Below are 576,716 nucleotides of genomic sequence, written 5' to 3'. Positions count from 1 at the left end.
AAAACTGCCGCTTCTGATGTATTGAAACAGTGACAAAGTTCGGACGAAAATTGGACAATGTCAAGTTTAACAATGTTGGTCAATGGTTTTTTTTTACGGACAGAAAAGGCCAGGGACGAATTTCCGAATGATTGGGTAATCAGCGGTTATTGATGATATTTACAAAATTGTAGCGGCCCCCCGGATACTGTCATTTTGTACACACCCTATTAACGTGATTCATATAAATTACGGTTCACCTGATAAATTACGACCTCTACGTGTACGAACGGTCCACCCAACTGCGTACGTATGTGCAGACAAATATCCATTCCAATTACCCGTGTCAGGAATTCCAACTATATTTCACGCGACGGATCCCCCTCTTGTAGTACACGAAGGCCTGCAGTGAAGCCTCGTTCAAAGCCGACGAACGAGATCCGGTGCTTTTAAATTGTAAATATGGGATTTGAAGTATCAAAGAGCGAAGTAAATTCGTCGACAATCGAACATTTCCACGAGTTTCCGTCCTCCTTGGCCTGCGCGGTCCGCGTTTTTCTTCGACATAAACCAAATGGTTTGTAAAATGTGAAACGGCGGGCGGAGAGCTCCACTCTGACGCTTATCTTCAGCCTTTTCTGGAAAATTCATACGTGCGAGAAAAAGCTCGAATCACGAGGCGGGGCGAGGCGAGGCGAGGACTTGAAGAGGGTGGATTCCACGTGGCGTTTCACGGGGCTGAATTTTGGGGATCTGCCGGTCCGGGACACATTCGGGAGACACAGGGCCGCCATAAATAAGGGAAGGGGGAGCGCGTTGGCCGAGCAGCGAACACCGCCGCGCGTATTTATCCGGAACATGGGGCAACGCACCGTGCAAGGATGCAGCGGCGGGTAACCGGAGATAAATACACGAAGTCGTTACGGCTTAACTTTAATGCCGGCGTTAGGTTCGCCACTCGGTGCCGACCATCGTCCGATAAGCAATGAGCTGCATGGCGGGATAAAATTTGTTCGTCAAGATCACTCCCATCCCCTTCGGTAAAATGTCGGTGTGATTAGATTTTTTCGACGCTTTTTTACTCGAATATCGTACAGCTCATTCCGTCGTTTGGAGAAGGTGCCCTGAACGCGAGAAATCTTTTAAGGAAATACGCAAAGAGAAAAATATTAGAACGGGGTGTGGTAACCGTTTTGGAGATAAGATAAAAACGAATATATGTACACATATGGGAAGGAAGAAATGGATACTTGGAGCAACGAGATGAGGCGGAAGATGATTGAACGTGTACGTATACGTGTATACGTATAACACGACATTGGGGTGGAGATATAATAATGGCCTTTTTACGCCGAGCAATGAAATATTCCCATTATTTCAATAAAACTCTACCCGTAATGCCATGCTCGAACCTTATCGTATACAGAACCGTACACATTTTTCTGAAACCATCTTAATACACAAAGGCCACGAAACGTTTTACTCCATATTTTATTGCTAATTGTTGTCTGCGATATTGTCGCGGCTCCCTGCAGTTGATGTACGGATTTAATATCTGATCGTGGCTCGAGGTCGAAAACACCACAACAGTCTCTCACACAACGCACGTTAACGAAATTATGAATCGGTACGGAACTCGGTTGTAAGATAAAATCGACCGAGTAGAATGCCAATGGATTTGCAAATAATTTTTTACAAACGTACATATTACGATGAATCATGTAAACTAAAAGAGGAAATTTAAGCGAATCTGGGCAGCATCAGGATCGTAAAATCCCGGCTTTATTTCTTTCTGTTTCATCCGGCGATTTTTGATGGAGTCTCAAGATAAATAACAGCGATAGGAAGAAATCCCGAAGGCTGAAGAAGCGAGGTTGTATACATTGCTCGATCACCCGCCAACCAGGGCCAACCACCTACAGCTATCTCGAAAACGTCACCCCGAATTGCTTCCACCCGTTGTCTGATTTTGGCAACCGAAAACGTTTATCTCCCCCTCCAGGACTTTCCTGCCCGTCTTGCTTCGTCTTGGTTGCTGTTTCGCCGAGCTGAAGGAACGAAGAATCGGAATAAAGGAGGAGAAAAAGGTGAATACATAAAAAAAAAGGCGGCAGAGTGAAAGGGCATGGAACAACTCACGCAATATTCGTGTGAGAGATGAACGTGTTTCGGATTCTTGTGATATTCATTGTCAGACATTTCCTACGTAACACCAAGAGTCATGCGCATTTTGCTCGACAGCAGATTTTTTTGTTTTCATAAGTTTTCGAATACAACTGTCAACGATAATTTTGTTCCCAGTTTTGTCACTCCCCGCACATTAAACATTCATTACACCCTTCTCCCGAAATCCATGACAGTTGGATATTTATTAACCGGATTGCATCGGAAGGCTCAGCATCGTACAGTTACTTTAACGAAACAAAAAACTTTTGCTCGATAGGTTCCAGTATTTGACACTGATTAGTTTTCACTTAGTGATTTTATGGTTTTCTTATGCTATTATGATTATGTTAGAGTCTCTAAGAGATCGATGGATGCTGGACTCAAACCCTCATATCCCAAATGAGAAAGTGCGGAAATTTTTTTTTGTGTTTCTGAAAAATTCAATCGTTAAATATGGGTATATATTGAACCTTGGACGGATTGACTCTCATAGACTTTGAGATAGAAGTTGTTTCCATCGAGGGTAAAAGATTACCTTTTACGTCTCTATAAAGTAAAGTTAAATCGTTCCCATAAAGGCGGATCGCCGTATCGAGTGATTTCGTTTCTACCGCGACACCTCGCAGTATAATCTCCAAGGAAATCTACCGGACCTGTTCCTCGCATACGAAGATACGAGTTACTATAACAACACACACACACGGCGTCATACAGACGCGGCGTTCCTCCCCCGTATTCGAGCTTTTGACAATCGTTGCATGCATGTGCTCCCATTCATTATTCATATAGGTTATTCCGCCGAGCTGCAGGATTTCTTGGCTGTCCCGGCATCACGTGTTGGGGAATGCCTCTTGAACTATTTATCGAGGCTTCCCTGCTCTGATTTCATTACGATTGTCCAAGTATGTAGGTACCGAGCCCTATCTCGATTCGAGGTTCTCATTTCATCATCCGACATTTATTTTATCTCAATAACAACCGCTACCACTTTATTTTATTCTCTCATATTATCGTTCTCTTCGGCCTTTCTTTCTCTCTCTCTCTCTCTCTCTTTTTCCTCCCGTCTCGCTCCGTCACATACTGCAGATTCGATCGTAAGCTCTCCTCTTATTATCTATAATTGAGCCACCGTGCAGACGGCACGATATCCAATACACTTGCTTCCCTCTTTACTTTTTACACTATACAATACCTATATAACGTAGAAAAGAGCAGCGGCTAAGACTGGCTCGAACAGCTCTTACCGATTCGTCGGTAGATCGTTGAAACTGAGAATATGCCCGGGTTCAAGTCAGATTGATGTTCATTATTCACCGTATGATGTATTCCCAGTAAATTTTTTTTTCAGAAATATTATCAGTATAAATAATAGAAAATATATTGCATCAAACGATTCTTTTTTGAAACTGTAATTTTTTCGTACGACACAAAACTATGATGGTAAAGGTTTTCATCTTGGTAGAACAATTCCTGCAATTCACGTCAAATTAGATATGTCTTCAAACATAACCATAGACGGTAAAAATAATTTATTACGTCGTATATTTAGGCTATTGCTGGTTTGTATTCGGAGAAAATATTATAAGCGACAACCACTGCCCAGCGTCAATATTTCTCATGGTTCTGGCACCCATAGGTTCATACATTATTACCAATTCACCGAAATGGTGGAGAGGATAGCGTGGGTGAACGGGCAGACGGGCAGACGGGCACCGGAGACAGGAAGAAGAAGTCTCCATAAATACGCTCGCCCGAAGGATTGTCCCTTGTACTCCAGATTACTATCGGCCTGGGAATCGTCTTTTCGGGAGATGGAAGGAAACGGCCCACTTCGATTACCAGCGAGAAGGATTGGGGCAGGTGGGACGTCGGTTTTAGGGAATATCTTTCAGGATTTTACTCACGAAACTTGGGGCTGTATGGAAATTCCAATTCAATTTCTCCAAGGTAGGATGCAAACTATGGCAGCGAATTTTGTGCAACAAAGTGTGTTCGGCATACGTGTAAGATTCACCCTCAAGAAATAATCGCATCATTTTCTGAACACGCGATTATTCCTACTTACAGTCAATTCGTTACCTTGTTAAGTTTTATTTAAATTTCGTTCGCCAACGAATTAACATACCCATCCAAGTCTGCGCAAATTTTCGTTTCCCTCTCCCCGTCGTCGTTTTTTAATCCAATTTAGTGCCGGGATGTTCATTCGTAGCGTTAACCTTCGCCATATCTGTCGAGGTTCAAACTATGGGTAGATAAAAAACAGAAAGGCGGGAGACGGGTAATAGGCAATTTAAATGCAACGGAGCAAATTAGGGCTAATTGCAAGTCGTTTCTTCCGAGGAAGGAATTGGTGTTCTCGAATTCTTCAATACGCGATAAAATTTTATACATCCTTTTGTACGACGAGACGAGGGGAACTCCGGCTTTTCGCTCGTCTGGAAAAAGATAACAGTATCTAGTTGAGATGGATTTCACGAATTCACTCGTGGAGAGTTTGAATATTCATCTAATACTTTGGGTGGAATCACAAAATAATTGTGTATATAGTAAGAAACCTAGAAGTTAACGTTACGTTTTAAGCAACGCAAGTTTCGTGTTAAGGAATGTAAGAAGTAGTAACGTTACGGGGATGAGAGTTTTTTATAAATACAATCGTGGCTTTAGATGCCGATGCCCGATAGCTGCGGTCCATAGATGTATTAAAATCCCAATTAACCGCGAGGTGTGTATTGAAGAGACAGTTAATCGCTACTAATAGTTGATTATTGAGAACTAATTACAATTAATACTTCATTCCGTATAATTATGGTCGAGGTATATGTCCAGTTTATCGCGGGGCCAGCTATTTCATCGTCGATTCCATTGGACACCATACGCGAGAAGAATACAAGCGGTTCTCAAAACTCATCCCGATAGGTTTTAATTATTTCTACACGCCGGATTCTAGATCGTTAATTAAGATTGTTGGGGATGAAGCGCGTGAGCTGAATAAAAAACAGAAGCAATTAACGCAGATAGCGTAGGTAGATGGCGTAAGGTACAAGGTATAAGGTATGAGGTATAAGGTATATTTTACCGTCAATAAGCTGCAGGGACATTTTACCGCGGCGACTACAAGCGGTTAAATTACGATAGCTTTGAAAACAATCGAAACGCTGTTTGATCCCCTCCATTTACAAGGATTACCACTTTTTCCACGCTTCAATCTTGGCAGCATTGCGTAACGCGGATTTAAGTATTTGAGTACACAATATTTTAGCCAGTTAAAAGCCCCCTTATATAGATAGGGTTGTTTGTTTTTTGCACAGAAGATTTTGTTTATTGCATGCTGTTCAGTGAAAGCAGATGAATTTTTTTAGCGTCTGTAGATGTGGAATGCACGTAATTAATTTCTTAGGACTTAAAAAGAAAATCTGTCATGCCCGAAGCTAAGAATCTGGAGAAATTGAGAACGTCAAAAAGTTTTAGACCTTGAAAAAGTTCGTAGAGATCCAGAATACGACTTTATTCGAAATGAAGTAATTGGCGAAGTCAGCGTTCCAGTCAAGGTAAGTTTTAGTTTTCGTAATCTAAACTAAAACCTGACAGAACGACTCCCAAATAAAATCAAAAAGATTAACTGAATATCGATGGCATCGTAATTTATAAATTTATTTTACAACATAAGATCAAATTTTGTCTTGAGAAATTGTTGAAACAAAAACATTAATTTCCGTTTCAGAGAATTTGATAAATTTTGGGAATCCAAAGTTCATAAGATTTTATGATTATCCCGTATCGTTATAAATTCGCTAAATTTTTAATCAGACTTCTGTCACAGGGAGAAAATTTTGATAAACCAGATAGAAGATACCGGTGACTAAACAAATGTTTTACCGTAAAGTGTTATAAAAAAATAATCCGATGTGGTACGAATCGATCACACAGTTTAATTATATTTGTGTTTGAGAAACATTTTTCACGACGCAACTGTTGACTATAAACGTCAGAATTTCCAAATTGATTAGGACTGAAAAAAAAAAACATTTTCACGCGTCTTGCTTTACCAGATTAACCAAGTAATATTTCAAAACGAAGAATATTAGTTTCTCCCCATATGCTTGTTCCCATTTCTGTATTCCCAAGTGATAAAACCGCCTCTTTCATGCGAATAAATTGTGTAACGGATTGAAACAAAACCAAGTTCCCGCTTTTATTTTGTTGCCTGTCCTTTGAGAAATAATTATCCAGTTAGATGATCAAGGTACTAAGAAATGCTTAGTACATGTGTCAAGATTTCGATTGAAAAAGTGAAGACAGATTATTTTTTCAGTAGAATAATTTTACAGAGTATGATTTCGTTGAATGGACTTGAGGATAAAACGGCATCGTTCATTTTCGCTCGAGTAACTTATCTCAGACGTGTCACCGCGAATGCGGCTCGAAGACGGCAGCGTCTCGACGCGACGCCCCGACGTCAGGCAAGGTTCACGTCCGAAGAAGTTGCGGTGTGGTGAGATGCTCGCAACTCGGACGGAGCTTGCGCTGACGTATTTATAGGACCTGCCAGCATTTAAGTACGCGCGAATGCTGAAGGAGCGAGCTCTCGAGAGGCACCAGGGTGTGGCAACGAGAGTCCTGAGAATCGCGATAAACCCGGCAGTCCGCCGATTGCATCTCTCTTACCTGCCTGCCGAGGCACACTCGAATACACCGGCTTTCAGATCGGCCCGATCTCTCTCAGCTCCGAAGCGTAGGTAACCCGCCTCTACCTCCGCGCTACGCCGTCGTAATGCCATTTTTGACAAAGGTATAAGCGATGAAACTCGATCTTGCAAATCGATAAATCCAGAGTCTCTTTTCCACTGGATGACGTTGACAAATAGCCAGGTACACTGACTTCCAGCATTTTTCACACCGTAACTTATATACCTTTTTATACCCACGCAAAAATACTTCCTCCCAAATTTTCCCCACAGATATTATGTTCTCAACACGGAAAACGAAGATTTTTTGGATCGAGAAGATATTTTCCTGTAACACTTGCGACAATTTTGCGAGCATGCTAAATTCTGTGTGCTTATTTATTGTTAGTAATATTTCTGACAGCAACATATTATTAACGCTTTCCAGAAAATTGTTTCTAACACTGCACAAGAGTTCCGCAAATTTGAAAACTTTTAAAAACTATCCAAGGAAATTAATATGTATAAAGTAATTACTACTCAGGTGTTTTCTGAAATTTGATATTTTATGGGGTGTCTGATCGGTAACGATCAATGGTTGTATAAAGAAATGATTAAAAATTTGCAGCAGACGGGTTCGTGGATCGTAATTCTAGTTTCAGTTTTAAAGTCCTGAATCATCGGGAAAAGACTACTTTCATTCTTCAGTAGCGGATGTTTTGGATACATGGTTTTTTGAACAGAAAACAAATCAGTCAGATGACACGCGAATCAGAGTCGTGATTTCCACTGTACCAAATATTTGGAAAAAATCTGTATGGAGTTAAAAAAGGCCGATTGAAATAATTCCATTGAGTCAATTCGAATGATTGACGATATTTCACTAATTCTCGAGAAACATACTTTGTTCGCTTCACTAAAGTTCACCTGCCTCTGAATTGAATTGTACGAACTCGTTACCATATACATATATATAATAGATTCTAGGTACGTCTAGAAGTTTTTCCAGAGTACCGGAGAGCATGACAAATTCTATTGAAATCCGACAAGTCTGCGAAACTTGTACACAGCTTGCGAAAAAACATTTCAAAAAACTTTCAAGTATCCCGTATCTCTTAATTCTTGTTGTAGAAAGATCCTGGCATACAACATAGAATCTCAGGCTGTTTCATCATCCCCACCCCATATGCAGAATCTATTCCACCGTGCCTTGGAACGACCGGTAATTAACATGTAAATGGAAGCGTGATTCTTGTTCGCCGGAGGAATGGACTTGGCGATGACCTGCAGGACGATCCGATTCATTGTCAGTTTCAGTTTATGCGAAACACGCAGCAGCGCCTACGACGCTTGGTGCTTATTTGACTCGAGAACTCGCAAGGTTTTCAAGGATCCCGAGAAGGGCTTACGCTGGACGGTAATATGTTACCGGATCATTTTTTGATTCTGAGTATCAGAAATACATTTTTTTCACCTACGTTGATTCAATAGAAGTGAATACAAAATCAAGGATGAATTTATCGGGTTGACCGATATGGAATGAAAGATAAAATACACAATTTGTTCCCAGTTTTTGTATAAAGAATTTGTTTTCCCGTATTCCAGTGATGCTAGGCATCTCCTACTGAGAATCGAACCTTATATACGCTGCTCGATGCTGCCACCCCGTGGAGAATGCGAGGACCCGTCTATTTGCGCCGGCAAGTTTCTCGCCACCGTCTCATTGTGCCAAAACCGGATGAACCGAACGTCTGTTTTCAGAATCCGAAAAAAAGAATTAAAATTCTCGTTTCCCGTCTGCGTCGAGCTGAGACTGATTTGAAATCGGTGCGCCAAAAACTGTTCACGTATTTTTAATTCGCACGAAAGAATTGCAAATTAAACTTGCAGAGAAGTGGTTGCGCGGATGAAGTCGTCAGCGTCAATGTTCACTACCATGTTCGTACGAGCAATTCCAGCTTCACGTCGAGTCTCCTTTCTTCAAGCGTGCAAAACTAGACAAGCGGAGAAAAATGGCACCGCGCGTTGTAGAACGAAAATTAAAACGCCTCCGCGGAATGGTCGTGGCGTCGTTCGAGTCGCGCCAGCAAACAACGTCCACCCACTGTCATTTAGCGCGAGGAGCAGCACCCTCGTTCCCCCCAGCGATTCTTTTCCGCGTATCCACAGCTCGACTCCTAAGTGGGCAAGTAAACATGCATAAATATTTGTAATGCCCTACGTGAGTCACCCGACGGTGAAGAGAAGCCGAGGAAGGCTTCGCCTCGGTGATACTGCATTAAACCCACAAAGCAACCGGCCGGACCAGCTGGATGTGCTGCTGCACCGTGTCCCGGACTCCGCGATCATATCTTCTCCAATTACCGGTCCTGGGCGGGCTTTAATGACCATGGACAGTAGTCTCGAGTACTTGCGAATATACACACGCGCTCGTTTGTCTTCGGTTCGCGGTTGCGAAGAGAGAGAGAGAGAGAAAGAGAAAGAGAAAGAGAGAGAGAACGGAAGATACCCAGGAACCGGACGCCTCCTCTCTTCCATCCTCAGAGTTTCCCCGAGACAGAGTCAAGCTCAACTTCGTCAGTTTCCAGTTTCGCCGGGGTGAAATCCGACGTGTAAGACAACAGAAACGTCACTTCCTGTCGTCGCTTACACGGGCCCCGGGGGTTCCGGTTGACTTAGGTCAGACAGTGTTACCTCGGCCGCGAGTTCGCGTCGAGCACCGTTTTACCGAACTCCTACGCCCGCAGAGGTGAGACAAGTAACGCGTCCCACGTACGGCCGTAACTCCGTCGATGAGCTTTACGACCAGATCCTCAAGCTCCTTTCGTTTCGTTTGCATTTCCGGCACGACTTTAACGTCCCGAAATAAGTCGCGCCATCGCCGGTACTCAAGTCTCACCGACTTACCCGATACGAGCAACATTTTTTCGAAGGTCGTCGAGAAGGGCGGCTGCTGCCGTTCAGACTCGACCCTTGTAGGTATCGAATGATCTTTAATTACTGGCGCCGTGTTATGACAACCGCGAGTTCTCGGGCACTTCGCAGCCTGAGCGTTTCCCTCTCGTATTTAAAACGGGTTATCAGAAATCGAGATGTCGGGTGCACGTACATTCAGTTCCTATCTAGATGGCTCTATTCGTTGCCGGTTGTACTCCGAAGCTCCGCGACGCGGACTTGTACCGTCGTTTTGTTCCACCTCGGACCTTCTCTTCGAATATCCAGATGCATAAACATAACCCACGGTACGCATACCTGCTCTGTGTTTTTGCACCGGCTTTCAGAGATTGCATATCGGGCCCGGTTTATGCGTTCAGAATGAAACCGTGCACGCCTCGGACACCTTATTACGCTCTGAGATTATCCCTTCGCTGCAGCGAGGACCAACTACGCTGTACAACGGTCTCGTAGACGATTTATTTTTCGCATGGGAGGTTTTCCAAAAAAGAAAGAAAGATCTGATTTTTAAAAACTTGGTCAAAAGCCCGACTTTTCAGTAGAAATCGATTAGATCAAGGGTTTTCGACTGGTGAGACCATTTGAATGCACCATGAAAGCTCAAGAATTCCTTGGGTTTAAAGGCGATCAATTTCCAAATAAAAATGTTTTCGAACTTGAAGTTGCAAAAATTTCCATCAATTTCAGAACAGTCATATTTAAAAAATATAAGGGTCCATTATTCTTCTTTTCATTTGATTTTTAAATCATTATTCAGCGGATTTCTGAAAAGTGAGCTTATTCTATTCAAAATTGTAATTTCCCGATATTAATTGTAAGAACACTCGGTAGAAAACACCTCACGATCATCAATTTTCTCCAAACAACTGAAGTAAAAGAATTTAAATAAGAATATATAATGTAAAGCAAAAGTAATAAAGTCAACATTTATGACTTGTACATCTCCAAATTTCAAATATTCCCGCGAGTAACTGGCAGATCCAGTATGCAATTGTTGAGGATTTGTGAAAACTCTGTTCTACTTATTACATCGAAGTACTACGTCGCGTCGCGACGATAGTATAGCAGAGCATGAAGGGTCTCTCCAATATCTGAATCGCCTGCAGCTTCCCGTCACTCCCGAAGGGACCGCCGACGACTTTCATCGCGGTAAGGCTTCTTCATTTTTGCAATAACTCTCTCCCTTGTTGCACAGTGCACCCTTGCCTATAGACAGCTGTACTAGCAGCGCACACAGGGCTGATCCCTCTCCAGGTTGAAATGAGCGTGGCAAGTGGGATCACGCATTGTTTCAGACAGTCATTGTAGTATAGCTTCCAGCAAAGCTCAGCTGATACGGCATTTTCAGTTAAGCGCATTAAGCTGCTCCTGATGCTTCCGTTGATAATTAATACATGCCTCCCTGTTTTTTCTTCCAATCATAAGAGGAGTTTCCGTCTCCCCAATTCCATAGCTGTTGGTACTTACAGCCGAATTTGCAATCACGGAAAATCATAGCTTGAGCTTAGGACAGTAGATACCTAAATGTCTGGCGGTTTATCGTTGATGCAATTTCCCACCTCGGTGGTGAATTCCCAAGCGTAGTTTTTCACAATTTGATATCTGCAGCTGTTATTAAAACCACGTATTCTCCCGATTCTACCATTATTTCTTCCTTCCTGTCGTGCTTGTCCAACTTTTTCCGTCCAGTAAAGCAAGAACCCTTCCCAGTCCCTTCAAAACCTTCTTCCAGGTCTATTAAACGCAGTTCAAATATGCTGAACACTTCGCACTCGCGATTATATTGCTTTTAACAGAGCAGCGACAGCCAACGTCTGTTTTTTATCCAAAATACGTCGCGGCCACTGAACTCCACCTTCGGTATAAATATAATGGCAAAAATAGATGGAAAAATGCCTGACACTCATGTCTGCGGTATCGTTGAAAATTCTACGTTCAAATCGTAAACCTTGAGCGATGAAAACGGAAGATTACTATGCTCAGACATCTTTACAATGCGGTTAGCACTTGATTACGACCTTAACCACACGGCAGTTTTGCACAACGTCACTGTACTTACTAAATGCACGTATAAATTACTGTTTGTGAGCCGTAGTAATATATCGTCAACGAATTAGAAGCTTGTCGAGAGCAAATACTTCGAAAATAGTCTATCAATGAAAGAGGTCAGTTTCCAGTTAATTTTTTCCGAATGGTTTCTCAATTTTCATTCCAATTGATAGGATTTTACATGAATTCTGAGTCATGCCAACTACGATTCGATACACATGCAACTGTGCTATGTTGTATAATTTTTACTGTTCCATTTTCAACCACGTTTCATTTTTCCTCGTTCATGTTTCGCGAGGGTAATCTTTCGGGCTGACCTAAATTTTGTAGAAATTAATTACCCTTCCGAGCCGGAACAACAGAAGCTTCGAATAATCTAGAGCTTAAGGCCCGAGGTATAATCGCCTACGTGAACACCGACGGTAACGTGCCTGAATTTACTCGGAGACATTGCATCGCGTTATTGCTTGATCATTATCTAACCTATCCAGGCTTGCTATGTATTTAGAGAGTAAGATGCTGGCTGGTTACAGGTCGGGTTAATGCTGTATACACATATCAAGACGAAGTTGAGAACGTGTCTCACGGCAATTTCATGACACGGGTAATTATCGAAGGTAACCAAAGCGCGCGTTGTTACTTCGAGCCGTAGAAATACCGCGTAGATTTCACAGACGACAGGCTAGACACGTGACGTAACGGATGCGTCGCCTCTGGCTGTAATCAAACGTAACGTAGCTGCAGTAAGTTGGACCCGATGTTGTACAAGGTACGCCGAGAAATTAGAATCCGCATTAAAAGTAATTGCTCCGTAAACCGTTCCACCTCCATCGAGCGGCAAAATTCTCGTCCAAAAATTTCAACCTCACGGTGCGAGTGTCAGTTATCAAAAATTACATAGGGACGATTCTCACGCTTCTGTTCAGCGCGGTGAACGCAACTTTTCTTTCTCAACGTCACGAGAGAAAATTTCTGCACCGATTTCCTCCGGATGACGTGAACCGATGAATCTTATCAGACAATTTCTTAACCGGCGTACTCCTTTCGGTACAAGCAAGCATTAGCCCGGGTTATGCGAGGAAGCCAGGCCACGTCTTGAGAATGCCGGGTTATTGCAAGCACGACATTGCACCGACGGCACGTGTGTGCTTTGCTTGCAATAGCTGCAGTGCGCGAGGAGCTTCTGTCATACACGGAGTTGTCTGTCTGACCAGAGTACTTTGAAAGTTTAGCAAGAATTAAATCCCTTGGTAGGCAACGAAAGTGCAATGCGCGTTATGCTCGGCACAACAAAGTAAACAAGGTGCGACTAACCGGTTGTTAATTCAAGAGAGTTAAGAGACGTAGGAATCCAAGAAGGAAGACTTTGTCCCCGTTATTATATCCTCCGAGTTAGCTGTTTTTTTGTAGTCTGTTGCGTATTGAATGATGGTGGATAAACGGTGGAGACTCCACGATGGGAAAACCCCATCAATCGTATCCGTGGTGCACGCTGCCGCGTCATAAAGCGCAGCAGACTGTGCAGGCCTTAAAAATCAGCGACGCTTCTTGCCGGCTTCGCCGCCCTAACGTGCTCCCCGAAATTCATGACAATCTAGTCAAACCACCGAAATCGTTTCCGCACGCATTGCTTTATTGATCGTAAATTCCTCACGGTTTACGTCGTTAATGCGTAAGGAAGTTTTATTGCCTTGTTTCACCTCCCGCGACGCCTTGTATATGTCATCGTTTTCTCAGGTAGGTACATGAACTGTATATACTATACTCGCAGCGTGTGAGGCGTTCTGCCTATGCTTTCAATTTATAAAAAAAAAAGAAACGGCGATATTGACGAATCTTTAAAATCCATTGATCATTGACAATCGATGATATAGTTGTACAGAAATTATAACTAAACGACAAATTTTCAATTTATTTTAGTCAGTCTAGTTTGAGTTGTCAATTTTCAAGATTCCAAATTCCAGTAGCTACCATAAAAATCACACCATCAAATAATATTCTACCAAATTTTATCCGTATGAAAACTAACAATAAGCCATTCAATCAACTACTAGTCGTTTATTGATTTTTATGTTCGTTTTGCGTTTGTACAACTAGCTTTTGTTGGTCTGAAAAACGATGATACAACTGAATATGTATTCTGAAAAATTTACCGGATTCTCGCATTTGATCTAGTAGAACTCATTTGAACGCATTCTTGGGATCCTGGTTGTAGTTTCTGTGGTAAACTACTGGTTGAAACTAATAACGTTAACTTAACGAAAAATTGAATCACAAATCATTGTTTTCCAATTTCATAATAAATTTGAAAAAGTTATATTGTTTCAAAAAACTTCAGGCATCCTCTGCAGTCCTAGATTTACGAAATACCGATTTTTCCAAAAAGTGCGTCATTATAGTAACATTAAAAACTTCAACCGTATTTCGCACCTGCAATTCGTCACAACGTAGACTTGCCTGTACCGACTCGGAATCGTCAACGTTGTAGCTTTTCGTAATGAAAAAATACTAATAAAATTGACAAATGTTAAGTCAGGTGAAACATTATCACGAAGTGGAAATTAATTTACCGTGTAACGCTGTGTCACAGGGGAGAAATTGTTTACGGTTGCGTATTACCTATGCATAAATTACAAATAAGATTGATTGCATATAAAAGTGTATGAAAACGGTTCTTGCAGGCCGGTAACAATGAACACATTATAGCCGAGACTCCTACGCTCCCAGCGGCAGCCGCGCTCTTCGCGAGTAGCTCTTGACTATCGTCGAGCAAAGCGGAACCGGCTATTATTCATACTTGGATATGCACGTATATATATTATATAATACACCGCGCACACGCCTTTGCCCTGAAGCTTAACGACTGGGAAAGGGTTGCGGTCCTAGGAGCAGATTGCTTCCTGTAAAGTGCCATTGAGGTCGCAGGCTCTGCTCCTATCTACGCGGGAAGGGCTGTAATTATTTTGCGGTCAGAACGAACATCTTGTTCCCTCCCCTATATTGCCTTAAATTAATTGAACCTCGCCAGATTTCTTCAACGTTGTCCAATTTCGCGCAGCGAAAAGCTCATAACAGCAATAATTAGGGAGTGAGAAGCGAGCCCGATTTGTGAAAGGACCTTTATTTCTTACCGACGGACAAGTAGTTGTAGCGTTGCGTGAAATATAACTTCGTGAATTTTTTGCAATTCGGGATTAAAGAAAAAAAAAAAAAATTGGGACGCGCATTTAATGCAAGTTGGCGGAGAAATGAGTTATATTCACAGCTCTGCACGCCGAGACTGAATAAATGGCGTTTAACGTGGATATATGTTGAACGCTATAAATATAAGAACGTGTTCTTCTGTATCTACCACCTTCCGATGAATATGTGCTACAGTTGCTGGTGATATTCGTTTGACTTTCTGGCATTTAAAATTTTTCTCATTTCTCAGTCATGAATAGCAACCGAGAAAGAAAGCTTTGCGAACCTGACAGCGTGCTAAAAGATAAAAAGTAGGAGGAAAAGAAATGTACGATAGGGGTTTGAGATAGGACTGTGAATAGGATGCGTCTGCGTGCTGTCGCCCGATAATATATTTCTCGAGGGTATGAAACCCGAGGGTGAATTATTACAGGAACGTACGGAGGTAATGAAAAAACATTATCCCATGGACCGGTGCAGCCAAGTATGACTACGATCCGACCTATACCCATATTTTTTTTATCAATGACGGCCAAATATGTACGAAAAATTGTTGCAGGGTGAAAAATGCGTATAGTAAAAAGTAATTGTGTCATATTATAAACAATTTCAAATGAACTGGAGAGGAGAACTGTATCGAGTATTTGGCACGTCAAGTGGATACTGAAAACCTTCGTTAAAGCTATAACATATTTATGTGTACATAATTTTGGATTTTTGAAAAAATCATGCCACGTTATGGCAAGATTATAAAATTATCCATTACATTTCTGGATCGACGGCAGAATTGATAACGCGTAAAAGAATAATACCGCATCCATGTTTACGATCTCTTAATGTAAATTAAAATCTCGAAACGAATTCTACTGTTAACTGTCATATATCAAAGACTCAACTATATATTTGTAACTATGCTAGAAACGGGTTGGATCTGATTTAAACAGGATCTATAATTGACGAGGAGATATCAAGTTTGTCCATCTTACACCGATCGGTGGAATCGAATCGCAGGCGGTGGCGAATTGGTGAAATAAATTTAATGGAGCTTATCAAGGCGTTGCGTACTCGGGGAGCAATTATCGGTCGAAGATGACGGAGGGGCAGGAGGTAAAAGACGAGAAGGGAAAGCAAGGCAAGACAGACGATAAGTCGTCTGAAACTATTCAGTTATAGTACGTTAGTCCTAACGAGAACGTCGTTGAATCATTTAGCACCCAAGTATAGTACTATTCGCGGAAAGTTTGTAAATCCGTGACACGAAGCGAAGCTCCTTAGCCTCGCTCGAGGGTCTAAGATCTCCAATTAATTATAGTTGTTAATTAGTCGCGGGTCTGAGCTGAGTCGTATCGACCCACTGCGTGTTACTCTATCCGCTTCCCTCTCTCTCCCCATACCGCTAAAGTCGTCTCTCCGTCTCGTTCTGCCAGCTAGTTCCGCGCCTCGAAGCTGAAACTCGCAAACAGATATTCCTGCGACGGTTAATCGAGCCGCAGGTAACCTTAGCTGGCACTCATCTACTTAACTAACGTCTAACCACTTATCGTTCCAGTCTAATTGGTCAACGTTGCAACAGGTTTGTTTGCTTCTAAAGAGCCGGTATGTGGCCGACTGTCACCCGCTCGTCCTCCGGCGAGGAGTTGACGTCTCGCGTCTCGCATTTGCAGGTCAGCTTCCACGCCGCATAAGCATCATGGTCGAGGCAAAAGGCATATAATTAATATGCAGAAGCTCCCGCGGAGCCCAAGTGAAATCCATTCATCCGTTTCCCTTCTGTCGCAACGGATGATCGCTGGAAATTTTTGCAACGTCGAATTTTTCGACCCGCAGTAAGCAGATCGAAGCGAGGCGGGTTGGTCACCGCGCGGCCCAAAAGCGGTGACATAATTTCCGTTCGACCCCGCCCGGGTGTCACGGGATGAAACATTACGGGGTGCCATGTACGATACAGGATCAGTTGAGGAGGTTATTATTTATGCCCGAACTCGCCTTTGATCCAGTATATTTACTAATGAAGTAACAAATCACGCGTTCGCAGGCTCGGTCGAAGCGCCGAATCCCCGGATCGTTCACCGTTCACCTTCACCGTTCACCGTGAATCGTCGCGCTCCTCTCGAACCGAACCCCACCGAATTATATTCACATTTCATGTTCGCCTTCTCGTAATAATGCGGGGCTCCTAAATCACGGGACAATGTAACACGCGTCTGAGAAAGTGCGTGCGACGGCCTCCGCGGGTGGAGGACTCGGAGGATGAGGGTACACTCTGCATATATCATAGAGGACCCGTCACCCTGCACGCATACATCATCCAGCTGCAGTCGGTGTAGGAGTTGTTACGTACCGCGTACGCGGCTACTAGCGACTCCTCGGCATTTACTCCCAGTGACAGCTACAAGCGACGCCAATGGTCCGGGGTCTTCGAACAACTTCCATTCATTGGCATTGCTCGGTCTCTTCGAATGGGTAAATTTTTCCCGAGTTTCGGACCGACTGTCTCGACACTAACGACCGTTGATGACTCTTGGGAGTAATTGGAACACCTCGTGCTCATGGGAGTGATCATGTTGGAGTCGAGGCATCTCGAGCTGTTTCGGTCGTTTCGATCCATCACTTGCTCCCGTACCTTCGAAGGCAGTTGATACCGTGTGCACCGGTATTGAAGATTGTTCGTCCGTTTGACAGGTACACGCGAGTATACGCGTTTTATAAATCACAGGATAGCTTATTATTACGAGAGCCCACGACCAAAATTTTTGTCTCATAGCAATACGGCCAAAACCGCATCAGATTGATAGATTCGATTATCCTTAACTCGAAAATACTAATATCAGACATTTTCCGCGTAGCGTTTGACCTGACCGAATTTTCAAAATTGTCAACGAATTTTACCGAACTGTATCATAGCAATTTCTCTGATTTTCAGACTGTAGTTGAATGATAGCTCTGAGATACAGAAAACATATTTTTCAGAAGTCAGTAGTGTAGCGCAAACCCGGAAGATCACTTAAAAAAATTGAATATGACACACAAAAAATTTATCATAGCAATACGTCTGAAAATCTTCTTTACTAGTAAATTTTGGTTAGTTGATGCGAACAAAAAAATTTTCAGAAGAAAATGTGAACGCATTAAATTTCGAGACCGTTTTTAAAATGTTAACAAATTTTACCGATCGGTATCATAACAATCTGTCTGAAAATTGTTGGACGTGATAAAAAAAGTTGTCCAGATGTGCAAAAAATGTATATCAGACAAATTTAGTGTAGCACCTTCTTTATCAGACAACTTTTCGATACTCCGAAATCATTTAAAAATCGAATTCAGGCATATTGAATTCTATGTTACAAACCAATGAATGAGTTGCGACCCTCAAATTATTTGACGATAATTAACAAAGAAAAGTCGTACCCGCCACAGGAGCGTAACAAGCGCTGAGACGTCTGCCAGGCGACTCCGAAACGTTCTTTTCATTTTTGGGAGTATATGTGACAATAAAAATTTCTGAAAACAGGTTTTTGGTAATCCCGGCAGCCATACGAAAAAATTAAAAAAACATTTATCCGGGTTGCTATGATACAGGTAAGCTAAATTCGTTCACATTTTCAAAAATGCGCTCGGGCTATATGCTACGCGCAAAATGTCTGAAAACAAACTCTTTCGTGATAAAATTATAAAATCTATGTATATTTTCAATATCCGACGTATTCCTATAATACCGACTGCCTTTTTTTTTTGACACAGCAGAAATGGCCTCCCACGCAGTTGCTACACTTTTGACCGTTACTACACACCTAGTCGGGTTCAGAATCATATAATCTGACGATTTGATATCGTTTACGGCCGTACTGCTGTAATACATTGTTTTGGTCGTGGGCTCTCGTACTATATGTGCCACGTACCTATACTTGAGTCGACATGAGTTTGACTTCACCCTGAACGGATACCAAAGACAATCATTGTCGTGGCGCCAAATGTCCGAAGAAATGAGAACCGATATTGCATTACAGGTGGAGTGGGAAAAGTTGTTATCAAATACCGATGTTTCTTGTCAAGCATAAGAATGACCAATCTATCACCGTAAGGAGAATGATTCACCGATAAAATTATACATTATTGGACCTTGAATTTTGGAGAAACTTTTTCGGAGCCTTGTACACAGCCGAATGTGATCGTGAACAATCGGGCAAACGTTGGTAGTGAACAAAGCCGACTTGGTTAGTTATCGTTGGAGGCTTCGAGGGCGCTCAAGTATCCATCGTCAGCGAGTGTGCGCAGAGTGAAGTTCTCTTTTCGAATTAATTCTTCGTTAAGGACAGATTGAACAGGAAATAATTGATGGAGATGTGGGTCGTCAGCGTAGACGGTTGCCTCTGATTAAGTGCATTACACTTTGCATTTTGCTTTGCCTCGGGTCAGATTGGCTGAGCTCGTAATGCATGTGGCAGCCAACCCATCACCGGAATGACACTGCTTCTGCATACGGCGAACTCATCATCTCTTGGTAAAAGAGAGAACGAAAAATACCATTTTATGCCACAGCCTGGCTATCCGACTTGCCTCTAATAGCATCATAACGAGTTTTCTCAAGGTCACGTAATAAAAAATCCTGGAATATAAATTCCAGCTGATCTTAACCACCGCGCGTTTCGCACAACGTGTCAAAGAGAAAAGTGTATCCACTACACATCAGTAGCTGGAGCTAGCGCTCTCGTCAAGGATGGTTTTATCATCAGTCGTGGTATGAAACTATCAGCTAATCGATCATTGATCTAGTTCAAGGACCAAAGACAGATCTCACTTCAAGCTTAGCATTGCTTGCATCGAAAAGGTACAAGCGATACAAAGACGCATCATCGATGTGGTAGTAGCAATGTTTTTTTTTTTTTTTTTTTTTATATTCCCAATGGACCATTTCGCGCTAAAGAGATGAATAATAGATGCCCATATAGACATATCGATCGAACACCAGCTGTGGGTTTGAGGGGCTTAGGCAGTACCCGCTTTGTATAGGGAGCTATTAGCCTCTGTCCGGTAAAGGAGATCTTAGGAGCATATTCTCGTCATCAAAGGCCATCGACGACCCGATTACTCGACAATATTGGCAGCCCACTCGATTCTGTAGCAACACGACGGAAGCGGGTAGCATCGATAATGCGCTTAAAACCCTTTAGTTCGCATTAACGAGTTCTTTGTGGATCAAAAAACAGCAGGTACTGGTTAAGTTGTGACGTCGCCGGGTCCTTTGTCGAGCACGGGAACTATATATTCACAATAAAGCACCCACCTTTTGTCAAAAAAGTATATAGTGTACAACGCATTGTGTTACCCACGCGGGTTACGAGGCATAAATACACGCGTGGACCTTGCGCACGCTAAGGCCAAGAGCTTGGATACCGGCTCTCCACGACAGCCAAGACAGGGCGTGTTTTAATACTCTTTACGTGAAAGCGAGAGTGGGTACATGCGCGCCACGCGCTGACTCAAGTGTCCCACGAAATCTCGGTTCCCACTTCTGATACGGCCTGATTGGATGTTCTGTGTGCAAAATAGAAGTTCGTAAATTGCACCGAGTTCGGTGCTGAAAACTGAAAATATATATGCTTTTCATCACGTGTGGGCCACTTTTCGAAAGAATCAATCCCCACGAACACTGAGAGAGACATTGGCCATTCAATTATTTTCCTTGTAGCGGTTTTTGATGAACTCGGGGGTGTGCAACTAGCCGTAAATTTCGCACTGTCACATGTCCACATGTATGCCTCAGCTTTCTTCCACCCTCGTCAGACGGGGATGTGTGCTTACGTGTGAGGGTTTAGGGTCGCGTTGGCGGAGGCGTGGTTCTTCAGTTTTCACCATTGATTGTATTTAGTCAATCGAAAGGCAGGCGATAGGGGTGACGCGCGGACGCAACGACAAAGCACAAGACGGACAAAGAGCTTTGTTTTTTAGATTGCGTGTTGACGAATTCAAAGGGGGATGACACGAGCCCATTCATATCCAATTCAATTGGTATTCACCCACGTCGACGTTTAAATTGGATATCCTAATAGATAAATCCCGGACCACCGCTCTCTTTTTCGCAATATACCTCCACCTCCGTATATATGTCAGTGGAATGTTGGCATTTGTGAGTTTAATTTGACGGTAGACTACGGCTTGCAATTGTAGATTTTAACTACGTCATTGAGAAAACGCAGACATCTCGGATGATTTTAATCATCTTAGTCTTAATGGTAATAATATCAAGGCCACCGATGAGTTCCACTACATGCTCATGTCCTCTTTATCGTCATAACCTGCAAGGACGTATACGGCAGATCATGAAAATCTATCTCGTCTCGAAAAAGGTGAAATTACTTTGAGATGAGTAATACCTTTATCGCCGACTCTGCAGCTGCCACCGTTGTCAGAATATATAGGCCGTAAACTGGGATGTAGGTGATGACACTCTTAGCTTCGTTCGTGACGTGATTCGGAAGGCGTTTGTCTGGTGTATTCGGTTGACTCGATTGATCGCTTCTTTCAGGACGCCATTCAAGAGGAGATCTTGACCTTGTAATATAAAGCTTATCACAAATACTCGTTTCTCGCCACAAATCGTCAAGATAATTACGAATATTGACATGATGAGTACAGAAAAATTTTCGTACTTTTGGTTGAAAATTAATATTTGACCAAGCAACACAAGGCGGGTTATGAATTTAATCGGACCTGTTTCAATCCGCGAGTGGCTATCAATTATTTTCTATTTACTCTCTACGTACAGGGTTGTCTGAACTTTTCGCTTCATTTCTTGCTCACTCGAGTCCTCCACAACACCGAGCAGACAATATCTGCTGGGCACAGACCGCGGCTATTTTCTTGGTCGAGTACCCAAGGGTGCCTAGAGGGCGACTACATTTTATAATCCAAAAAAATTGTTCCCAGTCATAATTCATGGGAACCGGTGCGCGCGGTGGCGGAAAGGTCACCCCTTATGAATACCATGATTTATTCATCGTATTGGTTCTGTTAATAGTGATTTGTGGCCGCTGCGTCGCTGCCGCTGCGGCAATAAGCGCGGATGCTCGGTATGCGAGAATTTAGATTACGTTGTCATTCTTGGCATAACCAATTGACATCTCCCGGGAAAGGTCCCGTTGCAATTCGTCGTTTAATTGGAGCAAAATTTCCGGGTACGCCAGAAGCAACACACACCGTATATGACACACGGAAAGTGGGTCATTTTCATGGTTCCGTAAGTCGGTTAAACTACGGTGTGACTACACAGAAATGTTCAAATAAAGATCAGAGGCAAAGACGCGCAGCTGCTACTTCTGTCAGCGTATTTGATTTATCATTAATGAAATGAAGGTGCGTTTCAACAGAAGTATATATATGTATTACCAACGTCGGAGCAAAGTTAAACACGCGATACGCTTCGTGGTTCACAATGTCCTCTTCGTACTGCGGTCGGACTGACCGGTGCTCGCAGTGTTCTGTAATTTTTCATGTCAGGTCCTCAACATCCTGAAGCTCCAGTCGTAGAACTAAAGCAAACACGACACGTGGGCGGACTCATCCATGCGAGTAACCATACTTCAATTCCAATCTCTATTCTCTTACCATCACGCGGCAGTTTCAATTGCGTGGGAATATTTTTAGTATTCAGAAAAGAGGAAGCATTTTTTAGTAGTTTTACGTCTGTAATACCTGAATAGTTTTTTTTTCTCACACCAGACAACTCACAATCACTGCATTACCGCTTTATTACTTATGTTGGTTACGCACCATAAAGGAAAAGTTTCGAACCTTCACCGACGGCCATATAGATTCGAGTGAAATTGCGAAACTGCGAATTGTGAACGCAACATGAATATGAAGTTGGAACCTGCAGCGCAAAATAAACGCAGAATACACGGAGGGTATTGTGGTAGTTTTATTAATTTTTTTCTCTCTTTCGTCACAAACAAAAGTTTTATACCCACCGCAATAACGATGTACACTCAACAGATATTGGAAATTGCGAGTTTCGGGTTAATGTTGAAATTGATATGAACGGCAGCGGTCGTTGTGGTACGGTTAAAGTACTATAGCCAAAGTTACGAGTCGCATGAAAACACTTTGTGAAAGTAAAAATTTCTACTGCTTCGTTACAGACATTCCAGGTTTTCCATTTCTCCCGCAGTACACGCAGCCTGTCTTCCCGATAATTATAACGGAGCCTGAGAATTATGCCCCAAAGGCGTGATTGCTCGGCGCGGAATTGCCCATTTGTCATTTAACACGGCATTTGACTGAGCGACTTAAACTTGTCTTTCTCGTTACATAACGGAGACTTGACTCCATCGACGCCGGAGGCAGTCAGAGTTCCGTTGTGCCACGGCGCCACGGTTTCACAATTACATTCTCGATTCGATCGTCCGTAGTAACGATAGACAATCCCGACGGTGTACTAGTCGAAGCCAGCCATCTTCCGGTATACAATAGACTTGGGACAATACTAATCGCATCAAACCACTCTCCGTCGTACCCGCGGTAGTGTGTCTCGCTTCATGTACATGGTGCGGGAGAACGGCACCGCGCACCCTCACATCGGTGCCGAGGAATGGACCGTTGGAAGGATGCACAGACCGACGAGGTAATCCAGATCGAGGGATACGCTCCATTCAACGTACAAACCTGACGCCATCTCTCGTCTATCGGACTCGGTTATATACTGACGTTAACCAAATGGTATATCCGTTCCGTTCGTTATCCATCCTTCCAAATATTCTTGGCTTTACGATATTTTTCGGTCATCCCAAGATATCAGGTGAAAAGTGTTCTTTGAATGTAATTTCAACGGCAAATGAGATTTCACGGTTGGGCCGAAAGATTGACCATGGTTCTCGGATCAGGAACGAATGAGGCTCAGACCCAGAGGAAGGAGTGAGGAGGAACCTTGTCGAACGTCATCAGTTTCTCGTTATCGTAATTTAAACTGAAAGAAGACGGAGTTACAAGCCCGCCGAGAACTGCGCTAATTAGTAAATTGCAGAAGTATGTTTTCATCGAGGTAATGGAGTCTGAATATCGGTGGAATGATCGGGGGGGCTGGCAAATACTTCTTAATTCGCGAATGAAAGCACGCGAAGGCTGAGGCGTCGCCAACAAAAAAGACTGGCAGAGGCTAACTCAATTTCACGCTCCCCTCCTTTTCAGGCTAATTTGAATAATTCATTGAAAATATTCATCGTGTGTCATCGGCAGAAAAATTAATCAAGAATCGATTATATCTGTTCGAGGAAGGGACGTTGTCCCAGAATCACCCGGGAGCACCCGGACTTCGTCGTCCTTTTCCCCCTCCTCGAGAGACAGATAGAGAGAGAGAGTGAATGGTACATCTCCGTCCATCGATCAATGAATAGTAATTGAAGGTGGAGATGGAAAATTTAAAATCTATTTCCGAATGAGCAATCCCTAATTTCACGGCGAATTGGCAATTATGTACTGAAGGAGCGGGTCAGGAAATTTGAAATTTGATTACACCGGTCGGTTTCGATCTTCACAAGTGGGACATGACGTGTGATGGAGAAGAAACGCACAGCTGGGAATTTGTCCTGTGACTGGGGTACGCGAACCCTTCGTCATTTGCCTTGTGCAAGCAATTTTGAAAACCTTTAAGCCGCCCTTTTTTGCGTCCAGCAAGTTATCACTCGTCTATCGAAGGTGTTCTGCGACTAACGACGAAACAACCGTGATATCAAATATCCGCGAATGTTCATTTCTACCCATTCATTTCATTCAATAATAGTGCTACGCGAAACCGGATATCTTGACGAGGCGTAGCGGTTCGATAACAAGCACGCGTACAATACGACGGGAGAATCACGGTTCTGTAACATGGTACGAAGCTAATTAGCATTGACAAACTGCAGACACACATGCCGAATAGGAACCTTTCGGTATCAGGAGAAAATGCAATGTGAGGCGAAGGATTGGACGTGAATACTCAAATTGACTGGAACAATAGTTGAGAGAAGTCAGAAGGCTGAATAATATGGATATTGAATGTGAATCACTGCTATTACAATCCGGAAAACCTCGTAGGCATTTCTTTGCAAAAATTTATTTCGACTATCAAAGATCTGGTCATTTCGAACAGAGACGAAAGCCATCTATAGATTTGAAATTGCGTTTTGACACAGTGAATAATCTCGAGAAATATCTTAAACTGCCTACTACACAAAGTTTCGAACAAATGTGAATGCGTAATGACCAAGGCTCTACTCGGTCGAAGCGGTTTGTAAGACAATAAATTTGTAACTGCAAAATTAATCAAAATCATTCTACAGTGGTTTGACGAGGCAATTAGCAAATTCTCCCGTGCATGATCAAAAGCATTCCATTCCCTTCGCGCCACGTCTCTATGTCCAATTCAAACCATCTTACAAAGCAGACCCATTTGCTTCGGGAGACTGCAAGCTATAATACGGGCATAGCCGTATATCACGGTGCAACTCCAGAGAGGAGGCGGTATTACATCAACTGTACTGAATCAAACTAGACAGAGAACTATCCGTGAAGGATTCTACGGTTCATAAGCCGGGAGCTGGTAGATCCGCTTCACCGCAGCAGAAGTTCCCGTCCAATATGCAAACCGACCATTCAGTGTTTTCTTCGCTCTCATTTTCCTCGCAATTTTGAAAACACACGGCAAGAATTGCGCCGCTTCGCCACCCTCACCGAGGCGCTGCGGCCAGTTGTTGGGTACATTTTCAACCCGCTTCCGAAGTACTTTCACCTCGAGGCCTTTGCCCCTCCTAGTGGGGTCGAGTCGATCACCGAAGTATGCGTACCCGCGCTCCCGTCTGATCGGCCCGCGATACCCGGGGCCTCTGGGGGTGATGCGTATCGGCAAGGGGGCGTGGGGCGGACTCTCGTATGGCCGAGAAGTACTGCCTGCCATGGCAAAATATACGATATTCATTTCTGACCACCTTCAATCATTTCTAACTCTCGCAACCCGAAGCTAATGTCCAGTCTTAGGAGTGATAAAAACAAATTGATGCAGTTATGATCTTCGGCTCACTTCGTGGAAGCAATTATTACTCGAGGAAAATTGATAAGTGCGTTATCGATTGGGCCCAAGAGATGGTGTTATCGATGAAGTTGGTAAGTGATTTGGCTTGAGACGATCATTTTGAAATGAGAATCAAATTTCCGGGCCGATTTTCTTCTAATACAGATTGCAGCGTACGCGATCCTTGATATGTAAGAAAATATTCTAGCATCGCTAAACCGTTGGAACGATCCTGCGACACGGAAGCGAAATCCATTAGTTGAAGTCGGCCCGGGATGCTGATAATTGGCGATAAGGCCACGTGTAAAGTGCAGAAGCTGCAGTATCTCGAGATAGTAATTGCGTCGTAAAACCACATTTACCTCTCGCGAAAGTACGGCAAACAGCTCACGCCCCACGTCCTCTGAAAAACATTCTAAGTACGTTATATATAGAGAGATACCAAGTATCCATTTCCCACTTTCAATTGCCGGCAAGAGAACTGCCCTGTCGGGTCGTACGAACACCTACTGCACGCCATAAAATTCTCAACCTGTATCCAATTTCGGTTTTTGCCTCTGACAGATTCATCTCTCGCCGTAACACCTGGAAGTGGACCTTGCCAATCCGAAGAGTGCATGACAAACACTCGAGGGCCTACAACTTGTACACACACACACACACCTGTAATGCCAAGGTGAGATTGAAGGATGTGAGATGTCCAGAGTTGCCTGTCACTCCATCAGGGGGACATTCTGAGAATAAACTGCGGTACTCGTTGAGCCGTCTAACCACTGATTGTCAGAGCACGCGCGTGTGCGTGACACGTCGAGTAGTTTCTATGCCCAGCTTGCTTACCCATTGTGATAGTAAACGAGCAGTTATAGCCGTCCGATGATCGGTTCAACTTCGGCAAAAAGCCACATGGTTGCAATGAATCCAACCATCGTCATTGCAATAGTGAACTATTTACGATTTCTCGTCTTTATGATGGTGGATTTTGAAAACGGTTTTCAAACTCAGCATACATTGTGGAGGTACGATTGCTAACGATTCGTTCTCCTGCAAATTATCGGGAATTTTTTTTTCTTGTCTGACAGTGGAAGATGAAGAAGCTGTAGCTCTTGGGTATTCATCCGCAGCGAAAGAATCGGCTTTCGTAATTTTCCTATAATCCTTGATCGATCCTAATAATCCTTTTTCGCTAATTTTCTGCGCATCCTGTCCATGCCGCTGCCAAGCTGCAGTTGAAATACACGAAACTGACGTTTCAATTTCAGTTCACAGATACTGTTGTATTCTACCGTGAGAAACAGCACTGAAGATGGAGCGAAGTGAACTTGAATAAAATGTTTCAAGTTTTAAACCTGATCAGAAAGAGAAGCGAAAGGTGGAAGCGAGTTAAAGAAACGGAGCGAAAACGATAGACAACCCGAACGGAAGGGAATAGTGCGACGAATTTCGCGTTCTGTTAATGAAAGAACGGAAAACCGTTCGGCCTTAATGACGATTTGATCCTATCTCGTTCAATAAAAACGGGTCAGATGGGCATTCGAGTTCCGCAGATATCAAGAAGCGCTGCGAAACGTGTGGCCGGGAGAGAATGGAACGGAATCGCGCGCATGTGGATGTTTACAAAGGAGAGCCCGAAGACCCTCGACCATACCTGTATTTGCCCGCGTTAAATAACAATATCAAGGCAATTTACGCACCGGGAAATCGTCGACGACCGTTGCCACTCGTTGCCGACTCTTTTGCGCCGAGCCCCGGGTCTCGGCCCGATATCAATCTCGAGGGTTCACTTCCTCCGCGGAGCATTCAATCCGGAACAATAAAAATATTAGAAAACAATCTTGAATCGTGGACGGTTGGGTCTGCAACCATTGTGCCTCGAGGATCCACACCGCGCGTCCAGGTAGGCAGGCCAATTATGTACGCTGCCGTGAAATTTCTCTTCGAGTAAGCCGATGTACTCGAGACTGCAGCCCCGAAGCAACGCGCAAGGGTGAACGGCTCCCAAGAATATTTTCGCTCTGACGCTGAGGGCACGCTGCACAAGAGTTCGAAAACATTAAACGTCACTTAACTTTGGTACCGTGTAACAATTTCAATAGCTCTTAACGGCCGAAAAGAGAACGGTTCCTAGTGAGCAAGGATTGCAATTTCTTCTTTCAGGGTTTGAAAGTTACGACAAGAAAGTGAATGAAGTGATGCAAAATTTATTTTACTATCGAAATATTTATACCGAATACTTTGATATTTTTGAGAAATATCAAACTGGAATAATATTCGTTGCATGGATCAATTTGTTAGTGTAGGTGTAGTGAAATAACGAATCACCCCTTACTGAAAATACGAAAGGATGGAGTCCTTCGGCAGAACTTGAAATATTCTTTTCTATCGAATGTCATTGCGAAGTTGAATATAAGAGGAGATTCGTTAAGGATCCAAGTTTGAAACTGAATAGCTCGAAGGAAAAGATATGAAAAATACGTTTTATCAACAAACCATCGCTTCAAAAGTGGACACTCGGTTGTAACTAGAGAGTTTAGTGGACCGTGATTTCCAAAAATCATAATCGTTCATTTAACACCATGATATATAAGTAAATAGTTCTTACATATCGTTGTTAACGATATCAGGAATTGGGAATTTTCTCACGACAAGCGAAAGCTTCGAAAATGCTTTCGAAATGTGCATTGTTGCAATTCATGTAGGCAGAATAGATGCTCAGTAAAATTGATACTGGAATACAACCATTTATAGCATGTCTGCCTGGCTCCGACTAAACAATACGACTGACACAATGTCTTAAGAATTTAAAAAAGATCTAACACTCCGTTTTGCAAACAATATGAAAATTACAAGCGCTCTCCAAGCCAGACTGAAGTTTCATAAAAACTAGAATTTTCGAACCACCCGAGGTGTAATTCCTTTGTAATCTATTTCCGTGAAATATGCCCTGGATTTTCTGATATACCGTTTAAAGTTCACTTCGTCGTGAAGTGCGTCGTTGTCTATAGTTCGTCTTTGTCGCCCGTCAGCAGAGGCTCACTGCCTCGTCTCTGTCGTTCGGTATTAGCTTACTTTTGCTACAATTAGAGCTGATAGCACCCAAGGGATCCTTGCGCTTGGCAAAGACGCAGGATGATTTCTCCCAGGAATACCAAGCAGCCTGCAACGAGAGTCGAGTCGAAGCGAACGTTTCGCTTTGCGGTTAGTCGGCCTTGGTTCGCTGCTGTCTCGGCGATTGTGTACTGGATTCTGCATCCAATTTTCGAATAACGTGTACTCGATGCAAGGTTCGTATCCGGACACTAAATTTTATCGCTTCACGTATACGAGGAATCAAATTCATTCTTGATGCTGCAACTCTGTAAGATTCATTAACTTTTGCTGGATTTTTGGATAATAACAGATGGTCACTTGATATGTTGAAACTTGCACTTCATCGTTCGAATTCAACTTCACTTTGTATCAACGAATCGATCGAATTCCACAACTACTCTTTCGTGCGAAATTTTTCCCCTCCATACAACTGTACAGCTGGCAATCCTTCAGACATTTTCATTTTACGCTGGTTTTTGGAAGAGTGCCAGCCTCACCGAGAGGTAGAAGACCAAATAAATCCCATGAAAGAATAATGAATAAATAAGTATACCAGTCCAGCACTATTCGGTTCAAATCGGGACCCCAGAAATACCATTAGACTGTGACCCTGCCGGAGGGCCATCCGTCCGTTCAGCGGGTGGAAATTTTGAAAAGGGCCGAGCAAAGGGGGGCGGGTGGGTCTAGCGGTTAACCTACCATGCATCATCCACCGCAAGAGTTGCAAGTTCCGAGCGTGTGACGAGGACGGAGCTTTCGGTGGTCGGTTGAAACCGAGACGGAGAGCTAGTTTGCATAGCCATGGCACCATTTGGTCAGTTTCACCAAAGTTGTTCCCGGTCGCCCATAGCGATGCAAAGTTTCGCTCAGGGTTGCCCTTTCCGGTATGATGGTTCGAGAGTTCGAGTCTAGCTAACGGAAATTCGGAAGCTGAGCGGGGCTGATCTTCTTTTGTTGACACGAAAAAAAAAGGAATCGGAACATGCGTAAACGTGCAAAACAGGAAGTGCAGGGCTGAGCCCGGGCTAATCGTGGATCAGGGAAAGCTGGGGTGATACTTTTGTAAAATTGAGGAAAACTTGGGGCAGGTCGCGGAGTAATCGCACAATACATCGACGGTATTCCAAAAGAAAAGAGGCTTATTTCGTTATATCCTCTGGGTGCCCGTCTCGGGTCCCGCGTTCTCGCGGAATCCTTCGAGGCGAATTCGCCGGCGCGTCCCTGATATTAAAAGTGATTTAATCTGGCGAATGGCGGACATAACTCAAAGGATAGAACACAATTTCGTGTAAATTGTTAAAGCCTTCTCAAGACGGTCCCAGCCTCGAGATAGGTTAATCCTCTAATTAGACGTTTTTATCTTAATTATATGAACTTTTTTTCCCTCAGGCCAGCCATTCGCATCCCTCAGTGTTCACCCCTTCACCGACTCAACGACCCGGATAAGGAGACTAGGGAGGTATTTCGGAGCCTCCGAGGATCGACTGCTCCTTCTGCCGCTACGATAGTCCATCGAGTGCCAGCGCAAAAATCGCGAATTTAATCAGCTGTATCAACGGAGCACCTGGATCTCGGGACTTCCAGTCGGTAGTTTCGTTTCGTTCAACTGCCGAGGCATTGTTATGCGCGGTAACGCCCGTCGGCAACGCGATGGTACAACTTGGTAGGTACATTCGTACATGTATACGTACATACACATATAATATATATAAATATATGTATGTGTGAGTGTATGTACATTATACACTATAACGCGGGTGAGCGAACCAGAGAAAGAAACTGGTATCTCATTGCTGGGAGCCAACTGCAGCCCGTTGTACAACGTAATTACACTCTACTCGACTTCTCGGTCTCTCGCCGCTCGATAAACGCCATCGCGGTTCTACTCGGACCTACTTGAGCCAAAGGGTAACGCACGCATCCGAACGAGCATGTATACACCTGCGCTTCGTGCTTCTCCGCGTGTAAGAATTACAAACGCGTTTATGATTTATGACTTTTTTTTTTATTTACATTTTGCCCTTTTTACTCGTTTTCTGTTCTTTACTCCGCACCGTTTGGCATTCGAGGATAGATGAGTCCCTGAGGTACATCGGTCAGAACAAATTTATTCTCTGCAGAGTGCCCGTAGGTGCTGGATATCCGAACGGAAAATGTTCTGGAAGAATTCCATGGATCTCGTAAGCGAATGTCTGGCTTGATCAAAAACATCAGAAAATTAATTGACGTATAGATTCAGAATCTAAATGACCGACCCGAAGATGGTTACTGGTATTACAAGGTACATGGTACATTCACGGATCGACGGGAACAATTCTCCGACACTCCCATCCAATTTCAACAGTTTGACAGGCCATCCCGAGACTTTGAGTGAAAGACCGAATTGCTGTTTTACGAGTATAAAATACGGAAGTGTGAAAGAGGGAGAGAATATTCAAAGTGGAAATTGTTTCAAGAAATGCCTAGGGTGAAATTAGGTCGGTATAATACTCATCGCGTCCTGACTGACAGTTGAGATTCGCGTACCTACATAATGTATAAATGGAGGCTGCTCGCTGGCCACGGTGAGGAAATTTTATCGAGTGATACAGGGCCACGAACCTTCGTTTTAATAGAACGAAAACGTAACGTAAACGCGCAACGTAACACAACTTCAGGATGCAAGTTGCGGGCTCTGTTATCGGGCCGCTTTCAATCTGGGTTACTCCCATGAACGCCTTGGGGTTTTTCAGAGCTCGCCGAGCTGTAAGCTACGTAGCTCTGAAATAAATATCCATGATATTTTCGCGGGGCAAGAAGATATTAGATTGTCAGCCGGATACACAACATGCCGTATACGCCCTTAGCTACCAGCCAACTGCCCACCACCACGCGCGACTACTCGCACGTTATACGGTATAAATACTCTCCAGCAGCTCCCATATTCTCGATTCTCGATTCTCGCCCACGCTCCTCGTCCCTCGACAACAATATTTCTATTTTTACAACTCGGACAAACCGCTTATAGCGCACAAGGCATAGCTATATCCGCAAGTCGAGAATTGTTATACACCTACGGCAGCATTGTCCCGGTTATGAATATGCATCGGGCCTCCTCGCGTGTCTCGAACACGCTCTTGCGAGTTCAAAGTTATTTTGCACCAAGTGCGGTAGTGGGTGAGTAAAAAACGCCGTTTCTTTAACCGTCTATCGACTCGCTTTGAATTTGTCGATACACAGTTACACGTTGGACTGATCTCGTCGCGTAACCTGCGGAGCTCATGGCTTCGCATCAAATTTCGGGAACGGGAACATCGGGAATGAAAAAGGGAACATTGCGTCCGGCACGAACTTGCGTCCTGCCGAGTACCTACAGAGCTTATTTACTGACTTCCTCCCGCAGGACGCCATGCGACCGGTAAAAGAGGCGATTGTTATAAACCCTGCAAGTGGAACACGCCACTGCAGAGCCGTAGCAAAAAATGGCGATGTGCTTACGTTCGAGGTACTTAGGCGCGGAGTGGACTAAATACCTGTACACGGTCCGGAGAAAATTGCACTTTGCCTTCTTAGCCCGTAGTCGTGGTGGCAGTAGCAATTCTTGGCGCCAGGTTTTTCCGAAAAAAATATTATATCGTCCCCTTTTCTTCTGCCTCCTCTCGTAATAACCCCGCGGTAATATAGCGTACTAGCACATTCCGTGTGTTTTAACACACTTCTTAGGCTGTTTGCAGGGTTATTGAACCTTCCGCGTCCCTTTGTGAATGCGTTCGTATTGCGGCATTATCTAGCCTCCCCGTTTTTACTTCAATCAAAATAATTTGGACAAGTGACTCATGTCTTCGTTTTCAGACAGGAGCCGTGTGCGAATAAATTTCCGGTCCTTGAAGAAGATGCATTTCGTGCAAGGAACTAATCTCACCGTATTATAAGCACCCTCGCATCTCGTGGGGTGACTTTTTAATTTGATGATTAATAAAAAAAGCTGGCTATGAATTTGTCCGTGGGGCGTCGCAAAAAACTCATTCTGAAGACGCCGGACGAGTCGACCGTAATTCGGCTAATTGAGAACTTGAAAAAAGAATACCGCGGAAACGAAGGACCTGAGATTATCTCCTGGAAGTTCAGGGATGGTATAAATCGATGATATCCCACGGCACCTTAGGTTGAGTAGAAAAAATCGTAAAAACGAAGTAAAGAAAAAAGTTCCTTATCCGCACTCGCCCTCTATTTCTCATCGCTGAAACTAATGGGAAAAGTAGACCATCTAGTTCAGGCGCGCCAACGTCTATAAAATTTTTATGATTTTCTTAAGAAATTGAACCAACCCAAACCACCTTCAATTATAAAATACCCATCAGAATAATTAAGTAATTCAAAAACAAAGATTTTCCTGACTTGATAATTTCTACGCTGCACATACAAGTGCAGTATTTATATCGTATTACAGTTGAAAGCAATTAGGCGCAGATTCAGAGGAACTGTTGTCTCCAGGTTGAGGAAACGGTTCAAGAATGGAGAGAAGAGAAGCGTTCCTAGGGGAGCTGTATCATAGTTCTAGTTTCGTACAAGATAGCAGATGAGGGTGGGTACAGTTTGTCGTCGAGCGCGTTAAGCCGGACAAGGTTGTTTGTTCGGAGATCTTATCACGGATAAATTGTAGGAAATTACTACATCTAGCCGAAGCGATCTGTTCGCGATTTATCAGAACGCGGCGGGTAATCCGGCAATTTCGTATCAATTTCGCAGCGATGCGATGCGGGACGAGGCGATAAAAAGCTTCCGCAAACGCCCCGCAACGCCGAGACGTTATGAGGATTGAGAGTAGCGATCGATCAATCAACAAAAAGTTTATAGATACCCGCAGTCACCAGGTGGAACTTGAATATTTCATTCCGACGCTTTGCGGACTTTTTGCCCTCTTTTTCACCCTCTTCTAATCCCAATCCCGGCTCTCGCGGTTCTTCGCGCCAAAATCATCACGACTCGTGATCACTGAGCCGAACTAACAACAAGAGCCAAGTTATTCGTCACCTCTACAGCACCGTGACGAAACTGCTCGAAAATTACCAAATTTCCGCACAACTACGGAAACACGCGCAATACAACCGTTGTCGTTCGTTCTTTCGACACGCGGTGCGAAGTGAAGCAGAGAAGAGCGTCTTGAATTTATGAAAGTTGGTTCTTTTTGAGTGCAATCAGCGCCTTAGCGCGCCAGCTGAGGCCTGAGGGTCTTTTAAGGGGCGTGAAAGCCGAGGAACCTGAGGGGAAAACCCTACCGAAGAGGGGAACACTGTTGGTACGGGACGCAGTTGCGTCGCGACGCCGTTATCTAGTCTACGACGCCCCAGAGTCGTCGAGTACCCGCGCGTAGCTTTCGTGGGAATGAGACAACGCGTGAAATAAACCAGCCCCCTCAAATCCCCGCCCCTCGCAATTCTCGCGATTTAATCGTTCGCCCACCAGAGACATTCTACTGCCTCCTAATCTACACATTCCTCGCATCGCACGAGTTTATCCTCGACTAACGATCTGCCGAACATCGCGACGCAGGATGATGGATATACAAGGACTCAGTTGTCACAGTGTCATACATTACATGTATATACCAGCCGACGATCTGATCGTTGCGATTAATTGGTTTAGTACTGAAGTATAATAACGGAATTTCCGTAGCTTCACGTCGTTCCAACGTTCACGAGAAAAAGTATCTAATTCCAGAAAAAGTGTTAACTTATATACGAGTCATCCTGGTGATCTGACCTTCCGGATGTTCTACCACTTCCTGAGAATGAACATGCCTTGTGCGAAACCGTGACAACGTTGATTGAAAAGAAGAGTCCAAGAATTCGAAGCTACTTCCCGTAGAAGAGAACAAAAGCCTTTCAGGGTCTCTCAGAGACCATCTTACGTTTTCTGGGTGTCGAGGCGAAGTCCTCGGGTTGTAAGTTGTGCAACTTGTCGGCACACGTCTCTCTCCGAAACGCCATTATCAACTCGACAATGGCACCATCTCACAGCCGTGTTGTACTACACGATGGGTTGAATTCGACCATTACCAACTTGCTACACTAATTTCCAAGTAATTGCGGTAAATTGCGACCACTGTAGAATACACTCCGTAGGAACAGCGAGCTCTTCTCTTCTCCTGTTTATTACGGAGTCAGAATAGACAAAGGAGACGATAGTCTAGCCCATGTTGCGCAAAGCCTGGAAAACGTGGCGGCAACAACAGGTAGGTAGTCGGTACAGTTCGGCAAGGAGCTTCAACTTACGATTCGATGCAGCGTTTTTTCATATGTATCCTGATCAAGATACGGAGACGAAGGTGTCCGGATCGGCGGTATGAGCGCGGCTCACATGTCAGTGCAACTCGAGGGTTCCGAGGTTCGATATCGAAATAAGGTCGGATAAATCGAAGCAGGGATCGCAGGCATCGTCCAGGACGATTTGACCGTCGAGCGAAGCACGTATCGCGGCCGAACTGCGCGAGGAGGTTTCCAAAAATAAATAAGCAGATAAATCATCGATAAGTTGTGTCGTCTTTCGGGTTTCGCGCATGCCACAAATCTCGGGGTAGATATTGGGGTGTCACCCTATGAAACGTGCGGTGCGCGTGTCGAATTCCGATGCGCCGATGTCGACGCTCGACTTTTGCCTCTTGGAGCTTCTGGACTCGTGACGCCACTTTCGAAAGGCTCAACGCCGCGGCGCCTGCTTCCGGCGTCTCGACGCGCCGCGCATCGAAACGGTCCAGATATCCCGCACCGACCAATTTACATTTTTTCGACGTTTCGCCCGGATGGAGGTCTGCCTCCGTCTCTTTGATTTTTCATTTTTATCTCAGAATACCTCAGGCCATCGTACGAATATCTGGTGGGATACGCTTCGCGTCTAGGAAACGATCGCCATTTCTGGATATAGGACGAAAAACGGAATTTACATCGACTGTGTCACATTAAGGAATAAGGATAACTATAAACTAATATTTTATTGTTATTTAATGGCTCTTGATCCTTGATCTCAAGCGTTATTTGTCTTTTGGTTACACGATTCGACGGTAGGAAGCGCTCACGGTAAGTTGTAAAATAAATCGCAACGCATTTTTTTGACTCGCGTAATTTAAATTCAAATCAACGAAAATTCACTGTTTCCCAGTTATAAATATTCCGGTAGAAAAAACCAGTGTATACTATGTACATCACTAATAATTTTGTGAATTTTTAAAAAATTTTTACGGATTTTCAGTATATATACCATTGGTATACTTGTAATTGGGAATCAGTAGATTTTCTATAATCCAAGGTTCGAGAGTGCAATTCGAACTGATCATCTTCAAGGCTTAATATATTTGGTTACTAATTGCCGAACCGAGTCATTGTATGTAAGGCAGGAAAAAAACATGATGAAACAAATAATATCCTGTAATAAGTAATTGAAGAAAAGTGAACGACTATAGATATGCTTATACATCGAAAAAAAAAATTGATGATAACGGGAGGTCGACATCAGAAGCTCGATCTTGATGCAAATTTCAGCGTTATGAAATTGCAATTCTACGAAGCGTTGGATTAATCCTGCACATATTTCATAAAACAACGCACCAAAAAGTCTGTCTTTTTTCAACTACTCATCACGCGTTTTTCATCCCTTGGTTTGAGTCTTCCATGTACCGTTATACATATACACATATACAGGAAGAAAATAGCGGGTAATACGTTAAGGGAAACTTCGTAATTGCAGCGGTGCGTCGTACGTTACTCGAGAGGCAGATAAATGGAACAATAAATAAAATAGCTGAGCGGGGAATTAAAAGGTAGAGATACCGTCGGTTCTTAACCGGTAAAAGCTCCACAAAAGGCAAAGGGCTTTTCCCAAAAGCGAGGCTCGATTGGCCAAGAAATTTAAACCGTTCCCGCCGATTGGCCAGCCAAAAAAAGCTCCCCCGAAATAAACGGATCTGAAATACGATCCCAGAATGCCCGGAATGCATATCTCACCCGGAAAGCTGTCGCAACGACGAGGCACGAGCTTTCCACCTGAGCAGCGAAGCAGTTACCAACGATATGTGGCCGTTATTTATCGCAAAAACGGTTGAATTTCTTCGCTACGTTTTGCCCCCCCTTTCGCCCATTTTGCCGCGTACGCTTTCGAGATCCTCCCTGATGCCGGAACGCTGAAGTATACGCGGCCAGGAACACGGGTATATATATATATAGTGGTGGAAGTCTACGTGCGGGGTACAATCTGTTGCTTTAACGATCAAAGTTTTGAGTTCGGCCTCACTTTGTTTACTTTATGCGGTGCTGCTTCCAGCACGGAAAACTTTTCGACGTTAGGAGAGACGCGGTTGGTGCTTAGAGGGGTGTCAGGTACCATGCGAATTGTTCATTCTCGCCCCCGTTCACTTTCACTGTGTAAGCTAAACTCGTTCGGCTACTTTCTGTCTCGCCTCTCACTTTCCTCTCGCATCCTTTCATAATTTCTTGATTATAAATTGCTGTGGGCGCAAAAATATGCGCTTAAATTGGCGTATAAATAGCTGAACTCGCGGCATGTTTCAAGGTACTATTATCCACATTGAAAGTAATCGAAAAGCGAAACGACGGGGTTTAACTGGGTTCGGAAATAGGGCATTGAAAATTCAAGATGGTGCTTTCCAAGATCTGCCCGTTCTCCAAACGCCACGCAGCTTGAGGATCCTCGCATTATACTAACGACAGGCGGAGGATAAAAATATGGAGATAACGCAGCCGCTCCCTTAAAGCATAGCGCGAAAAGATCTTAATATTGAGAAACGACTTGTGCTTATCCTAAGTCCGCATAAGAAAAGATGAATCTATACGTGTTCGAATGTTATTTCCTCACTGTCGGCATTCGTCCGTCTTGCCGACCCCTAAAAAGGCCGGGTAAGATTCTTGCGTGGGGCGCGCTCGCAGAGGGATAAGAAAAAATATGACGAGGCGGTGTAACTAAGAGAAAGAATAAGAAGGAAAAGTTACAAATCCTCCCGAAGCCTGTGGTGAGAACTGCACAACTGCATCCTACTTTTTTATTCGCCGCCCTCAACGACATCCAAACTGATCCTCTCGTCCAGTCTGATAGATTATGTGGGATAATGGCTGACCGTACATCCTACGAAAGTGAAACGACTTGGAAAAATATTACTGTTCTGACAATTTTCGGTGAGAAGTTTTTTTGTTTCTTAAAGTGAGATCAAGTGATCTTAATTTGAATCCTGCGTGACGCTTGGTAAAGTATTCTTCTCCCTTACTTTGCATCAATGGTAAGAATCTCGTCCGCAATTTTGCAATGTGTCAAACTGGAAGAACCCAGAAAAAGAAAGTAGCATATGGAAACAGGATTTTACCGAATAAAAATCTGAATGTCTATATATATATATCGCTGCTTCTTCTCTGCTTCCCATCAGTAAGCGTAAGAAATCTTCGTCTCTTGAAAAAAAAAATTTCAGTTCAGAGCCTGAAAGATTACCGAAATCCACGAGCGACGCGCGTTTCGACATCTCGTCAAAACTTAACGACACCCTGCTTGGATTCTCTCGGCGTCGCGACGTCACGGGAAGTCGGTAAAGCTTCCCCTGTTGCATAACCGTTTTCCGAAACGGCGAGGAGGGAAGAAACGAGGGAGAATGGAAACGTGAGGGCGTCGCGACGCCACGCAGGGTGCAGAGTGAGAGGACAAGAGCTGGGGCTTTAACAAAGTTATGGCAATATTAGATATTTTACATTCTCCAGATGCGCTTTACTGTCAGGGAGAAATTTTTTTTCTTATTTTTTATCTTTTATTCTTTTTCTCGTCTCATTCTTTATATTTTTTCTCGCAGATTCCATCACGTATTACATTTAATCTGCATCACTCGATATGGATTTCAAAGTGCGCGTGGAAAATTACTGCATGAATAATAAAAACAGCGTTCCAACGATTCATGCAAATGCCCTACCGTTGTTCATACTTAAGGCGGATCACTTTTTTAACTCGTAGAACATATTTAGACATATTTAGACAAATGAAATTTCGAATGTTCGAAACTTTGTTAATATTTTTTTAATGATTCCAAATAAAAAAGATGGCAACCTTATGGTGACTTTGTAATTTTGTAGGGAAGATTGTCTTAAAGGAAAAAGAATTAGTCTTCAATGATGTCGGTTGCTCAAGGAGATTGGTGTGCCAGAAATAGGTATTTTTTTTCTTAATTCTATTACGAGATGATCGTACATCGAGTATTTATCAAATTGTTATATCCATAAGCTAAGAAGACCTCTTCGGAATATTCTAAAATAGACTAAACTGCATTCGTGAAGAAAAGCTAGTTCATTTCAAATCTACTCAAAATCATCCGAAATCTAGTTATCTCATTTTATTTAGGAGACAATTTTCTACAAAGTGACTGAAGTGGATTCTTTTTAGCATTCAATTCAGTTTTTTCATTTGTTGATCATAATCACTATGGGTGCAATGTTGTAAATTTGAATATTCAACCATGCCAACGTGATAAAAAGGTTTTCAATGAAATTTTCGAAACCAGTCTTCTGAATCGAATGAACCATTGTAGAGTGATATCAACCTTATCTGGTGAATTAATCATTATTTTGAAGCGATTTGAAATAAATCATCGGCATCCAAGTTTATCTTCTTATTCCACTATTTGATATTTTTGTATCTTCAAAAAAATCTCCATAGCTAAGAGACATAATAATTTAATAAGTAATCAATTCACGAATATCTCGTAGTAAAATCGATGAATATTATCAATTTTTAATCCAAACTTAGAATATGATTGCAATTCGTCCAGAAACCAAATCAGCATTAAAAATGTTGAAAATTGTGGTGACACCATATCTGTTCGAGTAGATTTTTCAAAACAAACACCTTTAATCGTGGCAAGAGTTTTTAAATTATTATTCCGGCGCCGTTTCAAGCAAGCGAAGATTCTTTGCGCATAATACATTATACAGTGGCATGAGATAACCGAACCGGTTCCTGTTCCTTAATTCTAGCAAATTCTTGGAATTCTAATTAGGAAATGTTTCTTCAGTTAATTTAAGCAATTGAGAGAGAGGGTGATTTGGTATTGACGGTTTGGTACTCGACGGGCTCGTATCTTCATGGAATGCCTGTGGGGGGACGTGATAATTAGATAAGCTAACGAATCCAAGCAACCGGGTACATGTATATAATCCTGCATATTCCGTTAGGCCGAGAGATCGATTTTTATTAGAAGCACGCGCCTGTTGCCGTTAATTTTTTCATGGCAAAAGTTTGCCTTTACATTATACCCTCAGTTCACCGAAAATTCACGTTTACTTATTCAGCTTGTTATGAATTTTGAATAATAATCATATGCAAGTCGGATATCTATGCTAATGTTATCCCTGTGTAATATATAAATACTGCGCATCCACGTTACAATAACCTTTTCGCCTAGATTTCATTTATAACCCGCAGACGTCGGACTGAAATTTATACGTCGAGTTAATTTTATACAAATCTAAATTTATACCCCGGGGGTAGTTTCCAAGAATTATATAAATATAAAAGAAGGAATCCTTCTAGGTATAGCTCGATTACCGCGAATATACAGGTATGCATAGTTCCACGTGGAACCAGTCGAGGTGGACTAAGATTAGCATGAAGAGTCGGGCTCGCGCTTAGCATTCAGTCCTCAAGCTGCGATTAAATTACTCTCATTACGTTTTCTGCTGTTTTAATGTCTTCGCAATTATTAAATATAAGATATAAATTTTAATTTTTTATACTTTCAATGTTCAGCTTGCGTCATGGAATTCCTACCGTCTTTCAAAGGCAGCAGGCTTACCTGGTATTTAATATACGCGCACGTACATTCCCGAAAAGAAAGTTCTCTTGACGAGTTTCTTCCTTCGCAACACTTTCCAATAATTTTATCAAATTTCATCGTTTACAGACGCGATTTCCCTGCCGTTAGGAAAGTTTCGCGAGAAAATTTTCTTTGAATAAAATGTTAGAAGAAGGTGATTCGCCGTTACAGCAAGCGTCGAGACGTTAAAATAATTTGAGATATTCATCAAAACGATTGGGACAAGTTTCCCCCACGTCAACCTTGGCGCGATTAAACTTAAGGGACAAAAGCATTTAGACCGGCGCCTTTCGCTGCGGAAACTTTGACAGAACTTTTGGGCCGATTCGTAAAACGAATCTATAAGCCGGAGCCGAGAGAGCTACTTCGGAACGAACCATTATGACTTTCAATAATGCGTTAATGGCCGAGACATGAATCTTCCTTGGGTATAAATCGAGGGGCCCGACGATCCGCTCTCCAAGGAACCCGAGGGTTCCACCGTCCAGAGTGCGTAGGTACCTATCCGCTCCAAGTTGACAGGACAAAACGTAACGAGAGTTTGCTGTTTCTTGCTCGGGGGCCACGCGAAGATTCGCTGAAATTAAAACATTTTTCACCCGGTGGAAATTTAAGTGGAAAAAAGTCCCGAGGTTGGTGGCTATTGCCTCGGGAGCCCCTGCTGCAAGGAGCTCCGATGTGTTTTCATAATTTCACTTCTTTTTCTCCCTCCTCCTTATTAGTATTTTTTCCTTCTTATTCCTCCCTTCCCTCGCGCGATAAAATCCAAGGAATGTTAGTTATGTCGAGCAATTTATAAAAGAGAAATGTTCGTCCTTTTTGCTCAATTTGTTACTCCCGGCTTATTTTCTCAGAGATTTTTATAACCTTACAGCTCGCGAGATGCGGATATTTTCATTCCTTGATTGATCACGGGGATTCTGGCTCATTTACATTACATTATGGCAGAAAACATTGCGTCGAATAGTTCTTAGACGTTAGTCGAGTGCATATTGTGTTTGTGTACACGGTATTTGTTTAGTTTTGAAAATTTTCACCGAACTTCGCGTTTCGCTTCTATTTGACAAACCAAAAAAGCGCGGAAGGAATTCTACAACGTCGCTTGACTTCCATGGTTTGTTAACAACTGCTCGAAGCTGATTTGCGTAAAAACCTATCTATAATTCAAATTCTAATAGAGAATTAAAGTGCAATCAAAAGAACGTAGTAGAATAATAAAAATGGATGCAAGGATGCAAACGAATGGAACGTAGTGGAAACGAGAATAAAGATTATTTAAAATTTCAATCTCAATTTGCAAGCGTAATTATAGACGGGTGTATGGGAGTCTTATAGTCTCGTGCTAGTCTAACAAGCTAGTTGTTCACGAGCAACGGGCCGTAAAGTAAATAATAAATGGAGGTATAACGGGGTAAAAGGGTGTGGGATAAAATGTCCGAGGAAATGACAGCGTCCAAGTACATTAGGGGTAGCAACAGCGGTAGAGAGTCGAGCGGACGGTTTAAGCAGAGACATTAATTTTCCAAAAACGTTAGCGAGACATAATTTGCTGCAGAGATCCGGACGGACGAAAGCTAAGCAGAGCTGTTGTCCCCGCAGGGGCGTAACGCGTGCTGTTCTACAAAATGAAGTAATTTATAAACAGCGAAATGATGGGAAGAAAAGGTGCCGGCGATAAACAGGAAATGAAGGAAATGCGTGGGTCAGCCGCGTTTCCGAGACGAAAGAGAGGAAGAAGGGGCGAGCTAATGCCACGGTGAACGAATTTGGCTCACATTTACCCAACTTTCATCCCAGGGCCGGGAATCCTAAGCAGATCTAATCCGCGTGCAGGTGAACCAGCAGACCGCCACCCTCCCGGCAAGTTTTACAAACAGGGAGAAACTTTCGAGCTGCAGAAACACACAAAGAGAGTGCGAGTTGAGCGCGGCGAGAATGAGGAAGAGGAACGGTCTAATTCAGACGGCCTTAGGGCCTTAGGGCCGGGACATGCTTAGCTTGCTGAGCAGAATTATTTAATAATACCAACTACCTCCGTACGCTCGGCGATACGGAAGTCGGGATGCGGAGACTCGAGTTTGTCGTTTCCAGAGCCGCGTCTCACGGCGAAGCCGAGGGTTGAGGGCTGAGGGCTGATATTACGCGGTACGAAGCCCCGCCATCCAGACTCGCTACACCGTGCAGACTGATATTGTTTGCGTGCCGACTTTAGGGCTGTACCTATAACAAGGACCCGGCATACTTTTCCCATTAAAGGTTGATTATTTTATAACCCTTTTTCCCAGCCGATAGAATATTGTATGCGAATGCAGGTGAGCCTATACTTATGATTTGTTCTTCACATATCGAACGTAATCCCGTAGGTATACGCTTGTGGGCAGTTACAATGCCCATGCGTGTTCCGGCAACACTCATTGGGGTGTAAATTCGGGCGCCGAAATTACATTTCCGGACTCTTCCAGATTTTTCATTTTTAAAAGTAACCACTGTGTATAATTCACTCAGCTTACTCGTATGTTTTTGTTAATTTTTCATATCCAGCAGTTGTAAGTATGAGTTCATAAAAAATGCCGTAAACCTTTTTAGCATTTGTGACAGCAGACTGCATCGCGAGATTCATTTCCACATGTATAAAGCATTTTTTCTTCCGAAACTTCGAACACAATGAAAAAAACCACACATACAACCACGAAATTTCCAAATTATCATGTAAGATTATTATTGATGCCAGTTTTCACAACTACTGTAAGATATACTTTCCTTCGGTGAACTTGTTTTCAGTTAATCTGATTTATACGTACATCATCTGTAGTTATGTGGGTATGTACCTGGTATATAAGGTTATTTTCAATTTGAAGCGAGGCCTCCCCACCCCTCACCGAATATCTTTTCTACTGTCGAGAATCCAGCTGTGCTTGCGGTGAAAAAATTAATACGTTTTCTCAGAGGGAAGCGAGATGAGAAAAACAGAATTCTTTCAGGCCACATTGTTCCTTTCAACCCGTCATAATCCGCGATTCGTCTCTTCGTACGAGAGCTGACATTTTTCTAAAGGTTAGGATTAAAGTAAAGCTTGCGTCTGAGCTAAACTTGATACCGGTATCTAGCATCACTACAGAAATTTATTAGCATCACTTTGTTAGGCATATTATATGTCCACAAAAACTGTGAGTCGGAGCTTTTATCGTGAAAACAAACGAACGACTCGTAGAATTAAACGCGTTCTTCTCCTTATTTTACAAAATTTTCAGTCCATATCTGGTACCAATTAGTACATTATAAAAAGCATTTAAATTTTAGTGAGAGATCGAAATTGACGATACAATTGCAGCCATTTTGATGATAACTTTTTGTGTTTTTTTGGAGAGTTGGTCAAAAATTTTCAGTTACATAGTAGTATCTCTACCAAATTTCATTTATATTGATCCAGTGGAACTCAAGATACCAAAGGAAAACCAAGCACTAATACCGCAGCTCTTAAAAGTTACCATATGATCTTTTATGATCTTTATCAGAACGCTGTGTAAATGTTAATAATAAGTGCACGTCGTACAAAAATGTTTTTTTTTTTATTACGCCAAAGAAATCATCAACGAACATCGTGTATGACGATATTTCAGCCTTGCGATCATTTGCTTGTAATTAATTGAATTAAAAGTGCATTTTCGACAATTTTGGCTCTCTAATATTTGCTTTAAAAGCTGTACAGTTATTTAACCTCAACCGCAAGATGCGTAAAATCGGAATTCGATCTAAAAAAAAAAAGGGACAAATTAGGAATGCAAAGCCCGGAACGACGAGGGAAAGCACATCGAAGGTGCATTTCCCTGGCGGTTGGCTCCTCGACCCCGCATGCATATCTTCGCACCCTGACGTATCGAGTCGGCGGGGTAGCCGCGGCATCCCCTTCGACGTGTAAGAAATCAAAATTTGTTATGGTACTCGCGTTCCGGGATACGCGTTCGCCTTTTTACGGGTCCCTCGACGCCGATCCGGCAGCACGACACTGAAATACTGATCGGCCGGTGTAAACCCACCGTCTCCATCGCGGGCTCACAGAGTAAAAAAGGGAAGGAAATTTGTACTTTTTGTTGCTGATCGAATAAAGATTGGTAAAGTTTATTGCCGCCTATGCGATACCGGAGAAGTTATGCAGAAGCTGTACGGCAGAAGGATACCCGAGGGCTTCTTCCTCTCGCGTGGTATATCCGAGTCCGTTTTGCCCTGCAATCGATTTCCGTTGTACACCGACTTGTAGTCAAAAGTTATATCGCAGGTTGCAGGGGGGGGGGGGGGGGGGTATATAAAGCGAGCTTAGAACTTATGAGACGCATTTTTCTTTCGAATAAATTTAGGAATCGTTACGGACCACGGCTCGATTTAGAATCTCGTTGGAATCAATTCCGAAGTGGGGAAAAATTTTCTACTCAATTTGGCAAAGTTTTGCTGAGATTTTCACCGACCTACTAAAGCTGCGGTCCATGCAGAAGTCTTCGATTAAACCGAGGTCGAATTCGAAAACAACACACAGAGCTTTTCTTCGTATTCGTAATGCGCGCTGTCCAATTGTTACGGCGGAACTATCGCGAAAGCTTGAGAAACTTCCGAAAGCGGTAAAACACCCCTCGTCCTCGTCGGCCGCATGCCTGCCTTTGGGCTCGAAGCGATGGCCCGCTGCGGCAGAGTTTGAAACAGAAATAAGTCCCCTCTGGCAACCGAAAACCAATCCGTAACGGTAGTTTCGTTCGCCTCAACCTCGACTGGCGAAAGACAAGGCCGATTGTCCGCAAGGCGGATAGATGATCCACGCTCTAGCTACGCTTTGCTCGGCTAAATCGAGATCAAACGTTCCTCCCTGCAGCCTCTCTTATTAGCCTGACTTTTTTATACCCTCTGTAAATATACGTCCTGACAATTATTATTAAGTCCGAGCTGACCCGGTGATAGCTTACTAATTGGCACTTTGCAGCATCGACACACGTTCGAACGAAATATACTTAATTAAACGAAAGAGAAAATTCCCTGATCTTTTTTCACCTTTATTGTGAGTGAGAGTTACACAATCACTGTAGATACCGCATGTTGATCGTACTAACGACGCATTGAATATCGTTCGAAAATGTGATTTAAATTCACCAACGAGAGAGAAATTCCAGACTGTAGCGAAAAATGTACCGGTATCAGAGAACGGAAGAAATTCCTGTGCAGTACTCGGATAGTTTTGCTTTAAATATGCATCGCGTGCATACCGTTATGATATTCATGAATCGCGATACAGGAACCGCCCCTGTCAATGAGGCTTCCATCACAATTCAATATTCCGCTCAGCCGCGCCCCTTCCAGCTGCGCAGCCCTCCGAGAATCGTGAGAGTTTCCGGTTGCAATGGGGATTCCCGAAAAAAAAAACGAATCCCCCGGATTTATGAAAATGGCAATAGTGCACCGGCTAGCCTCTGCACGCCTCTGTTCCCCCTCGAAACACACTACGTACTACGATGCTCCAGTATTAGGTGTAATAAATTTCCCCGAATGCAATATGCATGTTCAAAAGTAACGTGTGTACGATACTCGTGCATGGCTTAAGGTGTTTCCCCCTCGCTTCAATTTAAATGGCCAGCAGCAAGATGTGCTGCAACGACTAGCTGAGAGATACGTGCGTATATACGCGTACAACATTTCCGTACCTGCAGTACATTGCAATTTCGGTTCGGTTTCGTTTTTTCTTAAATTTTTTTCCTCGGTTACTGTCGCGCCAAAGTGGCATCGTGCTTTCATACGCGGCTATCTGGCCGGTTTACCGTTTTCCGGAAACTTTTACGAGGGTTAAAGTTGTGTTTCATCAAGAACGAGATAGTCGGAAATTTCGCGGGCTCGACCATTACTCGGTATTTAGAAGTGTTGTTTCGAAAGGTAGGAACAACAAAGCCGCTGAAATGATTCTCGGGGTCAGTGTAACGGGGTGACGATGTATAAATGCGATCTGAAGTGGCATCGCCTCGAATATTTTGGCGGTAAATGGAATCCAGTGGTTCTCAAGCAATCAAATTAAAGCTACAAAGTAAATAGAGGCCACCGTGAATCGCGGAAGGAAGGGAGAGATAGGCGGCGTTCCGATAGTTGCAATTTCCGCTTCAGCAAACGCGGCGCGAAATTGCGCGGGGTGGTTTGCAGAGCTCGAGTTACAAGAGATGATCGAGCAGATAAGTTGAAATTAGCAGTGTGATAATTTCCAGTAATTCGACGGAGAAGCATAACCGAATGAAAGGAGGATCGGTACCCATATCTGTCCCCTGATTAAACGTCTAATTGATTGTCGTCAGAAGCCGCTGCAATGACCCTGCCGTAAATGTTTATTACAACGAGCCTGTATCGGATAAAATGCGCGCCGAGAGTAGATTTCGCGATATTATCAACTATCGGAGATAAAATACTTAACCCGGCGCGAAACAGCTGCCGCCTCGTGAGAAGCGCCAATTATAATTATCTCTCTCTCGGATTCAAGAACGCTCCTTCCATTCCCGCTTATCAGCGCTATCCATTCTCGTTTATACTCGGCGTTAAGCGAGTAAAGCGAGCCCACTCTGCAAAGCTGCAAACGATAATTAGAATTTTCTCATTTCTGCGGAACTGGGTCAGGGAGCGACCTTCCCACCTATCTAAAAATGTTTCTCTCCGGTTTTTATTTTATTTTATTTTTTTTTAATTCTTTTGTTTTCCTTTCTTCTTTTTGTTTTTTTTTTTTTTTTTGTTATTTAATCACGTTTCAACCCCATGCCAAAGCGCCGCGTCAAGAGCGGCGAAGGGGAACCCGCAACGGCGGCACGGCAGCGGCCTCGTACTTCGCATGCCTCGACACCTCGCGTTGGAGGAGCGCTTAATTATGTGTTAAATGAGCCAAATACTCGGGTAACAAAGTAGCTTACTCCTTGCTTTCCAGGAGTTGTAAGCTTGTTTTGTCCTGATGCTAATTTACAACGCGTGCCCATCGAACCATAAGTGTATAGGCTTTACCGCATTGCGAGGCAGCTCAATTCCGCACCGCAACGGAGAGAGTAGGCGATGGGGTTTTAAACCATGAATGTCAGTTCAACATTAAATTGCCAACTGTCGAATATCGGGATGATGTTGTTTTTCTAGATTAGAAGCAAAGTCAAATAACTTATTAAGGATGAATCGAAAGTTATAAAGAGAGAAAAATTTCTGGAAATGTTATTTGCGCCAACAATATTGTACAGACATGAAATAACATCCTCGTTATGTAATTAAAATGATACTGAGAAAATTTGCATGCCACATGTTAAGATATAAGCAATGTGTGAGAAAAGTTTCTATACTTAGAACATTCGAAGTGATTAAACACTGGTGTTTTCGATGCGATTTAGATGAATTATAAAACCTTCTCAACTTGTTGATATCCAAGCTTGTGTTATTTGAACGATTTTATGATTCATTTCTACCATACAACAGGGATGTTGGTTCGTTCGGTATCACGACCATTGGGACAAATAATATTGCTTGAGATTCTTTAAACGATTTTCTCTATTCTGCTAACTTTTGATTCACAGGGACCGTCTGATTCATCTTCATCGATATTTACTGCAATGTATGATTGAAAATAGCATATGTTTCACTCTCGCAAAATCCTGGACACCATCAACAATTGGGTAACATTTTACCTGTGTTTGACACAAGAAATGATTTGAAGTATTCCTTTCATCCGTAGGTATGTCGACTATCATCATCTTTATAATATTAATTGACGCATAATTTTCAACCCTGATAAAATTTCGAATGACTCACATTGGGGTCCGTATCCTGAAACTGTGGAGAAACGAGGTGCTTTTTAAATTATAAATTCCTCGAGCCGTGAAAAATTGACGAAGCTTTGAGAAGCTCACAGCTTCCTAATTCGAAGTCAAACTGCGGGTACAGTTCTAAGCCAGAAAGTTGATATATAATACAAAGTCAAGTTTGGATAGGGGTTCGTTATATCGACCAAACGATCCCTGCAGTGGGTGCAGCCCCTTCGGAGCCCTTGCAGCCCCTTAGACTTTAAGCCTCAGCTGTAACGTAGAGTTCGTCGGCGTCTTATCCACCCCTGCAAGTTCGCGCCCTCATATTTGCCCTATTGATTATACAGTTAAGTTAGGCCAACGCCTTAGGCCCAACGCCACGAAACCAAGGCGTTTGTTTGGCTTATGCCATGCGGTATTATGTTTGGCGTCTGATTTTGAAACGTCGCGACGGGCATTATACCTCCATCCAACTTGCCGGTGACGTCGCAAGTCCGCCTGAATACCCTGGACGGATCAGTGAAAGTAAAAGGAAAAGTGGAAAGTGGAATAAAAAATATTCACGTTCACGGAAGGAGAAACGACGCTGAAGACGTCTATTTCTGGGTACGAAGTACACGAGCGGGATCCGACAAAGGTCACGCTTTATCGCTAATGGATAAATACAACTCGGCTGCACGTGATTGTCACGTGATTTCACCGCGCATTTTCCGCCATATGCTAAAGGAATCCGGTTTTTATGAGAGACTAATGATCTGCCGATGATGTTGAGTGTCGCTTAACCGCAGACCTAACAGGGACATCCATGCGTTTTGTACCTAGTTTCTGTATAGACTCGTCTGGCCGACATCTAAATATAGTTTAAACCTATTAACGAAACATCTGTGAAACATATACTTGTGAACGACCGAACATACGGAATTATTAATAATCGCTAAGGACTTAGCAGCACCGGAAGCAAAAAATTCTTTTTCAACACGAACACTCCCCCTTTTCTTTTTATCCAATTCGAAATACAAGCTGCAATTTTACCGCAGGTACCGGCGAATCGCACTTCGAGCGAATCGTTTCCACATGCACGCGAAGAATAGAAAATCAGCGGGTTTCTATGCCCCGAAGCAGAAAGCCGACCTCTGATCTCCAATAACGGAAAAAAAACACACGATTTGTCACGGCAAAGCGCAGTCGTTAGTCACAGTTTTGCTCGCCGCGGTTCTCTCCAGGGCCTCTTATAACGCAACCCGCGCGTCTCGAATAGAACGTGGATAAGAATTTCCCTTCACCGTTTCAGTGCGGTGCAATATATGCAGTATGTAGAGAATGTCACGCGGAGATATTAGGACGACGAATTACACGCGAGCGAAACAATTCTCGCCGTTTCAAACGGGCCTCGAACTCTTTGAATTTTGTGCCTCGCAGCGACGATTGGATATCACGGTTTCAGTATAGGCGGATTATGCAACGCGCTTATATTCGTTCCAGGCAAATGCGAATAGCTAATAATCTACGCAGTGGCCGTGAGATTTTTCTCAGTGCGTTGTTCAAGCCATCAATAATGTAGCGATGTCAATTCTTGTCTTCAAAACCAATATTTTTACCAAATACACGGACTATGTGGTATTATCGGAGGGTCAACTGCACTGTGTGCCATTTTTCCATATTGAACGTGAGTTTTGACGATAAATCTTCGATTCATTAAAATGCGTTTCAGTATATTATGGTTAGAATTACAGATCCCTGCTCTGAATTTAATTAATAGATCGTACATAAATCCGTCTACTTGATTCATAATTGAGACTCTTCGCTTCAAACTCGAAATTATCGGTTGTTTCTTGTATTATCAAGAATTCAACTTATTGTCTTTTGCTTGTACCAGCAAACTAACATTGTTCGAGTACCCGCAATTGCAAATTCTTTTAACTGAACCCTTCACTTCAAATACCCGAGTTCATAACCCCGAGGCGAGTAATAGTTCCTCGCCCAAGTTGAAACGGTACGAAATCCCCGTTTCAACGTGAAACTTGGACGGGTAAGATGAAGGGTGTCTTTTGAAGTTTATAGGTGTATGTGCACCGAAGCTTGAAGTACGCCGAGGAACGTTAGTCAATGGTCAAGTAAGAGCGAGGTTCAGCACGGGTATGAGGTATGCGGACGAGTGTGTAACGCTGAAGGAGCGAGGTACCATGGATCCACAGGATGCGGGCGTTTAGCCATAACTCTATAATTACACTAGCAAAGCGACGCGTGCCGCGTGTCTTCGAGTGCGCCACCCAGAAGAAGTTTTATTGCGGCCAAGACGTTGCAGCTCTGCACGATGGCTTTTCCACGATCAACGACTTTACGGTTTAGGTGCCAGAAAGTCGCGTCTAGTGCGGTTATAAAAAGCGCAATTTTCATCCGTAGTGTTTTACGTTAAAAAATCCGAAGAATATTATCTCCATTCAAAATTACGCACTTATCGGTTGATGGATCGGCTAACTAACGTTCGCAGCGTCTAAATCGCCTAGACAATTCATATGATTCGCAGAATTAATGGGAATTAATCCGTTTCGAACTGAATGGTGAACGAAATCCCTCGTCTCCCGGCTGCCTGAGACAGCTCTGACATTACAATAGCCGTTTGTGTGCAGCAGACAACGATAGCCGGAGTTATAACTGTGATATTAGCAACGCAAGCCTACGCAAGCCATGATTTCCATTATTCTCCATCACTAATGGCAAAATTGAACTAATTTCAAGATCAATTGAATTATTTCGTGGACACGTGTATTCGGACTTTGCCCATTCATACCTTGTACGTGACACTCAATCATGTCAATTTAATGGTAACGTGATTCTGCGAAATTAGAACACCGTTGCATGAGCCAATACAGATTCTATACGAAATTCAGGTCTATACAGGGTAATCTATATATGTTACCGTAATTCAGATACAATTGTATTACGCATCGATGGTTCATTGTGTAAGGCACTAATACGCGGCCGAATTAACCAATCAATCATTAACGTAAAACCCATAAGTCTACATCTATAAAAAGATCACAGCATTTTAAATGTTTGATCTTCAGTACTCATTATTGAGTGATATGATATACGTAGCACTACTTCCACTAGCTCAAAATTTAGCTGACAATTAAACCCTGACAATTTATACTCATATAATTATTCGCGAAAATTGCACGAGTTTTGAGTACTTCGTCTAATTGTAAGAGCTTTGAGAGAGAATGAAAATAGAAACGCTAAACAGGCACCAGCTCACTTTATACCATAAGATGCCTGGAATGCGAAGTGTCTACTAGGTATTTCAACGAATGCAAACGGCTAGGTGGTTCGGTAGAATCCGTAGTCAACGTTTGCACTGTGCAGCCACGGGTACTCACCAACAAACCCAAGCAACATAGACGTTTGAGCGGAGTTTGTGTGTAGCGAAATATACGCGTATGGGTGCGTCGTTGACGTGGCTGATATCCATATTTGCAGTTGCGATAGAAACCTGTCTATGAAATTGCGAGAAGAGAAAACGCTAAACACGATGCAAACTGGAATACAACGACTGGGTTTCGAGGATAATCAGAGCTGATATGAGGAGGAAGCAGCGACGTAGCATTGGGACTGGAATATGCATCTTTAATATAAATGTAAATTGTGACTGATTGGCTGAAAGAAGAGAAGCGGCCAAGGGCCCACACAGTCACGCCTCACTCGACGAGAGGAAAGAGACAAAGCGTAATAGATAATTACCGAGGACCGACTTCATCCTCCCTGCATGGGACGTGTCAGTCATTCGTAGCGACGCACCGCGGTCATAGGTTAATATTCATGGCCATTAGACCACGCTAAGTATAACACCTCGAGCTGGGACCCTTCAACCGTTCATAAATTTAGGGTCGCTCAAATGCTCGCCAGTTAAATCACTCGTGCTTACATCGAACAGACCAAACGAATAAGTGAAGACGCAGTCGTGACATCACGACCATCTCGCAAGTTGCCTACCGGAAACGCCGCATCGATTTAGTTGAGCATTCACCTGCACGGCGGCAATTTTGGTCACGAGATTGTACGGGCATGGTAAGTATAGTGAGAAGTGTATAATGCGATATGCTGGGTTCTAGCGATCTTTGGTGAGTGACAGTGTAAAGGCGCGGCGGGACTATGGAAGAGCTTGAAACTCGACTAGGCTTGCACGCTTTATATATGCATGCGCGTCCGGCGTCGGAGAACACACGTGTTTCGCCTCGGCTCTCGGTTTTCAGCAATAAGGCGGATCAGTCACTTCGCGTTGAAGCGTTGAGTGGCATGCGGTTGGGATCAGAAGATCTGAAGATCGGAAGATCAGAAAGATCAGAGACGCGGAGCAAAGTACTGTCCGTTCTGGATACGGCACATCTGCCCACCGTTAAAAATGTCACGCGTCCCCCGATCCAAACGGCGGTTAGCCCTCCTTTCCTTTCCGCATTGCGCAACCGACACTGGAATACTGAACAGCTTCTCATTTCAATTCGTTATTTCAATTTTGAACGACGAAGAGACCATAACCAAAGTGTCGTCAAGAATTATATCGCTATAGCTCGCATCGTTCGCATAGTTCTCGGAAAAGAAGACAGGTCACTGTTTTAGGCTTGAACCATAAATTCTGATTGGAGATTAGAATTTCTAACTGCAGGCGTGTCAGGCACTATGAAGGAACACTACGAATTTGGCGTCTTTAACCGCACATCCAAAGTATAATGATTTAATGTGATTGTAAGATAGTTAAGAGAATTTAGAGGAGTTCATGAAACTTCATTTGGATTTGAAGATTCTGTTGTTTCGTTAATTAGCGCAACGCAGCTGCAAATCCTGTCTAATAACATTGTGAAAAATAAAGAAGAAGCACGGGAGATCTCCCTGAGAACGGTGAAAGAAGCAAACTCCAGTGGATGATGGTTATTTATCTGATTACTCAGGTATCTGAATGTGGTGAATCCATTATCCATTATTCCATACGGTACGATTAATCCTGCATTAGGTTGAACATGGTTGAAGAGTATCCCGATAGATCGGATAACGTTGGATATGCCACGGCGAATTAGACACGGAACGACAGTGTATTGCGTTACGTTCCACCGCGTTGATTCTCGTTGTGTTCGACCGTAAACTGCAGTCTCGTACCTACGCGTTACGGACAATAATTTATATACTGTACACTTTGATACCGGAGGAGCGAAACAGACGCATATACACACGATCTGTATTGAATACTTGTAGCCGATCAGACAATCAATTTACAGGACAAAGAATCCCTTATTTCAACGACACAAAGATTCGTCCAGAGAAAGTTTATCGCTATGACTCATAGAATTTTGTCGCCATGTTGATTCCGGACAATGGTACATCGGTATCTGACCATTCGACTGTGGCTAAAGACTTAATTGTACAAAAAGTACTATCGCCAAACGCAACGTAGTACGATTGTCCTCAGCTTTAACTGCAGTAACAGTACGTGACGTCTAATCAGCCAGTCAACTCTAATTAAGCCGAAGAATTTCACAGAAATTCTTCTTCTGCAGGCTTATCGCTGTTGAGCGAAAGATTAATGCTCGCATCTCGATGAATCGAAAGGATCACAGCTGCACGATGAAAGGCACAATGCGAATGTACAAACTCTTCCTGCAGAACAATGTTCCATCCTAGCTCGTCCCGCTGGCGCATTGCATTGAGCTAGCGGAACGATAAAAGCTGACGCACTCGTACAAGGATGCCTTGGTTACATGGAGAAGAGAAACGCCCATGAAAATCATTCATGTCGGCCCGTCAACTACTACGGAAAAAAACACGAGACAACACCTAGTTTATTCGTCCGATGACAAGACGATCGATTTGCGATTGCTGTAATCAATGACCAACAATTCTCTAACAACGGTTTGACATTTCTTATACTTCATAAATATCGTACACGGTGGTCTCTTGCAAAATTGTGTGCCTCGATTATCATTATACACTTATAATAACATAACATTTATAGTGAATATGGTCCAAAGTACGAAGAACTTTTCCCCGATCACGATGTTGTACAATGTCCTGGCAATGTCGGGATTTCATCAAGTTCCGAAAGTTCGTCGATTCTTATACACCAAGAAATGCTTTGCGAGTTTTTGGGATGATTTTTTTCCGGACCGACGACGATTGGCAAGACCAATAAAGCAGCAATTGACGACAGTGTGACATATACGAACCAGAAACGCTGACAGTAGAGGTGCAGCCTCATAGGTAACGGTATGGTTATAAATTCGGTGGATATGTTTTATGCTTTCGAGTATAAATGACTTTATGGCATCACGTAGCGAGCCAAGGAAGGAGAATCGGTGTTGGGATGGGATAAAACATGTGTTATTATTATGGCGCCAGCCACCGCCAGTTAACACCTCCACGTTTTACGAGAGTTATACCTATAAGCGTACTATCTTCTTCTCCTCAGATCGAAGAGGAGCCTGAACGCCGGCGTTGACCAGCAACGGCACGATGATCCTTACAGCCATTAATTTTTTCCCCATTTTCACAGCCTCAACCTCAATACCCAACTTTGTCTCTTCGTATAATCTCGGTCCACTCGAGTCTTGAAATGAGGCCAATTTATTCCCATGTGGGATCGAATTCCCAGCAATCACGCGACCGGCAAACCGAGTTATGTGGACTCATCGACATAGAAGGTAGGAAGTAATTTCACACTTTATCGCTGGTTACGTAAGCCTCTAGCGTTGAATCAGCTGCTAGAAATTATTGCGAATATCTACTCTCCCAGGTCCGCTGCAATGCGCATTCCTCTAGGTACGTGCATAGGTTATACAAATTCATTTGGAAATCTAATAACCCGCCGTAAAACCCAGCGCGTATACAAACTTTATTGCAAATTCCGTCATACCCGTATAACATCGGCAGTGTAACACACGTATTTCGACCAAGAATTTACCTGCTAATTTTAGCTGTCTGTGCATACACACGGCGGATAAAAGTACGCGTTGAAACTGTTCCATGGTGCGCATTTAAAGCTGCGATGATCCTACCGACGTTAGACGAGAAGGACGAAGGTTAGGTATCGAAATCGTTTACCTACTGCGTTTTTTTTACATCATATAATAATAATAACAACATTAATAATAATAACGGCCTTCGATCGCCGCAGACGAGACGTCGAGGCAATTTGAAAAGACGAAATTCGTGTAGAATTTAATTTTGCCTTTTAATGCGAGGTTCTAAAAAACAGTACTCAGCTGCTGCCACGGGTGCATTTTATGTGGTCAAAGTACTGAGGGAACTCTCGTTCCAACGGAGGAATTTACGACCTCGGAATATCTTCCGCGTAAATTGACTCGTCTCTGAAATCAGGATTTTTTATGGAGAGGATGTCAAAATTTTACCTAATTTCATGTTTTACTGAGCTCGGCTACTAAATCATTCGAATCCTCCCACGTGGCTCTCTGTGAATTTTGTACCGCGGCTTGCCTACTAACACTAGCGGGAACAGAAGCCGAACGAAATACTTCTATGATTCGGTCGAGTCCACGTCAGATGATTGCTTTGAGATTGAGCTTACGTGCCGACAGAGGGTAGAATTTTTATCACCTCAGTTGAATTTGATAAATGTCGCAATACCGCAGTGTGAAATTTCGATCATAGTCCTTGGTGGTGACGACGAAGGGCGAATGAAAATTAAGGGGAAATGCCGAGACGTAGGAAAAGGTAATATTGACTATAAAGACGATGTAAACTGAGGAATCACCCTCGCAGAAGCTCGGTAATTATATTGGCGTACGAGTGCTTTTTACTGCTTGGATTATGCGTCGGGCTTCTTATACGACTATACCTTTACAGTTCGCGATATACGAAGGAAGAAAGATGATCCCAGAGGATCGAGTCAGACGCATTTGGCCAATGCACTTGCACGTATAATTGACAACGCCTTAACTGGTGTTACGTAAGCGTTTGAATTCGCTTCGCCTTTGAGTCTAACATTTTCAGTTTATTAGCAAACGAAAATACGACCAACGTGCAGAAGAACTGTGGAACTTAAAACGCTGAAATGGAAACGTTTTCCACTTCCAAAACTTCTTCCGATTGAAATTACAGTCAAATTAATTAGATTCGAGTGGGTACAGGATTTAGGCGCACAAGTAAACAGGTTTTAAAGTTTGTCACGAATGACCGTGTATAAATGGCACTGCTCGTTAATTGCCAAAGTTACTTCGTTGACGGAGGTTCGTTTTCTTCAACGAAGAGTCTAAAATGATTCAAGCTTATTTACAAGTCAGAGAACCGTAGCGATGAGGTTATAAGAAAAACGAGCTCGGCGGATACCGAAGATTTAATGAAAGCCGTGTGGTTTTGTTCCTCCGTAAATCCGAAAGAATAAAGCTCCCGAGCTGTTTTTCGATTCCAATTTATACAGTATAATCTTGAAAATTAAACGCGACCGAATCGCTAAATCGTTTTTCTCCGCGTTATTCGCTCGAAGTACATTAATGCAATACGCAAATTTACTCACACAGCGTTCCAAGGAAACATGTTTCGCAATTGTCTAATTACGTTTCCTCAGCTGTCCCACAACTGCGACGTCCTGAAAATTTCCTGTGACTTTTCACTTTGGTGAAATCGTTCCAAGCATGCATTCGAAAAATACGAGACAAATTACATTTAACAAATTAAAAATAAGCATAGTTTGGTAGTTACGATGAGAAAAAGTTTATCGAAGAAAATTTGACCCGCGAAACGAAGAAGTTAATTGCGACATCAGACAGTCAACAAACGATGAAAGCGATGGCGGTTAAAATTTGCAGAATATTGCGAATCTGGAGTAGAATCATCGCGGGTGCAGCGAGGGTGTTTCCTTCGCTCCCGCAAATATTTCCTTGCAGCCCCGAGAGGAATAGATAGTTGAAGGAGGAGGGGGGGGGAGGAGGAGGAGGAGGAGGACGAGGCTGGGCAGCCTCTTCCATCTGGTAGTACTTTCACGTAACATTGTGTTCCTAACTTCGCTGGGTAAGTACCAAAATTACATCCCCTGGCTGCGCAACAGCCCTCCAGTCTTCTAGCCCTCTAGCCCTCTAAACGAAAGTGCGGGGGTGTCGGGGATGGTAGCCATCCATATATATTACGGGATTCTTCGCTTCCCCACCGCTTAACGATCTTTGTTTTAGTGCCAGGGGTTCTCAAATTAATGACACGTCTTGGGCAGGGGCTATCAACTAGCGACGATATCGCAAATTATATACTTGTGTCGGTTTGTTTACAGACCCTAGAAAAAAATAATCGCTCTAAAAGGATCATGATCTCTAAAAGGTACGAGTACAGCTACTTTGATTTTTGAGAATAAATTTCAAATTTAGCGTAGTTGCCGTTTTGTTTTTATTCTTGCACTAATTATAAACACGATTTCTTCGGTCTGTGTCTTAGAAAAATCAACTCTGCTGATAAAACTGTAAACCCAGTCAAGCTTATCACAAACAACGGCTAAGCAACGGTCATGGTAGTGAGAAATCGGAAATAATAAGTCGATTTTTATTCCTAAAAGATAAATGAACTGTGAGACTTCAGATTATGGTGAAAAAAATACTTGCTATTCGAATAGTAAGATGGAAAATTATTTCTTGAAATTGTGTCAGATAATAAATTTTTGTAGCTAAAGTACTGCCCAGATATTTTTCTGATGTTCATGTAGTACACCTTATGAATTGTATCATCTTTCAAAAATACTACCGATAGCTCTAAGTGCAATTATTCTGGAATATTTTTACAGAGCGTTGAAAAAGATAAAAGCAGCAATGAATTTATCCGGACGTAGTTTTCGAGTTCGTTGGCAGGTATTTCGGGATATTTCATTCAGCAGGCAATAGCCAGAGATTATTACCCGGCTGCAGTTTCGAGGGGTGGTTGCAGCTCCAATGCACCCTGCACGTAACCGAAATCCATAAACACGGTTGGAGTGTGAAACGCTGCGTCGAGAAGTTCATGATTTTCGATAGGTTGCCGTAAAATAAATAGTCAAACCAGTTCCTTTTTAATCTCGAAATCGAGCATAGCACCGTACACGCCGGATCAATTAATCCGTTCTCTCGTACACGTCGAGATCCGAATCGAAAAAAAGAAAAGTTTGTAACACCCAAGAATCCATCCATCAGGTAATTAAATACTTGGAAATATTTACGATATAAATAAAAAATCGAAACGGGGATATCGACGAGAATTTCGAAATCTATAACCGTGGCTCGTTGCTATTCATTCTTTACCGAGCGACGAGCCCCCGAATCTGGCGTATAGTTTTCAGTCACCACATTTGTCTACTTATTTTTAGTCTTTTCGTTTAACCACGACACCAGGACAACACTGAGTGGCTCACGAAATCTTGCAATAAATAAGACGAAAATTCAAGGGCTCCAAACTGGGCCAGGATCGTCGGAGGACACGGCCTGACACGGAAACGAAACACCGGAACAAATTCACAATCGAACAACGACGTGACGCAAGGAGAGCCGCGAGAGGAATTTGAAGCAACGTGGCAATTCGCAATGAAAAATACACGTTGGGTAAAAAAAACCGTGAATCCACGCCTCTGCAGCGGGAGGCGTCTGCAACATTTACCGGACCTATCCATTAGATTTTAGTACATATACGGCAAAGCCGTGCACAGAAACCACGCTGACCGCATCCTATGAGAGCTTCCTATAAAGTGGTTGCCGCGTAACACGACACCCACTCTCCATTTAGTAATACGCATATACATCTGGGAATGGGATAGGCGAACCTAGTTGATGTACGTATAATGAGACGATGTGTGCAGCGCAGCGCAAGTTTACTGCGCAGTTTACTGGAAACGTGCGGAAAGTAAGATGAAATTTTGAGGAAAAAATTTCTCCGAGTAAACTGCGTACAGTTTTCTATAAATATAGAAGATTCCTTCCACGATCACGTTTCTTACTCGCTGATAAGGAATGCTGTTTATGGCTATTTGACAGGAAAATTGGAGTGAAATATGAAATTTTTAGCAGCCAATCTCCTCGAAATTTCACGTATCAGACCTTCTCCCCAACTTTGAGAAAAGATGATGCTCGTCCGAAGAGAGAGACGTCGATTTTCGATAAATTAGCGCATCATCCGTGTTGTTATTTCAGTCGCGGAAAAAGAACGCAAGGAGTTTCATATCGGCAAGTTCTGAATATTGAGACAACACTGCCGGTACATGTTTTGGGAGGCGAGATTAACGAGCGCTGTCACTGTTAACGCAAAGTGCCTCTTCGGTGTTACATTTCAATTCTTGCATACGTTGTTATACATCCACGTGTTCGGTGTAACACCAACGAAGCTTAAATCACCTGAAACATCCTCTAGCAACGTCGAGTCGTTTATTTTAGCCGCATGCAGATGCAGCGCTCACCGCGCCGACCTCAGGAATGACGGCGAAGCCAAGGAACAAGGTTAAAATCTATAGGATACACTTTCATCCCCCATTTTAAATACCTTCAGCATAACCGTACAGTTTTTACCATGTATTTTAGTATATAACGCAAAATTCAGTCTTCAAAAAAACCGTTGAACACAATGAGTCTTGATTGACGTTGGCTTAGCTAGAATCAAATAGGATTCACATGCATCAACGAAACCTCCAAATTTAACAGAGTTCATGTCACCTCGTTTCCGATTTTGCAATCAACATGTTACGATCAGACTTCGAATTGCTATAACTGCGACTCTTGGGTATATTTTTCATACATCCGAGTAGATTTGAGATAGGAAGTGAGATTATAACGCAAAAGAGGTCAAGGACTGTGACAACGCATTTTGATCATAGATCCTGGAGACACAGAATCGAACGTCGACGTCGGAGGTGGTTTAATCGGCTTCGTCGGATGGTGGTCAATTACGAAAGCGATCGCGAGCCGAGAAGATAGATCGAGCATGAGATAAACGCCTGCGGTTGGAGGATATCAACCGAACGAATGGTTCGGTTTTTACGATCAAAGTAGTAAGTCCGCGCGCGGAAAGCATGGCAGAGTGAAAAAACGAAAAGAGAGGCAAAGGTAACGTTTATCTTAATTACTGAGAAGTAGACGCCCTAGCTGTAACAGCACCTATCTAGGTATGGTAACCAGGCAGTAACCCGAGCAATGACTGGTCACCCTTCGCCGCTCTGAACACCGTCATCATGTGACTAAAAGAAGGCTGGCCAACGTCAACGCGGCTTCATATCACGCGGCTCTGAGAATATCCTCGAGCTTATCCGAGTAAAACGAGAAAATTGATGTAGTTACACTAATTAATGCGAATATATAACATCTTGGGCGAATTTGTTGCTATCGTTTTTATGGCAAGGTTTCAACTAGATTCGATATCTTGAACAGGATTCATACGTATGGGTCATTCCGTGTCAACTCGACCAATGATTTTCCCCTCACCATTTTTGATTTGTTTCAGGATTCTTCGTACGGTTCTCCGGTGTTACAAAAAAAAATTCCTTAATTTTTTCAGATTTATTCTTATAACCGTTAATTTATATATGATTATTCAAACCTATTTAAAAATTGGCATTTTTTATAAATTGCAAAAATTTCGCAATAATCTTGTTTTTCATCCCGATGATTCTGATACCCGTGCCATGACAAGGCGATTATTCTTCTATTTTTTTCTAGCATTGCAAACACTTTGAACAATTTCCAAAAATCTTAAAAAAATTACCACAAATTCTGTATTCAATTCTGAATCTTTTTCCGCAAGGACGCATGCATCATGAAATGAGTATCGGAAGGATCCGGTTGAAAAATAAGAGTTATGAGAATTATTTGAGATTTTTAAAAAATGCCACTTATTAGATGGGTTTGAATAAACATAAGAAAATAACAGTTGTAGGATAAAATCTGAAAAAATTGTTTCTTTGTGACCGGAGAACCGTATGAAAAATCCTGAAGCAATTCAAAAATGGTGAGGGATAAGCATTGGTCGAGTCGACATGAAATGCTCCGTATGCATTTTTCATTACCGCAGAACAGAATCGCGAATGAAATTACAAACGACGAAATGTGTTCCTATCTCGTATGTGTTCGACTCGTTATTCGCGACCAAGGGCTGGAAAATATGCACGAATACAATTTTCAGGAAAATCGTGTCGTACACGGTAGTGAACGGAAATACGCGTCGACATCTTGATAAAGAATGAGTGCGAATATCGTAGAAAGCACGGCAAGTTCTTGCTCCCCGTCCCCGTTTTATTGGTTTTCAATAGAATATCTACGTGTATAGGTTTGTAGAGCTTTGCTCACCGCGGTCGAAGGCTAAGGTTTAATACCTGGCTTCAACTATAACTTAAATATACCTTCTCGAGTGCAGAAATTTATTGCTCGAGAATACCCTCTTGTATCCTTGATCTCTCCAACAATTCAAGGCATTCCTCGCGATATGATAGTTATACCTACGAATTTACATTGCCGTTGGGCCATTTACACTTTAATTGACGGTAAGAAAAGAAACAGAAATTCTATTGTGACACACAGTCAACTAATTGTAAAGGTATAGACGAAAGATGTTTTACGAATAGTTTTAAGTTCTGAGAGATTTAGTTGATGCAAGTTTTATTCGATTCCGTAATTTCTTCTTTTTTTTCTTTTTTTTGGTAAAAGACTTTAGTTTTTAAATGCAAATGGATCACGTGCGTATTGCACCGTGTTTTAACCGTCGGAATGATTTGAAGCCACGAAATGCCAATATCTCGAGAACGTTTCTCACCGAGTTGAAGTTGCGAGACAAGTTATCCTGGGGCACAAACCACCAGCATGCAGCTTCAAGTTTCCCCTCTGCGCTGAAGTCGTCGGATGCGTATAATTAAATTTGCACTCAAAGAAGAATATTGCCGGCGTTACTAGCTTGCTTTATGGTAGGCTGAAGATTGAAATTTACGGGTCAGGTGCAGCGACTCTCTCTCTTATTCTCGTCGCCCATTCCCACCCGACAAACCGCGCACGGTATGAATGCGGCCATTCATACGAAGATAAACCGTGCAAATTAATTCCATTGGACACTTGCACGTTGAGTCGAGTAGTCTATTTTTTGCGAGCAGATCTATTCGTACACGCAAAGTGTTTCTATAACGGCATAAAATTCTATACATGCAAATCTTTCACCGAGATTGTTGTATACACGCGATCAATTCAGATATCGAATGCATTGCGATGCGTCTGAATCCTTTTATCGTGCGATATAAAAGCAGTGCCGTATCGATGCTGATTCGTACCCTTAGGCTGCCTAAAAATAACCGGAACTATTCGAAATCCAGTACGCAGTGCGATTCTGGAATGGCAGAAACCGTGCAGTTTAATTCTAGACAGCCTCCGGAGACGCTCGCGGTGATCCGAGAAAGCTGCCCGGGATCAGACAGAGACGAACGGACAGATAGACAGACAGACGTACAGACAGACGCGCACGGCCATCCCAGCTTCTTTCTTTCCTTGACACTCGCATTCCCGTGTTCGTTTTTCCCTTTTTTTACTTCGCCTCTCAAACGCACGGGAACCAGAACATTGCTGCAGAACAAGATGCGAGCTTACTCGTCGTAAATCGCGCTATTTATTTCGTCAAAAACAAAACTGCAGGCTTTAGATTCTTGATCTTTGCAGCATGCACCAAACTGAATACAGGGCTGGACTTTTCCTGCTTTGAGTAATTATTTTTTCAACATTCGAACGCACTTCAATCAGCATTAAAATAAATTTCATCGTACGAGTGAACTTGTTGCTCTAATTAATTCGTACGAGTAGATTGGAATTCCTGTAAAAATCACGCTATTGTAAACGAAAATAGTGGCGGAAAAATCACTAGCTGTTATGGCAATAGAGCACAAAAGATGGCACGGCGTTTCAGCGTAGGGTGACCAGGCAATTTGTAAGGCACCGTCAACGGGGACAATCCTTCATCTGAGATTCGCGATAACTGAGGCGCATATTTCGTGACCATTTTTTGCCTGCATCCCTGTTCCCAATGAAGGGTGTTATTTCGGTAACAGTGATCGTCAGTTGGACGAAGAATCCGCGTTTCTCAGTTCTCGGACATTGATATGTTTGCACTAGTAAATTGGATGTTTACGTTGGCAACTCTTATAGTCGTGAGTTGGTCGGCCTTTGTTCAGTGTCTCAGATCTTGGAACGCTTAGCAAAAAAGAAGCGTCGTTGGCGTTTTCATTGCTCGTAAAAAAAAAGGATTTCAGTCCCGTTTTAGAAATGGAAATTGGCATCGTCAAATTCACCCAGCGTATTCAAGCTCCTTTGAGTCACTTGATCACGATTTGATCCGAAAATTGTTATCTGTAGGTAATTTTTCCGTGATGAAAAATGCGAGAAAATTACGGTAAGACTGAATTAATGTCCTTCCTCATTCGGTGATATTTTCCAGCGCCTGCTTGTCAAGCAATCGGTACACAAGCATTTGGCGCAAGAGCCTGCAGGAAGCTTGCTGAGCCATTTTTCGTCGTAAGATTGTCTTAAGCTCGGCAGGAAAAAAAGGAAACAAAAAAGTGGCGGAGGAAAAGGAAGGAAACGGGGTTGGTATCTCCAGCGAACATGCGGGAGGTAACTCATCTTCACACCTTGGCCCCACCGAGTCGGATTGAAACAGTATTTCCTTTACGATCGTATCCCGGGAGCGTGAAACTCTTCACGAAGGATGGGTGCTGCGGGGATGTGGAGGGCGAGAGGAGGCAGAGAGCAGAGCCGTCTCGAGTAAACAACCTTAATTTATGGCTTAATCATCGTTCGATAACTAATTACACGGTTTATTACACCAGTGGACCTTTTAATATCCAGCGTTGTGTGGCTGCACAGAAGAAGAGCTTTGGCTGCGGGCGGTTCCGGCGATTCTTGGGGTCCTCGGCACCTCTCCTCGGCAATTACTACGCTATCTGATTCAGAAGTTAGCACCGCGTACCATTCGGACGCACTTTAGTCGGCCTGCTCGTGAAAAGGTGCGAAATCTTATCCCATTAAGGGAACTCGTAAGTGAAAATCTAGCCATACGATACATATGTGTTACAAAGCTGCTGAGCTTTTTCGTACATGGTTTTCGATAAGAAATGCTGTCCCATGTCGAAACATAATTCCGGCTGAATATTCGTTATTTTCGAAATTGATAATTTTTAACAAAGAAGAATGTCGCAAAATCCATGCGTGAAATTGTTCGAAATAGTCAATAGGATGTGTGAGAAAATTAGCGAATCTTGATATCAAGTACTGACAGAGGATTTAGGTTTTTAAGTAAATAAAAACCACGAAAAGGCTGTTTTTCGTACTAGCAGGCTCCTCAATTTCATGTTTTATGATTTCTACTGTCATGAGATACAGATCTAGAAGTAGCAAGAGTGAGATCAGAAGGCCTAAAAAAAAAAAAAATTATAGTAATAGGGTTGGACGCATGCATTTTGCGACATTCTGCTTCGTTAAAAAATACCAATTTCGAAAATAGCGAAGATTTTGCCGAAATTGATTCTCGACATGAGTTATCATTTCTTATCCAAAACCATGTGTACAAACAAAATCAGCGACTTTGTAGCATATATGTATCGTAGAGCTAAAATTTCACTTACAGGTCCCCTTAAACCGTAAGTAAAGAACAGTTTACGCTAATTTTCGATAAGATATATCAAAACTATAATTTGAAATTTCAGTAGTAATGAAGTTAACAGGATTTTTCAACTCTGTCATTGAACTTGATATTTAGTCCCAAGTCATTTCTTATGGATGAAAATTTATCCGTATTACTTGCATGAAGTTGAAGCAAATTTTATTGAATTCAAACATTTAATAGCTCCAAAGATTTTCCGAAGAGTCCAAGAAAAAAATAATAAAATTATAAACTATTATAACATAGATACCAAGTTTTCTTTTCGAATCACTGAAGTAATTGAAAATCTAATAAATTGAATCGATTGCATCTCGCGATGGTTTATATTGTGGCGAAAACTATTCTTTATAATCCCACATCGATGCTTTTCTTTATCATACCGATATCGATATAAAATATTTAATTTTTGTAGAAAACAGTGATACTATTATTATAACTAATAAGGCGCGCTAAATTTACTATTGACAAGAACAATTTGTTACATAGCATTGGTGAAATCAGTTTTTCCCAGCAGAATAAGCGGTTATGGAGTGGAATTCAACGATCTGCTACGATTCTCACGTTTTTTAAGCGCTTTGAGGTGAAAAATCGATACATAAGCTCCCAATTACAATTTTAGTGATTTTTTTAAAAATAATTTCCAGGTAAATCGTGGTAGCTTATAAAGATATTAATTTAATAAACTCTCAAGGTTCTATCTCATAATCGAATTGAGAAAAAGCCGTTAAATTTCGATTGGCGTACCTCCTTAACTGTTGAAACTCTTGTAATTTGTACTTGGTATATTTTTAAAACGGATTTAAAGGAATTCGATGGTCTTCTGTCGGTAACGATGAATTACGCAAAACTTTCAATACTAAGATGAAAAAATTATCGCATGAGGTAACATTTTTTTTGAAAGTCCACGTTGATAGCAATGTTATTCTGGACTAGTCATTTATTAAGTGAATAATGTAGCAGTTCACGGATAGAGAAGCATAATTAAACAAAGTGTAACGGCCGTCATAAATTTTCTAATATCTTTATTTTCGCTATCTGCATTTCCAACTTACGAAACAATTGAACGAATACGATAACGAGTATGATTTCAAAAATACACGAGCGGATTGCTGGAAAGGAAGAATCGTTGCTTCGGATTAAATACGGTCTAAACCGTAACGAGAATACGACTTGAGACGAGGAGGAGGAGTAGAGTGGTGGGCACGTAAGGCGGCAAGAAATATACCCCGGCTTGTGACGTAAAACACTTTTACTGTCGGTGTATTACTTTACAAATTATAAATTAAGCCCAAAGGACAAACACGTTGGGTCTGGGGACATAAAAGCGTACTAGAAGAGCCGGGCAGCAGGCTATCAAAAAAAAAAAAAAAGCCACGTCGAGGGGTGTAATATCATTTTTATTAAGGGAATTCATAATAATTGGGTATCGCCGCGTTTTTATGCTGGTAGCAGACGACGCCCACGATCAGGGCGAACGTAACGCCGTCCCGACGAGCGCCAACACGGCGCCGATTTCAAAAGGATATCGCACCCTTCCAGGCCCAGTTGGAATTCCGTAAATCGTACACAGCGTAGCAGCAAACATGGGGCATCGTCACGTGGCATAACTCATTTCGACTCTAGCACGAATTGCAGGCCCGATAAAACTGCACCCTACAGCATCGCGATGCCCCGGAGGGCCGGATCGAATCCACTCACCGTTATATTACCTACTACTGCAGCCAAGAAAATTTCACCCGCTACACATTTACGACCCAAGAGCTGCGATGTAGAATGCAGAAAGGACGCGACGTCCTTGCGGCAATGACGCCCGTTTACATCCTCGTATTTCACGGCGTTTGATGTCGTTGCTCCCCCCTTAACGAGGGACTTGAAAATTTTTCCTCCAATTTTTTTTACGGCTAAACTATGCCGCGCACTCGTCGCAGCTCAGGATAGAAAGCGTAATCGATCAATCATCGTCCTTTACTCACCTGGGACAAAGTCGTCCTTCGCACCTGTTGATCGAGGTCATCGCCGCCTTCCTCGTGAAGTTTTTGTTCGGGAAGCAGCACCGAGTATCACGACACAACCGGACACTGTCACAAGTCAACCACCTTCTCGGTATATTTTTGCAGGAAAGCTGCAAGGCACTCCGATGCACGTGAGTAGCGGCGGTAAACCCTTGACACTGAATCCTCGTAAAGCGCGCAACCCGTGACTCGACTTGTATACCGCATTTCTCACCACGGCTCAAGCACGACTGATCCACTGTGGTGGAACTGTTAACGGTACTCGATGTTGTTCTGATCGACTTACGATGCGAATCGAACGTGTCGAGGGTGACCTTTGCGAAAATGTTGTTATCGCCACGAGCTCGACTGCCTCTCTGATTTATTGACTCTCGGAACTGTAACAACAGATTTCTGAACGTTTCATTTCCGAAGCTTCTCCAGTTTACAGATGACTACTTAAGATTCTTATTACATTCTACACAGAAAGTGTATACAAACTGCGAATAGTCGCATTTGCGTGTTGTTTGTCTTCACCGTATAAAATCTCGTAAATATTAATGAATTCACTATCCGCTGTTACTTGAATTGAGTCATGAAACTAACTCTACGACTTGAAGAAAACATTGTTGTTTTTACATTTTAGAAACCCATTAAAAAGATTTGAGTCGAAAAGCATGATCCAAAATCAAGAATTTTAGCTTCCAAAAAAAGAAAAAGAAAAAAAAATTAAAATAACACGGCAGCGTTATGTTTGCATGAATTTTACTCACAAGTTTTTATTTTCGGACTTCGACACGCTCTTTTTACCGCGCAGACAAGAAATAAGGTACAGATAAGATTTGACTTAAGCACGTTGTTTCAAATGTTTTTTCCATTTCTCCGCTTTTAGTCGAACGAGCACTTACCACAACTTTTTTATTGAATGAGAAGCTTACCAAAAATAAAACAGGTAGCTATGTTGAGGCAGAAATTCAACGTAAGAATATAAAAGCTTGAATATTGTTTTTCCGAATACTTTTCCGCCTTTCTAAAATTACGTCAAGGATAGATTAGAAGAGTCATTTTGTAAGAATATCCCCAACGAAAGCCCAAATCTTCAGTACCATTTGACGCAGTGTTTAATTGAACGACGCATTTAACACTGAACACACCTCCCATTATATTCTATGTTTGTTTATATTACACGTCACCCTATACTTATCCAAAACAAAATTCGCTCCTCTGAGGTACCTAATATAGTAATCGTCTTATACGTTCCAATGAAATCAGTACAGAGCACGTAACTGAGAAGTGAATGCAACTTATAAAACAAGGATGAAGAACCGAAATCCGGTTGAAGATCGAACAATTAGTTAATAGAGTTTCAACCGAGGCCCCGAAGTTCCCACCAACGACAACTACTAAATAACCACTACTATCATTATAATCTCTCGGAGAAGTTTATTGGTGTCTATTTTTTGAATCATGACAGCTGGGACCAAGTCCCGTCGGTATTATATACTAATTGGGTGTACAAGCCCTGATCCTTTACCGCAGTTATAACTTACGGACAAACCGCGATGATATTTATTCCGGCTTATATTATTTATGCTCAGTTGCATTGTTTGCTCAGGGGGTACTTATTATCGCCGCCTACCTGGCTGCACAAATCCTCGGGCGTCTTTGCGATAAATCAATTCTTAGGCGCAGGCTCCGGCATGAAACGTCCCCCTGCTCCCGCTCTCGCCTTCTCTCCGGACCCGGCTGTACGGACCCTGGAGGAAATGTTTACATTTGAACGCGTAATTGCAACCTCAACCTTCACTAATTGATAGAAGCTAATAACTTCCAGCGTGGTATTATAAGCGTCGAGCAGTTCCGAAATGAACGGTTTTAACCGACTATTAGCATCAACGACTGCAGACTACTTTTTAATTGGATGCTGACCGCCTGAGTCCTCGAACTTGTGTTCACGAGCCTCGTTTACGCACATCCGTTTCCACAGAATTTAGAGTCGTTTTAATATCGTCAAAATTTTTATGGAGTTCAACCGGAGAGAGGTGGCTGTTGGTATCCCGTAATTTGGTGACCATTAATGTCGAAATAAAACTGATTACCTACGCACGGTATTTGAACCGAACAGCATTAACGAAATCATAATTGGGAGATATTGATCGTAACACATCGTGAAAAATTGCTAGTTGTGGTTATACTTTTGATTCGGGATACAGAATGAAAATGAGTTTTAAAACTGTAACCAGGGAATCTGGTACATGTAATTATTATAATGTTTTCTTGTGAATTTAACGATAATTTAACGGTGAGGTGACATTTTCTTGTTATTATTCTAACAGTACGTCAATGTCATTGTAACGATACAATAAATTCCAAGTAGCTCCTCGCAATGTGTACTGAATTGAATTTCTATTAGTGTGATTAAAAATGAATGCATAATCAATACTTTATTCTGTCGAATCGTCAAATTTTACTTCGCATACTTCAATGTGATGTATCGCAGACTTTAAGTGTCCGTGCAGATCTGCACGTTGAACAGCAGAGAAGACAGTGTAGCATGAATTATTCAATTTCAAATACGTCCCCAGTTCATGGACCGGACATATCTTCGACACGCCGTTAGGTTGAAATCTGCTCTCGTAGATTTTCGATCCGAAAATAATTTAGCTTATAAGCCGTACCCCCTTTTCCCGCTCAAGCTGCTTCCTCCTGCTCCGCCCCTCAGCCCGGCACTTATCTTCATTCTCGGAGGAGTACATTGTCTTCTCCGGAGCCTACGATGTGGGACGACGTCTCGAAGAGACCCCTGCAGTCGTCTCGGAAGGTTGGAGTTGCGCCAGCAGGGTGCCGTCGGGGTTACGACCCGCGGACACCCTGGAAGCCTCCCCGAGTACCCGAGAGACGAAGGCGAGGCTACGCTGGTCGTAAACGTCATCTTCGCGGCGGCGGCGAGCGCAACCGAAATAGACAACAAGTGTCGCCCGCGGATGCTGAAGTCCCTTCCACTCACGCATGCCTGCGCGCACGCAGGACAATAATTACGCGGGATGGAGAAAAAGAAAATTACTCGGCTTGGCACGCGTGGAGTCAACTTTGAGCGGAACCAGCCAAGAGGACGAGCACTGAGAGGCTCTCTCTCCTGCACGCGGAGCGTGACAAACGATTCTTGTTCGCCGCGAGCTCCGCCTTTTTACGCGCTGCAACGAGACGCGAAAAATAGCATTTTACTACGACCGAAGTGTCCGATTCTCTTTATTCTCTCCGACGGTTCACGCTGCGCAGCTTCTTGGCTATTTCGGAATTTCACTGGTCTCCCGCTCGCCTCCGAGAATTCTATCTAAACTTTTCGACCTTTCTCTCACCCGCCAACCCAGGTGATGGACAGGTAGGATAATTATGGAGATTGAAAAAGATGATACTTCGTAATTACGTATAATTAGTATAAGCTCACCGAAAATTTTAATATACCCACTAACTCATGCGCTGCTCCCTCGCTCCCTTGGCTATGGTGTATTAATCACTTCTTTTATTACTTATAAAACGACGCGAAATTATTAATAAACGGAATTATCATTCATCATCTACTCTTCTCACTTTAATGAGCCACTTCTAACAATAACATTAGCTTCTGTCACTGTTTCATTTTTTTTCTTTTCTTGGCTTTTCATGTGAGAAAATCACTGGTTCAAAAATCTGTTTTCATGATTCATAAAATGAATAGTTCGACCCTGGTATTCGGATTGAAACATTTGTGTTACTATTTTCTGAAGACTGGTATTGAAAACGGTTAAATCAATGTTTGCTGAGGTGTGTGTCGTGAGATTTCTGGTGTTTAATACATGCAACGTAACCCCAACATTGAAATTATTTTTTGATCATCTACCAGTTACGGGAGGTTATTAAAAGGATACGAATTTCTCATTTTCATGTATTACATGGTCGCTACACGTGTTCCAAGATACAGATAATAATTATTAGTGTAAAAACTAATACCAACCTATTGGTATTCGGAACAATTCTCAGTTCTTCATCTGAACCGTCACACAACTAATGATGAATTTCAGAGCGACTTTCTTCACGAGGAAAGTCTTTCACCAAAACATTCCAGTTCTCTTTTCATCAGGCTGATTATCACCGTTACACAAAGGATGTGCGAAGAATTGCAGGAAAACACCAGAGATACAGAAAGAGGAACGGAAGTCACATCTCCGAAGTAGCGAGCGTTATATCCATCCTCGAAACTACCTTGCTAACTGGCATAAGTTTTCGGCTTCCAATCCATTAATCCCTCAATTAATCACGAAGATCGTGCCTTAAGGGAGCACTTGTCGCGGTGCTTAGAGTTGCCGTGGTTGACCGTTGGTTCACCGTCGGCCACGGAACTTGCGCTACTTCGTATACTCCGACCAGTTTCTACACGTGGAAATAGACCAAACTCTACCCATTATTATTTAATGCCTGGCCATGTCCTAAACGGACCGACTAACTGCTCGGCGGCACCTTCCAATTCGAGGTAATAATCACCGTGTAAGGATTCTGTTCAAGGGTGCAATTCGCATTAATCGACACCCCAGTGCTGTACATCCCAGGATTACTAAGCTGAATATCCAGTTCGGCGTTCTTGCTAAAACCTCGAGTCGTACAGAGTACATTCTATCCTTTGGTAATCCGGAGAATCGGTCAACCAGGAAGGCAAAGAAATTCGTAACCGGCGAGCAATATCCTCCTCGAGTGATAAGAAACACGTCATATCGTCCACTTCAGTCGGGAATCAATTCGGCGCCGATACTTGATCAAACGGACTGTAGGAACGCGATTAAATTCACGAGTGGTGCGTGCTGGGTATAAGGTACACCACGTGACTTGGGATTCAACGAGGTAAGAGGAAGGAGCCGCGAAGGGTGAGCTTTTCGCGTTTCGCAGGGCGCAAGAGTTGGTTTCGGTACCGGGTGCCGGGTAGTTAAGCCTAGTAATGATTTTAATTAAGGGCTCAGGGTCTAGCGCTGTCGAGAGTGAAGTATAGAAAGGTGAGAGGGGAGAGGAGCTCCAGAGGCGATGCATCTGAGGAGACTGGCAATAAGGCAATATAGGATCTCTTCTCGCTGCTGCAGGTTTGGCCGTCGTACCAGAGGTTCTCAGCGTGATCGTACACTCTTCATTCCGAAGTCAGCTTGTCTTTCGAAAGCCAAGCTCTCCAAGCATATTTCTTCCAGAAATGAGCTTGACCCTCAAAGAATGACCTCTGATGATAGTCGGCCACATTTTACAACCATGATGACGGAGAAAACTTGGAGCGCAGACGAAGGGCTTGCGGAAGATCTTTTTGGCAGGTTGAGAACCTCTTGGCGCTAAGACAGGTTTGTGGGTGGAATCCAATAAGAGCCCTTGGAGGATGGGTTGCGTCATTTACCCCGAACCCCAGGCCTGGTAGTTGGACCGTCACTGTTGCGTTAGCGAGTCGAACCTGCGGATGCTTTGCTCCTGCAGTATATGTGCTCCTCCTTAGATGCAGGGTGAAGATCAGTGACCGCTTTGTGGAGGAAGCAGACTACCTCACCCTCTCTCTCTCTCTCTCTCTCTCTCTCGAGAGAGAGAGAGAGAGAGAGAGAGAGAGAGAGAGATAGAGAGGAATTCTCCCGCAAGGACACTCAACCGCGGAACTGGAGCAGGACAAACTTTGACGAAGAGTTGCGCTGCAAGCGGCGAACAACCGGGGTCTTGGAGCCGAATGCCTGGCGTGTGTGCACTGTGAGGCGTCCGCCGTGAAGCTGAGCCATCGGAACCGTGGCACTTGGCCGCAAATTGAATCTCACAACCGGTGGTGGCTGCTGTTTTCGCAACTCGATTCCGACCCAGTTTCCCGGGATACACGAACAGTTTTCCACCTCAAGTTGCTCCTAGTTTATAAACTATTCTCGGTACCATATTTTCCACCGAGCTGCGCCGCTGCTAAACCCACAAGTCGAACTTTCCGTTACTCGGAAACGATGCCTTCTCCAATAAAAGTGCATAAATTTTCTTTTTCCCATCGCACATTGTGCATCAACGAATCGCAGTCTCAGCTCGACCCAATCAAGTCAAGTGTGGGTCCGCAATGTTGTGCTGCTTTACACCCAGAGAAGTTTAGAGCAATTATTATTTCTTACTCCTAATGAACAAGGAACGCTCACTTGTCGACTGTGCCTCAATCCTCGACTTCGTCCTTGTGCGTCTGCGCACATTTCGGGATTCTCGTGAACGCTTCACCGCAAGGTATAGAGAGAGAGAGAGAGAGAGAGAGAAGAACGTCCGCATGAAACGGTGAACCTCCGTCCTATTTTCAGGAAATGACACGTGACGTAGAATGGTGAATGGCCGAGGATTTCCGTCAGTAGAACAGAGGCCTTTGTTATTGGCTTCGAGACAATACCTCTGTGGCAGAGGATTATCAATCCGAAGCCATGCCCGGCTCTTGCAGGACTAAGCATCCCGAAGCGCGCCCGCTGCGATTCGCTGCGCAAGAAGTTTATAGCCGCTAACGTAGCTGACCGAGTCCCAGCCTGACTTTACAATCTAATCTAGCTCAGTCCTGGCCTCTGCCTACTTGTTATATTTATCGATCACTACACAGTTTCGGCTTTCCCCTCGAGGCGGGATACAGGAAATTTCCCTACTCGCAGTTACATCAACGACGTCAAAGATATACGAAATTTATTCATTTGATTTTTTAAAAATTTCTTTTTAATTCGGAGAATTATTGGTTAAAATTTTTGCATCTGAGAAGGCGCCAGCCCTTGGGAACGTCATAAATTTTATGAGATACAATGACGCAACATATCTCGAATGCATAGACGCGAAAGAAAATTTGCTCCCTTTGGAGTTTTTCAGATGGTCAGAAAACATTGTTACGGCCTACGGCCTACCTTTTTCCGAAAATTTATACGAGCGATTTGCGTCAGAGACGAGGCAAAGTTTGGGTCACGAAAAACACGGAGCATTATATTATACAAGGGAGGTAAAATCGGGGCACGGTGCAAAAATTTTATTGTTTCTCGCAAAATGACGTGCAAGATATTTGATGTTGTTGTCCCACGGGGTGAAAGTGTTTCGTGCTATAATGCGAAAGGGTAAACTGCCGGAGGAATAAAATTGTAATTGAGTTAAAAAAAAAAAAGAGGGAGGGAGCAAAAACGGAAAGAAAAATATTGTGGCAGAAGGTTCTAAAAATTCTGCATTCAGATGAGGTCTGCGTTTATAAAGGTGACATTTTAAAAGAGAAACGTCCAAAGGGCAATCATTCTATCCTGTTATCTCCCGCGTTATAAACATGCCCTGAGGCGTATAAAAGGGAGAACAGATGAGCGGGAGAGTAAAGGTAGAAGCGGGAAGCTAAAAAAAAAAACAAAAAAATAAAATAAAATAAAATAAAATAAAATAAAATAAAATGGAGGAAAGTAAAGACGTATAAAAAGAAGAGAAAAAAATTGGAGCACGTCGCGCGATGTGACAGTTTAATATTATGAACCGCTGGAGACCAGCCGTCACACGTGGAGCGGGCTGTCGCAAATGTGTATTTATGCTGGCGATTCCTGGGTGGAGTGGAACGGAACAATAGAGACACGCGAAGAAAGATTAAAGAGGAGATCGCGGTGTGGTCGCAAAGTGGCAGCAGTATAAGGTACGAGTCCAAGAACGTTGAATGCAGGAAAAGCGGAAAGTGATCCGGGGAAAAGGTGGGGATGACCCGCATAAGTATTCATGGGGCGTTTTGTAATACGTCACAAATCTAGATACAGGGAAGGAAAAGAATGGCGTTAATATATCAGATTTAGAGATGAGCTGCGAGTTAGACGGGGAAAACTGGAGCCGAAGCCCCTGCCAAAAATTCTTAGGAAAGGGTAAACACAGCTAGCGGGGAGCCACGGAAGATAAATCTCGAGTCTTGCCACGTGGGTGTACGAAACGTAAGCCGGTGTAACTTACGATTGGATCTGTCAACCACGATGGGGGTTGGCCGTCGTGGGAATTAGTCGGCTCTGCTTATCCCGAATCCTCGGCAGATCCCATCGCCAATTAACGGCGAAATCTTATTAAGCGGTATACCCGCAACTCGTACCCCACACCTTTTCGCCGCGCGTGGACTGATCAATTCCCTCGAAATCGAGAGCCATTAAACCTCGGCGAGAGCCAAAAACGATGAGGAAATACCCGTTTCTCGATAAAACGTATACGTACTATACGTGTGTATGTATCTCGGGCAGACTCGTTCAGCGCAGCAGGTCCTAGACCTCGCACGCATCTGCACCGCCGAAGCTTTTCCGGAACGAAATAGGCAAGGAAAGTCTTTGGAGAAAGAGAAAAGACCGTGCGGGACACGGGGAGCTCGATGGCGACGTGTTCTGAATATCGAATCAGGGGGGGGGGGAATCGGATAGCGATAAACGCGCGATTGAAAGCCTTTCGGATCCAACCGTCGGAGTCGGGCTGAAGGTGGAAGGTGGAAGTTGCAGAAGGAGGCGGGAGCGAAGCCCGCGGAAGAACTCTTGCAGCCTTCCAGCTCGAATCCCGTGCTCCGGCAAGCTGGGATATCGATAAGCCATTCGAATTTCCATCGAGATCCACCTTAACGACCAATGATAAGGTATGGTTAAAAGACACGGACCAATGGTAAGAGCTGATTACCGCAGGCTTTGGTCTCCGGTTCCACGAGACCAACGCGCCCCGCCCTGCAGGCTGCGGGGTCTATGACCTATCGGTTTATTCCGGTAACCTTTATTGCCTTCCTTTCGGAGCCTCGAGAGATTCCAGATAAAACGTACTCAGAAATGCCCATTGTCCGCGCGACGGCCCTGGGGACATACCAACTGGCCTTAGCTAATAGCCGAAGCCATTGGAGAAATATGGAGAAAGTCTAGATTCGAATCTCGATTTATTCACTCGTGGATCAGCCCGAAAAGGCGGTTTCAGATTTAATGCGCGTATTATGACACCTCGGTAAGAAAAAAAAGGAGAACTCCAAATAGAATAAAGTGAGTAATAATATAATGACGTACAAGAATCCACCGTGCAGGCTCCATGGAGCATCCATTGATATATCGTCGAAGTGTATCAGATGGAATTGATACGTTTCGTAAGTGTCTGAACCGACAATGCGCTCCACCTCCGGGATAAGTAGTGCGATCATCTTATCCGGATATACATACATGCCGAGTCAAACGCGGTGCGCGGGGTTGCCAAGAAGAAGAATGAAATAACATTCAACGATTCAAGGCAAGGAAGATTTCAAAGAACGTTTTCAAGGGGGTTTGCACTCGGCTCGGATCTCTCTCCTCGTCACCCGCCGCCATGCGATGTATTCAAATTCGGTGGCATGTAACGCCGGTAGAATTTGATCTCGTGATGTGACTCGATGCTGCGGATATCACCGGCGGGTCTCGTATAATGATATTGAGATCTGCATCGTGCGATGTCGAGCGAGAATCGCTCGGTGGCAAAAGCCCCGCGTAAACTGTCGAGGCTATCCTTATCAGGTCCGGCAATGGGATCGAGGAACAGTCGATCTAACGTCGATTAATGTCGGCCCCAACCGCCTTTTGCAGCGTCTCGCCGTTAACCCTGATATCGAGTGGCTGGCGTGGAATGCAGAGTCCGGCGATTACATAAAAACCGATCGACCCAGCTGGCCCGCGGGTTAAACCAAGTGGAAACTTTGCCCTTCCAAAACACCGAAAGAACTCTCGAGTCGGCTTATATTCCCAGAGAGGTGGGCCGGGAATTCCCTCAGAAATAAATAGTTCGCCAAAATCCTTTTCGATGGGGTGAAGGGCGTTACGCGAGGCCTCGATGACTCGCGATAGAGCAAAACCCGTGTCCCTTATTCTCCTTCTCTCGATACCTCCTCCAATCATAATGGCATCTTTATTGCAGTCAAGCCAATGTCGGTCCCGTGTTAAACAAGGCTTTGTCGTCCCAGAGATTCTTGTTACCGAGCTAGATGGACCCTCGCACTCCGAAATAATTAACAACCATAAAAAATGTAGGGCTGACAGGATCCACTGTAGTTCGTCACTTGCTACTGTCAGTGTAAAACTTACTCCGAGAATACTGGTCTCGCATATAGGTGAGAACTTCTGGACTTACATTAGTCGATTACCGGAAAATACAAACGAAGCAAGAATATTGTTGCAACTCAGCGTCATCGAACCACGCACGGATGAACCTGCGGACTAAAACGCACTTTCACATTCGAGATGCGTTGTGTTCTGGATCGGTTATTTTTTCGGTTCGTTGTCTCGCCATTGTGTTACACGTCGATGTAGACGATGCCGCCGTAGCTACCTTGCGAGGTGAATACCAAACGGATGGGCGCAAACTTGGCGCGAATAAAACGTCCTCTTTACAGTAGACAAGGTTCCTATTCTACGTCGCCAAGAAACGCGCGAGTTATCAGTTCAGCCATTCGGAAAATATCTCACTAAACCATGTGGATGAAAAAACGGTTCGGTACAAATCGATTTTGACAATGTTTAAATACACAGATTCAACTTCCGACAGATTGGTTAGATTTAAAGCAAAGTGAATACGGTATTGAAACGATATTCTTCCTATATATTAAACTTCGTTGCTCGTCATTTGAAGAGGCGATATCTTTTACTATCAGTGGCAATTTTTTATTGCATCACGTCCCATCAGTTTTATCCGAGCTTCTTTTGGCCACATTTGTGGATACGGGAACACGAATCTTTCAATCAACTAGATGCAGCTCGCAGCGAGTGTAAAGCGCACAAATCCGTCACCCTGGAGATGTTGACTTCATTTCTTATTCCTCGTCTACTGACTTTACCCAGCCCGGTCGACTGCACGCCCTGCACACTGAGATCGAACCTTTTTGATCGTCAAGATTATCGTACATACAGATTCGCACGTTCATGGATGTTCGAGGAGAGATGTTCCGCAATCGTCAGACGCTTCGGGTCGGGTGTGAGAAAAATTTTGGATAGGAAACTCATGGGTACGAAGCGAATAAACGTCGCCCCTTTTATCGCCGATTCGATAATCTTATCTTCTCTTCTCGCCTGTACACGAAAGTATCGCAGGCGGCGAAAGAGAAGGAGGGGGGAGGAAATGCTTAAATTCCTATTTCTTTTATCTCTCAATCTCGTTTGGTTAAATTCGAATGGATTGAATAGTTTGAACTATCCCCACAGGGTAGGCGGATCGGGGACGAATGCCCGGCCATTAGAGTTGGAATAAATTCGAATTCGTTCCTTTCTCTCGAGCGAAATGGGATAAGGTTCGACAAATTTAGGGACCAATAAAACTGTCGCCTGTCCCAATGTAAATTTACGACTAAAATAATTGCTGCTTTACATGTGATCTTTGATTTTTTTTTTTTTATTCTCTTTCCGTTGTCCTCTCCTCCCTTTTCGTCTCCCTCCCCGCCTACGCCTCATGCCGATCCGCGCACCTACATCTGTCCAATCTCTGAGGCGCTCCATGTCTCCGGATCTCTGACCTCGTTCCAAAAAATTTCATTCACCTTTCATTTTCTTTCCCTTCTCGCTCGAGATTTTCTCATTCTCGTCCTCTCTTCTTCCTCCTCTCGACCCTTCTGTGGCATCATTTCCAACGTGATTTAATATACCAACGGCAAGAGCTATGGACTCTACCAAGATCTTGCGAAATTAATTGTTTTACCGGCATGAAAAATAGCAAGCCACTCCCTTTTCCCATATTTTTCCTCTCGCCCTCGTCTTCAACAGGATCATTTATCGCGCGATATCTTCAACGTGTCCTGCACGCGTGAAAAATGAAACAAAATCTCGAGATAATACGAAACCAGCTGCAGTGATGGAACTCTTCGAATAACTTCCGCAATTCTATGTAATATTATACCAACGATAAAACCTACCGTTTCATGTATGTGGAAATATTTATTAACAAAGCGATCACACAAGTCAAGATGTCAGATATGTCTGGCTTTTCTTCAAAGGTTCCGATTCAGCGAGTGTAGTTTGATATTAATTGACAAAGCATTCGTGACCTGCGAACAACTCGAGGGTGAAGCTGCTTGCCAATTTCTTTCGCACGACCAGAGTCTTAGCACCCGCTTCGCAATTCTCTGCAGTAAAAAGTTGAGAATTGGCCTGTCATATAAGGGGTAAGCCCGTATGCAGAAAAGTGTGTTCCCTATCTCCAGGGTTATAAACTATCGCAATATACCCAAGCCTGCGGCTATAGGGGAACGTGGAAAACGTGGTTCTCGCCTCTTGGCGAATTTCTGTGCCTTGTGCACGTCGTCCGCCCCGCGGGACGTCGCGTAGGTGTGCAGAGGAAAAATAATAAGAGAGATGAATCGTCCTCGCAGTGATGCAGCGTCGGCAGAATTGATCGAATTATATTAAGTCGGATAGAATCGGGAAAGTTTTGAAATCGTTTTATTTTCAAACATCGAAAAGAAAGACAGGAAGAAAGAAAGATATTCAGATTCAGATTCGGAATTAGATTTATTAAGGAGAGAGGGCGAGTGAGAGTGAGAGAGAGATAAAGCTGATCAATGCTATTATTCTTCGGTAGAGTACTAGAACACTTCCGAAAAGTTTATAAAGGAAGTCTGACGCAAGTTCGCGAAGAGCGAATGAAAAGCATTACTCGATCTCATCGGAGAATCGCGTGCACCGGAATGTGGCAAAATTCTTGTTGGTTTGGCTCATAGCATTGCTGAACTCTCAGCTGATCTTTTCATCTAATTACAAATAGTCGATCCTTCGTTCCTCTCGGGAATGAAGACGGATCGTTTCCGTGTTTGTAGCCCAGCCGGCCGGCAGCGAGAAAAAGATAACGAGAGTCGAACTGATAAATGGCGAAGTAATTCTACTTCCCTCGACTTCTTTTTGACACCTCTCGAGGCTTGTAACAGCTTTTGCGAACCGGACTCGAGGGGTCGTCTCCACTGTTCTCAATTCACGAGCAAATTCACCAGTAAGAATTGCGATCTCGACGCCCTCGGATGATTTACGTGACCGAAGTTAATTTGAACTTCCTTCCCCACGTCCCGGCTTCTACTTTGGAAACTTTCAACTCCTTATATATACCTGCTTCAATATATAACGCAGGGACGACGGAAGACGGCGAAAGAATTATGCAATTTTTAAATCCACCTTTTTTTCATTCCTCCTCTTTCACTCTTCCTATAAAACTTGGATACATCAGTCGCTTCTTACAGAAAAATAATTGTCTTCTCTTTACCGAGTTATGAATATTAAGAGGTTCCACGCCGGGAGATCCAATGAGAGCGTCGGGCGAAGGACCACTTTAATTTTCCGGTTGACGCCTCGAAAGCTAAGGGGGTTGCCGCTCGCGTTAACGCTAACCTGAAGAGCGTCGAGCTGCCAGCGGAAACGCGGGGTACGTAGCCAATGGAGCCAATCGGGCCAATGAAATTCTCACCAAGATTCTAACTGCCGGTGTTCGAGTGACGATTGAAGTCCTCCGCCTTTTGTCATTTCGTCTGAGCTGCTGGTATTTGCACCGAGCATCAAAAGGGCCGGATGAGTATTTACACGGTATTTATCTGAGTTTACACCTGAGGGAAGCTGCTCGAGTGAGGCAATACTCGCGTTGTTATCGAAAGCTGTGAAACGAAATGGAGAAACCGACGGTTTACGTTTATCACAACGATTTCGGCCGAGCTTATAATTATAATTCATCTCGAAGCTGGGAGATCGCAGGTCTGACAATGAGAGAACGGATCAGTGGAGGAAACGGTCGTGGTTTTGTTTGTTCGTTACAGTCTCGTCACTCTTTGGACGGGGGTAGGAACCATGAAATTATTTTCACGTCACCTACTTATAGGTGGCGTCTCCCGAGAGAAGCACCGCGGATCTTTTCACCAGCTCTGGGATGACGACGAGAAGGAGTACGACCTCAAGACCCACGAGAGATACCTTGGGCTCTGCGGCAGCAGACAAGGGAGAAGAGGGAAAGGAACGCGAGGAGTGAGGGAAGAAAATAAAAGGTTATTTTAGGAAAGCCACCGGCACTGCCGCTGAAGATGATAGATTGAGGCGACCCAGGAAGTAATTTGGAAGGAACCTTTTGAAAAAGAACGAACCCAAGGTTCGCTCGGTTGTACGTTGTGGCAGTAGCAGCAATTAAGAGGTTCAAGGGTTTTCAATGAGTATATACGTGTGTTCGGGTCGATCGAATGCACCCGCCTCTTTCTTGGCCGAGATTTAAATCACTGATTTCGCAATCAACCCTTGGAGCCGAACGGTGAGAGTCGTTTCGAGATTAACGAAACTCGGAACAGGATTATTTGGAAAATCTCTCAATGGGGTGTCCGGAAACACCCGGCAAAAGTATCACGGCTGGTCCACGACACGTAAATGATTCGATTCCTTTCTCAGGGGGCGTACAGTTCAAGACTCGATGATGATAACCGACCGCCTATACTGCGAGGGTACAGGAGGAAGAACGCGGGAGTCGGCGGGGTAATCCGATTTGCCCGCTGATTCGATTTTCAATTTTCTCTTCGGCGCCCCAACCCCTTGAAATCCACGCATTTCCCTGCCTGGCTCTTCAGCCCGCAACTCCGCCTCTCGAACTCCGTTTCTTCCCCCCCACGACTCCGGCTTCTACACTCGTTTTATCAAGAAGGAAACTTTCCCCATTCTCTCTCGTTCGCTGGTGGAGTTCAATTCCCGATGGTTGGTTTGTTAGCGGAGTGGGAAAACTATACGAGGCGCACATCCAGCGGTGTTTTCCGATTTGCTTAAAGTTCACCAATCGCCTCAACTAACAGCATACGGACTTTTGGACGGGCCCAATTCATTTCGATATAGGAGCATCGAGGAACTACCAATTTCAATCCAATCTCTAGCTGAATTCAATTTTCTCACACCTGGGTTGTAGCCTGGTTCAAATGACGGATGAGAACCGGTATCCCTGCCGTATACAGTGCTCCTCAGTTCATCTAAAGTTATCAGGAAAGTCATCTGAAACGAGTTACACGCGTTCACTTTGGCCTTCGAACGAGCTATCATTCGTTTGGTTTCTCACAGCGCACTCCTTATGATGTCATGCTCTTTTAAAGTTATAGGTAAATTTAACCGTATGGAGGAAATCACCACCGCAATTATTCAACAGCTCTTTGCCGGTTTATTTTATCAAAACCATGTATAAGTTACTTATAAGAAACAGAGTAGGTACTTAACACTGGAGATTGATGAGCAGTTCGTACGGTTGAGGAATCATTGCGGAAAATACGGAACTTTAGTTTAATCGCGCTCTTATTCACTTCAAGATTTACTTCAATTACGTTGAGAAAGAGTTTGACAAACAGATAATCACAAATAATATGCACATCTTCATGTTATGGTTGCAAAGTATTCCGGTAGAATAAGGCAATGAAAGAATATTTATCGTTGTAAACGCACCTAATAAAATATAGCTAATTGCTAATATGGTGTACGCTTATGAGATTTGAAACAGAAAAAAATACTAATTGTAAGAGAGACGCGAGGCCGATTACACCATAACCTAGACTACTAGTGAAATGGTGCACGTTACTTCTTTGCGATTGGGAATGTTTCGAAGTTTTAAGGGTCATTTCAGATGTACTAGCCGTACATAGGTTGTTCGAGGAAGTAATACTTCTACCGGAAAGTGTGACACGAGAGGTCGGGTCATTTGGGCAGAGATAGGAATTTAATTTTTGTTTTGTGAACGTTTGATGGCATACACCCCTTTGCAATGATCGTCAAATTTAGATCGCGTTTTATTTAGTAGATAAACTTTTTGACCTGCTTCGAAATTTTGGCAATTGACATTACGACCCTAATACGTAAACTCGGAACGATGCTTTGCTTATTTGAGGTTAGACTAGAGACTTGAAGAGGTGATGCACGTCATGCGTCGGTACAAGGAGAGTAGATATGAGGAAGTCCGCGGCGTGTTGATGAATATCAGTGTGATGATCTGGGTATTAGGGCGGTACCGATCTCAGATCCAGATTCTCGTACATCCAATATTTGGCATTTCGAAAGATGACGTGTTCAAATGCGATGTGCAACTTCATTTGATTATTGTTATTGGCTGGATTTCGGTTGGCTATTATTTATTTAGGGAAAACCAAAACTTGCCATACATTAGCGCTCGTACAAGGACAAAATTTCCAAACTCAATTTACTTGAGATTAACGTGTTTTCTTCTCTTGGTTGCGCTTTCGAAATAAAAGTTTTCACTTGCCTTTCGTTGATCTTGAGGATTCAGGCTAAGGATGGCTCTGAGTGCTCGACGGTGACTAGATATAATATGATATGATATGAATTGACAATATTTAAGCACGATTACTCTGGTTGCAACAACTGAATTATTATCTCGATCTAAATGGATGAAATGATTTGAAGGTAATTAATTTGGTTGCCTCACAAAATAGATCAAATATAATAGTTAAGTTAATTCAAATTTAAACTACGTAAAAATTAAAATAATTGAATATTGTTATTAAAATGATGATATTCAAATAAAAGAGAACTACGGAATTTCTTCAGTTATTTTACCTGTCTTAATTCTAAGAGATTTTATGAACCACTCTGTTCTCATAATGGTTTTGAACTGACTGCTTAAAAGGTTCTCGATCAATTGCCTCGATCAGAAGGTTTTGAAGAACAGTCTTGATTCTGCATAATGCAACTCTCTTCTGAGTTCATTATTTAGCATGCGGTTTTCTACCGTTCCTCCAGATTGGCTTCTTTCATCTATACAGAAGTTAGGCCAATGGGGAAGTTTCAAGTATGTATAGATATTATTTTGGGCCTTTTTATCCGCCCTGAACTACCCCTGCCCTCTGGGTCCAGTGCAACGGCTGAGTTACATCCACTACGACTTTTCTCATAGTTGCAGGTAAAAATTATCGTACTTGAAACATATATACAAAGATAACCTTTTCTAATATTGCGACATCCTACCCAAAACAGATAATATTTGATGGATGGTTTTATTGCACTGCGTGTGCATGTCAGGTGTTTTGTCCTCGAAAATACCTTTCAGTGTATTTGGGCATTTATTTAGTCATCAGCGAATATTTAAAGAATCCCTCTGACGCACCGGGAAAAAGGACCAACCGCGCAGACGATTTGAGAAAATTAAACAAAATTGCATGATATCAAGAAAAGTTATGAAACAATTTAGAATGTATCTAATATCTAGGGGTAGAGAGCGTCGAGGATGTGACACTATCGCAATCAAATTTCCACACGATACACAGTTATTCGATGCATAATGGTGAATTTCAATTGCACCAAGACATGACGACATTATTGAAATTGAAGACTGGTTGCAGGGCATTCTTTCCTGGCGAGTTTCTGATTTTGTGAGATACACGCGTTGAAAAAAAAAATTATTTGATAATAAAAAATGATAATGTGAAAAATGAAGAAAATTAATAAAAGTCGCATGTAAATGAATCTTCAGGGTATAAAAATTCAACACGACGTTTCGCCCTTGACATTTCTTTTCTGTGAGACAACAGCAGGTTTTTCAGCGGGGGAGCATCGCAATGCTCGGCAGAACTTCTTCTGCGGTAATATGGCAAGGAGCATTGATATCGGCTGGATCATTCTGATAAACTTTAGAACCCAGATCTCAGGATAGATTGATGATATGACTCCGATAATCGACGGAGCATCCATCACGAGGTACAGCCTCAAGTACATGAAGTACTTCTTTTTCGTCTTCCTGTTGTTTTCACTTGCGACGACGGTTGATTTTCGGATATTGATGACCTTGTACGTAGTGTAGATGAAGAGAACGTTGTTAAGGATGAAGGTGATCACAGGTGCCAAGCCAACGTAAAAGATCACTTTATAATTCACCCCGTCGTAGACGCTCTCGAAATTCGGCTTCAGCACTGACGTTGTTGGTATCCATGGACAGAGTTCAATGAAGCAGGTGATGGCAGTAAACACGGAACTGGAGCCCCACACATAGGCCGCATACTTGAAGGACTTCCGGGCTTCCACAGACCCTGTCATGTCGTTGCCGTGTCTCCACCTCAATCTGGTGATGGCCAAGGTCATTTCCAAGCATATGACGTTCAACCAACAGACGGCACCTATCGTTGTGAACTGCAGCATCAACCCGAACACTATGTACAACCAAGTTGGTCTCAGAAGCTCGTAACATAAAAAGAAATATCCCATTACAGATAGAACTACCGCGATGCAAACTTGGCAGATGCAACAGCTCAGTACGGCTTTGTCGTAGGCGCGATTGCGAAGTTCGGGGTCGAGGATGCACAGAACGACGACGATGACGAAAGGAATGCCGTGAATTAAATACGCGCCAATCACTATACTCGCACCCCAGGGGAATATGGGAGTGAAAACACCGTCGCATCTTTTCGGCCGCTCTCTCCAATCCACTGGGCATGACTTCACGTAGACTGTACCGTTGCGATCATCGACATCCATGCACATATCCACTTCCGTTAGGTTTCGGGCATATTCCAAGTCAGCAGCTTGTATGTCGTTCACGCTTTCGCCACCTTTAAAATCCAAGTTAATGTTTCTATTTATTTTAACCGCCAATTCGTGACCAATAATAATTAGTTGCCAGTACTCTATCGTTCATAATAGTCGGCTGGTACTTCGAGAGGTCATTTAATGAAATGCAAGACAGATTGAAGCGAGTTACACAGTCGTAATGCGATAGTTCTCAAGCCTGTTCTATTCTGTAAAAAGTATTTATTTCCGAGCAGTTTAGAGTGTATCTAGGTCTCTCTATCGGTCTTCTTCGATCCCCCCCTTTAATCAAGTGTACATGCAGCGATAGTTCCAAAATAGATTAGATTCGTAAATCAATAGAGAATTATTAATTTTTATAAATATCAAATCGCATTCAATACAAAAGGAAATTGAGGATTTAAATACATTATCTTTTAACGTATGAGAGTCGTTGAGTCTATAATATTAACCCCCTGAGATTCTTCACTGCTCTCCGATTGACTAAAGTGAGAGAATATTTTACTCAAATTTCATTGCAATATTAGAATTCTATGTCGGAAACTAAATGCTATTGTTACCGATTAAGTTTCTGTAGGTGTGAGTATAATGGAGCGAAACTTTACTTACTTCGATAGCAGCTGGTGGTATTGAAGTCCGTTTGATTGCCATAGTTCGCCTCGTTCAAGATGAATTCGCTGTTGCTGTATACGGATATCACGCATTTCAAAGTCCTTCCGAAACTGTATCCTTTTGGGCAGCATTTAATGATTTCACTTGAAGAACCGACAAGTAGCACGGTAAAATACACGAGCGAGAGAGTGGTCAACATGTCACCAATTATTTAATAGGACTGTCTCCGACAGTGCCAACCACTCCACGCGCGTCTCGTACGCTCGACTAAAACTATACTAATCGTAAACAAGAAACCGCATACCTCACTGCAAGCCCACTCCGTTACTTCAAGCTACGCGTGACTACTCGGGAATCCTCATTTTTCAGACGGAAACACAGACTCGCGTCAGATGTGGTGTTGCCCATGACGCGTGAGTACGGACTGAATGTTGACTCACTCTTCGAATACTGTAGTGGGGTCGATCTTTAACATCCTTTACACGTGTTAGTTCAGATTCGATTGTTATCGTGGCCCACCACACCGTTCCACTTTTTGGACATCGGTAAGCAGAGCGTCTTGAGACACTCGGTATACATCATCGCGTATTTTATTAACCGTCGGTGTTCTGTTCTCTGTGTAAGTAAACCAGTCTGCTGCTCGGATTCATTGGCCTGTCAAACGCATTATGTTTTTTGTTATCCGAGGTTACCAAATAGGCAAATCGAACCTATACGGTTGCGTCGTGTCGACATGTTAGCTAGAAAATTTGTAGATGGTTTGCTGATGACATAAGCTTTATTAGCTTTTGCGCATTTGTGTGAACATCTCATGTTTTCTTCTTCTACAGGTCTGTAATCGTACAATGCAATCTCTGTTATCTTAATATGAACTATCCGCAGAAAATAACGGGGCGGAAACCAAGTGCCCGCAAAAGTTAATGATACTATCCTACTTGCATTGTCTGCAACGCAAACCCAAGAAATGCATGTACCGCAGTTTCTTATTTATTTGTTGTTATCAGTGAACGTAGATGTACTTATTGTTAGTGGAAGTACAATTAATTATGATGCAATTCACCATGTACCAAAGAAAACCCGGGATACATAATTTCCTTCTGATCCAACGTACTAACCCAATGCTTAGACTGTATCACTCTGATGTTACAGCAACTAACGATTCTATGAAACAATATCTGAGAGAGAAATTCGATCGTATTCTTTACGTAAGACGAACTTCTAATTCGTGCGGATAATTGCTCCTCTACAAAGCACTGTAATTTTATCATCAAAATCCCACGGTGGATGATCACATTTCAATATTATTAATAGTGCAGTCTATTCCGCGATGTTTAACATATTATTTCGTAAGAGATGGCACCTGCCATTATAAGCTGAAAATATTCGTTGTGTAGGAAGGTGTCTTCCCGGCCCCGAGCGACGATGTATTATTTTTTTTGACAATTGCGCGTGAACGGAATATTGGTGTTCGGCTTCGATACGTGTGCACAGGTTAATCTTTTCCGTTCAATTTCTCCAAGTTTCAAAAGTCACTTACTTCAACATTCTCGTAGGTCATCAAATTAAAGTTCAACAGTCAATAAGCTGTCACGATTGCGAGAGACATTTCGTTCGTACGAATGAAAACATTTTAACATTTCGTCGTGTGGCGGGGATATCGTTACACACTCGTGTTACGCACTTCTTTAAGAAATATTGTGTTATTTATCAGCGGCAGACCTTGAAGTTGGAGGAGAATTTTCGGTGACTCGTACTCACATCTACACATTAGAGAGGTACTTTCTCAAAATGCAAACGGAAGGACATTTAACAATAAGTTATATGTATAAGTAAGTGCATGGCCACTGCCGACAATTGGAAGCTATTAAAACTTGGACAGTTGCATCATTACAGAAAACACTTTCATCGATTTCCGTTATATGGTAGTTGAAGTTATCTGGAATCCCGAAAACCACTGCCGCTACTGCATAACACAACCAGCTTAAGATATTTCTACCGGTAGTAGAAAGACTGCTTTCATCAGTAAGTCTTGGAAAGATCTGATTGTGAAATGGCCTGCTTGCAATACTTGTAATAAAGTAACAGTTATTTCTGGACGTAATGCTAATTATAGTCTTCGCTTCGCTAAATTTGGATAAAACGATCACAGAATTATGTAACAAGTCTTGCGACAGTGGACAAATTTTCGTGAAAATCTAAAATATGTGGATTCATCTCGACCGTTTTTAACGTTCTTGTTAGGTCAATAAGAAATTGGTAATTTGTTTCACAATCGGCAAGGGCACTACACCGGCAACTGACATCTAAAACCAAGACTGATCGATGGAAAATCTTACGGAATCTTTGGTTTCATCTGAAAAATGTTATCAACTGAATGTAGATGATTCGAAGCCTTCCAACGATGAATCACACTACTAGAGGATGTGACGGGATACTGACAGAGGTTAGTTACTGGGGTGCGAACATCGTAATGCACATCAATGTTATTCACGTAGTACTATGCTTCACAGTTGTTGTCTCCTACTCTATCTTCGGCGACTTACATAGATCGCTGGACTTACAACCGCGTAGTTCTGCGACACAACACCTGCCTTATGATGATGGGATGCACTTTGACCATATCAGGCGTATGCACGCTTTGCCACTGGGAACTCAATGGCGTCTTGACGGTTCTCTTGTGGTTAAGTCTACAATTCTTCACCCTAGCACCCGCTTTCTGGTTGAATGTTATCTGCTTCGACATGACCCTGGTGATCACATAGTTCCGACGGCTGATTGGATCATTCGACAACAGCGAGAGGGAAGAGAATCGCAGATTTCTCGTGTGCGAAATATTCGCCTGGGGAATGGCTCTGGTGCCAACTTTCTTGGCTGGAGTCATGGAACTATGCTCAGCGGAATCGGTTATTCGGGGTTTGAGAGCAGGCAACACGATGTACAGAGAAGGGCCGAACATCACGGTCAACTTGTACTTCTTCTTTGTACCTCTGGCCACCCTATTCCTCAACAATATCATGTTTGTGTACGCGTCCTGGAAGAATTTCACCGTCCAAAAAAGCATCGCTACTGTGAATCGAAGCAAGACTAATACCCTGAAGAAAAAGTACTTCCTTTTTGTTAGACTCTACCTGTTTATGGGTACTCCGTGGTTCTTTGGGATGCTCATGGCCTGCTTGAATCATCTCTGGATTCTCAAGACTTGACAAATAATACAACCAGATTTGTGGCTTTTCATGCTGTTAACAAAAAAACAAGTACGACGAAGCATCGCGGGCAAGATCGTCTTTAAAAGAACTGGTAACCAAAGCTCGATGAACTTTGCAGAAAATATTAGTTAAATTATACACATGACACTCACATCGTAATTCGAACGCTGCCCTGCAGCGTATGTGTTCCACCTTACATAGCCACTGCAATGATGCAAAAGGAGTTGTAGATATTCTTGTACATGTCATGGATGTAAAAATAAACAATATTCAACCACAGCTGCATTGGGATCAAATAATTGATTGAAATTCCATCCACACTGAAACTTGTCGGAGAACACCAATTATGACTCATTGTTATTAAAATATTATGACTGAATTCAAAGTCTTTAGAATCATCCCTATCTCTCGAGTTGGATTCATATTATAAACAAAATAGATTATGCTGTACATGGAACTAACAATAATGTTTCGGTGAATACTTTTGTGCTAAAATTCGCGAGCTTGACGCTTGATTGCAAGAAACTTGTGGAAATAATGAGGTCTGTTCATAGATTTTCACAGCCAGTATGAGATGAATTAAGAAAATAGAATTGAAACTTTGATAATGAAACAAGCTTGAATACCATATCAAATAATACATCCCAAATTAATCGTTATTCTATAATGAGCCTGTTATTGAACGCAGGAATTTTTCAATTCCGCATTCCCTAAATGGATAAAATTACCCCGCTTGAAGCGTTATTGGTCTTGCATCATTAGCAAGTGAATACCGTAATCTCAAAAGTTATTTTTAAATCTTAATTTCTACAATAATTAATCCCACTACAAGTAACATTCTTACACCACAGGTAGGTACAGGTTTTAGAAACTTTTATAAATCGGAATTTCCAAAAAACGTGTGAGCTAATTACGCATAATTTTTTGCGATGGCGGCTTTCATTAGTGCAAAATTTATGTTCGTGGTTGTATAAAAACCTTTGTCCAAGAATAAACCTTTCCTGTAAAGATTGTAATTCCGTAGACGATACTTTTCTGATAAATCTGTGAACTCTGTTATTAGACCGATTTCTTTTTTCTCGAATCTTGTTCTAGTCGAAGAGCATGATCTCTACTTTTTCTCCGATTGTACATAATTGGCTAGCGATAATTCGAGTAAACGCAAGAAATTTCAGAACGTCACCAGCGCGCGGCTGCCATTCTTTCTTCTCAAGGCCGATTCGCTTATTAATCTGCGAAGGGTGGCATCTCCAGCAATTACTCGTCCCTATCGCCGCGAGATGATCTAACTGTGTTACCGGACCCCTTTCCGTCATCTTCGCAGGGAAAATCCCTCCGAAACAACACCACCCTTCCAGAACACCCGCCTCCCCTAAAGAAAATATCAAACCATCTTCACGGAACGCTCAGTCGATGGTCCGGACGAGTGAAAGGGGAAGATGGAAGATGAGGAATGGAAGAGGCAGGGCAAAGATAAGGCATAGTTAGGGGACGTTATATTTCCATGAAATTCAATTTAACCAAAGTCACGTTTCGCATCAGGCCTGATATCTGAACTTTTGAAAGGTATGCGACGTAAGTGGAAAATGTTGAAAACCATTCCATGGTCATATCCAACTAGTTCCAGCCGGACTCTCGTAATGCATTAATAATTTGGATAACCTTCAATCGTCCCGGTATGATTTGCTATTTTCGAGCCGAAAAAATACGAGTTTCCACGTTTTCGATTTAGACGTGTAAAAAAAAGTAATCGCAAAAAATTAAATACACACACGCTACACACAGGGTGAATAAATTGAGTATGAAATCACAGCGTTTGTTGAATCTGTTGACTACTACGCTTTGGTAAACATTCGGTTGAATGTATAGAGGGCATAAAGAGAGCGAGAGAGAGGGTGAGCTGTAATCCTCCGCGCATTTAATTATCCATGTTCATTAGCGTATCCCGATTGGTTGATCGGTGATGGATCGATGTGACGTCATGGGAGGATGTCCAATCAATCAAAGGATAAGCGGAATTATCCGATTACGGGAACCGTCGCCGCAAACAACTACCCTGGCTTATGGATTCGGATTTGATCGAAAACTTTTCTAATCGGTCCACCGATGGAGATTCTCAGCCTCCCATTCTATCCCATGAATCATTGAAAGGGCTGCTCGCTTCCTTTCTCTCGAAGAAAATCAACACGTTTCACGCTGCTTGATTATGTAGTGCCGATAAACACTGACCTCAGATTATAACGAAAATGATGATATCATTTACTGTGTGGGTGCGAGATCTGTTTCAAAAATGTTCCAAAAAATCATGCCACAGAAAATTCACGCACATTAAATATTTTTTATTTCTGTATTACGCACAGCGGCCGAATGAAGTATTTCGGAGTCACTTTCAGAGAATATTATCATCAGGAACAACGATTAGGAAATACCTCTAGAGCCGAGATTTCCGTTGGTTGTCTTTCCAGCTTGCTGCAGCTTTGTACCTGTTGCACGTCAATTAATCTCTCTCGTGAAGTAAGACCGAGGTTCGACATTGATTGACGCAAATAAGAGAAGATCTATTGAACTTGCAGCTGGGCGGGTGTCTAACAATGCGTTATACTTACAAAGTCGTGAAACTCATTAGGCGTAAGAAATTTTTTAGTGTGTTAAAGTTGCAGAGTACGATCATTTTTATCAACAACTTCGAGAATAACTTTACGAGGGTTGTGTGACAAATCCGAAGGCGAAGAAATTTTTAAACTTTCGAAAAACCAATTCACTCAGAGTGGAACGCGGCTTCTCACAAATTCGGCAACGCCATCGCATTTTACGAACCCACAAACGTGAAGGCAGTTTTATCAAATCGCATACCATCTCACCCTTGAATAACATTACTGTTTTACATTTCGTGAAGTGAAACAGAGATACGAAATTGTCAATATCCAAATGCAACGGAACGTTGTACTGAAACAATCATTTTCCTGCATCGTGTGTCTTTTACTCTTAAAATTTTTCACAACAGCTTCTGGTCTTACATAAATTGACACTCAACTGTAAATTATTTATATCCTTTTTTCACGAAAACGAATCACACGCAATCTCAGCCAGTAAATACATTTTCACCATTTCGACGGACAGTCGACACGCGTCTTTCAGTTCAAATTTGATTACAGACACGTTGCAGAATGAAAACGGCCTCCTAGGAATAAAATTAATTCGTTGCACTTGGCGCGAAGAGACTACGAAGCGTGTCGCGGCACCCTCGGCAGGGTGTCATAGATACACATAGATACAAACCGGCAGCATCCCCTATCATAACGCCGCGCCGTCACAACTGAACCCGATACAAACTATTTCATTTGCCGTCCGGCTCCCTCACAAAGTGCCCATCCCTATAGCGGTCGGTGTAATGAAATCATAATTCCATTTGGGGTGACAAAAGTCACGAAACGGGAGAAGCTGCATTCGCGACTAGTCAGATCGAAGTTTCTCTTAATTCGAAGACGCGATACAAATGTCGTTAAATATTAATGCCATGTAATACAGTAAAATTCCGGTACATGTATCTCGGTACGAACTGTGGCTGGTTTATTTATCTCTTGTTAATAATTTGAGTGACAGGTTTCACTGTTCATTCCGTCGCATCGTGCATAATAATGAATTATGCGCGTGGTGGACTTGTTTGCAAGATAAAAAGGCAGAAAAACGGAGTTCGAACAGACACGAGAACGCGTTAACATTTTTTCAGCGCATATAAACGATCGTATTAAGGTTTGTTTTGTACACGTCACTGGTATAAGTTATCGTTTTTGTGTTTTTCTATTCTTTTTGTCATCATCTCGTTCCGTCGCCTCCGCTTTTTACTTTTATTTTTTGAGAACAAGGATAAAGCTTTTGAGAGATTTTCCGAACTTACAAGTGGATTGCCTCGCCTTTGCTTGTTCAATTTTGTAGCCTATATACATAATACATATAGGGGTATGTATACAAAATAAACGCCGGAGGGAATAAGACTAGGTGGACCGGTGCGAAAGCTATTGAAATGAGACCATTCGATACCGGAACGCATAACTTTGGTTTTATTGGAAATTTAACCGTAAAGCTATACTACAGGAGAAAAGGGGGCCGATCGAGTCTCGTGGGACGCTCAGGTCATTTCGATGAATTTCTATTTATTGATCTGGCTACAAGATTCTATATAAAATTTACAAAATCCACAAAATGTAAGGCCTCGTTTACATAAATACTCCCAGACCCGCCCCGCCCCCTGCAGCTTCAGGCCAATGCACCTAGGTGTGATATACAAGAAACATCCTCCCTTCTACTCTGCCCTTGCAAAATTTAACGGTATGCTCCCAGGATCGATGTACGCGTGTCAAATATACATTCACTCCGAACGGAAAAATCGTTTTAGCAATGATTACTATTTTGGTACAGACGGTAGGAATTGCTACAGAAGCTAATCGTGCCCTAAGAAGGACTTGAGGAGCAAATATACAAATCCCCATTTATTTATTTATTTTTTTATTTAATAATTTCTGTTTTAATACTTTTGTACTTTTTTGCAAAACGGTGCTTTTCGCATAATAATACAGCGGGGAAAATACGACATTCTGTAGCACGCGAAGGGGGACAATACAGTTATTTCGTGGCAATCTCCATTAATCACTGACAAGAAAAAAACGACTCCGTTAAATATACGAAGCAGAAAGTAAATTCCTCGCAAGCTTAGGCGCTTGAAGGGATTAATCAAAGAAGTATAAGCGAAGTATCCTTCGTTACTAATTGAATTTGTTGGAATAATTAGTGAGGGTTGACTCTCCGCGATGTAGCGATGTGAAGGACTTCGGAGAGTCGGTGGTACTGGTTCTACGTTTTAATAAACAACCGAATTTCAAATCCTCGGCTCTAAATTGCTGAAAGAGGAAAAGTATTCCGTAAATTCCAGAATATCGAGAGACCAGGCTTTAGTTCTCCGCGACTGCATATTCAACGAATGCTAAGCGAGGCCGCGAGCTATCCTGGAACTTATTCGGGAATTTGTTCGCGTGCCAGCAATTCATGTCGATCCTACGGGAGCAGAAAATCTGGCTTTAGGTCAGATTCACGGAGGCTGAATGGGGGAGGACACGAGAAGAGAAGAGGTTGTCAACCACACCCTCTGTACGGAACAGTCACATATGCTGTACAAATTCAATCTTCCCTATTGTCAGCCAGTGAATTGTAAACTCACGAGGATACTAGTGTGTCGAATTGCAGAGCGGAAATCATTTCGAGGAACTCAAACAGCGCTGCGCCGTATTCACCGCAGCCTGCACCTGCGGTTCTTGTAGATTCGATCAACAATATTGACACAATGATTACAAAGGTCTTATAAGCAGACTAGGTTATACTGGCAGAAAATTTTCGTGAAAAATCGTGATACTTATACGTATTCTAGATCAAGACATCGAGTGCCGTTTGGTGGAGGCGAACGAGTAGTTTGACAATGTGGAAACATTGGAAAGATTAGAAAATAGAAAGACCGCAATGTCAAATTTTCAAACACACGAAAATCTTTTAAATACAATCTGGAAATTTGAAAATTCGAAGTACAAAAAAGTCGAAATACAAAAAATAAAAGTGTAATATAATCATATAAACAATTTCGACATTTCTATGTTCAAACGACTTGTTTTATTCATAAAAATTTTGACGACTTCATGCTTTGAATTTTCGATGTCTCAACTTTCTTCGTTTCGAAATTCTATGAAACGGATTTTCGCGCCTTCGGAATTTATCATGCCGATGCCTTCAAGTTTTGAAAAGTTAAGTGAGATCTGATACCCACCAATTAACCGAGACCTTCAATTTCCCCCAGGGAAAAGCGAATCGAGGCTAATGAATTGAACGAGCTATTGTGACCGGATATTTTTCACCTGGCAAAACCCGGCAGTGACAACTCATCCTCATCCATAACTGACGGGTAGCGTGACGTTATTTAGGCGAAAACACGCGGCATTGTCCACTAATCTGTTCACCGTTCCAGTCCTCACGCCGATCGTAATGCTTGCTGTGAATATGTCGTACACAACCGACCGTCCACGCAGGCAGATAGAAATACACGCGCGATGCTACCCATACATTATCACGCAAACGAATTAGCATATGCCGGAGGCAAACATAGGTGGGCGGTTTGACGTTTGATCCCACAGCGGGTGTTCAATTCCTATAGATGACACTTGACACAGGTGTAGCACAATTTGGGAAAAGAGCGCTGTGACGTCGGACGGCTGCACGGATTGCATCGAAAATTTAATTACAATTTATGAGACCGGGTTCCGTGCGTCGGGCACTGATTTCGCGTCGTCTCCACGCGTGTCCCACGCTTCCTTCGCATGTCCTGGAACACGCTGTTCGGATACTTGACCACGTCACTGGGACGGATTATCAACCTGCCCCTCAACATCTAAGAACCAGAGCCTTGAGCTTTGATGATTCGTTGCGGGACTGCGGAGATTGGAAGGTGTGAGCGTCGGTATATTCGTCGGTGAATCACACGCTCGGAGAGGTGATTAAAGTGGGACTCTGTTCGACGGAATTCACCGCGGTAGACGATTCACAATCCGTTGCAGGTAAGTGAAAGCGCGACTGTCAACGGCGGTCCGTTTCGTTCCGCTGCTCTCATCTCGGGTTCGAGATGAACGGATCGTGGGGAGGAAAATAAGCGGAATAAATTTAATTCTAGTCTGTTCGCGAGCCGTCCCGCGTCGCCAAGCTGGGAAAAGAGTCGCTGAAGGTGGCACGTGGCATCAGACGATAGAAGTGTAAGAAGAAGAGAAGGAGGGTGAAGAAAAAGAGAGAAGTATAATAATAATAATAACTAAGAAAAAGAAACAGCGTATAACAAGGAGAATAAAGGAAAGGAGACATAAGAAAGACAAGCTTTGTTTCGGCTTTTCATGAATTCTCCAAAGCCGCGGGAAGCAAAAGAGGAATGAGAAAAATGGCGTAAAAAAAAAAAAAAAAAAAAAAAAAACAGAGAAGGAAAAAGACATCTAGAAAAAGAGAAGTAGAAGGTAAAAAATGAAAGGAGGACTGCGGAGAATCGCCCAGGGCTTCGCGATATTAAAAGGCAAAGTTGCGCTTTGTTACACTCCTGGAAATGAAGATATTTTTACAAACATACCTATCGGCGAAATTTCTCAGCTTCCTTTTCCCGAAGATTCGCCTTTCAAACTCTTTGCACGAAGACAATTTCATTCCGACACACGCCCCACGAGAAGAATAGGAATCGACGCACGCCTACAACTCCCTAAATCGTCGTTTTCGAAACCCGCGGATATTGATCATACAGCCAACTCGCAAGCCCGTCACACACCTATCATTGTGCCTAATCGGTGTCCCCATGTGAGCGAAAAACCCAGTGCATACAGAACTGCCCATCCTTGGACCTGAAAAAAATCGAAAGAGAATTTCGTTGTTATTGTCAGAGTGTAAAGTACCCGAGATGTACCGCGGAGATTTTCTTCAGTCTGTTATCCGTTGCAGTATGTATAAAAAAAATAAGACGGGTATTTTTTATTTTTTTTTCAAGTATCATTAGATCTGTCCAAGGGGAAAAACCACCCAAAAGTTTACCTCCAGAAATCGGTTTTCTTAAGATTGCTCGATCATGACGTAAAATTTCATCGATGACATGAATTATACATTATTCACCATCAACAGCTGACGATAATAGGCGCAGTCTTTTTACCCTCGGGGCTTTTATCCCTTATTTTTCAAGGAAAACTTTGCGGCTGGTTCTTCCTCGTCAAAGGGCCGAATCACCAGATAAAAAAATACGTGCCCAATATTTTTTAATGTACCACAATGTGCCACACAATTTAGAAAACCGGCGAGGTGTACCTCGGCTAATCTCCATGTGAGACACGGAGTGAGCTTCTGATTGCGCAAGTTCTAATTGTCTTGCGCGAATCATCGATTGGACCTTCTGTTTTCTGGTTATCACTTGCTGAGACGAGGAGGTCGACGGCAAACGTGGGAGCAAGGGGAGGCGAGTGTCGGGGTCGGATGGTGTGAAGGGAGGGGCGGAGGGGGGGGGGGGGGGGGGGTAATGGGAAGACAGAGTGCCGGGTCGGGGAGGAGTTCACGGCGCAGAGAGATAATGAGAGCAATCTGCTCATCTACTAGCCTGCGATGTCTCAAGTCTTCTACCTCGTGTAGAAACGAACGATCAGGGGTGCTCAACGCGAATTTTGGCGATAGGTGTGCGACCACCGGCGGCGGGGGTTCGGCGTGTCGAATCGATGGTGCACCTGGCCAAGCCTGATCTGTTACCGAGTCAACCACACCGTTCATTTCCATTTTTCTCAGGACCCGTTTCACCGTGTTCAACGAATGGAATATCTGACTTATAGCGCCTGCTCGATCTTGCAAATATGACTCGAGCATCCCCCGCCTGAGAAACGCAATCATCCAACAACGGATCCGGTAAGCCATGTAATGCTCGTGTATAGTCGAAGCTTCTTCATAGGCGAAGTTGCCTCGTAGTTTTGAATTGAACCCTTTTTATTTGGGTGAAGGATAGAGGTTGAGGTTTTCTTGAATAAAAAAACTCTCGCGTTTGAGCCATCGAATTATGAATGTTTATTGGCTCTTGTGGGAAAAGCCTTGCGGCATAAAAACCCACGAAGTATGAACGTGTATTTTGTAAACGTATAAAAGTATGTGTCGATTGTGTATATGAATGTGTATATGCCGATTACAGCCCGTTTGGCTCGTGCCACCGCGATCTCGAGTTCGTTTCGTATTGTGATTTTTGTTTTATTCGATTCGATCGAATTTCGTATGATTTGCGTGTATGGGCACTCGGTCCCGTGTAGAATGAGAGACACTCGGGCCGTACTCATCTACCTTACTCCGTAGAGCGAACGTGTATGAATGATTGGTGTTGGTAGTACACCAAGAGCGCTCGGGCTCGTTGTATGATGGAAGGGTGCAAGACCCTTGGTATGCGTGTATGGGCACTCGGTCCCGTGTAGAATGAGAGACACTCGGGCCGTACTCATCTACCTTACTCCGAGGAGCGAACGATACGAGAGGATATTTGGGCCTCTCGTCTTTTGGTTGTGTTACGAGAGAACGCACGGCGTCACTCACGATCGTCACTAGACGGACGACGTAACTCGACTGTTTTAAAAAAAATGCGTGATGCGCGCTCGCCTCCTCATCTACGCGAGATTTGGCATCCCTGCGGAGACGAATCGTTCGAGCGCGGCTCGCACTCGAGATTGCAATGACACGGGCACAAAACGACGCTCAGGCACTGAACACCCTCCCCCCGTTGGGAGTGCTAACGAACAAAATTATGCAAATAGTAGTACATGTCATTAACCTTATTATAACTGATCCTTTTACAGCGATTACCTTAAGTCTAAAGTTGATATTTTATGCATAGAGTAAATAATTAATTGGAATATGACCTTGAAGAAATATCCTTGGCTTACATCTACATAGTATATTGACTGAATCTTGCGTAAGTATGAATCGAAAACTCGAATTTGAAAAATTAGAAAGAATCAATTGTAAATTTCAACTGAGAAGAGTTCGAAAATGATCGTTTTCGTTGAATTCTCCCGATAATCTCAAGCGCTTATGGGCAAAGCGCAAATCGATCTCGTGTTGCGTTTGTAGAGTCCTCGAGTTGTTTTTACGGTGACCACCCTGACTACGCCATCGTCTCCAGGATGTAGTTCCACCACTCGACCCAGTCGCCACTGCATACGTGGTGGGTTCTTGTCAATCAATAGGACTACCGTGTCCAGCGCGATATTTTTGGTCGGATTTATCCATTTCTGTCTCTTTTGTAACTCGCTCAAATATTCGAGTTGCCACCGGCGCCAGAATTCTTGTCGTGCCTTAGTGATTAGTTGCCACGAGGATATTCGGTTGTCTGGAACAAGCGAAAGATCATTTTCCGGCAGCATTGTGAGCGGTCTTCTAACAAGAAAGTGCGCGGGGGTTAAAGCAATTGGATCGTTTGGATCTGTGGAAATAGGGCACAATGGGCGCGAATTGAGAATGCCCTCAATCTCGATTGCTAGAGTAGTCAATTCTTCGTACGTAAACAAAAAATCGCACATGACGCGTTTAAGATGGTGTTTACACGACTTTACAGCCGCCTCCCAGATACCCCCGAAATGAGGTGAGAGGGGCGGATTGAAATGCCACTCAATTTTTCTGGTCGACGTAAATTCGTACAGTTGAGAACGGAAGTCTTCGGACTCTCTGACAGCGTAAAATTCACGAAGTTGACTGTTCGCGCCGACGAAATTCGTCCCATTGTCCGAATAGATATGGCCCGGAATGCCCCGACGACTGACGAATCGTCGTAAAGCCGCTATGAACGCGTCTGTTGACAGATCGCTTGCGATCTCGACATGAATAGCTTTAGTCGACATGCAAATAAATACGCAGCCGTAGACTTTAATGCTGCTCCGATTCCGATGTTTCTTTTCTTTTGCGAGTATCGGACCGAAATAATCTACTCCCGTGTGGTAGAACGGCGGTGCATTGTCTACTCTAGATTTTGGCAAGTCGGCCATCTTGTACGTCTCTGGTTTAGCCCGAAACCGGATGCATCGCACGCAACGTCGCACGACTTTACGTATTTGATTTCTGCCGTCTAGTATCCAGAATCTTTGCCGGATACTATATAATGTCGATTGGATCCCAGTGTGAAAGAATTTTTCGTGCATGTGACGAATCAAAAGGTCGGTTACGTGATGTCGCGACGGAAGAAGGATCGGATTTCTTTGATCGAGCGAGATATCGGCCTTATTTATACGACCACCGACGCGAATCAAGCCTCTCTCGTCGACTCGCGGATTCAGAGATCCGAGTTTTGCGCATTTCACCCTTTCTTCGGATAAAAGACGATCGATTTCGTCTTGAAAGTGCGCTTGTTGGATTAATCGAATAACGCGATACTCGGCCTCCTCAATTTCCTTGATTGTCAAAACGCCCTTGACATTATTGTTGGGTGAGAAACGTAAGCAGTACGCGACGACACGAATCAATCGTGTGTATGACGAGAAATTTTTGAAAATTTCTTCCGATTGCGATTGCGAGAACATGCACAATGATTTTTTAATCCCCGGTAAATCCTTCTGAGGCGTTACCGCGACTTGCGGCCAAACGGATTCGGGCTGAGTTAGCCACGCAGGCCCCCGAAGCCACGAGTCGTTATTTAAAAATTCCCGTGGAAATTGACCTCGCGATAACGCGTCTGCCGGATTCTGATCAGTCCGGATGTGCCGCCACTCCGCGTCTTTACTGACTTCCTGTATCTCTGCGACGCGATGTGCCTCAAACACCTTTAGGACGCTCGGATGTTTGTTTAGCCATTGTAAAACTATTGTCGAGTCTGACCAGAAAATTGTCTTGTCCACGCGAAAGCTCGTTACCTCGAGGACTTCGCGATATAAGCGAGCAAGTGTCAAAGCGCCGCAGAGTTCGAGTCGAGGGATGGTTTGATCTTTTAGCGGAGCCACCCGTCCCTTTGAGCAGAAAAGTCTTACGCGAATTTCGCCGTCCTGCTCGCAAGAGCGCACGTATATACAAGCTCCGTAACCCGTCTGACTCGCGTCGCAAAATCCGTGAATCTGGATATCGATTGGGTTATTTGTCGAAACGTATCGGTCAATCTTTAAATTGTTGATTAATGACAGTTGTTCCGCGAACGATCGCCATGCGGAATCTAACGCGCTGGGTACGGACTCGTCCCATGTAGTTTTTGCTTTCCAGCATCGTTGCATAATCACTTTCGAGGTGAGAATCACCGGACCGAGTAAACCGAGGGGGTCGAAAATTTTCGCGATTTCTGATAAGATATATCGTTTTGTGACCTTCTCGGAGGGCTCGATACGTTTCACCGTATAAAGGAAGTCGTCATTCCGCGCGTTCCATGATATACCGAGTGTTTTGTGCACAGGATTTTCGTCTGTCAGAAAATCGATATCTGCGGTTTTTTTGCTCAAATTATTTAGGGCCTGCGGGTGATTTGACGCCCATTGTCGAATGTCGAATCCGCCACGCTTCAATATTTCGATCACTTCGTCCCGAATTTGTACGATTTCCTCAAAGGTGTTTGCCCCTGATAACAAATCGTCGACGTATAAGTCGCGCGTTAAAACCTCGGCCCCCTTAGGATAATCCGCGCTCTCATCGCTTGCAAGTTTTTGTACGGTTCGTATCGCAAGAAACGGAGCCGACGACACGCCGAACGTTACGGTGTTTAGTTCGAATACGCGAATTCTTTCCTGTTGGAGCCAGAAAACTCGTTGGTACCGACGATCGCTGGGGGCGATCCAAATTTGTCGGTACATTTTCGCGATGTCCGCGGTAATCACAAATTTATAACTGCGAAATCGTAAAAGATGCTCGATTAGTTTCAATTGAATAGTCGGGCCGACCATCAGCGTATCGTTAAGCGACACTCCCATGCTTGTTTTGGCGGACGCATCGAAGACAACTCGGGTCTTCGTCGTAGCGCTTGTCGCCTTTATGACCGCGTGGTGTGGGAGATAATAACCGGGTAGCGATTCGTCGACAACGAGTGACATATGGCCTAGTTCTATGTACTCATTCATAACGCGATGATATTCCGCTTTAAGGACCGGGTCCGCGTTAAGCCTTTTTTGCAAGCCAGCAAATCGTCGCAAAGCCATAGATCGCGAATCACCGAGGTCTCGATCGGCGCTGCGGAACGGCAGACGAACGACGTACCGTCCCGACGGTTCGCGAGTGACGTTTCGAATGAAATGAGTTTCGCAGCTTGTATTTTCTGATAATTTTCTTTGACCAGCGTTTGCATCATCGAGCAACCAGAATTTTTCGATTGTTTCCTTTAATTCGGTTAGTTGGCACGACGTTCGTTTCCCGACCGTCGTGTTTGATTTTCCGCCGGCAACGGCCCAGCCGAGCTGAGTTTTCTGTAAGACGAGATCACAGCCGTCGCGGGACAAATCACATTGTCCGATCGATAATAATGACAACGTTGTCCCTGACCCGATGAGGATGTCGATCCTTCCAGGCAAATGGAATTGCGGATCGGCCAATTTTACATTCCGCGGTAAGTCGATTGATTCGCGAGGAAAGATTTCGTTCGGTACGTTATCAGCTATTTTCGGTATGACCAGAAACGTGAGAGTTTTGTTGAAATTATCGTGTATCGAATAAAATGTACATTCGACCGCGCCTTTAGAAATTGTATTTGCGTCGTCGATCATTCCTACCGCGATCGTGCACGCGCGTATCGGTAGTTTCAATTCTCTCACAAGATCCTCCGTGATAAAATGCGCTGTCGCACAAGTGTCTAACAAAGCGCGACGTTTTAGGTATTGACCGCGTGAGTCTTTGACGCGTATTTGAGCGCTCAGCATTAACTGCGACTGTAACGCCCTTGACGTGAAGCTGTATGTAATCATTTTGCTACATGTTAAATTTACCTTTGTTGTCGACTTAGGTGTATCCGATGGTATCGTTTCTTGGGTCGCATGGGTGGATGCAGCAGGAGATTCGTTGTGCAAAAGAGTGTGGTGAAACCTGGAGCAGTTTTTGCAATGCGTCGAAGTGCATTTGCCGCGGTGCGAGCGCAGGCAATTTTTGCAGAGCGATGAACTCTTGACGAAATTCCACCGTTGATGAACCGTCATTTTTTGAAATTCGCGACACTGGTATATGGGATGACTCTCCCGTTTGCACACTACGCACTTTGCTGACGTGCCTATCGCTAACGTACGCGCGCCATTTTCTCCGCGTCGTGTCTTGATTCCGCTTTGATCTTTATAATTCGGAAGCGGTCGTTTGTAATTGGTCTCTGTTTTGGAACGCGATACATCTTGTTCGAGCGTATATAAACGAAACGCGGTCTCGGAGACGAATTTGTAAATTTGCTCGAGCGTTGGCGAGGTGTCGAGATTGAGCGTCTCTTCCCACTTCACCCGAATATTGTTGGGTAACGCGCGCTCGATTATCCGGACTAATAAGTGTTCATCTGGTATCACGTCCAATGACGCGAGCATGTTCACGTGTTGGCGCATGTCGTCGACGAGTCGCGCTAAATCTTTATGTGTCGCCTTTTTTACCGCGGGCAACTCGAGGATCGCGTCGAGATGTTTTACTATCAAAATTCGAGTCTTGTCATACGAATCTAGAAGTAACTTCCATGCCGTCCCGTAATTTTCTTCGCTCACGTTGTAAATGAGAATTTTATTTAACGCGTCACCCTCTAGGCAATTTTTTAGATACAAGAATTTTTGTAATTTCGTTATGTCTTCGCGAGAGTCGATCATTGTCAAAAATGTATTTTTAAACGATAGCCACTTTTCGATGTTGCCGTCGAACCTTGGGAGGTCGGCGACCGGCAATTTAAGTCGACGCGTGCCGTCGATCGGCAGCGACGTCACGTTTGCTACACCGGGATGTTGTGGTGCTGTCGATGATAAATCTGTCTCGATTTTAGTTATGATCGCGTAGAATCGATCTTGCAACTCGTCGAAGTCATCGACGTTGTCACCGTCTCCGTCGGTTAATAATGCGAGTTCATCGTGTAATTCCTCGTATGTTCGAAATTGTTCTTTTACACGATCCGCCCGCATTTTTATGTTCGCGGGTTCAAAATCCGCGTCCTCCGTGAGTCGCTTAAGTTTGGTAATGTTCGCCTTTAAAGTCGCACGCTTTTGATTAATAAACTTTACGCGGGCAGCCATTTTACTGAGCTTGTGCGTACAAATATTTGAGATCTTCGAGAAAAAACAGGATACGACGTCTATGCGTTCGATGTCGAAGCTGGACTGATTTTCAAGGGTCGGCTCTAAGCCTCTTCCCGTGCAGCGCGTATCTTTTCGAAAACGCGCGCGAACTCGTCCGTCTTTCACCGTATAAGATCAAGAGAGCGAGCGCGGCCCGCGTCAAGTGTAAACAAACCTCCCCGTGCGACGGTTATCTTTCAACGCCTAGATATCGAGACTCTCATAACAGAAAACGAGACCTATGTTTTATACACGTGATTGTTGGATATATGCATGCTACGTTCTTCACACAAAGCGTGCGTTGGACCGAAATGTGTTTTCGACTACGTCGAACGTTATGAACTATAGAAAGACGTACAACGCCAAAGAAAATGTAAGATACGATATTAAGAATCGTGTACCGTTTGTGTACTTATCTTTTTGTAGATGATGATCGTTTTCCATCGATGGCGAACTGGGGGGTGATGAGTTTGGAGACGATGGCTGGCTAGTCGAAGAGTGTCACGATTTATTGAATACGATGCACGTTTGCACCTTTTTCTTCTTGTCCTCTATGCGGGCGTGTGTTCGTATCCCGATTCTGACACCAAATTTGTATAGTCGAAGCTTCTTCATAGGCGAAGTTGCCTCGTAGTTTTGAATTGAACCCTTTTTATTTGGGTGAAGGATAGAGGTTGAGGTTTTCTTGAATGAAAAAACTCTCGCGTTTGAGCCATCGAATTATGAATGTTTATTGGCTCTTGTGGGAAAAGCCTTGCGGCATAAAAACCCACGAAGTATGAACGTGTATTTTGTAAACGTATAAAAGTATGTGTCGATTGTGTATATGAATGTGTATATGCCGATTACAGCCCGTTTGGCTCGTGCCACCGCGATCTCGAGTTCGTTTCGTATTGTGATTTTTGTTTTATTCGATTCGATCGAATTTCGTATGATTTGCGTGTATGGGCACTCGGTCCCGTGTAGAATGAGAGACACTCGGGCCGTACTCATCTACCTTACTCCGTAGAGCGAACGTGTATGAATGATTGGTGTTGGTAGTACACCAAGAGCGCTCGGGCTCGTTGTATGATGGAAGGGTGCAAGACCCTTGGTATGCGTGTATGGGCACTCGGTCCCGTGTAGAATGAGAGACACTCGGGCCGTACTCATCTACCTTACTCCGAGGAGCGAACGATACGAGAGGATATTTGGGCCTCTCGTCTTTTGGTTGTGTTACGAGAGAACGCACGGCGTCACTCACGATCGTCACTAGACGGACGACGTAACTCGACTGTTTTAAAAAAAATGCGTGATGCGCGCTCGCCTCCTCATCTACGCGAGATTTGGCATCCCTGCGGAGACGAATCGTTCGAGCGCGGCTCGCACTCGAGATTGCAATGACACGGGCACAAAACGACGCTCAGGCACTGAACAGCTCGGAAGTAAATCCAAAACCCGGTTAACTAGACGGCAAAGTACAGAGGAGGTTATTCCAGACGGTAGATTCCTGTGTAGGACCAAATGCGGAAGCTTGGCACAACATACCCAAGTAAATAGAAATGACGGTAACTGGTATGCTTAAAGTAGAGTAGATCTCGTTCCTTGTGCCGCTTGCTGCACTTCTGCTTGCAGTTACATTCGCGTGCCTGACTCGCTGCGATTTTCTACTTCTCGGTATAATTCTCTGGTCGTGATCATCTTTGAAGTTTTCAAGCCGATGCATTAACCCGTGCACTGCATGGTACGCCAAGAACACTGCAAGTTACGCATTGGTTCCATTTCTTAGTTATCGATGTTTCTGTTTCATATTTCTTCACGTCATCGATCATGGTAATAACCGCGATTAATTGGCACCAGAGATTATATCAAATTCTCTTCTGCAATTGAGATGAATGAATCATTCAATCGAACATTATTTACATATTCCTGACAAAATAATAACACCCTACTTTGATGTCGCATAATTCTCTTCAATTTCAAATAAGTACTTAATCCAAAGTCAAAGATCAGCTAGATAGCCGATTGTGAGCAGCCTGAATCCTGCTCCAAATACGGCGAACTGAAAGCATTTTATTTTTTCATATAATTTCGCATCGAATATACTATACATTAAGTAATACCCACCGCAGTGCGGCTTCTTGATGACCAAGTAATGTATTTATCATCCAATATCTTAAATTGTGTACGAACCACGTATTGAAATAGATTATAAATATAATATACATATTTACAAAGTTGTCAAGAATGCTATTGAACATTTTCCACCATTTCATTTGGCCACATTCTTTTTCGCCTGCTTTGTTGGTAACCAATTACGAGTATGAAAGCATCAATAGGGTCTATTGAAGATACGGAGGTTTTCCTCGAGTTTCTTTTTTAATCAATTAACTTTTTTCCCGACTCACGTACGGGCTATCTTGGTTAACGATACGACTCGGGAAGGTTAGGCGGGTTTGAGTAGGGCGTGGATGTATCTACCCTGGCCGGTATACGATGGCGAGCAATTGTTGCGTTTTTCCATCTCTGACAGGTTCAATTTTCTTTCTTCAAGGGCTTGCGTGGAGTGACGTGTGATGCAAACGAATGACTCCAGGTAACTCCTAAGCGGTTTTTATCTCGCGTAGTCCGTTTACGTGGCGAACAAAGCTACGCATAGAAATCCAAACGGTGAACTAAAAGACCGACAATGTTCATTGGCCGAAAGTGTGAAGTCTCGAGTGTGAAACTCACCATCATTCGCTTCATCCTAGCCGCCTTAGCGACTTTACGAGGTAGCTTCCACAGGGAATTTTATTGCGCAATGCAACCCGTCGCAGCGGCCATATTTCCGCAGATGGTGGGGACCGTCGCCTGCACGTGGAAGGATCGCTTCTCGAAGCGTTTGGAAAGTCTATGGGAGGATACGGGGGTCAGATGAGAACCTTGACGAAGAGGGCGGTCACATTTAGTAATTAATGGCCGTGTAATCATTTTTCACGGTACCAGCGACGCTCCTCCGCCTCCGCCTTCCGATCTCAGTCCGCATGCCCTTCTCTATTGCTGTCGGAAGAAGAAGAAGGAGCAGACAACAGAGAATGGAGAGTGGCAGGGAGGCTTTGGCCCTTGGTGAAAAAATTCCAAGAATCAGTGGTCAACGAATCTGATCGCGGTCTAAAAAATTTCAGCGATGAGCTGTTTACCGATAGTTCGAGGAGATAATTAATGCCGGTGAACGCTATCTCCTAATTATCACGGCAAAAATCCCGACTTCTGACCTCATTGAGTCCGGTAACAGAACTTGACTTTTGGTAAGTAAGCGCCCTTGACCTGACAAGCGAGATATTATGGCGAGCGTGGAAAACGGTCGGAGAGATAAGCGCGTTACGGAGTGTACCGATAGCAATAACGGGGCCCTGTCATTGGTACCAATTAATATAAAAGTAAATTAGGCAGACCCATTGACAGATTTATACCGGTTGACGCAACACATCCATTAGGCGAAGGCGGTTCACCGAAAGCGGCGCGGCGTCTCGTCGGAGGCGAACACATTGCATCTCCCGCGTCGAGGCAGTAAAACCTCGAAATTTTTATCTGCCGTCGAAAGACAGGCTGGCCTGGAAATCGTCGAGCCCTCCTAATAATTATTATATGAGAATCTCCCCGAGAGCTGCGTTAGAAGATGAAGAAGAGGAAGAGGAAGAGGGAGAAGAAGAGAAAAAAAAAAAAAATTAAAACGGACAGAAACACGACTTACCAAACCTAATCCTTTCAACTTATTTCATATACACGTTTACACCGACTGATATAGCTGCCGGAAAAAGCGCGGCGGCACGCCCGATAGAAGAAGGGAAAAAGGGAGAGAAAAAATGCATATTAAAAGATTTATCCAGCGGCTTATTTTTAATTGCATCCTCAATCTTTTCGATTGACTTATCTACAAATATTTCCTACGATACCGGAAGCGACTGCCGTTCGAGCGAACGATCGACGCTACCGAAGACAGAAAAATACTCAAAATTTCGCAAAATACTGTACCTACAACAAATTGTTCAGAACACGTGACAAACTGCCGGAAGAATTTGTTCATCAACTAGAACCGAGCGAGTTCGGTTTTCATTTTATACCTCAACCCGCGGTCATATTTGACGAGCATTAAAAAATCATGGCCCTACAAAATGAACAACGGATCGTAAAACTCGAGCTCGGTGGCCAAATCCTGCGGCGGGCCGTTATGCGATGCATGTATTGTCGATTGTTTACCAGCGCCATGTTTTATCGCTTTGAATTTATGTTTGCAATATAGGGGTCGAAATACGTGTGATTGACAACTCTTTTCGGTAGATGATAAATTATTTTCTGCACGTATTCGCGATTGATCCGAACCGTTTAATTCAACCCATATCGTCGAAACTCGATTGCTCCGTGGCGAAATGATGGACTGACAATGAGTGAAACTGATGCAAAAATGGCCTTATCGATTTTTAATTTAAAACCACCCGATTACAATTTCGCTTTCAGGCTGATTCTATTTTACCAAACATATGAGTAGCTCAAATGTTAGGATGCATCCCGAACTAAGAGCATTGAAATCTCAAAGTGACCCTGCGCAGGATGGAAACTTCTTGAAACGCTTGGTGAGCGAGAAGTTTAATCGTTCCAAATTTAAACCGAGACAAAACGAGCCCCATTTTAGCGCCGAGTAAAGTTGAATTTTTATTTGAAACACGGCTAATGTCCAGACCACAAGCCAGATGCCGGAAGTCTTGAGCGAAGAGTCACATCCGTCTACCATAGTGAGACACTTTGGCCGTTGCTCATTCTTCTGATCCGTTATTTTCGAATTATCTTCACCTCGTTTCGTCCCTATCGGGACTTTTTTTATAATTCATCGTTTATGATCGCCTCCCTTTCACCCTCTCTTCACCACTTGCGGCTTTACGGTTATTTTTTCAACCGGAGGTACGTTTGTTTTTCTACGCCGGAAACAGCTCTACTCCGAAGGACGCCTGAGCTGCGACGTCTTCACGCGTATGGATAGAAGTATACACACATCTCAATGTGCATAATAAATACATCAGGTTTATGCCTTAATCAAGCGAACGATATCCACTCCCGATTTTTTTTTTCCAACATGCTCGTCACATAATTACTAAACAGGACAAGATAGACTATCCTCGACTTGCTTTCTCGCCAAGCAACGGTGGTATTTGATATATCGGGTCTCGTAGTTGACCATTTTTAGATTGTATGAATACCGTATAAAATTGTCCGTGATATCTGCGTGATTTTCGCCATGCAGGAAGCATCGATTACTGCAGAATCAGATAAGGAATAGTTTGGGTTCGCGGTCACTCATCGTGAAGAACCCTGTATACATATATATTCCGATTTAGCTGGAACCTGGATGAACAGTCATTGCTGTCGCAAACCAAATAATGTATTACAAACTTTATGGAAATATCGTGGTAAGAAATGGAATGTAAACAAATAACGAATGCACAGAAGACGTATGGACGGTAAACGAAAGAAGTTCAAGACGCGTGTCGAAACGCGTTAGTGCGTTACTAAAACTACACAGAAAACCAAGCTTTATTTAACCGCTTACTCTGTTACCGAAGTAACGGTAAGATGTAAAAATGAATAAGACAGGGAAACGACAGAAGGGACGGATCCTCACCACCCGACAAACTGAAGTCGAAGACGAGAAAAGGCCGGGAATTTAATGTTCGAGGTGCCAGAATAGTCTCGCTCCGAGAATGAATTCAAGTCCTTCTCATCTCCGCCTTGTCTTGTAACGCGATTGTTGGTCTGTGAAAGCCACGGCTTGATCAGATTATTAACAGATAAAGGCCGGCTGAAAGACGCAGAGTATACGGAAGACAGTCCGCGGTTTTGGCGCTGTGGAAACGGAGAGTGCCGAAGAACCGGCTGCTCACTGTCACTTTGCAGAAATGATTGGCTGCTGGGAACGAGTGGGGGAAAGAGAATTATGAAAATTACGCGAGAGTTGGGGAGAAATGAATGACGTAACTGGGATGCGGTGGTGAATGGAATTGAATTTGACTTCGCTCTCGGTGAGAAGTGGCGGCGCGACAAAAACAGGGCGTTTTAACGGTGTCTTTGCGAGTGTAGCCGACGAGTCTTGTGGCTTAACCCGAGTATTAATTCGGCGAAATGACTAGCCACGAGAAACAGAGCCAGCCGCAACTTTGTAAATTCTCTGGATTCTCGAAAGTGGGCGATAAATCAATATTTAAAAAAAGAGAAGCCGTACATGCCGCGGGTACACACATGTGGACCAACGTTACGACCTAGAAACACGATGGAGAAAAACGTGTGTGCATCCTATTAATAAACTCGGGGGTACCCGGCTCGCTAGCCCGGCTGAACTTCTTTCTGTGAAAGAACTTAATACCAGCCACTTCTCGGAAATGAAACCCTGAGTTATTTCAATTTTTATTAGCCGTCGGAGGTGTGGAAACGATTCTTTTTCCAAGTGCGCGACGCGCTTCTTTTTTTCTTTATCTGATTCGAAATCGAGTTCAAGTTCATAGATTAGTCTCGTATTTTTTCTTCATCATCTAGCGTCACAATTTGTCCGACCGCAACTGTGACACAAAGGCTTATTTCACCGTGCAAGGTAAGTCCTCACTACTCTGCTACAGATGTTCATACGAAATTATGCAAATTAAGATCCGATTAAGCAGCCACCCGCACCCTCCAGGTATATTCTCATTCTTTTTCTCTTGGATCTTCTCTTCTCGGTCCGCAGACTATGTACGGCCTACGCGTTGCGTTATGGGAGGAATGAAAGGATCAAGTGTCACCTAGCGCCATCAATTACAACTCCGTACTAGGTAGAAATAGAATGTTCAATTGAGTTAAAGATCGCGCTCTTGTCTTGCCCCGGCTTCGTGGTGGGTCATGTTCCGGCCCGATCGTCCACATCAGGAAAGAAACATCTTTTTATAGTACTCTTCTTTCAATAGTGATAACTAACAATAACGTCGCCAGCACTTTCAATACCCAGACATTTATAGGAGAGCTGTACGAGCCTGCGGACAGATCCAAGGAATAAAGATCTCGCTACGGACGCGGGTGTTCGTTCAAGTTTTATATTTACTTTATTTATCATGTTTCTTTCTTCTTTTTACTTTCGGTGAAACTATAGCGTCGCTTCGTCGTTAAGATAGGAACGTGGCCGATAAAAGGTAACGGTTTTAAACGAGCTTTTCTAGCCTATAAATTTCAACTTATCTCACGTAATTGTTAAGCGGAAATTTAAAGCTGCTACTCCTTCCCCCGTGCATAACCTAATCGCCAGCCGATCATGAATACCGCAACCCTTTCGTCATTTCAGTACGGTAGCAAGATTCATCGGGGCTTCCGTTTAAACCGTCCACCCTTGGTGACAACAACAGATCGGAAATGGTTCCATACGCCGAGGATGCTGCAATATCGCATCCCGACAGTTACGGCACCACTAAACGCGTCATGTTGCACACGCGAATCCCTAAACCCAAATCGAGGATTACCCCAACTAGTGACCCTTCATCTACGGAGTTTTAATCTCCGGGCAAGCGCAGCCCTTTCCTCCTTAACCCTTCCTAGGGTTCAGCCGAGGGGTGAAGATGGATCCGCGAAAACAGGGAACCGCTTGCATTAATGCCGGAGGGTATTTTATTGCACACAACTCATTGGAAAACTTCTACTCCGTGGTAATAACGGGTGATAATGACTCGGGTCGATGATCAGATATTACAAATTCAAAAGAGATCAGAACTCGATAATTTTTTTTTCTTTTTTGTTCTTTCCTGGACGGTATCTCGTTTCTTCTTCATTGCCTACGGACACGTTCGAAGGGGTTGGATTTCCCGGGGTAATAAATGGGGCTCGCGCTGAGTACATATACACTGTACGATGCGCACGTGCCTCGAGTAGAAAGACTGATAACATAACCGGTGCTCGGAAGAAGTGACTATCGATGTCGTCGCTCTTCTTCCGATCATTCCTTCCAAGAATCGTTCGAGATTCCAATGAATTTCGTATACATATATACTATATACCTATATACTAGGCATGGAACGCTAATGATTGGAATGTATTTACCCGTCAATACAAGAAGCCACTGGTCGACCCTTGACCAACCATTTACCAAGTCTCTGACTTGACTAACTTCTGGTCTTAGTTGGACCGCTATTTGCATATTCAAAAGCCGTAAATCCATCGGGAGTGTGGAAGGCCCGTGGCTCCCATGTCTCTCCACCCCAAACCATGAAGGGTAGTTTGTTGGGAAACCGGTGTCTAACTGTTCATTAGCTACCGTGACGTCGACCACCGCTTATACTCCTGTACCGCCTACCTTGGAATGTATTCACCCAAAATTAGGATACAACATGACTTGATGGGAAAAACTATGATCAGTCTTTGTTAACAGGGAATTTCGTATAGGTTCAAAGAATCATGCTTCGGTCGTTTTTCCACGGAAAATATTACCGTATTTACACAGTATACTGATACTCCAAAGACGCCGATAATAAAAATAGGGAGAGTTGCTTGTGACCAATGCATTGGAAACTAGACAGGTTCAGACAAGTTACAATATTTTTCTGAGTATTTTTTTCCAGAGTGATGGAAAAAAAATTAATAGCGTTCAGATCTTCGGAAATCAGAGTAAGATTGTGAAAAAATCACTGAATACCTTCAACCCTTAAGGTTCTTCTATTTTCAGAAGACAGTATCGATCGCATGTCAAGAACAGAAGAAATTTTCTCAAAAATTCTTTCGACCGATACACCCCTGAAAAAATGGTGACATTTGCCATGTGTGAGCTCAAAAGTTTTTCGAAAATCAAACGCTACAGAGCATATCCTCACAAAAGCAAATTGCATCTACGTTTACAGAATTTGTCAAAGCTAGAGTTGCACAGTGATTTCACGAGTCAAACAATGTGACAATGATTACGAAACCGTTATGATCTTACACTGTGTGTTGTGTGTATAAATTATGTTTGTAGAATGTGAGCGGGCGTAGCAAAGAAGTAATCTCGGATCTAAAGTCTCAAGCAACAAACCACTCCAAAGGAATATATTAAACCATTAAGCACAGAAACATGTGGCCGCTGAGCTGTTATTCCATAGGTACTGGTACGCCTAGTTGCACTTTGCCCATGTACGAGACCGATATATAGGCTGCACGGAATAGATACATACTCTAATAGTTCCTTCTTGAATAATGCAGCAGACAGCATATTTGCATCAAACTTGAAGCAGCTCCTGCCGCCTCCACCCACGCATAAATGATAATTTTATTACCCGCCTAAGGCGGCTGCGCTACTTCTCAACCCCAAAAACGCAATTTAACCGTTCGAGAAGAGACTTTAGACTCATAATAACAATGCATCGGACCATTAACGACACGTTGGCCGGATAAGTTTGCCGGAATATTTGAATGAGCAGATTCACTCGCGTTATCCCGATCCCCCCGCACAACAGTAACAAAACCAAGTCAAAACTTGTATCATGCAGAGCTCTCTCGAGACACATCCACGCCAAAAACTGTCCGTAAACTACCGAGCCACAAGCATACTCCGCTTACTATAAACCAACACATTAACATCGCGCTGCACTGTAGGTACTCCTCGTTCCGAGTTACAGCAAAATGCAAATTGATCGATTAGCGCAGGTAACGCGGTTGAACGATTTCGCCGACTCGGCAGTTTCCGATCCTGTTACAACCCCAACTGGGCGAACATGCCCCCCGCACCCACATCAGACCAAGGAACGGTACAGATGCGCTTGTTTGGATTTTTGCTTCACTTGATTACGCCGGGGGGCATCGCTCGCTGCCGGGGGATCTTCCACTTTCTGACTCACCCCGGATTCGTTAATTTTACGCGAATAGCGCTAACCTATTTTGAAAGCTTGTTATCAACCCGCGCTTTGCGAGGGGACCTGAGAGAATGGATAAGCACAGTCAGAGATTCGCGAAAAAAGGGGGGCAGGAAGAAATCTTTTTCCGTTCATTCACCCGTGAACCTATCGCTTCTGTCCTGGGACGCAGCGTGATGACGACGATGAGCCGCAGTGTAGCTGGCACGTCGAATCGCTGGGACAAGCAGGAGCATTGTTACCAGGAAAGGTATCGATAACTTACCCAGTCCAAAAACCACGCACTCATTCATGGTTCACCGTGCCAATGACAGGGTACGTGCAGTTAATTCATTATCGCACCGTGGGAGGCCTTCTTGCTCGGAGCTCACTCGAAGGGGTCACGGCATCCCGTGCAGCAACTCGAACACCATAAGGGTTGATTGGCATGATTCACCCTTGCCTCGACGAATCGGTAGAGAATTACTTCTTTCTCACTGACTTTAACGAGCTTGGTTGTAAAATCCCAATTAGAGATCGCCACCGATCGAAGTGCACCAATTGCCAACCGTGCGGAGGTATGATGCATCAATCGAGTACACGTAGGCACATGAAAAGGTCTCAACTCACCGCGCTGAAATCAGAAATATCAAAAAATGTACTCGCTTAGCTCGTTTGGTGCGAAGCTGTTGTTACGAAAACTCAAAAGATTCACCACTGGGTTCTGCAGCGATTCCATGGCAGATACGATAGCGAATGAGGAAACGTCGGAAAAAGTTATATGGGATAGACTAGCTTGCGTGCAGTTTGACGGGCAGCCCCCGTGGCAATCTCGAACAAAACGTTTATCATTGCAATCGCGTGACTTTACCCCCCATCTTCCTCCATCTTCTCCCTTTTGCGCTCCTCCTCAGCCAATGCTCATGAAGAGCAACACTCTTGTTTCTTGCCTTGGGGCTCTTCGCATAAGCGCCACCATGACGCAAATACTTGCACGATACTCTTCCATGCCCGTTGTAGCTTCACGTATGCAAATGCAGCCCGTCAATTGCCCGCGTATCGGAGCAGCCGTGCTCTGATTTGAATAACCAAATCGTCTATTTGCGTTTATGTTCCCGGCACATGTGTGGATAAATGTGTTGTCCCGTTCGTCTGAATACGCGTGTAATTGTCTGGCGCAACTGAAACCCAACCTTGCGTCAACGATGCATTTCAAACTTTTTGCACGACTATGCAAGAAATGAACTTTATTTTCACCACTCACCATTCGAGTGCTTTTTTCTCACGTGGGAATCGATCGGACGCGGGATGAATGGGTGAAGTCGATTGGCGTGAACCGCTTTTGTGCCTATTGTGCGAAGCTGCTGCATTTCGGCAATTAAATCATTAGCAAGTCACAATATAGAAATTAGGAATAATGATCGGCGAGTGACTCTGGAAAACCCATCGAACGTAGGCTTGGCAGCTTGTCCCTCCTTCCCCTCTGCTCGATCGAGAATGGATCTGGGTGTGAAGAGTTTTGAATTTCCCATGGCATGGTGTGCCTGGTGAAATCGAGGCTCAATGACCGTCAGACTTCATTTACATACGGTGGGTCATATGAAGGGTGAAAAGGATGGGGGTGAAATCCGCTTCTGCAACGAGTGTCAAGGGCTCTTTGCACGGCGTCTTGTCAGTGGTTTGAGAAGACGTGATAAATGGTGTTCGGTTGATCTCACGCACCGCCGGTCAATTTATCGGAAACATTGGAATCGCCGATGTTCTGAAATTTTATCATCAGTTTTTCGATGCTTGGAAATACGGTTATCGGGGAAATAATTCAGGCGTTTATCTTGTAGCCGAATATTATACGTGAGGGTGAGTACACGCGGACATATATTACGCTGTGCGAGAACGAATGTGGTGAGTGAGAGAATCGAGGTCGCTGACAAAGTGGTAAATGACTGAAAATCAAAAAGACGATTTACTCGCGGACACGTATTCATTTGCTGGGCTGCCTCGTAAGTGTCGAAAATTAAGAAGAGTTATGCTCCGCCTGGCGTTGATGGACGATCTTTCTTCGGCCCCCGAAAGAAAACTTCCTCCGGCCGATTGCCTCGAGCCTAACCAGAGTAATGTAACAATTCTTCATTATTCATTGGCGCATTGCTTCCTAATTAGTCGTTCCGAAGTTATCTCGTTTCGAGACATTCAGCCCCTCGTCCCACCGCCAAAATAACGAAATCTGCTTCCTTCGAGCGCCGTGGAAGTAGAATATCTTTTTTCTTCACTCTCCCACACCAAGCAAAATGCTTTGCACCACGGCCAGCAGTCTGGTCGTTATCATTTTAACTTCTAATGGTACAATGTATAAGGCACGGAAAAGGGAAAGAGTCGGTGACAGGCCTCGAGTGACACAGAAAAAACTTCCGGACGTGCATCTCACGCGACTAACTCGCACGCACTTGTCGCGGTATTATAGGTAGCCGGTATGACGGCGATACGAGAGCTTATATCCAAAGACGCAGGTGCGTCGCGATGACGAGCGAGGGCAAAGAAGGGTTCAGGCTTTTGTCAGTAACTGTTGGAACAGTTGTGTGTTTAGGGTCTGAATGAATGACCAGTTTTAAATAAAGCAACGCCTAAACAAGTATGAAAAATATTCGTTGTACCCCATCTGTTAGCAGCCTTTGAAAGGACATTAGTTACGTTTTAGTTCGGCTAGGAAATTAAGTATTAAAAAATAGATTTCACCGTTATCATCTTTGGTTAAGAAATATTCTTTGAGAAGTTCTCGAGAAGAAATGAAACTCGTTAATACTCAGTGATAAAATGTTAGTACAAGAAAATATTTCCCCGGCTCAATTAAATTACATTCACAGTTTATGTGGGCTGACAATTCGTTCTATATTTGTCATGAGTTACGCTCCATGCGCAGCGGGGAAAAAAGGAAAAACTTGGTGTTTGAAGGCAGGGTGGGACTCGTTGGGTGGCAGCCTGAGTCGTACATCAAGCTAGCTCCGGGCTATGTCACCGTATATATACGTACTTTTGATCAGTTTAGTTTGGACGCTGTTGAGCTTTTTGCCAATTTTTTTTCCCCCGCAAGATGACAGCTGGATAAACGTGATCCGAAGCCTGAAGCAGCGCTACGCCAAAGTAATTAATCGAGTTCTCCGTGTCAAGCACCCGGTGTAAAGACCTTCGTCAATTTTTTGGCTAAACAATCGGGCAAGCTTGATTCAACAACCTCGACGTTCATAAAATCCACTCTACAGGGATAACAATTTTCATTTCGATGTAATCATCGGATTCGTTATCCGGATATTATCAAACATCACGTCTATCTCTATTTTCACTGCGTTATACAGAATGATTAATTGATGTTACCAGACCGCCGGACTATATTCAATTCGTATCGGCCAATATGAGGAGAAGCAATATTGCATCATGTAACCGAGCAAATATTGAGGCAACGGACGCAAAAATCGATATAATATTTGCATAGGAAATTCTATGAGCAGTAAATGAACTCATAAAATTTGGCTATTTCAATCTGTGCGTCTATGAAAATATGCTGGAATAACTTCGATCGCAATTCTGTGTATCGTGATTAAATTTTTTTTTTTAAGAATAAACACTGTGCTCCTGCTGATTAAAACGTTTCATAGAAATGGCAGTGAAATGAGCAGAAAACCGGTACGCACTTTTTGGATCGATAATATTGCAGGAGAAAAGCTGGCTACGTGTCTGCGGTTAAAAAGCAATTCATTCGTACGGACATCGACAGGAGAACGGGTGACATGAAAACACATAAATCTCGATAGCTAGTAAAAAGTTAACGTTAAAACTCTGCCAACAGCGTGCAATCCGGTCTTAAAAACTTGCCTTTGCATATACGGAAAGTTGTAAAACAACACCCGTTCAAATGTAACTCGGAGTAAAAGCATTCCCACTCCACTCGAGTCTCTCTACTAGTGCATTTTCCGAGCTGCATATGCTCTTGTAATAAAGCGAAAAACACGCGTTGTACAATGCCGGAACAATAGAAAGGCTGTAAGCCGTACTTTCCTCTCACAGAACTTGAGCGTCTCCGCTGCAGCTGTGCTGCATGCTGTAATGACTTAGCAAAGATATGCAGATGCACATATATGCAACTGGAACCTTTCCAAACGCATTGGCATTTTTTTTAACACATTTATTAAACTACCTACTGTCGATTACATTTTACTAACTTTCATATCATTCTAGGCAGTGTGATTGGAAAAATTTTGGACAAATTTTACTGCGTTACTAACATTCTTTTTATTCAATCTGAGACTGTGGAATTGCAGGCAGTGAATCTCATATTGATCGTCAACTTTATCTGTACAAGGTCATAAAAATAGTTTTTTCGACTAGGATTTATTTCAGCACGATACTCCCCAAAGTTTATTCATTTGATTTTATTACCAAGTTAGGATTTGAATTTATAGAGCGTAAGGAGTTTGATATTCCGGTATACTTACTAAATACTGATTCGAAACAAATTGTCGAACATTTTTGTGAAACTAGAATGCCAGATGAACAGAAGAAAAAAGTTACGCAAGCCGATGATTATTAATTTCAATAAGTTATAGTATAGTTCAGGATAAAAATCAGAAACAGAAATTGTGCTTTGTAAAAAGAGCCACAAATATTTCCAAAGTTATTACAAATTCAACGTACTTGTAAAACAGAGTTCTTGTGACCCGTTTCTTTATTGGGAGATACTTTTTGAAGCGAGAACTGTTACACGTAGATAGATGTTGACGTGTCCCTTGGAAAGGAAGAAAAATCCGCAACACGGTCGGGGACCGGGAAGCTCGGAAAACGAAAATAATTGTTGACTTTCGCGACGTCGCGACGCTCCCGCACACCGGCGCTGCGGCGCTGGGAAGACCACATACCGCGAGATGTCCCGTATATCACCGGGTGCTGAGTGCTCCCATAAATACCAGATCATCGCCGGGGAGCCTCTCCCAGCCTCCGCGGTCCCGCGGTTGTTCCTAGGAACGAAAGTCTAGACAAGCGAGGCATACCCTCGTGTTTGCGTTACGCCGCTATAGCGAGACAGCCACACGCTGCGTCACGACTGCCTTGCTCGGCTGTTTGTTTCGCAAAATGTCTCCATCCGAATGTGCGGAAAAAACCAAGAGATATGAATTACTGCCCACTGGATACGCCCCGTAGGATCATTCCGTACCGTCTCTTGCTCCGTTGGTTTTACCGGATTATAGAGAGTTTGGCCAAAGTCCGCTGCACGAAGTAAGCACACGAAACGCGCCTCGTAGTAAAACTGGACTAACATAAGATTATAGTTCCGCTTTCTCCAAACTACACGCACCCTGTTCGACTGTTCGGTAAAACGAGGACGATTGATAAAGTGTCCGGGTTATTTTTTGAATTTCCTGTAAACGGCCAGACGCCCCAGTTTCTGTGGCGCCTACCGGAAAAAAGAGTCTCCGGCGGATGAATCTTCTTTTTTTCATAAGATACTCAAAAGCTTCCTTTTCAACGTTGTGGAACAAATCTCTGTTGTCCGGTGAAAACATGAAAGCGACAAATTGAACCTGATAAAGATTCAATTCCCCTCGTCTACCCCATACATTTGCAAAGTTATACTCGCACGAAACTTGGAGCCAGTTTTTTTTCGGCTCAATGATCGTCGCGCGAGTAAGAGCCGGAAATCATGCTGGTCTCAACAATTCACTTGCAATTGAGTTTACGCTTGTAAAACATAAGGATTGCCGAAGGAAAGAGAGAAATGCAGACTTCTGTCAACTTTTGCACCCAGGTAAAATACGGGGGCTAATTTCCAATGATGCTGCCACGAACCGTGAGCAAGACACTTTTGATTCCCACGGATCGGAAGTTCGCGAGACTCGTGCCGCGAATGCAAAATTCGATTGAAACCAGTGCACTCGTAGTATCTCCGTACTTCTGCGAATGTTCGCAGCGTTTAGCTAACCTTGTTACAGGAACGTTTCAGCATTCATCGACCATTGACATTCCAGCCACGAGTCGTAATACTACCAAAATTACGTGACGTCGGTCTCGATGACCTTCGAGCGAATTACGGAATCATTGATGTGGCCCTGTTACATTATCTTCACGGCTAACGAAGTCTGCAAAAGTTTTCTCGCGACAATAAGGGTTTCTCCTTCGTTTCAGCCGACCCGCATCAGTCACTCCCTGTAGTAATAATCGTTGAATGAGAACTTCAGCCGACTAGTAATAAATCCCCGCAGCTGTAGAACCGTTCCCCGCAAATGGCCAGAGCTAAGAATTACCCTAGTCATAAAAAACAGGGAGTGCTAACAGCATCAGTGAAAGGTGAAGGAAACTATCTGGAAGACACCGCATGATGAAGTCAGGATGGACGGTTTAATATTCAGAAGGTGGTTTTTCGGAAGCGAAAACTTTACCCGGGCACGCATGGTACAGGGATCCGCAAACGCAGCACGGACTAATTAAGTAATCTTTCGGAACTCCGTTAACTCCGAGGTTCTCCAGCACAAGTAAAAGCTGGCAATACTTTCGTTCCTACGAGATCCAACAGCAAAGTAAAGTTGTCGGCACGTGGTCCAGCATGCGAACGAACTAGTATCCCGTTGTACTTTCTCCGGCGGGTGTTTTGGCTTATCTGTCTTCGAGCAAATTTTGCATGATATTTGCCAAAAGTGACGCATGATAAAAATTCCGGGAACCGGTCAAAGGCTGTCAGTATAAGGGACGAACAAGGGTGCAAAGAACGACGTGACGTTCACCCTCTATACATCAGCGTCTTTCGTTTAATCTCCTAATGCCAAGTAGCGAAGTGCTAAGCTCAGACACGCATCTAAAGGGCTGATGGAATGGCAACAATTAAGTAAAATTACGCCAAGTTTAAAGTTCAAAGCCACCCTAACGAGTCAAGGGACTTCCCGTAGCTTCCCTTGCGTACCTCTTTACCGACGATTATCGCCTGGCCGAGCTAATCTAGAGCCGGCATAAATAATCTCCAGTACTTAATTTCCCTCTTTGGGCGCCCTGCTACTCGCGTTGTCTTGTTATATATAAGGTGAAACAATTTGTCTGCCTGTGAATTTCGGAGGAAATTCCGCGCCGATACTTCGCCCTCTTTCGGATGACATGTCGCTGGGATGAGCAGGAGTCATCCGTCGTGCAGAGAGCAATCACAAGAATTGTTTTCAGCGCACGTTGCAGGCCGGTTTCTGATGCCGACACCCCTCACGGACGAAATTTCCTCCCTTGACCCTCGTCATGACTCGACGTGGTAGATGCAGTTCAGGTGCCATCAGTGTAGCATCCTTCGCGGACGGTGACAGCCAACAACTTATCGTGGCCACTGGGTTCGGACCCGCACCAGGTCGTTCGCGAGTAGGTATCGCATTTCCCGTGCGCGGGAACCGGCTATTCGGCACCATCTTTGTCCAGCCGAGGGGTCGTCCGTCTTCCGCCTTCCTTCTGACGAGAATTGACGGTGACTAGGCGTCACTTCGTCTCCGCCGAAACGCGTTAACCGTATTCTTGACAACTGCGAAACTGGACCCTGCTGCTCTTTTCGTTCCCGGGACGCGCGATATGTTGAAAGAGACCATTTCGTAGGGATTCCGAAACTGAAAGGGATTACAACGTCACTAAAAATCAACCCAAACATTCTAACTTGACTTCCTCGTAGTCTCTGGCGCTGCACGGAGCCTAGGAACTGGTCTTCGGCTATGAATAAGGCAGCCGGTAAACCAGAGTGATTACGGGTATAGTATACGCGTTCAGTTCGAGAGCAAACACGTAGTGAAATATCGGGAATTTCGTGGTTCGGGGCTAACTTTCCTGTACACAGATATCGGACCTTTCGTCACTTCAATGATCAGGATCACTAATTAGCTTGTTAGCGCTCCGATTGTCAGTCGCGAGTCGATACCTTCTTCCAATACGAGGAGGAACGTCAACAAGAAAGGGCCATTTGAAAAATGGAAGAGATTGTTGACGCGGGTCTGCCGGAAGGACAGAGGGAGCCTTCATTGATCACGTCCCTGTTTCGCCTGCAGTGTAATCTGTCCGCGGAACGTCCAGAGAGTACAGGAACGACAAATGTGCCAGCCCCGTTGTCCGAGTCTTCCAGCTCGTTTTCGTCCGAGCGTTGTATTGGTCTGGTGCAGGACACGAGGTGCCGTGGGTAAAGGAGGGTGAGCGAAAGCGGTCCAGACTTCGATCCCCGCGTTGTGATTGGCGCGTACGTGAGACGAATTCCGAGGAGAAGGGCATACGTGCATGCCACACCCGGACCGCGAGGTTATCACGGGGTTGTCGGGGTGCCAGTTGGGCAGGGAGCGGAACCAACGCTGTCTACGAGACGTTTCTTACCCTCGTCCGACTCTTTCTTGAAAGACAAAAGAATATTTGGAAGAATCTTCGCCTGTCCGTCGTTTGCCGTGGAAACGAGAGGAGTGGTTTAAGGCACGAAATTGCGATTAACGTGAGCGAAAATTGAGGGTGATTTCTGATCGATAAGCGTGCTTGAAGTCTTCATTCGTAAGCGTTGATACAAAGGCGGAGTGTGGAGGCTACCCCTGTTGCCACAGTAAATGGAACAGACGCGGTCGCAGAGGGTGAGGAAGAGACGTTCCTTTCTTATTCGACGAATGACGCGATCCTCTTCAGATAGGATGGTGAATACTCTTTCACCATTGTATCCCGGCGACAGGATAGACGCAGCGACACAACAGCCGTCTTCGCTTTTTTGCCAATCCAAAACATCGTAATCCATCACACTCGAGGAATGGGAAACCCTCGGTAAGGAAAATATGAAAGGGCATACCATGATATTCGCGTGTCGAAACATACGATCTGCCTGCCATGCAGGAACGTGGGCGCGGGCCTCTCGATGAACCGAGAAAACTTTCGCCGGTCATCGATTAATTTGGCAAACATCGCAGGGTTGCTAAATTAACGGAAATACGATAGCGCGTTACAGGAACAAGCGCACCCACGCACGTACATGCACACGCCCGTAACACCGTAACGCGAATGACGTGAAGTGCTCGAGAGATTAATCACCAATTTAGGCGGACCGTTCCTTCATCATTTCGCCCCCCTTTCCTACCAGTCTCAAATTGAATAGCCGCGGTTGAGGAAAAAGTCTGATAAAAACTAAACTCCTATCAACCGCAAGTGCATCGCGTACATACGTGACGCACTAAAATGTCCGAGTCTCACAGCGGACCCGACACTTGTAAGAACCACTCCACTTGACGGGAAAATTTTTTACGATTAACCTAAAAAGTGACCGTCACGTCTTTCGAGGCGATCTTATTGTCCACTCGGTAGTAGCTTATGCTCAAGGCCACTTTACCGCGAATGCCTTTCCCATAACTTCGAGGGTCCCGTGGAGCGGGCACACAATACTGACAGTCGGTCCGTGAGGTCTATTAGGGGGTTGGAATTGGCAGGACATTATAGGGCAGTATATCTACCGTATCTCGGGATCTAATTCCAGGTACCTGCATCCAAAATGGATCATCCCTTGGCCAGGCTAGTATATCAACCGCACGGCCAGATCCGTGCGATACACCCAACACAAACCGTGGCATTCCTGCCCTCTTTTGTGCGCACACAAGTTTTCGAGCCCGTAGGTTTTATGTTTTTCTTTTACGTAGATCGCGTCGTTGCCAATGAAGAATGAGTGCGTTTACGAGGATGGAACATAATGGAGTAAAAACAGAAAAAAAAAAAACGAAGATAGGCGGAAGCTAAAGGATATCCACAATTATTCCACTGATGGAAGATCATAAAATTGTAGACCGTAGTCTCGAAGCTTTACCGCCGTCGCCGTCGTTGGATAATTTAACGTCCGCTCAACATGTCACGGCAGTTAACTTCCGCCCGAAAAGACAGTGCTTGAAACAACGGCCAAAAGTTTGATTATGTTCTAGTTGCGTGGCTCCCCTTCGCTACGATCGTCTCTTCTTCTTCTCTTCCCTCTTTATGGAGAATCGATCTCAGCTCCGCAGAACGCGATCCTCGCAAGTCGCATGTTCCTCGTGACCGTCGAAGAAAATTTATGTATTCGGGTTATTTTGTTGATTTTGATACGGGTATAAATCGGAAACAGTTGCCACGATAGAATCAGTATTGTACAGTATCTAAAAATAAATTCAACGTCAAACGCCACGCCGTTCCCTGCAGGGTACCGTCGTCAGTTGAGACGAAAATCGAAGTTCTATTTCCACGACTGACATTAGCCGGGCCATTTTCTTTTCCGCTATCACGCTCAGCTCTCGTCCGAGTTTCTACATCAAGTTCCACGATCAGGAGTATCTGTTCGCTCGGGGTAAACGATCAGCACCGGTTCGCGTACCTAATAGCCGGGTATATCGTAGACCTGCAAAAATTATAATACGGCCGGAGGAGCAGATGGCGCGGAAGGTAAGAGGGTGCAGATAGCAAATTGATAGGTTTTATAAAGTGACAAGCTGTTACCAGTGACAAAACGGAGGGTCGAATTGAATTTCGGGAATATTACAGGTTTTTACGCCGGGCAGCCCGCGTCGCGCCCCGCCGTTCAACCTCCGTTCTCCAATTTCCCGACCAGCAATAACTCCCAGTTAGCGTTAAATTTTAGTCATACATTTGTAAAATTTATTCCCTCACATGGATCCGTATGAATTCGATATGAAATGGAATTCGGCTCGCAATCACCCCTGAATTCTACGGATAACCACTCGAACACTCCCTCACGTTTTTCAACGTACCGGATATTCGTCTAATGGAACCATGCGAGTGAACTGCAGCCACCCGTGGACCTCGAATACTGTTGAAAATTTCGAATCCTCAATAACCGATTCGCACGTGCCATTCAACAGCTGGCTTATCTTATCTTCGATCCAGAATATTTCAATGCTACCTCTAATTTTACGTCCCCTGCGAATCGCCTCCCACGAGGATAACACCGAACGCTGGCTGCAACAATGATCTCCCCATGGACCCGCGGACCGTCCGATATGCTCAATATATAACGATAAGCATTCCGTGTTCAAATATCGCTACACCATCAAATCGGCACACGTCCTGACCCACGTCGAAAATTTACGACTCTTTTGCACTTATACTTATACTTATCCTCATCTGCACACCTCTGACCGAAAGTTGTTCTATAGTCGGGTTCATTCAGCGTATTGTCAAGTAACTTTTAATCTGAGCTAACGGATATGACTGAACTTCGATTAACCGAAAAAGCCACTGATACGAAGTCAGAATACCAACCCTCTATTTTAGAAAAGTGAAGGTAAAGAATATAAAGTGAACAAGTATAAATTTGGACTGAGATGCAGAACGGACAAAATGTATTTTCGCAAACCGTTCGAATAAATTCCTGCAAGTTCAGCTGTCCCGATTAATTATTAGATGAAAATTGAAAACGCCCGGATGTCAGAATGTCGGCATGTCTAGCATGTTATTCGGGGCTAATTCAGTCCCGATGGATTATCATGCGGACTAGTCAACGCTAACGAGTGTAATAAAGCGAGCTCAAAATGGGGAAGAAAAATTTTTGTTAATGGTCATAATCCCGTCGTGTACGACAATAAGTTAAATACCCGCCAGTAGCACTTGCACACCCGTCATCCCCAGACGCGCAGGGTCGTCCTGGGCGCAGCCCTCCGCCCCGGCGCACAATAGCTGAAGAGAAGCCTCATTATTACGGCTGTTTTCCCAGCCTAGTGAATATTAGCTCGACATTTCAGCAGGCCATTCCTACATAAGCCCAACCTTACGCGTCATTTTCAAACGCGAGTAAAAATGCACAGACAGTCACGCTGGTTTCGGCCGGGTTCCGATTACCAAATGCACTCTTCGTCACTCCCATTGCGCAAGCACTTATGATGGTTCGTTCATGGATTCGTACTACGTGCCTGCCCAGTAATCAAAAGCGTAGTACAGTACTTAAGTACCCACGCTGCACAAGACAAGGTATGCGTTGTGTATACACTTGCAATGTGCCTGCAGCGGCTCGTTAAGTTTGCAGTTCATTAGTCGCCCGTTAACGCGACTTAGTCCAAGGCCCTTCCGTCAGGGTGGTCTAGGCCCACTATCAACCCTACAACCTGCAGGCTTCGCAAGGTTGAGAGAATTCCTGCTAACGATAAGACACTGCGGGTGAAGTCACGTCGACGAGAAACTATAAAGTGCACGCCGCTATTCGTGGCCTTGCAGCTTGCCTGCATGCAGACGCCGCTTCAGTTTATACGACTTCTGCCTCGGTTTAGAGGTCGAGGAATTGACACATGTTCTCCAATCTTGAATAATTATAAATAGACTTAGAATTATGTCCTGTGCACTGAAAATAAGATGTCCGAGAGTTATAGTGTTTCTAATTCTAATGTACTATGTGGTAAAGAAAATATAGTGAGAATTTCTGAAAACGTGATGATATATATTCATAGTTTACTGAACGGTTCGTATTTCCAAAATCAGCTGAAATACACCACAAGTGTTAAACCTGAAGCATGTTATGTAAAAAAATTTTGACGCCGCGCCGATTTGCTCATTTTTACAGTAACTACTATGAAATTTTCAGCAATTCAGTATTGCACCAGAGTTTTTCCCAGCTAATATAATTTTCAAGTGACTGTCAAATATTCCAAAGTTATCTTTGAAACGTTTTCTTTCTAATCTCCTCAACAATGTAAAAGCAACAGTGGTTACAGTGCAGCACGCGTTTACTTTTTCTCATCATCGCACCTCGGCTAGTCACTATTCTTGAACCATACGGTATACGTCGGCAGTTGTAATTATCTAAGCCTCGGGTCAATTCTATACGCAATTCCGTTCCGCGTAGGACAATCCACCCCTGCTATTTCCAGCCCGAGCGCTGTGACGTAAGCAAGACCCAGAAGGCACACGCGAAGAGATATATCCATGTGGAAATAAGGCGAGGTTGAGTTAAGCTGGTAACCTCGTCGCTGGTAATTGCACCAAGCATCGATCCTTCTTGCTGATCCTATAAATAGTACGACCGTGCTCGACACCGCAGCCTGGCAAGACTTGGGTACACGTAAACGCACCTGCCTGATGTAAATTCCTGCTGATGACGTAGACACTATCGATTCACTGCAAAGGTGGGTACTGCTAAGGATAGGTCAGGTCGCGATAAAGCAGAGCCTGCGGAATTACCCAAGGCAATGCCCGATGACGAGCTTTGAAATTCGTTTCCGTGACAGACAATCAAAGTTATCCGAAGCGAGTCAAGCTTCCGTTTATCTAGGTATTGGCGTAATATCAGGGTTCTCTTAGTGGAAATAAATTTCGACAAGCATACCGTAAAGAAGGATGGTTACGACCAATTTATCGGTGTATTTTTGTGAACGAGCGTATCTTCTTCGGTCTTCTGTGACTTGTGTCTACAGTAACTCCCTGACAGTAATTACGGACTCGGAGCACTTGAAAAAGCACTAAACAGACACAACATTCTACAACTTTCGAGACAAACTTTCAAAAATATTTTCCTCAAATTTTTCAAAGAGGCCATGCATCGTTTAATACCATATATTTAGACAATACCATTCACCATATTTCAATAAGGAACAGAATATTTTCAAAAATATCAACGGTTTCCACGTGAAATAATACATGTGCGAAAAATATATAAGCACATATATTTTGTTGCGTACATACATCGAATTTACGTGCAAAATATTATTATTAATACGTTTGACTGCCGATCACAAATATGAAAAAATATATGCACTCACATATTTTTCGCATATATACTTTTTATGCGGTCTGAAACACATAAAGATTGTCGAATGATTGACGATCAAATGAGGAAGATGTGACTCGTTTCCAAGATACTTTGCAAAGATTCCATATACAGAATTACAGCCTAGAACTCTCGCTGTATCTCGGTAACTTTTAATCACTTCTAAACACTAACCGCTAATTGGATCAAGCAATTTAATACCGTGTTTGCTAATAGGTGGAACGTGCAGTAAGCTACCCATGAACCTCGGAGTCACAAACGTGCCTGCTGCTATCTTGTTCTGATATCGATTTGCAGATCACAACCAGGCATGATCTCGTACAGCGAGATAACTTTGTACGCAGTTCGATTCATCTCTAATTAATCTTGGTAGACGCTGTACCGAAGGTTCGTGCAGACGCGTGTGGTTATACCCGAGTTATAGCCGTGCGAGCATTTTGCGCATCGAAAAACCGCGTACGACGCACAGGAGAAAGTGATTCATCGTTAACCCGGAGATGATTCGTATTTTTTATTGACGCGTTATGAAACTCGACGTAAGTGTATCCAGCAGATGGTTTTCGCAGCTGTGATTTCAGAGCGGCGAGAGTCAACGAGGCGGAAAGACGAATGCTGACGTGGTGGAAAAAAAAAATAAAAAAAAAAAATGACCGAGCTTCGCCTGCCTTGAATTTGAAAACTATCCGTGAAATCTCAAGCCTCTGTGACACGAAACGCACACAGCCTGCCTGCATCGTCCCGGGAATCCTGCAGTGCGAAAAATTGATCGATCAAAATTTTGTACACCGGTACAAAAGGAAGTCAGAGGGACATGGGGGACGAAGATTGGGTGACAGTGGGCTCGACGCACAATGAACCATCAGGTGATCCATCATCGAGAGGTTCGGGCAAGGGTTAAGTCAAAGGGTGACACACCCCTTACTCACTGCAACACTGCAGCTGGCACGCGACAATTGTTCTCGGGAGACGTAAGCGCGTTGTCCCAAAGGGCGTAGAAACTGTAAACCCATACGCGATGTGCGACTGTCTCGGTGACCACTGCGAGCAGAAGTACGAAGCTCGAAAACTGACTTTGTACCAACGCCGAAACTGGGCAAGAAAAGATTCTTCGTTATCCTTTTGCGGAGCGAAGGCTCTCCCAAGGGTGGTATTACGGATCTTACAGTGATTGTATTCGAGAGGCTGAATTACGACGCACAGCAGCGCTACCGGTTGTTTTCAGAAGCTGGAAATGAAACGCTATTTCCACTTGTAAAGCGCCCCGAAATAAACACTCCACCGTCTCGCGTAATCCTTTTGCAACGATTCATCTGCAGGCGTTGGAAGGAGGCAGACGAAAAAGCGAAGGACTTTGTCTCCCGCGGGACGCTAATTTATCTCATAGGTTTCGTAATTTATTCGGGCCAATTTGGTGACAGGCTCGCTCTGCCCATTAATTACTCAAATCTTAAACCAGCCTCGCGCCGCTTTCCCGACCGGCGCATCCTTTGGTCTCGTCCTGCCCCCTGGATCGTCCTTGCCTCACCTCGTGTCAGACCAATATATCTTACCTGATATATTTCAGTTTTAGCACAACACTTTACCGCTCTAATTTAACTAAGACACCAGGGTTACAGAGCCGCACTTTCCCTCGGCGAGGAGAGTGAGTCCTAAGAAACGTTACAACGGTTGCCGGTTCACGCCATAAGCTTCATCACTGATATACGAGGGCAGGTTTAGAGTGGGAAGGAAAATAGCGTGAGCGGTTCGAGCGGCTCGAGGCATATTAGCTCCCATTAAGCTTCATCTCGCGTTCTAAAAATAGGCAAATATGCTGTTTCATCTGGTTCAAACAAGAGAATTCCTGTAATCCGATGGCGAATTTTGTTCAATCTGAAAGGAACGTTCGACGTTGTTCGGAAATTTTTTCAGCATACTTGCATTGCTATCTCTTAATGTAATTCGAATACACTTTAGGCCTCTTATCGCGAGATGGAAGCTCCGCAAAGTGTAAATAACGAGGGCGGTCTGCGCGCGACAGTCTGGGTGGTGTAACAGGGCTACTGCCACACGTGGAGAGTACAAGTTGAGAGAGGCGGATAGAGAAAGAGAGTTGAATCTGCTAGTCAGCATGTGAAAATGACGCGTACACCGATGTTCTTGACATGCCTGAGCAGGAATTCACCTTGGAAATTGCCATGCTGGTGATATTTATTCAAATTCGAGGACGAGTTTGGATTTGAAAGTTTCCTGCCAAATTTCACGCACAAACGAGACGTCTGAGAGCATGAATAACGTTGGACAAAAATAAAAAGAGGCACAAGTATGGATTTTTTAGCGAATATGCCATTTCGTTGCATCGGCCGCGCGCAGTTGGTAATATCGGCATATTATCAGGGGGAATTACGGGAATAAATGGACATTCTCGAACGGAGTAATCCAGTGAACAAAAAGCGGTGCAGATATGAAATGGAACGGTGACTGGCTGGGGTGGACACGTCTGTCTGGTGCGCGTATGATAGCCCATCAAGCTGCGACCAGCTTGGTATATACCAACCCTGTTAATAATGAATGGAATCGTGCATCAATGGATTCCCATGTAATATAAACGACGACGGTAGACCAAAGTAACTGCAGAATAACCATCCGCGTCCAATGCCGACAGAACTGCAGATGTATTACCAACCGATAACCCGTAACGATTCCAGATTTTTGCAATTATAGCGTCGTATTATCTTTTTCGATTATTAACAAATGGTACCGAGAACTAAACTATCGGAAGATGGCACTGGATCAACTGTATAGTACTAACTACTAAGCCATGTAACAAGGTACATACAATTTAGTGCAGGATGTGAGGTTTCAATTTTTTCGCAAGGAATCGGTAGACTGAAAAAAATGTATTACGAAAAAGGACTTTTAATATTGAATATCGCCCAGTTGGAGCAATGAATTTTTTTACTGTCCGCCTCGCCGTCACAGCGCCACGTTTTCATTCCCGATTGCCATTGCTGTTGTTCCCGGTTCAATATCGGTGTGTTTTTAGGAAATTCGGGTAAAAGGGAAAATGGTGTACGGTGGCTTTGCATTCCCAACCGCAGGGCGCAAGACACGGACGTGTTCTGTGTAGATATTTATGTAAATATTTGCCCAGAATTATTCGATAAAGTTTTCAAGTGGGTTATACGCCGGCAGCTCGCTCGTTCGACAACCGAACCGGGTGTCAATTTCGTCAATTGCAGGGACGAGTGTCGGCGACAGTGTATGTGTACACAGTACACGTATCGATGCCCCCCCTTCGTATCCCGTCGTCCCGGACCCTGACTCCGCCACCCTAAAATATCACTCTGCATTAATTCGTACACGATTCTACACTTTGATTCGAATATCGGTTTTGAACAGTCCGTTCATCTCGAGCGCGTTCTGCCCTCTGGGATTCTGCAAACTCAAATGTCTACTCAACGCTTACCAGGACTAAGATTGCGACTCGAATGAATCTTGCGCAGCACAAGGGAACAAAATTTGCTTAATTTCGTTTAAAAAAATGGAAACCGTTTCACTTTTTTTTTATCAGGAAAGCACTTGAATATTTGCGTACAATTGCAAAAATCATATAGTAAGGTATCGCACGAGGTCCTGTAATTTCATTTTCGCATTCACATTTTATGGTTGTATAAATATTGTACTACTATATATATCTCAATTGTCGACAGCAATGGCGTCTTGAGTATCTTTTTATTCATCCTGTTTATTCTTGTTTGTTTTTTTTTATGTACGTTCATGTAGGTTGTCGCACGCAACGTGTAAATCTGATTTATTATAGCATTATTGATATTTTTTATTTGCTTTTTATACATCATATGATATATGTTATAAAAAATACAACATATTTTATGACAAATTTTTACCCTGAACGTTTATCAGCATTTAATATTTACATTATATGTATACGATAAGTTTATTTGGTATTTTCACATTTTTTTTTATTATTCCTTCTATTCGTTTAAATACACTGTTAAATGAAACGAAAATATATTATTGCAATATCTCAAACTCGTACGAAATTTTTCCCATATGGTCGAAATATTGTTCAGTCGTTGAAAAAACATCGTCAAGACTTGAGACGATTCTTGACTGGAAACACATGGATATTTTCTTTACGTTTATTCATTAGATTGTAACGAGTTGCTTACCGTTCCGCAGTTACCGCAATATCAAGAAGGTGAACAATGTTCAAACAACGGTTATCGAAATATATGTCAATGTAAAACTAGTGTTGAAAATACCTGCTTTAAATATCACTCAAGCACTTGTGATAATTCAGAAGCACTCGTCATTTGAGTAACTCTGCTATTTTTCCGTATATCGGCTTCAGAACGAATTAAGGTACACCTGACCTTGCGACCACAGGGCAATTTTAATTCAGCATATACCCAGTGATTCGGCTCGAAGAATAAAATTTTCTACTTACGGGTCGATATTTTCGTTAGGGGGATATAATAATCGGGTGGTGAAAATAAAGAACGTAAACGAGAAAAACAAATAGAGAAAGAAAGAATTTCAGCGTCAATAATATATGCAGCAGACTTTGCGTGAAAAAATTAATGTGAAACTTTCAACTCTGATGGCAAGGTAGAAAGTCCATCAGTAATAACGATGGAATTTTTGAATAATGAAGTAACTATTCGAATAAGAGAAAAAAAAATAATCACTCGCTCACCGTGATGCAGGCTACGCTGCTCCTTCAAGAACATTCACAGCAGCTACTTCGTCAGTTTCACAAAGTTTCCATCGCCTCCCGTTACCTTATCTCCTTGTTATCTCCGCGAACTTGCCAAACTTCCCGCGGTACTGTTTTACTGAAATGTGCATCGCGCCGAGCGTGGGAAAGGCCGTTTGGACGAGAACCAAGTTCAGAGTAATCATAAGCTAATTAGTTGTGATAAAAAAAACGTTAGTCGCAATATAGTAAATTCATCTCGCGAGAGAAGATGCGCGAAAAAATATCTGACAAAGGGCAGAATCAAAATACGCCACTTTAAAAGCGGCCACAAAACTCATGTCTTCCCCTTCTTAAATCTCACTCAAGCCTGACCCTCCATCTGCCCGGCAGTCAAGGTCTTGAGCAGCCGGTGTCATCTAGCCAACGAAATAAAAATCCTGCTGACCCTTTTCAGCCTTTGAGTCTCTCGCGTATTCAAATGATATTGTTCGTCCCTAAGGAGAACGCGGAGCCGAATGAATGAACGCTCCGTCTCACGCTCCGTCTCATCCATCCATCCATCCATTTGCGGCTCACGAAGTGTTGCGGGGTAATTAATCATCAACCTCCGGTGAATTTTAGCCAGGGTCACGTCGCGGGCCGCGTCAAATCTCGAAAGCGAATTTCGAGCCGCAGCTTGCACGCGGCTTAAACATTTCGAGTGTTAACGTCACACGTCGAAGTCGAAAATCGGCTCCGTTGGATCAGACGATAGAATAATTACTCGGAGTATCACGGATCGGTGAATTTTCTCCGGGATTGAACCGCGTCTGACTGCGTCGCTGTCGTTTCGGTAATTCCAAAGGGAAGTGCCGGCGTCGATCGCTGCTCGAGCCACCGGCATTCGGCGAGTATCATCCCTGCGCCGGTCCGGCGACCGCATGCGGATCGGCGAAAGATCGATAATCGAATCGCGAAATCAATTACCGACTCACGCATCCCTGGGTCGGCTGCCATATTATATCGGCTCGCCCACTCGAGCTTCCCGAGACTCTGACCCTCCGGCTAAAGTTCGGTAAACAATTTAATTTTCCCATTTCCCGTGCGGAGGCGTTTTTCCAATCGGAGGGACCGAGTTCCCGAGCGATCGCGGTTCGAGGCGCTGCAGGGCTGCCGGTGCTTTAATTCGGAAGTAAATTACCTAATCTTTCCTTTTCTATCGCGGGTGGTTCCCCTTTATCTAAAATCCCGGGGCGCCCAACTCGAGTCGAAAAATGTCACGCGGTGCGGTCCCGCTGAATTTATTTCCCGCGATTCCTTCTTCGCCCATGTAAATGCCCGCGTACATACCCACCGTATATAACCACCGGTGTGTATATAAGCGTATTATATACAGGGACACGGTAGAGGCGGGTGCAGTGAAAGCGAATGCCACTCGGTCGCCGGGCTGAGACGGATGAAGCAATCAATGCGGAATACCGAGTTGGCTAAATTATTCCTGGCTTTTACCCGAGAGAGGACGGGATCGTTTGAATTAAATTGAGACATTCCCCTCTTTCCGCGGCGAACGCACCGTGCAGCCGGCAGCAGCAGCCCACCCGCGGGTTCTTTCGGACGAATAAAGTCGAATTGTACGATCTTTGATTCACCGAATCGTATAGAAACCACCCGCCATCTGAAGTGACGCCGCTGATGCCGGGGACGGAGAATACATTTGCGGAAATAATCCGTCACCGCCTCGCTGCAGCCCGAGCCGCGGTTTTACTAATTAATATTTTCTTCCACCGCCTCGTTCTCGGCGCCCTCTTTCCCTGTCCTGCTCACTTCCCTTTGCACCGGCGAAACTCCTCCGGACTTTCGTTTGTTACGGAACAGTCCATTACCCACTACCGCTTATTTAATTAATCTAAAAATAATTAATTAGCTCCTGAACTCGGCCACCGCCGCTTCCCATTTGGTTCCCATTCGCCCGCCGACCGCGTCTCTTGCCTGCACGTATAAATTCTACGACGCGACGGGGAGTGCATTTTGTAATATCTATCCACAACCCACATCTATATCTGCCTACATCCGAATTCTTGCATATTTTGTATTTCAGAGGACCGCTCTAAAATTTTCGCCAATAATCAGCCTTAAACTTACAAAGTATCAAATCTCCGTGGAAACGGTACTTTTTCGAAGATCTGCGAATTGCGTGATAATAATGTCAGCAAGTTTTTGAAATTGGGGCTAATTTCACACGTGTATTAATCGTCGAGGGTGTGCCGTGTTCCCTGGGTTGCGAGTCGCCGTCGAACAACCAGTGAATAAATCCGCAGGATATTAGCATGTAGGTACGTTTGCGCCGGTATTATTTGAGAGCACCGCATGTAGGTAATTAATTTCAAGCGGTCTCTGGAGTAAATTGAAAAATTGAACGCGTTGGTCGTGAAGGCTCGCCGCATTTTTCGTTAATAACACGCTATACGTAAACGCCGTATAATCCATCATGGGATTCTTTAGAACATGGTGCCGAGCCAACAACGTTTCGATATTTATCAGACCTTGCAGTGATCGTTTCGCACACAATACGCATGATAATCTTTGAAAATGATCATCGATTCGAATTATCTAACCGAGCAATGATGTTCAAATACAATAGAATGAAACGTTTCGATTTCTTTCAAGGGATTACCTCTCGTTACCGCTAAATACAATATTAAATTAGTGTCGATTTTGTTGAAAAGATTTTTAACATTTTGAAGTAATCTCTGTACTATGGCGATATTCTTACAAAGAATAAGACAAAAATAATCGGGGAAAGTCGAATGAACTATTTAATGTTAATCTTGATCAAAGGGATGATTTAGAATCATCTGGTAACATTTTGAGAAAAATAATCATTTTAGCTTTGTGAGAAAATTTATTAGTTTGTGATCAAGAGCATTTCATAGTACAGACAACAGAAAAATATTCAGAAACTACAAATTCATATTCAATCATTACAATCTTTTATCTCTGTATAAATGAGACTTATACCGATAGTTAGAATTTCCGCAACATAAAAATTCTGAAAATATCCGTAACAGTTTACTGTATGTATCACATGGCAGATTTTTTCAAAAGATTCATCAGATATTTTTGAATAATGGAAATCTCGGTTGAATCCTTGCATCAAAATGAGCAAGAAATCGAGCCGGCAGTCTGAGCAATTGACGGCGAAGACGTGCCTCAGATCACCAAGTCGAGTAGTTTAAAGTAGTCGGTAAGGTGAACGATACCCTGTAGTTGCGTTACCGTGAATGAAACCGACTAACATCGACCCGACCGACGAACGCGGACGCGGGCAATTCTCCGGGTATTCGACCTAAGAACATCCTATATCCATTACCGTAGACATAGGTTGACAATAGCCTTACTTCAGGCTTCGACCCGGAGAGGCGACGCGTCCAGGTCCAAACAAAAACACAATGCAGCCCTAATTCAGTCCCTTGTTCAACAACTCGGTTTCTCCTCGATCAGCGTGTTGATCGCGGTGCACGTATAACTTGCGACTTACGATTAACGTTGCGTCGTGACGCAAAGTAGCCAACCCTTCGGGATGGAAACTGCGAAAAAGGGTTGTTCGCGCCCCTTCGTTTCTCCTAATGCAAAGGCTTCAAGTTCCTTTCAGATCGACCTTTTCTAACTCGCGGCGATGATGAATACGGGTAATCTTTACGCCCGTATTGTGCAGGACGCGTTTATGGAAGTTTGAAATCTACGAGGAGACCGCCAACAATGACGTTAAGATGAAAACAAAATTTAAAAACATTACTTACCTGTTAACAGACAACAATTAACAGCGACACTTCGACTCGTTTGAAATTGAGAAAGTCCTTGCTCGCTCTGTGCTCCGTCTAATGCGGAAAATCCCTTAGCAAAGATCGGTTAATGTCATTTCCTGATCCCTACACTAAGCTCGAGATCCTCCGAGGATTTGAGTCGACGAAGAAATTGCTTTGTAACTCTTTGAAATCTGTCTTGATGTATTTAACGTTAATTAAATCCGTTTGCCCCTCCGCGTTTACTCTGTTACCAGGTTCTGATTATCATGTTCTCGAAAAGCTCTTATTTTGGATAAATGTCGAATACCAATACACGAGATACGGTGATTAGAAATTCTCCACAACCGTTGGTGTCTGATTTTTGAGGGAGGACTTCCAACGGCTCATTTAAACTCGTGCCTACCGTGAGCGAATGTTCGAGGATTATCGATGCCAATTCGTCCGGTTGAAGTTCAAGTCTGCCTGGTTCCAGGTCTCGTTAGCGGAACGGATCGGTACCTACTTTTAATTTATTCCCAGAGGCCGAAGCTCAACGTTCGACCCGTGCAACACCGCGACGTGCAGGTTCGATAAGTATTCACGATCGATAGTGCGGCGAAGTTGTTTCTAGTTTAACGAAATTGAATTAATTAAGGTGTCGCGGGTACACGGCACGGTCAAAGTAGGATATTAATTCAGTTGCAGGCGGAATGACAGTTGGTACGAATAGCTCGCAATTAATTCGCGCGTGCGTCGGCATTAAACCGGCTGTAACGTGAGACGGTCGAGCAGAAGTTAAAACCTCGGCTGTGTAAGTCATCGTCACGGGCATCTGCCGCCTTGCGATTTATCCGACGAAAAGAGGGATGGGAATTCGGTGATACAGATCGCTGCTACTCGACCCCGCATGGAAGTACGTGTAAGGACACATCCATTGTTGCCAACTCAAACTGTGACGCTGGGGCGACGAAAGGGTGAATTACCCACCGGATGCAATTTAAATAATGCTTTATTAATTCTCTACCACGTGGAACGCGATAGTGCAACGAGAGTTTCTTAAGGGATGAGCCATAAATCATGCCGTCCAAACGCCGGTTCAAGGTGTCAAGTGTTCCAGAGTGTTCCCAGCCTCGCCGCAGTGACGTCTTTCCGTCGTTCCTTGTTTGTCTAGATAGGGTGAACACCCTGCGTCAAGGGTTTGAAGTGTCGCACGCTGAGTAGAACTGAAGCGTCGCGCTTCTTCGAGTTATGCATATGCATGTGAAATCGAAAATCCGTGATCGGAGTCTAATTTCCAATTTCGGCTAGGAATAATGCACCGATCCGCGCGGGTTAATTTTCATTTTCTCAAAATCTCCCCCCTACGACACGTTCGACAACGCGCTAGCCCGTGTTATTCGAGTATCAAATTAAGCCGGCAAAAACACCCCTAAACTGGCAATCTAGCGTAATCAGCCTCGAGACTTAGGCTCAAAATTACATTATCCCGCAATTTTCGGGCTCCTATAGTCCCCCCGCTCTTAAGGCTCGGCCTGTTGCAGCGTACGTTTTAATTTCGTTGCCTAAAAAGTATAAGGGGTGCGCTCGCTCAGCGGGAGTCTAGGCCCGCTAGAGACGCGTGATGGGAAATTAGTGGCTCTGATAATTGATCAGGGATTTGGTTAATGCCTAAGCAATGGATAGCTTCAATTTTCTAGCTGCGGACTATGGGCGGAGAAATAACGTCGATCGTTGCTGGGAAACGGTCCTCTCGCTGTACCTCGAGACGGGGTGTGAAGTGAAATTGGTTTCTGAAATCCTCGCGTTGAACAATCTCGAACTTGGATATTTTATTTCGGGCTTATCATCGGGAACGGGTACATCACCGTCCACACTGTACACCACGAAAATCCATATCGCAGCAGCGAGAGGTGTTTTAATTATTCAGACACTTTGGCGGCGATGCCGACGAACTGTGATCGCGGAGATACATGGGTCTGGGTAATTGAATGTAAATATGACCAGAAGTCTGAGAAAAGTCCCTGAAATATAAATGGCTGCTGGTGATTCCGCTCTGTTTGCTGTTTCTGTCAGCCCATATTTCCGGCTCTTTGGGGAATTCAATTGACGGAGTTGCCGCTGTGTGCGGGGACAGCTAAAGCTACAGACGGAGCCTGCTTGCGGAGACTTGTATCAATCGAATTACTCCACCTTTAATCATTAATGGCGAAAGGAGAAGGAGAGTGCCGAATATGTCTCTCCGTTCCCGAGGGTCCTGTTCGAGGATGAAGCGATCTTCTCGATGCCGCAGTTATACCGTAGAAAAATACTCGGAAAGGAAACAAAGTTTTCCCCAACAGAGCTCAGGATTTTTGTTACGACTTTGAGAAGACAACGAAGGATAACAAAGAAGCGAAAGATAAGGAATGAATCTCCTTGCGTGGATTAGAGACTTCCGGATAGAAAATCTGGCAAACATGAAACGGGAAAATTGAATGAAACAAAAGAAGCTTCACCCAGGTCGAATCCGAAAGGAGATTTCCCTTTGTGACCACTATCCGAGGGAAAACTTCCCGCAAGTCTCCCACCCGCGACTATAGCCGCTATCCAATTTTCCCTTAGCAATGCATTATTCAGTACCGCGTCAAGACATCTGACTGTCTCTATTTCCGCCTGCAGCCCCGGCCTCCGTCTACAGTGCGCGGGGTTTCTGTAGGGTCCTTATGTTTACCAAGCGAGCAAATAGCTCGATGGGCTTTCTCCCATGTCCCTCCAGGTACATATCGCGCCGTTTCGGGACTCCAGAGAACCCGGAATGAGGACGCCACAGCCAGAAGCCTGTGTGAAGTAGTTATATCAAGCCGAAACTTGGCACCGTGTGTTTACTTAGGATTACTCGGTAATGTCATTTCAGGGAAAATTAATTTCGTGCCCATTTTAGAAACGGCGATGATCTCGCCTCCGAGTAACTCTCTCCGCATGCCGGCGTATAGCTCTCGACCGTTTTTCGTGTCATTCTTTCCGTTACTTAGCCCCAACTTAACCCGCGGGCTTTCGTGCCCTTCTTTTCGTAACCTCATTGTCGGCTCGTAATTAACGATAACTCGGGGAAACTTTTGACACACACTTGCGCACGAAATTAGCTTGGAACTCGAAGCTCGATACGGGAGCTTGGGACGCGTACGACTGTTTACCGAGGCCAATGAACGTCTATACGTCGCCTCTATCACACCTCGCCTCAAACTGCCCTTTGTATGAGCAAATTAGTCGCACGTCTACGGCGACAACAGACAACGGTTTACCTTTCATCTCAAATTGTGTTTAGACATCACGCCATTAAACTCACCGCTCATCGCCGTCGATTCAAACAATTGCCTACTTGTGCGGATACGGTAACTGCAGCGGTTCGGCGCTTTTGTCGACTGAAAAAATTTGCGCATTAACGTCGTGCATCGGGTCCGCACTACGGTCATCTCTAGTCAATGAATCCGGTAGACTCGGGGTGTTCGAAAAAAGTCGAGGTCGTTTGTGCCTCAGCGAACAACGCACGGCAAAGTCCAGAAAAAAAATGTCACAAGCACTTTAAATTCTCCTTCAGCGACTGCGCCGCGAGTCATCAGAATCAAAATATGGAGTGACCCACAGGGCAGTATATTACACCGTCCAAGATTCCAGCGGGGGTAATTTGATATGTCGGAATGAGTGTAAGAGGACCCTGAGGTATGCCCGAGTCGTACAAAACTCACTGACCGCTCGACTGCTCCAAATTAATGTAGAGGTAATTAATTCGGCCGTTCCACTGTCCGCGGGAAGGAACCGCGCTTCTTTGTTGGTGGCTGGAACAAAAAAATTATTCGAGTCCCTCGTCCAGGTGGTACATCCACTAGCCAGTGGCGGGTGGTTAGGGATCGGTGATTTCGTCCTGTGACGCAGACAAAGAATTAATGGCGCTAATCGAGTCCGATCCCCCGGCATCGACCGGCTTCGAGAACATAAATTAAAAGAACTATCTCCTCGACCATCGGACATCAAACGATTCTGTAGACTGTATGAGCCGCGTATCCGTGAGATATGAATCGGTAATCTTCCGAGCTGACCCGCGTTTATATACGACCGTTTCCTAATATCTAATGTAAGTCATGTTTGAGACGATACGACAAACTCGACAAGGATCAGGTCGCCGTTTATGGTCTATGCGGTGAACACCGAGAGGTGTAAATTCTAGTTTACAGACGCGTTGATTCAACGACAAATTTATCGCTCCTGCAGCGTCGATTCCACTGACTCGACTTCGCTCTTCGTCTTCTTCTTCTTCTTTTTCTTCGTCATCTCCTTCCACTTCTTACCTCTTTTTCTCCGTTCTTTTCCCAGGTGTTGCTTTGACTGAATTATGCTTTTATGTTGCTCTACTGTAAACGAACTAAGCCTCGCCCTGCAGAGGAAGCGGGCACCTATATTTATGCATCGAATGCATGCTCCTCCGAGGAACACGCATCGCGGCTGCGCGATTACACGTCCGCCGGACTCTCGCGGGCATAATATCGGCCCCTCGCTCCCTGGACCGTTCGGGATGCTGAGCGTATTTATGGCTTATGAAACATCTTCATCCATATTTAAGCTTCGACGCATAAATCAGCATCCGCGGTGCCTGGCAGCTCGCTGTATACCCATTTGCGCTTTGAACGCTCGATTCTCTTCGGACCGACACGCTCGGTGTCCACTCGCTTTGCTTTTCGTACAAATTAGCTTCAAACGGTCTTTTCGAGAAAGAACGTACGTGCTTGCTTCGAGTCGTTTTTCTTTCCCTTCAAAGCAGAGAGCAAATATTGTACAAGCTTATACCGTCCCAGCAGTGATAATCAGTTTCATTATAAAAAGCCGTTTCACCGATTTGCAATCTCTTGAGGAATCACCTGATAACTCTTGGCGAGCATCGCTGAAAGCAGTTTAACCGCGTAAACTGGATGCTCGGCGAAGTCTGCGACATCTGGATGGGTAGTATAGTGAGCTCGCAGATAAGATTCGGGAAGGCAAAGGTACGGAGCCCGTAATCATCTCAATCAATATTTGCGGAGAGATATTGGCGGAAAGTTTCCTAATATGTCGGGTGGATGTTGGCCGGGGTGTGTGCCCCATTCGCGTATCGCAGGACGTGGTACAAGATCGCGGGAAATAGAGAGAAAATAAAGGAAAATGCCGGGAATAGGGGATGGAAAAACTTGCTTCCCTTTCCTCGACCTGATGAGGGATGATTTCTTATCCGAAAGTTTCAAGTTGGCGACTACTATGTTGTTGCGGTTGAGAGATGGCGGCGGTCGAGTCCCGGGTTCGATTATTCGCCCGTCTCCTTCCCTTGCTTAAACGTGAAAGTATCCTCCATCAGGACTCTTTTCACGCCAGGTGAAGCACGAGTAACGAAGAAATCGCAATCGAGACAACTTTCGATGGAAATTTCGTATTCGGAACTAATTTTTATTCCAGATGTTATACCGATTGTCGCTTCTCTTTCGTCCGAGAATTTTTCTTCTTTTTCCAGAGCTTTCGATTATCGCTGAAAGCTTTTTATCGGCCGAATCTTGCACGGCGCTTTCAAAGTTACGAGGAAGAAAACGAATCTCGAGATTCACCGGTCTATATTATCAGATCGTTTTTCTTCCATATTTCCTCGCCGTTATTCGCACGGTCCTATTATTATGCCCTATGACGCGATATCAGACCGTCTCGGTTTTTCGAGAACATTGACGAAGATTCGGGTCAAGCAGCTGACGGTCGTTTTCCAGAATCGTTAACAAATCTAGCGATAAATTCTAGCTGGTTTCGAAGGTGGGTAGTGCACGGTGAAGAAAAATGGCTAATAATCGGTGAAATACGATTTGGGTAGCTCGAATACTCGCCAACTTTTTGGCTATTCCGTGACGCTTTTTTCTTCCTCATGCTGTATTGGATTTCAATTTTATGGGTAGGTGAGGCTGATATTCAGCTAAGCGGAATCTATAGCCTAATAAAATTGTAAAATACCTGTTAAGCCCCGATACTTTTCACCACAGTAGCTCCGAATTCCTATTTCAATAAATCACCTCACACTTAGCCCGCAAGACTCGAATTTTCCCTCTAGAGTCTAGTGCAATAATTTGTCAACTGATTTCAATACGCCCACCAAGGAACGTTATAACACACAAAAACTCGTGAAATTGAATTATCTGGTATTCTCTGGTATTCAAGGTTGAACTCGATCATCGTGGAACGATTGAATAAAAATTGGAAAACAATCTAAGATGATTGTCAGCATAATAGAACAAATGTACACTTGTGAATTAAAAATCAAGGTTCCGAAAATAACATTGAAATAGCTGGTTAAATGCTTCGTGATAAATAAAAGTGATCAAACAAAATAAATTGAACAAAGATTAGAAAATAGCTTACTGAATTTATACGTTCTCACAAATTTTTCTTCAACAGGCATGGCACGATGACAGATTTATTCAATAATCTCCTTTCATTGAACAACTCCTGTTCATAAGAAGCTTCGTAGAAGAATGAACCTCCTTCTAAGAATACTTTGAATCGATGAATTGACTCACAGAAGCAAAGATAGACACTAAAGCTTACAAACAATCTATTCATCATGCTCTCGACCTTAATATCTATTCTTGCGATTTATTTACGTGATCTACTTCATTCTCGTCATCCATTTCCTCACCATTTTCGATTTAAATTCAACGTCCTGCTCACGCGCGCTAGTGAGTGTCAAATTGTCTGATTTCTGCCAATTTGTCGCGACAAAAGTCATAATGGGTGAGACAAAAGGTCAACGTTAAGACGGGGACGGCGAGAACTCGAAAGGTGAATCAGGATAGCAAGAAAGCTCGCGTCGCGAACTAAGACGACGATATATTTGAGACGAGAGAAGCGCGGGAGTAAATCCTGATTTACACATCCAGCACGTTCAAGAGGTCCCGCCTCCCTCCCGGCGCAATAAGGATGCGTCATTTTTATACACGCTGGCATAAACAATGCGAAGGAAGACCTCCCACGCACCTTTCAGGATCCTGTCCCCGTGGCTGTTTGTTACTCCTCGAATGGTTTTTGTTCCCGAGGAATATAAGGGGTGCAGGTTTACCGAACGGCACTATGAATATTGTATAGGTATAATGCGCGAGGCGCCGTCTACTCGCTGCCAGAATTTGAATGTCGCGCCGTGCGAGAGCGCGAGGAAAGTTGTAAGCAGCAGGCTACAATAACTCGCGTGTCTCATGGCCGTGGAAGCTCGCTGTTATTGCGATCTTGATTACCCGCACAGTCAACGTCGGATGAAAAACGGCCCCGCCAACTTCTGCGAAGTGGTTCGTACTCAGGAACAAAGAAGTCGCGTGGCGTAATTTACGCACAAATTTTTTTCGTCGCTGTGACGTCGTATTTGCGCAATCCAGACTTCCGCGGCGATTCGATCTTCATCGGGGATCTTCTCTTTCAGTTTCACGTGTATAAAGTTATCTACAAAACGGCACCGTCAATCGGCTATAACCCTAAAATTGAACGGGAATTTTTATTTCAAAATTTGTCACGTCCCATAAATGCGTTTAAAATACGCTTAACGACTATTCGCGTCGCCCACCGTGGAATCGACGACCGATCGCATGTGGCGAAACAGCCACCGTTCGGAAGCCATACGATCCTGACAATAATTACAACTTCCTATGCAAATGTGTACGTGGCTACGCGCAGTAAGCATATTCATTGCTCTTAACACCCATGTTCGGATACAGAAAATTTATAAACCGCTCGGGGGGAAGGGACCTACGCGAAGACACGTATTTCCACCTCTAAGTACACGCATTATCATCCCTGTGCTTCCGACCACCATCATTTTCGTCGAGTTTCGCCTCGGAGGAGCTTCATGACCCAAGACCGGAACCTCTCCTCTACTCCAAATGCGCTCCTAATCGCGAACATCATTTTGACGCGTTTCTAAGCCTTCGTAGAAAATTAGCGTTAAATAAGAATTTTCTGAACGGTCCAATTCTTTATCGAATTGTTATTAGCAATTGTTTTTTAAATTTTTACATAAATGTACTGATTTCCTTCCGACGGAAGATTCGCAAACTTCCTTATATAAAATGACAATCATCTTATCATTTTCTCGACGATTCGTATGAAACTAGACAGTAGGTATACTCGGTATGTACAGCATTGCTTGTGGCGTATGAGAGGAATAGATTTCCGAATGAGAAAATCTCCGTCTTCGATAAATCCATGCCGTTGTGCAACAGTTGCAACACGCAGTGATAGCAACATAACGCATTGAATTATCAATTTTCTAAACACATTACGTGTGTGAGTGAGTTTTCAAGCGTTGATGGGCACGCGTCGTTGTATCACGTTGCATTTATATTCATGACGGTGTGTTCGACCGAATGATAATTTTTGTCATCGCAACGGAACAGGGCTTATCGGCGGTGAGACTGGTATACTAGGATCCTACGAGCGTGTCCATTAGGAAATTAATTACTATACGTAATAAGAGTTTACGGTTAATAATTGGTAGCGACAGCCGGCGATGCAGCCGTCCAACAACACTTTCTGCCGGACGCTAATCTTCTACACGGGGCGAGTTGAGAATATCAATTAGGGGAACCCGGACGAATGGCCATGCTCACTGCATCTTCGTTTTCACTGTGAACTCTGGCTACATGCGGCATGCTGCACGTGCCAACGATAAAGAGAAAAATTGACTAACGGATTATACGTACACGTAGGCAGAGGCAGAGGACCTGGCTATATTCCTTGTGAAAGAGTTGATGTTCCAGAGGATGATCCAAAGGTTCGTTTGAACCGCTCCTCTTTAATCCGTCGGATTGAAATTAAATTGACTTTCGTTGTTGCCGCGGTATAAAAATTGGATATCTCTTCCCGGATGAGGGCGTCCAGGTTTGGGACGGTCAATAAATTTCTAATAACGATAGTCGTAAGTTCGCAGCCCACGAAACGACTCCCCGTGTACAAATATTACAATGCGGCGAACACCTAATTCAAATTTCTAGGTCAGAGGTCAGTCACTCCTCTCCCACCGGTATATTGAAAACGCACACGTTCACCCTCAGACGGCAGATAGTATCTATTGAAATGAGATGTTCAACCACTGCGGTACAAGCCTACCGAATAGACGAAACACATAAATAGACAATGGACAAACCGACAAATGGGCCCTTGAAAGAGCCAACGCCAATGGTGAGGTTTCGGAATAATGCATACCCGCGACAGACACACCCGCGCTCTGTAGTCGGTCGACCTCGAGCTCAACCCGACGGGGATGACGAGGTTCCAAAGCAAACACCGCCACATATTCTTTAAATAAATATTCAGAAGATCGAAAGATATGGTAAGGGGGCACACGACGCGCATCCCCGCAAGGAACCAACCAGCGGTTCTCATTTCGGAGCATCCTTACTCCCGGGGATTGAACACCTCCAAGATGCTTCGAACTCGTCGCATCATTGCTGCTGTGCTGGCCGATTTAAGCGCAATCAGTTAGATGCCACTTAAAGCTACTTGTAACATTGTTATCAATCACCACTGGCGGTGTATCTCTGTATTCGTTCTTAGTTCGGTTCTCTACAATTATAACTGGATCTGTAACTGTTCGCATTTAACCAGGTTCTTTGACGGGCAGAGTATATTGTTCTTCCATTTGAGTATTTTCATTGCACTGTTGTCATGTAACTGCTCCGTCGGGTTTATCGATGTTTCTATAATTTGATGAGCGTGTCCTTTTCACAGTAAAACTTCTTTTTTGCATTTCGATGAATACAATCCGTCGATTCAGACTTCGTTGATTGCTACTCTAACTTGAACTCTTTGTCTTACAGTAGGTAAACTCGTCAGCTCTTGATCATTCGCAGATCATTCACCTCGTTACTCCGTTGTCCGTTTCTGACGTCACCGACTCTTCGTCATTCATATGCGATGTAAGTCTCTGTCAGATGTTAGTCGAGGTATAAAATGCTCCTTCGATTAGAATTTCAGTGAAAAATTCGCAACGGCTTTTACAGTGGCAGATTTTAACTAACCGAATCCCCGTATGTTTACTTGAGCCCTCAAAGCGAATTGCTCATCCCTAAAAGTTATGTTGGCTTCTCGTCCTGTCGCCCACGGTACCGTTAATGAGTCAATATTCTTCCAACCTCTGATATATATCTCTGGATATTTTGGCACGTGGAACTTCGTTCTCACTTCCTTAGTAGACACTGGATCTGGCATCGTGGCTCGGTTCAAGGATTTTTCAAAATAACGAGGAGGTCCACCTTGAGAATAGACGTCATTGCGCCTAACTGACCGCAGCCTGTGCTCGTCGTTAGTCTCTCGCCTATTTACACGACGTGTCTATCTAACGCTAGTTATCGAGGTTACGTTTCTTCACTTTCACACCGCCTTGGCCTGCTTGCGCAGATACACTCGATCCTGATTTTCATCCAACTGCCACTTTTAGTATTATATACCCCAGTAAATGAAAAATAACAAGTTCTGAAATATCAGTATTTCATCAGGTGATATAAATGATGAAATTATCTTCCGCTCCTGATATTTCAGTCCACCATCTTGGATCCAACGCCCCCACCGGTTTTGCATACGTGACAAAACTGTAACCACAAACGCGTGTGGTTAAAAATGAACTAAAATGTTTACATTATTTTTAGCTGACAGGCTAGATTTCGTTTCATCGGTCGTTTCGTGCGCAGTACATTATACATAAGCAAATGAGACTGATATCAAACTGACAAATAAATTGTGCACTCACTCTATGGATCCCTGAATCGATGCGCACACTGTGCCGTTTGTGCAAATCATGCGGGATCCGTGAGGCGGGATATTTCCTCTGTTACTTTTGTCGCAAATTTTAATTACGGAGTTTCTTAGTTGAACGGTGAATCAGGAGTGTCATAGCGCCTCGGGGCAATTCGGTACCACGATTCCAAGCCGTACCTACAGGGGGAAAACTGACAAAGGAAGCGGTACTTATCACGTGGCTCGCAGCGATTGGGGATTGGGATGTCTAATGAAGAGGAGATATCTTTTATCCTAGCAGTAGACACGATATTTGTATACGCCCCTGCATGCGCCGCTTTTGTCGCACGATTCAAATGCGAAAATACGAGTTGCGAAGGGTTGAACCAAAGGGAAAAAATATATAAGGAAAAGGCGGAAGTGATCAGAGCCGTGTTATGTCGCGTCCTCGCATCTTTTTTAATATTCGCGGCAGCAATTTATATGATTCAAAGAGGAGAAATGATCGCAGGAATGATTCAAAAGAAATACTTGGGGGCCTTCGGGGCCTTCAGGACCGCCTGGCTAGAGCGGAAATGAAATTTATTAGACCCGGTCTCCTTTAAAACCTACCACCTAGGTGGTCCTGAGATTCTCAACTGTAGCGGGACTTCTAGGCGCGTGATTTCATGAGTACCTTTTACAAGTATATTGTGTAAACGTAGTTTCACTTGTCTAGTTAATAGCTGAACCACAATTCACCGAAACATGTACAATAATAGTAAACTGTCTTCAAACATCGTATATTACAATTTCTAGAGAACAAAGAGAGAGGAAAAAAAACTCACGTGTACCGATACTATCATCATCATCGATACTATAATAAAAATTATTCTATGACATTGTAACCATGGAGGTATTTATACAGATTTTAGTAGATATTCATCGAAAAGGAATAGTGCAAGCGAAGCATCAGCCTCTGAAAAGAATCGCTTGAGATCATTGACGTAACCGGAGAGTGTGTGAACAGTTTTCGTCTGTCGTTCGAAAAATCTCTCTTCAAAATAGTGTGCAACGGATCCATCTAAGTCAGCGTGCTTCGTCACTTCTCTTTGTATTTTTATGGCTTCGTCTGCCATCATCTTGTAGTTGTCCAAAACGTTACTCATTCTGTCAAGCTCCGACAGATCATGTTCATTGACTTGCAACTCCTGTTTGAAGATAGAAATATATACATTAAAGTACACCGCATTACCTTGCAGCAACTTGTATATTAGATCACCGAAATAACAATGGATTCGATTCCGTTGAAAATAAAATTTGTTCACCCTTCTTTCATTCCAGTACGTTGGCCTTTCATCAAAGTGCATTTCCCCACCGCGTAGAGTGATGAAATTGATAAGATCTTTCGCATCATCCCACGCCTCGTCGGACAACTTTCTGTATAATCGTTTCAGCCCCATACGATTCCTCTCGAAATTTCCAAAGTAACTAGACACCGTCAAGTATTTGAAACTCGTGTCAATGAGCGCATTGGCATATTGTTCAAGCTTGCCTTGTATACGGCCAAACTTTCCGTACAAGGCATTACAATTTTCCAGTCTAGCATCAACTGAAAAAATGCATAAAATAATACCGATGTATTCACAAACGCGCAGAGATAGAAAGGTTGCGCTTGGTACATTTTTTCCCTTCAAATCATGATTTTCAAATGATCTCTGAAATAAAAAGAAAGCGAACTGATAAAAACGTAATGAGACTGGTATGAAAGAGTAATATTACCACTGTGCGACTGGCCACGACATTCAGATTGGACATCGTTGTAACAAAATGATAATATCGAGGGCGAAGCTGAGCTATGAGCCGCAGCCCGCCCCATGGCCGGACTCCTGTACGAGGCCTTGGCCGGGGTGAATATGGTCACCGCCAAAACAGTAAGAAATATGAAAACCTTCATGTTGGCTGAAAAGTGGTGTAAAGAAAAATCAACGTCACAACGAAAAGGTTACTACTGTTCGACAGAACAAAAAGGTTGGCATTTACCGAATTATTTTTTGAAGTTATATCGGTAAAGCCTTGTCCTCAAAATTGAAAGGAAAATAACAGGTCTGTGAAAAAAATCGTATAGTTAATATATTAATTTTGATACGAAAGAAACAATCAGTGCCAGGAAATGCGATAAAATATTTGAAATGTCATGGAAATGTAAACAGCATAGTAATTAAGATACGAATGTAACGCTGAGACAAAAGCAGAATTGCATGCCAAAGGTTACTACGCTTAGGTTTATAACAAAGTATTTCCGATACGTCCACGAGCTACATATGTATGTATATGTGTAGGTATACATATTATATACGTATAGGTATACATGTATATACGGGTACGTAGAGATATTTCACCGCGGGAAAAGCACGGACGACGAGAAGACGATTGGATTCGTTTTACGAAAAGAGATTTGAAAACGGAATGAAATGATAGTTTAGCACGACAAAGCTCGCGGCCAGAAATCACGCAGAAATAGAACGTACCTTTACGAACGTTGGCTGCTCAGATGGTAGCGTGAATACTCTCGCTTCGACACTCTACTGAACAATAAACATTCAACGGGGGGAAATGTTCGTTACGTCGAGTGGTCACTTAATTCATCTAACGCGCATGCGCGAAGCACAGTGCGCAGCAGCATCTGGTGATAAGCCAACGATGACAGTGCTAAACTACAGCGAATGACACACGCAGCAGTGTAATTTGTTTTTAAGGCGCTGATGGTCGTCTCGAAAGTGTAGTTGCGCATATTATCTGAACAAGCTTCGAAGCTTCCTTCTATGCCAGTGTGTATAAAGTTAGCTTCGAAACAAGAGACCTTCCTACTTTGACAAGCTTCGATCGATCGAGATACTTGAATATTTTTTCGATCTTCTTTCACCGGCCAGATACATTGACGCGATGAATTTTATCTACGGATTTCTTCTAGTTTTCGGATTCGTTTATGTCGCTCCAGGCGTTCAATCGATATGTAAGTAAAATCGATTTGTCATCGTTATATTACCTTACCATCAACGCTTATGCGAGCAATTCAGAACGATCCGAGAAAGGACAGTGCGAAGATATTCTTCCGATGGAATGCTGTGACCACGTGTTGTACAGCCCTGATTTACAGTGTTGCCGTTTACGCCACGAGTTTCAAAGCACTGATGTAGTGACTAGAATCATTAGACGTTTCATTATCGTTTACGTAAACTATTTACTCGTCATTTGGTTGGCCAAAATTCGCGGACTACTGATCTACTTTCTGGTAATGAAGGCATTAATTTTTTTTATCTTTTCTCTTTCTTTCCTTCTACGCTCGCGCATGCCAGCCACAAAATAAGAAAATGAAATTCGATCATCGTACCACGGATCGGCCAAAGGCCATACATTTTAAAAAACGATTGGGATTGGAAGAAATCTCTACTATTTTTTTTTTCACAGCTCATTTTTTTTCAGCAAGAAAGCCTTGTCATAAAAACTGACCCAAAAACGTGCGTAAATATTTCTTATGAAATTTAGTCTTTGAAATCCTCACAATTCTTGATTTTAGTGAATATTTTCTATTCTATTGTATACCGGAAATAAGAACATTTGTATTCTTTTATTTGACAATTTGCTAGCTTGGTTTCGATAGAATTTTTGGGTTTACGTAAAAATTCATTCAAGTGGCAATAACTGAAAAAAAACAAACCCAACGATAAAATCGAATAATAATATACCTGATAAGAACCCCATGCACTGTACGATGAAAATACTTCAGCCTTTAGAGAAACCAGTAAATAAAAATTTCACATAAAATTGTAGAAACGTGATCACGAAATATATCACCCATAACGAAAATATTAATTTTTCACATTTTGTTTTGGTAACTGATAACTGGTCACTTTGCGTTAAATTCGTATCCATAGAATAAGAAGGAATGAACATTAATGCCAGCATCTGTAAATATATATGCTAATGATCATCTGTGATCTATACATATACATACATATAAATAAATGTAGGACAGAATAGATATGATGCTGGGAATATAAATGATACAAACGATCCGTAAGCGATGTTTTAGGAATTTTTGAAAGATAATTGCCGTAAATTACAATAAGCATCTGGAACAAAGTTCACTAACGCCCACATCGATCGGCAACAATATCCACCCATACATATATAGATAAGAGAAAAACATCGATAAATATGTTTCACGTGATCACTTATGAGTACGTATATAGTCCACGGCGCAAACACCGCACGGGGAGCAATATTTCAATTAGCAGATCACTAATTATTGCCAAATGTTTCGACACCAATTTATCGAGTAGCAGCAGCTCAATATCTATCAGAGTTGTTCAACAGAACTGAAAATAAAAATAGGTTGATCAATTCAATTGTCATCGTCAACGCATCAAAGCCCAATTACTAGGGGAATGTAGAAGACCTTCAGATAATTTATTGAATATCGTAGAATAGTTGGAAATCAATCGCGCTTCACATTACTCATCGAATTACGCATCTCGCGGTTAGTCTTAGTTTTATGTAAAAGAAATTCCAATTAATTGGAACAACATTGCACGAGAAAACAAAAGAACTCAGTATTGTGCTTCTTACGGTTCAAGGTACATGTTATATGGTGAGAGATAAGAATATGATTGTAAATTTTATGTACACTTTATCTAGCATCAACCCTAAAACTGATTGAAAATTCAATGAAAAGAACGATAATGATAACAAAATATCACATCCAAACAAGCAATTAAAAGTCACTTAGTGCCTATATCTTGGAAATAAATCGATTAATCGCAATCTGTATTTGAAGTGGAATATTTTTTATTCCGTTATTGTCTAATCTTATCAAATGGTCATTTGATAATGATGCCGAGTCTATGCAGAGTGAGTCTAGATTGCATCTAACGTGTTTAAACGTACATTGTCTTTTTAGGACATCCATTCTTCTCATAATTATGAAACGCAGGTTATTTCTTTCTTTGTTAATCTTTTTTACTCAACAAATTTAGCTACAAGTAAGAGTAGGTACATTGTTATTATTGGTGGATATTGTAAAGTGTCGGAATTCGTATCCTCTATTCGCATAATTTCACTTGTAACATATTACAATCTGCCCGCTATATTCACATAATTTCATCAATTAATTCCACCTATCGGTAAACAAATGAGTGCAAATACAACAAATAAAGCGCCATATTGGCTGGCACCGATTCCCTCGCTATTGTCCCGTAAACAAATGAGCATATTATTATAAATAAGAAGGGCTTAATTAACGCCCGTCAAAACCTTTTCAATTTGTCTGTAACACTTGCAATTGAATTAAAGAACTCTTGTATTTCTTTTTGCTGTCGGACCCTTTGATATTACGAGTTAAATTAATACCGGTATCCGCAGATTGTTTGCGATCTTTCTTCCTCGCTAAAATGTCCTGATTTTTGGAGTCTTGTCACATCATACCTAACCACGAGTCGATCATAAACGTAATTGTCCCTCCGGCTTTACAATATAATATTTACGGTTTGTCAGTAGGTCCTTGAGAAAACTAATAGGGACCGTCAAATAGCGGAGGTTTACAATTATCCTTGTAATAACCATCCGAACAGCGGAGATTTATTCATTATTCTAGTATGTATGTGCGTAACCCTCCGGAAATGAAGGTTCATTACTATTAATCCTTGTGTAACTAGCCGACACTGGAGGTTCATTGATTATTATTTTTATAATTTTCCGATAGCGGAAGTGACGTTATCCCACACGCTCTCCCTTTTCAAATACACTTAAAATTGTGCCAGCTCCTAAACACCCCACACCCTCACTCCTACCACGTGCATTCCTGTTATCCTGCTAATTCCTTGAATGAACAAAAACTAATTTCCGATCACATATAAAGTGTCTGCCTTGTCTCGTCGATTTATTTCCTGCGTCCATTTACCTATCCTAAGGTTCAGCTGTTATATCCCATGGTATAATACAAGAGTTGCTTCGCTTCGATTTCCTCTTCCTTCTTAATTATTATTGCATACAGCAATTGGCACCCGACATAAATATTTTTACTAGAGTTCATGTAGCCGGAATGCTAGAATATAGGTCGACCACGATTAGAAATTTTGAGGTAATGACTAACTCTACGTTGTAATGTAACAAAGTTCAATTGGCCGGAAGTTATCGACTACTCAGTAGCCAGCGTTCACAAAGAACAAGTAGATAATCAAACACACGATAAGGAATTTCAAATATTTGATATCACGAATTTGTTTAGAAGAAACAATCAGGACGGGGAACTTTACCGACACGTGTGAAATATGAATTGAAAATTATCCAACCTTTTGAACAATGGTAACATTTATCAAACATTCGGTATAGTTAATCATTTTTCAATTTCTCTTTGAAGGTCAAATCCCGGACGCCGTGATCGATACTCCATGGATAGACATGGTTGACTCATGTACCGAAGAATTAAAGGATCAAGTGAAAATGGAAATCGGCGCGTCCATGACATATCTCGCCATGGTAACAAGTCATTCCATTTTGCTATTCATTCTGAGAATCTATTTCCTCGTCTTTCGACCTTCGAAAACAAGTTACTTTTTCTCATCACATTTTCACCTCTAGGGTGCTTACTTTTCACGTGACAGTGTAAGCAGACCTGGATTCAGTAAGTTGTTCATGCAAGCAGCGGATGAAGAACGTGAACATGCGATCAAACTTATTGAATACATGTTAATGCGAGGAGACGTAACTCGGGACTTCCAGAATCTACTCCCGGCATCGCTGGTAAGTTTTAATTCGTTCACAAGGAATATTAGCAAATAAAAATATTAGCTTCGATACTAACAACGCTAACCGTGAATAAATATTTGAAAGTTTTTAATCTAATCCCAAATAACGCAAATACGTCAAATATGGATATAATATATTAGCATTGAACTTGTCGTCGAAAACGTGTGCGTAATTTAGGCTGTGTAGCAAAAAAACTTTTATAAATGATACGCATTATAATATCTCGTGAATTGTCTGAGATTTACACTCAAAATTAATTCGAAATAACTTGAGTACAATGCGAATGATATAGTTAATTACAATTCAATCAAAATTGAATCTGTTCATTTCAAATGCATTAAATACATAGCTTTGAAAGTGTAAAAACGCGTATCTTGACAATATTTATAGTCGATTGTATAAAATTACGCGAAATATTAAACAAATATTATTAGGCTGTATTTCAGAGCAGTAAATGTGTTAATAACAAAGAAAATATTTGTTCTCTTGGCCTGGTCTGTATAGACTGCTCCAAAATTAGAATGGCGGGACGGAGTACAAGCACTTAAAGATGCCCTTGCCAAGGAAGTCAACGTTACAACGAATATTCGAAAAGTAATTACCAACTGCGAGACACCACCAAACGGAGCCAAAAACGATTATCACGTGAGTACTGTTACGCATACACATTAAAAATGATTGGATACTTGTTGAACGCTGTTTATCGCACACATTAAACGTATTTCTACATTGTTACAAAGTAAAAGATCAAAGCAAGCTTGGCATTCATATCGTGTAAAACTTCTATCTCCATAAAAGGATCTGTGAAATTTGAAAATGGCGTTGTACCAATTATCAATCAATTGTGATTAAGCCAGATTACAGATTCTCGCGTAACGGAGTTTGTATCGGTACTCAAAGAACTGCACGTACGAGATAACATTATGAATTATTGAAGAGTGTTATCACGATCACGATGCTAATTCTTACGGGTCTGAAATACAACATTATTTATTTCGTCGCGTCTATCGTGCAGTCTCAAGCCGTACTTGACATCATAGTTATTTAAGGAAAACATGATATGTAATTTCTGGTTTTATCGTGTACTTAGCCCTATCATGACGACATGGGCACTCAGATTCGGTTGAGAGAAATAATTTTTTCATTGACGTTTTCATTGGACATTGGATTGAAATATTTCTATCAAGCCGTCACTTCTATGTAATCCAGTATTACTTTTACCTTTTTTATAGTTGGTAGATTATCTTACCGCCGATTTCCTGGATGAGCAATACAGAGGACAGCGCGATCTGGCTGGAAAATACACAACCCTTCGAAAAATGATGGATACTTACGGTCCGATTGGAGAATTTTTGTTTGACAAGAAACTGCTCAACGGAGAACTGTAAATAAGGTCGTTTGATGCAGGAGACAAGGAATATGTTTAATTTTCCTTTTATTACAAGCCAGTCACATTTAGAACTAATTGTAAATGGCAACTTGAATTTAATTCAATCGCGTACACTATGCTAGTGTAGTTACTTGGTTTTCCAATGTCCTTTATTCATTACGTAACAACTAATTCATAAGGTATATTTCCATATAAATTGCCAGTGTAAGAAATTCTCCAAAAGTAAAAGCCACAGCCTAGTAATAATTCAGTAGAGTAAGAAAAATACAATCCTGCATCATTATTATTTTTAAATATATATCTGTAAGTCATAAGTGCGTGTCATAGTTTTAAGACAACGTATGAAGAAGAGGGCTTATGTTCTTCGCAAATGAGCGAATAAAATTCATACTGTAAACGGCTATGAGTGAATAAACAAATACCGCACCGACTTGTTTCAATTTCAAAAACTTTATTACACTTGTTTTGTTTTTGCCATGATCTTACGTAGAATTTTTGTTTTTTTTTTCTTGACACACATTGGTGCTACCTGCAACTGATAACATCGCCCTATATCGACAGAAATCGTTTCCGAGTATGCCGAAACTGATTTCTTTATCGCGTTGTTATGACAATGCATTTTACGAGATCCGTACACTCTGAACAACGTGCCACATGGACCAACTTCGGGTACCTATCGCTACTTGCCAGACGTCGTATTGTCCCATCGTAATGCCGTTACTTCGTATGCAAGACTAGTTGAGCTTAAGCTTGATTAAAAGCGGCTCAGCACTGCGCCAGATGCTGCGTTGGCGGAGCGCTCGCTTTCGTTCGAGACAATATCCTCGCTTCCACACGCCGTATATACACCTTATATATACCTAGAGAAACCACAGGTATCCTGAGGCTGGACAGAGCCTTTTGTCCGAGCATTTTTATTCACCCAGATTCTCATTTGTCACTCCCTCTTCCGAATACAGTGCCACTTGAATTTTCTCGACGTTATTAACAAGTTTGCAATCTGTGGTCTTCAATTGTACTAAATGTGGTCCCAAAAATACTTCTACAAAACAGTTCCGAGTATCCTTTGAAATCAATTATCCGGTCCACAATTGATCTGTGCAATATTAGCTTTTCCTGAGCTTAGGTATACCTAAGTTCCATCCGTAAAAATGATCGCAAGGGAAAATTCGGAGTTATTACATAATTCCGTGTGGATCTTCATCGTTGGAGTGAGCTCTGCGTGTCGGTTATTGCCGAGGTTTGCGAAGGAATTTACCGCATGAATGGCAGCATCGATAATAATTACCGCAGTCGGTGAACCGAGGTGAGGCTATGAGTATGTAAAAAGAATACAATAACCCGTATTCAAGAAATCCCGCGAACTCTGACACGGAATCCAGAAATCAGCGATACATGGAAGAGGTGGATCGGGACGAGCAGCTCACAATGCCGACTTTGAGAGAGAAGTCGTGCGAGAACGTACCTGTATAGAGTTGCGAAGTGAAGGGGGTAACGGGAGCAGTAATTATACGCAGTGGCCTCGCCGAGCTCCGGGCTCGAACTCTGAACCAAGACAAAACCCGAGCCGCCCTTACTTCGATCTTCTTACCTCGAGATAACCTGCAGCGATATACGCGACCCACATGCAACGAGTTTTGCACCGGTATAGGTACGTATCCTTTTGTCTAGAGTCCGTTTCCAAGCTCATCATAGAAATCGATTCGTTCCGTTGGATGTCATTTTGGTCAAGAAGAAGACAAAATAAACAACATCTGTTATGAAAAAAAAAGAAGAGGTTTGTTCATCACGGAGCGCAACATGCTGGGCTAAGGGCACAAAAGCACTCTCGTAGCAAATAAATAACGTAACAGCATATGTTATCAGGCTCCACAAGAATACCGGTTTAGGCATGAGAGTAACTAAGTTTCTTCACTGGATTTCTAAAAGATTAACTGTTTCTTACCTTGAAACAGTTGTAGATAGATTTGTTGACCGACCGACAAAATTGGTCCTGTTTCTCCAAATTTCAGTCGAAGAGACAGGTTCTGAGTTTACGAGTACATGCCCACTATCCGAGTAGGTGTACGACTCAATGTTGACAATTCGAACCGATACATAATCTCCCTCACTTTGATCTCACCGCCGATTCATGTACACAGACCTGAGGGAAGATTTCACTCGGGAATTTACTTACCCGCGAGACCGCAAGTTAAACACCGCGGGTAGCAGGCACTCCGAATCTCAATTAATCTCCAACGGTAATTCTACATTTAACGACTCCACGATCGCTCGAAGAGACTCATCTCAGACCGTCGCAGTGACAATAAATCGCGACAATCTGTCCTATAATATATACCCTGCACTTTCCTTGATAACGTGCAGCGTGATAATTGAAGAAAAAATTTACAAGCCCGTGCAGAGACGTCCAACTTCTTTTGAACTATAATCGCATTTGTCGCCGCTTAACCAGAGCCACAAAATCCGCAGAGATAATTTCTTTCGAACCCACAGTGATGAAGTCTGAAATACCGGAACGCGCCGACTGGGAAGAAAATTATTTCACAGTTCGAACGTGAGATAGATAATCCGTTTTTGATTCTAGTCGTTAATCGTCCTCGGAACGGCGACACTTGTTTTACCAGTCTAACAAGCTAACAAGGGGGCAACAACCATTACTATTTACTGCAGCACTAACCATTATCTGACAATTCCCTGCTCACGACCGTCAGATAATTCCGGTGATACCGGACTGCATGCACCGCAACGGGGGGAGTGAGTGTATAACGTTAACACGTGAGTAGGTATGATCGGCATGACTGGGACCTCGGTTAACACCAAGTACAGCGTCGGTTCGACGTTATATTACTCACATTGGCAAATCAGAACATGTTTCAAGTTATACGAGGAGTTTAAATCATTCTTATTGCTGATTATACGCGCCACGCTGACGGCGGGCAATTGATGCGATAAATCAGTCGCTCATTACCTTGTAAAATTTACTCACTTGTCAAAGGCATGGGGAAACTCGTGTACACTCGCGAACCTCAGAACCGGAATCGAACAGGTCCGAGAATAAATTCACCTTTCTTTAGTTGGGCACGGGTGTCTATGCACTCTACGTCATTTACAGATACTCACGATCTTGGATTGCAGGATTCAAACGGGTTGCGTGTAATCGCGATTTTTTTTTTACAGGCCATCGTCTTAAATCCACTCCGTTCACCTTGCCCGACGCGCATCGCACTCTCGGTACGAAAGGTATGGATGGAACCCGAATAGCGTCGTAACAACGCGGTAAGTGGGGCTCGGTCTATGAGTGTAAAAATAAAAATGAATGGAAGTCGAGTAATCATCCCGAATGAAACTTGACCTTGACTACTGCGGCGTGAAATGCGGAAACCGTGAAACTCGGCACTCCAACGAAGCTGAAACTTTCGATGCTTCGATCCTGAGACGCGTCCGTCTCCCGAATGAAATCGTAAAGAAGGCCATGAAGGTGCTGATACAACCGAACAGTCGTCAGACCGGCGATAGTCGGGATATGTAAAATACGAGTTAAGCTGTGGCTGTGATACGAGATGAGTCCGTGTCCGTACACGGAAAACCGGTGATATCCATAAGCCAGGAACGATATGAAGCATCCGATGCGTGGTAGTAGCTATACCTTAACATGGGAGAGGATATCTTCGCTCGGCGTGGCCTATATAGTGCATCGCTGCGTCTTGAGGCATAGTTCAGGACCGAGGTGGGTGCCAAGGTAATGTGAAGTGTCAGTCTCACTCCGCTGTAGGTGGGCGTACCTCGTGCTTACCATTATTACATATCGCCCAGAGTTCATATATCACAGGCTATACCGACAATGAGCCACGAATAAGATGATATAATGCCTCAATATGGGCCGCGGTGTATCTTCTATGAAAGGTTTACTTCTCTCGATATAGCTTCAGGAGATGGCCTTGAAAGATATCTACGACCATACACTCCTGGGCTTCCATGGGATTTACGCTACCTGCACGTCGAAAAACAAGATGATAGAGAGGAAGTATGGATATTGCAACGGTGTGGTTACCAGTCAGCTTTACAGCGGACCAAACTAGACTTTAGACGTAGCTCTGAGGAATCAGATTGACGACTTAGTATTGTGAGTCTTTGGTTTCCGACTATATGAAGGTTTCCAGTCAAAAATTCAACTACATCATCGAACGAACAATGAATTGCCATCGGAACACCCGGTAATCGGACATTGAAGTACTTCGAGCCGAGTTATGCCTGCGCGACGGGATTACCATTTGTAGTATACAGGACGAGTAATGAGCTTGGCAATACCCGAGGCCGGACGGGACGTGATTGGAAAGTAAGTTCTCTCTTGTGCGGCGCACTTCGTTACCTACCTGTACTTGGAACTGCACGGTGCACCCGCTTCGTCATTTTATCGTTAACGATTCTTCGCTACTTGGCCATTACGAATTACTTTCCATGTAAATCATAATTTACACGAAATACCAACCGCGTTTGGGATACGCACACGCACGAAGCCTAGCCCAATAAATAAGCAATCTCTCTAAATCATGCAACCTCTCAACGAACGCCCACAATTCACCAACACGTCGGCGTCTGTACTTTCTAAGTACCGTACCGAATACACTTTTATCCACTCGTTTGTTTGCCTTTGTTTTTATTTTTATCACGAACAGCGTAGATGGCCAGAGCGTGACATTAGTAGAAACTAAAGGCTTCCTGCTGTATGTATATATGTATATGTATGTGAAAAGTTTCCACCGAGAATACTGGAACGACGTAATCCCTACGAGTTCTTCTCCACTTCTCGCGTCGCGCGCTCAGCGTCAGTGGAAAGCTTTACGTACAAGAGCCGTATCAGTGTCATGGTAGGGTAACCTGATAAGATGGACATGAAACAGAAATACCCCAAGGGAGAAATACCTCTTTGTACTCCGAGAGAAGAGACACATAGATTGAACCAGTCTTTCTTTTCCTCCTGCCTTTAGTTTCAGGAATCCTGCTTCTCAGGAATAAACTCGAAGACATCCGGCACGGTCGCGAATCTTGCATCTAGAATTACGCTCACATCAACAAATATCATTTTAGAGAGTCGTGAAATGAAATGTTGAGCAAGTTTACAACATTCGTCATTGTGTGAATTTATTTTTTGTTCTTCGTAGCTTTCACTTGTCATCGAGTTCAAGATAACTAATTTTCAACACGAAAACTCCCCAACGACAGTTATACTTGAACGTTAATAATGAACGAGAGAAAACCTTGGTACATGACGTAATTGCGAAAGAAGATCGCTTGATAAAAAAAATTTTAAATTCGAATACGTGCTGGGTGGATATATTACTGTCTTATAATCTGACGATGATCTTGATGATTGATTACGCATTTGGGTCTAAGGTCGAAAAGACTCAGAAAAACACGTAAGCCCATTGAAGGTGCTGGATTAAAGCCGCCGTTAAAATAATTACAGTATGCGTGCTCTACGCGAAAATGTGAGAAAAGTGGGAAACATGTTCTTTTTTGAGAGGCGTGAAATCGGTTCGACGTGGTAGCGACTTGGGCGGTCTTCGGGTGCGAAGGTGGAGGAGGGCGTTGGTGGTGCCTCTCGAAGCGTTATGGGATATAAGGCGGCCGTATCCACGAGCGAAAAAGTGGCTGCAGGCATGTATAGTGGCAAATTGTACCCCCTTGCCTACGCGCAATCTGTTCGTAATAACCGCGACGAAGGTGGCAAAGCTTCGGCGACAGCGGCGCTCATTCCGAGACGTACGGGACGTAATTTATACCGACGTGATGCGAACGAGCCTGGTCGTTACTCGCCGTCCCCTCGCTCTCGTAGTTAGGGCTCTATCGCTTGCGATATCTGCGCCACGACGCGACGAACCGGGCCCTGCCAATGCAAATGACACGCCGTCGTAAGCCCGACCTGCCACAGAAACAAGCAAGCCCTTAAACGAAACGAGTCCTGAGTCGCGGAATGGTTCGGTTGATCTTTTTATCACTCGGCTAATTTGCCACTTTTCCCATGGATCGAGGCTGGCATAGACTCGCCATTTTACACTACCCTTTACATGCAGTTTATTCCAATTTAAATAGACTCGCGAGGGTAAAAAGATCTATTTTTCATACAAAGCTTTGCTCGAGTGAAACGAATCTTCGTTCTACGCTGATCGTTTCTTACAATGATCATCGCGAGAATTTGACTTAAAATTTCGTAAGAAATTCGTGAACCAGACATTTTTTACTCACTTTAAGTATACGATATACGTATTTTTATAAGCAGTATTGAAATAATTCAAATGTTCCAGGCACATCTGCGGTCGTGAAATCGTTCGATAAAAAGCGAGGAGTTAAACAGCGTTGTAGACGGTGCTGTTTACACGGCAAAAATTGTGATGGCGTAAATTCTTAAGCGTTATAAACGAGGGCAAAGAAAGTTTTAACGAAACCTTTTTCACCGCAGTACAGAATTCCGTTCACATCGTTTTGGTCGGTGAATATGAGGCGTTATTTTTTTATTTATTTTTCCTGTACCTTCGGCTTATTTACAAGACAAATACAGATCAGCTTAATCCAAGAATATCCGAGCACTGGGCTCTGATTAACGGGGTTCACCAGAGGGCCAAAAGCTGAAGCAGAAGGTAAATTCGTATTCCAAATGCCTGCACATTTTGTCTCCCAGGTTTTACCGTTTCCTTGAAAATTATTGCAAGAATATTGTCTTGACCCGAGTATTTTCACTAGCAATAAACGATAGTATGCAGCATTAAGGAATCGTTCTGACTCACGTTTCACGTAAAGGCGAAAACATTTGGTACAAGAAACATGACAGGAGCAGGCCCGACAACCCTCTTCTGTACGTGAGGATTTTCGTCGGTTGATGGGAACGACCGTCAACGAGGAAAGACTCAAGTGGAGATGCATCCCGACCCTGACTTGCCGCCTACAAGCCTCGTACAAACCGGGAGCGACGGGATTGGGGGCGTTTTATTTAATTAAGCGAGACTCCGCTCGCTCTAACCCTTCCTTCCATCCTTCTGCTGGCGTCGTTTGTACCAAAGTCGGTGGGCAACGCTGACGTCCCTGGAGGATACCGCGACCAGCTCCTGCCTCCTCCGAATTAGTCTTTCCCGAAACGCCGCGCCGCGCAAAGGTTATGCCTCGTTGGAAGTTTGAGGAAACTCCTGCTCCTTGCTTCGGTAAGCTAAACTACGAGCTTGCAGTATCGCACGCCCGTTCCTCACCCCCGATAGGGAGTCCGTGATTTTCCAGCCACCGCGAAGCTGCGAGCTTTATTTTACTCCCGTTCCCTTCTTTTCTCCGGGAACTTCACTGTCAGCATTTTTTTTTTTCCCGCCCGATAGGTGCATAAAATTGCGGCAATTCCTACGAAACGTCAGCGTGACTTACGAGTTCTTCAGACCTCTTTAGCCGCTACTTTCGCTGGACTAATTAATGCTCTGTTTACAGTGAGAAGGATTCCCGATAAAAGCTGTGGTTTATACCGTAAATATTTGACCCTGGGTAATGGATTGAAGACAGGTGCTCTTGTTCAAATTTTGGCGTTGCCCCTCGACTTCTCCGCTGCAGGTCTGTTGGTGAAAAAACCGGCTACCGCTAACATCAGCCCAACGAGACAACGGTTGCAGTGAAAAGTGAACGTGGGGCTTCTTCCCATGTTTGCTCTTCTGTTTGCAGGGTGGAAAGACCGGGAACATCTGCCCTCCAAGTGCATTTCGCTTCATATATGCCCCAACTGATGTCTTCTCCGTCGTTTGTAGGGTTCGTCTTTGAATGAAGGAACGGAAAAGAGATATACGTTTCTTCTACCGTTTAAAAAATCAGCCGTAAAAACGAAGTTTCAGACTTTGTGAAGTAGATTCCAGCTTACCCAATGTGATCAATTTGCTGATGTTAGTAAAGCAAGGTTTGATTGATCATTTTTCAGCGAAGTGACACGGTCATCGTTGAGTTTCGAGGTATGGTTGATCTTAATCCAGATCGAACCAGCGATGAATACCAATCCATAAAACAGCCGAGTGACTTAGTTAAAAAATGATAATTCAAACGTCCGTCAATTGCTGCTCATTGATAAACAGACTGACGCCGAAATCTTTTTTCATGTCGCAGTATTTTTCGGTGCATGTAGTCTAAGGGATAAAGTTTTCTATCAAATAATTACAACACGAATGGATCTGAATTTTCCCTATTTGTCAAGCTTGAAAGACACCGGTCCCTCGCAGGAAATTTGTACAGAGATTCTTGAGCACCCCGATCGCTGTCTTCACGTAGGAAATAAAATTATAGTTACAAGCTCAGGTACATTCAAAGCCATCTTCTACTGCTGGCCCATTCGCGTGGGCGTGTATCTTCGCCCAAAATCGTGTTTGTCATTCGGATGACTAAGTGTGAACATGCGCGAGCTGTAGCGATCCGATGTCGACTTCCCTCTTTACTCCTCACACTCTTGTCCACGTCGGTTGTCCCGTCCGGGAATCGAACATCAGACGTAAAGCGTCTTCAATGCGTGCCTACTGTATACCCAGGTACTCGAGGAAGGAGTTGAGGCGAGCCTTGCACCGTCTCGACGGATCTTCAGGTCTTGGGGATGACGGTCACGTCGTCGCGTCGCGGAAGCCGATACGTGATTGTTTCAAGCATTTCCGGTCGCCATTGCGACGTCGTGATGCACTCAACGATGGACACTGGACAAGCACTAACGACAGCTGCTTGATGGATGTTAATGCGCCGTTACTCCGTTAATGTAACGATGATTGAAGGCCTCTCGTTAATAGACTGTCCGTTTGTTTTCTGCAATTTATTCCGCCCCGCTATCAGCACTCTTCCATTCACCATAGGAATATTTTTGCAATCTAAAGGTATGCAGACGAGGACTGGTTACGGCACTACCAATTTTTCAACAAACAACTGATTGCTTTTCATAGGCACTCTTTGATAATTGAATGTTTTCTCAGTCACTCACACGATCGATTCTCACTTGATTATGGAATGAAAAATGACCTCTGGGTTCGTTGGTTACTTCGAACATGAATTTATACGAAAAAGGATATCGCGACAGGATCGCATTATTGCGCTCCACCTTCTATGAGGGTTTTATACGTGATTATCGAATTATACCTGCAAGCCGCTGCCACTCAGAGCTACTTTAGTGGGACACCATAAAGAAAGACTGTCCCTCTTCGGGTCGGTGAAGTATGGGTGGTTTGCAGAGGGACTGGCCAAAACGCGTAGTGCATATACATAATTGCAAATTTCCGTAACGAGCAAAGGTATATTCGCATCACTTAACATTGAAAGTCGTGTAAAAGGAGTATAAATCATGGATAATTGACGGTATTCGATATCTATTGATACTCATCGATGCTTATATTGACGATCAACCGCACGCATCCCATCCGGGCCGAGACCACACCTACGGTCTTCTTGGGCGATACCCGTTGCCGTGAATGCTTGTGGTAAGAAATTTTATTTGCCCCACAGTTTTACGACATTATAAACATCATAAGCAACGCGTTTTATTAACCATTTATTCGTTTATGCATAATTCACCAGTCGATAACGATCTAAAGGAACAGACCAACACGTTGGTACGACCATCGCGGGATGTAGCGGTATTATAATCGCGTGAATTTGCCTGTTCTTAATTTATCAGGAAACGTGACAGTAAATTATTCCACAATGAAAATACGTCGATCATTCAGAGAGACGCGCCGCAGACGGATTCTATATACACGTTGGATCGCGCAGCACGGGGTTCATTAATCGCTCTCAAATCACTCAATGGGCAATTGAAAGCACGTCCGAAACACATCAAGTATCATACACGCGGCGGCTATCGTCGTAATGAAATTGTCCCGGCATTCACGTTCTCAGAACTCGTTGAGTCAAACTTTGCCCGACGGTACGTTACATAGGAACCACCGCTGCACTCCAGAAACATTATTTAATCAGACGCTTCCTGGTCTGTAATGCTATTGTCAGACTCGTAATAGAGAAACCAGAGAACGCTAAAGCCACTGAACGCATATCAGTGACGAATTGTGTTTGTCGCTGGAGTGAAATCTTCGTTTGCAAGTAGCAAGGAGTCCAATTAATTCGCAAATTCGTTTCAGCTGGCGCATCTTTGGCCAAAGATAATCTTGGCTCGTGGTTCTCGTCTTATTTGCACATGGTCAACGGCGAGACATTATTATACGTCACGGATCCGTTCTCCTGGCATTCGTCAGACGTAGACTCATGCGAGGCACCGTGCGGCGGCACACTGCTGAGTCAATATTATCTTTCACCCCCCGAGCTCCCCCAGCTGAGACCCCACCTAGCCAGAACGGGGCCCAGGGAAAGCTTCGTATTGTAAAGCGATACCCGGATTACGAGACGAAGGCTCTTTCAAGGCAAAGAAAAATACTCTCCGTAGGAGGGAGAGTTTCATCCGCGACGCAAAATAATGCGGTACCTTGTTTTCGTTTGTCGTCAGGACACGCTTCGTACACGCTTCCCAACGTACCCCGCGTGATGTTGTTTCTTTTGACGCGATGATCTCGTCGAGGGCGGGCGGATATGCCCCAACCAGAAATTCTGCGTAAGCCACGACCTTCCTCCGTGGAGCTTTTCCTTTGAGTTTATTAAACGAGACAAGTTACGCGATGCGGACGAACAACTCGGCGCGGGATTAGACCTGAGCTACCCCTCTTTCACCCCATGTTGCGCCCTTCGCACCTGATCAGATCAGCTCGGCTATTTCCTACGTGCTAAGGTCAGGGGTTGAAGGCTGAAGGTCGGCGAGCTGGCGACGAGGCCAAAAGGGCGCAATTTGTAATTCAGATGGTGGCAAAAACGGAGAACTCACTCCCTTACGCAATGGATTCTTACCAAGTTCTTGATTCCATCTGCAGAACTTGCGAACTGACGTGAAGGTCGGTCTTGCAAATATAATCAAGAATATTTCAATGGCCGGAACCGTAGTAAACTGTAATAACGTGAAGGAACGGTAAGACTGAAAGTTTCGTGACTCCTCCAGGGAAGAAATATGACGGGAATCATCCGGTGGTCGCCGGATGGAGCCCGGCTCTCACACGGGAAATAACAGCTCGTCCGAAGGTGTTGTTTTATAACGACAGGCGCGTCGGTGCCGGGATGAATGGGATGCGCGTGCGGGACCAACCGGGAATGCCCGGACACGTCTGGAGAGTGACTGGACCGCGCTAAGGGCCAGGAGAGGGTGTTGGTGACAAAAGGGTGTCTGTAATTTATAGTTTAGGACGAGCTAGCGTCGACGAAATAATAGTGGAAGGACTATTAATAGGATTCCGTCTAGACGAGACCCGTACTATTATTCCATATGTCCTGTTTTGGTTTTGTATTCCAATCGCGCGCTTCTTTTTCAACACATTGACGTCAGTGCTGCACCCTGCCTCTCAACGAATCAGTGGTTAATTAAACGTCGTTCCCACACCTGGATTTCACTCAACTGATATTCTCTTGATTTTTTCCTCATCGATTAACGTATCTGAAACGATGTCGAGTGAAGAGTGTTGCGTTATCGGATTATTTCGATGTATTTACGTATAGCACAGGGCTTTCATAGCATCTACATTCATATAAATTATACGCATCACGCCATGTACCATGCAATAAACAATATATCTGTAATACGCATTACCGTTATCGAAAACTCAGCGAAACTTCGAATTGATCGAAGGACACCGTTTATGAACCGATAGCGTGAAGGTCCTTCAAAATAATAGGATCAATAATTTCGTAGGAAAGCGAATCTTTATTATCAACATGTGTTCCGAAAAAGCAAGACCTCTTAATCCCTTACCGAAAAGTTTGGGCATACACGTTTGAAGCAGACACCCTCACCAACCGGAAGATATTAGAAACCAATAGAATTTTTGTACCCTCTTACTCATATCGTCACCTCATCAACTATCAGCAACATCTAGCTCACTAAATCCAAAAGTAACATGTTTCAAAATCTTCTAATCTGGGAAAGAACAAATTAAACTTTTTAATAGAAAAGATTAACGATTGTACTGCAATTCTGAATGTATCAGACATCAATCGTACATCGAGTGTCCTAATATCCAAAACCCAATTTATTCCCACCAATTTAATTAGGCGTGAGAAGCGAGTGAAAATAGGACAAAAAATATCCCTGTCAGTATACAATCCACCAATTGATACATACTCGCAGTACCCCAACAAGGAGCATGAAAAAACTGAAAAATGAACTGAATTTATCTACAGAAACTGATAATCAAAACAACTGTAACAACGTTTATCCGGCAAAAAAGGATTATCGAATCGTCCAATTCTCTGTACTGCTTAGTTGCTGACATTCTCTTCATATTTGCATGCGTTTAACTTTCATCAGCCATAACATTGGTGAATAAAAATATTTTTGTATCTTAAACTACAGATTCTTATTGTGGAATTATCAAGACTTTCACTCACAATCAGTCTCATCATACTCTTTGAAATCTACCGGGAATTCAAACTGCAAACAAATTTCCTTGCTTCGATTAGACAAATCCTAAATCAATTTTGCAGACACTTATTTATACAATTTCAATAGCCAATCCCGTAACCGTTCATAACTATAATTTTTCCATCAGGAACAAGGCTCTTTATCCTAAATTTAGAGTTTCTTGCTCACTTCAAGTGGAAATCAGACCCTTGCAGGAAAGATACCGAATAGATCAGGTACGATGTGTGGGGGCCTGATGAGCGGAGGCACTGGCCGTGGCCACGCGCATGTATAATGCATGTTACGTTTATCCTCGGTGCCAGGTTATCGCGCATCTCAGCTCCGTTATCTTAACACATCTTTAATTACCTCGTTGATTTATCTACCTCGTTGGGAAATTGTCTTTCGGTGAGCGAAGGTGTATGTTGCGGTCAAGTTAAGACGGCGTCAACTGTGAAACGATACGTTCTGCCTCTTCTCAGACTCAACGGTAATTTGATTTTGCTGTTGCCTGTAAAAAACGTAACCACCTTTTCGACACCTTCCAGTTTGCAGTTCCTGGCGTGATTTATCTCGCGGCGAGACATTCACTTACCGATAAAGTTCTAATTTGGCTTGAAAGATTACTCAGTAACCGACGTAAATTGTCAAGAAAACTATTATCTTCTTCCAATAAATCATAAATTCATGAAACTCGTATAGTCCAGAAGCATCAAAATCGAGCCAAATCAATTATTTCTTTTAATGATTACCAAGTCAAGTAGTACTCTAAATAACTTTTTTCTTCTGCGATATATGCTGCTCTTGATGTTTTTCAACTACGATCAAAACCGACAGAGAATCAATTAGAAGGAAAATATGGATAACGCTAATTATAATATCATAATAATAATTCCCTTCAAACCTGCCGTACCCTTTCAGGTACGTCCTCATAAGCGAATAGCTTGTGTGGGGTGAGAGAGGGATGAATTAATAACCATAAATATGCGTTTGCAGGCGTCTCAAGATATCTAATAGATACACTCGTATTTGCACCGGGGATAAGGAAACCTGCCGAAAAGCTTGTCTAGGTGTAGCTCGACTTAGTTCAAACCGCAGTTCACCGATTCGGAAAAGGTATAGTTTGAACTGACAGTGGAAGCGCAGTCTGGCAGACTTGCTGGTTAATTGTATGCCTTATGGGCTAGTGCTTATAATGAACTTAGTCAAGGTGACTGGTAAACTATTATCAAATAGTAGGGTGGAAAGGGTATGGATTTTGAGAAACGTGCGGCCCAGTTGATTTACTGTGCGGGTCGTGGAGGCGGCGCATAAGCTGCTTAAATTTTGAATAAAGCTCACCATTAAATTCTACCTTATACCAAAGTTTCACAAACACTCCGTTCTGTGCGGCAAACTAAAGAGGCATGCGAGGCGGGGGCGAGTTTGTGAGAAGCGCAACCTAAATCTGTGGCTTACGAAACGTTGAATTCATGCTTCGCTCGCTATTGCTGAAAGCTTTTCCATAAATGAATTGAAACACAGCGCCATATGTAGTTGATCATTCAACATCTCCCATAGAAATGCCATTTGACGGTGTTCGTGGATGTTATACCGCGAAAAATGTCGATATCTTCCGAATGCAGCGAACAATTTTATTCTTCACCAGTAATAACATTCCCTCTGAATATCCCAAACGAGATGAGAATTAGAAAGATGTTCCTTTATTTCACTGCTAGCTCTCTCTCTCTCTCTCTCTCTATCTCTCTCTCTCTCCTTGGAGTGCAGAAAAGTTCCCCTTGTTGCCTCGATTTTAGACTCCCGAGAATTCGTTTTTCCCCGAAAGCCCGGGCAGCTATCAGGTTGGAGTGGTTAAAGGGATTTTATTAGTTTAAGGGGCGGAAATGAAGCAGAAAGGATTGCAGAGCCGGTTAGCTTTTCTCCTCCTCGCTTTTCCACCCTCGATTTTTACCCGGAATAATCGCTCTAGGGCCCTGTTCCAGTTGCTCGCTCGAAAAGCGTCCAGCGAAACACTTATTTCTCCATACCCTGGCCGCCCTCACCCCCATGCCCAGTACTCAATGATATGATTTTATCGAGTAAGGTTGCCTCGAGTAAATGGGCCTTCAGTTGGAGAAAAATGCGCTGCAAATCCGCCGCGACACGGAATCAGACTTTCACAGTTTGTCACAAAGAAGTCGCGAGCAGCCCCCTCCCGACCCTTCACCCAGCTTCGGCGATACTCCGTACCTCTTTTCGGCACGTATACTCAATCGATGTCCCGGCGATACCGCAGGAGCGATTGGGTGCCGGGACACGTGTCCTGTATTTGTCGATGAAAATACACGCTGCCTCGGATACACGCGCGAATCGAAGCCTCGGAGATAAGCGCGTGGCGAAGCGATCCCCGGAGGTCTAACAAGCCGTTGACACTGGCGCGGCATCAGGGCGGCTCGATTTCGTCGAGATATCTCTCGATGCTGGTGCAGCTCAGGCGGAATCCTCTCTCCGGCTTTGAGCAGTCCGCGTCCTCCGAGTACCACCTACGCTAACGTGGTCGAACAAGAGAAAGGGGCGGATAGTCTCGGAAGCGGCGTGATTACGAAGCAGTTGTAAAACGTGTCGGTAAACTTTATTGAAGAGCCACTCGATATTTACGAGCGCCGGATCTGATCCGACGCGATGCGACGCGATGCGATTCGATTCCTGCAGCTCCGTGCAGCTTTTCTCATTCACCCTTTTCCGAAATGGCGATGGCATTCGGACAAGAAAACGGCTGACGCACAATCTCGGTAACAGCTTCTTATTCACGTTTGATGACCGCGGTTACCACTTCCATTTCCCATATAAAATCTGACAATGACGATAAGATTCTCTTCCCATCCATCCACTATAAATTCTCAACGATGGCGATGGATTCCTAATCCACTGTCGATCTGATGACACCAGAATCGTTGCGCGGGGAGTCTTTCGTAATTGAAAATACACGGAGAAAATAAAAAAAACCAGATCTCGCTCGAAGCTGCAGGAAAAAAAGGACATATCGAGGTTTTTGGTAAAAAATACTCGTGTCAACTATATTTTTTGCTATAAATGGAGCCGATTTTTCTCTGTGCACAGTGGTTTTCACTGTGTCTAGAGTAAATTCTGCATTCTACGAAATATGTTTTACCAAAAAACCCGATATGTCGCTCCTTTCCTCCAGATTTGAGTGACATGTGTTCTTTCATTTTCTCCGTGTAATCACGGTGATTACGTCCGACCAGCGCAACTTCGCGCTTCTCTGCACGTGCGACATCAGACGATCATCTTAGCACGCAGTTCACACCATGGCGTTGAAAATTTAACCGTACTAAAACTCGGTGTCGATCATTTTTGGTGAAGTAAAGTTAAGGGATTTCGCGGTACGACAAACACCGTCATGGCCGACGATTCGCTGGAGATCCTGGAAAATCATGCGTTTCATCCGGTGGATCCACCGCTGGGTATGCGAAGCTACGACTTCGGCAGTCTGAGGCCAAGCCAGCAAAGGGCCCTCAATAAGATGAAGATGATTCAACGTATAGAAAATGAAAATTATCTGAAAGCCCACCCCGAAATTAAGGGACTGATCTCCATATTATTAAGGCAAGTTCAATCTCTGCCCATTGTTCTCTGCGAAATCACCCTCGGGATGCAAACTCCTTTATTGAATGACTGACTGGAGGTCTTCTTGAATTGTTCCCAATTCATTTTCCGCCTTTTGTTGATTCCGTGTCTCTGAAGAGCGAAAGAGGAGGCGTCAATCGGAGGCTCAACAAAATGTAATTTGACGGAACAGAATAAGCTTATTCACCTTTACTCTGGTTAGATTAAAAAAAAATCCATAACAACAAAATTAATTCGCAAATCACAGTCGCATAATCGAATACGGAAGTCACTGCTCAATTTCCGATATTTTCGACCAAACCTCTTGCCTCCCGAATCCTCTGGCGAGTTAAATGAAATATCTAACAACCTTGTTCTGTTTTCAAAGATGAATCGTGGGAACGCGATGGTTACAACAATGTTAGATAAGTACTCCAACACGTTTCATGTGTTCCGAAAACTTTCTGTGACACTCGATGAAAAACAACACATCACACTAAAAAAACAACAAGAGCCCGTATGAACAATGAATTTCCGTCAGCAAGAAAACCGCGACGATAGCTTGTCGAACGAATTTCCAGAAATGGTCTGATCTCTGACTTGTAACTCCGACATTTAGACATCTCCTGGACAAGAAGCCTTTATCGAAGGTGCACGAGACGGCGGGATCCTTCTTCACGCGACCAGTGTGCCAGATAGGTGAAGAGTTGATGGACTACTTGGTGGTGGAGAACGGGTATTCAGGTCCTGTCATAGATATGCTACGGACCGAAATAGCCAGACACGAAGAGCGGAGCTCAGCCAGCAGCGAACAGGGTATTATCCGAGGAAAATCCTCGCTCAAGTCATCGGAAACATCTTCGAACTCAGTGATGGAGATATAAAGAGAAACTTGGGCACCGCAGGCCGAGTGTGAATTTTGAACTAGAGTATTAAATAACTTGTGAATAGTCCACGTCCGGATGCACCCGAGGTTTGTTCGTCGGTTGGGTAGAATGACGTCGCACTCATGCGCGGTGATAATGAACGTCATAAAAATTAATTGGAACGAGTGGCGTGATTTTGTACAACGCGAGCGGAGGCAAAGCGAATCATCCAGCGCTAAATGGACTTGGCGTTCTACGATGAAGATGATTCACCGAGGCTGCGTCGCGGTCGGCGCCACAGAAGCCCAGGTTTCGACCGTCGCGTCGGCCATAGTGGGTGGAAGATTATGCAAATCACCCATTATTAATTACCGGTCAGCGATGATCTTCATCAGTAGAACCCTGGGCCTTATATGGACCGGAGGGAACAGCGCGAAGGGAAGGAGCGGCTATCGCAATGAGGGATCGCATCCTCTCGGTTCATTCTTTTAGCTTTGAGGAAGACGATTCACTGTGCGCTTAATTGTAATCGAGATCTAAATGCTCGGATGCTCGTTATTCAGCCAATGATTACGTAACAACGCCGGCACAAAAGCAGGACAACTCGGCAGATAAAATCTCAGTTTTGTATACAAGCTACAAAAAGTATGTAACATCAGGGGTCAAGGTTCGGTTACAGGGTCGCGAGAAGGAAAATTTCACCCAGAAATGCAGCGGCGTCCTGAGTTGCGTGGTCGACGAGAAAAGTGGCAACCTCACTTACCGCTAATTGGTTAAAATTAGAAAGTTATCTGACAATGAGTAGCTGCCGCACCGCAAACGTGACTCTGTGTATCCATGGACTTGCACTGACTATGGTAATTCAGTAATTTGATAGTGGTAGACACTCGAATTCGATTGTTAATCGAATTCGACCAATTGGTATCCAGGAGGAGAATTTTATAACGATCGACTCGACGACCGCGTCTTGGGAAGTGTGATAATGTTGCTGAAAAGCACTCCCTAATTTCTCCCACATAAAAATCCAGCCCTAACAGATACGCACAGGTAGAGGGTAGCAGATACTTTTACAGCTTTATCGAGGCGGCAGGTAGCGCGTGACGTGGGCACTGCTTTCGTTATTAATGCGCTCGTTAGGTGTCCACGGGGGTCAGGACTTAAGGATCGAAATAGCTGCTCGACCACCAAAGGACCAGAGGTCGGGACCTCACTCAGTGCCCCAGACACACCATAATTCTCGTCTCTTGCGAAACTGGAAACAGTCCTCCCTTGCGAAATAAAAGTTAAGCCGCCACGCCGCGGTTAACGATCCTTGACTAAAAAATCAAGCCAAGCTCGTTTGTCCAAAAACTGAGCAGGATGACGGACAAGAAAACCTGTTTACAGGTAGTTGACTTTTTGCAACAACTGCCCAGCCGAAGTAGCAATTTACGGCCAATTTGTACCTATATGCAATGTTTGTAGGGGGGAAATTCTAGCGCGAGCAAGACTCGGACATAACTCTCGGTTAATTAGCTGTCTCATATTTATTGCGAGTTCGCAGCCTCGCTAGGACTGAGAGTATGGCTCGTTCAGGTTCTGCGAATGGAGACTCGTGGCCCGAAGCCGCGATTAATAACTCTGTAATGTGCCGTCCGCCGCGTATGGTCCATAAAAGAAATCGAAAGACAAACACATAATCTTAACCAGTATTAAGATATCGAGCTTTGCTCTACCGAGTATGACACGCGCTGCCTTACCTACAAAAATCGATTACGCTGCATCGATTCCAAAATCATGTCTCGATTCTTTCACAATTCTATTCTCTTTCACAACAATTTAGCTTTGGTTGAAGAGGGATGGAGGGGGGGGGGGGCACCAGATATAGCAAGACGATAGAAATATGAGCAATTTACACGCGAAGCGAGTTCACTGTGTGGTTGTAGAATCTCGGACTGTGAATGTATCTCCTCAACGACTAACGAATGAATATTTATCGAACGCTAACCGAATTCCAATGTTTGACTATGCTAAAATTTGACTGCCACCGTGGAGTGAAAGACGCCCAAGAAGCCGTAGAACCTTTGTTCGATCATCAGTCTGTACATTCGTTCGAGAGGTTTGGTACTGCATAGCACTGTGGGGGGGAAAAAGAAAATCAATTGAGTAATTAAGAGGAATTAATTAATCGGATCAGAATGATGAGTAAAAAGAAAAGAGAGGAGGCTCCCAGAAATGGAGCACCATCGGACAGACGCGTTTATCCTAACGAATACCCCTGTCCAGGTCGCGGAAGTTTCTCGTAAATAACGACTAATAACGAGCATAAATTGAATGAATAATGATAATTGCCGCATCAATTCGTTTTCTTTCTTCAAACTTCATGCTTTGACCGTATTTTATAGAAATACCATAGCTTAAATCACGACTTATAATTCTCGTACCTCGTGACCACCCAACGCAGAGCGTAAAGGATTATACGTTCGTTGGAACGGAATATATACCGGATCCATTCAATTCACAACATTAATCTATCCCTACCGGCGAGTGCCCTGCTAGGATCGAATGGGCCACGACTATGAAGCATCTATGCTTGGACGAACGGGGACGTAACCTACGCAACGTAGCGCCGGGACCCAGTGCTCTCTGTGATGATGCCCAATACGAGCCACGCGATGGGTGGCCTTGCTTGCAATTGAAACAAATGTCGGCTGCTTTCGATTAGCCAGTCGACCGGCCAACGAGCCAAGTTTCCCATACGTGGTCCTCGTCCTGATCTATACGTTATGTTTTATATTTGTACATTTTACTAGCCTTATGGGGCGACAAGCCGTTTTTTTTTTCAATCCAATCATTTATTGAACTATCCATTTTCGAGGACCGCGAAAGAAAATAATGACAAATTCACGAAGTCGTTTCTGCCAGGCATCAGTTCGTCGATGAATCTTTTCCTGGTACGAACTTTTTCCTTTCTTCTCAACCAGGCTAGTATTGCAAAAACGTATGAAAAATACTTCGTTTAGCCGATGGAGCTATTCGACGGTTGTTCCCACGCCGAAATCAATTCCAAAATGTAGAACAGATAGACCATCGGCGAATGGTTGAAGTTGATGATAAAAAAAAAGACGCATCAGCAGACTCCCTATAATAAATTCGTGAGAAAGAGAATGACGAATGACTTAATGAGAAGTGAGTACGATATAGGATCCAGTGCCTGCGTTAACGGACATGCGTTTCGGCATTTATACATTATTAACACGCGAATGGACGACTCCTTCGACATCAGCTGCGTTGCACTTGTTAATAAGACTGTTCTAATCCCCATCGTGCGGGGTCTATTTCGAAGGATTATATACCGGTTTAATCCTAGGTTTTAATCCTCGACAGAATGTCCCCTTAATAGTCGGTTCGTAACCATCTGCTGCGCGGACCCCGCAAGAAATATATACGTATGTATATATATCGGCTTAAAAAAGACCAATTTATATACGGATGGACCAGCGCGTCCGGATAGCTAGCAGCCGTTTCATCGAGTCGAAGAAACTCGGAGGCTAGACTCCATACGCCACGGCTATGGTTACAACGAAAATATTTTGATAGCCGTGAATCCAGTCTTTTGCCCCTATAACAGTCTTTAAAAGGGTTGGCGTAACCCTCAGACGCATTGCTATAGGTTACCGCGGACGAATAGACAGCCTAGACAAACACCGCTGATGAAATTTACGACCAACGTCATCCAGCTTCCTTTTATTCTCTTTTATCTCATTTCATTTTATTACAACGTTTTTTTCCCTCCCTCCCTCCCTCTCTCTCTCTCTCTCTCTCTCTCTATTTTACCCGGGTCTCTTACGCGAGGCGCGTTGTCATTCAATTTATTGCGCGGCAAGCTCACATTCAACATACTGCGCCGTTCCTTTCGTGTGAGTGTTCGGTTTTATGGCTCGGAAGGGGTTGGGTACCGATCGCCGAGGGTCCATGTGAAAGTTACACATTGCAGGTGCCTCCGTCCATTACCGTGACTCGGTATACACCGCGCGGGCTTCAACGTTCTAAAATGTCACCAAAGTGCGCTCATATAGACACACTTTTTAGTAGCGGCGGACGCATTGGGAACAATTACGCGGCAAAAAAATAGATGAATTGAACGAACCTTGCCAGTACGATGTATACGATTTTTGTTATTCCCAATCAGCCCCCGATTGAAAGCAGTTTGAAAATCCGTAGAGAACTTAATCTTCATTCAAATTAATGGATCAGTCGCAATACGTTGCCTGGGCGCAACAACTGCTCCAGATTTATTCGGTCGCATGGAATATCTGCAACGAATTACGAGCGTGCGAGGTTAAGGGGTGAATAATGTCGAAACTTGATAAAAAATTAATTTCGCCATAAATTATTCATTCGAAAGGGTGTTCGCAGGACTGATTTCAATTCACGAAATCGAAGCCTTCGGATGAACAATACAAAGGGGTTAATTTATGCCTCCTGCTGTAAAATTGACACTTGTACAGAAGTACAGTTGCGCACGTCGGACTTCTGGCCATAAAGCAGTGCGAACACTTAACAAAGTTCGTAAATTCTCCATGCCTGCCGTTCGTGTTCGCATAGCTTCTCCCTCGCGTACTTAAACTAATTACGACATGCGTATGCAAGGCTTCCACACGCCTCTTAATTATTAATCACCCGTGTGCTGGTCGCTTCTTCTTTTTCTTCTTCTTCTTCCTGTCCTCTTTTTGTTACACGGTTCACGAGACTTGACCCTCAATTTGTTGTAGAAGAAATATTTTTCTAGGGTAGATGAAGCCTCCGTCCGACCTTGGCTTGGTCCTATTGAAAGGTTATACACGACTTCTGGCAAATACATACACGCCATGTTCCTCGACTCCATTAAAGCAACGACAGAAGCAACCGATTTCCACCATTGGACCGAATCGATCCCGGAAAATCCGTGGAAATTTCTGTGATCCTCATTTGGACGTGATTACCTTAAAGCGTGCCAAGCCTAAACTAGAAATAACGCGTTTGTGGAACGCGTATTTCAGATATTCTAAGACACCGCTGCAGGGACGCCGGGTCCACACGAGCTCGTCTGGGACTCTGGGACTCCGGGGCACTGCGACCACCGCAGGGAGCTGTATTTACAAGGACTATACCGCTCTAATCCTTGGGCACACGCGAGGGTTAGTTGTTTCAGGACACCGGGTCCTGAGCTTCGGAACCCCGGCCATATATCCGATCAGAGCCTACCCCAAGCAGCCCGGAGCATTTTCCAAGCCGCGCGAGGCGCCCGGGGAAATACCGCGTGTGTGCCATGTGTATGCACACACGTCATTGCGGGTTGAAGGCCAGTTATTTTCCCGCTATGGACAAAGGACTGATGTGTGTAGAATGGCTTATGCAATAGCGAACCACCTGAGCACGTTATTTGCTCCGTCCTAGTCTCGTCGCGCGGTTACTTACTTGGCCTGGCTAAAAAAACTGGTACACGTTTTGTTATTTTCTTCCTTTCTTTAATATTCTTTTCTATAAAATTCGTTCTATAAAATTTCACCGTACAAGTTTTAAGGGCCGTGTTCATATCTTGAGAAAGTGTAGTAATACCGAGAAGTTTCTCATTTGAATTTTTCAATACTGTCTCCGTTTTATTACCGTGGTTAAAAATGTCTATTTCAACGTAATCAAGTGCAGATCGAAATGTGCAAACTCCCGCCTCCCGCGATCCGTTGCAGTCAAATCAAACGCCGGATGAAAAGGAATTATGGCGCGTTCTAAACTTTTGTAAATTTTTACAACTATTCAGAAATGTTCCGTTTTATTGCTAAGAAATTTTCAATCCATAATGTGATGACATTACTCACGTAGATTTTCGCAGCGTGATCACGACGGGAATACTGATTCGAGAATAACCGTTTAATATCAAATTATTGTAATATTTATCCCCGTTTCGCCTGCAGTTTACGCGTACGATTCGCACGCGCGGTATATTTATTTGCAGCGAATAAGCATAACTGCATAAAGCCCGGGTAGCGAGTCACGATAATAAACCGTTAAATCAAAGTTGACCGGCAGATTGCACACATCAGATGCACGCGTTGCCATCTGGTGTATCTGGCGTCGAGTCCGCGCGTTATACGCTGCACGAGTGTATAATAACGTGTATGGAACGCGGACGCTGTGCGTTTGACGGATTTGTAACGCATTCCGCTAATTAATTATTGCAAATTCACCGTGAAATTCCGTGACACTGTTGGGCGCAGGGAATTCGAAATTTCATCTCTTATAGCTCTGCGGTTCCCACGTCGATCCAACGAGAACCAGACGCCATGGCCCGGGGAAATTCATCGAAAAACAGCAGGTTTTAACTAAGCGCTGCCTAAACTTGGCCCTAAACTGACAGCGGCTCAACAGGCGTATAATTTTAGGTGAGAATCTCGACCCGCCGACTGCGGGGCGGAGCGTGTAACACTTCCCAGATACCTTTCCAGTTTTTCCATAACCATACACAGACACGCCGGGTTTTTCGCCTTCCCAGAAATGCGGGATCTTAGGGCGGATGGACCGCAAGGCCCAGAGTGTCGCCAAGGGTGATGGAAGGGCGGGCCGAAAATCGTCTGGCGACCAACGCTAGGACAATACTCGTCAAAATATTGTGTCATGGACAGCGCCGGCAAAAAAGAACAATTCTGTTGACTAATGGTTGAGTGACCGGTGTTTTTGCCAACGATTAATCCTGCCGAATTCCTCTTCGCAGGGGTGGGTAGAAAGGAGAGAGATAAAAGGACCCTGCCCTGCGTTATAGGTACGCAGCCAAGAGGTATGGACGTGTTTTATTGTACGTCGAGAGCAAGCCTTCGCGTTCTCGAAATTTCCGCAATGATTGTGGATTAATTTATCAGGAATGAAACAATAGAAATAAAATCAACGCAGACCTTTTTTAATTTCATATAGACCTTGAGCGAAAACGCTTCTCAACGGATAAGTAAAAAATAATACATTATGCATCGTACTTTCACAAAAACCTTTGAAAATTCATAGGCACTTCAAGGTTCATCTTATTTCAGAGCAAAGAAAATTTTCACAAAGATGTGGCCAGTATCTTTTCCGAATAAGATTGAAAAATGTTTTTCATCATTGTTAAATCGCACGAGGTATAAAAGAAAATTGACTGCTTAACGTAATCGTTGCTTTAGAGAAAAATTGTATCTAACAATGACACAACGTTACGTAAAAGAAACTTTCAGAGATCCTAAATTCGTCTGAATCATGCTTGAAGAAATTTGAAAAGTAAAAATATAAGGTATAATACATTGAAAAAGTCTAACAATAAGATCAGTCGACAGTGGGATTATCCTCTTTAAGCTCTTTACTTCTGCATCCTAGAACACAATTTGCTATTCGTCATTAGTGACCGCGAAGAAAGATGAGCGAGAGAGAGAGAGAGAGAGAAATAAGGAGAGAAAGAACCATACACGAAGATGAAAATGGAAGAACAAAGGAAGTAATTACCCATCTTAGGTAAAGCTGGCTGGTCTTCAGCGTAGTGAACGTGAATTTTGCACGTGCATGAATGAGGTGGGTACTTACTACCTACACGTAAGCACGTGCATAACAAGCACGATGATATCTTAAGGCTTTGCGAATTCCCTCGCGCTTTGGTAACCCGAGTTTTTCGAGGTAGGTATAAGACTGTTTGCACGGGATTAGCATTTTGTAGACGGAAGCGCAGCTCCATGCTTAGCAGAGCATCCGGCGAATTGCTGGCCGGAAAATTGCACTTCCGGTTCCACCGGCATATCCCGTAGGTGAAAAGGAAGGCTCTCGAGGCTCGCATCTCGCCCGACGACGACGACGACGCTCGTCATCGCAATACTATCACGGACATTCCGTCCCAACTAGGACTTTGTCCTGGCGTTCATGCAAATACCGTTAACCCGGTTCACTGCGCTTTATGCACGGCTTGCATGGACCATCGACAAAGAAGCTGCTACAGTTGGTCCGAAATTCGCCTGCATTCAAATGAACCTCGAGCTCGAACGAGCAACTTTGGCTGGCTCCGTCGACTCTCTGGTTTATAGGATTCGAAGTGACACACCGACGCCTCCGTCACGCCCACGTCCCACTGGGTTCGGAAACCCGAATCTATACCTGTGTAGGTTTATACGCTCAACCACCGGAGATCAAATTCCTGAATCAGTTCCCTCCGGAGGTAGTTCTAACCTCTTGCATCGGCCGAATGTATCTGGAATGCCTTCCAGAGATTTTCAAAACTGTACTAAGTTTTTGTTTTCGGACTTTGACACAGTTCAACGTACATCGACAAGCTTTATACTTGAGAAGTACGTTGCTTTTGAAAAAAGAACCTCGCGTTATGATTTATGCAAAAGTAGAAACAGCGCGTGTATATTTTCGTCGAACAAACGTCGTAATTTACTTTTTAAATAACAAATGTGTCGAGAGATTTACATTTGAATTAGATCTGAATTTAGAGCTTCAGTTTGGCGCTTTGCGAAGGTGAGAATGCGCAGACACGAGGGTGAAATAATTGATGATAACTACGTGAGTAATTCCCGCTTTCTGCGTTCTTGCGGGAAATGTCACAGGCGGTATATTTCTACGCCGTTGCGAAACCAATCCACTCAGAGCAATCATTTTGGCAAGCTATCAGATTTCACTAGGAAACGAGTGCATATACAGTCGTGATGCGTGACAGGTCATTTGTAAGGCCGAAATGTCAGTATTTAATATTTTCCGAAAGATATCTTTGGAAAATCAAAAATCCATGCATTCAAGAACCTCCTGCTAAGCTACATGACGTTTTCGGAGAAGTAAAAGGTTGTTGAGTAATAAAAACAGACATAGAGATATTGCCAAGCAATAGAAGATAATCGCGTGAAGCAGTTGATGCTCTTCAAAATTTAAAACAATTTCGAAAATCGAGAAAACCGTGATTCACGTCTCCCCGCAAAATCTCGTCGAATCGTGAGACTGTCAATGCCAATGCGTAAAAGCCTAACTGCGCCTGATCGTCAAGTTTTCCAGGCGTCTAAAAATTGAATCTCGCATCTATTATTCACGTAGGGTAGAATAGCAACTGTGTGCGGAGAAAGGAGGCATTTCCTCCAAATGTAATGCAGCAGACGTACCACGAACGATACATTGCGAGGTGTAAATATCTCACATATGCCTATGCATGTAGAAAAAGGACTGGTGTAACGCGTTCTTCGGTATACAGACACGTCGTACCCGTCAAGTGGGAAGCCGTCGAGTTTTTCCTCAGCTGTTGGATGCATCAATGCCCCACTTCTCCACGAGTATCAACATCCTCCCGGCATCGCGGGATGCACCAACCCTCGGAATGACACTCGGCATTTACCGGCAATAATAGACAGATGTTAGACGTGTGTTTCTTGACGGACGGGGTCAGTTGGAAGGAGGACGTGTTTCCTCCGAGATCATCGACACGGCAAGGACCAACTAACCTAACAAGCCGACTGCGGCACGTGCTCTCCTCATATATTGGGATCGTCCTTGGGTGTCACCACCCCATCCTGGATGTCCTGGGTAGCGGCTAAATTCCTTTGATCCCCACGTCCTAAAATAATTGATCCTTGTCTGACGCTACAAGGGGTGTAACACTCGATAAAAGGATGAGCGAACGTATTTGGGGTATGCATGTAAGACCGATGTGTTATACCCTGATTGAAATCACCGTGTCTCTTTTCACCTCCATCCCCGCTCTTCTCCCCTTTGCAATGTTGTTCATATCGTTTTACACCGGTAACCTGTGATGGGAAAGTGCACAACAATGAGTCAAAGTAACATACTTCAGGAAAGAACAGTACTTGCTAAATTCACCGAAGAAGAATACTGCGGATTTTATGAGTTGCTCCATCTTGGATACCCGAGGGGCAAATATCTCGATTCCGGTATTTTCGTGTGGTATTTGCTGTATCACGTTCGTCGTGATAAATTCGCTCATCCTGATCAAATTGCATACAAGCTGCAGGTGTTCGTTCATCCGATGGTAATACGGAGAGAAAATCTCCGAGGCACCCGGACAATGAAATCATTGTGGGAACGTCTTTGGAAGAGCTGAAATATTTGGACACCCGTTGAGTATTCTGAATGGAGGCCATCGGCCATAACGTTGGTAATAATCCTCCAAACTGCAGCGTAGCATTGAATGAAATTGTGAGGCATCTACGGTTCGAGTTTGTGATTTTCACACGGAGTTACAAAGAAATATCTTGCCAAAGGTTATAAACCCAGACCTAATATTCTCCCTTCGTTGAACCTGGGAGTCTATGAAATCTGGAAAAAGCGGTGACTGTTGCAGCTTTTCAAAGTTTTGAAATAATACGCTCGGATCTTTATCCAGTCGGGCGAAGACTAGATTTCCTGAATTTTTGCACCGCTCGAATGCTGAACGCGAATTTGAAAAGTTTTCAACCCCCACGAAACGACAGCGAAGACCGGGATTTAACTTTTAGTTTGGCCCCAATTTTGTTGCGGTCTCGTTTTAGCCAACGACCAAGTCTTGAACTAAAGACGATTACGCGAATTCTTGCCCAGTAAGCTACGACAATACTTCAGCCGGCATATATATATATACACATTTCGCCTTACAGTTATTCATCTGCCCGCAAAGTTGTAAAGGCGCGGAAGTTGGGATGGAAAATCATGCCAGATTAGCGAGTGAATTCCCGTTGATTTCAACAACAGACTTTCTCGCTGCAGGAGTTTTAGGACTTTAATTTGAATACAAGGTGCGACACAATGAGGCAAATGTATCGGCAGTATTGTTTCAATATCATTAAGACCAGATGAAAACGCAAACTTGCACTGAAACATGAAACCTACACAAAAAATGGCAGAACATCTGTTCGTCGACAGATCGTAATTACGTGCAGAGGATTTGAATGGCGCGCGGTCATATCGTATCAAATAAATCTCGTGGACGAAGGCATGCTTTACAGGAGAAGAATTGATGTTGCTATTGGGCTTTTTTGTGAAAACCGCACAATGGTCCGGTAATTAATACTCGTCGTGCAAATAAAAAAGAGCTGCAGGCGAAGTGAGCTGAAATAACCGACGCCTATAACGGAGCGTGTGTAATAATCTAGACTGAATTTCGAATCTCTTCGCCAAATCGGGTCCGCAATGCTTCCTTCGTACCGAATAACGAGGCCAACGATGTCCAAACAATAGAGCTTGTCGCGTCATGCAGGGTGGCGTTGTTCTACCATCAGAGTTGGGTAATTAGTCGCCGCAGCCTAAATTCACCGTACATCCAACCGTATGGCGGAGTTTGTAATTAACGGTTGAAGAATATACCAATCGAGCATTAAACGACCTTTAGCGTGACAAAAGGGAGGATGTTAAAACAGTTACCAGTTAATGGACCGTAGGACCCCGACCACGGCCGCACATCTGTTCAAGTATTTAGATTCCGAGTCCTTTACATCCTGTCCCGACATAAGTAGTAGGCGAATCACACCGAAGGACCAAGCCGCTGCACCACTCTCGAATCAACTTATTGATAACGGCGTTTGCAGATCGCGGAGTGAAGAACAGACTCGCCTCTTCTCTTCCTGCATACGGACGCATTAACGATATCGAGAAAGTTACGATCTTATCGCGCCACTCGTATTTCTTCCATTATAATAGCTCAGTGATAAAGAAATAACAACTCAAACTTGGCTCGGATTGACTTTTGTGAACGTCTATCAACGTCACCAAAGGCACTGGTATAACATACCTACTTACTCCGCTCCGCTCGAACTTTCGTAATATCACAAGACGTGGTATGTAAAATAGAGTATCTCGGAGCTAAGGCAACTTGTAATAAGGTTTGTGTAATACGCTGCAGCGATGTCGAGGCGTGTCTGTGTTTGTTTGTACAAAATTAATCTCGCGTTCAGTGCGATGCCCCGGTTTTATACATGTCAATTCGAACAGCTAAAACGTACTCTACTTATCCGTTAACAAGGAGACCAATGCTCTTGATTGATGGCTACTTAACGATGTAGAAAATTGAGAATTCGGTACAGCTTATAACAATTATATTAGATACAGGATGCATCTGTGCTTTCATTCACCAAAACGGTCTTACGGAATTGAATAATAACGTCGATAAAAATTCCTCGCATTGAAACTCGTGTCTCGTGTTGCTGCAAGATGTGTGCGTGTATACGAGTACATGATCCCCATGGGTGATCCCATGGGGGCTGCGAGGCGATGAAGATTATACGTGTTGAATAATAGAGCACATTTATTATCGGATAACGCAATATTTGCAGTGGGTGTAAAGACAGAGAGAGAGAGAGAGAAAGAGAAAGGTAGATGATTAACTGTACGTTGCGGTATTTAAATAAGGGCACAAGCCATTAATTGCTCCGAATACCGCCGAGGGACCCGCAACATCGGAATAACATCGATAGATTCCATCGGGTTCGACGTATAATTTACGAGGTAAGCAAAGGCAGCTACATAACGAGAGTATAGTGAGATTAAAATTCGAAACTAATCCACTGTGAAATTCGTATCAATTTGCTTATAGAGCGAATTCTTGTACAATTCGACCACAAATCCATATCCGCACAAGGCGGCAGCTCGTATGCATTTGCCCAACTAAATATATCGGATTCTTAAAGGCTACACGTGCATCGCCCAATGGACGCCCATGGGACGTCATCCGAGGAGGCCCATGGGACCCTCGTAAAGATGGGGGTGCATTGTGACGGGGGCACAGAATAGTTTCGAGATTGGCTTGTGGCCAGTGGTTTGTACTTTGCTGACGCCCTTTTCTGTTCGCTCTCGCTCCGCGGCTCTGCAGCAAGGTTTTAATGACGCGTTACCCACAATGCTGCACCCTGGAGCTTTCCAGAGAGCGTCGGACTGAATAGGTTCTTGATTAGCTAGTTTTGCCCGATTCGTTACCCCCGACTATACAGAATTAAAATGTGATAAATACCGCTTAATGGTTTTCAATTCGCTACCATAATCGTGCGCTGCACGCACTTGGCACAGCTTACTGCATATCCACTTTTTGTCCGCCATTCGGCGATGCTGCACACCTCGAATCCGCACGATTAATCCCGTCGGCTTACCGTATCGTTGGACTCATCCTGTCAACCATTGATAAAGGACGTACCACCGCAGTGCTGAATTGGAGCAATTGATGTACTCTCGGATTCTCTCATTCTCATCGTCCCACCTTTTCTCTCCTTTTATATTCGATAGTAATAACAGATTGTCAAGCTCTCTCCCGCAAACGTTTCACTATGGCAAACATTGAGACGTACATACGCGAACGAACAATGTAATTTGCAAATCTTCGATTCCTTTCCCTGTCAGTCGGCGAAATTCTCGACTCCTACAGTCCGATCATTACCCACGGTGCTCTTTGTTTCAATCTTCCGATCAGATAAGCCCATTCGTACGTGCACATTTGCATTTCGTGATCAGACACAAGTAGCCCGGAGGGCGGTACAGACGGCGGCGCCATATGTGTGATAGCCCAGGCCTGAATAAGCCCGAAGAACTTCGCTCTACTGGCGAACGCGAACATTGTTTACGGATGTGTTTAATTAGCCTTCACTTTTATCTCCCTGCACCGTTCCGGAGTTGCTAAAGTCGCTACGATTCTTATACGTACAAAGCGACGAGCCACGCACTCGTGTTTGTCAAACGGAAATGAGTTCAATGAAACTGTTTCGATAATATTGACAGAATACGACGAGCTTATCAAACGTGTACCTTATTAATATACGTTTCCCAGTCGAAAATGCATCATCTGTTCTCCCGAAAAAAGCCACGCACACTTCGGATTTCTGAAGCACGTGCTCGGCAGTTTCTTCTTCTTGAATCAGTAATTGACCGGAGTAATTTTCAGAATGCACTCTGAGAACTGACACATGTTTTTTCCTTCAACTGAAATAATGAGAGGTTCGAAAGATGTGGCTGGAAATTTGCCATCAGAAATCTGAGCGTAGCCTCAGGGAGCTCAGGGAATTGCATAGATCCGAGCTTCCATTCACTTCTTTGCCGGCCTTTGTACCATAGCAGCTGTTTTATGCATACATTCCGGATAATTAGCGGGATATGAATCTGTTTCATGTTATTCATACACGTCGTGGGATGTTTACCGTGCCTGACATGTACTCTGAATGGGAATATAACACACCCTCTGCATCAAATGTATGCCACGTCTACGCGTCAACACTGTGCACACATATTCGCGGATACGTATGGCCCCAGAGACGTCGTATGTGGGTATACACCCACCGCTTCGAAAGGTGTATTGTGCCAAAAGTCTAGTATGAAAACAGCTTTGCAAACCACCGTCAAGTTGCCAAGGGGTTCTAGAGAGTAGGGCAACATTTCGGAAACTGAATAGATCTTGAAAACGTTTCTTGTTTGCCGAAGAGAATGCTGTCGCAAGATTATTAGTTGGTAAAAAATTGTATCAGAGAAACACTTCCAGTCCTGTATAAAAAATTTCCCGAGTCTTTCAACCTGCAGGCGTATATCCCTTAATAACCAGCTCAGCATCAAGTCGTAAAATATTGTTATTTCTGCGGATAGCGCCAGTGGTATTGCAACTTATCTCGGAAAGTGGGTGCCGAGTGGTATGTTTTTATGCCACTTATTTTTGTTATTTTTCTTCTGTTTTTTTTTTTTTTGTCACGGAAATGTAATATCGGACGTGACCAATCATGGACCGTCGTATTATCTGTGTAATTAGATCAGCGAGGAGTCTCGCTCTTCCAGCTCCGACTTTGGTCCAATTTTTGCCCCTGGATGATCGCCAAGTGGATATGCCCGGCGGAGTGGAAACATCCGAAGCAAGATCCGAATTCGGTGCTTTTGCAAAGTGCGCACATCCTTCAATAAGCCGCCTAACCTAAGCTGGTGGCGGAGGCAGACAGTGTGGTAGAGTCCGGGTGCAGGACTCGACTCGTTATTTCGAAAATATGCAAACGATCGCGAACGTGTCTCGTTCGAATGCTGAACAAGGGTTTTTTCCCCGACCAAATAACCCGCGGCTCGAGAAAGGAAACATGGCGCAATGTCATGGCCGCCAGGATTTACAGATGTCAACTGTTTTTGTAGCGGCAGCTGCGTGGGGTGGAACGTGCCCCGCACGCACACGCACCCACAAAACCGGGGGCTGAGTTTCGCACATGACGTTACATGGTCCCGTGTATCGAGTTACTTCGCATGAACACTCTCCGATTCGGTGTCGGATGTATCGGACACGATTCCTGAAATTATTGACGATTCCCTACGTCCGATTCCAAGGTCCGATGTTAACGAATCAATGAACGCAGAATTACCTGGAATTATCGTTAACTAACGTCATATTCCAATTTCTCGTCAATATTCATCCGAGAACACCGAAGATAATAATTATTGCATTCTCAGTGTCGTGGAACAGCACATAACTTCAACGGTCAGCGGTCGTTACCGAGTCTACAACTTCCGTTATTTTTATTATTCAACCCGGCACCTCTTACTCGGAATTGTCATTTATGGGGAAAACCTGTCACTTCCCTTCGACGCAGCGATAAACTTTGAGTGTGAGAAAAAATTCTTGACGATCTTAAACGCGTTTCGTACACGTTGAAAAAAGCAAGGCTGAACGAATAAGATTGTTTTTGAATATGAATTCGTGAGCCATAATTAGCATCGAAACACAACTTTATCGAACAATGCAGATAATTAAAGCAATTGAAACCTTCCGTCGAATCGAACAACTCTCAAGTCTCAATCGAGTACCGATAAATACCTACTCCGTACAAGAATCTGGCTCGGTTCGACTGTCCGTCCAGTCAATTAGCGTATTTCTGCAACCGATAAGATCGCAGAGGAAGCCAATTGAAAAAGTTTAGTTAATTAAAGCGGATTAGACCAGCTTAGCATCCACTTGGCGGATCAGCGGAGAGTCTTCGTTTGGCGAGTGAATTTCCCTTTGATATCGGAGACTCCCCCCGCCCCTCTGCTCTGTTTCTCGTCCGCTTTATGTCCCGAAGTCCGTCGAGAGAAAATATATAAGCAATTTGATATTTAATTAGAGCTGATGCTGCTGTGACAGCCGATTAGGGAAGGTTTGGAGAAATCATAGGTTTGGCCGTATTGTTCCATGCGAGATTTTCCCTGCAGGCTGATTGGCAGGATCGTTGGGATTAGTGTCACGTAGATCTATGGGGGCTGCGCTAAGGGGACTCGCGAAAGTTGATCGCAGAATGCTCTTGATAAAATTACAGAATGGCGCCACATTCGCAGTCATATTCAATTACCATACCACGATGGTTTTCGAGTTCCTTACTCAAGATGAAAAGGACCGCTCACATACATGCGTAAACCGTACAGTTTCTATGGTTAACGAACATCACGTGCTTCGCTACTAATTATTTCGGCATACAGGGTAATTAAGCCACCCTTGAAAAAGCTGTCGACACGAGGACTGAACAAGAAGAGACCGAAAGTGACCCGAGATTTTTCTCTTTGAGATCGAGACCCTTGCAGGACCAGTTTCTCTTTGTTTCAAGCACGCGACAACTGGCTCTTTTCAACTCCTTTCGCACTCACCTCCATTTTTCGTGTAATCCCAAAATGGGTTGAGACTTCTTCACGTTCACTCGCGACCATGGATCTAATCGTAAGCTGAAATTAACCTCGTGCAAAATATAAAAGGCTCGCCTTTGGCTCACCGCTGTGAGATCCGAAAATGGGGGTTGATTGAAGTCTGAGTGATTTTCCCCTTTATCTTTGGCTGCCGGGTATAATGTGTCACTCAAAAAAGTTGCGTGCTTCGTGATGTATAAGGGTTAGGCTTCTTCGAAGCGTGTCTTGAGATGATGGTATAGGGGAAAGAGGTAACGAAGGGCGCTTGTTCCCTGGGTCAAACGCACGAAACAGCGTATATTAGTCACTCCGTGAGTGTATCCTGCCACATAGCCCGCCTCTTCCTATTTGTCCGGTAAATCTGACCCAGATGTCCGAGAAACACGAAACCCCGATTTGTCAGGGATAGAATTAGTCCTACTCTAGATGGTAAGCACATTTTTCCAACAAAACTTCGGAATGCTAAAGACAAGCCAAGAGCCCAACACATGATTACGCGTATCGTGTGACCTGAACTGAATTCAAAAAACCGCGTAAAAAGCATCGAGAAAACTGTAAAAAATTTCAGTCTGCGGTACAATGCACATTTCTTACCGTAGAGTGAAAACCGTTGCTAGAAACCGACTAAAGCGAATCGCGTTAGGAAATCGTGATCCGTTCCTTCGTTAACTCTCGTGTAAAATTTTGAAACAGCAACGCACCATGATTGAACAAAGAGAATGAACATTGCACGGAATGAGAGGGAGAAAATGAACGGTAAAGAATACAAACCGCAGTATGATGAAAGTTCGTACGAATAGAAAAACTTCTACGACTCGCACTCGAGAAACCTGAAGACGTAATTTGACCCTCAACTTTTGACCAGAGCTGATACTTCACCGTCTTCAGCTTGGGGTTCAACGTACATTCGATTTGCGGGTACGTATGGGAAAGCATGGGTTCAGTTAGCGAGTCATTTGAATAGCGAAACTTTTTCTTCCGTTCAACATTAAGCTCGACTAACTATTCGACCCTGCCGATTCGATCCTGTTAAACCACGGCTTCAGCTTTTACTTTTTACATATGCGCAACTCTCTTGCCGAATGTGATGTAAAAATTTTCTACATCCGCATCGTATCCACTTTTTGGACTTCACCCTCGATAACACGCACAATCCAGATCGCCATTGGTCCAGTGTGAACGAGAAGGGGCTGCTACCTGCTACATGCTCATCGAAATATGATTGAAATGTGGTAAACAAGTTTCACACTTCACTAATTTCCAATTCGCGAAATATTGATACTGACGATATCATCCGTACGACTCTTCGAGCGTACGTTGTTGACTCTCTGATCGGATGTTGAGGGTTTCGCAGCGTTTGACATTTTTTGAAAGTCGTTTTTATTCCATCTACTCAGCGTAATGGCGAACTTGTGGTGTCGAGATAATTTGTTGATAAAATTCAAATAAAGAGACAATGAAAGTTCCTAGCTCGCATAAACTTCTTCTCCGAGAGTAATCCTGATGAATTTCTGAAGTTAAAACAATTCATCGAAGATTCCAATACAGAAAATCTTGTGATCAAGTTTCTGAAAACCATCGTCACTTGGAAACTCTCGCTGCTTGGGCAATTCTGATGATTTTTTGTGATCAAATACTTCTTCGAAATATTACGAACAAAATTACAAATAGGCTGGTAATTCGGAAACTATCTCTTCCAGAGCGATTCTGATTAATTTTGTAATTTCAGTTTCTAACCATATAAAAATAAGATCAATGGCCAAAAGCAACAGAAAAGAGGATAGAGAGGCTCGAGGTGGGTAAAAGGACATTGAGTCTGGAATCTTGTCGCGGTTTTTACCTTGACTACCGAATCCTGGTCACGTCGCTCGTCGTGATTCTCAATTAACGACAACAAGACACCGCGCTGGTCACCCCGAGACACGTACTAGAACAAGAATAAAAAATAAACGGAGTTCCCGGCTTCTCCACCTTCGCTTCATCCTTCCCTCTTCCCCTCTACCATCCGTATTGACCAGAGGAAATGCCAAAGCCCGAAGAGAGTAAAAAGAAAACATTCCACGGTCCAGCCCGTTGACATTTCGGCGAGGAGGCGTCGCAGCGTTGCAGCTTGCCTTGCGGCGTGTGAGGAATCAAGTGGACCGGACAACGAAGAGGTCGTTGAAAAGCTTAGCGAGGTGAGTCGCACTTGAAAATATACAGTACGATCATGAAACCTCAAGAGGTTCAACGATTTGCCGAAGCTCTGAAGAGGCGTAGACTTAGAAGAAGAGTGTTTTCGAAAAGGCATAGAAAACAGACAGTCTACGGTCAAAATCTCCTACAGCATAGCTCAATCATCGGTACATCGAATGTATTCATGTATGCGAGTATAGAAGGCGCTTCGACAGTTCTTCAATATCGAGAATTCGTTAGTGCACTCAACTCTCTGTTCGTGCCAATCTTGATCAACGAACATTCAGGAACACAAATATATCGACATTCAGGCGAAATAATATAGGTACTAGATATTTTACAATCTGGTCAAGTATCCAACAACCATGATCAACGCTTGAAATTTCTAATCAATATTCATCTAAAAACGTGGAAAAAGAAGAACCTACAATTACGGACCAGAAGTTGGAGAGACAAATATTTCATTCCATGCCACGTTCCCCCCCAAGCACTGGCCCAATTTCAGGCCAGGTTTAAATGACTGCGTAATTGCCTAGCCCAATGAAACGAGCCGAATTGGGTATCGTTACACAGTTGAACGCACAGCCAGGAAACACGTGTACCGTTGTCGTCTGACTTTTTACCCGGAATTTTGTGCTTTATAGTCACACGGTTTAATGCGGTTCTGATTTTCCCCGAAAAATCTTCTCCCTGCATCAGCTCTCTTTAGATTATTTTTGGAACAGTCGTACAACCCGTCGTCAGCCGCCCGGAAACAGGGTCGATATTAGTAATCGTTTGTATCGCCAATCGTTTCAGGATATTGTTAGAACTTTCACTCAGGGTAAGAATCTAATCGTATCCGAGTATAAAATAACCCAAAGGGGGATTATAAATCGTATAGCTAAAAGAGTTGAAATTGCCTACTCTTAAATTATCATGAAAATCCCAGCATCCAAGCCAGGATTGCGTAATTGTGACCATCGAAACAACAAAACCCATGAAAGCGCTATCAGTGTATTTCTGGGCGGCTTCCGGTTATTCAGGAAGGGAAGCTTGCGATTGTTTAGTCAGTCGCACCATTTCCGGTTTCATCGCATCCACCTATAACTCCATACAACTCAATGCCACGGACGTTGGGGGGCGACGCTGAGGCTCGATGCCGCAACCCGTGTGTACCGGCCTTTAATTTATTTCCGATAGAGTCAATTATCGGCAACTCAACTCCATCCTGTATAATGTTCATTAAAGGGTATTAATGATCCGTACTAGCTCACCTGTGACGCGATACCTCTTCAACTACGTCACGGGCATCGCGATCCCACTAATGAAGCCGAATAAATCGGGTGAGAGACTATTTTCTACTCTTAGAAGTAGTAGAAGTGGTAGTAGACAAGTTTAAAATCAGCGATATATCGGTGAAGTTTTTTCGCTATCAACTCTGCTGCCTGCAGAAGAAGATCGCCTACCTTCATCGTTTGATCCTAGGTCTCGAGGATACTTCGCCCGCGGCCTTCAATTTCTTGTCTTAGTCAGAGGCGCGGTGGGTCCATTGTATTTTCACGCAGACACGCGGCTCCTCGTATTCTTAGAAACTAGGAAATTAAAAGCGTGCTCTTTGATGTGGTATTGCTCCGATACCTATATCCTGCGGTATTTATATTGAACCGCGGAGAAAACTTTGAAGTTAGTACAAATTAATGCCAAACGCAGCATTCTTTGTGGTTGCTCGTTTCTTCCGGACTCCACTCGAAATCGAAGCCAAAAAGCCAAAAGGTTGAATTGAAACTCGGACCGTGGGCCTCGGGCACCCCTGGTTCTGAGGGAAATTCATTTCGTTTAGATCGCTTACGGAAAAGCTCCGTTGGGGAATCACCCGAGTTTACTAAATATCTTCTCATTACAAAACGAAATTTATAACCCGCCGTATAAAAGAGAGGATTTGACAGCGCGTTTCAGGCGACTATCGATTTTATTATAGGAGAAATAATCTTCCGAGCTTGTGATGCTGCTTTTATCACTAATGCATTATGCCACGGGGGTCACCTACTCGTGTAGATCTTAACAAATCATGTCTACTCGGTGCATTACGGTTCTGGCTCAAGTGGTCTGGAGAAATTTATCAGTAAAGTAACAGCCGAGGAGGTCGAACCAATAATTCTCGGTAAATGTGAACGCTGGCTCTCTGCCAGTACCAAGACCTCCGCTGGACGTGTCTCTGCGTTTGTTTCGCAATCAGCCGATGCGACGGGAGTAATTGTCACAGAGGTGTTTCGGTTCGCCTCGCATTTCACCGGCCAAACACCTCGAGGAAACAATTTTTCGGCAAGGACTGAGGCGTCAAACGAAACGAACGTTGATCAATTCGACTTGCTGCCACCGCGTACAAGCGATAGACGAAATTCTATCTTTCCATCGTTTCATCTGTGTCCTCTTCGTTTTTCTATCGCCCTCACTCACGTCGAATCATCCGCACTTTAACCCCCGTCACATCGGTTACGGTGGTCTGACCTTTGGGTACTAAAGATTCGTGGGTTAAACTCCGTCGGATTTGAAATTGAAAGACAGTCTTTTGGCCGTCAAAGCTGGTAAACCGATAGATGTGAGCCCTGAATTTGATACACTCGTAAGCGTCAGAGGATGAATTTAAGACGACGTTTGCTGGTGGGCTTTGAGGTCTCGGAGTCCGCGGTCTGCTCGACATCTGTTTCTCTTGGTGTAACGTAGCGGCGTCGGTGCATCCAGTGGCGACTAATAATAAGGCTTGAGTGCAAAAATGCGCCCGCAGGAGGGGGGGAACGGCTATGAGATAAACCCGTGGCTGATGACAGTGGAAGATCGTGACGAATAGCTACCATCTGCGGATGAAGATACAGGGTCGTAAAGGATCCTCCGAGGATCCACCTAAAACACTCGAGACTCCCGTCGAGAGTGCGAGGAGTTTGTCACACGGGTCAACATTGCTGCTAACTAACTCGGTATGTCGTCGCTTTAATTACCGAGATACTCTTAATTACGCGCCAATAAATCTGTTGAATTTATCACGGTTTATTTTCTCCCACCCAAAAACCAGACGCAAGAACACGGGTGAGAAATTTGAGCGTAGTAAATACCAGCTTCGCTTCTTCCTATATATACACTCGTCTGTACTCACTCGAATCGGCCATGTGCAGGAATCGAGTTACTCCGAAGCTACTTCCGCAGTCACGGTTCGATTCATTCGGATGAAAAGATCGGTATCGTATTCTAATCGATTAAATTCCGTAAAAATCTCGGCGGAAGTCAGCGGAAATGGCCGATAATGATATCGTTAACCCGGACACGTGGCTTAACTGTCCGTAACCGACATGCATACGTCATATATTCTTGTTCAGGAATGCACGGCTGCAAGGAGAGGCGCTTACGCGCTCTCGTTATGAGCGTACCGGACTCGGCGTCGAGCCGTTATATCAGCGTAAGGGACTTTCTGACAAGCCAATTTGTTGTTGTCACTTCCAATCTCAGATCAGGCCATAATTTACGTTGTTCGGTTGATTAATTTATCGCGTCCGGCGCGCGGTTGACTTTCCGAAACGTTTGTGGATAACTGAGACAATTTTAGCCGTGCTGCGCAGACTTTTACCTCGATTTGTCGCGTCGAATCTCAAGATCGCCTGCAAAGAGCACTGCTGATGACACTGATCAAATCGAGAAGTTGATACCGGCGATCGATGGAATTGAAAATTGGATCCGAGGAAATTATAGACCTTAGAAAATCATCTGCAGGACCATACAACGGTTGTTATCGTGTTATAGGTTCGCAACCGATCGTATCTACGGCGAATCTACACGCTATTTTGCTCACAATATCGCCGTGTTGCTGCTGCCGTAAATATAGGAGAAAATATCTGTATGCCAACAGAAAATTATAGGCATTAAGAAAATTACTCATATAACGTCGATGCGAGGCGGTGTAAGTGAGTAGGAAAATTGAGATCATCGCCTATCGCCGATCGAGATCAGGATCTTTTCGTTTAGCGCGCGAAGCGTCGCGATACTCCGGACTTTTAAGCGCTTTAGCAGAAGCTGTATTTATCCTAGATTACGGCTCGGCGGGTATATTATAATACGTGCTTTTTCAACATTTCTAAAAACGTTTGAACGTTTAACGCCCGAAGCATCCCGTAAGAGCAACATTTAACGACAAGAGAAATTGGAGCACAAACGCGGTTCAAGCAAAGTGTATCCGGTCCGTCGAAGCACGTTGTACTATGCCAAAGAAGTTAAAGGAGATCCTGGATCATAGATTAAGAATAGGCGCCGCGTGACCCATTGTCCAAAAAAGTCTCTGAATCGCCTACGGTCCTATATAACTTATTTTCATACGTGACCCTTCTTAATCTCGAGGATTTGACGTAGACATAACATAATTAGCCACGTGGGATGGCCGGAGGGGTGGCACATTAAGTTAAACATATGGGTCCCGCAAGGCGGGCCATTGCACCAGAACCCGGTATTTTCTCTTGGAAAATTCACCCGTCGAGGTGAAACAAACTCTGAAATCATATAAATATCGCACTTGAACATCGGCGTTTATACAAAAAAATCCCACATATCCCGATCTTGTTGAATGTTGATCACTACAACTATTTGCAACAGTCGTTGTTAGTTACTAAGCTGAATGAACTGCCATACGTGACGTAGACGTTTCATCGCGCGTACGATGCAGCAGCGCGTAAAATTCGATCAAATTTGATCACGGTAACGACGAGTGGTTTAACTTCTGGTCAGAATCCTACGCAATTAATGGCCGAGCATCGCCCGGTGCAATGTGACCCTGGTATAGATCGGGGCACGGTAGTTAAACGTGATTAGTATGTGGTATAGCGATAGCCCGGGCGATCCACAGCGACCGCAAACACGGTTCATATCCTCTCAACATATCCGAACGACGAGGCGGTGCAGATTCACTCTGGTGGCCGGCTCATTCGGCTTCGGTTTCTGCCCGGTTTCGATATTTGCAAACCACGCAGCCGATCGCGTGCGCAAAGATACACAGAGATCGATGCCCAGCGGCGACTTTACAGTGTATGAATTTCACTCAGCGAGCTTGCGCCCCGAAAGGGTTGTTGCAGAAATGAGCTTGCGCATCGGGATATAGCGTTACGCGATTCCCATTAGCCAACTAGCCTCCGATTCGCGTTACTCGATCAGAAACGTGGCGCGTTAGAAATTCTCGGGTGAAAATGAGAAGGCAGGGAAGAAGAGGGCGACGGAGACAATGAGCCAGCCAGTTTTGGAAGGGTGTTTCACAGTGTCGCCGGAGCAGCCTCTTGCTAAGACAACAAGCGCACGCTGGTATCAAAGCTAAAGCCCTCGACGTTTTCTCGCCGGTTTTTTCCCCGTTGTTTTTGTCTTTCACGCCGCGTATAACGCGGCTTTTTACCCGGCGACGAAACGATACGAAACGGAACGGGGCGACGGAACGGGTTTTTAGTGAAACGGGATATCTTGCAGGGGATGCGCATCCCATCCGCCGAATAAATAGGGCTTTGTGTTCGATATACCCAATCGCTATTATTCTCATTCCACGGACGGTTGTCACCACGCGTTTACATTTGCCTATACGTTACACGGCTGTTAAACAGGCAATCGGTGCGTGTCCGTTACTTGTTTGGCGTAACCATGTATGCGTAGACCGATCCACCCGCGTACTTAGAGGTATAGATACAAGAGCCGACTTCCGCACCGTGGGAATACCGTTTTTACTATATCTTTTTATAGACGTGAGAATATATCCCGCCGCCGCATTCTCGCCTGGAATGACAAATACACCTATTGTACTTTTCTCAAGTGAAGAAGCGCGAGGCTGACTTTGAGAAGTTGAAAAAAACGAGTCGATATTTTTTTAATAGCCTCGTATCCATCCTGTTAAATTTCCCAAGGCCCATTGAATAAATCGAAGAGAATTACAACGCGAGAGAGTGAAAGTGTCACTCGTCTCGCACAGTGATTCGTTATTCCCTCTCTCGGCTGCATGATATTATAGCAGACCCTTCCGGCTCGGTAATTTATTCAAAAAGGTAGGTGTTGAAATCGTTAGAACTGATTTTTAAATACATTTCCCTCTAATCCCCCAAGAACTGTATCATCCGCTGTACACGGTCCAAATATTTAGTGGTAAAAAAGTGAAATTTACTGGATTCAACCCCAAGCCGAGTCACTTAGGCGACCCTGAATCAAGACGTTCAAACTGTGCTTTCTCTTCGCACTCTCTGCAGACTGAGGAAAGATTTTTCCACCGATTCTACTTCTGGTCAACCACGTACTCTCCGCTAAACAACAATGTCAAATCAATGTCAAAGGGGGTGCACTTTCCAACGGCAACGAGCACTCGCAACGCGGACATGGCGGTGACTGCGATTACCAGAGGACCTGCGAAAGCGTGGAGAACGGGGACCGGACGTGACGAAGTGCGGATCAAGAGGCGTCCCGATGAGGTAGAATACGGGTGAAAACAACGTCAAGCAGCGTTGACTGACAATGACCGTTTGTTTTTTCACTTCTGTCAGTAAATCATCCACCCGCTTGACGAACGAAGCGCGCGGCGCGGCGTCCGAGGCCGTTTGAAAATAGGAGAGGCAAACATTTTTTCGGCTCGGGTAAAACTCCAGAATTACTTGGTCCCACTTGGGGATCCCCGGCGCCTCGTCATCTATTTTGAGATCACAGGTACGTGCGGTGCGGGATAATTTCTAGCGGAGGAGAAACGAGCCTCTTAATGACACTCCAGGCCCACCGGAGAACCGGCGCCATAAAGACGGGGGTCCTGAGTTACAAGGATAAAATTCAGTGACCTCCGGAATTATTTCGTCCTCGTAACCCTGGCTGACGTAGAATTTCGCGTTCAAGTTTTGCGCGAGTAAAACGAACGAGACACGTTTATCTTAGGTAATTTGAATGATTATTTGAGCAGCGATAATTTTCGTTAATAATTCCTCTGAGTGATTCCTTTCACGTAATCCTGCTGAAGCTGATAGCGAACGAAAAGTAATGGTCTTACTCTGCGAGACAAACTCCTCGGCAATAAAATTTCAGCACCATATTGCCAAGATCTTACTCTCTGGTATATATATATATATATATATATATATATATATATACACATTTTACAGCTCGAAATGGTTGCCCATTTCTGTGCTCTGCAGGGTTTAGAATTATTTTTAGAATCGTCTTTGGGCGAGTGTTCCCCGCGACGGCTCGGAAGTCCCGTGACGAATGGAAGCAATTGAGCAACGTTCACAACTAAAAGCCGTAGACATTCACTAAAATCTCAAATTTGTCTCCGTCCAAGTTCGCCCCGCGCAGAACGATGGCCGGGTCTCGATTCAAGACGAAAAGCTTTTAAGTCCTCGCGGAAGTTCGACCTGAACCCTATTTTTAATTCTCAATTTTAGCCCCGGGTCCGGCCCGCCTTGCAACGAGTACGTCGCCCTTAATTTTTCGAAAACCCGCCCCTGCCTCGCGTCTCTGTTATCACTCCGAGACGCCTAAACATATCATTTGGCACTCGCAAAGTGTTTCCTTTCACAGCGACTCGGCTTTACACGGGTTTTCCATCGGTGCCCAAACGCCGCACTCACGCCTTCTAGAAACGCTCGCAGCCACCGCGAATCGCGGTTCTCGTTTCCGTAACGCGTCTGTTCTTGTCGTACGGCAAAGGAATGAGAACGCGAGGAAAGGCAGGAGTGAAAAAACGCAGCTCCTGCAGAATCCAGGAACGCCGAGGGCGCCGAGCTCATTCTTCCGCAAGCCAATCCCCCGCCTGAGTTCAGGAAATGAATTCGATTATACAACATTTCCGGAATTTCTCAAACTATTTCGCCCGTAATCGAATCGAAGCCTATCCCAAATCGGACTTTAATTATATTCGGCCATCGAATGCCACGCAATTAACCGTCCGTGTACACGTAATAAATTCCGTTACGGTATTTTCCGCGTAAAATCTGCCACCAAGATATTCGCTTATTCGACCGTTCAGATACGGCGTCAAGATATAACTAGAACCTCAATTCACATTCATAATTACTATGAAACATCAGATTGCTTCGTCTAGACATTATGGGAAACTTTCAGGCCGTGACCTCCCGCATGATCGTGCACTCTGACAATCAAAAACTTATCAGACAGTCGCTGCACGGTTATTTCTGGTTGAAAAACCTCGGTTTTCAATATGCACGAGGAACGACGCACGTCTGTGTTTGGCAATTAGTTTCTTCAACTTTCGGATGAGAAGTGAAGAAAGATATTAACGGTTTGCGAAAAATTAGGAGACAGGTGAGAGCTTTTCATCGAAATTGCAAATTATACCGAATAATTCGTATTCGTTGAAAAAGAATACTAGTTCAAACGGTTTGAAATGATAAAATAAAACCAATTGGCACGATAATCGATAGGGGTAGTCGGTTCTGTGTCCAGCTCAAGTTTCCAACGGACACAGATGTACGAAAGGATGAAAACGATAGCAGATTGTATAAATAGAGCTATAGAAAAAAGGAATTCCTCCAGCTCCCGTTGAAAATCGAAAAAATTCTGTGGCTGATATCAAAGGAAATACCGAGTGAAACGATTCCCCTAGTTAGCGTTGTTGATCCAAGTGGCCCCCCAGAAGAGTGTGCGGTACACGGTTGGGCTGACGGAGTGCACGAGGCTCTGCTGGTACACGAACCGTCCACCTCGCCTCGCAATGACACGCATCGCCACGCACACTCGTGCTCCCTTCAGACACACGCGCTTCACGGTGCCCGACGCTACTCAGAAACAAGTATTCGGAAGGGGAGAATGCAGAAGATGGATGCAGGCGCCGAGACCATGCACCTATAACGGCGGCTACACGCGCCTCGGTGAAACAGTGTGACGAGAGACTTGTTCGAGAATAAACCAACGCGTGTTCGCCATTTAGCGCATGTGCTCGCACCGAGAGGTCGATTATAGGAACCCCGCATACGAGCGTCGTTGAAAAATGGGCGCGGATCAGAGCTCTGAATCGTCAAAGTTCGGATTGTTCCTCACGTTGGAGTACCGAAACTCGGAATGGTCAAAACTCGACCTGAAGGCTACCAACCTTCACAGGTGAGGTGAAAATTTCACGGTTTTGTTTGATAATTCGCAATTTTGACCGTTTTTCGGAATTTCTGATCGCTGCAACGGTCAATTTAAACTTCGACGTTAAAAAATGATCATCACGTGTAGCCGCGAGGCCACTCCCAAGTCAGGCACGAAGTTCAGACGCCCCTTTTATACGCGGGATCATTTTCTCCGGGCGCGAAAAAACGCTCAGAAGGGACTCCTTTCCATTTCCATTTATCGTCGTTGCGCCCGAAGCGGCCCTCGTAAACTCTAAGCAACATTTTTATCCCGGTCTGAACCACGGGGGCTAGCCGGGTCACGGGGCTCCCGTAAACCAGGGAACTCCGTGATAACTCATGCGCGCGCGCCCGGGATATCCTGCAAGGTTCCGAGACGAGGCAGCGGCGACGACAACGACTTCTTCGTGTCTCCACGTCTGGTTTCGATAAATATTTTTCTAAGCTTGATACTCGAGAAATTTCACCGTCTAAGTATTCCCAAGGGAACGGTCTGAGACCCGATGCACCGCCGCCTATCCGCATCCCCTTCTCCGAGACGGGAGCAGGTCGCCTTAATGAACCGCGATCCAAATTGATAGTAAGGATGCAAGCATCGCGGAAGCATCGACGTAAACTTCCAAGGAAAAAAATTAATCGGTTCAATCCATCGGTAGCTTTCATCAGATTTGACAGGACAACGGTTCCGGTCCCTCCGACAGTTCCTAAGAATGTTTACTGAAAATTTATTAGCACTCAAGCTCAGAACTCTAATGCTTATAACAGCGACACGTTGAATTCCGCCTAATTGTTAACACTGCGCACTCTGGCTGGTAATTCCTGCGGAACCCAACGGAACCCAAATGCTAGGCTTACCAGGGTATTCTAGTATCGCCATTCACACCATGGCAACTTTATGACAACGCGTTTAACTCCGATTAACACGAAACGGTGAACGGCTGTACAAGTTGTCCACGCATCTTGTCACCGCTGTTCAAAATATGCACTCATCTCTGTGATTTTAACTGCTCTCTTTTTCCGCAGTGTGAATGTACGGGAGCGGTGATTTCCTACCGAGATCTGGGTCGCCGTAGCTCGATGCCTTTAACAGCCTGCGTAGTACTGAGAATACATCAAGGACTGCGCGTTTTTCTGATTAAGATTTTAACCAGCACACGTATATAAATAGCACGATTGAAAATTCGCAAAATTTGGAAAAACCGTCATTGTAATTGCAGATGTTGGTTAAGCCGGTTGCAAATCGCTCTACTCGTCGGCTAGTGCTGATTATTTATGTCGGAGCGATAGGAAGTGGTAAATTAGGGGAAACATTCTTGCGTGCAAAAAGTTGGTGAAACAAGACGGGATGAGATCCGACTTGGCTTGGGTTGGCTTTGCAAGACCGGAATAAATGGGTGGTTGAATTTTTACCGAGGGTGAGACGAGCAAGACGACATTATGCTAAAAAGTCATCGTTCACTCAACAGCTTGAAATAAAACCCAGGAGAAATATAACAACCATAACGTTAAAATCTTCCGTATAAATTTGAACCACCGGAGGCAAAGGACAAAAAAATTCCACAAGTCGACCTCGATGTTTACATACGTATGTAGTACATGTATTGTACATGTATATACATACTTACGAACTGGTGAAAATTTTTAGCTGCTTTTTCCCTTCACCTCGAGCCTCGACGCGATCTAATAACATCAGTCATGACGAAATTATTTCCAAGGCACGTTTCGCAGTATTATTCAGGAATTTTAAACGAGAAACTGCTATGCAACATGGAATTACACGGAGTAGGTATCAAATTCTGGCCAAGTTACTTTTATGAATAAATTTTCCCGCCTTAATATAAATCACTTGCATGTTTATATCCCGCGTTAAATTTCCAACGTCTACAATTATGTCGACGCTTATGTGTTACTCCCCGCTGTATAAGTTTAACCCTGACGCGGTTATGTACAAGCCTTCAACGAAAATAATTTTAACTCTCCGCACTCCCTCCAAGACACGCTGCCACAAAAAAATGTAAAAGACCCGCGACGTCATAACGCCCGAGTAACGAGTCCTCCAGATCCTAGTGTCAGAAGCGGTTGCGCACTTCCGTTGATTCAAAGTGCGTTGAATAATGGGGTAAAATATACCGAACCGAGTACAGTCGAGCAAATAATCCTTTTCCCCTTCTGTACCGTGGCTTGTTATGAAGTGAACCATGCGAGTTAAACAGCGGGGTGTCGAAGTGGCGTTTCGGGACGTATAATATATAATATTGACAGTGTGAATTTTTTCGGTAAAACAGCTACGAGGCGCGGCTATTGCCTGGGAAAAATAGGCACACTCGTATATCAAACAATCAGGGGCCTAAATCAACAAGTGATCCTAAAAACACATTAGCCAGAGTCAGGATTCAGGCCACCCACCTCGCCGCATGCTCCGCAAGACCGCAGACCCACGGTAGTCTAATTTCAAACTGTACGAGCCACCGTTCGAGGTATGAGCCAGCTTCCGGTTCCGTTTTGGCCAAAGCGAAGCTGAAACGTAGCGGTAGGCATTGGCAAAAAGTCATCCTCACCGCAGTCGGACCGGCTGGTTAAGGTTCGACTGTACATATAAACCTCGACGCCATCCAATTAGCCGAGTTCCTCGGTTGGCCCGTCTCCGAAACCCGGCGGAAAGAGCAAAGCCTGTGTTTATTATACTCGCCGATCGCTGGGGTTAGTTTACTTCATTTTTACGAAGAGAAAATTTGATATCTTTGTGTAAACAGCGTCGTCGTCAAGAGCAAACCTGCCAGCCATCGCAGCAGCCAACGCGGTTCAATTCCGACTCAATGGGAATCTTCTCGAAGCCAAATCCCTGCGACGACTCGTGCCCCCGAATGATCGTTAAAAGTATTTATAAACATATCAGGATAGTTCCGACATCTTCGTGAACACCATCGTGTAGATGTCACGAGCTGCATGCGACCCGGCATGACATTCGGAATGGAGGAACACGTTTATGGGGATATATTCACGGCAAGTTGATAACCCGGGAACTTTGACTGTATCTGGAAACCTCGAATATCACCGGAGGCACTTGACGAAGTCAGCTTCGTGAAAAACTATACGACGATCTTAATTTCTGTCATTATTCTAGAATAGCCGAAAGCCAATATTTATTTATTCATTCCGAAGTCGTTGAATTCTTCTGCGATACAGCCGACATTGATTTATCGAACAAGTTTTGTAATTCTTGCTTTGAATACTAATTTTCAATGACGTTAAGGAGAGGTCGTCGTACTCATTTTCTGTGTCGCTGATATTGAAGTCCTGTGAGAAAAGTCCATGCCTCTTTCGTTGTGCCTTTGAAGATCCTGTGTACAATGTTCGGGCAGTGCGCAAGTGTCGTAGATTCCTTGGACGCATCCTACTCTCGAACTCAGCGTATCGAACGAACATCTCGCGAACATCAAAAGGGCTTAGAATTGTTGTGTAAACCTTGAGCCAAGTGGTACCTACCGTTCGACCGATCTCCGATGAATCCGATGAATGCATCAGGGCCGAGAATTCGGCGGCACAGACACGGGAAAAGCTGCAATCTAGTTCGCTTCCGTCTTCGATGTAACTGTACACCCGCACGCGCAAAAGCCTGTAGTTTTGCCGCAGAATCGCGGCAGCGGCCGAGATTTTGGCATTTGGCCGGGCGACGCAGTGACTCTTGGTTTGAGTCTTGGCCTCCGGCTCGGAGAGCCATCAGGCTTTTTTCACCGCGTTTTTTTATTTTCCTCACTTTTTTCCTCTTTTCATCAGTACGTACCGAGCGATGCAGCCCGTAACTAGACGTCGCTGGAGGCGAAGGATCGTACACTGCACCCATCACGTTAATATGCATCGGTTTTCAGCCAGCAATTTCTTGGCATGCCAAGCCGTTGAACTGGGACCGACTATCCGCGGTCGGCCGGCTTCGTTTCGCAAACTCGGGACTCCGGACACGTTATTTTAATACCTACACTCGGCCAAAATGAGTCCCGGTTGGTTACACGCATTTGTAGCGGTGCGGTTCTATTTCTATTCGATTCTTCATCCCCGTCCGATTTCGATCGGTAGCTACGTTGCCTCCTTGCCGATACGTTCTTCCGCGATTTTCAACTCCTAATTTACGGCTCTTTTTGCGCCAATAATTCACCCTCCGCACTTGCAACGCGATGCTGATCGATACTATGGGATAAGGAAAAGTGGGGGAGATGGAAGACTGTACCAAGTGGTATTTCACCGTCAAATAGAGGGAGTTCAAAGAAGCGTTTAGTTCGTTGGATGACTCTCGAAAACTCATATTTAGATTCACTCGCGCATTCTTAGATTAAAAAACTGAAACTGTGCTGTGAAGAAATTATATCGTTCAAGGTACAACTGTGAGGCGCTAGATAGAATAACTAACTTGAATTCGCTATATAGAATAACAGATCGAAGTTCACAGCGCACAGATTGAAGTACCCACCTAACGTCGCAAGTTCACTACATTAAAATATGCACCTATGTGGAAAAGTTTCCGCCAGGCGAATGTAAAAGTTACAAATGGGCAATAAGCAGATTGGATTCGAGAGCTCGCTCTGCTCGCAGCTGATATATATGTATCCATATACTCGGAAACCTGGAGTAAAGCTTCTCAGTGAAGCGAAACGCGTGCCAAATACGAACGTTTCAAAAACAACATCAAACACTTCTTTTCTTTCTGGTTTTTTAATTTTTAACTTTGTATCCTTCTTCTTTTGCCTTCTCGTTAAAGCTTCCGATACACGTCCGCGTTATACCTTACCTGGAACTCTCCCAACGCAATTATACTCTTCCCAAAAGTTTCCATGTACCTACACCGTACTTGCGATGTATATATTTATTCAATAATCAATTACCAGTATATTATGTGCTTGCAATGTTTCATCTCATCTCTTTATGCAAGTTTTAAAAACACGATTTTCAAAAGATCGTGCCGATTGTTTCTAGACGTTCTTTGCGATTTCACATTATACAGTTATACATGAGTTCTGCACTGATTACTCATTCACCAAAACATCTTGAAGGGGTCTCATGTACCTACGTTTCTGACATAAAATAATTTCTTTTTCTTGAAGAGCCGACTTGCTCACGATTGCATCTTGAATCGAACCGATGCCCTATTCGGTTAACTAGTGTATGTAATTTCAAATTGAATTTTCAATTAAAAGAATTTAACTTTAAGCATAAGCTTCGACGTATGACAGAATGATCGAACAGTTTGAATTCCACCAACACGCAAAATGATAATCGAGAAGATTTTTCGTCGAGCTTAAAACAGCTCGTAGAGAGAAATGATCAGGAAAATGTCGTTACCAATCTTCAAGATCGCCTTAAATTCCGAGGCTCTTCAGCTTAAGGAAAGAGAATTCCTCGCCGTTGCGTGTAAAATATTACCTGAGGGGGCAGGTATAAGGCAAAAGCACTTTGAGCGTCACCCCCGCGAAACCCGCGAAGTAGGTCTTGGTCCCGTGCGACGCTCCTTATTTGCCTTATTTAACGCAGCAGCTCGACACCGGGCGAATAAAATCATGCCCGGATATACCTAGCAGACCTTTAAAAGGTATTCCATTGCATGTAAGACGCATCCAGCTGCTCCGGGGTACGGAATACTTATCTGACAGAGCGATACAGTTTACGGACCCCGCGGTGAGCGCGCCGACTAGAATCTCCATGAGCTCCTTTTGCGCAAAGGGCGCCGACTCGGAACCCAACAATGTCGGTTAATGCCTATTGGCGAAAAGGAAAGACGCGAATTCGGTATAAACACGGAGGCGTGAAACGGCATCGATCAAACACGAAAAGAGCGAATGTTTCTTTGCGGAAAGGCGTGGATTGAACGCGAATATCCGCAGGTGCCAGATCTGCAGAGCGCAAAACGTCGCAATGGCGCGTCCCGCGTAACTGCAACGTCTCGTGCCGTCGGTAGTTTGAATAAAACGACAAGCCAATCCGGAACTGAACGTGCAATAAAAAGTTGCGCGACGTTCGGTAATCGGTGCCCCGATTTCGATTGGCTCGAGTTGCAGATTTATCGCCGATCAAATCGCCTCTTACTCGGACCGATCTTTGTTTCAATCCAATGGTACCTGCATCGCCGCTGCACTAGCCAAGGAAGCATCCTGGGCCAAGTAGCTCTTTTCCAGTTTCCGGTGGCGTTGGAATTCACCGGATTTGCACTTTGAGCGAACCGCTTTCAAGACACGGTTTCTTTTTTCAAGCACCAGCTGAATTCTCCGTTTTCCTGTTTTCCTTTTTCCTTCATCGTCAGAGACGTATGGTCGTCGTCTGTTTGCCGGGGTAAATCGGTCGTCTAGCTCCTAACCGGGACGGGCTTCGTCAAGAGGTAAATAACCATCAGATTTTATTGGGGTTTGATGGGAGTGGTGATTTAACGGGCCATTCGACTGCTTTATTCGCGACCAATCGTATTTATGCTATACGCGGGCTTTGCGGGTACGGGTTGTATAGGTATACGCCCGAGATTTATGCCCTGCTACGATTTCGCCGAGACAGATAGCCGTGGAATCTTAATCTCTTAAAGTCGCACGTTATTTTCCAAAGCGATACGGGAAGACGGCCGATTGGTTCGCATTAGCAATTCAAAAATCGAATCTCCGAATAGCCAAGTCACCGTTCCGAGGCACCAAACTTCTCCAGACAGTCCTCGAGAAAAGGATCCGTCCCAAAATTCATGGCTTTCAAAGTGACGAAACAACTCGTCAAAATATCTCGAGTTCCGGCTCGAAGCGTCGTTTACGGCACTTCGCGATACATGGAAATCTCGTTTCCGTCCGTTATTCGCGTTATTATTCAAATCCGCCGGCACCGGCACGGCGCCGGATTTATTTGCACACATTCGCGTGGCGTTAGGCTTTCCACCATTACGAGGTGTGGCAGTGAAAAAAAAAGGCTGGAGGAAAAAAAAACAGCCTCAGAGACTCAGCTCCGAATTTTCGCAGAATTATCTTTCAGCGAGTTTTCACCGTCGGAAAAACGGACTCTCGGGGATTTCTCGCAATATAATGCAATCCGCGTATATAATTAGCCGAGGCAACCGTACGCGTTTTCTCCTGATCCTCGCGGCAGTGGTGAGTGAAATTTTTTAAATCCCTTCCCGCTTTAAAACGCCACACATACGGCGACGGCGGCATTCGCGATATATATTATTCCTGAATGCATTTGAATGTATGCGAAAGCAGAGTCCGGCTCTCGAGTGGCGTAAAATCCACGCATTCACAGGCTGCACTAAAAATCAGAACCAGCAGAGTAAGCTGGTCTCGAGTTGAAAAGCCCGGCGTGCATCATATTATCACGCGTATTGACACCAAGGTGCGTAATTTCGTCCCGTACCTACAACTTACCCCCGGTGTCAATGGCAGGTGGTTCAAATATCGTGGACATAAAATGCGACAGCAGTGACGATAAAGGTAACGAGGGGGTAGAGTCGGATCACGAGAGTGGCAATCAGGCTGCGCATAGGATGAACTCGCCTCGATCGTCAGAAATACTGAAAGGACATCCATAGCCGATAATTCTGACTTCCGAGGAGGACGGTACAGGTAGTCGCTCGCGACTCGATGGGATACGTAAACAGATAATTTGGGGCATTTTGACACACAGGAAACATGCAACACAGAATCGTGTTTGATTTTTCTTCCAACACTTTTTTAACAGTTACATGTGGGTAGACCGTTAAACTGTGCCCTTTCGAACTATGGGCGTGCTTTTTGAGAGGCGACTGCCACACGCGCAATTCCAATTTTTGAGCAGATGTTATCATCCTCGTGCAATGGTAAGGCGAGTATTATATTGTTATTGCTGATGTGATAATTTCGTTACCTTGTTGTTGTTGTTTCCCTGCTTCCAGCTTTACAAACTCGATTTCGAGTAAGGACTTTTCCCTCGGGATCGTCAGTTTTGAATGGAATACTTTGGCTCGCTTCACTCCCGCTTCACTACCGATATTAAGCCACAAAAATATTTCACACACGTCGCGTTATGAATCGCGATGTGTACACGTCGAGACCGTCGTGTACGATTCACTCATTTTAACGAACTTCGCGCCACCGCTGTACCGATATACAGGTATGTTCTATACTACCTGCTACTTGTGCAGATTGGAACTGCAGGAATGGTTTTCCTCTCGAAATGGCCACTCTCGAATTTACACAACGCGTATAACGACGTGAAAAAAAATCCCGAGTGCTCCGGAAACCTTGGTACGTACACCAGTCACTCCTAGTCGAAAATAACTGTCTGAAAAATTGTCTGTTTTTCTTTCAACTACTTTAAATTTTCAAATAAATGTTAAATTCAAACGGATGCTGTCGCTGGAAAAAATGATTGTTCGTCAATCTGTCGAGTCGTGTCAACACCGGAATTCTAAATGTATTTTATGACGAATTTACAAATAGTAGCTCGAGTAAGAACTTTTTAAAGAGACAGTAATTGTTATCTTCTTTCATTTTTTACAACGATTTATCCGTAGAAACGATTTTATTCATCCGTTCACGCACTTGCAATTTAATACTCGTCCTTATTTTTGATATCGAAGTCCATAAATTCTTGTTAAATACTCACCGTTTGAGTTAAATTATTTACCTATAGATTTTGTATAAAAAACGTCGGAGTACTTATCGCGGTATTGAAATAGTAACGTAAATGTCAGCACTCAAAATATAGCTATTTTCAATTAAAAGTCACGAACCGTGGAGGAGATAGCATCCTGCCTCTTCAGCGTCTACAAACAAAGTGCCGAGACTCTGACCTCCTGTGTCATGTTATTCGAGTATCGGCACCCGTCTTGTTATTGTAAACTTATCGAGACGCGGTCTGAAGCATACCTACGCCAGATATTCGGAACGGTATTTTCTGTATTCCTCCGTTTCGTACTGTATCAGGTTTGCAAATTGCTGTGTGGCGAATCTGCATATCAACCGTCGCGAATTCGATCAGCATTCTTCTTTCGGTTGTTATCTTACGGCACTTGAATAATTTCTACGATTTACAATTTATTCGCACCGGTTAGACCGAGGACTAAAATTATTTGAATTTCCAAACTTTGTAAAAATAACGATTTAAAATTTCCTCTCAAATCTATCGCTTTTTCTCTACGTACAAAATTTAGAACGCATCGATTTGCTCGCTGTTTTTAAATAAGCTGAACATCGATCGAATAACTGTACGTTACGTATACAAAGATCCTTTTCTCGCAACGTTATTAAACTTTCGACTCGTCAGTAAAGTTCAATCCCTCCGTCCATTTCCAATTATTTCTTCACTCACCGAGGAAATTACTAATCTCTTGAACACTAGCTATAACCGAGTGAGAACAAGGGGATGAGTTTCCGGGCATGTGTAGTAACGGGGTGAATATCGCCTTCGAAATTCATCAGATCAAGCCAAGGCGAGAACCCCAGAAAATCATGGTATACGTGTATCAGCGCTAGCTTGAGACAATGGGTTTTCCGATGAATTATGCACCTGTAATAAAGGGTGAATTTTTCCACCGAGGGGTTGAAAATTCATAATCCCGCTAGCACGGACTGCAATTACCTCTTGGCTGGTCACACATCGTCACCTACGACCTGGCCACCACTGCCAAGGTGGCGCCAACCTGGCCAAAGTGTAACGCCCGGTGGCCGAAGGGATGAAGGGGGCCAAAGTTCGGCGGGATGCTGATCTATGGCGTTATTAGTCGCAACATGTGGCGGCCCTGGCGGCCCGGTGGCGACATATTGAACTATCCCCCCCCATTTGCCGAACCATATTGGAAGTCGGCGTGTCGACCAGGGCCGAAACTAAATGAAATGTCACGTATATTCATTTTCTTAATTTACTTGTCACTGTGCCCCGAGTTTTATTGCTTTCTCTGCCCCGTCGATACGCGACGCGATAAAGAAATCGCGGAATTAGTTGTCATTCCCTTCTTATTCTCTTCCTTCTTGCTACTTTTTTCCTGCAAAAAAGTTTGTTCGTTCCTAACTTCGATGCGCAGCAATCGTCTCTGCCAAATCTCACAAGGAAAGTACCCAAGCTTTATTTCGCCGATTTTTGTCGCTCTGTGAAATTTTGTGGTATATCGAAAAATATCAGACACGTACTTTTTTACGTGCTAATTCGGCCGTTTAGGGATTACGAATCACTGCTAAAGCGACGACCTACAGTTTTTTTGTGAAAACGGATTGGACATGTTTCAATTTCAGCTGATTATAATACGTGCAGTGTTTTGACACTCAGAGGCCCCCTTATTTATTGGACATAAACTTCAGGATGATTTATCGATGAACTACTAAATCATAGAATGGAGAAAATTGATGAGGCATCCTTCGGATCATTTCTCTGTTAATCGCGTCTCTGGAGTCTTCAAATTCAGAAATTCCCAAAATCGACTTGCTGCAACAAACAATTGTTAGTATTTCCAAAGTCTTCGTCGAAAAATTTGGCGTTCCTTCGAGTAAAACGTATCACCGAAAATCCGAGCGTGGCAATCTATCAGTAGTACACGTTTCCTGGGAACACGCTGTACGTCTGAGGTCAGGAATCCGAAGCTTGAGAATGCATGGTAAATGTTCGGGATTCTCCAGGTCCACCCATTTTATTTACGGCTTGTTTTCTAGAAAAATAACAAGCGCTCTTGCCTTCTCTCGTTTTCTCCGCATGTACCATGACCCAGTGTAAAATAGGCGATGTCGTACCTCTTCTAGAGCCAGGTGACCCACTCGATCACTGTAAGCCGACCCGAAAGCTCAGGAAATCACCGAAAAGAACGTTATCGCAAGTACTCTCATGCCTCACGACATAGCCCGGTGGTTCGGAAGAAGTTCCAGTGACGATATCTCTTATCCTCTCTTCTTCGCGACACTCTTCCAATTGCATTTGCTCCAACCCCGTTTCGCAACACGGTTCAGTTTCCAGAATTGCCTTCAATAAACGATAGGCGATATAAATCGTATCTATGTTTTAAAATAATTGTCTCGGTTGATGTAGACGGGAATTTAGGTGCCATGAATAGCATTTTATGTAGATGACTTTTCTGATTAAGAACCACAACTATCCCTCTCATCGATCAAACGACTTGTGCATATTTTTTATTCAACGAACGATTGAGTGACAATTTGGAATTGTTTTGCGGCAAAAAGTGTGATGCAATCTTCGCTACACTTGTGTAAAACAATACTATGAATTACGAGCTGATACTTGTCGTACATAATTTTTGAACACAATTTCTGACTCATCCTCGATGGAGAATCGCGATGATCACAGTCGAGAATCTCTTTACTGCAACGCTTATTCCGTACATGTATTACGTACCTATAACGTAGAATTTTCGGTTGAATTACCGTGAGAACCAGCGAGAGAGTTTCGGGGTGAAATTGAACGGGACGAAGAGTCGCGAGGGGCATAAAACCTAATAGTAAAATCCGTTGGGATGACAAAACTGAAGCTACACACCGCTTGAGGCAGCAGAGGCAATATCGAGCGGCGCTCCCTTGGCTTTCTGCATGCATCGCGAGCAATGCGGGCCACACATCCGAATACGAGGATCTACAACGTCGCGGAAGAGGAGACTCTGAGAGTATGTTACCGGTGGATCAGAAAAGCTTCTGCAAACGTAACCTACATTCCGCGTCTCCCCAGCGGGGACCATCCATCGGCCAATATACATAGTTTACTTTACCTCGACACACAGGAGCAGCCAGGTAGCGAAGCCACGGCGAGGCTTCGGCATCCAGACCGACGGAATTCGGAACGACTTGTAAAAAGCTCGCCCGAATCGCGGTGTGCAAGTTTCAAAAGCACGTTGTTGTCCGCGGCGAAAAATCGAGAGGCGGATATCCCCGCTCCTGGATTTCCGGAATACATCGGTTAAAACGGCAGTTTATATTCCATACCGATCACTAAAAATCAATAAGCACCTCGTCCCCCTTTTTCCCCTCCGCAGCCAATATGCGTCTTGAATATTGACTCCGAAATACGTCAGGGGTGATTATATTCCTCCTGCGAATCGCGTTTTCCTCGGCGGTTTTACCGCGGTTGTATAACTCACGTTTCCTTGTCTCCTAGAGGCACGGGGCCTCCACGAAATGGAACAACCTGTGTCGGTGAGACGTCTTCGGTGTTACAGTCCTAGACTATTTTATTCCCACATCGTCTCGTCGATGCGTCTTGGAAGCGATCCAAGTGAACATTTGGGTTAAACGAAGTCTTGGCGTGCCATTGAAAGCCCCCGCTCTGCGCGAACTTTAATAAAATTCTAACGTTCTCCAGGCGCTTTTGCCTCTTTGTTGCGAATTTCAAACGCGACTTTAGGGCCGAGCCGTGATCCGCTCTAAACACCCAGCTGAGCTAAACCCTTAAGCCAGTTCGCGATCCTTTCAAAAGTACCGAAATATCTGTGATGTTTTCCCATATTAGCTCTTGTCAAGTGAAATACTGCGAATTCCTGTCAGGAATCAGCATCGCAATCTCTTAGAGTATGAATCGTCAATTCGAAATTCATTTAACAGTGATCAATTGGAAACGTAATCTCTCGTTCAAGTGTAAAGAGACTGTTTGAAAGGCAAAAGCCCAGAAAATTCAGTTTTCCAGCTTCGATTTAAAACTGGCTTCAGGATTGGCCTCGGAGCCTTCGTGTTGCACGATCGCATCGCGACAAAGGCGAGCACTATATTTGGTAAGAGAAACACCAACGAAGCTACCGACTGAGAAGTGAGAATCCAAGCATTAAACTAGCTGACCGTCATCGTTTAAATAACTCTCGAAGCCTCTTCGTCGGATCATATTGCATTTGAATATGAATACCCGTGGAGGATCCTGGACCACACCCGAAACCGGGTTATTATATATCCTGGGCAACGGAGGGATGCTCTCCATGGACGCATTACTCCAGATTACACGTTAAACGGGAACGATATTTATGTTCCTTCGGTACGTAAATCATTCTTTGCACTAAATAGACAGAAGCAGAGAGCCTTTTAAAAGCTGACTCGTATTTCTACCGCGTTGAATTTTGGCTACAATTTATTCCTAGCAGCGGAAAGCTTGGTTCTATCATTTTGCACACAGCAGTTTTCAATATTCATTAATAATAAGCCTTGTTATTGGATCAGAAAAAGAAGATCGTCAACTTGTATTCGAATTATAGTCTATTACTTATGACGCTGATGACGCACTCCGTTATCTCGAAAAGATTCACATCGCATCGAACAGACGCAGCCAATGTGTCACGGCTCGAATATTCGTAGAGCCACGTCATTTCTTTGAAAAAATACATACTTACATCTCATTCGTTTCTCTACTGCATAAAGGAAAAAAATATCTTCACGAGGAGCGGTTTTTCTGAGTTAGTTTCGAATAAAAGTAAAAGTATTTGACTTCAGTGGTCTGGGCCATAAAACGAACTTTTTAAGCGTCTCTATCTTTGTTATGACGTGATAAAAAAAAATGTCTGAGACTAGGCTACTCTGCGTAGTAAAAATTCAAGAGAGTAATTCCAAACATTCGGAAGTCTAAAAACACTAGCCACTGACCGAACATCAGATTGGGTGAAAATTGATGCGTTACCTGGTCTTGCTGGGCGATTTTCTTCCAGGGAAAAGAAGGCATACCCAAATCTTGAAAAGATCCTCCCGTCATAAAACACCGCGGCCAATTTCCGCCGGGGATAATTACCGTTAGCAGAGGAGGAGAGAGGTAGATCAAATCAGCGGTAACAAATTAGCCACCGTTTCGTACCTACTCCTCCCGAAGGAAGAAGCTCCGGGAGGAAAATCTGTGGTGTAACAGCGGGTCGGGCAGCTCAGTCAACGGTTTGGCCCGTTTGACCCTTTGCCCGAGTGGACCAAATGAGCCGGGACGCTTACAAAGCGAGGATGCGGAGCCCCGTGCCCGGTTAATAATACCGGCAATAATTCACAACGTGTGACATTGGGTGCTGCTCAGCCCAGCAGGCATTGTCCCTCGGGGCGTCCTGGAGCAGACCGCGCGTTTCGCCCCGCGGACGGTCCGCACCGTCAGCAACCTCGGCGACGTCGACGGCGTGGGCGGTAGCCGAGGAGTCGGGTTACCTTTGTGCGTCAGGTGATTCAAGGGATTCGGAGGAGCCGAATAGGCCACAAAGACTTTCGTTACATTTTGAATCTCGGGAATTTCAATGGGCACTTCGCGTCCCGTGTCACCTACAACAGTGGTTGTGTAACGCCGTGCCCACCTTGCACCACCGTGACTAGATTCCGGAGCCGAGGCTGTTCCCCCGCTTCCAAAAACAGACGGTATGAATGGAAGCAATTGGTGCAAGGACGGGAAGCGGGACTATTTTATACGTCACGGTATTTACACTTTGGTTCTTTACCGCTCCCGGGGAAATCAGTGCCGGATTCTGGGACGGTAAGATATTCGCTCGTGAAAGTCCCGTGGAGATCAACCCTCTTCGGAAAGCCCGTTACGCCTAGACAACGCCCTGCAGCGGCGCCGGGATAATCGTGGGTCATTGAATTTTACGCTCATCGCGGTTATTGTTGACGGAGTTTACGTCCCTTTAATGACCCCGCTTGACGTCCGCTTAAATTATAACGAGACGGACTCACCGTTGTAAGGTAACGGCTCGGCTCCCGGATGAATGCAAGAATAAGACGAATATCTATACGGGAGAGCCAATCCTGATGACAGTTGTTAGACCGTCGTAATGATCTTAATTAATTCAGCTACGTCTCTCCAGGTGCGTTGTCTCCTCCTCGTGTAACCCTCCTTTAATTACCCTCCGGCATTTCTCAGCCTCGGATCCAATACGTCCCCGTTACACGACTCAGGTTACAGATTTACCGAAATTTCCCGCGAATAAATATTGCAGTAAAACATAGCGATATCATTTCACGAATTTCTACCGCTACTTTAAATGAATAAATATAATATCTCAGAAGAATATCGAGTTGTTATCAATTTCGCTAATGAAACAGAACGAAGGATTGAAAACACTGACAAAAATTATTAACGAACAATCAAACGTGTGTGCCACTTTCATTATTAGTCACCTACTTTCACACCGAGTGATAAATATGGGAAAAATTTTTAGGGTCAAGATAAGCCGTTAAGAATGTCAACGGGACCATAAAAATGGTAAAAACTATCATAGTTTGGGTAAGTCGAACCCATCAATCACGGTCAAGGCTCTAAGCTACCGTGAATGCACCATATATTTCACCCGGTGCACCTTATGTTTCATATTCTCATTCATTCGGGAACCGATATTCGATAAGTGAAATGGCACGGAAAGAAAAATCGACTCTCTTACGCAGCCAATATTAACAATAAATGCTATATTTCATCGATCCACAGCTCGCAAGCAATACTTTAAGTTTAGAGGCTACGTGCTGTCCGTTGAAATAGCAACCAAGATAGTTTTACAGTGGAACTCTAGTCGCACGTCCGTGAAAGAGCGTTTACTGCCCCTTGCGCGAGGGTGTTTCCACTCTCCTCCTTCCACCCTTTTGTTTTTTACGAGCCTTTTATTTCACCGTGGAAAACTTTTTGAATCATTACGAATTTTCCAATATGTCTGCGAAACTTTCTACGCTTATAGAGGGACTAGGCGAGTCAAACATGCCAAGGACACGCGACATGTGCTTCGGCACACGTGTGCTGCCATCGATTTCAGTTCTTTCCTGATCACGCCTCTGTCATAAATATGAACCCCTGCTCGGCTCGTGGTGTGGCCTACTAACCCTGTCTCTCTACGGTCGCGCTTATGACTCAGGGTGTTTTGGACACCGCGGCGTCAGGTTCGGTAGTCTCTGCGAAAGTTCGGGCAGCGATTATTTTTTCCGCTCCATTCTGAGGTGTTCTCAGTTTTAAATCATCCCTTGTGCCTCGTTCACCTCCAGTCGATGATTCCACTCACAGAAATTACGCGCGCTGACAAGGACTTCAGCTTTTCGCTGATCCTGCGAGTAGTTTCCTCGAGCACATGCAGCGCCGCAGCATGATTACTAAACCAGGAGCGTGTTTAAAGCACGTTCGCCACGTTAATTTCTCTTAAAAATCTAATTTTCTTCCTTTACGTCGAGTCGCGATATAGATAATTGCCGAATCAGGAGTGATTAAGATTAGAATAACGCGAGGCGGCGCCACTCCCAATTTCCAGTTCCACGTCGAGCTTCTAGAGACCGGAAATGCTCACTGGGTAAACCGTTATACGTGACTGAGGATGAGAAATGATTCTCAAAATAACAAGATAGCTCATGTGTTCGAAATAAATTAATCAAATGAAGAAAAAATATTTCATCACAATGCAAACAAAATTTCAAGGCTTGCTCACCAGAGAAAGAGAGGCAAGAAGTGCTCTGTAACTGGAGTAGGCAGTTTCTGATGTGAACGAGGTTGAAATTCCAAATTTGAAAAGTTCCGGAACCGCGAAATTCCGAATCTTTTAATGGCGAAACTTAAAGTAAAGAATTCAAACTTTGACGAAGCATCAAAGTTTCGAATGGTCCGAAACTCGACGCTCAAAGTTCCCAAAGTGCGAAAATGAGAAAATTTGAAAATCTGAAACATTGCAATTCTGAATGATCGAAGATTTTGGGCCCTGTGAACATCTGGCTTAGTGAAATTTCCCCACTTGGATTTTTCGTTGTTTGGATTTTCGAAATCTCGATCATTCTGATTTTCGGTTTTTCTGATTTTTGGCACCCACTCGTTTGGAACTTTACTTTTCGGTACTTTAAGCCATCGGGTTTCTGACCATTCGAAACTTCACCGTTTCGTAAAACTTTATTTTCTATACTCTGACGATAAGTTTCGCCACCAAATAATTCGGAATCAGTCGCTTTCGGAACTTCAACCCCGCCCCTTCCGGTGGTCAAAACTGCTCGTATTTATAACTTCTGGATATCTGGCGAATTGCATGAAAATTTTAAACACTGTAGAGAAACGTCGAATTGTTGTATAATTGCGACGTTAGAGTATCTCGACAGTTTTCTGCCCACTTTATTTATACAGTTTTCGTCCAGCGTGTGTAAAATGTATATGCATATAACGGCGTCTTTCACCGCTACAAAATTCACCGACCACTTCCGTTTAACGAAATTTTTCCACCCCGCTCGATCGGACACGCGAACGTTTCCGCCTCCTCCAATTCGGGCTAACTCGGTGTGTATAGAAAAACGCCGAAACGAAATTCCGCCGAGCAAATATCCCTTTTTTTATACGCCACTTGTACCGCGGCGTTTACGGCCTTGGCAAGGGCGTCGGAGCGGGAATCCGCTTCCATCCGAAATGAATATTAATTGAATAAGGGTTCCTTTATTTTTCGCGCGGAAAAGTTTTCGCTGCTATAACCACGCGGGGTATATTCGCGCGAATCGTACCCGTTATTCCTTTTTTTCCCCGTGCTCCTATTCGCACCGAGTATATCTCATCAGCCGTTTTTCGCCGAAAAGTAAATTTCCAAAGTAAAGTAGTGAAAAAAATTCGCAAACTCACGACTGCACGTACCAGCCCGCATACAATTCTGTCGAACGAGCCTGTTCATGTTCGCTGAAAAAGTTTGCCGAAAACATTTCCATGTATAAAAAGAACTCGCGAATGAAGCTGATATCCCACCAAAATTTTTCATTCCGTAAAAATGTGTATTATGACTTGATTACGGGTATGAAACTCCGATTTATCATCCGCGTAGCTTCTTGCCTATCAAACAAGGGATTTATTCGTACGTACGTATTCTGTACACGAGTCAACAGATGTACCTAACGACCGACAGAAAACATGCTTCGCACAAAGTTCGCGTTTGCTCGGAGTGGGTGCTCCTTTGATTCACTGCTCTGGCTCTCCTCTCTCTCTCTCTTTCTCCTTCTCTCGTTCTTGCTCCACGTACCATCTACACTGTTGGTTTACCCGACTAAATTGAATATATCATGTAGTTTTGCTTGGACCGAACACGTGTTGCCTTGCGAATTGGGCTTCCACAACTCGCTGCCCCTTGAACGCAATTTACAGTCATGCGTAATTACGCGGCCGTGGATACCCATATTATAACATTGCGAAGGTATAATATTCGGCGAAGAAGGAATTATTATACGCATATCGGATCGCGTATGTTTTTGATTGACTGAATACTTTTTTTTCCTTTTGTCATCTGTTGGGAATATTTATTTCACAAAATCCTATACCGTGGATTCGATATTCAAAATAACTCGATCCGATTATTTGACGGTACGTACAGCAGCTCCGGTTCGATATTGAATCAAATATGAATTCGAGGAATCGGCTTGCATGCGGGGAACGTTGGTAGTAAAAAGAACCGGAAACATGAGTCGTTCAGGCTCGTACGAGTCATGGAACTTTTGTACTATTCTCCATTGAATGCATATAATTCCGCTGGCACACATATCGTTCGAGCATATTCCATATTCACACCGGAATAACACATCGACTCGTTTGAAATTTAAAAACTTGAAGCGCCACTTTTTCCTTTTCCTTCAATTTCAGGTGGTTTGATTCCACCGCACTCACTGATCATAGACAGAAGGGTGCGGAATTAAAACCAACGCCCGATCCCCGGCAAGTGTATAAAGAATCTCGACGTATCAACCACACACCTACGATTCAGCACGCGAGAGTCAATTATACGGAGTACAAACGTTATCCGGGGGTAAATCTTTGTACGTGTATACGGGGTGCAACGCAGAAACCGGTGGGTGTTAAACGTTCGTTTCGAGCAAAGACGAGGACACCGTTTCCAAAGCTTTGAAATACGACCGAGTCCGCGTATAAGCGTTGCAGAGCGAGCACGATACCCAGCGACGGGAACGGAGTCGGAAAACCTGGGGGTATATCAACGTCGCATCAGCGACCGTGTGGCACGCGAAAATTGAAATAATAGTAAATAAGTCGGTAATTACGGTGCCGGAGGGCAGGGCAGGCATGCGGCGCTCGGTGTACCCGGAAACTCGGCTCCTTGGTGGGCGAGCAATGCGTCGTATCTCTACCTCCGTTACGGTGTACCAGTCGGCAGAGGCATCCGCAGCATCCCCGATGCAGATGATCCCGGCCTGATCCCGACGCGTGAGCCACTCGCGCTGCACGGCCAGAGGCAGGAGGATGGAACGCCTACCTGAATGCACACGTGTCTGAACCGAGATCCGGTCATACGCGTTCCGAGGCACGCGATATTCGAGGAATTTCGCATACGTCTCGCCGAGGCGTGAATCATGCATGAGCTCGGCGATTGATTTCCAAAAGTCTAGAACGACGGTGTCAGAGACACACTGACGGATTTGTCGATAGGCTGAGTAGACTGCAGCCTGGAGCAGCAAATTCTGGCTGAGAGCAAGTGAACGTATCTTAAAACATTACCGTTACTATTTTGTTTCATTGAAGCACGCGTGGAAAATGGAAATTTTTTTATTATCTCGGAATCGTAACAATGCGACGAAACAGTGCAGATCCATTGGCTCAAAATGACACATTTTCAAGACCAACTACCTCGAAGTTTAGATACCTGCGTAACGACTCTGCTTTTGGTACATACACCACTCACTTTGCACAACTTTAAAACCTTAAATGACACTAATGGCAGGTAGCATTCAAAAAAATTACTGCAAACTAACGTCGAACGTAAATAATATATCACAACATCTGCGACGTCCAATCTTCATTTATTCTTTAATAAGAGATTAAAAACTTGAAAAAATCTCTAAAAAAATATGCTGCTGTACCTTTTACCTTAAACGCTCCTTAAACGAAGGCAAATAGACCATGAGTTGAAATGACCTATTTTGTGGAGCCTTAAATTCTCTACAAAATAGTCTGGGACTGAATATATCTATAGTTTATATCTAATGCGTTTGAGGCGATACAGAACGCATTTATAAAACGACGCTTTGCCATCGACTGGCAGCAGCATGGTGGCCGTAACGCGACGCAACGCCGATGTTTTCACTTATAGTTACTGCAACCCTAATAAAAGAAATAACACAGGTCGACAAAAATTTATTCTTTCTGTGATGTCGACTCTATTCCTCGAGCAGGGAAGCCTAAAATCATACTGTAAACATCTCCGTTTGTTATTCTATTGGAATAATTAATTAGGGCACAACATTTGTTTCTGATTTTTCATATAGTGTGCTGATTTGTCATTACTCAAAAAGTCGGCTTAGAAGAAGTTGTCGTTAGTATAAATATATCGACTCATGAATACTCCGATACCAATGAAGCCGGTAAATTACACTACTCAATCAATTAGGCGTCTGGTACATTCTAATACCACGACTATACATACAAGCTTGATGCCTAAGACACGCGATGCATGAGCAAAATGACCTCGTCGACGTTACAAAGGGGCGCATAATTATTTCTCGTGAACCTTTTGAACTCCGGGTTACACAGATACGACGGGTGCACGCAGTACGCTATGCCTGGAGAGATTAGATAGACGACCGGTTGGCGCAAGACTCATACCGTAGTCGGAATTAAGTGCAACAATCCGTAACCGCGAAGCGTCGAACAATAACAGCATCGATTATAATTACCAGTAATTTCGCATCATCATTTTTTCTTCCAGCTATCCGCAATCTCTCTTCTACGCTCCGGGTCTGCTGCATGGATATACGAGAGTGAGTCAACGGATGGATCGAAATATCAAACGACGATGACTAAACGACCTCGTCTTTATCAATCAAAGAATATGTCGCAACGCACCCGTCACGCTTCAAAGGCGGGGAAAGGGAAAGATATTGGAACGCAGCCTAGCAGCTGTGTTCTACGAAGAGTGCGAAGTGCGATGAGCAATACGTTTGTAACTCCTGCGGGGGTGGCAAGAGATACCGAAGGGGGTCAGAGGTATTGACGTGAGTATGCGACTGCGTTGGTGTTTCTGGGGGCTTCTGAATAACCAGATGCGCCGACTTCCGGTCACAACTACCACACTTAAACTGTTTACCGAGTCGGTATATACCTAGAGATTATATACTTGTATAACTACGCGTGGTCCGGACTATACGGGCATATGATCCCAGCTTTCAATTTCTGGTTTAGGTAGGTATATTCACTCGTCACGCAGCTTAAGATCGTTAAGTTTTTGTGCCGACGTTTACGCGTTTACGATGACTCCGCGTAGTCCATATTTTATTCGGAACTTTAATCCTCGGTGGCCGGCTCACCAGAAACTAGGATTAGGCACAAAAAATGTTATGACTAGGGGATCACGGTCACGAGCCTCGAGCCCCTCGCCTTTATGGAACCTTTAACTCGTGTTTCAACTCGGAAATACCGGTTTAGCGATGTAGTTACACAGTTCATAATTCTTTTGATTCGAAACTGTTTCGATCTTCGCCAAACATTCTTGGGGAGACGGATTTTGAGTGGTTGAAAGTTTTCATTTTACAATCAATCGATGAACCAAATTTTAACAGTTCAACTATAGACATGGAATTTGAGATCAAACGAAAATAGCTCACCCGTAAACATGAACGAGATCGTTGTATAAAACTGTAAACGCATCTCAACAATTATTCGATAATGCAGCTGCTCCGGAATTTCTCTTCTCACCTCTATTTCCTATCAATCTTATTTTTGTATTCAACCGATCATGCCAATCGTTGGTTGTCTATAAATTATATGATAGTTGATTGGCTGGCGCCACAAGCTATTCTTCCAAATGATGATAATTAATTACATTGAGCAATCAACGCGTATACCTATTCAGCCTTGCGTACGACCATCCGGATGATTTTTCACGGGTACGTGGAAAAAAATTGGATCAGTAACGGTACAGTTATCAACCAAGTGCATTAAAAATACCTCCACATCGCTGCAACGATGTGGCCTCGTGTTGTTGGAGTACAAAGCTAATAGGCGGGTACTTAACGATGACAGAGGAGGTGATCGCTGATTAGCGGGAATGCATAATTAACGTGTTAAGTACGAGGTACATGAAAGAGAATACGATATATGTCTTGATGGAGCATCCGCGCCTCTACGTGAATTTCACGATGTATTAAACCGTTTTGTGCACATTTAACATCTCAAATAGAACGACACTAAACTTACGGATAAGATTGATTTTTCATCCTACAGAAGTGAGACGCTTGGAAGAAAAACTCTTTTCTTCGACAGATGGGTTAAAGTGAAACGAACTAGGCTAAACTGAAATCTTCAATTTGGCCATTCGCTCGAGAGTCGTTCCGTTCTTCCTTGCCTTCTTTTCTCTCTCCAGCTTTTCGTCATCTTCTTTCCTCGTTCGCTCCATCTACTTTTTTAATAAACGATTTTCGCTCTCTCCCTCTCTCTCCCACCTTGGCCAAGAACTATTTGGAAGAGAATGGAACCCCCGCGTCGCGGGACGTTGAAGTAAAGAAGTGTCGTGTATAAAAGCGGAATATTCGTATACTTATACCTACGCCGCTTCAGTTTACTGCTTGATTAATATCCTTACAGCCCAGGTTACGCTCGACGTAAATAAACGAGTTCCGTTATTAATTGATTCATAAAGCGCCATCTTGCTTGGTAGGATCCTCTTCTGCGGTCATTAATTATCACGCTAATTATCCTCGTGTTGTTCTGCAGATACGGAAATGAATACTATCCACCGCAGCAATGGGGATAATAACCCTCGACCTCGTGCCGATCAAATTGAAGTATCTTTGATTTCACAGGGTTAAAATCAAGACGTTGGCTTGCTTTCGCAAAGTATCCCACTTTCTCAACCAGACACCGGGTCAACCACTGGATTTGTGATTAACGTAAAAGTGTCCTTATTTTTCAAACCTCCTCGTCACTTGTAATATTTCCCTCGAAAGCGAATGACCGATCGTCACCTCGGCAGGATCGAAGGCTGGGTTAAAAAGCAACTCTGGAGTAAATCACATCCGCGTTTCTCGCGACAATTTATCGAATGAAATTTGATATTCGCACATACCTAACTTTCTCAGTGCGAAATCGGTCCACGAGAAGGATGAAGGTAGGCATAAAACACAATGGAAGTATCGTTGCGGGTAGACAAAACAATACCTCTGTCGGTGCAGGGCATGACGATATAACGGCCAAACTGCAACAGCGGCAGCAGCGGCGTCGAGAGGGTAGGAATGCGCTATCACCGAGTTATCAGCATTGCAAATATGTGAGTTACACATTATACGAGCCGACAGTGCCGCCGCCCCCCGTGTTTATGCCGGACTGAACGAAAACAATATGTGAATGTTTAATGCTAATGCGAATACCATAATCCGAGTCGAAGTATGCGCCAGCTAACCCTGTGATAGCTATAGGCTCAAGGCACATCAGGTATGTGCATTGTACAGGTAGGCATGCCAGAGTATTGACGCTTTGTTAATCCGTCTAGTATGTATGCCGGATATGAATAACCGACTGCCTTCTTTGAAGAGAATTTTTTACTTTTTAAAAAAAATCGATTTTTAGAGAGATTTTCGAGAAATTCTTTTCGAAAGAACGTACACCTTCTCTTGCGAGTGCCAAAATCATTGAAGCCGATTCCTCGGGGAGCGCAAAAAAATTTAAATGAACGTAATTTACTTGTAGATGGCAAATTTCGATATTGCTTTGGTGAAGCGATTGAAATAATACTTGTTCACAACTCAACCAAGTGATTTTAACGATCTATCCGTAATTGTGAGATTTTTTATGAACTTGGTTGATTTATGTGGCGTAGAAATTACATTGAAATGATCATTCCTTCAATTGAAAGTATTGAAAAATCGTATTTCAATATTTACGCATAGGAAAGGCCTAAAATAATTTTTGTTACGTGCGTAACATAATTGAAACGGTTTTTCGGTTTCCGAGCGGATGCCTTGCCGCACAAAGTATGAGGGGAAATCGGGATATCGCGTAATTTCGATTTCGCGTGTTCGACACAACCGGCACTCCCTTCGCCCGGCTGCACGTCCCTGTATCCTACCGGGGCTTCAATAAGCCATCCGCATTTTCTAGATACAGACGTTAAAACTTGACGACTACAATCATTTTCACGAGGCTATCACGTTGTCGGTAGGTATTCCCGTACGACCGTGAGGAAATTGAACGCGAATAATATCGCGAGGCTTTAGTGCGGAGTCCGCGGGACGAACGCGGACACCCGTAGTGAGAAATGGAAATAAAGTACCTACGTGTGGAATGGCTGGAATATAGCTGAGAAAATGTCTTTTAAAACTTCTGGTTATCCGTCCTATAAGCCCTCAGCTTGTTCTTGTAACGTGGAAGTTCCCGCGACTTGACATCCCTCGTCGAATATTTCGCATTACCGTCTCGCGGGTGTCGCGTTTCGGTGACATTACGAAATTTCTACCCGATCAATTTTAACTTTGATATAAACGTCTATAACAATTGAACGTCCGACGTCCCGTAATTTGAACGGAATAGCGTAAATTATTTCGTCCTGGTTATAATTTGGTCGTCAATTTTCCGGGATTATTTTTCGCTTCTACGTTCAATAAACGTCCTGAAATTCGATACTGTTAGTGACGTTACCATTTGTTATGATAACTGGGTTATAACGATGCATTGTTAATACAACGATCGCTGAAATTGGATATAACGCCGAGTAGTTACCCGCCGGTTTTCCCGCTCCCCGAGCGATTGTTCGGTGATTAACAAAGCCCAAATTATTTTCCATCATTTTGCAGATAAACAACCGCGAGGCTTGTTTACCGTATACAACACCTATTGTTTGCTGTTCATTTCCATGTCCAGAAAATACGCAACAATTTACCGCAACTCGCCTCGTTATATCGTAAAATAGAAAACGAAAACAGCAGGCAGTATTTTGCTATTTTCATCTCACAGTACTCGAAGGATCGCGCAACGCAGGGCCGTGAATAACGTTGAACAACGTTCCTCGGGATTCAACTCGAGCTGAATGTGTCTCCTTGGCTGGAGGATCAGTAACGTAGTTGAGTAATGCGTGTTTGTACCATTCTGAGCGGGGTTCATGTTCAGATAAAAACCGCGTTACAAAAGGGTCTTCGTGGTACATGATTATGGCGCGGAACGGCGTATACTTGCGAGGAAAAAATACTACACTTGGATTCGTTTCACGTTGTATGGCAGCGGCGATGTAGGCGAAGATTTTATCTCATAAGACGAGAATAATAAAAGTGCCGGTGGGGAATTCTAGAAGCGATAGCGAAGTAACATCGTTTCTTCTGCTACTCTCTCTTTCTCTGTCCCTCCCTTATCTCTCAGCCCATACATAAACAAAACTTAACCGACCTCTTTAATTGGCAGCATAATCTTCCCCGATCGACGTTCCGGCGTAAAAGAACCAGTCGAGACTATAATCGCTGGTACCGTAATTGTCCGTTTCATCGAATTTACGGTTTCAGTTCTACCGAAAACCGTAAAGTTACCACCAAGTCTCGATTTCTTTTTCCAAGGTTTCGTTACTCGGACAGAGGATTCTAAAATTTACTTCCGTATAAACCTTCTTGACGTTTCTCCAATCGCCGGTATCTTCCATAACAAATCAAATCATACTTTCGAGGTTTTTCTTATTCTTTGAAATAGTATATTGTGAGTGCGCAAAATAGTAAATTCCCGCAATAGCGCGGGAATTAAATCGAAGTTTCTTTTCTTGTAGCGCAACCAGATATTACGATTCGATTCCCGCACTAGTGTGAGAATGTGCTATTTTCCGCACTCAAAATCGAATTTTGCGCATTCAGTTACGAAAAAATATTCTCGCACCGGCAGTTCGGTGCAGATTGAATTTCTGGATCGAGATACGTCATCTCTTCCCAACCCGAGAATACATGATGATGCACTATGCGTCACGACGGCTGAGCACGCGTGACTCTCGGCAGCATTAATTTGGGAATGATTTTGTCGAGGTCGGTAGGTTACAGTAAATGTGTTCGCATCGATTTAACAGCACTGCGTTGAGGTACTCCGAGGTGGTGGAACGGAGGGACATGATGTGAGATTTACGAGGACACGTTGAGATATTACGTGACGAAACGGCGACTCTCGCTAGATAATAATTAATTACGATCGAATCGCGAGGCCGAAGTTCCCCTTGTCCAAGGGTCTTTGAGGAGGATGCGTTGAGCCAGGAAAAACCTTCGGAGCATGTAGTAACACGACAGGCGAGATGTTACAATTAACATTTTACTACCTATGTACCATTGTGAATTCGAGACTCGTCATCTTGCCATCATAGTATTGTAATTAGTCACACCTAATAGTTTTCTCTGGCAAGGCGTTCCTTTATACGCGGAGCGTTTTGTACGCTGTTCTATTGCATAACGCTCGCGTGCTGCCTCGAAGTAAACGCTCGTTCCTTTTAATTCTTTGTGTTTCTCCTCAGGACGGCCATCCGGGCGCATTTTGCCGGGTATCAACACCTCGAACTTAACATTATACCTGCAACGCAAACAGCGAGAAGATCTTATCACCCCAGGTCGTGAATCCGCTCGTTTCCCTTTGAATGCACCTTCAAACATCCCGTCTTAAGCAAGTACACCTTTTCGCGCAGGTGCACGAGATGCATGGTCGACGAGATTAGCTCTCGGCAAGGTGCATGTTTCAATTTTTTTTCCATCCCATTTCAGAGCAGTTTCTTCGGAAACCGAATAAAAAGATATCTCTCTCAAAGAAAAGAGAGGAAAAAAAAAGAAGGAATAACCAACAGAATAAGGGACAAAACCTCACTTGAGTCAACCTTTCCGAAAAAGCAACAGTGACAAAAAGCAGGATAGTAGACTCGCATCCCTCCGGTGTCGGGTTCGGGGTTGGACGGTACTTTCCCGGGGGATGCGGGAAAAGCGGGAAGAGAGGTACACGCACAATGACCGTGACCGTAAATTATCCATGGGGCCCCTGCTGCGAGGGCCCAAACGCGTGGTAAAACATACACAGGCCGCCGCATTACAGACGACGATGCACTTGGCGCACTTGGCCATGAAAGATTCCCGGGTTTGGGCGTGCCCTTGCAGCGAGCTGCGAGGGGCGGATGCGAGAGAGCCGGCATCGAACTGGAACCTTTCAAGGGTGGAACCTGGTTGGTGACGCTTAAAAGCGACGATTTGTGAAAACTTCTTACTTGTTCAATAAAATATTCCAAAAATTTTTTCACAACTTTTAACATATTTTACTTAAAATTTTTGCGGAAGACATTGCAGAAGTCGACGACCAGGTTCTCCCCTCGAGGACGTCGCGTTTCGAGTTTAACAGCCTTGCCCTGTGCACGGGGGCTTCTCATTATCTAGTTTCGAGCACACCCCGTAGATCGTTTCCTCCCGTGGTCGAGGTACTTGTGTAAAAGGGATCCAGCCGCTGAAATCTGACACCGAGACATGACGACGCTGCCCTTCGTTCGTCGCTCAAGGGATGCTGCAGAATATGCTTAGCATACAAGCGGTGCCGCTTCTTCTTTGCCTTTTCTGCATTTATATCTACGCCGTTTGCACTTGAACGCGGAGAATTGCCTTCTGCGGCCCAGTTACGATTTTCAACGTAGATAAACGCGGGTCTCCCAGACTGTATAGGTAGCCCTCTGTGTCTGCAGCTGAAATTATTTTTTCTCTTCATGCGTCTTCTTGGTTATCAATGGCAATTATTCGAATGAAAGTGTCGAAGAGATTTGTTGATCATTTATTGGTCATGGTTGTATTATTGCGACTGCGAAAAATCGCACGTGGACTATTTTTTTTTTTTAATTTTAATGTATATTTATTGCTATGGTTATACGAGGATTCAAATGACACCAAAACAATTCCAAATTTGTTCAAAGATCACTTTCGAACAATTAGAAGTGGTGATTGTTAAAAATCTCAGCGTCTATTTACTTGACGATTCAACTTTTATAACTGCAAAAGCTGGCAAAGTTCTTCCATAGCTTTCCGAAAAATTTGATCTCATCACAGAACCAAGTATCAAATAATTTATTGGAATATTTTTTGTTGACCGTTTTTCCTCTACTATCAATTTTCGCAGACAGAGTTAACGTATATTATAAAATAACCGTAACTGCAACCCTAGGTAAAAAGAGCGGGTTGATTAAAAAAATGATGACATACCGAGAAACATTTCAAATTGGTGGATTCTTACACAAAAGTTTTTACCATAACCGCAAAACATATTTCAAGGTATGAAAAACGAAAATTAATTTGTAACTGTAACCAGAAGATCATCTACCATGTGTCACTATTTTTTCTTGATACGATCACTCGCACTAAATCTTCTTGTGACTATTGCGACAATTTGATGTCGGCGCTACAATAAATTGATGTGAAGTCCATTCTTGACTAAAAAAAGTATACTTACCTTGCCACATAGATTTAATGTTGCATTAACCAGAAGACGCTATATTGAAAACGTTGTTCCTCACTATGCCAAGGCTTGAATATAATACGTACACTGTCGAAAAATCGAAAATCTCTGAGAACGTGTGTAATAACAGAAGAAGGGAAAGTAACCGGAAATCGATATCTGGTTATCCTCTGACTAACTCTTGGAATACATTCCGAGATAGAAGGCAGAGCATCCCTCGCTTCGTGTTCGGGGAACAAGGTTCATTTAACACTTAGTTAGTGCCGGAGCGAAGGTAGGTAGAGGGATACAGCCGGGAGCGAAAAGCGCCGTGCCGGCGAGGGTCGGAGGGAAGGAGAGGGAAAAACGGGGAATAAGGGAGGCGAGAAAAGGAGGGAGAGACACGCGTGAAGGGAGGGTGCAGGGGGGGGGATGGTGGGAGCCTGGCTCGAAGCCAGAGTGCTTGACCCTTCCGTACGGCCACCCTTTAGCTTAGTTAGTTCCGTACGTCGTCGACGTCCCCCAGGGGTTCAGAAATTACTGTAACACTAAACCGTGGCTGGATACATACGAGGATGCAATTCAAGTCCGCGGAAGCATCATGCTGCGGAATTTTATGCGAAAACATTTTGGTATTATTCTCCGCTTCTCTACGAGTAATCAGTTCTTCGCTTTTCCGTACCCAGAGTTCATTTTGTACACTTTTAATGCGTGTAAATGATCACGGGAAATGTTTTGAAACGATTATTTTCGAACAACGTTGCATGGACATCGAAGCCTTAATTTGAACTTCTCGTATTTTCTATTTTATTGTTTATTTGAGAGATCCTCGAAGTTTGTGAATATGATAATTTGATTTGTACTCAATTGTACGATTGTTTCGTTACTAAACTGGTAAAAAGTATCGATTTTTGGCCAACCGTCCTCTTCAAGTTTCCTTCGTACGTATGTACGTAACTCGGAATGTTCGTTGCTTGAAAGGCAGCTGAGGATAAGGGGAGGGGGGAGAAAAGGAGGGCGGTTGGGCACTTAAGGGTGCTGCAGGCTCCAACCACCATATTTTTCACTAGTCCTTATTTATTGTATGTTTTCCTCGGCCCTGTCCCCCCTCCCTGCCACCGCCGCCCTTCGAACACCCTCCCGTAGACGTCGTCGTCGTCGTCCCGCCACTGGCCGTCCATTTCAGCTTTTCTTCGCTATTATATACTTGGATTGTGATTTCGTCACGGGTTTTTGACTTCGTCGAATGTCTTGCCCGCCGCGGTTTAACTTATGGGAAATTTTTCGAATGCGGTTTATTACAATCTTCATAGCTGGTATATGTATAATACACGTGTGTGTTTCACAGAGGCGCCCGAAAAGGAACGATAAATAAAGGTGACAAAAAGAAGTAAGGGTGAAAAAAATATGTGGACAAACCCCTATATTTCAAACTGTTTATTTCCCAGTACGGTGTCGTATATTGTCAAATTATTGCTACCCCATTCAATAGACTGTTTTCCCAGCCATTCCACAGGCTTGACGTCTCAAAGTATTGTATGTACACAATATAATATAATATATTTATAATTATGCATAAAGTATACGGCTGAAGCAATACCGGCACTTGAGCCAAAACCCGCGGGACTTAGAATCCGAACGATAAACTCGAAATGAATTAGTAGCACTTGAGTCCGCAAGGATTACGCGCTTAATGAAAACCTGAAAAATAAACTTTCCACTTCTCTGCGAAGTTTTCTTTTTCTTTCACTTCTTTCTTTTCCTTTTTCTCTCTTTAAAAAGGAACAAAGAAGAAAAGAAGAAAGGACAAGAGAGGATAAACAGAAGGGAAATGAAAAGAAAAGAGAAACGTGACCCGCACCCCACAGATCCGCCGGCTTCTTCGACCTCCGTAAAATTATAACGCTCCCTCATCTGCAAGCTTCGATTTATCCATTCTGCGGCTGAGATCTCGATTCAATACTGATATCGGTTGGTCATTTTTCTTTTTCTTTTCATCTTCTTTTTAGAAAATTGAGGTTCGCCAATTTTTGTCGGCATAATCGATACTCTGTAATTGCCAAAAATAACAATCTGTACGATATTTCGAACGATACTAAATTTTTTCGGAAAGAACCATAAATTCAAGGTTGAAATATGCTACATAGAAGTTAAAGTAAGCTGTGATCGAAGATATAGTAAATTTGAATCGAAACAGAAGAACAATTTCGCAACGCTGGATAAAAATTTTCAAACCACGACTTTCATCTGAAAACGTAAGATCATTAATAATTTTAAAACAATCGCATTGTTGCATTTTTTTTTTCACGCAAAAACCATACCACTTATCCAATTCAAAGTATCATTGCTGCATAATTGAACTTTCCTCAAATCCTCTAATTGCAGCAACAATTTTTTTACCTACCGACGGAAGTAATCTCGAAAATATTACAGGAATATTATTCTGAATCTATAAAAAAAAATCCGAACTTTTTTCATTTCAATTTGGGGTTTTCGATCATTTTTCCACAACAGGGAAAATTCGTTTATTCTCAGTGAAATTGACAGACTTCAAGATACTTGTACAGTTTATCTTTGAAACCCCCCGATTCGAATCGAACCAATGAAAATATTCCCCTGATCGACGTTCGGCGATAGACGATGTTTCCGATTGCTTGAAAAATTTGGATCGATGGTTCGCGGCATCGGGAAAGTATTATAATAGGCGTGTGGGCGGTCGGCAAAAAATTTATTCACCCCTTTAGCTAAACTATTAATAATCGCTTATACGCGACTATGCGCTCGAACTACACAGACAATGCGTGTTAAATATAACGGGAAATATTTTGTCCGGAAGCAGGGCAACTCAGGTATACGTACACGGTGTGTATGTATATAATATATATATATATACATGGTACCTGCAGTATAATATCCGCCGATTAATCATCGAGGTATCGATTCGCGCGTTGTTTCCGTAGGGAAGTTCACCCCGTTTGATAATATGCCTCCTCCCCTGCATCAGCGCGAATTATTCAATACACCCTTCGGCCTTTTACTGTACCAAACTGAATACGGGCGCAGTGGAAGAGCCTGGATTTCTGGATCACGCGTGTTGCCGAGCCAATAGATTCTCCCGATACCGCCGCCGCTATTCGGGTCAGTCGCCATCAGCTAATACCTGGCAGATGTTTCGGCCGCGGCCTTTGCCGCGTAAGTAAACGATGATATATTACTAAATAATTGATTTACTATAGATTAACATAATCACATATACGAGTTTCGGCCCGATGCTCTCTAATGCACCGCGCAGGACCCAATTCGATCATTAAGAAAATCTCTCTCGTTCCTACCCGCCGCGTACATATAACTGTAATAAATTTCCGATCCTAAACGCGTTTCAGACCGTAGATAGAACTCACAGATATAAAAAAAAAAGAAGAAGAAGAAGAAAATATGGCGTGTGTGTGTTTGTGTGTAAAAAAAAAAAAAAAAAAAAAACCCGCTCTCAGATCTGAAAAGTCGGCCCCTCTAGACTTGCGATTAATCATTGATGTGGGCTTAATGATTTTCAATTAATGGTATTTCAGTATCTATACCTACCTGTAATAATGTCTAGCGTCAAAAAGATAATCTGAATAGCTTGGTGATAGTTTTTGACACGTTCAATCCTGAAATTCAAACTTTTTCATCCCCTGCTCGAATAATATATGTATGCATCGTTGGAATCTTAGGAGTAACTCATTCGTTTTTTTATCGTATTTTTTATACAAGCGTAAGCAATTCCATAAAAAATCCCATCTCTTCACTTTCATGTATATTACAGAAGGAAATAAGAGAAGACACATTGGGATTGTTAATCTAAGAACTGCTGCTGTTTGTGCTGGCTTTGGCTATAAAAAATTTCACTCCTAATTCCTTATCACAATTTCTCTGAAAATTTCCGTATTGTTTTATTTGACCCCTTCATTGCTGAAATAAAACCGCTGAAATAAAAAGCCGAACGTAAGAAATAGAATGATAAAAGAAAAAAAAAAAAACAACAACAAAAATCGGACACGAATCGTGAAAAACCGCGCGACCGAAGGAAGCAAAAGGCATGCGCAGGCGAAAGGGATGCCCGGTGAAAAAGATGAAGTCAAATGGAATATGAAACAAGGATCCATTGTGATGCTGGCGCGGTTCGTCCCGATTCTCTCTCTCTCTCTCTCCCTCTATTGTCAAGGCATAACCCACCCACTCGGTTCCGTCTCGGGACCCGCGATGTAATCCCGCGCCTCTCCCCGCGGGTGGCACGGGCGCGTGTGCGGCTCGTCGAGTCGAGGCGTCGCGACGCGGGTAGGCGGACGGCGTCGCGACGAGCTCTCGTGGGAGCCGAAGGTAGCCGAGTATCGCCGAAGCGGCGCGTGGCCAGGCGCAAGAATCTCAGCATCTGCAGTCGCGACTCGGCCGTCGCGCTGCAAGCATTGGCTCGTTGCGAGTTAAAGATCGCTCGAGGCGACAGCTTTTTGACAAGCGTTGTTTGTTGTTGTGCGCGGCGTGGTGACAACGGCGATTCGACGACCGGTCGAAACGATTATCGAGACTCGAGCCTCCTCGCTATGGGGAAGAAGAAACGGTTGCGGTGAATTTTTTTTTTTTTTTTCCCCATCCCAACACTCACCGCGGTTTTGCGGATATTTGAATTTAACCGCTTCGCTTTTTTCCCCGATCCCCGATCGATCCAAGATTCTCCGAGAGACTCCGCACGCCTTCGAACATGAGGAACTTGACTGTGTGAAATTCGTTTCTCAAACCGCGTGACGGTGTTTTTATCCCCTGTGAAGTTTGTCGCGTGGAGCGCAGGTTGCTTGTACCTAATTGTGGGTGGAAGGAGCGGATTCTTTGGTTATTCTTTCGTGCACTAGCGCTCTCCTTTAATCCTTCGATTTCAGTAGACGTCGATATCGGTGTTTCCATTTTTTTCACCCTCTCCCTTTTTCACCCGCATCGAAGAGGATCAAGAACCGGAACTTGAACTGTTTTCGAAATGCGAATGAAAATGAATCTTGAGGTACAGAGGGCGAATAAATAACTCGCTTGTTTCAACGGTGATTTTATTATGTGTCTGTGTATTATTACTTTCGTCGTTTCGCTTTCTTTCCGATACCTCGATTAAGAAAAAAAGAGAAGAGTAAAAAAAAAGTAACAAGAAAGAAAGAAATCGCGAACGCGAGGAAAACAGAATTCAGTGGTTGGTGAAAAAAAGTGCGAGACCGTAGTTGAAAAGTGTGTATCATACGAAAAGAGATTTAAAGTGATTTATATCAAGTGGTAGGGGGAAAAGAAAAAAAAAAAGAAAAATTAATAAATGAAAAAAGGATCGGAATGTAGTGCGTTTAGGAGTAAATCAAAACCCTTTGTTTTACTGATTATCATTTCCCCGTTTCTACGCAATTATTATAAATAAAGTGGTGCTTTGGATATCGTCGAAAATGCGGCCCGAGGACAGCAGGTGTCTGATTCTTCTGACCCTTTTGACGGTCGCGACTAAAGGTGAGAATTTCTACTACAGAAGTCCTAAAAAATGAAAAGAAATGAAAAAAAACCACACGTATTCAGGGAATTGGAGTTTGACCATCGATACGCGAGTCGAGTAAAAACACGTCCCGATACCCAAATTCGAGGAAACTTTTTGTCTCGCCAACTCTCGGGTACGAAGTTCCAAGAATCGGCGGCCTGAATGAACGAAACGATTTAGAACTGTATCGAATCGTTTGTACCGAATGAACCATTCTCCCTTTTGGTTCGCTGCTCGTATCCGGCGGACACTCTTTTCTTTCGACAAACTTTTAATGTAACGGTATACGTACAATTTTATGAAAGACAGTCATTTTGCAACATTCAGATTGCCTCGAATTTCGTAAACCGTAAACATATGCGTCCCTTGTAAATTTAATCCCAAATTCAATTCAGTAATTGCGAAATAACGAATTGTTCTCCAATTTTTTTGTTACAATTACGTTACCAACTTCTCAGGCTGAAGTTTGTAACGTTATTGTAATGAAGCATCTTTCGAAAAACTCATTGTTTTGCGATTTTAAAGGATTACCTGAAATTTAAGAAACCGTTAATAAAGCATGAACAAACTCAGATTTTGTAAATTTAAATTCCACAGTTATCCTAAAGGTGCAAAATAATCATTTTTGTTTCAATGTTTTAATACGGTAACTTCAGTCTCGCACTAACTTGAACGTTGTTCAAGAAAAATCGTTATTGTGTAATTTTAGGATTGCATTAACCGTCTGAAACTCATTAAACCGTGTGACGATCCAAAATTATTCGTACTTTAAACATTCAACTATTTCATATAGTTATTCCGAAATTGAAAAACTATCATTTTAGTTTCAATGTTTCATCAGGTTCACGTCATTAACTTCAAGTCGTCAGGATATTACTATACATTTCAATAAATAAAAGGGACCATAAAATTCACTTACTTCGTTGTTTTTTGTGATCATATAACCCATAGGACTCTGTTCTGAACAATCTTCTTCAATTTCTTCCATATCCTCTTTGACTTTTTCTCAGTCTTCTTCTTGTTTCGTACGTGAATTGCAGGGGGACACGAAGTTGTGAATAATGAATCATAATCCACATAATAGCGAACGACGCGACGGGAGACTAACTCGAAGGCACGTAGTTCTTCCGATCCTCTGTAATACCGTATCACAATCAGTCTCCCTCTCATCGCATCTCTCTTCATCCTACTCTCGATTTATATTACAAGTTTCGATACATGAAAATTTCCCCCCCGCGCATTGTTGGTAATTGTGCAGTCACGAGCTTTACGATACTTTTTTTAATTTGAAATCGCCTTTTTTCTCTATTTCTGAAACTCTCAAGACTTTTGAACTTCATATTTTCGAAATCCTAAAACTAACCAATTTTTTCACAAGATTTCAAGTTCCAGACGAGGAAAATTTATTATCACAATGTCAGCCTCGGGTGAAAAGTTTTTCAAATACATATATTTATATATATATCTATACTCAAATTGCACATGATTTTCTTGTAACAATCGGTCGAAAACTGAGGATTTATCCGTTTTCTTTTTTTTCTCCTTTATTCTTGTATCAGCGATTGGCTTGCGAGAAATTAAGAGCACGAATAGATTGCAATAAAAGTGTCGTCTACGATTATTTCTGGGCGTTGAACGTTAACGCGGCTAAATCGTGATTTTTGTTGTTCGTCCGTCACCATCGAGTGTTAATTTTTTACACCGTGTACCAAATACAGGCATACCGAGGTAAGAAAGATGAGACGATTTCTGTACCTTGAGGGTGAAAGGATCGATCGATACTTTGATCGATCACTTGTTCGAGACCCGTAATCTGGCTACTAATCGAAAACGTGCAAGGCAAATTGACAACTCACGTATAACCACCATACGCGTCCGTTATTCGATCTCGTCGCGGTCCCGGAACACCTCTCGTTAATATATTGAAAGAAAAAGAGGTGAGAAAAAAGAGGCGTGAAAAAATTGAATTAACCTAAAAATCCAAATAATTCTTATCCGCCTCTCCATTTTTTTGGTAATCGTTTTCTCGAGTAAGGAACATATTTTGTGTCCATGAACTTTCAAACGTTCAACGAACTTTATTATTATTATAACCGGCTGCGTTACACACGAAACGCCGATATGGATTATTATATTCCCTCGGGCATTCGTTACACATGTATATCCTATACGGAGTGGTTATCGTCTGAAGACAGCCTCGTTTATACACAAGATATAATATTCCGTATGAATGCTATCTCCCTACTCGAGTATTTTCATCGTCGTTTGAAATCCCTGACCAATGAATTATAAGAATAAGAAGAAGCTGCTGCCCGGGACCGTCTGGTAATTGATACAGACTACATAATTTAAGCTATCTCTTAATTTACGTACGTGCTTATAGTTTTCCCCGACTCTCCGATCTTCTTGTAACTGCGTATACCGTCATAATCGCATCGTAATTTACGCGTTCACCGAGTGTCCCTACGTCTGTATTACACACGCGTACGCATATTACTGTATACAATAATAATGTGTGCAGAATTCGCGGCGTTGCAGCAGAGCCACTCGACACGACTCGTAACTCGAATTATATGTACGTAGCAGTTGGGGCATAAGGGCCAACGCCAGCAACTATGCTCTACAATAATTTAGCCATTATTATCCAGTAGTCAGCCCTTAACGTCCTGAATTTCGGTGTTCAATTCTGCGGGACCAGTTTCTAGCCGTGTGTAAGCATGCGTTTATATACGCGTTTAGTCTACGAAATTCTATGAACATAGCTCATTGTTAGTGATATTTCTATTCTTGTGGATACATACCGTCCGTGAACGTTGTCTAGGTACATCGTAGGTACCAATAATAGTACTTTAGTTAGATAACGCGCAACGCGGCAAAAAACAGGAATAAGTCTGGCAGGCAACGATCGTCGTGTTGTAAAATTGTAAATCGATTACGTTACGGCACTCTGAAACGACTATACTTGTTATTTATTGCTTTCTACGCGATATCGGCGAAGCACAGCTGCCGAGTGATATATACATACGTGTATATTTACACAGGGAAACAAACTGTAAACAGTGTATCGTTTTCCCGAAATCGTTATACGACCAGAGACAACGTTTTTCATCCCTTAAAATGGTCATTTCCCTCCTTTCTGGGAAATTCGGAAAAACTTTCTTTCTCAATTGGGAATCTCTCGTCTCGTATGATACTTGAATTAGGTAAAATAATTTCATTGAAAATCATAGGAAAATTGAAGTCAAAACTCAAGGCGCGTGAATTGGCAATATTTTATCGAATTGCGGCAGAATCGAGTAATCGACGGGCATGGCATCGATAATTTAATTCCTGTCGATAAAGCGTGCGTCGCGGAACATGACTCAAAGTCAAATCTTGAGTATCCGCTACGTGACACGGCTTCAATTCGCGTATCATCGCAGCTGATAATCGTACATCGTCAATGAGCGTTACGACACCGGCACGAAGCGAGAGACAAACGTATCCGCTCGTTGGAATTGCACTGTTTTGGCAAGTGGCATACCTACAGCGTTTGTTCTAACGGGTGAGAAAGGCCCTTTGGCTGCCTGCAGAAGCATCGCCGAATGCTCTTCTCTTCTCTCCTCTTCGCTCGTCTCCTCTCCTCTTGTCTTCACGGCGAAACTTCGGGGCGAATAGTTGACTCTGCAGTCAGCTGCTGCAGGCCGTCGTTCGCCTCCGACGTAATGATGTTTGCTCAATGGACCCCCCGTCGCACAGGGTCTTTGGAACCTGGTCGAGGTGATCGCGCGGTTCCTTTAAATTACTCTATTCCAAAAACCAAACATCGCCTCCGTCATCCGGCGACGCTTCTTCGGCGACCAATGTGCCAGGTCTTTTTAGTGAGCCAGCATTTATACCTAGGAGCTTTCGGATCGGCGCCTGCGTGGAATACTTGTCACGGTGTTCTGAAATGTTCCGCACGTCGGGATGAGCTTCGAGATGGAGGATATCTGCAGGCTCGAGAAGAAAGATATCTCAACGTTTCGTCAATGCGGTAATTGACATTGAGAAAGTGAGAGCCGCACACGGTGCGGCAAGCGGTATAGGTACACGTATATCGTGGGAAGAGAATGCATGGTTGTAAAAAGTATCACGCTTTCCTGGAATACCCTGCATTAAACACGTGTATAGTGTATAGTTGAAAGGTCGAGGGTCGAGTTCGGCATACCGCACGTGACCCAGTACCTACGTGAAGGAAAATGTTTTTTCCAAAGCGGGATGAGAGCTGGCGACGGAGAAGAAACAGACACGGTTTAGGGACCTGCGGATCACACCTTTGATTCGGCTCGGACGGTGTAAATGTACATAAGCGCACTGGAAGCGCGCCGCTTTTCCCTTCTTACGACGGTATGTTACCGCAGCGAGACGCGCAAGTGCCCTGCACGTGTCGCCGAGTGTACACACAAAATCTTCTTATTCATCTTCTTCTGCAACAAAACTGACTGACTGACTGACGATGAGTGGCTAGCCGCGGGCGATGAAATCTTCGCGTTCTTCTCTCTCTCTCTTCGCCGTCGCGTTGTCACACTCGCGTTAAAATAATAGGAAAACAAACGACGAGGTTGCCTCTGCAGCGTCGGTTTTCATACGAGGTGTCACAGCGTCCGGTTCATCTTATTCTCACCTTTTTCCTCCTCGCGTTTACCTTTGCCTCTCCTCTTTGGCCTTCGGCGATCAGCTAGCGCGCGCGCATGCGCCGATGTCCAGCTCGCGCAGCCCACGTGACTCACGTGACCACGCACAGCAAACACCGACTGCTCTCTACTGCAGGCGCAGCATTCTCAGAGCGGCTAGGCTTCACTGACGGATCTGTACCGGACGTCTTCCCCGTGCGTGCGTTCAGGCCTGCGTTGCGTATCGAATCTTTTAAGCCGCCGTCTGCCGCGACGACCTTCCCTGTAAATATTTGTCGTCGTCAAACCTCCGTCTTCTAACGCATTGTGGACTCTCATCATATGCAGGTCTTGCTTGCATCGTGGATCCATGCATGCACGCTTTGACCCTCTATTTGTTTACGCGAGTACTAATACGTGGCGAGGATATTTAGATTCGAATTTACAAAGGAGAACTGCATACCTAGGGACGCATTTCTTTCTCTCTCTCTCTCTCTCTCTCTCCATCTCTCTGTGGGTGTAAACCTGCGGTGTACCGTAAGGTATACGTGTAACATGTGTATAAATAGGCGATGGAGAGGAGGAGAAAAGCCGAGTAAAAAACTATGAATTTACTATTAAAATAAACCATTCGTTATATTCCGGGAAATGATAGGAGAGAAACGGCGCCGAACCCATTTTACTACTCCGCCGTATAATACACTCACTCTAGCTATTGAGGAGGAAGAGACAATATTTAGAATACGTGATCCCATTCGATTATCTTGTACGTTTGCTCAAGGCTCTGAAGACGTCCTTTTCTCTCTTCCCTCATCTATATCTCCCTGTCATTATGTTCGTACGTATATACTTGTTTGTGGCTGTGCGTATGCATACCTTAATTTATCTATCGATACATATTTACTCGTTATGGTATTATATTTCTATACGTCGATAAGAAACGCGTCAGTTATTGTTATTGACATTTTATAACTGGCCAAACATTCTTGTTGAACAACGACTCGTTGGGGTTATCGAAAGAATTGCTTTAGATTGCAATAAACGATACCAATTTTTCTAGTGTTATCGCTGACTCTGAAACAGCTGAGAAGAAAATTAATTTCATTTATCTTTCGTTCATATTTCTCTTGGAGTCACTGTCGAGTTTTACATTTTCACAACATTTATCGTGAAATCATTAAAAATCGTACAAAATTTGAAATCATAACGATGATCGAATACAGCGATAATCGAGCTTATGTTTTTACAAATCTATACTTGAAAATGTTGTATCCTTTAGTATCGCAGCATTCGAGGTAATGCTATACGCAGAAATGCAGGGCGAGGATCGCTGCAGCTGAGCTGAAAGGCAAGCAAGCGATAGCGAGCAATGATTATGTGTCCGGCTCTGAGGGCGGTGGAGAAGGCTATAATAATTACGTTCGCGCCTTTAATAATGCTGCAATAATTACAACGCTGCGTTGATAATGCCACGGAGAGCGAGAGAGTTATTTATTTACCCTAATCTCACACTCAGAATCTCGAGAGCAGCTACGGTGGCCTGCCGACGAGTATAAGCGCGCATTACGCGAAGCGTAGTGCAGTGCATTGCTTAAATTGTCTATTTACGTAATATCCTCCTCCTCTTACTCATGACGTGTGTTTATAACCTGCAATTTAACAAACACTTCATACAACGTGCAGTCGAGATCTTCTTCTCAATTTCGACAACACGGCGAGCACTTTATACCCGTGGACGTGCAGAGAAAATTTATCCACGATATTCGTATTTTATTGTAGAATTCATACCTATGTACGTAAATCAGTTGGATTTGAAAGAAGAATACAGAAGAGATTTGGAAACCTGATACGTCAACAGATTATTAATATCGTTAAAATTTTTTTTCAAATCTGCGATTAGCCTGCATGATTATTTATATTACGTTACGATATTTGAATAATAATATTTAGTAAAAATAAAATAAATTTAAGATGTTACGTACGACCAGATCCTAAATTTTTTGCAAAATTCTGGAATATTGTATTCAAGTACCTCTGCGGTGTAAAAAAAAATTTCGCAGTCATTCCGCTGTTGCAAATTTACTCCAGCTCTCCGATCGATTCTCATCCATCAGTTTATATTATGATGAAAAATCTTTGAAATTTTTACGTTAATATAGGTGAAAACATGAAAAAATAAATAATAATAAAAAAATTAACCCTGATATTGGATCAATCCATTAATAGCTCAATCAAACCTCTGAGCGGATATGCGAGAATGAAATGTGACTGCAGATTTGTTTTACATCTCTCTCGGTTGAAAAATTATTAACGGAAATTTTGATTGACGTTGCCAGTAGTAGTTGCGTGCCCGTTTCGCACCTGACTGATCGCTAATTACCGAGACCAATTTGTCTACGGCAGTTGCGTGGCTGTTTCCAACGCGATACTTAACGTATAAAAGCCGAATTGTTCCGGGCATGATAATATACAATTGAAAGATATAATAAGCCACTGGAGCGTCAAAAATTATTTCATTCCGTGTTAATTGGCTGCGATATCTCCTTCTACTGCTACTTTATTTCCTGCATACTCTAGTTTCACCTGTGTATGTACAGTACAAACGCAATACGCCCTGATATATTTATAGCGAACATATAGGTGCGGGATTACCGCAGGCGCCGGTCCTGTCTCCGGGGCAGAATTAATCACCTCGTGTCGCGGAGTTGGAAATTTAAATTTCCCTCAAAAGTCCGCAATTCCCAGAGGTTAAGGGGGCCGCTTTGCCATATAAATCGATACGTTTTATTACTTATTCTATGAAGAGTAAAACTTTTTTTCTCAAATTCAAACACAAATATATCCTTGAAAATAATTTTTATTTGTTGTCCAATTTCAAAAATTACAATCATACCACGTAGTTACAAATTTTTTTATTTCGTCGACGTATAACGGGATTTGTCTTAAAATTTTCACCAAGATAACATTGCTCCTTGTTTCTTTCTTTCCTTGTCTTATTCATTGCAAACTATTTTCAATTTCGAAACATTTTAAATCATATCTGAAGTTCGATCTACTTATTTTTACAACACGCTACCGTTATACAGGACGCGCAAATATGATGACGGTGAAAGTTGAAGAGAAAAACACCCCTAACTTTTTAACTGTCTCGTTATTCGACTAATTAAACAGGCGGTTTTACGCGATACAAAATGAAATTTGATGGACATATCGATATCGGCTTAGGTAGGTATACATGCGTGGGATATGTATATATGTAACCCCTGCCTTTACCTATACGCGCGTTTATCAATTTCTCGCGTAACCGCAAGAAATTCCGTATATTATATAACATGGTTACGGGTTTCATCCAGTCTTCGTTATCTGGAATGTTAATACAATAATGTTCCGCGCGTGTTGTTCAAAGATATTTTATCGCCCCGCTGCTCCATGGTAATAATGAATATACCTATAATTCTAAACCCTTACGTAATTAACGCATAACTTTGCCGCGGAATGACATTTTATATTTACACGTCAGGTTTGCAGCGCACGGAGGCTTCGTCGTATGAAAATTTGTCGATAAATCACTTGGCATTGCACAAGCTCAAACCGTACAATATTGGCATTTTGTAATGAAAAAATCTTCAGTTCAAGGGCCGCAACCCCAAACGTTTTTCCATACTTAATTATAAGCAGTTTTTTTAATGTTCAATATCTGAAAAATGTCGAAAATTTTATCAAAATTAGAGACAGGATACGGTAATGAGAATCATACTATTCATGAATTTTAATGACAACATTGCCGAAAATTTGTTCTCTCTGTAAACAAGTGAAACATGTCTGTGTGAGAATTATTCAATTTCGAAATGATTGTATTTTTTTGATCTATAAAGATTGCATTTCTGTTACAAAAACGAGTTTTGTTTTAGAATTTTTCTATAAAATTTTGAGATTGAATCGTTCTAATAAAACTGAATAATGCTTCAGAGATAATTTACAGTCCCTAAAATGCAACCGTATTACTTTTTTTACTTTTCATTATTCTCCTTCCTTAATCATATATAATTAGACGGTGTGGCGGATAATTTAATACATACTTGATCTCCACAGTCTTGAATTTTCCGACGACAAATCATATACCCAATATAATATGGCTTAATGCGAATCGAACAGATGCGGTCTCGCGTCGGGCGGGATAAAAATAGTCACGGTGATCACCAGAGTTCAGGGTCATGTTCAATTAGTATAATGTAATTCATATCATATACAGTATGATCGACTTACCAACTTTTCTCGGCTGCATATGGCGCGGCGAGGCGACATATGGACACTTCTGCAGCCTCTCGGTTCACGTATCATTATGACCAGCGATATAAGCTTCCCAAAGTACTCCTAATATCGGGATACAGTAAATACATACACAGGCACCCTCGGCTCACATAGAATTACCATAGCAGCCTCTTCCCGCTGAATGAGGGGCAGGATTCTGAAAATGAAAGAGTGAGGATTGAATTGGCTTGTAGTATTTACTAACTCGATGAATGTCGATTAATATATATTGACAAGTATGATGGAAAATAAATTTATGTATATATATATACATTTTGAACTGAAATGTAAGTAATGGTTACACGAATAACGAAATGAAAGTAGAATTAGCGGACTTGTTATTGCTGGTTTCGAAAAATAAAAAAATAAAAAATAAAAACTAAGGGGTGAATTTTGCGTTTCTCTTTTTCTGGTCTCGGGTGCTCAGGCTTTCTATTTTCCTTTCTCGTTTCCACATATATCGCTAACACGCGCTCGCAAAAACTTCATTATAACAGCTTTTCTTCCCCTTTAATAATGCCATCGTGACCCGCACAGACTGCGCTGAAAGAACCCTACTCACGTATCGAAAGAGAGCTTTTAAACTAGTGAATATGAGCCCCGATTTTTGTGGCTTCAAAAAATAGGCAAGACAAAATACCTCGTCGCTGCCTGATCCACCCCGTTAAAATTATTTTCGGTATCTATATCAGTGAGGATATACGTATACGCATGGTGGAAGAATTTGTCGAATCTGCCACATACGTGTGTCTAAAGAAATGTATCTTCCGAATTAAACAAATGTCATCTGATTCAGCAAAGAATTGAATTACATTGAGTGAAACAATATTTATTTTAATCAACAAAACATTCCTTTCCACCGTAATCGAGAATTGTTTTTTTTTTTTTTTTCTCTTGTTCTTCGTGGTTTTCCATGCATACCAACTGCAGTTATGTGGATAAAAAGCGCATAGGTTCGATGGTCAAGCCGGATTTTAAATCGGTACTCTGTACGAGACTCCGAGATACCCGCGAGCCTCGGTAATCCGTCGAATTAATTTCGTTGGCGCTCAACCCAGGAACTCGGGTCCGTCCGAAATGGCTTCTCGAATACTCGAATTTATTGCCCTTAAAGATTACCCAAATTTCTGAATTCATTATACAGCTGGAATGACCGCGAGCCATTAGGCAATCTAAATACGTATACAGGTCCTCCCCCATTTACCTATCGTCTTTTTCTTCATCTTCCTCGGCTCTTTTTACGTACACCTGTGTTCCATGTAATACTTCTATCCCGGCGTATCGTCCTTCCGCTTGTTTCTCTCTCTCTCTCTCTCTCTCCCTTTTTTTCCATGCTCTTAATTATTTTATTTGTTACTTCTTCCTTTACGCCACTATATATATATACAAATAAATATATAACAGTACGCTATATATATATATATATATATATGTATATATATATACATACACTAAGGATAAAAATTATCTCCCGAGTAAATTCCTAAATTTTAACTGTCAGATTAAAGACGCCATGAACACTCACGACTTTGGGACGAAGGGGCGACACGAAGGTTCGTTGACTCTTTCGTATCTGTGAATTTCATTCCTCTTCTTAGTTTCTCATTTTATTTTGTTTTTTCACATTTTTTTTCCTACCTCAATTTGTTCTTATTATGATTGCTCGTTATATTTCCAGGTTGGACGATTATCCAAACACTTCTGTCTTCGAAAGATATGTAATTAGGTATACAAACGTAGCTATGTGAACTTGGCACCCGACTTGCCCCGATCTCACATTCTGATCATAATTACGGAAGATTTGGGTATGTGGTTGATTGTGGTGGCGCCAAAAAAATATATAGCCACTCAAAAACATGCCATCCACCGAGTCTGAAATTAATGGATTTTAACGACTGTTTTCCCCTTAGAATCGTCTGTAGTTGATTGTACTGAACTTACTTTGGTTTGTAGTTTTTTTTTTCTCTTTCTTTCAAAGTCAGTACAATGTCTTAGACCCTGATTTCGAGCTTACAAACGTGCTGTCTTACGAAATTGCAGGCGTGATTTATTATACTGCGAAACTTGCTGTTGGCCACTTAGTTAATTAATTGTAAATTAAGTTAGGTGCTTTTATTGGCTTTCAATTGTTTCGTCCGATTCGATTCAACGAGAGTTAGTTCGTAATATATGAAGAGAGAGAGAGAGAGAGAGGGAGAGAGATGAAGAGAGAATTCCACGAACTTGCGTGAAACTCTGAAAAGGATTAATATGTCAATGAGTGAATGACGTGTTAATTAATTATGCAATCTATGACCATAGCTTTCACCGAAGCATAAGTTATGTAGCTGCAGCAGCTTAAAAACGCCAAGCAATCTGTCATAATCAACTAATATAGCGATACAATCCTAATTAGATGACTTGTCCAATGAGCTTGTGTATAGGAATAAAAATACAGCTGCCGCTGCTGTTCTAAACTGTGTAACGTAACTTTTTTAAACATTTTTGTTTTTCTTCTTTTTTTTTTCATATTTTTTATTTCCTTTCGCTCCTTGTCCCGTCTCTTTATACTCCGAGTAATTAAATTCCTTGGCTCGGCATTAAGCTGCAGTGTGGAAATCGTCCGAAAGATGTACACTAGGCAGGATTTCAGAGAGGAATCCTTACATTAAGATAGAAATAACTCTTGCAGACTGCTGCAGGTAATTCAATTATTATCTCTATAATAAAAAACATGTTTGAGTTTTGAAGGATCGTTTCATGATTTTTTTTTCTCACTTTTTATGAAATCTTCCGCCCGAATTCCGCGTATTATGTTTTTATAGTGTTGAGTCCTTAAACGTTGAAATGAAAAATGTATACGACTTTGCAGGTTCAGATTTTATTGAATTTTTAACAATCGATTATAAACATCGGTATTAAACTTCTGTTACATTTTCGACATTTGAGAATAACTAGCGATAAGTACAGGATGAAATATATCGTCTTGAAGTGAAGATTTGAAATACGATAAATTAAACTTTTATTATCTCTTCTCGTTAGCGAGAAACTTTTATAACAGAGGTATAAACTGTTGTACCTTATACACGTAATCCACCTCGCTATAATTCTACAATTCCACAATTTCACACAAAGGCAGAAAATTATCAAGTTACCTACATTTGCACGCAGGAATTGCCGCCGTCTTTTGTGAATCCATCTTTAGACTTCCACTCTTCTGTCTTTTTCTTCTCAACCGTCTTCAAGGTGCATTAAGCTACTGCCCGCTCGCTTGTGCGACCAAATTGCTAGTAATTTACACCCATCGATACATAAATTGGTTTCGCTTATGTGGATAACGAGAACGGCAATTTTTTCCAAAGGTGTGTAATTCCAGTATTACGAAAATCACCAAAGTAACGAAGCAAGTAGACAGTACCGATTTTATCGACCTTCTTATTTCCGAAAAAATTCCCATGAAATTAACCTGCAAACATTTTTCACGGTGCCTCGGAGTGTGCTTTCTCGGCTCTTCTCTCTTCACTCTTCACTCTTCTAAAATGAATCGCTCGTTCATTTCGCGCCTCGAGTATGTGTCGGCTAGCCTGCATCGCCGCTTGATTTCTCGTAATTAAAAAAAATCGTCATCGCGCCCGCATAATTAGTCTACAAAGTCCCGAATAACTGTTCTATCCACGCGGTGAGAATAAGACGACGACGGCAGTTAATTAGACGGAAGAAGTTTACAACGTACTTCGTCGACGAGTCGACGCGAGAGGAGAGAAACTGACGAACAGAGAAACGACAAACGTCGTACGCCGTCGTCTAGCTGCCTGCTGCCTAAGTACGTTTACCGCCTGCATAGTATTGTATCACGCACAAGTTTCACCTCGCGGTTTTCCCACCCTATGAATTTAATCAACGTAATTTCAAACCGCGTAGCCTCCCCCCCCCCCCCCCCCCCCTAACCGCCCATCTCACCATCCACCCCTGCCATCTTATATACCTCAACTGAAGAGAATGGCTCGCTCTGGAAGGTCTTCTTGTTTCACGATTTAGTCGAATTATTGCACAGGTTGGTTATATTGTCCTACGATTGAGGGCTGGATTATGCAGACGAGACGAGACGTCGCTTCTTCGTCTAGGATTATAGTGTCGGGAGGTTTGACTGGGAAAGGTTTGATGGGATTACGTCGGCTAAGAAGTTTGTTACAAGAACAAATCGACGGTCTGCGTCTTTAAATTAATCGAGTTAAAACGTAATAATTGACTGTGAAAGAAGAATTCGTTCTATCTTTTTACAAACTGTTTTGTCCGCTTGAGCTTTGTTTCAAATAAAACCAGCAAAAACTCGCGTGCCAATTATTCCTTCCCGAATTACTGGAATATGCAATGAGGAGACAAAAAAAAAAAAAATACGTGAAACTTCCCTACTCCAAGGGTGTCGATCTCTATAATCCCAAACGTTTCAGCGCCAAAGCACATCACAGGTCATCGCTCCTCTCACCGAGATCCTCGTCGTCAAAGGTAACGCGGCGTGACGATACCACCCGGACGTCATCGTCGGCGGGTTTCCAGAGCCGTCGCCGCTCCAACTTCATGGCTTAGCACGAGGGACGTGAAAGCTCCGGGCACCTACTTCCGGCACGGCGCACCCTTCCTACCCCGCTGCACTCGGTGCACCAGTCACTCACTCTCTCTCGCTCTCTCTCTCTCTCTCTCTGGACTCGGATGAGGAGGATGACGAGGACGAGGACGAGGTTGGGTTGGGTTGGGTTCGGAGGGGCAAACGTGCTTTCGGCTCACGGGGCTAAATACAGCTGCTTCCAGGGGTGTTTGGACTCGGGGGTTCGGGGGGGTGAACGTGGGGAGTAGGTAACTCTACTCGGGCGACTTCCTAGAGATTAGCCGACTGCATGTGCGCTAGGTGCTGCACAGCCTTGCACACGCGTTTCAACTTCCGTAATATTCTCTTTTAGTCTTCGTTGATGCTGCGCGGTTGCATGTGAGGGTCGACTGACTCGGGCTTAACGCGCATGACTTAGAAACTAACCGTAGTGATTAATTTCTGACTAACGGAAGTGATTCGTTTCACTAGTTTTTTCCCCCTCTTTTTTCCTCCTCCTCTTCCTTCTTCTTCTTCTTCTTCTTCTTCTTCTTCTTCTTTTTCACCAGGAGCTTTTACACGCTCGACGACGGCCCAACGGTCTCTCTTTGCGATTGGCTACGCCGCTGAAAACACTTTCTTCTTTTTCTCTTTCATCTTCTCGCTTATTCTGGATTTCGATTACCAAAATGCACAGCGGAAATGCCTCGCATCGCTTTTCCATTTACGCTTTTATTCCTCTTTTCTCAAACCACATGGAACAGTATCGATCACCTTGAGTCTCGGACTTCCCCAAATAATTTGGAATATATTGCAAACGTTATCGTGAAATTTTTTAACACTTTCGAATTCGTCTTGATAATTTCGATATCGCCAGTCTTTGTCGTATGAATGAAATCACAGAGCAAATTTAAGACATCGTTATATTTCTCTTACGTGCTCAAAATTTAAGGGAAACAGAAAAACAAATTTATACACTGCATTCGGTTTCGAAAATTAGTCGTATATTTGTTCTGGGAGGAAAAAAGGAGGCTAAAAAGTGGGCAAAAAAATAAACGCGAAGACAGTCTAACAGCGCGCACGCGGTAAGGAAATTCGGGCAAACGAGCCAAACCGTAAACGTGAAACAGCCAGACCCCTGGAAAAGCTTGAAAACCTAAAAACACACAGGAAGGAAGAGCCGTCGGTTTCCCTTCGCCCCTTCGATCCTCTCCTCATATTTCATACCCGGCTCATGAACCGGGCCTCCCTTCCAGCCCAGCCATGGGGTGTACAAGAAAATTTCTAAAAACTCTTCGACTTTACTAGCTGATAATTTTCCTAACCCCGAATAGCGCGCGTGTCCGGCAGACCAGCGAGGGGAGCTCAAAAACGGCACACGCTCGTTCTGGAAGCCTGAATTGCCTGGCCCGACGACGCGCACGTGGGGGACCCACAATGCCCCGGACCCCTCCCGACAACCCTCGACTCCCGGTCCCCGGTTACCCGGTTTCGAATCGATATTGTTCTTCTGGTATTGATTTTTTCTCTTCATTCTTTCTTTCTTTTTTTACTCTTCTGTCTTCATTATTATCGCTTTTCTCGTCGACCGCCGTTCTGACGAATGTCGAATCGCGTGTGTCGAGTCTTTTGCAGCGCATATTATAGAAATCTCTGCGCCTTCCGAGTCGTTATACGATTCTGATGGGGTTGGATACATAGGTTTCGCGATTTAATATGTCAGATTACGGAATATGTTACTACTGGACAAAATAACTTTCTGTCAAAAGAATTATCCGTCCGTTCACGCTTCCTGTTTTTTTTTTCTTGCTATAGCTTTGGATTGGGGTATAAAGTTTGAATGGTCGTACAATAGAACGGTCATAATGTCGAATCTTCAAGAACCAAAGCGTATTCCATAAAATTTAAACTTATGCGTACAAACACTTAACCTATACAAAATACCAATTTTTTTAAGATAACGCACAGAAAGTCAAAGTATAGAATCGTTATGATTTGACTTACTTATGTTATCGTTAATTCTGACGATTTTATATCTTGGCTTTCGATATTTTGACTTTTTTCTACATTTTGATTTTTGTATACTTTACGTTATTTCAGCTTGTTCACACGTTGAAATTCGATCATTCTGAAACAGGAAGATCGTGTGGAAACTTTTATCCAAAGAATTAACAGAGTGCAAAAATACTGAAAACAATATTTTTTTCTCGTAAATATCTCGATTTAACTGGGTCATTATTGTGCGTCCCTGCGGCATATTTTCTTCGATAAACGTCACGTCGTTCGCGGCTTTACATTATAAGTTGAAGCATCGGATTATCGATGTTTTTTTTTCCCTCCCATTAAGCCGCGGCGCGTCTTCGAATATTTAGTTATAGTATATAGCGACAAAATTACAAGTCTAACCGCGTGTACATGTTAATAGGGGTACAGGACGGCGTACACGTCGGGTTGAAAATTACTTTATATTGGAAAATTGACAAGTTGAATACTGATCGATCGATGATCATTAATACCGAAGCTGTCGGGTTGTTTTTTTGTTCTCTTCCCCCTCTTAACGTTTGGCGCCTCTTGCTGCAGTCACTTGAACAAGTTCTTCTTCCGGTGTCCGGTGTCTCATATGCGGTTATTAGCGCTGGTTCTCCAATCGCTGTTAGTCGTCTCCAACGGCACGAAGCTATCCAGCGCGATAATCCACGCCCAAAGCCCTAATCGCGAGCCTCGGCAAAGTTTGAATTAAAGGGCTATGATAGCCGCCAGATTTCCATATATGCAAATCAACGCTACGCATCTGAGAGAATGCGTGTATGGCGTGTTCGCCTGTTGGCTAGTCTGGCACGCGTATGGTGTTTCATTCGGCACTTGGGTATTCGTTAAAAAAATAAATAAACAAATAAAAAACAATTTATCATAATTCAGTTTTAATTTTCGCCAAGAATAAATAGAATTTCCAAATTATTACTACATGGATAGAAGTATTATAATCGAGGGGTTTTTGCGCTTTCTATTCGTGATGCAAATGTTTTTTTTTTTTTTTTCTGACCGATGAAATTACGCGATATCGTTGGTACTCGTACATGAGGTCCGTAATGGGGGGCGGCGAAGAAAAGGACGATATCCCTGGTGGTGGAGGAGGATGTCGGTAGGTTTCCGGGCCTCAAGAAGATAGCGGGGCACAGATACCCGGACTGTTAGAGCAGGCTGCCCCACCAACCCCGGTGATTTATAATGATTACCACATTGTGCCCGGGCCGTCACTAAATAATGCATTGCTCCCATTATCATTAGACGCGTTATACGGCCCCCGACTTTGCTATACGCGAAATTCCACCGTTTGTTGCCGCTTTCGCATGTTGGTTTATGACGTGGGTACCGCTGCAGTGGGTACGATGTTTATTTTATGTCGCTCTACAAAGAACAACGTCTCAACGTTCACGCGTTTCACAAGGTTGATCGTACGTACAGTTACGAAATTTAACGCCTTAACATTAACTCTGAAATAATGTTTTTCAACCTTGCGGTACGGTATCTAAATTCCTAATCGAAGGGAATAATCAGCTTGCATGCCGAATGAACCTAATCCGAACACACGTGCAAGTGATTAGGTAGAACATAATCGCGCTGCTTGACGATACGGTGATGAATTTTGATTGATTTGCAAACAAGATAAAACAGAGGTAAGACCAATTCGTGGACACAAGGCCCGCTTGACGTTATCCACTTAATTCCATGAACGCGAAGGGTGTTGTTATTACACCGTTCTCCAAAGTGTCGAGGTACCTACATTTCGAGCCGACGTGATACGGTTCTTTGCGAGAAAGAGAAAAACGCCGGATCGAGTGTATAAATCTAGCAGTGTTGTTGGTCCTAATCCCCGAACAGCGTTTTCGCGAATAAATCACTATCCTTCGACAGGGTCCTTTTTTCCCGTTCTCCACTCCGACGCGTGAGAATTTTTATCGCGTTTGCCACGCGGATTAGTCTCGCTCGGCAGCCTTGAATCAGGGTCACGGCTCGCACACGCACGCGAAACCGAATCACCGCGTTCCCATAGAGCTTGCATCATGCAAAAACGTTGTCGTCGTTCCGATCCGAAAGACCAACAGCCTTCTGCACGCGTATTCGCGGCATTACAGTTTCTATCCATCCATGTACGTGGCACTCACGTGACGTGATCCTGCAGCGCCATACTTTGCCTCGTACTTAATGCAGTCCCCAAGTTTTAGGGTCCAACCGAGATCCCTACCGATCCCCATGGATTCGTCTGCGAGGTTTCACTCGGTTCCCTTCCGTTCCATTATTCCGTGCTTTAGGTGCACGCTGAAAATGGCCTGCGTCAATGCAACTAGCCACACCCACGGTCTTGGCTTGTCTTTTAAACCGTTTCACCGCCAATGTGCCGTCGATACACCCCAAGTGACAAATCACTGGGAAATTGCTTGGGCAGGATACGGAGGAGGTCCTCCACCTTCCAAGGATGTGAGCGTGCGTCGCTGATGATGATGGACACCAGCTGATACCTCCGAAATCGCTCGTATCTTGTTTCAACCCTCCTCATGCTCGGAAAGATGAGTGTTTGACCATTTGTCAAGCAGTTTTGTTTACTCTACGTGTTTCACGAAATTCGACGAAAATCGTCATTCTCGAAATCGAGTTGTCGGCGACGAATGATGTCAAAATCACGGCTCCTTTCCCTTCGTCCCTGCGACTCCGTGTAGGTACACCGATCGGAACTGACAACTCGCATTAGGAGTAGGTTTTCTCTCACGGGTTGGTGACCACCGTACTTGCTCGATACCGCTCACTTAAGACGTCCGTGTCGAACGAGGCGGTGTCCTGTTAAGTCTCGTTGAGCTGTCGGGGTGGAGGAAGAGATACTGTTACACCTCCTGGTCGCGGGATGAGAGCGGAGAGTAAATCGGTAGCCGGTAATCGAAGTCGAACCTGCACCGCAGTGCCGGGTGCCTAGAAAGTGCAAATGATTTACGCCTTTCTGGATTAAATCCAAGCCTCGGTTTCCGTAACATAATTAACCAGCTTCGTACACTCCGTAAATATCAAAATGACATTTATCGTTGTAGAAATTGGCGTAATGCACCACCTTTACTGGCGCCGCCCGCTCTTTATATTACCAGTACCTATTGCAGGCGTATAGATGTGCGATATAACGCATATCCGTGTAATTTGTTACACACCGACGCGGTAACGGGCTCTGGAAAAGTATCGATTATTTTTACGACATGAAGCCTTAACTACACCCTGATTTCCCATAAATCATCTGACGCAATTTTGATACATGGTACATTTTACCAGCCATTAATACCCTCGTGGTAAATTACGGTATTGGTATTATTATTCAGCTGTATTTCTACAGTTCTTTTTTTTTTTTTTTGAATCTCTCTTCTTTTCCGAGGTTCAAGCGAAACCTGTTTCAGTGTGGGCTTTCTTCAAAAAAATCTCTTGTCCCGTACGATTTCAAGACTCGTACACCGCAATCCTCATCTATACATCGTCAAATGTCTTTTAACCCGTTAAAAAGATTTCACACACGTATACTCCTAGCTTTGTCTTTTTCTAAACTCCAATGTTTGTTCTACTGGGCATGAGAGCTTCGACTTATTACATAGCATTCGCGAACGATGCAGAGATAATATATTTTTTTGATCACTCGATAACATGAGTTTGAATGAATTTTTTCTTCTCTTCGTCTTAATACCTAGATATAGATAAAAAATAAATGATTTCAAAAGTTGAATCTTCCGGAGAAATGATTATCTAAATAATGCAAAACAAGGGTGAATAATAATAATAATTCCGAGACAGCGTCGTCGACTACAACCGAACGGCAAGAGAGCCGGTACCCTCACTTCCGGGTAGGCTAGGCATTGTGCTTTGGTTTTTGGCTGCCCCAACGCGTTGGCGCGCAATTACGGTTACGCGTTCTACGAATCTATAGACTCCACGGAGCCCCGGCACATCTGTCGAGGTATCCTTCGCTCACGCCCTGCAATGCCAGGGAATGCTCAAGTATTCTTCGAGGTTCGGTTGAAGGCCGACTCTCGTTCATTGAAAGCACCCTTTCCGACGCGGTGCTCGCTGCGGCACCCGCCCACTTCCTAGGTCCCCTTGACGCTTAAATACTTAAGCATTAAAATAGTGTAATGGCCGCTTCCGGGCCCCGAGTATCAATGCTTCAATTCGCCCCTGCGTGCAGCTACAGCTATCGCTTCGGGAACCGCAGCCGCCACTGAATCCTTATTCTCCACTCCCAAGAGAATGAATTACGGGGATCAATCTCGATCGTAGCTTCGGACTTATTGCACTGAATTCGCGGCTCGGGTGACGTGCGAAAATTCATCTAATTTCACGCGCAAACTAGGTAGGTACGTACATACGTCGCTGTAGGTATAGTCAAGGCGCTGTGGCGTCGGATTCGATTCGCCGATATTAGAAAGGCGCGTTCACGTTCGTATCGAGAAGATCAAAGGCTCGTTGCATCGATGTAAAAGAGCCGATCGGCGTATAATACCAATGCCGGTGATGCCGAAGCTGGGTGGCATAGACAAACCAACTTTGTGTGTCTCGGGTTCGATGCTCCGGTCACGTCAAAGCCTCGGAACGGATATACCGGATGGATGTGCAATCTACCTTGCTCGTCCCGTTTCCATCCGTCCATCCGTCTACCCTACACGCGGCGAATATCGGCTGCATGCGCGTACGTACAAGCCGTACATTATATAGATCGTGGGCGAATGAAAAGTAACGCAAAAATTGATACTGCCGCGGTTCCGCGGAGCGAAAATACAGACCTGGGATTCTATTGAAAGTTTTTCCTCTCTATGCGCATTCACGGGATCGCGTGAAGTACGTAGGTACGTATCTTCCTACTTCTAGCCTCTAATGCACCGCTGCTGCATTTATGCGAACGTTGCGATGCAAGGGAAATTCTTCACCCTGCACTGCGGCTAGTGCAACGGTACAATAAAAATCGAGATTTGGTCACTCGGGAGTATTGGAAAATGCTTTTCTAGTCCATTCCTGGTATCCTTCTTGCTCGTACAAAACCTCTAACGGCGTTGCGAAACGTCTTTCCCCAGGATTTGCTCCAGGCTCTGATCGGTTTTTTTTAGATATTATCATTACATTGCAGTCGTCGTTTGTCTGCAGCTACGTTGCCTTGATAATTAAGTATCTGTTATTTTATTTTGTTTCATCATCGGTCGTTTTTTATGCCCCTTAAATTACCGCACTCCTAACGCCTTTGTGTATGGTATATACCTATATTGTGTAATGTATATAGGTATGTACATACTTTGTATAGTGCGAATCATTTGATGCCCCGACAATGAAATGTGTACATATATACTTGCCAACGAGATTACGGCACAAACGAATTGAATTAAATGGTCAACAATATATACGGGCCGGTATCGCGGTCATCTGTGATGATAAACTCTTTCTTAAATCCGAACCCTGTTATACACGCTTTGTTCTCATTAGTCTATTCGTATGCCGTACAATTGGACGCAATGAGACGCTATCTGGAATAAGATCGATACCCAATCGAGCCTATCGAAGAAAATTTACCGAGCGTGCATTTCTTTCGATAACATTTGGCGCCTTGTTTTTTTCAAATCGAGCAATCAATTTTTTATCCTCCATTTCTATTTCATTTCATGGCTTGGAAACTCTTAGATATATAATTGAATACATGCGGGTGAAAGTCGTTAGTGACTGTATGCTGAAGTTTCTTTTTTCTTTCTGTTTCAGGTAAGGATATCAAATCTCGAAACAACAACGAAAAACTGATGATGAATGGTGAGTAAACGGATCAGTTGAAGTGCTGTCGATGCCTATGTACGGAAATGTTTGGAAATACGCAGATCACATGTGTGGTTCTGAATAAATTTCACTATCAAAGCACAGGATAATGCATGTATGATCGAAAACGAAGCGGCAAATCCATACGTGAAGATCCTTTCCTATTTGCTGTTGAATTGTGAGCGCAAGTGCATTTACGGTATGGAAACGAGAAGCAATACCGGATAATGCACTTGAGCTTACGTCGTGCCAGTACTCAGACGTGGAGGAAGGCGGGCGTTTCTCTATTTTCTCGAGTATACTTTCCGCCGGTCGAATACCGAGCTGCAGGAAGAGCAAACAAGCGACGGGCAAATTTGCGGGTTACATAGCCCGAAGTAATTGTCACTCCTGCACTAATCTGGATTGCACTGTGCCGCTTACAGTACAGTAAATTTGGCGAGTGTAAACGGCGCGTCTGCGGAACGACGGGAAACCTACACGCTCCTACCTGCGGTACAAAAATTAAGGCAAATTAAAAGCACACAAAAAAGAAAAGCACACCGAAAGGACCGCTCGCGGAATTATACGGAGTTCCTCTGACGCCACCTAGAAAAAAGTAGGTAAGCTTGCGACGCGGCTCTCTTTGTAAAACTGCGAGTACTGTAATTGCGCGAGGAACGATCAACCTACACAGAATGTAAGGGTAAGGTGCAGGTGTGGGTGGATAGGTAGGTGAAATTGCTAACAACGCTTTGAGGTGGTACGCGTGTTACACTTGCGACAATGCTTGCATATGCACGGCGTATACGTACGTACCTGTAATTTACCGCACGTTTTTACGATTCCACCGAGATTCGTCTCGCGTGCCTTTGCACAACAAGGCTTGCACGGCCAACCGAGGACGTTAATGTAATCCTGCCGTTCCAATTAATTACGGCTTATTTACGATTCACCGACCTTTCACTCTTACTCGTCATAGTCATTACTATTTTCCTTCTCGCTCTCTGTTTTACCCTACGTTTTTCCGTTTTTCATTTACTTTTTTCTCCAACCTTCTCCTTCCCTTTGTACCCTTGTGTACTTCGCGTTGAGTAACAGAGCCGACGTGCGGACAGAATGTTCTCGCTTCTATACGGATCGTTGATTAACGCCGCGTGCACGCTGCACAGTCTACGTATCCAGCTAAAGAACTTCACACGCCGGTCGAGCCAGCTCGCTTTGATAACGGTTCCGGACAATTGGCCTTTAGAAGCGTGTAAAAATACCGTATAACGGGCTGCTGTAAAATGGAGGATAAAAAATAATAATAATATAAAATGAACGAGGGCGCCGAGTGTCTGCGTATCCTCCAGCTAGGAAGGAATGGACGAGCGATATATAAGGTACAAATTGACGTGAAGTATGAGAAGAAGGACACAGGTATGGCCGCGGGGAGAAGTGGAAACGCGGGCACGTTGTGCCGGCGGCTGGTCAAATGGGTGGCCATTCCAGTTGGATCAGTAAAGTTCGGCAATCAGGAAAGTTTGCGCCCTCGGTGGGTGTAAGTAATGGACCGATACACGTTAATGGTAGCCGCAGCCGGTCTTATGTGGCTAGGTTTCCTCGGCGGGGGTTCGGATCTCTCCACGGGGTGAAAGAGAAGAAAGTGAGGAATAGAAAGAGAAAAGAAATGAATAAAAAACAACGTCGTAACGCGTTGTGTGAGGAAAAGAAAAAAAATTATACGCGTGGTAACCGCGTCGCGGGAAAAGAAAATGAGAAAGATGAAGAAGTGGAGGAAGAAAGTGAAAACGAGAGACTCGAAAGCGTCGAGTTGTTGACATTAAATCAAAAAGTTTCCTCGCTAGTCGGGAAAAATCACCCTGTCACGATGATACGGTGGAGGTGGCCCTGATTTACCTTCTTAATGCAAACACGAACCTCTCGATCCCGGTGGATCTCTTTTCGCTTCCCCCATTCTCTTTCCTGAGATCAAAGTAAGCTTTAATCAATCGTTAAACGTAACCGAATATGTCCCCGTCTTTTTTCCATCATCCGGAGTTTGACTACAGTTTAAGTTTTCGGGGTCACCGCGTTCGGGACTGAAAATTCTTTCCTACTTCGCCTCGGTTCTTCGACGAGACTCGCTGCACGCACCCCAAGAAAAGACGCCAGCTTCCCTCCGCTGCAGCGTCTTCAAGGGAGGGTTCGAACCCCGAAAGCACCCCGGCTCGCCGAGACCCTGCCAGTCCATGAGTCCCCTGGGAAGCTTGCGACAGAGTTTCTCAAATTTCAAAGACGCCCAGTGTCTCCATCTACCCTCCATCTCCGCACCGCGTACCTCGTACCTACCTTATGTATGCGTCTCGAATTTTCCACCCGGCTGGTTTCGACTGCCAGCTTTCCAGCGTTCATCCGATGGGAAAAAAGTTTCTTTTAAATCCAGTAATAAATTTTGTTTAAAGGCGGCGATCCGCCCTGCGAGCCTTGCTCTTACAGCTTCTCTGCATCATCCCCACTATCCGCAGCAGGCAAAAGTTTCTCCTCGCCTGGTGCAAACTTTGATCTGTCTAATGAAAGATCGGTCCCTCTTGGTCGGCCGTGATGTACGGATCCCGGGCAAGCTGCTCGCTGCCCCTGCACGCGAGAGAAGAGAAGATGCTGCGATAGATTGTCAGGCTCGATGCTGACCCTCCTTCTTTTTCCCCGGTACATTTTCCAAATTGGACAGATCCTAGATCTCAGATTGATTTGTTCAGCGACTGATCCTGTTTTCGACTACCCGGCTCTTTCTGTGCAGTGCATGCGGCTTATAGGTATCTATGGTTTGAACGTACCTACCTCCCTGCCTACCTACCTACCTACCTACTAAGCGAAGGTTCTCTCGAGATCGGTTCGGTTGATTTCGAATCACCCGCGAGCCATGCCGTTGTCTGTTTACCTTGCATTAAGAATCAGTCCGACTTCCGCCGAGAATCGCACGATGTCAGGCAGAGATGTTCTTTCAACTGTAATAAGATGAAAGATACTTTCGGAAAAATTGTTTTTCTCCCCCTTCAAGTTCACCCTATAGTGCTTACGTAGTTCAGGGTGGAATTCTTCCTGATCGTCGTGGCTTCGTGAATAAATCGATAACTCGATCCATAACGTGAAAATAGAACCAACCTGGATTTGTCTATTATTTCATTGCCACCCTGATAAAATCATCTGGTTTTAATACTACCGCAAACTAATTTTAAGAGCTATGGTAAGATCAATACGTTTATTGATACAATGACAGATAATTTTTTCGACAATAACATTACGAATAGTCGATTCTGTTTTACACAAAGAAAAATAATTATTATTGGAACAGTAGTGAGTTAAACATTGTTTGAAATTATTAGAGCTAGATATTGTTTAGTTAGTGTCAATTAACAGAGTATAATGTCGAAGGAGATGTTACATCGTTCAGTTTCAAGTACCTCCGACTTTCACCTGGAAAATTCTTCTTCCCTGTTACGATTGACGGTGGATAAATAAACAGTGTGATAGATCGTAGGATTCGGTGAAATCGGGTCGAACAGATAAACTGCTTTACAGTATGTGGATGCGATTCGACGACCGCGAGCCGAACACAAAAACGTCAATACGAGACTACACGGGGCGCGTTAGGCTATCGCATGGGGGAAAACTAAGCCTATGGGGATGCCGAAAAGCGGACTGGGAACCACTGTAATATCGTCGTCCCCCCCGCGCGAGAAGAAGTAAACGTCTTGGCTCGATATGGCTCGAAGAGAGAGCGAGATAGCGAGAGAGGGACGGTGACTCGTCCCTTCTTCGAGAAGCACACCCTCACGAAATACCCTGGGAATCCCCTTTGCGCCCGCTCCCTCCCTCCTTAGTTTTCTCACTTTCTTCAGCCCGGTTCCCCGTTCGTTCCTTCGTTCATCGCCCCTTATCCCCCGACGACCCTCGGCTGGCTGTCCCAAGCGAATGCTGTAGCCTGCACAGAGCCTAGAAATTATTCGCACCTTCTTCTTCTTCTTCTTCTTCTGCTTCCCCTTCAGCTCTTCCGCTCTCCGTTTCTCGTCCCTCTCCCCGTCTGCATCTCGCCGACCAACCCCAAGAAATCAACCCCTATAAACGAGCCTTGAGACGCCCGCGGCTGAGGCAACTATTAATCTAAAGCTCAGAAGTGATCCTATTACTGCACTTTACCATTATGCTGAACTTTGGCCGTGGCACCCACGGACCAAACCAACCGCTTCGCCACCACCACCCTCTTCAAACCAATCTTTAGATGTATTTCCACTTTACGCGAACTTTCATCGAACAACAAATCCACAATCTAGCGGCGGATTCGACTCGCATACGGGGGCGTTTGTCTTTTTTGCTCTCATGCAGTGTTCATTTTCTCGGAAATTCTAGAAATCTGATTAGAGAAACTCAACCATCTTGCAGAGTAGTTTCAACTATTTCAGATCACGGTTCTTTGAGCAGATGGTCAAACGATTTTCACCGATAAATTCATTAATTTCACCGGTGCATCTTTCCTCGAAGTAAGCTTTAATTGATTAGTTTCATTTTCCTGCATCCTCGGCTCCTCGACAGAAGGGCCAATTTATACTTTGGAGTACCCGGACTAGTTGGTAACTTGAAAGTTGAACGCTGCTGCTGACCGTCGGCATTTCCGAGAGTCGATGTATCTATCTTGTTTGCGTAAAATATTGCTTCACCCAAAGCTGCTTGCGCCCGACACCCCGAGTCGTAAAAACCACTACGAAGGTACCGCATACCTACGTATCCGCCATGGGTCCGTCGGCTCAGTAGGTGTTCGAACAGCTGGCGGAGTTTCGAGCTGGTCATGAAAGAGACCCATTCATAGGCGACTTTCGGGCCTAGGCTTCACGTCGGGACGGGGAATCCTCCGAACAGCAGATACTTTTGTCAGAAGTTTCGGATCCGTATTGAAGCGATTTCTTCCATGGAGGAAGAAGAAGAAGAAGAGAGGAGAAGCTGCGTTGAAAAGACAGAATTTAACTGTTGGAATTTGCTATTGCGTGAAGCGAATCTTCTCTCCTGATTCCCTATGGATAAGGAACAAAGATAGATGAGAGTGGTCGAACGGTTCAAAATTTCGCACAGGACTTTGGCGGGAAATTCAAATCGCCGTTACGTGCTTCTCTATCGTGATAATCGTGGTGATATTTGTTGGCTTATTTCCACGAGTCGTTTCGGGCTTATTTAAGGGTGCCCTCCGTTTAACCGTCGACTTCTACTCGCGATTAGTCCACGTCGAAATCAATGCCTCGTGATTGCCGGACTCGCACGGACAGTCCGAATGCCGTGTAGGCATAGCCGCCAGGTAGGTGGCAGCTACTCGGATAATACGCCGCCACTTACCGCCTTCCCTCTAGAATGCTCTTCGTTACTATACCGAGAGAGGATGAAGCCTTCGTTATCGAGGATTAATAGATGGGCGAAGCTACTGAAATACTTTGATTATAAAAACTCTTATTGCTCGTCAGTGCAACAATCAAGCTGCAATGTGCTGCTGCATTCAACTTTCAACTTCACACTTTGTACATATGAATACTTAATTTTTCCTCCAGTCTGCGGCTGCTGCTGAGGCTTCGATTCTTCTTACTTTCTTGTCTTGTATTTTATTTCAGTACCAAATTTAACTTCATTTATTCACAGTATGTGTAGGTACGCGTAATTTTATACAAAAGAATTACGGGTAGGTATACACAGTAGGCGGTTGTTGAAAAATTCTTTACAATTCCAGATGCCAATCTGTAAAGTCTTGATGAATTATTCAGCATACCAACGTTTTTTCTTATTTTTTTTTTTTTTTGTTTTCTTTGTACAACAAATTGCCGCTGATGAACCACTATTCTTCCACCAGTTTTACAACGCGAAGGTCTGCCTATCCATCACTTCGAATAGTGATTTGAAATTCACGCATAAACACGAAATTCTGGTTACAGTTTTCTCCGCAAAGGTTATCAAAATTTGACCCGCTGTTGAACGAAAATCCTACGTATAACTCTGCGCACGTATAGTAACGATAAAGTATGGATCGCGATGAGGTAAAAATTGAGAGAGCGAACGTGCATCGATGCCAAGCAAAGAGGCCGAGGGTTTTTCTCTTTTTCTTTTCTTTTCTTTTCGTTTCAAGATATCCGCCCCGCGACGATGACGTCGAGGCGACCGTGGAGAGACGGCCGGGTGTCCCTCTTACCTTACCCCGGTTCACGTTCGACCTCGTAATAACTTGGTATGAATATAAATATATGTAAATGTACGAGCACCTTTTTCTCCGTCGTATTATTCCAATATAACGAAGTCTCGGGGCCCTTAATTGGATGTTTCGTTTTTAATACCGACGCGCGCCCTCGCGAAGAGGGCAAAAACCGAATGGCGTATACATGCGCAACATGTCAAGCGAACCTGAACGCTTGGACGGATCGTGAAATAGTTTACACACGCTAACTCGAAGACGAGTTTCGTAATTCCATGCGAAGCGGACGATTTATCCTTTACTTTTCGCGTGAATTTTATATCCCTTCGATCGGAAGTTCCCGCTTCTTATACTATATTTCATTGTATCTTGTTATTTATCCGTATTTTTTCTTTTTTTTTTTTCTTCAATTATCCTACGTCTCCTTAGACATCGTCGTTTAATTACTCCGATACCGCGACAACGTCGATGCATCGATGTATCGGTTCCACTGTTTTCGCTCGCAAGGGGTTTGACAGGCAATTCCTGCCATCGAGATTTCCAACTTGTATCGCTTCTCGGCTACGGCTGAACTACTTGTGCCAGTGTTAATGGCTAAAGACTGTCAATTAATAAACGCGAGCTTCTGCTCGGACCACCGTAGTGCTTGGCCAAGACTGTGTAAAAAAATGTCCAATCTACGATCCTGCGAGGCAAAGATATCTCTCTTCTTCAAGCTGACAAACATTTTTTCACCCGTTGTACAAACTTCCGGGATAATTACAGACCGCGGTCTTCGCAAACTACGCCGTCAAAGTCCCGAGAGTAAAGTAACGCGCGAATCGCTTGTGTAATATGTCGCCGAGTCCTTCGGGATCTGCACGCTTTGGAATGCGACGAGGAAATGAAAAAAAATCAACTCGAGACGAATGGAAATTCACGATAACTTTCACTGGGCGTGGATAAAATCTAAGGATTTTTCGAACCCTTTAACGGCACGAAACACGACGATAAAATCGAGGAATAAATGGTCAACTCTTCGAGTCGAGTGTTGGAAAAGTTTCTACGCTAGCATGGAAGCGACGGTCTTTGCACCGAGACTTCGTTCCTTCTAACGACGACCTGCACAAAGACGCCTCTTATACTCGGTTGTTTGACACAGACCTCTCTGTGTGACCTCATCGAAGACTCCGAACGTGCTCGTGGCCACAGGAGTCAATCTCACCGCGTCTCGCGACGCCTTTCGGACCGTTATTAGTAATTTTCTGCAGTATAATTCAAAGGTGACTAAGTTTTCTCTTGCGTTTGAATATTGAATGAAAGGAATAAGGTAGCTATTCCAAATTTGTCAAAAATTGTCACATTGGAAAACTTGCAATACGATGATGATGACCATTGAAGCTATCTTACATGAATAATAATTTATCCAGATCAGTGCCTTTGGAAATAGCCTAAATATATGTTCCATTGAGTAACGATACTTCCAAAACCCGACGACCTCCACCCTTATCAAGTTATATCCTACTTAACGTGCTAGTTTTTTTCCGCGTCCGCTACTCGCACTCAACTTCGAAGCATTAGTGCTCATCTCATTATATGCCTGCGGATTGTCCTACTGCAGGTATTTCAATAGCGATTTCCTCTCTCGAGTCGTTACTTGCACCGGGTGATCGTGCAACTCCTCGAGAAGTACCTTCGCAAAGAATATTTAACTATAAATCAGAAATATTATCTTACATTCGTTGAATAATCTCGAGTAGCGTTGAACAGGCGGTGTAGTGAAGCACGTAGAAACCAACGAAGTTTGCAAACTTCCCTCGACGTTCCGTTAACTCGCGGTAGAATCTAACAGTATACGTAGAAAAAAAAAAAAAAAAAAATAGAAAGAGGAATAAACGAACTTCCGATCAAGCCCTCGACGTATCTGTACGTCTGCCTCCATTAACATACCTCCGTGTCGTGTCGTTTGTCCGGTGAATGTACACCGTTGACAGATTAAAATCCTTTCACTGTTTCTATTTATGATTAATGATACCAGCAGCGGCGCTCGCTCTTCGCTCGACTCTCTCGACGCTACGCCGCTCTTTATCCTTAAATTTATTTATTCAAAAGACGGAAATGGCACCGATGTAGCTACTGCGACTACAGCTCGCATCATCGGCAAATAGGCTGCCGCTGTTTTTTCCTGCGACTGTACGCACTTCCGTATCCGCCCTACTGTGCTCTTCAGGGCGCAGGGGATGCCGGGTTGCAGGCAGGGTAGCGTGCGTGCCGTGCTATATACCCCATGCCGCTCGACGAGCGAGACACCGGTGAAAGCTCTCGTCGAGGCGTCGCATAAGTAATGCAAGCCATAATTACCGACTTCATTCAGTCGAGCTTTTCGAATTTAACGAGTTTTTTTTTTGTTATGCTTTTGCTTTTCTTTTCATCCCATCCCCCCAACATCTCGCTCTCGCACTTTACGTACGTTGATCCGCGCTTAGGCTACGCGACACTTGAACAAATGAGAGAATCCGTTATTCGCTGGCGTCTCGACGCCGCGACGTCGGGACGCTAGTAGCTGCGCCATCGATTTGCTTCTAACCTCACGCGCCAATGAGGTGGAAATTAGCTACGTAGTTTCGACAGGTGGTTAACTTGTTCGTTCGAAGATCACCAGATTGCAAACTACGTTCGCGTACAGTTTGTTATTCGAGTGGTGAATTTCTTTTTATTTAAACTATTTCTTCATTCGTCGACGTTTCGCATAACAGGATTGCATATTCTTATCCTGTTGCGAGCTTCAACGTAATTTTTAAAAACAATGGAAATAATTTCAAACGCAAAAGACTCTAAAGGATCTAAAATCTTCAACCAGAATTTAACCCAGTCAAACCCAACTTGTTACATTTCAAAAGTATGAATACCCGTTAAAAGCGTTGTTAGCATGCCGTTGGAACAGGTAGAGCGAATTTTGAATAATGAGGTATAACGTTTGAATCTCGTTCGACAAATAAAAAGACCGTCATTATACGTTGAGTAGAAATTGAGTACCTAGACCAGAAAGATCTTATCTACGATCAAAGGATTTGACGGAGGTGACAAAGGGTAAAAAATTCTTTCCTTTTACATCTTCTTGCACGCTCGAAATTTCTTAAATCCATTAAGATCTTGGCAACGTGTAAAAAGTTTTCATTCCGGCGGAATGCATTATTCATTATACTTCAGCAGCGTCGATTATACGCGGCGGGTAAATGTACATCCGACAAGTCGTTAGCTTTCACGTGTATAATTTGTATAGAAACACGTACCTTATACCCTGTACCTAATACCTAATACCTGATACTTAATACCTAAAACATACCTACTTTATACACCCCGTACCCTTCACGGAGACTTAATTTCGCCGGTTTCTTCCTTCGTTCGTTTATTCCTCGGATGAAAGAATTTTTTGATAATATTTTCCTAGCCGACACTTTTCAGAGCTTGCACAAAATCCCGAGACACGACGGTGTCTTTCTTCTTCACGCTTCGCGCTCGTTATTTGCTGGTAGGACATATTATATGCATGATCTCAAGACTCGGTGTAACAAGCCATGCACACGCTCTCGAACGTCACGCGTCTTTTATACCAGCTTCTCTGAGCCTTGCAAGGTGAGGACGACGCTGCGCATCCGGTACATCACGTCTTGCTCGTGGGTGAAACCGGCGTTTTTTGCACCCATCGTTAATGCCATTTCTTTACGGTTAAACGTTGATGCTTCCGATGCTTTCGATGCGATGCTGCCGCAAGGCAGCTATCTCGCGTCTTCTTCGCCGCATGCGCTGCATCCCGTGTATTTTAACAGCTCGAGCGAAACTAGTTCGCGCTTTGAAACGTGAAGACAGCTCGACGGGCAAGCAATTTAAGCCGACCTCTTGCGAACGAAAAATTGAATTTCTCGAAACGGATCGCTTTTATGTGTATATGTGAGATGAGCAAGAAGCGACAAGCGAGAAGATTCTTCTTTTTTTTTTTCTTTCTTTCTCTTCGATCATCCGTGCACTCTCCATCGTTGAAGAATCTCCAGCGCACGAATTTCATACCTCGCAAAATGTCACGCTGCAAATTATTATAGACCGTACAACGCTCTCCTCGGGAGGAAAGATTACAGTCGCAATATTCCCGCCGCATCTGGGTAACCGTTTCTCCGGCATGCATTTCATAGATTATACTGCGGTTGTAATTAACCACCGATACACATACTGGCACAGGTCATACGTACGATTCGCCTCCGTACTGGCAGCAGGCCGCATTCCCTCCGTATAAGGACTCCTGGCAGGTAGGAATATGCATTTTTTCCCTAGCTTTCCTACGAGCGTATGATCACGGCTTGGGAAATAATCCGCGAGTAAATTCACGATTTCCATTGTTAGTTTGCACAGCGCTTTGCTACTGCAGCTATTGCTGCTGCTGCTGCTGCTGCTGCTGCAGATTGGCACATGTTTGCGTTAGAACCACGACCCGGGGTACCGCTGATGCTGGTTTTTTTTTCACACGCTTTCATACCATATTTGCACAATTTCTTCAATAGTTTTGCACAGGAACCCGCGTTTTTCGCCTGCACGTACTGCCGTGTGTTCGTATCTTGAATTATATAGTTGTACGTAATAGATCAATCTCGCGGTGTAACATGAATGCACACTGCGCAGTATCTTCGGTTGCTTTTCCGGATTACGCATTGCCCATATGCAAGTGTTAATCCTAGCATGCCACAGTACATCGCGTTTCAAAAATCCTAAAGCGAAGCCCTAAATTCTCGCGTTTTTCGAGAGAAAACATTTCTCAATCGATTGTATGTACATCCGAAATGTTCAACTCTTACGAAATTGTCAAGGCAGAGATAGATTTTTCGACCAATTGCCATCGCGAGAGAAAAAAACTAATCGAAATACGATCATTATACTCTGAGTTATGATCGAAATTCGGGCTGGATTCTACTGTTCTCGGTATGGCAAGTCTACGTCCTGAAATATTAGTCGTGGCATGCGAGGGTTAAGAAGATCGAACGAAAATGATCTGAACTAAAACATGAACATCGGATACAAAAAACAGACAAGCCAAAGGAGACATTTAACGAAATTTTTTTACAGTAAAAATCTTCAAGAATAAACAAAAACAAAACGTAATGTTGTTCCTCGTGTCACATTTTTCGTAAATCGTGACGGGTAAATCAGCGATAAGTTTATTGCGATAACTTGGGTGAAAAATGAATTCGCGTGAGTGTGGAATATCCTGATATCCGCATATTATTATGCTATACGAGTCCTAAATGTGGAGCAAAAATCCACGGCGAAAGGTCTGCGGGACGCAAGAACGAGTAGGTTGGAAAAAGAAGCGATAAGTCAAGCAACGAGAGTGAGTGTACAGGAGAAGTTTGGCTATAGGATCTCGCAGCGGGGGGGATGGCGTGGCAGATCGTCGTAGGCGACTTTAAGGGAGGAGTCGAGGGGGTGAAGGGACCGACTGCACAGGTGTAGGTGTGCGCCTAATAATATCCGTGCAGGATAGGTTGAGCTGCGTGGGTGCGAAGTGGGGTACCTTATACGTGTCCCGTACGCCGAGGGGTCCGTGCTTGGCAATAAAAATGCAAAATATATGACAGGGGTGCTAACAACACCGGTGCCAGGCACGCATGCCCTCTTTATACGTACAAAAGTCGGGGATGAAGGCCGGAAGAAACTACACCCCGCACTGCCGAACGAAGATAAGTTGGCGTAGAAACGAGCGCGCGCACCTTCTCCAACAACCCTAAGTACCTACGTCCACGATAAAGCCCGCTCGCGATTACGTGAAATACCGTTTCGTATCACGGACTAACAATGGGATTCTCGATGGAAATTACTTTTTAATATCTGGTCAACCCGACAACGCACCGACACTGTACGAAAACTAGGTGTGGTACTGTGTGGATACGTTGTAATATTGTTTCAATTTAACGCCGCCTGATGTCGATTTTTCCAATCGACCATGAAAATTGGTACGGTAGTACACGTGGACCAATCATGGTCAATTTTAAATTCCATTTAATCATTGTTCACAGTGTGCACCGTACTTTGCGTATCTGGCAAATGAAGAGGTGGGAGCACAAGTCGCGAGGAATCGTTCCAGTGTCAGTGTTTCTGAACAATGTAATTGAAGCGGTCCAATATGGAAATAGATTTATAGAACTGACTGGTCATTCTTCTTTCAATTTTTCACGAAACGCCCAACAGAATTAAAAAATCAATGATTATATCAGGGAAAAATTTATTCAGAATCGTTCGAAACGTATTGATCACTAATTCACGTACCAGCTAATCAGTCTAATCGTGAACTATTTCAATAATTGTTTGTGAAATTTTCAGACAAGTTTGTTTGAAGTTAATGTATGCATCGGCGAAATGAGAAAGTCTCTTGTTTGCTTCTCTAAAGTATGGATACGCTTGATTCTGATTCTGATCGCTGATTTTTCTCCTCAAGACAGCAAGTAATAACGGCCAGGGAATAAATAAGTCGGAAACGTGTGCGAAGCACTCGATAGCTGGGGTGGCATGCCGTAGCTCTCGGTGAACAAACTAAACTGCAAAGGAGACAAATTAAATGGTCACGTGACCGTGCAGATGGTACTCGGCTCGCAAGGGTGTCGTACGGCTTATGAATGAGACACGTGCTGATTGTGAGCCACGAAGATAGCGACGCGGTAACAACCAACGTGGGCGATACGCGTGTATTGAAGCGACCATCGGCTAAAAAACTTCAAAGGGATATTTGGAGGCGGTTATATTCTTGTTCGTTTTTCAATCAGTTCGCTCGAAATTAAAATCTCCTCGAGTCGCGCAGGCGGCGCGTGGGCGCTGTGCTAGGCATATCGGGCGTTAGTTTATTCCACTGTATACCTAATCACTTGTTAGATGCGTAACGCATGCACACGCTTCAAAAGTGCCGCGAGCTTTACGAACTGTACTGATTGAGCCAGCTTCTCTATTCCAGTCGAACGGACCGATCTGAAGGCCTTATTTCAGGTCTTCCGAACGGCAAAAGCTGCCTTTATTAATTGACGTTGATTAATGTGGATAAAGATGCGATCGTAATCGACGGATTTCGGCCGAATTACAGATCGACAAGGACTCGAGCTTCGATTCGACGTCGTGGTTTCAAGAATCGTAGAGAAACGGAACAGAGTAAACCAAGCGATTTACTTGCGGAACGAGTCTCGAATTCGCCATAGGTATACGGATATATTTATTATTATACATATAATACTCGGATGATATGCGGAGAGTTTCTAATTCATCATAATTACAACGTCGACCGGTGAATCCTCAACGGTGTTTTGAGTCATCGCCTTGTAATTACAGGTGTGATGATACGTTGCATAATTTTCGTTCTTATATATATATATACATATGTATGTGTAATATAATAACGCCGCTGCAAGCTTATGCAGTGTACCCCACCTATCCGGGTTAATCGTTGCCGCTAATAGCATACCGCGTGAAGAGTGTATATATAAATATAATTTCCATTCCGCAGCAAGGAAGACTACACAGTTTATATTACCCGGAATCTTGCGGTGGTGAGATAATTGTGCAGCCTTATTTTTCCATTTCGGTTCTTGCGTGCATCCACGCAGTTTAATACCAAAATTGCGTTTCACTTTGCGGAGGAGTTGATTCGCCGGAAAAGGAATCTTTTCACAATCTCGTAATTCGCTTCAACGCATCTATGCGAAATTCTCGCGTTACCTTCGTAATCGTAAGTCAACCGTAACAGCTTGTTTTCGTACGTATTCGTGAATACGCGCCACTCGAGAGTCGAAACCTCTTAGAACGAAAACCCGAACAACAGGAAGCTCCGAGCATGCCTGGGGTATTAGCATTTTTCTTTTTATGTCTTGTTTCTGACAGCACGCGCGTGAAGTCGTGAGCTAGAAGACGAGAGGCGAGAGGCGAGGAGTTCGGAGACGATATACCGGCGTGGAAGAAGCACGGGCCAAACCCTGGAGGCACGCGGGCATCACGTAGGTGTAAACCTGCCTCCACTTTACCATTTCTCTCCCACAGGTAAAAACCTGAATACTTTTAACCTAGACGCCTGCCTGACTGCCTGCAGTGGAGAAAACAACGAGCACTCGTATGTAAATAATACCTTACGCTCCTCCAACTCCTTCTTCTTCTTCGTTTTCTTCTTCATGCCTTTCTTCAAAAATCACGAAGGTGTCGCGAGGAAACTTGATCACTTCAGCAATTCCCGGCTCAGTCTGAGCAGACACTCGCAGATGAGTCGGCAAACCGATGGGGGTCAGTCTTTGATAAGTATCAACATATCTGAGAGGTTAATTAAAAAACCGGTTTCACATTTACAATTGTCGTGTCGGAAAAAAGTTTGAAAGCTTGGGAAAACTTGGGACAATTTATTAGATATGTCCGACAAGCGTATAGTGATTGAAAATTGTTCTTCACTAATTTGGAAAATGAATTTTTATTCTGGAGAGATGAAAAATCACAATTACCTGTAACTCTTCAATCCAGGACCTTGGTCCCACTTTTCTCGCTCGTTGCACGTAACCTTGTCTCTATTACTGGCAAGTCGTTGATAATTCATCGATTGTGAAGCAAAGAATAACCAATGACCGAACACAATGAAACAATAAAAGTAAATTCGATATAAACTGTACAGGTATGTATGAAAAGTTAACATGGCGCGCCTTTTCAAGCAAAGATATTCATTGGGTCTGAGAACGGGTTGAACCACACTCTTCTCATTACGCTGTTGACCATGGCATTGTTCGCATCAGTACCTGTGAGACAGAGTTAAGTTGATATACCGTCTGCAGGCTCCATACATAAATATTATAATTATACAGGTACGCAAGTAGTTGCGAGAGGGGGAAAGGGAAAAAACTAATTAAAACTCAACCCTTCTTCCAGCAAACAAAAGCACTCGGCGTACGCACAAAATCCGCGCTGCGTAGGCACGAGCATGCCATGACGATAATAACAACAACAACAATAATAATAACAACAACACCGATATAGAAAAACTGGTATCCCTAGGCGGGTGTATCGGTATCGGGGTTTAAGCGACAGCCAATCTATTACGCGGTTGTTAGATTGTCAGAGCAAGGTCTCCGCGATGCAGCCCGCGGTAGGTAGACATATGTGTGTACACACACGCATAATATTTAGCCTCCATTACAGGGTGAAGTAACAGTTGATTGGCGTGCTATTCAGTAACCACTCGCTCACTCGCGTCACGTCGGTCTGACAATGCTCCCGCGTTGTGACGCGTAATTACCACCAAGTAAGAAGCCTCGGATCGGGCCCTTTTTTTCTAGCAATGGCTGTCGGCCACTTGCGGAAACTAACAAACCCCAGCCTGCAGGTTTCGTTTCAATATTTTTAAAGGGGGAAAAGAAACACGCGCGAGTTCCTCCTGTCATAAGGCAACTCCTGGGGCGTGTAAAAGTTTTCTTGTAATTTTTTGCTGAGGATCATTCCTCGAGTATACAGAGAGAACCATCGCCAGTCATCGCGTACGAAGAATGGCCTTACGTGTTACCTACATCAAACTCCGTGAAGATTTTTTGAAAACAATATCAAAAATGGACGGCTTAATCAAAAAATGACGCATCGAGTTTTCGCTATCTGCATATATTATACGTTTACTCACTTACCATTCGTCCGCGTTATTATTATAATATCCGTCGCTGATGGAACGACAGTGCACTTAAGACGTATCGCTTACTCTCTCGAAAAATATATAAAGTGTATATACACCCGTGTATATACATACATATATATATATATATAACGTATATATCTGGGAAGTGGTACTGTTCCACTGCATCAACGGTTCGTCGTCGCAAGTACCGTGGCTGCCCCTAGGGGGTGTAGGTATCGGTTTCTCGTTTCAAGTCTGAAACTCAAGACGAGAGAATGCCGCTTCCAGCTCGACGGCTTCCGAAAGTAAGATGCCAAAAATATACCCGTACCTATCGGTGGAAAACTGGAGGACATTCTATGGAGTAGATTTCATACAGTCATGAACGGTTCTCGCTTTGTCAGTTCTTTATTTTCACGCCCTGTTGCAAGACCCCCGATTCGTTTGCTCAATTCTCTTGATAATTCTAATTTCTCTCTCTCTCATGCATTGCAGTTAATAAGCGATCCGGGATTTGAAAAATTTTCGTGGCTCATCGGCTTTGGTAGAATATCGCATTATTCCCGTCTCCGCTTTTACCAATACACCTAATATAATAAATCATTGTTCTGGACAAGGAAAAGGCCGCGTGATTATCGGAGAAACTACAGCAGATATACACTTTCACAGATCTATCTGTGTATGGTGGTATCGATACCTATATACCGCATATATACGCGATTAAATTTATTTTCCGTATCATTAATTTTACTTTTCGAGTTAACCCCAATCTCCGATCCCTTTCTCAAGGAGGCTTTGTGTTATCTGCCTTGCCTCTTCCGTGCTGCGCGAGCAGATCGGTGGAGGGACCAACCCCCAGCCTCCAACCAGCCCTCATTAAGACACTTTAGGGATTCTTGAGTGGAACTCTGCCGCCTCTCGGAGAACACAGACCTGCAGGGTGAGAGTTTCTTAGGCATAGTTGTTGAGGCTGACTGGGTGCAGTGAAAACGTTCGCGTCGTTATTAATCATCGACAATGCAGGGGGGAGAAGCCGTGGATATCTTTTCACTTCGAAAAGGATTTCACGTCCCGTTCGATTTTTGGGGAGGACCGAAGGGCGAGATAAAAGCGGATCAAATTCTTTGACAAAATTACGTTCTCTTTTCCCAATGTTGTTTCAATGCTTCAGACCTCCAATTTTCACCGAACGCATAAGCGCAGCTTGCCGCGTGATCTTCAAACCGTTCAACTTGTCACAAGATACACCCTACGTACATATGTGTGAATGCAGACCGATATACGTCGCTTCGTATATAAATCGCGTGATCCGTACAAAGCGACGAGACGTCGGGACGACGCGACGGCAACGCCGGAATTCACGCATTCCTTCACATTTCATCATACGGATAATCCTCCGTCGTTGGAAGGATTTTTACCCAACTTTATACCCAATGAAAAACAACAAGGAGAGAAAAGTTGAGGAAAAACGACGACGGTTTATCACGAATGAGACGATCTTCTCTCATCGTACTCGGGAAATCTTGTACGGGCAATTGGAATTTGAATTTCCATCTACGCCAAGGACTCATTTGTCATTTCAATTTCTCTCAAGATATAGCGCAAATGCAACTATACCGCATCATCGTGTTGCATAATATTCCGTGGGTTTACCATAGGGGTGTTTTATTAAAAAAAAAAAACAATCACTCTGTCATGAATTTTTTTTATTCCTTCAAACGTTTGGAGTAAACTTTTTTCGCATTTTTCCCCTTTTGTTTTACCAATATAACTTGTTTGAAGTGAATGCGATCGTTTTTCATGACAAGAAAAATAACAAACGATATTAATTGTAAAAAAGTTGAACGAATGGTAGACTTGAGCGAAAATTTCTCGTACTTTGTAGCGGAGAAAATCAATGTTACAACGAGAGTTTCCGCGTTTTCGTAGATTTCTGAATGTATAATTAACCCTGAAAGGCAACTTGAACTGCGAACGAAAGATCAAGCTCGTAATTGACATGTAAATCTAAAGGAAACCCCCAAAGAACCAGGCAGAAGAAACCAAGAAGTTGGAAGCGGTACCATGAAGTTCTAAGTTATATACCTAACTGAAGCTTCAGCTCCAAGATTCCACGAGCCAGCCTGCTAATTGGGTGAACAGTGAGGACGAATGCGTAACAGGTAATAATTAAAATTTAAGGTTGAACGAGAGGCGTTCCTTTTCTTCGAAAATTCCGCACAATCTATAGAATGAATGTGGCTTCTGTGCGGAGTGCGATGAATTATATGAAATGAAAAACAAAAGTAGTAAAAAGAAGGAAAAAAAAACTTTCCAAGCAAGGATAAGATTAACTTGAGATCGAATCACCGCACCTCGATCCCGCGTCTCCGAACAGAACAGAATACACGCGGCTGTGTATTTTCCTTCTCTTCGCGAATACCCATAAAGACGTGATTCACGTCCCGTTCGAGACATCGAAGGTTCTCTCGGAGAAGTGGCGCGGGACCAAACGGTAGGGAATCGGCTGGCGAACCTGGGCGGCGCGGTAATCAGCTACAACGTCGATGACCACAGGTTGCGTGGGATGCCGTTTGCCCGGTACTTGCGCAAGCCAGCGCATTAGCCTTTGCAAGCCTGCCGGTTCCGTTTGAACGTGAAATCGGTGTCTTTGAAGCCTCGCGACAAACGCGCACTGTGTATTCCAAACCGGATGTAAACGGCACCGCACGGTTGAGTCAATATTTTAATGATCCGGTTTTATGGCCCGGAAAATGTCTCGGATAATGGGTTATTAATAAGGGATTGAGCGGCCGTCTCTGGATCTTCAGGCTTGGAGAACCGATCGGGACTGACGAGGAAGGAACTCGAGGTTTACCACGCCGATTTTCTTCGTTCTTTGACAAGTTGTGTACTTTTTTTACGTGCCAACTTGACCGTTTACGGCATACAAATCACCGATAAATCTTACCTCGAGATGCGATTTTTGCTTGGGGTTTCTCTGTAATGACGTCAAATCTTTTTATCAGACCAATTGGAGTTTATTCACTGAATTCCGACTTCCAACCTCGCCCAACTTGGGATAAACTGACCCCGCGCTTCGGTTTTGCCGACACCATCATCATCATCATCTTCGTCGTCGTCGTCGTCGTCGTCGTCGTCGTCGTCGAATAGCTGCCCCATACACATCTGGGTTACGGAGATAATACTCTGTTATTTAATGGCGTTTAGATTGACCGCTATCTGCCACTGACATCTTGAGAACTGAAGTGCGGAACGAAATTGTTAGCTTGGGACCTTCCCGCGTGTCCCGGTTACCTGTGGGACTTGCGCCTGGAGATTAAGTCCAGCTTGGATGCAAAGGGAGACAAACGACTGTCTTAATTGTCATGTCGAGCGATCGGAGCAACGAACCCCTTTTAAATCATAATAATTGAGACGGGCACGGTTCGGAAAAGCTCATCCTCTGGGTCCGGATCGTCCCTTGGGAACACCGATCGCATCGATTCTCGACGGTTTCTCAGTCCTTGGTGCAGGGCATCTAACAATCAGCTGCATCGCCTCAAACGCCTCGGGGCGATGAGACAATAAATATTATGAGAGAACAAGCCGCAACGTTTACCAAGTGCTCCATAAATATTTTTATCCAGTTTCAATCCTGATTTTATCTATTGACTCGTAAGATATACGACGATGCCTGGCTCGAACGCTCTACTTTTATACCCGTATTAAACTTCATATTCTCTTTTCTCTTTGTTCCAGGTAAGAATACGTATTCGATCTCAGATGATCCCAAAGTCACGCAGCTTCTTACAATTCATCCTAATTCGTAAGTTGTATGGTCATTTTCATGCGGCATAAAATTTTACAACATATGATTTCTTGTACAGTTTACACTTAATCGTGTAACGCACTCGTATTTAATTCTAAATTCAACGTAGAGTTAGTTCCGATCTCACGTCGAGTTTATAAATCAATGTTATGTACAGGTTGAAAATTTTGGTACAAATAATATTACGCGACTTGTTTCGTCGTCGCTTTTGTATCTTCCTCGAGATTCCAGGAGGAAGTTTAATATCGGAACGAAGTAGGATAGGCGAGGGCTTAAGCGGCTGGCAATGTAAAGCCAAAATGAAATACGTAAGGATCGTGCCCTGTCTCATATCTCGGAATAACGCCTGGTTTAGTTCGGAGATGAAACAATTTTGCGTTGCATTTGGTGCATAATAAAAGAATAAACGATTGTCGGCGAGTGCAGGAAAAGCGCTTGCAAATTACGAGACGCGATCTTGCTGCAGGTTGTTACTCGCGGAGGGATAGACTTGGAATGCAAAAGCTACAGTGTTGAGCGAGCGACGGGAATGAAAGGGAGAAAGTAAAGGAAAGAGAGAGAGAAAGAGGGGCGGGGGGGGGGGAAGCTTACCTAAAGAAAATTAAACTTTTGGTAACTTTTTAAAACTGGGGTGGAAGTGCAATTTTCTCCAACAACTTTCCAAATTGCTGGGAATAACTTTTACTTGATTATTTTCACGAAATATTCTATAGTCGTGTATAATGTAGTATACGTAAGTATATACGTTTATGTATACATATTATCTTGTTGTTATATTTACCTTGTAACGCGAAATGACGCCTATTCTTTCCTCCTTATTATACGTGCTTCGCTGAAAGAAGCTTCCCGCATGCCACAATTTTGATTCCTCGAGTCTCTTTCGTTTCGGTATGAAAAAAAAGCAATAAACTATAGTTGAAATGATTTTTCTTTTTTTCTTTTACTCTTATCAAACACGGTAAAGTTTGATGAAACTTTGACTCAAACACAAACATAATCCAATCATACGGTAGAGAGAGAGAGAAAAAATTCTTTGGTTAACGGTCGTTTTTCACGTTTCCGAATGAAAAATATGCTCAGGTTCGCATGGTAACACAGAGGAAGAATCGAGGCGATGTTGGGATGAAATTTTTGCATCAAAATTGATCTCAAGTATTTTCCCGATACGCGTTAGGTATTCGAAGCCGGACCATTGTCTCGGTTGGGGTAAAAACAAGGCGTGCGCGGAGAGTTTTTTTTCCCTAGACTGACTCGCGATGCCCGGAGGGGATGGCGCCGGGAAATTCCCAAGGTAATTACTCGACGCGACAGAAATACCTCCGGAAGTTTATTAGGGTAAAACATCTCAATCATCCACAGGTTAAAGTTTATTAATTTCGACTCGAAAGTCCCTCACAAGTGGTTCCAATTTCGTCTATAAAACGGGGAAGCGGGACCGTCTACCGGCCAGAGGAGGCCAAAACCCTCGCATAATGCAGCTTTGCTCCCTTCGACTCCCTAGCCGCAAGTCCTTCTGCTATACTAAGTCGATTGCCAGTGGATGGGCGCAATTTCTCCACCCCCGTGGGTAATGATTTTCGAGATTCTAATCTCCTCGCTGGAGGGACACGGTGCCTTCGAACTTTCTCTCTATCTCTCTCTATATTTTTCTGCCTCGAGTACCCTGCAAGGCCTGAACCCTACGGAGAATACGGAGACCTGCCGGCCACGCCCTGCAGTTTTCATTAGAGCACCGCTGATGGAAGCGCGGGGATCTTGAAGAAAGACGGTAGCGATGAAGCGAAGGGAGTCTGCAGAAGAAGAGGGCGGCCTGTACACCCTTCTTGTTACGTTTATCAGGGAGATAAGAAGTCGCCTACTCCCTCCCGCCACTCTCGGCAGCCTTTTCGCCCTCGCTTCGACGGTGGAGTGGGGAGAGGGGGCGAGGAAAGCTTCTTGGGGGAAAGAAACGTGTTTTTCAGATATCGAAAGAATCCTCCCTTCTAATGAAGGCATTCCGTTTCTTAGGTATCGGGCGAAAAGGTGCAACAGCAGGGATGGATACTTAAGAAGTTCAGGCACCCTTTCAGAGTGGAACGTTTTTGAAAATTTATTACATCCCCAGAGAGAAAGGCGTCTGTTTTCCTACCGCACCGTGATTCTAGAGTGCATATCCGAGTCATCTGCGAGAAGGAATGTTTCCCTCTTCTTTCTTGTCGCTTCATTTTTCTCTATCTTATTTTTCTTCCTTCTCTTTTTCTTCGTCTTCCTCGTTCCCCTCGGGCCACCTTCCGGCAATATGTCAATTACAGATCGCTACAATGTTGGATGAGTAATCTTTCGATGTTCCGGCAACGCGTATATATGCGCGCCACTTAAATCAGATATAGTTTAAGTGACGCGCGGCAGTGCTGCTGCAGGGAAAGTCCGACACCTCGTTGGACTTCTCATGCTTAATTAGTCCTCGGTGAGAAATGGCAGTTTGTCTTTCGCTGCGTAGATAATTCCGGGGCCACGTGGCGCCTAATGAGAACACGCGGTGCGTGCCCGAAAAAATTTAACCGTACTTTTCTCGATCCACCATTTCACGGGGCCCCTGCTGATTCTTTTTAAAACCACGTCATAAACTCTCTCTGCCCATTACGCTTCGTATAATTTTCAAGAATTTTTCCTCCCCTTTTCCCCGTCAGCCTCAATCGGAATTAATTAGTTCCGAAAATATTTTCATATTGTTTTGAATGTCGTGCGATGTATGCAGGATTTTTCTTCCCTATTTTATAATTAAATTCGAAACACCGTGTCTTTTTTTTTCTCTCTTTTCTAAATTTCCTGTCTTTTATTCCGCTTCGTGAGCTTCCCTCGTTTTCGTACCATAAAAACCGACGTGAAACTCGGGTTTTGAGGACTGGCGGTGGCGGCTGGTTCGCGTTGCTTGGCGTTGGTGTGGTACGTGACAAGTGGGATACCTGTGACCAGTTTATAACCAGAACAGAGTGTTCAGATGCCGAGGAACTCGGGCAAAAAGTCGTTGCTGCGACGAAGAGGAGGCGAAGAGAGAGAGTCGGTTGAAACCGAGTCCGTTGGGAACGTGTATAAAATGCCTCGGTGTCTTCTTAAACCGCGTCAGCATCCTTCTTCGTGTTTTTACTCCCGGAGGAGGGCCGAGCCTACATTTAACATCACGAGGCAACGCTTTGAACCATCTAAAATCGAGTTTTCCCCGCAGAGGTTATACACCGAAAGAAAACGCTCGAATCCCGCGGCTCGTCTTCTTTTCCCTGTATAATATAACATAAAATCGTAAACGATCCCTCCGCCCTTTTTCATCCTCCACCCTTCGCAGTTCGTAATATCCGAATCCACCCTCCCCTCCTCCCGTCGACCGGACGAGAGACTCGAGAATGGAATATTCATTACAGAATTTAAAGAACGGCTAAAGGGTGCACGGAACGCTCCTCGTGAGAAACGGACACCTGGCTGCTGGTTCCAGGTTGGGCTGCCGGAGGGTAAGCCCTTGATAAATTGCCCCGAAACACACCCTGCAGCATCGTTCGCAGTAGCCGATCTCTGAACGCCGTATCGCCGCTAGTCTTCGGTACCAAATTCTCCGACTCTTCCGGAAGTTCGATGCTTCCGGTTTCGCGACCGTCGCGCCAGTTCGCAGGTACAATAAACCAAACGAACTCCTCTTCTCCTTCGATAGATTACCTTTGTACCTCCCCTAAAGCTGTTTTTATCCGCCCCCGATCACTCGCTATTCAGGACTCGAAGAAGGGGCTTAAGCAGTTCGTCTTGCCGAATCCGGGAACGAAATGCGATGGCTGACTGCGTCACGGACTTGATCGATGAACCCTTCGATATTTGACATCGAGACGACGACGCGAGCGGAAAAAAAAACATTGAGCTGTGGTTTTTCGCCTCACTTTAGGGGTTGGTGAACCTGTAACTGCACGGAAAATCGGTACCTTGGCGTCGAAAATCGGAATGGTCACCGTGAGGATTGGCATCATGGCTGCGCGCATCGTCTTGTCATAAAATAAACTTGGCAGGGTAAGGTTTTACTCCCAAAGTACCTTCGCACGCGTTGCATTTAACTGTAATTGCGTTTTTAATGGCCGCCTGCTTCTGCCCGTCTGACCAGTGTCGAATCCGCCCTTAACCAATACGATTTTACGAGAGACGCTTCTTTTTTCCACGTTTTTATTTTATTTCTCTCTGTTGTGTATAACCACTCTACTTCATTCCGCGAAACGCGCGGCTGTATCCTACAGCTCTTACCGCACACCTATTAGTGTTTTTATTTAATTTTATTTTATTTTTCTTCCTTTCAAGGGATTAACTTGCGAAATGAGCTTTGGTCAAAATCAATATTAGCTCTCCGTTCTAACGGATAGCAAAAAAATTCAACCCAGCTTCTTGCTCGTTAACGATATTTGCCTCTCTCAATTTCCATCCGCGTGGAAAAAAACAAAGTGTCCAATTCGGTAATACTCACTGCTGACGATGACGACGATGTCCTCAAAGTCGTTTGAATCCATTGAAAATTCATAGCGAATGTCTTGAAGATTATCTGAAAACTTGAAATATCGGCCGTTACTACAGAAACATTAGTTAATCACATTCGGTAAGAGGCTGAATATAACGCGTTGATAACTGACTGCGGGAATAGAAAGGATTGGACGTGCAAATTATTTCATTCTGCGTAGGAAACATGAGACGCGAAATAATTCACACCTGTATAACGTAAACCTCGACGGTGGTTATGCGTTTTAATTTGTAGAGCAGCAGCAGCAGCAGCGCCTCGTCTTTCTTCTACAGGGTGTTTGTATTAAACATCGTCACGGAGCCAGGGTGTTCCGGCGTTTCTGCAGGGTATTCGGGCCGCGGCAACCAACGACGACCGTAGACGACACGTTTATTGGACGATAAAACTCCCCTTTTCCGTGAAAAGCCCCTCGTCCTCCTCTGCCCCTGGTATCGCTACCCTCCGAATCCCCGCTCTTACGGTGCCACTGCTGCACTGTCTCAGTGGAATTTACAAAATTTTCCTCCGCTAATATTGCCTTCGTACCCTTATACGCGCCCGCCGCCCGCCATCTCCGTTTTACAGGATTAACACACGGTAACGACTTTATGGCTTAATATTTCAGGAGATTAAAACCCGGATTAAGCCCTAGCCGTGCACCTACTCTGCCGCAGCCGGATAGATAACTCACACTCTTGTGACTAGATATCGGTAACTAGAACCTCACACCGGCATCCCTGCCTCTCGCCCTCATAGACGATAAATTTATAACTTATAACGAATCCACTTTCAGGTAAAAACCGATTGTTTCGTTGTAAGTCTGTGGTGCTCGGTGATCGTTGGAATTTTTCCGTGGGATCCGCTTGCTCTCAGAATACAGCATCGAAAAATGGCAGGGATATAGGATCGAAGTTTCAAAAACATGAAAATCATTCTCTCGGAATATTGAAATGTAGAATGTCGGTCAGAGTACGTAATGGAAAAACCAGAACATATAATTGTCTGAATAAAAAAGGATTGATCTATGAAACGAACTTACCTTATAGCAACCCAAAATTTAGAATCGTCAAAAATTTTCCAACACAAGCTGTCGCGTTTTTGAAAAATTTATATATCGTGTCCCTTACGTAATTTTCTAATCTTCCCACGGTTTTTCCAGAGGGATTTTGTTACGTAACATTTCGCAAATGAATTGTACTATATCATTTCCTGAGGCAAAAACAGACGGGAGTATCTTGAAAATAGAAAAGTTTGAACTCTCTGCCACCGAGGTTCATCCCCGTCGAATGTATATAAGACGTCCCTCTCTTGCCGGTCGCGGTTCGTGGGCGAGACGGAGCGTAAAAGACGTCGTAAAAACGTTAGTAGTACTAACGTCTGACCGCCCTTTCAGTCAAGACCGCGAGTTTTGCAACGGTCCCACACTGCACACGCAATAACGTGAATTAAAAACTTCTTTCTTGCTCTCACCCGCTCGGAACTTCTTTCCTTCCGCCCCTCTAGGCGCCTATATAAACATATATACATAGGTCACATATACCTTGTCCCCATCATGTCGTATTATCCTGCAACTCCTTCGCAAGTTTTAGTTAATACACATAACTGCATAATACACATAACTGCACTCTTCCAGTCGTAAATTCCGATCATTCCACGGACCGACTGAATCACGATTGTCTAATTCGATGTAGCTCCTGCCGCTTGATATCGCCTAGCGAGAGTTGACGCGATCCGATCTATCGACCGGTTATTATCGATCATCGACGAGCCCCGGCGCATGTTACGATCCCCGTGCGTGCTTCGCCGGGAAGTAAATTAATGGCTTCGTTTCTTATATTTATTTAATTTCACCGACTCCGCGACTACCTATACCTACCGACACAATTAGCGAGCCGATAAAGGCGACGATAAAGATGGTAATGCCGATCGTTAAGCAGCCGTCTGCCGCTGGTTGCTGGTCCTGTTTGCCCGTACCAAATCGCTGCAGAGAGCACTCGCATGCGTGTACGCGTCGTGTACTGTGAATATATTTATGCATATCGATTCGGTAATTGGTAATCCCTTTTTCTCATACTCTTTTCGTCTTTAACTGCTGCGTCTTCCCCTTCTTCGTCTTCATATTCTTTTTCTTTTCCTTCCTGTTCTCGTTCTCATTTGGCGGTGGTTTGGAGTTCGGGAAAGCTGTTTGGTACGAGAATGTATAGTTTGTACGATTTCACTCTGCGCACTGATGTCACGTAATTCTTTTTAGTTATTGTATATACAGTTTCTTTGTTTACTTTCAATACTGGGAGCCGATTTATTTTATAATCGTTCCCGTATGATTGGTTACCTCCGACTCCCAAGGACAAGAATGAGGAGGAGGAGGAGGAGGAGGAGGAGGAGGAGGAGGAGGAGGAGGAGGAGGAGGAGGAGGAGGAGGAGGAGGAGGAGGAGGAGGAGGAGGAGGAGGAGGAGGAGGAGGAGGAGGAGGAGGAGGAGGAGGAGGAGGAGGAGGAGGAGGAGGAGGAGGAGGAGGAGGAGGAGGAGGAGGAGGAGGAGAAGGAGGAGGCGAGGCTGCAAGTGAGTGGTCGTTAAAGTCAAACCTCCGCTTCCTGTCCTGCTACCGAATCGAATGATCCTGAAGCCGAAGCGAGCATAAATGACCCACGGACAGCTGCAGTGCGCGGGCGGCGCAACCTCTCTTCGCAATTTGCAACGCTTTATCACCGGACCCGAAACGTTACACTAAATTTCAGAGACTATATCTCGTCCTGCAGGTCATAGTGAGAAAATTCCAAACTCCGGATCCTGTAGAAAGCCTGTGAAAAATTGACGGACAAGCTCGAATAATGAAAAGTTTGAGAAAATATCGATGCGAGCTTGTTGATGCTATAAAAAATGGGGAGACAAGTTGGGGTAAAAAATCAATGAGCAAAAAGCTTCTGATGATTCAAGGATCACCAAGGATTTCGAGTGAGTCTCGTCGACTACCGATTTTCGCTGACAATGAGTGCACAGGAAATTTTCCGGACAAATGAAGATGGCCGCGGTGAACGAGCGGCGCGGAGTAATCGAGAGGAGTGAAAGAAAGAAGATAAATAAATAAAGAACAATAAGGGGGATGGGAACTGGGGTGAGACGATATTATTTCAACTGCAGCAGCCAGCTTGTATCAAGGCTGAAAACGAGAGGAGCGTGTCAGCCGCGATCTACTCGACGCTCTTTCCGGGGCAGCGAGCCGAGAAAATTCGACGGGTTAGCAGACTCCGCGGATCAAAGCACCAAAGGACACAACGAATAGATACCCGCGTCTTACAAACCTCCGCGAGATTCAACAACCATACAAAAATTGAAAGGATAATATTTTCTCTAGTGTGTACGTATGTATCATACTGCCTCAAAAAACTGTATTTTTTTATCTCTCGCTTCATAAAATCACAGTTTTTAATACAAAATTGAACCTCGTGAAAGAAAATGGTGATTTTGTATTCGTCAGAAATCGAATTCTAAAGATTGGAGAGAGAGATAACAATTGTTTCGTACAACGGACGGAACTCTGTACGGTAGCATCTGACAACTCGTATGCTTTCCTCGAATAAGTCGTTGACGAATATACCGACAGTAATGGAAAATACAATGCAATATATTTGAAAATACAGATGTTTATTTCGTAGCTATACATGACAGAATGATAATTTCATATAAATTAAACCTTAAACGTTAATTTTCAAACGAACGTTTCCATTTACGAATTTTTTGGATCAGAGATTTTTTGTTGAACGATCAATTCGATATAAACAAAATATGTATTTTATATTATATAAACAGTGTAACAGATATTCGAGCTGGAAGGAAAAAGGTCAAACTGCGAGAAAAAAAAAAAGGAAAACTGTGTTTCGAAATTATATTCTTAGTTTGAAAGAACGAGAGGAGAAAAAAGAAGACGCGCCCCGAAGAAAAAGCCGCCGCGGGGAGGGCGGCCGGAACGGATGGATGCTCGGGAGGTGTAACGGCGTCAAGGTCTGTTTTATTTAGTTTCCCGAACTCGACGCATTACCCCGTCTCCTTCTGCAGGGCCAAGGACTCTCAGCCGCGCGTCGAGTGGCGCTGAGATAATGAGAAAATGCAGGAAACCCTGGCGGGTTCCTCCGTCTTAATCACGCCAATAAGAGAGCCGAGCGGATTCGCGGGATCCTGAAGAGGACGAGATCACCCTTTTCTCGCCTCGGACCTGCAGCGGGGTGAAAACAAGGGATCGATTCTTCCAGATCGCGAGAGCCTTTAGCTCGGCGTCAAGGGAGGCGAACATTGCAGGGCGGAAGGAAATATTCAGGGAAATTCAGCCTCGAAATCACGATACGGACCTTCTTCTTTTTCCACCCTCTTCGCAAAGCTGCAGCGAACTATTCGGTAATCGAAAAGCCCAACGCGTTCTGGAATTGCGTATAAGGAAGGAGCCGGAGATCGATAACTTTCCGGCGTAAGACAATTTCTCCCCTCTCCGGCAGGGCTGACCAAGTCACGATTGCATCTTCCATCCCCCTTGGACACCCCTGCAGCCGCCCTTCTTGCCCTTTGCTAGGGTCCGTCGCCCTCCTTCGGGGTCGACGGTTGTCTCAGGTTTTCCGCCTTGTTCCATGCTTTAGGAATTCAGACCCTGCCTTCGGTGGTCGCCCGGTTTTCTTCGCCAAAAGTACGGGCGATGGAAAGTAATGAAACTGTTTCTCAGGGCCGTACCGGATGACCGAATGCGCTCCCTCTTATCCGCTTATACACGCTATATTGCATTCGGGAGCAGAATTCCAATTATTCAAGCTTCACGTCACGCCGAATCTTTTAACTAAATTTCAGGCGTTTTTCATTTGCGGATAAACTGTTCCAACAATCCGTCTCCGATTTGGGAATTCAATTCGATTCAGTCGACTCGAAGATTCGGCGATGAGGTAGATGAAATTACCGAGAATAGCGGACTTTTCTCGCAATCATCGCAGCCGCAGTTGTATCAATATTAGGCGTCTTCTTTCGTCTGGTCTCGATCCTAGTCCTAAATTCGTACGTGCAAATAGAATGAGGCCTTGAAACTTGTCCGCAATTCTTTCGTCCCTTATTTAGGTATCCCCCCAACCGCGAGAGAAGGAAGGATCGCGTAATCGCATCTTCCACACATGTGGCTCGCACGTTCGTTCAACACGGTTCAGCGACTGTAAATGGCAGGAAGGATGAAAGGAAGGAAGGATTCACCGAAGGCGAACGTCTTATCGTCACGTGACCGAGGCGAACAACTAGACAGGGTCATGTTTCACTGGGGGTAATTACAGCCGGTGAAACACCTTGTCAAATTGGGTTCGCAACAACGCGAATTAACTTCAATCACGGAGAGGATCACTCCTCACAAAATCCCAATTAAAACGCGACCGCGGAGCCATCATTCGGTTTTGCTTATTCTTTTCATTCTTTGAAATTCACCGAACATCTCAAGTGCGTGTATATGTTACACGGATTTTGAATAAACGTGGACTTGACGAACCGTGACGTATGAAGGGGAGTTTTCAAAGTCAATGAGTGAGGCGGAGAAGAGAAAAGAAAAATTGTAAGAGAGATAACAGGATAATCTGATCCTCAAACCTTTCAATTGACGTTAAGGTCAGAAAGGGAATATCAAAGACTCGGCTTAAGCTCATTTCCTCCTACTTTGCATCCGTTCCTCTCATTGTCAAGTGCAGTCTTACCAATTACAGAGAAATTCAAATCCTCGCAGTATAATCCGCAGGTACCTATAACCTTTCGGTATCTGCACTTTGCCGAGATCAAGATCAAGATCTGTTTGCCGCATCTTTCCTTTTCCAGTCCACTTCAACGGTCACAGTTGGATGGACGGATCATGCGAAATTGCGATAGCTGGAGGGTATAAAGATTGCAGCAATCTCGAGTCGATCAAACCGTTCGAACCAAACTGCTTTCATGGTCGGTCGTGTATATCCGCGCCGGTCAAAAGTCCTCCAGTATAACTTTTGACCTTCTGATTGAATTTCTTTCGATCGCCTTTTTTTTCCTCCGCTCGATCTCCGCCGCTACAGCAGCTACAGCAGCTACACTCCTATGTAATTTAGCTCCGCTACCGGCAACTCGCGTAGTTCGCAAAAAAGTTTCCCGGAGTAGGTAAGCGAGTGGTAGATACATGAGTTTTGCCAGCAAGAGGAAGAGGAAGAGGAACAGGAAGAGGAGGAGGAGGAGGACGAAGACTGACCTACACGGTGCGAACCTCGGGACAGATTGCAAAAACATTGGACCATTTCGTCTGAGAGATTAAAACGAGATTTAATAACGCGACACACGCCCGCTTCAAACCCCGGGATTCGAGTCGTGGAGTTCAGTTTCCGACGCCAATCTACCCCGCATCCTTCGTCCAATTCCTGTGTTCTCGACGCCACCGCAGAGCGGTTTAATTTTCTTAATCAAGAGATATGACTGACACAGCGATATTCGCTGCATTACGCGCGTGTAACGGAATTATAAGCGAAGTAATTATTGCCGCTGGATTCGAATTTCTTGAGGATTGATGGAATTTCGAGAGGAGGATTGGAGATAGATAGGCTGTTCACTCTCGAGAGTATCCGTGTGTGGGTGTAAATTCTTGCAGCCTCTGCATCCACGCGTTCGAACACCTCGCTTTAAATAATCTAATTGATGTATTTACGGCTGCAATCAGGCTCCCAAGTATTTTCTCGAAGGCTATAAATCGTTTAAGCTACTATCATAATTCTTCGTGAGTACTTTGGCAGGCGGGCGATGAACAACACGGCCGATTAGGCCACATTGTTTTAGGGAAAAAGAATCGCCCGAGTGTTAAGGAATGAAAGAGAAAAAAAGGGGTGAAAACTTCCGGGGAATGGAAGAAAAAGCCGAAGAATTAAATTTATGTATACATATACTATACCTATATATATATAGGGAGAGAGAGAGAGAGAAAGACGACCTGAGGATAAAATAGAAGAATGAAAATAAGAGGTGAAAATAGACTCCGCGGGACTTCCGGTTATCCACACTGAATTAACTCATTCTCGAAGCGAACAAAACGCTTAATGAATCGAGAAATTCCGTTTCCATCACGTGCCGTTCTCGCCACACGCTTTACAACTGACTAAAAATAAAGTGAAAATCGTGGAGAAAAATCGTACGTGGCGTAAGGTTGGAAAATGCCAAATGAGTATAGGCATAACAGATCGGAGATACACGTGTGTGGTGTAAGTCGACAGATTGATCCTTTGCAAGGTTTAATTAGCAATGCCAATTTATTGACCCTTTTCGCGAACGGAGTTATCGCACAATTCGTTTGGCAAAAGCAGGGATTTTTCTGAATTTCGTTTAAAAATTCGTCGTATCCATAACGCGATTTATACTCACAACCCGCAGCAGCAACTCCAATTCCAATTAAATTACTGCGTGGGTTTGCCAAAAATTTAACATCGCGCGAAGATACGTCGCGAAAATTATCTGGCACTCCGTGTGGATGGAAATATATCTGAGCCAGAATGAAATAGTTTCGAAGAGGGTGAAATCAGTTGGTTGGACTCGGTCCATGCTGCAGGACGACACCCGACGTTCCGGTACCTGACTCCGAATCACGTGCCAAAACCTCTCGATTCATCCTCCGTAGCTCTTTCTCTCATATCCTAGTTGCAGAAGCGTATCCTTTACGGATGTCGCAGAGCATTTGCGATGCCAAATTTTTACACGCCTCGTCTAGCGCTCTGAAAACTCCTCGTATAAGTGTAATGAAAAACTTCTTTTTTTTTTAACGACGAAAAATAACAAGGATCATGTTTAAATCGTCGGGAGATCATCCGTTATCTTTCCGTTGACGCACGCCGCGTTTCTCGATGAAAAAAAGCGTTAAACAAAACTGCTGACGCTTCGAGCTGCGACGCCCTTCGTCTTCCGGGCTCGTTTCTCGTTCACGTCTATCTCGTCTGCTCACCACCGAAGGCATTTTCCACCCGCATCAAGCTCCCTACACCAGCTCCGCCCATCCCTTTGAACCAACTGAAATGTGTAAAAGTTGCAGGTCGATACGTAGCGCCGCTGCGGCTCGAAATATGCGGCAAGCCTGCATCTACACTCCCTGCATTCACCGGGCGGCGGTAATAATCTTGAGTGGACCAAGCGCCGTTAAGAAATAGCGCTAAATTACAGATTAGACGTTTTTACGATTCGGTTTCGTATGGTTCCCTCCGACCAAGCGACCTTCTTCTCTCCTTGCAGCCGGTTGTCGAGCAGTTTCTTCAAACGGGGGGAAATTCTTGGGAATTATACGACCTCCGGTTATTGCTTTCCTCCGAATACGCATATTTTTCGGCTTTTGGGAGCGTCGTGCTGCCTCTTTGAAAGTCAGTCTTCGACCGCCTCGTAACACGCCTTCAATTTCCGGTCATCGCCGCTCTTTGTGCTCCGAATCAGGTTCAGTCGGAAGCTTGAGAACGCCAATTCGCTCTATCTAGGACCTCGAGTTACGCCGCTTTCGAACAATATCGAATGTAGAGACACTTAGCGGAGGAAAATCCGGCCGAGAGTATGACGATTTATTGGCGGACTTCCCGCGGCCCCGGATCTCTCCTTACTCCCGTTGAGAAAGAAGGACCTACTATGCAGTCGCTGCCGCGCGGCTGAGTTTCGGGGTGGTAAAAGGAACACGGGGCCCACACGGGGTGTTATAGTGTTTAATGGTTTCCGAAGGGCAATTCTCGCTGCGATTAGCTGCGGCGTGCCTTGGCCCAAGTCCAAATATACTCCTTGAACAAGACCAGGAAGGCAGTAAGCTCTTTCCGCTATGACAAAATGGCGATACTCCATTTCCCACGACGTATCTCTATCACCGCTGCACCCGAAATTCAATGTCGTGAGAAAATGGTTGAGCGGATGATCCTCGATCTCAACTGCAGTGACGGACAGTCGAGGAAAATGGCATTGATAACCTTATAAAGCGATGGTCCTCGAATCGTGTAATATGGAATGGCCTTGGAAAAGGTTGAATCGATACTACGCCAAAACCCCGTGGTGCAAGGGTCTTTCCTCCATGGTGTTGCATCCCGTGATGCGAGCTTTACAAATAAATAAAATTCACCTGACTTGTGGAAAGTCTGTAGTGCAATAAGTAGTTATACACCTCCGGTACAACCATTTTTCGAATTCAAATACTGTAAGCTTGGGTATAACATGCAGATACGTAATTGACACAGCACACGAGAACGAGCTCGAGGTGCAATTTGCGAAAGCGATTTCGGTTAGAGAGCGTAAAAATTAGCGATGAAATTTTCTTGCCGATAAAATCGCTCTGTACGGTTTTAGTATCGGTAAAATTAGCGAATATCCCGAATATCTGCGAAAAGGCAATTAGAAATGGGAATAAACGTATTTCTTCTGGACCATTTACCCCGGCTTGTCCGCCAACGTACGACGTACTATCCCATAGCGTTAATGGTAGGGCTTTATTAGCAGGGTTGGTGGACGCTGGTCGATGACTCGGACCTTCTGCTCCGCGACTGGTTCGCCCGATGGAAAACCGTCGGACGGGGTCCCCGTTTCTGCTTCGGGGGCGAAAGTCGATTTTGTCCGAGGAAATGTAATTAAGGGAACGAAGTATTTAGGGATCGCCCTGTTTTCTGGACTCCATGGAATTTTGTATTACTACGCGCAGCTTTGCCTCCCGAAAATGTTATTATAGCCACTGCCGCCCTTAAACCCATCCATCCCCGATTGCTTTAATGTCCACGTGTCACTGTATACGTGTATGTCGCTGCTGCAACCTCCGCTTCTCTGCTCGGAAATTCAGATTTGAATATATAAACACCGGTAATTCCACTCGTCCGTTAAGTTCTAAACAGTCCTCCCTGTTTCCACACGCGATCATGCTGTTGTTTCTAATTATACGACATCGCCGCGTAGTGCGAAGATCCACGGACTGTGTAAAACATAAGTCATCAATTGTTTGACTTAATCGCGTATGAAGCACCATAACTTGGATCATTCTTTTGTGCACACCTCCGACTCGAAGCTTCCGTTTAAAATTCTTTCGTATCCGAGAAGAGACACGGACGTAACGGAAGCGTTACTCGAGTTACGAGCAGCAATCTCCGCGGGGGAGTGAAATTTTTAGCAGAGTAACAAGGGTCGAGCAGGTACTCGCACCGCCCAGACAACGCCACTTTCTCGTAAATAGTTAATAAACCTCACGACGTTGTTCGTCCGGCAGCGAATAAGCCTCGCTCGGAAGCTCGCCTGTCAAGGACTCGCTCATTCCTACCCTCCAACTTGTCCCCCCGACCCTCGTTTTCACTGCCTAATGCATGTTTACTAATTACTAACCTAACTGGCAGATGGGCCAGGCTTAATCGGACAAGTATCGTTACGACTCGGAAAGTTTTGCATCGTAATACCAGTTTTGGGTGACTAATTTCACGCTTCAAAGGCCCCGTTATATCCGCCGTTTGAACATCGGTCATCGCTCAATGAGTTATGCTCGCCACAATTACGGTGGTAAATAATTTCTTCCCTTCCTCCGTTTTCGTATTCATCGTCGTCTCCTTATTTTCCATCCGCGGTAGCCTGTATTTGATTAATTACGCGAGTTTTTACCACCTCCGGCGACAGCGTTGAAAGAGTAAATGAATCTCTCGCGGTATATCTGGTTTATAACGACCGATATCATTAAGGCTTTATTAAATTTTCTATCTTTATAAGCCGCCATCCTTGCGCACGTCGAAAGTTCGTAACGCACGCGAAAGTTCGCCGAGTTTCTTCGCGTAGCCGGTGTATAGGCCAGAACCTCCGCAACCCCATCCACCGACGGCTCTTAGGGGTGGAGAACTTTGTTCCTTCTAATACGCGACAGCGTTGAAAGGAAAGGAAGTCGCTTTACTGCAAACACCGCCGGGATGGCTGCTGCTCCACTCACTTTCTTCACTCCTCCTTCCCTCCTTGAAGAGTTTCGCCCTCTGTACAACTATAACATGCGATGGGACCTATTCCCAGGGATCGTAAAGTCGAATCCTCATTAAATTTACATGCTAATTCTTTCGGCGCGTCGCTGCGATGCTGCATGCAGCAGCCACTCTGGCTACAGCCGAGAATTCGTTGAAGAATATATACGATACGAAATTTTTTATAACTACCTACCTACCTCCACGTCAGCTACAAATTTTCGGTTATTGCAGGCTGGGATATCTCGCGCCATTGAACATCTTTTAAATCAGCAATGAGAGTTGGGGGAGGGGGTTAATCTTTGCCGAAGTTCGAGAGAAAGCGAAATGGGGTTTTCTCTCTCGAGTCTATTGAATTACGGAAAAGCATCTTTTCGAGGAAAGATGCCGACTTCTTCCCTCTGTCTGTCACTCCACGATACATATTTCCTCCAGTCGCACACCCTGTTCAATTTTACCGAACATCCCTCACCGCCCTCGCGATATTCCGTCCCAATGTAACAAGTTTAGTTTTAACGCAACCAGCTGCCTCAATTTACTGAAACTGCTTTATTTTATACGGATCTACGCCGAGGAGATCCGCCGCGGGTTTTACCATCCAGCCATCGGCGTAACCGTTGATAGCCAAAGAAGGGAAAGTCTCCTCGGCACGGCTAACTTTCAACGATTTAATTCACTCTTTAATCTTTCAAGTCCGACCGAGAGGGCGTCTCTGGGTTGCCGGAGGGGGATGATGTTGTATATCCGCTTATGCTAACTAGATTGTCATACAGCCCGGAGCAATTCATTGCTGTATTATACATATATATATATATATATATATATATATATATATATATGTATACAGACGCGCGTCTGCAATGTCTTCCACGGAAAAGAATATACGACTTGCGAATGAAAAGAGGCAAAACAAAAGTGGGATTAAAAACAGAATTGGGGGATGGAAAAAAAATGCAAGAATACTTGAGTTAGAAAAGTGGAAAATCGGGGATGAGGCGCCACTGCTACAGGGAGGTAAGGCGAGGAAGAACACCTATGTAAACACGCGTGGATATAAACTCAATATACACAATATTTCGGAGCGAAAAGTAGAAGAAGAAAAAATAAGATAAAATAAAAAAAACATGTCTCCTCGCAATATCCTGCATCGGGGGTGACAGACACTCGGGTCTCTCTTCCGCCTCCGCAAGGCTTTCGGCTTTCCCTCTCTGTCCTTTCTCCCTCTCCGACCCTCCGCAGCCATCAACCGGCACGACGAAGGGAGGAAATGGCGAATTAGAGTGAATGAGAATGATAGGCACGGGAGACGAGTAGCGACGCGCCAACCACCACCACCACCACCACCACCAGACCAGACCAGACCAGCTGTAAATCAATACTATGCCGGAGTCAAGAAGCCGTATTCGAGGGCAAGTGATCGGGGGGTTGTAGAGGTGGAGGAACCCGCTTTGTATGTACATACCTTCGATGCTGGCTGACTGATATCGCCGGAACACGGATCCGAGGATCGTTTGGCGCATCCTCAATTCTTCTCGCTTACCGCATCACCGCAGGTCCATCCTTGAACGGTCGAAATTCTTTCGCCATGTGCACGGTGTCCGATTTGATGGGTCGTGACTGGGGTTTTTCACCGACACCGCGTTCGTGCAAATCACTTCCGACGCGTCGCGTCGCCTCTGAGACCCCCTTTCGGGTTTCACCGTCAGCTTTGAGGGGTGCAAGAAGCCGGGAGGAAGGCAATTTCCACGGCGCAAGTAAAACGCAACCTGCCTCCTTCGAGGCAAAGTCCGGCAACGTTCTGAGCCTAGGCATGACTGGCGGATTCAGCCCTTTCGTATTATACACACCTTGAGACGTGCTATCCGAATATCTGACGGATCTGATGTGAATGACTTTTCACCCCCCTCGGATCCACGCGGGAACGGACGCGTTTTTCCTTTGATCCTTTGGGGGTGCACAGCTCGGCTTGCCGTATTGCGCGTCGTCGATGTTTCTTCGTGTGCAGGGTATAATGAATTACGCAGTAGCGAGATCAAGCCGGACGTCGTCGTCGTCGGTCTTCAAACGGTGGACTTTTCAAGCGACGAATTTAAGCCGATGGAGTAGACAGAGAGAGAGAGAGAAAACTCACGACGACTTTAAACTACGAACGTATTCCTCTCAAACCCTTACACGCCGCTCTCCATCGCCGACCTGCTGGGGGCCAAAGTTCGAGCAAACTAAACTCGTTTGGTTACGTTATACAATCAATATACAACCTGAAGTACATAACCCCAACGACTGTTGGTAGTCGAGCAGCTCAGCGGCGAAGAACGCAAAGCGGAAATGGAAATAGTTTCCAGGCTCTCGTCGAGCAACGATGTTCCACAGCTTTCGAATATACCTACGTGTACAGCTTATACCTATAACACTGCACCTACAGCTATAATACCCATTCAAAGTTCAACCGATGTTCTACGAGATTCCCAAGTCGCTTGTTCGTTACACACTTTTGTTAGGTACCCATCCTCTACGACGCTCTTTATTAATGTTTATTGTTCCCCGTCACGAATCGGCGAATCGTTGATACGTAAATCCCAAATTTTCCTCCTTCTTCCACCCATGACGCAACGGCCGAGGTGAAGAATTTTGCAAACTCTAAAACATGCAAAAGTTTTCATCGTAAGGTACGAATCGCTACAACGCTAGTTTACCGAACGGCGTCGTGAGATAACGGAGCAAAATGGCCACTTATCTTTCTCACAGCTCGGGATTCAGGTGTCTTCCCGACTTGATTTACTATCTGAATTCGCCCGAGATACGCCACGAGTGTCTAACGGTCGCCCGATTCAGCGCAAGGATCTGAGCATGAGCCGCCTGATCTCGACTAGACAAACTGCAGTAAAACTCGCTTCCTATAAGTCTCCGCACTTGACAGCCGGGGCAAACCGTTGACCTCGTCTTATTCCCCCCTACAGCGTGTAGTCTATATCCGTTCGTCTGCGATACTCTGGTCAATTCTTCCGCAATTCTTCAACGGCTTCGTTTCCGCAACATTTCCACTTTCAGCCTGCTGCAGGAAAACGGACATCGCGCGAAGCCGCCGACGATAGAATCATTCGCCTCAACTTTCGCTAATCCCGTATTCCTGGAGTATATCCCTTGAAGTTTTTCGATGAACACTGATCACGGCAGCCGTTGATCCGATAAAGTGTTACGAAACGATTTGAGATTCTTTCTACATTATTGGTGATAGCAGTAGAAATATCCAGTCTGACGATTTATTTTCATGACAATTCTGAAGGTTTATTTATACCGGTAGTTATTTATACACGTCTATTTTTCATTTTTTTATGGAGCCAGCTTTAACGAGTACGACGGTTAACAATCCACCACGCAATGTCGAAGAGCTGACAAAGTGTTTGCTGCACAAATTTAACCAATTCAAACTGCAGTAGGTATAGCTGCTGTGCAGTTACCTACCGCAATAACAGAGTGAATAAAGTTATCGGTGAGTAATGGCACTCCGCTTATCTCCCGGTTTTGTGTAAACGTTAAACAATCCTTTGTTGAAACAGAACTGATAACAACATCGCCCGTGATGTGGGGATGACTCGTTTTCATCCCTGTAATCAAGCCTCCCTCGTTGATTACAACCACGTGGGGGGTTTTCGGAGCAATGACAAAGCTCGTTCCAAATTTCACCCCTGGTGCAGAAGGAGTTTCAGGGGGTGTCGAGGGATCGGGGAGGGGAAAAAGCTGACGCCTGCGATTGTATACCTAACCCAGTTTTCTCCCTCCCTCCCTCACACCTTCTTCTTCTTCCGTTATAAAAACGGCGAAACGGGAGAAGACACGAGGCTGTTTGAAATTGGGAACAATTTCTTTTCCCGAGAATATACAAGCGCGAGGAGTTTCTCTCTAATTCAAAACCGTTGAAATGTGCCTTATAATCTCCTCCCCGTCCGAGGCAATGCACACCTTGAAAACGCTTCCGACACAATGGGCTTTTCGCCACGCGGTGACCTAAATGCAACGACTGAATTCCAGGCTCGCCTACACCCGCAACGGTGCCTCGTTTTCCCATTGCCTTCGCGTTATGATAAGTATATAGGTTACACGTAATCTAACGACCAACCGACGCCTCGTGCACGTTTACGAAGACACCGTCGCCTCCAGGATACTTGCGACGTACGAAAGGGTGGTCGCACTGTCAGGAGGAAAGGACCAAGAGGACAGAAATGAAGCGAACCGCCCGCGGGAGCTACGCCTCTGCCGGTCGGTATCGGTATATATGTATATAACGGTGCCTGTCTGCTCTCCGGGACTTTGCTTCTCCTCACTCTCTCTTTCTCTGTTCAACATAGAAATGTGAGAAACTCCGGAGGCGGTTTTAATTTAGCGACAATATCTATTGTTTCTTCTGCCGCTGGTTTGAAAACAAAGAGTGAAAATTGAAATGAAAGAAGAAAAATTAAAAAGTCAAGCAGAAAGTGAAAAAACTGAAGAAAATTGCACCTCTGAAAACTGGGAAAATAAAGAAGGGGGAAAAAGTTCGCGTTATATTATCGTTGGGAAAGAATTGTTTTTTAATAAATAAATAAAGTCTATTATACCTAGCTGTACTAATTTTATTGGCCGGCCACGATCTCGGCAAATTGGAGCGGGTGAAAAATTTGAATGAAGTGTTTAATATCCCGGTATAGGGAATGGAGCTCGCAGCGAAATCATTGTTTCCATATATATTCTATCGCGCTTACGTTTTTCCATAAATCTGTAAAAGCCGGGCGCGAGGAGAGAAAAGGGGTTCGTTTTGTCGATCAGGGAACTTCTTATGCGGCCCATTTGCGTGCTTAATGAGCACCGAGTTTCGCTGAAACTGCTGCCGTTGTACGAGTGCAAGGGATTTTTCAAGCCAGTGTTTCGAGATATATTCCGGCCAAAATAACGAGAAATTATCAATGCTCGCGTACTTCAAACCTCGCGGACTTCAGGCTTATACTCGCTAATTAATCAATTAGCGACGAACAACCTAAGCCTATAAAATGGCGGCATTTTTTCTATGCGAATATCCGCAAGCGTGATCTTGGCTCTTGCCCTGCGGTGAAAACCACGCGTACTTCTATTGAAATCTGATCCTAAAAACCGAGCGGTTGAGAAGGTTGTGGAATTGAAAATCAATACTTTTGTGCTAATTTTATTAAGAGATGGTCGTCGCACGTCGAGTTTTTATGAAATTATTAGATTCGCAAACCACGATGGTTTTTCTGGAATTGCCATGTTAGAAAAAGAAGAAAAATTGAAATTACGCTGACCGAAGCTTCGATATCTATAATTTTTCATTTTAAATTTTAAATGAAAAATTATTTTTTTTTTTTTTAGAAATTCACAGAAACAGATTTTTTTTTTTCTTTTCTCTTTCAATAGTCAATTCAACAACATTGCTATTTGTTGATCAAGACAAATATCTTCGCAATCTTAAAAAATTCAGTATGCAACGAATTTCTTCTTAAAAATAAAATGACTTCGGACAGTGTGATCGAACGAATGTCCATATATGTAAATATTGTAAATACATGATATTTTGCCGTTCCAAACTATTTTGAGTCGAAAAATTGTTATCTAATTATGAGATCTTATTTGTGATTTGTTTTTTTTTTCTACGTTTTCAGCGTAATCTACCTTACAGCTTATGAGCGGAATAATTTGACAGAAACTGAAAGTGCGAAAAATCTTGTCATAACGTTAGCAGGAATGTATTGATTTTCAAACTGTAAAATACGCGCATTTTCTGCGCGTCAACATCACGAATTGATCCCCGGATCTCGGAAGTGAATACGACTAGCTTGATTGGCGCTCGCAAAACGATTTGCAGTTTCTTGATTCGTAGAAAAAAATACGAGCTGCAAGGAGAATAACGCATTTTCGCCCTGGCGAAATCGGTTTGCTGCCGAGTCAGCGAGAGGGTGCGGAAATTCGGTGTAACGCCGAGCGTTGCTGTGCCGCCTGCATAACCGGGATACAACCCTTCCTACGGGGTAGCGCGAAACAGTACAAACCGGGGAACGAATCCCCCTCCGGCCGTCAAAGTCTGCGCAGACAATGCCAATTGTTGTGAATTATCACCGCGTATTATACCTACCTTTGCTGTTCGCTTTAGCGCGAATTGCGAAAGCCGCCGTGCCGCTGTGAAATTGGCGATACCTCAAATCGCGAATCACGGCTGCATCAGCGACTTTGCGAACCCCGAGCGAGCCGCTCGAGTTTATCAGGAATGATTGGACCCCCGTGTTAATGCTCGCTAAATGCCCGGCGCGATGCCTGATGCGTTTATGGGGGAACGGAATTAAGGCATACCTTCTGCTCCGCTGAATCCAACTCGGACAAAGGCCCGATCACTGTTAATTGTTTACCAATAGACGCCGGTTTCATCCCCTGCAAATGGGGTTTCGGGGATTCTAAAACACTTGAATTCCATTCGAGACGCCCACGCGGTTCAATGATTCACTTTTCACCTGTAGTAACTGATATAATATATTATACGCTGGTTGTAAAACGAAAATTGATCTTCTTTTCTTTTTCGTTTATCTCAAGATTATAATTTTTGATATTCGATTGAGATTCGTATACTCGGGAAAGAAAATGATTTCTCACACATTCATTCCACAGCGATACCTGTAATTTGGGAAACTTTTGATTAAAACTGTTCTTTCTGTAACCACTCGATTTTTCATTTATGTCACCAACTCGTATGAAATATCCTTTCCAGGTAAAAATTTCAAGTGTAATGTATACAAATTTCTTTTTCACCCTCGCGCGACGTGCATTGCATTCCAATAAAATTTACCGGATAATTAAGTCTCTATTGCACAACTGCATCTGCCTACGCGTATACGAATATAGGCACGTGGAAATACTTTTATTACACAAGAAATAGAATAAATGGAACAGTGGAGAGGAAAGGAAATAAAATAAGAATTTCACGTCGGCAGGTAAACGGCGGTGCAGCTGCCTTTGAATCGGGTAGTATATACATATATACGTGCAGTTGTACGGATGGCTTCGGACGGCTTTGTCCATCAGTGCTCTCGCCTCTGCCTCTCTGCACTTCCGATTTTTTCGTTTTACCCTTTTTCGTCAGAATTATTTCAGCTCGCTAATTGCCCGCACACGCAGTCGGTATGGTTAATATACCCGTGCACATTTTCCGCGTTGTCTGGTGATTCTTCTTCTTTTTTTCGCCATTTTATTTACTCGAATTTCAGCCCTTTTTATATATCACAAGCTACACTTCAAACGCGAAAATTTCCCCGACTGAGTACCTGGCAATATTCGGTGCGAAAGGTATTTTTAATTTTTGCAACGATGTAACCAGCTGTAATTACACTCTTTGTGGGTGAAGAACGGACGAAAAAGACACGTTTGAAAAACTGTTCTCAAATATTGATTCGGGAACAGATTTATAGGGATTGAAAATCGGACACTTTTGTTTTATTCGTTTATTTCCTGGCAGACCAGATAAGACGCGGTGCAACCGGGTATAAAAGGGTCAGCGGATGGAAAGAACAAAAGCTAATTGGCCTTCTGACATTCTCTCATCCTCACGTTCTTTGCAAGCTCGTCGATTTTTCAAAGAAAAGAGCCGGAGAAGATTTTCACGAAGTTCTCAAGAGACTCCTCTCTTTTCCGTTCGCTCAGACCGAGGGAGGACAGAATAGAAGCTTGCTTTTCGCAGATTACGCGCTCCGCTGTTATTAAAACGAAAATCTCGTCAAACTCCAATGACAATCGATCCCGATTTCAGGTTCTCTCCTCGAAGAGCGCTCGATACTTCGCCTAACAGCGAGCGCATTACGTCAAAATTATTTCGAATGCCCGGATATGATCACGTTTGAATAAGTTACACACGATTCCTGTATTTACACGGAACAGACGCCCCGGTAATATCGAAAAAATAATCATTTTTCCCGTTATCGGTCGACTATACCGGATACATGCATATATCTACGCGCAAATCCAGCGATTGACCCTTTGCGAGGGTTTCGTTTTCACCGACGAGGGCTTTAGCTTCAGATTCGATTCCCCGGCAGGATCCGATCCGATACGTTCATCATCGCTATCTGTACGCATAGATTATAAATTCCGAGTATCAATGCTCATGCATATTTGATTCAGACGACCGTGTACGTAAATTATACGATTTCAACGCGATTCCCGACTAACACGATACGTTCGACGAAAAAGAAAGCGGAAAAAATATCCGCTCAACTTCCTTTTATCGTGTGTATTTTAATCGTTAAATAAACCAACGAAACAAAATTTAGATGAAAACATTTTCGGTGATAAAAACGGTAAATCTTTAGCCTCGACACGTGTAAACGATGAATCAAACTGGAAATTCTACACGCATGCCTCAGCCTGCGGATTCTCACCGAATTCGTTCTAACCACACGGTTATGAATTAAAATCGAGACTGAAACATCGGATCGCAGTGATGCATATTTCGAGCAAAATATAGCGTGTTGCAGTCAGCCTGCGGTCAGCGGTATCTCGATTCATGATAATCGCATCAATTAATTATCAAATTCCTCCGAACCCATCGCTGGGAATCGGCTCGTGCCACTGCAGCGGGTAAAAGAACAGGATACCCGGCTACACACACGGTGTAGATATCAACTTCATAATTTACACTGGGTTACGCGAGTTATGCCGGATATTTTACAACCGGTCGCGCATCCGCAGTGAAACCTGTATTCTTTCGTTTCTTAGACGAAAATTCGCTGAAATAAGTAGGGTTTTTTTTCACCCTTTCTTAGTCGAGTCTTACAGTCCGATTAAGGTGAGAGCGAGCATGCAAATGGATTATTGATAAGGAGTCAAGAGCGTCGAGAAGCCCGAATACTCGAGATAGAGAATCAGGTCCGGCTCTTCCAGAGCGGTGAGAAACTATCTGCATAGGGAGCGGAAGCATATTGGGAAAAATTCCAGCGAGGCGACGAGGCGATCAGAAAGGTGCGAGCGAATTTATGTAGGCATCCGACGATCCGGCGGCGAGATTTGTGCCGGATCCAGCAACCCTTTCAGGGATTTCTTCGCACGCGCGTTCGCCAAAGGACGCCGAGGATCAAAAGATTAAGTGGAGGAAGGTTCGACGCGGGGCGGCGCTGCTGGCGATTTGTTGGCCTACCGACTCCCACAGGATGAAAAATCACTCCATCCTGCAACCGGCCGCCGAGCCGAGCACGCAATGTCCGAGTTTTATGGCGCGAAACAAGCCAACCAATCGGAAAGCATCCTCCTCGATTTTTCCCGATAGACTTTGAAATATCGCCGAACGGCGAGTGCCGAAAGGGGAAGGGAAAATAAAGGAAGGATCTATCGCGACTTCTCTTACATACCTTACACTTGGCTATCCGTTCCACGATCATACCAACCACAAATATGCGAGAGAAATTTCTAGTTGTGAAAAGTTTTTTTTTTTTTTACCCTTAACCAGGAAATCCAGTTTGCTGCACTGTTCCATTTTGTTATGACCACTTGCACTGTACATTCGTGTAACCATTGCGATTTATTTAATCTAGGCAAATAAACAGACTTAATTATTGTTGCAATAACCGAAAAATTTAATATCGACAACTTTTCTTGTCGTTTTTATTTCACTCGATTTTTTTATTGTGATTATCACGAATCATTTTTTCTCCGTGCAACTCTATTTCTTTTTTCTCTTTCTCTCTCTCTCTCTCTCTCTCTCTCTCTCTCTCTCTCTCTCTCTCTCTCTCTCTCTCTCTCTCTCTCTCTCTCTCTCTCTCTCTTTCTCTCTCTCCCTCCCTCTCGCTCTTCACGCGTGTACTTTCAACCCATAAAAAAGCGCGTGGTGGCAAACGATAGGATGGCGATAGAGCCGAGATAGCTGCGCCCGAAGATATTACCATGGCTTCCACGACGCCCCTCGGCTTTCAGTTTCGAGGACTTATCCCTGCAAATTTGTTCGATATTGATCCTGTCTCGGACAATTTGCGCTCTTTCCTCTTATTCTTCCTCTCCTCCTGTTCCTTGTCCTTCGTCTCTATCTTCATCCAAACGAATCTGTGAGATTTTTCAGCCACTCTGTAATCGATAGTCCCAAACTGCTTTCACCCGTATAATTTAAGTCTGTCTGACAGGGCTAGAATCCCGGGAATTGCCTAATTGGCAGTCGAAGACGTCAACAAGCCCCGTATCTCTCGTTGAAAATAGATTTATGCTTCCCGGAACGGTAAACATCTTGATTTACCAACCAACGTTCGTATACCAGGCTATGAAACGGTACAGCACCTTACGTAAATTGAAAACTCTCAGTTTCTCCAATTCTCTCAATTTTTATTTTTTGTTTTTTTTTTCTCTATAAAAATAAAGTCACTTATTTTTCAACCGTCCAATCCCGTAATACCGATCATCATATCGTCGATTACGTGATATTTTACCGATTGTATAAAAACTGCTAATGATTTTCACATTTTTTTCCCTACATCACAACAGTCTAAACAATAAAATTCACCGTATTAATACTATATAAATCTTGCTGCAGAAAAAAGTTGACGGATTTCTTCTAGTATCCTGTGTCCTTTCATTTTCTCCTTTCTCTTTAGATTCTCCTTTTCAATTCTTATCTATACCGGATGTCATATCTCGAAAAACTTATTCAGATTTTGCGAGTACAAAAGAAAAACGAAACAAATGCCGCGAGGTGAATCCTGCGGGTCTCATACGGGATATAAGGATACGATAATTGATTGTCGTCCTTTTCTCTCTACCCGAGGAGGATAATTACGCTAATATTTCAATGACTTGAGATGTTTATCGGTTCAGGGCTGCGCCCCGGAATGAATCGTCATTTGTTTCGTACCCCGTATGCTTTACCCGCTGCGGAGCCGAGGAGAAAAAGGACGACGATGTCTTATCTAGATTTTGCGAAGGGTCTGTCGGTTTGCCCGGCCGCAGCCCGACTTGCGCGACATCCTTAAAAAATAATCATTCCCTTTCTGCTTCCGGCCTCGTATACTTTCACCGATCATTTGTTCGCCACGTGGCCGAAATAACACACCGAGATACATCAATCATCGTGAATATCGATTCGTTTGACATCCGGCTGTACGAACCAACCACTCGTCATGTCCATGCGTATACCCTGCACCTTACACTCGCGCTTATAGCGCCCTTCGAAGGCGTTTCGTTCCTGGCTGCCTACCTACATCGATTTTTCACATCCCTACTAGTTACTCCTTCGTTATCCACCGTCATATCAAATCTGTTGCCGCCCTCTCGTGGTTCTCCCTTTTGTTGCGGCTGGACTGCGATCTTTTGCTTGTCGAATTCCCACTCGTTAGGATTCAGATCGATGAACCGCCGACTCTAAAGAGATTCTGTTGAATTATTTTCATGAATTACGACTCCTGAAAGCCGAAGTCACGTGATATTGATTTCATTTTTTTTTTTTTCAATCTGCACATGCGTTCGATCTTTACAAGAAAAATTGTTTTTGTAAAATTTAGAGAACACATTTAATACGATTTCAAAAGCCATAATTCTACTGTATCAATTGACACCGCAAAGCTTATAACGTACTTTTGCTTTTCGCGTTCTTTCAATTTCAACACTCCAATTTCCTTGACAAATTTATGTACATAGCTGATAATTTTCACAAGAGAATCCCTGACGTATATTTAAATTAATTTCATGTAGTATGCAATCTGCGTCTCATAAAACGGTGTCGTTGAAACTCAACGATGAATTTGAACTAGTCAATTAATTTCATTCAAAATTCCAATAATTTCATTCGAAATTCCATACGTATCTTCACGTGCGTTAAGGTATGAACGGCGTCGAATTCGACTTCCTCTAAGGGTGGCGGTATTCTCTCGAGGGTTCTTTACAAAAGAGGAAAGAGAAAAGGTGGATCAAGGATGAGAGTCGGTAGGGCGGATGGAGAAAGGATTAAAAGATGCGCGTGCAGGAACGAAGGAAACGTATCACGTGTACCTGTAACGTAGGTACACACAGGTCAAGGTGTGTAATGTAAATTTATCATGGAATTTCTATAGGCCAAAGGCCCACCTGAATTTCCGTCCGATGTTGAACGAAAAATCAATAGCTCAATGTCGGCAGTCGGTGTAGGAATATAGATACGTATAACTTATATGTATACGCATGCATGCACCTACATTCGCAGGGGCAAGGCGGGCAAAACAGGTATGTACATGCCTGCATACCCGAACCCAGACTTGATGGCGAACGATTCGACGCCCCCGCCTCCCTCTAAGCAGAGATCTCCCTCCACCCCCTTTTCATCCCTGCTGGACAGCCGAGAGCGATGGAAAAACGGGTGTCCGGATGCATGTATGACGGGATTCAAAGAGAAACGATTGTTCCGTACATACGGGTCTTTCTACTCGGGGAAAAGAGACCATCAATGTCAGGTTGCCAGAATTACGACTCTTGACGTCTCGGTTTTAGCTGCCCTTTTCAGGTGTTTATCATTCACGCGTGAACACAAGTCTGGGATTGATCCTTGAGGAAGCGGTAGAAGATCGTATCGGTAATCGGCAGTGAAACGGTGAGAGCCAACGAACACGATGTTCGTAGGGCAATTATTGCAACCGTAATTAAAACGAATGAAAAGCAAGAGACAAAATTTATCAACGTCTCGATACAATCTGAAATTCTGGTATAAACCACCCACTTTACCACCTCCAATCTTCAATATATACTTGAAATTGTAGTTTTCTCGTACAATGAAGCCGAGGATGGATGAACGCGTGCGACGTGATTAATCGTCGATCGTTGCAAAGTAATAAAAAGTTATGATATTCATGGAATGCGAGCTTCAGAGACGAATGAATGGATAATATTATCCAAACGATACTTACGGCAACGGCTCGTCGTCTGCAGGTCAGACGTTGAGGTATTGTGTACATAAAATACTTCCATGCACACGATGTATTAATAATACAGGTTTTTTAACCTGATCATTGTGAGCGAAACGCGGGCAGGTATGCGATGAAAAATTCAGTACATCTACTGCGGGGACAAATTTTCTGGTTAAAATTTTTAGCTGACTTGACTCTTCGGGTTCATTAGTCAAAGCGAACTCGAGCGCGTCGGTGAAGTGAGCGGGATGAAAGGGGATGAGAGGGGGAGAAACGGAGGAATTAAACTCGACCTTTACCGTGTAATTTTCCACCTTTAAAACAGTAGTTCTCATCGCTTCGACTCGGAAGTAGTTCACCCCTCGGTTCGGTTGTTATTATTCTTCAAGTAAGGTAGATTCTTAGCCTCAACCGCGGATTCGAGTTACATGGATAAAGTAGTCGAAACAAATTTTTCAAATAATCGGGAAATGCTAATTGTCGTGGAAAATGGGGGATTAGACTGAAATATGAAGTTTAATTATTGGATTGATATTGTTTTGCAAGCAAGGTAGATTTTCAGTTTTAGCCGCGGATACGAATTACAAGTGTAATGTGACGAAACAATTTAAAACACCTACTCATCGTTGGAAATGGTGAACCAAACCCGAATATGATTTTTGAATTCTTAATTGTTATCATTTTTCAATCAAGGTAGACCTTCATTCGCAGCCTCGGATTCGAATTACATGAGTAAAGTGGTCGAAATTAATTATTTGCAAAATAAGGAAATCAGGAAGGCTCATAATCGCTAGAAATGGTAGATCGGATTGAAATATGAAGTTTTACCGATCTATTCCACGGGCGAACCGCTCTTGATGTCCGATGTACAAAAGTGTGCGAAGTGTGGGAAATTTTTGAAGTCCCGCGAAGTCCTTTGAACGACACGACGTATCGGCGGCGGCGTTTGAATAAATTAACGAATGAGCACCCCTGTCTATTGATTCAACTTTGCATTTAGTGGCTCTCCTCTCCTCTTCTCCCCTCTCCTCTCCTCTCCTCTCCTCTCCTCGCCTATCGTCTCTTCGTTCAAATATTTCGCTACGTCATCGGAATATTAAGCGAGGAAATATCGCTTCCGTATCCGGTCCGCCGGTCCGTCGTTCCTACCTGTGTAAGCCGCCGTGTCTGCCTGTCCGATCGCTCGTCTCTCATCTGCGGAAAATATTCAACGCGTTCGCTCCCGGGTATTTCGTGTCCGCGTTTATGCGGCGCCATTCTTTTTCTCATTTTTTTCATTTAGATTTCCTCTTTCGCTTCGTCTCTCCTTGTCATTTTCACAGTACGCTCACCGGTCCTACAATTTTTGTAAACGGTCCCTCGTTTTTTCCCCCAACTCTTTTACTCTCACATATTTTTGTTCTTCTTCTTTTTTTTTTTTTTTATAGTCCTTGGGAAAGAGTGCAGAATGGGAATAAATTTCTGGTCGAAACCGTATTCACGTTTCGTTTTTGCAAGCTCGTGTATAAAGATATCTGATAAAGTTTTCTCTATCGCGACTTCGCTTTAATATCCCCCAATTACGAAGTATCACGAAAGTAGGCCAGAGAGTGAATTTCTTTTTTTCTTCTCACAAACCCAACGGTCCGGACGAATTCCAGAGGCGGATTATATATTATAAGACTGAGGGGGAAAAATTAAACGAGGAAATTTCGTTGTATTATGAGTCGATTAATTAGTTGAAGCATTCAACTTCACGCGCGCATTCTCGCTGAAATTTCATTGGCGTTGTTATTTTTTTGTTGCAGGTAAGAGAAACTCTGCCGCTGAAGCTGCACGTGTGTTTCGTATAACGAAATGCAGTCGATCGAGGCGATGGTGGTTTGCCTGTGGATAGAAAAAGAGGCAGAGAAAGGTTGAAAGAAAGAGAGAGATTAATTGATTGATTGATGCTTTAATGAACCCGAGCAATGCTAAAGAGTAAAAATACAATACAACACGTGTACAGTGTAAGTAAATGATAAGAAAATAATACAAAATAACAATAAAAATAACTTAAAAGGAAACGAAATAACAAAGTTCGATATACATTTCTGTACAGCGTTTTGCAGCATAAGAAGAATGATAACGATAATTAATTATAGTGATAGTAGTAATACAGTGTAAACAATGCGCTCTCTAATAACTATATTTATATATTCTATACACCACTATACAGCGATACAACGCTCTATATTACTATATTATGTAGTAGAGTAGAATTTCAGCTCACACTCTCAGAGAGAGAGTGAGAGACAGAGAGAGAGGGAACGAGAACCGCGGGTTTGCAAGCCGCAATCCGGAGGTACTCGCCAAAGGTATTTCGCTCGCGATAATAATTCTGACGCCCGGATAACACACCGTAGCTGGTTTACCCTATCTCGTACAAATATGACGAATGAATTTCGTAACAGAACAACGTAACCGAGCAAGAGGGCGGTTGGCAAACTCATCTTCATCTCCGCATTATGCATTCCGCATCCTAGAATTCCTTGTTATTTAATACAGTCACTGTATCAACGCGATAACGCGTCGACGGTTTCCAATCTCCGCAGAGCGTATTTGCGCCAGTTCGTTATTGTTGTTACAGTATTTCGCTAGGTGAAATATTTCATCTCTATATATTTGTATCTACTTCTGACCTCCGCGTTTAGCCGTCGATTAATTGCACAATTAATTGACTCTTGACGCCAAAAACCTCACCGACGCGTTTTCAATTCCGTTTTCACCGTCAACCCGAGCGAAACGCGCGTTCAACGTTTCGAGTAATTGGAATACTGTGCAGTATTCTATACATGGATAGACCGCGGCGAAAACATACATTAACAAAAGTCAGTGAAACGCGTCACGCCACCTGGTCCAATTAGCATAGATCGTTGAATAACTGCATATACGCATGAAACGTACAATAGTATATATTACAACCTCGTGCGAAACGATTCATTGAGCCAGATACGCGGATCGGAAAACGGAACTTGACTCTCGATAGTCTGATCCTGAAATTTCGCGGGATCGTCGTCGACATGACGGAGTGTTTCAGGACCTTGTACAAGTCTCGTTTCGTTTCCTCTCCCATTAATTCCGACGGCGTGTTTTCGAGTAGCCAACCAGTTTGTACCAAACTACCTCGGTTAAATGGAAACGGAGAGAAGGCTTTTCTCTCCTCGAAGTTTCAAAGTTCGAAAAGCACGCGTTAACACGAGAGTCTCCTTGGAGCCTGCCGTGCACAGTGTCGACTTTGGAACGTTTGCGACACCCCGAAGACCGAAATTTCGAGGACAGGAGAACGAGAACGAGACACGAAAACTTTGGAAATTACTCTCAACAGAGTTTAGGTCTTCTTACAGTACGTGTTTAAGGTTCTGTCGAGTTTGGTCTAGTTTAGGGCGGTGAAAGTTCCCGTTTCCGGATCTACCTAATCGCATATCGTTGGGCAAATAATTCGTCCCTGTATTAGAACGCTGTACATATATGTATACCTTATATGTTTGTTTTCAATGTTTACCAGCCGATCCGTTGTGTGTTGAATCACTCTAAGCCCAGCCTAATCCTCGGTACGAGATACCGGTCCATGAATCATAAATATATCAGGCTCGTAGGAAGGTTCGAAATGCAAGAAAAAAAACTAAGAAATGTGAAAAAAGGAGATGACAGTGGGCGCGTTATTCCACGGGATAACGCCAGCGTTCGAAGACACAACAGAGATCATATTGTACATACATCATCGTCTCGGACGGCACCGCAGGATCACGGTCCATGTAATCGGAAAGTGCACCGCTCTCGGTGTTCTGTGTATTATATCTGTCAGGGGTGAACTTTTTACTAAAGTTTCTTTTCTCTCCGGGCCGCAGGCATTATTACAACTTCATCCGGGGGGCTTTCCGGCATTTAGCTCGATCACGCGTTTCGTTATATTCTTATATTCGTAAGGAGGAAACTTTCGCCAACGGCGATACGCGTAATAATTGCAAGAGCGAAGTCGAATGATCATTGTCGAAGACGTGCGAGAGTCGGGCGTTTAATCAACGAACGGCAAAGGTTGCTTGTGTCTAATTTCGCGTTACGGTTGTATGCTTCCTCGCAAACGATCGTTCCAACGTCGGAACGATTAGCAGGTATTTGTGCGAGCGGCTTTGTAGTGCGTCGCGAGCCCTTTGAAGACACCCTCTCTCAGTTTACCTCTCATTCTATCAAACTCCAGCTGTACAGCCCACGTCGAATTGGTCCTAGGGCGCACAGTTAGCTCGTGTCAATATTTGCCTTCAATTTTACGGATTCATTATAGCCCGCGCGTAAACGATGATAGCGAGCCAAGTTGCCGTACACACGGAGCATGCGTGGGAGTAAAGCACGCCGGCGTTTTTAATTACCACTCCTCCTAATTCCGCCGTATATAAGAATTTCTCTCACGCGGTGAAGTTATTTACACCAAATATTTGGCTCCGAAAATAAGATATAATTTACAAGACGAGGACGAAAATTTCTGTAGATATATTCAAAACACCGGGTGAAGAGAATAAAACGTAGAATTTGCACGCGTACGCGGCGAAGGAAGGGGAAATAATAATGTGAAAAATCGTGTGTAACAGGTGGAGATGCGGCGTTTTATCAGTCCTGAACAACGTTCGTATCTCAAACCGCAAACAATGATCCTCGGTACAAACACCGTGTTTCTTTCCTTATGTTAACGCGAGCAAACAGTGCTCCCTCTTATCTAGGGTAAATATCTTTATCGGCGAGCGTGATAAGCGATAGAATGTACGTCAGGTTGTCCCTTTGGCAAACTCCGGGGGGTTAATCTTGATTTGTTGAATCGATGGGGTTGCCGCCCAGAGCGAGAGAGAAACGGGGTGGAAGGGAGAGGAAAACACCCTGTTGGGTGGAAAGGGTGAAAACGGGGGACGAGTAATTCCCCGTGATTTATAGAAATAATTCGTCATACCGTATAATAAGGGTTGTGCTCTGCGGGTATATTTCTATTTGTATATCCTCGGTATAAATTATTCACCGGATCTCATACCCGCCGATCCTCAGTCCAGCATTTCCGCAAGTTTGCGTCAGGCAGGTATTTCGTTTTTGATTCGCAAAAATAAATTTTTACACGCATACACTGACTCCCTTTTGTTATTATTAAAAATATTTTAAGGGTATGTGGTACGAAATTTTCAATATACTTTTACTCCTTTTATTCTGCTCAATGAAACGACCCAAGTGACCGGTGATAAATTTTTTGGCCAGATTTTTCTCTTTCGTAATGTATACGAGGCCAGCCGTCTCGTTTATGAAAGGAGACATGAAAAATTGATGAGGGAAAGTGCAGTTCTGTGGAAGAGTATACACGTATATACGTTTGCGTACGTATATAAAAGTGTACGAGAGAGAAGGATTAAAGAGCCTCACCGGCGGAGGTTTTAATCTGTATTCCATCGACCGGCGGGTCTCTAGAATCAACAAAGATCCAAGAACTTTTGGTTTTAGTGCCGTAGGAGACTTCCTCTCGGAAACATCGTCCGTTCGTCCGTCCCTCGCGAGTCATTTTATCGCCACCATTCACCCGATGAAAGCGGAAATAGACTGCAGTGCGACCAAAGGGATATATTTAGATTTTCAACCTTTTTCTTTGTACCTACTCGCGTTGCTGCAACCGACGATTCTCCGGGGACGAGAAACTCCGGCGAGATAACCGGCCGAGATTGCACACGGAGAATAAGGTCCTACGACTGACCCGCGCCGCTAAGGACAGCAGAAAATGGGGAAAAATTCACGGTGGTCACGGAGCCTCGAGTCCGTTGCGGACCTTGCACAGCGAACGACGACGACGACGTTCACGACGCCCGCGATCTTCCTTGGATAGATTGTTACCTAGGCCTGTGGAACTCCATTTAAGCGTTTCCCTTCGGGCGGTCATGAAAGAGACGGGACTTTAAACCTCGGCTCAAGATGCAAGCCGGATCGAAGCTGCATCGCTCAACCCTTTCGAATCGAAAATTATTTCATACTCTGGTATCATCTTACAGATGATACACTTTAGCTGTTTGGCGATTTGAATGTTTTTCAAAATTCTATTTCAAGAAAAAGTGTACAGTCGTTTTCGTGTCACGTTTGAGACCGTTCTTCTCTGCATAAAATCGTGAATTATAAGCTTGAAAATATTATTTTCAAATTACGCCCATGTTTTTGGAGAGAAGTTTTTATCGTGAAAATCTTACCTCGCTGCAATTATTTCGATCCCAGTTGTTAAAAACACCCCAAAATTTGTAGGTGTCCGTATCGTCGGGCCGGTTTGTGTATAAAGTGGAAGTCGTTCGGAGGAAAATAGATATATCCATAAAGCAAAAGCCGGCGGGTTACGTCGCCTTCGGAATGTCTAATTGGCCCGAAGGTGTCATCTAAGCTTTCCGGTTTCACCCTCGCGGGGAGAATTCGTCCCTCGAGTTATTTCGAATGACTCTTAAAACCGTCGTCGAATGCGCGAGCGCGACGAAGGAATCGGACCGAAGGCTAAGGTCGTTGGATCTTATCGTTCACTCGAGCTTTAAATTCAACTTTTTTCCCCTTCCTCCTCTCTTTCTCAGCGTGAGAACAAGAAGAAGAAGGAAAAGAAGTTTCGTCGAGTCACGGTCAGCCGCATCGTCGGACAAATTCGGAACCGCTGTCGCAACATTAGTGCTATATTTACACAAGCATAATTTGACGTAACGTTCCCCATTATTTTCAACTTTATTCGCATTTTATCTGGAGCAGATAAAACTGGCAGAAACAGAATCCTCCTAGCCGGATATAATACATGCCCTTAGGGTGTGGCGCGATGAATACTGTACGGAATTACACCGCGACTCGCTGCTCGGTTCTGGTACCTTCATAACTCACTCCCCTCTTACTGATAATACCTTTTTTACATACTTTCATGTATTTCGACGTTGAAACCCGGCAACTTGGGCGATTCTTATGCGTATTTTATACAGCCGTACAAGCTGTTAGGAAAAATGAATAATCCGAATAACAAGTTATTCGCTGCGGCGAATTCTGTGTATTTTCTTTTACCTAATCAAGCTCATCGATGCAATTTATATAATTCATAAGCTCCCTGACTCTGTGTTAAAATACGTGCATTCGATGCTTGCTAATTTCTCGGAGAATAATCGTTGACGAGAAAAAAAAAGTAATATTCTTACGAACATCGTTTCAAGATGCACAGGCTGCATCATCATTCGGACGTAATTTTTCGTCGTTCTCGTTCATTGCGAACCCCTCGCTGATCGTTTGTCATCGATTTCTTCCGAATACTTAATTTTGTATCTCCAGAAGGGTTACACGCTGCAGGCAAAGCTCTTTCTTCACTCTTGAAATCCCTCAGGCGGAAAGCGAGAAGGGGTGGGAAAAAAAACCAAGGATTGAAAAACCCCGAGTATTATTTTTCGCTCTCTGCATTAACGTTATTATCATTATAGATATATCCGTTTTTCGCATTCATCCAACAACGACGTTTCTCATAGTTCTCTCTCCAAAGAATTCATCACGCCGAGAATTTGTAAGAAGAATTTTATCACAGTACCGAAAAAATCAAATTTTTTCGTCTCTTTTCAAACCGTCAGCTTCTCCGCAATTTTGCAATGTCTACGCGAATTTAATCGAATTACAATCGAGATATCGGAATGTTCTTCTGCATCTGATTATACCACAGAACTAACACTTTTGCGCTAAAAAAATTAATTCACCGTTAAAAATGTCTTGAACATTTCTTCGAAAGTGAAGATTGCAAAATAAGAAGAAAAAAATTTATTAAAAAATTACGATGCATCAATTACCTTTACCACATATTCTGCATGGATATATAGCGTATAAAATATCGAATTGATATAAATTATATCCGGATATCAAGACCACGGAGAGTTTTTTTTTTTTTTTTCCCTGTAGGCACGCATTTATCAACCCTCTGATATATTAGCTGTTAACAAAGAACGTTCGTCAGGTGACGCTCGCAGACGACACCTGGTGTAAGGTGTATTTGGGTTTGAAAATACACCCGTCAACGTTCCATGGAAAAATTCGAAGCACCCCCTTAGTAACACGTAGATGGTACATCATGCAGTCTTGCCACTTCCTCGCTCAGCTATGGCAGGTGCATAAAACCCTATCATAGACAATAAATAATTCATGTATGATCCGCAGCTACAGTATCCGTGCCAAGGCGTATATTCGGATGAATTTTTCCTCCGTTGACGGGTTTTCATCCAGAGTGTGTATAAATGCCCGCGTCACGTCGTGCGCGAGTGCGGCTGAATCGATGTATAACAAATTCGCCGGTGCGGATGGTTCGAAGAATTTTTAAACAAAATTATAAAAAATATTGAAAAATTTAATACGTATACCCTTCTTGTCCGACATTGCAGTATAGAAGGGATTTAGTTGCACTCTTCTTTCGTTTATGAAACTCTCAGAGCAAACCTCACGTGCAGTGAAACCCGCTGCAACGAGCTTGAGTGATTGAGTTTTCCGCTTTATATCCGGGGGGGTCTTTGACCAATCAGAAGACCTACGAACCGCGACGGAACGGTTTCAAACGCGGGATCAAGTTAACCCGACTTACTTTTTAGACGGTGGCCCGGTTTTCCCGGTTGTTTGAAAGCTCTTTGTCTTTTCCTTGCAGCGGTATCAGCCAGTTGACTTTTAACTTGATCGCGGCTTTCTGTGCGTATACATATACGTGTATAAATATACCCTGCACACTTGACAATTGAATTTCCGGGCTGACTGGTGTGTGTATTTTTTGCGAAACTTGTTCGTTCGCCAACCAGACCGACCCCAGAGAGCAACTTTCTACCTTTGACCTCTTTGCTTCCTCGCGGAGGAAACGCAGCGACGACTCGAAGAGACGGAAAAGGGGAGAGAAATGGAAAGATAGATGAAGAAGAAGCAGGAGTTACCGCTTTGAGTGTATATCTGCTCGATTAAGATTGTTGCATACAACCGGAAAAAAAGTCTTGAGATAACGCAGCGACATGTGTGCATCGTATTATAACGTTCTGACGAAATGAGACATTAATTTAAGTTTTTTCCTACCGTTTCCACTCTCTTTATCTTCCTCGTCCGAACCCCTCTACCTTCTTCGGGTAAAGGGTTACCGGCCTTCACGAAACTTCGTTACTCTCTCGTTCGCGGGGTTTTTGATAAGAGTTTTCGTTTGTCAGTCGAAGACTACAGTGATTTATCGCTCGGTCCCCTCGGGTTATCGAACCGAGCATCAATTAGCGGCCTGGCGCCGAAATATTAATTCATCCGATTCCGGTTTTCACCGAGGCTTCGATAATGCTGCCGAACTTGCCGCTTCGACGAAGTTTATTTATTACACAGACGTTCTAACGTCTGTATGACAATCTGTTTTGTTATATGAATGAGAAAGAAAAAAACGCCACGACGTCTTTTCGATCGACGACCTCGCGTAGCTTAAAAGTCCGTCGAGAAAAAGATTTCTCATTTCAAATTTCTCAACTTCTCGCATCGATGAATAATTTGCTATTGAAAAATGGTACCGACGTCAACTTTTCAACCCCGTGTCTGTAAATATAACCACATGGTGCCCTGATCCCCTCCTAAATGGAGTTGATCGTTCGCTTTATCTGCATATTAACACGTGGCTTAGTTACGATAGACTTGACTGGCTCGTCGTCACGTATCCCAAACCCACGACGCACACACGTGTCGTATAAATCACCGCGTGATAAGAACGCGTCATTAGACATACCCGCGATATTTTTCATTCGCCGCATTTTCCCCTCTTCTCAACACCCCTCCAGGACTTATTCGCAACTAGGTTTCAGCTGACAAAGGAGAAGGAGTGGTGAAATTTGTTTTAAAAAAAAATAAAGAAATTTAACGTTTGCAGTCATTCGTTTTTTTTTCCCCCAGCCACTTGATAGGAGCCGTGCGGGGAAAAAAAATACTTTTTCACTATCTTTTATCGCTGACGTTACGTCGCGACGGCTGAACCGTCGGGGACCAAGCGACGTGTCCCCGTGTCCAAAGCTCATGCCGCGTCGCTGCGGCGGCCCGAAGCACAGGTGGGTTCGTCATATCTTGACTAATTAGAGCGGCATTGTCCGGCTGACCCCCGGGGGCCACTGTGCCGTGAATTAATCATCTCCTTCTCCCGCGCACTCCCAGGACCAACATACGTGACGCTGTCCTTCCCCGAGGAAATGGGACTGCTTAAATCAGCCAGCAGCGGATAGACGCGAGCGTCTCGTATCACTTATAGAAGCATGCAAGACCGAGAAGTTAGTTTCGATATTTCCGCTTTACCGTCAATAAAGCAATTCTGATGACAGCGCGATTCGCAGTTCGGGCAATTCACTCAACACCGAGGATGCGACTATCTTTTCACCCCTTGAAGAATTCGATCTTTGCGAATTCAGTACTGCCGAAAATTCAATGATTCTGTTTAGGTCGTGATCAGTTGTTCGATTTACAAAAGAGGTAAAAAAGAGCCGCGCGAGGGGGGAGGATATCGTTCGACCTGCACCACCGTGCCGATATTTATATCGCGACCAGACGAAAGTGACTTTTTTTTCTCGATAGGCTGGATATAAATATTTAGGGGTATTACGAAGCGCCACAGCTATAACTCGTTGGATTTAATTTGAAACCGCGACGTCTTGGAAATTTAAAATGCGGAATAAATCGAATAAATCGAATAAATCGGTAGTTGAGCACTGACGTGCAGGTGGCATTGAGTCCCGTGAAAAGTATAATACAATGTACCTGTACCCATACCTATTTCATCGGGGAGTTTGAAACGTCAAATTGTCCCAATGATCGTTCGAAAATCTTGACTCTGTTCGGAGACCCTCCCACCGATCGATCGATCGATCGTTGTTGAGTAGTCGTTTTATTTGCAAGCACGGCGAGCTGCAGGGACAGTATCTCGTTTAATACGAACCTCGGCCGACGGTCGTTCGTCAATCAAACTCACGATCTCTCCGGTTCGGATTTTATCGAAGATATTGGCTGTCCCTTCTTGCCGTCTTTGCCGGGTAATTAGCGGCTCGATCTGACGTTATTAATTAAAGCTTGACCACCGGCAACTTCTTCATGTTCTTCTTCTTTTCCTTGGATGTATACCTGACTGACATACTTATAATAGGTACTTATGCAAATGTGGAAGAGTTGCGAGGTGTGTATACGCGATCTGCGATTACATTATGAAATTACACGCGAGGTATACATCTCGACTATTTCGTCTCTCCGCCATAGATGCCAGAGCACTCTTCGTCTTTGTAAATTTGAAAAAATACAGAAGAAACAAAATTAACCAACCACACAGGAATCGAATGTCGCGGTGTTTGATATCATTGCAATACGGACGCGGAATTTGCACGCAAGTTTTGACGGGACGCAACGAGATTTTTTACAGTTTGCGAAAGGTGAAGTATACTTTGTTTCTGAATCCCCGGCGACCCGAGTTGGTTCGTTGCCAGATATCTGGTACCGGAACAAACGCCGCGTCTTCCTCGGACAGTCCCACGAGGCGGCTGACCAAAACTAACATTGAGAACGGCTAGCCGGGTCTGGAGTGAATGGCCAGGACAGGAAACCGGTCGTTTTGATTTTCTCATTACGCTTTGGGGCTCGCGGCAGCTCCTCGGACGCGATTCGAGACCCTTTTGCGCTTTGCAAATTCGGCAAAGTGGGTGTGTAACTTACTTCTACCCGAATTTCCGCCGAGCTAGTACAACGCGAAACTTTACACCGTAATACCCACTTCCGTACATAACTCGAGTATCCGTTGACGTGGTTATTTCATCTTTTGGCACACCGCGAGAGAATTACCAACCAGCCTGTGCGAAGAGCCAGATATATTATGAGAATTAGTTTGACAGTGATAAAAGCTCAAGCTTGGCTTGAATTTAGCGAATCCTGTAGAGATAAAAAATTGCCTGCAATTCTCGCAGTATAAGTAGGTGGTTGGAATAAATGTTTACATAGTTGTGATGCAGGAGAACCAATGTAGCCGAATTCCCCGCTCCAATACACAGTTTCGTGATTTCAATTTGACAGCGTGTTATACATGCATTAAATTGTTGAGCATTACAAAGTTGCAGCGTGGTTTTGAACAACTTAATTAATTATTATAAACACGAGAAGTGTGACGAATCGGAGTTTAGTCCGTTAATTATACTCTATATAAGGCTTGAGAAAATAAGGGGTGAAACGTTGACCCCATTACACCCCCTGATTAATCACGACCCTAATTTAATTGCCGGTTTATTAACACGCGGGCAGAGAACAAAAACCTAAATTCTTATTACTGCAGAAAATAAACCCCTTACACTTCGGGCGGCTTTTGCTGTCGCGGTGGTGAAAAAGAGAATGAACAACGCGGCTGTTCGCAAAGGTGAAAAAATATGGAAAACCTGGCGGGAAGTTTCGGTCAGCGTGTAAACGCGACTTTGGTTAAAAAAAAAAGCATCCAAGTTACGTTTTACGTTTTCCTCGGCGAGAGGAGAAGTTGACAAAGATCGGTGTGCTCGCGGTCAAACCATGTCCTTATTCGTCATCGTCGTTTCGTCCTCCCGGTTTCGCCGAAAAGATTCCGTCGCTAATAAGAATTCGACGTTTCTTACCGTGCCAACTTGTCACAGATGCCGTTGTTCGCGAATCCTTTTCGCGAGGCAGACGAGAGGCAAGAAACGGAAAGAAACACGCCCCGTAAGTTGAACGAACCCCCGATATTCTCTCGGCAAGACGTCATCGACGCCGATCGAACGGCAAAAGTGTTACCTTTGCAAAAATGCTGTTGAAATTTGGCAAACAAGGAGCGGCCAGTCTGCACAGGTATCCGCTAAACGTTGTCGGAACGTATTTTTTCTCTTTTCCAAACCCAACGAACCCCACGCTATTCGAGTTGGGTGAATTTTTATTGGGCCATTTGATTGCCACTCGGTACTCGATTACAACAGATTCATTTCCTCCTATTTCCCGACGCTTTTCACGATTTCGACTTTCACTCGGCGCTATCAATCGCCAGTCCAATCACGCTTCGTTCTCGATCGATTTACCTCGTTCGTTTCCGTACTTGTTAAACCGGGTGTCCTTTTTACGTACACGCGCGCGATCCTTTTTTGGACGCGTGAAATAACGCCAACTGCCGCTTCCACACACCATACAAAATCACCGCCATTTACGAGAATAACGTCTGATAAATCTCCACAATTTTGTAACCACTCTACGAGCGACGCTCAAACGGCCTCTCGAATAACATTTCCCGACTTTGAAAAAACTCGTACGAGCTGATTTAACGATGTTTTTTTAGTTAGGACGCGTGATCAGTGGGAATCGTTTAATTTGGCTCCAGCAGACTATCTGCAAGAAATTATGCCGATTATATACGAATTATGAGAAGTTTCAAACGTTGATCTGTACTTTTCACGTCATGTTTTGTACGAAATGACTTCCAAGGTACATTTCAATCCTTTCAATAAGCATTGGCGCCTGAGACTCGAGCTATATTGTAAGATAATTTTCGCAACACTAATTGCGTAGGTTTATCCAAGTGGCGTCGACCTGAGTTTACAAAGTGCGCAGCCCACGCAGCTTGGTGTTAAAAACGTTTAATGCACCAGAAATTGCAGCATATTAAATATATGGAAACACTTTGCCTCGTAGTTATCTGCAGCCAGACGTACACGATTAATGTTATTATGCTGATCGAACGTTTCACTTTCTTTCGACGTTGAGTGTATGCAGAGGAATTGATTTCTTGCTCCTTGCCTTTGCGCTGGCAATACGAACATTCTCGACGTGGATCTTCGGCTGGATTTATCGATAAACGCACTTACAGAAAATACAATATCGCGGACCATGATTACACGTTGGATGCCGCATACCTGATTTCCGTGGAAGATTTATCGGCCCCTAATCGAGCCTCTCCTCAACGTGAATCTAAACTTTAACGGAAAAAAGTAGAACGAAGAAAAGAGGATGAGGAGGACATTTACCCGCCTGGTAGCCAGCCTCGGGCTCTGAACTACTTAGGCGAAGTTCATCTTGTTTTAATATGAAATTGTGCAATTTTGAATCAAAGCCAATTTAGCTGTCCGTGTAGGCTTGAGCGATGAATTCCCTCGGGGCTCCGCATGGTCGACATATAATCCTGCAAAATTATTCCGAAAATTTATGAACCTGCAAGATATGATCGTTATCTGTAAAAACTTTGATCGCATCTCCTTACAGCGTTACATTTTTTTTTTTCCTTTTTCCTCCCTCCGTTTTAATAAAACCTTCAGAACGACGAGCCTTTATACCTAAATCTGATGAAAAATAATGGATATATCAATTCCCGTTTTTTCCATGTCCCTCTTGTGTTGTGTAGAAATTATCTCCCCACGCAAATTTTCGTTTAACAGGCAGCGTAACTTGGCTCGAAGTGTCGCCGATTGCTTGTCCGGTTCGCAGATATCCGAGAGAATAAAATTCAGCCCACACGCGTGTTATTCTGAAAATATCAGGACCGTCGCGGAGTCGTTTGAATAATTTTCGGATAAGGTTACGTCGTTCGTGAAATTTTTTTCAACCGCGATAATCAGACCGCCGGATCTTTCGCAACGATTCTTCGTCGAGCATGAGAGTTTGATTCGCAGTGATCAATTTCGAGGGTTCCGTATCTTTTGATTACTCGATATCGCGACGTGACGCGAAGCTGTAAAATCTCGAGGCAATAATCTAACGATCAACCGCCTATTTGTTATTTTCGCAATATTTTGCACCTCCACTGAGTTGAAATTTTCTTATCTGTCAATTACGAACCCCAAACGCGTTAACTTCGTTACGGGGCGTAAATCATACGTGCACTTACTCTTTCGTTTTCTCGCATATTTGGTTCCTTTCGCGAGGAAGGCGTCTGAATCGAGTGATTTGCGACGATCGTCGGACCCGAGTGCAGAGGGTAATTTATTGAGACGCAGGATCGTTTTCGACGCGCATTGCACCGTGCATCAGCATCGGCGTTGAAGCGGCTCGTAAAAAAGCGATCGCGCTTCGACCGAGCCGTCCAGCATCACACTCAAGTGATTACTGTATCTCCTGGAAAAGAGATACAGGCAGTTGATACCTCTTCACCTTTAACGACTAACGGACTGCTCAACAATCCAGAGCACCTACCTCACCTTACGCACCTTACGTACCCTACGTATCGTCGGCGAACGGACCGACCTTAAAAGCGAAAGAGCGAAATCGCCTGTTAACTGGCAACTGTGAATTTTAGATGCTCTTAAAGCCTGCGTAAACGTCGATAGAAAGACAGTGAAAATTTCTTCTCAACCCTAACCATGCGCGAAAGAAACAAATCGCTAGAAGGTGGAAAGTACAATCCGCGTTCAATTTATGGTACACTTATGACTGGGAATCAGTGAAAATTCACCGATTCAAATTTAGTGATTTAACACGCGTTAGTACAGCAGCTTGGATCGATCTTCATCGTCAAGTGTCGAATTGCAGGTGTTGTTACACTTTCTTTATCTTTTTTGGTCCCATTTCACGCTCTTCCTCGAGGCGTCGAGTCAGTCAGGAATACCGAACATATGGCGATCGGTTCGCCCATTAGTCGGTTGAAACGCGTTCGTTCGCTGTTGCTGCCCCCGTAAAAATTCCCATCTGTTCGCATCTGGTGCTGCATGTATCTATACGATACAGAATACAATCTCGCTCCGATTCTTATTGCTGCTCGAATTAAGTGGAGTGCGGCGGATCGGTAAACGCTGGTTCTCCAACTGCGGATAATTCGAAATTCATAATAATCAACCCGCGCAAGCCGCGTCCACCGCCCCGGAACGGCCGCTATCAATTTCCCGTCATTGAATTATCCTAATCAAATATTATACGCGGCGGGTGGTGGCATGCGTACGCAGCGCTCGCGAAACCGCGAAACGCGGGATATTGTTAAGGGAGGAGAGTGCAAGTACCATAACTACAGGATGCGTACCTGGAAGCACACGCGTGCATTCGCTAATATAACGCCTGCGTGCCGCTCGCACCGGAGGCTGCGATGTTATCAAATTATATCCCGCCGGTAGGCACACACCGGCGACCAGTAACTCATTCGTAATTCAGTTATCTAAATGGGACACCCGGTAGGTCGCGTCTCTCTCTCCCCTCACCCCTCTCGCGTGTTTTTGTTGCCCTCATCCCCGAGGTCCGGCACTCGCCCGGATGTACAGTCGCGGGGTATTTCGCGGTGCCAAAAAGCAACACCCTCGATAATATTGGAAAACTTTCCACCTTCGGTTATTCGAAACGATGTGTTCGCGGACCGTTAACCCAATTTTTTACCCACTCTTTGACATACGCTGTATACGTGTGTGCATCGCGATGGTGTGAAATCATATTCTCCAAATGCCAATACAGCCGTGCTGATATTTTCACATTGTCACGATTATTTACTTCCATAAATGTAAAGCTATTCACGGAGATAGGATTTTTTTTTCCAACTCACATTTTAACCAAAGCAAGCAAATGTACCCGTAGGAATGTCTTTTTTTTTGATTTTTATTTGATTCAGCAAAAAAAAAAAAAAAACGAAGTGTGCTCGGAAAAACGACTTGAAGTCATCAAATCACAATTAATTTTTGTACTTGACGAATTATACAATTTCCTTCTTCTTTCGTGTGAAATTTTATTTATGAATTTTATCACACAATCTTTGTACATTAAAAGACTTGCCTTTAATTGACGATTCGAGAGGATATTCTCATGCAACGGAATAGATTTTTCTTAAATTTCGAAAGAGTGATGCGCGAGATGGAATTAAATATCATGAGTTCACGGAGCTTTTGTACCTGCAGGCTGCAGCGCCGACTTCTTTAAAACATCGGCCAAATTGACTTCAGGTATAGGTGTAATTGCGTTTAAATGCGTACGTACTAACAATCTTTAATTCCACGGGTTTCTTCTCATGAGTATCAAATGTCTCGGAGACAGGTGGTAGGGAATGATTGATCTGCGTTAGCATGAACATATTTTCGACTCGGGTTGATTAATACAGCGAATGAAGTCCTTGAGGCGGTTTGATGAACGATCATAAACAAAACTATCTTATACACACCATCGGATAAAAGATAATTGCTAAATAATTGGGATATAATAAACCGTTGTGTTGTACCTCGTAAAGCGATCCTCTCTCTCTTTCTCTCTCTCTCTCTCTCTCTCTCGCATATGCATGTATGTACACGACGCGATGCCCGACGTCTCGTTGCCCGGCTAGCCACTGAGTTATAAATTATTTATGCTCACAATGTTCATGAATTTTTATACCCCATCGATTTATTACAGCTCACTTGTCTCATGCCTCTATACGACGCCATACTACCAGCCGGCTGAGTCGATCGCCGTATGCATCAGGGTTCAATGCTCACATCAGTGCCACGAACTAATCCATAAGCGACTAGTCGTTGACTTGGAGAATTTAGTTTTTCTCTTTTACAGAAAGGGTTCTTCACGAACTGCGATTGGATTTGTTCAAATTATGAGAACGGTATCGGGACTATCGTTCTGAGTTACGCAGGTCAATTATTTATACCAACAGCAGCCGTCGTAATGTGTTGCACAATTTCAAGTACTTCGGTCCAAAATTAAGGTTACAAATTTCGTGAATTCTGCTGTAAACCGGTTCTTCCTTCCCGATTATGAGCAGTAAAATCCGGGCGAGTATTTCCTCGACGGATATCAAGATCCTGGATTTACGTCTTTCCCACTTCCTCCACGCATTCTCATTCCGATTCGTATATAATTAGCATGTTTTACACGCCGTTTAACCCCTCTCATCGACTTCTTCTGACTGCCGCATATATTTACCTAAATGTTTCCAATTAAATTGTAGCACTCTTGCCGCAGAGCTCGGGCTGACAGAATTCCGCTCCATAATTTGAGGATATTCCTTTGCAAAACCACACTCCGTATCTTCACCGTGCATGCGCTCTTCTCCTAAATTCATCCGTCGTGATTAGTTTTCCAGACTCGCTTACTTGCACCGCCTGCAGCATCGACCGATGCGTACAATATACACAGTGGTGAAATTTAGAACGCTACTATTATAACGAACGAACTCTGAAGAAGGCATCAATTTTTCTACAACGACGTGTATTGATCGATTAGACGAAAATTTATTCATGGCTCAATAAGAAGTTTATTAATCGATTCTGAAAACGAATAAATGGCCTCTGGATACCTCGTCTAAATTTTCTCATTACATAGATCTATGCGGTGTCGATAATTCAGCTCGGCTTGTTCGATAGACAAGACTGGAAAGTTTGACCAAGCTGCTTAATTTTTCAGCGAGTTGATAAATTGAACTAATTACTTGGCATAATCTTTCAGAAGTTTTACCCGTCCGTCGGCATTTCTCTTCGGGACATCAACGCGTTAAAAAAAAAAATTCATTCGAGATAAGAAGCAAGTAGCGCGAGCTTGCGATAACTTTTTTCCATTCTCTCTTATTTGCCGTCCTGATGAGACAGGATCCGTCAAGCTAGTCGCCGAAACTTTCGGAACACAAAATATATATCCTTGCGACTGTAAGGCAGGAGACAGAAACGACGAATGAATTACGACGATATTCGAGCTTCTCGTAATTAATTAACGCGGACGAGAACGACGGAAGTTAATGTCCTTCTCAACCCGAGGCACTTATTCCGTGTTGCACGCCTTATGAATATACCCGGGTATAGAGGAGTGCAGCGGTGCAGCATGATGCACTAGTTCCTAGGCAAGTGCGCCGGGATTAGATAAGATCACCTGGGCATAGTTTGGATGTTTAATTAAGCCATTTCTCTATCGGACAAGGAACTCGGTCCGAAGCGAAGCGGGAGGAAGAGGAGGAGGAGGTGGAGGACGAGGAGGATCGTGATTTCGTTGTGCAGATGAGAACCGGCGTTGATATAGCCGTTCTCCCGCGAACGATCCAAAGCGCATAAATATCTCGCGAATGGCATTCCTACATGAGGATTATAATGCGGGATTCTTTCGGTTTGGGCCTCTTGCCTCGCTGGCTTCGGGCCTGAATTGATTAAGTCTTGCAGCGAGTCGAGTCGAGTCGGTTGGTTAGAGCGAACGCGAGTGCCGATGTAATGAGGACGAAAATGATTATGCAGATCAGTTTACCGTCAGTTCGTTCCTTCGTTCGTTCGAATGGACCGCTGATCGAACACCGTGTCATCGGCCGGTTTTCTCTCGTTAATTTCACCGACTCCGAGCCGGAAGCTTACTTATTTTGCCCCGGTTTATCGAAGCGCCAACGTATTTGACGTGCCCGGTTTTCCGGGTAAAAAATTTCAACGAGTCAAAAACTAAGAGTAGTTTCTACTGGTACTTGTTTGAACGTACGTCGTCATATCGGCTATCCCTGAGTTGCAAAGTAAATGCTTATCGGTAGTTTCCAGTTTAACATACTTCGCGCTAGGTTGTTTCATCCGAGGTGCTTTTTGGGGATTATGCATAGTGCAAACTTTCTAGTGAGATAATGATCCGTTGCTTGTTAAATCGTCGTCAGCATGTTCGACGAACTTGTTTACTCAGTTTCGAGTCAAACCATGATATATGTTACAAACGTTAAACTCTCAAACGGTATCCCGTTTCAAGCCAACTACCAATTGTATAACAATGCTTAATTTCTACCTTTTTCGTACTCGTGCTGCCGTGAATTAAAACACTGAATGTAGACACGTTAAATATCTATCAATGCTTATAACAGTTGATTTAATGACACTCGTTTAAAAACATTTGAAATTCAAGCTGAACGTCTGACGTATATCTGAAATTCAATTTGGGGTATATTTTGTGTCCCGGTGAATTTGAAAGCTGAGTACGAATACCTCTGAAGAGGGAAGCGGTATCCTCAACTAGGATGGATATTTCTTTGGGCGATGAAACGTCGCGAGCCTAAGTCTCTAAGTCCTCTTCGTAAACACCTTCGACATCCGGTACTAAGTACAAGGCGGGGTGCGCCAAGCGTCGAGGCGCCAATAACTCGCTAGATTTCCACCGCGTGCAGGGATTGATGTCTTGATGTGTCACCGGGGAGATGAATGAGCCTCGCGACGTTGGTAACCCGTGATTATACCGTCGTTTGCATGCCGGCTCCTTTTATTTCGTGCAAACTTGGGTATTTATCTCGTGGCCGAGCCGCCGTGCATGCGTAGGCAGACTCGCTTGATTACCCGGGAACCAGTTCTGGTACCTCGATAATGTTTTTTTTTTCTTTTTTCCACGTTTCCGACAAACCCTCGTGGGGAGAATTTTCGCAGGTGATTGCGTCGATTTTCACCGTCTTTTTCCACGCCGGGTGAAAAAGCCTGATGGTAGAAATTTGGAAGGCAATGGAACCAATGAAACCGCGTATAGGTGAATTCGCACCTACGTCACCGTGCTGAAATCACCGAGTCTACAGCGAAAGATCTTCCGGCGCAGGTTATAAATGAAACCAGGACGCACAGCGGAGAGACAATATCGTTTTACTCCTCGTCCCACGTGGCCACCACGGATTTACTGTTCACCGTGAATCGCAACGACTGAGTCATACCGCGGTCGTAAAACATCCTGGACCAAACGACGCGACGTTTTACCTATAATAAAATTCGGACCCCTGTTTCGACAACCTTAGATTTGGATTCGGGGCCTGCTTCAGCGCTTTCCGAGGATTATGCCCGCGCTGCATTATCGGCAGAAATTTTTTTGTCAACGATCGTTTTGTTCGGGAATAAAAAGTTTGGAGGATCTCTGCGTTTCAAATTTTATACACCGGTATGCGAAATGTTTGCGAACCAGCCTCGAGTCGAAGTCTGAAAGACGTGAAATTCTGCATTGAATTTCCGAGAGTAGGTATTTCCCCGGGGCAATAGCTGCGGGGGATAGATTGCAGGCAAATCAAATATTGTGTTTATACGTAGCTGCGGTATACGTATACAGAAATACCACTCGGTGTATTTGTAATCCTGGATTTATGTCTACGGAGGTGTAGATTCTCGTATTATACACCTACCTACCCCGGCTGCCTGTTAATTCTTCAAGCGATATTATACTCGCGTTCTTCCTGGATGCTCACGAAATTTAATCAACAGCAACTATGACGCTGGACTGGCACGAATATACTATACTAGATAAATCACGTATCGCATTACCTGCATGCTTCCCGGATACCCATATAAACGTCAGTTAATCTTCGGTAACCCGAAACTCCTGCATCGCGATACCGCAGGATAGGTAACAACGCATCCTTGAATCGGTGCTGTGGATAAAAATTGTATCTACGAATCGCCCCGCGATATTCAGACGCTTGAACAACGACCGTAAGCATTCGGAATCTGTTGGATTCAGCGAAGCGTCGTTATAAACGCTCATTGTTTATTTATCCGAGGAGCTCTATACCGCAGGTAGATATATTAACCCCTCGGGGCTATATTACGTGTACCTATAAATACGTAGATGGGTATGTTAAGTACATTATTATTCCCATCCACATGGCAAGACTCATGCGCATGGATGAAATGGAGACGTCGTGTGTCAGAGTGAGAGCTAAGAATACATACGCCGGTAACTCTAGATGCACGGTGCAGTGCGGCACAGTGCCTCCTCCTTCTCCTCCTCCTCCTCCTCCTCCTTCTTCGTCGTCGTCGTCGTCGAGTAAGCAAACGTCGTTCGTTCCTTCCCGCTCTGACCTCCTGATAGAACGCGAGAGTCTCTCGTTCCGTTTTATTGGCCCTCGCGCCAGCTCATCCCGTAGGATTGAGTCGTCGACGACGGGCGTCGTGGGCTGACCTCAGCCACAAGCGATGTTCGAGGCGACGTCGTAACGACGCTGCATCCCACCGCAGTCTCGTCCCGTCCTCCGGATGAGCCCCAGGGGGTCCAAAAGACCCCGAAGTCTTGGACGGGACACGCTTTCTTTCTTTACCCCAAGAACCTCGAGTAAAAACGTAGGTATGTACTGGTTAGATTTATCGGGTGTAACCTTCCGATGCTGCTGCAACTATCGAGTCTTCGACGAACGAACTTTCTCCTTGCTTTTTTTTTTTTAAAAACCTAGGTGTGCCAGCTGTTGGTCGAGTCTTGCGGTAGTGATCACGGCGACGCTTCGATTCGTTTTTCGATGATTGAGAGAACGGACGGGCGCCTTTGGAGATTGACAGACCCGCGCATCGAGTAAGGAAAACACTTGGAACCTGAGGCGCGTTTAAAAACTCGATCCACAAACAGCTGATGGTGATTGGACGCGACGTGGTGGTCACACCGCGAACACCTTAACCTTGTTCACCGTGAGGAGATACAATTGTACGCGCAAGGCACGCGTGTCTGGTGATTAGGTTTCGTTGCTAGTTATACGTTTTGTGAATATCACAGACGCCGTCGACGCGGATTTGTTCGTTTGTCCACTCGTTAACGAGACTGGCGTAATTTCGATTGTCGTAAGTGTGGTGATTGGATGATGAATTTCGTGCCCGCCTTTGCTATGTGTACGCGGGGAGAAGGGCATTTCGATTAAGTTAGGAGACCCTCTCGCCAGGTTCGTTGTGGGGGGTGCAAGCCGGAGGAATAGTAATACAGATATCCGGGGCTATGGTCGGAGGAGAAATTGAACAGAGAACGGTGCCAAAAACTTTTACCCAACAAGCCGGCAGCGACATCGAACTGTTGTGCAAACAACGAACTCCGCCTTTGCATCTCCAATTGCAAATGTAATTTCATTTTTATCCGAGCATGCTTATTCAGCGGAATATCAGAAAGTTATCCGAATTCGCTTGAGAGAATGAAAAGAGATGAGGAGGAGGAGGAGGAGGAGCGGCAGCGTCGGCTCCCGAGTTGTATGGCATAAAAATCAGATCCCTTTCAGGTTCCTGTATCTTTGCACATTTGTGCATTTGCACGGAGATTCAGAGCCGAAGGCACGAGATATTATATGCGGGGTAAAAGTGGCTGTACCTACAAATGGATTGATCTTTACGACGCCGTTTTATGATGGATTCGTGGGTTAAACTCCGCGCTGGCATATTTTTCCGCACGCCATGGGATCGGGGGATGGTATGGAGTGGTATATTCTACGTGGTAGAAAACTGAAATCGGGAAGGGTACGTCTGTATGGTAACGGTATAAAAGTGTAGACGGTAATCAAGAGATAAGAGATTTTTATACCGGCACGTTTCTCACTCCACGTTGCGTTATACGGCTGCCACTCCGTTGTTCGTTGCACTTTATACTTCCGCTTGGCTAGACGTCGCCGTACTAAAATCACAATCCAGACTAGCCATTCCATTCCTTCTACATATCGTTGCCGCTGCTACTCGGGCACTTTTTCAAGCCAAATCTCAGCCACCAAAGCATCCTTTGCGCATACTAAACTTCAATTGTTTCATCAGAGTTTACTACGACGAGTCAGCTGGCATGCAGATTAACTTTTCCCCCTGGATAGAGAAAGAGACAGTAGCTCATTTGGATGCAATGCAGAGATTCGATGGAAATAATACAAAAGTTGATCCAATGCCACGGGTTTTCTTTCAAGCAATTTTCGATTCATTAAGACAGTTTCGAAGTCGTTAAATTGTCGAGTATAAAATAAAAAACAGAAAAAAAAGACAACATCGAATTAGGAATCCTAGAGTCGTCCCTCGAAATTTGCTGATCCGACGGATGCGACCGATTGTGAAAAGTTTTACGTCGTTTTCGTTGATGCGGAGTCAAAATGGCTTGGGGAGAATCGTTCTCGTGGTGGGAAAGGAAGCTCCTCCAGCAGCATGCCGTTGACTTGTATTCGGAATACCAGCTGCAGACACGCGCGTGCATACGCGTAGTTGCATATACCGAGAGTGGAATCCATTGGCCACAACTAGTTCCTGATCCATCCGGCAGCCGTACGCCACCGCCGAAGCTATTCCAACAATCCTGCTCCGCCGGGGGCTCGGATATTGAAATATTTGCGGAATCTATAAACTTGCTCGCTATCCGCGAGTGTATACGCGTCGGGAAACTTCGACGCGATGTCGAAGCTGGATTGACCGCGGAATCGACCAGACGAGATTCGGTGAATTATCTAGCATAGTACGTGCCTATCTTCTCATTCGTTCCCGCGTTCCCCGCGACATCGGCAAATAAGCTTACATGTTGTTACATGTTTTTCCTCGTTGCGAAAAGAAAGGCGCGCCGCCGCGTGTTTGCCGAAACCACACTCGACGCTTGAATTTTATTCGATTTCGTTTCGGTCCCAACGCAGTTTAGCGAACAAACATCTATACGCCGGGAATCGAATTTATAAATTTTATTTCAAACTTACCGGGTCGTCTCGTCTCGTCCCGACGCGCACCGTGTACCACATACAACCTGCTCCCACCATTTTTACACCGTATTTTACTTTCTTTCTCGCAAATTCTCGCTCCGAACGCCCTCGGCGATGTTGTATTTTTCAATCAGCTGCAAGCTCGGGGGTATGACTGTACCGCGTACACCCACCTCAAACCCTCGGGGAGATACTACTCCACCGTTTCGGTTCCCCGGGACGACGGGTGATCCGGATGCTGGGAGAAAAGGCTCTCCTGGAAGCGAAGAAACGTGAAATTCATTTTTCGCCAAGGGATCCCGCGGCCTCGCGATGCCTCGTGCTCTCGGACCATACGTGCTTTAGAATTCGTCCTTAGGGGGATTTCGAAGAGATCATACCGCTTGAACGGGAGAAGCATGTTATGTCCGAATCCGCGTCTTTCCGAGGCTCTCGATTCCTCGGGCTACAAACCCACACTCGCGTCCCGAAGAATTCAGAATTTGGTATTAAAAATTATTACGATCTCCGCAAGACGTATAATAATCTTCTCTTACAATTGCCGCGGGTGATTATCAAAGCCACGCAGGGATATTTTATCACTCCCCTATCACCGATCTCGAATCGCGAAATGCTCCGGGCTAATAATTTACCCATCAAGAATTGTGCGTAATATCGTTCCTTCTTTGTTTCTCATCCCCCGTACAGTTGGCTCGCTAATGTCTTTATCACGAGATGCTCTCGAGGATGAGTGTAAACGTTCGGAGAACCAACCGTGGCTCTAATGATCTTGCTGCGTTGAGCTCTGCGCCACGTTCATCCGACACCCGTGATTTTAACCTCGCGTGTCTCTCGCACCGCGCACGAATTGGGAATCCCCGAAACGCGTTCGTAAATCATATCGTGCGGAGGCCAATTTTCAATTTATTCGACCTGGTACTCTACGTCCCTCTCTCTCTATCTCTCTCTCTCTCTCTTTCTCTCTCGCTCTTCGGCCCATCGAGTAGCTTCGGCGGCAAGCTCCCGGCGACCCGGTTCCCGTATACACTGCTGTACATATATTCCGTATACCCATTCGTTACCGCACCTTTCGTAATTTCCATTTCAATGCTAGGCTCGGCCGTTGAATTCTCAACGAAATCCCAAAATCTCCCACGAAATTCCTTTCAATTCGGGTCTTCCACTCGCCTCCGCCTGTCTCCGCCCTCCCTCCCCCCGGAGCTGCTTGCACTGGTCGCCGTATCAAATCTTCCTCATCGTGATCCTCGGAAACGTGTTTCGCTATTTCACGCCGCGGCCGGGCCTATTGTCTCGCATAAAGCGCCCCTCATCTAATTATAATTAACCCTTTCACCGCTGTTTCAAATACAGGTTATATCCGCTCTAACCTGACATTGTGCTGCTCATTATCATCTTAATGCACCGGGCTTATAATGGGACCGTGTAAATCTATACGCCCCTATTCACGCCCACTTCTCTGTACAACTTGCAAATTTTGTACTGAATTGTAATCTCATTTTTCAAGATAACACTCTTTGTCGAGTAAATTTCTAGCTTTCGTTTATAAACTCGATATATGTACGTTCATATATGCTACAATCGAAGTATGTATTACACTTTTCAGAAAATTTTAATCCTGCGTTACGTACGCCTATAATCAACGATGAAGCGTAATAAATCCTTTCCTCAAGAATTAATGAAATACGCCCCGAAAAATGATCTATTGCAGATACATGTATGTACAATTTATCTGTGACCACTAAATCTTCATTCGTCGCGACTAGGCGTGGAAGAATTTCATACGTAATGAAAAATATTTTCAAATACGTATAGGTATACAGAGTCACATTCTGCCACTCGAGAGACTTTCTTCAATATTAAAAATACTTTAATTCTTAACTGTTGACAAAAACTTGACACAATTTCATAAATTATCATCAACATAAATAATATTAACAGTTGAAAGTGTAATATAAATACTCCGCATCAATTATTCCTCAAACATATCGAACAAAATCCGCGTAATTCATTCAGGAAAAAATAGTATACGTTTGAAATAGTAACTTCAATGTGGTCACGACTGTGTACAAGATACGTATATTCGTGTGCTTCTGCTCTAGCGAGTCTATCGGACAAAAATTTCGACTCTTGACGTTGATGTAACGGTACGGATTTGGAGCGTAAATTTAGTATTCATCGTTGAGATTGCGACGGGCACGGGAAAATTTGCAGATAGGACTTTTGTTGGAAGAGGAGAAAGGTTGAATTTTATCGTCCGTATAAGCGAATCTCGTCCCTTCGGACGCCCCGCTATGCTAACTAGGTTAATTAATATCTTATTGATCTAGGCTGAGTATGAGTTCGTATATCACGTGTGGCACGGTCAGCGGCGTAGTCCGGATATCTGCTTTTCATTAATCATCGTCACATCTCGCGCGAACAACCTTCAAACGTTCCGCAGCGGAGGATTCAGCGCTGTCTGCCTTCCCCGCAAGCTCCTCTCTACATGCAGAGGAATTTCTCTGTTAAACTTTCTGATCAGTTTAAAAAGTGTCGGAACAAAAATTTCTCGATTAAACTTCGCGCCCGAGGAATTATTATCACCAGTTTTCTCGTTTAACAAGTTCTCGCCTTCAGCTTTTCTGTGTGACAAGATCTGTTCTCAAACATCGATCAGCCTTCTAAAAGCTGAGAGCAATTGTCAGGATTAGTGTTGAATGCAAAGTCTCTAACGATGAGGCGACGTTTCATAACTCCATGTGCAAACTACGCGCGAATGTCGAAGGAACGGGGAATTGAAATGGCGATAAATCGGGCAGGCCATGGCTCTGTAGGAATTAGAGATAGACATTCCAACTGCTGTTGTTCACCCTCTGCAGACACTCATTATAACCTTGCAAACGGAAACGATGTAATGAGAGGAAAATAAAGAACAATCCGAGCCCGCACGGGGAACTGGAATCCTGTCAATTATACCCACCTACCCATGCTACGTAAATGAGTTCAGACTGTTTTCAAATAAAAGCTGACGCATAAATGCGTAGCAAAGGTGAAAGTATGAAATTAACTTCATCAAAGTCTCCACAAATGATTCTCAAGGTTTCGGCTTAGCCGCGGTTTGTGCGAAATGATTATAAACGAAAGGTAACAATCTTAATCTCAACTAGCCTAGCCCAACGATACGTTTCTGATACGAAAATGTCGGTTGAATCGAAAATTACTCCGGGGAGGTACAGGAATCACTTACCGCGCATCCCTGAGTATGGTAAACACAGTTGCCGGTCAGAGTTGAGAGAAGCTTGGCTACATATGTTGAATCAAAAGAACTTTGTAATCATATTTTATTCAGAGATATGCATAAAACATGGGTACGCGTTCGTTCGCGTCCAGTTTTATTTGAAAGGGTGGGTGGGAGGCATATTTTATCATCCGTTGGCTGGTCCTGCGGGGTATGTTGCCATTGCTCCCGGTATCCGGGTGCCGGGTGCATCGGTTGCTCGTTGTTGGGAAGCCGAGTCTGAGTTACCTCGCTCCCTCTTAAATCCCATTACGCAACGCGCCCCGCGTACCTCGTTCCTTTTTTCAATTACTTTTCGCTCGCCTCGAGCACGTATGCAAATTACTTGCACCGCTCGCGATGATAAAATATGAATCGCTGCCGAGCAAATCCTGCACCTTCGCTCACTCGCGGAGTCTGTTTTTGCGCAAATTCAATCATTCGTAATACCGCGGCATACCGACACACCTAAACGCTCCCGCAACTCATTTGTCCGAATTGATTCTTCGACGAGCGCCTTTGTCTCATCTTTGATTTTTTTTTTTTTACACCGAGCGAAGATCAACCGGGACAAATATACGCTCCGCGTTTCAATCTGGTTATTGCTTCGAGCTCTGGCTTTATACTCGTCCCTGTATAACTTCCGGACTGAACTGTGCAGGCAGCCGGTGGCAGCTGTAAAAAGAAATTGTCTTTCTTTACGTCGTCTTCCATCTTTTGGAGGTAATGGATGATGAATGGTGGTGGGTACCGCGGTCGGAACTCCGCCGTCGCTGTCCTCGTCCTTCGAGTTCAGCCATTCAATCTGAACTCTCGTTTCTTCGGTTGGAAACCACTTCGTTTTGATCATAATTCCCAAAGGTTCCCGCGGAGAGTTTTTGTTTAGATTCTCCAACCCCCCATTCTCCTCCTGCTCCTCCACCACCTCTTCATTCACGTAAGAAAACTAATTTCGAGTAATAGCTTTGAAGAAAACTTGTCGGGTATCGATTAATCGGATCGATGCGTATCCCAGGCTGTATCGTACAGCCTCGCCAATTAATTACCGATACGTCCAAATCGTCTCGTCGATTCGCTTAGATATATATAGGAAACGAATAATCGGGCCCGATTCTTCCTTCGGCGAAAAAATTGTTTTCTTTTTTTTTTTTTTAACTCGCACCACGACATAAATTGCGCGCAAGTTTTTCCACTCGGTCGTTATTTTCTATATCTATGTATATATCACACAGAATTCACGCTGCCATGCCTTACTGGTAAAGTGTAGGTGGCATGCAGACGTCATGTTCTCTCCCAACTGTCCGATCCAATCATAACTTGGCAGACACGGAATGAAACATTCATTACAAATCGTTTAGATACGTACAACGAGTGAGCATGCTACTGGATAACAAATTTCCAGTCTGAACGTGGCTAATAGCAGGTACAACACGTCTGCCAGAGCGGAACGATTCGCCCGCAATGATAGGCCTGTTACACCTGATACACAGAGTTTGCCTATTCACTTTATATCACAGTTTTTCGACACCGCGAAACCGGTTACCGAGTTTCTGTGTTGGATTCGCAACGTACCATCTCCGAGTTGATAATTGCAATGTGTCACTCGCTTAAGAAACGTCGGAGTTCCACGGTTATATTACCGACCACGGTGACGGGATACTGTAGTCAGTTTGTTTGACAGTGTGAATTCCGATTTGAAACAGTCGGTTAGAACTTTGAGCAGCCTTTACTGCTTTTCGCGAATCCAAGGAGAATGAAGATGCTCGATGGCTTGCCACGTTGACAAAGGGCACTCATGGTTGATGGGGAGGACCTCGACCTTCGTGGAACCTGAACACTTGACGCAAGTTGTAGGTACTTTATTTCCCGTTGAATACCGTTGAATATTAGCGGGCGAACGAACGGGCTGAAAGCTCCTCCTTCAAAGAGGAACACTGTCCCTACTGTCATGTCGGAATTAACGAACAAAGTCTCGGTGAGTCTCGAGAGGCGTCGGACTATTCTGAATCAATAGCGTGAAGACGGCTTTGCATCTCGTCGCGACAATGCCAGGGTCGCGGTTTTAAGATTTACGATTATGGGCTTCTTCCCCCTTTCGGTCTCGGAGTCGAGCGATGAGACGCGAAGCCAATCTACAGGCTACACCAAGTAGCCACAAAATACCAAAGTCTAGACACTGGGGTCGTTGTCAGTCACTGCCGTAAACTCGACGAGATTGATTAATCACTCCGAGTCAAGGCCTCGACGCGGACGATGGTCGCAGGTAATACTCGGAGGCGTGCAGGCAAAACCACACTCGAGATAATGAGTTTTCTACCAAGACTGCCTCCTCTGTCCGAACATTTTGTCTCATGTAAACGTCTTCCTCGTTCTGTTTCAGCGCAATATCGATCGCCCCGCATAACGGAGCACCCGTCGGACATAATAGTGGCAAAACACGAGCCGGTCACCCTAAATTGCAAGGCAGAGGGTAAACCGGAACCCGTCATCGAATGGTTCAAAGATGGGGAACCCGTCAGGACGTCACCCGGTGACGCAAAGTCCCACAGGGTCCTGCTACCGGCAGGTTCCCTGTTCTTCCTGAAGGTGATGCACGGGAAAAAGGAACAGGACGGCGGCGTCTATTGGTGCGTCGCTAAGAACCAGGCCGGAAGTGTCACCAGCAGGAACGCCACGCTGACTGTTGCAGGTAAGACCGTAAAACTTGAACCTTTATCGGTGCACTAAATATGGCGTATTTAACGCCGGGCGATGATCGTAAGTCAGGATTAACGGGTCAATGGATCGGGCCAGATCGCAGGGACATTGCGGTCCGGTGAAACGTGGTGCGACCAGTCTGTACAACGTTACATAACGAAATTAACGGTCGCGAGTAGATTGATATTGCCTGGTCCACCCTCGTCAGAGAAACGATTCATAGCGTACCGTACATGGTTAGGTTAATTTACTAGGTGTGTTTACTTTAGTATGCAATTACGACATTCGCGGCGCCTAACTTATCGCCATAATAAAACGCGATCCTGTCCGCCTTCCCTGCCGCATCATTGCGTTAAGAGGACAGCGTCGCGTCGTAGTTATTTTTACCAAGGTTTCAGTTCACCGATCACCGATCGGTAATGTGGAAAAAGTGACGAATAAAGTGTCCGGGCCTGGGACATGCTTGTTGACGCTTTAGATTGGCAATGCAAATCTAAGATAAGACCGATAAAATCGCCGCGATCCTTTTTAACGGAGGCAAATGTGATTTTCGTGGGGCGTTTTAGCCAGATTTATAAACCAGATACATAAACCGTATCTAATTGTCAGTAAAACAAACGGAACGTCCCGCTATCACCAAGTTGCATAATTCCGGTGTAAAAACTCTCGCCAGGGTAATTAGCATTAATTATGATACGATAGTACGGAATTGTTGGAACCACCTAGCGGACGGCGTAAGGTTAACCGGCTTGTTTACAATCCCCTTACTTATCAAACGGCACAATTCCAGCACACCTTCGCTATCTTATCCGGGCTAAACTAACTCGCACGAACGCCACGTGGAACACGAAGCTGCGGGTGTATCGGATAGAGCTTTTAAAACCGTGTCGTTTCGTTCTCGCGGCTTTTACACCAATTAAAATAATACTCCACTCGCCTTTGGTACGTATAATAATTAAATCGAACAGTTTTGCGCAACTAAGTGGCATTTCTCGTGAGGGGGAATGCAGGAGCATAAAAATCGTGACACGTTTGGGATTTACGACTCCATTCGTGATGTGTCCCTTTGTCTCGCGGCACAGACGTCGCGACGTTCGGCTTTGTTTCAGACCTGCTACACCTTTGCCCACGCGACCGACCCTCTTGTACGAAGTGCCACTTTGGCCCGGCCAGCTTCGTCTCTCGAACGTCGACCGTAATGGCGAGAGTTTGAACTGTTTCTCGTCTAGGCGTGGCCCCGAGTTCCTATCTGGTGCTCACCGTCCCGCAACATACTTTACGCGCGTCGGCAATAATTTATCAATTTCTTTTCCCCCGTTTTTTCCTCATTTTATCTCTCTTCCATTACCTTCCCCACGTGTCTACCAGCCACTAACGGTGCAACCAGCGGCCGCAGGACTCGTTTTAGTCAAGGTAGCTATTTCAATATTTTCTGTATCGATTCGAGCGCCATGTACCAACATACATATTACGTGCTTTATGCGACATCCACGATCCGCCCGTAGCATGCGATATTTCTTTCGGTTTGTTCGGCATATTGAAATTACTTTTCGAAAGAAATTCAGAGGGATGGAAAATCGGCGACTTGGTTCATCAGCGGGGATGAAGATGGAATGGTACACACACGGTTAATATTAATAACTAGGGGAAAGTGACGCGCGGTATTTGGGAAATTAAATAACCCACGTCCAAATTTCTCAAAGTTATGTACGTACGGAAGTTTGGAGGGAAATACAAGAGAACTTTTGCACACGTGACAGTACGAGAAAGAAACTTGCTTCCTCGGTACTTGACTGAAACTCAAATAAACGGCACGGTAACTAAAATATTTGGTCTACATTTCAAACAGAATACAGCTTATCTTAGTAAGCTCTCCAGTCTGTATAATAAATTAATCTGTCATTGGCAAAGATTTCTCATACTGGATCAAGCAGCACCGGCAGCGGACTTGTTACGTCTGGGTATACGGATACGCGCGTACAAGCGAGGATAGTAGATATGCACGCATAGTTTTAATTGCTTTGATAATAAATCTGTCGATAGTCCTCAGCGATCGCGCAATGACAGCAATAACAAAACAATCGACTATCTCTGAACTAGAAGATATTTATGTGCACCTAGGCGGGGATATTAACCGACCTATAAATCACTCGCAATCGTAGGACACGTAACACTGCAGACGACCTACCCGAACGAGATGGACCCATAGTTCTGCCGTAAAACCGACACGTATCTCAGCTATAACAGCTGAACTACCGTAATACGGACTTTGTTTACAGTCGCCCATTCGTTTCGTCGTCGTGATAACTAGTCACAATACGTGTAGTCGATGCATATTTCAAAACTACAGACGCCTACCTGCCCCCATTCCTCTCCTCTTTGCATAGTCAAACTTTGGAACGACGACGAGCATGTTTGGCCGCTCCGTATTTTCATCGCATATTTGCTACAATGACCATCGCATAACTTCCCGTGCATTACAAAAGCTCGGTAAACTGTCCGTAGACCAAATGAGGATCCACGTAATTCTGATTTACGAGCCTCACCCCATCTACAAGGACCTTTCGACTCAGCTGATCAAACAAACAAACCCGGAATCGTACCTAGCTTACGGACGGTGTAGGGGAGCAACAGACCGCTGTGCTACACTCTCACATTTAGAACTCTGTTTAGCGTGAACGCGTTCGCCGAGAACTCCGATCGTTACTTTTCTGATAAGAACGATACTTGAAAAGTCGGGAGGTGCTTCGTCGAAATGGATACAATGCGACCCGCGTCGGCGGCAGTTTTGACGATGGAGCCAATTCTTAACTGATGAACGCGCTTATTGTTAGTTCCAATGGTGGCTAATTTCTTGGTAGACACAATTGAACCGATCAGCGATCAAGGATGACCCTTGATCCAGCGATTTTGGTTAAACGTACCGCTCGCAAAGGCGGTGCCGCGCTTGCGAGGTCGAGTATGAGCTACGTGAGTGTTGAACGAGCGTCAAGGACGGTGACCCTTAGGACGAAGGTAGGTACCGAAGCAGAAGCTAGGAAGCTACTTGCATTACATATCGAAGGTGTGTTTGTGCCAGTGTGAATGCGCGGTGCGCTCGTGCGTGAGTAAGTGGCTTGGGTTACCAGATCCAAGCGTAGGCATATAATATTTCAGGCATAATACCTCACGCTTGTCTTACAAGACACACGATATCTCCGTGCTACGTTATACTCTTAACTGTCAACGCCTCCGGATAAGATACACTTTCAAAGCGGCACGTTTCGAAATCTGCCATACTCCACGTTGGACGTGAAATGCTTATTCGAAAAAACGCGATAGCAACAAGTGAACGGTCTTTTTAAAAAATCACTTCAACATCGATTCGTACTTTGAACGTCGCAAGATCTACTCTTGCTACGAGAAAATCCCGGGTCACATAGCGAATGGCTATGAATAAACTCCTGAGGTGACTCCTGCAGTTACCGAAGTGTATATTTTTATAAAAATGCAGAAGCTCGGTTGGTCAGCTACAGCATGAGCGTGCAAGTACTACGCAGGCTGCGGATACGGTTACAAGTTCCTTGCGGAGTAAAAAGTTTGAATAAAATACGCGCTAGCCATGTTAGGCCGTCCAAGGAACAAGAAAGAAGGTCCTGTTTAGAAACAATGGCGTTGTGTCCGACCGATGGTGCGGTGCTGTGCTGTGCTGTGCTGTGCTGTACGCCTGTCCGCCCCGAGCTGCCTTTGCGGTCTCAGTTGAGTTAAAGACAATAGGAGCGGCCACCTACTCTACATACGGCCCCATTAAAACAGTAAGCCACGCATTATAATATACTTTCGAAGTTCGACTCTCCGACTTGGTGGCAAACTCCGTTTCGGCGGCACAAAATCCGGTTATACGCTTTGCGTTCCTCGAAATAAGCTGGGAATGCGGGCAGAGACCGCGAGTGTTCGAAGGGAGGATCTACAATATTAATTGATCGTTTTGACTAACGGATGAATTTACCCGGCAAGAAGCTGTGCTAGATCCTCGTAATGACCCGAAATTATACCGAGTTACTACAACTGAGTATATAACAGGCACAGTTTCAATAGTCTCCAATTAATCTTCTACCCGGGATCGAAACAGTCGTGGCTAGAGAAGAGAATGAAAAAAAAAAAACAAAAAACAACAAGTACTCGAAACACAGCTTCGAACCTTGTAATCAACGTCCGTCAATCGATTATATTAATGACATGTGATTATCGATACCTTAAAGTGACTGCGCATATACGTATACATATATATATATACATTATATATATTTACACACATCCTCGCGATCATATACATAGTTATGTACAGAGAACGGTCTTGGTACCTCTAACAATGATGTTCAAGCCGAAAGAAAGCATGTTGGTCCGATGATTTGCGCTTTTATTAGGGTAGGTCATATATTCGAACGTTGACAGGTATATGTTTTGATGGATCTATATGTGTACCCAGCGTCGGCAACGGGCCTTCGAATCCTCACCGATGATCAAGTCTGGATGACGGTGTCTAAGGGTATGGGAGGGGAGCGTGAAATTTGATGATTTAATAATTTAATTAGAGGTAGCGTGGTTTACGGTTAAACATTACCACACGGCGGCGGTATACCGGGCGAAGAGAAGAGCCGGAGTTAAAGCATCGCTCGCCTTTCTCCACCCCGTGGCCGGGGGCTGATAATTTGAGAGTTTCGTCGAAGCGGGGCTGTTCGCACTAGACTTGATGCAGAGGAAGCGAATTTCACCTCCATTAGCTAATCACTCGAAGCTGGGCTCAGCCGGTGTGTTCCGCTTTTGTTTCGTGTACCGATACCCGTCTTCGGCGAAGTAAACCGTTCCAGCTACAAAGGTCCATCAACTAATGAGTTACTGTAAGGGACCACGGAGTCGAGATATATACGCGCACGCACACCTATACACGAGAGTTGCGAAGCACGCGGTCAAGTCAAGGATGAGGCGAGTCGAGAGACGAGTTCGTCTAATTAAGATTACGCGCTCAGGAGCGCGGAAAATTAAGCTCCTTCGAACTCTCCACCGAATGGTAACGACCCGGAGTCTGGTCCGCCTTGCGACCTCAGCTTCTTGTCTCTTCGAATCTCGAGCTGCGTCAAGATACTTTACGGCGAACTTGGTTTACTTCCACCATAGGCGTCGATATAGCGAACAGAGAAAACTGTTTTAGGAATAATTTTTAAGAAGTAGCGTAGAGGTAACACCGGATTTTGTGAAGCAAAGTGTAAACAAGTTGCGCAGTATCTCGGTAACAACGGAAGATTTAATATCGGGACGCCTGGAAGATTATCCTTTTTCAAAGAGTTTCACGTTTTACGAGAAAAATATGAGGCTCAATTTGCCCGATATAGTTTCGACGGGGCAGGTTGGGATCCTCGGTTGGCAAGGTGAGTCTGACTTTTGATAGAAGCACTTTGGCTCTCTCGTATCTCGCCTCTACGCTTCTCCTTGTACGTATCCTTCCTTGCAACGTGCAATCTGGACAGACGTTCGAAGTGAGCACCGTTTTAATACGCGATCTTCCGTCAGCCCCGTAATTTAGGAAATTGAATACCGACCCGGGGATGCGGAGAAACAGCGAGGATAGAGCCGAGCGTGACGACGGGTCCGAGCATCAAAATTTGTCAACTATTCGCCGGCGAGAAAAGGGGATCATTACTCTTCGTGCCGCACGAGCCTCGCGACGAATAGTCATCGTCGTTACAACACACCTCGTTGTCTCATTGCACCGCTGCACGCGACCATTTTTTTTAAGGATGCAGCGGCTTTGTCGCAAAGTATAATACAACCTCTTCGTTCATTAGTCGAGGAGATAAACGCGTCACCTTTGTACGACGCGAAGCGTATACGCCGTGTAGTTTGACAGCGAGAACTACTCTTTCGAAGGGGAGCTCGGCGTCTAAAAGTTTCCTACACCAAAATGCTTTATCTGCGGATCTAGAAAGCCTTTACTCGATAGAGATGCTACGATAATTGATGTCTTCCTAACCGGTCGGTTGGTTGCCTTTTACGGTTCGACCGTCGTCGCCGTTTGATCAAAGCCTTGCTTCTCTCGCTATCCGTACGCCTGTATCACGGACCCAGAGAAGGGGCCTGTTTAGTAAGCGATAGGGCACCACCGCCGGTCGGCAGGTACAGAGCACTGGGGTAAGTGTTTGATGAAACGGAAGGAATATTTTAAGTGACGATCCTTTTCCAGATAGTATTATCCTCTCGCAGCGAGTATCGAAGAATCCTTGAGACCCTCCTCGTCCACGTCCGTCGCGTTGCGAGGCTTCTTTCAGCTCTTTCCGAGGGTGCAGAAGCAGGTAAAGTTAGTTACCCTCCCGCGTAGTCGCACTCAAAACCGGAGAAAGGATTCGTTTTCCCCGTTGCCCCCGCGAATAAATTCTCCAACGGCCAATTACCTATGCCTCTTTTTACTCGGCTTCTTCGAAAGCTGCCGCCAGCATTTGAAACGGTAACCGTAACCTCGCGACCCTCGTTCAAGCACTCAGTGCTAAATTACGGAACACATTAAAATAAGTACGAACATTGCTACCAGAAACTGTAAAGTCTGACATAAAACAAAAAAAAAAAACTCGTGAACCTACAACAGGCACCGATAAAGAGTAAAATGGACCGTATCAATTCCGTTTGTCCTAACGGCGGGACTCTGTGAATGTTCGCACTCAGAATGTTGTCCATCGCTTGAAAAGTGTGTATTATTCACGGTGCGTGAGGTAGTTGACTCCTGCTCAGCTGATGCCTGGTGTCTCCTTTCGCCTGTAGCAGTCTCCTATCCTCGCCGCCTCCAGCATCTTTGGAATTTAAATGAGCGGTTCAGATTTATCGGTACGGCGCATGCGCGCTGGTCGGAAGCACACGCGATGACAACTTACCGCATCAGCGAAGTAATTTGATACACATGTCAGTTACCACGGGGGATTATCGTGTCTTATTTTCTTGTTATTTCTACGGAAACACCCGGGGACGTGGTGACTCCACGCGCACGGCGTGGTTTTAGGAGGTAGAAAACCAGTAGTTTATTTCCAGATGAGTTTTGATTTACAGTATGGCCCATCCGAATCCCCACGTACGTACGTGCGGTGTGGTCGGGAAATATTAAGCTTCTACGGGGCGGCAGGTGTTTTTGATATAGGAAACGCTTTGAAGTTTCTTCTTACTGCAGACACGCAACGACCCGGGTTGCCCCTAACTTTTGCCGCCCGCTTTATCCTATTTCGTAATCCCTCGCCGCACGTTGTAGCGATGTCACCCCCTTCTTTCGCCTCGTCGTTTTTCAATCCCGAAAAAGAATCGAAAAATAAAGAAACGAACAGAAAATCAGCCGGAAGCGTCACGCGGATCGGGGAATAAATCGAATTAGCGACTTCCCCGAGAAGCGAAGCACACGGTCTAGAGCCAGTAAATTCTACCCAAGACATCCAGTCGCCGGAGACTCGAGGCTACCACCGGTTAATTTAAAAACTTTAAAACCGCGCAGCCGGAGCCTCGGCCGCAGCCGTTGAAATGATTTTTCAGATTCTCGTTAGGGATATTTCTTCGTCGCATTCCTTTCCCGCGATCGGAGAGTCATCTGGATGAGGTGATACCGCGCCCCTCTCCCTCTGTGCTCGCCTCCAGGACCAAGGATAGCCGGCATAGGCGTAGCTCGGTGCGCCGAGCAGATAGGGCATGAAATATGGCGCATTGATGACCGATACCGGACCTGCGGAACCGCGGACGTCGTCGCGCCGCGTCGATTTGACCGTGAATAAAAGTGGAAGTTCCCTCTTGAGGTTTTTCCGCGCTCCTACGCCGGAGAGAGTGAACGTTTTGCGGGACTGGCCGAGTAAACCGACCTGATCGAGCGTCCAACTTGGAGGTTGCAGCATTGTTTCGCCCCTCGGCACGGCGGCAAAGCCGGATCGCTGTGAGAAATCACACGTGATAATCGAAGCTCCGGCAATAATTCACCGAGATACAGAAACCCCGCGTGAATTGTCCCCGCGTAGCTGGAGCTGGTAAAAGGAGTACGCGGATCCCATGGAGTTCACGAGGATCAGGTCCTTCCACGGGGCAAAGTGATAAATTTCAAATACGACGCGAACCCGCGACGCCGCGATTGTCCGGGAAATTGGCGAACCTAGTCGGTGGTGCCTCGGATTGTACCCGGATTTTTATTTTACCTCTTGATCCGTGAATTGGGGCCTCCTTTCCGCTTGCTCGGAACGATATTCGAAAACGACTGTCACGCGATCGAATCGTGCAGCGCACGATGTTCGTACACCGTCATCAAGGACGAAACTTGATCTTTTGGAAGCTCGTACCACGAGTCGCTGGCAAACGGAACTACGGGGGTGAGTAACGGGTAGAAAATCTCTTTTTAATCATACCCCGGCCGGTATTACTGATTACAGATTAGGCTGATGGAGAATATCATGCCAGTCACCTAACCCAACCTCGTACGTGGATGTAATGTAAGAACAAGCCGCGTAAGCTCTCCGTACCCTTCTGCGCAATGCTTTATACGATATAACGGCGGTGTATAGCCGGCGGTTCTTAAACTGCATCAATTGTACAGGGTCTGTCGTCAATCAAAAGGCTTTGTAAATGAAATTAGGTCGTTTATACGCGTGTAATGGACGCGTGTATACATCGTGTCCGACAATTGACCTCGGAGCTGACAATAAAGCCCGTATATCGCGAGCCGTAAGAGCTTCGTGTAATCGAATGAAACTTGATGATACGCGACGAAAATCGGCCGGAGCAATATACAGCTGGGGGTATTAACTCAAAGCGGACCGGGTATCAATTCATCGCAAAAATTCCCTGCTCGTTGCGATCATCGTGAACCTGAGGCTTTATTTACACATTAGCACTGATGAACTTCATCTTAACTTTACTTGAAAGAATTTACTAAACCGAGATCGGTTTGTGGGTTGGATTGAGATTTTGATAAAAAAAGCCGGCGAAGCTGATTGAGTCTAATTGACGAATGAAATGACTTTAGTATCTGGTCGTTCTTCAAACCCAGCTGTCCGCTTATTTAATTTTACGCAATTGCCACGCAGGCGCGGTGATACAATTTTTTAACGAGGCATAAAAATTATCTGAGCAGTTGCAGACGCGGGATTTAATGCTCATGAGCTATATAATCGTCAGGCATAAATCTGCAATGCACATAGGGACTGATTTCTATGCGTGAACGATGCCGAGGATCGCTCGAATAAGGCTTACATTAGTTTCGTTTCGACGGGAAGGAACTGCAGCGGTGGCTCGTTATGATTAATATCATTCCCGGGGAATTTTATCCTCGATTAATTGCAAGACATTGAGCATTGTTAGGGTTCTTACCAAAAAGCCAATTGAGCTGTTCAGTAACAATTAACTGGGCAATTAGATACTCGAAGTGATGGATTTTTACAATGCGCTCCGGAGGAGAGGGAGAAATACGAGAGAACGAGGCTCGGGGAGGGAAAAACTGGGCGAATTGATCGAGCGAGCTGGGACGGTGGTAACAGCAGGCTTCGGGGACAAGACGGTGTTATTGATTTTCCTAATTACAAAGTCGTAGGCGCAATTAAAAATAATACACCTCCGTATACCAACGAAACACGCGAGACAGTTTCTGTACGCGAACCATTTTATTTTACGTCTCCAAGCAGCTCCAAGGTTAATTATTACACGACGGTATCAGATATCTATGCAAATTTTCTCTGCATGCTGTAGATAACGTCGCCAAGTTCCTGCATGATTGATTTCGACCCGACTAACGGACGACGAGACGTAGGTGCATTCTACCGGCCGTACGTTTCGAAACAACCTGCAAATTCGTTAATGCGTAAAATTTGCCCGCAAGCTTGCCAAAAAAACGGAAAATCGTGTTATCCCAAATTCAATCCCTCGCTAGATTTGAAACAAATGTTTTCGCGGCAATACCGTCGGCTATTTAGAGACGCCCGGAGGCTCTTCCGCCCCTCGCGAGTCATTAGAATAATTTTGGGGAAGGGGGCCGAAGCACCGGCGTCACCCTTGCACGAGGGTTCGCATTGTTGCTCGAGGCTCTTACGCAACAAACAGCTCCGGGTTCCTCTTATTTGTGCCCCTTCCCCGCCCCTGCCGCACCCTTGAAACCCGGGAGGTCGCGATTATTTCAAGTGCGATATTTGAATTTAGGATTTTGATTTTACCAATTCAATCGGCGCCGATCTCCGCGAAGCTTTCGGCCGATTATACAAACTCGCGTTGGGTATACGTACCGCGCACTTGGAATCCTCCCTCCCTGGCCTCGTCATTACCTACATGCAGGCTCGCTGTAAGCCTGCGGATTTTTAACAACGTTGAAACGTCCGCGATTCCGCCCGGAGAACAAAGAACTGGATTCCGGGAGGAATTAAATCGGAGATTCGATGCATATTCAACACTCGGCGGGGAGAGCGATCTGAATACGGATAAAGAATGCCGCATCGGCCTGAAATAAACGCGATTGCGACTGCGGAACGCGGCAATGACGGACGGATGGACACATACCCGAGGAGACGGATTATACCTCATGGAAATGAAGATAAATTGGAGTAAATAAGTTGTAATGGGTATAATGCCGTTGCTGTTTAATCTTCGTTAGAAGGAAAGTCAAGCCCGTCTTATGGCCCGGCGCAACGCAACTCTGCCAGCTTGGCAGTGCGGCTTAGCTTGATTAAGCTCCGACGTCTTTGCAACGTCCGTTTTTCGGAAATTGTTTCAAATTAACCACAGTCCGTAACATATCTGGGTCACTTGTTAACCAACCGCGACCCAAAACCGTATCGACCTCTACTCTACACTTGACGTGACGTAAAGTAGAATTCGGGACTCCTTTGCAAAAAGTTCTCGAAATTTACGGAGAATCTACTTGTGTCCTGCAAAATTCTTACAACTGCTATCTCTTTTATTTTTGATAATTCATTACGATCTGTGTACTTTGTGATGACAAATTATCATTATTATATTTGGCAAAGATTTTACTCGAACCGAAAGTAATTTTGCTTGACTTTGATCCGTAGTAAACAATTATTCGAAAACCATACTTCTTCGTAAATCAAAGTCCTAGAATCTTTTATACCCAAGCAACGTGAGTATGTATGTAGCAACATTCGCTAATTGAAATACAGGGTGTTCAATCGTCGGAGAAAATAATCTCCAAACATCCTCGAAGATTCAAAAAATACCTCTCCGCTAATTGAGGCAAAGTGTCACATATCACAGGCTGGAATAAACCACTCAGAGAATGCTATCGTTAACGGAATATTATGCAAATATTTCCAAATTGCCCCTTAAGTATGTCCTAAAATAAAACAAGTATAATTACCCTTGAATCGAAAAATGCAAAAAAATAAATAAATAAAAAAACGACACGGGCTTAAAGGGAACATGCGAATTTCGAGAACAGGATCTGCTGCCATGGAAGTACCAGTCACGGTGCGCTGGCTAACGACCCGGTATCCATCCTCCCCCTCCACCCTCGGCTCAATTAGACCATTTAACATTTTTTCCATGCATTTCGACTACGCGGGGCACATTGTGTCGAGAGGCGGGAGGGGCGGGGGGGGGGGGGGGGGGGCGTTGGAGAGGGAGCCTAGGAATCATAGCGTGGCACGTGGTGCGTACATCTGTCGCACCCCGTTTAATTTTTTCCTCTGGCACCATCACCCGTACTACGCGCTTGTACCCCCATTGTCGAGACGGGCTACTAATAGAGGAACCCTAGGATTTTTTACGCGGCACATGTTGGGCCCCGTTTCGTTTTTTCCCTCTCTCTTTCTCTCGCTGAACGCTACTCGGCGTGATTCGCGCTGATTGCGCGACAGAGCGGGGCAGTAAGAGAGAAGTCGAAAGGTGAGAGAGAGAGAGAGAGAGAGAGAGAGATGGAAAGGGATTAAATGTATAACAAAGACGACGAAAGGGTCGGTGGAATTAATTTTGAATTTTTTATTCCACCGTCGACTTTGACGCGTGCTCAAGGTTTCGCTGGATTATCACCGTTTGATTTTTCTCCGCTGCGGTGATTTTGTTTTTCTCTCTTCTTTACTTTTCAATTTTAATAACGCTTTTTTGCATTCGCTTCTCACGCTAATTGACACGTGTCCGTGGGTATACATATGACGACACGTTTTGAATCGAAGATCAATCCGACTACCGAGTCGTTTGCGATTATCGCAATTATTTCTTGCTATCAGTTGAAAAAAAAGTCGGGAAAAAATTTTTGTTCCTCCCCCAGGATCGTCCCATTCTCTAAATTAAATCTCGAGTGTTCGGTATGTTGAAAAAATCCCTACACATCCACACCACTGACGGGAGACTCGGTCGTATTTTTTTAGGAACGAAATTGAAAAATGCCGACAATTTACGATGACGTCAAACCCCCTTCAGACCCGGGTCTACGTTATGTTTTACACACACATGGTGTACACATACACGCGCACCCAAATGTATTCACACGTCTAGTCTCCTTCTTATTGGATTCTCAGTATATGTATACATCTAACGTACATGTGTATTCTTGCACTCGCAACAAGACAAAAAGCATTCTCCTTTTATGAAGGTCCTTCTTTTCTGCACGTATTTTTAATACACGGTATCCACTGGGCTTTTGTGTGTGCTGTATATCTATACCCAGCGTCCGTCGTCCGCGTGGTTGGCAACCCTTAACCTCCCCGTTCCTCGCTATGCTGCTGGCTGAAATATGACAACCTATATTAAACTCCGGGCCGAGAAATTATTATTTTTTTTTTCTCACTCTTCGTCTCTTTATCTCGTTCTTTTTCTCATCTTTGACACCCTTTAAGGGACTCCCGCAGCATGCCCGGCGTAAGCAGGGTACCTAATCGATCAGAAAATCAAGAGATTATTGAATCGCGATATTGAATTTAATACACGCGACTGGGGCTGTTCGGTTCTGCTCCTCAGCCTTTGACGCCACGGAACCTCCCCAAGCACAGATGTGACGACGATTCTCTTATAATACGTATCCCTGAATAGTGCCTGTACCTATTACTCCCAAATCGTCGATGAAAACGCCCCTGTTCTCCACCCCCTCCGTCACACTCCGCACAGGGCGGCTCCGAAATTATACATCCATACTTTCTAGAACTGTCGTTCATTATTATTATCATTGTTGGCACTGCGTGACTTTCGTTTTATTTCGAATAAGGAAGGGAGGATGAGCGAATGATCGATCGAGGGGATTGAAGAGTCCAATGAAATATTCAGTTCGCCAGTTTATTCAGGCTGAACAAATTCAAAATTTTCCAGGTACCCTTATTTCAATATTCTCAATTCACCGATATTTCACCATTTCAAATATTTTATGTATATACCTGAGATCGGAATATTTTTTGGAACTCGTTCTTCGTGACTGACGCCGAGAAAAATCCAACCGACTCTTCTTGATCAATATTAGATAAAACAATCGCGAAATATCACTGTTTGAATTGCGAGAGTTGCAACTCAAGCTTTTGCTTCAAATTAACGTACAATCAAACTTCAAAGCGTGATTACTCACTCTTTTGATTTGGTCCAATGTCGGCTGAAGTATACGGAGTAAAATCAATCCTGTCCAAAAGTCGAGAAGTATTATTACTATTTTTCTACACTATTAATTACCACAAACGATCCAAAACTTGAACAATAAATCGCAAAGTTGATTCGTAGCCTCGCGCTTGAGCGTTTCACGTTTCCTATTGCCCAACAGTTGCTTCCGGACAATTCGGAGGCCATTCCGCACTTGTTAATCTGTATACGATTTGAAACGGTAGCCGGGAACAGTGACTCACTGTCTGTACCCATTTCTCCCGCGAATGCGGAAAGCTGAGGGTTTGCCGCGACGCGACGTACCATGGCGAGATTTTCATTACCTCGACCATTAACGGGTTGAATTACAGGCCGACACCGTTCCCCGTGTTCCTAGGAAACTGTCAGGGTTCACTGCGAGCGTTACGGACCCAACTCAACGCTGTTTAACTCTGATTTATCCTTGTTAAAGTCGGAGAAAAACCGGCTTACCTTCCCAACGGTGAAAAGCTGCGGGTTAGTGCTCGTTTTGTAGTGTTGCACATTCCTTGCGCTATCGGCCAGGATGTTCCACGGTGTGGTGGTTATTTTACACGGAGACAGGCCTGCAGATGCCGCATGGAAAATCCGCGTTGTTTGCAAGAACTAGAATCTCACAGTCGCACGTGATGTTCGCTAATGGTTACCTAATAAAATTGCACGCTGCAGGGCTTGTATGCTTCGAACTAACTGTGCCATGGTAGATCAGGACAAAGGAAGTCGGGCCAAACGTTGACTATTTATCATGTTTACCGATACGTATAAATACTGGACGTGAATAACCGACGGAGGGTAAAGTCAGATCACAGTTCGATGTATTTTATGTCAATATATGAACATCCAGAACCATAAAAATTTGCCCAAAATCGGCCGAAACGTATACGTAAGGTATATCTGCCACTGAAGTATGAATTTTCGTTTATGACTACACTTCAGAGATAATTCACCGGTATGTCTTGTACAAGGATCTGTCCCACCTTCTTATCGCGTAAAAGGTGGGCAAATATTTCAAACAATTGAAATTGTAAAATTGAACTGTGTAATACGGTATAAAATGAATCAAACAAGTCGACGAGTAAAAAACCTCACATAAATACAAATGACAATTAAAATCCAATTCGAAAAGTGTGGGTGAATCAAGCCACTCAATCTGTGCTTTGAAATGAATCTTGAATCACGGCAGATAAAACTTCCACTCAATCGTCCGCTTCGATTATCCTCAAAGTACCAAGCGTATCATCCATGATTTCTGTTTAACGATATTACAATTACCATTTGTATGGATCGGATTAATCGACTGTTTTACCTATCACCGTCATGGTTGAGAAATCTATGGGTTTGGGCAATATTTTTTCTTTCCAATGAGGAAATTGGTTGATCCCCTTGGGGTGCGTAAATCCCGCATGCATACGCCGCCGCGCTTCCGCGTTATCGAACGAAGCCTTATTTATACGCGGAGGTATCACAATTAATAGTCGGCGCTGTATGGGTAAGTTGCAGGGTCGTGCCTATGCCTTATACGAACCCGCGTGTACCAACACGGCAAATGGGAACCAGGGAACCAGGGATTTGGCGAACAAACGTAACGTGATCGATATGCAAATGGCGGAACCATTCCGACTTATGGGGGAATAAACCGCCCTATTGTTTCAGCGAAACTCCCTCCGCGTTCTCGATTACACCAGTTTTCGCATGGAAAATTGTGGAAAAAGGAAAAGCGAAAGTGCAGGGGATAAAAATAGAGAAAAACAAACGCGCGGTCGAGAGCGCGCTGCAAGCGTTATGGGTGAACCTAACTTATTTACACAAGTGCGGAAATTTTCATTTTTTCTTCTTTAAATTTCCTCCTTTTCTCCTTACCGCATCTTTTTTTTCCCGCGGTATTTTAACATACCTACCCACTTAAAAATAACACGCGGTCGTTCTGCGGCGGCTCCGGTAGGATGAGATCCGCGGTAAAGAACAAAGAGAGAAGTAACAGCTGGTTCCAGAAGGTCAGCCGAGCTTTCCGCAGTCGGAGGAGACTCTCCCTTGCTTCCCTAACTAGAACTTATCAATTTCACGGAACGATATACTCTATTTAATCCCCCCTAAAGTCCTTTTTTCTTTCGCTTTCCCTCTCTCTCTCTCTCTCTCACCCTCCGACACTCCCTCAGTTTTTGCCATCGAAATAGCTGATATTTTTACCATTGAGCTTTTCGCCCTCTCTCCTCGTTCGCCTCGCCTCACCTCCGTATCTCGAACCTCCTCCATTTTTCCTTCCTTCCTCTCCTCCTCGCGGAGCGCGATGATCCCTTGACGCCTGAGTGACAGCCGTGGCTGCTCACATCTGTCTCTGTGCCTCCCACTTTTACTCTTACACACGTTGCACGCCCGGTCTTTTCCGTTCTCCTTTCTTTTTGCCGCCCCCTGCCATCCGAAAAGAGCGAAAGAGCGAGAGAGAGAGAGAGAGACGGAGATCCGCGTTCGCGGCTATGAATGGGGCTTTGTACGCACGACGGCGACGCCGCACACCGAAATAAACCCTCTGAATAAGAAGACGATGAGATAGACGAATACTCGTGCGTGTGCGTGAGCGGCGAGGCCGAGGGCGAGGGGGAGGCGGAGCGAAGACACTAATTATCCGTTTTGTGCGCCCAGGAATTTGGTAATGGAGATCTCGCCGGATCTCGACGCGCGAGATGCGCCGTGTCCTATTTTCGTTTTCAAACTTATAGTATATCCAGCTGCACGGTGACTCGTAGGTAAGATTCGTCGTCCCACTCCCCAGCCCTGCAACAGACTCGAAGTGAAGTACATAATCTACGATTAGTAGGCCTCCTCTCGCCTCGCCCTCTCTGCGCGGCTGCGCGTTGCTCTCCGCAGGATGCTGATGATGCGGCAACCTTTCCTCTCTTCATTCTACATAATTCATTCTCCTTATAACCCGATGCAGGCTTTGTAATTGCAACGAGCTACTCGCGCGACGTCGACTAGGTACACCGTTTTCATATATTTCTTCTTTTTATTTTTATTCCTTTTTTCGACTCGGTATTCTCTTCTCTTCTTTATTTTTCTATCTCGTTACCCTCGTTAGCACCGCTGTTACACCCAAGCCGCGTAGATATCGCTTTCGCTTTCAATTTCAGTTTCAATTTCCCGCCTTCTCAAGCCCCGTAATCGAGCTTACTTATCTCCGTTGGAGCGTGCCCGCCTTCTTGCTTCTCTCCATTTTAACTGTAATACCGGGTGAAATTTCGCCTTGTATTCGCGAACACTTTGTTACCCCGCGCTTCGGCTGAACCGAAGGCCTATAATTTTCCCTCTCATTTAGCCTCATTTATTACAAATAATTAATCAAACTTATCGGCAGTCCCGCGTCGCTACGCGCTTACGGAAAATTGTTACATCTACTACCGCTCGTCTTATTCCCATGATGAAAATTCCACCGAAATCTACCGGCTGTATAAAACTCTGGTGGTTGCACGCATCTGCTACTCCTGTAATCCTATTCATTCGAGGGAGTTTTTGTACAAAGCGCGAATAGAAACTTCCGAATAATAGACTCGCTCGATACGTTGCAACAAAAGAACTAACCGCCGATGGTGGAAAACGCGAATTTTACCCGCATGCCCTCCGAGCATCGGGTCGTGCAGCTTTTATCATAGGTATATCCGTACATCTGTTACTCGAAATTTGCTGCCCTCTAAAACTAGGGTGGACGATTCCCGTTTCGGCGATTGTTTTGGAGATAGATAAAAACTCGATCTTTGACCGTAATTTTTCATACATTTTATCGCTATTTTAACGGCTATTAATAATATTCTTATATTATTGAGGCTATTAATTCTAATCGCCGAGGTATTCGGCGTGTGACACTGTCACACAGCACAGAAGCTGTAAAGATAAACGTTGAAAGTCGTTAAGAGTGGTGAAAAGAAGAAGACCGTATTATAAGTAAACTTTTATTTTTTTTTTTTCTTTCTTTCTCGTTATCTAAACATATAAAAAACCTGTGAACCAGAACTACGTGTGAAAATTTGTTGAGCTTGCATGCACCGATAAAATAGCGTTTGAATTAAAAAATTACCGTGATATCTGTAACATGGAATTGGGCAGTTAGAAGTAAATTGAAGTGAAGGTTCATATTTTGTTATCATATTTTTTACACAACTATAAAGATACGCGTACACGCATGCTCGTTAAAATGACTTATCCTATATCATTTTTATACCGATAAAAGAAACGCAAGCGTGTCGATGATGCAAAGTAATTCCAGACGCGCGTCAGTGAGGCCAGTAAGCATAATAATGAAATGAGGGGGAGTTCTTTCTCGACTTAATTATTCCTCTCATGTAAATTTATATATATATACACGTACCTATACATACGTATGACACCTTCGAATGCACCATTTACTTTACGCTCGAATACGTTACGTATAATTTGAATGCAGCGTACAGATATAGCAGGGCTTACTTGTTAGATTCATTGGATGAGAGGCAAAAGGAGGAATCTGGTTTCCATATCGCGTTAGTTGGGTATCTGGTTGAACAATGGCCTTTGTTAGCGTAAAAATAAGAGCGTAAGTAGATGGACGGTGGTTTCCCCATATTTTGAGGCAAGTTTGAACCACGGATTTGGTCACAACGCTGGTGAAAATATAATTTACACCGACCGCAAGGAGATTAGAGCGGCTCTCTGGGGTCCTTCGGTCGAGCTAGAGGAGCTTTCTTCACGTTCTCCGTATTATCTCGGATCGGAAAGTTTATGCTTGCTAAAATGGAATTCCGGCGTAGGAAATATGCGTACGTACTTGCAGTTCGAAACGCGAGAGGCTGCGCACGGCGCGCTCAGAATTTCGCGAGAGAAACGACCTGATGCTATTGTTTTTGGCAGCTAGACAAAACGCTTTTAAGAAGGAATGCACCGCGCGTCGTCCTGCGACTTCTTTATTACCCCGTTTCAAGTGTTAATGACGCACTCACTTGTATCACGTTTCGCTAAATCGGCGGTTCTTCTGGTTTTTATTATAGTGCCTCAGGGTGTCCGGTTTCTGATCTACGAGATGGCGATTTTTTTAACGATCCAAATCCTCGAAATAATTTATTTCAACCCCGGATTAGGTTTCCACCCAAAACCGGAGGAGCTAAACCCGAAGCCGAACCAACCGCACCAAAAGGCCGCGTGCTGTTGTACTAAAATTTCATAATACACCTAAGGCCACAATTTTTACAGTGCCTATTTCTTCTCAGATCGATGATAATTCCCCAGGAAATTGTAAATTTTCGGCATCCAGTGCGAGAGTTACAGGAAATTTATATCACAGCAGTGTCACGACTTGACTAAAGTATACGAGAAAAATTCAACATTCGAAAAACAACATTCGCTTTACGGTGTGGCCTGTTTTGAGCTATACGTTTGCGGTTGAACGATCTCAAACATCCGGTGGGTCACCACTGCTCGATGGAAACACATTCGTTATGTTATAACGCGTGTAAACGGGCAGTATACGTATATATATAACACGTGTATTTACTACCCCCATCCAGTATTTGTCGTGCACTCAAAATTTGACTTCCAGCCAAAAATATACACCCTTCAGTGAACGGATCGGAGCGTAGCGGAGTTATTTATATGTACACAGCTGACAAAATCCTTTCAAAACAATCGTCAAAGCCGAGACGAGCCCCAACAACGAGCGGCGGACCGATCCCGACGGGTTATCTTACTCCGCGGCCGAAAACCTCCGGACTAACTTAACTTAAGCCCAGACTGGTTTCCCTGACAATGGGCCTAATACGGATTAAAAGGATCCCATTACAAGATTGATTTTTAGATAGACCGGGGAACTCTGCTTTGCATAAAAATGCGATTTGGAAAGAGAATAAAATGAAAATACCTCGAGGGAGAAATCTCGTTGCCTCTGTGCGCATCTTCCGTCTTCCCGGCGACCAGTTTAAAAGAGTCTACGTTGAAAGCATTTTGTACACGAACCTTTTTCGACCAAGGTGTTACGTTTTATTAACCTTATCTATTCGTTTGTTACAGGTAAGTCCATGAGCCGAAAAGAAAACTTTCTTGATCTTTGCTGCTGCTGCTGTATAAGTTGTGACGCGGTGAGTGGAAGAGAATTTATCCAGATATTGAATACATCCAGATTCATCGTGAAAATCAGGAATACCCAGAATTCTTCTTTTCCGTGTTAATTTTCCTCTCTTGCGACCACTCCGTGTGCCGTTGCTCTTGTCCGGTCCTGATCATCCGCGAGGCATATTCCCGGAGGGAAAAGCTTTGTTTGTTTATTTGCTTGTACCTCGGATGGTGGGTCAACGGGACCGTCAAACCCATTTAAAAACAGGGTAGTCAGGCACAATGAAAGGTGGCGGCGTTCGAGCCGATTTTAGGTGGTTCCATTAGCGTGGCATTCCTAAAATAACAGGTTCGTTAGAAAGGCGTTGCACGGTTCGCGGGTGCCGTGCAGCAGCTACGGGGACGTCACCAAGGGTTGTTTTCCCAGCCCTTTTGGGAGCGAGGGGCGCCTGTTTGTTTCTACAATGTCACGCGCCACGAGAGCCATGCTCATCCCGTACTTCCGATTCTCCCTATGACGTCACTCATCTGTTTCCGCCCGCGAACTAGCTTGCACATTATTATTACCTCGGCGATCACTGCGCGTCTACGTCCCTTAATCGCTGCCTCGTATCGTTTGAAAATTCGAGATTAGAAAAAAAGGTGAAGATAGGCGGAGCGAAAAGCTGTATTAGGAGCTGGAAAACTTTTTGTTTTCTGACTTCTCGCTATGTGGTTGAAAACGTGACTGAAATTTCAAAGGATCGTATTAAATTGGTCGGACTTTTTTAACCTCTTACCGTGAACTCTGTTCTATTTTATATGTTGTATACCTGCCACTGTTGAGCGTAACTAAACGTTGTGCATTTACCACGAGAAAGTGAGGTCGGTCAGGCGTGAAAAACCGAAGACCATATCGAGCCGACGGAATTTGAGGGATCGTGGACGGGTAGACGACTCAAACGTAACCTGTAATCAAATATGACGCCGTTGCGCGGTGTGATTACCTCGTTTGAAAAATGATCTGCGGTTCATTTTCTTTTTATTTTGTATTTTGTATTTTGATTATTTTTCCGGGAAAATGGCGAGCTCGTACCTAAAGGGTTGACGACAGGCTGCATTCTCGCCACAGTGGGATTTTTATTAAAACCAAGGATTAATGGCTTGTCACTACCATTACGAGACCCTCTTTTTTACACTTTCCCCCGCCTTTCTTTCATCGCCCGTTCGGGATATAGATATGTATGCGGATCGCGTATAAACGACACTTTTCAAAACCGCTATCTAGACGCACCCGTTTACCCTGATGCCGCCAGGATCGATCCTCCGAGCTCTTTCATAGGCCTGTGTTCCGGGAGATTGATACTTTTGACGGATCTGGCACGCGTCATCTATGATTCGAGGATGAAAATCCATGTAAGTCACCGTAGACCCGTTCAGATTCGGCTCGTTGAATCCGAAGCGTCAGCTTTGCCAGTCCATCCCTCAGGATGACTTTGGCTTTCGGGTAAACCTACCACCCATCCGATCGTTGCCAAGGAATTTCTTCCGCCTCGTTGGAAATCTCTCGTCGTCGTCGTCGTCGTCGTCGTCGTCTCATATTTTCTCACCCCTTTCCATCATACCGCGTTTTCGCGAATGTTTGCAAAATTTAATTAACAGAGATTCGAAAGACGGAGATGCTGCAAGTTCACGCTGGATAATAACAGTCCGCCAGAGCGAAATGGAAAAGGTGAAGGTGTCCGTGAACGTCAGCTGTCTATTCAAACTATTCGAGAATATATCTGACCCACATTTGGTAAGGGTAGAAAAGGCCTCCAAAGCGGACGAAATAAAAGCCTCGAGGGAATGCATTTCCAGTCGTCGATCGAAGCCGTCGACTCATACTGTACCTTGTACGTGTGTGTGCGAATGTGTAAACCACTCCTTGTGTCCTTTACGGTCGGATGCAGACACATTGATGCATGTGCAGCAGAGCACCCCTTACCAGCCGTGAAAATGACCTCGTTTCCCCGTGAAAAGAATCGAATGGGATGCAGAAATAAGTCGTCGTCTCGTGTGAGAGTCGAGGTACAACGACTTGGAACCACGGAGCAAAAGTGCCTATCCACAAAGCGTTAGACCATGTCTTCTGTCGACACAGCTTTACGGTTGAAACTCTTCATTTCACGACCCTTCACGTATCTGCAGACGATTGGATGGACTGCGCTTCGGATACGTGACAAAAGCTCGTCTAGCTTTCCCGATCAGGCCGTATGTGTGTTTAAGCTACAAGAAGAACTAATCCGGATAGCAGGGATTATTTCGAGGGGTTTTAATGCGTGAGTTTTTTGTTTTTTAATATTTATTTCTGTTTTCACTATAGATAAAGTGTTGAACGTTCTTTCCTTTGTTGGCCTATGATCGGTGAATATTTCTCATACCGCAGCGAGTGTAAAGCCGTCGGAAAAATTCCACAATTACAAGACCTTTATGGGATGAAAAATGAGGCTCCGCCTCGGCCAAAGGAACGGCCGATTTGTCATCGATGCCGCCGCAACCCTTTGACAAATCTAACATCCTCTCTCGCTTCGGGAGAGACCCGACAGTGCGCGCGACTCCTGACGCGAGCTTACGCCTTCCGTTACGACGAACAAGCTGTCACAGAACGTACAGTCATTCTCAGGATTTCGATGTGAAAAAATTTCTAAAAACCTCAGAACCGACCGAAGAGAAATATGTGATCAGAGGACGGAAGACCTTCGTTCTTACCGTCAGACGGGAAATGCGTCCAATCGACCGCATCGACATTTTTAGCCACTTGGAACTATACTCACAATGAGACGGAGATGGACTCAGCCGGCTAGAGTGACGCTTGACAATGTCCGGAAACCACAGGGTGCAAGCTGAGTGTTAAAGACACACGCGTGGAAAGCCCTGTGCTTTCCTTATTACCACGTTACAATGACCAGCTTGCGGTGTTTCCAGGTGTGCCTCTTTCTCTGCTACGCCGAGAAGTGTGTGCGCGACACGAAGTCGCGGGTTCAAAGCGAGGTACTTACCCAGCAGCGTGCAGTGCAGCAGGCGAGAGTCAAGTGAGGGTGGTTGGTACTTGCCGGTGGCTGTTTCTTGTTGGGAGTTGGCGTTTCTTTTTCCAGAGTAGGCTGGTAGGCACCTAGGACGATGCACCTGACGTCTATCCACGAAAGTGGAGCCGCCGCTACCGACTCGAGAGTTGTGATTTTAAGGTGTAATTATGGCTCGAGGTTCGGATGCGTTCGGATCGTTGGACACGGTGCATCATCCGGTGCTCGAAGAGGTTTGAGAGGGGTCGTCGGGTGGGCGAGTACGGGAAATAACACGCCCGCGCTACCTGACCCGAGATCAAAGAAATCTTGATCGTCTGGTTTAGTGTAGTGCCGAGGAGGAGATGGAACTGTCCGTCATCTGTTATGAGAGATGCGTACCAGCTGGCAAGCTAGTCTCGAAGTCACTTACAACCGAGTAGACCAAAGGATTTAAATACCGCGCAGTTTTCGGTCTAAATGAAAACGGATCATCGCCCGGAACGCTCTTCCTGATTGACAAGTCCGACGTGCGGCCGACTCAATTTAGTCGGTCTTTTAAAACCGCCTGCAACCCGTTTTAAAACCACTCTTAGGTATAACAGTGGCTCTCTCTTTGAAAGTCGAGTATCCGTCGTTTCTCGGGAATGAATCCGTGCTCCTATCGAGCGGGGAAATACGTCCGATGCCTTGGTCGTTGTTGGGAATACCGGGTACCTTGTACCTACACTTGCGCCACGTACGGTACGCGGGGACGTGGGCGAGAGGTCACGTCCATAAAACGACCCGGTCATCGTTGTCAAGGTTATCTTCACCTGGCATCTGATTCTCAGACACGAGACAACGCGCCGCTGCACGCACTTACGAACCTCTCTGCCGTACATGCGCGGTTCTAGCAAGGGCCGGAAGTACCCTGCACGAGGCCGACGCAGGGGGAGGGATTAAAAGTCCTACCCCTGACTCCGGCTGCCCTGGCGAGCACTTCGCTACCCCGTCGCTGATCGATACGACCAACAGGGTCGGGGTTTTCGAACGGCTCCCAGATGATGGAGGAGCCACCGGGGCTGTTGGTGTTATCTTACCGTTCCCCATACCGTGCAGGAACTCCAACCGCGCGTCCCTGCTCTGCCCTGTATTCAGCTAATTGCGGAATATCGTCGGATATCGTTGTTCATGCTGTTGTTTTCATTATTATTATTACTATTACTCCCTCCTTTTTTTTTTACTCGCTTTTATGCGTAACGAGGCCTTGTTTCTTCTTGGGTAACCAACCAGGTAGTGTAACAGAATACGTAAACATGTATCGTACGATGTAGGAAGTGATGAGGAGAAAATTTCTAAACAGGTTTACGTACATGTGTCTTACATGTGCTGTTGTACAGAAACTGTTCGTATCAGTATAATCGATACGAGGCGAATGAATTATATTTTGCCTGTGAATTTTCATAACACGAGTCTGAAAGCTAGGTCGCTTCTTTTCGCCAGCAATGTCGCCGGGCCGGAGTGAAAGAGTTTTTTACTTCTCAACAGCACTTGACATTTCCAGTGCTGGTAGTTATTTACTAGTTTTCGAAACGCTTTACTCACTGCTGCAAGTTCTTAAGTACTTGATGATTCGAGTTCGGATTTCAACTGCGGAATAGTCCGTGTAATACCTTAATGGTATTGAAAGAAACTTGTGGAGTACATGTATGAGCTTAAATAGCGAATCTTTTTCTACGAGGGATAACTTCGGTATTCCGTTAATTGTCACTCTTTTTCCCGAACCTAATTTCCACGCTAAACGCGGTGGTTCATTCCGTCCGTTGAAAATTACGTTCGCAGAAAAGATCGCGTTCGAGATATTAACGGCGAGTATATGAAGGACCGCAGGAAGGTCCTTTTAACGATGATTACAACCGCAATGGCACAGTTTCGAGTGTATGAGGCTCGGAGGTAACGAATTCGAGACTCGCATTGCGGTATCGTAAACTGTATAGCGCCGTGTCGAGCGGGATGCTATCGCGACGTAATCACCTACTCGAGACATTCCAGGACGCGGAGGAACAAGCGTGCTCGAGGATCAGGAGGGAGAAATAGGAGGAGGAGGATGCTGCGGTGAGACTCGGGAGGAGGGCGAGGAGAACGGAGAGTCAAGGGAGAGGAAGGGTCGCGAAATACGTTAATAATTCAAAACTAAATTCCTCGATAAATTAGACTAACAAAGTTCCTTGATATGAACGCCTCGTGTTCACGTTCTGCTATCTCTCACGTGCACTCTGACTCTCCAAAGACAAGGGCGAGAGAGAGAAGGCGAGAGGTGCAACTTTACCCCGGTTTTCTCATAAGTCATAAGGGTTCCTGGGTTGGCTGGCTGGTTATCCGACTGCTGCTGCTGCTGCTGCTGCGAGGGTTGTGAAAGATGATCCTCTAAGGAGGCTGCAAGTCCCGGATCATTCCCTCCGGTTGCCTTATTCGCGGGAATTCCAAGTTCCTCGGACGCGTCGCCGGATGCGAGTGCGTTGGTGAAAATTGGAGCGAATGGGAGAGAGAAAAAAAAGGAAAGATCTCGTCGAGGAGGAGGTTACATGTGATGTTTAAGTGGGCGCGAAGAGAAATTTCATCGGCAATGCATATTCAAGGTAATTGAACGCCAACGCGGAGTAGAGTGAGTGCTCTTTTTTTTTCTTTTTTTTTTTTTGCAACTGATAAATCCCGGTCGCCGGATTGGCGGAAAGTTGATTAAAATAATTACTATAAACAATCCTCTATGAATACTTGACGAGGTGAACTGGTTTATATGCAAAAAGGACGGGGCTTCCAGCTCGGCTTCGCCGAGGGGGTAGATTACGCGGGTGATTTAATATCCCGGAAGTACCAGCAACTCGCAATTTCACTCAAGAGGGACGTACGGAGGACGAGGACGGTGGAGGACAGCCGACAACATCCACGCGGCCTTGAGTATCATCAAGCAAGCACACGCGCGTTGTTCCGCTTGCTCAATGCAGATGATACATCGAGATCATAATGGACCTCACGATGAATCAGACCTGACTAAAAACCCGATGGTTAGACTCCAGGAAGTTCATACGCGACGATGCTTTATTCGCCGTTTGATCGCTTGCCGCGATATCTTGCTATCTCGTAAGAATCGTCTCACTGTTCCGATTCATCACTGATTGAAAAAATCGGTCGGGTTATAGGTGTCGATAGTTGTCTGTGAGATTTTCTTATTTTTTTTATTCTTCCTTCTTTATGCTGCAAGATTGGACCTCTTTTTATTCTGCTCCGTTTATCCCGCACCTCTGACAGTTCCAGTTTATGATACGCATACGTCATAAAGCCACCCCCCGGCGTAAGGTGTACGGAAAAGGATCGGGGATGCAACATTACTCTGAAAAACCGTATATACGTGTATTTTACGATCTCATAAAGTAAAACTATCCCTCCTCCGTGCCGGCACACGTGTCTACACCTGAGCTCACCCTCCTGATCAGAGTGTCGTCACTCGGGATAAGAATTACGAGTAAATTATATTCAATGCAGCTTAGAGTATTATTTTATTTGGTGAAAATGAATGAAAATTACATAAATGTCGGATTAAGCTTAGAGACGCTCTGCACTTTTGATTCAGTGTTGCGTATCTCGCGGAGACCGGGTTGGTCTGGTTAATAACGACGACAAGGGTTAAACTCCCCATAATTCGTGCCGAATGAAAGCTAATCTTGACGCGCGCACGAATATATTTCAGGCCCTGGTTTCGGTTGAACAATCGTTGCCGATTTTGTTCGAAATTAAGCCGACTGGCATTGAGCGGAACAATGTAGGATTTGAGGCATTGTTGGCGAACGTTATCGGCGAGAAGGCAGCTCTGGAGCAGGGCTAAACACCATTAAATACCGCTTTGTTGTCTGTCACGGTTAATTATTGCTCGACGATGCTTTGCCGTCGGATTATTCGTAGGAGCGAAGCGAAGCGTCGCGACGCGACGGATCGTTGTAATTGTAACAGTTTTACGCACGACTGACTCGAGAGTGGAAATTGATTGAGAGCAGAGGCTGCGAGGCTTTGAATCAAGGAAAATGATAGTATCTATCGCTCGACGTCATCTCGCGGTAAGAAGAAATACGCGGCTAGAATTATTAACGTTGCACAAATTAATTTGATGCCCGGCTACGGCATAAAAGCCATTATCATCCTCTTAGGTAGATCCTGCACGGTATGTATATAACGAGAGAATGCAATTCCAGGTTGCAATTTATAGCCGATCGTTATTACCTCACCGAGAGAGACCGTAACTCAACGCATTTAATCAACCGAGTTGGGCATCACTGCCTTCATAATCCTTGGAAACCCCGGGAAGCTCACAGGCTTTCCACCAGCTCTCCCTGTGGGTCCTCTTCTTCGTCTCATCCCTCCGGCCGCACCGGCCAAAGTCTCTCCTTCGGAGGGCTCCTTGATCGCTGGACGCGAAGGACGGGAAAAGGACACTGTAAATCGTTCCTGTCTCGCCGGATGTAAAGCCGTCTAATATTGCGCAGTCTCGTCCTGCAGCCTCCGACCTCCTTTTCCTCCTGGATGTCAACAAAGACGACGTACGTCGGGAGTTTCGAGACCATTCAACGCAAAATACGGAAGCGTCCAATACGACTTTGCGAACGAATTCCGAGGCCCAGCGTCCCGTTGATCCTGTGTTTCACCATCCCCGACAAAACGTCGCTATCTTCTCTCGGTACAGATCCTTAAAATTCTCGAAAGGGACGTCCAAGCGCCGAGGAACAGTCGTTGTGAACGCGATTAAATTCTGTCCAGATTACTTCCCCTATTTTGCTTCTTAATAATGATTGTGAGCGAGTAGAATAGGTTTTTTACGATTATCCAGTGAAAGGTCACGCAATTAGATTCGAAACTTTTATCAAACGCGCAAGTTTAAGAAGAATGTTTGAATGCTGTTTGAATTCTTTCTCGAACAGTAAAAACGGCGAGAGAAGATCTGGAAATCTGTTTAGGACCTAAATCCTAAAAACATGCTGAATTTCGGTTGATAGGGAAAAGTTTTTATCAAATTGAAAGAAATTGTGCAATGTAAAAAATTTTTCAAAATTACAACATTGGTCTACAACACACCGTTCCAATATTTCTTCTCTTTTTATCATTATTATCTGTTGTCCCGAATCGCTTCCCGAATACTCTTTGCAGGCGCACCTACATGAGGGAATTTTTTAATTAAATTCCAGTGGCTCGGCCTGCGGTATAGTAATAAGTAAGCGATCGCGAAATGTGGGGAAGTGTTGTAGGTACTTAGGTATATACGTATATACTCACTTGAAATTAGCCATCGATCTGAAAGGAAGGCCTCCGCGTCCCCCAATTCCGCAGGCGAAATAATGTATCTTATTCCCCGAGAAGAAAATAATGACATCCAGTCTTCTTTTTGTCTTAGCTGATGAACCCCTCATAGCTCGAGGTTTCTTTTCAGCGTAGTATTGTCTGGCTGGGTGTAGCTAATGAGGGCCCCTCCGCCTGTTGTTGTGCAGCAACGACGCGTGGACCTCTCCTCCCCTCTCCTCTCCTCTACTCTCCTCTCCTCCCCGCGACTCCCGCATCAGCTCTCGTTCTCCTCTCTCCTCTCCCCCTCGGCTTGCGTGTCTCGAGAGGCGCACAATTACAAGCAATCCGGCAATTATCGGCGTGTATCAAGCAGCCGATGCGAAGTTGAAGAAGCGTTCGACTCCCACGCCAATATCGGATCTCGCGCGTCGTTCGCGCCAATCTCGACCTTCGGAGTCAGTCGCAGCTTCCGGCGGGACAATCGCACCGCGCGTTTACTACTCGATCGATCCCTCCACCCATCCCCTGCAGCAGCAACGGGCGTAATACAGAGATACCACCGGAAGTCGGCGCCCCTTCCACCGACTCCGGAACCGACCGCTACTCCTCCACCATCCGAGCTCGTAGTTAGGCTACGGCAATCCAGGCGTAGCCGACTTATCCACGATCTGCCCGGATTAACCTGATACAATATTCATAAGCCGACGGGGCAACCACCTCGCCTCCATTCCCAAGCGAGTCTTTCCACGTCTATGTAAATTCTCCCTCTCAACACTCGCCCTCGTGTGCAGGGCGGAGGATTGGTGGTAGTTACGTATCATCCGCGGCGCCTGCTCGACTCTCTCTCTCTCTCTCTCTCTCTCTCTCACTCAATGGTGGTGCTACACACTTTCAGGACGCGCGTACGCATGTCGGTTCGAAATCCGGAAGGGACGAAGTTCATTCGGCCAGAGGCCCGTCCGCGAAGGATAAAAGACAATTGTATCGCTCGGAGCCGCTAAGTCGGCCGGTTGGCATGATATTGCAGCTTGTGTATCCTCTGTGCCTCCGTCACACAGCGCAGCCGCGGGTATTTACGTGTACAAGTATACGTGGGTATGATAGCGACGCGTAGAATCGCGGGTTCGCAAGAAACAGGAATTCAAGAAAATCTCCCGTAGCTCATCTCTTTTTGCGGTCGGCTTTGCCCGCGTGACCCTCTTTATGGCTGACGTGACGTCACTGGGGACGAGGGTGCCCGGTTATATAAGGGCTGGTCGCGGGCTACGCTCCGCTTGACGTCCACCTAATGCCATAGAAACTCTCCTGTTGCGGATGTGTACAACCTACAACGATACACGCAGATTTCTCCGTCGACGGGTTTTTCAGACAATACCGCAAATATACGGATATATACGTGTATTATACCTGTCCAGGGGCGAGGAAAATGAGAAAATAAGCCCGTTCGCTCGTGGCTGAAAGACAAATTTCGTATCTCGGTTTAACAAGATGAATTTCGTCGTGCAGCGGCAGCGTGTGGCAACAATAAGAGATATTATACCTTACTCCCGCAGAGACGCCGGAGTGGACGGATTTACATATCCGTGAACAACGACGAATAATACACCGGTGTATCAGGATTTTCCAATCTCCGATATTCCATTAGACCCCGACCGAGGGCCGGGACGCGGTGAAGAGATGGACGAATCTCTCGCTACCCGCTGGACTACTGTGACCGATTTTATCTCGATCTCTACCTCGTTTCAAGCGAGTCTTCCTTGCCTTTACGCGTTTATCATCGCACTTGGTGTACCGTTTCTCCGTTCCTGCCCCCCTAACTGTAGCCACGGACAGGGTAATGTACGGATAACTTTACCTAATTTATAATTTTCGGAAGTGATAAAACCACGAATCATTTCATCAGCGAGGAGAATTCCTTGCGCGCTGATGTACCGAAATCGTTTTCGCTTGCTGATAGCTATTTTCTTTAAAGTTGAAATTCCTTCCGCCGTGACTATTTTTCGACATATTTCAATCAACGAATGTCCGCTTTCAACCGTATTTCCGTTCGCAAAGCGAATTGTTTATACGGATATTTATTACCCTCGCTGACAATCTTAGGCAAAACTTGCGGATCCCTGAAGAATAATTTCAACTCGAAGTCCACCCTTTAACAAGCGTTGGTAATGCTTTTCAAAGTTTCAAAAGAGACGACTGTCTACATTACTTTGCATACTTTCCTACAATTATACCAACACAGCTATACCCTATTCCCCGAGGATATTGGTATTCCCGGTTTTCTTCTCCTTCTTCCCAGTTATTTGTTCAGCGTTTAAAGGAAAGACACGCAGCTGAACTCTCTAAAAGTGTCCTCGGGAAGAGGAATACCACACCGAGCCGGAGGTTGTACATACAACGTGAGCAGGTACTGCCGGGTCTCGAATCTCCGGCAACAAGCCGAGTATTTGCAACTTTAATTGCGTTCAGGTAAAACGGGGTAGACATAATCGTAAAACTTGGCCCGTTCAGCCGGCGGGGTTCGGGCCGCCCTCGGCACCTCGGCTCCAGGGGTTGGAGGAGAGGCCGGCTCGAGGGTGGGTGACTGACTCGGGGATGTTGGGCCTAGCGGATCCTCGAGAGCCGGGGGTGGACGGGGAGGATGGAAAGGCTGGAAGGGTTGCCGCGAGGAACATTTGAATACAAGTGGCTCTCGTTCGACGGGGATGGAGAAGGGAGGAGGGAGGGGACGGGACCCACGACCCGAACCAGCCCACGGGGAGTCGTTCCGAAATTACCCTTTCCTTTCCATACGGAAGCGGAGGAGAGTGGAAGAGCGGCAACAGCAGTCGGAGTGGAGAACGAGCGAGGAGGGACCACCATCCCCGCGTTTTCCTCAGCGGTTGCGAAAGGGCCACGTATGTGTGTGTCTCGGCTCATTCCGCAGGCTCGTTCCCCCGGAAACTGGAATCCCTGATGAAAATAACGAGCGTACAACGGGCTTCGAAAACTAGCAGCCCTGCGGCTATAGCGAGGTTCGTCGTATCTCGGGGATATAAGAATTAGGAACGATCGTCTCTCGCCTCGATTACCGATCCGTCGTCGCGACGATAATCGTTAGGGGTGCAATGCGTCCTCCCCAAGCCGTGTAAATATAGGCGTATTTCGTCGGTTCTCTGCCAAAGTAAACTCGACTGCTTCACATCGGGCGAAAAATTTCTCAGAAGGATCTCAGCGCTGTTCCTGTGAACCGCGTGTGGAAAGAGAGGAATCAACCCGTCGTTGGTCCAGGAGATCCCGCACGACGCTAACGTGAAATTCGACACCCGGACGGCGTATAATTAGGGCCTTGTAATCTCGCGAAAATAAGTCTGAAGCAGCGGGGGAAAATAAAGAAATTTACAAGATGCCGGGTAGGCCAGATCCGCGTGCGAGGAAAGAGACTCGAGCCGCAAAAACGATTTGCATAAATAAATCTGGATGTTGTTTTGCCAGGGTTGCGACATAAGAAAAAAATTGACGAAAAAAGCGGTTGGGTTATCCTATATCCTTTCCTGGGTCGCTACGATCAGCGAATATCAGACGAGCGTTGTTCGTTCCCATCGCTGAGGGTGCCGGGATATCCCTGGCAGTTGAGCCTCTGACATTCATGACTTGGGACAGATCCCGCAAAAACAAGACACACGCCCTGCACAGTCGTGTGTGCGAATGTATATATAAGCGACGAGAAGACTACAAGAAAAATGTCTGCGAACCGGTGATACGAGGGGGGGAGGGAGGGAAGGTGGTTGCGGACGAAAGGAGAAAAAGGGACAAAAGAAAGTGATGAACGGGAGAGAAAAGAAAAGGTACAAAAATGGTACCGAAAAGAACCGTAAAAGTAAAAGGGTGCAGATCGCGTGTCATTGACGCAGCGACGAGTGAAAAGGAATGTCGTGCAGTATTAACAAGGCTCGCCTTTGGGAAGCCAAAAATTTTATGGCTCGACGTGTGGCAATTAAAAAGCAATTAAAATCGACCGCGCGTCTCGTTAGCTTCGAAACTCCTCGTCAACTACGAGTCCTGTACTATTCTTCTATACGTTCTCAGCGCGTAACTAGAAACAATCGGATTTCCATGCAAGGCGTACGGATGCATTAATCGCGTGTCTGCCGCGCAGTCGGTGTTCCCATTTGCGAGAAAATCATCTCCTCGTCATTTCCACCCCGATAGAACGACTCGCCTCGCATATTCCACCGATAATTCGTGAGCGCGTGCGCGCCTGCAGCAAAGTCGAGGCGAGTGAAAGCTCGGCTGAATTAGCGCCTCGGTAATTGGTGTATCTGATGTGAGTAGGGAGAGACGAGATGGGAGAAAAGAGAGTGCGTGAACACGCGTTCGCTCCTCGGTAAATCGCCTTCTCCTACAAAGCGTCTATTTTCATCTGGGATAAACAGTCGAGGAAACCGCCGCGCGTCTCGGCGCATCTCGAGCGAGCGAATGAGGTGCTTGTTAAAATAAACGCAACACCACCACCACCACCATCACCACCACCTCGTACACCCATTTTAATATCCGCATTACGTCCCGCTCAACCGCACGACAAAAATGCACGTTTATCGGTAAGCGCAGGTGGAACGGCGGTCCTCTATAGATGCGTTATATCGACCCGACCGGCTCCCGTCGATTCAGACCCCGGAGCCTGAGGTAAGGACGCGGATTATCCCGCGGCCTGGACCACCCTGAAACTCCCTCGAGAGTGTGTGGAACATGGTCGAAGAGTCGTCGTGGCGTGTCGAAGTCGCGTTCGTGTGTACGGATGTTGAAGAGAGAGAGAGAGAGAGAGAGAGAGAGAGAGAGAGAGAGAGAGAGAGATAAAGAGGAGAGAAGAGAGCCGGTCGATACGGACCGAGGAGAGCCTGCGGTGCACTCGTGGCGACCGACGACAGAATTATGCCGAAACCAAAAAGCAAATCTAAACATATCCTTAAAACTGTCGAGTCGAAGTTAAGAGGTGCTCGGTGTCTATTTCGGGGCGAGTATAACGCTTAGCCGGGACAATATGCGAGTTCTCTTCTTCTTGTACCTCCAGTTTTTCTTCTTCGACTTCTTCTTCGCCAGCGTTTCGGGTTCGTACTGGGAAATTAAGACGAGGCCCTTCTCTTCCCTCCACCGCCGATAGCAACCGCTCTTTTTTTTTTTTTATTTATTCCTAGGCCGGTGAGCAATTGACGTTAACCCTCTCGTATAAGATTGTTTGGTTTGAACCTTTTTCTCCGCTCTGGCGCCGTTGTCGAAAATCCAGCTCTTCGTCTTCGTCTTCGTATTCTCATTCCTAGTCTTATTCGCCTTTGGCTATTGAGCCGGTATTTATACATCGCGCCTACCGGAGTGCAGCCTCTTACCCATCCTGTAACATATCCAATTCCCTTTCTCTCGAGAATTAAAGCCCAACTGCCAAGAGGTTCCTAACCTGTTGCAGCGGGCCGATGGGAGTAAAAACGACCGATTCATCGGAGGCACAGACATTCGGTCCCAAAGATTGATAGCTCCGATTATGAGCGCCCGCGCACGGAAATCGCTCCTCGCGAAGTTGAGCAGGTTGCGAGCAAAGTTTCGCCGGAGGCGCGTGCGTGCGGTTTGTGCCTCTCTTATCTCGCCCCGGTCAGTCGCAAGAATTTTTTCCCTGCCTCCTATTTCGGCCCCCGGAGTGATGCTGAGAATCAGATACAAATCTGATCGCGAGAGTGTTTCAGGACCGAACCGAGCCGCATTAATTCCGCTCCACGTCAGCCCGCAGTCGGTCCGTATCCCATAATTCACCGAGACAAGCCGCGGCCGATCTTCTGTCGCGAAAACGCCCAGAAGAAGAGGATCGTCGGCCCGATGACGCGAAGTCTCTTTATCCACCGCCGAGTCTTTTCTCCTTCTTATTGTTCGAACTCCTCGCCATCTTATTTCCCCGTGCTTGCTGCTGCCTTGTTAAAAATACCTACTACCCGTCTTTGTACCTTTGTGTATACGTATACCCTGTGCCTTATGTCCGGGGTGGAGCCGAACTCACCGAGGTTCTCATGGTGCGACCCGAGGTAAGAGGTTGGCAACAATTACCAGAAACTATGCCACTCCGTAAAAGGAGCGCGTTCGGAATAGCTGGGAAAATTGGGCAGTTAATTTTAGGACCGGCCTCTTTCCATCGATACCTGCACAATACATAAGTTTACATCCCGCCCGAAAGGCGCAGTATTTGCGCCCCAGCGGTTGCAGCCGACAATCGCGTGAAGTATAAAAGCTTCTTGCGGTGCTCGGCCGCATCATACGATCTCTACAATTAGCCTGTATCGCATCTACGTATCTACTCGATTCCCACTGGTAGGTATAACTCGGGACCAATTGCCCACCACTGCGTCGTCTCGGCGCTTGCACTGTGCGGACGCTTCGAAGATAGCTTAGGCGTTCTGAAAAGAAGAGAACAGAGGATGAGGAGAAGGACGAGAGGGGCAAGCAGCTGGCAGCAGCCAGAGAGGATGCTTCGCCTCTCTTATTCTCTTCTCGGGGAAGATGAGATACAGGCTAGCCTCGCGGCGGTGAAATAACGACACGGCTAGAGTGCCTTCTAGAGCACCACCTTTCTTGGTTCTCTCTGCCTTATATAGATCCGACCTCTCGGCAACGGACACTGGCTTACCACCTCCAAGAGACTTGGCCGGGCAAGATATCCGGAACTATCCAGAAAACCGTCGAATCTCGTCTGCAGGATCTAAACGCCGCTTCTGTTTCACCGTCTTCGCATTCACGAACGATTTTCGATCCCCGAAGGGCCGATCTTCGTTGACAACCGTGCTCGTCGCACCGTCTTGGAGGCTTGTCACGAACACACCGGAAGACAGGAACACCGGAAGTCTCGGTGGAACGACAGTCCGGCACGTTACAGATACGATTCCAGAATACCTGCGACAAAGCCGGGAAATTGATGGTAACGACAATCGTAGTACTCGGAAAGAGAGATACGGTATACAGTAGGCCAAATCGACAGCTGAATGACGTCAATGCGATATCGTATAATTGATTGTGAGTTTTCTGCCGCGGAATCCTTCACATGTCCCGTCCGGAAAAAGATCTCCATCCCGCGATATAATATCACCGCGGCATGAGCTCTTTATATCGATAATTGAACCGCTATCGAATGATATCAATAATGGTTTTCAATTTGCGGAAATGTCCTTTTCCTCCGCATCAACCGCACGGATTCCCGGATAAGGCGTTACCTTTCACTTCGGGAAAAACGAGAATTTCACCTAAACCTTACACTCGATATTGGTAGACCTTTGAACCCCGATTCCCGGCTCAGCACGGTAGATTCCGATTACTCTTGCTGATCACGCGTTGCCCTAATACGTCGCTTGGTAATCAAGCTTACAATCAGTAATGCCGGTATTTAGTCGGCGTTGTATACAGCAAGCCGGAAGATGACGCGATTAATTACGAGGTGATAGGATATATTTCGTGGCGCGCGTGCACTCTTCTCGCGCTGGCTGGTGTGACAAATTGCCCACGTAACCTCCATCTCGAAGATTACCTCCATGATCTAAACGACTTCTCTCCGCCGTGCGTACGTCGTACGTTACTGCCGAGGTGGTTCCGCGTCGCGGTGTCTCTGAGTGCCTGCGCGATACGGTGGCTGATGTCTAACAATAAGTCGGAAATCAGAAAATTGAGAATAAGGCGGAGGCGGGGGTGAGGGGAGAGGCTAGGTGGCACGACATGATTTACACGAGTGCATACGTCACACGGCACATGTCCTGCGATCAACCGCCTTTCATGGAATCTAACCGATGTGAAAATAGAGAAGAAAAAGATACAAGTGGGGGCACGTTATGAGGCTGCAACTGTCGCTGGAGGTACGAAGCACGACGATACGACTTCTTCTTCTTCTTCTTCTTCTTCTTCTTCTACTTCGTCGCAGAGAGAAGCCGGGACGAAGCGAGACTCGAGAGCAAATGCGGGAGAGATAGAACTGATTCATTCCAGATGGTACACCGGGAACGAACGACCCTCGTTATATCGATATGCTGATGTTGAACATTGCAGCCGCGAGGCGCGAACTCTGCACGCGTTATGTAGGAAGGCAATCAAGAAATAACCCGCACCGTACACACCTCGGCGCTTACACACACCGGAAAAACAACTCTAGCCTCCGCTGGTCCCTGCAGCTTCACGGGTGCTTCTAATCTTGGCCCGTGTTACCGCAACCTCTTCTCTTCGACGCGCGTATGCTGGCGCTATAATTTCCTCCGGCAGGGTTCTTCTCACCCCGTTGTAACATCTCGATTTGGAATTAAGTGAAATAGGCTCCTCGCCGTGTTTCCCGTGTAACAGCTTCTCGCGAGATCGGAGCTTCGGGACGCATCTGCGCAGCTGCACCGCGCGAATCGGGACAATGAACTCGGGCGCCAAAGATCGTGGATCGGGAACTAGATAACGAAGGGAAACAAGGATAAACAACGGTTTCTGCCTGCTGGCACGAACTCTTTACGAACCGGTCGAGAGTTAACAACTACGCGAGTCTATTTGCACGGCTGGTTTAGCGCACCTTGCGCAAACAATAGCGCCCTTCAAGAGCCGCCTGAATCCCGGCCTATTCCGGGATAAAAATCCCCGACATCGTACATCGTGGGTAGATATCGTCGTGGATGTTGCAGGTGGCTGCATCGCGTGGTTTCCTTTCTCCCCCGGATAAAGAAGAAAGTCATTCTTATTCCGAGCTCTGCGCCATGCATGTATACATCGGCTCGAGTGCACTTGAGACAAATCTCCGTAACGGAAGTTGATCGTGCGTCGGTGCGGCAAGAACGGTAGTGCCTTTCGATAATGAACAAGTTTGTTTTCATCATTGGATTTACATCCCCGAGTCCCGTGGAGAGAGGAGGATTACGTCCTTCGAAATTTTGGTACGGACGGATGAGCGCCTCCCGGATTGCGCAGGGCTTAGGGCTCTTGACGTTGTAAGAACTATTATTTTAGTCCTCGATGTCTATTGTTCGAGCAAGAGAGTTTTCGCTTGTTTGTGCTCACAGGAAGGGTGTGTTCCTCCTCTGGCACGCTACGTTACACCGTAATCCTCGTACTCCTCCCTGGCCTCATCGCGAATAACGCGCAACGCTCTGATCCTGCTCCTTGGAGAACGTATCAGGGCTTCGCGGATCTTAGACAGGCTTCCATGCGATACGGGCACGGAGGCTGAGGAACTGTTCGAGTAAAAGCAGTTCCACGTACGTACAGCCGTCCTTCGATACTTTGTCTTATACTTTTGAACGCGTGTGCTGCCGCGCATTTCTCAACTTCTAAACAGTCCTCGGGAAAACGACGAGGCCCATTGAAAGGGAGCTATTCAAGTGTCGCTGACAGACGGACAAACGGACCCGAAGACGCGACTGAAATACATTAAATCTACCGTAGATGGCCAACGGGAGCCAACGGGAGCCAACTAGAACTGCGTTTAACTCGGAACGAGTGCCGCAGACTCTCCGCCTGGTCTCTCCTTTATGCAGGGGCTGCAGCTTCGCCTTCGAAAATTTCATTCTAAATACTGGATGAAAGGTAAATTTTTGTCTCTGGGAGTAAATTTTATATGCATTTCAACCTGTCCAGTTAAAGAGTTACGAAAAATTATCATCCGGTCTTGAATAGACCGCGGTCGTTGAAGCGGATGAAACGTACGTACTGCATGGAGATGTAAGCTGTTCGAAATAACCAAGTAGGCACGTGTTCCTAAGTACTCTAAGTTGGTTTCACGTTGTTACGCCAGTCGTGACACCTGCTGGACTTGAAGATCTTGTGTTTTTTACATAATTGAAAGAAACTTGAATGCCCGTTGCTTAATGCAGGGTGATGTAAGAGTCAGTCTTTTAACTCAAGTATACCAGCCAAATTTTAAAGTGTTTCGGTGACGGTCAAATCCACGAACGAGTTGCTGAGAAAGACTCGAAAAATCTTTCAGGTTCGAACAAGATCGCGTCACGTCGTCGAAAACCGGAAGCTTTCCGACGCGCCTTGGTAGCGATTTGCCTCAATTGTTTTCCTCGCACGCGATTTGCTCCGATTCTTGAATCGATCGTTATTCAAACAACAGTCTTCCCCATTTGCAGGCTCTGAAAGTTGCGCTTCGGTCTTATCCGAAGGTGTACTAAAATTCAATTGAACAGACAGTATAAGACATTGAGCATTGAGTTCAGGAACCGCGTTTAACAATAGCATCTTACTAGAATTGTCATGAAGAGAATATTTCCATAGCAATGCTGCCGCGACTTGAAGACCGTTGAGTAATATTTTATTCACCGCTAAAACATGGCTCGCATATATGGACGTATAAGCGAATGTCGCACCGATCAGCTTCAAGGCTTTCAGGCTTCCAGGCACGCTGCGCGTAAATGCTTACGGCAGTGTTTGCACTCAGCCCATTATACGTATGTGCGCGTCTGCTGCGCGCGTCTAACATTCGTACAATATAACCCGGTAGCCAGTGGAAATGTGCACCACAGAATTATACCGACGAGGCGCACGATTCAAACTCTGCAAAGCTACAACGGGAAAGCAATAGCTCGATTCAGTCTAGACTCTGGCTGTCCCTATTGCAATCGATTCGGACACTTCCGCAAACCGTCAAAGTGACGGAAGATTCCGGAAGCCGATTCCTTCGACGGAATAAAAGTGATACCTACAACCAGAGTCTTCGAAATCAGCCAGAGACGCAGGTCGTATGCAGAATTGTCGAGATCTCCGTCGAGCTTTCAACGCGTTCACGTCGTCGGGGGAAACTAGTCCGTGTCACGCGTGTAACCCGGCATCGTCGAGAAGAGAGAAAAGTGCGACGCAGAGCTTTTTACTGTGGGATACAAGCCGCCCGGTTATATCCACAGAATCGCAGCCGCGGCTGTTTGCACTGCACTTCGGTCACGGCCCTCCACTTGGTACGTCTAGTTGTACAGTTGCCTACAAAAATGAGCCTGTGCGGTGCACGCGGCTCGAGTGGCTGCTGCAGTGGACCTCGGATGTATGGACGAGGTCAGTCCTGTGGTCCCAGGGCGCGGTGACGCAGCTGCACATACGAGTCTAATTGTTGAATAACGCGTTCCTCTGCGTTTAAAACGGTGATCTGCATCACCCGGACGAAATAGTAGAACGCGAAGTCAGCGTCGCAAAGATGCAGATCGGCTATGCAGAGTCGCTTGGCTGTCTACTTGCCTTTACACATCGAGCAATGACCCACGCTCCGGGTTGTCAGTCTTATTATAGGCGGTCGATAAACCTCACGTCGCGCAACAAATTCGCACCTCGTGAAAATCCGGTACTTTTACGATCACCGGGTTAATTTATTACACGCGAAATACGCATACCTACACCGCGGAAATTTATACTTAACGATTGGCTTATTCGGCGCGAACTTGTTTCGAACTTTTACCGGGAATATAATCTGATGCAGGCATGGCTTCGGTGAGCCGCGGGTGGATCGAGGTCGTTATCAATCTTTGACCAACACGCGGATAATTAAGTCTCGCTTCTCATCCCTCGACGAAACCGCAACGCGACGCCGGTTCCTCCGCACTCTCGGTTTTATGCACGGATCGCATGTACGCATCTTATCTTACGCGCCATCCGCACCTTATTTTTTTACTACGTCTTGCGCAACGAAATCCCCTTTAGACGCGTTTGAAACGTAGGGAAACGACGTGGATCGCGCCTTCGTTCTCACTCACACTCGCAAGTGATTCTCGCTTCGATTCGCTCTGTCACGGTCAAAGGTGCGGAAGAAAGTGCGGAAAGACGAGCCGATGACAGCCTTCGTCGCGCGCTGCAGAATCTGCACAGATACAGAAACGAGATATCGCATATTATCTTTTTGCGCTCAGCTCGCGGCTCGAGAACCGCGCGAAGAAGGCGGTGCGCTGGGAAATTTGATCATTTTTATCTCGTATCCGAGAAACCGCAGCGTACACCCCATGCTGTGAGTTCTGCGGTAGTTTTCGCTCCGAGAGATAATGAATCTTTCGCTTCTATTTCTGAAGGTGCACGTCTCACCGTTTCTACGAAGGGAGATAAGCTTAGGTTCGCACAGATAAAGATCCTCTTTGATGCAAAATTAAGCCCAGTCTGGCAGGGATCGGGCGGTTGAAAACTTTCTTAAATTAGGAAACGCAGACTTGTTCATTTTTCATACTCCCTGCAGCAGGCTAAACCAGGGGGGGGGGGGGGGGGGGGATTACTTATGTGCGTCAGACCGTGAATACAAGCGCTGAGCCGTTTCGATGAGGGAAAAAACTTGACCACTAAAAGCGTTCCGATCCTTTCTTTTCGTCTTCTTATTTTTCATGAAATGGAGAACAAAAATTTCGAGCAAAATTCAAACCATGGACCATTTACCGACTCGCGTTCTTGAGGACGAAATTTCAATCGATGTTTATTTATAATGCTGGGTGCGAATTGAGCTGTTGAAACTAGGTAGTCTTTCTTTATTCGGGTGAAATTTTCACTTTGTCAGTTTCGTTAATCCGATCCTTCTGCCAGTCTTTTATTATAATTAATGGAAACAATTTACTTTTACGAGCGTATATTAATTGTTTGTAGCCGCTAATACGCAAGTTCCGAAAATCGCTGATGCAATTGCTAGATTTTTATGGAGTCAATTTGAATTATTTAATTTGACGATTGCACGCGCGCTAAAATGTATCATTTACATGGGTGTAATGAAGATTTTTTGAACTTTGTACGTCATTTCTTAGATATCCGATTAGTCGTACAAATTCAGAAATTCAACCATAACTGACGTCTGTTTGTTTCAATTGTTTCAGGTACGTACGTTGTTGAGATTTATTTCTCACCACATACAGCGGTGGGTAAGTCGACTGTAAAAACTTTCACAAGACTGGTAATGACTCCTAAAATCAAGCGTAAAATCATTTCTCTTGAATTTCACAATCATCGTTTTCGAAACGATCTCTCTCTCTCTCCTACTATAGACACGTTTATTGGGTACCTAATTTGTGAGACGGTCAGATGACGCGTTGATAAATGTTTTGAAAACCGTGACGTGGAAGAACAAACAAATCAGTCCACCGTGCATTCGTAACCGACAACCACGATAAATAATGATATGCGATTTTAATTGGCAATGCCCGCCCTTCGTCCACCCGACCCTAAAGCCTCGATCGGCGATAGTGACAACCGGCATTAGTTAGATCAGATAAGGATTCAAATGAGCTCATTGTAAATATTTTGGTTGGACAGAAGCTCGCGCGTGACTTTCTAATGATTAATGAACTCTGATGAAACCTGTGCGGACGACTAACTCGACTCTCCGTCTAGCTCTAGCCTAGCTTTCGCTGTGTTACAAGTATGAACGGTAACTCTTCCATCTTTTTATTTGCCGATATATTTTTTCTCCTTTTTCGAATATTCCGTGAGAATCGCGGGCATCGCTGAACGTTCCCAGAAACACCCGCGCGATTTCAGTCCGTGAACTCGGAGACTCGGAATTGGAAAATAACAGCTGGGCGAGAATGCGATCCGGTCGTACAGCCGTTTCCGACTTTTCTCATCGTTAAGCGATTAGACACGTAGTTTGCCCGGCTCGAAGGATATCTAATGCCGAGACGGTGTTGTGGCGTTTCGACTTTCGAGTAGGCGAGCAACTGAGAGCGACGACACGTTCAAGGAGTTTATTTTATAGAGGGGGCCGTAGCTAATACCAAACTGACGGAGAACCTCGTCGGCTTTATCAAACGTCCAGGCTACAGCCAATAAAGATAGGCTTTTAATAAACCGAAAAGCTAGGGTTCGGTCGTTTTATAGATACAAATCTCACCCACATCTATTCCAACATGCATCAACGTCACCTTACCTTGGACAAGAATCGATTTTATCCAACGATTTAGGAGGTGCATTATGCGTCTTGAATTCAAACATCGGGTATACCGATAGCGGAATACATTGTATTTAGAAAAAGATAAATAAAAAATCTCAAGACATCTCAATAGCGTTGAGTTTCAATTTTGATTCGAACCGTTTGGGGTTCGAAAATTTTGATCATTGATTGAATTAAAAAAAAAAAAAATGTATACCTTGAAATCTAATTTCAAATAGTATTTTAAAGATTATTTATTCCGCAGCTTCACGTGAATATCAAGTAATTTAAAAAATTCAAAATTGTCCGTCTTTTACTTCACATTATGCATTGACTTTTGATCGAAGAATTTTACTTGAGTGAACAATTTCACTTACCTGCCTATAATATTATTACATATTGTTGAGTCGCTTGAAAAACCGCAATTCACTGCAGCTGCTACGCGATGTGAAAAAAACTAGCTAATTTTCGGTTCAGGAACGACAGATGCCATAAAATCGTTGATAATTTCACTGTCAGAAAGTATCGTTCGTAGATTTGTTCCAGCCGTCAAAAAGATCAACGAAATAATCGAGCTGTATTCGCGGATAATCCGGTATTCGAAAATTACCTGCGGATATTTCGACGCGTCTCTGTGCGACGATTGTTTACGATTCGATGTGCCACGTACATGTGATACATAAATACACGCGCATCGACGATGCTGGAACCGCAGGGCGTGTCACACAGCCGGTGGCTTTAACTAATTCGCTAATTTTATGCTTCATTAAACATTGATACGCGCCAATTAGCTACCGCCAAGGTCGAAGTGTACGTGTATTCACAACCCGTTCGCGAAATTGGTTGCGCACCTGGGGCCTTTATTTCTCAATAACGCTGCGGAAGTTCGCGGTTGACACCGCGGTCTCTCTGTGCCAGGGAACGAATGATGGAATTGATTTTTCGAAAAAAAAAACAAAACCAAAAGAACAAAAAAAAAACGCCCGGCCAGCTGGGAAATTTTCAACGGGTCTCTACTCTCTTCACGCATGCACCGCAACACGGCGATCTCTGAACTGACATATGTACGAGTATCGTAATAAACTCGAGGTTCGACGCACCTCGAGGTATACCTTATACCTACCTCAAAGTGTCATAAAAGTGGCGTACAATGGAGGCGGGCGTGCTCGTAAGAATATAAATTAAAGTTGAACCATACGCGCAGTGTCATTTCTCCGCGATCAACGCTCGTATGCAGAGTACGTACGTCGGGCAAAGATAACGTCGTTCGTTTCTTATGTTTTTTAAACTCTTACGTTAAACCCTGAGAGCGATGCAATAGCTGCGACAAACGCGGTTCGTTATTCGATATTTTTCTTTTTCTTCGCCCACTCAGTTTCTATCGTTTTTGCTAGTAATTCTGGTTCGAACTTTACAGCTGTTAATCTTTACGTTGCGATTAAATTCCTTCAGTCTCGAAGTATCGTAATTACAAAGCTAATTCAATCACAATTTTGAAATGAGAAATTATAGCCCTGGAAAATAAACTCGATTACACGTTACAGGCATTATGTTATGTGTATACCTATCTATTAATACGGATATTTTGCCAGGATGAGAAATCTGGTTAGTCGATCCGAATAATCTCTAAATCGGGAATATATCTATACCTACAATGTGTGGATGACGGGATTTCACTGTCCGAATTATAAAATCGGTACTAATCGTAGCTGTAATTAATTCACTTCCATATTGGTAAAAATCTTCTCCGATCATGATTATTTTATTTCATCGGAGTAAAAGATTGGCAAGATTTAAAAACGTCAATTAGCGTCGAATTATCTTATCATCGTTCAGAATTCGTCGTTAATTTCAAGCCGCGTTGGAAGTGAAACGGCTGTAGCTGCACAGCCTGACGCACACTCGGCGAATGGCACCTGGCCAAATCGTTTACGGTTTGCGAATTTCCCTTCCAGTTCTACGCGCGCCGTTTCTGCAATCCTGGGAACTGCTGTATCATTGAGATTGTAATAGGATTTTCATGCGGCGGATTATGCGGCGTAATTATCCCCGGTATTTATGCGACAATCCTACAGTGCGGCGAGTTGTTTTCGGCTTTGTTTAAAATTATATACGCTACGGTAATGCAGTGCAGCCTTTTCCGTGGTGTGACGGAAATAAGAGAGGTTGTCGAACAGGTGCGAGCAACGCGAAATATCGCGAAATTTAACTCGCGCATTTTTTCCCGTATACCGACTGTTACTCATTGCACTTTATTGGCAAAACGTCGTGCGGAATTATTATACCTCAAGCGAGAAATATCCGGCTAATCTTACCGCGCGCCTGATCTTGCCTGTCAACGATGCGGAATCCGCTTTCAGGATATCGCAAAAAACTTCTTTCCTACGCGTCTGAGAAAGCGGTGACAATTATTATTATCACGTCGGCGTATATTAAACTGGCAAAGAAATTCCGAGCAACGATCCTGCCGGCTTGGCAAGCTCGCATTATGATCATCCACCTCGGATTAATGTACTTGCAAAAATTTTTTTCTCCCGTCTTTTATTTTCCATTTCATTTTTGTTGTTCTTCTCTTCCCCCGTTTTCATCACCGCGTGAAAATTGCCCCGGCATTACGAGCTCCGCGCTGCCTCGCCTCGGCTCGATGAGGGCAATAATAAGATGGTGTATGAAAAGGACCGGCGACAAGTCTGATGGCGAGAACAAGATCGTCAAAGGATCCGCGCGTCCGCGCTTAAGCGCGTTAATTCGAAAAACACGAGACGTCGGCTCCTATGTGCGCAACTTACCCTGCAAATATTTTCTTTTTCCCCTCCGCGAGTCTCTGTGTCACGGCACCAGAGTTACGAAGGTTTTCCTATCTTTAGACGGAGAATTCGCTCCTGAGAACGCACGCGTGTATAATTCGCCTGCAGATGCGGTGTACGTGCTTCGGAAATTTCTGTCGCTATCGCATTCTTTCCAAATATCGAAACATGAGTTGACTATTCCTGAGGGACGGGTTAAAAATTCTGTTTCCGACTAGTTCTCGTACGAAATTTCTATTTCTAGAAAAAAGATGAAGCCAATTATCGACAGTCAAATTGAAAACAATAAAAATTAATAAAAAAAGTGATTCATTTGGCTGACTTTAATGGGGCTGACCTAAGAACTTCAAATGTTGACGAACGAAATTTAAAAATTTTTTCCATCCTGTTATATAAATAACTCGAGTAACAAATGACCGACAGAATCCAAAATTTATTCAGTTCTAAAGGTTAAGAAAAGTAACGTCAAAATCTGTTGATCCACTCGACATATAATTATTTTGTTTTCATTTCGATGTTGTTAATCGAATAAATCGAAAACTCCAAGACTGCTCATATCCCAGTTTTAATCAGTTTATAAGTTAAGAAAAGCCGCGTCCATTAAGAAAAAAATCATCCAAACCGTTCATCCGTTCTTCAAATAGCATTCGCTAAAAAATTGTTCACACACGCGCACATTCGTTCATCCGAAAATGGATTCTCTAGACCTTGAAACGTCGAGATCTACTGAAAGCTCAACTTTTTACATTCTTTGAGAGAAGAAACTAGCCGACAATTGAAAAGAATCAGTAATTTCATAAATATTATATATCAAAGGTTAAAAGGCCAGAAAAATCTGAATTGGATTCTAGGTACTCGTTTGAATTCGTTTAGAATTGCCGAAGATACGTGGCATGCATATACGTACAATTCGGAAACACACATCGGCGCGTTGCGTAGTTACGGGGAATCGGCGAGGACGAGATGCGCCGCAGCCGGTTGATTGGTAAAATGATAATTACAATAATTGCTTTAATGCACGTAGGTGGTAATGCGGGGCCTGCAGTTCGTCTAAACTAACGGCGAACGTCGTTCTCGTATTCAGGATGCAGAACGCTGCACGCCTGCATGCATGCACGTGTAATACGTACGTTCGTACATTCGTACATTCGTATTGGTACTGGCAGTATAGGCAGGTACCAGTCAGTCCGTAATTGATTGGGTTGGTTCGTTATGACAGGCGTCGTCTCATTAGGATGCGGCCAACGCGGCCACCGACATTCGTTTGTTCGAAACCATCCGCGCACACCCTTCGATGTCTACGAACCGTGCGAGCCATCGTGCACCGCGATTCTCAACGCGCCCTGATATTTCGCGATTTTGAACATTAAAAGGGCTTGCCTCTAAATCTCGATAAAACGAACTTGCTTCAATTCCAGGTTGTGTGAGATTTACAGCTCTTCGAGTTTAATGTGTAGACGAAAAAAGTCTCTGTGATGCAAAAAAAGATTTGCGAGACATCGAATTTTAATTACAAACACCTTCTTATCTGAAACATCAGAGAAATCACGTCATTCTGTATTGGTCATAGAAAGACATGTAGAGTTTGTATAAAAATTATAATGTAAAATTAACTCGTTTGATTCGGGAATGAATTTTCTACAAATCAACCGAAACAGATTTTTTTTTTGAACTCGTCAATTGGTAAAAATATCACACAATGTATAATCGTTGTGATTCAGAAACGGTTCACTTATGATTCGGCAAGAAATACATTGTTGTCAAACTAAATCTAACACAGAATAAAAAAAGATTTTATCGTCGATCACACATCCGTCAAGTGATATGAATTTTTCAGTGAATAAAATTGTACAATAATGAAATTTCTCTGTCGAGTTTTTGATAAAACGATCGTGTTTGCAATTAAAATTCAGTGTTTCAAATTTTATTTCCTACATCGTCAGCAAATTTTTTAGTGAAATATAACTAGATGACTTTCAGTGAGACTTTTCGAACCTTTTCTTTGTCACGTTTTTGTTTCAACGCCTACGTCCTCGATAACCTGCACTCACGTTACTTTTCTCCAGAATTATAACATTTATTATATATTTATTGTAACATCCGGGATTGAAATTTGAAAATAATATTTTACCCACGTTCCGCGTACAATTTGTCATCAGTTTTGAATGCTGAATGGATTTTTCGAGGGTTAGTTATTTTCTCTAATGACGCAGTTCCCCCACACTCGGCGAATAATTCCACGATTTCGGATCATATCTCCCGAGGATTTTCTATTGGTTTGAATCGTTTTCCAATCGTTTCAATTGCTCGGCTTCCATACAGACTCGGAACCCCATTCAATTTCATCTCATATTTTCAATGATTTTCCGTTACATTCCGCAAAAGCCACGGTCGTGAAAACCTTTTCACAAAATACGCAAAACACCGTCGAGTTTATTTTTAATTTCGATACATGCCAAAATGATATCATCCCAGTTTCAGTGTACAATGTCAGATAACTTCAGTCATAATCTTTTATCGCATTTCACATTTTTGCAAAAATTTCGAATACCTCCGATCGATCGTTGCGAGTCGATACGAGCAACGAAGATCCCGCCGGGATTTGCGGCACGTAATTCCGCGTGGCGCGTAATAATATTTGTCCAGTTTTTGCCGGCAGATCCCGCGGGTTGAGCCGGACCACATGGGCAACATGTCCGATCAGTTGTCCCTCGTAAAATGCTACCGGCGTTTAAGCCCGACGCAATATAAGCCGTTGTTTTCACATTCTATCCGTCTGTTCTCTGAATTCTTGAGCTTCTTCGTTCGCCGTCGGAGCCTGGAGTTTTAAGTCTGGGTGAATTCGCTCCCGCCTTCTTTCTCTCTCTTTCGTTCTTTCTTTCTTCCTTTCTTTATCTCTCTCTCTCCTTCTCTCCGTAATTTATCGCTCGCACATGGGCGCCGTCGCACTTCACCTACACGGGTTTTCACCGACGTTATATATTATACGAGACGGTGAAATACTCGGGCAATGCGATAAGCGAGGGATGCTGCCGCTGTACTCGCTCGGCTCGGCATCGCGAATTATTAGCAAATTCCGCGCCGCGGCCGCGGCTTAGGGGGGAAAAAAAATTATGCTCAAAACGAAGTGTAAAAGGTATAATATGTCGAGGAGAGACAAAACGACGAGTGGTATAAGGAAGGAAAAATAACACCGTCGACAATACGAGACAGTGGAATGCCCGGAGGGCTCCGCGCGAATGAGGATATTGCTACGAAATAAACGCTATATACAACACACGTATACGTATACGTGTATGTGTATGTGTATGTGGCAGAGAGACAGACAAACGGGCAGCTTGTATACCTACAGCCCCGGAAAAGTCTGCCCTCTCACCACTTTCTCATTACCGGTATACTCCCATTCTCGTTTTTCCTTACTTTTTCTTTTTCACGATGTGAAATCTCTTCTTCTCTAGACACTGATTGCAGTTCAGTGGCAAAATCTACCCTCGACGTTTTCCACAAGTTACGTGTCAAACGTCCGCGAAATCTTTGCTTTTTCATACCGTTTAAATTGTAATCAATTCGTGTAGTTTAGCGAAAAAATACCGCGTATGTAAGGTACGATATTTCTTTTTATTCCGGTGAACGTACAACTGCAAAGATGGATAAACTCGGCGAATCTCTCCCGTGAGATCAATTACCGTACTATACTATATAGGTATATGATATGTATGTGTGCACCGAATGAAATATATTTTCTACTTTCCGCAAATCGTAATTACTGGTCCTCGGGGATCATCTCGCGCCGCGTAAACCTCATGGGAAATTATCGTCCTCGTTGGTCCGGTTAAATGCATTGCCCGATGAACTGCGGAGGAAGGAATAAACGTCAACGCTTGCGATGATAAGCCGCCGGCTGGAGACTGCGCGTGATTCCCACATTTTTCATCTTCCGGTTTTCTTTCGCGTGTGTGCGAGTTTTATCTCTCCCTTTTTTTTTTTTTTTTCTTTTTTGTTTTGGTTGGTTTACATTTTTTCAACATATTCGGCCTCTCGCATATTCAGACGCAACTGCAGCAGGGTTCAAGACTCGATACAACGCTCGGGTCGTTTAGTTTGAAACTTATTCCCCGCGGAATTCTACAAAGGATGATTTATTCGTTGGAAGCAATAAAATCCGGGGCCAGTTATCAAATATCCTCTGACCACCAATTGCAAACGGTAATTTATAAAAATTTTTTATTACACACTTCGACGTTGCGGCTACCGTGCCGAATTGCTCTGCACGCTGATCCGGTCGAATCGTGGTGTTCGCTGTCAAGGATAATCCTTCGAGCAGTAAGGATCGGGCGTGCATCGTGAATTTAAAGTATATATTATAATTCGATTTCGAAATTTTTGCAATCCAAGCCAGTATGTATACCTGAAATATTTCAATAGCCTGCGACGATACGCGACTTTGTACATATATAATTGTTTATTTTTTATTTTATTTTATTTTTTTTTTTTTTTTATTGCCTGTTTCCGGATAATGGAATTGAGCTTGAAGAAAGCGAATGAAAAAAAGGAAGCAAGGAAGGTAGGTACAGAAAGTCGACGACAGCCCACGGCGCCAGGGTAAACGTAAGAACGCAAAAAAGCTTTCAACATTGATGAAACTTTTATACATATAAACACTCGCGGGCAAAGCGCGCGTGAATCCCACCGCTCAATTTGTCTAAATTTAGTCGTAATTTTTATGGAAAAACAGGCAACTTTAAAAGCCCGCCACGCCACGCCACGCCACGCCAGGTGTATGAATCGCGGGAAAAGTTTCTCTCTTTTTTCACCAACTCACTCCCCCCGTTATAATGCAGCGAGAAGTCGAATTGACTCTCGACGCGACGCTTTCCAGCCCAGGGAGTGCTTAAAATTCAAAACGCGTTACGGAGTGATTTTTTTTTTGTCTCGCATTATATACCTCCTTCCGGTTTGTACTCTCCCCAAAGTATCTCAAGATGTCCCCAAGCGTCACTTAATCCTTTTCAACGCTCTCAACGTTTTTATATATTTATACATATATATAATATACGAGTACGTACACAATGTACACATGTAAGTACGCTTGACGACTGCAAATTTTATATACGAAACTCCAGCTATTTATATTTTTAAATAACGGTCCGATATGTTTGTAGAAAGTTTGTGTTTCTCTGTTTATCTCGGGTTTCTTTTTTACTACTTTATATTGCCGCGTTATTTTTAACTACAATGTCGTGAAACGTTATTTAGAAAACTATTGGTACCGCAACGAACAACAAGAAAAAAAAAATTGTTGCATAGAAGACATCTCAGCTTGAATTTTGCAAAAGAAAGATTATTGTTACGCACGGCGAAAGTTTTGGATGCGTACACGTATATAATAATTCGTTCCGATATCTCGATTGGATAGCATTCCTGAAAAGGCGTCCGGAAAAAGTTACCAAAATTGAACGGTAGGAAAATTTCTCACCGCGACGCGACAGGAATCTCGATACACTCGGATAACACAATTCGACAAAAACCCTTTCCGTGTCCATTATGCAATTGGATAAGGCTGCCTCGTCTTCCGGACACGAGTTAAAGGACCCGGTAAGGGTAGCTACTGGTATCATCCGGTTGAAAAAGGATGAAAAGGAGGCGGGGAGAGGAAGCCGGGGCGACGGTATGCGGCGAGAAGCGAGTCGCATCGATCATCCCGACGACAGTGGATGACGCGAGGCTCTTCGCCGAGGAACCGCTTCTGTGACAGCCGACACGCAGCCGACTCGATCCCCGGATCTCCGGGAGGCGACGTCTTCCACCTCCGATTCCACCGACGGCGGCAAGTAGCTGGCCCATTATGTCGCGGTAGCGGATTGCCACCGCTTGCCTGACCTTTGAACCCAGAGGGTCGCGTCCTTCGAGGTATGCCGAATGTGTCTTAATCGGTCATTCTACTTCGTCTTTTTTTTTGTAGCGTTGCGGCGTGGACTCAGAATGGTCGAGATGCAGGATGATGACCATGGTTTACGTGGAGTTTCACCTGGGTGGAGGATGGGTCGCAATTCCGAATTGTTACAACTGGTTACCAAATATTTATATAGGGCTGTCAAACAATTTTCTTGCTGCACAGAAACTTTCGAAAGCTGTTATCACTTTGGAATTTGACCTATCGGAGCTTACATTATTGGAGTTCTCACCGTGTTGAACTTTGGAAATTGGGAACTTTGACCAATCGAAAGTTCGACTTGTTGGAATTTTGACCATTGAGAAATAACGTCGTTCCAATTTTTGACCACTTTGAATTCTAAGCATTCAAAAATTTGCCTTAATCAAGTTTCGACTCGATCGAAGTTTGGCCATTCATGAATTTGACAATTTTGAATTTTGGTCGTTCGGAAATCCAACCAGCTTATGGAGTTTGAGCCATTCGTTTGGAGTTTCGACCATTAATACCGATGAGATTCGACATTATGAATGGCCAACCTTAATTTCGACCCAAGCCCCTTACACTCAGCCTTCGAATCCAAATGTTCCGAGCAACGATGGCACGAGGAATCGCAAACTGCACTTGGTGCGCCTCTCAATGCTGAAGAAGAGTTAAGACGTCTGGGTAGAAAGAGGTGGTTGGGTGGCGGACGTTCTTCTTCGACTTCCCGATGTCTTAACACGCGGGGCAACGGAGCTCGAGAGAGGACTGCTGCACTTTCATCTTTTTATAGCTTCATGAACTAGACGGCGCGGGACCCTCTGTAAATATTTAGAGACAGGAATATCGCTGTTCCGTCATTATTAGGACGTTTATCGGCTCAAACGGCCAGCGAATATGTTTACGAGGATCCGCTGCCCGGGGAGATTCGCGCATTGCTTCGGCTCGGAATAACTTTAACGCCCGTCGAGAGACACCCGGGTCTTTTTCAACCACCCTCGACACCCCCTGGCCTCTTGTGTCTCTCAGGTCTCAGGACGGTCTTGCAGCCACGCCAACAAGATCCCGCGACTGTATTCTGCAGTTGCAAAATATTTGCGCCGGTCGATAAACTGAAGTCGTTTTAATTTTTTTTTTTTTTTTTCAATCTGCTGTCTTTGGTTTTTCAAGAACAACGTGGTAGCTCCACGGCATTAATTTGACACGAACGCTATCTCGTTCTTCACCGACGTGTAATTACTGGTAACACGAATCGCTTGAGAGTGCGGCTTGATGAAAAGAGCCCTCAATATTGCATTCGTATATATCACATGAGACCAATTCTTGGCTGTCTTCCAACCAAGTTACACGTTGAATGAAGATGGATTCAAACTTTATGCCTTTTTCACCAACATACAGAACTAGGGTAGATGCAATGTTATTGATCGCTGTACCATTTGTGGCTACCTTTGTAAAATTGTGTATTTATCAATTTGACTTTTAATCGATTCAATTGCTTATTTCATGACTAATATCCGACTTTGAGCAAGTTTTCGACGGAAGTTTTTGACACTTGATACACTTTTTCGTTCCAAAATTAGTGTTCACGTAGGTCAAAGCACCTCCGCATCATTTGTGGCTGTAACCTCCGTTTGCACGTAATTAATGTGGCCACAACTGAGTCAACCAATGGTCATCACTGGTACTCATTAAGGTGACCAAAACCTGTAGATCTACCCTACATTCTCTCATCAGTCTCCACCAATGTGAAATTCTCACAGTGTTTCCAGAGTATTACGTATTTCTTAAAAGAATCCTTGATTTCGGTGTCTACGGTTGTTCGTTCTTGAAATTCTGGCCAATACAGTGAAGCAAACCAAATGGCACAAATCACCACGCCATGTCAGAGTTTCGGCTCGACTCTAACGCAGGAGCAAAACGCGTTTGAGATTCATTCGGGCATTCGCCGAAGGCGGTAATCGTTTCGTTGGGTATCGAAGAGCAGCTAAGTTAGAGATTCACGAGCGGCGGCATGAGGCGTCTGGCGTAAATTATTATTGTTGTTATAATTGTAACGACGCAGCCCGAGGCAGGACGCTCGCAATTAGGCGTCCCGACTCCTGATTAATAAATAATCGAGCACGTATAAGCGAGCGGGAAACGACAGCCGATCCACAACCGCTTCTCGCGAAGGTTTCGAAAATAGCGTCGCGACGATCGCGCCTCGACGTCACCTGTCCCGGTGCGTCAGGGATTTTCGGATTTACGTTGATTCCCTTTGATTTTCGTGGATTTCTGCTTCGGCTTCGAAAAACCGTCGAGCGAAGTTTCCTCGGTGTCAACGTACCTACGGCAGGAGAAAACGGCGACGCTGCTTCCTTCAATCACTGTCAAACTTTGTCCAAAGTTCCTGCCATGCACCACCCCGGAAGAAAAGATGACTAAAAAGTTTCCTGCAGTCACCGCCGCCTAGCTTCTGATTGCGAGAAAAACTTTGACGACGCCGATACATCAGCCGACTAACAAATAGTCAAAGAAAATAGAAAATTCCTCTTCCGGCATTCAGCCCAGCCGCATGCGTTCAGCTTTGAGCAAGATCAACTGCGCTGTTATGATATTCGGAATTGAAAATTCAGTCGTCTCGATATAACCCGGACATATAGTTTGGATTTGTAACGCGAGGAGCTGACTTCGAGGATCAATTTCTCAACGACAGACCCGAGCGGCCGCCGATATCTCTCCGATCTACCCCTGAGAACGAGGGGAATTTTCTCGTCACTTTTCGAACTCTTGCATCCCAGACTTATCAACCGGCGCCATACAACCCGAAGTCATCCGTCGATCGCGGGGAGCGGCATGCTCGAGGGGCAAAAATGTGCCTAAAACCGCGTTCATCCCCGAGCTTGCAAAGCTGCATATGGACGATTTCACCTCAAATTCGATCGCTCCGCGTTACGAGGAAGCGATGTCGCAAAGCATCCGCGGTGTAAGTTTCGCGGTTCCACGCGCCCGTGAGTGTTGTTATTTTGGTTGAGCGGTTATCTCGAGGATTGATCATCGCCAGTCGTTCACCCGAGAGGAATCTTCGGTGACTGGAAAATATTTCACGCCAAGTCACTCGCCCCCCTCCCCCGACCTGCTGGCGACACCCAGCCGTCGAGAGTCCCTTCTTTCTTCGAGGACCAATGAAGGCTGCAAAGAATGCTGCCCTTTTTTCTTATTTCGATAGCCGGACTCGAGATCTGGACAATGGATAGCGCCGCCATGGGACGCTGATTCGCCACTGGAAAGACAAGCATTTGTAATCTCGTTAGAAGTGGCGCGGCTCCGAGGACGGGGGAGAGATTAATCTTCGTTCGTTGGTTAGAGGGACTGAAAAACTCGTTGGAAAAACATTAGGCGGGGGCAACATATGCCCGCGGTTTGGATGCCCGTTATTCTCCCTGCATGACCGTGGAAAGGAGAGAAAAGGTGCGTTACGAAATCAACGATCGTTTACGCGATGGAACGTGTGGGAACGTTTGAATAGGCCACGGAGCTTGGCGATTTTTCGCGGGCGCGGATAAAAGAAAGAAAGGAAAAAGGTAGCAATTGACGAGGAACCACCGGGGAAAAGGTTTGGGGAACGCGTACATTTAAGTAGGTATGGGTACGTATGGAAGGAAAGCGAGAAAAAGAACGTGGGAAGATCTAGGAAACACAGCCGGCATGAAGCGAAGGAGTGCGGAAGAAGGTAAAAAGTGGTGCCATTAGCTAAGTAGTTGCTGGCGAGAGAAACAGGAGTAATTCATCGGAAGGATGTATAGGTACAGGGAGGATATAGCTCTAGGTAGGTTACCTATGTAGCGAAATTTAACAAAAGGAAGAAGCCGCGAGGAGTTAGCAACTGCAGCAGGCTTCCTACGCCGAGTATAAAGAGATAGATAGCAGCCAGAGAGTCGAGGATGAGTGCAGGGGGAAAAAAGGAAGACGATCAGCCGAAAGAAAGAAAGAAATAAAGGAAGTTGCTGCAGAAATAGAGGGAGCGAGAGAGAAAGCGCGCGAAAAGCTGCCTAGCTCTTTGAAAAAACAACCGAATTGTAGAAGAAAAAAAAAAGGATACAGAAAACCGGATAAGGACCGAGTGCCAAGAGATCGGCGTCAGAGAAGAGGGAAATAAAAGGTGGGTGTGCTTATATGTATACCCATACGTAATCTACGCTCTAATGGACAGCCGAGAAGACGGCGCGAAGCCGTTGCCAATGATGCCCATCCCGTCCCTTGGGACGCATGGGTGGTCCCCTTGGACCCCGTCCGGTCCCTCGGTTCCAGTTCTCGGTTTTCGCATCTCGGCTCGCTACACTTGCCAAAAAAATAAGACGCGTAAAATTAATCCGTTATATCCTCTCTTTTTTTCGTACCATGCACCGCAAATTTACCGACGGTTATACTTGCAAGACGGTCTGAAATCATTTTGCGAGACGTCGTTTCGCCACGCAGTCACTCACTTCTTCATCAACGCCGCGGATTCTCTTTCGATTCGCGGTCAGCGTCTAATTTGCGTTATTGTATTTCGTACAAGTGATAATTGCGTTGGCGCAATATTTAGCTGCAGGTATGTTTCGACGGAGAAGATTCTGCGATTTGATTTCATATCAGATTGTTAATTGCTTTCCGAACGTGCAGGGAACAAAGACCGAAGAATTTTCTAGACCGTCTCTTTGTTGCTGAGAGAATTACTTTTTTTACTTGGTTAATTTACCACCGGGCGTATAATTCCATCTTCTAAACAACGAACGTAGCAGCTTATTGTTATTTATAGGAGAGGAAAAATAAAACCACGAACAGACTTTAAGAATAGTCAACTCCGAAGGGACGGTCCCGATGTAAAAGCAACTTGTCAACGTATAGCAGCGAAAAATTGAGGGTTACTTAATACCCTGGAATTACGTCAATTGACCGTAAGGCCACGGTGGAAAACCATTAATACAAATTACACGCGCCTTTGTGTTTTTATGCGGCACGGGGCTCTTTTTATATAGAGGCTGCAGTGTGCGAGCTACTCCGGTATGACGTCATTTAATTGCCATGACTGGAGAAACTCGGTCCACGCTTTTTTCTTTCTTATTAGCCTTTTTCATTTCTTTCGCTTTCTTATCTTCAAAAGATGATGAAACTAGCAACTTTTGCGCGACATTCCGCGCGGCTAGGCCGCACTAGCTATTACATCGCGTTGTACCGCACGTCGTGTAGCACACGACGGGTCGTATAATCGCGTAATGGGGTCCGTTAATAATTCGAATTTGTTAGTACACCCTCCGCCAATTAAACGTCACGCCGTGAACGCAGCTTATACCTATAATAATTCTCGACGCAGAGCGACGAAAGAAGCGAGTCACACGCGTGCTTAAATCAGCTTCGCACGTATCAAATACTAATAACGGTTGAGTCGCTTCGACGCCGGCAACCATTAGACGAACAAAAAATTTCTCGGCCGCCATGGAGGAGCCGAAACACACCCACCCAGAAACAGCGACAGACGACGAGTGACGCGCCCGTCGCTCATCCAGTCACGGGACCAAAATTTCAAGGGTTCCAGGGGTCCCAAGGGACCGAAGGGCACCCACCGCTAATGGGCGAATCGTGTCACTTTATACGCTACGAAACGCCAAACGGGACGACCGGTATGGCGCGGCTCTTTAGGCCCCGTAATTGCAACGCGCTCTCTTTCTTACCTTCGCCGTATTCGGGCCCAATCAATCCCACGTCCCGAAATTGAAAAACAAAGCCTCAACTCTCAAACAAGCTTTTCAAAAAAATTGAAATTGAGAATTGACGATCTATTTCTCAATATCTAGACATGCAGACGTTCATTGCACGACTTAGTAAAAAACTGCTCCGCTCACAAAATTAGCGTCCAAAAGATCGCAAAAAACGCAGACGTGTTTCCTGAGTCTCGACGTCAATCCACACGTAATAATTGTTATTGCATTGTTACGAGACCCTATAAAATCTATTGATACGCTTATTCGTACGACCCGCCGTTATGTGTACAATATAGCTGGCGCAAGGCGTCGCGACGCTTCCCGCCACAATTTCCCCGCATTTTATGACGAACGATTAACCGATATGATTTCAAATTACGCACATTGAAGACTCGAGTAAGGCATTCGCTCATTTGTGCGTACAAACCTCGCGTCCTGACCCAAGTGGCACTTACTTTCTGCCTGCGGCCTAGCCGCGATCAGTTCCCCTTCTGATAATACAAAGTGAAGTCGGTCCGTGACGCGTTCGTTGTCTCACATCCGCCCATCGACCGCTTTTTACGTGGGATACGATTTGGACTCGGACTCGGAACGAGGGAGTCCTTAATTAAGACGCCCGTGTATTACTGGCCGAGGGATTCCTCTCGTCCCCTATTTTATGCCGTTGGTCTGCTGTGGGAAACCATGGGAAAACCCTGATAGGCGACGGGAGGCTGCAGGGTTCCCGATTCGACGAAGGGCACGTCGCGATAACGCGATCTCGTGTTTGTGTTTATTTTCTGATTAATGTCGTCGGTATCCTGCCAATTAGAAGAATTACCATCATTTACTTCGGGAGATTTAGTAGAGCTGCGCATGGCTGATGGTGGAATCGTGCTCGGGAGAAGGAAATCCACGTCGTAGAAGGGAGGTGATTTTATGGTGAACCCTTACTAACGACTCCCTACCAAAGTCAATTAACACCTGAAAGTATAGCTGCAGAAATTTTATCACATAAACTGAATCGTACCGACTTGACGAATGGAAAAAATCCGCGCATCCGACTCTTCCGTCAATTTCCTCCCGCAGGTATAAAAACGGTATTGTGAATCGACGGTCTGATTGAAAGTGAAAAAAGAAGTCGGGGTCGATTCCGACTGTGATTTCTACGACCCTTGGCTCCTGGTCCGGGTGTGCGTGAGAAATGGGCCGTAAAATTGACTGGGACGAAACGAAATCTAGACCCTGTAGAGCCAGGGACGACACCGAGCTGATCGTCGATCCTCGATTGACACTTTATGCGGCGGTGCCGGATGTACGGAGTTGTTCGTCAGAGGTATCTTCCGACATCGCGACAGTAAAACCAAAGGCAAGAAAATCGTTCCCTGCCCCGGATACCCACGGGTTAATCGGGGCTGTGATCCAACCTATCGTCCGGAACGTAGAAGAGGGAATTGGTCTCGATAAGACCAGCGATACCGCCGGGGGCTACCTGGTCGTCTTCCTGGCTGTCCGTCCGCTTGACGACGGTCTCGGAAATCGCGTCAAGAATAACTTCACAACTTACGTTCGAGGTTGAGGTAATTTCTCAGTTCGATCCCGACGTGTCTCGATGATATAGAAATTCATCTGCTCATTTCGGAACACACGGGGTAAAAATTTGGGAAGGTCCGAATAAATAGAAGATGAATTCGTGTAACGTAAGAATTTCGAAATGTAGAAGAGTCGAGGTGTAAGAGAGTGGAGTATAGAAAACTTTTTATAATTAGCAAGACTCTTTATAATTTAACTTTTCTGCAATTTGATTTTTGAAAATTCTGTAAGACAGGTTTTCAAGAATCCGGTGCTAGACCTTCACCCCCACCAACATCACCTCCTCTTATTTGCAATTCCATCGGTCCGACGAAACAATCAATTCCGACAAGTTTTCCGATTGATCAAAAGCTCGTGGAAAATTCACGGCGCAACCTATTCCCCCAGGTAAATGTTAACCGCGGCGTGGAGCGCATTGCCGCTCGTTTTGATACCTGGGTGTATAATAAGAACGGGGCCATAAATAACGTAACTAAGAAAAGTATATGAAAATAGAAGGGTCCCGAGCTGCACGGTGTATATCTTCCAACCACCTGCAAGCCGGCCGGGTGTTACCCGCCGAAGAAAAGCTCCGCTAACCGAAGGTGCGCTCCGGTCTGCTAGACATCGTCTGCATGCAGCGGGGGGTCACCGAAGCCATGGAAGAAAGAGAGGGGGTGGGAGATCGCGAGCAATTCCCGGGTCACGCGATATACCCACGAGCTGCCCGGAAATATAATAGAAATTCACTCACCCCCGCCCTTATTCCGGAAAAGCTCGCCCCTCGCCTCGCCCCGCGACATCGATTGCACCCTGATGTGGTCGGAACACGCGACCGGTCAGAGAAGCCGGAGTGAGCAAACCGAGCGGAGAGGAGACGCGGGGAATAATTCCGCCATTGATTGACGTAATCATTAGGAATCGCTGAATGATTTAGAACCTTTCCTCCTCCCGCTGCCCTTATTCTTATTCCGATACTCAACCCTGTAATCACTCCTTCCGCTCGATTGTGTTACAGTGCGAAATGTTATTATTTATGGAAAAACCGCATTATTTCCCTCGTATGTGATACTTGGACACAAGTTTTTGTACTGACATATTATTCTAAAACCTTTGGAAGTTTTTGCACCGACAATTCTGTTTTACTATTTAGCGTAACTAATACCTGCACGTGTCATGCATCGAAGAAATTCTAAAACACTAATTGAACCAAATGTGAGGTCCGTGTAAATTAATTCTTCAAACCGATAACAACTACATGCAACTATAACCAACAAACCTCGACTGTCTACTATTGATAACAACGATTTCTAATCTTGAAAACCAAACTCTTGAAGTTCAATCGTAAAATTTACAGTTATTGTTTACAATCCAACTAATTCCGAGGAAAATACCCTCGCGGCATCCAATTGCTGCAGTGGAGAACGAAACACCTGTGGTAAACAACTGAATTGCAACGTTTTTCAAGCCTTTTTAACATTAAAAACTGCATGCGCGTTCGCGCTGCTGGCTGAATATGTTCGTGACCTGTGGTTACGGGTAATCCCGTGCCTGTTTACGGGACGTTTATTTTTCGCTAAATGGGTTGGAAACAAGTGCGGCCATTCATGAGAGAGCAAAGGGACCGTGCGATCACGGTCGCAGTTACGCAACTTTGTTCGCGTTGCCACGAGTGCATCACCGTTGCGTAATTGCATAGGCGGGATAGGGAGTTTCTTCATCAACAGCTGGTAAGCCGCAATGATTGAGACGCTCGAGGCTCGGAGGAACGTCTCAATCGAACCGGGCTCTTAATTCGCTGGATAATCGAGTCGCTCCGTGAGTATAGCGTGGTTGAAGTAACAATAATAGAGCGAAACGGATAAGGAAAAAAAAAAAAAAAACGGAGACGAAGATCGGAGATCGGCGATCGGATCGACTCGCAGGGAGCGCCGATTTCCAAATTAAATGTCCGACTACAAAACGAAAGATGCACGGGTGTCTCGGTATTCCCATCACGTTGCGGGGTTTGCTCACCTCGGTACATGTATAGGAGAAGCTGATCCTGCGACTCGAACCAATTTCCTATTTCCAATATCCACTTTGCCTCGCACGAACAGCTTCCTATTATAATTAGCTATTCTGTTACTACAACCACGCGGAACCCGCGTCAAAGTTCATTACCTCTAATATAGGTACGTATATATCCTTATATACGTATACATTTACGTGCGACGCGTGTTCAGGACTGGATTATACGGATATTATACACCTGGGCTTATTGCCTGCTTTAAGCGGCTCAATTAAACACCTCAAACCTTGGAATATACATGCTTTTTCACACGAAACGAAATTTCTCTCCGCGCTGACCAGCTACGAAATTTACTTATATTCCTCCGGTTCATTTACATAGTCAAACATTTTTCAGGCCAGAATTGCCACGAAGTCAGGCTCGTATTCATCCATAAAGATTTGGATAAACGTCGGAAAGCAGGCTCGAGAAACTAAACTAAAAATGCAGTCGGGAAACAAAAAAATCCCTTCTCATACAAATCTTGTGATGTTTCTTAATCCGCAGCATCCAATAAAACCTCCCCTATTTGTCTCATAATATTAGACATGATAATATCAAGCATAGTGATATTTTTTGTTATCATATTCAAATTTCAATATCGATTTTAAATTAAACCACTGTAAACGAAGGTCTTGAAGGCGAAGTGAAGTGAAAAACCTTGATCAAATTTGGGAAAATGTTAGACCAGTGGTATTATTTGCATTGAAAAAATTTGGATCTTTTTTTTTTATAATTAAGGAAAATAAGAGGGGAAATGAGGACCTGACTGCGCAATAGGTCGTTTCCAAGGGAACGAGGAAATCCGGAAAGCAGTTCCCTGCGGTGACGACGTCATCCCCTGGGTGGTGACCCGCAGCGAAGAGAAACGGAGACCCGAGACCAACGTGACTTGAATGGAAAATCAAATCACGCATTGTTGTCAAAGCACTCAACGAGTCACGTTTATCGTACGGCTTGACTATGATGACTTAAACTTATCTTTACGACGACATGCGGGATTGATTAATCGATCGAAAAAAATGCGCTAAAGGAATTACGTGATCTAAGAGAGAGAAAGATTTTCCAACGATGCGAAATTGTAATTACAAAAAATCAGGAAATATATTGTTTCGCGTTGAACTCTGAAATCCGTGAATATTGTTGTAGTCATTTTCGAAGACTTCATCCGCGTCTTTCCAGCTCGAGATTCCAATTGTTCATGCAGCTGCCACGAAGCGACGACGAGACAGTCTATTTCCTCGCGGTATTGTGTAGGCTTTTTTGGTCGGAGGAAAATATGTAAATTCAGTACGACGCGACCCACCGGCGCGAAATGTGAAGACGGCAAATGTGGCGAAGGAGTGAATTAGCATACCTCAGAATTGCATTAATTACCAAAGCCCGAGGAGCTTGAAGATAGCTCTTGGACATTTCTTGTTTATTTTATCTTTTTCTCTCTCTTTCTTCCCTTCTGTTCCCTTTCTCTAAATAAACAGCAGAAGAGTAAACAGAAAGCATTGTTTTTGGTCTCTCTCTCTCTCTCTCTCTCTCTCTCTCTCTCTCTTTTTTTCTCTCCCGCAGTGTCAGCTCAAGATGCTAACAAACAACGTCTGCCTTGAACCCCTTGAATAAAGAGATGAAAACTTGACGCTGCGGTTTCGTCGTACTTTGCAAGCTCGCTTCCAGAGCAGGTGGAAAGAAATATCACTTTAAAAATTTTATTAATCTCTAGATCATCATCGTTCATTTACCTGGGTTCAAAGTTCTAAACAAAATCTGATCTCTCAGATACGCTGAGAGTTTGAAGTAGACATCGTTAACCAAATTGTTGTTGTTCCGAAAATACCCAAAAATTTTAATTTTACATTACACCTTTTACTTACTGACCAAAGAGCGAGAGAAAGCAGGCATCGCGAAACTTCGAACTACTCTCAAACACGGTTAAACGCAGCGACTTCCAAATGCGGTTGAAAATGATTTTGGCACTTGAACCATCCGTGGGAGTAAATCAATCCGTACAAAGACATCGGGATTCGATGAAGCCGGAACACAACCGCGACGGCTCAAAGCCTTCCCCAATTTCGCAGCCTCGCGATTCAAGTCCCGTTCATTGGAGTCCGTCAGGCTCCGGGTCCCCACGTTAAATGGTCGAGGCTATCGAGTATAATTAAGCAAATGTTGAACCAGGAGTAAATTCACGGTGTGACCCATCGGCTGTTGGTGATTCAGAATGTACGCGTTCTCTGCTGCATCTGCACACCATTCGCCCGGGTTCCTCGCCACACCGTGCAGTTGTCCAGGCCTTTCTCTCTCTCTCTCTCTCTCTCCCTCTCCCTCTCCCTCTCTCTGCACGGTGGTGCTTTCAGCTAGTGATATATGCCTTCGAGTGCGCCGGCGGACCACGCCCACCAACACCGCGTACTAATTGAGTGATCGAGTGTCCTCGTGGCGTTGGCACCCCTGGACCTTGGGGTCCGTCCGGTGGATCCCTGATCCAAAAGCTGCTGCAACGTGACAGGTAGTGATGAAAAATAATTCCCACCAGCATTTGCCCCGGCATTTCCCATATATACGGGAAATATCGTGGAAATTGAGGGGAAAAAAGGGTACAAAATACATCGAAACGTTTTTCAGAGGCACGTATAAATTGTAACTGTAACAGGGAAACCGCTTGAACCCATCCACCGATAGTGGAGAATTATTTTACTTTGATTCAGTCGATTCATCATCCCCATTTTCGTTCTCGCTTTTCGTTTCGATGGGTGGACGTGTAACAGCAGGACATTGCAGTTCGCACGCCTGGGATCCATTCGACTTTGACATCGAAGCCGATGAACCGAACAGATCCGTTCGTGTTTCAGAGCAATATTGCTGCAGCGATACTTTTTTTTTACACCTCTACAGGAAGAACGCTCGCGTGAATTGTAAAGCATAGAATAACAACCCCCGGGTATTGTTTTTGAGCATTTCCCTCAGTCTTGCACAATTTTAACACATGTTTTTTTTTCTTCTCGTTACAGGTAAGCAAACTTATCTTTTTCTTCAATGAAAAAACGGCGATTGACGGGTTGGCCGAGAGATCGCGCGGTAAGTCTTGGAAAAATCTATACTTGTTTCAAAGAGTAATTTATTGTTTTGAGATAAAAATTTGACTCGACGCTAAAGGTATCGCAGTCCATCTCGGCTCGCTTTAACCTATTGCAAATAACCCCGAGGAACCCAGCGCGTCACGCGGTGACGACATTCGCTGCAGAGTGGAAACCTAGATAGCTTACAGCTTCGCACGGTTGTGTGCAGTGTCAAGTTATATATACGAAGCCTGCAGAGGCATTGCCAGGTTTACGAGGTCGTACGTTACACTGTACATACGTAGGTATAATACCTACAAGTACGTACGACGTACCGTTCAGGACCCGGTGAATAACAGTGACGCGCATGTGGGTGACAGTTTTGTCATATTACCGGCGAAATTGGGTATTTATTTTATACCTCCAGTAAAGAATATTATGCACGCCGTTATACGTACACAGAGAATTATTGCATGGGAACATTTCTTATTGCATGGGAACATTTCTTATTGCACGCGAAGCACGGATTCGAGAAGCTTTTCACTCCGTGACGGTTCTCCAGAAATGGGTATTCGTCATGCTTTCGAGTTCCCGTTTCGAAGAAGTCGATAATCTCGGAAAGCTCACTTCAATTCTTCCACCTTTCAAGTTTGGCCTTTCTTCCCTTCGGCACGAAGTCCAGTTTAGATGGGCGTGTGCAGATCAGTCGATATGCAAAATAGGCAAAGTTGGTCGATCCGGGAGATCTCTCCTTCGGATTACACGGACCGAGTTCGGTGCAATGCTTGAAATAGATCCGCATAAGTAACTAACCGAGATATACTATACATTATACAGACAGGATCTAGCGGTCGGCTTTCCAACGGAGTAATTGCCGTTCATTCCTTTTAATGAATATGAATGATTGCGAGGGGAATGAAAAATATTTTCCGGGTGTAATTTACTCGGTGATGATTTATGCGGTCGAGCGCTACGCGCAAACGTATCGAGACGCGACCGCAGGCTGCCGATTTTTGAAATCTGACCGGCTTACTCGACGACGAAATCTGCGGATCGGAACGTCGAAGACGAAGCAAACGAATGGACACATCCCTCGACAGAAACAATGCAATTTAAATGTTAAACGGATGTAGCAGTAGTCACGGAGAACTCGCCGCGAGCTTTTGGGAATTCAAATGTGACAGTTAAATCGAACCTCCGTGCTCGTTTGTCCCGCCGACTTTCGACGATCCGACGAGGTGGCAGAGTGAAGGCTCCGGTAGCAGTGCCGGGAGAAAAGGAAGGAAGAGAAGAAAAAAAATCGTGGCACCCACCCGATACAAATGACGTCCCAGGATTCCCGTCGAGCCTCGAGACAAATATATCAGCGTTTTATTGTCGGACAAAAGCTAAAAAATTCTTCCACGACTCTGCGGACGACATGCAGGCTTCGTTACCGGTTCAAAACGTTTCGTACGCGGCGGCAGCTGGACTTGCAGCCGTTACACGTAGGTTTCATGTAATTTTTTCTACCTTATCGCCCCGTGGTTTCAGGAATATCAAACAGCGCTGTTCATGACTAGGCACACTGTGCACGAAAGCCTCGCCGAGAAAACCGGAGAACGGTTTCGTTCTCGCGTTTCAATGCCGTCAAATTTTTTTCCCTCGTGCTTCAGACTCTCAATTCGATGGAATAATTCCAGCATCGCTTGAATTTTTTCCTTCTTTGCTTTTCTTTCGTTACCAATCAACTCCGGTACGCTCGATCTTTTTGCACTTTTTTTTTTTTCTTTTTTTGTTTTAGCCGTCTATTATTCCGTCCCAGTGAAACGGAGCTCGTGGTAAATCGGCGCGAAGGTTTGGACAACCGAATCACGTGAACAGATATTTACGGACCTGTACTACGGCGGCTTCAGGACGATACGTGCATGCAGCTAGATAGAGACGAAAGCTGTGATACAACGGCTCTCGGCAATCACGCCCGTATAGTGTATATATATGCACACAATGTTACATATGTGCGTCTATATACGTAGAATACCTAGGACACGTAAAAGAGTCCCAAGCTTTTTCCCAATTAACGAGAACAATTTATCCTACCGATGTAAAACACGCCGAAGTGCGGGGTTCGCGTTCGGTTCACGTTTATATACGTGTATTGGGAGTATTGCAGCAGAGACCGCATGTGCGACACATCACCGGAAGACAATTAATCCCACGATTGGTTTAATTCGCTCGACATTATCCAATCAAATAGTACGTGGAATCCATCCCTCTCCCTACAACGCCAATCACCCTGCGCCGACGTCACGTTCGACTATCTTTATAACAACGTCGAATGGAACAAACGGACGTTTATCAGCGCCACTGCCATCGACCTTGTGCCGCACCGAAAGACTCGCGATAGATTAGCAACGATTATTTCCAAGTTTAAACCTTCGCCAATTCCTGTCTGATGCAGATGCGGTGTAATGCGGATCAATTATTCGAGCAAATCTGCTAAGAGAATTGAAATTGTAGATTCTTGGTATTGATACGGCGTCTCGTGCAGCTACGGGATTCGGAGACGCGATTGTGGAAGAAACGTAATTTATTTACAATTGACAAGACCGTTTTTCCAAACCTCTCAACCCCTGCGTAAAATTTTAATTTCGATCACTCGTACACCGAAAATTAGTACAGCTGCCCTGCGTTTGTGTTTTCAATTAACTTTATACGCGTACGTCGTCAATTAAATTGAAACGTCACCATAGAAAAAGTCCCTCCTACGCTTATAGTTAATTACGCGTTTCCCGCGGCAGGGTTTTCAATCGTTGCTATCGGCAATTAATACCGAAGTATAGAGATACTAAAAGCTTTGAAACGGATGCAATTAATTACATGATTTTCGAACAGCATATACGTATAGGTATATAACACAGGTACATGGACGGGACTTTATCTCTGAGAAGAATTAATGTGGCCGCCGGAATTCCCCGCCGTGCAATTTAAATTCCAAGTTCATTGACATCGGATTCGAGACACTCGTATCTATAAAAAAAAAAAAAATCAAAATACGAGCAAGCCGATCATTTCTTAACCGCAGACAGAAAGCAACGTTTTTGCTGAGTGACTTCAACCGCTATTGCTGCGAAACGAATTAGCGTGCGGATAAACTGGTCACGATGAATGCTGCGAAAATTCGATCCGTTTCTGCAATGACGATACATTGAAAGACCCGTTTTCCTCGACTCCAATCGTCGTTACAGATTAATCGTTCGAATTACGCATCTAATTAATAGTACTTTTTTTTTCGTCGTGCCTTTGACTCGGAAGCTGGCTGGAAGCGCGTACGTATACACATCTCTGATTTATAGGAGGAACGATAGCGGGGCTGATTGATGACTGATTGATAAAATCATAGCGTTAAATATACTCCCGAGTAGGTTAATTGTTATTGAGATCGTTCCGACGGACGGCAGGAGTGAATCTTATAAACACACTCTCGTCGCTGGCGATCTTTCCTCCCGAGATAAGGTGACAGGTGATCAGGTAACACGTGTCCAGCTCCTCGCCGCGTTCCTCGGCAGTGTGCGGCAATTCCGCTCTCTCCGATTCGAACCCTCGAACCGTTTACTATTTACCGACGAGAGGCACGTTCCTAGTTTGCGTCGCGTTGCGTGTAAACGCACGAGCCTCTTACGCAACGCGTCTTTCGTGCTTCAGGTAGCAGCGTTATACGTCGCGTCGCATCGCGTCGCGGGACCAATTTTCCATAGAAGGATATCTCGATGGGAACCTGTATTTATATACGATTAAAAATTCCACCTATACCTACCTCTGGTGAACGAACGGTATACGTACACGTATTTCCCTGGCACGGCGTTGAAACGCCAGGGAACAGCTTAGATAGCACGAGAATGCAACAGCTCTTCGGTGATTCGTACTTGCATACCTACCGGTGTAAAGAAGAAACCTCGGTGGCGCTCGAAGCCGCATACGTAACGAGAGAAGATAAGAAAGCGCGAATCGTATTTCCAACACGCTTATTTCCTTCGCCGTAAAGCCCGGAACCATGGGAAGAGTGAATTAGAGTCGCTGAGCTGGCTTCGCCGCCTTACGCCAACAGGAAACAACGCCTCCGGTTGCTACGAAAACAGCCACTCTTTCCCTCTCTCTCTCATCGGATCGGTCCCATTTCGCACTGACGTTGTACGTGAAATGTATCTTGTTCAGGAATTATTATTTCGGGTTTGAAAAAAAAAACTGACCAGCTAGCTACAACAATTCTGCAATTCACGGAATCGATTGGATTTATTAAAGAATTTGGTACGGTGTAGATACCTGAAGAAAAAAGAACATTCGACATTTTCCAGGGATTTCAATTGCAATTCCTTCAGTTCCATCCAGCTTAGAATAAAACAGTGTCAAAATCACAAGTGTAAATATTTTTTTTTTTTCTGAGGCAATCAAAAAAGGTACCACTTTTAAAACCCTTTCATACTGCGATTGTAAGCAAAAGGTTGTGGTTTAGACCGTTTTAAACATTTTCGTATACATATAATTGGTTATCCGGTGAAATTCTGGCCTTAACTCGATTTGTGTAGAAAAAAAAATATAGAATTTGAAAAAAAAAGAAACCCGGAGTAAAGGAATGAATAACATAAATGGAAAATGAGCCAATTACAACCGGCGCCAGCGTGAATGGAGTATTCGTTCGGTGGGGAAGCATCGTCGTGGCTCTCGGTAAGGATCGCTTAACAAGGTTGAGAGGAGAAGTAGGTACAGTCTTGCCGTACTCGCGTAGCCGGAAGATAAGCCCGAGATTAAACCCGGTTAAATTAGATGTTGAAATATACACGGCTTTGTCTTCCTTTGTGTTTTGCTACCGCGCCACGGACGCAAGACCGCCCAGTGAAGCTGGTCGGAGGTTTTGGTTTCGAACCGAAGCGAAGGTCCAAAATGGCCGACAGCCGAACTCTACCCGCCTTTTGTTTCAAGCGCGTATCTCGGCACCTCGCTTTGCTATCCTCTCCTTTGCCTCGCGGTTCTCTCTAACCCGAACCTGCAGCCATTGCGGTTCCCCTCTGCTTGCGGTGCTTCTGACTGTTTTCCTTCAGGCGGATGCACTTTTCCAAACTTTTTTTCTCCCCGCTTTCTCGACGCTTGAATTGGAAACAAACGTAGCTTCGTGGCTGAGCAATATGGCGCCCAGGACTGGGATATCAACAGATGGTTTTAGGTCAATTATGCGAGTACAAAGGTACAGTCGACCCGGTGCAAGCTGTGAGACTTCAGTTTTTTCACGTGGAATCGATACGCTGAGAAAAATACGACGAAGAAGGTATTTGAAAATTAAATATGGCCTAGCTTCCGACATGTATTTTTTTGCCACCAGATGTCGGAGCGCCACTATTTCATTCCCACTCCGTTTTGAACACCTTCCTAGTTCAGGGGACCGGTGGTAAAAATTTGGGATAGTTAATGTTTTCTGAGAAAGAACGAATAAAATCTGTGACACACGAGGGACCCTTCGGACTTTCTAATTGAAATCATTTTCTCGGATCATTGATCGTCAACCGCTCAAGACTGACTCGGTACTTTCCCCATTAGTCAAAGTCAACTCATATACTGGTTCTCTTAATTATCCCGCCTTACCTGCGTCGAGTCGTTACCTTATCGAGCTTTCTTTCACCTTTCACACACTCGAAGAGTCAAACCTCGTCCCGCCGAAGTTTAATATAAAAATTGCCCGATCCGACTGTCCCTGTATACGAATAAGACACGCGAAGAATCGACAACTGCTATAGAAGCGGGAAAGAGGGAATAAAATTCGAGGGTATAAAGATGGACTCGCGTTACATCCTGGCATACATCAAGCTTGCAAGAAACGTGTTATTAGATCGAGTCTCGACCCACGCGAATCCCGGCATGAACGGTGAGAGGCATATCTACCCGATGTGCAGGAGGAAAAGGCGTGCGTGGCGTTGGCTTAAGCGCTCGTAATTATCGCCTATATCTCTCGCTATCTGCATATATTATTTCCATTTTTTAGTCCAACGCCGCCATGCCCGGTGCATTGTAACCGCTTCGTGTAATTATTCCGAGCAGTCATCGCGTCGCATCGCTATGCGTAAACCTCGGATCGTGGGCGCCATTTTGATCCCACGATATTTATCCTCTCTGTCGAAGATTTAACTTTTTTTTGTTTTTTTTTCATCTCTTTTTGATTCTCTTTTTGATCGCTTTATTCCCTCTCACTCCAACTCTTCGGCGACCACTTTGTACCGTGAAATATAATCGACGCCTCCGCGGATAACGCCACAACTTTGTCACCGTGACCCCGGAATAGAAACGAAATCCGGTATTTGATCAGCGTAAAACAACCGGCTTCGAAACAAATTTTACGCTCGCTCGTATTTTAACTTTATGGCTTTGATTATTTTTCACTCTATTACGTTTAGCGAGTGGGCAAAACGACTCTGCAATTGATACGTGATCAATTCTCGTATACGTACCTATGATATTATCGCGTGGTATAGAATTATTCATCAATCGATACATATTTGGGAAAAGATCTGATACACAGAACAGAATCAACAGGGCTTGCGTGATAAGGATGAAAAATGCTTATTGGTTTGAATATTCGCTCGCGAAGTTCCTCCGGGATGAAGTTCCAGTTTTTTTCTTTATCTTTTATCTTTTTTTTTTTTTTTTTTTGACGCAAGCACAAATCATCGAGATACGTCGAAACTTCACCTACGCACTTTTTAAGAAAAAGAACGGTAAGAATGATCCACGGCTGCATGCGGATGTAGTTCGCACACCACGCGAGCCGTTTTACACACTCGTATTCACCGCAGGTATCGCGCTGCGCATCGATGCCTCCGACGGTGGTCTCGCAAAAACGGTAAAAACGGCGAAATGCTAAAAGGATATTCGTGTATCGGTCGGTGCAGTCCCTAGGCGTCGGCGTTACAGCGCCTCTCGCTATCTCGGAATTGTCCCGTTTGTCACCCCGAAAGAGGAAAATAAGTACTACTAGAAAATCATTATTCTGAAAAGAAAATTGTCTCAGAAACACGAAGTCGGAGAGTTTCAAATTGGAGAAATATCGAGAATCGTTGGTCCAGAAATACGCAGAGAATGATCGGGTGGGCGTAAAAATGCAGAAGTTGAATTAGAAAACCACAATCATCCCAATGGCGAATTTTAAAAGACACGAATATCTATATAACAAATTTTTTTTTTTAATATAAAAAGTTTATACAAGTAGAAAAGTCAGAATGTATAGAATGGTAAAGTACAGAATAAACTGTAAAATATAAAAGCGTCGTCAAACTTGCTACATTATTCTTCATTCCGACGATTCTATATCGTGGCTCTCGATATTTTGACATTTCTACATTTTGTAAATTCTACAATATAGCATCTCGTATTATTGAAACTATTCCTTATACATTTTTAACCTCGCCCGAATATTCAAATTCGATATATACATACCATTGAATATCGAACTCATTAAAATTTGAAACTAGAATTCAAGTTTTGTACGTTTATAATTTCATAAATCTTTGCGCATGGGCCAAAGAAGGTAGCAGCTAAAACCGTAAGAATATAATTAGTCGAAAATCCGTTGCTTCGAATATTTAACACAAGATACCTGTAGAAGCGAAAATTCGTTGTTGCGGATTTATGCGAAATCGTTTGCTCGGTACATACACTGGCGCCTGGTGGGGAGCGGTCCGCGAATCGTGTTGATTTTTATTCCGGCCACGTGTTGCTCGTATACAGTCCAAGTCCGTGTATAATCCACCTTTCCACGTTCCGAGACCTCGTAACTTTCTTGGACACCTTTTCATCCCGCAGACGGTGCAGCTGCATCCTGGTGGGCGTCTGCGTTTGTGGTCCGAAAAACGTTATGCACTTTATTAAACAATTTCGACGCAGGGTTATTCACTCGGGCCGCCTTTCCTCCCCTCTGTATGCGACGTGTACACGCACACGTCGTACACGTATAAAAATATCCATCCCTCTCTCGAATATTCGGATCTCTCATCGCTAATCTCCGGCGATGTTCTTTTCGGACAAATTTTACGATCGCCAATCGAGCATTCGCATTCGGGGTTATGCTCGTAGTTACGAGCTCGATGAGGTATAACGCGGTATTCGAGGGGTCTGAATTTATGTCGGCGAAATATTGTGTTTTCTTTATCCGCCGGTGAGTTAGGGCGAGCCGTGCCCGCCTGCCATACCTGTATGCCCGTCATTATCACTTTTCCATACCGGTATTATATCTGCCCGTCGATTGAGTATTACGTGCATATCCGAGCGGGCAGAAAGATATCAGCGACGCGGCGTTCCGCGCTTGTGTATATTTCGCCGCAATTGACAGGATGAAATTATTATCTTTGATGGCCAATTATAAATTACCGTATATGTATGTATGTATACACGGAATACACGATCGAGATAGCGTGGCAGGGATATACAAGCCGAATGGCATATACGTGCGGACATCTCCACGCGGTGGTGAAAAATAAAAACTTTAATCTTGGAGTACGTTGTTAAGATACAAGTTACACCCTTCGGTGCTTTCGACAGACATCGGCTGCATACGATAATACGAGTGAACCGCTAAGGAAACACCTTGTTCTTTATCGGGGGCTTCTTCTGGGCCGATCGCATCTTCCCCTGCAGTCGGATAGGTGGAAGAAGAGAGAAGAAACGGAGAGGCCGTAACTCAGCCGTAGCGATTCGGCTCCTCGTGTAAGCGTTGAGCGCCGACCCCGTTCCCGGTTTTTCAAACCCCACGCCGCGCCCCCGAAATTGATAAAAACCGCTCACGCTCCTCTCGCTCGAAGACACACGGCCCGACACTTGGACGCGGCGAAGAAAACGAGCCGCGGACAATGAGGGAGCTTTCGGGGCGCAGAAAAAGACGGAAAGCTCGCTGTGAGTGCGTGCGGCATGGTGCGGTGCGTCAAAGAAAGCAAACGAAAACGCAGGCTTCGCAGGGAGGAAAAAATGGTAAACTCGTAAAGTAGGATCTTCTTCTCGCTCATTCTCGTTCACCGTCTTTTATTTATTCTGCTTCTCTGCTCTCTTTCTTATTGCTCTCACGCTTTTACGACTAAGACTCAATTCGGCCTGGCAAGCTTACACCTGAAAAGTACCGGCCGCACATTCTCCTCATTCCTATTATCCTCGATCGTTTTGGCTTCGGTATGAGTCAAGTTTGACAAATGAGGAAATTATACCTGTTGGTTTTACGTATAGGTGTCGTTGTATTCGTATATTTTTTGCTGACCTTTTGACAGGCCAAAATTGAATCACTGACACAAGAACGGGGTTCTAAAATTCTTATAGTCGTTTAAGCTATTTATTGGCAATTAGCGATGACGCGATGGTGTAATTACTTCAAACTATAATTATTATTCTGGTCGACACTAATTTAGGTACTAAAGTTATATTCACTCGATGCTCCCTGTCTTGGACACTGAACCGTTTTGTTGGATAGATATTTAACAAACGTAATGAAAGAGTGCGGTACTAAGTATTGTAATACAAGTATTGAGGAACGAAGTACAAATTACAATGTAAAAATAATTGCCGAGTTAATTTGTAAAAAAGAGAAAATACGGAGAAATATTAATTCCGACGTTGGAAAACTTTGGTCGGATCTTACGTTGCAGTTTCAATATTTTTGTACAATAACGCATTCGCCGAAATTACAACACTCGAACAATTACGCAGTCTCACGGTCTCGGGATCTGTATAAACTGCCGAGAGTACGTGACTTTGTCTGATCTTGTCGAGTCTCGTGAATTGTTTATTCGACCAATTAGAGCTGGAGGATCACTCGTCTGGCCGAGTGGCAGACTGCGGGACGCAGTCGAGGATTGACGCAAATGAGACAAACGGTGCAGGCGCTACGCGATTCGCGTCGTCTGGCTGAAAGTGCAAGACCGAAGAGGTGGGCACGGAGAGAGAGGGAGAGAGAGAGTCGAAGAGCGAATACTGCACGCGGTGATCGTGTACAAGGGATAAAGAAATGAATAAATAAATCCCTAGGGTAAGAACGAACGGTGTTGTACCTATACGGGATTATATTAATCGCGCGTGACTCGACGCGAAGAGCTAGGTGTGTATATTCCGGATACGGAAAGTCCGGAGGAAGGGCGAAGGTATCGAGGAGGTATAACGTTCGACGCGTTTCCCCCATTGACTTGCAAATCGGTATGTAGGCCTATAGCTGTGGGTAAGAATCGGCGACGAAGGCGACGCACGCCGACAGGGAACCGAGAAAACGATAAATAAACGGACGATCCGCGGGTTCCCTTTCTTCGTGTAACCGAAGCAAATAATCCGGCGGTATAAGGGTGTCTCGATGGCGCGGGGATTATTATACGCGACGAATAGCCTTTGGGAAATTGAATCATTAGACGAGCCACGGGCCGCGTGGTATTACCGAGCGAACGACTCACCGCGTGCAGTGTCACTCGCTTCTCCACGAATTGAGGGATCAAAGGTTCGCGCCCATCGTATTAACCTCATCCTGTTTAGTCTCTCCAGGAGGTGGGGGAGGCGTCAGTTGGACGGAGAGGGATAGCCCCCGAAGAGAATAAGAAAAGGACAGGTTCTATTTCTGAGGCCAGGATGCCGAAACGTAAACCCGAGCATCTGTAGCGCAGTGCATGAGACCGTCACAAAAAATATACCGAAGATCGGCGCGTGATTTTTAGTTTAAGCTTAGCTTCTTCTTCTTCTTCTCCTCGACTACTACCCACCACCACCACCACCACCACCACCACCACCACCACTCTTCGCTCGGGAATGTCTCCGGGCTAATTTAGGGTCAGTGTAAACATTTTTACCCTAAAATTCTACGTCGAGGATTTCAAAGTTTTTCGGTAAAAAAAGAAAAAGAAACATGTTAAAAGAAGATACCTCGCCGCGAAGCTCATTCTTCGTGTTCACGCGCGTGTGAAGTAAAAAAATTTAATAAAAGGAAATGAAAACTATCGATAGAGTCGTTTCGATGTATTTATATCTCGATGTAAATGTAACGAATATATGTTTTTCTTCTTCTTCGGATGAACCACTTTTTAAACCAACTTTTTATCTTGTCTAACTTGCATCAATACAATTTTAAATATACCGTCCAACAGTTGATCTCACAGACAGGTGCAGGTCGGTATATTTAGGAACGGATTTATACCGATATAAAAATTGGACAAAAATTCACTCTCTCCAGTCATCTCAAGCTTTATATATGTACATGCTTGTATGCATACCGCGGTTGTAAAAATCAAAGTGCTTCCCATTCGACGTAGAAACGGTAATGCACGTACACGTTATATATATTTTACAATATAATGTTATATACGCGATAAGCCACTCAGCGTAAATCAATCGAATAATATCAATGCGATGTATTACCGAAGCCATTACAAGTATAAATCAATTGCGGGTAGCCCGTGGAGAACAATTTGATATCATTTGAAACGGTCTAATTCGTTCGCGAGTAATTACTCCATCGGTAAAATTACGTAATTGTCGAATGCCGACAAAGGGGCCTTTATACAATTACGATGAAAGCAATGAGCGATACGTAATCGAATCGAAGGAAGAATTTAAACCAGGAAAAAATGTATATAATTATAATTAGAGATTTATATTCGTCAAGACTTGCCGAGTGACACTCGACAGACCGTTCGCTCCGTCCACGCATCGTTTTGATGCGACGCAACGCCCCGAATTTCTCTCTTTCCTTGAAACTTGGACCAGAAATCTCCGGAGCGGTTTCCCCGCTTTTTTGTGCGTAAGTGGTTCTGGTTTCTCGCGGGGGGGAAAGGCGGCTGAATTCGAGTCAAGTGCGGATTCTTCAAGAGTGCCCGCGGAGACTCTCACGTTCTCCGATTGCACTTGCCGGAAGAAATTCTCTTCGCTAGCGTTTACGCAATGTTAATATATGCACGTACGTTAATCTCCGTTGTGGAATAACCGTGTGTAACTATGTAATAATCTGACACGTCGGTAATTTAAAAAATCGTTTCACGTGAGCCTTCACAGCTCCGCCGAAATTGAGCTACTAAATCATGCGTGGCCACGTATGTAATCTTATAAATTTCAGGGTTCAGAATGGCTCGGTTAATGCCGATTAACTTATACGATTAACGAACGTACTACAAACTAGCTCGTTAAGCGTCGCGGTACTTCGCAGGTAATTTTACATTGGATTTTGAAAACTCTTTCGCTAATTTTACAGATTCTAAGCGTTCCCCGGCTTCTAAGCCGGAAATAAGATCGGCGAGTTGGTGGAGAAGGAATGGAAATAACTTATCTTGGAACGTGAGAATCGTACCGCACAGTCAGTTGTTACTGGAATTCTAAATCGTGGACTTCCTAGTCTAATAACGCACCTGCTGGCACGGCAAACGATTGCGGAAATGCCGCGAGGTATTCGTCTTACACGATTGAGGTGCGATGGATGAAAAGGGTCATTAGGTGGCAAAAGGTTGATCGAGCGACTTCCGAGTTTTCAACATTCATATCACGGTTAGAAAAATTTAACTAAACATAATATCTCAGCAGGTCCACTTTATGTCTGTGTTATTTGTTACGTTTCTGTTATTAAATATGACACATATTATTGTAATTTTAATACTTAAACCGTCACATCAACATTTAATTTATACTTTGTACTTTCTTTTCACTTAGTAATACATTAAAAAATGGTTAGATAAACACAAAAACTTGAATGGACCTGCTGGGACATTTTTTTTTTCTAACCGTGTACAGTTTGAGTCGTCAAGCTGTTCCATAGGTTTCGATTAGTTAACGGCGCGACTTTCAAAGAAGATGGAAGATGAGTAAAATTTTGTTTCTCATATAAACACCCAAAAGTAAATTTCGGGCGATTCGATTCCGTCTCATTCTCTTCCACGCATCTCATGCGGTTTGTACCCTCGTCTGAAAGTACATAACAGGTACACGCGTTCGATGGATACACGTTCGGAGCGCGTTTCCACGCGTCCTTCGATCGATTTCCCGCCATTCGAATCAATCGCGCGCACGTCAAACGTTCGTGTCCAGTAGTGGACAGGGTTTAAACAACATCGAGTACCTATCCGCTCGCGTTCGAGGCGCATGTAAAGTGCGTGTAGGGGCGCATTGGAGCGGCTGTGCGTGTACATCCATAAATTTATATACTGTAAAATATTTTTTATTCCCCGACCTACACCGAGGCTACAAATCCGACGGCGTCCCGACGGCATGCAAAGTAGGATATCGAACATTGATGGATGCAGTTGCCGAGTCCGGCAGCGCCTTTATGAGTTACAGGTCCTGCAGCGTCCTCCGATATCCCTCCGATACCTACACACGCGAACATCGACGAGTGGTTTTCTCAACCTTATTTTCTGTCGATTGTACACCTTGTACTTTTTACTTGTACCCTCGGGGTTTTTCGTTCGTTCATTTTTTTAAACTCGCATTGCGGCTCGCTCGTTTTGTCCAACGGAACGTTGACGGGGCTTGTTTCGTACGATCGGCAGACTCTGGTAGACGCGTGGGGTGTAACACTGGTTTATATCTGCTCCCGATAATAATTTCGATCCGCAGAATTACTTTGTTGGTATTCGCGGATCGCGAGACGAAAGAAACTAAAACCGGTCGTCGTTCTCGAAACGTCCGAGTGTTTGCAGGCAGTGCGGGGTTTGATCGAGGAAAAAAATTCACGTTATAACATCGATCGTGCGAACTCACCTCACTCGCCTTGAATTTCAATTCTCTGTTACGTATATGGCCAGCCTGGCTCCCCATTCCGAGAGCCACTACTACAGATCATCGAATAAATTTCAATTACAATCACGGCTTGCGTTACTCCCTGCAGTTTCTCATCTCGGTCCGCAAACTGTCTTACATTTCATTTCGAAAGAATATCGTCTTCGCGCCGTTCCATTTATTTCAAGTCTCTTGTCGAGGGTGCAAAATCCGACTTCTTTACGTTTCAGACGAGGTTTATTACCACCGACCGATCACCTGCACGTCAGATCGAATTTCGCGAGAGAAGATGACGCGGGTTCGAACGGAGCTTTTATGTTGCGTAGGCTTAGCCGCGCGATTGACGAGCAGGCCTCTGGCATACTTTGGAGCTAGTAAATCTGGAACCACCTTTCAATCATCTAGATCGACAGAGGATTTAACCTTTGGCCAACACCTTCAGAAGTTAGGGATCCCCGTCTTTGATTCTCAAAGATACCATTTTGAAACGAGAGAACTTAACAATCAACTGCTTCGATTCTATCCTGTCATTTTCAAGTAGCATTAAAAACATTTCTCACCGTGATCATGAGCCGAAGATTAGAGAGATTCGTTAGATAATTGCCCCATACCGAATAAATGATTCAATTAATTCGAAAGTATATATGTACAATAGAGAGCGTTCACCGGGTGTAATAATACGGATTGAAATCGTTCCAAAAACCATAAAGATTACGAAGCTATGTTTACACGAGCCGCGTTCGTGACGCGGGCGTAAAAAGAACCCGAATGTTACCGATAATAAACCCACTTAAGACCCGGAAGGCGAGGCGACGTTGCGCGCCTTCTCTCGCATGCGTTTCTCACTCGGCACCCATAAATGGGCGGGTGTCTTAACGCACCTATAATTTTGATAACGGTTACCTAGCGGATTCAAAAATTCAATATACGCTACGATTCGCGGATTCCGCGTCTCCGGATCAGTCGATGGTCGAGGCGAATCCCCGGTTTCCAGTCGATCCTCTCCTTATAAGTGCGTGGCTGAGAGACCAGAGACGCGTTGGGGGGATTGTGGGTAATGTACCGGAATAAAGGTGGCTCCTGGCAAAACAAGGACGCGACTCGGCGACGTCGGACCTCCGCAGGATTCACGCGCGATTTTCATCATCCGTTGAAGTCTCCAGATTTCTCTCATATTTTTCAAATGCATCGAATTTTTTCCTGTCGTATTGACAGAAATGATTTCTATTCGCGTCTGATACAATTTTATAAAAGGTTGACTAAGCCGCGATACGATGCGGGAGGAAAGCTTGACTGCAGGGACGACGCGTTTTGTTCGTTTCTTCTCGTCAAGATCCAAACGAAGCTTTTCACCCAACGTTAAGGCGTCTGTATCAAAGATCCACGCGGCACGCAAGCTGCGAAATAGATCGCAGAAGGGAAGCTCATCCGCGGTGCGAGATCGTGAACTATTTCTGAGAAACTGCGTCCGACGACGCGGCGGCTGAGTACAAAAAGAGATAGCGGGGGGAGAAAAAGAGGAAGGAACTTTTGGTAATCACTCATCGCCAATCATCGTATGCAAATGCGTTCTTATAATCCACTTAGCTCTCTTGGCAGGCGGTCCTAAGCGAGTCGTAAAACTCTTACGTTTCCTTTTATTTTGTTTTTTTTTTTTTGTTTTTTTCTTTTTGCTTCAACACCCCGACAACGACGCCATATCCTTTCCACGAATTATCTAGATATACACAAGCGTATCACATCTCGCTTCTCGTCTCTCAAGTGCAGGGTGCAGAATGCTGGACACTTTATATATTTCACGCGCACAGAGCTTTCCGTTCTTTCTCCGTCTCCTATGCGTGTACCTACTTTGTATTATTTTAATACCGCCATGCAACAGATGGTGCGCATGATTTTTTAAAAACAGCTGTTCTGCGTGACAAGAGATACTCCCAACCGATTCTTTTGACTGATTTTCCATCGCATTATAAACATTTATCACATCAGTGTGCGAAAAAAGAAACGAACAATCGTCAGTGACGCGTATAGAGCTTTATAAATATGTTCAAGTGTGAGAGAAATTGCGCTGCTCTCTGATATTCGCGTGCGCGTAAATCGTTCAGTGCAGAAACTTATGGCTAATTATACAGCGGTATGTAAACCCCTGATCAATAAAAGTGGGAGTCCGCAAATAGATCACTACATGCAGCGAGTTGGTCTATAAATGCGCCGTGTTTGCAATCGTGTTATCAATTTAGTCGTCAGCCATTAACGGTCTATGAAAGCCCGTAGAGTCAGGTCGATTCTGATCGTTGACAAGTCAATAAAGTCGTCGTCAGTGGCAGCGCAGCCGGCAGAGAGGCGAGCGCAATGCGACCGCGTCATCGTAAATTCATCACACAAGTCTCTCGGACCGCTGTATCGCTGCAGTGTAGTGTGCGTCCGATGGCAGGTTGGTCGTAGAAGATCCTGGAAGGACATTATACGAGTAGCACATCGGCATTAATCAGGATCGTTTGATTGTGGGATTCAATCAGTGCCGGAGAAACACCCACTGGGAGAGCTTGCGGGGGGGGGGGGGGTATTGGATTTCGTTAAGATTACATCGGTCCCCTTCTTCGTCGACACTACCTGGGAACGATAATCGGTGCAAGGGGATTAGTGCGACGGATATAAGGAATTCTTTTTCTTCTATCTCTCTCTTCCTCTTTTTTTTTTTTTCTTGTTATACTTCCCGGTAAAGATTTATCGTGATTAATAATTAATAAAACTCCAATCTAACTTCATGACCACCGTTCATCAACGACGAGTCATTAATCTCTTTAACGAAAGCCGCCCTCAGGCGGGCGTAATAATTTTATCCGCGTGCTATGGCGCGTGCGATTAAAGGTCCCCTAGGGTCACCATAAATATGAAACGTAAAATACCGTTGAAAATATCACAGCCGGCTTAAACGCCGTTCGACCGCTTCAGCAAACGTGCAAAATTGATCGAGTATCCAAGTCGTAATGTACCTGTGAATATCTTTAAATCGTAATCAAAGTCTTCTTGTTTTCTAGCAAATTACTCCGAATCTGTAACGTCGTATCTTCGAACGAATCTTGCATCAGAAATTACAGATCAAGAAGGTTAAAGGTGATGGACGCTATTATTTTGCGTGAATGAATCGTTCCCGTGCCTTGACAAGTAGGCCTGAATACAATTCCGAAAGATCGAAGCCACCGAGCGTCTTCTTATACCTCCTGCAAAGCTATTATCATACAGGAAGGTTCGCCGATCGTTGGCCGCAGCGGTGAACAAAGCAGCAGAACTGATCGAAACCAACGGAGTAATTACTCCCAGCTTGAGGTCCTTGTCTGCTAATGAAGATCTCAAAACGTGGCACTGATCGAAAGACCCTCGCCGTTTTATCGAGGCCAGTTTTACGAGTTCACATCCATCAAGCGGAGCCAGTAGTTTGAACGATACTCTCCAGGTATACGCGTAAAGTATGTAACACACACACACACACACACACTCGCAAACTCAAAGCGCGGAGACACGTGAATTTACAGCTTACGACCTCCGTCGGACGAACCTTAACTCTCTCGCATCCTCGTACGTGTAGGATACGTCGGATACGTCGGATGAAGAAAGAAGAAAGCCTGACGCGCTGACGCAGCGATCCTGAGCACAACTCGGACCCTCGTCGGACGGCCAGCGTTACTTTGCGATTTTGTTACGGCGACGGGAGGAGGACAGCAGAGTTATCGCCGATAGGCGAGCAAAGGCTGGAAAGTTGCGCGGGCGGTGGATGCCGAGAGAAAGATGAGACTAAGTTAGCCATGGGAATTTGATTCGGGTCTTTTGGTTATCTGTAGCAATTTGGGGGGTCCAACCGGTGGCTGAGCTCTGACAAATTATTGAAGCCTAGAAAGTCCACGTGACAAATGAGACCCGGACGACAGCTTGTTCCCTTCCTAATGAGTCTTTCTCTCCTTCCCTCACTCTCTCTCACTCTCTCTCCGACTTGCTTCTCTCATTCGCGGACAGTCGCCGCCGAGTTTCACCGCTTCTGCACACCGGGATCCAAATTCTCCAGAGTCCGCAGACCGTTTCCTCGAGTCTCACGACGCCGTGCCCTGATCCTAGATCTACAACAGCCGTGTCCACCTGCTGGTAATTAATGAACGTCGAACCAACGTACCAAATAAGTTTCTACTTTTTTTACTTTCTGTTCTTCGCTTTTTGCTACCGTCCGTGTGACAGTCCCATGTACAAACCTTTCGAAATTAAGCATCAAACGCAGTGCAAGATTAATTCGTGCCGCGCAATTGGGACACGCATCGATTCGCAGCTAATAAACTCGAGGGTTCAAGATGCGTATAACGACTTTGGTACGATTTGTAAATAGAGGCTAGATTTCCAGCGTTTTTTACAAATTGGCATCAAGCTGTAGCGCTATCTCTCGTACGTTGTACATAACGGCCAGATTTGGTCACGACACCATTTCTCACAGTCTGCCGCTGCGAATACCTACTGAAAAGTTTCTCCAAACCGTTGAGGACTGCTTGACGATTGATAAGAAAAAAAACATTCTCAGATCAAGATCAGCCTTTGATCGGTGTTCGAATTGCGCCGAGCAATTACAGAACATCTGAAACGAATCAGTTACGAACAAAACCGCAACGGGTCTTGATCCTTGCAAACTTTCGACCGCAACGTCGAGCCTTGACGACAAGGGGTTCAGGATCGTGAAATCTGGATGTCGTGGGCGTCGCGGGCAGTGCATTTATACATCGAGTCCGCTGACACGGTACGTAGGTAGGACGGGAATATCGACGTCAAATCGGCGATCAGGAACGCACGTCACCCCGATACATCGGCGAGATAGGCGAAAGCTCGCGCTTCGCCGCGGCTCAATAGAGCATGCAGGTAGATAGGTGGGTAGGTAGGTGGATTACAGCCTGTAGGTAAATACCTGCTTGCACGTGTATGCGCGCGTTGTGCCGGCTATTGTTGTTGGCGAAAAAATACAGTGCCACGGCGGTCTTATCAGATCGGGGTCTCTGGTGCAGCAGTCGTGGCGGGATGCTGCGGAGGACTCATTGTCACAATATTTCCGGCTCTTTTCTTTATCCACGTTCTGGCACGCCCGGCGTATTTCCCGTTTTCCTATGAACGCGAGCCGCCGGTGCAGCTCCTGGGAAACGGAGGGAAATCCTCCTTCCGGATTGGAATCCCAAATGCTGCACGAACAGCGCAATTATACCCGACCCATTTTCCAGACAATAACTAACGAACTAACGACTGGAATTTTGCCAAATCCTCCACCCTGCTCGTGGATCTCGTACGCTGTAGGTATCGGGTATAATGTACCTGTACCATATACCGTGGCCGCGTTGAAGCCGGATCAACCTAGCCAAGGTCGAGAACCCGGATGAGGAGGAGGAAAAGGACCCCGCCAATTTATTGCTCCGCACCTTATCAGAGCTGAAACCACCACCGCAGTTGGAACGAATTCTATCACATTAACGTTATCCTGATAAATGCCGAGATTAGGACGACCCAGTTGAACCTGCTCGTAAAGCTTATTATTCAGATGAAAAGTTTTCGTATCGATTTTACCTCGTAATTCGATAGTTTCTAATCTCAGATTTCTTCTTCGTTTGTTGCAGGTATGACAAACCTCGGCCAAATTCACGCCGCGACGAGAGACTTATTCTGTGTCTTAAATTTAACTCTGCACTATAACCTGTGATGCAATTTTTCCGGTAAGTCTGTTCCGATTTTTTAATGGTAAGGTACCTACCAAGTTTCAAGTTTGACAAAAAACGGACAAACGTTATCAAGAATCTATCCTGCTGATAAAATAGAAGTGAAAACCGACGTGTTGTCCCAAAAAATTTCAACTCATCGCGTGTAAAATGTAATTATTCAATCTGTACCGACGTTCCTAATTGCCCGATTATTGAGTACCTATACTCGACGAATGGAAGTATTGGAATACGCGTAACGAAGTTGGACAAATGTCGATTGACCTGTTAATGACCGAATCGGCACGCGCTGGTTTTGAAATCGCGGTGAACCAGTAGAAGGTGTGCGTGCATCGCGCGAAAAGTATTGGAATGATGAATCACATTCGACGAAGGTATCGGCGAGCAATTACGTCACGGAGTCACGTGCCGCGTATTAGCAAAGATTACGTTGGTCGGGAGGGGATGATGGGGGAGGAAGGGGAGGAAGCCGATAGCGGGACAGCCAGGCGTCCCCGAAGGATTTTCTTTCGATACGATCTTACGCCGCGGGATGAGTCGCCTGCCAATTATAGGAAGATTTGCGCGAGGCGAGGCGCTCCGGCGTTGCCTGCAGGATTTCAGATGTAAAAAGAGATAGGCGAGTTTACGGGGACGGAGCGTGATATAGATATGGAAAAAGGAGCATGGGAATTGCACGGGGGGCCGCCGATAATGGAAGAGGGAAAAGCTCGCGAGCGTGGACGCTTTAAAATATGTCAAAGTAACGAATTACGCCTCTTTTGATCTCGCGCGATTCATTTGAACCTCAAGAGTCGTGTGATTTATCCGTGACCGTTATTTACAATAATTGGAGGACTGTATGCGCGCAAATTACAAGTAACAGTCCGTTGGATCGCTTGTTTTGTCACCCAACTAACGAAACTTGGAGACAGGAATGTACTCTATAAATCCCCGGATCTGGACTATTCATTTTCACCAAGTACAGCTTGAAGACAGGCGGACACTTGCGTCCGACTAGTTATTTATTCATTTTTTTCATTTTTGTTACATACCTTGAATTATTATAATTATTCACGCCTTCGAGTCCTACTAGATTTCGGAAGATAACTGGGAAACCGATTAGACCAGCTCGTTTTTACAAAAATTTATAAAAGCTGCAATATCGTTTATTCTGCACAACTTTCCAATTCAATTATGCCGTAATAAAAGATATTCGCGTTAGAGTGAGGAAAAACGCCGCGCGATTTTAATCCATCTCACGGCTGTCCTCCCTCCCTTTTCGTTGCGGTTCTTTATCTTTCTTCATCCTTCTTCATTTTGCTATCCGACTCATTTTTCATATGAGCGGATTAAACGTGACGGTTCACATCAAAGAACCGCGGCGACAAAAGGACTCTTTCGTAGCTCGTCTCTCGTCTCGACTCCTTGCACAGCATCCGAGGGTGCAGCTAAGAGATGTAAAGAAGCGAAAAAGACACTATTTTCTTCATCTCTTTTTCACACTCTTTCCCATTGTCTCTCTGCTCTTTCTACTTGGCATCGCTTCGCTTCTTAGTTCATTCTCGACGAGTTCTCCTTTCTTCTCCGACAAAAAGATAATCAACTAAGATGAGAAAGATTTGATAAAAGGATCACATTATTAAACATTTCACAGTGAAAATATTTCATCCTCTACAAAATTTTGATTTTGACATATGTATACTCGCACCATTTTTCACATTTCCCCAGTAAAGTGTTTCACTCGTTATTTTCTATACGTGCTGGATTACGTCAATGATTCCGTTACGTGACGTTATTCGAGTTCAACCCCCTTCGTACGTTCTATGGAATTTTGTTGCCGGAGTTGTTTGAATGAGTCTGAAGCTTCCGGAGAAATTGATTGCAATACGGTGTTTATAGGGAGGGGAAGGGAGATATTGTAAAAAAAAATCTATCATCGAATTATTCACGCTCGTTGATCGCGAATTCATTCAACCGTTTAATTGCCGCGTTATACTCGTTAAACCTGTTATTGAAACCTTAGAAACAATATCCCCAATTTCAAACAATATTACATCTGTCGGACGTGTACTTTTCCTTTCATTCTGCAAAATCCACAGCCTCGTGCGATAAAAACTGGCTGTTTTTCACCCACCCTTCGTACAAAAGTGCAGCTGACAAATGTTTACACTGTAGTAAAGTCTACGAGGCATTCGATGTTTGACTAAATCGGTATACGTCGTTGGATAGAAGGAGGGGGGCGGGGGACGGTGAGATGCGAGATGTCAAAATATATTCACGGCCAAAACGACTCCGAGGGACACGTGCGGAGGGAAAACGTTGAGGATTAAAGGCTGCTCGTGGCTATGGGGGCGGCGGCTGAGTGCCGTGGTATGGATTAAATTCAACGACACCCTGAATGTTTCGACGTTGCTTTTGTCCTCGGGGTTGTCTGTCGGCCAACGCGTGCAGGGACGCCGAGGCCACCGTCAGGGGTTGTAGCGCTAATAGCTTGGGGTCACAGAACGGCCGATCCGCCTCTTCGTCGCCGACGCTGGTTCGGAGTCGCATCCTGCGTTCACGGAATGCAGCCCAGCGGTTCGCCGATTCCGTTGAAACGCGAACGGCGTTGTGTGTTCGATGAAAGTTTTCGGGGCACGTTGCGTAAGACAACAAGGGTTGCCTGCTGCACTGACATTCAGCCCTCGCGTCGACGGTATTTTCAAATGACGTTCCTGATCGCCGCGAGACAACGAATCACCTCGGGGACCGCAAAGAGTCATTAAGGAACCATTCCTCTTCCTAGATTATACCGTAAGGAAGAATTTTCACGCAAAATGCCAAACGAAATGGCGGCCGTACAAGTATGATTTATGACATCACTTCTTCAGCCCATTTCCGTTGTCCTAGATTTCCGCAGTCATCCATCCGATTCGCACGGAAACTTGTATACTGTATTGCGAGAATGACAGATTATTGCAACTCGAACCCCGCCTGCGGGGGGGGGAGGTATATTTCATTCCGCTTTAAGATCCGAATGTACGAATAAAAAACAAATAGCAATAATAATAAAAAGGAAGGAAGAAGGCGAAGATAAAGAGACGCGAGTTTTTAATGCGGTTTAACGTCCTCTTTCACTTACACAATTTTTTTTTTTTCATTTTTTCACACACACACACACAAAGGTTTCACGTTTCCCCTTCATAATGCTGTGTAAACTGATTTTAATATGGCCGTTGGCACTCCTGGCAGAGACACGAAATGCAGATATACCGTATGAAGCGTGCCTGGAGGGTCGAAGCCAGGGTTGAGCGTCTGTGGCGCGACTTCTCTTCTCTCCGCACGCGAGTGGAGTTTTCATTAAACCGCACCGGCTTTTCCACGTTCCATAAAAATGCTTTCATTCTTCCACTTTTGATTTTTCATCCGGCACGTCTGCCGTGAACGTAGTGAATTCTGATGAATCTTTGAACGAGCCCGCGGAGTTTCTTTACCTAAACCTTTCCGCGAGTATTCGCCTCGTTTTTATTCTATATTTCACATGATGCACTTCATTTTATCCGTTTTCAAGCATAATATTTTCTTTTTTCTTTCTTTTTTAATCCTCATCTACAGCAACCCTGGTTAAACATTCCTTCTCGGCTGCAAGATGGCGAACACTTTCCGGTTGAGGATTTTTATACCTATACCGATGCGCATGGGGTTATGAATAAGCGCGTGCAAAACAAAAAATAATACCGCCAAGACGTCGGAATAGGAAACGGAAATCGTTATGTTTATATTTGAGTGCCGAGGCGACGAAGTCTTAACGAGAGCTTGCGCGACTCGACGAGCTGCGTCTACTTAGCTTGATCTTTATTTATCGAGCTTATTACCGAGATCGGTAGCAACTTTAAGCGAGTACCTATATGTACGTGCAAAAGGGAAACCGCTTAACGACAGATAAATATTGGTTATAATCCGCGGCGCTAATAAGTGAGCCGGTTTTAATAACTGGTTATATTATATGAAAATCGCGGATGATCGGTATATAATGCGAAACGCTTGAGCCGCAGAATTGCCAATGTCTCCGTGACGCGGTTGAACGACTCTGCGCAGCTCTTCATATTCGAAGAGATATAGACCCTTATACCATCCACCATCTCCGTGGGCAATAACCGAAGCAAGGAGGAGGGATTATCGACTCCGGGGAACGCGGTGCGGAGGAGAGACGAACGAGGATCTGTGAGAAACTTACTCCGCCGAGAAGAAGAGACTTTTTAATATTAGACAAAGTGGGAACGTGGACGAATGGCTGCCGGGAGGTGAAAAGAAATGTGGATTTGTTAGAAAATTCGTTCGACCACGCCAAGGAGAGGAAAGCTTATATGGAGCTGAGGCTGCGCCATCGGATAGGTGAACAAATGACGAACGCGTGCCACGGTGAATCACACGAGCTACAGCCAAGCTTCTTTTCCTCTCCGTTTAGATCCCGTACAGTCATCTCTTTCCTCTTTCCTCCTCTCCTCACATGCCGCGATCTGGGATGTTTGATACGTCGTAAAGCGAATACTATCCTACAACACATGTAGGAAACAATTTACGACTCGTTGGTAAAGTTATATGCGGCATGTCGAAACAGCTGTACTGTTCAGGATGTCGATTGGCTCCGAAAGTCAGGAAGATCGAGGCGAAACGTGTAAGAGAAATAAGAAATTACAGCTGAAAATTATCGGAGATTTTTATTCCTTCTTCTGAAACTTGCAGCGATGATTTTTGAACTTGTACCGTATTCTACGAAAGCTGAAACCTCATGTATAAGCAAACTTTGATTGGACATTCGAATATTCGTCCGAAGTAATAAAATTCGCGAGCTAGAATCAAATTTCTACTTCTCGATCGATAAATTAGAGGGTAAGTAACGAGAAAAATTCGGCAAACGGTATCATTGCCAGTTCTCTTTAATTTTCTTCGTGCGCTTGATTTTGCCCATGATATGAGTCTTGGGGGGCTTAGACGTTCCTCGCTGAAAGGTATAAATCGCATATTATCCCAGGTAGTTGAACATACGCAGTACCTAGTCTCATTTGCACAGAGCGCTCCTTATATAGAATCTCGACGATGGGCTTGCCCCACGTCGCCTCGTTCCGAATAGGCATGTACCTATATTACCTCCCATACTTTGCCCATGTTAAGTATCTCTTGCATGCGCGCATAACGCGTTTATTTGCTACTTCGCTATACGCATCCTGCCATCGAGCAACGAACAGCCCGGTTTTGCCGGGTGAACAATGAATTTTGCACTGAACCTGGAACAACATCGAACAGCAAATGCAGATGATCACGGACGGACCTGTTTCATATTAGAACCACATTCCATAGCCAGTCTTTTTCCTCCATAAAACCCGTCAATTGCCGACCCATTTATCCATCCCAATTGTACAACGAATGAATGAAACTCGCGCGATGTTCGATGCCCAATTTGTACCAATCTAGACGGTAGTGGTAAAAACCCGCAACGGGAATTCAATCGCTTCGCCAATTCGGTACGAGAATTGATTTGGGAATGGCACGGAACGAACTGTTCCGCACTGACCGTCTGCAAGGTATATGCGGGCTTCGAAACGTGCTGCGGCACTCGCGCGATTCCATCGATGGAGAAAAATATCATCCCCCAAGGGGGCGAGGGTTGAAAATATTTCATCGAGCGGGTAAAAAGGGCGCTGCGGAAAGATACTCGCGAAAAATGATCGCGACGGGTTCCGCACGTGTATACATATCGACGTAAGCTTGCCCATGTGTAATGGTCAGCGAAGTGGTCAGCGTCGGTCTCGCTTGGCATTTGCATTGAATGAGCTCTTGCGACCAGCAACCCGCGGCAGCAGAAGCAGAAGCGGCAACGACCAGGGTCCCGATGTGTACGTGCACCGTTGTGTTTATTTATGCAGTTTAATTATATCAAATATGGTGTGTGCAGCAGCTCCCTGCCCGCTTCATGCGTGCTGCATAATGGCTCCTCGCCTCGCGCTTCGGTTACCGAACTGCCGAGGACACCCTGGATCCTCGTGGGTTCCGGGCTCTCCGTGCCTTCGTCGAGTGGAAAATCGCCGCTCCGTGAAACTAGACTTTGTGAAATTTATCACTCCCTTCGACCTCTCTCGGGTAGATGTAATTTCACAGGAGGATCGGCCAGCCGGAGGAGGGCTATGATCAAAGGTGAAGTCTCGAGGGTTGCTGAGGTGAGAGGTCACGGGTTCAAGGTCTTTAACTACTCACCTGGCAACTTCACTCGTTTTCATTTTCACCTATGCATCGATATGGAATTTCGTGACGTTCTTATTTGCTTCAAGGTGGCCAGTATATCTTGACAAATGATCGAGATGAATGCGTGATATAACGTAATACGAATGTTTTTTCCAGTAGATACCAATTGCTCGTTGTAAGGTTGAAGGTAGACCATTGGTACACTTCGACTTTTCAGAAGACGAGCCAGTTCCACTGGAGTACGGGGATTTTCTTTCTTTTCAGTTTCGGCCGACATATCATGCCTTATATACATTGCCTTGTGAAGTCAAATTAGACTAACGGTGTACCTTCAACCTCACGACGACGAAGTAATTCTCATGCTGAAAAACGTACTTGTACAAATTGACTATATAAAACGTGGTTTTTGACGTTTCGACAACAAACATTATCGATGAATCTTTCGAAACCGTCCGAATTTACAGTACTCCAGAAAAAAAATCGGTATTCGTATGAGACCGTTATCAGCTTCCGGGACATTCTGGTTCCCTTGAAGTACCTCCACCCATATTGGCATCCCGCAGAAGAGTCTTAGCTGATTCTTCAAAGAACCGCGCCCCCTATATCTTGTGGTAAAACGACAGTCGCAACGGGAAGTCCTTTTCGGTATTGCGCTACGCCCTTCGGAGAGCCGGTGGATTTTTATCACCATCCCCGCGGTGATACGAGTCCTGGAAGAAGTTCAATTACCCGCGTAAATTCAAGTTCACGGTTTTACGGTCTCCCCTTTAATTCTCATTAAAACAGAAGACGACGATACTTTACGGCGGAACGCCGCACGGCGACCGCATCGCGTCCGCCGTTTAAAGGCAGGGTATAAATAAACGGAAAAACGGCGTTCGTTCGCCGACTCCCTCCCCCTCTTTTTCTCTCTCTCTTTCTATCTCTCTTTCTATCTCTCTCTCCCGGTCACCCACTACGCCATATAGGGGTGGCCAGCCTTTATTTCGCCATGTCCTTATCTTAATGTGTATCATTGTTCCCGCACACTCGGTGTCGCCGCCTCCAGGCCTTTCCTATTCCGTAAGAAGAAGTGTCTCTCCTCGGTTTCCTTTGTCGCCGAGTTTACTGCAGCGCATATATATATATATATATACACATTATATGTATATTATATGTAAAACGAGACCGATAATGACTGTTCGCTCCATTTATATCGCGTGAATTTACCCCAACGCAACGGTACAAAACAACACCCCGGCAACAACTGTTCCTCAAAGGTGTGAATCCCGTATTCCGCGTACGGCTTGTATGTACGTTTTTCAAGCGTATTCAAATTTCGAATATACAAGTTGATGAAAGCAAAATATAAAATACGAGAAAAGTAAAAAGGGGGGATAGTAGGTAAGTGACAGAGAAAACTTTGTACCCGTCGTTAAGTTATGTGATAAATTCTTGACAAGCGTTTAATTAATGAGACCGATTCCTGTCGGATCAACAACGTACAGATTTTAGTTAAAAATTTTGGAGGTCGATAATGGGGACGAAAAAACAGCCTTGGGTTATTCCAAAGATTACAAAAGACAATCGAGGACTTTACGGTTCGTCCCTTTTTATTTTTCTTGCTTCCTGAGCCTATTTCGCGACATCGCCACGTATCCCATCCTTCTCTTTGAGAATGACTCATCCCGCTGCAGGGTTTCCGTTGTTTAATCACCATTAGCATTGTGTGTACGGAAGTAGATTAATTTTTACAATTTATTCTTCCTTCCCAACGTTTACAAAGGGTTGCGACGGTTATCTTCTTCACTTAATATTTTCTCTGGCTGGCTGTTTTACGTGCCTCGTCGCTAAAGAAACAGTTTAATTAGAAGTTATAATTAAAAACTGTAGCTGCATTTTATTTTAATTTCGTATTGTTTTTTTTTTTTTTTGTTCTTTTTTTTAATTTTTTTTTTTCACAAACTTTCACTTTGTGTTGAGAAAATAAAAAAATAAAATAAAAAAACGACAAACCTTGGCCAACTTTATCGTATCGCGTACCGCATCTCTCTGCAATATCTAAAATTTTCGTTACACACTGTAAAAGCGTTTGGAGAAACAAGCGATGCGTTTTTTCTTTTTTTTTTTATCATCTCGAATCTTCAATCACACTCAAAGTTCCCCTATAATATAGGAAGGAGGATAAACCGAGTCCTCCGCACCCTCCTTGGGTAATATTAAAAACTACGTATCTCGAGGCGGCGAGTAAATAAAACCCCGCAACCCTTGTCCCAATCCCCCTACGCGAAAAATTCCTGAAGGCGACAGAGTCTCGGACACCCTTCCTTCCGCAGTGCTTCAGATCGCACAAAGAGAGAGACTCTTGAATAATCCAGAAACTGCGCACACAGTTTCGCGTAGCTCGTTTTTAGTGCGAGCAATATTGGCAAAGCGCATATTTTAAAGCATCGGAGGCGATTTTATAGATTACTTCTCGCGCTGCAATTGTTGCGAGCGACGACCCTTAGGCACCCGTTTGTCGAAACGAACCCCCGTCCGCTCCTCGAGTGAGGATTGTTTTAGGGCCCGTTGTTTCGCCAAGATCTCCTCGCCTCTCGGAGCCCGCTGCGTGTCACTCTCATTAGTTTCGCGACCCCGCGACTGAAGGCAAAGAGCTCTCCAATTCTTTCGCTCCACATCCGTCGTTCGCTCGCTCGTTAATTGGGCTCGCTGCCTGCAAGATTCCTACCAGATATACCTAATACAAGGGCAAGCATGCAGGTCTCGGCGTCGCCCTTCGCCCTGCGATGCCGCTGTGCTCACCCCGGCCACTGAAACCGATAAGCAACCCCCGACGAATCACGTGATTCATGGATTCTTAACGCGTGCAAATACCGGCTTCGTTCGCAATTCGCTACACTAATAACCAAATGGACTGTGAAGAATCGGAGCGTACCGCAGTCACCGGTTACACGTGTATACTTAATGCTTTACGGGAAAATTTTCAAACTTGCGAGGTTTCATCGGGATTGAACAATTTCTTTCTCATCAATATCAATAGCTTCGTATCGACATTCGATGTGTGTATTTCGATTGGCAGCGTGTAATACCCATTCCTTTGAAACGCTTTGCACCAGCCTTGTGCTCACGCGGTTGCGCAGAGGGCATATGGAATGAAAAGAAGAGTCATGCCTCGAACACTTAGCGATATTAAATCGCTAACTGTGCGGAAACGGTAAGTCATATATCCGAGGCACTCTAGGATTTATGGATTTTGCCTGATTTCGTAAACCGGATTCGGCGTGAACGCTAGGAACTGTTTTACTTCTCCTCCAGGAAACGTATTTTCATTTCACCTAACAGCAGGATTTGAACAGTCATATTTGTCACTCCTTATTCGTAGTATAATAGCTATGAATCTGAAACTTATATTGCCCGGCTGACTTTTCTATCCAAGAACGTACCTTCGGCAATTACGCAAAACTACCGCAAGCTCCGGGCAAACAGGTTCCGAGCCGGAGACCGACGGCGCAGGCCTATCTTAATCAGCTAATGTTTCTAACCGAGGAAGGCGAGGAGATGTGCTTACATCTAAGACCGCGTGCGGACCCCACTTAGACTAGCTGGGGTAGGTAGTAAATGGGGGTTGGGTCAGGGCCTAACTGGCAACGAGCAAAGTAGAAACATCAAGGGGTTCGTGCCTGCAAATACCGTAACAAAGTTATCGCTTGTGTACCCAAGGATGTGTCATGTCAGAGGGTTCGCAAAATCAACCAACCAAGTCCACTGCCGACTGACAAAGACGCTTTCCTCGAAAAGCTGCAGTCTGGTTGTGCGAATCGATGTCTCGTGTAGCACAAAAATACAGGGTGGCGTTTTGCTGCTATGCCACTTTCGAGAATTGAACTTCTGACCATGTGAATCAGGTTCCAAGGAGAGAGAGTTTTCAAAAGATCTGTCGGAGTCGCGAACTTTCTCATAAACATTCAACAGGAAGAATCCAAAAGCTTAAAATTTTCCTCTCTGAAAAACTTTTTTTTTTCAACGCATATAATACACACGAGTAGGTGTATACCTATATCTGCGGGGAAATTTATTGAAAAAGTTGTGGGCTGTTAAACTGGCCATAATTTCACCCACCAACTTCTCCGATAAATTTTTGTGGGTGAGTATAAAAGAAAGAGAGGAAACGAGTTGAAAGAGCAGTTTGAACTTGCCGATACTTTCGGTTAAATATTCACACCGTTTTGCTCGTAAACAGCAGCTTGGCAAAATTAATAAATACAATTACCGTTTCTCATTCATATTACACCACCATTTTCTCGCCAAATTCGACACACTTTTTTTTATAGAAAACGACAAAAATTTTTTATACATATTCGACTGAATTACTGTGTAAAGAATTGAGATTCAAAAGCTCGCGAGAAGTCGCAACATTTTACCCCGTGTAGCCAAAGAGCTGCGCAAGGTACGAACCCAGATACCATTCGGCTATAGCTGTACACCTGTAGCGTCAAAGTTATTCACCGAGCTTTTCCGCTCTTTCGCAATGTACATTATACCTGCCCGCATCTGGTGCACCGGTGGGCATTGTCACGCGATAAACTTGGCGTGAATTGGAAACTCTTATGAAGCTAAAAACTTATTGTTAAACTCGGAACAGGGTGAAATGTCTGCGGTTCTGGGTAAAAAATAGTTGACTGAACGATGCCGGCTCTCCTTTGATTGCACGCAAGTCTACAACTCTTGAGTGATGAATTATGCGTGTATAATTGTTTTCCTTTGACCGAGTATCATACATATTACAAAAGTCCCGTTGATCGGGGATCGTCAGGTAATCAGGTTTGTAGTCGAAGCGGTTCTGAATACCGACTAATAGTTTTTGCTAAAAAAAACTTTGGATGTACTTTTTTTTAACGCAAAACTATATCCTACAGCGTGTTAATTTTACACTTATTATTTGTATTTTTTCTCAAACGTGACTCACTCTGAGAGAAAAATTTCCACAACATAAAATACTCATTGTCACACAAAGTTAACAAAAAAACATAATTCGAACTCCCATTGCAAACAAGGACAGGATATTTTTGAATTTGAATATAAATTGAAAACTTTCAGTAACTTCTATGTTTGACTTTGATATTTTTTTTTTTTTTTTTTTTTTACGGAGAAGTTAGAAAAAAAAACAAAATTCTCACCCTGATTCAGTATGAGACGAATTTTTAACTTGTATTTTGGTCTTTGTTAATTTTTGAAAAATATTTTCAGTCAAACTTGAGAGTGAATATTTGAAGCATTCAAAACCCTTTCGACTTGAGCGAGAATTAACCATATATACGTGAAGGAGACTCGTTTAAAAAAAAATTTTTAATCTGCGAACAGAACGAGGGTTGAAATAAATCATCAGAGGCCGTCAGCAAGACGTACGAGCCTCGGTGGCGCGGTGGCGAGGCGGGCTTGACAACATAGCGTGAGCTTAGTTACTTTTACGTGCCCACGGTTGTTGGGTTGTTATTCCGTGCTGTCAGCTAAACATTCAGTTAATTAAAACGATGCTAAACAGTGAACGCAGACTATAAGCCAGGATTAGCATTATCGTAACGCTAGATTAGTTACGCGAGAAAGTGTTCGAGCTTAAACTCGCTGTCGTTCAAGTTGACACAACAAAGGCTGCTCCGAGGGCTTCTCATCCTCGCCCTGCGAGTGCAGCTTTTCTCCTCTTACTTTTTTACCCTGCCTCTCACGAGACTCGCTCCTCAATTATCAGTCCCTTATTTTCGCTGTTTCCGTTTCTCGGGTCTATTTTACATCGCGTGCCAAGCCTAGCTACGCGAATACCGCACTTAGACAGCTTTTTTCCCCGATAAAGACGTAATCCCAATGGTGATTATATCCGCGCTGCTGATGCGAGTACTCGGGATTAACTGTTTAATCTGTTAACATTTTACACGGCCATTCGCACCTGAGGCCTAAAGGAACTTTGCCGAAGTAAAACAACAACAACGACAAGAAGAATATGGAAGCACCTGCGGTGGTGAACGATGATCTGCATAGCTAAAGAAAAATCAATTACCTACCCCTATTAAGCCGGTTGGTCTTTGACCCAGTTTTGCCACCCTCAAAGCCCCGTTTCCCTCTCCCACCTTTGTAATCTGATTCTGTTTTAAGTTCAACGAAATAATAGGGCCGAATCCCTGACAACACGGACCTGAAATTAGCCCAGTAGCTCAGTAATGCCAACCTGACATTATCGCAAGTAAGGGCGACTCTCGAAGTGTTCAACGCCCAGAAGTTAGACCCAGTTATCACTCCGGTGGGCAGGTTCATACAACGCTGGTATATCTCGGCATACCGCGAATTAAAACTATTACCTAATAGATTCGCGGAAGCATTTGCAAACGAGCTTGCATCCCCGCTTGTTCATCAGCTTAAAAGGGACGGAATTACTCTCACACCCACCAAACGTACGTTACTCGTAGCATTCGCATCGTGAGGGTCAAAACGAGACTAAACATTTCCAATTATTTGACGAATTATGTTTATAATTATTTAAATCACTTCGATTCCGTTATGTCGCAAAACTTGAACCATGATCTGCTTTTTCTGAAAACTAGATCGCTAAAAGCAGAAAAACACGTCAGAATTGTTTTATTCTTTATCGGTTGTTAATACTGAAAATATTTCAATTCTGCACAGTTACTCAGTTTTCCAATATCATTTTTCTCTCGGTACTATCTGATCCTATGAAACGGTGGCTCGCCTTCCTTGTGACTTTCATTGAAATAAGAATATTTGTCGAACGCGCATAAGTCAGGTGGGGTGAATATGTATAATGAAACAGATCCCGAAGCCTGATATACATCACGACCACACCCTTGTAGCTGCAGGTAAAAAATGAATGCAAAGATATATAACAATGTCTGCGCAAAGGAGGCCGGGAATCGAGCGATTCCTCGAGCCGGGAACCGGCAACATCGCCATTTAGAAATGAGAGAATAAAAATGGACTATCGCCCGTTTAGAATACACACGCCGCAGGTATAGGCGGTCAGGTAGTAGAATAGGCAAGGCACTCGATGCACGGGGTGTCGTGTTAAAATAGGATCGCGTGAGTTTGTCCCGCGGGGCATAAATAAGAGCTGGTTACGCCGCTATTCCTATGTAAATTCGTCCAACGCGTAGAATGGACGGGTTAGATAAATTTACTTTGTTAATTTTAGAACGGATTCAAAGTCTACAGTTCCTGCGCAATTACCCCGCACCGTCCGATCGCGATACCGATGCCCAGATATCCGTGGTGTTGGCTTCTGTTCGGGTATACAACACGAACGTGTTACCAACTCTGTGAAACGGAGTCACGTTGACGAACCGCACGCGTTTTACCTTCGCACGTTCGATTGTACAAGAGAATACGCTTTGTATCACGTCTCGCAGAGGAAATATGCCGACAATATCGCTCCCTGGATGTATTACACCTAATTTCCCAAAGCCCCACGGCTTGTTAATTTATCCTAATTGAGAACAGGACCTCTGCTGCATCGTAATCCATGCGCATTCATTCTTTACCCGTGCATTCGCTAAAAACGTTGCACTCTCTCCTTTCTCTCTCTCTCTGTCTCTTCCTCTCTCGCCGCACAGACAACGCATCCAGCAGCGCACCGAGCTTAATTCACCCGCAACGATGAATTATGGTGCAACAGTCGTTGTACATAGACTCGGTAAACTTCGGTGAAACAACACGCCACGGTGTAACCCTGCTACTGTTGGCTGCTCGTTTAAATTAAACGGATTGCTTCGCAGGCCGCAAATAATGGTTCGTGGACCAATGCAACGTCGCTGGTGCAGCAGAACGGCTCCGTTGCACCGCGGAGCAAAAAATTCTCGCGAGCTAAATCGCTTATTATTGTCCTGCACTTACCGAACGCGGCTGTGCAAGGAATTCTTGAGCTGTATTTTACAAGGGAGGAAGGAACTCGTTGAGCGTGCGGTTCTTTGGTTTAAAACGGACGCAAACGACGTGAAAATCGCGAGATTAGACAGCCGCCCTTGTCGACTTACGCGGATCTTATTTTTTCTCTTCTTCCTGCAGCACGACCCGAGCATCCTTCCAGACGAGCTTGCTAATTGCTTGGCAGTTTCGAACAGAAACTGCAACCTCTTCGCGAAGCAACAGCCGCCGAGATTTTCCCGGATCTTCCGCATCGCTGCGCTTTTCTTGCTTCCTGTTTCCCTCGAGTTATCTTTTCCTCTACCAGTTTTGGTCAAAACGGATGTATTATTTGAACTTGTTTGATTGAAGCCCGACTCCGCGTACAACAATTCCGATTAAGCTGGCCTCTCTTAGTTGTGAAATATTCAAGATAAAGTTGGACTTTGTCGTATTTTTTATTGTACGTTAAGTCGATGTAGGAAATTGAAGTCTTAACGACTTGCACATAGTTTTTCGCAGTTTAATATACATGTAATTCATCTGAAAAGATCAGCTGATAACTTTTATCGCGGCCATCTTTTTCAATTGGACCCATACGTCGGATCATCGAGATTAGATACCAGGAGAGCCACCTCTAATTGGAAGCATACGAAAAATTCGTCCATTCCTGGATAAATTTACAGGAAGAAATGAATTTTGAGCCAGAGTTATGCTTGCGGTTTTATTGTCCCCTACGTAAGGGATGAATTTTCGGTCGACATAATTCTCGTAAGAATTAAATTACACCCTAAATCCAGTACGATACTCGTTAATAAAATCCAGTAGCCTACTTTTCACCGGGAATCTAATCTAATTTCGCATTCTTTTTATCCATGCAGGGTGTTCCTGGGTAATTGCGAACAAATGTCACAAATTACGAATTCCCCTGCGTCGTATAACGCGCTGAAAGCGCAAACCAGCCGCACGCACCCCCGCAACACATGCGCGTCAGCGCACTATCCCTATTAATACAAACATTGCCCTCGTAAGTATACGTTTCATGGCTCCCCCTGCAGCGACTCGGGCGCCACGTTGGCTGTGCCAAGCACATTGCAATGCCGTGGTCAGGGTAGTTAGTTGACAAAAACTTATCGGACAGCGGTATTATTCAGTGGGACAGCTCTCGAATTACCTACGTGCTTGCTGTAACGACTCCATTATTGTGCCTTTTCGCTTGCACGTGAAATTTCGCGTGACATGGCGAAATATGTCTTGCTAGATTTTTTTTCACTTCGTACAATCAAACGATATAATTGTTGCTCTCGTAGACACGACCTCTTTGTCAACGTCCACCTCGCCCCGGCTCAACCTTTTTACTCGCCTCACATTTCCTCTGCTATATATTAATTACATCTTATACCTTTTTTCTCTCTATTTTCTTATGCGGGGGACGAATAACCTTGACTTCTCGCATAGACGCCCATTTTTCACTTTCCTTTTCCACGTAATATCGGAGCTAGGCATTTTGTATCTATATTTTTTATTCCCTTTCACTCCTCTTTCTCCAATATCCTCGCACGAGCGAACTTCATCTGTTGTTCTTATGATGGCAGTTCGCGAGTTAAACTACAAATTTTCCACAAAATTGATCCGGGGCTTGATCCACAGCCCAAGGAGTCGGTTCAAACTGGGGTTAGACTTGTATGCATAGCGTAATCGGTGTAAAGCCAAATATTCAAATCTCTCTTGCTCACAGTCGTCAGTTGACTTTAGCGTACAGTCGTCGCGTCGTGGTGTTTGTGCATCTGAACCGAGAGAAGCGGGAGAGCCGAGGATTTGGTAAGCCGGCAAATGCCAGGTGAACCCGTAATGTAATCTATACACCGCACAATCCATCCCGAGATTACGTTCAACGTGAGTAATCACGACCATTCCACGCGTCTGTCCGTCATACTCAGGAAACACTCTACACCTCTCGATAATGAAGTACACGTAGATGACTGGGGTGGTGAATCTGCAACAGAATCCTCTGATCATCGCGTAACGAACGTCATGCGAATTCTCGGTCTTGCTCTGCTTGCTCAAACTGCTTGCTCAAACTTTAGCCGTCAACTGCATAGTTTCACGCCTGTGAGTCTTACACAAGCTCCAGGCTTCCGCTATAATAAGCCATAAATCGGAGAAAAAACTCCGGGTGTTAAGCCGGATGGGATTGAACGTCTGTTAAGTTCCCAAACTTATTGATAAAACTTATAGGTATCCATTCGGTATCCACCCTCGGCAAGTATACATAGGTAGGTGTACACATATACCGTAACCGATCGCCGAATGATCGTAATGAAATGGTATACATACTATACATATACCTATAACACCGGCCTCTGTTTCTGTATCACTTGGCAAGTATCGTATCCCTCACATCGTGAGAATCGAGCACGTGAAAGTCTGATGAGTTTCCGATCCCCGGCTGACTTTCGATTGACTTCGAAATTATCATGTATGCCAGCAAATGTATCGGTTCTATTGTTCGATTAGTCTCGCTGTTATCACCGTCGAACTCCTCCTCGCAGTCGCATTATTATACCGGTATACGGGAGATAATTTCCCGAGACCATTAACCGATTTCCTAACGTCATTATCGTCCGACAATGAAGTCCGTGACGCGGACGCGTGCACCGCAAGATCGTTAAGAGCGCGCGTATAACATGATGCAGCAGCAGTTTCCACTCCATAACGTTCCGGAATGATTGAATCGTAGCAATTTTCGCGCCATTCTCTATAACCGTCCCTTGACAAAAGCTGGAGGCGGGCGGTCGGGACTCTGAGCCGTTCTCGTAACAATGGGCAATTGTCTATCGGCCGTGACCTAGTGATGGCCTCCGGAATATCCTTCGAGGGTGATTTCCTACACCCTTGTATACGTGCAAAGTATACGTAGATGTGCATGCCCACCACCAGTTGCCGGCTGCTGCGCGAAAGCTCCCGGACAACGACAAAACGGTCACGCGTCTCTCCTCCGTAGCAATCGGCACGCGTGCACCGAATTCAAATTCTAGATCCACGTGTACGGTCCAGCTATATCTCCTCCTGATTTACGAGCCGCGCCAGATATCCGGCCGATTTTGGATCTTCCGTAGTTGCTTTGGACACGCTGCTTGGTAGGGTGGGATTTCAATCGGCTCCGGGGGATGACTCTCAGCTCTCAGACTCCGGGAGGGCAGAGACAAAGGGGTCTGATTTCAAAAACTTGTGATCAAAAAGCTGAGGTTTCCGATCCAGGTGACAAAGGCAGTGTGGAAAAATTTGTCACTAAATAACTCGAGCGGAACGGCGAGCGCGTTTACTCGGATTTGTTGAAAGCGTCTCGAGACTGTATAATGAGGCGAATATATCGTGCTGAGCATCAAAGCGTAAAATCAACCCGGAGGTCGATAAAACGGGAACAACACACTCAGACTTGCGAGTGTTATACGGCGCTTCGTTTCTTCAAGCACGCCATCAGGTAGTGCAAGCAATGCCCAACGCGAACCTCAAGTCGCCACTCGTTTAACTCGCGATACCCGTTATCAAAATACCAGCGCGTTATCCTTCCGCGGTTTTATAGATAAAACCGAGCTTACACTCACGTGAGTTCAAAATTCGCGCCACTAGAACGATCAGGAAACTAGAGTCCCTGCCGTGGGGATAGTGGGAGGGGATAAAACGTGGCGTGCTTGTGTATAATCTTAATTATTTTACGAGCGTCGTTAGGTTTTGTTAAAAAATTTTATTGCGTGATAATGGACTGCTGTTTTTATGGAGATTTTCATCGTTTTCCTTTGTGCGCAAGTCGAGTTAGATGGCTGGCAGGTATGTGCGAGATATATAAAAGCTCCCCCGTCCGACACATCACCCCTCGGCGCTGGTTAATATACGAAAAAGGAAAGACAAAAAAAGAAAGAAGATATTTCAAACGAATTGAAAAAAACAAGGGAAAAGTTCAAACTCATGACCAATTTGAATTAACGACACCTACGCCGTTGACCCGCGTCACAACAAAAGCTTCAGGGCTTTCCTTTTGTTCTGGTGAATCTACAGCGGTTCATTTCACGGCCCTTTATCCTTCGGCTGAACGGTTCCGTCCGTTGTAACCGAAAGCCGATTACGCCGAAGGCCGAAATGGCCATTAGTGTATAAAGGCTGCCGGAGATGCAACGCAACTACGCGCATAATCACGAAATTTATGCAAGCACCTGCGGAGCGATATCGCATTTCTTGAGCTATGATAAAGCGAGTAAGTATCATCACGGTGCGAACCACCGGAAGACCCACATTGAACCGCACCACCGTGCAACGAGGCATCAGATAACCTCCGGATTAACTTTCCGTTTCAACCAACTCCCCCGCTCCGAAGTCTTACACCTATAGTTCTAACCAGATTTGACCCCAATTGCGACCCTGGCATTAGTCGAATTGTAATGGTTTACAATTACAATCGATCAGGTCGAGCTAGCTTGAGCTCGGCACCGCGACCGCCGACTAATCTCGCCTAAGACCGAGTCGGGTACGCCTGTTTCTAAGCTGCTGGTGTACGCATGTTCACTGCAGGGCTAGCCAGGCCCCCCGCTGTTATGCGATTTACAATTACGTGATACCGGCTTAAGTATTTAAGTGTTGACCCTTAGCGCGAGTCGTTATGAGATGCTGCAGCGCGCGCTTGAACACGCTTTAACGATACAGTAAATAACCCGCAAGTTACTGCGCCACGGTGGTGTATAAAGGCCTGTTACCACCCTGAATAATGATTCCGGCGGTACAACGATTCTCGTGCACGTTAATTATTGTTTCACCGTGTCGTCTTTCACCGAGTCGTTCGTGCTCGTAAATGTGGCAAAAATCGTCGTCAATCTTAGAATCAAGGTTGAAAAATGAAAAGATTCGAAAATATTGCACTTGGTTCCAAAATACGTATTTTGCTTCAGACCACACAGTAAATAATTAACGTGCAAATTGTTTAGTAACACGTTGATTTACGTTCATCTAAATTTACGTTGCATGTACTTTATTCAGCTGACTACTTGTACCCAGTGGCAAGCAAATACTTTCGAGTCTGCAACGATCAAAAGAAATTATTATAACGTTTGGTATTTCAGCCGCTATATAACGTCATCCTAATTTCCCCTACGTTTGAATCAACAAATGTAATATTAACTCTCGTTAAAACGTAACGTCTCAATTAGCGAGATTCGTAAAACCGCTCAAGATTCAACGAACGGAGAGTCAAAGGATCAGAATTAATCTTACTCCTTCCTCTTTGCAAAAGGCTTCCGAGAAATATCTCAATTTCAAGAGTTTACCTCATAACTGTCCCAACGTTTACAATTAATTAACGAAGATCATTATTTTATGAGCACTGAGTACTAGAATAATGAGAGCCTTCATTCGCACTGATACATTTATATACCAGATATACTGACAGTTATATTATAAATATTTATCCAATAATCATGCGCACGCGGTGCGGTTGCGGGTTGCACCATTCATATATACATATATGTATATGTATATAAAGTTTGACGCCTCATTATGGAATTTCACAGTGATATTGATAAGAGGACTTGAAAAATTCTGTATCGCCTTCGCACAACACTAACGAAATGTCTCATGCGCTTTTAACGCTATTCAATTTTACACCATTGAGAAAAAGCCTAGACCTTGATACGTCGAGATATAGTGAAAACAACTTTTCATTTTCGGGGCGATTGCAATAACTTCCTTTTTTCTCTGACAGCAGCGAAACGGGAAACTAAAAAGATACCTTCCGCTAAAATAGTGAAAGTGAAACAGTTTTCGTCCAATTTCCAAATGAAAGGTTACATTATCCCAAAAGACACGCTGCAGCCTGCCCGTATTCGGCTCCGAATTCACTCTACATCTGTCTACGGCTCAGACACGCCCACTGCCGGCAAGGAAGACATTGATTTAAGGAACCCCGAAAGTCAGAAGTCCCCCAGAGGCTTTCTTCGATCTCATCTCATCCGGCATCCGAAGACCCGGGTCCAGGACCAACCCTTCAATGCACCGCGCAGCCAGATTAAAGGGGCCGATGGCACAATGCATCCACGCGCCTTGAGCAGAATACCTAGGACGGAAAGACCCTTAAGGGACTTCCACCAAACTCTTCTTCGCTCCCCCTTACCACCCCTTCGGCGTACCACCAAATCCGCTCTCCTCGCCTCTCGCCACGTCTCTTGCCGCAGCGTCTCGCACGTCGGAACATTTCCTAAATGGTCCAAGTCCACCCGGTGATAAATGGTAATAGTATACGTCGGGGTGACAGAAATGGCGATAAACGAGAACGGCATCACCTCTCCTCCACCCCTGGCTGCCTCCTCGGCACCGGCGAATTCGACGTCGCGCCCGACAAGTGCAGGACTGGAAAGGCGAACGGGGTGGCTAAAGGTTGACTCTCAACCTCCGCTCCCTTATTTACTTCTCAATGGAATCGGTCAAGGACTCTGAGAAATGGTGTTGCCATCGATTTGCGCTCTGAATCAAGAGAGTAGTTGCAAGCTCCTGTACATTCCTCCTTGCTTTTCTCTCCGATCGGAGAACAAACCTTCGGGGTTATTCTACCCCGTTGGTAGAAAACAGCTCGAGAGAAAGCGTTGTTCGATTGCCCCAAAAATACGCGTTTCCCAACTGATCCTCACTCAGTCGCTAATTTTTCTTTTCCTGCTTTGTTTCAGTGTTACGAGACGAGTTTCGAGCCGAACCACAAAACACCCGAGTCGCTGCCGGGGAAACAGCGCTTTTGGAATGCGGTCCGCCACGAGGAAATCCGGAACCTTCGCTCCAGTGGAAGAAGAACGGAAACGTCGTCGATTTGGAGGCTTCGAAACGGTGAGTTGAAAGACGGACTGAGATCTCTTGCCTCGTAATTGCTTGCGGTTGAAAATTAAGACGAAACTCGAAGCCGAATGTCACGGACAAATGTTACGCCGTGTAATTACACGCGTGCTAAACATATTGTGGCGAAGCTTGGGAAGTTGAATTTGAGAGAAATTTTCTCGCGTTGCTTTCTTTGCCAGAGCCAGTGAGCAACACGAGATCTTATCCGACCAGTTGTGTGAAAGCGATATAACACCCGCGCGGACACAAATCAGACGCCCAGAGTCCGTGTTACCAGAAACTCCACTGGCTCTTGGAGCACAGAAAACTTCACGATCATCTCGCGATCCCGATTGCGAGAGTGGTCGGCTAAAATTTCGGTAACCATAGACCTTGTAGCTTCTTTTTTGTGGAGAGATAACGAAATCTACGAATTACTACTCTTGGAAATAATCCTGCAAAGGCAGACAAGAGAAGAAAAAAAAGTGATTGTAGGCGTTGGGTGAGCACAATGCGCGAAGAAAAATAAGAAAGTACAAAATAATTGACTAGATTCTAAATACAGCAGCTGAATAATTTCAGATGATTAATTTTGCTTCTTTTTTTAAAACGAGCAAAAGAAATCCAGACTTGCATGGTTCAGCTCCGCCTGCCTAGACAGACACAGGTATAAAACCGTCGGTTCTTGTCCAATAGAAACGAAGATTTAGAGAACCGCGACCAATGAGAATAATCCAAAGACAGAAACGTGGTCGTAATCTGGCATGTATTTGCATGAGAATGGCGCTAAAGGATGTCGTCCCATTATTCTTAGCGCGTTATCTTTGTCCACGTTCAGTAAAGGAGAGACACGGTCATTACTTAGATTCCCTCCTGGCGAGAATCCGAGAATTAATACAAAACCCGTCGTTCCCTGCATGCTGCATCGCTCCCCGGGAAAATAGCTAAGCAAGGTGGAACCAGGATGACGTCCAAGTCGTCAAACCAATGCTGCATTTGGGATAGCTGGTTCTTCACAATTGTGTTCCAAGTCGCATATATCCATCACTCGGTGAGCTGGTCGGCAGAAAAGTCGATACTCCATGCCTGTTATTTTCGCGTTTCGCTCAAGTCTCAGTTTTTCAAGAGACATCGGCAGGGCGCGGTGTAGCTAGCTTTGTGTTCAACGCCGTGTTTTCCCGAGTCTTTTGGTGATGGGGGAGAAAAAGTAGAGGTAGGTTTTGCATTATTCAGCGATTTGCGTCGAGGTACAGGTACGTCTGCAGTATCGTTGCATAATTTGTGCTCCGATGCAGGAAACGCTGCAGCAGGAATTGAGTAAACTACTCGGTGCTGTGTAGAGGTGGGTGTTCAATGAGAATTGAAACTGATTGTAAGTGCTCGGAGTGCTTTGTGAAGACGAAGTCTCAGAAAGTTGATTCGATCGATGTTATAAAAGCCGTTGTGCTAGAATTCTGTTCAACGATTTGGAGAATAAGTTCCTCGCAGTGCAACGATCACACCCTTATCCATCATTCAACTTGATTCCTTGCCACGCTTAATCTCACGGTTGGCGCTGAGTTCCGCACTTCCATTAACCGAAATACATCTTTCATTTCAATGCGATACGTATTAATCTTGAAAGCATTCCAAAGTGGTATAAGGGAGTGCAGCAGCAGAGGTCGCGTTTCAAATCCACGGGGAAGTCTCCCTTGGGCAATCGAAGATAAGGTATGAGAAAAAAAGGAAGGAAAAGAAGAACGGTTTAAAGTTGCTAGAAAGATTCGCAGCACAGTCCTCATCCCCTCGGCCGTCTATCGTTTTTCTTCCGTTAACGATCCTCCTGGTCCTGAAGGACGGAACTCAGTGGGCTTTCGTTGTTCGCGACAGAATCTCCTCTCACGAATCTCAATGGATCAACGCAATTAAAGTTTAATCTGACTCCACGTCTTTTCGTTACGGTTCCCTTACTTCCCTTTTTTACCTCCTCGCCAGTCCCTTTTCTTACCGGTTTCTTCCTTTGTTTTGATAGATCGCCCCTTCGCCCGGAGGTTGAATGGGTAATAAATTAGACTCACTAATAGAAATTAAATCCGCTTCCATTGGCGTGGGCTCTCGACTCGGGGGATTCGCACACCGCCACTGGAATTAATTGATACTATAAATTAGAGGACACAATCAGGAACCTATTAATTCTACGCCATTGTCGGTCCGACCGTCGCCACGGTTCGTGTAGACTGCGCATACACTGTACACTCTACGGGGCCTGATACTCTGGCATTCCAACGTCTACTGTATACCACACATGCCTACGTATGTGAGAAATCCTAGGATATGCAGTCGAGATACGTCGTTTCAGAATGGGCTGGTTCTACCGCTTGGCCATCCTCTGAAACATTATCTCTGTCACGGTGCACAGTATCTAATTTATTTTCCCATAGTCCCAAAAGGGCTGACCGACAGGAGCGGTATAGCTTGGTCTTATCAAAGCAGTTTTAAATACGTCCGTTTTGGATATTTCCGTATTCATGATACGCTCTTTCGTTGTACGTTCGAGTCGAAAGGTTTTTCACACCTCGAAATTTTCTCAATAGACTTCATGGTATGCCTTTTGTATATATATATATTTATACATATACCATATATGTATACCAATGGACTCCTTTTCTCTCGTTTCAGAGTCAGTCTCGTCGACGGCGGCAATCTTATGATATCCGACGTCAGACAGACAGACCAAGGGAAATACCAATGCGTCGCGCAGAATATGGTCGGTTTTCGGGTTTCCGCCGTTGCTACCCTCACTGTCCACGGTAAGCAGACGTTCAGCGATCAAGGCAGGGTGCCTTTCCATTGATGTAAGGCTCCAGGGAATTAATTTTGAACAATGAAATTCTTTCCTTTCAGTAAAACCATACTTCCTAGCCATGCCCACCAACCAAACAATTCTGACTGATCAAACCGCGGAATTCGCATGCCATGTTGGCGGAGATCCACCTCCCGAAATTCTCTGGCGTCGGACCGACGGCAAGATGCCAATCGGCAGGGCTAACATTTTGGACGACAAGAGTCTTCGAATAGAACGCGTTACCACCGAAGACCAAGGAACTTACATCTGCGATGCTGAGAACAGCGTTGGCGCCATCAGTGCTAATGCCACTCTGACCGTTCACTGTGAGTTTACATAATCATACGATTGACAGTGTTTCCAGGAAACGCATTTTCTTCTCAATGCAAATTTTACTATCACCTCAGCTCGCCCAGTCTTCGCGCACTTTCCAAAAGATGAAGCGGTGAGCACAGGTTCGGACGTTTCCTTCGCCTGTGCCGCTCGTGGGGCACCAAAACCCTCGATATTTTGGACCCGAGAAGGGTCGCAAGAGTTGATGTTTCCCGGCAACGTTTATCAAGGACGTTACACGGTAACGGAGGACGGAAGTCTGAACATAAAGAAGGCCGTTCGCAAGGACGAAGGTCACTACGTTTGTAGCGCGATAAGTCAAGCCGGAGCCAGTACTGCCACTGTCTTCCTTGAGGTTTGTATTCCGTTTTTCCCGACGTTCGGAATCTCCAACGTGTGCTTCATGCTTCTAACGCGTTGCATCCGTGAACAGGTTACATCCGCAGAAGAAACGCCCCCGCCAATAATAGAATTGGGACCAGCGAACCAAACTCTACAGCTTCAAAGTACCGCCTCACTGCCATGCCGGGTTGTCGGTACTCCAACGCCTCGGATTCATTGGCACAAAGATGGAGTTTTAGTGAACCTTGGAAGTCGGATAACAATGGCCAGCAACGGCACTCTGTTCATCAACGACCTGCAACCGAGCGACGCCGGTCTTTTCACCTGCATCGCCTCCTCGGAATCGGGAAACACGTCGTGGTCAGCAACGCTGAGCGTCAGCACGTCCACGTCTCTGCATCGGACACCCGACATGTCGGCATTGCCCCAAAACCCAAGCAAACCAAGAATTGTTAACACAACGAGCAACTCTGTTACCCTTACATGGAGTCCTGGACACGAGGGTCAGAGCCCGATCATCGGATACAACATCGAGTATTTTAGCAGCAATTTGAATACTGGATGGGTTGTTGCCGCTACGGGAATCACTGATGACACGTACACCGTAAGTTCTTTACGACTCGCTTTTAAACCCACCTCCGACACAGCCGTAACATCGCTTGATGACTAGTTGGAGCTAATCTATCGTTAAACTGATACATGACTACCATAAATCACAAACTAACAATTTCGTCACAGGTAACTGACCTGAAACCGGATACCAGCTACGTCTTCTTGGTTCGTGCCGAAAACAGCCATGGTCTCTCATTGCCCGGGCCACTTTCAGACAGCGCTCATACAACCAGCATCAATCAAAATTCCGTCCCTCCAATCGTATTGATACGAGCAAGGGACCGCTTGAACAGCGAAATTCTGCACTTAAGAGAAGTCCAGCCTCTAACTAGCACTGCAGTAAAAATCATGTGGGATGTGAGTATACTAACAATTTTGTCCAATCATTAATGGCAACGAAACTGTGATTTTTCTTCTTGCATGGCGATATATCACACTCCCGTTTCTTTTAGATTCTTGGTGCTGCAGATTTGGTGGAAGGCCTCTATATACGTTATCGTGAGGTGTCTAATAAACCCGAATATCAGATGGTCACCGTCCTAAATGCTGGTGCTACCAGTTACGTGCTAGTAAATCTGAAAAAGTACACGCAATATGAATTCTTCTTGGTGCCATTTTACAAAACTATCGAAGGAAGACCTAGCAATGTTAAGCTTGCAACGACGTTGGAAGACGCCCCGACTGGAGCCCCGGAAAATGTTCATGTCGGGATGATCAACATGACGTCAGCGTTCGTTAGATGGTCGCCACCCCCAAAACCGGAACAAAACGGGCAGCTTGTCGGATACAAGGTAAGAAATGTTTATTTTTACCATGTCTCTTCGGTGCCATTAGCCTTCGAATACTTTCTTCAGCAGTCATCGTTCCAACCACATGTGCATTCGGTTTACAGATACAAATCAAGAGCAATAGCAGCAACAAGATTCTTGGTCAGATGTCGTTGAATGCTTCAACCACGTCTGTAATCATAAACAGTTTGACAACTGGGGGTCTTTACACGGCACGAGTTGCTGGACTGACGCGTGCTGGCATGGGTCCCTTTTCCGGACCAACTCTTCTCAATATGGATCCCGGACAACTGACTCAATTACCCCCGAGAACCGATCCAAGTCATGGGGGGATATCTGTGGTGAGGGAAACGTGGTTCCTCATCCTGATGATCGTGATGGTGTTCGCGGTATTCGCTGTTCTCCTGGGTGCGTTATACGTGAGGAGAAGACAGGCCATGAGCAAGCAGCTCGGACACTTGAACGTGCCCGTGGGTACAGCCAACGACATATGCCAGTTGAACAAAGATACTTTATGGCTGGATCGCGGGTGGAAACCAACTAGCACACTCCAAAGTGCGAACGACAAGGACTGCGAGACGAAATTATTGAATAATCAGCAAATGTTGGCGCCTGGTGTCGTGGCGATTCCCGGTTCGGAGTACGCTGAAGTGAATCTGACGACGTTTTACAACGCAAGGAAACAGCTTCAAGCTCCGCCAGAACCATACGCAACAACAACGCTTTGCGTCGGTAGTCGGAGTCCTGACTCCATGGAGAATAGCGGACAGAAATCGAACTCTAGCGACTCCTGCGTCAAGCCAGACTATTCGAGCTTGGATTCTAACCAGGATCACAACAAGTCAACCATGTCGCCAAGCAGCGACAATGCCAGCAGTGTATACACCGACGAGAATATGGAAATTCAGAGAAGACCGCAGTACCGGATCCCCCTGAACGATACTCAGCCGGGTATGCCGAACTGGTGCGACATGTTGCCGCCTCCTCCAGAGCACCCTCCACCCCCAGGAACCTCTCTTTCAACGAGGATACAGACGCCTGCGGGTGCTTTTAGTCCGCATTTGGCTAAACGAATCGTCCCGAATGACTTGGACGGTTCGACGTCGGCGAATTCACAGAGTCCGCCAACTCCGCCTGTGAGAGTGGGCAACAGTTACTCCCCATCTCCTACGCCGTGGAACGGTCATGGACCAATCGAGGGGGCGAACCACGGAAACCTTCCGCAGGGAAGGTACACCACTTTACCTCCACAAACGAACCCCCCACCCGTCCCGTCTTTCCCGCAAGGCTTCAACCACTACGATTACAAAAATCAAGAGAACGAATATGAGAGCGGCTCGGTAATATACGGTCACCAGAATGGACACCCCGAAGATTACAGAACCCACGACAGCTTCAACCGTGCGAATCATCCGAACTCACATCTGGATCATACGACGTTGAACGACGAAGTTTATCGACACAACGAGGAGATGTTTAGAAATGACAATCTTTATCAGCCGGATAACGACGAGTGGGACAGAAAATCGTGCGACTCAAACACGCACTCTGACATGTGCTGTTCCTGCTCGGAGTCCAGCTGTCTGTACGCCGACACCATGGAATACAACAACCAGTTTGCTCCTGGGTGCGCCCACAACAGGGGTGGGTCCAGGAACAGGAGCAACAGGAGCCCAAGGAGACGGACCAACAGACCACCGTCGCCGACTTACAGCAGCGACAGCAATTATTCCTGCATTCCTCAGAGACAATGCGGGTCCTCCAACCCCCAGGAACATCACAGGCACAACCGTAGCAAAGGTAAGTTCAACGGAGTATATATCATCATATATAATCTCGGATTAGAGATCTGTTTATCATTCCTGGCACTGAAAATTTAATCGACTGTTTTATTAATTTTTCCAGACAAAGTTCCTGGCTTTCCAAGAGCGAGTGGTTACCCCCAGCACAACTCGTCGGCCTCCAACACGATGAGCAGCTCGGGTAGCCAGAGATACAACAAACTGAACAGCGTTTTCTTGGGGGCGAATAATCCCATTGCTTCATCAGAGTCCAACCGACTGAGCGATCACCGCGAAAGCTAAACGAAATCAACTACCGGAGTTTGAGCTGAAAATGTGTGGTTGTTGCAAGGTCACAACGATTATCGGCGGAACCATTGGGCGTAATAACGCAACTTGAAATTAGATAAGGACTTTTACCATTCAGCAGTTACTGTGGTAACTCGTGAGCAATTAGCGAAATTCATTAGACGAATTTCGCCGATTGCCAATAGTTGAATACCTCGCGTAGAAACAGTCTCTGTATCCGAATGATTCCATGATTTAAAAGTGACTGTTAAGAAATATTTTCTCCATTCTACCTTTCTACGTTTGAGGAACCAAGCCTTCTAATATTCTTCTTGCTAATAGAATTGCGAAGGCTTAGGCAAACGAGCGTTGAGTTATGATGAATAAAATGAACAATAATAAATAGCCTCGACTTAATTTTAGTATTTCACAATGGGATTGTCCATTGGAAAATATCTCAAACATTTCAAAGCAATTACATTTGTTACGTTAATCTATAATTATTTTCCGAGTAGAATGTTAAGTACTAATATTACCTTTAGCGGGCGATTTACTTTTTAGGTTTAATTTAAGATACGCTCGTAGTAGTAAGAAGACATACACACAATAATGAAGCCCAACTCTTCGAGTGCTTTAAAAATTATTCGAAATAATTGAAACGCGAGAACATGTAAATCTCTTCGTTGTGAGAAATTTTCATAGACTGATCAAGATCTGAAAGAAATCCACAATTTATGTTCCGTGGTAAACATAGATTTCCGCATAACTTACTTAAGTACCATTGTTGAGAATGTGGTACAAGTACGAGAGAAAAAGGAGTAATGCCAATATCTAAGCAATACATGAATAAAACTTGAAAATATCGTTCCAACAGAGGACGTGCGTATTGTTGAAAGCTTTTATTTTATAAATATGACGTTTTTTCCCATCCAATATTTTTAATTTTACACCCAACACGATTATGATTGCTGGAATTTAGGTACCTTGACAAGTTTCAAGGTGATTTATAATTCCAAAGCAGTTTTCATACAAGCTATTGTACTATAGCCTCCTTATTATTTCATGTAACTGAACAGCTACTGTAATAATGGATAAAACTTTGATATGTGTAACGAGAAGGTGGCATTTATTTTCAAAAACGTGTACATTCTCAACTGCCACGAAAAATAATGCATATTATTTTCGATATAACGTTCCTAACTCGTAAGGAAATTAAAAAATAATTTTACTAAAATGAAGTAATCAACGTGTATCTCTTCCAAAACGAATATACTTATAATATAATATATTATAAAATATTACGGTAACAATGACGATGTAAGTGTATAATCATATCAGATGGTTTTTGTATACATTGTACAAAGTTGATTAACAAGTTTAGTCATTAGTATATAATTAACACATTAATGATTATTATTATTATTATTATTAATATATGCGCCGTAGTTGTTAAGGGATATGAGGTGTATTATGTAATCAGAAATGTGTATAAGCGTGTCCTGACAGATAAGTGAGAATGTGAGTACGATGTTAAATGGTACATTTTACCACATGATACATTCATATTTTAACAGTTTTCTAAATACCAATACACATGTGGCTGCACCTTGTGGTAAATGGACCATAATACACATATATATCATTAAAAAACACATAGACATTAAACGAAAAAACCATGTGTTTTTTGTTGGTAAATTTTTTGTGAATATAAACATATAGTTTAACTAATGTATAAGATGTATTCTGCTGTTACATCCAGTGTGGTTTCATATGAAGAAAGAATAATTAGTGATTAATGAAAAGAACACTAGGTAAGCGATAGATAACTTTGAAGCCATGTAATCGCTCAAACTCAACATAACTAATCAATTACTGTACTAGTTAAAAGTAATCAACTGCCCGATAGACACTATGGTCTCTTTATTGAACGAAAAGCTTAAGAGATCAAAGAAATTCAAGGTTTAAAATTTTTTTACTTTGATAGAGATTATAATCACTGCCGAATTTTTTATTGTGCTCCTACAGTAATACTGCAATTTTAATTGATTGGAATTTTTTACTTATTAACGATAGAAGGTCAACTGTTGACGGGGGTCGTCAAACTTTCCGGGAGTCAGTGCACACAATTAATGACTCGTAAAAAACATTATAAATTTGAATTTAAATAAAAATTAGAAAGAAAAGGTTCATTTCCGCTGTCACGTCAAGTATTTTAAAAACTGTCATCTATTTCAGAATAGAAGTGAAGAATAAACGTAGTAAGTATCTAGTATCGATACAGTAACTTGTAAATCGTAAATGTAATGAGTGCACGTTCGTAAAAATCCATCCAATCAGAGAAAAAAAAATACATTTAGAAATGCTCTTGAAGCGTTTAGTTTAGGTTTCACGCTAGAGAACGTCAACACCGTACAGAGATTGCGAAATTATAGTGTTTCAATCAAGAGAAATAGCTAGGAAATATACTTTAAGAGAATAGCCCCTACCATGATGTTATCAAATTTAAATAACTATCCACGGCCTTTGTAAATTTGTATAAGGGGTTGCATGGCCACAAATTTTTTGAGGTAATCCTTGAAATTACTTCAACGACATTGTGGCTGTGGCGCAAAATAAGAAACCATCGCCTCAATGCAGATAAGGGAGAATAACGTATTATTTTTATAATTTGCTGTCTTTGAAAAGTTGAAGCGATGGTTTTATTGTTTTGTTAAATAAATACGGTTAAACTCGATAGAGTAAAAGTTCTGTCGAAACAAGCCTTGCGATAAAACATAGCTCGCACACAACTGGTGGGTCTTACAGGGCCCACCATCCTAACGTTAAAGAACTTAAGTAATATAATCTGTATTTGTAGATTTATTCAGCCAAATTTTGCCATCAAATATAAGTCCTGTGAATTTTGCGCAAATTGTTTCATGAGACAAACATTAGTATATATTCAATTATCTTTATTTCACTACACCCACCGTTATTTTTAAATTAAATTTAATAAAAATATAATTTTTGATACGAATGCACTCCATACAGCTGTAGAATGTTCAAAATTCATGGAACTATTATAAAACTATGATTATAAATTATGCCTGGCAACTCGCAAGCTAGGGGCACATAAAAATAATCCATATCATTATAAGAAGTTGAGAGAAAATTTAGTACGGATTGCTGAAATTTATGATTAATTGTTTAAGGGCTATTTTAATTACTTTGCGGGATTAGCTCGTAAGTGTAATCAAAGGCTGACAAGTGTTTTATTTTTAATTGAAACAATTCATTTTCTTTTTTTAATCTTACCTTTATTTTATTATCTTACACCCTGTATATATAACGAAAGGATAATAATGTGGATGTTTCATATAGATAATAATTTATTTATTATTAAAACGGTGATCAATTATTCGTTAATGATTGACGGTAACAAACTTTTATAGTTATGACGGCTAAAAAACATCTAACCATGAAAATACACACACAACAAGCATACATACATACACTACACACCCAAATACACATACAAAATTGTAGATAATTTATAACAATCGCTATTGTCAAGTACTACGTATATATATCACTGCATATTATACCGATAATGATTAATAAAAGTAATGTTAGAAAAAAATCGTAGTAAACGTTCATCGCGTTAAATCGAAGCTCAAGAAACCGACATCGACTTCTACATTCTTTTGTACCGGGCGTAAATTACCACAGGTATGTGATATAAATTTAATTATATGAGTCTATTAATAATTGTACATCTACAAAATTACCATGTATGAAACCAATATAACACAAGCAATCAGTTTCGTTAAAACTTTGACTATTATTGGAAAAACAGCACAGTTCTCCAAAATTTCGACAGCCAAAAATGCAACGAAACCATAAAAAAATTACCTACGTTGAAAATAGCAGATTATATACAGGTAATGAAGAAAAATAACCATGTGTGAAGATTTTTTACACCTCTTTATTGCACTTATGTTTCATTTGTACAGTAATTTGATGAAATTAAAAAATAGAGTGTATTCTATCTCGAGTTAATATGTTAGATTCTGAAACTGTAGTGAAATACGAGAATACAAATCAAGTAAATATGGAGTATTTCTGTGATTTCGTTTAATACTAATTCATAAAAATCTGAAGATCAATCGAAGAAATAACAAAACATTTTACATAAATTATCAGAAGAGTCGCCCAACCACTTAAACTCATCTCGTATCAAAAAAAAAAGAACAAGAAAGAGCAAGTTACCTGTAATTTATTATGCTTGATAATACGGTTTTGAATTTAAGGATTTATTAAATAACCACCATACAGTGACAAATCAATTAGGTAATATTACTTTTAGATTGATATAATTAGAATCGATTGCGTGATAGATCATCCAAGTCTTAGGTTATTAATTGAGTTTGTATAAATGATTGATGTCTAAAAGTGTGAAAATTAACCACAGCCACCTTTTCCACAGCAACTTCTTTTTGGTGCGCGATAACCACGACTGGTTTCACCCATCAGAGGATTGTATTCTATGAAAAATAACAAATATTTAGATACCTATAATTGCACGAAAATATTATTGTTGAGTTGCAAAAATATCTATGCTTCGTAATCATGGATCATCATACATATTAACTCTGAATTAATTGTATACTTCTGTCTGGAAGAGAAATTACAAGCTCAATACTCATGTATATTAACATCTGGGATAACCGTTTCGAGTTAGAATCTACATATTTACCTGATTTGAGTGACTTTGAACTGGACTTTGAGCCTGATGCAGAATCATTGCCATCTGCATATCCCAATTTTTTACCGACATCTGTTCCTTCTGTAAGCTCCTTCAATGCTTGTCGCTTCTTTTCAATACGCTGTAAACGTCCAATAATTTAATTATAACTAATTGCGTAACACTGGATATGAAAATGTAGCTACTAGACAAGGAATTAAGAGTTTTTACTTCTACAATTCACTTTTAATACCAAACAAGATAAACTGAGAAGATAGAAATGAAACAACACTTTTACATGGTCTACATTTATCCATAGAAGTTTTAACAAACTACCTCTTGTTCTCGCTGTCTTGCTTTTTCAGCATCTTGCATATATTGAGCCTGCATTCTCAATCGTGCAGCTTCTATTGCAGCTTGTCTCTGTTGTAACATATCAGAGTCTAGGGAGAAGAGAAAACTGGTACTCATTAAATTCACAATTACAACATATGGGTTCGAAATTACAGAAAATAAACTCAAAGGCTAAGAAATGAAAGATGCAACGGAACGGCTATAGACCAGTTACTAATAATTTAGCTAAAAATCATTGCATGACTTAAATTTTTACTTACCTTTATGGTATTTTGCTGAATATTCGAATTCGTCTCTTTTTTGCCTCCAACTATTATACGTTTTCTTGATATATGGATGAAGGTAGAGTAAAACAACTATAGATGCAACTGCATACCACCCAAATGGAATGATCGCCTCCCACGCTAATGAAAAGAAAAGATCAAATTATAGAAATTAATAGCCAATGAAAGTCGTAGAACAAGGTAGTTTCAATTCAAATTACTGTAAGCTATGTTTGCCTATCTTCGGTACATGCCTCCAGTACGATATTTCGTCATAACTTACGATTTCATAGTATCATAAAAATGAGTACACATATAGTTATGAAGACAGGAATGAAGTCAAGATTAACAACAAACAAACGTCCAATGAAGAAAAGCCCTAGAGAAAAATTACCGTACTTTGTTTACTTGAGTTTATGCACTTATTTACAGATTCTATGGATGAAAGTGTTATAGAAACACAAGTAAAAATACGTCAGCAAACCTAACCTAGCCTCAAGCCCTAACTGTGAAAATGGTAATAAGAACTGTACTGCTATTCAATACGCACCACTTTCCACAAACGAATATGCGTTGTACATTTTGGAAGGTTTCGCGTATTCTCGCGGATCCAGCCGCTATTGAAGAGTCTTTGACAGCCGTCACGTAAGTCACGTTATACCAGCGTCAGTTTCGTTTATGATGACATTCAACAACTTGGCACATCGCCATGCTTGCTAATATCATACTGCATTTTCATCGTAAATGGTCGCTGTGCTGCTATGGCTTTTACTGTAATTTTTATCGAAGAATGGGAGAGTTTTGAACGCAGCCGTAGCAATCAGCAAGGCGCAGTGACCATAGGCTAGATTTTCACGAGCAGCAAAATGCTGCGGTAGCGAAAAACTGACGACACGGAACAGCACGGGCAATTGTTGCAGCATGCCGCTTGGTGGCGCCGCGGTAGCAAAATGCTGCCCGTGGAAATCTAGCAATAGAGTTCAGTGTAGCAGCGACACCGGAGAGCGATCGTCGCGAAGGCTCTGATTCGCTGAGTTCTCGCTCTATTATGCTGGTTGAAATGCTTGCAATTCTATTGCGGGGAAATTTGAATTAGTTTTCTATCACACCTATATGTTAAACCTTCAATTAAATAAACCTTGTGAAGTGAGTGCATCGAGTGATATCGTTCGGTATATCCCAATAGTCCGGTCTAAAAAATAAAACGAGTACTTGAACTTGAATTATTGTTCATTGTTTATTTAATATGTGCTTCTTTAAAAGTTATAATATTCACATTACTATTTGCCGACTTACAATCAAACGGCATTTACCTAATGCAATTGAAACTCGTTCCTGTAAATACTGAGATATTTCAAAGATTTACATAACATTTCACAATCGGCTTCGGTGTTTTATGGATTATTTTGCATCATCCCAGTTGTTTATTAGTGTAACGTTTGTGATAATGCGAACCTGCCTTATAGGGACCACTTACTACAGCTGCTACGGATATCTTCTGTTGATTCTTCCCTCAGGTATTTATAGTTTATAGTCTTCATCAGATTTTACTTACATGCAGTTGCAGCATATTATACAATAAAATAGACAACAGTAGCAGCAATGATTAAAGTCAAGTGATATAGATAAAAATGTTTCATAACGAATCCCTTTATTCAACGAAAAAAAATCGTTGATATGTACAAAATGATTATGTGATATATGATCGCAGTAAATGCATTACTCGCTACTCTTATCCCTAATTTACAGCTATTGTGTATTATTCTCATGTAGTGACACGTCTATAAATTCATAAATTAACAAGTTCCATGTAAGATGGAAAGTGCTACCTAACTGTCAAATAAGTTAAATTTAATGATACGCAGCTATTATCTACGTAGTTTTAGTCGCTGGTTGAATTTTATACAAGAGTTCAAATGATTAATATCCAAACTTATCATTAAGATTAGTTTTTCCATCGCCAGTTTGATTTTCTGGAGGTACCCACATTGAGTAATCCTCCTTGTATGTATCTTGTTCGTAACCTTTTTGCTTGTCCTTCTCCGCCTTCTCCAACCTTTGTTGTATTCTTTTCTGATTTCTCCGCTTTCGCTTTTGCACATCAACTTCCTCTCTCAATTTATCTTCTTTTGCTAATAATTTGGCTTCAGAAGAGCAGTCTATACGGTTTTGTTCTTCATTATTTTCGTCAGATTCCCTTCTATTATCACTTTCTAAAATACTACTCCCAGTTTCAGTAGATTCGCCATCACCAAGCGAACAACTTTCTGTCAGATTCAACTTATAAGCCTCTATTAATCTTGCATTAATAACTTCTTTTTCGTTCTCTGATTTATCATCATCTTCATCTGCCTCATTTGCTTTGTGGGTAATACTTAGTGAGCTTCCAACAGATTTTATGCCGCTTTTCTGAAAGCAATAAAAGTTTTTTCAATTACTTAATTTTTTTGATATTGAATAATCAACAGTTCATTCATTATTATAATTTTCAAAACAAAGTTACGAATCATCAGATTTAGGATTTAAAATTCATGTATGAGTAAAATTCGAACTAAATCAGGAATGTAAAGGACCAGGCGAGGACTCAAACTTACCAGGACTTTAAATTTTTTCCTACTGCCGATCATGGGTAGTGATTTTGCACTTTGTACGTTCTCTGGATCAGTAGATTCCAAGGATGTTTGGGTTTTTAGTGGTGGTAAATTAGCAGGCTTAGCAATGTTTACTAAATTTATTAATCGGTTCTCCTCCTTTCTAAGTGTTTGCAATTCAATTTTCATTTTTACAATTTCACTCTTATTGAGTGCAACGGTTTTTAAATTTGACATGAATGCGTCGAGTGCATCTTCATCTGAACTTTCAGGTTCCAAAGCTTTCTGCCATTGTGCATTTCGTAGATCATTTTCAATATTCGTGATCTGTTTCACCACTGCTTTGTGTTTTTCGAGCTGCAAAAGGCAGAAAAGTCAGTAACAGTATTTCGTAAGAGTGTATTTAGTATACCCAATATCACTAGATAACAATTCAAGTTCAGAAACAGCTTAACATCACAAATAAAGTAAGGAATTTTTTGTTTGTTCTGATATTAGGCTTTGTGACTTAATAGGTAACAACAACTTCAGCAGTATTCACGATGTACAGCGTTACTGTATTTATTTATAATTTGATTACGTAAAACTCATAATGCCAAGATTATTACGCCCATTGGGATGTATGACGTATTGACGAGTGAAATTCTGTTTGCCAGTCAACTGCTTAATTATGATATTCATGCAAAAAAGTTGAAGTCGATAAATATCAAAAATACTGAATACCGTATAAAACATTTTTTACCAGAGAATTGTAGGTTTCGACTGTATCTTCCAGTTTTCCTGCACTTCGCATACGCTGCAGGCGTTTCTTTTCAATTGCTCCTGTTCTATCTAGAAAATTATCTTCATCTGAATCGTAGAAGTCCTCTTCTTCCCAGTTTTTAGCCTTTCTCTTTCTTGCCTCTAAAAATGAAGGACGTCGAAATTAGTAATATTAATATGATACATTTTTTATAGAATCAGTTTCTCAAATTGAGCTACATCTCCGAGCTGCAACAGCTTTCTTTCTAGTTTATTTTTCTAATTTTGGGACGATGCATGGACGGTTTTTCTCACTGCCAGGAATGTCAAGAGTGTCAATCAAATACGTAGTTTAGGCAAATTGACTGTGGCTTTGGAGTTGTGAAATTGAACCTTTGGAATGTATATATTGTAATGTTTTTCTTACCATGGTGTGCTTGTCTAAGTACCCCATGCCGATCCAAGATTCGGCAAGCTTCCAGGGCACATTGAATAACGGACTCCTTTTTTTTCCCCTTAACCAGAGCTTCTGCTCGTACAGACTTGCCAGTTATACTATCAATTGGAAGGCTGGAATAAATTCGAGAATGATAGAAATACTTTTTTACACATAGCGATATTCAATTGAAAAAAATCGGTATAAAGCCTGATAAAACTTTATAAAAAATAGGATTAGAAGATAAAAATTATTTTCTGAACAACAGTTGTTTTTTCATTTTTCCAAAGCTATGCGACATGATTAAAGAATAAATTTCAATATCTACTCCTATTATTTTTGTTTTTCAAATTATATAATGAGCTCAATTGACACGAAACAAAATTGTCCGGCACAGTTGCTTCTGAATTCAGGAAGTCAAGGGGGTTCTAAACTTACTCAACCCAGCAAAGAAATTGCCCAATGCCTTTCTCCTCTGTTTGGTATTGAAGTTCGAATCCTTCTCTTTCAAACCATCCTCTAAGAGTTTTTTTTGGATCATCCAAGAACAATTCTTCGTTATTTGTAGCTGCATAAGGATTTTCAGATAGATCAGTCTCTTCATCGGCATCCTCTCCCATCCCCCAATCTATTCCTTCATTTTCTTCTTTCTCTTTTCTCAACCTTTCCTCTTCTTCTATTCTCAGTTGTTCTTCCTTCTCTTTTCTTTGTCGCTCCTCTAATTCTAATCTTCTATTTTCCTGTTACACAAAACAAAATTGCATGCAACCCATCCAGTTGAACTATCGAAGTATATTACCATCTTTCAAGAATCGATAAACCAATAAACTAACAAACTACACCCCTACCTAGTTGTAATCTTAACTGAGGTACCAGCACAAAAGTGTTTCATTAATTATTTGCTGTGTCTGTATCAAATTCATTATTCCTGTGCTCGAATAGCATTACTCCAATTTTTTACTTCTGATAGTAGTGATCCGTTAAGGATAAAAAAATTTACTGTACCTTTAATTCTGTAACTGTTAATTCGGTTTCATCTTCCTCATCTTCCGTGGGTCCGTGGACAATAAATTTCCTCTGGCTACATCCGAATCTTATCATATGACCACTACGTATCCTGACATACATGTTCGGCTTCATTCGATGACCATTCCAGAAACTGCCATGTGTACTTCCCAAATCATACAAATACAAGCCTATTGGATTTTTTTCATCTCCTTTTAATCTGTACTGAATGATTGCGTGAAATCTAGAGATGGTAGGGTGAGCCAAGGGGATATCACAGATCGGTAATCTTCCCAAAACATAGAAACTTTTCAGCGTCAGGTCTATAGTCTCTAAAATCACCCCAGATTTTAATACTTCTAATTTATATTTTTTTTCGGGCAACCCTCCCCATATTGGTTCTTTGTAAGGTAAAACTGGCTGCTTTTCTATTGCTATTTCAGCAGGTGATGATGGTTTCTTCAATTTTGACTCATCATGAGCTAAATCAATTGTTTTAATGCTATTGCCAGATTCCTCTTCATTATTAGACATAGACTCTGACACTTCTGGTAATGTCTTGTCAACTCCAGGTAGTACAGATGAAATAGAAGCCAAGTCGCACAGTTTTCCTGGTTTTCCTTTCCTTGGGCCAATTAATAAACTTGGAGTTTTAAAAATCAATTTTTTTTTTTCCACCGAACTATCGGCTGGAATTTTCTGATCAACATTGATGATATTTTGCACCCCTTCAATATCCATGCTATTAATTTTCCTAAAATTGTCGAGCAATGGATCTGTTGTGTGATTTTTTACGGACCCTTCTACTGCAGTGATTTTTGCTTCATTGGAAATGCCCAGAGCAATCTTAGTCTCAGATTCTTTTAATTTCTGTGTTGGTGGTAAACATTCTTCGATGGCGATCATCTTGACATCATTTATTGGTACTTCCGTGGTATTTTTCAGCGGTTCACATTCGATTAGATCCATGTCAGTAAAACAAATCACCTGATAATAGATTATTGTATTTAGTTGAATATGTAGTTGCTGCCGACTTGGCTTTACGTGCAAATTTATCTTGTTTCGGTTTCAGAATCCAATTCCACAAGTACTAAAACCGTAAAAATTATCACAGGATATTTGAAATTCACTTTCAACATAAACGAAGTTTGATGAAAACGTATAAACACATAAAATCATAACCTCAAATCAACAATCAAAATATAATTTCATTCAGTACGATGAGTAGTTTTGAAAGTTTGTTGCTTCAATCAGCACTTGAATCTTGTTTTTTTTGTGACGAACCGAGAATTCATTCATTGAATATAAGCCTGATATTTAACTAAAGTAGTTAGATATATAAAGGTTTAGGTTATGTATGAATTGTGATTATATTGTCCGGTATAAAAATGATATTATAAAAATTGTTGCTACAGAAGTGAAATAAATCTAACACAAACTAATATTTTAATTTACCGTCACTATTAACGCTCAAATCCATCGGGCATTTTTAGTTAAACAATAAGTAAGCGTTGTTTTACTTGGGTATTACGTTTATTTACGTGCCACAACTTCACTTGACTCACAGGGCTCACAGGCTTCATAGCTTAAAATCCAATCCTTCGGGCTTTTCCGGCGATTGTCGGTCCCGCGCGAAGTCAAATTTTCTGATGCCTATTTTACGGGACTTCACGAGACTACAAAGATTTCAAAGCTCCACACACTGTGTACATCGGACATCAAGAGCTGTTCACCCTTCGAGTAGATCACTAAAACTTCATACTTCAATCTGATCTACCATTTCTAACGATAATGAGCCTTCCTGATTTACTCTAGTCAGTTCTATTTTCAATTCTGTTAGTCGGCGGATGGATTTTACTTCATCTTTCGCTTTTTCACATATACTTTGTTAAGACGTGATTCAAAGATATTTTATACTCTTATTTTTTAGTTTTCTAGTTCTTCACTTTACTCTAGTTATTCATATTCGCCGGTGTGACTGAATATCTTATACCTGACTTGAAAAATGATATCAACAATTGAAATTTCATATTCCAGTTCCGTTCACCATTTCCAACAATGAGTAGGTGTTTCAAATTTTTTCTTAACTTTACTTTTGTAAATTCGTATCCGCGACTGAGACTGCAAATCTACTTTGCTTGATAAATAAACACAATCTAATAATCAAACTTCATATTTGAGTTCACCAAACTTCTACGACCTTTCTTATTTATTAAGACTTTAGATATTTGAAACTTGTTTGATACCCTTCATTCGATGATTATTAACGTGTGTAGCTCATTGTCAGATAATCCAGCCATGTACGTAAATATTTTGCAGTTAGAAACCTCATTATTTTTCGAAAGCAATGCCAACGATTTAGATATTCTTCTAAAAAAATGCAAAGTACAACAAAAGCTCCAAAATTTTTTATTTCATCCCTAATCCACTATTTTCGTAATTTCTTATTTTTAAAAAGTTGCGTACTTAACAGTAAGGATTGATTTCAATATTTTCTGTACGTAAAGGTATCTTTGTCAGAATTTATTTCATCATTTTTCGAAATAAATCTTTGTGATTTATTATTTTGGTGGTTCTCGAATCGCAAAGTAAATTTTTGTCGGTGTTTTCACTCCAATGTTTGTATCTACATACTTAGCGCAAGGTTTTAGCACCTGAGTTGTTTTGGGGGATAGTAGTTATTACGATGATTTATTTATATCTACGTATTCTACAGTTACATATAAACATTTGTAAAGTAAATTTTGTTACACAGACAAATCTCATGTAAAGACAATGTTACAATCTGGCAAAGACTTGGTAAGCTTTTCTATAACTTCACTTTTATTCTTCACTTGCGGCAAATTTCCAAGCTTCAGTTTCTTCAACTTTCTGAAAACGAAAAAATAAATGAATTCTCAGTATTCCAGATCATATTAGATCCAACTCATGTGATATAAGGGTTAATTCTTTCTTTTCTTGTAACTGACGAGCATTGATAAATACTTGGGGTGAAGAAAATAGGATTCACAATTATGAAGGTACAATAAAAAAAATCATGGGATGTTTTCTACAAAAAATAGGATTACAAGAGATCAATTTCGGCATAATTTGAAGTAAAGTGAATACATACGTGAGTTTATTCAGATCGAATAGAGCCTTCTCGGAAATATTAAGGCAGTTACTTATCTCAAGATGCTTCAAGGTATTTTTGAGTATAGAAAGTAGGGGAATTGCTGGATCCTCGACGTAAACACAGTTGACTAGCTTGACTTCATTTATGTAATTGCATCCGTCTAAATTTCAATAAGATCACATAGTGTCGAATAAAATGATAAATTTCATTACAATTAAACATAAGTGCTCTTACTTCCTGCATAAGTGGAATATGTTCACCATAGTGAAACAGAAAGAAAAATAATTCCCAAGTCATAGCCTTGGAAACCTGTATTGAAGCAATCGTCAAATATTGATTAACTTACTGAAATGTGGAAATCCATGATAGCTAATAGCAGAATTGGTAGCATCAACTGCTTCAATATGTTTCTGAGGTTCTTCCAACGAAGAAAGAGCATTGTAGTCTGAAAGAATACTTCCATCCTCTCTCCATTTGACTGCAGCTCCATTTCTTAATAGCCATTCCGCACAGGCTCGGTCTGGACCAACTTCCTTAACTCGATTTTCATCCACCCTTTAAATAACCAGTTCTTGAGACTCAACTATATGTCATTCTCTCAAGGTAAACATTCAGCACCACGATAATTTGGCTATAAAAGAAAATTCCATTGAATGTATCGATTGATACGTAAAAAAAGTTATTGATGGACGCTTACATTGCTAACATGTCTTCTTTGAAATCTATCAAATATATGCTGTATAATACTTCCATGCATTACCTCATAACATATTCATTTATAAATGATTAAAGACTTGAGTAATAGTTGTTGATGTCTCTACCTGTTGAACATGATTGTAATCCAATAAAAAAACGATCTATGAGATTTCGACTGTGCTGGAATCAGCGATGAACGAAAGTTCTTTATGATCTGAAACATACACATATGGCACCCAGTACAGAAAAAAACAATAAAATGTGTCGTGCCAAATTAAGCCCAACAGTAATTAAGTAGTCTTGTCAAGCTAAAATATAGGTTGAACAATAATACATGCAACATATGAAATAAAAGAAAACTCATTATATATACATATATATATATATATATATATATATATATATATATATATATATATATATATATATATATATATATATATATAATAAAATTATGCGCAAAAAATCGTTTGTCGCAGTCAGCATGATAAAAATCCCGGTACATTGACAGTCTTTTATTTTATCAAAAACCAAAGCGCTTCATACCGCGTGTGTTGCCATTGTGCTCGTACTTTGTTGACAACTCTAAATATCTTATTTGCAAAATATTTACGTATGTCGATTTTTATTTATCGCAATTATATTTTCCGGTGAATGTAGCTTTTTGTATGCGACAGAACGAAATTCAGAGACTGAGACGAACGCAAGATTGACAATTGACTGCAATGCCCGGCGTATTCGAGAAGCGTAACGTTGTCGATAATCGACCCGAATGGGCGGGAAATCTGTTTGAGAATTTCAAATTCAAGTAATTGTGAGATTTATAAATCTAATAATAGTGTTTTTCGATACTAGTGCGCGAAGGTGGCAATGCCCGCACAAGCGTGAAGGCGCCACACTCGCCCTTCAACTCGTCTACGGTTCGTCTTCGACTCACCTCCAACTCGTCTCCGGGCTCGTGCTGCGCCTTCACGCTTGTGCGGGCATTGCCACCTTCGCGCACTAGTATCGAACTCTATTTTTTTCTACACCTGTAATGGAAAGTCCGACATACACGATTATATTTACACGAAACCACGGCAAGATGTCTGTTCAGTGACGATGTCGAGCACGGCAAAGAGTGACAAACCATTCCGTCGTTGGCGCTAGTGCAGCTGTTTACGAAATGCGCAACTATGGATAAAAGTGCGACCGTCTTTTTCGCATACCGCTAGCAATGTGCGAAGGTTTATCTTATACCGCCGGCAATGTGCGAAAGTTTTTCCCGCACAAGTGTATAAAAGACTACTTTCGGTGCTTGTAAATGGTACATAAAAATGGACTCTCCATGCAGGTGTTGCAAAAAATCTGTTTCTTCTTCAATTTTTTATTCTTCAAATATCTATGCCAAGATTATGATAAATTAGATTCAAATCACCATGATTCTAACTGTTCGTAATTAGAATCAAGCGCATCCTTTTTTGTTCATCTAACAAGTGTCAAGATACTTCATCAATGATGGAAATGTATTTACCATGTTTCCAACGGCGTTGACTGAAGTAAATAAGCGCTGACGGTGTCGTTTACAATGTTCTAGAGAAGTTTTACAAATAATTCCTTATCAGGCAGTGACGCTAGTGAGATCATTTTGCATTATTCAGGTCTACAATGAAAACAAAGAGGCAGGGAATACAAGGCAGCTCGGTTCGATCTCGCTTTTATTTTTATTAGAACCAGGACAGGAGTTCGTAATTTACATGATTGGAATATGATTTTTGAGGATAAAATAACACCTAATTTTTGATTTGTTGAAATACGGTATGCAAATAATAATAATAATCCAGGCACATTGACAAATGCATCGAAACATACAAGTGCCGTTAGATGTGCTGTTTAAAGTGGGGAAATTGTTATTAGTAACGAAATGATAGCAATAGTGAGAAAAGATAGTGAGCACATTATGTTACACTATGTAGTCTTGATCATCATAAAATAACTTTTTTGTAAGGACATAATTTTACTGAAGCAGTCACTGTGACCTGCGTATTTCTCATTTACCGTTTTTATTGGGAACGAAAAATTCAATTTTTTTTTCAACACATATATATATATATATATATATATATAAAGTTTATCACAATGCCAGGAAAATATATCATCGCTAAAGAGATTCGAAAATGCAACATTCGCCTCAATCTGAAAATGTCTCTCGTTAATTACTGTGCCAAAGCCAAGATTCATCCGAAGTTAATAATAAATAATTCAGTGTGTTTACAATGAAATCATAATACTTTTAGTTTATATGTACTTTTCTCTCTGCAATGACAATCTTATTTACTTTTTCGTAAGATTGATTAAAATATACATCCATTTATTACAGTTATTATGTATGTAACATATATAAATTTATATTTTACTGTCGAGACATGTGCTGTTTTCCATATTCAGTATCATGACAGTTTCTATCTTGCAGTGCAACCATTCCAGTGTTACTTGATCCTCGCTTTCAATATACCAATCCGTTGCCTGTGAATTTGGTATGGTGTCATTCTGAAATTGGAAAAAATATGTTGTCACTTATTGGTGACAATTTTTTCACGTCCGTGTAGATAAATTTTAAATACTTCCTTGATACAAGAAAAGATAAATAATGGCAAAGTGTATTAAACTCTGAACAATCCCACAATCTTACTTCAAGTCACCTATTGTCGGTATAACTTGCCTTCGTAGATTTATTTCATAAAAAAAACAGGAGAATTCAATCTACTACAAAAATCGAATAATCTAATACCTATTTTAATATTATTACCTTGTTAACGTGTAGGATTAACTTTTTCTCGACTACCACTGGAGGTTTAATTAAAGTGTTAATATCTAAGACCCATTCAATATTCCATGATCCCCATAGACATCGTTTTTCAATAAGGAATATGCGCCTGTAAATAAGACAATGTGTTTTTGTGCAAAATTTCAAATCTTTCTTGATCCGTCATTAAAAGTAAATAAAATGATTTTATTATGAATGCACTGAAGGTACATAATATGAATAATTCTAAAGTTTGAGTAGAAAATAATTTTGCAGTTAATTTTTTCACTTCAATAACTCATCAATCAACAAATTTTCAAAATACGTACTGTAGTGACACGAGTGCGATATACTTTCCCTCTTTTGAAAGCGCTGCATGAGCCCAATATACGTCCTTATCTAAATAATGACCTTTACTAATGGTATTCAACAAGTGCATGCCTGTTGCCTTATGAACAGAATATGGCTCCGCACCCTGTCAAGAGCAATAAATACCAGAAATTGTGAAATATATTAATGGTTCTGAAGTACTGCAAGACTCACCAAGTAAGCATTAATGTAACGAGGTAGGCGGATGCGCGAAACAAATTCATAACCAATTGCTTGTGCCCTATAAGAAAAGTTACAGTATCAAAATTTATGTAAATTTATTCTCTGAAACTATTGAAAGTAATGCTATAAGATCTTAGTGAAATTTGAGAAGTATAACTTTCAGTACCTTTTAATTGCATCCGTTATTAAGCCTGATCGAAGATTCAGGTTTACATTTTTTTTAGTTGTGAGTTCTAGGATACCTTTGCCCAGACCTTTAAAGAAGTGTTTCAGCTCTTCTTTATGAATACCTATGAACATTATTAAACTTTACATACGGAAACTAAAGTTAGGTGAAGAAATGGTAAATGTTTAATTTTCCACATCAAACCCAGTAATATGTACTCTATGTTTATGCTTATACTCACTATTCGTAGGTTCAACAATAATACCGGACATCAATAATTCAACTCCGATAGAAAAAGAATTATTTGCCAAGAGAATTGACAATGGTATTTCACTATTCGGTAATTCAAATTTTCTGTCCTGATAAAGAAATAAACGAATTAGGATATTACCGCTGGCTCAAACTAAAAACTTTACAACTTACTGTGCTGTATGTCGTCACGTGGGGCAGAGAAGCTTCGAAAAATGATACTATTGACTGAGTTGTGTCTGTCGTCATATGCCCGAGGAGACATTCAATTCCATGACTAATTTTGTCAGCTATTTCATCTTCATGTACTATCTGCAGAAAAAATGCGAGAATATAATGAGGAAAATTGAGTGAGATTATTAATACAGATTTGAAAAAAATTAAATTACGAAATTTTAAAATCCTGTCAAACCATTTCACTGGAAAGCTAAATTTCCCTGAGTACCATAGGGTGCTCAGAAAAGGTTGTAAAATCTTTGATCTGATTGATCTACATCCCATGAAATGACCAACAACAGCAAATATAAAAGATCAAATTGAAGGTAGCTCTTACCATGTTCAAACTGTGAGATGCTTCTGTGCTATGTCTAAAGTTGAATCCATACGGATTTCCCACTACAGTTAGAGTCAAGATAAGCACATTGAATTGCTGAAGTATCTTAGAAGAATAGCTCTGCCTTATATCAAAATACAGATTATCAGTGCAAGATGTGAGATGGTGTTTTTCATACTGAGGCAAGCTGAAAAACAAGTCAATGTGTAACATTTGAATCATGCACAGTTAAATTTAATTTTTACATACGCTCCATTTACTGATCTTGAAAAGGGAGTAAAGTGAAACGTGAGTTATTTTCTGTATAAGAACTCACATGACATCAGCTGTTTTCTTAAACAACGCACCATGATTGTAGTTGAATATAAATTCGATAAAATTGTAATAAGTGAATGCAGTTTTGTACGGGTAGGGAATAAATCCTCCAGTTCCCCCTAATAGTTTGAGTTGCATTTTTACTGGACAGACATATAAATGCTCGAAGATATCCCGTTGCTGGTTACTAAATACCTGAAATGTAATGATTAATAAATTCCTATCACAGAAAAACACACAGTTTTTATCTGATTGTAACTGTATAAAATTTTATTATCAATGATCCATCAGTTACCGAATTTGCAATATGCAAAAAAGAAGTATGAATAGCTGATAGGTCTGCTCTTAGCTGCAAAGAAATAGAAGCTTTTGCTTCAACCTGTTTAGGAATCAAATTATCCAATAAGCAGACTATAAAGTCTTTATGCAGGTGTAAAGCAAACTCTTGAATTATCACTGTTATTTTCCTGAAAAAAATCAATGGTATTTTATTGACATTTTAACTATAAGATACGGGGTTTGAGAAGAATTTCCGTGTCAAGCATAAAATTTATTACGTCTCCTTACTTGTATATATCAAACGTTGCTTTCTTTTGTTTTAAAAAAGCAAACTCTAAGCAAGATTTCAGCTTTTTGCTCCTAACACCATTTGATAGAGATCTTGAAGGCCAGAAATATAAAACCACAGGGAAAACAGCGTCATGGAGTTGGTTGTCAATCTGATAAAATAGTAAATAGGATTGAGCGGATCAACCTCATACTGGAGTTTCATATCAAGATTTGTCAGATCAACTAATCCCACAACCCAGAAAGTAGAATTAATTGTCTGATTTATAATAAAAAATTATACCTGTACTCTGTGGATTTTTCCTTCTACATATATGTTGGAAAAAGATTTTCTACAATGCAGCCAAATTCCAGGTGAATAACTTCGCCTCAATTTAGCATAAAATGGTTTAGTCATATGCATTTTTTCAAAATCAACCTGTTGAATATGCAATGTCAATAAAGATTGGCGAGTTCTTTATCAGTACCAACAGTTAGTACATAAAAATATACCGTACATCAATTAGATCTTCTAATTGTGTTTTTTGATATGAATTTTGATATCTGTCCTCCATCCATGCACTCAATTCTAAAGATAGTGTCTTCCAACGTTTTCCAAAATAAAGTTCCCATATGGCCGATGAATCCGTGATACTAAAGTATGCCAATTCCTTCACAATCATAGCCGACTGCATTGACTATGTATATTAAAATGGTTAGGCATCATTATAGTTTTCTAATATAATTTGTGACGCTGTATAAACATGCTAAGACTAAATTTCCAAATTTCTTGAACAAAATCACACACGTTGGTTTATGGAATAAATACAAATTAAACAGTAGCAAGCAGTTCAAGCTTGAATCTGGCGTTTTGATATTAAAAATAAGACGTAATTAGAGAGTAGATTTATTAAAAGTATATGACAAACTTACAATGCTCAGGCCGATTCCGGACAAGGAGATGAATATTTCTTTCTCACTGAATTCGGGCTCAACGATAGTTTTTGCCTTTTGAAAAATATTTTCATCTTGAGTAAAGAGGAGCACTCTTTGATGTTTTTCCATAAAACTAACCCAGTATACTATTACTTCATCATTACAAATCTTGTTCACGTTCTGTAAATAATATAAATAGAATAAAATTATTTTCCGTTGCTATAATGATTAATTAGAATTGGGTATTCGACAATACTTCGCATGGCAATTGGGATTTTTACACACAACATCTCATTTTTATTCAGACGGATGCTAGTTGCACAGGTTTTGAAATATTTAAGAAATCAAAGACAGGAATCTGATTTTTTTTATGTCATAACAGAATCAAACAATGTACCTCTGATCTTTCGCTATCCGATACAGCCTCGTAATCGACATAATCTTCAGTAACTGAAGTCGAAGATGAACCTTTCATGCCAAAGGTCAACTTTTTTGCTAAAGATACAGAGTAAGTTGGTGAAGTAGACTGTTTCAAAGTTCGAAACGAAACAGTTTCCTGTCCATAACCATCCTGAAAAAAAATTTTGATTTGTCTTACTATCGCACTCATCAATCACTTGTTCAGAATGCGACAGAACTAGGCCTATGTAGTTGAAGTATTTTTAAATAAAAGTTCTACCTTGGTGAACTTAGCATTATACCCATCACCTTCGTTGTTGTAAACATTCCAGATAAGCTCTCTGTTCTTGGTTGGTTCGTCCCATGTGTATAATAAGCTTTGATAAGGGTTTAGTAAAGCTACTTGACCCATACCAGCCTGATTGATTTTAAGGAATAAGTCTTGGCAAAGATTATCAACTCTGACAGGAGCATCTCCATTCTGATATTTGTGGAATATTATTGAAAATGGAGTATTACTTCCACCACAAACATCAACGCATACAGCGGTCTGTAAAAGAATTGGAAAATAAATCAAATTTATACCATAGCAGCTAGCACACTTGTACATGGCATGCAAATTACAAACCCCATGATCCATTCTTAGAACTGTCTTCTGTATCTTCGTTATGTCAAAATATTGAGAAACCAATTGACTGTTGCCCCATTTAATACACATTCGCATCGAATCTGTATATGGCCAAAATGGAGTGGCCTGAAATTGAAACATCTTTAGGATATGTCGTTCGATCTTCTGTTGCATATGTTCAGCATTACTAATTATTTTCAAGTTTACCTGTCCACCTGCTAAATCATTCCAAAGATCAGCTTCTTCATTATCTTCCATAAATCTTAAACTTCGTCTAGTCTTGTTGACGACCAAAAAATTGGGTAAAAATGTAACTATTTTAGTTAACACAGGACAGAGTTCAGAGATGGTAACGTGAAGTTGAATTTCATATTTCCTCTTTCTTTCGGTATCTTTGCAGATAACTAACCCTGTCGAACCAACTGAATCCAATCCAAAGGCTGGCGACCAACCAGACTGTTGAGCCCTCAATCGAATAAGTCGATGACGGTTGTTTTTATATGCGAATAGCACTGGTTCTTTTCCTTGAATCTCATATATCATATTCGAGCATGTTTCCTGTAAAAGTAAATAGATGTTTTCTCCATTATTATTTTAAATTTGATTCTAATGAAATAGCAGTGATCCATAATATTGGCATTCTTACTCGTATGTCTAGTGGGAATCCAGTTTTGTTTACAATCCAGTATTGTGCATAAATAGTAATCGCCCAACTTTCTTTCCAATCCTGCCGGATGCTTAATAAAAATGGATTTAAATTTTTTGGATCGTTATCAGGCACCATCTTCGCTAGCTTCGTTTCTGATTCGTTTGATATAGATATTATACCAGTCCATGTATTACCAATGTAATTTCGAATCTAAGCAATGATATTCTTAGTTTTTTTAAAAGCTCTGCTATGGTATTAGAATAAAATAACCAAAAAAAAAAAAAACATGTAATAAACATTATCAATTATAAAAAACATTCTTAATACTGTAATTGATATGTACATAAGATCCAGCTCAAATAGGGGTAACAATGAAATTGCAAACTTCAAACATTAATTATTATCTTTCTTTTTCGGTTTTTAGGAGACGAATAATTGGAGACATAAAATTGCTGTTGTTAGTATGATTCTATTTTACTCACCTCAAAAGTTATCTTTGGGTTATTGCTAAGCTTCAAAGTGTGTATAGTTATGTTTTCGCCTGGTTCAATCCTAACATCATATTTTATTTCTGGAATCTTAATATCTACAGCAACTGGTATTCGGCTATAAAATACAAGTGGGGGTAGTATTCTGATTTGATAGTTTGGTATGCGAGAGTTCGTGTCAACTGTAAGTCTTTTAGCACATAATACCTGAAACAAAAAATAGTTGAAGCGATGATAAGGAGATTTATGGTGAGTCAAAATTGGAATTACATGAAACAGAATTTACCAATTGTTGATTTATTAGACAACACATATTAAAGTATGCATACACATAACAGAATTTCACGAAGATGTTTCGTACCTTTACAGCAAATACAGATTGATTCATCTCGTCCTTTGTGTAGCAGTAAATATCTTTTGCTGTGTTTAAATTATTACTCAATTCTTTCCAGCATATTCCAGCCTCGCTTACTTGGTATTTTCTGTGTACAAAGATGCCATGGTATAAAACTTAAATGGAAAATTAAGCATCTCAAGAATAATTACTTTTGAAAATATTAAAAGATACTTGGGATTGGTAAATTTTATAAACATAAACAGCCATCTTTTCAGAAATAATTTGATTTAAACTCGCTCACTCTATATACGCTGGTTGAACATGTATCTGATAGTGATAAGCAGCATACAATGGGACATTGATAATTTCGTCTGGTTCGATAATTGACATTCTGATGTTATCGTCAAAAGGATTTAATGTTTCTCCAATAATCGATACATTCATTTTCTCCGCTAGTTTCTTCTTATAATAAAGTCCGATTGCAAATGAAGTTTCATTTCGAATCTGAAACGAGGTGAACTGTGTAAATTACTAGAATTCTATAAAGGTTTAACAACAGTTACTAACGTTACGTTTATCATGAGCGCTAATCGACTATTCATTCTACCAATATCATGAATTTTTATACCTGTAGAGGAGAGGAAATGGTTATAGTTCGATGGAAGTGATCGTTTGTTTCAACATGCACCATCAAGTGATGCCTAACACCATAACGCATGGGTTGTAATGAGATCAGTTTGAAACCCTGTCTCTTTGGACAGTAGACAAGAGTATCCTCAAATCCTGTTCGAAAATGAAGACACAGAATTAGTTTAAAGAAATCGAATGTGACATTTCACTCATATTCTACTTAAAACACAAAATTTTGAATCTATTACCATTCATACATGTAAAGTTAAGTTGCAATGCCATTTGCTAGAGCTAATTGAAATGAAGTTTTCTTTAGCTATCTTAGCTTCATGAATTGCCATGCGTTAACTTAAGGTATTTGAGGTAATGAGCAAACATGCCATACAATAACACACCTTCAATTTGAATCTGTAAGCGTTCTTCAGTAACCATATTGTAAATTTTGGTTACGGATTCACTTGGAGTTTGTGCAACGAAGGAAAAATCTTTTTGAATATAGGAAGTTGAACAATCATTGAATCCACCGTCAAAACTAGAATGATTTAGAGCATTTAGTTTTTAAAGCCACAAATTTCGATCTCTTACTATCAATTATGCGAATATACCTCTCTACAACTGTTAAACTAGTTGATTCAGGGAATTTCTCAGTTTCTGGACTACTCGGAGTGTTTTCCATAGAATCTGCTGTATGGTAATTGGCAAAGGCAATTAAACGAGTATGAATTTTCGAATTTTCCTGTAAGCATATATAACGACATAGATTCACATATATTTTGAACTGAATTTCAGGTATAGAATTACGTAGGACATCTTAAGTCTGTTTTAGACACTGTCCAAGTTTCTACTATACTGTCAAAAAGGCGTTACCTCATCTATTTTAAGTAACTCCACTTTACTAGCATATCCGATATCATTTCGTAAAGTCAGTTTTCCTGCATTTGTTGCTATTATTGGAATTCCACTACTGCTTTTTAAAATCGATGACAGTATTGTACTAAATGTATGGATCGTATTTGGCGTAATTGTGAAATTCAGTTTATCTTTTGCATCTAGTATCATGTAAGTCGCTAGATGATTTTCTTTAATACCATTTTCATGTTCAGAACAATCATCTGTAATAATCGAGAGTTTATCGTGTATCACAAAATATTTCAATAAATAACGACCACATTAAATTCAAACGGAGTCAAATTAAAAAAAACATAGATACTCACTCATCATATGATCATCCATGTTTTCATCTGAAATGTGTACTCCTTCATCCTCATCGCCACTTGTATCATCTGAATCGCTAGTTTCTTCGTCACTTTCATCCCTAAAAAAAAATCCTAGCTGATAAATACTTGTAACGCCAATTAATTTGCTGTACAAGTATTGACCATACCTAATGAATAAATGGCCAAAAGTTCCAGTGAGAGTTCTCATCGATCCTTCATTATCAGAGTCTGAATCATCGTTGTATTCAAAACTGTAATCTAATTTTATAAATATGATAGGTAAATACACGTGAAATATCAGAATCTTAGTAACATATGTAGAATTTTTTGAATATCTGATGGTATGACACAAATTGTAAAATAAATTAAATCTAACGAGCTTATAAGTAACCTTTCAAAAATCAGGAAATAGTTTATGGTATTCATGAAATGGCTGAAAAATAAGTGAGCTAAAAAGTTACTTGACTCGTGGGCTTATCTGTAATTCATATACTTTTATTCATTTTGGAAGACGCAAAATAATCTGGATGTATGAACAACATTCCATCGTTATTTTCTGCTTCATCTTCTTCTAATCCTTTCTTTTTTGTTTTACTTTCTGTGAACGCTTCTCGTTTTTGGTTTCGTATCTCTTTACCACATGTGCTTATTTCATAAGAGTCGGACTGGTATACCTGAAGAGGATTACACGTAATTAACAAGAAATAAATAGCTGAAAAGATTCGCGGATGCATTCATTGAATGAAAAAATACCCACTCTGAATATCAGTTCCCAGGGTTTATAAACATTGTCATTTTTCATACAAGGTTCGATCAAGGGTTCCCAAGCTCCAGCATTGATATTGTAACATGAGGCTTGTAACTTCATTGTAGCTGCGTTGTAATATTCTTATGTTACAAGATACATTTAGCACTATACAAAAGCATATTAGGTGCAACTTCAAATATTAAACTTTCCCAACAGATATTTTACGTGATTCCCAAGGAATTTGAATTTTTTGTTGAAAAAAAAAAAAAATAGGCTCATACTTTACTACTAGCCTTATCACATTCAGATTATATATCAGGTGCTTTTGTGCAAATAAGGAATCCAAAATTACACGTGTGAGATTGAACGAAATACGAAATTGCCAGTTGTTCAAATACAAACAGAGTAAATGGCAAAATAGATACGTTTCCTGCAGCCTAATATCATCTTCTATGCGACCCATACAGTTTTCCATGAATTATTCGAAAGAACCTGAACCAAGTAAATAAATCGTGCACGAACATTCCATGTGAAATTTGTAGTTCCAATCTTGAAGGAAAGCATCAATTTCAAGCTGTGCCATCATTACAGGAATCCTTTCGATCGTATCTTCCATCTCCAGTAGTATACAAATAGAAACTGGCTTTAATTGAAACGTTTCACATTGCTTGTTGGAATCATCAAAAAGTATTCGCGTAAATGAGTCTGCAATAAATCACATTTCTATTAAGTGAAATAATTTATAAAATATACAAACAGATAGAAACTTATTTGTCATACCTTGTCTATATGCTTTGTATGGAATGCAAGATACTTTTTTTTGAGACCATAGGTCGTTGTGGGGAACAAATTCATGATATACGTGTTTATTGTCAACTTCGTTAGATTTCAAAAAATAAATGACGTCTTGTATTATCTGTTGAGCAAAAAGAAATATCTCAACAAAATTTGAACTAGTCGACAAATCTAATTTCTGTAAATTGGATTTGTCACTAACCATTAATCAAAAGTTCTAAGAACGTAAAGAATATGTTTATATGATTAAAACAAAAAGGAGATGAAAAATATACTTACATTGGTGAATGTTTGTACAGTGCTGGCAGATAAATGGATATCAACTGAACTCACGCTAGCCATAACATGAATATCATGATTTGGTAGTTTCATAGTTTTTGAAATCTCAATGTCACACGGCCGTAAAACCTTTACAAATTGTTTTTCATTTATACCAACAAATTTGAACATTTGATAGAAAATACTGTACTAAATCATTCCTTACCCAGTGTGGTGGTTGCTTTCTATATTCGGCTTGGCTTTTACTTTTAGCCTGAACATCAGACAAAGAGCACACAATTGATGAAACCCCATCGTGTGTACTGCTCTCAATAATAAGTTCAGCTTGAAAAAGAACTGCATGTGCGTTGCTAGCTTTCAAGTCTCCAAACAAAAGTAATTCTGGTTTCCGGATTCGTATTGATACTGAGACTCCTATATTATCACATGCAATTGTACATTAAACCGAAAATTTCCAATTAGACCCGAAATGAAAACTCCAAATACAGCATAAAATAATTCTTTGATTCCGAAGGATAAAAAGACTGTTATAAATACCTGGTTTTTCTTCCAACTGTACTACATGCAAGTTCGCATAGTTATTCAGTGTTGGTTCTCTTTGAGATTCGTATTCAGCACCTCTTGAGTCAGATAAATTTGTCTAAAAATTATGAGGTGAATGATAAACTGTAGAATCAGATCTTTGTCAAAAGTAACAGAAGGTAAAAATTACTCTATTTAAGATATTTTTATATAAAACTAAACGGAGGGTTGTGGAAACCTATGAAAATTTTTTCTCCATGGCTATACTTATACACCGTATTAATGTAATACAGACACGAAAGGTGATAAACTCCAAAAAAATTAATGAACTTCATCTGAAGCCCAATATAATTAATAAATTGTATTCGTTATTCGCATCTAATCAATCACATATATACACAATCAATGTAATAAACGCTGCTTCAAGCTAACGTACCATAATATTACCATCTCCAATATACCCCTCATTAATAACTCCTCTGTCAACTGGATCTCCTGGTATAGAGTCTATAATATATCTTCCAATGTGTATGAGAAATGACATGGATAAATTGAGACGAGTTTCTTCAATAAGGATGTTAATGCACTTATCTCCAGCTTGAGTCTGTTCAAATGTAAAGTCCAATATTGGGGGAGTAGAAATTGAAATGTTAGACATATCAGCCCCTATATTCTGGGAGTGCGATTGAATTATTCTGAAACATGTACCACATTTTTATACTTAGAAAGGTTTTGTACCAAATCTAAAGAATTGGTGGTCAATTATTGAAACGGAAAAATTAATGCTTTGTGGTTATTTATATAACTACCAAGCACTTTACTTACTTTCGTATAACGATACTATCATCTCTACGAACATCTTCTAACAAACAGCTCCGGACAGATAATTTCATTATCAAACTCTCATCATTATACACATCCAGAGACAAAGTTACTTCGCCTATCGTCAGTTTACATAAACCATGGTTAAAATCACGTACTGGTGAACTTAGCATCTACAAAAATCATCCTTAGATTAGCAGATGTTGCTTTACTCTTTTATGAGGTATAGATTAGTGAAATACTATTTCAGGTACGATATTGAAAACATTAACAGAACAGACGTCTTTTAAAGTTTGAAAATTTTATTTTCCAATATTAATTTCTAACTTCGGGCAAATATTAAATTTACCTCCTCTGTATCAGAAAACAGATTGAGCTGCAGCCCCTCAAGTAACAGTTTCAGACTTATTTCACAAAAAGGATGCTCATTTTGTGAGAAAAACGCCTCGAGCTTTCTAACTGTTGTATCGTCCGACGTAACATTAGGTGCAATAGGTTGAAGCAAGACGTTTTCCTCCAATGGTGGATTTGTACCTTAAAAAAAGATCAGATTTGAAGCATTTCTGAACAGATTTCTCTATACTCTATATAGTCTCTATTCGTTATTCGAAAATATTACAAATTTGTTATATTTATACCTATGATATAATAAGAATATTACCGATTGTTATGATTTTAGAAATGTTATCTTCCCAAATGGATAGTGCAGATGTAAGATCTCTGTGGCCAATATTTACTAGTATCACATCAATGGTTCCCTTAAGGTCACATTGACAAATACACTGATTGTAAGAGCCCAATGCCATTGCGGTTTTATGGTCAATTTTTCTGTTCAAATCGAGACGAATAAACACCGGTTCCAAGATAGGTTCCTATTTATGGAAATTCTTATTAGCAGTCGATTTAGAACAATTTATTTTCATACTGGAGAATATGATGGTTTACCAAACATAGAAACTGTAGGCTGTAGTTAATGCTTACTTGAGATTCTAAATTTCCACTCAACATCATAATTGCTCTGGATAACGTGACTGATTTCAGTTCAATCAAGGTATTATCAATTACTATGGATTCAGAAGAACTGCCATTAACATTGGACTGCATGGACGGTTCTTCTGTTTTGAAGAAATTTTCGATCGTTAAAATGCCTGTGGATGACAAAATAAGCAATGTGAATAAGTTACTGAATAAAATGAATATATGGAGCATGAAAAAGCATGCTGATATTTAGGTGACGCCAAATGACTTTGCATCACCTATGCTTAATCCGGTATGTAAAATATAATAATTTTCAAGTCTATGTTCAAAGTAATTCCAAGATAAATTCGTGCATGATTGTAGCAAAAATAGAGTACTATGAGTATTTATGAATTTAGATATTTTATATAGAATTGCACTAGCGGTATGAAAGGTTCAGTAAAAATTTTATTAATTCACCTGTATCAAAAACCAACAGACTTGGAGCATCTTTTTTTTGTGGAAACAGAAAAGTTGGTCCGTGTAAATTAAGGGACAAGTTGAGCTTGATAGCACTGTGTTTCAGTTTCTTTACATTCAGAAGTAGAGAATCACTTAATGAACTTAATAAAGTTCTAGGGATCAGATATGTGAATGGTTTGAAGAAATTCTGCAACAAAAATTTCCCATCACAATGTATACAAACGTAAAGTAACCACGAAACTGTACTTTGAATCCCATGTAACTATACGCAAAATATTATCACTCGGAACATGTATGTTTATGTGTGTATATGTGGAGTACTACACAAAGAAAATATACCTCGCAGTCGTGTATCATCTTAGAAATAAATATTATATTAATTTGACCAAGAGACACTTTTAAGCTTCCATCCGTTTTAATGTCATCTTGTCTAGCATCGATATCAGAACACTTATAAAGCTTTGGAGTGTGTCTAACATACTTAAAATCCAGCACTTTATCTTCGTCTACTGTGATGATCTGTAAATAGTAGGAAACAATTATGAAGCTTGTGTTACAGTAGAATAGGTAATATGAATCTCCAAAATATCAGATGCAAGTTACCTTAGAGTACAATGTCATATCACTAAGATCAATTACAGTGAGGCCTCTTAGATGCAAGCGTAGAATCATTCTTTCATTAGCTTTATAAATGCAATCACTTTCTAAACCCGATACTTTCATCTCCAGTAATGACGTATCTAGATCACAAAGAGTTATCTGAAGTACACTTAGTCTTGCAGAGTAGCTTAATTTTGTCGCACCTAGAAGAATAACAGATGACTTATATACTAAAAAGAATCATGACATTTCACACACATACTAGGGTGGTCTTCATTTAGAGTACATATGAATGTTTTTGCTGTTGTCGCTTAAATTGACTTTACGAGTTGAAAAGTATTCTCTTCAAAATGTCAGCTTTCTACAGCAATCCTTGATTCTTGCCCCAGGAGGGTAAATTATGCCATTCAAAATCTCGCTCCTGTGAAACAGTTGGAGATCGAGATGAAAAGTTGATATTTTAAAGGGATTTCTTTTAAATTATGTATAATCGATTAGGGGTTGGCGGCAAAAAATTGTCCATACTGTCAAGAAGTATCATCCTAATACACAGACATTTTATACATTGATTTTTACCAGGTGGAATCGGTGGATCATCCGGTTTTTTAGTCCAGAACGTTGAATTATTAAAGACATCAACTTTCAAATAGTTATACACGTCTTCGAGATGCTGGATCCTGAATTCAAAACAAACTATTCATATGTTTGTAATGTTTCAAGATCACTGCATTTTATACAGTGCTTTGCAGACGGTGAAAATTTTGAGTAACACAATATTTTACTCACTTCAGAGTTTTATCGAAACAGTCTTTTAGAGCCAGGAATGAGTGCCGATGAAATATAATGTTAATATGGGCAATATCTATTATTAAAGATTGCTCTGTACTTTTAAAATGAGATTTGAAGTCTGGACAATTGGCCCTGACCTGCAAATAATAAATTTTTAATGACGAACTCGAAAATGAATTATTTGGTATAGGTACCTTGCGATACAAGATTGTGATAACTTCAGGGGCAGTGTTAGTAGAGATTAATTCAAGATATGAACCAGTTACTCCAGCATTCGTTTTATCTGCTAGCAATATTCCACCAACACTAAAATGTATCGATGAGCCATAGTCCATAATAGCAGCTTCCAAACACAGTGCGGATATTCTCAAAGTCACATATGGTTTGTCTACAATTAGAGATTGTTCCCAATGGATGTAAAACTGGAATGAAAAAGTAGTTTCCAACTTTCAGCAACTGCGTTATGTGTAATAAGTTCTTTCCATGTTATACGCCTGTAGTTTTGTGTAAGTTATACAATAGCACAAGTATGCAATGGAATTTACCTCTCCAATAACAAATCTTAGTAGTAATTTTATAGAATTATGCGGAGAAATGTTATCGTCAAATCCCGGTAATTCCACTGTGGATGCCCAAAGTTCCATATCTTCTTCACTCATTTCCGATGATACAACACTTCTAGAAATTAAATTTCAAAAAGCCTTATCATTGTTATTCTGGAGCAAGGAAAAAACTCATACCCAGTCATCTAATCATAAATAGTATGAGCAATGTACATAAGAAAAAAATAAAATTGGGCCATAGCACAGCCACAACTTATTCATCCAGTGCAACATCCATTTGTACAGCAAATGGGATCTCAATCGTATTAATTTTGGGCTATGCTTTTGAAAGATATAGGCAAAAATAATTTCTCTCACCTATCCATTTCAGATACACTTGGATCCATAGTATCATGAAATTTCTGCTTAGAATTTGACGATTTTGTGACAAGACATGATTGAGCAATAATCCTGCGTATTCGTTCTAGATCTCGGAATGTAAAGGCCTCATCACGTTGTACGGTACTATTTTTATTACTTTCCTTCCCAAGCTTAGTTTCACTTTTGGTAACTTCACCATCGGTGATTAGATTTGAAAAAGGTGTAGAACACAAAAAATCAGACAAAAGATTAAGCTTTCTCTCTGATAAATTCAACTTCAAACTAGAAATCGACATGTTAAGCTTCGTTCTGAAAATACCAAAACCTTTTGTTATACATATCTGTGAATTTATAACACCCCTACCATCCATTTTTATTTATAAGGAAATTTACCTACCTAGGTAATACTCTGTAGTCTATCTTTACACTGTGAGATAAAGTAAAATTGCATTGAATCTTAGGCAGTAAATGATTCTCAGAATCACATAACTTCTTAGCCTCCCTCCAATCGTCACCTATGAACAAAATATTTTCGCTATTTTATTTATCTCTTTTGAGTCATTAAGGGTAGCTTAAGAAATAAATGATTATTCAAAATAGTTTTTCTATTGTAGTTTTGACTGCTTACTAGTCCTTTACCGTCTATTGTAGAAAGATGACAATTAATAATTAGATAAAGCATGTAAATGAGTTTTATACTAAATTGAAATTTTCATTATAATTGGTTGAAGCGAATTAGTGCATCAGTGTAAATGTTTCATTACGTAGTATCTTCTATGAAAAAATCGATAACACACATATTTTGATATTTGTGTCTAGTATATAATTACCTGAATGGCAAAACAGTATTTGACCATCCATAAAACTGATGTGTAGTCTATCGTACAGCAATTCTTCTAATTCCATCATTGTAGCATCTTCGAGTTGTACATTAGCGGCTTGTAGTTCGCTTTTAACTATTATACGTCCGACATCCAATAAAAGCAAATTTCCTTCACTAAAAGTAGTATCCATATTATATAAAACTTCATTTTTCTCCACAGCATTTAATACATTTATAAAGATATGTGAATTAAATCCGTGCTAAACAATAAGATCAATCATACACACTTTTGGACTAAACCATTTTGCGGTATGACTATATATGGACCTTTCAGGTCCATTTTAAGATTGATTCTTTTCTGCCTGGAAGGTATAGAGTAGACTACATTTAAAGCAGTATCCTTGATTGAGCTCATCTGACATCCGATAATGTGCAGCAATTTTTGTATATTCAAATCTGTCGTTTCAAAGAATTTTACAATCTCTGATATGGCATACTGGAACAATACAAACCAATTGAAAAGTTGATTAAAAATTGAGTTCTGGGTACAAGAACTCAGTGAAATTGATTCGAATAAACATTCACTTACCTCGTGATACATAATTTCGATCGGTTCCAATGTCACTGAGATATCGAAATTAGCGTATGAGTTTAAAGAATTTTTTTCAAAATCTACAGACAAGAAGTTAGAAGCCATGTTTCCTGAAATTTGAATAATTCTAAAGTTTATGTTCCTACGAATAATTCACTGGTTATTAATTGTACCATATTTTTTTCGAAAGACAATTTCATGCTGTTAAAATTTACCTGCATCACTCGGTTACTAATAATTTCAAATACATTTATTACCTGTTAAAATATTGTCAGCTGTAATCAAAGGTATAAGTTCGTTGTCCGAGGATGCTCCTTCAATGACAAAACTTTCAGCACGAGCAGATATTTTGAAAGCAGACGCATATGGTCGAGTTTCAATACTCGCAAGAAACTGGGTCAAAGTTATTACCAAAACTTCTTTGTCTTCGTTTAACAAACTCAATGAACAGTTTGCTAGAGTAAAATTGTATTTGTGATCTGAAATTATTCGAAGTTGTGTTAATCTAATACTCTGTGAGAAAATATTTGTATTCAATCTGATATTCTTTATTTGTAGGTAGATGTGACAAAGTTCAGAATTTATTTTGATATTTTGTATTTCAGACTTGAGAGTAAAACAATATATTCATAAATTAATGTGAATTTAAAATAATAAAAACAATCATTAAACTTTCGAACGAATTTCGAAAACAGTGGATAGATTCTTTATAGCAAAAATAAAGAAAGTCATCTGTAACTTGTTCCACAATGCAATAGCTGAAATATAGAAAACATATCTACCAATATATTGTGACAATTTCTCAGGATTTGTTTGTACTTCAGCACCATTACCCATAGTTTGAATAAATTTACGCTCTGGACTGCTTAGCTTACAAACTCCATATGTTTTTTCATGATTGACTACAAATTTAACCATTTCTGGCTCATCAACCATATCCCATAGACTGGATTTACATACTTCGACCGATACGTGCTGAGGAGCCTCCTCTTTCAACTGTAAGATTACAGAAATGAAAATTTCAGTATATAACAAGTATTTCTCACAAACAAGTTTTGTGATTTACTATCTCGACACATATCTTATGTGTAAAAAATACGTGAAAAAACAAGGTTCAGAAAAAGCGAAGTAAGTCAGTGAATTGTTTTAACTTTCCGCAGAGGTATCAAATGCATTGTATCAAAATAAAAACGTGTAGCGCATTGCTTTATGTTGAATAATATTGAAGTATCCTTAGTACCTCAATTTTTGCATGTTCTCGAGCTATTATAATGCTGACTATGGTGAGCATATCTTCATATTTCTGTAAGTCCAATTTTAGTTCGGTGTCAGTGGGTCGAAGTAATGTCATTTTGAACACATTTTTGTACTGATGATAATTTTTTCTGTGAGCTTGAAGATGTGCCCAGGTGTAAGGCTTAACGCTGTGATCAACTATGGCTTTGTAAGCATATTTCCACCAGCCTGTGCAATTTTCACGAACGCTGGACTGAGGATGATATTTTTTGTATGGCCTGAACATGAATGATCATGAAAATTGTTATAATAATGATAATAAATTAATTTCAATTCAAACGCATCCAATATATTACAAACCTATTAATGGATATCCGTTTCAGAGTTCGACAAATCTCGCAAAATGTCATGTACTGCTGTTTTGTAATTTGGGAAGCGACATCTTGCAGAACAAAATCCACCAGCATTCGTGGGACTCGAACTTCATTACTTTTATTAATTATAATTTTTATTCTCGCAGTGAATGGTTTCATTACTATAAAAAAAGTATGCCTTACAAATTTTCGAATGTAAGGCCACATTATAGGAGTGCCATGTAATATTGTGTAAACTATATCTCCAATCAATTATGAAGCTCATGCATTCCAATTTAAAAATATTTTCTACATACGGAATTGAAAATCTTGATTGTTGATGCTGAATGTTTGAAGTGCTTGATGCATCACATTTTTCCATGACAACAATTTTGCAAGTTCCAATTTTGTTGGATATTCTGGCAAACAAGTCTCTGCTTTAGGGTCTAAATAAACTGATATCGACTCAGCTCTCATCAGTTGATAAATAGATGTTGAATTTGTGGCAATCACACCTGGTTTCCATTTACTGCAAATCGTGCCAAATTTAGGAATTGAATTCATACAAAAAAGGCAGTTGTGAAAACTTACAGTGAACATCTAATACAAAATAATAAGTAAAAGCAACGTTAGCATACGAATACACAGCCACGAGCCTGAAATATATATTCATTACAGAGAGAAAAGTTCACTTTGTTAGCTAGAAAAATAAATAATATTGTTCGATGCATAAAAATTCCTATCTTCATCAGTGGTTGTTTTTGAAGCAAAGTAAGTTTTGCACTTGAAAACACAAAGCAGAATTGGTTGGTGAAATTTTTCCAGGTCTAAAGATTAAATTACATGCATAAACAAACGTGGTGTGATTGTTTAGTTATATTATTACTTGTTAGTGGTAGTCACTGATAGACTCTGAATGCATAGGCCACAGGCAACGGGTATTGTTTGTGTAAAACTGTCCTCATATCTGACGTGGACATTATTGATGGTGATTTGAAAATTGTTAATAACAGATGTCACCAAGCTGTCGAGCAGACTAGAAGTTATTCCTAAGAAAAATGCAAATTTCTTTTATGAGGAAATTCTGATCTAAAGTTATCATTAGCTAATGGCAGTGTTATACCGTATCCAAGAAAGTAATCCTCATCTAGGTCCTCTAATATTTTTTTCTTCGCTGCCCTGATCAGACGCTTTTCAATTTCAGGATCATATACATCTCCTAAGGCAGGAACTGCTATTATATATATATCCTGAAATAATTTTCCAGTTGTGAGTACATTTCGGAAAGTCATCATGAAGGTAGATGTATATCATACCTCAATGCTGACAATAACTGGCTGTGAAGTAAGACCAGTCCAAGGTATCTTCAGACTAATTTTTCCAATTAATCCGATTTTTATTTTTATTGGAAGCCCAAGTTGATACTAAAATTAAAAATTTGCGAGTCTTTAACGAAGTAATAGCTAAACAGATATGTTTGTTAAAATATTCACAAGAATATTTTATTGAAGTATAAATATCTGTCTCTACGTACAAGGGCTTCTGTTTTCAGCTTCAAATCTGTAAGGTATGCATCACCAGAAAATATGCCTACATTGAAATTTTCGGTATCTAGATCTTCGACATAATTTCCTAGAAAACGGTTCAGAAGTGCTGCAACTGCTCCTTCAAACATGTTGAAAATTCGTTTCAATATATGGTCCCGTTAATCTAAAATAGAAATCGTTTTCTACTTTGAATCTGTAAACTCTAGGGCTCTAGAATACCTTAGCAAAATGCATGTACGATATCAAACTTGAATGCTTTACCATTTCAACACTTTTACTATCCACCATAATGTGTTATAGGTTTATGAACACTTTGCAAATCATTACCAACATTCATGTTTATGTTCAGAATGTTTAAAAATAAAGTCACTCTTTAAGTAACCTACTTTTATTACAGCAAAGGTCATTTCTTAAAGATGGTATTTTGAAACTGAATTTAATGTTGATAATGCATGAACAATTGGGACAATTATTCTGAAATCTATTATACAAAGTTTTCTTCTCTCACATTCCAATGCCGGTCATAGATTTCTAACAATCGTCTTGCACATTTCCAAGAATTGAGTCAACTTATTAAATTGGTAAGCAGGCATAGAAGTAATGAATATTTTTAGATTTTTCATAATGGTTCTTGCAAATAACGATGTTGAACGAACTGTAAGGCGTAATAGAGTTATTAATATATTGAGCAGTGTCGTGTAACATATAAAATGAAAAAGTCTGATACGAAATATTGATCTACTTTTATTTTAGTTATAATGTCGTGCAAAAATTCATGTGACTTCGTTTTTCCATCTTGTACCATACTTTTAGTTGTTTTTTGAAACACAATTAGGAACCGAATAATTTCAACAACTTATAAATATTAAAAACAAAAAACGAACACTTTTAATTGGTATAATAACAATAAAAATATTAGATCTATTGATTTGAAAATGAATGATAACATTACTTTATTGTAATTTACTGTAATCATCGGTATAGGGTGGATTTTTGCGAAGGTATAAAATTTTGCAATTTTCGTTCTGCGTCGTCAGTTACTAAGAATACTTAATCATGAATATCTTAGAAGAATTGAAAGTTTATGACACCAGCTTCTAAACATAGTATGCTATACTAATTGTTGGATAATATGTCTAAAACATGATACAAGATAGATAGTGATGAGTTGACATAGAAGTCTTGAATTACAGAATGATGGTTTCTCATTTACAATTATTATTCAAATGTTGAAGAAGAGGATTGATAAAGTATTGAATGTAAGATGAGTAATCGCAGTGTCAGCATATCAGATTCGCATATGTATTATTCAAACTTACGAATTATCTGAATTCTTCTCCAGTTAATATTCGCAAAGTGTTAGCAGAAACAGAAAGCATCTGATACCTTGCTTCAGTAAGCTGTCAAATGCTGTCAAAGCAGACCGTTTCATTGGTTGATACGATTTGCGAATCGAATTGCGGATATAATTATTTGATTTCATTTTCTAAGTTCTGAACGACCGAACGCAGGCCACTGTGCATTTATCCAATTGCCCGATGCAGTAATTTTCACCTACCTGCGTGAATTAAACTAGAAATAAAGTAATTCTTCCCAGCCCCAGGCCATAACCTAACAAATTTCACACCTCGTCCAGGATGGTTTGAAAGATGTAAAGCGCAGCGGACCTCGGGAATTGTTACTTGAAGTATTGATTTTATTTTCATCCTTGTCTGCGATATAGAAAGTGCGTCGTTAAACAGCGCGTGGAAGGCATGACAGCTCGTTGTATTAGAGTTAAAGTTAGGTTAGGGTTAGGGTTATGTTAGGTAAGTATTATTGGGTTGGTAACAGTCTCTCGTCAATCCGAGGTTTGACATAATGACAGAAAATTTGGATCGTTAGTTTTTATTTGTCGAATTCAAATTCAAGAAACCTTGCAAGTGGTCTATACGCGTTTTTGCCATGTAACCCGATTCCTGATTTAAGTTATGATTTTAAGATAATACCAAGAGTCTGTAACCAATCTCTCATAACTTCTCTGGCATCTCGGAGCATTGGTTAGTTGGATTGAGCTTTTTGAGTTCACTCATAAGCTCATCGAGAAACAAGGAAATGGAGATTAATCCATTAAGCGTTATTCTAGTGAAGAGTGACAGTAAGGGCGATCGAATGTTATTCAGATATCCTCACGCCGCTAATCTTGAGAGAGATTCCAAACAGTTTACAAAGAGGAAGAATCCTTATGCGTTAACAATCAGTGAGGATTTATTACAAGTATATTCCTCATATTTATTCTTTAATATTACTGCACTGGAAAATCCCAAACTATCGCAAACAAGTCTTATACCAATATCATCTTTGATAAGACCACGACTCTGTTGCTTTATTTTCATGTAAATTATAATCAATTTTCATACAGTATGTTTCATACGATATGTCTACAATGTAAGAGGAGTTATACAAAACTATAAAGATTTTATTTGGTCATTGTCCCTTATTTACCTCCTATTAATTCAAGTATTACTATATTTTTATTTCTATCTTTTTTTTCTCACTTTTCTTACTTTTTGATGAAAATTCTTCCATACTGTACTCTTGTTTAAACACCAATGCCCCTTCTTTACTGTATTAAGCAGTGCTTACTCAAATGTATGTTCGCATGCTCTTTAATTGCCTTGATTTTTACCTTAACTTTACCATTTTTATTTGTTGAGTGAGCAAGTGGAATTCTTATTTCGTTTCACATTACTTTGATCGCATTACATATGATGTTGCAAAAATATTTAACAATTGATCAATTTTTTATGAAGCTGTAAATTTGGTAGGAGTAATTAACAAAATGACCGTAATCAATGTGGAGTATAATTATTATCTGGCGCATGTTTATTTTTCATTATTTAAATAATTTTCAGTCGACACCATTTCCAACATCCAATATAAGCAATGGCAATCTTACTGGCTTATCTGACGAAGTTTTGTCCACCCTCTTTGCTGTTAAACCCGAGCTTTGTGAATTAAAGTTCGAACTAAAAGTCAACAATGTACGCTTTGTTGGACACCCTACATTGCTTCCTTCTAGGGGACTAAAAGATGTCAATTCATCCATGCTCTTCAACATAGTATTCGCTTTGCAGGCTCAAGCGAATCACTCTGTTGTTAAGTGTTATTACGATCTCAGTAAAAGGTAACTTTGAGGATAAATTATTTGTATCTTCAAACATCTACTGAAACCTACAATTACCTTAGTGACTTATCAATTCGATTTTGAACATGATTCATCACCAGTAGTTAATAGCTTATATATTTCTTTTATTTTAAAAAACCATCATATTTTTTGGATGTTCCATTATACAGACTGGGAATAGCTTTGAGACATGAGGAAAAGAGATGCGGATTTCTTACTGACGAAATAAAAGTGATGGTTTCCACTCATGACGAAGTAGCTGCTCGGTAATTTTCTACTTCCACTTTTTATAAATTGTCATACTCTTAGATGTAATTTGTACACGGATGTTATAATTGAATATACGATCCAGATCAGAAGAGGAAAGTGAATCTGATGAATCCCCTTATGAACTTATATTGCAAAGAAGTTCTCTTGCTCGAGATTTGAAGTCCGTTTTCAATAGCCTGAGTACATCAGGGGTAATAAATATCATGGTTAATAAATGGATACAAGTTAGCTTTTGTCTACCTCAAAAAGTTCATCAATCTCACAAAAAAGGATTCATTATGAACCCAGAAATAATTGACAGGTAATTCATTATGATCATCATCATTTAATTCTCTGCAAATAATTTGTAAATAATTTTCAGCAATGAATGATTGTGAATTATTATCATATTACGATAAATTATGATAACTAAATTCTGTGACATCGCAGTACTACTAATAATCAAATCATTCGCGTTTTAAATGAAATTATTTACTTCAGATGCCTCGAAAGTTTACGACCGTATCATGGCTTACTACTTTTGATAGAGCCTTTAGATTTGTTAGATTCGCTTCCTGCTGACTCGGCTCCAGCGCTAGTACGTCTTATACAAATGTACAGCCCACTCAAAAGTCTTCAAACATTAGCTGCAGATTCAGATCTCAGCTTGGCACAGGTGAGCCATAATGATAATTTTGATTGAAAATACTTCTGCCTTTTTTCAAAAATATTTCTCAATAATACTGTATCAATTACTGAAACAATTGAATGAATATTGAGGATTAGGTGCATATTCAATGGGATTTCTTTTTCACTACATTCAGGGTTTGATAATGTTTACATAGTAGTTTTTTTAATTACTAACAAGTATCACCTTTGCCAAGGTATTCCAACTGACTGGACATTTAGTGTATTGGGCAAAGGCTACTATTATCTATCCCTTGTGTGAAAGCAACGTATATGTCGTAGCTCCAGATGCTGTCCTCACAGCTCAATTATTGGATGCATTTTCAGAACAATTTCCAGGATTGTGTCTACTACAGGTATTGTCACAGAATACATTACAAACATGTAATGGTAATGCAAAAAAAAAGTATTTACGGTAGAGGATTCCGAAGTTTCTAAAAATCTTATTGAGATATCCTTTCGCATCTCCATTATTAAGACGAGTTAGATTTAACGAAAAGAAACAGATTCTGCATGTAAGCGATAAAACATTGACCTTTGCTTCTTAAACTAGCTTTTGGACACGTATAATTTTCTGTTATTTACTCTGTCATACATAACAAACTTGAATATTTCTGTTTGTTCATAGGTGATCAGTGATTTTTCTTTACCGACATCCATTAGTCAAAAATTGAACCCTCTGAGCCAACCACAACAACAGACTCAATTAGTGAAAATAATAATTTGGTTATTGAGAAATCATTTGTTACTTCAGCTGCATACTTACATTCAATATATGCCAACGCTGCATGGTTGCCAAAAAGTGGTAATATATGAACTTTGAAAAAGTGATAAACACCTGAATCACTTGCGAAATAAAGAGATGAGTATTCGATTCTATCTTGCAGACAAGCATAACAGAAGATGATTCTGGGCCAAACGAGTCTATGAAAAATCAACACAGCTGGGAAGGCACTGACGCATCTGCCGGTACACCAGGAGAAAGCGATACCGGGGCTTCTCCTGCCTTACGTGGGACAAGTGGAATTTTTGAGTATCAATCAGATGGTTTCTCAATTCCTTCGGAGGATATGATTTTACTAGATAAATTATGTAGACTTGGGTATCTAAAAGGCGGTCATCATCTCGAGGAAATTATGTATCTTGAAAATATTCGAAGATCGCAATTGTTACAAATATTGGACAAATTCAGAGACGTTCTCATAACTTGTGAAACAGAGGATCCTGCAATTGCACTTTTCTATTCTCATTTCGATTGCTAATCAAATTTTGGTCATTGTTAATCGAGATGAAAAATGCGGAGGTTTATTATACCTTGCAGAGACTGGCTGGTAATGTTGTATCTTCCGTAAAAAAATTCATATTTATTTTGACACATTTATGCCGTATGCGTTTTACCTTCAGTTTGAACAGGTACAATGCTAAGAGTGTTTTAATATAAGTGCTACTTTCAAATTATACGTGTTAATTACTATTTAAAATACCTCACGATTTAACGCACGACATAAAGTTACTTTATTATTAACTTTGAAGTTCAGTTCCATCTCATATCATATCTCATTTTACGTCAAACGCTTTAGACTTCAAGTAACGTAAACGGAAGATAACGATATCAAAATAACGGTAGGAATTTAGTTGTAACAATGCACCACTGACCGAATAATTGAGCACGAATGTTCAATTCCAACGTGCCAAATGCTTTCACTGCTAAATCGAAGTAGCAGTTCTTACAGTCACATTTTTTTTTTTTTTTTTTCTATCTTCACTGAGAATCAATCCAAATGGCGAAATTTTATAAAGATAATTACAATATTAATATGGACAGTGCGCAGGTTTTGAGGAATGTTTCGCGCCAGAATTCATAATCTTGTGCCGCTGATCTGCAGTAGTGACGTCATTTACCCAAAGATATGCCGGGTCTCATTGCCTGCCACGCGCACAACTCCCGCAGGTAAGATAACCTGTCGGTGTTTCGACATCCCTTTCATTTCTCCGATATGGAAAGAGGGGTCTAATTGTGAATGTAAATAAGCAGAGAACATTATTTCGAAAGCACCTTGGTCCAATCAAATGTTAACTACCTATCACATGGGAGGTGGGCGCAGGCGGGTTTGGGTAGGGTTAAGTCGGCGTATTGTGCATGTTGAAATGTCAGCTATTCAAACGCCTGTCACTCGTATCATTTGTCACACGTAGACTTTCACCTAATGTAATATTTGAGACTTTTACCGGCCCAGGTTGTCTATAATTAACGAATGAATATTGAAAACAATACCCAGCTGTGTGCAGTTAAGTAAATCAAGGCATAAAATCAATCGCGATGGCAACGGACGTTGAAAAATTATTATATAAATTACGGGAGTTTAATCAAGACCATCTGTTACAATTTTGGGATGAAATTAGTGACGATCAAAAATTACTACTCATTCGGGATATCGAGGAACAAAATCTGAAAGAGATTTCATCCTATTTTAAAAGTGCCGTTGCATCTTTGAGCAACGATCAAGTAAAATTAGATGCCAAACTACGCCCGATACCCAGCGAAGTGAGTGCCTCACTGCAGAATTCTACATTTGCGGAAACTCAAAAATATCACGATTTGGGTCTCAGAGAAATAGCTGATGGACGTACCGCTGTACTCTTGATGGCAGGAGGACAAGGAACCCGCCTGGGTGTGAGTTATCCTAAGGGAATGTTCAACGTCGGTCTGCCATCTGGTAAGAGTTTGTTTCAATTACAAGCGGAGCGGATACGTCGGCTAGAAAATTTGGCTGAGGAAAGACATAAGAAAAAAGGTTCGATAACTTGGTACATACTGACCAGCGAGGCAACAACCAAAACCACCAGAGATTACTTCAAAGCAAACAATTATTTCGGCCTGAAAGAAGACAATGTCCTTATGTTTGAGCAGGGTATGCTGCCGTGCTTTAATTTTGACGGTAAAATAATCTTGGACGAAAAACATCGGCTTGCCAGAGCGCCAGATGGAAATGGGGGACTGTACAGGGCCTTGAAAGTACAAGGAATACTGCAAGACATGGATAAGCGGAGCATACGTTCTGTTCACGCGCATTCCGTAGATAATATTTTAGTCAAGGTAGCAGATCCCATTTTCATTGGTTATTGCCTCTCACGTTCAGCAGACTGCGGAGCCAAGGTTGTTGAAAAATCATCCCCAACTGAAGCAGTGGGAGTCGTTTGCCAGGTGGATGGTGTCTATCAGGTGGTTGAGTACAGCGAAATAACTGAGGAGACTGCGTCACTGCGCGATGAGAATGGGCGGCTTAAGTTCATTGCTGGAAATATATGCAATCATTATTTTACCAAGGATTTTCTTCAGTCTATAGCAGATGTGCATGAGTTTGAGCTAAAGCTTCATGTGGCCAAAAAGAAAATTCCATATGTCGATCAGTCTGGAGTAAGGATTGTACCTGAGAAGCCGAATGGTATTAAGATAGAAAAGTTTGTTTTCGATGTTTTTCAATTCTCTAAACAATTTGCTGTTTGGGAAGTTGCTAGGGATGAAGAATTCAGTGCTTTAAAGAACAATGACTCAGCCAAGAAGGATTGTCCCTCTACAGCACGCAATGATCTCATTGAATTGCACAAGAAGTGGTTGTTGAACAGTGGGGCTACCTTAGTAGAGGGTGATGTTGAGATATCTCCGCTTTTATCTTATGCCGGGGAAAACCTTGACGTGAAAGGAAAAATTCTCAAGGGGCCAGTTGTTTTACAATAAAGGATGAATAATACAACTTTGCAATATCTTATACGCTGGACAACTCCTGCATAATATCGAAAAAATTATAATTGATTTGAAATTTGATGACTTGGATGGCACAAAACTGTATTCAAATATTCAAAATATTTTTAAAAAGACAACGGGCCTTTGGTCTTCTAAAGACCTGCAATATTTATAAATGGCAATACTTAATTGATATATTTTGAATGTTGTTAATTGATCGGTATTAACGCGATTCGTCTCACATTCCAACATAATTGGAATATTTTATTTTATTTTATTCAAAAAAAAAATATGGTATAGGGTATTCCTAATATTAGTATTCTATAGATAAAAACTATATTTTACACATTTACATTACCTAAATGACATGACAAAAACTTCATTTCAACTGTCACCAGATTGAATGTATTATTTTTTATTTATTTTACCTCTCCACTCATTTTTAATTGACAAACAAAATTTAAGTAACACTTATTTGCACATTGTTTCTCCCTACCAATCCCTGGTTCTCTTTTGCAAGGGCAAACAGTTTTGAAATTAGCTTTTACAAAAAAATTTCGTCTACCTCTTAAAAAGTAAAAAATTTTAGGAAAGTAGGCGAATTTTCGTAAACTTCCTACCTTATTGTTAGAATGTTGCAAAGAGCACAAAGCACCAATTACTCATTGTATATGAAATTTATATACAATCAGAAGTAAACGTGAAATAATTAATAAGAATCTTACATATGATGTAAGATTTTATACTATTGCAATGTGATAAAATATTTTGAAAGATTATATAGACTTTTTTTCGTATTGTAGTTAATTAAATATGTTTTCTAGTTATAACCAAAGTATCCTCAAAATTTTCATTGTTTTGATTAGTTCGGTAGTTTTGACATCCTGAATTTACGTTTAATTAATCAACATGTTTATTTTGAGTTTACTGATGGTCAGGGTATTTTAAATTTTGTCATCCATCAAACTACGCATGAATCAGTTTTTGCATTTATGGACTCATTCTAATGCAAATTTCTTATAGAACCTAATCAATTTGAATTCTTTTAAATTGACAATTCATGTATACACACGACATACATATGTATATATAGTATCTACAAATCCGCAAATACTATTGCAGATGATTCAAGTAGACAGACCTTTCTTTTCCTTTTATTACAATACATACAAGCAATTCTGATACAAGCAAAATTTATCTACTAATTTGCATCTATATTTATTGAAATTAGCTTGAATGTATTGCTTACGAAGTATACAATGTACTCCCTGATATAAATTTCACAGTAATTTTCTGAATTATGACCAGGGTGGCAATAGATCAAGAAAACCGGGAATAGTTAGGAAATCGTGTATCGGGAAAAGTCAGAGAATTAGGATGAACTACGGGGAAAAACGTACTTTCTTTATAAATTATTTTCAAACTTCAACCATGCTTCGTAAATTCAGCCAAGCTAACTTTCGGAAATTACTATTCAAATTCTATGAACTGAATTGAAATGAAGCAATATTAGGTGGTTTTAAATTCAAATTTCACACAATTTCTGGATGTGTAGTAATAAAAGCTACCCAACATTACTCAAAGGCTCAAGGAAAGAGAGCAGGGAATTCTGAATTTTTTAATGGGAAAACAGGGAATTTTATTCGAATAAAATTTTCGCCGCCCTGTATTACTGATTAATTTATACACAGCGAATTTGTAAATCAGATTATTAATATGTATGTCAAGAAATTTATTGCCAAGTGAATTATACTGCAATAAACGCATTACATTTTCTTTCCTAAGTTACACAAAGAGAATGGAGAGCAAAATTACTGTAAATTATGAATTGCATACAAGCAATTAAAAAATTATTGTATAACAATTGGGGGTTAAAAAAAGTTTCCGCATCGTAATGCTAATTTATCATTTACATTTTATGTAGATCAAAAATTTTTCTAAAGGAAAGGCGTACATATCAAAATAAAATGAGTAAATCAATTTTATGTACATCATTTTTTAATCTAAATTTGTAAATGAATTAATTTCAAGTTCTTTAAATAGATTCATAGTTAGAAGATACTTGTGATATCGTTTCATCTCTTGGTAAACATTCCATTGTAACTTAATGTTTCAACATGATTGTGTAAGTGTGTGTCAATAATTTTTTACATTTACCTCATTACTGAAATTGCTCAAAAACGGATTACGACTGATATTTTTGTTCCTTACAATTAGCTATCAGTTATTATACTACAGTTAAATTATAACGCACGCATTGAAAGCATCCATATAATTCTACTTACTATACCTCGTACTCACTTGAACATTATTTAACGAAAAATTTTGACTAAACACTTATACAAATATATACAAAGTACTGACAATAAACGTTTCAGTTAAATTAGAATTTTTCCGTAAATTATTCTATACTTCTATTCTAGAAGGTATGCTTGGATTAATTTTACTAATCAGATTTAGTGATTTCGATAAGAATATTGTCGAGCTATATGAACGATAATTATTAATATTTTAATTGAACCCTGCTATAGCACAACGATAATTTCAGTTTTTAAAAGTGCCGAAATATCGCGAAAAAAATACAAGTACAACCTCGCAATAACAAGATAAGTTGTGCTTGAGTGACTAGTATATTAACAATATATTGCTGTCGGTAAGAATGAATGATCTTTCCTGATACGGGCACTAGAACATCACTTTCTACTGAATGCCAAAACTACGGATTATTTAAAAAATTAAAATAAAGAGATATAATCATGATGGAATGTATGGTGGCGGGCCAATCATCTCAGAATAAATATATATTTTTACTGCAATATTCGTTTTTTATTGAAAAATAAAGCTGCATTTGGTAAAGGATTATCACTTTAGCTAGTATAATCGTATAATCATTTTTATACATGCGATCCACAGAATAATTACAATACGTATTGGGATATTTGAATGAAAAATTGAGTGAATGAACACCAACTTGGAGATAGTATAACATCAAATTTATTGTATATAAATCGGCTTGAGTCTAATTTCTTTTTACTGATAACACGATTCAGTGATAAAATCAAAAATAATAATGAGTCAACCTTCAACTAAAACTTGATAAGATAACACTTAGTCTGTTATTGGATGTGATCAGCAATGCATATAAGTAAGAAATACGTTTGTAGTATAACTCAGGATTTTCTCTAAGTAGGATTGTCACCTTCTTCTGGAATAATTAGTTCATACTTTTCCGTTGAGCCTCCCATTTCTTTCAACTCAGCTACAAGTTCAAATAAATCTATTTTACGAGATATTACTAAAGTCCGAGCATCCTTTGGACCGTGACTATGTGATTTAACTCCCATCTGTCTTGCAACTCTACAATATAATATAACAAAATACATCACATGAATAATTTATTGTGAGAAAAAAATATCGAATCTTTTGTTAAATCTGTTACGTACTGATGAATAACAGCTCTTTCTTCGTTCGTAAACTCTGAAGAAAATACTAGATCAGTTCTTGTATCGCCATTTAAGTAGTTTCTCAATACTGTTTGGAATTTTTTCTTCATAATATTTTGGTTGAATTGCTCTGACTTCAATCCTAGCCCTTCTCTACTAACCCGTTGCGTAACCCTACAATTGTCGATTGAAGCAATAATTCAGTTAAATGATAAAAATCAATCTTCAAGCAAAGGCAAACTTACGTTACTGGGTTGACAATGCCTTGTTGAGATTTTCCAAGACCACCACCATTCCAACCCATAAGTAACATGAGTTTTCGTCCTATGTTATCATTAGATAATATATTTTCCACTGGCGAGGCATTGCTTATAGACTCAGTGCGAACTACTTTCTCAGATTCTCCATGAAATAATTTTTTTACCTACAATAAAATTTCACAAACAATTTAGACAAATGTATCATGCATCTGGTTATTCCAATACTGCATAATTGACAATCGAGAACATTTTTTTTAATCGCACCTGAATAGTGTGATAGTATTTCTTCAGTATTGCCACACCAATATCTGCTGCATTTTTTTTAGCTATTTTTTTCCCTCCCCCACATGCTTCCGTCAACGTCTTAGAATTTATTTTTATTTCACACTTGCTAAAAAAAAAGAGATATAGTAGGGTTATAAATTGCACACATAAAAGTAAACGAATCTGAATACTTTAATGTTCTTTGCAAGTGAATTATAACAGGACAATAGCGTTACATGGGAAGCTATTCTGACAAACGTTTCAATATTTATGAACTGGTTGTAATGAAATACAAATTTTCTTACCAACCAGTTGAATCTTCTTTAAATATCCATTCCAAATTTTGTCCACTAGCATTTACTGCATCAGTCAGAATACTTACAGTAGATTTGTTTTCAGAGTGTTCAACCAAAACGATATTGCCAAATGGGCCATCATTTGTAAATTGCTTATTTGCTCTCTGTTTTTGATGATTTTTAGTGGGACGAATATGATCAAATTTAATTCTTTTGTGCATCGGAAAATCAGTATTTGAGAACCTATCCTGGGCACCGACCATTTTCGATGAATTATCCGATTTATTCCCACTATTATCCGGTTTACTTATAATTAGTCCTAAAATGTGGATGAACATTAATGTATAACACATTGCAAAAAAACATGACATTGTAAGTGAACAACATTAAAATTTTTCTTTCATACATTTGGTAGGGACAGAAATGTACTTTGAGAACGATAAGTACATCACTCTGAATTTTCATAGATACTTCAGTGATTTAATTTGTGACAATAATCTCTAGCTATAGATATAAAAATATCATAAAAACTTCAATTCTACAATAACTCACAATTTTTTGATCTACCTTTGGCCTTTGCGCCAGCAGCATCGGATGCCTTAACAAAGGTTCGTTGCAATTTACTTTTTTGCTTCTCCCGATAATCTGCAGCTATTTCTTGAGATAATTCGGCTACAAGCTGCATTGTTTCTTCGGGATAGCTAAAATCATGAAATCCTGAATTTAGAACAGGAATATACAACAGCTGTCAATATTATTTAAAAAATGGTAGCTACATGTAATTGGCTGTTACTGATCAAATAATCAATTTTGAGGAATATAACGAAAACATTTAACTTTCAATGTGTGTAAACAAAAAACAGGCATGCCGATGATTAAAATATGAAAAACATGAGATCTTACTAATTACTATATTAATTTAGAAAGTTTTCTTTGTGTTCGCAGACGTACCGACACCCTAAGAATTCTATGTTTGTGAAAACCTGCGCCAGACATACAAGCTCATCCTCAGGAAAACTATCTTTGTGGGCAAGAAGGAAGCGGCGCCTCAATTCCCAGTGCTCGTCACACTCATGCTCCATTTTGTATTGTTCTACATCCCATTCCTTTTCTGATTCCATTTTCATTGGCTCTGTAGGAAGAACTTGAGAAGTAAATCTAACCTGAAATGCAGAAGCGTTCGTGTTTGCAATCGGACATTAACTGTAAAATAATTTATACGACGAAAAATAAATGTTGGATGACGCGAGCGAAATAAATTATGACCGGTTTAGAATCGGTATATTCTCGTGTGGTTCGGCCAGTATATTTGTGACCATACCGAAGCTTTGTGAAACGTCAATCGTAAAAGATAACCAAAAAATGCGAGCGTTTCATACTTCAAAAGTTTTCTGTTGAATAATAAATAACGGTAACTGAAAATAAAAAATCAGTACAGATCAATAAAAAATTACTACATGTACAAGTTAAACCCTCTGAAGGGAATAAGTAAGATTACGTATACATACGTATGCTGTATGTATTGTATTTGTGAATAGTGATTTATCGTATGCATTACAAGCTTCGGCCCCGTTTACACCAAGCTTGCACGACTCGCGAATACGTCAAACGCGTATTCATTTCGGGATAGTAATCCTGATTGGTGGTTCCGCCAGCCAGTGATTGTGTGACATGCAGCCGCCACTTTTCGCTACAGCGGCGTTTGCCATCACAATTTGAAGGCATGTAATCATATATCATATCACGGATGCATTACGACAAGTTAAATTCAATATTTTGGCAAAATGGAGTGAAAATTCTTTGTAATCATTCACGATAGGCAACCAAAAGTGAGGAAAATAGTTGGTGAATGGGAATTATAATATATGCAATGATTTCTTCACATACATATACATATATACATATATGATGGTGATATGGTGCGCCGACCAAAATAACCAGTATTGGTGGATCGCAATTAGACTTCGACGATCTCTTAGATCAAAATAAAGACCGAAAGCTCGTTGCACCGAAAGGAGATTTTTACAATTTTCGGTTTTGCGTCAACGCGAGTTTACGACGTATTTGGGCGTCGAGGTGTAGACCAATGACTAGAGCGTTTAACTAGAAAACTTCACCTTCCTGAAAACCTAACGGAGAATCCCATTGGGTGAAACGCGATGCCTGAAGCGGTGTGGATTTTCAACAATATTTATACCAGGCTTCATTTATTTAAAAAAATAAAATCCGCGAAAGGGGGGGTAATGCAATTTACAAGATAAACAAAAATGTATCGGCGTCATTGGGGCGATCGACAGTCGGGCATCGTTGACGATACATAATTGGGTCATCGAGTATGTGGCTGTAAGCTACGTGGTCTTTCCCGTAGGATATATCTCGATCGTATATGTCGGAGAGAACGTTCGGAGGGCAACCGGCAGCCTCGGGCAGATTGTAAAAGCACTCGAAATCTCTACGGTATATAAAAAATCGTAGACCAAGCTAGCCTGGCTGGGGCGACGATAGTGCTCTCTGTAGGCGTCTGGCCATGCGGTTAATGCGTGTGATTTCCAATTTCCGTTATCCTATTTTACCGACCAATGGCGTAGTGAACTTCGACGAATCTACATCCTTTCGAAAAATAGAGGCTTCTGATTGGCTAGCGGATCTATTGCCTCGCAAAATGATAGTGGGGATGTAAGAACATGGCTGCAACGCAAGCCGAAAGCCAACAAAACGATGTGCATAGTGAAGTGAAATGTATTCAAAAACATTCTCAACTTGGGGTAAATAGCAGCGTAAAGGAATTCAATACCAATGATGAAGTATCCTGTAATGCGGTGCTTAAATATGTGAATCGCGGTGGGCCAAATAATCCCAGTTTAGCGGAGATGAGTCAATACCGCGAGGACATTAGTGGACACCCTACTGCTGCTGGTGCCGTGTATAGTAGTGAACAAAATATCGGTGGTAAATCGACGAAAGAGGGATCGCTTGGGGGTGATCACACCTCGAAAGGTGAAACACTTGACACAAGTCATCCGCATGGTTTTGTTGGGAACACCTTGGGCGGTAGTGGGGGAAGGGAGTATAACAGTGATGAGTATTCTAGTAAACAATCTGTCAGTGAAGGGAGCACAGGACATTCAGTGAGTCAATGTGAATCTTCTGATGAACATTACCTGGTCTCTAAAATGGAGTCACCGCGCCTCTCTCACTCTAATCCCCCTGTGTCTGCTGGATTCCCGGGGCAATCCCCAAGATTTTTATCCGGTCAAAGTATATCCCAAGCCACCGGCCCTACGCCTACGCTTAACCAATTGCTTCAAGCATCGAGCCCCGTTCATCGGTTTCACTCCAACTATCCAGGCATGGGGGCAGAGCCGTACCAGCAGCCGTGGCCCATGCAGCGTCCACCTGTCGTACCGCCGGTTTACCCGCAGCCAGGACAACGCCCCCCGCAAACTGTGAGTAGAATGAAACTGCGCGTTTCCCTCCATTCGTCGCTATCATGCAATGAGTATTTTCAGCGCACGAGTTTATAGGGACGACTACACGGGTCTCTGGAATCACTGCTCTGTGGGGTAACGTGAACCGGTGAAATTTCTCCAAATTGTCGTGTCCAAGCTCAAGGGTGTTGAGCTACTAGAAAAACGTGGAGTACCCGAGAAGCTCTGTTGCCTCTTTCACGGGAATACCATATCAAAATTCTGTGACAACGTATCCTGCAATTTGCCATTAAAGTAAAGATTGCGTTTGCCAAAATCTTTCGGACTAATTTCATCTTTTTTATAACCTTGTCTTGGGTCTATGGTCTTACGATTACGGCTGTACAATTCGACATGAATGAAAGCTTTTGCATAAAGAGAAAATATAGCCAAAATGTTTATTTCCCACATTCCATGACTAAAAATACAGGGCTTTCTGTTCGTTAAATGAGAAAATCTTCAGATTATCAGTGATTCCGAGTCACGAATACTGAATCTGAATCAAGGAGTTGCTCGTAACGAATAGCGAGCAAGGATTTTTTCTGATTGCATATTCTGTGATAGTTATATAACTAATTTTTTTAAGCATAGCTATCTAAACATGTTAGACAGCAACTTAGGTTAAGGTTTCAGGACTTTGGGTATGCGACTGTTCGTGCTTTCCGATAGCGGGATATTAGACCCGTTGCTTTGAAACTGTGGCTACGTGGACTTTGTGGCAAAATTTCGAGTTGTATGAAATAAATTTAGCAAAGAATTTCCTTGTGACATATATCGATAATGTAGCAAGCATTGGTAATATTCTAACTCAGTTTAGAAGTAATGAGGTATCAAATATTATACATTACAGATATGAAATTGTGTAGTATTCACTGAGCTTTGTCATATTACGTGTAAATGAATAATTATACGTACAAAATGGAAATCTATAGCCTTGTCAGGCTATTTTCAGTCAGCTGTCGTTTCAAATTTGGGATACGCAATATTAATTAATATCTATGTGCATAAGGAATAATGTTTCAAGTAAATAGTACGTGTAACACAAGTAGAACAAATTCCCTAAGGTTTCACATTATTGTTAGGTCAACCTGTACGTCAGAGTTCATGAATTTCAAATGCTATAAATCCTTGATGTGAAACTTTTTTTTGTTTGGGAATTGATTATTCGTATATCAAGAAATCAATACCATCAGTAATTCGTAAAATGCACAAAATTAGTCTTTTGTAAACCTCTGCTCAGTAAGATCTAATCTCACATAATTGACCGCAGGTTAAGTTCAATAATTAAACATTCATCGTACCACCCGGACAGATCATATTTCAATTTTTGTTCAATATTCCCAGTGATTGAAAGATTGCACAAAAGCTTGCAGCATATATCTTGGGATAGAAATTAATGTCGACAATCTTTTCAGGGTTCACCAAGGTTACATCCTGGCCCGGGGGGACCAAGGTCCCCAACACCCATGCCATATCCACCCTACACCCAACGCTACTCATCGACATCCCGACCTCATGTACCGTACAGTCACCATCAGGTAAGCAAAAATAATTTACCAAGCTTTATGTACTGCAAGAGTGAACTGCTGTACGATCGTCATGTATTCTTTAAAGAGAAGAATAAAGATCATGCTGAAGTTAATAGCGTTACCATAATGACTTATGCTGAGGAAAAACTGTTATTTTGTGACTTTGGAAATGATTGAAATCAGTAAACCATAATAAATCAAGACATAGGCTTATATTCCGAAATCTTAGTTCCTTCAGCCGTTGTAAAAATAAGAAAATACTAATGTTTTTCCCAATGTTTCGTTGCGATAACGTTACTAACTTCAACCTCGTGCACAATTACATAGCTATGTACAAGTCCTAGAATCTGACTGTTGACTAAACCTATTATTAGTGTGAGTTTTATGGAGTTACATTTATAGTAGCTCTCAACATCTTTTTGAGCACAAATCCCCTGATAAAACCTTAATTGAAACAAAAAATGTCTAGTAGAATAGGAGAAATGCAAAAAAAAAAACTTAGGAGAGAATCAGATAAGATCGTTGAAGTTGTAATCTTAGAATTGACTGTGCATGTTTCTTAAACATGAATATTAACAAAAAAGATTTGTGTACATCTAACATGAAATACTATTACGTTTGTTCATATCCTCACAAGTTAATAGACTCGAAAATTGGAGAAAATTCCTGATCATTTTCTGAGATAATTTATGTATGTAGCAGATCAAATTGAACAATATTTTCATTTTGATATAACAATTCAATACTTGGAAAGTGTATGAACGGGTGATACTACTTTTGGAATCACATTTGTATTACATTAAAGAATATGAAAATTGTTTAAATCATCGGTATATGGATTTTAAAGTTGCAAGATTCAGTATTATTTACATTGTAGCGCAGCTTGTAGCAAGATTTTTGCGATCAAAAATAAAACCAATTGATTCATCGAATTTTTTCAACTTTTCAAATATATAGCTATAGTTGGTTGTGTTTGTTCTGTTGCATACCAATATTATTGACCAAATTTACAATATTTAACTTGGAAATGAATTTATAACATTATAATTTGGAGAATATACAAGTAATGGATGTCATTTACGCTCATAGCTAATTGAGTAACAGATCTAAATTATGGTAAGAAACGAACCGCAATAGTCAATTATCAAAATATCTTTTTTCCATTGTTTTTGATACATGTAGCTTGCTGCTTATTTGATTACCTGATTATTCGTCCTTTTTCTTATTGATTGTAGCGACACAAGCTTTCGGTAGAAATGGTAGTTAATTATAACACCGTGGAGGAGTTTGATTTTTCCATGTTCTATCATGTTTTAGTTGAACTCGTATGGAGCACAAAGCGGACATCCGCCTAGTATGTATTCAGAACAAAGAGGATGGAATCAGGGTGGACCCACTAATCCACCGCAGATGCCACCAAACCAAGTAAATCCAGCAAGTCAGTCTCCGCAGAGGGCACTGTCACAGTCTCCAGCACCACCACCAGCTGCATCGCCGCAACCTCAACCTCCGAATCAGTCACAGGTTAGTTTGAATTACCATAAGAAACTGTAGAGGCCATTCCCCCTCACAGCAACTTTGATTAATTATTACTTGAGTTGCAAAGCGTGCATTTATTTCATCTTCTACTGTACTGGCTGAAGTGTTACTTTGCAACGAGACTTTAATGATTCCACATTGTTAAGCATACATGTTTATCTATTTTTGAATAGCTGTCCTACCGATTGCACATGATTATCAGAACATAGGAATTGTTGCATACACATGCACAAGTAGCAATAATCAATTTTTTTTTTCTTTATACTAACACCATAAAGTAATTGCCCACTATTTACTCCGGCATAAATTTTTTAGTACAGAACTTGTCGTAAAACTATGATTGATGGCACATAAATTTCATTTTTCAATGCTAGGGCATATTCACTGCACTATTCACCGGTCACTTTAATTAATACATGTATATGCTGCCACCCAGTCGCGATAGTGCCAAATTTAGAAAATTGAAAACATGACTTACTTCTGCTTATCAAGTGAAAAATTTGCACATAATAGGGTATAGATTAGTTTGTTAAGAATAGAGAGTACTTTTACATGTACTGGGTGTCATAAAATATTCGTTCCCAACCTTTTTTTACAATCGAGTTTGCTGACTGAAAAGAAGCAGGACTCAATAAGATTAGAGAAGTTGTACAAATTATGGTCTACAAATGAAATGAGATTAAAAAGATCCAAAAACTATCTTGGTCAGTACCTTAAATACCACATGAAATTTTCTTCTTGTCAAGCTTCAGACTCACATAATTTTGTTTCAAAGCTGAGAATACTGGTACTTATTCTGACTCTAAATTAATAATTGGTAGGTTTAAAAAGTTCAGTTGAAAATTAATACTTATGACTTACTGAGTTTGTATGAAATGTAAGAAGAAAATAAATGATCTTTATGGCATTTGCCAAAATGCATCCCAGTCATTTGTTATAAAATAAATAGTGTAGTTTTAAACTAAAACATTTATAAAACGACGACTATGATCATCATAGACTAGCTGATTATGTCACACATTTAGTACCGTAAATGCTCACCTAGTTTGGTTCCCAATGTTTAAATTCATCGTTGAACACACTCTTACAGAACCATGTACTGTGCAAACACTAGACAAATCCATCACCAATATTTTAATATGTTCAATCTATCGTTTTAGTTGCTAACTAGATTAACAAAGACAATTATGCAAAGTTGTAGGCCGAGTCATTTCTCTTCTCAAAGTTTCTAAGAACTTCTTCATTATTATAATTATCACTTAATTTAACAAATTTTTCGCCAGAAAAGAATAATGTTACATTCGAATTGACAATTCAACAGATCACACGTTAACAAGAATGACAGCACGGATACAAAAGCAAAACATAAGAATTGTACAGAAACGTTATTTCCTAACTATTAGCTTACCATTAACGAAATTAAATTAAATATCAATACAAATGTTGCAACATTATCTATAACATTCGAATATATCTTCTGATTAATTTAATTATAATTAACATGTATCATTTATGTTACAGAGTTTTCATAATATGCAGCAACGATCCACCACACCAAACGCGCAAGGGATTGATGCTAGCGTGAGTAAAAATTTAATTTTTGACTTGTAATAATGTAATATTTTATTTGCAGATATCTAATATTGTCATATCAAACTTCATAAATACGCATAAACTTTCTGCTCTGGTTTCTATGCTCGATTAAAAAGTACTCGCACATTTTTTTGATTTTCCGTATCTTTGTATCTAACAATGAAAAACATAGGTATATCAACTTCTTTATTAGCGTATTTCTGCTACAAATTGATTAGTTAAAAGTATCATATCAACCACCTGCAAATAAAAACAAAATTTACAATACTAAACTTATGACTTTCCAAAGTAACATTAGGCAACAAGTAAATATTGGGTTAGGAATTTACTTCCAGTACATACTAAAGTCAATGAACTTTCTTATTTCATATATTACTTTTCTTCATAATTAACACATTAATGGCACGGAATGTCCATCTTTATATTATCGTCAAAGTGAATTTAATTATTGCAAAATACGAGTCTGATAAAATCCTTAAAATTTTGCTGCGGGGTAGACCTTTTTCTGTAAAGGATTCTCAACATTATAATTCTCCCATTCAAGCAATACATTTTGTGACCATTCAAACTACCAAGAATCATGGGTGATTACAAATTCTTGGTATAGAACTACAAACGTTCTCGTCCCTCTTGTTATTGAGCCATCATCTTGCTCACTGTTGTTTTTAGCTATGAAATTATTTCTGACAGGAAGTCATTGTAATATTCTACTGTGCTTTAGTCAATTAGACGGATCCTACTTTTCGAAAAATCACTCAGAAACTAAGTGTAATAATGCTTGAAAAATAACTATTTAGTCACGACACCATCACTGTTGCTCAGTGTTGAATTTCAAGCCAATCAAAGAAATCGTCAATTTTGTGTATTTTGGAATCTATGAATTGCATTAACTGCATTAAATTATAAATCAAATAATTTTCAATTAGAATTAATACATTGGAATTTTTAGGAACAGTTGATTTCTTTTCAAATTTCTAAGCTATATGCAAGTCTAATAGACTGTCTACAGATACCGAGTCTAATAAACGACTAGAAATTGCTCTCGGTTTGATACTAGCTATTCGCTGATATTTTGATCCTATGGTAACTTTATTGAGTATCTTGCGTAGATACACAGGTATAATTTCCAATTTCGAAGCATTGAGAATAGATTTGAAATCATTCTAATGAAGATAACAATTTCTGCAAGTAGTTGCAAAACCTATAGTTTATACTAGTAGCATATTGTAACAGTGGTTTCAGATTTATTTGCTTCAAATTCAGTTGCACCATTGTTTAATAAAATTGATGGTTTACCAGAATTCAATATAGGTATAACCATACGTGGGTGTATGTATTACCTATATGTTAACGTATGTATATTAAGAAAATCCAATTACACATTTACCATATACTACGGTATATTGAGAAAAAAAAATTAGTCTTATGTGTTGTGCAAATTATAGTAGTCTATATCAAACATAGATTGTTTGTGTCCAGGGAATAGACAACTGACATAAGATTAATTCTGTTGAAAACTATTCTTCTCTTGATAGTGTTCAATGACTTTACATCAGCTTTATTACCCTCAGTATCTTGTTTGTCGTATTTGAACAGTAAGTTCCCATGAATATACTATTGATTATAATTAAAAAATATTTTAGAAAGACTGAATCAATTTCCTCGTAATGTTTGCATTTTGTTTAATTGGTTCGTATCAATAATTTGCATTACTGATATGTGTTGTTTAAAATGTGTTGTTTAAAATGTGTTTCAAGTAATACGTAATTTCGTTAATTCATCGGTGTAATAATACCTGTTATCGGTAGGATTAAAAAAACTTTCGAATCATTGGTTTTTAGAAGAATGTTTCGCGTCGTTTCAAACTTGCGTTTGCACGGATGCGCTCGCCTGTTTTCCGCGGGATTTCAAATCCCAACGAATATGTTGATAAAAAATAAATTCCTCGCTACTTACGCTTCAATACGCGCGTCATGTTTTAAATTACGCGACACGCGCAAGCGCAAACGCTAGCGCACCTTTATCGCATGCACGCCATGCGTACGTCACGCATACATGGGTCGCTTATAACTCCCGCCTAATGTCCTATCCGCATCGTCAATATATGACACATACATTTATATATTTATGCTTATATACCGTGCGTATGGGAAAAAATCCCATGAATGTATACACACCGTACACATTTTCTGTGTGAGAAAAAAAAGTTCCCTCTCCCCCAAAATTACCTTTAACCATTTTGAAATGTACGTATACGCGAACGTATTACGTGTGTGGTGATTTCAATAATGGTGTGCTCTACGTATAAAAGTTTCGCCATGCTCGTCGCAGTATAAACGCGAACGTGTGTATGAGCATTGGCTAATCTACGGTGCCTATGGCTAAGCGAGGACGTCATCCGCTACCTGCCACACTGCAATATTAAAGAACTCGGATTTTTCAGCGCATGGTTTCGGGAGAACGTAATCCCTTCATCTTCCCCCTCTCACTGCTCCCTCTCTTCTTTCTTTTCTTTCCTATTTCTTGTTCTTCCTCTATTTACTCTTTTGTTTCTCCTTTCTTTTATGCAGAGTGATAGCCCGATAACAGAATTGTATTTTGCTGCCGCATTTATCAGTATTCACACATGTGCCGCGCGCACATACGCAATGCGTATACTTATATACGCATACACGCAATTGCGATATCGTTACGTAATACTATTAATCAAATCGTGCCAATTGTACGACACCTAGGGGCATACGCCGCTACAACGCTAAATACTTGGGGGGAAAAAAACTGTTTGAAAAATAAAGATAAATGGCAAAGACATGGACGCTTTGGGCAGTTCTGGTTTCCAGATTTTACATTTTTTTTTTCTCTTTTTGTTGAAAATAGGCATTTAGTCGTTCGATCAGAGCTAGTGCTGCGCGGCTGCCGGAGCCCCAGATATTTGCGCCGTCCTTCCTCCCCGCACCGCAGGCAAGCTGGCTCATACGGGTCGGTCGGTCGGTTGGTTGGTCGAATGGTCGGGACTCGGGTGGCTGGCTGGCTCGCTCGGCTCGCTCGTCGCTCTCAGCTTTCATGTTGGATGGTACCCCTCGGTGTGTTCCACGGTACCGGACGCGAACGGTTCGGATTCTCGGGGCCGTTCGTTCCAATGAGCGATTTACTTTTTCCTCTCTCATCCTTCTCTTTCTCCGACTCTTCATCACTCTCCTTTTGTTTTTCCCCTGATATTTCTACACTGTTTTTCTTCATTATTCTTTATTTTTAGTTTTATGTAGCGCGGTACGACATTTCTGCTGGGACCGACTCGGAAAACCTGAATCGGCAATTTTTCTCGTTATATTCTTTTTTCTTGCTTTGGAATTCAAATCAGCCGCGGATGCTTGCCTTGTCATTTAACTAAATTTAATAAAACTTTGTTTCGCTGATGCCTACTCGGTCGGACCTCGCTGTGCATACATCCAGCATGCATATACATGATGTATATTGTACCTTGCTGCTGCACGGCAAATTAAAAATTCTGTAATATTCCTCGATGCCATTCAATCGATCGTCTACGTGGTCTATCTAGAATGCATTCGTATAATATACCAAGTGTATACATATTAACACACACCCGCGCGCGAGCGCATATATATATGTATATATATATATATACATATATACATGTATACACACACACGCACATGCACATATGACCAGACAACAATTAATTTTTTTTCACCGCAAGGGAAATAATTTTCACCTGCGCATTTTATAAAATGGATAGATTCGAGAATGACTTTGCTGTTTGACGCGATGTTGCGAAGCCTCTCCGAAAGCTGATAAGTATACTAGACAAAAAGTAATATACTGCTGATGTCGCAAGAAATGTATTTCAACGGCAACAACTGGCAGCGTTCAAACTGGGCGAAGTAATTTGAAGTAACAAATAAAAATAATCTTCACAATATGACGTCCTGTTACTTCCTAGAGAATCAAATGCCAAATATGCCTGTGAAATTTTAATCGAAAATATCAGGTACAGAACTCGCGTGTCGCGGGTGTATTTTTATATTATCCATAAAAAAAATAAAAAAATGCGAACAATCCTACACGCATATGCCTTTGCTTTGGATGTATGTACACTCATACATGCCTAGCCGTATAGCATTATTCTCTCCTCTTTTTTTTTTCTCCCCCTTCGTAACTACCCCAAGATCATCGGCATGCTGCTGCGAGGTGGGGCGTCGGATGGGGAGGGAGGGGGGCGATAGGCTGATTTAAAAAAATGAGTCGGATAGGTGGCGTACGGACAGTACGTATTTCAGAACTTCTGGAACACACGGGTTTTCGTGCGGTAAAGCCGAAGCGACGGCGTAAGCAGCCGAGTATTCACGATCGACCAACGAGCTAGCAGCTAGCGGTGATGCTGCTTCGAACGAACCGCGCCACGATCAACGCACCGCCCTCGTACGAACAGGGACGACAGGACTGGAACCGTGTCCATCGGTGAACGACTTGATTTCGTCTAGCGACTAGTGCCGGTTTCACCAGTTTTTGGCGTTATTTTTCGCCATATTCGTTGATGCTGGATTGTGTAAATCGTCGTGTTATTCGTATGGTGCGGATGAACGGGGAATTTTTTGAAAGCGGACTTACATAAGTGAATTAAAGGAGCATTAAGTATGTCTACTACCGTGCAGTTCAACGTGGTGGTGGGCATCGGGGCGACGGTAGAGTTGCTGAATTGCAGGCTCGTCGTTGAACTCCTTGCATTAATATCAAAATCTAGATGAGGTACAAATCATATTCGAAAGGATAAGGGAATATTCATAACAATGTTTCACCTTAAATTTATTATTTTAATGGACGTGATCGTCGGTGGTGGGCGTTGTTGTAGTAGGCGCTCCTGTTATTGGAACAACTTGTGTTTATAATGTGTGTTACACTACGAGGATACCGGCGACTACGGTGATATATTATTCCTTATCCTTATGTGTCGTGTGTGGATCAAACTGTTTACACCGCATTTCAATTGGATTTAGTGCTGTGCGCGAATCTTTCTTAATCGAGAAATATTAAACCCTGTTTTCCCATATCCCCCGTTCTACGTCGGCACATTTTTTCGGCATATGATGGTGGTAAAATACTTAACGTAGTGTGCAAAGAGAGTTTAGTGACGGGAAAAGGATGTGTCGACTTGGTTCTTCGGATAATATTTTATTCAGGATTGGATATTTACCGCAACCACCGGGTCGTCGTCGTCTGCCGTCGCTGTTTCGTGCCGCTGATTAATTACGGTATGTTGGTAGGAATTGGCGGACGGGGAAAAAAACGGGGGGCAAAAGTGAGTAGGAAATTGACGAAGAAAAGGGCGAGAGAAAATTAATATCCATGTATACATGTGCATACATATACGCACATATTAACGATAAGCCACGTTCATTCGATGTGTCAAAAACTCTCTTCAGAGAATATCGAGGAACGGGACACCATTTTTAATTCGTCAGCAACTTGTTTTGCACAGGAAATTCATTGCAGTTTTTTTACTATTTATACACCATCAGATTTACCAAGAGTATTTATTACATCGCAGTTGACTAACAATTTCGTATTAGACAATACGACGAAGTATGTTCTATCAAATAATACAGTGTTCTCGTTGCTCAAATGATATACGAATCGTCGTAGTCTTACTTGTTTTGTACGTGTGACGCGACACGACGGTACATGTATTGAGAAATTTTACTGTGCTTTTGAATTGTACACATTAAGTTATATGTACCCGTGTCATTTTTATATTACATTTTTGTTTTTTATTTTCTCTACTAGGTTTTTACTACCTTACGCGAATGGAAAACTATTTTCACTTTTCCGCTGCGGAAGCGGCACCGCGAATCGCATTGTATTTCACAGAAATACTCAAATTTTTACCAAGTACGCATATTAATTTAAACATTTAATACCCCACAACGATCTATCACGTTTTATTATAGTTTTTATAAAATTAGTGTGAGTTGATACTACACATATGTCTGCTAAATATATTTTTGTTTCGCTTCTTAAGTCAGATAGACGTTTAAAAATTGCGTTATACTGTCATATCATTTTATTGAACCAGCGTTTTTCAGGGAAAAAAGAAAACAGATTTCAATCTTTCATTTGAAACTATGAATAACACCCTGAACAGCATAGAGAACACAACAAATTCCGGTTACTGAATGGTGGTAAACAAAAAAAATTGTGCCATAACAGAATTGGCATTTTCTTCTTCCCTGTATCTTTTTGTATCTACTATATGAGCAGGATCAATGTGTGTTGCAAGAAATGCTGCCCAGAATTGTATAAATTCTTATTCGTAAATTAAATTGATACCAAGAATACCTTGTTGACTAAAAATTTCCTGCAAACGTATGTCACAAAAATATAATTTAGTCCACCTGGTCGTGGCCAATGTAAATTCAAATCAAGACAGGCAAAGAATTGGTTAAGTATCTTGATAAAAATTAAAAATTATATTCAATGTTTATATATAAAATTATAAACCAATCTAATGATATGGTGTACAATATCTTGTCAATTCATTCGTTTAAATCCTTTAATCAATATTCTGCCAGAATATACCATTAACTTTTATTTCCACTGATGATTATTGCGCTCAAGATTTTCTTATGAATAGTTTATATTTTATGTCAAACACATTGAGTTCTGGTGTATTGTTAAACACCTGTTGAGTATCTTGGGAGATCACAGCAGACTTTTTTACATGAACATACTTCATTCATAATCCTCTCTCTAGAAAAATAGTATCAGCTTTTCCTCAATCAGATCAAATTCTGGCTGTAGGAAATCGTTGTAATTTCCTTCCATTCCGAATTTTATCATACATCAGCAAAATATTTATTTCAAAATGAATGTACAAACTAGAATAGAGTAGACACAAAGAAGATCAAAATCAGTCAAATATAAAGATGTCGTTTTAGATATGAATAATTTGAACAATAATACTACAAAGATATATTGATTTATCAAATGTCAAAGAGTTTGCTTTATACTCTATTCATTTACTTCATCACAAGTGCATATGCGTATGTTATTGAAGGAAGTCAAATAAGAAAAAAATCTTGGAATAGACACACTAGTTGAATTTTGAAAAAATATTCGAGTTGCTTTAATCTGTTATATAATCTGTTCCTACTTGCTTATAATTTTATTTCATTCATTTATTTTGCAGTTACGTGTGCTTTTGTCATTTAGGTGAACGAATCATTGCAAGCACGTCAAATTAAATCTTATACAAGTGCAAAGCTAGAGATACGTTATTTAAGTTCAGCGCAAGTTTCACGATAAAAATGATTTGATGTATGGAAATATGTTGCTACGGGTTTTGTGTGACGCAATTCAAAATAATACACATTACACGTGTGTACAACAAGACGACATGTGTAGATTCTATCTTTATCAATCGTCACTTCACCAACACGTGTTATTCATTCATAATTACACAGATGTGTGTAGGCATGTTTGTGCATCAAGTATGTTCTCCACTTCTGGTGATAAATTCAGATTCTGATACACAAATAATACATCATAAGATGGCATAATTTATTATTCTCTCTCAGGGCATTATATCATATGTAGATAATCTCCCACAGGCCGATGTTTGTACTAATTAAACCAACAGTAGAATAAGTACGATATAAATAAAGAAAGACTTCCGAACGTGAATATCTATTTATACACCATAAATTCTTTTAACGTAATATTGAGACGTTACATACGAGAATAAAGTCAACAACCTAAAGAAGTTCAAATTTAGAAATAATCTCTTCTAGTTGGCAAGCATTCAAAAGAATTTCTCTTTCGGTTCCATTATTGAAGTTCTTTTTATTATTAAACTTGAAAAAGCCATTTCTAGCAGATGTTCACAGAACTATAGCACAGAAATGGGTTTTTTGTCACTAGTAGAATAATTATCAGGTATAGGTGATTAATGCACGTGATTGAAAGAAATGTAAACAGAAAACACGCATTTTTTTATTTAATCAATCCTCTTTTCTTTTATATTATCTAGCAAACTTAACGACTCATTGAACTTACGACATTACACAACAATCCGTATTTATTTTAACATCTATTTTGTTTTGTCACTAGTATCATCCTGTTTTAAATGAATATACAATCAATTCAACGTACAAATTCCTACATTGTGTCATCCTACAATGGCCATTCTAGCAGAGGGGTTTGCATTTATATGTGAAATGAGAATTCCAAGCCATGGTTTTCTTACGCTTCCGTCCATCTATGGACCTGTAGTATCAATACATCACTTTGACCAAGGAGCTAGTTTTTATCAAGGACTTGTGTAATTGTCGTAAAAACAACTCACTCAAGTTGTAGCGAGTGTGCGTGTGTACAGGGATTGAAAAATCACAGGCGAAGCTGTGTGTGTGGATAAATGATATAGATACAGTTTTGGCATTGAAAGATACACTGCACATTGTTGTGCGACATATGGCAAGTTACATTTGTGTGCTTTTCAGTCAGAATTAATCAAGATGTTTGGTATCCCTGGTATTTGTTTACTTACATTCGTAGTGTACACAATCGTTAATAGTAGTGGTTCATATAATCAAATATTATTCTTCAAAGCTGGTGTAGTAAAATAAATACATTATTATGCAGTGTCAATATCCAAGTATGTTCATATTTATTTTACTAAGGAGTCAAAGTTATCAGACTCAAGATGCTTAACAAATCATCAATGATTTTCATTTATAGTTGTTTTTCTATTATCAATAAGGAATATACGAGTTCATTTTCCTGCAAACTTTTCAAATGGTTGTAGTTTTGAAGCAACAAACTCAAATTTTCTGCTTTTAATACAGATTCTACTGCATACCTATTCTCATGTGTAATTATGCTAAAGCAAAATTCAAAATTAAAGACAAACTTTTAGATCTTAGCAGGGTTTTTCCCGAGTTTGTATTCGTATTTTTATTTTTCCATTTTATTCATGGAAATACAAGCAAACTAATTGGGGGGGGGAGTTAGAAATTTAATTCAACAAATTGAAAGAACAAGAAAAAGACTGCCAAAGAACAAAAGCCGTGGGGATTTGCAAGTTATGTTCCAATCCCAATAGCGAATTTTTTTCATGACAATCTTTGTTGTTCCTCCTTTTTCTGTTTTACTTGAACTTGCTTGTTTTCAATTATTTCTGTTTTACCGGAAACCTATAAGCATATCCATTTTTTGCATTAGTCTCAAGATTTGACTTCAGACCAAAAATACACCATCCATACGTTTCATGAAAACAAATTATAGCTAACAGTGATTTGGCCACCCGTACGTTTACTAGAAAACCCATTTCTTTTGAATCCTAAATCTTCCCAAGTCGTGTTTGTTATGATCTCCGACAACATACCAACGGAACAATGAAATTGAAAATGGTGAAGGTCATGACCAGGTCAATATGGTCTAGCATGCGAGATATGTGCTCGCTTAATCACGTTTCGAGTATCAGGTTTTGCTTCTGTATTTGATGTCACTTAGCTTCGATAAGAATATTAGGACTTGTCATATAATCGCTACTTGTCACTATAAGTTTAACATTTCAATAATCGTATGTCCACCCAATCATTCTGTCTTATAACGAATAACACATAAATATTGCTCGAGATAAGATTTGTCTTGATATGGATTAGATAGCATGCCGATCCTTAGCTCTATAATAAACTGAATGAACCAATGTTCAAGATTTACATTTAGGACTGATTTTTTGTTTTAGGAATTATCTGGTCAAAACAGCAACGATAGTTCAAATGGGCCAGCTCCGGGGACACCGAATTCTCAGGGAATGAGGCCTACCCCATCACCTACAGGGTCCACAGGTTCTCGCTCAATGTCCCCAGCTGTTGGTTAGTAGTTTTTACATCATTTAAATCATTTTTTGAAATGTGTGCAGACATATTCCTAAACATCGTTCAATCTGACAAATATATGTCAAAAAACTTATAATTGTAGGTCAACCAAACGTTCAGATGCCTCCACGTCCATCAAGTAGCCAGTCAGATGGTAGCGGGCCAGCACGCATGAGTCATTCTCCAATGGCAACTCAAGGTTTGTTCGATACCAATTTCAACATTTTTTTTTTTTTTTTGTTCGATACAGCAATTACAAGTAAATTAGTTTTCACATGTTCCGTTTCTTTTATTAATTATCTTCTTAATCTTTAGAACATTTTGAATTATGAACAAATTTAAGCCCAATCTGAAGATTCTACGTATCACTAACCAAGTTAATGCCAAAGAAAATTCAATCTTACCAATTTTACCCATGACAATCATCATCCATATGATATGTGGAGGTTAACTGCCTGCTCATCATCATTTGAATCTCTGATTTATTCAATTTTATTATTCTGCAACACCACAGATGTAACTCCTTGGAATGAAAATAGAAGAGATCTTTATTTTGAACCTACTGTTTGAGCCTGAGTATAAGTTGAAGTTTTTTTTATCGTTGATATTGCCATTAAAATTCATACTTGACTCATACGTGAGAACGATTCGGGACGTGTTTGAAAATTTTCTTTATCTATTGAAAAACCTTAATTTTTAACTCAAATATTCATAAATATGTGTAAAAAGGCAATATTAATAATTTATAAACTTACTTCAATGATAGTAACTTATCATAAAATTCGACTTATATTTCGTTCCTAAAAAAAAATCCTAGGAAGAAGTCGAAGAAATGAGAGTTGACATATATTCAGAATCGACTTATACTCAGGCTAATACAGTATTTTGGTTCTGTTTTTCTTTTCCTAGTTATTTATTTGTCCTCAGGGCAATGGCTAAATTATACCTCTCAAATAACCTGAAACCATTAAATTTATCTATTCTTTGCAGGAGAAAGTTATCATCTCAAAGACATGACTTACTTGTACAAAAAAAAAAAAACAATTCTATTGCATTATTTATTATTTTACGAAAAAAAAATTCGTTTGCAATTGTTTATTCACGCCTTGAGTGATATACTATAAATAATGGTGCTTGTATAAAAAATGTACACCTGTTTATTATTGCATTCAATTGTTTCAGGAGGATACCAACAGCCTTTGGGGCCGTCACCGCACATGCATAGCTACAAAATGAACAACAGCGGCCCTGGTGTTGTCCAACCAGGTCCAGGACCGACCGGCTTAGGTGGAATTGGATCAATGGGAGGAAATATGGCATACTCAACCGGAGGGGCTGCAGGACAGCCTGGCTACCCACAGAATTCTTATCCTCTTGCACGTCCTCATATGCAGTTCGCCCAGGGTTATCCACCACCATCTAATTCCCAGGCACCGCCAAACAATCAGTATCAGCCACCAAGGCCAAATAACATGGCACCACAGTATCCGCCTTATCCGGTAAACTCATAATACTTTTTCTAAAACACTTGAGATCTTTTAGGTATTCGAAATCTGGACGAAATATATTTTAATTTTATATTTATTTAAATAATAAATATATTTACAATTAATATTCTAACATTCGACACTGAGGGAATTTTGGAGTGGCGCCTGAGTGAGCCAATCATATTTTACACTTTTCTCTCTCCTGGGTAATAAAATTGTTTCGTATTTTAGAAAATGATGATGTTTTTAATTGTCCTTATGTCGGTATCACAAAAAGTTTCAACAATTGATGAATACATTATGAATATACTTGGAGCTGATTCTCACTCATTCTGGAGGTTGTGGCACGCTAGTGATATGTCAACCTCATATTTTCCGTATTTTTGCATTCAATTTCCGAACTCTTCTTGGTGACCATTCAAATGCGATCATACATTCTATAATTTCCCAGCATTTGAAGTAGTTTTATCGCTCAAGAGAAGAATATAGCCGGAATCACAATTTACTGACATGATCAGTAAAACTTGACGGTCTGTTCGGCATCCCCTTAACATCAAGATCTGTGAAAAGCCTGTCCATTTGAATATAGTTCAATTTAGGAAAAGAAGAAAATTTTGAAGTTTTATTGAAAGGCCTGATAATAATAATCGAATTCATTTTTTATTAATTAACCATCATTGACTTGCTGAACAGAAAGAACCCTAAGATGATCGATCTTTGACCTGCAACTGCTCAAACTGTATTACTAATCAAAGAATGAACAAACCCAATTCTGTAATCTCTCTTTTTTATTCCAGCATAAAATGGGATTTAACAGTGTGCAGACAGGTATGCCACCTAGTCCTGGACCTCCGCAGGTATACGTTACCGGCAATAGTCCTGGCATGGCACCTCCGGGGCCAGGTGGTATGGGTGGTATGGGCAGTATGGGACCACCTGCAAGTTCCATGGGTCCACCACCCCCATCACCGAATCACATAGGGAATCAGCCCTCGTCTGGACCTCCATCTTCACTTGGGCCACACAGCGGGCCGCATCCTCCCGCAGCAACACCACCTTTGAATCATGAAGGAAGCCCTATGCCTCCACCGAGCACAACTCCCAATTCGCATCCTACTTCTATGCCCACACCGAGCAGCCATAGTTCTACAGATCTCGCTACAGATACTTCTAACGATAGTGGGATTACAACGACTGCGTCCGGTGAGTAAATTCCCCTATCTAATCAATTCTCGAAAATTAATGTGTCAAATCTTAGAGGCCCAGCATTTAGAGATTTAAAACTCCCAATAGAAATGAACAAAAATGTTTCGCAATTTCTGCCTAGTGTCAGTGTGAATCTCTGGATAAAGCTCACGTCTATATATAGACTTTCTGGCCCTGTAGGGGTTAACAACAGATGAAACAGTGCTGTAAGAGTATTCCTCGGATTGTGGTTAAAATGACATGCATGTTTATGTAATTGGTATATTCTATGATTTAATTCACTTCCTCAGGAACATCAGCCATTAATGTTACTTCCACGTCAAGTGGTACAGTAACTTCAGTTATAACGACTGGTCCAGATGGTACTTCGTTGGACGAAGGATCGCAGCAATCGACTCTGTCAAATGCTTCAGCGGGTGAGCAGTAAAAAATATTTACCGAATTGATCGTTTCTCACCTGACTACACGAGAAAACCCAAACAAAATGAAATAAAAAGAAGTAATCGGAATAAAACTTCATGCCAAATACATTTTTTCACGGAACATCGTAACACATTTTATTGTAGCCTCTGGAGAAGATCCTGCTCTAACACCAAAGTCTCGCAAAGAATTGATTAGCGGAGGATATCATAGTCATCCTGCTACTCCTCAAAGTACAGTACCATCTCCAGGTGCAGCAAGCATTAATTCAATGCATGAAGAATATCCGGACATGAGCAGTCCAAGCTGGCCACGTACTCCAGCTAGTCCTGTATGTACTTTATACTTGGTCGTTAGTAAATAATATGACCTATTTGATTAGTTATAATATACTTGTGTCTTGTTATAATTTAGATGCAAAATTATTTAAATTTTCAATATTTTTATATTTTACAGGTGTTTAACAGTCATGTGCCTCAAGACCCATACAGATCTAAGGTTATTGTTTTTCAATACAAGTACTAGCTACTGCTACGCTTAATGTCTGAACAGATGCTATCCCATGATTATTCTATGTATTTCATTGATTTCGTGTCCTTAATTGTTTTTAACCATTACATTATTTGCAAAAAATTTTCTTACATATCCGTCTTGCTTTTTTATTTGGATATAATAACAACTATATATTCTCAAGGCAAAGGGGAAAACTAACATATATAGTAAATTGTGTTAAACCACTTTGCTTCAACTCTTATTTTGTAGTGATCATGAAATTAATTGATGAGACACTTATTAGCAATCGATTACCAAATAGAAGAAATCTGCAATAATACCAGTGTTGTACCAGTATCCTTAATATTTAACAGTTAGTCTATTTTTTTTCGCAAAATACGAAATTTTTATGTCAACGACTAAACTAGTCGAACGATGATCAAATCAAAGTTAGTCAGGGTGGACCCTTATGCACATGTTTGATTATGAATTGGCCACCATATGATTTTCAGGTTTTACAGTGGCTCTCCTTTTCAATTAAAAATACATATTTTTTCACCTTCCTCCCTTATAAGCATTCTAAAATTGCAAATTTCCCTGAAAGCTTTTTATTTCCTTTTTAAACCCATTCCTTGGCAGTTTATCATTTTCATGTAACTTTCGTTTTCTCTATTTTGCGGCCCAGCTTTGACGGAATTTTCAATCAATGTAAACTTCACGGGTCCAGCCAGTTTATATAAAACAGTCATTGTAATAATAAGAATAATTTGACTGCCGCGCAAGTTGACCCGTGAAGTTTACATTGATTGAAAATTCCGTCCAAGTTTCCTTGGATAGGCTCATTACTTCATAATTATTATTGCAATTAATAAAACTCTCCAATGGCGAAATAATCTTCTCAATTTTAACAGGCACAAATGTTTGTTTCGGTTTTTCACGTTTTCATTCTAAGTGTGATATTACTTATCAGTAAGGTATAAGATAATAATGATACAATATATGAGAACCAGCCAGTTTATATAAAACAAAATCATTGTAATAATAAAAATAATTTGACCGCCGCGCAAGTTGACCCGTGAAGTTTACATTGATTGAAAATTCCGTCAAAAAAATTATTTTTATTATTACAATGATTTTGTTTTGTATAAACTGGCTGGTTCTCATATATTGTATCATTATTATCTTATACCTTACTGATAAGTAATATCACACTTAGAATGAAAACGTGAAAAACCGAAACAAACATTTGTGCCTGTTAAAATTGAGAAGATTATTTCGCCATTGAAGAGTTTTATTAATTACAATAATAATTATGAAGTAATGAGCCTATCCAAGGAAACTTTAATTTAGTCATGTTAAAGTAATTTTTACTTTCGTAAAGGATGCTTTCGTCATGGATTGTTTTCTGTTTTTTTCCCCTTTTTTTTTTTTTTTTTTCCTGTATGTTACTATGCAAAAATGTTAGGACCGTGAAAGCACCCGATTTTAACACAAATAACCCGCTATTTGCACTTAAATTACCTGGTATCCCTGTGAAGCCTGAATTTTGTTTAATACTGGCAAAAACAATACTGCAGATGCTACTATTTCTTTAATTTTATTGCATGATCTCCATTTTCACACTTTTACGCATCCCAGTTATAAAAACCTGTATTGCATTAATTTTATTTTTTTCTACTAAAATTATTATACACACTGAATATATTCCAATAACACACCACATTGATAACGTTTGGACAGTACGATTTTGTGAAGAAACCGTACAAACTATTCGTTTTTGAGTATCAGTTGAGTCTAACCAATTACAAAGGTGAATTGGTGCACGCAATATGAATGCGGTTCAAAATATATCCCTTATCATATAAATCTTAAATTATTGTCACTTCTGCAGATTTCGAAATTTAAATAATGAATCGTCCCAAACTGTTGAATGTCTTATTTTATCAAATTATTTTACAGTATCTTCCTTACTTACCGGCAATCAAGTTACAGTAAAATAAATAATTCATTTATGGGTCTTGCTAGTCTTGGAATAGGAATAATACATTATTAAGAAATGGATATTAATGACAGAAAACAGTTTGTTAGCAGAAAAAGTTCTTTTATATGTTGTGTTTAGTGGTGGAACAGAGTAGACAGTTAAATGTGACGTTGCACTATTAATCAAGCATGGTTCGTTTGAATTGAAATACAAAATACTTCTCGTCTTCGAGTTATTGTGAATCTTGAACTCAATATTATTTTCAGAAACCGGATAGCTTGGCAAAGCTCTATGAGATGGATGATTCAATGGATCGAAGGACATGGCTAGACAAACTTGTGTCTTTTATGGAGGAAAAACGTACACCTATCACCAGTTGTCCTACTATCTCCAAGAACCCCCTTGATCTATTCAGATTGTACTTCTACGTCAAGGAGAGAGGGGGCTTCATGGAGGTATGCAAGGTGCAGTGTAGTTCCATCTAGCCCTCGGTGTCTTATGTGTGTTTTGTATTTTTATTCTAAAGGGTGTGGTTCACAGAAGGTATAGGCGATTTATCTGTATAATAAGGTAAACATGAAAAGCTAGAGATTCAAGTTATATAGTTGAAAAACTATCGAACAAATTTCAAATTTACGAACAAAGTTTTTCACAGTCATCTGTCGATGCACATCTTTTCCGTATATTTTATTTCATATGTTTATTTATTGTATAGTTAATAGATTTATATCTATTGAACATGATTAACGTCGGTTTGTCGTTAAGTTTTTTTTTTCTTCGTCACTGTTTATGTTACCAAGCATTGCCACAATCAATTCTACCCCTCGTGCATGATGTTTTGTAAAATTTTTTCTTCCTATGTGAAATTACGTATACCTGCTTTTTCATTATTGTATAATATTTGTGTATGTTGCGCTTCACAATTCTTATTTTTTTTCTTGTTTTTTCTTGTTATTGATTTCGTATTTTTTATTTTATCATAATAATTTTCAATTCATTATTGAAGCAAGAGCACCACTTTTGGTGCGTTAAATTCTACAGGTGTAATGCAAAAGAAAATTTATCGTTAAGTATCGCAACTTATTTGGTGCATTCTACAAAAAGGTATTTTACGAATTTTAATTACTTTGTTATTATGAAAAATAATCGAACAGGCACAATTTAACACGGAGAATCACACGAAAATTCGAAAGAATGATGCAACAGTCACTTCGTTACTTTTGTACATTCACAATACTATAATCATGAAAAATAATGTTATTTTGATCATTATAATTATGAAAAATTTTCACTTCGACAACGTGAAATTACGTATAATCCTTCATTTCATTCCTTTATATAATGTTCTAACTCAGCAAGTCGAATTTCGTCAGTGTTGAAAATAATAGCTTCATGTGTATTTGGATATATTCTCATTGTTAATAGTATCCTCAAAAGTTGCCATTATTAATGCTTAAACTTTCGATCAGTCACAAAACTATAACTTTTATCTGGAGCTTTTGATATTATTTACATGATTAGCAGATTTAATTATCACATATGTCTTCTGTCACGCCTTGCACAATGTTTTTGATACATTTATTATTGGTCATGCATGACACGCACAATGCTACGCTAATTTCGAGTATGTTTCCATAATCTTAGATGGCGATGCATATTATCATTTGCTCAAGATTGTCCTTGAGTTCCATTGATTTGAAGAGTACAACTTTATTCATCACTCATTTTATGCAATTTAAAGCTTTGCCTCATGTGAACAATAACGTCATTATTATAATATGTAATAGTTATTGTTTATTATCGTTTTGGTCATATTTTACTTACAGCTCTTTATCCATGGTTGCTTTAATTTAGCTTATACATTGTTTAAACCCCTTGTACTACATTTTTTAGAATTAGTTATCATATGATTGCAAGTTTGTACAAGAGTTGAGAACCTGAGAAATTTACTGATCTCATGACTGTGGAAACTGCTTCTGTGAGGCATTGAGTAAAATTTATTTTTAACATGAATTTGATTTCTCAGCAAGTGGCTTGGAATCTTTAAATTCATTATTTTTATTTAACAATAGTCTGTTATTCTTGCTGTAAACAACTTATTGATATGAATGCAAATGAAATCTTTTAAATATATTCCGAAAAAAAGGTTCAAATAATAGCATTGATGTCAATTCAATAGAACTAAGAGGTACTGAGTAATTGATTGAATTGATTTATCGCCATCTAAGTTTTAAGACATAATACGTCGCGGGACTTGATGTTATTTGTAAGATGATCCCTGTTAATAAATACTTTTAATTCACTGCAAGAAGTTCTAGAGATAATCAAGAAAGATCATGAAATGGTATGTATTATAATAATGCTGAGGAGCTTATGGAGAAAAAATTTCATGCCAAATTATACATTCTAATCGTAATTTCTATATTCATTTCTATGCATGCTCAATCACTCTAAATGATGAATATTGCATACGAATGCAAAGGTTTCTTTAAGTGTAATTAGTTTGATTAATATTTTGTTACACCAATATGTGAAGACATCATCTATTAGATATGAAGACCAAATAATCATATTTAAACCACATTTTGCAACAGATCTCTGCGTGCTTCCCATGCATTTTTTACAATGTTGAATTACCTTTTCTCTATTAAAAATCCTAAAACTAAAGCATCTATAGACTTGAATTACAGATAAGGACATTTTTCATTACCCACATTTATGCATCTGACAGATAGTAGATTAAATGCGAATTCGCATATTTTGCGCTTCGAGTTCAAACGCAATGTACGACATCAAAATTATTTTATCAGTGAGTGACACTGATTATTATTTTTTTAACGTTTGTCGTTCAGCCAGCGTATTTACGTTAGACCTTGCATCTTTTAGAATCATTTTGAATAGCAATGAAAAATGATCTAGTAATTTTAGATTCTTTCTGTTCGCGCCCTCAGAGAAGACGCTGCATCAAATTTTTCCCAATAGTTATACTTTTTCCGTTGTAATCAGTGAATTATAGGGAATTATGACATATCCTTGTTTTTGGCATAAAATTTTTTCTGGGTATATGGTGTGAAGTTTTACAGAACTATTAAATTACACAGAAATGCGCAGGCACAAATGCAACTTCTTCAAATCATTTCTGGCTTGTTACACATGAACAATCATTATCAAAATGAACTTTAACGAGGTCCTTTGTCTATGAAGCAACCTTTTTACGTTCAGTAACTCATCTGAAATTGCTGAAAGTAATTAGCATAATTTTAAGCACATTTTACCGATAGGTCTGTATAAGCTTGGAAGTCTTCACATACATTTTTTCAGCAAATAGCATGAAAATTGTTGATGTTCTTATATCCTTGAACTTTACAACTATGTTGTTAAGTTGCATATTGAAACAATTTCCCATTTTTTTTTTTAACTAAAAGATGGAAAAACGGTAGAAATCGCAATTATTGCCTTCTCATACCTTCACCTTAATTTTTCATTGTTCGTATATAAAAATGGTATATGCTTCACTAGGTCACGAAAAACAAGACATGGAAGGATATAGCAGGTCTACTAGGCATTGGAGCAAGCAGTAGTGCAGCATATACATTGCGGAAGCACTATACAAAGCATCTTCTTGCTTACGAATGTCATTTTGACCGAGGTGGTGTTGATCCTCAACCGATTATTAACCAAGTCGAAGCTGGATCCAAGAAAAAAGGAACTAAAGGAACAGCTTCTGTACCATCGCCAGGTAAAAAATGTAAAAAAAAATGTGATGTGCATATCTGATCTTATTGCAAAAGATATGTCACGGAACGTGTAAAGAATAAATTCGATGGCACAACGTGCGAATTTCTGGTCACTGTGAGCACAATGTTTTTTTTTCCTATAAACATTACTTAAGTCTTTTACAATTCAACATTAGTTTATTATCAATTGTATTACATCAAACATATATCCAACAGAAAAAAATTCAGAAAAAACTTGGGTTACTGAGAAAGGTTCGTAAGAATGGAAAATGTTTATAATAATTTATATTAATTAAAAAATAGCAATGCAATTCGTACACATGCTTAAGTGTCTCAAAAGGTGCTTACATTTATTAAAATTACAATATAAAGATATAAATTCGAGCGCATACCAAAAAATTCCGAACAAATCAAGACTATCATTTCATAGACTTTATGTGTTGTAAAAGTACAGTAAATCGTATTTGTAACTACAGATTTTCTAATTAGACTGGTAAAAACTATTTTGAACAGCCTGAATTTGATCGATTTAATAACGTTTGAAAATTTTAACAAGTAACTATTTTGAAATCAGCTACAGGCATAAAAGCTCATCGCTGGGCATGTCATTGAACTTGTAGAAAAGTTGATTTGAAAAATGAAATTCTTACAAGTCGTCGATATAATATACATGTATATTATATATGTAGGATCGTCAAACTCCCAGGATTCGTTTCCTGCTGCTGGTTCCAGTAGTACTTCAATGGACGGTTACGGAAACTATCAAAGTGGTTATGCAGGTGGTGCCCCGGGTGGACCTCCATCCGATTACACTCCACCTCCACCTCGGCCACCCAGTCAAAGCAGTGCACCATCGCCGCATCAAGGTTGATAACATTTACTTTCTCTTCAACATCAATTAATATAAATTTCATTTTTCATTTTTTTTTTTTTTTCAAGTGGTATTTGCCGTTCAGCTCGTATGAAGATTCGCTTATGATTTAATATATTAAAACAAAAAACCACGTTGTATAATATTACTGACTTTTATTAATTTTTATCTCGTGCAATGAATAAGCCTTATTGAAATCGTATTGAGACAAACGTTCTGAACAACCCTGCTGATGTTTATGAAACTTCTCAATACAGTTTTTGTTGCAGGAATGCAACAAGGAAATTATCAAGGACCTGGACCCTACCAGAATTACTCACAGGATCAATATATTAGACCTCAAGGAAATGCAATGGGACAACAGAGTGACTTCAACCAGCCGTATTCCCCAAGATCCCACTACCCTCCGTATGGCGGGCCGGATGCTGAGAGGTTTGTTTTATTTTTTCTTTCAAATATCGTTTTGTTTTTATGATGTATGATTCTGTAAGATAATTATAAAATACAATGCTTAGAGGGTATAGTGGAGGAAACATGCCACCAAATAGTACAGGAGTACAGGATCTGTACAATAGGTACAGCAGTGGACAGCAGCCAGCTGGCTATTCTACAGGAACACCACCAAGTGGTCGAAATAGCAGCTATCCTCCTGGTCCACAAGGTCATCCACCTAATACGCAGCAACCATCTACTAGCCAACCTTCGCCACCATCTCAGTCACCTGCAGCTTCTAATTATTCGGGATCACAAGAATACTATAGGCCAGAACAGGTACATACGTTACATTTCGATGTCTCAAATTTGGAATAAACGATAAACTATTTACGAGCAAAGTTTTACTCAAATAAGATGTTAATTTGCTAATGTTAACAATCAGGGAGGATATGCAGGATCTGGAAGTAACCAAATGTATGCTAGTGCGAGTGCAGTGAGCAAAAATATGCCACCCCCTCCACCAGGACCAACACAACCACGGCGACATCCTGATTTTGCCAAAGACCAACAGTATCCACCATATAATCCGCCAAGGCCGGCCTATCCTGGTAAATCTAACGTTTTGTTGATCATGCATTTCGTGATATTAAATAAGAATCATCTCGTCATCAAAGAATAAAACCATTAACTACTCAGAGAAATGATTATGCTTTTCAATTATACTTTTATGAATGATGATCTGATGAACACGTTTCATTCGGTCAAAGACACTGCTTAGACGACAGTTCGTTAAAATCTGTGAAACTAATTTGCATCCTAATTTACACGCAAATAATCTTACAGGCTGGCCAGGCAATTCAAATCAGTTTAGCAGTGGTAATAGCAACAATAGGGTTCAATATTCTGCACAAGCAGCACAGCCACCACAACCACCACAGCCTCAAGGGACATCAGGCACATCAGCTTCAAGTAGTGTTGGTGGAATCAGTAGTCCACAGTGGGGAAATCAACAAACCCCGAGGCCTGCAACCCAACTAACTGGGAATACTGTTGCACAACATCCACCACCATCGTGGGATCCCAGATATCCCAATCAACCATCCCCTCTTTATCCACCTCCTAGTACTCATCAGGTTAAGATATTTCACATTTCAGTTCAATCAATTTTTAAATGTCTTCAATACAAGTTTTCTCTAAGATTTAATTTTCTTCCTCTGATATCAAATTATGAATTTTTTTTTGTTCTAATTCGGGATGTTACAATGTAGAACAAAATCTTTATAACATTTGCTTATTGGTTTCATTTGCAGAGTCAACTAGGAATAAGCCCTATGATAAACCAGCAACCGGCACCAAAAAGGGAGATGACATTTCCTAGCGACAGTGTAGAAGCTGTCACACCATTATTGTACAAAAGGCGTAAACTAACGCGAGCTGAAGTTGCCCCTGTCGAGGCGTGGCGAATTATGATGGCACTGAGGTCCGGCTTATTGGCTGAAAGCTGTTGGGCGCTAGATGTCCTAAATATTTTACTTTTCGACGATTCTTCGGTAAGTGTTTTCACTTGAAGTTATCCATGCATGATTTCATTCAAGTAGACTAGCTGGTAGCAAAACATGAAATCTTTGTGAAACTAGTTTGTTGAAAGTTATACTTTACCACCAATTAATTTGATGGAAACTTTAACTTGCATATATTTAAAGTGGACAAGTGGAACATTTTTGACAAACATATGGGATCACTTATGCTTTTAGGTTAGTTACTTTGGGTTGGCACATCTCCCAGGACTACTGGATGTATTGTTGGAGCATTTTTCTCGTTCCCTGTCCGATATGTTTGAATCTCCAATGGGTGAGGAAGAACAACAATGGTGTCGTACGTCAGAGGGGGCCGAAGTTGATCTAGGTGCAGTGTCACGACCTGTCGACGCTGAAGACCGTATCATACTTTTGTCTGGTTCCAATTACACATTTTTGTCAAGGCGAGGGCGTCCAGTGAAAATGATACCTCGAGACGACGATTTATTTGTTTTGGACTCACGCCGACCTTGGGATCATTATCCAGATTGTGAAGCCGATACGGAACCTTGGCAAGTTGACGCCAATACAACCAAATACATCGTTACATGCTTTCAATCTGAATTGGACAGTGTTCCTTTTGCGAGACAGTTGAGGGACGAAAAACCACCGCTTCTTGAAAAAGAGGTTGAAAGTATTGATGTTAAAATAGAAGAATCCAAAATAGACAGCATGTTAGAAAATGTAGACACATTAAAAAAATCTCATGACTGTAATGACAAGCCCACAACTCCTATTAGTGAACGTAAACAGTTTGATAAAAAGAAGAAAATTAAAACTCTTAGCGATGTTTTATCCAGAATTAAGAAAGAACCGGTCGAGATGAACGATCTCACTAGAGAATTGTTTGAAAAAAAGAATGACGGAACACGAAAGGATTCGGAAAATGAATCCAAAGCCAATAACAATATTGGTGAAAGTTTATCCGAATTATCGAGAGCATCTGCCGACGACAACGTACTTCCCAATCAAAATGGCCTGAGCGATAGCTTGAGCAATTTGGATTCGGAAAAATTGACCCAAGAGGAAGAGGAGTCTCTGAGTACAAAAGACGAGCAAAAGTTAAATATTAAAGATCCAGCTGGTACACTAAAAAGAAGGCGAATAAGTGATTATGAGGATGAAAGTTATTCTCGAGATGAAGCCAGCCTGTACCTTGTTACCGAGAGTCAAGATGGGTTAGCACGACGATGTGTTTGTTTGTCTACAATTTTGAGAAACCTGACGTTCGTACCTGGCAACGAAATTGAATTTGCAAAGAATGTTACTTTTCTTAGCATACTTGGTAAGCTTCTACTCCTACACCACGAGCATCCAGTTAGAGCACAAAAAACGAGAAACTACGATCGAGAAGAGGATGCCGACTTTGCGGATTCCTGCAGCAGTTTACAAGGAGAAAATGAATGGTGGTGGGATTTTCTCCATCACATTAGAGAAAATGTACTAGTTATGGCAGCTAATATCTCAGGCCATATGGATCTCAGTCAGCATCCAGAAGAAATATCACGACCAGTACTAGATGGTTTGTTACATTGGGCCGTGTGTCCGGCAGCCCACGGACAAGATCCGTTTCCAACTGTAGGGCCTACATCGTCGCTTTCCCCACAAAGGTTGGCTTTGGAAGCGCTTTGTAAGCTATGTGTTACCGAGAGCAATGTGGACCTAGTTGTAGCTACTCCGCCGTACTCGAGATTGCAGCGGCTCTGCTCAGTTCTCACTAGGTTACTCTGCCGTAGTGAAGAACAAGTACTCAGAGAATTCGGAGTAAATTTATTACACTTTTTGTCGGCGGCAGACAGTGGTGTGGCACGAACAGTGGCGATGCAAACGCCGTGCATTGCTTTGTTGGTCGCATTTATCGAGCAAGCGGAAACAAGCGCGCTGGGTGTCGCAAATCAGCATGGGTTAGCAGCTTTAAGAGACAATCCCGAGTCTATGGGAACTAGTTTGGACATGCTAAGGCGAGCGGCAGGAACTTTGTTGAATCTAGCAAGGCACCCAGATAATAGAACACTGCTCTTGCAGCACGAATCACGACTTCTCGCGTTAGTCATGAGCCAGATTCTGGATCAACAAGTCGCAGCTATAGTGGCTCGTGTATTATTCCAGTGTTCAAGGGGGACGTAACTCTTCAATCTTTCTTATATGTGGAAATGTACTTTAAATGCAACGTGCGGAGACTGAAAAATGCTACACAGCATGATAGTAGTTTTATATAAAGCTAAATATTGATGTTAGCGTTGGTATACTGATACTGGTATACCTTCCGTTGTGAATTGGATAACATTAATAATGTAAGATATTCTGTGGTTAAAACGTGAACAACTGCATAATATATAAACATTTCAATCGCAATGTAAACAATATCGAAATGTGGGTGATTATAAATATAATGCAAATTTTTATATTTGCATATTTGTGCTGTAATTAGCAAGTAATGATATTTTGTAGATAACACTTCCATTGAATCTTATTTAATTTGCACTCTACATAGTGCAAATAAAGTGGCTTTGACCCACAAGAGTCTCGACTTTATATTAGAAACTGGTGAAACATTGCTGCTAGTACAGTCTGATGAACTGTTAGAACTAAGCAAAATCACACTTAATAAAAATTAATTTTTCACATTTTGGTTGTTTGAAGTAAACTGTGTCCAAATTATTATAAAACATATTTGTGAGATGATGTGTGAATGGGTGTCTATAGATTGATTTAGACTAATATTGTGACAATGCGAATGGAGCGATTCCGAAATACAATTGAGAATATACATTACGATGCGCTGATGATACCACTGGTCAATATATTACTTGACTCTCCCAGTTACCTCTCCAATATCCTTCGTATATAAACTACAGAAATACATAGCCATAAACTATAGTGCATCTTATGCGAAAATGAAGGAAATATCAAGTATCGATCTATTTTATAATGATGATTAGTGATACCGGAGATAATTTAGAGGAAAGTATGTTTGTGAATTTTTTGATTGTAACGAACAGTGAAATTCCATAAATTGCAATTAATTTAAATAAAAGTTATATCAAATTTACACGTTATGTGACGTAAAATGCTACAACCATATGAGAACATTGCTATTATTAATACTCAACGTCGATAGTTTATTTTTATTTTTTATTTTGTACATAATTTTGTATTTCATTATATCTCTTGATGACATCACAATTGCTCTAGTTTTATTTTCGAATATTCAACAAATTTAGGAACAAATTGATCCGACTTACTCAATTGTAATAGATTACCTTCTTTATACTTTAACGAATGGGCTTTTATTTTAATAACACATAAGCATTACGATGTATAGGCATGTGGGAACTGTGCGAATATATTTTTAAAGTTGAATGTTTTCATAACAGTTCTTATGTTTCACAGTTTCTTGTCATTTACGAGCATAACATTAAAACAAAAGAATTATTGCAACATGCGACTCTCTTGTCCTACCATTTTCTGTATAGCAGAAACATTGTTTCGGAGCACTTGCCACATGTGTAAAAAAAGAGCTTGTATCGAATTTAGCAAATTTTCCTTGAAAAATATAATTTAAAATAATGTATATCAAGTAAATTTATTCTGCCAATACCAGCTTATTTCTCTTACTCTTCTTTTTCTGTCTGCAAGTACATAGTGCATAGTTATCTTTATCTTGTAACAAATTTTTGCCATTTGAAAATTCATGCCGTTCTCAACGGGTACAATTGTGCTGTTACTTTTTTAAAAAGTCTGCTTATGAATGCAATTCAACATTTATTGTTCCTAACTACGTACCTTAATTATGAATTGTTGAATATTACAGAATCTGTCTTCTCTTTGATCAACTTGAGAATGTTGTCTAGATTCTGTAACTCTTGGAACTTCACATTAATATATCCAATTCAAATGGAATGTGCTGAGCAATCGAAATTGAGTACACAATAAGATGTATTGCACTGGTGATTGTGAAAGGTGTTTAAGCTTTACTGATCTAAATATTTTACCATCTTGCATTACTATTCGATTGCAGACACTGATTCATCGTGATAGATGAAAACATTCATAATAACGTGAAAGTTGATCAGGGCTGTAAGAGACCTTTGACTTACGTTTAATATCACCAACGTTACCAGATTTAAAAGTAAATGTCGACTGAAAAATTTCTTTGTTTAAAAAATTCATATCTAATTCATTTAACTTCTATTTTCGGTATGCTATGATAAATTTATCCTATTGTTGCATTTTATCTCATTGTAGTTACTCAGGTAATACAAATAATTCATACTTCAGTAGTGGCACAGATAAATACCGTTCATTTAGTGTACAGTCTAGTAATTTCAGTATATTTCAAAATATGTTAATCCTAGTCTTGTACGGTGTTACAAAAGACCGTGCGGTGTTAATAAGTACTGCTGAAACCATCACTGGTATTTTTATTTTACAAGAATACGACACATATATTTAATGTCTGTTGTTTTTTTTACAAAAACATTCCAATCTTAGTATTGCTGCTGCCGATGGCAAATGGTTTTACATTCGTCTTGCCGTCTCCGTTGACTGACGACAGTCAACCCCATCTCCTAATGGCTTAAAGTGCATGATAATTTGTAAAAAACTCAGTCGATGTGACTCGATTAAGGTATTTGCGTCAGAATTGTTATTATAGCAGTACAGCAACGAGCACAATTGTATCAATAGATCGATAACGACAATAGCGCGCGCGCCTGCACAATCCGTGTTGACAACGGGAATCGGAAAACCGGGCGTTTAATTACTCTTGATTCAACCACTGCGGCGAAAAAACCTCTGAGATGACCGCCGAAGCAACGCTTTTAAATACGAACGGTGACGAGGGAAAACGCGTAGAATTAGCAAGGGAAGGATTTCGCGGGGAAATGGAAGGCCAATTAACGTGAACCGGGTTACTGAGGATTTTCTCATCGTCGACCGTCACGAGGCTTCCTACCTTGTAGGGCGACTCCCGGACGGTTAAAAAACAGCCTAAACATACCGATCATTTAGATTTCGAACAGGTTTCGCAAAAGAATGGTGAACAAATGGGAGGGAATCTATTGAAGAAATCTATCGAAGAGCACTGATCTCTACTATATGTATACAGAGATCAGTGTTGGATAATCAAACCCGAAACAGCAAGAGATCGTGAATGGGTTTGAACAACTCATTGTCAGTTAACAAGATTAAATATGGTTTACATGCCTAGCCCTTACACTTCTGTGTAAAGTAGTCTCGAAAGGTTAGGCTCAGAATGTACGAGACGGGCTACATATTGAAAAAAACAGGACAACTTATTATTGAGCAATCGAGAGACGAAATAATGATACAGCAAAAATGCGTTTTCATAATTAGTTATTCTTACGCATACACTTGCAAAGCATTCGGCAAAACGATGCCATTATTTACATTCTGCCTTTTCATTACATGAGATACCTGGCGGAGAGCCAGGGTACTTTAGTAAAATAATCAGAGAGCTTTACACGGGGATTATAGGGTAGTGGGATTACTTCTTAATTCTTACATCGTGATTTTTACACTTCCTGTGATTTCTCTACATGTGGCGTGACGTATGCTGCAACATTGTTGTAGCACGAAGAAAGCACAAAAGCGCAGTCGACGCTTATGTATAATTTATGGCTTCAGGTTTACCATAACCTATATTTTTAAATATCTAATCGATAATAGTGGCTACTACTACATATTGCTACAATGATATGGTGAAGCGAGATTGAATTCATTTATTGCGTAATCAAAACCCTAAAACAGGTAGCTAACAATATCAATCATTTTGACTGAACTACATGATGCACATAAATTTTTGTAATTTTTTAAACAAAGTTATCATTCTTACATGTTACATGATTGACGTACTTGAATATTTTTTTGTATAATTTGCAATGTGAACATATACATGTATTTATTTTGATGCAGAGAAATGGGTGAACGCAAAGGAACTAATCACTACTACCCCCCCGACTATGATCCTAAGGTCGGGGGTCTCAACAAATTCCTTGGTACACATGCGTTACGAGAACGAGCTCGTAAATTACACATGGGTATCTTGATTATTCGATTTGAAATGCCCTATAACATCTGGTGCGAGGGCTGTGGAAATCACATTGGCATGGGTGTTCGATACAATGCTGAGAAAAAGAAAGTTGGGATGTACTACAGCACTCCCCTGTATCAGTTTCGAATGAAATGTCATCTTTGTGATAATCATTTTGAAATAAAAACCGACCCAGGAGTATGTAAAATGTTTTTAATTTTAGCAATTTCATTGTCTTTCATTGTCAATTTAAAGTATAGCCTCAAGAACTCACTTATAATTGTGCATTATTTTTAAATAATCTAGAATCTAGATTATGTCATAGTCAGTGGAGCTCGGAGACAAGAAAATCGCTGGGATCCAATAGCAAATGAACAGACTGTGCCAGAAACTAAAGAAGTCTCGCACAGATTATATGACGATGCTATGTTCAAAGTAGAACATCAAACAGAAGATGTCAAAACCTCTAAGAACCGTGACCCAGCTCTTGCCAAACTGATCCAAATGAAAAAACCAACTTGGGAAGATGATTACAGTTCTAACTGCATACTTAGAGCTAAATTAAGAGTAAGTTGCAATACTGAGAAGTAAATATAAACTTTATTCAAGTTTAGTCCTACGTATTATGTTAAGCTATATCACACAACTCTCCACTTGATTGAATTATGTTTTAGGCAACGAAAAAAGAACTTCTAAATACACAAGTGTTGGATAAAAAGCTCTTGGACAAATCTAGCTTAAATATTAAATTGGTAACAGAGCATGAAGATGACATAAAACTAGCACGTGCTATTACGTCTGGTAGTAGTATCACTAGTAGTAGTGCTAGCAGTTCTAAACGAGGTATGTTGTTCACAAATCATTATAAGAGATCTTCATTTAAAGCCCTTTTTCACATAGCTCAGTATTGGCATAAGTAGTTTCAAGTTGTATCCTAAAGTTATAAGGCTGTTCCTAACTAATTTTTATTTTTCTAGTTTCAACTAATCCCATAAAATCACTACCAAAAAAATTAAGACTCAAAAAAAAGATTGAGATACCAAATCATTCAAAGACAAAGCTATCGCGTGAATCAATAGGAATTGAAGTGAAACGTATGAAACAAAAACAAGACCAACAACTATTTGGTAACGAATCTTCTTCAGAGTCTGATAGAAAGTCTACATCTACTCGTCAACAAAACCTGCCCTTAGTCCATTATGATTTCTCAAGTTCAGATAGTGGATCGGAACGTTCATGAATATATTTGATGGTGAATAATAACACGAACAGAGCTTGCTTTAGAAATGAATTACCTTATGACCAAAAGTACTTGACACAATCCGCAAATCGCAAATAATTCAATTATGTAGTTCTTTGCAATAAGTGAAGATATATTTTATTTCACTCTGACAATTTCCCGTCAGTAATTTATTGATGATCTAACGAAACTGCTTCTAAGAAGGATTTGTCGAAATAATTAAATATCTATGGGACAATAGGTATAAAGATCTTACTCAAGCGACCATGTATTAACTATGTAAAATAAACTGTAAATATATATATATACGTATGTACATAGGTATTATATTTGTATGCAACATATTTATACATCATACATAGTATTAAAGTTCAAAACCAGAATTTGGATGTTCGGATGTTCAGAAAGTGACGTCACCGAAATTTTTTTCTCTGACGTCATCGATCTATAGTAATCGTCGACGACGAAAATCAGCTAACCGAATTCATCATTCTGAAAACAACCGCGCAGTAGAGCGGACGGATGAGAATCGGGCTCCGCAAATTTCGAGTACCGGGTTCTCCACCTCCTGGATCCTGCGCTCAGGGTCCGCTTCCTGGTGCAACTCGAGTTCCGGAACAAGCGCTCCGTAGTTTCTACGCTCCAGGTCCGCTACCTGGTGGAACTCGACTTCCCAGACAAGCGCTCCGTAGTTTCTGCGCTCCAGGTCCGCTACCTGTTGAAACTCTACTTCAGGAACAAGCACTCAATAGGACTGGCGATCCAGGTCCTTGACCTGGTGACTTTTGACCTTCAGGACTAATTTTCTGTAGTTATGGCTGTCCAGGTCCTCCACCTGGTGGATCTCGACCTCCAGGACTCGCGCTCCGTAGTTTCTGCGCTCAAAGTCCTCTACCTGGAGAAACTGGACTTCAGAGACAAGCACTCCGTAGTTCTGGCTGTCCAGGTCCTTGACCTGTTGACTTTTGACCGTTACGAGTAATTTTCTATGGTGCCTGCGCTCCAGGTTCGCTACCTAGTGAATTTCGACCTCCAGGACCAGTGCTTCGTAGTTCCTGCACTGTGCAGTGAGCAGTGAGGGCCTGAGGTATCTCATTAATTTCGTATCATCTGGTAAAACACTAACAACGAGTAAGCGAGCGCACAAGAATAAAAACCAGCTGCACTAGGCATCCGACCCCGAGCGAGCTTTAACGAGCGAGGGTTTTACAGCTTATTATTATTTGTATGCAACATATTTATAAATAATATAATTAATGTGATTTCAATGTCTCGCTTCTTTAGTCTAGAATGGAACAGTGAAATATATATATATACTGAATGCGAGCCAGCAACGCAGAAAAACCGGGGATGTGCTATTATGCGTTCTTTTGTACATATAATCTGTCATTTGTTCAAATCTTGACAATTTTTTATTGCTACTCGCGTCACGTCGTGCTTACCATTTTTAGCAATTTTTTTCGTATTCTAAGGGGGTGCCTTGCTCGATTTCGACGTTGACATATATACCTCTAAATATCGAAGTCCACGCATCTCAAATGTAAACAAGGGTTTCAACAGCCCCATTCTATACGCCATTCTAAACAAAGATTTCTACAATGCATGGAATTTCTTTATTTCTGCATCGAATGAAAATGAATTGGTGTGTGTCTGTTCAAAAACGCATATAGGTAGAACGGGCTGTGAGCCCTTTTTTGCATTGACATATACCTATACGTCACGTCGAAATCGAGCATGGCGCCCCCGTGAGGCTTTAAGGTGCGTCTACATTGAAGCTCCAATGTAAACGCACCTTTCAGGCTCATGATATGCCTACTATTCGAAGAGTTACCGATTGTATGTACTTTTTTATTTGATTGTATACATACGTACCAATTTATTGGAGTACACAGCCTCTTTAAATATCAGTTCCGATTGTCAATACCAGATGCTGGTTACTACCAGCTCTTTAGAGCAAATAAACAAATGTTTTTAGAGAGTTCCAATCTATGTATTAATTATGGTTCACATCGCGAAGACAGATCTGTGTGCCGCCGATTATTTGACAAGCAGAATAACCTAAAATTTGGTCAAATCTTTTCGTATAAAAATAGCCGTACAACACTGTTATTCGTCTAGAGTGCACATTTCGATAAGGTTTCACCTTGATTTACGTTATTATTGACGTTTTGCTAGTTTTTTGATAAATCAAACAACCCGTAATTGGGTTTTATACGTTCAACGATATAAAAACATTTCATTACTACAATCTCCATGGCATTTCCATTAAATGATCAAGTTCATACTAAGTCTTTCTCTCCTAGAGAATATCAAGTGAGTAAATAAGACATAATTCTAAAACATACATGTAGTGATAACTAATTTCCAAAGTTCGTTTATCATTACTCAAATTACATTTTTTAAATTACATTTTTCAAATTACATTTTGAATTCCATTATTTATTTCAACAAGTTGTACAAATCGAAGTAATTAGTGCCTTGTGAAAATTTTTTATGCTAGGTGGAGCTCCTCTACGCAGCTTTAGAGAGCAACATAATAGTTTGTCTAGGAAAAAATTCTGAACAAATATTTATTGTTATCAAACTAATTCAAGAGTTGGCGACTAACAACAGAAGGTAAAGCTATGTCGTTTCTCTTTACAATTGTTGTTTTTTCATCTTCAAATCTTTGGATAACTTGAGTTCCATCTGTTCACAGATCTCCGTCAGAAGGAGGCAAGCGCTCAGTATACATTCTAAGAGATACAGATCGATGTTTAACCAAAGCTGTATATATACAACAATTAACAGATCTACGCGTACTTATCTGTGATTCTGAGACATGGCCAGAGTTCGATAGAAAATTCGCTGAAAGTCAGGTGATATATGTTATCAACGATATAAATTTTATTTCAATTTTCAACCAGTTATTCAATATGGTAATTCTGTAATATCTGTATGATTTTCAAAATACAAGTCTTTATTTTAAGAGACTCGATCTTTGTTCAAATCTTCCTCAAAAAAGTAGCGCACAATTATCAAATATACAAGTGTTATATAGCAGTCTATTTTATCAACGTCCAATATTGTGATGTAAAACAACAGCATGATTGATGTATGTCTCATTTTTACGAAAATCTTACAAGTTATTTAAATCTACATAAAGTCTGTATCATTTGTGTTCATATTTGTTGATACAGATTTATTTTATTTGTTAAAGGTGATTGTTACTACATCACATGTTTGTGCAGATCTGTTGAATCAGAATAAAATTTATCCAAGTCAAATAAATTTGGCAATTGTAGACCAATGCCACAAAGCAGTCAATGATGAAAAGCTAAAGTTTGTTTTACAAAAATTTAATGTCTCTAACGGTCCTCGACTAATTGGTTTTGCTGCACCAGTTTTTAATCTAACTCGTCAGCCAGGACGACTGGAAGCAGAAGTTGAACTTTTGGAAAAAACCTTTCATTGTAGAATTGAAACAGCCAGTGATATTGTATCAGTATTAAGGTTTGTATCTTCTTACTTATTGTGTTTGTTTCACTTTGTTCACTCAATTACTATGTTTTGTGTAAAATAAGAATGTATTCAATTTTGATTCAGATATAGTCCAAAACCAAAAGAGTACATTGTAGAATACAAATGTGGCGAATATGAAGAATTAAACCAGACTCTGGAGAACTGTGCTATGCATGCTATGAACTTTTTGTGTGATCATCGCTATGATCCCACTGAAATTTACAACGATGAGTTCCTCGAGGACATACAGAAGATTCCTGATCCTAAACAGGAACCTTGCTCAATGATAGAAGACTTTTTGTACGTACTTCAAACATTCGGGGCTTGGTGCGCCAATCACGCTGCTCTAGCTTTGCTAATTCAAGCAGAAAAGCTGAAAGTAAAAACCCCTTATGAGCGACACTACTTATTATTCAACGTTGTGGTTTCCTTGTTTATTAAAATAAGGTATGTGTTTCATGAAATATCAAGTATTGAGTAGTCAAACTCCTCCAACAGATTTGCCACTGTAGATTCTTCACTTCTACCCTCAATTCTAATTTATACATTTGGTTATAATTGATATAATACAAAAACCGAGACATTATGGTTTGTTTGGTTTCTAGAGCTATTTGTGAAAGTGAATTTGAAAATTTGAGCGAAAGAGAAAAATTATACAAATTCTCCACTCCATGTGTTCATCGACTATTGCATATACTCAAGTGTTATGCCCCATCCAGCAAAAAAGAATTGACTATCCCAGACAACAAACTGAGCAATGGACACAGTACGTTGAAACATTTGACACTGTTGAAACAGTGGTTTCATAATTAACCATATCCTTATGCATTGTTAATTAAGGTGTATCTGCCTGCAAGAAAGACATTGATACTGGAAAAGATGGCCTCCAACAATCAAAATACATTGGAAATGTCAAAAAGCTACGAACTGGTATTAAAAGACCTCCAAAATCACGGTATCCACGTACTCAAATTGATCCAGATCTGTTGTGCGGAGTTATTTTTGTGGATAAAGGATTTACAGCAAAAATATTATTTTATCTATTGAATGTAAGTTTTTGTTGCTTTTAATATCTTTACTCTTTACATAAAAACAAAGAAGACACAACAAAAGTTATTCTAACATTCCAAACCTAATATTACATTTTTGTGAGATTTGGGTATACAAATACTTGTCATAAACTAAATATAATTACAAAGAGTTGATTATTTTTCTCCAGGACGCTTGTAAGTATGACAAAGATTTACAATTTCTCTCCCCACTTTATACAATTGAAAAGAATCCTGAGGGAACAAGCTCTGCTCATGACATGGAGGTTCAACATCGGAAACAAGAGGAGGTTTTAAAAAGCTTCCGAATACACGAATGTAATTTATTAATTGCTACATCGATATTGGAGGAGGGTATGTATTGTTGTAAGTAAATGGCCAGTTTCTAAAGTTTTTTAAAAAGCAATGTGCATTTTGAACTATAAATTTTCCAGGAATAGATATACCAAAATGCAATTTTGTGATGAGGTATGATTTCCCTAAGAGCTATCAGTCTTACGTGCAGTGCAAAGGCCGAGCTCGGGCAACAGATGCCCTTCATGTGCTTTTCGTGAGTGAAAAAATATCCAATGAGTGTATACAAAAGTTAGCTGAATATCACTATATTGAACAGGTAAAATCCAGTCAGTTCATAATTGGAAAATTATCTAACTTAGATTTACAATTGAACTATATCCAGTTTCTTGCATGTTAAACAATCAAATATTTTGTGGAGTATATCAAATTCCAAATTCACCAGATTTGCAATAGAACAAGTAAGAGCAAGCACTGCACATGCAGACTCATTTTAACATTACTTTACTATAATCAACATAATTTTTCAAAATTTCCACTTATTTCCAGACTTTATTATCAAAGTGCGCCAATAAGGAACCTTCGGAAGAAGAAGAATTATTGGCGGATAAATATGGTGATTTGTTACCTCAGTACAAACCATTGAGTATTGAGGGTTCACCTAGTGTTACTTTTAATTCTGCAATATCTTTGGTAAACAGGTACTGTATCAAATAATCAATTGCAGCATTATTATATATTTTAAAGTCATCAATACTTCAAACAAGTCATATAAATCATACAAATATTCCTGTTTCTTTCATTTTGGGTATTTTGGATAAATTTCATTAAAAAATGATACATGTTACAGGTATTGTGCCAAGCTGCCTAGTGATACATTCACTCGATTAACACCAGAATGGATAATTGAACCAACAATTATTGACAATAAAACCATGTATGTTTGTTCCATACGTTTGCCAATAAACTCGCCTGTGAAATACACAGTAACGGTGAGTGTCAAGATATATAAAATTTCCCATGTTGAAATACCTTTACAATAAATGAAATCCGTGCATAAAGCTTGACTTATACTTCGTAGTCATATCCAATGCCGAATAGCGCAATGGCTCGTCGCTTGGCTGCACTTCAACTCTGCATAGATCTTCATAGAGCTAATGAAATTGATGATTATTTGTTGCCAATTGGTAAAGAAAATTTTAAAGCAAACCCAGAAGATGCTGAAGCCCCTCCACTACCAGATGAAACAAAAGCTGAGTTTTCTGAAGCGCGCCCAGGTACCACTAAAAGAAGACAATACTATTACAAAAAGGTGGACTATGCTTTGTATTGAAAAAGTATTATTGCTGACAAAACCTGTATTCGCCTGTGATATCAGTCCAATTCAGTATCTTCGTTGTATAAAAATCTACTTTTATATTTCAGACTGCCGAAGTGTTAACAGATTGCAGGCCTGTACTGATGATGAAATCGTTTTTATATCATATTAGTATGGTACTCACTTGCCCTTTACCTGAGGAACAAAACACAAGAGGTCGTCGAATATATCCTCCTGAAGAGTCAGCTATAGGATTTGGCATTCTAACTCTAAAAAAAATACCAAAGGTGACTTACAATTTTGATATAAAAAACGAACTGAAATTCTGTCCCTTAATTTTAAAACAATGACTAACTAAAACAGTGACTAAATTCAGATTATTCAGTGAAGCATCAACATTTATTTACGAATCGCATTTTTCAAATAAACTTTTAACTTTAGCTATGTCCATTCCCAATATACACGAGATCGGGAGAGGTTCATGTAAAACTTGAATTAAGTAAGGAGACGGTTACATTGAATGCTGATCAAATTGAACGAGTAGCAGCCTTCCTCAAGTACACGTTCACAAATGTTCTAAGGCTTCAAAAATATCTGATGCTATTTGATCCGAATGCTTCAGAAAATTCATACTTCATTGTTCCTGTAAAAACGGGTAAGTACAAAATTTGGAATATATGAATGTCACCTAGGAAGTTATTTAATTCAATAGGAGTACTTTTTGCAATCCCCTGACACATTCATGGCATATATGATAAGCTTTTGCATTGGTGCATTCCAACTTGGCCATCTCTTCAGAAATGGATTGTATAATGTCAGATTGCTTTTGAATCTTTATCTAATTGTTACAGGTAAATTTAATCGTTCTTTCGTATGTATAGTCCACACTGATCATTTATCATTTAGCTTTTCACTATATTGCGGACTTATAATGAATTTCAGTTATCACAGAAAATGGCCCGGATGTTAATGTGGATTGGGAGTTCTTAGAACGTATATATGAGAACAGGAATGCAATACCAAATGAAGTGTCGGAAGGAGATCGCAATCAATTCAAATTTGATGCAGCTAAATATCATGATGCTGTTATTATGCCATGGTATAGAAATAAGGATCAGCCACAAGTAAATAAATTTGAACATATTTTAAACATTATGAACAATAAATCTGTGTTAATGTTTTTTGTGAAATAATTTTTCAATAATGTAAACGTAATGATTTTCTCCACATAAATCACAGAGTAGGAATCTGTTCTTATCGTAACTTGTTTTAGTACTTTTATGTAGCGGAAATTTGTGCCAACTTGAACCCAAAATCTTCTTTTCCTGGGGCTGACTACAGTACATTTGAGGAGTATTATTTGAAAAAATATAACATACAGATTCAGAATCTGAATCAACCGCTACTTGATGTAGATCATACTTCAGCTAGGCTCAATTTTCTCACACCAAGGTAAAGTAACTTAATATCAATCGCATTTTCCGGTTCAATTGAACTTTATATTTTACATTGAACAGAAATTACTGAACTCGTTTATTTCATTCACTTTCCAGATACATCAATCGTAAAGGTGTTGCATTACCAACTAGTAGTGAGGAAACCAAGAAGGCAAAGAGAGAAAATTTGGAACAAAAACAAATATTGGTAGCAGAGCTTTGTGCTATTCACCCATTTCCTGCCTCATTATGGAGACAAGCGGTTTGTCTGCCATGCATACTTTATAGAATCAACGCACTTCTTCTTGCTAATCAAATACGATGCCAGGTAGCAAAAATGATAAATTTGGGGCAGCAACATTTAGATCCAGGTAATTCGGTATACAAATGTGAACTTATATTCACATAAATCCTAATCTGTACTCGACCAAGTGGTAGAACATGCAAATTGACTTCTTTGAATGCCGTCACATGGATGTAACATAAAAAAAATGTTTCTAAACCAGAGGGATATTACCAATTGAAGCGTTTGAATAAATATTGCCGTATATTATTTGTAGACTTTGAATGGTTGCCATTAGACTTTGGTTGGAGTCTATCGGAAGTCTTGAATAAATCAAAGGACAGTAGTAAATTGATTGAAATGAAAAGTGATGCTAAAACTACGAAATCTGTTATACCTAAATTGACAGACAGTATGTCCGTGGCAGAAGAAATTGAGAAAGATATCTCTTCAAAACATGACAGTTCCGTGGATAAAGATAATGAAATGGAAATTGGAACGTGGTCTAATGAAATGGCTATAAATGCAGTGGAATTGAATAATGAAAATATTTTTTCACCAAATTTAACGGTGCTACAAGATACCTTTTCTTGGAATGATATTAGGTACGGCTCACCTGCCTGTGATTCTGATTTAGATGCTTACGATACTGATGACACCTCTAGTGAAGCAATGGGAGATTTTTCAGACGAAAGTGATGAAGGTGGTGGTGGTCTACGCATTGCTTTTATGGGAGATAATGTTGCAGAAGCTGTGGAAGACGAAAATAGAATCCGTAAAAATGAAATTAATAAAAGAATTTTGGATTTATTAGAGTTGGAAAGAAGTTATGACGAGGATGTTTGGCAGTGTTCCAATGATATTCAGAATGGATTAATTCAACAACATGAGACAGCTCAAAATATTGAAACTAGTCGAACCAAAGAAGAAATTCTGACGAATGGAATGTTTATTCGTAGCGATCAAGAAATCGTTTTGAAGAGGCGCTCATCAGCTGTACAAAATAAAACTGACTTACTGCCGTCTGAGTATTATGAATACATCTCTCAGGTTTCGAAAAGATTTACACATGAAGTTATTAATACGCAGCCTCTGAGGCAACCCATTAAGAAACAATCAAACAACTCTCAGATATTGGAAGAAGGAGACGATTCTCTTTTTAGTTTTGATTATCAACCGAATCTAAATGGTCACCCTGGACCAAGTCCGAGTTTAATTCTTCAAGCGTTGACAATGTCAAATGCTAACGATGGTATTAATTTAGAGAGGCTCGAAACTATTGGAGATTCTTTTCTAAAATATTCAATAACTACATACTTGTATTGTACATATGACAATATACATGAAGGAAAATTGAGTCACCTGAGATCAAAACAAGTAAGTCAATATCTTGAATTTATACAGTCTCAATTGAATTGTCGAAATATTTTTTTATATAGATCAACCTTATTCTTTCCTTTTCATTTTGCACCTCTGACTTATAAACTCTATTATTTTTAACTTGCAGCTTAGCACAGTAAAAAAGTAATGACGTTTAAAATAAAGTATCAGTGTACCCACATAATAGTCAAGTTGAACTCATGATTCATATCTGTATTGCAGGTGAGCAATTTAAATTTATACAGATTAGGGCGTCGAAAAGTATTGGGTGAAAGTATGATAGCAACTAAATTTGAACCGCACGATAATTGGTTACCACCATGCTATTATGTACCACGTGAAATAGAACAAGCATTAATAGAATCTGGAGTGCCGTCAAATTTGTGGAACCAAGCAGATATTCCAGTTCTCAGAGCTGTAAATCGAAATGAAATATCCGAACTTGTTCGAGAAACGGAGCATAAACTCGAGATTATGCGAACTGAACTGATTCGAAGCAGCAATGATTCTGCTACCGATTTTGAAAAGTTACGATGTTTCATACCATATAATCTAATTACACAGCATAGTATACCAGATAAAAGTGTCGCTGACTGTGTGGAAGCTTTAATAGGAGCATATTTAATAGCGTGTGGGCCCAGAGGAGCTTTCTTATTCATGGCCTGGCTAGGAATTCATGTCTTACCATTCCAAAAAGTTTCTATCATATCCACAAATGAACCACTTGACAGACCTCCGGGTAGTTCGTCCTATATTAAGGAAATTAACGAAAATGGAGAAACATGCTGGACACAAGTAAATAGTTCAAAATGTTTATCATGTGAAATATCATCCTTAATTTGTGGTATATTGTACTGTTCTGGTACGAAGTTGAATGTACTCATCATAACATAATACCAAATAAAATTGCCTGAAATATAAATAGATATAATCACATTAATAAGTCATGTTTATATCATTTTTAATATCAACACAAAAATATTTAATTGTAATATAATCCCCTATAGATACGCTATGGAAACTTAGATGAGCCACAGTGCCCACTTTTGAGGCATGTACCAGATCCTGAAAAGGAGTTGAGTCTGATGCTGGATGGTTATAGCGATCTTGAAGAAAGTATGGGCTACAAATTTCGTGAGCCGAGTTACTTATTGCAAGCATTCACCCATGCATCGTATCAGCCAAATAAATTGACAGACTGTTACCAACGCTTAGAATTTCTTGGAGATGCAGTTTTAGGTAACAACTTAGTGCGTAAATCACCTTATGATCAAGCATACGAATGTTAGAAAAATGCAAATTATTACATATGCTTAAAACCGTTTGCTATTAAGGAAACCATCGAAGTGTTTAACTTGTAATAGCATTCAATTTACAGCTGTAATTATTTATTCATTCACCAGCTTTTCCATAAGTATAGTAAATTTTTATTATTCTTAAAAATCGTTATTTGATTGCCACTAGATTATCTGATAACAAGACATTTGTATGAGGATACAAGGCAACATTCCCCTGGTGCTCTAACAGATTTGAGGTCAGCTTTGGTAAATAATACAATATTTGCTTCGCTGGCAGTGAGATGTGGATTTCATAAATATTTCCGCCATCTATCACCAGGTTTAAATGTGGTCATTGACAGATTCGTCAGGATACAAGAAGAAAATGGTCACTCTATCAGTGAAGAAGTGGGTATAATTAATAAAATGTATCTTGCAAAATTAGTTGGTTGTAAATATAAAAAAATTACGTCTATTAACTTTTCTCCGACAGTATTATTTAATTGCTGAAGATGAATGCGAAGAGGCAGAAGACGTTGAAGTTCCAAAGGCTTTAGGTGATGTTTTTGAATCTTTGGCAGGAGCAATTTATTTAGACAGTGGTATGTCTCTTGACGCTGTTTGGAGGGTGTATTATAAAATCATGAGGTCTGAAATAGGTATGTAAATATATTTTGCCAGACAATGATCTCTATGTCATGAGTTATATTATTTTAAAAATCGTTAGCCCAGTGAAATGTAAAACCTAAGTAAATTCTTAACGTTTTATCAACAGTGAGCTTTGCTATATTGATATCTTGTTGATTCAGTTCCTTCAAAAAAGTGAAATTTGGCGATTCTTCTTACCACATAAATTTAAAAAAAAATTAAGTAAAATTTTTGGTTACCAGGGGATATATATATCTGTTACTGTATTTGCTCATTCAATTTTTGTAATTTTTCATTTTCAGAACAATTCAGTACAAACGTACCAAAATCTCCAATACGAGAATTATTAGAGTTGGAACCTGAAACAGCAAAGTTTGGGAAGCCTGAAAAACTAGCTGATGGTCGGCGTGTAAGAGTCACAGTAGATGTGTTTGGGAAGGGTTCTTTCAAAGGAATAGGAAGAAATTATCGCATTGCTAAATGTACAGCTGCAAAATGTGCACTTAAAAAACTAAAAAAAATGCAACGACATCAAAGAGAAAAACTGTGATCATTGAATTTTATAAAATATCACCTTGTAACGGGAATTTTAATGATTATTTTTTAATTAAGATGAAGTTAGAATATTTTGTAAATATAGATATAAAGTTTATCTGACAATTATCTTATTATATCAGACTTTACATAGGGGGTGTGCAAAATGTCGTACACGAAAGGGGTAGATTTGTTATTCAACTGAATATATTTCAGCAATGTATAACTTGAATATACTGAATGCAGTCTAAGTTTTGAGAGGCCAAATTACAGTTTCAATTATTTACAAAGAATTTCATAATTGGGATTGAACTTCTATTTAGTGCCATAAGATCTATATATGAACTTTCACGCACTCTGTAGATCATCTGATTTTCGTAATTCCCAGTATGTTTACAACTATTCCTGTGTTATCGATAGTTATATCTGTTGAATAATGTGATTTGAATGAAAGATAATCATTACTCTAAGATAACATTAGATTGTCATTAAGTGGAATAAAATGATGTGCTTCTTCCCATTTCTCATACATTCCAAACATAAGTAGCGATCAATGAAGAAATTGAATTTTATCAGTAACTAACGCACAAAGTCGCTTTTCGAATCTAGGGTCAAGCTCAAACATAAGTTGACACTTAAAGACTCTGTTCACACATTCATATTTATGCGTGATATTTTCTTCTATGTTAGAGCTTCGCACCATTTTCTCAGAAATTGGTAATAAAATACACACAACCTACAACAGAAACAAGAAATGCTTGTATATTTAAATTAATTCTCTCAGGCCATTATATTTTGCAGATTGAAAAAATTCATTTAAACTTCGATGAACAAATGTGGTTGATCAACTCCATGTCTTCCAATTCAACAATGCTATTACAGAAAATATTCAGTAATTTGATTTATTGACAATCTGATGATACTGGATTCATTTTTTTATATATATACTTATTCAATAAAAAAGTATGTATGTGACGATGTTTTTCATTTCCATATTGTTCACTGGTTAGTTGTAATACATCAACTTTATACAATCACATTACCTATGTAATGGTAACATACATTTAATCAATTTACATATCTAGTGCACAGCAGAATCTCAGGTACAATATCAGAGAGGCTATAATTTAACTTTAATTTACAATTAGGGACATTAGTATATTTAAAATAAAATTTTAATTGACACAGATTTGTCACGTTTCTAAGAAACCAGAAATCATATTTCAAACTTGAAAAAAAAGAAAGTACGGAATAACAAATTCTTTCTACTGTTCCGAATGTCTTTATGTTGCAAATTTTTTTTCGTCGAGTACGTAATCTAACATAGTATGTAGCATCATCTACGTATTGCACATACAGTGCAGTTTCAATCTATTACATTCATTCACATAACGTCGCACAATTGGTCAAAATTAAATTGCTAACAAAGTAGATTTGCATTCATTTTTTAAATTAAATCAGAAACTGATCAATACCGACTTGAATGAGTATATGGGTTGCATAAGTGTACCAGATCAAATACCCAACGGTGTTGAATTCAGAAAAATCTATATTATATACTGCATAAATGAAAGCTTCTTGAGATCAAACCTCACATTTTTCATTTATGCTACAAATGTACCTTCAATATATTGCCTAATTCAGCCTAATAACAGAAATCAAGTACGTACTTCGTTTAATATATTATTTATTTCTTGAAACTTCTCACAAATTGAATGTTTTAAAAAGTCGAACCACTGTTTACAAATTATTCACCTAACTAAAAGAATTAATGAATTATTCATCAATCAGCTCTTTATTAAAGCTGAAATAATTTTATTTTAATTAGTCTTTTTTTGATGTTGACTATCCTAAAATTGCAATATACTGTTGCTGTAGGACTCTATTTTACTTGTCAAATGAGCATTACTGCCAACTTGCACAACCAAATTGTGAGAATATTTACTTTGAAATTTTAGCCAATGTAAATAAATATTTTGTTTAAATTTACGGTATTGTATACATATCGAAGCATTCTCCGCCTTCCAAGTCCAAACTCTCAGCAGTTTCATTAGGGTGTACTGGCTCACCGTCAAATTGGAATTTGATCTTGTCTTCTGGAATGTTCAGTTGCTCTGCACATTTCATCATGAGTACCTTAATTTTTTGACCTTTCTTAATGGAAATATTCAGTGTTTTCTTTTGATCCTTGGTTTGAATTTTAATGTTGATACTATCCTTGTCCACAATGGTTTTATCAGTACAACGATGCTCCGTACTACCATCAATAATTCCACCCTCTGAAATAAAAATATTACATGATTTTTGAAGTCAATGTAATTTATGTTTTTAGAATTACATGAAGAATCGTCAATCTAATTTAATCTGCATCAATCTGGAATTGTACGAAAAAATTCGATTACGAAATTCTGAAGTCATCGATAAGTTGTTAAATACATTTTAATGCCTATTATTATAATTTACAAACAACTTACCAATTATATCTACAATAGTGAGACCTAAGGAATCTGGTGTATCACTTGGTTTTATCGTGATCTCATTTCGCAAAACTAACCATATTCTCTCTTGAGGTATGTTTACCATTGTAGAGAAGTACTCAAAAACCTTTGAGAACTCTTGATACTGAAATTGGAATAATATCATTTGAGCAAAGAAAGATGAGTTCATAGTATTATATTCACCATTGCCACGTAAAAATTTGTCTACATTTGTTAACACTAAGAATTTACATTTACAGTTGCAGTTAATGAAGACGTCGCCAGAAACTAATGTATATGGTGTAATGGATGTAATGAAGTGTTTTTACCCGTCTGAGAGGTACACGCTCGAGTCTAGCAGATTGCCAATTGATTTTTATGGTCATTTCATAATTTACAAGTGCATCATCACCTGCTGCATCTTTGTCATCATCAGAATTCATTGTAACTATCATGTCTTCTGGATCAGAATCTATTAAAGAAATCTGAAACAATCCGGCAGGCGCGTTAGTAAGATGAAAGTTCAATAATATGAAAATATGCTTACTGATTGAACTGGTGGTTTTTTGGCAAAAAGTTGTGGAAGGATCTCTGATTCTTCTGGTTCGCGATCAGCTATTCTCCGACTCATTCTGGGACCTCTACCACGAGTTCTACGCGAAGATCTTTTAGTTTTAGGTGCTAAGTGCACCTCACTAGAAATTATAAAAAAACCTGTCTGAGATTTACAGCTATATACTATTCAATTAATTGTTTTAGGTTGGAGCAAAATCTCTCAAATTTCGTTATTCAAACTTCTGTTTGAATGTCAAATTTGTCATGAAATATGGAATGACTATAGACAAAGTGGTAAAATTGAAAATACATCAAAATTTTTTTCCGGATTTCTTTACGGCAAATAATTGATCCCATACATTTTATGATGAAACGAAAAAAACTCATCATTAATGGCTAATAGAAGTTGTACCTAATTAAGCAATCTTCAAGCATATAGGGTTGCGTCCCATCCTGTGGGACTGCTGATGCTTCTTGATCGCTGGGACTGCCATTAACGATCAGTTGTTTCTTTAATGCTATGGATAAAATAAGTAATAATATAAGTGTTTATGACAAGTTACTGTTATTTGGAGTAACAATATTCAAATTACGATTCAAGTAAGCTATAGAACAATGACGGAAGAATGCTATGTAAGATATTATCTATACTGTATTATGGGAAGAGGTAATTGAAACTTGACGAAACCAGGGTAATTTAATCGACTAAAAATTCTACGTTTAATTACAAAAATTAGGGATACGTTTGTGTAGTTACTGAAAGGTAATTTACAAGAATGACACAACTGCTCAATTTTTAAACTGTTACTCATCTAGCTTCACTGTACGTATCAATTTGTTTTAGAATAAGCATTCAATAGCGAACTGGCAGTTTACTATAATTAGTAGAATGTGTGTGTATTCTTTCACATCGATATAAAACATGGGAAAATGATAAATTGTTAAAAGAAACTACAAAGACGTAAATCTCAGCTAACTTGAATTGAAATACAATTACGCTAGTTGAAAGACACTTATATACTTCGGACCTTTTAATGTTTTCGCAGAATTAATGTAACAGTCGTCATCCGAAGAACTATCCATTGGCTTTCTATTTATATAGCCTTTAGAACTAACTTTTTTTACCGAACCGAGATCTCAACTTGAATTCTTAAACGAGAATAACGCACAATAACCTTAGGTGGTAACAACGATACAGCCTGTGCAAGCGTACGCATGGATGAAAGCGGTTGGGTTACTACCGGTTGTAAGTACTACCAATGCAATAACGCGAACCACTTTCTCTCGGACACAGGTGTGTTGTTGCATCGGTACCGATTGTTGATTATAAAAAAAAAAATGTTAGTTCGAAAGATTTTCACATTTCTTGTCATATTAACACATGATTATTCTACAAAAAGCCTATTTTTCCGGCATAATTACAAGGTTAAAAAATTCCAGCTATGTTTGTATGCATGATGTTTGCATCAGGTCATTGTTTGCCATGCTGCTGTTTAGCTGCTACCTTCAACTTTACGACTTGACATGCGGCATCGCATGCGGTGATTCAAAAATATAGTATAATGGGTGAATTTCATTTGATAACTGAATGTATATTGATTTTCTAACGTGAATTCTAGAAAAGTCGTTATTATTTTACGCACAACAATGCCCGCAGGTCGTTTTAATTATACCGAAGTCTGGCGGAAGTATAAAAAATGTCAAGAGGTTATAGACAGTTTTACAGACTTTGAAAGTTCAGCCGAATCTCCAGTATATACCGATCAGAATTTGGAAATTAATATTAAAAAATTAATTTCCTGGATGCAATCGCATCCAAGTTGCGTTGAATATATGAGTCTTAACAAAATGCTTGCTATATCTTGTCTGATGGTAATGAAACTGTAATTCACCGGCGTTATTACTAAAATACTGTTCTCGTTAATTTAGTCTAATACACCCATTTTATATTTTATTAATATTAACTTAATGAGTCAAAATTTAACTCTATGCTAACTACCTCCTTAAAAATTGATGGATATGTATTTTTTATATTATTTATTATTCTGTAGGATGACAGAGAAGTAGAAGCCATTTATCACTTGATCGAATCTCATGCTGTTCTGCTACACCTCCAAGTACAGCATCGATACAATAAAACTCAGGAGCGACAAATGTTGCTGGAAGAACCACAAACATTTGGACTTAATCCTGCCTATATAAAATTTAACAGTGATGAAGAAGTGAAAGATTGTGCATCTACTGTGACAGACAGATTAAAAGAATTTCCAGAAGGTGAATTTACGTTGTTCAAATAATCATTTGCAACAGATGTTTGGTATTTATGACGTTCTGAATGACAATTGATTTTTTTTTTCTGTCAATATTTAATGCTAAGGCAATGTTTTTCAACATTTACAGAGTGGTACATGGTCCAGCTGACGGCACAATATGAATCTAGTAAAAGTTCAATTTATAACACGTCTGAAATGATTGGTATGGTTCCTATTCACATATCAGTACTACCTACGGGACAAAATGGAATTCATCCCTTTTGTATAACTGTTCCAAAGCCCAAACTAAGCACAAATTATGACGTTTGCAAAGAGATACGTGATATTTTAAGTAGCAATAGGATGGATTTACAGGCAACTTATGCTAATCACCGTTTGTATTGGAAAATGCGAGATAAACAAAATAACAGGATGAAAGTAAGCGACTTGTATCTTTCATTGTAGAACAATTTTACCATCACACATTTCCTTCCTTTATATCACATTTGGTTTTAGATGGCAATTTGTGAATTAGAATCTACATGGCTTAGGGAGTGGAGAGTTCTTTTGATTGCGGATCCTATAGAAGATTTGAGTGTAGTAAAAGATGTGCGAGAAATGATCAACAAGCTTATTACAGACAATAAATCATCGTAAGAATTTTCATACATTATACTAACATTTTCTGTGCCGCTAAAGTAGCGTTAGCAATCTTCTACTTTACAGGAATTGTATATCAGAACGTACTAGGTGGCTACTCCATAAAATAGCACTGGGTGCTTGCTTTCTGACAAGGACAGAAATTGCTTTAGCAATTAAATATATTCTGCCACTCGATGAAAAACTTTGTGATAGTATAATATTGTCTATCTATGGTAAATTGAACAGCCTCACTCCACTGATGTCAGTCAAGCGAAAAACTTTGGTTTTAATTATAGATGAGGTATGTAAAGTACAAGGAATATTATTGTTATATGACAATTATCAATAATAGACGCAATCATTTGATAATAGGATTTATTTTTAATCACCCTCTACAGATACTTGACCACATTCCATTCGAAGTCATGGATGTTCTTACAAATCATCCAGTAACACGTTTTCCCTCACTACACATGGCATATGCACTGTACAAAGAACATGAAGAAACGATCGAAAATGGTTGTAAGGTCATAAAAATCGGAAAAAACAATGGTAGCTTTATGGTCAATCCATCAGGAAATTTACCCGAGCTTGAGAAACGTATGAAATTGTTCATTGAGTACTGGTTACCACATTGGACAGGAACTTATAATATTCAACCAGATGAAAAGAGTTTTGAATGTGCTTTAACCAACTATGACATATTAATGTTAGTACAACGTGTTGTTAATAGCTTTGATTTCACTACAATGTACAGAGTTTCGTTTTAATCTAGTACATTGAATGAATATTAAAAACTATAATCATACTCATTAGGACATCACTTTGATAAGATTTACTATAAGTATATTTTAAGAACATAGAAATTATGTAAAAGATGTTCTGCCAATTACATTGCAGGTATAGTGGACATGGAAGTGGAATACAATACTTATCAGGGGAGAGAATCGAGAAATTACGAGTAAAGGCTATTGTTCTCTTATTTGGCTGTGGGAGTGCAAAGCTGTGGTCAGTAGGTGGAAGGTTTCCACCGATTGGAGTCTCCAACCAATATCTTATAGCATGCAGGTATTGTTTTTGCTTAAACATATTATTGAACAATGCTCTTTCTTTGAAGACCAGTTCTTTTCCTTATTACTTAGTATTTGTGAATTCACATGCTTAAAGTGTTCTCGAACATGCATGTTTTGAAGAAAGTACTCTGATGCAATAATTATGTCTGCTCTAAAATATTACTCTGGAGAACTCCTGGGTTCACCTAATATATTCTGTTCGAAGGATTATTAGTTATTTACTGTAGGACTTGTATCGAATTGTAAAACTTAGCATACATACAATAGTAACAGTTCTTCGAATTGTAAAACTCACTAATTTATTTTGTAAAAATGTCCTTGTAGTCCTTGTATATTGGGTATGCTGTGGGAAGTCACTGACGGTGATGTAGATAGACTGACAGCAAATTTGATGGGAAATTGGATTCCTTCGCCAGCACCACGGCCTTGGTCAGAGGTCAAGATGAATGAATGGTCTAATGGAATATTGGGTGCGTAACATATGACATTTTAACACAGCTTTGCAAATCAAAAGCGAAGAGCATATTGCACTCGAAACATTGCAGGTTTTATATGTAATCTTTCAAAGATACACAACTATGAAGATAAGTTGTATAAAATTTGAAATACTTTTCGTACATTGCGTTCTTTATGCAACCTGTCTAATTGAACACAAGCACACATGAAACATAAGAACAAAATTAGATGTATGTACTCACATGACATAAATATATATTATTTTATTTACCAACAGCATTCAAGAACATGGATTTGGAAAATGGCATTTCAACAATGTCTCTATCTGAATCAAGACCTTGCAAAACATCGGTAGAACCAGAGATGCTGCGGGCTTTAGCTAAGTATAGAGGATCATGCTCCCAGTACATGACAATGGCTGCAGTTGTGGTCCGTGGACTTCCTGTAAGACTAAAGTGAATATAAATTTAATAATTGTGGAACTAATTGAAAAACATATTTAATTAAATTACTGCACCACACCAAATCCGAATCTTCAATGGATTAGATCAAGGTTTTAAATTGATCAAACGCTGTTCATATATATACCAAAAATGGCATCACTCTATAAGATTTTTATATTTTCATTCTTTTCCATAAATATTATTCTATTGAATTTAGTGCATTTGTATCATAAGCAAAGATCTGGAAAGTGAATATAAATATTGAATCTCGAATCGATTTGAAATTTTTGCTGTGCTATAACTGAATATTTTACTTGTAAACTTTGAGTCCGATGAAACACAAAAATGGTTGCAAGTGCTAAAACGTATATGAGATATAATCAGGAAATCCTTTCATTCAGGAATTAAAATTAGTAAGTGTGCCCGGATGTTGTAAAAAATGCAATGGTTTATCGTTAACATGAAGTGTTGGATTTACTACAAATATGCACATGTTATTCTCTGTTAAACATATTAAAGAAGGTAATTTATAGGCCAAGAAAATTTGAATTAATCTTTATATTTTACTTTTCCAAAAAGTAGAAAGCATAAGGGTACAAATACGTCAAAATACTATTCGAATATTTTGGGTTAATAATTTTAGTGCTATATAATATTTACAAAATAATTTTCACATTTAAGATAGATCACATGATAATCTGAGGTTCGGGCACTGAAGTGGCTATACTTTTGTGAGGTAAGACCTGTCCACCGTTGATGTACAATTCATCTTTAACTATCACATCTTCACCCAACACAGTTGTACCCTCCATTCGAACCCATCGTCCAACCACACTTCTCCATCCGACAATGCATCTGTTTAACAAACAAATATTTTAAATTTAATTGTTTTTATTTAAAACATCCCCAAAAAACAATTATTTATTAGGTTACTAGTGATCTTACCCTTCAAGCCAAGCATGCTCTTTGACTGTTGCCCCTTTCAGCAAGGTACATTTTTTGACGCAACAGCCGTCTTCAAGGATCACTCCTGGTCCTACGGTGACATTTGGACCAATCCTGCAGCCTTCCCCAATTTTCGCTGTAGGGTCAACGAGTACGTTACCTACTATTCCTGGTCCTGAATACAACTTTCCCGGCGATTTTTGTCTCAGAGATGCCAAGTACATACACATACCTGAAATATATGCAACTATTCACAGAAAACTATTGCATATTTCTGGTAAGAAAACTAGTGATACCTGGCAGAGATACTGAAGACTATAATGGTCTTACCAGATTTTAGGTGAAATGCTTACCAGTGAGAAAATCTTTGGGCTGTCCAACGTCCATCCAAAAACCCTGAAGTTCCATGGCATATAATTCCCCATCTTGAGCCATGCCAGGAAACACTTCTTTCTCTATGCTAGTAGGCTGCAATTTTATCCGATTCAGCACACTTGGATTCAGGATGTACATTCCTGAAAAGATATTTCTCGTAAATAGATAATATGAATGTTTTTTGTTCAGTTATCCTCTTCTGTATTTTGAAGTGTTATTAATCATGACAATTGACAAATATATGGTAAACTTACTAACATATATCTTTTCAAGTAAGATGCAACACTGAGTTTAAAAAAATGCACACCATCTCTACTTTACCAGCATTAATTTTGTTGGAAACGAATTCCTGGGGTTTCTCGATGAAACTGTTAATTCTACCACCCTCTCCATAAACAACAACGCCGTACTTAGATGGTTCCTCAACTTTAGTAACAACAATTGTACCCTCCCTGCCATGATTTCTGTGAAAATTAACCAACTCTTTGAATGGAAAATCACATATTATGTCAGAGTTAAGGACAAAGAATGGATCGTTGCTGGAACTCAATACATCTCTAGCCAACGCAAGAGGACCGGCAGTCCCTAAAGGCTCTGATTCATGTGAAAATATCAAATTAACCCCAAGCTTCTTTGCTTCTTCGCCGAGCTCTTTCTCCATTTGCTCAGCTCTGTATGAGACAGCAAGCACTACTTCTGTTACTCCTGCCTCAACCTAAATTCAAGAATACATCAAATGTTAATTTACTGTGCCTTAAAAGTAATATTAACTTTTGGTTGTGAATAAGGTTTTTGACAAGCCAACATTTATATGAAAGGCATTATGAGTTCAAATTTCTATAAATATATCACCAAAAATTTTTATTTAGTCAGCGACACTTACCAATGCTTCTATTTGATGTAAGAGCATTGGTTTGTTAGCAAATTCAACCAGAGGTTTGGGCCGACTTAGCGTAAGTGGACGTAATCTGGTTCCATAACCACCGACCAAAATTAAAGCTCGCATAGTGTCAAGTTTTTTCTTCTTCTCAGGCATAACTTAGTAACTGTGTCCAATTTCTGGATACGATATACGATCAAGCTTGCTGCAAATGAAACATATGATATCGCAATTAACGGTAATATTATTCATTTATTCACTTCTAACAAAGTCGATATTCAAGTTTTTACAAAAAAAAAATATTCAGCTGATGAATTTTTTATAAGTGTGCTCTACGCTTTGTTTTATTTGCTGTAAGGAAATAGTATCAAAAATTTTAAATAAACAATTACTGTCAATGCTCGAATAATCATAATGACAAATATTAATATTAGATCAAAAATAGAAGATTGTCAGTATTTTTAACTGAATATTTTTATACTTGGCCAAAAGGCAATGAATACTCTCTAATTAGGAGTTTTTGATATAAGTTCTTACAATAGATTTAAAAAATTCAATATATTCTTTCCAATTTCCAGTTATTGAGCATTGTTTGAGGATAGGCTAATCGAAAGTACATTTTATTGTGAAACACTTTTACTATACAATAGAGTTAATCACAATGCTCTGTAAAATTTTGACAAATGGTACAAACAGATGGTACTTCGAAGCACCCAAAGAATACATATATTGCAAGTACTTGACCGCAAGTAATTTATAATAAAATTTCTTTTCACAGATTTGGTACAACGTATAAATGTTTGAACGGCATCTGGATTATTTGTTGAAAGTGTAATTTTTTAGCAACAGAAGCTATAAAATCTGGTAATAAGTACATGTTGTATTGTGGCAAGTTAACGCGTCACGTTGCGGCGATATTTTAGACAATGAATTCGTTTAATTAATTATGTAATTTGAATACCCCGTTTCAGGTAATTTTCCTATCAAAAGTAGCACGTTACAAACAAACGATGGATTCTGATACATTTGTACCTACCTTATCAGAGATCGAATATGTAATAATTAACACTCAGAGGGGATTCAATGTAATCTTCTCTATTTAAATGCCAGATAAGAATTGCCACGTATGACTGGGCAAACAAAAATCGGGTACATTTTTGTGAATTGCCACTGTGGCACATCAAACGTGTGACTTGTCACAATACTTATGCGTTGGCTCGATGTATTTATTTTCACAGTTGGGTACTCAATGTTTTCAATTCGTTTTATAGAATGTATTGCTTTCTTTGCAGATATAAACGAGCACGATTGTAATATGATCATTATTCCTATAGGGCAGATAAATAATATTGTTTATTCCAACCTAAAGAGATGAGTCCGGAATCGCGCGCTGGCGTGGCATTATACTGTATATTTTTATTATTATCATCGTTGACAGATGACAACTGTGCAAACCGTGGTGTAAACCACACGGTTAAAAAACTGGAATCTCTGTCTAACAAGTCAATCGACGCACGTCAACGACTCATCTTAATATATTTGTTTAGTGGATGAATATTATGACGCCGTACCTCTGGCGGCAGTTATTGCAAACAGTGAATTCAAACTCTAGCTTGCTCACCGATTAGCCAACGGATATTTGAGCCGTTCCAGCACCTTTCAGTAATTGCTGCACGCCAAACTGCTTGTGAAAACTCCTGTGTGTACTAAAAAAACGTGCAACTGAAAATGAATGAAACGCGCATAAGCAAAAAGGATAAAAACCAACACATACAAGTCTTCGTTCGTGTCAGGTATTCGCTGAAATAAAATACAAATATAACCCAAGCATGAATTAAGTTTGTTGTCACCTAGCGTCTCAACAAAACAGAAGCTAAAGCAAGCCTTTACCATTTATTTTTCCTAAATTACACGTATGTCTCGTATTTCGATCAATTTCATTTAAAGTTTCTACTTGACAAAGTATGTCGTAATTTGTTAGATAGTTTGGTCCTGTCAAAACTTCTGTCAAGCATCAGTGCTACTACTGTGTACACTGTTGCACTAATCCTAGCTTTCAGAGTTTTTATTGTTCCAAGTTCGTAACTTTTTGAAATATTGAGCACAGAATACTATAAATACATTGAAGAACTGAATGTTTTGACGCTTAGAGGTAAAGTGTGACAACATTTCAAAGAGGTATTTTTAATACAATAGAAATTTCTGATTTATAGGCCAGCAAATGACGTGGAAAAATTGGGTAAATCTTTAACAGTGGTAGAGGTACCTTCTAGCAAAGAAGTTATCGTGCGTGAGAAACCACAGGACAAGCTCTCTAAGAAATTCACATTCGATAAGGTCTTCGGACCTTTATCGAAACAAGTAAGATTTTCTTCTTAAATTACAATTGTACAGAATCATTTCTAAAATCAGTAAACAAATATCCCTATAGTTCTAATAGTGTTTGTTGCATTTTCAATTATTTCGAACTTTTTGCTAAAAAATAATTAACAATTTCATTTTGAATCATATTGAAATCCATGTGTGAAACTTTTTTCAAGTATATACATCAAATCCAATATTGTTTGATTGGATATAAGTGTAGATTAGGATATAGGATTCTACTACAGAAAGTAATATTAGAATGTCAACTTTTCTTGAAAAGTTGTTCAGATATTAGAAAGATCAGTGAAAACATTATTGGCCTACATTCTATTTGCATGATAAATGAAAAATTTGAATTTTCATCAGGTAATTAATTTATTTTCCCAATTATCACAGGTCGATGTCTATCAAGCAGTGGTTAGTCCTCTATTGGATGAAGTTCTTGCTGGCTACAACTGTACAGTTTTTGCCTATGGACAAACTGGAACGGGTAAAACTTTTACCATGGAAGGTGTCAGCAATGATCCGTCTCTCCATTGGACTAGTGTAAGCAGAGAAAGGTTATTTCTAATTTGAATGTCTGAGTTTAACGGTACTTGAATTTTTTTTTACAGGACACAAGTGCAGGAATAATTCCTCGCTCTTTGAGTCACTTATTTGATGAACTCCGTCTGTTGGAGGCTCAAGAATATACAGTACGAGTCAGTTTCCTTGAATTGTATAATGAGGAATTATTTGACCTTCTTTCTCCTAGTGATGAAGCATCTAAAATAAGGTTCGTTTCACGCATCCTAAAAAGTAAAATATGTCATGAGTATCTGATTGTGAAAGAAAACCAATTTTCAAACTTTGATTAGAAAACATTGTATTAGGTTAGATCGAAGCACTTCCAGAAAACATTCTAGTCATATAGAAGATTCGAAAATAAATTTACTTGTACGACTTTATTTCATCTCATCTAAAAATAACGTAATTTTAAGGCTATGCCTTATTGAGTTACTGTTGTGATATTTATTAATTATTTTCAAACATGTGTACATATTATTAGATTGTATGAGGATGCTTCTAAAAAGGGAGCAGTTATAATTCATGGACTAGAAGAAGTGACGGTTCACAATAAGAGCGAAGTATTCAAGATACTCGAAAAAGGTTCAGAAAAACGACAGACAGCTGCAACTCTTATGAATGCGCAATCCAGGTCAGTAAATTAAAGGATCCCAAACATTGCATTCGTTGCATGTACTGTAAAATAGGTTTCTTAAAAACATTGGAATTTCTAAAGCCTACAAACTTGGATTGAACCGCAGATCTTTGGTACTAATCACCATTGTAGTAGGTAGATTTTATCTAGTCGGTACTATTAAAGTTTCATTTGCTGATTGCAGTCGGTCTCACACTGTATTTTCAATTACTGTACACATAAAAGAAAATACAGTTGATGGGGAAGAGTTATTGAAAACTGGGAAATTGAATTTGGTTGACTTGGCTGGAAGTGAGAATGTAGGAAGGTCTGGCGCTGTGGACCGCAGAGCAAGGGAAGCTGGAAATATTAATCAGTCCTTACTGACCCTTGGCAGAGTTATTACTTCGCTTGTTGAACGGGCACCACATATTCCTTATCGGTATGATTGTTACATTTATTTCCATTCATTTAAAATAATTTATGGTAAAAATTTTTCCAAGTAACATATCATTTTTCTTCTAACAAACTATACTATAAATTCCTCACTGAACAGAGAGTCAAAATTGACAAGATTACTTCAAGAATCTCTCGGAGGTCGTACCAAAACTTCAATAATTGCTACTGTATCGCCAGCAAGTATTAATCTGGAAGAGACACTTTCTACCTTGGACTATGCACATCGTGCCAAGAACATTACTAACAGACCAGAACTCAATCAGAAATTATCAAAGAAAGCACTCCTCAAAGAATACACGGAGGAAATCGAGAGATTGCGACGTGATCTTCTCGCTACTAGGGAACGAAATGGAGTTTATTTAGCTCAAGAAAATTACAATGATATGCAAGCTCAGATAGAATGTATGGAGAAAGATATCACTGATAAAATTAATCATATTAAGGCTCTAGAAGAGCAGATGAATAAGAAAGACGTAAGTTAAAAAGCTTATGCTATATTGTATGTACATATAAATACTTATTAAAATATGCCATTAATGTAAATTCTATATACTAGGAAATTTTCAACGAGTTGCACATTAATTATGAAGTTCGTACAAATGAATTGTGTAAAACGCAAAACGTACTTGCGAATACACAAGGTATTTTGAAAGTAACTGAAAGTCGATTAATACAGACTAAACAAGAACGTGATGAACATAAATACTTGGTTCAAAAACACGTTGCGACAGAAAAAGTTTTGTTATCTCAAGCACATCAGCTACTAGGAGTTGCTGACATTGCCACTAGTGACACCCATAAGCTTCACGATAAAATTACTCGTAAAACGTAAGTTAGGAAAATTTCCATAATTCATTGTGTTCACCTAGTGTAGTAAGTTGGGTGAACTATGTTCTACATAGTAGGAAGATGAAAGACTGTATTTTATTCTTGCATTACAGTCAAGTGGAGCAAGAGAATGAGAAACTTGGACAGCAATTTCAGAGGGACATGATGAATGAAGTGGAAGAAATCGAGAAGGACTGCATGGAATACGCCCAGAATCTGGTACAATTTTGTATGAACACAAAAAATGATATAGGTGAGTTTATAATTTAAGAAAGTAATACTTCATACATTTATTTGAAAAAACTTTGTCAAAGTCAAAATGCGTTCTAGTGTGAAATAAGGCAGCAATTAACTTGAGGTTTTGTGTGTTGAGCTCTTTCTTTATTCTCAAATACCCATAGGATCACAACTGGCAGTACAGAACAGAGGTATACACACCACAATTCAACATATCTCTAAAGATCTTGTTGCCAAGCAATGTGCGTTGAAATCAACTTTGATTGAACATGCAGATTGTTCAGTGAGTATTTTACTCATGTAATATAAATAGTTACGTTCGGATTAAAATTAAGACAATCTACATTTCAAATAAGAATCATGTATTTTTTGTAATTTTACATAAGTAGTTTTAAATTTTTGATCAGGTATAAAGGATTAAGTACAATATATACTCACAACTCGTAGTGTAATCTTGATTAGGTCACTTTAGTAATTATTAAACAACCTGTTCTTCTAGCAAGTTGAAATCTTTGTTACTGGTTTCGAATATTTACATAGAATCTGATTTTATTTAGTTCAACAAGTACGAATCCTGGATAAGTGAACACCTGCAAAACGTTAAAACTGTATCTGAACGTGAGAGTAAACTTCTCAATGAAATATCTTTGAAGTTGGCACCAAAACTTGAGGAGCTAATACAAACTACCATGCAGAAAAAATTGCAAACTTTATCTGCAAGTGTAACAGAAAAATTGGAAGAAATGTTTACGTACGCTGAGAGTGCAAAGAATGAAATCTGTCAAAGTTTGACAGTAAGCAGACAGCGGCTTTCGGACAACGTTACAAAAGTTAAGGAACACATCCAGACTGTACAAGCAAAAGAGAGTGAAATACTCGAGAATAACAAGAAATTCAAGGAGGTTTGTTGACTGTTTACAATTATATTCCAACGTGTTACTGCTTGTTTCGTTATTTTCATATAATGATATATTCAATTATGATATACCATGTTTTCAGCAATTCGAGAATTTATGTCAACAATTCACGACTATGTATTCATCAAATGAAGCAAATCACACAGACGTTGCTAACATTTTAGTGCAGATTGGCGAAACCCATGACAATATCAATACTGATGCGATCGAATCATGTCAAAACATCGTAAAAAGTGAAAAACGCTACGAGGATAAAGTCAAAGAAGGAATTGAAATTGTCAAGAATGAAGTACAAGCCAGCGTTAATGAGGTAGCTCTTTCTTCGCTGGATGATGCCATGTACTTTATATTACAATAAAATCTGGTAAACTTTGTATTATATGTTTTTAGATTGTACCGGTAGCAGATTCTGTTACTGCTCGTTGGTATAAGTTAGTAGATGAACTAGGAACTCAGCTTCAAAACACTAGCAAAGTTTGGATTAAGCAACGTGATGTATCTGAACAGAGTATATCTAAATTACAAGAAGCAATTCTGCAGGAGCAGAAAAAAATACTTTCAAGTGCCCAAGTAAGCAACCATGAGTTTGAAATTCTATTCTTTACGATTTAAAAAAATTGTCTTTTTTTATGCAGACAAAATTACAAAATTGAAAAGATTATGTATACTGCTGTAAGTTTATTTCTTCATATGGTCAAATTCGAACTGTAAACTCCTATTTTATAGGAATTTCAACAAATAGTTATGGATGCCAGTGTGAACCACGAAGAATTCATGGAGAACCAACGAAGCCAAGTGTGGCAATTCAATCATGAGTTGCAACATAAATTAGAGGAACAGGGCATAGGTGCCAGTCAGTGGGCAGCTGATGTCTCTGCTAAATTACGCACAACACAACATCAGGTTGAGAAATTCATCACCGAAGACCTCCGGAGAGATTTTCCCACAGGTATTGTATGATTGATGCATTAATAATAGCCTTTCTTGACTAGGCTAGTTTTCACAGATTGTACTGATATGCAGCTTGTCTATTCGTTCATTACTTTATCGTTTAAAAGTATTAGATCTGTGCTTTCGCTAATTACACATAATAGAACTGATTTGTTACTTATTTATTACTCAGGATGTACACCAGTGAAAACGGAGCATCAGTATCCAAGAGAGCTCGCTGCAACATCACCTCATGAGCGTATAATTCAACGGTTTCGAGATGCAATGAACGAGGCGCTTACGGATAACGAGGTCGGTGCTGCAATGTTATTTTAATGCAATTGCTTCACAAACTATTTTTTTTGGTAAAATGTAAATATGCTTAATTTGTATTGACAACGTAATTACTAGTCACCATCGATCTTAGTAAATTTGTATTTTATGAAAAAATTGGTAAATCTTATCTAAGGGTGCAGTATTTGGGAATAGTTCAAAGACATTACTTTTCCACAGCATGACAACAAAGAAAACGACGAAGGGGAATATATAAAATCCGAAATTATTCAACCAAAACAGATGATACCGAAGTTGAGGCCACCTCAGCTAACTGATCGGCGTATTCTCGGACCACACAACTGAATGGAATTAATTATTTTAAATTTTGCGTTGACTATTTCATTGTACTTGCTAAGAATGGCACAGTATCTCGCAAGAAGCTGCTGTCAATCGCTACGAATTTTATAAATTTATTATTAAAATATTTTACTACAAAGACATAGAAAAGCTAATTTTATAAATAATTTGCGTAGGTTAGAAGTAGTTACGGAAGATATGACCAGCAATCAATTTTTATGATAGAATTTTTTCGGTGTCGTAGATCAGAAATTGTCACTTTATTTGAAGTTCTGGCCCTTCGAGGGGGAGGGGGGGCCCTCGTCAGAAATTAAATTTACAAATATACCACATAAGTGAAAAATCAATTTTTATATCTATAACATCTTCTCTAATTCTGTATCAATATAAACTTCAAGCTCTATTCATTCCATGTGTCTTATTGGTACGATGCCACTTAACAAGATGAACTTAGGTCGTAAGAATTACGTATCACATTAAGCTCGGTAAAATCGAAATGTAATAAATGAGAAAAAATGATACATGTTAAACGTAAAATCTAAAATCTAAATCTTTTCAACTTTACCAATTTGTAAGAAAGAAAAAGAGTTTCATGCAAATATGTGAAAATTTGGTATCATAAATACCACAATATAATATAATTGCAATTTTCTCCTATTGCATATTTTTATCGGTGAGAATATTGAAATAATCGGAATTTAATGCTATTTGGTATCAAACATTCTAAATGTGATGAATCAATAAAAAATGTATAATACATAACAGTTACTTTTATAAAATAACAACACAAGATTTAACACAATACAGTGAAACCTCTAATATCTGAACCATAGATTACATAAGACGAAGTCGACCCAGTCCAAAATGATTCGAATAATCGAGATTCTATTAAACATTTATGAGACAATATAAAAATTAAGGTAAAAACTCAGTAACATTGGTGCTGAGTGTATTTCCAATGCTGGTAAATTTAAAATTCATGAAGTAATAATATGGTCGATTGGTTAAAATGGCATATGTATAATTAGCTGATAGCAAACCAAATAATCGTTGTATTTACGATTGATATGATCGGGCCGGTAAAATTGAAAATGAGACTCAGTCTCAAGCAATTATCACTCCTTATCAGCAGAGGGAATTATGCCTATTTCGGCAGGATCTAGTAATTTGAATTGTTCGATAGATTCAATGAGCCAAATCAAAGGTAGAGATCTTATGTGTGACATATTATATTTTATCTGTGGCTCATCCATGCCAGGCACATATATTATATAATGAGAACACCTGTGTAAGGGATGAGAAACATTCCGTCCTACATGGAACGGAATTTCCTCGTACGTTCGTATTGATTCAGGATCAGGTTTCCTATTTAATACTTTTCCTTCCCCCTCAGTAATTAATTTTGAAAGTGTCAACTTAGTAAACTGTAGATCACCAAATGTATATGTAGACTGGTTGTTTATTGCAAAGAAAAAATTGCAGCCATTGAAAAGCCCTGGGTTCTAAAATACACAGAAACAACAAAAGTAAACCAAACGTCTCGTGGTAATATCCTTCATGTATATATTGGAACAGGAAAAAACAATAAACCTTGTAGGTATTACCTTTTTCTGCATATTCTCTCTGGCTCGAGTAGGAGCGCCACTACCTCGAGCATTTGTTGTACCCTGTACTTCAAAAAATTCCAGTTCTATTGTGCTAAGGTCTGTAAAATTTGCGCAATGCCTGAGCACTAGAAACGTGTATAAAAAATTAGAAATATTCTTAAAGAAATAGTAAAATAAAATTCACATTTACGTATTTTCTTTTCAAATGGATAGCCAAAACATTTGAATAGTTATACCAAACATGTTTTACATAATATGTACGTTTAATTTTTTTTATCATTTAAGTAGACAAGTTACCTACATTCACTGGCGAGGATCCAGTCACCATGAAGAATAGCAAGTAAAACTACATAATTCACAGGGGTATCACACTGAATATTAGCTTCCACAACAACGTGAGTTACAGCAGCTCTGAAAATACAATAATTCAATAGACACTTATAATAATAGCAATAGCAACATGGTTTTCTATGAAAAGAACATTTTTTGAAACACGTACGTAAACGTTTTGACTGTTTTAATTTTGTATTTACTAGCTAGTTCAGAAAGCAGGAGCTGGCTCTCGCTACTCAAGTTTAATCCAAGTACATGAGTTCCATTGCTAGTCAAAGTGTTGTTGTACAATGCTGTTATGTTTGAAATATTTGACAAACTTTTTTCCAGACTGTTGTCCGCAGGTTTATAAGATGTTAAAATTTTGTGGACCTCTTCAGATGCATAATCACTGTTGAAGAATGATGTATTTATTTCATTAGAATTCATGTTGCAGATTCGTAGCTTCAAGTATACACGCATATTCTGGAAGCTAAAGCAAAGCCTTAAATTTTTTAAAGCTGTTGTGATATTAAAATACCACAAAATATAATGGTAAATTGTGCTTCAGGAAGGCATTTTATCCCGAGTATAAGTTTGCAATGTAAGTTAGAGGCGAGTAAGTGTGCCAGCTAAAGATGATAATTGCGAACATAGATGGCCAAGAAAGACTTTGCCTCCATAGTGCACATAATACTTCATGTAACATAAGTATGATTGACAAGTATACTCTCATGCTCTTTTTCGGATTTTTTTTTTTTTGTAGACCATACTTGCGCTACGTAAAATATACCCATTACTCAATTTGTTTGTCATATGAAATTTGAATGTAATGAACAAGTATAGTTTTGTGCAAGTATTGAGTTACTGGTAAAAAATTCCTACATAAGATTACTCACAGCGGTGTTTTACCAGAACTGTCACATGCATTGACATCAGCTTTGTATTGCTGCAGAAGTTTTATCATTTCAATATTGTTGTATTTAACTGCCTCATGTAAAGCTGTTCGATTCTGTTCAACTGGTGTATCTGGATTTGCCCCTGCTTCAAGAAGAAGCTTACAGATTTCGTAATATCCATAACTAGTTGCCTCGAACTGTAGAAGTATTCAAATTCATACAAAATGTAGTTACAGTGACGGGAAAGCCTTTTAATTAATTGGGTCATCATATAGCTTACCAAAGGAGTCCACTTAGCATGATCTTGTGTATTGGGGTTTGCTCCTGCCTCTAGTAGAGAACGAACCTTTTCAATGTTTCTCTGTGTAATAATGACATCAGGTAAAAATCAAACATATGTATCTTTCCAGATCAATTTGAAAAAATTTATTACATACCTTTAAACATGCTTTGTGCAGTGGTGTTTCCCCGTTCATATTTGGTTTATTTATATTTTTGGGAATACTCTGTGACTTGGTTGAAACATTATGTTCTTTTACTGACAAATTAATACTCGGAGCTGTGTCATCGTTTTTCATTGATGGATAACTGAAATTAGTACAAAATTAGTTGCTAGATGAATCTAATTTGTATTAATACTCATTTTCAAAATTTTGAAAGGTGGAATAATGTAATGATATATATATGTATATATATATATAATAATAGTTATAATATATAATAAGTAATAATAATATAATAATAGGAATAATCTTTAAATTTTATTCTGCGAGAGATGTCTTATGAAATAATAGTTGACTAGTTATGCTTACGACTTATGAACTACTTGAGAAATCGTGTTGCCATAACCAATCAACTTTTGTGTTATTTTGTCAGGGTAAACTTCATTTCTTTCGGCTGGAGTATTACATACTGGGCATTGGGATTTAGACCCAATACATGTTGTGCAAAATAGGTGGTCACATTTCTGGTAACGAATTGGGTCACGTGCTGTGTAGTTGCTGTAAAAAAAATCATTGTGTGAGATATACTGGGATATGAAACCAAACTATGTCCCCTGCATAAAAATAATGTGAATTAAATAAACATACATTTGTTTCTGATAAGAAACGAGAGGTTGTAAAATTATATGAGACAATTTATGACTTACCACTTGTCGCAGCTGAAATTAATCATGAAGTCCTTGAGCGCTGCTTGTGTGTTACCCCATCGATCAACGTTGTTCATCAAATCCATTGTGTAACTTGTGGCGTTCTTACGCCAAAGAACATGGGTAAATAATGAGTCCCCGTTCGTTAAAAATCCTAAATATGTGAATTCCAGTATTTGCAATCAATTAATTTAGATTCAGAGTAATTTACTTCAATTGTAACTATATTAGAATGAATAATGCGTATGCGACGAAATACGTTGAGGTTAAGAATAGTTTGCGAAACATTAATGAAAAATATATATGAACAATTACTCTGGCATGGACACGTCGCTTTTTTTTGTTAATTTACTTAATTTTTTAGTGTGAAATGCTCATTTCTTACTCTTAGAACGCTTAGGGTTCCAACTTAAACAAGGAGATAAATCTTTGATGTTTATCAACTTTTGTACCTTAACAATACTTAATTAATACCTGCCGTTAACAATAATATGCCAAGAATAATAAAGGACGCTCGTACAGACTGGTCGAGGGGTTTGGTTGGTTTGGCGCGAACGAACGAAATGACGCATAAAGAATAATGTATGAATTTGTGTACATTAGTGTATGTTGGTATAGTGTTTTTGTAATGTTTTTGATGTAACTAATGTGTATAACTTGTAGAATTCAATAATCTGTGCGTTGAGTAAATGGCACACAATTTTATACACATTAATGCACATATTATTGAATTGTACAAGTTATACACATGAACGTGTGCAGCAGGGGTGCGTAAACGTAGTAAGCGATAATTTCTTGCAGTCCAGCGTGAAACTCCATATTTCCCGGGTGCTCTCACGGTGGTCTACATCGAACAGGGAACTGGCGCGTTTCTTAATTTTAATTTTATTCGAAAGTAGAATGAAAAATAATAAATTCCCCAAGACGGTTTTTTTTTACGAGTAATATTAACGCCAGAAAATAATTTTTTATCCTATAAATTTCCTCGGTAAATTTGAATCGGCAGCCATTTTGCTGGACCTCTCTATTAGCGCTGCCAGGTGTCACGTTCGGGTACTATGCTCGGCTGTAAACACTGTCTGCTTCGAGCAAGCCGGAACTTTTTCTTCATTTTTGGAGCCGAATATTTTTGGTCTCAGATTCGATCCAAATGACCATTTCCTGAATAATTGAACCCCCAGGAAATCGGAAAACGCAGCGAAAAGAGCGTCGGATCAACAGGAGAGAAAATACGAAGGAAAAAGCACCTGCTGAAAAATGGCAAAAACACTGGTTCTCGTTTTTTGGCTGTACTTTTGATGCGTTGATCGCAGCGTATTGGGACCGCGCCCAATCGATTTCTCTCGCAAAATTACGTCGGAATAGTGCCACAATTAATTTATTCCAGCACTTTTGAAAATCGCGAAAATTTTCGTCAAAAATGCAAAGGGGTTAGCCTTACTTTTTCTTCATTTTTGGAGCCGAAAATTTTTAGTCTCAGATTCGATCTAAACGACCGTTTCCTGAATAATTGGACCCCCAGGAACTCAGAAAACGCAGCGAAAGGAGCGTGGGAACAACAGGAAAGAAGTTACGAAGGAAAATGCACCTCCTGAAAAATGTCGAAATCTGAGGTTCTGGTTTTTTGGCTGTAACATTTTATCCGCTGCTCGCAGCGTATCGGGACTGCGCTAAATCGATTCGTCTCGCAAAATTGCGTCCGAATAGTGCCAGAAAAATTTTATTCCAGCACTTTTCAAATATTAATCCTCACGTAATATTTTTGATATGTTCTGATACTGAAAATATTTATTGCTGTTTGAGGTACAACCCGAGGTGGTTATCGGTGGTTGTTCGAGGTGGTTAGCGATTGTTGGAGGTGGTCGGAGGTGGACGAGGAGGAGGACGAACTGAACTGAGTCTCAAAGCCCTGTTGACATAAAAGCAGCTATTCGATAGAAATTATAGTTTATAGCTTACACAGCCCATTGCATGATATTTCATTACAAATACATATGTTTCAATGTATTTAGGAATAATTTATAAAATATACGATAAAATTGATGCACCGGATCATCGTCGACTTTAACTTTTGAAATGTCCTACCATTTTCGAACACCTCCTATCTCCCCCTGCCACCTCCGACCATCAATGGCCACTTTCGACCACCCCCTATCACCTTTTGCCAGCGCCGACCACCTCCTAACATTTCCGAACACCTCCGACCATCCTATTTAGCTATATTACCAGATTAGCTATGATATGAAAAGAGAAGAATTATTCATTTCGAAATGGGATTCTATTCGACGCGAGCTCGATGTATTCCATAACATTAGTATTCATAATTATTCCAACAACTTTTCATTTGCTCTCTCGATCTTGAATTTTCATAGGCATAGAATCGAAACGTTGTTTTAGCTGGTCGCAAGTGAAGTATCTGCGTTGGGTAGAGGAGCAGAATTGTTTTTCGAAAAGTATTCGGATGGAAAAAAATTCAGAGTAACTGTAATACATCACGGATGCGCTAATTTTGAACGAGATGAAATGGATGCTTCGTATATGAGACGGTATTTAACGCTGCGTAGTGGTTTAAAGACCTAGAAAGGTGATAGGGAGAGAAAAAACGACGCTTCTTAACACTTCGAGTGTATTTTAACACACATTTGAAAGATACGAGCGAAATTTTTCAACATCCAACTGTCGCAGAACGGCAGCGTTATTAGCCGACCCGTTCGCTGAAGAATATATCTTCAGTCAACGGCTGACCATCGAAGGGCCTGGCCGCTTGAGTCTGGAATCGGCAGGAGAGATAAAGTGTGTATTTCTTGTATGAAATGTGAAAGATAAAATCATTATACATCATATCATATCATCATACCTCATACATCATACATCATACATCGTACATCATACATCATCATACATAGTATCAAAGTTCGAAACCATAGTTTGGATGTCGGACGTTCAGAAAGTGACGTCACCAATTCGAAATCAGCTAGCCGAATTCCTCAGTCTGGAAACAACCGCGCAGTAGAGCGGACGGATGAGAGTCGCGCTCCGCAAATTTCGAGTACCGGGTTCTCAACCTCCCGAATCCCGCGCTTGGGGTCCGCTACGTATTTCGAGTACCGGGTTCTCAACCTCCCGGATCCCGCGCTTCGGGTCCGCTACGCGGTGAAACTCGACTTCCAGGATAAGCGCTCCGTGGTTCCTGGTTCATGTTTACAATAAATTATTTCAATTCGTTTTTCGCGCAAGCCCATATTCAGTAGCTGTCAGTCCGCTAATAAAATTTCTCGACTTCCAGGATAAGCGCTCCGTGGTTCCTGGTTCATGTTTACAATAAATTATTTCAATTCGTTTTTCGCGCAACCCCAAATTCGGTAGCTGTCAGTCCGCTAATAAAATTTCTCGACTTCCAGGATAAGCGCTCCGTGGTTCCTGGTTCATGTTTACAACAAATTATTTCAATTCGTTTTTCGCGCAACCCCAAATTCGGTAGCTGTCAGTCCGCTATTAAAATTTCTCGACTTCCAGGATAAGCGCTCCGTGGTTCCTGATTCATGTTTACAACAAATTATTTCAATTCGTTTTTCGCGCAACCCCAAATTCGGTAGCTGTCAGTCCGCTAATAAAATTTCTCGACTTCCAGGATAAGCGCTCCGTGGTTCCTGGTTCATGTTTACAACAAATTATTTCAATTCGTTTTTCGCGCAACCCCAAATTCGGTAGCTGTCAGTCCGCTATTAAAATTTCTCGACTTCCAGGATAAGCGCTCCGTGGTTCCTGATTCATGTTTACAACAAATTATTTCAATTCGTTTTTCGCGCAACCCCAAATTCGGTAGCTGTCAGTCCGCTAATAAAATTTCTCGACTTCCAGGATAAGCGCTCCGTGGTTCCTGGTTCATGTTTACAACAAATTATTTCAATTCGTTTTTCGCGCAACCCCAAATTCGGTAGCTGTCAGTCCGCTAATAAAATTTCTCGACTTCCAGGATAAGCGCTCCGTGGTTCCTGGTTCATGTTTACAATAAATTATTTCAATTCGTTTTTCGCGCAACCCCAAATTCGGTAGCTGTCAGTCCGCTAATAAAATTTCTCGACTTCCAGGATAAGCGCTCCGTGGTTCCTGGTTCATGTTTACAATAAATTATTTCAATTCGTTTTTCGCGCAACCCCAAATTCGGTAGCTGTCAGTCCGCTAATAAAATTTCTCGACTTCCAGGATAAGCGCTCCGTGGTTCCTGGTTCATGTTTACAATAAATTATTTCAATTCGTTTTTCGCGCAACCCCAAATTCGGTAGCTGTCAGTCCGCTAATAAAATTTCTCGACTTCCAGGATAAGCGCTCCGTGGTTCCTGGTTCATGTTTACAATAAATTATTTCAATTCGTTTTTCGCGCAACCCCAAATTCGGTAGCTGTCAGTCCGCTAATAAAATTTCTCGACTTCCAAGATAAGCGCTCCGTGGTTCCTGGTTCATGTTTACAATAAATTGTTTCAATTCGTTTTTCGCGCAACACCAAATTCGGTAGCTGTCAGTCCGCTAATAAAATTTCTCGACTTCCAGGATAAGCGCTCCGTGGTTCCTGGTTCATGTTTACAATAAATTATTTCAATTCGTTTTTCGCGCAACCCCAAATTCGGTAGCTGTCAGTCCGCTAATAAAATTTCTCGACTTCCAGGATAAGCGCTCCGTGGTTCCTGGTTCATGTTTACAATAAATTATTTCAATTCGTTTTTCGCGCAACCCCAAATTCGGTAGCTGTCAGTCCGCTAATAAAATTTCTCGACTTCCAAGATAAGCGCTCCGTGGTTCCTGGTTCATGTTTACAATAAATTATTTCAATTCGTTTTTCGCGCAACCCCAAATTCGGTAGCTATCAGTCCGCTAATAAAATTTCTCGACTTCCAGGATAAGCGCTCCGTGGTTCCTGGTTCATGTTTACAATAAATTATTTCAATTCGTTTTTCGCGCAACACCAAATTCGGTAGCTGTCAGTCCGCTAATAAAATTTCTCGACTTCCAGGATAAGGTTGCTGGGTGAGTAAAACACTTTTATAATATTTGATGGCAATTGTAATTATATTTCATCTGAAATATTACAAACTTGTCACGTTTACAATAAATTATTCCAATTCATTTTTCGTGCAAGCACATATTCAGTAGCTATGAATAATCTTGTACAATTTATTATATTATCAATTAATTGATTAATTACATTAATCCTTACACAATATTTTTGATGTGTTCCTATACTAAAAATATTTATTATTATTCCAGGTATTACCCGAGGTGGTCGGAGGTGGACGAGGAGGAGGACGAGCTGGACGAGGAGGAGGACCAGGTGGACGAGGAGGAGGACGAGGTGGACGACGAGGAGGCGGGGTGGGTCGTGGGAGAGGACCTCTCCTCTCCTCAGAGGAGGGGAGGGGGAGGGGCCGGGAAGGGGGAGAGGTGGGCGCGCAGGGGGACGGGAAGGGAAGGGAAGGGAAGGGAAGGGAAGGGAAGGGAAGGGAAGGGGTGGGTGGCGGGGAGGTGGTGGGAGGGAGGGAGGGAGGGAGGGAGGGCGGGAGGGCGGGAGGGCGGGAGGGAGGGAGGGAGGGAGGGAGGGAGGGAGGGAGGGAGGGAGGGAGGGCGGGAGGGAGGGAGAGAGTGGACGACGGATGTCAGTGCAAGTCCCCCACACGCCCACCCGCCCGCCCGGCCCTTCCCTCTCCCTCCCTCCCGCCCTCCCTCCCTCCCTCCCGCCCGCCCGCCCTCCCTCTCCCTCTCCCTCCCGCCCCCGCCCCCTCCCCCACCCCCTCTCCTTCCCTTCCCTTCCCTTCCCTTCCCTTCCCCCTCCCCGCCCACCGCGCCCCCTTCCCTGCCCCTCCCCCTCCCCTCCTCTGAGGAGAGGAGAGGTCCTCTCCCACGACCCACCCCGCCTCCTCCTCGTCCACCTCGTCCACCTGGTCCTCCTCCTCGTCCAGCTCGTCCTCCTCCTCGTCCACCTCCGACCACCTCGGGTAATACCTGGAATAGTAATAAATATTTTTAGTATAGGAACACATCAAAAATATTGTGTAAGGATTAATGTAATTAATCAATTAATTGATAATATAATAAATTGTACAAGATTATTCATAGCTACTGAATATGTGCTTGCACGAAAAATGAATTGAAATAATTTATTGTAAACGTGACAAGTTTGTAATATTTCAGATGAAATATAATTACAATTGCCATCAAATATTATAAAAGTGTTTTACTCACCCAGCACAAATCCTCGTTCTCCTCGTCCTCCTCCTCGTCCACCTCCGACCACCTTCAACCACCTCAGGTTATACCTTGAATAGTAATAAATATTTTCAGTATAAGAACACATCGAAAATATTGTGTAAGGATTATTATAATTGAGTAATTGATTAAATAATTAATTAATAATATAATAAATTGTATAAGCTTATTCGTAGCAACTGAATTTGTGCTTGCACGAAAAATGAATTGAAATAATTTATTGTAAAGGTGACAAGTTTGTAATATTTCAGATGAAATATAATTACAATTGCCGTCAAATATTATAAGAATATTAGTTAATTAATTAATAATATAATAAATTGTATAAGATTATTCATAGCTACTAAATATGTGCTTGCACGAAAAATGAATTGAAATAATTTATTGTAAACGTGACAAGTTTGTAATATTTCAGATGAAATATAATTACAATTGCCATAAAATATTATAAAAGTGTTTTACTCACCGAGCACAAATCCTCGTCCCCCTCCTCCTGAATCACCGAGATTACCCGTAACTACCCCTAACTACCTCCAACGAAAACCGCCAACCACCTCGAGTTATACCTCGAATACTAATAAATATTTTCAGCGTGAGAACAAATCAAAAATAATGTGTAAGGTTTGATATAATTTTTTTATCGACATAGTTTACCAAAAAGATTATGAGAAGATTGTAAAGTTATAGGAATTTTATTAGCGCACTGACAGCTACTGAATTTGGGCTTGCGCGGAAAAGGAATTGAAATAATTTATTGTAAACATGAACCAGGAACCACGGAGCGCTTATCCTGGAAGTCGAGCAATTTTATTAGCGGACTGACAGCTACCGAATTTGGGGTTGCGCGAAAAACGAATTGAAATAATTTATTGTAAACATGAACCAGGAACCACGGAGCGCTTATCCTGGAAGTCGAGAAATTTTATTAGCGGACTGACAGCTACCGAATTTGGGGTTGCGCGAAAAACGAATTGAAATAATTTATTGTAAACATGAACCAGGAACCACGGAGCGCTTATCGCGGAAGTCGAGAAATTTTATTAGCGGACTGACAGCTACCGAATTTGGTGTTGCGCGAAAAACGAATTGAAATAATTCATTGTAAACATGAACCAGGAACCACGGAGCGCTTATCCTGGAAGTCGAGAAATTTTATTAGCGGACTGACAGCTACCGAATTTGGGGTTGCGCGAAAAACGAATTGAAATAATTTATTGTAAACATGAACCAGGAACCACGGAGCGCTTATCCTGGAAGTCGAGAAATTTTATTAGCGGACTGACAGCTACCGAATTTGGGGTTGCGCGAAAAACGAATTGAAATAATTTGTTGTAAACATGAACCAGGAACCACGGAGCGCTTATCCTGGAAGTCGAGAAATTTTATCAGCGGACTGACAGCTACCGAATTTGGGGTTGCGCGAAAAACGAATTGAAATAATTTGTTGTAAACATGAATCAGGAACCACGGAGCGCTTATCCTGGAAGTCGAGAAATTTTAATAGCGGACTGACAGCTACCGAATTTGGGGTTGCGCGAAAAACGAATTGAAATAATTTGTTGTAAACATGAACCAGGAACCACGGAGCGCTTATCCTGGAAGTCGAGAAATTTTATTAGCGGACTGACAGCTACCGAATTTGGGGTTGCGCGAAAAACGAATTGAAATAATTTGTTGTAAACATGAACCAGGAACCACGGAGCGCTTATCCTGGAAGTCGAGAAATTTTATTAGCGGACTGACAGCTACCGAATTTGGGGTTGCGCGAAAAACGAATTGAAATAATTTGTTGTAAACATGAACCAGGAACCACGGAGCGCTTATCCTGGAAGTCGAGAAATTTTATTAGCGGACTGACAGCTACCGAATTTGGGGTTGCGCGAAAAACGAATTGAAATAATTTGTTGTAAACATGAACCAGGAACCACGGAGCGCTTATCCTGGAAGTCGAGAAATTTTAATAGCGGACTGACAGCTACCGAATTTGGGGTTGCGCGAAAAACGAATTGAAATAATTTGTTGTAAACATGAATCAGGAACCACGGAGCGCTTATCCTGGAAGTCGAGAAATTTTAATAGCGGACTGACAGCTACCGAATTTGGGGTTGCGCGAAAAACGAATTGAAATAATTTGTTGTAAACATGAACCAGGAACCACGGAGCGCTTATCCTGGAAGTCGAGAAATTTTATTAGCGGACTGACAGCTACCGAATTTGGGGTTGCGCGAAAAACGAATTGAAATAATTTATTGTAAACATGAACCAGGAACCACGGAGCGCTTATCCTGGAAGTCGAGAAATTTTATTAGCGGACTGACAGCTACCGAATTTGGGGTTGCGCGAAAAACGAATTGAAATAATTTGTTGTAAACATGAACCAGGAACCACGGAGCGCTTATCCTGGAAGTCGAGAAATTTTATTAGCGGACTGACAGCTACCGAATTTGGGGTTGCGCGAAAAACGAATTGAAATAATTTGTTGTAAACATGAACCAGGAACCACGGAGCGCTTATCCTGGAAGTCGAGAAATTTTAATAGCGGACTGACAGCTACCGAATTTGGGGTTGCGCGAAAAACGAATTGAAATAATTTGTTGTAAACATGAACCAGGAACCACGGAGCGCTTATCCTGGAAGTCGAGAAATTTTATTAGCGGACTGACAGCTACCGAATTTGGGGTTGCGCGAAAAACGAATTGAAATAATTTATTGTAAACATGAACCAGGAACCACGGAGCGCTTATCCTGGAAGTCGAGAAATTTTATTAGCGGACTGACAGCTACTGAATATGGGCTTGCGCGAAAAACGAATTGAAATAATTTATTGTAAACATGAACCAGGAACCACGGAGCGCTTATCCTGGAAGTCGAGTTTCACCACGTAGCGGACCCGAAGCGCGGGATCCGGGAGGTTGAGAACCCGGTACTCGAAATACGTAGCGGACCCGAAGCGCGGGATTCGGGAGGTTGAGAACCCGGTACTCGAAATTTGCGGAGCGCGACTCTCATCCGTCCGCTCTACTGCGCGGTTGTTTCCAGACTGAGGAATTCGGCTAGCTGATTTTGAATTGGTGACGTCACTTTCTGAACGTCCGACATCCAAACTATGGTTTCGAACTTTGATACTATGTATGATGATGTATGATGTACAATGTATGATGTATGATGTATGAGGTATGATGATATGATATGATGTATAATGATTTTAGCTTTCACATTTCATACAAGAAATACACACTTTATCTCTCCTGCCGATTCCAGACTCAAGCGGCCAGGCCCTTCGATGGTCAGCCGTTGACTGAAGATATATTCTTCAGCGAACGGGTCGGCTAATAACGCTGCCGTTCTGCGACAGTTGGATGATGAAAAATTTCGCTCGTATCTTTCAAATGTGTGTTAAAATACACTCGAAGTGTTAAGAAGCGTCGTTTTTTCTCTCCCTATCACCTTTCTAGGTCTTTAAACCACTACGCAGCGTTAAATACCGTCTCATATACGAAGCATCCATTTCATCTCGTTCAAAATTAGCGCATCCGTGATGTATTACAGTTACTCTGAATTTTTTTCCATCCGAATACTTTTCGAAAAACAATTCTGCTCCTCTACCCAACGCAGATACTTCACTTGCGACCAGCTAAAACAACGTTTCGATTCTACGCCTATGAAAATTCAAGATCGAGAGAGCAAATGAAAAGTTGTTGGAATAATTATGAATACTAATGTTATGGAATACATCGAGCGCGCGTCGAATAGAATCCCATTTCGAAATGAATAATTCTTCTCTTTTCATATCATAGCTAATCTGATAATATAGCTAAATAGGATGGTCGGAGGTGTTCGGAAATGTTAGGAGGTGGTCGGCGCTGGCAAAAGGTGATAGGGGGTGGTCGAAAGTGGCCATTGATGGTCGGAGGTGGCAGGGGGAGGTAGGAGGTGTTCGAAAATGGTAGGACATTTCAAAAGTTAAAGTCGACGATGATCCGGTGCATCAATTTTATCGTTACAGATTTTCGTTTCCCATGAGGCGTAGAGTATTCAACAACGATAATGCAGTCCTTAAAATTCATCATTCATCTCTGACTGGAAAGCTAATTTGCAAGGCGTGGTATTCTATTCTATTTGCATTATTAGAAAAATACCCGTACTCTACATACATTGTTTCTAATCTTTTGCTACCTTTGGTTCAATCCCCATACTTCCACAGCACGATTAGTCGGAAATGTTTTTCATTATCCATAATAAAATAAAAGAAGTAACAAAGCTTAAATTTATTGTTAAAGCTCTAATAAATACATCAAACTGCGGTCGAATTCATTTATTATTTGCACATGACCTCTGTATATTTGATAAATTATTCCACATACATTGAAACATATGTATTTATAATGAAATATCATGCAATGGGCTGTGTAAACTATAAACTATAATTTCTATCGAATAGCTGCTTTTATGTCAACAGGGCTTTGAGACTCAGTTCAGTTCGTCCTCCTCCTCGTCCACCTCCGACCACCTCCAACAATCGCCAACCACCTCGAACAACCACCGATAACCACCTCGGGTTGTACCTGGAATAGCAATAAATATTTTCAGTATAAGAACACATCAAAAACATTACGTAAGGATTGGTATAATCAATTAATTAATTAATAATATAACAAATTTTATCAGCGCATTTATAGCTACTAAATTTGTGCTTGCGCGAAAAATGAATTGAAACAATTTATTGTAAACAGGACAAGTTTGAAAATTTTTAGATGAAATATAATTACAATTGCCATTGAATAATATAAAAATGTTTAACTCATTGAGCACAAATCCTCGTCCTCCTCGTCCTCTCCTTGAAGTCGAGTTTCGCTAGGTAGCGGACCTGGAGTGCAGGAACGATGGAGCGCTTGTCCTGGAAGTCGAGTTTCTCCAGGTAGTGAACCTTGAGCGCAGAAACTACGCAGCGCTTGTATTGAAAGTCGAGTTTCACCAGGTAATGGACCTGGAGCGTAGAAACTACGGAGCGCTTGGTCAAAAGTCACCAGGTCAAAAACCTGGACAGCCATAACTACGGAGCGCTTGTCCTGGAACTCGAGTTTCACGAGGTAGTGAACCTGGAGCGCAGGAACTCCGGAGCGCTTGTCCCCGAAGTCAAGTTTCACCGGGTAGAGAACCTGGAGCGCAGGAACCACGGAGCGCTTGTCCTGGAAGTCGAGTTCCTGCAGGTAGTGGAACTTGACCGCAGAAACTGCGGAGCGCTTGTTCTGGAAGTCGAATTTCATCATGTAGCGGACCTGGAGCTCAGAAACTACGTAGTGCTTCTTCCTGAAGTCGAGTTTCACCAGGTACCGACCTGTAGCGTAGAAACTACAGAGCGCTTGTCCTGGAACTCGAGTTGCACCAGGAAGCGGGCCCGGAGCGCAGGATCCAGAACCCCGTACTCGAAATTTCCGGAGCGCGATTTTCATACGTCCGCTCTACTGCGCGGTTGTTTCCAGACTGAGGAATTCGGTTAGCTGATTTCTGTCTATATAGATCGATGGCGTTAGGAGAAAAAAAATGTTGGGTGACGTCACTTTCTGAACATCCGAACATCCGAACATTCAAACTTTCGTTTCGAATTTTAATACTATGTACGATGTATGATCTATGCTGTATGATATGATGTATAATGATTTTAGTTTTTACATTTCAGACACGAAATACGCACTTTATCTTTCCTGCCTGATTTTAGACTCAAGCGTCTAGGCCCTTCGATGGTCAGCCATTGACTAAAGATATATCCTTCCGTTAACGGGTCAGCTAATAACGCTGCCGTTCTGCAACAGTTGGATGATACAAATTTTTGGTCCCACCTTTCAAATGTGTATTAAAATACACTCGAAGTTTTAAGAAGCTTCGTTCTATCTCTCCCTATCAAAAAAAATACATAAAAATCACCGGTAATCACCTGTTTAGGTCTTCAAATCAGGACACTGCGTTAAATACTGTCTCATATACGGAGCATCCATTTCATTTCGATCAAAATTAGCGCATTCGTGATGTATTACAGTTACTCTGAATTTTTTTCCATACGAACACTTCTCGAAAAACAACTTTGCTTCTTTACCCAACGTAGAGTGTTCACTTGCGACTAGCTAAAATAGCATTTCGGTTCTATGCCTACGAAAATTCAAGATCGAGAGAGCAAATGAAAAGTTGTTGGAATAATTATGAATATTAATGTTATGGAATACATCTAGCGTGTGTCAAATAGAATTCCATTTCGAAATGAATAATTCTTCTGTTTTTGTATTATAGCCGATTATTGTAGATAATCTAGTTTGTCTCCTGGAAAATTATGTAATTTATAGTATGCATCATGTATTAATCGTAAATGGATCATATATATTAATATCGTACTAGGACAGCATATACATGTGTGCTGTTTGGTCTCTGCATCATTATTACATCTGATATAAATATGTATACATTCTTCTCTCGGGTACCTATGCTTTAATTAAATGACTGTTTTGCTCCGAATTTTGGAAGAAATTTATTCTCGTTATTAATTTCTTGTATCGCCGACAATTCGATAAGTACAGACGGCCAAGTACTGGCTTGGGCTTACCATTGCGAAGACTGTGTTACTCGGAAGGTGAATGTAGCCCAGCATCATGTCGAAATCGGTAACTCTCTGATGTTCTGCAATAAGCTCTCAACTATACCGTTGGAACATCTCAGGGGGCGCAAGCGCACGACGATTTTCGGTTGTCTCACCAAAGCTCATTAGGACAACTGTCTTCATATTTTTCAGTCAACGCATTCAGCAAAGTGACCCCATTATTGTTGACATTCTGGCTTTTTTCACGTAAGGCTCTTATGGATAACAAATCACTCGAAAATTCTAGGTTTCTCACGTTTCTCGAAGTAGAGAAACTTAGGCCGTTTTCGAAAATTGACTGACGGTAGTGTCAGCAATCTTTCATCTCTTTTGCGCTTCCAAGTTCGTGGATAGCTCTGACTCTGTCCTAGGGAATTTTCAGTACTGTCAATCAATTTACGAACACGGCCTAGTTACCAACATCCGCACCGTGATCCGTACATTGTTAAGCCATTGAAAATTGTCCAATTCTTTTTCGATCGCGCCAAATTCAAATTTTCAACGTCCCCTCGTTACTTTCGAAATGTGGCAACACTGTTGGGTTTACTGAAGATTGTTGATTGTTTTTAAATTCTCAATCGTGACGAATCATACGAATATAGAGCGCGGTAGAGTCCCTAGATCTCAACGCGGCAACTGCGATAAGACAGTACGAATACGGGACTGAGATATACGGGCTACGGAGTGCAACTGCAAATCACGCAGGCATTAATTGTTGAGTGCTTGTTGAATATTACGCGTGACGCGGACGATAAATTCTATTTTTGGCATTTTCAGTTTCCAACGTGGTTCAAATTTTTAAGTAAATGATCTGGTAAGAAAATATTGTAAAATGTGTGTGTGTAAAGTACCCGGGCTTGGTAAAAAAGCACATTATTCGGTGTTTTTCATTGCTGTAGGAATTGCAATTGCACTGGTTGGTTTCCTATCGGAAAGCGTTGA

General features: G+C 42.2%; 22 protein-coding genes across 56 annotated transcripts in view; 10 read left to right on the top strand and 12 right to left on the bottom strand.

The window, feature by feature from the left end:
- The window catches only part of LOC107219892 (cuticle protein 19.8), a 230,372-nt gene extending 21,611 nt beyond the window's left edge, over positions 1 to 208,761 (bottom strand). The window contains exons 1-2 of the mRNA XM_046736317.1: positions 208,176 to 208,761; positions 190,939 to 190,942 (exon numbers count right to left, since the gene is read on the bottom strand). The gene's annotated coding sequence lies outside the window, so the exon portion shown is untranslated. The remainder of the gene's footprint in view (positions 1 to 190,938; positions 190,943 to 208,175) is intronic.
- On the bottom strand, positions 83,862 to 86,787 carry LOC107219845. The gene is made up of 2 exons (XM_015658189.2): positions 86,489 to 86,787; positions 83,862 to 85,902 (listed from the first exon to the last, which is right to left on the bottom strand). Exons 1-2 carry the CDS (start codon positions 86,688 to 86,690, stop codon positions 84,842 to 84,844), a joined length of 1,263 nt encoding a protein of 420 aa, XP_015513675.2. The 5' UTR covers positions 86,691 to 86,787; the 3' UTR covers positions 83,862 to 84,841.
- On the bottom strand, positions 99,306 to 104,432 carry LOC124294100. Its single transcript, XM_046737964.1, has one exon. It carries the CDS (start codon positions 104,430 to 104,432, stop codon positions 99,306 to 99,308), a length of 5,127 nt encoding a protein of 1,708 aa, XP_046593920.1.
- LOC107219996 lies at positions 148,052 to 149,934 on the bottom strand. Of its 2 annotated transcripts, XM_046736316.1 has the most exons (5): positions 149,801 to 149,934; positions 149,313 to 149,377; positions 149,052 to 149,231; positions 148,598 to 148,881; positions 148,052 to 148,480 (listed from the first exon to the last, which is right to left on the bottom strand). In XM_046736316.1, exons 3-5 carry the CDS (start codon positions 149,224 to 149,226, stop codon positions 148,190 to 148,192), a joined length of 750 nt encoding a protein of 249 aa, XP_046592272.1. In that variant the 5' UTR covers positions 149,227 to 149,231; positions 149,313 to 149,377; positions 149,801 to 149,934; the 3' UTR covers positions 148,052 to 148,189. The 2 variants fall into 2 exon arrangements, with proteins under 2 accessions (XP_046592272.1, XP_015513867.2); XM_015658381.2 differs by lacking the exon at positions 149,313 to 149,377 and having other exon boundaries at positions 149,801 to 149,923.
- LOC107219986 (ferritin subunit) lies at positions 149,995 to 155,899 on the top strand. The gene is made up of 5 exons (XM_015658371.2): positions 149,995 to 150,285; positions 153,691 to 153,809; positions 153,912 to 154,073; positions 154,584 to 154,724; positions 155,312 to 155,899. The coding sequence occupies exons 1-5, from the start codon at positions 150,216 to 150,218 to the stop codon at positions 155,465 to 155,467; spliced, it is 648 nt and encodes a 215-aa protein (XP_015513857.1). The 5' UTR covers positions 149,995 to 150,215; the 3' UTR covers positions 155,468 to 155,899.
- A 24,265-nt stretch (positions 208,762 to 233,026) lies between the features above and the next one.
- LOC107219814 (roundabout homolog 2) lies at positions 233,027 to 446,981 on the top strand. The gene is made up of 11 exons (XM_015658160.2): positions 233,027 to 234,107; positions 333,420 to 333,728; positions 436,967 to 437,120; positions 439,767 to 439,897; positions 439,992 to 440,258; positions 440,340 to 440,620; positions 440,699 to 441,211; positions 441,346 to 441,576; positions 441,672 to 442,010; positions 442,112 to 443,807; positions 443,913 to 446,981. The coding sequence occupies exons 1-11, from the start codon at positions 234,047 to 234,049 to the stop codon at positions 444,089 to 444,091; spliced, it is 4,161 nt and encodes a 1,386-aa protein (XP_015513646.2). The 5' UTR covers positions 233,027 to 234,046; the 3' UTR covers positions 444,092 to 446,981.
- A 1,041-nt stretch (positions 446,982 to 448,022) lies between these two features.
- Positions 448,023 to 450,211, bottom strand: LOC107219899 (selenoprotein S). Its single transcript, XM_015658258.2, has 5 exons — positions 449,967 to 450,211; positions 449,414 to 449,557; positions 449,136 to 449,242; positions 448,812 to 448,941; positions 448,023 to 448,599 (listed from the first exon to the last, which is right to left on the bottom strand). The coding sequence occupies exons 1-5, from the start codon at positions 449,995 to 449,997 to the stop codon at positions 448,517 to 448,519; spliced, it is 495 nt and encodes a 164-aa protein (XP_015513744.2). The 5' UTR covers positions 449,998 to 450,211; the 3' UTR covers positions 448,023 to 448,516.
- An 825-nt stretch (positions 450,212 to 451,036) lies between these two features.
- On the bottom strand, positions 451,037 to 455,915 carry LOC107219807 (kanadaptin). 2 transcript variants are annotated; one of them, XM_046737059.1, is made up of 7 exons: positions 455,645 to 455,915; positions 454,190 to 455,279; positions 453,623 to 453,924; positions 453,176 to 453,318; positions 452,750 to 452,910; positions 452,011 to 452,364; positions 451,037 to 451,825 (listed from the first exon to the last, which is right to left on the bottom strand). In XM_046737059.1, the coding sequence occupies exons 2-7, from the start codon at positions 455,156 to 455,158 to the stop codon at positions 451,337 to 451,339; spliced, it is 2,418 nt and encodes an 805-aa protein (XP_046593015.1). In that variant the 5' UTR covers positions 455,159 to 455,279; positions 455,645 to 455,915; the 3' UTR covers positions 451,037 to 451,336. The 2 variants fall into 2 exon arrangements, with proteins under 2 accessions (XP_046593015.1, XP_015513636.1); XM_015658150.2 differs by having other exon boundaries at positions 454,190 to 455,176.
- Positions 455,916 to 456,581: 666 nt separating this feature from the next.
- On the bottom strand, positions 456,582 to 458,869 carry LOC107219918 (ATP synthase subunit s, mitochondrial). Its single transcript, XM_015658280.2, has 5 exons — positions 458,547 to 458,869; positions 458,126 to 458,214; positions 457,651 to 457,859; positions 457,302 to 457,464; positions 456,582 to 457,060 (listed from the first exon to the last, which is right to left on the bottom strand). Exons 1-5 carry the CDS (start codon positions 458,559 to 458,561, stop codon positions 456,952 to 456,954), a joined length of 585 nt encoding a protein of 194 aa, XP_015513766.2. The 5' UTR covers positions 458,562 to 458,869; the 3' UTR covers positions 456,582 to 456,951.
- A 561-nt stretch (positions 458,870 to 459,430) lies between these two features.
- On the bottom strand, positions 459,431 to 481,594 carry LOC107219976 (vacuolar protein sorting-associated protein 13C). Of its 6 annotated transcripts, none has more exons than XM_015658360.2 (62): positions 481,478 to 481,594; positions 479,907 to 480,082; positions 479,689 to 479,796; positions 479,496 to 479,622; positions 479,259 to 479,421; positions 478,690 to 478,901; positions 478,380 to 478,554; positions 478,024 to 478,297; positions 477,566 to 477,779; positions 477,041 to 477,262; positions 476,781 to 476,893; positions 476,479 to 476,687; positions 476,199 to 476,365; positions 475,766 to 475,883; positions 475,366 to 475,677; positions 474,991 to 475,123; positions 474,640 to 474,867; positions 474,443 to 474,582; positions 474,233 to 474,333; positions 473,660 to 473,859; positions 473,396 to 473,575; positions 473,054 to 473,243; positions 472,598 to 472,764; positions 472,278 to 472,488; positions 471,966 to 472,150; positions 471,620 to 471,789; positions 471,231 to 471,489; positions 470,810 to 470,912; positions 470,478 to 470,686; positions 470,273 to 470,401; positions 469,979 to 470,114; positions 469,721 to 469,903; positions 469,208 to 469,323; positions 468,944 to 469,124; positions 468,618 to 468,708; positions 468,448 to 468,548; positions 468,101 to 468,345; positions 467,839 to 467,969; positions 467,629 to 467,765; positions 467,232 to 467,386; positions 466,905 to 467,107; positions 466,628 to 466,748; positions 466,261 to 466,473; positions 465,776 to 465,988; positions 465,337 to 465,687; positions 465,130 to 465,255; positions 464,782 to 465,051; positions 464,500 to 464,673; positions 464,100 to 464,282; positions 463,685 to 463,864; positions 463,471 to 463,605; positions 463,188 to 463,339; positions 462,916 to 463,087; positions 462,622 to 462,815; positions 462,306 to 462,492; positions 461,927 to 462,064; positions 461,745 to 461,862; positions 461,504 to 461,627; positions 461,329 to 461,395; positions 461,115 to 461,260; positions 460,789 to 460,915; positions 459,431 to 460,529 (listed from the first exon to the last, which is right to left on the bottom strand). In XM_015658360.2, exons 2-62 carry the CDS (start codon positions 480,045 to 480,047, stop codon positions 460,386 to 460,388), a joined length of 10,374 nt encoding a protein of 3,457 aa, XP_015513846.1. In that variant the 5' UTR covers positions 480,048 to 480,082; positions 481,478 to 481,594; the 3' UTR covers positions 459,431 to 460,385. The 6 variants fall into 6 exon arrangements, with proteins under 6 accessions (XP_015513846.1, XP_046593002.1, XP_046593003.1 ...); XM_046737046.1 differs by lacking the exon at positions 481,478 to 481,594 and adding an exon at positions 481,239 to 481,336; XM_046737047.1 differs by lacking the exons at positions 479,259 to 479,421; positions 479,689 to 479,796; positions 479,907 to 480,082; positions 481,478 to 481,594 and having other exon boundaries at positions 459,434 to 460,529; positions 479,496 to 479,618.
- On the top strand, positions 481,118 to 485,479 carry LOC107219966 (GATOR complex protein NPRL3). Of its 6 annotated transcripts, none has more exons than XM_046737071.1 (9): positions 481,486 to 481,606; positions 482,045 to 482,175; positions 482,814 to 483,085; positions 483,256 to 483,351; positions 483,438 to 483,656; positions 483,836 to 484,010; positions 484,219 to 484,377; positions 484,650 to 484,826; positions 484,909 to 485,479. In XM_046737071.1, coding segments are annotated over exons 1-9 (1,605 nt in total). In that variant the 5' UTR covers positions 481,486 to 481,605; the 3' UTR covers positions 485,284 to 485,479. The 6 variants fall into 6 exon arrangements, with proteins under 6 accessions (XP_046593029.1, XP_046593027.1, XP_046593026.1 ...); XM_046737070.1 differs by lacking the exon at positions 481,486 to 481,606 and adding an exon at positions 481,608 to 481,727; XM_046737072.1 differs by lacking the exon at positions 481,486 to 481,606 and adding an exon at positions 481,735 to 481,958.
- A 492-nt stretch (positions 485,480 to 485,971) lies between these two features.
- LOC107220089 (UDP-N-acetylhexosamine pyrophosphorylase) lies at positions 485,972 to 490,582 on the top strand. The gene has a single exon (XM_015658523.2). It carries the CDS (start codon positions 486,342 to 486,344, stop codon positions 487,758 to 487,760), a length of 1,419 nt encoding a protein of 472 aa, XP_015514009.1. The 5' UTR covers positions 485,972 to 486,341; the 3' UTR covers positions 487,761 to 490,582.
- On the bottom strand, positions 488,764 to 493,156 carry LOC107219865 (NF-kappa-B-repressing factor). The gene is made up of 7 exons (XM_015658211.2): positions 492,981 to 493,156; positions 492,597 to 492,730; positions 492,039 to 492,348; positions 491,734 to 491,860; positions 491,455 to 491,633; positions 491,210 to 491,383; positions 488,764 to 491,123 (listed from the first exon to the last, which is right to left on the bottom strand). The coding sequence occupies exons 1-7, from the start codon at positions 493,154 to 493,156 to the stop codon at positions 490,949 to 490,951; spliced, it is 1,275 nt and encodes a 424-aa protein (XP_015513697.1). The 3' UTR covers positions 488,764 to 490,948.
- Positions 493,157 to 494,581: 1,425 nt separating this feature from the next.
- Positions 494,582 to 525,047, top strand: LOC107219941 (trithorax group protein osa). 7 transcript variants are annotated; one of them, XM_046737054.1, is made up of 21 exons: positions 494,582 to 495,475; positions 496,912 to 497,034; positions 498,343 to 498,549; positions 500,086 to 500,145; positions 509,918 to 510,047; positions 510,154 to 510,249; positions 511,233 to 511,549; positions 512,335 to 512,740; positions 513,034 to 513,159; positions 513,310 to 513,494; positions 513,620 to 513,661; positions 515,903 to 516,100; positions 519,156 to 519,375; positions 519,590 to 519,625; positions 520,063 to 520,239; positions 520,502 to 520,676; positions 520,820 to 521,015; positions 521,122 to 521,287; positions 521,523 to 521,812; positions 521,990 to 522,229; positions 522,434 to 525,047. In XM_046737054.1, exons 1-21 carry the CDS (start codon positions 494,714 to 494,716, stop codon positions 524,381 to 524,383), a joined length of 6,102 nt encoding a protein of 2,033 aa, XP_046593010.1. In that variant the 5' UTR covers positions 494,582 to 494,713; the 3' UTR covers positions 524,384 to 525,047. The 7 variants fall into 7 exon arrangements, with proteins under 7 accessions (XP_046593010.1, XP_046593008.1, XP_046593007.1 ...); XM_046737052.1 differs by having other exon boundaries at positions 494,584 to 495,475; positions 515,903 to 516,091; positions 520,760 to 521,015; XM_046737051.1 differs by having other exon boundaries at positions 494,585 to 495,475; positions 520,760 to 521,015.
- A 2,644-nt stretch (positions 525,048 to 527,691) lies between these two features.
- LOC107219907 (coiled-coil domain-containing protein 130 homolog) lies at positions 527,692 to 529,867 on the top strand. The gene is made up of 5 exons (XM_015658270.2): positions 527,692 to 528,028; positions 528,194 to 528,509; positions 528,618 to 528,878; positions 528,986 to 529,154; positions 529,289 to 529,867. Exons 2-5 carry the CDS (start codon positions 528,198 to 528,200, stop codon positions 529,549 to 529,551), a joined length of 1,005 nt encoding a protein of 334 aa, XP_015513756.1. The 5' UTR covers positions 527,692 to 528,028; positions 528,194 to 528,197; the 3' UTR covers positions 529,552 to 529,867.
- Positions 529,868 to 531,398: 1,531 nt separating this feature from the next.
- On the top strand, positions 531,399 to 542,802 carry LOC107220014 (endoribonuclease Dcr-1). Of its 4 annotated transcripts, none has more exons than XM_046737056.1 (23): positions 531,400 to 531,864; positions 532,052 to 532,167; positions 532,250 to 532,409; positions 532,751 to 533,043; positions 533,137 to 533,499; positions 533,658 to 533,818; positions 533,893 to 534,101; positions 534,272 to 534,455; positions 534,536 to 534,651; positions 534,945 to 535,096; positions 535,246 to 535,387; positions 535,477 to 535,707; positions 535,821 to 536,000; positions 536,155 to 536,368; positions 536,656 to 536,837; positions 536,987 to 537,165; positions 537,267 to 537,520; positions 537,710 to 538,809; positions 539,035 to 539,607; positions 539,820 to 540,051; positions 540,277 to 540,497; positions 540,583 to 540,748; positions 541,040 to 542,802. In XM_046737056.1, exons 1-23 carry the CDS (start codon positions 531,805 to 531,807, stop codon positions 541,285 to 541,287), a joined length of 5,736 nt encoding a protein of 1,911 aa, XP_046593012.1. In that variant the 5' UTR covers positions 531,400 to 531,804; the 3' UTR covers positions 541,288 to 542,802. The 4 variants fall into 4 exon arrangements, with proteins under 4 accessions (XP_046593014.1, XP_046593012.1, XP_046593013.1 ...); XM_046737057.1 differs by having other exon boundaries at positions 534,536 to 534,714; positions 535,589 to 535,672; XM_015658404.2 differs by having other exon boundaries at positions 534,536 to 534,714.
- Positions 542,158 to 545,539, bottom strand: LOC107219931 (uncharacterized protein CG4449). Its single transcript, XM_015658302.2, has 6 exons — positions 545,332 to 545,539; positions 544,716 to 544,821; positions 544,296 to 544,443; positions 544,078 to 544,233; positions 543,746 to 543,893; positions 542,158 to 543,550 (listed from the first exon to the last, which is right to left on the bottom strand). The coding sequence occupies exons 1-6, from the start codon at positions 545,384 to 545,386 to the stop codon at positions 543,258 to 543,260; spliced, it is 906 nt and encodes a 301-aa protein (XP_015513788.1). The 5' UTR covers positions 545,387 to 545,539; the 3' UTR covers positions 542,158 to 543,257.
- Positions 545,508 to 550,049, top strand: LOC107220024 (separin). Of its 5 annotated transcripts, XM_046737060.1 has the most exons (10): positions 545,718 to 545,869; positions 545,961 to 546,175; positions 546,355 to 546,577; positions 546,704 to 546,993; positions 547,072 to 547,208; positions 547,282 to 547,498; positions 547,596 to 547,906; positions 548,098 to 548,265; positions 548,595 to 548,740; positions 549,004 to 550,049. In XM_046737060.1, exons 1-10 carry the CDS (start codon positions 545,866 to 545,868, stop codon positions 549,183 to 549,185), a joined length of 1,893 nt encoding a protein of 630 aa, XP_046593016.1. In that variant the 5' UTR covers positions 545,718 to 545,865; the 3' UTR covers positions 549,186 to 550,049. The 5 variants fall into 5 exon arrangements, with proteins under 5 accessions (XP_046593018.1, XP_046593016.1, XP_046593017.1 ...); XM_046737062.1 differs by lacking the exons at positions 545,718 to 545,869; positions 545,961 to 546,175 and adding an exon at positions 545,508 to 545,549; XM_046737061.1 differs by having other exon boundaries at positions 545,779 to 546,010.
- Positions 547,556 to 552,882, bottom strand: LOC107220030 (mannose-1-phosphate guanyltransferase beta). Of its 4 annotated transcripts, none has more exons than XR_006903821.1 (8): positions 552,406 to 552,724; positions 551,373 to 551,574; positions 550,811 to 551,204; positions 550,468 to 550,629; positions 550,115 to 550,346; positions 549,844 to 550,024; positions 548,969 to 549,176; positions 547,556 to 548,725 (listed from the first exon to the last, which is right to left on the bottom strand). XR_006903821.1 is itself a non-coding variant. In XM_015658428.2 (6 exons), exons 2-6 carry the CDS (start codon positions 551,523 to 551,525, stop codon positions 549,856 to 549,858), a joined length of 1,110 nt encoding a protein of 369 aa, XP_015513914.1. In that variant the 5' UTR covers positions 551,526 to 551,574; positions 552,733 to 552,882; the 3' UTR covers positions 549,713 to 549,855. The 4 variants fall into 4 exon arrangements, 2 of the variants coding, with proteins under 2 accessions (XP_015513914.1, XP_015513922.1); XR_006903822.1 differs by having other exon boundaries at positions 548,998 to 549,176; XM_015658428.2 differs by lacking the exons at positions 547,556 to 548,725; positions 548,969 to 549,176; positions 552,406 to 552,724 and adding an exon at positions 552,733 to 552,882 and having other exon boundaries at positions 549,713 to 550,024.
- Positions 552,883 to 552,972: 90 nt separating this feature from the next.
- Positions 552,973 to 559,034, top strand: LOC107220047 (kinesin-like protein Klp61F). Its single transcript, XM_015658458.2, has 16 exons — positions 552,973 to 553,162; positions 553,583 to 553,730; positions 554,130 to 554,279; positions 554,348 to 554,508; positions 554,782 to 554,931; positions 555,119 to 555,355; positions 555,470 to 555,845; positions 555,929 to 556,200; positions 556,314 to 556,453; positions 556,602 to 556,720; positions 556,995 to 557,339; positions 557,437 to 557,664; positions 557,745 to 557,924; positions 558,081 to 558,303; positions 558,478 to 558,596; positions 558,798 to 559,034. The coding sequence occupies exons 1-16, from the start codon at positions 553,098 to 553,100 to the stop codon at positions 558,921 to 558,923; spliced, it is 3,039 nt and encodes a 1,012-aa protein (XP_015513944.1). The 5' UTR covers positions 552,973 to 553,097; the 3' UTR covers positions 558,924 to 559,034.
- A 121-nt stretch (positions 559,035 to 559,155) lies between these two features.
- Positions 559,156 to 563,741, bottom strand: LOC107220052 (BRCA1-associated RING domain protein 1). Of its 5 annotated transcripts, XM_046737064.1 has the most exons (11): positions 563,632 to 563,741; positions 563,364 to 563,408; positions 562,886 to 563,039; positions 562,548 to 562,736; positions 562,173 to 562,323; positions 562,016 to 562,096; positions 561,736 to 561,932; positions 561,024 to 561,248; positions 560,826 to 560,935; positions 560,522 to 560,649; positions 559,156 to 560,419 (listed from the first exon to the last, which is right to left on the bottom strand). In XM_046737064.1, exons 1-11 carry the CDS (start codon positions 563,702 to 563,704, stop codon positions 560,033 to 560,035), a joined length of 1,740 nt encoding a protein of 579 aa, XP_046593020.1. In that variant the 5' UTR covers positions 563,705 to 563,741; the 3' UTR covers positions 559,156 to 560,032. The 5 variants fall into 5 exon arrangements, with proteins under 5 accessions (XP_046593020.1, XP_046593025.1, XP_046593023.1 ...); XM_046737069.1 differs by lacking the exon at positions 561,024 to 561,248; XM_046737067.1 differs by lacking the exon at positions 563,632 to 563,741 and having other exon boundaries at positions 561,024 to 561,329; positions 563,271 to 563,625.
- A 12,586-nt stretch (positions 563,742 to 576,327) lies between these two features.
- Positions 576,328 to 576,716, top strand: part of LOC107226580 — a 2,579-nt gene continuing 2,190 nt past the window's right edge. The window contains exon 1 of one of the 3 annotated variants that reach the window (XM_046737739.1): positions 576,328 to 576,716. This exon is cut by the window's right edge and continues 8 nt beyond it. In XM_046737739.1, the coding sequence (XP_046593695.1) occupies positions 576,607 to 576,716 (110 nt within the window). In that variant the 5' untranslated portion in view covers positions 576,328 to 576,606. The other 2 variants (XM_046737738.1, XM_015667443.2) reach the window with 2 other exon arrangements.

The sequence above is a fragment of the Neodiprion lecontei genome, chromosome 4, assembly GCF_021901455.1.
Source record: "Neodiprion lecontei isolate iyNeoLeco1 chromosome 4, iyNeoLeco1.1, whole genome shotgun sequence".
NCBI lineage: Eukaryota > Metazoa > Arthropoda > Insecta > Hymenoptera > Diprionidae > Neodiprion > Neodiprion lecontei.
Note: the sequence above shows the minus strand (reverse complement) of the source record. Positions and strands in the feature narration are given on the sequence as shown.

Excerpts from the sequence above, each read along its gene's own strand:
- LOC107219845 (XM_015658189.2), bottom strand. The coding sequence starts at position 86,690 with ATGTTGACCACTCTCTCGCTCGTGTATTTTACCGTGCTACTTGTCGGT. Across the intron at positions 85,903-86,488 it reads TACCACCAGCTGCTATCGAA|GTGGCGAAAGCGTGAACGAC; the intron begins GTAAGTAAAGTT and ends TGGATTTTAAAG.
- LOC124294100 (XM_046737964.1), bottom strand. The coding sequence starts at position 104,432 with ATGGCTGCCCGCGTAAAGTTTATTAATCAAAAGCGTGCGACTTTAAAG.
- LOC107219996 (XM_046736316.1), bottom strand. The coding sequence starts at position 149,226 with ATGAAGGTTTTCATATTTCTTACTGTTTTGGCGGTGACCATATTCACC. Across the intron at positions 148,882-149,051 it reads TCGTGGCCAGTCGCACAGTG|TTGATGCTAGACTGGAAAAT; the intron begins GTAATATTACTC and ends GCATTTTTTCAG. Across the intron at positions 148,481-148,597 it reads CGTACTGGAATGAAAGAAGG|GAGTTGCAAGTCAATGAACA; the intron begins GTGAACAAATTT and ends ATCTTCAAACAG.
- LOC107219986 (XM_015658371.2), top strand. The coding sequence starts at position 150,216 with ATGAATTTTATCTACGGATTTCTTCTAGTTTTCGGATTCGTTTATGTC. Across the intron at positions 150,286-153,690 it reads TCCAGGCGTTCAATCGATAT|GTCAAATCCCGGACGCCGTG; the intron begins GTAAGTAAAATC and ends TTCTCTTTGAAG. Across the intron at positions 154,725-155,311 it reads GAGCCAAAAACGATTATCAC|TTGGTAGATTATCTTACCGC; the intron begins GTGAGTACTGTT and ends CCTTTTTTATAG.
- LOC107219814 (XM_015658160.2), top strand. The coding sequence starts at position 234,047 with ATGCGGCCCGAGGACAGCAGGTGTCTGATTCTTCTGACCCTTTTGACG. Across the intron at positions 440,621-440,698 it reads CTGCCACTGTCTTCCTTGAG|GTTACATCCGCAGAAGAAAC; the intron begins GTTTGTATTCCG and ends ATCCGTGAACAG. Across the intron at positions 441,577-441,671 it reads CAGTAAAAATCATGTGGGAT|ATTCTTGGTGCTGCAGATTT; the intron begins GTGAGTATACTA and ends CGTTTCTTTTAG.
- LOC107219899 (XM_015658258.2), bottom strand. The coding sequence starts at position 449,997 with ATGTACAACGCATATTCGTTTGTGGAAAGTG. Across the intron at positions 449,558-449,966 it reads ATATTCGTTTGTGGAAAGTG|CGTGGGAGGCGATCATTCCA; the intron begins GTGCGTATTGAA and ends TCTTTTCATTAG. Across the intron at positions 449,243-449,413 it reads TTCAGCAAAATACCATAAAG|ACTCTGATATGTTACAACAG; the intron begins GTAAGTAAAAAT and ends TCTTCTCCCTAG.
- LOC107219807 (XM_046737059.1), bottom strand. The coding sequence starts at position 455,158 with ATGGATCTAATCGAATGTGAACCGCTGAAAAATACCACGGAAGTACCA. Across the intron at positions 453,925-454,189 it reads TAACAGTTACAGAATTAAAG|GAAAATAGAAGATTAGAATT; the intron begins GTACAGTAAATT and ends TTTGTGTAACAG. Across the intron at positions 451,826-452,010 it reads GGAAAAAATTTAAAGTCCTG|AAAAGCGGCATAAAATCTGT; the intron begins GTAAGTTTGAGT and ends TATTGCTTTCAG.
- LOC107219918 (XM_015658280.2), bottom strand. Across the intron at positions 457,860-458,125 it reads ATTACAATCATGTTCAACAG|GGTGGATGAAAATCGAGTTA; the intron begins GTAGAGACATCA and ends GGTTATTTAAAG. Across the intron at positions 457,465-457,650 it reads TCATGGATTTCCACATTTCA|ACGGATGCAATTACATAAAT; the intron begins GTAAGTTAATCA and ends ATTGAAATTTAG.
- LOC107219976 (XM_015658360.2), bottom strand. The coding sequence starts at position 480,047 with ATGTTTGAAGGAGCAGTTGCAGCACTTCTGAACCGTTTTCTAGGAAAT. Across the intron at positions 476,688-476,780 it reads TCGAAATTATGTATCACGAG|TATGCCATATCAGAGATTGT; the intron begins GTAAGTGAATGT and ends GTATTGTTCCAG. Across the intron at positions 467,970-468,100 it reads AGTTACTTAAAATAGATGAG|GAAAATTCGAAAATTCATAC; the intron begins GTAACGCCTTTT and ends ATATGCTTACAG.
- LOC107219966 (XM_015658349.2), top strand. The coding sequence starts at position 482,014 with ATGGAGATTAATCCATTAAGCGTTATTCTAGTGAAGAGTGACAGTAAG. Across the intron at positions 484,378-484,649 it reads CAGGATTGTGTCTACTACAG|GTGATCAGTGATTTTTCTTT; the intron begins GTATTGTCACAG and ends GTTTGTTCATAG. Across the intron at positions 484,827-484,908 it reads TGCATGGTTGCCAAAAAGTG|ACAAGCATAACAGAAGATGA; the intron begins GTAATATATGAA and ends TCTATCTTGCAG.
- LOC107220089 (XM_015658523.2), top strand. The coding sequence starts at position 486,342 with ATGGCAACGGACGTTGAAAAATTATTATATAAATTACGGGAGTTTAAT.
- LOC107219865 (XM_015658211.2), bottom strand. The coding sequence starts at position 493,156 with ATGAAAATGGAATCAGAAAAGGAATGGGATGTAGAACAATACAAAATG. Across the intron at positions 491,634-491,733 it reads AATACTATCACACTATTCAG|GTAAAAAAATTATTTCATGG; the intron begins GTGCGATTAAAA and ends ATTTTATTGTAG. Across the intron at positions 491,124-491,209 it reads GAAAGAGCTGTTATTCATCA|AGTTGCAAGACAGATGGGAG; the intron begins GTACGTAACAGA and ends ATTATATTGTAG.
- LOC107219941 (XM_046737051.1), top strand. The coding sequence starts at position 494,714 with ATGGCTGCAACGCAAGCCGAAAGCCAACAAAACGATGTGCATAGTGAA. Across the intron at positions 500,146-509,917 it reads CGCAAGGGATTGATGCTAGC|GAATTATCTGGTCAAAACAG; the intron begins GTGAGTAAAAAT and ends TTTTTGTTTTAG. Across the intron at positions 521,288-521,522 it reads GCCAAGGCCGGCCTATCCTG|GCTGGCCAGGCAATTCAAAT; the intron begins GTAAATCTAACG and ends ATAATCTTACAG.
- LOC107219907 (XM_015658270.2), top strand. The coding sequence starts at position 528,198 with ATGGGTGAACGCAAAGGAACTAATCACTACTACCCCCCCGACTATGAT. Across the intron at positions 528,510-528,617 it reads AAATAAAAACCGACCCAGGA|AATCTAGATTATGTCATAGT; the intron begins GTATGTAAAATG and ends TAAATAATCTAG. Across the intron at positions 529,155-529,288 it reads TGCTAGCAGTTCTAAACGAG|TTTCAACTAATCCCATAAAA; the intron begins GTATGTTGTTCA and ends TTATTTTTCTAG.
- LOC107220014 (XM_015658404.2), top strand. The coding sequence starts at position 531,805 with ATGGCATTTCCATTAAATGATCAAGTTCATACTAAGTCTTTCTCTCCT. Across the intron at positions 534,715-534,944 it reads AATATCACTATATTGAACAG|ACTTTATTATCAAAGTGCGC; the intron begins GTAAAATCCAGT and ends ACTTATTTCCAG. Across the intron at positions 537,521-537,709 it reads GCAGCAACATTTAGATCCAG|ACTTTGAATGGTTGCCATTA; the intron begins GTAATTCGGTAT and ends TATTATTTGTAG.
- LOC107219931 (XM_015658302.2), bottom strand. The coding sequence starts at position 545,386 with ATGGATAGTTCTTCGGATGACGACTGTTACATTAATTCTGCGAAAACA. Across the intron at positions 544,234-544,295 it reads AAAAACCACCAGTTCAATCA|ATTTCTTTAATAGATTCTGA; the intron begins GTAAGCATATTT and ends GGATTGTTTCAG. Across the intron at positions 543,894-544,077 it reads AGCGTGTACCTCTCAGACGG|TATCAAGAGTTCTCAAAGGT; the intron begins GTAAAAACACTT and ends TTCCAATTTCAG.
- LOC107220024 (XM_015658416.2), top strand. The coding sequence starts at position 545,951 with ATGCCCGCAGGTCGTTTTAATTATACCGAAGTCTGGCGGAAGTATAAA. Across the intron at positions 547,907-548,097 it reads ACCAACTATGACATATTAAT|GTATAGTGGACATGGAAGTG; the intron begins GTTAGTACAACG and ends ATTACATTGCAG. Across the intron at positions 548,741-549,003 it reads ATGGTCTAATGGAATATTGG|CATTCAAGAACATGGATTTG; the intron begins GTGCGTAACATA and ends ATTTACCAACAG.
- LOC107220030 (XM_015658428.2), bottom strand. The coding sequence starts at position 551,525 with ATGCCTGAGAAGAAGAAAAAACTTGACACTATGCGAGCTTTAATTTTG. Across the intron at positions 550,630-550,810 it reads TTCCAACAAAATTAATGCTG|GAATGTACATCCTGAATCCA; the intron begins GTAAAGTAGAGA and ends ATATCTTTTCAG. Across the intron at positions 550,025-550,114 it reads GAGCATGCTTGGCTTGAAGG|ATGCATTGTCGGATGGAGAA; the intron begins GTAAGATCACTA and ends TTTGTTAAACAG.
- LOC107220047 (XM_015658458.2), top strand. The coding sequence starts at position 553,098 with ATGAATGAAACGCGCATAAGCAAAAAGGATAAAAACCAACACATACAA. Across the intron at positions 554,509-554,781 it reads GATGAAGCATCTAAAATAAG|ATTGTATGAGGATGCTTCTA; the intron begins GTTCGTTTCACG and ends ACATATTATTAG. Across the intron at positions 556,721-556,994 it reads TTGAACATGCAGATTGTTCA|TTCAACAAGTACGAATCCTG; the intron begins GTGAGTATTTTA and ends GATTTTATTTAG.
- LOC107220052 (XM_046737064.1), bottom strand. The coding sequence starts at position 563,704 with ATGGAGTTTCACGCTGGACTGCAAGAAATTATCGCTTACTACGTTTAC. Across the intron at positions 562,324-562,547 it reads TCTCAAGTAGTTCATAAGTC|TTATCCATCAATGAAAAACG; the intron begins GTAAGCATAACT and ends TACTAATTTCAG. Across the intron at positions 562,097-562,172 it reads TGCACAAAGCATGTTTAAAG|AGAAACATTGAAAAGGTTCG; the intron begins GTATGTAATAAA and ends ATTATTACACAG.